The 576,716-nt window shown below is 35.5% G+C and overlaps 4 protein-coding genes and 1 pseudogene across 15 annotated transcripts; 2 read left to right on the top strand and 3 right to left on the bottom strand.

Moving 5' to 3' along the window:
• The first annotated feature begins 30,902 nt into the window (after positions 1 to 30,902).
• On the top strand, positions 30,903 to 58,407 carry LOC100026534 (coagulation factor XIII B chain). 2 transcript variants are annotated; one of them, XM_007481008.3, is made up of 12 exons: positions 30,903 to 31,169; positions 34,111 to 34,311; positions 40,610 to 40,795; positions 41,213 to 41,389; positions 43,435 to 43,611; positions 44,372 to 44,551; positions 44,654 to 44,839; positions 45,512 to 45,694; positions 51,652 to 51,858; positions 54,889 to 55,071; positions 56,424 to 56,634; positions 57,383 to 58,407. In XM_007481008.3, the coding sequence occupies exons 1-12, from the start codon at positions 31,106 to 31,108 to the stop codon at positions 57,414 to 57,416; spliced, it is 1,989 nt and encodes a 662-aa protein (XP_007481070.2). In that variant the 5' UTR covers positions 30,903 to 31,105; the 3' UTR covers positions 57,417 to 58,407. The 2 variants fall into 2 exon arrangements, with proteins under 2 accessions (XP_007481070.2, XP_007481069.2); XM_007481007.3 differs by having other exon boundaries at positions 30,905 to 31,169; positions 57,692 to 58,407.
• Positions 58,408 to 115,136: 56,729 nt separating this feature from the next.
• On the bottom strand, positions 115,137 to 201,400 carry LOC100026519 (complement factor H-like). 4 transcript variants are annotated; one of them, XM_056815684.1, is made up of 15 exons: positions 201,188 to 201,400; positions 200,924 to 200,990; positions 186,504 to 186,680; positions 171,392 to 171,574; positions 168,909 to 169,085; positions 167,869 to 168,042; positions 165,644 to 165,826; positions 165,295 to 165,474; positions 145,168 to 145,335; positions 142,145 to 142,321; positions 136,629 to 136,811; positions 135,902 to 136,075; positions 134,852 to 135,028; positions 128,879 to 129,061; positions 115,137 to 115,773 (listed from the first exon to the last, which is right to left on the bottom strand). In XM_056815684.1, exons 2-15 carry the CDS (start codon positions 200,979 to 200,981, stop codon positions 115,577 to 115,579), a joined length of 2,391 nt encoding a protein of 796 aa, XP_056671662.1. In that variant the 5' UTR covers positions 200,982 to 200,990; positions 201,188 to 201,400; the 3' UTR covers positions 115,137 to 115,576. The 4 variants fall into 4 exon arrangements, with proteins under 4 accessions (XP_056671662.1, XP_007481068.1, XP_056671664.1 ...); XM_007481006.2 differs by lacking the exon at positions 201,188 to 201,400 and having other exon boundaries at positions 200,924 to 201,083; XM_056815686.1 differs by lacking the exons at positions 136,629 to 136,811; positions 201,188 to 201,400 and having other exon boundaries at positions 200,924 to 201,083.
• A 7,054-nt stretch (positions 201,401 to 208,454) lies between these two features.
• On the bottom strand, positions 208,455 to 388,244 carry LOC100026505 (complement factor H). Of its 8 annotated transcripts, none has more exons than XM_007481000.3 (19): positions 387,926 to 388,239; positions 387,721 to 387,787; positions 350,884 to 351,057; positions 346,903 to 347,124; positions 325,670 to 325,846; positions 318,109 to 318,282; positions 314,098 to 314,319; positions 299,371 to 299,547; positions 298,099 to 298,281; positions 295,461 to 295,637; positions 293,329 to 293,502; positions 290,997 to 291,179; positions 290,582 to 290,761; positions 274,881 to 275,048; positions 270,550 to 270,726; positions 265,014 to 265,196; positions 264,289 to 264,462; positions 263,236 to 263,412; positions 208,455 to 208,923 (listed from the first exon to the last, which is right to left on the bottom strand). In XM_007481000.3, exons 2-19 carry the CDS (start codon positions 387,776 to 387,778, stop codon positions 208,769 to 208,771), a joined length of 3,135 nt encoding a protein of 1,044 aa, XP_007481062.1. In that variant the 5' UTR covers positions 387,779 to 387,787; positions 387,926 to 388,239; the 3' UTR covers positions 208,455 to 208,768. The 8 variants fall into 8 exon arrangements, with proteins under 8 accessions (XP_007481062.1, XP_007481061.1, XP_056671657.1 ...); XM_007480999.3 differs by having other exon boundaries at positions 387,985 to 388,238; XM_056815679.1 differs by lacking the exon at positions 387,926 to 388,239 and adding an exon at positions 354,834 to 355,008 and having other exon boundaries at positions 387,721 to 387,852.
• A 44,853-nt stretch (positions 388,245 to 433,097) lies between these two features.
• CFH (complement factor H) lies at positions 433,098 to 559,102 on the bottom strand. Its single transcript, XM_007481005.3, has 23 exons — positions 558,739 to 559,102; positions 521,393 to 521,578; positions 520,922 to 521,027; positions 511,198 to 511,274; positions 509,287 to 509,478; positions 504,714 to 504,887; positions 502,588 to 502,761; positions 496,652 to 496,876; positions 482,713 to 482,889; positions 475,655 to 475,837; positions 473,154 to 473,330; positions 471,046 to 471,219; positions 468,703 to 468,885; positions 468,342 to 468,521; positions 465,303 to 465,470; positions 459,189 to 459,365; positions 457,847 to 458,056; positions 454,700 to 454,873; positions 453,649 to 453,825; positions 447,218 to 447,394; positions 440,978 to 441,160; positions 434,150 to 434,364; positions 433,098 to 433,236 (listed from the first exon to the last, which is right to left on the bottom strand). Exons 1-22 carry the CDS (start codon positions 558,794 to 558,796, stop codon positions 434,168 to 434,170), a joined length of 3,729 nt encoding a protein of 1,242 aa, XP_007481067.1. The 5' UTR covers positions 558,797 to 559,102; the 3' UTR covers positions 433,098 to 433,236; positions 434,150 to 434,167.
• On the top strand, positions 551,097 to 552,512 carry LOC100616790 (COP9 signalosome complex subunit 4-like; annotated as a pseudogene).
• Positions 559,103 to 576,716: the final 17,614 nt, after the last annotated feature.

The raw sequence follows: 576,716 nt of genomic DNA, 5'->3' as shown, positions 1-576,716 counted from the left end.
CTTGTATCTTCCTCACTTTGCACAGGTGGGTTTCATTTGGTTTCAAATACTTTAAACGTTGTAATGTCCAACCCATGGTTACACAGCATATGCCATATAGCTACCTCATGTAGAACTTGCCATCCACTAAAACTGCCAGATATTTTTTTTAAACCTTCGCTTTCATCTTAGAATCAATACTGTGTAAAGAGCTCTAAAGACTGAACAATAGGACTTAAGTGACTTTCCCAGGGTCACACAGCTAGGAAGTGTCTGAGGTCAGATTCAAAATCCAGGACCAACTGTCTCTATCCACCAAGCCATCCCGCTGCCCTTTCCAGATCTTTTTAAGAGCCATGGTTGTCTATCATGCTCCATCTTATATATATGAAGTTTGTTTTTTGAGTATCCATGCCATTTATCCTATTTTATTTTTTGAGATTCATCTAAATTCTTTACACTGTTAAGTCTGTTTTGGATCCTGGTCTTTGTCATCCATTGTATTAGTTATTCCTCTTTAATTTTATATAATTTGTAATTTTATGAGGAAATTCCTTTATCGAAGTCATTGATAGCAGTATTAAACAGAAAAGGCCTACCATAATTCACTTGGCATTCTTCATTGGAGACCTCCTATCGTGCTGGCAGCAACTTTTTAAAAAGTCTCTCCATTCATCCTGATCTTAATCAATCTGTTTGCACTATTTTCTAATTCATCTCTTCACCTCTACAATACTAGTCTGAGATATTTTATCAGAAGGAAATCTAAGTAAAGGAACTTGAATGAGAGGGCTGCCTGACCAGAAGCAGACACTCAGCTCCCCCATACCTCTTACCACAAAAGCCTTTCATTTTCAATAAACTGGCCAATTTCCAATGAGAAATGAGAAAGCCACTTCCGTGGAAGTCAGTCATGGCCTTTGTTTCTTTTCAGCAAGTTCATATCAGCTATGGTGCTCTGCCTCTGCTTGAAGGATGGGGCCACAAACTCCCAATCCTCCATTTAAGGAGTGATCACTGTTCATATATTGCTTCTCAACCCTGATTTCTCCATTGGGCCCCTGGTCAGAATCACTTGACAGGTCCCCCTGTTCAGTGGGTTGTCATTAGATTGTGTATAAATGGAGATTTTGAACCTTTGACTTTATTCCCCAGAAATCCTTAGTATTTCCCAAACCCATTACATTCAAATGATTTAGTGTAACAAAATAGTATCAAATACATTAATATATGAATGTCAAACCACAAAATTAAATCTTAAACAAAACAATCAGCAAAATACAATAAGATAGAAAGAACTCCTCACTGAGCATAGTGTGAAGGAATCCCAAATTGAATGAATCTTAGAGATTGGGCAGGCCAGAATGGCAAAGGGTTGCTTCTCCCTCTCAGGCAAGATAAGTGAAAGGATCAGTACACTCATGAATGGTGGAAACTTTGAAATAGGCAAGGCACTGCTCTTTCATAGAGTATGTCATCCTTCCTTTTTGGAAGAGTTAACTTCCTTCTCCCAGTCCCATCATCCCCCCGCCCCCACATGGAGGCTAAATGTTGCCTAAGGAAAGAACACCCCAGTATTGTTTCTTTACCATCTGTCCTGAGGAGGGGCTCCAAGGACTCCTGGCTTCTGTCGGCAGCAATCGGCAGGATCAGCAACAGCGGAGGTCGATTTAGGAGTGGAGTTGGAGGTCTGGAGGAGAATTACTGGAGCCGTGGATTGGTGATGAATCTGGGTTGCTAAGGTCAGGAGTGGATGGCTGGGACAACCCAGGAGGCAGAAGTGGGAAGCAGGAGTAGAAACAAGCTGCTGGGATTTAGCAACAGGAGCAAGGGGAATTGGGAGAAGTGGCTTATCTCTTCTCCACCAAGTCCCCCAGCTAAAAAATAGCCTGGTCAGTAGGGCGAGCAAACAATTGGGCAAAAGGTAGGAAAAGAAAAAAGGCAGCAGCTCCAAAGAGTTTGAGTTCTGGGTGGGTGGGTGAGTGGGCAAAAAGCCTTGGCAGGAGAAACGTGGCTTAAAAAAATTATCTAAGCTATCTTAAAAAAATGTTTTTTGAGAATTTTGTTTCTCATCCTTTCTGGTCACCAACTGGAAAAACTAAATTTTATTTTTTTTAAATTTTTTTCAATATTTTTTTAAGGGATTTATTAAATTATCATTAGAAATCCAGGAATTAAGAGGTGATGGTGGTAAGGTGGGGATTTTGAAAATGTCTAACCAGCTATGGGCACATGGGTTTTATTTTGTATCCTTATTATTTGATTTCTAATGATCATTTAATGAATCCCTTAAAATAATATTTTTTATTATTTGAGATTAAATTTTAATTTTTGCAATTGTAATATCCTTGAGGAAAGAGACTGTCCTTTTTCATATTTGAATCTCCTGTGCTTACATGCCTAGCAGAGTAGATAAGTGTTTCATGATTATGAAACAAACAAAAGTCGATAGCTCCCCAAGAAAGCTGAAGGTGGAGACCTTTGAAATGGTGGAGAGCAGCAGAAACCAAACTAAGAGATACAGACCCAATGCCTCAGATATCTTGAAGATGACAGGGGTCCTAACCTTGCAGGGCAAAGGCCAGTGTGGCAACCTTACAACCTAGGGAAACACCATGTAGGGGATCCCATCCCAACCAAAAGGGCAGCAGAGATGAGGCCTGTCCTAGTACAAAGCCTGAATTCAAGAAGTAAAATTAGAGATGAGTAAATCAAAGCAACCAGGATCAAAAATTATTGCAAAGCTAAAACTCCCTGAAAGTGAAAAAAAAAATGATTTAACAATAGAAGGCAATGTCACTTGCTAGCACATGTGGGTCATAGACCTTCCTCCCCCACACTTAATTCTTAAGTGGGGGTGTATACATTTCTGGTTGCTAAAATTCTAAAGACTAAGCAGGGTGGAGTAAATCTAAAATTCACACAAGACAGGCTTTGTAAAAATAACTTAGGGATCATGGATCTCCCAGATGTAAAAATAATAAGGGGTAAATGACCATAGTAACCTAGTGGTTGACAAACCCCAAAGTCCAAGCTTTTGGAATAATAACTTGCTATTTGACAAAAATTGCTGGGAAAACTGGAAAACAATATGGAAGAAATGGCTGAGATAAACAACTCACCATATATCAAGATAAAGTCAAAATAGATACATATTTTAGAAGTAAAGGGTGATACAGAAACAGATTAGGGAAAGATAGTCATGTCTATGGATAAGAGATGAACTTATGTCCAAACATGATATAGAGAACAGTGCAAGCTGTAAAATAGATAACTTAGACTACATTAAATTGAAAAGATTTTACACAAATAAAATCAATACAACCAGGATTAAAAGACAAATAACAAACTGCAAAAAATATTTGTCATACATGTCTGACAGGGCTCATTTCTCAAATATATAGAGAATTGAGTAAAATTTGTAAGAATACAAACCATTCTTCAATTGATAAATGGTAAAAGGATATGAACAGGCAATTCCCAGATGAAGAAGGGAAAACTAACTTTAGTCATATGAGGAAATGCTCCAAATCACTATTAATTAGAAAAATGCAAATTTAAATAGCTTTGAGGTACTACCTCATATCTAACAGACTGGCTAAGACGACAAAAAAGGAAAATGACAAATTCTAGAGGGAAAGTAGAAAAAATTGGGGTACTAATACACTGTTGGTGGAGCTATGAATTGATACAATCTTTCTGGAGAGCAATCTGGAACCATGTCCAAAGAGCCATAAAAATATGCATACCTTTTGAACCAGCAATATTGCTACTAGGTACCAAAAGAGATTAAAGATAGGAGAAAAAGAACTGCTTGTGTAAAAAGCATTAATAGCAGCTCCTTTTTTTGGTGGCAAAGAATTAGACATTGAAGGGATATCTATAAATTGGAGAATAGCTGAATAAGATGTGGTATATGATTGTAATGAAATACTATTGTGCCATAAGAAATGGCAAAGAAAATGATTACAAAAACCCTGGAAAGACTTACATGAAGTGATGAAAAGTGAAGTGAGCAGAACCAGGAGAATGTACACAGTAATAAAAACTGACTTAATCCATAGATCAAGGCCATATTTCAAAGTTTTTTGTGGATGCTAGGACATTGCAAAAGCTGGAGGAGAAAAGGTGAGAAACAGTATAGGCTTGCTAAATAAGAGCAATGTTTATTTAGCTAGTGAATCATGTAGGAGTAAATTTTTACTTCATGATAGCAATCTGTCAGACTCACAAAAAACCCAAAAATAAGAACTAAGGATTATTTTAAATATATTTGGAAAAGTCATAAAATACTTGATTTGATTGTGGTATATTTATTAAAAACTTTGAGATTTGTCAGGTGGTAACAAACAAAATAATTCTTCACACAAATAAATGTACATTGTTGAGTATATGTGTGGAGGAGAAGAGAGGAAGAAGAAGAATGTGCATTAATTGGTGACTTTCACCAAGCTGCATATCAATATTCTGTTCCACCAAACAATTTGAGACAAGGGAAATACTCTAATATAATTTGAAATTATACTTCATTTGTCTAAAATATAACATAAGATTGCTTTGCCGTATTGATAGTTGACTATAATAATTTTCACATGAACATTAGATTTGAATTTTACTCCAGGACTAAATATGGCATGGTTTTGCTTTTAATCTGTAAAATAACTAAAACATAGACAATTAAAAAACAAAGAAAAATTGTAGCATTTCTTACATCATTTAACCACTTCTAATGGTTGTTACTATTTAACAAATTCAAAGAATAAATGGATTTTTCCATTCATTCAGTCCTCTGGGCCTTAGCTAGGACACATAATTTAAAAAGACAGCAGATATTAATAAAAGCTTCAGGAAAGAAAGTGGTTGACAAAGTTGAATTTCTTAAGTGTGTTTGATGAGAGAATATAAGAGCATGTGGGCTTAACTATTATCAACAATGTGATGATCCAAGAAAACTCTCAGGGACTCATGACAAAAAAGGTTATCCTTAGAAAGAAGTGACAGAGTCTGATTGCAGATTGTAGTATACCATTCTTCACTTCATTTCCTCCATGAATTTTTCTCTAGCGTAAGCAAATAGTGTAAGCATGTTTTGTTTCCCAACATGGTGAACATGGAAATATATATTGTATGATAACATATATAACCTATATCATATTCCTTGCCTTTTGGGGGAGAAAGGAGAGTTTAGAGGAAGGGAAAGAAAGTGGATTGCAAAATGTCAGAAAATAGTTTCTAAAAATTGTATTGACTTGTAATCTGAGAGTCTAAATAAAAAATTTGAAATAGTGATTTAGAGTATTTTTTTCATGATTAGATGGCTTTAATTACTTTGTCTGAGAACTGCCTGTTCATATCCTTTGACCATTTATTAATTGAGGAATGACTTCTGTTCTTATATAGTTGACCCATTCCTCTATGTGTATTTGAGAATTGAGGCCTTTATTAGAGAAATATATTATAATTTTTCCACCATTATGATTACTGTATATTATCTATATTATATTGCCCTTCATCCTATTTCCCTCCTGTTTATCCTACCCTCTCTCCTTTTCTCCTATCTACCCTCAAAAGTATTTTGCTTCTGACAACCACCACCTACTTTAATTTGTCTTCTCTTATATAAGACCCCCCCCACCTTTATCCCCTTTACTTTCTTCTTATAGGATAAAAAAAAGATTTCTTTATCTCATTGAATATGTATATTCTTCCCTCTTTGAGCCAATCTGATGAGAGTAAGGTTCAAGTACTCCTCTTCTCACCTCCCTCATCTTTCCCTCCATTGTAAAAACTCTTTCATGTCTCTCTTATGTGAGAGAATTTATCCCATTCTACCTTTCCTTTCCCTTTTCTCTCAAAGCATTCCTCTTTCTCATGCATTAACTTCATTTTTTTATATATCATTCTATCATATTCAACTCATACCTTTGCCCTCTGTCTAGGTATTCTCCTAACTGCCCAAGTAATGCTAAAGCTCTTGAGAGTTATAAATACCATCTTCTTATCTAGGGATGTAAATAATTTAAGTTTGATGAATCTCTAATAATTTATCTTTCCTGTTTACCTTTTTATTCCTTCACTTGATTCTTATATTTGAGACTTGAATTTCTTTTCAGCTCTGATCTTTTCATCAGGAAAGCTTTGAAAGTCCTTTATTTCATTAAATACCCATTATTTTTCTCCTGAAGGATTATACTCAGTTTTTCTGTGTATGTAATTCTTGATTGTAGTCCTAGCTCTTTTGCCCTCCAGAACATCATATTCCAAGCCCTTCAATCTTTTAATGTAAAAGCAACTAAGTCCTGTGTTATCCTGACTGTGACTCCACAATATTTGAATATTTCATTTTGACAGCTTACAGTGTGTTCTCCTTGACCTCAGTTCTGGAATATTGCTAATATGCTTTCAGGAGTTTTCAATTTGTGATGTCTTTCAGAATCTTTTTCAAGAGGTGATCAATATATCCTTTTCATTTCTATTTTACCCTCTGGTTCTAGAATATCAGGACAGTTTCCCTTAATAATCTCTTGAAATTTGATGTATGTGCTTATTTTTATTGATGATGGCTTTCTAGTAGTCCAATAATTCTTACACTATCTCTACCTAATCTAAATTCTAGGTCAGTTGTTTTTCCAATGAAATATTTCACATTTTCTTCTTTTTTAAAAAATTCTTTTGACTTACTTTGTTTCTTGATGTCCTGTGCAGTCAATTAGCTTCCATTTGCCCAATTCTAATTTTAAAGAAATAATTTTTTTCAGTGAGCTATTTTAGCTCCATGTTCATTTGATCTATTTTGCCTTTTAAAGAGTTCTATTCTATGAATTTGGGTCCCTCTTTTTTCCATTTGGCTAATTCTGCTTTTTTATGGAGTTCTTCTCTTTATTAGATTTTCTTTCCTCTTATCAGTTGGTCTATTTTTTTTAAGATAATAATTTTTAAAAATATGGCTCCTTTACCAGCTATTGATTTTTTTCCCATAATTTTCCTGCATCACTGTCATTTCTCTTCTCAGATTTCCTTCTACCTTTCTTATTTGATTTTTAAAATATTTCTTGAGCTCCTCCAGTAATTCTTTTTGGGCTTAAGAGCAATTCATATTTTTCTTGGAGGTTTTGGATGCAGCATCATTGACTTTGCTGTTTTATTCTTAATTTGGGTTTTGATCTTCCCTGTCCAAAATAACTTTCTATGTTGACTTTATTTTTCATTATTTGCTTATTTTCTGGCCTTTTTCTTGTCTTTTAGTAAACAAAACAAAACAAAACAAAAAAACTGTTACAAATAGGCTCTGTTCCTATGGTAAAGGGGGGTCCTAAGCTTCAGATTCTTTGCATGTTTGCCTTCAGAGCCAGCTCTGGTAATCTATAAGTTTTCAATTCCTCCAAGGTGGTATGTATAGGGAACAGGGGAAATGGAGGGAGCTTGGAGTGCCACAGGGGTTCTGAAGAACAGGGGTGATATACAGCAAAATGGGAAATGAAGCACTCACTCTTCTGATGTTCAGCAGTTCATCTTTAATTTCCACCTCCCACCCCCTACCCCCCACTAACCAACTAACTACCACCAATAGCTACAGTAGACAAGTTATAGTTTTTACTCATGGGAAAGTCAAGCCCACTTAGCATAAGAAACTAGACAGTCAGCAAAATAGATTCTGAGAAATGTTTTCTTCTTAGAATTCTGGGAACTCCTTATCTTTCTTCCAGCAGTAACCTGACAGACACCTGGGACAGTATCATTGCTTGGCTCAGCCTCCCTGTCTCAAAACTTGCTTTTCTCTGAGTTTGCACTCCCAATCTAAAATCACTCAAGAATTCTAGAGGGTTGGCGAATAAGGTAAAGAGGACTTAACCCTTTGTGTTCTCAACAGGTATGATCTAAGAAGAGGTGTATTTAATACCCTCCTGCCTTGTGCTTTGGTCTGTGAACAGCCATGAGTACTTTTTGTGCCTTGGAACTATGACTAAAGTCCCTTGATCCTCTGTGGCTGCAAGTGCTTATGTGTGTTAATGCTCTTTCTCTCCCTGGAATTGCTACTCAGGCTGTGACCTGGACCTGAATATGCATAATGCAATAGAATCCTGCACCCAGAGCTCAAAAAAACCCTGTAATCTCTTTCTGAACCCCTTCCCATCTGTGCCTGAGAGCCATGGAAGCCTTTGTGGCTTATTCAGCTGTAAACCCCCCTCCCCCCAAGGCCTGTGCTGGTTTGCTAAGGTGGGGGTCTGCCTTGGTGCCCTAGCATGGGATCTGCTCCCACCAGGCTGTGATAAATCCCATCTGGCTATGAAAGTGAATATGCCAACCACTTTCATTTTCTTGAAACTGCCCCATCTATCTAGGTGCAGAGGAACTGAGTTGACCAATCAGGATATAGAATGGCTTGATAGACCAATAATTCTTTGTAGCAACTGAGAATAAATTGACCTCATAAGGCAGAACCAGTGACCATGAAATTAGCTTAGCTCAGAGGTATCAGCTAAATTCTGGACTTTCCAAAACATCCTTCTCCACTATTATCATTTGTCCTTGGACTCTGTGCGTTATCTTATGCATCTTATTAATTATACTTCAGCTTTGGATTTAGTGATCTCATCCTTGCTTATGTTGACTCTCCTCGATGTCCCAAAAAGTGTTAAGGACTCAATGTTCCAGTTCCTAGAATTCTCCATTCCCTGTGACTGGAGCCCTTTATTCCACTTCTGAGGCCCTTTGTCCATAACTCATCTTCTACCCTCCCTGGATCAGCCCACTTCCTGCCTCACTTTGTTTGAAAACAACATATAAACTGCTACCTGTTATCTCTTAGCTGAGTTTATCAGTACTAGGCTGATTGCTCCACATGAACATGTTTATACCTGTTTAATAAAGATCATTATTGAATTTACAGATTCTACACTGAATTTTTCAGGTATTATTCCCCTTGAAGAAAGAGAAACTTTGGACTCATAGTGATCTGTGCTTCACAAGGTGACCTTCCTCGTTGGGACAGAAGGACTTAGGTCCCAGGGTCTGTGCTTGGCACATGACCCCTTGGGCATGCTCCCCCTTGGGGGAAGAGGGTACTAAGTCCTGTAGAGGTCATACCTCAGTTTATACTGTTGACCTAAGTTGTCTTTGCCTGAAAAATGGTTCTACCCCATCCTTTGTCTCTCTAGAATTTGTTTTAAGGTGTTATATCAAAGTTGTTTTGAGGGTAATTTGTTAGAAATAAGTTGAGTCCTTGTGTCTTCTCTGATATCTTGGCTCCATCCATCTTGAAGTTTCTCCAGACAAGATTAATTCTCTTAGGACAAGAAGGAAGAAGATGCTCAATGTGTGTGTGTGTGTGTGTGTGTGTGTGTGTGTGTGTGTGTGTGTGAGAGAGAGAGAGAGAGAGAGAGAGAGAGAGACAGAGAGAGAGAGAGAGAGAGAGAGAGATCTTTATATCACATTTCTCTGATTAGAATTTGGTATCCAAGATAGAGACAATTAACACAAATATACAAGTCTGAAAGTTATCTCCCAGTAGATAAGCAGTAAAAGGATATGGTCACAGAGAAATTGTATGAAAGAATACTTCATAGCATAAATAATAAGAGAAATGCGAATAAAAACAATCCTGATATTTCACTGCATATCCTAAAAACTAGCAAAGATGATAAAAGATGTTGTCAATTTGAAATACAGAGGACTACCAAAGTAGCAACAAAAAGTCTTTAAAGTATTGCAGTCTGGGGCACCACAAAGCATTAAAGTCCAGGAATGTCTATGAGGGGCAAAGGTTACTGTGTTTAAATGTATTTAGTGCTCAGGAGAGGTGGCAACAGGGAGTGTAAAGTTATTCTATAAAATAGCCAAAAGAGTGAGAGTGGTGACATCTGGTCAGAACAGAGGCCATCAATAGGAAGTTTCCAAAGAAACAACAGAACCAATTTTTTACCGGTTTGGACCATCTGGACCATCTATCCTCAGACTGTTCTTGGCTCTGGAGCCAGATTGAGTTCATTTCATAGCTAACTGCATTTGACAATGGAAATAATCTAAGTTGGTAGAGCTGTGAATTAGTACATGCATTATAGAAAACAATATGGAATTATGCAAATAAAGTGAATAAAATATTGTGAAGATTAAATTGTAATCCCCTGATTATAACAATGAAGGTACTTAGCTCTTCTTCTATTGGGAAGATTGAATTGTAATCTCTAGTCTATTTTTAGATTTTAATCCCCAAAAGTGTTAACTCAGTATTTGAAGTACATCTACCCATTTTAGTATACAAAAAAATAACTAACTACTAAAGGTGTGATATAACCAAAAAAGGTATAATCTAACCAAAAAGGTAGGAACTAAAGAGTGGGCAGTTCTAGAGAGAGCATCTGCTGTGATTGGTAGATGTGAAATTTAGGGGAGGTGACACAAGAGAAAAAGATCTTTATATAGAAGACCACAGAGGCCAGAAGATATAGATTGAAGGATTCTGACTCGGAGTTGGCCTGGAGGATCAGTCCCTTGAGCTTGGAGTGAAGAAGAGTCACTCAGAGGAGAGACTGGAAGATAGACACTTGAGAGCCTGGAAGACAGACACTGGGACTTGGCTGTGGAACTCGACCCTGGAGCTTATGCAGGAGACCTCAGATTGCTTTCCTTTTAGAAGGTCACCATGGTGCATTAAAGGCTGACTTAGTTTCCCCACCTTTCTGGAGATGTGAACCTCTAAGAAAGGCCCATCATTTTGAGACTCCTTTCCCTGATTAGGGCCTTAGAATTTCTACCTTGCTCAGAGGAAGCCTGAGTTTTCTCTCTCTCTCTCTCTCATTCCTTAATATCTTTCCTCTATTGTAAATAAAACTACCATAAATTCCATTCTACTTTAGAAATTCATTTTGGAATTTAGAAATTAAATCCCTGTCGAACACCTATATAAATATTCAGAGTCCAACCACAATTAAATTTAACAATGTTCATACCCATTGACTCAGACAATCTAATTTTAAGCATATACATCAAGAAATTCATTGATAAGACTGAAATATTTGTAATAGTACTTTTTATGGCAGCAGAGAACTGACACAAAGTATATGCCTACTGATTGGGAAATGACTGAATTAATCATGAATATATGTCATGGACTATTACTGCACTTTAAGAAATAATGACTATGATGAAACAGAGAAGCCTAAAAAGTAAGATGTGGGAAAATTTATGAAATGTAAAAAAATAAAAATGCATTTTTACCAAACAAGAAAATTGGCAATGGGAGAGTAAATTTAATATTCGAACACTATTTTTTGAAAGGGATAGAGGAAAAGAGCAAAGTCTTTGCTTTTGGAGGAAGTATGTCTTGGCTGAAAGAGCATTGACTTGGGTCAAAAAGCAGATGACCTGGGGACTAATACTGTTTCTGATGTAGAAGCTGCACAAAACTGGTAAATCACTTAATATCTTTAGTTTTACTTTCTTATCAGTGAAAAGGAGGTGTATGGACATTTGACCTCTAAGGTCTCTTGCTCCAGATCTATGTTCCAGTGATCTTGCAGAAGTCTTACTTTAACATAAGACATATTTTATACACATATGTAAAATAAATAAAATCCTATATCTCATGATGAATAGATTATAATCTTCACTTCTGACTTTTTTTAAAAAGAAAAGAAAAAAGGAATAACATATAAAACAAATACCCTTTGAAGAAGAGCATCTTGTCTAGAAAATCAAATGACAAAGAATCAGAATAACTTCATTAAGAATATATCATGCCAGGGAGTAAAGATGGCCACTTAGAAGCAGCAAAAGTACAGACTTCTGTGAAAACCCTTCCACACCAATAAAAAACAAAGTACTTTGAGGGGACATAAAACCAAATCTAACAACAGGACAGAGCTGGGGGACCCACCTGTTCGATTCAACTTAAAAGGTATACAGAGAAGCTGAATTCTCAGGTTTAATGAAAAAGAAGGAAGGTTCTAGGAACCCTTCCCTACTTACTATGCTGAGAATCCTGCCGTTGCTGGAATCTCTGGGCTAGGGCTTGTAGCAAGGGAAGGTGCAAAGCGGATTGCAAGGTTTGGTTGACAGACCTCAAGCCAAGGATTCTACAAGAGCTGGCTGGGTCAAAATTCTAAGGGGGTTGGAGCAGCTTTTAACTGTCTGTCTGAAGCTGGATCTCCACACTGAAGCTGTGACTCTGAGATTCTCCCTGGAAAAAACATCTTTCATGCTGCTTGCCTTAGATTAACATCAAGAAAAGATTGAGAAGTTCCCCATTCATTCTGGTGGACAGTGATTTTGGAAGAGACTTTCTCCCTTTCCTGGATCCTCTAAGGACTTTACAACTAGATGTCGGAAGTCTGACCCACCAAAGACTGTGCAAGAATCTGGGCTCTCTGTTTGGAATTACCCTTAGATTAACTTTAGTTTAATTTAGACAGGTTAAGCTTACTATAGGAACTTATTGAGTTAAGTATATAGGTGGGTGATAGTGTGGACACAAGAGAGATACAGAATACATTGCAAGGACTTGATTTTGCAAAAAAACTTTATGCAGGAAGGAAATGGAACTTTGGCTGACATTGGGGGATGGGGCTGGAATCTCCTGCCAAGAAAAGCAAGGAGACAGTTGAAAAGAGGTTCTTGTCCTTTCTGAGCTGAGAGGGGAAAGAGCAACTTCACTGAGTTTAGCCTGATATAATACCTCAAATAATCTGAAGAGACCCAGATAGCCATCTTTCCTTAAAGAGGTGGATGGAGACTTTTTCCCTTTGGCAAGAGACTGTTCACCAGAAGACTTTCCTATCTATATCTTCAAAACTGTATCTCCATATCAAGAAATTACATCAGTCTGACTCCACAGTGATCTATAGGGACCCAGGTCCCCAGATCTGAGCCCTTGACCCCTGACAGGAATTTAGGGTGAAATCAGAATTAGGGACTTTCTGTTTTCCCTCCTTCCCTAAAGTCTAGATAATAAATAGAACTTATAACTTATAGAAGAAGTGAACATCTCATTCTTCAAATGTACTGAGGGGATCAAAGATAATAATCATACAGAGAAGAGATTGAAACCAGAGATTGAAGGGGATTTCCTCTTACCTTTCAGCTCTGGACAGAGATCCAACTTCACTTTCTCTGAGGCAGCTCTGCCTGGGAGAGGAAGTAGTGCTCATATATATATATATATATATATATATATATATATATATATATATATATATATATATATCTTTCCCCCCTTCCCTTAAATTCCCTGTAACAGGCTCCAGCCCAGAGGGAATGCCTTGTTGCCACAGCTGTGTCAGGCTCAGGGTTCTAACCACAGCCAGCAGGGAGGCAGCTGAAGGAGAGGCATGGAGGGGAGGGCAGATTAGTTACAGCCACTATTCTCCATCTTGGGCCTTCAGAAGGTATTGGCCTTAGGACACACCCAGCTCCACAGATTCGTTCTGTCCTGGCCTAATCTAATTTATCAATAGAGCAGATAAGAAGCCTTCAGAGAGCAGGAAAGCTCCATCTCCAATAGCCTTCCCCCCACTGACTGAGCTGAGAGCCATTGCAAGAATCAGGCTGACTTGGATCCCAGGGCAAAGGCTACAACCAAGAAAGAATACCTTGATAACAGGGCAGGAAGCACAGCTCCCTTCAGCCTCTATATCTTCAACTACACTTTCAGCTTCTGTTGCCAGTTGGGGAAGATCTGGCCTCAGGGCTCATTAATACTTCATCACCTAATCTATTCAATCAGCAGAACAGAGAAGAAGCCCCTTCAGGACAGAATAGCCCATACCCACAGATCCAGCAAATAAAATAATCAGAGGAGCAAGATTATATCCAATGACAGGGGGATAAGAAGGAAAAAATATGACTAAACAACAGAAAAAGAAAAAAAAAGAGATTATAGTTGACAGCTTCTATCCAGGTAATGAACAAAGAGCAAATAGAAAAAAGGAGGACCAAAGAACACCAAGTAAAAACGCAGAAACTCCAGCGAATTGGACTCAGGCAAATTGAACACAAAACACAATTGAAAAAACAATTAAGATAGTCTAAGGACAATTGGGGAAAAGAATGTGAAAAGCAAAATAGTCATCCGGAAACAGAGGCACATGAACTAAAACAAGAAAATATTTTCCTGCAAGCCAGAGCAGACCAGCTTGAAAACAAGGCAAAAAAAAAAAAACGAAAGATGGTTTACAAAGAAAAACAGACCAGGAGGAAAAGGATGACCAAAAAGCCAGGTATGAAATTCAGTCTTCAAAAATTAGAATCTAACAAGTAGAAGCAAATGATTTCACAAGGCAGCAAGAGTCTATAAAACAAAATCAAAAGAATGAAAAAATTGAGGAAAATATGAAACACCTCATTGATAAAACAATAGAATGGAAAATATATCCAGGAGTGACAATTTAAGAATTATTGGACTACCAGAAAATCATGGCAAAAGAAAAAGCCTGGACATTATTATCCAAGAAAAGTGCCCTGAAATTCTTGAACAAGAGGGAAAAGTGGAGACTGAAAGAATCCACAGATCACCATCTGCTTTTAATCCCCAATTTACAACACCCAGGAATGTTTTGGCCAAGTTCAAGAACTACTAGACCAAGGAAAAGAGACTACAAGCTGCTAAGAAAAAAACTATTCAGATATCATGGAACCACAGTTAGGATACACAGGCCCTGGCTGCAACCACACCGAACGACTAGAAGGCATGGAATATGATATTCCAAAAAGCAAGGGAACTGGGTTTAGAGCCAAGAATCAACTACCCAGCAAAATTGATTATATTTTTGCATGGAAACATATGGTCATTTAATATCCCAAGCATTCATAAAGAAAAGACCTGACTTAAACAGAAAATTTGATGCCCAAACACAAAACTTAAGAGAATCACCAAAAGGTAATTAAGAAAGGGGGAAAAAATCAAACAAACAAAAAACTTTTCTTAAGGGACCAAATAAGTTGAAATGATTTGTATTCCTATAATAAAAAGATTCTATTGGTAACTCTTAAAAATTCTTATTTTCATGTTATTTCTCTATTCAAAGATAAAAATTGTTATCATAGCTAGAAGAAGTATACTTAGAAGGAATAGTAACAAACAGTATAGGATGAAATGTCATACATATATATAAACTAGGAGTAAAACAAGATTATAATACTAATAAAATGGGAAAAGAAATAAAATGGGGTATTTTATATTTCATAAAGAAGTGTATGGGGGGGGGACCAATACAACTGAAGGGTAAAAGAGGTTGGAAACAATCTCCAAGAAAATTTTAATCATTATAGTGGGAAGGGTCAGAAAGGTTCAAATGGAAGGAAAACCTCCAACTCCAAATTCAATCAGCATCATTAACATCAATATAAACACCATCAACATAATCTATAATAGCATCATCATCACCATCAACAATATTATCATTAACATCAACAACATCTTCATTGACAACATCATCACCATCATCATTACCATTATCATCAACATCAAAATCATCATCGTCAACAACATCATCCATCAACATGAACATCAACAACAACATCAACATTATCATCAACAACATCATCTTCTAACTATCAACCTTTTCCTGGCCCAGGAAAGATTTTTCCTGGGTGGCCTAACCTAATAGCATACTATGCAGAGAACTTGTATATATAGTAGTCTCTCGGTGATCAAGAATGACTATTGTCTTTGTGCAGTTTCATCTATGGTGTACCCTCATGTGGCTTTGTAGTCCAAAGGCTGAGGCCCAGGGTTTGTGACACATGGGGCATGGGACGCCAGAGGTTACAGGAGGGGTGGTTGTGGCCTGGTGTCAGCGTTCATGCGCAGCAGCAAGATGTCTACATTGCTCATCTTCAAAGGTGGCGGCGGCCTGGTGAATGTGGGTTCTCCAGTTGCTTCTGATAAAGGCAGTGAGTTCTAGTTGCTTTGGTGTAATGCCAGCCCACTTCAAGTTGGACTTTAGCTGATCCTTGAATCTTCTCTTTGGTCGGCCTTGTTCCCTGAGTCCAGCTGACAGTTCACCATAGAATACCTGTCTTGGTATTCGCTGTGGGTCCATGCGGATGACGTGTCCAGACCATCATAGCTGGGTTTTGAGGACCATGACTTAGATGCTGGTGGAGTTGGCTCTGTCGAGGACTTCCTGGTTGGTGATTCAGTCCTGCCATCGGATCCTCATGATTGACCGGAGGGAGCATTGGTGGAATTGCTACAGCTGTTTCATGTGCTTCCGGTACAGTGTCCATGTCTCACAACTGTACAGGAGCAAGCTGAGGACCACTGCGTTGTACACTTTGAGCTTTGTTGCAGTGCTTACACCTCTGTGTTGGAGGACTTTGGAGCACAACCGCCCGAGTGCCTGGCTGGCCTTTTGGATCCTGGCATTAATCTCGTGGTCTAGGGACCCGTCATTGGTGATGGTGCTGCCCAGGTACTCGAAAGTGTTGATGTTAGAAAGCTGTGTGCTGTCGATTGTAATGCACGGCTGGTTCGTTGGCCTCCCTGGTGCAGGTTGGAACAGCACCTCTGTTTTGCTGAGGCTGATAGTCAGGCCAAACAGTTTTGTTGCGGTGGAGAACTTGTCCACGATGGTTTGGAGATTATTTTCTTGGTGGGCCATGAGAGCACAGTCATCTGTAAAGAGAGCTTCCAGGATGAGTCTCTCTGTTGTCTTTGTTTTTGCAGTCAGGCGGTGAAGGTCAAATAGTGAGCCATCCAGTCGGTATTTGATGTAGATGCCCAGGTCTAGATCCATCACAGCATGTCATAATACTTGGGTGAAAAATAGGTTGAATAGTACCAGAGCGAGGACACAGCCTTGTTTCACGCCATTGGAGATGTTGAAGCAATCAGAAGTCTCTCCACCAGATAGGACTTCCCCTGTCATGTCGACATGAAAGAGCTGGATCAGTTTGACGAATTTTGCTGGGCAACCGAGCTTGCTGAGGATCACCCACAATGCATCCCTGTTCACTGTGTCGAACGCCTTTGTCAGGTCTATGAAGACAATGTAGAGACTCAGGTTCTGCTCAAGGCATTTTTCCTGCATTTGCCTCACCGTGAAGACCATGTCGATGGTGCTGCGATCTGGTCGGAAGCCACATTGTAATTCAGGCAGGTTCTGCTCTGAAACAGATGACAGGAGTCTGTTGAGTATAACACGGGCGAGGATCTTTCTAGCAGTGGAGAGTAGTGAGATGCCTCTGTAGTTGTCACAGGTTGCTCATGAGCCTTTGTTCTCGTGTAGGGCTACGATGGAGGCATCTCTGAGTTCTGGGGGCATGTCTTCCTCTTCCCATATGCTGGTCAGTACTATGTGGAATGCCTGGAGCGCCTTTCCATTTAAGGCCTTGTACACCTCGGTTGGGATCCCGTCTTTACTGGGTGCCTTGCCTGCACTCATTTGTTTAATGGCTTTTTGGACTTCCTCTATTGAAGGAGGGACATCAAGTTGTTCAATGGAGCAGTTTTGGGGGATCTGGTCAAGGGCTCTTTGGTCGACTGAAGAGGGTCGGTTGAGAAGCTGACTAAAGTGTTCTTTCCAACTGTTGCTGATGCCTATTTTATCTTTTATGAGAGTGTCACTGTCAGAGGATAGCAAGGTAGTGGGTTTTGATGGTCCATAGACAGTCTTGAGGGCACTGAAAAATTGTTTGTAGTTTTTCATATCAGCAAACCACTGGATTTCTTCTGCTTTTTTTCCCCACCATCGGTCTTGCATCTTCCTGATCTCACGCTGCGCCGTGGCTTGGAGAGACTTGAATCTGTCCTTTTTAGGAGCAGAGTTTGGGTTATTTTGCCACTCCATAAAGGCTTTGTTCTTCTTGCTCAATAGGTCTTCAATAGCAGTGTTGTTTTCGTCAAACCAGTCCTGGTGGTTGCGTTGTTTTGGGCCTAGGACTGCCTTTGATGTTTCCTTCACTGCGTCTCTGAACTGGTTCCATTTCTCGGTTGAGCTTCCAGTGAGTGGTCCCTTGGCTGACAGCTTGTTGTCCAGGCAGGACTGGAATGTTTGCAAATAAGATGGATCTCTAAGACAACTGACATTGTAAAATGCGTGAATTGTCTGGGTGCATTTTGGATGGCGAGGCGCAACGCACATTTGAAGAGTCACTCTAACCAATCAGTGATCTGTCCAGCATTCAGCTCCTCTCATGGCTCTGGTGATCTTTACATCCTGGATGTCTCACCGGCATACAATGATGTAGTCAATGAGATGCCACGGTTTTGATCTTGGGTGCATCCACGTTGTTTTATATTTGTTCGCCATTCTGAACACAGTGTTCGTGATGGTGAGTTCGAACTCTGAGCATTTGCTGAGTAGCAGTAGGCCGTTGTTGTTCATTTTGCCCACACCGTGTTTGCCGAGCATTCCTTTCCATCTTTCATGGCCCTGGCCAACGTGGGTGTTGAAGTCTCCCAGTAGTATCAGCTTGTCATTTGTGGGCACTGAGTGCAGGATGGCACTCAGGTCAGAGTAGAACTGCTCGATGGTCTCCTCTGTGCTGGTCAGTGTTGGGGCATATGCGCTGATGATTGTGGCATACCGGTCTTTGCTGAGAGGCAAACGGATCTTCATGAGCCTCTCGCTGATACCCACAGGCAAGTCTGGCAGCTGTTTGAGCAAACTGGTCTTGATGGCCAGGCCAACACCATGGATTCTGTCTTCATTTGTGGCTCTACCTTTCCAGAAGAAGGTGTATCCAGTGGTGGGTTCGCTGAGTGATCCTTCATTTGGTAAGCGTGTTTCGCTTAAGGCTGCGATGTCGATGTTATATCGTGCCAGTTCTTTACCAATTAGAGCTGTTCTTCTCTCAGGTCTTGGGGTATTCTCTCTATCAAGTAATGTCCTGATGTTCCATGCTCCTAGTAGGAGTTTCTTTGTATTTTTTCTTCGATTTCGACTGCTTAAAGGGGATGACCTGCCAGCCGCGGTGTGCTGACCGGGTGTTTGTAGGGCAGGCAATGTTTGGGACACCTTTTCTAGTCCCCTCCCTTGATTAGGGTGAGCAGTGCTGTCCTAGAGAGGGCTGCTCAGTCGCCCAGGATGCTGCCAAATGTCCCTGCTGCCCACAGGGCCGAGGGACCACTGGTTCGTGGGCCGCCTATGTGCAGGATCGTGACTACAACTGCCAGTGGTCACCTCCACCTGTTGCGTCACCACTCCCCCATCGCCGCAGGTCTTGAAGAGGGTGGACGGGGTTAGGATAGATGAGTGTGCACAAAGCTACTTGTGCATGAAAGAGATTTAAGTGGAAAAGCCGATGCACAGAGACAGTCCCACTCACTCGGCGTTGGAAGCCTGGGTCCAGTGGCACGAAAAGTCGTTACACCTGGAGACTTCCTCAGCTGCATTGGATGGCCGTGTTGTCTTTTGTGCTCCAACAAGCCCTAAGCACTCCACAGTGCTTTGCTGCGTCGCCCTCTCAGCCGTTGAACCTTCTTATTGGTTTCTTCCATCTGTTCCACCAAAGCAGTCTTCACATGCTGCGTGAGCAAAGCCCTGGTTCACCAGGGGTCGATGACCCAATGGCTACCCTCACAAGATTTGGCTGGCCTGTCAAAGCCGTTGCCCGGGGTGTAGCCGCTGTCGCATGCTAGCAGCTACTGGGAGCCACAAGTGAGGGCTGGGTGTCAGGTGGGGGTTAGAGGCTGTAGAGCTGCCCTAGGAGGGCCCTTCATACCAGAGATGCTACTCCTCCCCTGAGCACCCCATACACCCCGCAGAGTACTGAATGAGAGTCAAAAGACCTAAACTCTAGGCTTGAGTGCCACTATGTGTCCTTTGGGGGTAAAAAGAAGCCTTCTTTTCCTTGGACTCAATTTCCTCTTTTATGTATGACTCTGGACTCTGCATTGTTAATCAATTAAATCAAAGAATAAACCAAGTGTAAACAAGAAAAAAACACCTTTAGAAATTCTTTCATTTTCTCATTCAACTTATGAATAACTTCCATTAGTAACTATGGTTGTAGGGCAGATAGATGCCAGAACCCTGGAGCCTTTTTTTTCTTTTTGACTGTCTTCCTGTGACACTTGTGATGTGACAAAAATATGAGACTTTTGGAAACTTCTACCAATGGTGTCTATTGATATAGGTCCAAGCCTGGATAATGAGGTGGCCTTTGATTCATCAGGTAGGATCTTTTCTCTACCTTTGACATGAATATTGAAATTTAAGGATTTGATTTTGAAGAATTTTGTATTCTAGTCCATATTCCACTTATATTCCAGTTTCAGCCCTCTCAAATTAATATAATCTTTGTTGTATGACTTTAAATATATATACACAAATGTTCATGTATGAAATAATTATATATATGTGCCTATATTTATTCATTCATTCATTCATTCATTTATTCATTCATTTATTTATTTATTTATTTGCTTGTTTATTTATTTATTTATTTATTTATTTGTTTGTTTGTTTAAACTCTTGCCTTCTATCTTAGAATTAATACTGTATATTGGCTCCAAGGCAGAAGAGTGGTAAGGGCTAACCAATGGGGGTCAAGTGACTTTCCCAGGGTCACACAGCTGGGAAGTGTCTGAGGCCAGATTTGAACCTAGGATCTCCCATCTCTAAGCCTGGCTCTCAATCCACTGAACTACCCAACTGCCCCCTGTGTGCCTATATTTATAATAATTATGTATATATTGTATCAAGGAAGTTCATCCCCTCCCTCACCTGAGTAGCTTTACCTGTCCATCACCATTCCAGACATAATACAGTTGCATCAGGTTTTGCATCCATGAATGTGTTGTACATCAATAAAAGTCAAGGCTTTGGGTTTGAAAAGAAGGACAATCGAGAAGAGAAGGAAGAAGGAAGAAGTCGGGAACCTAGCAGGCAGGTGAAGGGAAGGAGGAAGGGACTTGCAGGCTAGGCACTACGTGGTCAGGTTACTTAGAGGAATAATTGTCTACCCTTTCTAATAAACTTTATAAAATATATATCTGGGTAGAAATATTATTTCAATTCTTACAATATGTGCATGTGAGCATGATGTGAGATAGGATGCTAAATCTAAGCCATGAATATTTGTCACAATATTTACCTATGATGCATAAAGATTTTCTTTTTTTCCCCCAGTTTATAGGAAAAAAATGAATATAACATGCCAGATCAATCCAATTTCCTTTCTTGACAGAGTGACAAGGTGCATAGGGTATTGACCTTAAAGCATCTGCATATATACTGGTTGTTTAACTCTGGACCATTCACTCAACCTATCACTATTCTAGACAACTTTTTAAGTCTTACACTAAGTTGCAGACAAGATGATGATCTTCATTGATAGTTTCCTCACCAGAGAGTTCCCTAATCAATGAAAAACATTTTAGCCCTGTAAAAAATAGACACGAATCCAGGACTTTAATCCCAAAATGCCCTGTAATCTCACTGAATTCTCACATGGGTTGAGATTGAGAAGGTATTTAAACCTGGTTGTGAATAGGCTCGGGCTCTTTTTACACTTCCGTTTTGGAGCAGATGCGTCTCTTTCATGATGTGAGGTTATCTTGTGTAGGCCTCTGGCCTAGGCACTTTTGTTTCTTATCTTGCATTTTCTTTAATCCTTAATCTTTAATAAACCTCATAAAAATAATACTCCTTGCAGAGAGAAACTAATTTCTACCTGCCTCAGTGTCCCCTAAATTTTAATCTTTACAGTTGGCGACCTAATGGGAGAAAAGACTCTCAATCTTCTGATTCTTTTCTGATCTTAAGTTCAATCTTTAATAGCTAGTACCTAGAAATTTTTTTTTTGATCCACATTTCTCTGGCCGAGGTTTTTACCCTTGCAAAGCTGCTGCTCATACCAACCATTAGCTAAGGACATGTGGTCCTGGGTTAAAATCTGGCCTCAGATACTTCCCAGCTGTGGGGCCCTGGAGGGGTCCCTTGTACCCCATTGCCTATCCCTTACCACTCTGCCTTCCAACAATAGGCATTTAAATGGATAATTAAAAACAAACAAACAAACAAACAAAAAACCCCAAGGAACTTAAGACTGGAGGTTATAAATTTTAAGGCATTTCAGACTCCAATGGTTTATACAAATCTCTGTATTCTAATGCATTTTTTGTTTAAGGTATAACTTTGTGATTTTAAGTTCATATATTACTGGATTCAATATTATTCTGTTATACTGTTCATTTAATGTTCTGAGTTTAAAATTCTGTTGTTTTCCCCCTATAACTATTGAACAAATATTGAATAAGCCCATATATGGGAAAAAAAAAAACCAAATGGTTTTTCTATTTTGCCTTTGTAAATTGTCACATAGAGGATAGATGGACTTCAGAACTGGTTACAATTATATAACAACCTTTGGAAAATTTAATGTGCTAAATATCTTAAATGATTTTAAGGGTTTTTTAAATATGATTTTTGTAATTATTTTTTAACAATCTCTGGTCATTTTTTCCTGCTCCTACCATGAGGTAAGGCCAATTCTAGCTGAAGTGAAATATAATTATAACCCCCAACCTTCCCGCATTTCTAAATATGTGAATGGGAGTTGGGGCAGTTAATCTCAGGGCATTTGTACCCCTAAAAAGCCTCCAAAAAAGGAGCACCCCTTTATTTATTCTCTTCAGCTCACTATTTTACTTCCACCAGAATGACATATAGATTTCTTGATTATGTTCTTAACCCAAGATGAGTTTTACTTTGTTTAAAAATATGTTTATTACCAAGGTTGAAAGGTTTGCTATGATTATAAAAACTTGTGACAAATATCCATCAATTCAAAAATGTCATACAACAACTTATGTGAAATATGATAGTGTTTGTTTGCTATTGTAATTAATTGGGCTATTGAGAATTTTGGGGATATTGATACCACATATTTGTACTACTGTATTTTTGAAAAATGAAAATTGTTACCTTGTTCAATTCATTTGCATTCACTCACAGTAGATCATGGCCAGATATTGAAGAGGAAATGGATCTCATTTTTGGTGAGAAAGCCTTGTATTCTATATTTTCTTAGCTGACACAGAGTGTCAATGATTATAAGCTATATTTTTTAATTTTTAAAGCTCTTTTATTATTATATTTTCTTGCATGTGCAATATACTATTTCAGTGGGTTTTTTCTCTCCTTTTATATTTTAAGCACATAAGATTTTCTTTAACTTTTTGACCTTTCAGTACTATAAGTTTAAGATACATTTGCTAATGCATTCCCCAAAAAGCTTGTGACTATAAAAATGATGCCACTGATTATTTAAAAAATTGTGGGACTTTGCTTAATGATTCTGTCTGATTCCAGGACAAGATATACATAGAAGAGCCATTGCACAGGGTCAAAGAAAAGCCAATACAGGATGGATTGATGCACTTCTAGGCCTAGCGTGAAGACTCGAGGTTACTATGTTTAACATTGTTAGACATAGGCTTTCCTTGTGTCCCCACTCACTCTGAAAATACTCACAGATGAGTATCCCCAAAACCTTGGCTCGTATAATCTGGTCCCCTTTTCTTTCTTTCATAGTATGGCAACTTTCTGTAGTCCTGGCTACTGACTGGGTAAATGCATCATTACTTAGATCATTTTGATTGGGCCCTGATTGAAGGACCTGTTATAGATTTATTTTTCTTTTACTTGAAATTTACACATAAGACTTTGATAGTCTATATTTTCATCCAGAATTTTTTTTTCTTTTGGATTTTTCTGATGTCTTTTTAATATCTCTTACCAATTGGTTCATATACCTCATACCTCAGCCATGCATCCCTAAGTGATCCTGTATTTTTCAATCACCCACAACATGGGGAAATGTAAAAAAAAATTATTATTTTAAATTGCAAAGTTTAAATTCTTTTTGAGAAGAATTTTAGGTAAAGAAGATGCTACCTCTCTGAATCCAGAAACTGAACTGTTGGAGAAGCCACAATGAAGAAGCCTCCAGACCACAAGCTGCACAATATCAAAATGAACTTTGGGTGTAGTTGATTGAACATTTATTTATATGTATACTTTCATGCCAAAGGGGACTGCCCCCTAACTGGCTTTTTGTCAATGTGTTCAGCAATTATTGGTTTTATTCTTTTTTTTTCTTTTTCTCTTATCCTCAAATTATTGTAATCTTTAATTTCTACCTGCCTCAATCTCCCCTAAATTTTAATCTTTACATCCCCCTTTACCTACTAAAATAGTAGATCAGTGGAATGTTTTAGATAGTTTACTCATGTGTTAAGAAAGCATTTGATAAAATGTATATGATTCTCACAGAAAATATATAGCTTTCTGGGATAAATTATAATGCACTAAGATACAGTTTGAGCTGCTTAAATGGTCAGATTCAGAGACAGATAATGTTTGAAGGAAGTTTTCAAAAGGGTGTACTAGTGATCTGTTCTTAGATAGATTTTGTTATTGTTATGTAGAAATGCCATTGATTTTTGTGTTTTTTAATTCTTGCTCTTTTACTAAATCTATTTGTTGTAATAGTTTTTTTCTTTTATTGATTCTTTGAGTAAAGTACCATATCATCAACAAATAAGGATAATTTTGACTCCTTTTTGCCTTTCTTTAATCTTTAATTTGCTTTTCCTTTCTTACTGCTATTGCTAGCATTTCTGGAACCACGTACTTTTGTATGTAGGCCAGCAACTATTTGCAATTTCTCACACAGAGTACTGACTATCCTTAATGCCAGGAATGCTCCTCACTTCACCTCTCTTCTTTATATCAGTTCCTTCCTTCAAGACTCAGTTAAAATTTTACTTTCTGCAGGAGATGTTTTTCCTTTTGTAATAATTAAAATTAAATCATGAGACTGCTGATAGCTTTAGTAGCTTTATTACATCAAAGTAGTGATAGTAAAGAGAGGGAAATGTAGGAAAGAGGTAAAAAAATTGCTTAGCTAAATACCCTATTTGCCATTTGATGGATTGAAGCTCACCACTGACAGGGATTCCTTCAAGTTCTAAGCTGCAGCCAAAAGAGCACAAGAGGGAGCTCAGTGCTGTGGTCTCATTTTATAAGCAATTTTCTCTATCCACTAGCTCTCTTCCATCACATCTCAGGAACCAACCATAGTTCCTTAATTTGCCTTAGACCTCTCATTTCCTTGTAGCCATGGTAATGCCAATTAATCACATTTCCTTGTCCTTAGTTCCCCAAATGTATATAAGTTCCCCAATTTCTACTGTTCTTTGGAGAATCACCTAGTGTGGTGCATTCTCCCAGAGATATGTCCCCAGAAGCCCTGGAATGTTGTCTCTGTGTAGTTTTTGGTGCTTGACTCTGTGATAGGGGCTGATTCCTGGACCTATCTCTCCTGATTAAAGACTTGGTTTTCCTGACTACTTTAGTAGTTCTGTGTTTTTAAAAGTTAACAGATTAAAGAAGCTTGGAAAGGTAGAAGGAGGCTAGGTTATAAAGGGCTTTGAAACCTAAGGGAGCATTTTGTATTTGTTCCTGGAGGTAATAGGAGGCCACTGAAGTTTATTGAGTAAAGGGATGACATGAATTGAGCAGTATTTTAGGAAAATCACTTTAGTGGATGAATAGAGAATGGATTGGGATGGGAGAGACTTGAGGTAAGCAAACCCATCAGTAGGTAATTACAATAATCAAGGTATTAGGTGGTGAGGGGTTGCTCTAAAGTCGTGGCAGTGTCACAAGAGGAGGAGATGTTATTTGAAAAATTTTGCAAAGGTAAAATTGTCAGGCCTTGGTAATAAAGTGGATGTGTTTAGGATGACACCTGTTTTGTGAGCCTGAGGGTCTGGGAGGATGCTGTTGCCCTGTATAATAATAGGGAAGATAGAAAGTAGGGGAGGTTTTGGGGGAAGATCATGAGTTCTGTTTTGGACATATTGAGTTTAATATATCTACTGGAATCTAGTGTGAGATGGTCTAACAGGTAGTTAGAGATGTGAGATTGGAGGTCTTCAGAAAGATGGGGAGTAGAAAAGTAGTTTTGAGAATAATTAGCATAACGATGGTAATTAAATCCATGGTAGCTGATGAGATCACCAAATGAAGAGGTATAGAGGAGGAAGAGAAAAGGACTAGGTAACCTGTTGCTTCTAGTAGAGTCAGGATGATGTAGAATGGAAGGGTCTCCTGTAACCAGTACCAATCTGCTAACTGTGATTAGAAGCCTTTTTTTTTTTTTTTGATGGGCTGCAAAACCAGAAATGGGTATGTCTTCCAAACAGGTCTGTTAGCCTTATTGTGGGCTTTTCATCTCTTTGTCCTAGCTGCACTTTAATGATTTGATGAGAGAGAGACAGACAGACAGATAGGTCACAAAGAGAGAGCCAGAGAGAGAGAGATACACAGAGTGAGAGAGATAAGACAGAGAAAAAGAGAGACAGACAGAGAGAGACAGAGACATGAAGGGGCAGACAAAGAGAGAAGGAGAGCAAGTTGTAAAAGGAGACACTTTGGGACTTTCTTGTGGTTCCAAGAGTTATAGGTTCCTTCATGTCTTCTTTTCTGTTCCAAGTTAAGGAAATGGAGTCTTCAATCATGTGAGTTTCCAAATGTTATGTGAACAAATACTGTATCTGCATTGATGTCCCAAAGAGTAAAGGACTGACCTTCATGAGTCACCTTCAGGATCTAACCCAGTGGTAACTGAGATAAGGACTTATACAGCAGTCATGCCACATCTGAATTTCAACTTTTTGTGAATAGAGAAATTGAGGTAAGAGTGAACCTACTCTCCCCACATGTTAAGGTCAGGTAAGAGAGAGTGCATTCCTGAAATTCTGTGAGAGTAATTTTTGTTCTATTCTCTCTCCTCCCCCACCCCCCCCACCCCCTTATATCTTAAAAGTGAATTGCCTTTTGAAAGAACTAATTGATGTTAAGTGGGTAAATGGAGTCTTGGAATGCTAATTACTGGCACACAACATAACAAAAACTATTCAGATGATTAACACAAGGACAACTGAAACTTGTGCACACAATTGACTAAATGCAAATCACTTGAAGCAGGTTCAGGAACAACAACATTTACCAAATGATTACTAACCTAGCCCTGACAGAAATCTGTTACATATTGAGAGTTTTAGTGCTTCACTGAACATTCACAGAGCAACCTAGTGACATTTATAGAACTTCCCTACCCTCTTCAAACAAACTACATTTTCTACTTCATATTGCATAATTGATAACAAAATTCATGCCACTCAGTGCTGAAAGAACTGCAAGAAAATAGGCACATTACTTCATTGTTGGTGGATAACTGAATTAGTCCAGTCATTTTAGAAAGCTATTTAGTACTCTGCCCAAAAAACTATTAAATTGTATACCCTTTGATGCAACAAAGTTACTGCCAGGTCTGTATCTCAAGGAAATCAAAGAAAGAGGAAAAGAATATGTACAAAATATATATAGCACCATCTTGTAGTACTAAAAAAATTAGAAACTGAGCAGATGCCTATCAGTCGGGTAATAGTGGAACAAGTTATGGCATATTTGTACTATTGCACTATAAGAAATTAGGAAAGACAGGATTTCAGAGAAATCTGAAAAGACTTATATGAACTGATACAAAATGAACAAACCCAGGAAAACAATTTATTCAAGACCAATGAAAGACACTAAAAAAAGCTAAGGTTGGGACACCTAGATGCCCAGTGGATTGAGAGTTAGGCATAGAGATGGGAGGACCTGGGCTCAAATTTGGCCTCAGATATCTCCTAGATGTGTGACCCTGGGCAAGTCACTTAATAATCCTAATTGCCTAGTCCTTACCACTCCTCTGCCTTGGAACTAATACACAGTATTGATTCTAAGATGGAAGGTAAGGGTTAAAAAAAGCAAGCAAGCAAGCTAGGCATTCTGATCACCACAATGACTAATCGTAACTCCAGAGAGCTCATGAAGAAACATGCTACCTACCTCTATATAGAGAGATGATATATTTGCAGTTTAAATTGAGGCATATATTTTAATTTTGGGGCATGGAAATATTAAACTGGAAAAAACAGAACTATTAAGATAGAAAAAACACTTTTTAATTAGGGGGGAAAGGGTGTGTACATTGTCAACATGGAAATCTAGAGATTCCCCTGTTTATTTAGTTGGGAGGTAGAAACCCCAGGTTTTGACCTTGTCACAGGAGAGGTTTCCCGTGAGGGAAGGTCCCACTTCTCCAGAAGATAGACAATCCACATCAGGTGGGAGGTAGACCCCATCGGAAATCAAGTAGCTCTTTTGTCTCCAGAAGCCTTTCCCAGTATATCACACCCTCCTCTGAGGATCAAACTGGGGACCTTGACAAGCTACCTATTGCGCAAAAGCTGAAGTGGATAGTCTATTGTCCAGTGAAGTGGGACCTTCCCTCAGGGGGAAACTCTCCTGTGACAAGTTCAAAACCTGGGGTTTCTACCCTCAAACTAAATAAACTGGAGACTTCTAGATTTCCATATTGACAACATTAATAGGTCTTTCATTCAGAGCTATGTGCTTCAACCCTCACAGAGTCTGCCTTGACCCTGCACTTGCTCTGGTCACAGACCCCTGGGAGTCTCACCACTTGGGTGGAAAACTCCAAAGAGCCATTAAAGTGGGAAGCTTAAATACCCTTCTAGGGGAACATGGGGATGGAGGATGAAAGGGATGGTTGATTGGCTTTACAATAGTAATAAAGGAAAATGAGGAGTCACAGACAGGAATAACAGTGAGGGGAGGATGCTTTACAATAGACACAAAAGGGAAAGATCTGGGATATCTTTTGGGAGAAACCATTGGGACAAAAGCGATACTTAGTACCTGATGGGATTAGTCCTCTACTTAAATTACTTTAAGATCTATTGTTAGTCTGAGACTCCTGAAGTTGGACTTTCTCCTCAGGGAGAAACTCTCCTGTGACAAGGTCAAACTTGGGGTTCTTCACCTTTAAGCTAACTAAACTGGGCTCATTGAATCTCACTAGGTTACAAGTTTGGGGGGCTTCTAGATTCCACATTGACAAATAATGCATGGGTTTGTTTTGTTTGACTATATATATTTGTAATAGGTTTTATTTTTCTTACTTTTTTCAACAACATGAGAGAAGAGAGAATGCAGACAAATTAAATTGAATTAAAAAATAAAACAACTTGTCTCTCAGTAACTATGGGTGATAAAGAAATTTTGTTTTCATTTTAAAATTCAGGATGAAGAATACATGTAAAATGTCAGTAAATTTCCAGATTGCAAAATGTGTTTAATATTACTAACATATGCTTTTCAGCTGCTTTCACAACAGTTCCTTTGTTTTTGTTGACTCCTTGCTAGCCAATATCTTGGCTTGATGACAAAAAAAGTCCTTACATACATAGACCTAAAAGAATGATAGATACATAGAATCACAGAATTGAAATGACTCTAGGAGATCTATCTATCTATCTATCTATCTATCTATCTATCTATCTATCTATCTATCTATCTATCTAATCTCCCTCCCTCCCTGTATTTGATTGTTCTTAAAAAAATTTTGTACTTTAGATTCTTTTCTCTTGCAATAAAGCCTAAAAAGAGGATGTATAGTCTGACTAACTTTTAGGATTCTCCTCATATTTCAAATACATTGATTGAAGTAACCATTTTTGCTTTTTTTTCTAGGTAGTATTTGAATGAATCAGAAAAAATAGCAGCAAATATAATTTAGGTTAACTGAAGTTTAATAGGCTCAGGAGTAAGAAAGGCCAAAGAATTTTATATTTAGAAATATGTACATCTAGAAAGAAATGAAATAATTTTCTAAAATTTGTTTTGTTTAAAATGAATTTATTTTGAAAAGTAGGTGGACAAAAGTAAATGTCCTTGATTGTTGATTGTAACTAATGCAGATTACCACTAGATGTCATCGTGTCTCTGTCCACCATATTTTTTTACCTCAAAAAAATAGATCCACTAAATTATAGTTTATACAAATACATTTAAACCATATACTCCCATTCCATTAGAGAATTATAACAATCCACAGTGGAATCACTTTACATAAATTCTTAGTGTTTTTAATAGGGAATTCCTCTTAAGGAAATTTCTTCTGGTGGTGCAAATCACCAATTTTCTATAACATTGACTTAGAGAATTACTTGGAGATACTGAGAAGTTAGATAACTTTAACATAGTCACATAGCCAATGTACATTTGAGGCAAGATTTGAACCCATGTTTTCATGATCTTAGTCTATCCTCAGGCTACATCTATATTACTTTTAAAAGAGGTTAATTGACACCTAATCTTTATATTTTATTGTGATATATTGGGAAATAGCCTGTGGAACATATGTAGGCTCTATTTTGTTCCTCTCATCAGAATATAGGTTTTATTGCTGTCGTTGTTTTACTGGTAACTTAGATTTGTTTTTTGGTTTGTTTTAGTGAATTTGCCCTTTCACAGTTTGTACTGAGGCTGCTCCTTTCTTGGGTTTTGCTTGTCTAATAACCAAGCTGTCCCAGGATCATGGCATTATCTGTTGGCTGGTTAATGGGACTATATTCTGCAATGCTTCTTTTCCATCACCTTTTTTTACAGCTCTTCCTTACTTTTTCCTTATCTCTCACTATTAATAACTCAATTAATTCTACCGTGGGTAAATTTTTGTCATGTCATGCTCAAGTCCTCTTTAAGCTACTCTACCTCCTTTCCAGTTCTTGCCCAGGTACTTCAGGAAAATATTCTTCTCTTTCATCTCTCAAATCCAATCCTTTTGATATCTGTAAGTCCTCCCACTCCTCACCTCCTTAAGAAAAAGACAACTCTCCAGATTTTCTTAGAAACATTTTATATTGAAGTCACTAGACCTTTGTCCAAATGACAAACTGGTTAATAATAGTAAGGGAAATGGGTGGCAACAATGAACTTTACTCTGTGGACTTTGATTTTTACTCAAATTTAGGTGGTTAATTTTTTCCCTCCATTGAAGGTTGCCAGAGTTCATTATTTTAGCAACTATTGTCATTCCTTACAATAAAAGGATAGTAAAAATATAATGATGAGCAATTTAATTTTTTTAAGCAGAAGTCATTAAATGTTTTAAATGAAATATGTAAGCTTTGTTTAAAAAGAGATGTATAGACAACTATTGTAAATGATTAACTTTTTTCCAAAGAAATGCTGAGTGTATTTGCTAAGGAAAACTTCTTGGTGCTTTCAGCATAGTTCATGGCTTTATTAAACCATTGAAGATGAGACTAAAAGGAGTGGCTTTTACCATGATACTGCTTTTTTCAGGACAACTCTTTGCAGAAGGTAAACTTTTGCCCTTTAAAATTATAAATCTAAAGTATCATACAGCCTGCATGCTTATATGTTCTTGTTTTCCTTTCTGCCTCCTGAAAAATAATATTATCTGTTCTGTAAATATTATTTCCCTACTATTTAACAAAGATTTTTCCTCAGATGAAAATAATTTTCCTTTAAAAAAGATTACCTCATTTAAAAAATTTTGAAATATGAATAATCAAAGTATGAATAATCAAAAGATCATACACTGAGATAGTTGACAATTTTATAAGAAGTTGAGCCTAGTCTTTTTTCTAGATGGTATTTTAGGGACTTCAATATTTTTGTATTATATTTCAGTATCATTTCACACAATAAATTGATGTCATAAAAAGTTCAGAAGAATAGAAATATTTACACTTACCTAGCCATATAGCAACCAAAGAAATTGTTATTGCTAGAATCATTATCCTCATTTTATAGTAGAGGACTAAGATCCCATAACTAGGAAGCTCTGGAGTTACTTCTTGTAACTGATTTCTATATTGTTACTTTTCTATATCACGCCCAGTCATCCCCCTTTTCCCCCCATCCTGTTGTTCCTCACTCTTGGAAGTATCATTTCATGAGAGAGGAACTCTAGAGATGAGCAGAATCCTCTGGTAAAATGACCTTGTGTATCAAATCACCCAGTCCAATTCTATCCTCTAACTTCCCCATGATGATTCTCATTATTAGTCTCACCATCTCATACCTGAGTTTATCTTCCCAACCATTTCCAGTACCAATTACTGCTAGAAGTTTTCATTTCCTGTCTCTCAAGGCACTGTATTCTCTAAAAAGACAATATTACCTCTAAAATTGAGAAAGGAAACATTTTACCAAACTCTTTTTTATGACAGATATAGTCCCAATACAAAAACCAGAGAAGGATAGAGCAAAAACAGAACTATAAAGTAATATTATTAATTAATATTGATTAAAAATCTTAAACAAAATCCTGGCAAAAAAAGACTACGGCAATATATTCCCCCAAATTATTCATTATGATAAAGCTGGGCCTAAATTCTTTGTCTATAGGGAAATAACTTTTGGTCTTATATATTTTTTTTGTTAATTGTATATTCATCTTGGGTATTAAATTCTTATCAGAGGTACTACTGTTCTTTTTATCTGTTACATTAATCATGTTCATGGTAAAGTTTTTCAATTTTATGTGATCAAAATTATATGTTTTATTCTCTGTAATTTCCTCCAAACTTTGGTTAAAAATTCATCCTTTTCACAAAGTTGTGAAAGATATAGGATCTCCTTTACTTTTAACTTTTTAATGATAAGATTTAAATACTTAGATCAGTTATCCATTTACAATTTATTGAGAAATATGGTGTAATTTGTCTGTTTAAACCTAATTTCTGCCAAGCTATTTTTCCATTTTTTCAATAATTCTGTTTGAGATTTGAGGGGGCATGTTTTGCATTTTTATTTTTGATTTTTACTAAGTTTTTATTAACTTTTTTATTATCCAAAATTTCCCAGAATTTCAACTCCTTCATATCCCTCCTCCTGAAAAACCTCAAAATAATTTGGAAAATGTAACACATATGTTTTTCTTCATGGGAAAATCCTAGAAAATTCACAGAAAATTATTTTTTGAGCATAGGTCAGCATAGGTGAATAGTTAGAGAGGTCTGTGGACACTGGGAAAGGGGTGTATTCAGGAGACTACAGAATGCTGGTGAAGAAAGAGGCTAGACTAGGGAAAAAGGAAGTCCTGGATCCATACAGAGCCATCTCCTTCAGGGTATAGGAAAACATGCCAAATGGCAACTTTTTTACTCACCACACAGTCCTGAGTCATAGATCCAGAGAAGAATGAGAAAAGATTTAGTTTTAGGAGTCAAAAAGAGGTGTTTAAAGGTGTTCAGGAATAAGTAGTGGTGCAATAAGTGGCTGCAAGGAGGACATTCATAATCTAGTAGCAGTAGTATGGTTTAGACTACAGGATTAAGTGGTGTCTCAGTTCTAGGCCAATTTGAAGCCTGTAGAGAATAACCCAGGGCAGAAATCCCAGACCAAAAGGAAGCTTTATTTGTACCCAAGTAAAAACTGTCTAAAAAGTAGAACAGACCAAATAGAAGCCAATACCTCCATTAGAAAATAAGAAATATCAAAACAAAGTTAAGAGACTGAAAAAGTAGAAGAAAGTGTAAGGTATCTCATAGCAAAACAACTGAGATGGAAAATAGATGAAGATGAAAACAAATTTAAAATGTTGGACTACTTGAAAGCACTGACAAAAAAAGAAAGAAATTAGACATAATATTTCAAGAAATCTTAAAACTATTCAGATATCTTGGAATTGGAAGGAAAAGTAGAAATAGAAAGGATCCCTCAGTCACTTTCTGAACGAAACTTCAAAATGAAACAGCAAAGAGAATTACAGACAAAAATCTAAAATTTACAGTTAAATAAAAAAATACCTCAAGTAATCATAAAGAATTCAAGAACCAAGGAGCTATGTAAGGATCACACACAATTTAGTAGCCACTACTATTAAAGAGCAGGGATACTAGACTATGATGTTCTAGAAAGGCAAAAGATATTATGGGTTTACAGTTAAGACTAACTTAAGCAAAACAATATAATTCTAAAGGAGAAAAATGGAATTATAATGAAAGGGCTTTTAAGGATTCCTGATGAAAAGACTAAAGAGTTACTAAGAAATATTAAAATTCAAACACAGAAGTTATATTTTTTCTTCTTCTTATAGTGGTGACCAACATAGAAATTTGCTTTACTTGATTACATATTTGTAAAAGACTTTTTTTCTTTCATTTTTAATTGGGCAGAACATAGGGATAGGGTGGAATGGGATGTGAAAGCCAATCAAAAAAATAAAATCTAATAAAGTCATTCAATTGTATAAAAATAAAATATCTCTCTCTCCCCACCTCTGCTTTTTTAGGTAAATCCTGTGCTATGCCTAATGTTGAACACGGAAGGATTGCTCAGTATTACTATACTTTTAAAAATCATTACTTTCCAATGAACCTAGACAAAAAGCTTTCATTTTTTTGCTTGGCTGGATATACATCCAAGACTGGGAAACAAGAAGATATAACTACATGCACATCAGAAGGATGGTCCCCAAAGCCTGAGTGTTTCAGTAAGTCAACTACATTTGCCAATGAAATATCTTTTATTGTGAAAGCAATTAATTTGAATTCAATAGGGACAAAATTAAACCTTGTGAATTGTTTAATAAAAAAAAACATGGCAGAGGAGATATTGCTGAACTTAGAGTTAGGAAGAACTATCTTCAAATATTCCTTCAGACACTTTGTATTAGGTGGTTGTTCCTTTATGTATTATTGTGATGAGGATTCAGATCTGCCTCTCTCCTTCCTTTGTCTTCCTCCTCCCTTCTCTCTCCCACTTCAGTTAATCTCTTCAGTTGATGACACACTGGGATTCAGTTCTGAGTAAGTTGCCTGATATATCTAATAGATAACTCACTTTTTATATAACAAAGGGGAAGGAAAAGGAAATTGGATAGGAGAGAGGGTTAAGGGTTTCCTTGATCTTAAATAATCCTAAATTGAGAAATAATATTATAGAATCTTGGATGAGGGATGTGACTAACAGGTTTGAGAATCTTTGAGTCACTTCTTGATACAATAGAGATAAAATCATTAAAGAATGGATCTTTTCAGTCCTTCCTCCTTCATGTGTCATGAGAAAGAGAGATTTCCAGCAGTTTGGGTGTTTCTTTTAACAGTCTCCTCCCGGTCACATTCTCCTCCAGAATGCTCCTTGATTGACAACTCTGCAAACCTCCAATCATTGCCACTGTTTGCAGGTTTTCTTCAATTTACTCATTCACAACTTAAACTTGTGTGATTGCGAGTATCTTACTTATCTTCAACTACCCTCAAGTAACTCTAGGATTTATCTAGTAAGCCATAGATGAGTTGCAGGGATTGTACTCTGCATTGGTGGAAGGAATTCATTTCTAAAAAATAACTAATAGTCATAAAGTAAGTCTGAAGACTTAGCACAAAACAGACATGCATATTACCACCCTGTGATGTGAGAATGCCATTGAAATAGCTATAACATTAATGGTGTCCTCTGGATCAAAGAAGGCATATGCCCATAAGTTCATAGACTTAAAAATTTAAGGGACTTTAGAGTCTGTTGAATCTGACCCCCCCTTCTTTTTTTTTTTTAACAAATGAGGAAATTGAACATGAGAGAGATTAAGTAATTTGTTCAGGGTCACACAATTAGTAAGTATTTGGGGAAGGACTTGAACTCAGATCTTCCTAACTCTAAGACCAACACTATCCACCATACCACCTGGGATGTTTTAATCCTTTAACTAATAGCATTACAGGGGTGTATGGGGTGCTCAGGGAGGGGTAGTATCTCTGGTATGGAGGGCTTGTTGTGCCCTCCTAGGGCAGCTCTCCAGCCTCTGACCCTCACCTGACACCCAGCTCTCACTTGTGGCTCCCAGTAGCTGCTAGCATGCGGCAGCGGCCACACCCCAGGCAACGGCTTCGACAGGCCGGCTAAACCTTGTGAGGGTAGCCATCGGGTCGTGGACCTCTGGTGAACCAGGGCTTTGCTCACCCAGCATGTAAAGACTGCTTTGGCCGAACAGATGGAAGAAACCAATAAGAAGGTTCAACGGCTGAGATGGTGACGCAGCAAAGCACTGTGGAGTGCTCAGGGCATGTTGGAGCACAAAGGACAGGGGCCATCCAATGCAGCTGAGGAAGTCTCCAGGTGTAATGACTTTTTGTGCCACTGGACCCAGGCTTCCAATGTCGAGAGAATGGGACTGTCTCTGTGCATCGACTTTTCCACTTAAATTTCCTTCACGTAAAAGTGTTTTTGTGCACACTCATCTATAATAGATGAATGTGCACAAAGACAATCATCATCCTCAGTTACTGAGAGACTACTACGACTAATAGCATTACAATAAAAATAAATCGTCCTAAGCCTGTCCTACTTTAGTATTTTTCTACCTTAACTTTAATTTTCTCATTGTCTACCAACTAACTCTTTTGCCTGCATTGTTGTCAGTCTAGATACTGAATTGTTTGAGTATATAAACTCCAGTAGAATAAGAATTGTTCATGTTTTTGTCTTTGAATTTTTAATGATTAGCTGTGTCTAGAAATTACAATAGTAGTTACTTTTAAATTATTTCTTGAATATTTAATTCTACATCCTGAAAGCCAATTAAGATGAATTAGACATTATACTTAATTCTTCACCTTATAGGTTAAGGGTGTGTTAGCTTCCTTTCCATTCTCATTAAATTCTATGTTAACTGGCATATATAACTTTGAAACTAATTTCAGGGCTTTCTATTAATTTTCAGTACTGTTTTCCCTAGCAGGGCTGAGTATATTAAATACATTTTTTCTTGGTGCTATTCTGCATAAAAATTAAAAACATGAGTAATTTATGATATCTGTAATTAGCTAAAGGTATATTACAGTAGCCAGGAAAAAAAATGTAATGGTGTATGTACCAAGGATGGGAGAGTTCTCTCTTACTTTCTTTACTTGATCTGTCTAGCTATTGTTCCATATTTTTCCCCCTTTTTTTGTGGCTAAACATTTTGAGACGTCCTCTGTAATTTGTGCCTTCATTTGAGTTCCCCATACTCTCTTTTAAATTCTTGTAGTCTAGCCTCTACCTGACACTGCTCTCTCTAAAGTAACTACTGATTTTTAAATTAAAACTTAAAAAAAAATTCAGATAAAGATCTGTTTTCATTCTTTTTCACATCATCCCCTCCTTCTGTTGAGAAAGCAAGAAAAGCAAAACCCATTAAAATATATATAATCAAACAAAACAAATTCAGGCATTAGTTATTCCCTTTTCCTCTCCCCCTTAAAAACTTCAATTCAACTCTTAATCTATTTTCTCTCTATTTGGAGGTGGAAAGGATACTTCATCATGAATTATGAATGGTCATTATGTTGATCAAATTTCCTAACTCTTTCAAAGTTGTTTTTATAATGTTATTTTTACATATTGTTTTCCAGGTTCTGTTCACTTCATTTTCTATCAGCTCATATGAATTTCCTTACATTCCTCTGAAACCATCCCCTTCATCATTTCTTATAGCACAATAGTAATCAATCATATTCATGTGGTATAACTTATTCAGCCATTTCCCAGTTGAAGGACAACTCCTTGGTTTATAATTCTTTTCCACAAAAAACATCTGCTATAAATATTTTTGAACATATAAATCCTTTTCTTCTTTGGAAAATATTTCTTGTTTATAGTAGGGATATTGTTGGGTCAAAGGGTAAGAACAGTTTAATAGTTTTTAGCATATAGTTCCAAATTTTTTTCTAGAATGACTAAGTCAACAGTATCACCAATAGGGCAATAATATATCTGTTTTTCTACAGATCTCTTGGTAGTTGCCATTTTCCTTTTTTTTCTTGTTAGCTTTGTCATTCTGTGAGGTAGCACCTCAGAGTTGTTTAAATGTTAATTTCTCAAATTATTGTTGATTCAGCATATATTTTTCCTTATGGCTATTGATAGTTTAGATTTCTGCTCTAAAACTCCCTATTTATATTCTTTGACCATTTATCAATAGGGGAATGGCTTTTAATCTCATAAATTTGTGTCAATTCTCAATCTCTCAAAAATGGAACATTTATTATAGAAAGTTGTGCCAAACAGCCATCCTTCCCATTTGTGTGCTTCTCTTCTAATTTTACATGCATTTTTTTTTTTGGTATACAGCCTTTTAATTTTTTTTAATCAAAATTGCTCATTTTATATCCATTTCTTATTTGGTCATAAACTTTTCCCATACCCATTGATCTGACAAATAACTTCTTCCACAGAACTTAAATTTATTTGTGATGTCACATTTGATGTCTAAATTCACGTAACCATTAGGAGCCTATCTTGGCATCAAGTGAGGGATGCTGGTTTATACATAGTTTTTATCAGCTTTATTTCCAGTTTTCCCAGCAGTTTTGATAAAATAATGAGTTCATGTCCCAATAGCTAGGACCTTAAGATTTATCAAGTAGTATACCACTATGCTCACTTGTTTCTGTATACTGTGTGCCTAACCTAATCTCCCCATAGAAGAATGTAAAATTTAACTTTTTAAATCCCTTATGTTTGTTCACTCACAATTACCTTTTTTCTTTCTTCAAAGATATTTTATTTCTCCAGTTACACAATGTAACACAACATGTAACACAAACCTTTTTAATATGTCTCCTGAATCTTGTGTTTGAATGTCAAATTTTCCATCTAATTCTTGTCTTTTCATCAGGAATACTTAGAAGCACTCCATTTCATTAAAAATCCATTTTCATCTGTAGTATTATACTATTGTATTGGTTAAGTTATTTTTAGCCATGAGCCTAGGTCTTTTGCCTTCTAAAATCTTATTCCAAATTCTCTGCTCCTTTTTTTGTAGTGATTGCTAAGTCATGTGTAACCCTGGCTCCTTGGTACCTGAATTATTTTTTTCTGGCTTTCATGGTAGCCAAAATCCAGTTTCCAGGTTAAAGAAAAATTCTGTAAGAAGACAGAAAGAAAGAATCATGATAGCTTTCATTAAGGGATTTCTTTTGGGAGGTAACCCATGGATTATTTCAACTTCTACTTTTCTCTCTGGTCATAAGAGATCTTGACATTTTTCTCATGTGATTTATTTTGAAAAATGATACTCAGATTTCTTTTTTTTTTTTGGTCATGACTTTCACATAGTGCAGTGATTCTTAAATTATCTCTCCTTGATCTTGTTTCCTAGGTGAATTTTTACTATTCATTACCTTACATTTTCTTCTATTTTTTAATATTTTTAATTTATTTTAATATTTCTTGGGATTATTAGCTTTTATGTGGTTGATTCTATTTTTCAGGGATTTATTTTCATGACTAATATTTTTTACTTCTTGTGCCAAACTGTTAATTCTCTTTTCCTATATTATTCACTAGTACTCAATTTCATTTCCACTTTTTCCTCTACTTTCATTGGGTTGTTAAAATCACTTCTTAGCTTTCTTTTTAAAAATGCTTCCCTTAACTGTTGAAGAAATTCTGGTCAGACTTATGTCCACATTACATTTTCCTTTGAAATTTTACTTACATATATTTTGGTATTTATTTTCTTCTTCTAGGTTTGTCCACAACTTCCCTGTCTTTATAACAAATCTTTAAGTGAGAACTTTTTTGTGTTTTCTCATCTTCCAGACTACTTGACTTTTGGACTTTATGTTCGTGCTGGTTGCTATACATACGCTTCTGAGAGGGATGTCTATTCTGAGCTTCTGTCCTCTTGCTTGGAAGTCCTACAGATTCAGAATAACTGAACTGTAGGTTGCCTTTTGTTCTGAGACTTCTATCCTGGATATTCCATTTTAGGCTTCAGCATAGGCTGGAAATTAGAATGGAGTCTCTGCTCCACTCCTGGTATCAGAATCATGCAGATATTATTTGCTTCTGCACTTGTTCTTTGCTCAGATCATAGCCAGCATCTTGTATTGCAACTGATCCTCTCTGCCACCTCTAGGATTATATTCCCTCTATTCTCCCCATCAGTTGATGACAGGACTGCCAGATGGCATCTGTTCTGTACCTTGTGTTATTTCAGTGATCCCTTTTGAGTTCATCTTGCCTGGGTGCAGTCTTGGCTTTCTTCAGGTCCTTAGTCATTGGTATGCTCTACTAGTCATTCACTACTGGTAAGAATCTGCATCTGCCAACTCCTCTTTCTGTCTCCCTAAGCTTACCTGGGCTAAAAAATAAATATTATTATTATTTTTTTTAGGTTTCCAATTAGACTTTGCTCTGATGCATTTTCTAGATCTTTGTGAAGGAGATTTTGGTGGAGAGCTAAGATATGCTTCTTTCTGGTACTCTGGCATATTGAGTCTAACTGGGACAACATTTTATAAAGCTTATCTATACTTACTACAAGCAGATGCTTGACTTATCTTCAGTGACATGGTAGAAGGAAGTCCAGTTGGTTTTTGAAAGCATTTAATAGGTTAGATTTTACTTTTTCCTAAAAAAAGATATCTTCTTAAAATTTCCCAAGTTTACTTAAATCTAAGAAAGCATAAGGAATGAAATGAAATTCAGATTCAGCATAACATTCATTTACTGTTTTAAATTTACTGTTAAAGCACACAAATTTTTTTTTTAGACCCTTACCTTCCGTCTTGGAGTCAATACTGTGTATTGGCTCCAAGGCAGAAGAGTGGTAAGGGCTAGGCAATGGGGGTCAAGTGACTTGCCCAGGGTCACACAGCTGGGAAGTGTCTGAGGCCAGATTTGAACCTAGGACCTCCCATCTCTGGCTCTCAATTCACTGAGGTACCCAGCTGCCCCCTGCACAAAAATTTTTTAATTGCATTGTTAGAACTGAGATGGAATCTTTCTTTTTTTACTTACAGAAAAATGTAACAAACCAGACTTGAATAATGGCTTCTTTTCTGACCAGAAAATATTATACAAAATTCAAGAAACTCTCCATTATAGATGTGATTCAGGATATAAAACTACTGGAGGAAAAGATGAAGAAGTGCTACAATGTCTTGCCAATGGATGGTCTTCTGAACCCAACTGTAACAAGGAACTTGGTTTGCATCTCTGAACTGCTTCCAATATTTGTAGACAAGCACTGTTGTTATTTTTTGGAAAGGAGTGTGTGTGTGTGTGTGTGTGTGTGTGTGTGTGTGTGTGTGTGTGAGATGAAGTGGAGAAGGGAGGGGACCTTGGGTAATAGAAAAGAGTACCTTCAGCAAGGTGGGAGGGGAGGTAGAAGAATGATGAGAAAGAAGTGGATGCCAAAAATTTACTTTAAGTGCTTTGAAATGTTTTGAAACTTAGCCTTGCCAAGTATAATTATTCTATATTCAGTGATCCCAGACTGAGATTTTTTCTTAGTATTCTACACTGTGATGATACATTTGAAAGGTTTGTGTGTTTGGGGGTGTGTGTTTGTTTTTTTCAGTAAGTGACTTAAATATGAATTATTTCTGCAAAAAAATTGTTAGAAATTTGCCTGGCCCCTGAGTTATATCATGGAAACTATTCCACAAGCCAGAAGATGTTCAGAGTAAAGGAGAAGCTACATTATACATGTGATAATGGATACTTAACTACTGGAGGAAAGAGATCTGAAGAGGCAGAATGTCATCCATATGGATGGTCTTTCACTCCAAAATGTACTAGTAGGTGATGGCTTTGAAAACAATTTCCTTTCATTAAAAATGTTACTTTAGTACTATTCCATTTTGTATAATCTATTTTATTGATATATTTGCTTTTATAAATTTTGCTTTGTTTTTAGTTATGGTGATAATGAAAAGATATATCCATCAAAAATTCCCATGGAATTGGGAGGACCCTTAAATCCTAGATTAAAAATTATATTAAGGAACCTAGCTATGTCATCTTTAACACAAGAATTTTTGGATATCATTAAGTTTACTACAAATGATTTTTTTAAAATAGTTGAGTAATTATCACCTTGTCTTGTAGAAATAGTCAATAAACAATTATTAAATGCCTAACATGTGTCACAGATGGTGCTGTTAAAGGGATCTTCTTAATCTTTCCCTCTGTCTATCTCAAGAGGGGAGAGAGCAGGGTTTATCAGCAGATCAGAGATCTGACAGGTTCAGTGAGCAGTGAGCCAGAGCTGAAGATTCTGTTACCAAGGAGACCAAGACACCGAGGAGAGGAAGTAGGAGCTGCTTTCTGGCAGGAAGGTTGTAAAATGGTAGTTGACCAGTGAAGAGATAAAGGAAGCCCCGATGAGGGAAGGACTTTTTGTTTCTAGGATCTCTAGAGAGCCGGAGGTCTGGCTCTCAGGCAAGAGGCTTCTGGAAGTTGGCTGGTGACAATTGGCTATTTATTGTTTTAGAGAGTAAGTTAAATAACATTTTACAGATAGAGTAGAAGTTAGTTAATTAGTCAATATTTTACAGATAGAGTAGAGTAGATTAGGCCTGGTGTGCCAGTCAGAAGAACCTGTCCTAAGAAGACAGTTAGAGTTAGTATTAGGATATTTTAGGTAGTTATTAGGAAATATTTATTAGTGAGATTTAGTATAGGTGGATTTATAGGGTATAAGATTAATAGTCTCTCTTTTTCTCCTTTCTGTCTTTCCAGCTGTACTTTTTTCCTAAATTAAACAAAGTTTAAACGTTTTATTATAACTACTCTCTTTACTTTGTCAAACTCAAACTTGGTTAATCTTCTGTTCCTCACTTTTTACTATACTATCCCTACTTCTCAATAATACATAGGCAAAAAGTAGAAGTGCAGGAAATTTTATAGGCGATTCAGTATGATGCTAGAAATTATGGCATACATAGTGAAGGAGCAGTTTCTGGCCTATCTCAAACAACTCTCACTCCCAGAGAGCTTTACCAAGCTGGTAGAGCTCACAATTTTAGATTGTCTCCAGTTATTACCATTTCTGGAATTATTCATTCTGATAGGATTACTTCAAATATACCAAATTTAACAAATAATTTACCTGGTTCTCTCCAAGAAGAAGAAAAAACGAAAAGTTAGCTTAATTGAGACTCAATTTATATACCTTGAAGACTGTGTCTCTCAAATGACCCAAATTATTTTTCAACTTATTGAAACTATCTTTCACTCTACCCAGTCCATCTCTCCTACTGTTCCTACTTCCTCCACCAACTCCATGATAGCTCAAGCAGAAACCCAAGAGAAAGAAACAACAAGAAATAATCAAGATTCATCCCTATTCCTCTTAAGATAAGTACCAACCTTTAATCCTAAAGAAGAGTTAGTTACCATAAAATGTCAAAAAACCACTTACTCCTCAGGATATTGAGGGATTTAAGTGGAACACCCCTTCTTTTGAGGATGAACCTATAGCTATTATCAAAAAGCTAAAAATCAGCTCCTACTTCCTCTCCTCAGTGTCTTGGTCTCCTTCGTAATGGAATCTTCAGCTCTGGCCCATTGCTCACTGAACCTGTCAGTTCTCTGATCTACTGATAAACCCTGCTCTTTCCCCTCTTAAACTAGACAGAGGGAGAGATTAAGAAGATCCCTTTAACAGTGCTAAAAGTTGGTGACATAAAGAAAGGCAAAAGGCCATCTCTGTTCTCAAAAAGCTCAAATTCTAATGAGGAAATAAATATCTGAAGAAGTACAAAGTACATATGTAAATATGAAGAGAATTTTCTTTGTTGCAGACGTGAACTTCTTGATTTTTCATTGATTTTTTTTTCAGGGTTAACCTGTTCTCCTTTAAGAGCAATAGAAAATGGATACTTCAATCCCACAAAGAAAACTTATGAAGAAGGGGATGTAGTCCAGTTTTCCTGTCTTGAAAATTACTATTTGAGTGGGTCAGATTTAATTCAGTGCTATAATTTTGGATGGTACCCAGAACCTCCATTGTGTGAAGGTAATTTTTTTTACTTCATACTCATATTCCTTTACTAGTTTGAGACCATGGGAGCTTTCAGAATTCTGAAATAAAACCTTAATTATATGTAAATTCTGATTTAGACACATAAAATTATAAATGTTTTTAAGGACACACACATATATTTATATACCAGAAATGTGATTTCTTTAGTGCTGGGAACTCTTTATGAGAACCTTTCTCTACTAATATGGATCACAGTCTTCTTTGACACTTATGGTCCTAGTTGCTTGTAACATTGACAGTTTAAAGTGACCTACTTCGGATCATACCACCAGTTTTAGGTGTTTCAGTAACAAAACTTCTCCAAACACTATAATTATGCTTGAAGGAACCTTTTTCCAAGAGTCCTGGACTATAGTTTTGTGGCAGCTTTGGATATGCTTTCCCAGATGTGGCTTTTTACTACTTTCTTTATCTAGTTCCATTTTTTTCTGTTGATCTTGTCAGTAATTTAATTCCTCTTTGAGTCTGTCTTTTGGACTATGGGAACTAACTTTTAAACTATTTTTCTCACAATTACTTTGATGTAGGCAGTGTAAGAATCATTATCCCCGTTTTCCATATAAAAAAACTTAGGCTTGGAGAGGTTAAGTGACTTGACTTCTTGAGGATCTCATAGCTAGTAAGTGAAGCAGCTGGTACTGGGATCCAATTCTTCTGTTTCTAGAACTAGAGCCTTTTTTTTTTTGCTATACCATACCTTATGTAATTAAACATACAAGCTTCTTTTCTCAAGAAAGAAGAAATAGATGTCCTCCTCCACCACTACCTCCAAATGCCAAAATTAAAACTCATCCCAATACCTTCCGGCATGGAGAAATAATTCACATAGAGTGTGAGCTTAACTTTGAGCTCGAAGGATCAGAAGAAATACACTGTGAACATGGGAAATGGACACCACCACCAAACTGTATTGGTTAGTAATAGATTGATCAAAATTTGCCCAGTAAGATTTGTCATGTAAATATAAATGAAATTTACTTTTTAAAAAAATTTGTGGGGACTTTTTTTTTTTCAGAAATAAAGGAGAAAATAGCATGTGAGGAGCCTCCTATGATTATGAATGGCTCAGCAAACTTCCATTCTAAGATCTATTACAATGGGGATAAAGTGACATATACTTGTGAAAATGGCTATCATATTAAAGGATCTGATGAAATAATCTGTAAAAAAGGAAAATGGACCTCACCTCCAAAATGCATGGGTAACTATGCTATATTCAGGATAAATGGCATAACTGATTAGATCCTTCTGTATTAACAAATTTATGTATCTCTAGAAAGCATATACTGGTTGAATCCATTATGGACAGATAACCTGACTGGCGTCTCTTTGCTTGGGATACTGCTACTCTAATCACTAGTAGTAATAGTCTATTTTATGAACAAAAGGGAACAATAGCCTAGAAGAGGAATGTTTGACCAGAAGTGTTCTTATAGTCATTGTGATTGATGTCTCTCTTCATGGAAACCAATTTAATATGGGAGTCTCTTAGATCAGAGTTCTCTAAGGTTTTTCAATAGTAGCCTGCATGATCAGAAATCCATGTATGTGACTCTTATGAATTTGTGGACTAGGACCATTTTTCATTTTTATCTGTTTATAGCAGCATCTAGCATAGCACCTTTCATATTACACTGAATGAATAAAGGCCTGTTGAGTTGAATGTAATGATGTATACAAAATGTTAGTAAGTTAAAATACATATATATTTTAGTAGTAATACAAAATTTGTCTAGTTATTCTTCATTTCTAGGCTAATTCCCTACCACAACAAGTGATTATGTTTTGAATAAAATGATATGAAAAATAAACACAGTAGAGATTATACATTTTTGAATACATATAATTTTTTCTACTAATAACATTTTCTTAGAAAACAATGAAAACTGTAAAACACCACCTGAGATTGAACATGGCACTATTGTTGATGAATTATTGCCAAGCTATGTAACAGGTTCCTCAGTGGAATATAGATGCAATATATATTACTTACTGAGTGGATCTCCAAAAACATTATGTGTGCAAGGAAAGTGGTCAACTCCACCTATTTGTTTAGGTAAGACATACAGAAAAAATTTTATATTGTATATATTTTAAATAATAGTCTTCTTTTATCTTCTATATTGATAGAAAATAATTATTTAAAACTTTCCCTGATGCTTTTTATTCATCATTTCTTCTAGCTGAAAATTCCTCTAATTTTTACCTAATCTATCCTGTTTTTTAAAAAAATAGATCTTTGATCATTTGTTTTTGTATTGTCTAGATTTCTCCCTCTACACAGACAGCCATCCCTGACAATAATTTTTTAAAGAGAAAATGAGAAAGAGAAGAAAAAAATTGGCAAAACTGGTTAACACTTCAAAAAATGGCAACACCTATATAATTTTATATTCATTATTCTCTATTCTCTTAACTCTGAAAAGGAGTGGAAAGAGTGTGTCTTCTTTTAGCTTTTCTTTGGGGTCAACTTTGTTTTCTTATAGTTTTGCAACATTCCTTTTTACTGTTTTGTGGTGGTTATTTCTATTTATGTTGTTTTAATCATTGAGCATATTATTTTTTTTTTCTCTCTTCATTTTGCTTTGCAAAAGTTCCTGTGAACCCTTCAAGTCAAGTCAAGAACCATTAATTAAAGAACCACTCTGTTCTAGGCACTGTGCTAAGTGCTAAGGATGTGCAGAAAGGAAAAAAAAATCCTTGCCCTCAAGTAGTTCATGGCTATATTCATAATTTCTTAAAGTATAATAAAATTCCATTATCTTAATGTACCATAATTTGTTTAGAACATCCCCAATCAATAGATATACACTTTGTTTCTAGTTATATGCTAACAGAAAAAGTGCTACTCTAAATTGTTGCATATGGAGTCTTTCTCTTTTTTGGACAAAGGCTCAACAGTGGAATTTTTGGATAAAAATATATGGGCATTGAAGCCATTTTATTTCCATAATTCTAAATTGTTTTCCAGAATGGTTGTTCATATTCCCTGCTTCAACAATTCATTAGCTTATCTGCCTTTTCACAACCCCCCTGATAGTGCCATTCCCATCTTTTGTCATCTTTGCCAATTTACTGGGTATAGGGTAAAACCTAGAGTTGTTTATAATTTGTAATTCTTTTATTAATAATCTAATGCATTATTTTCTATGGCTGATGAAAGTTTGCAATTCTCCATTTGAGAATATTTGGTCCATATCTTTTCCCATGTATCCACTGGGAAATGGCTTTGGGTCTTAAAATTTAAAAACATTTTCTATAAATCTTGAATGCCAAATACTTATCAGAAATATCTGATCCATGTATTTTCCCCAGTCTTTTGTTTTCATTTCTTATCCTAGACGTGTTAAAGTTTTTGTGCAGAAACTTTTCAATTTCATGAAATTAAAAGTATTTTCTTTTGTAATTACTTTTATCTCTTTTTTGTTTAAGAATTCATTCCCTGCCTACAGTTGTGAAAGGTATATGAGCTACGTCTCTTCTAATTTTTTTATATAATAATTAATATTCAGGAGATCACGGAGAGAAAGATCAAAGATTATTGCCTTTGGGCAACAATGTAGTTTTAGGAGTTTCATATCCATTTTAAATTTATTGTGGAATATGGTACAATATTTTTGTCCAAGCTTACATTCTGCTAGATTGTTTTACAGTTTTCCTAACAGGTTTTGTCAAATAGGAAAATTTTTCCTAGTTAATTTATGTTTGGAGGCTTATTGAATACTGCATTGTTGAGTTCCATTAATTCTGATTACTCCTGTTCTACTTTAGTGTGTTCCATTGATCTACTTTTAATTTTTTAACTTATATGAAAGCTTCTTTTAAAAATCCTTACCTTCTGTCTTAGAACTGATACTGAGTATTGATTGGTTCTATAGTAGGATATTTGTTAATTAAAAGTTAATTAAGTAAAAGTATATTAAGAAATAGTTACATAGCATAATTTATGGATAAATGCATAGGTAAGATGGAAGTTAGGTTTCTTTAAATGGAATCTCAGAGATGGATTGTGGGTAAGCGAATTTTTCCTAGAATGTCTTGGGTTACAGTTACCCAACTGTCTTTGTACTCCTTGGGTTGATCTTGTGTAGATAAGAGATCCTGAGGGAGGCTCAGCTAGAGTGCGAAAATTCTCAATTGCTTTCTACATAAAAATTTTCATTTAACAGACCAAAATCAGTGAAGGAGATCACTGGGTAAATTATCAATTCAAGCCCAGATGGTTTGCTGTGAGTGTGGAGGAAAAAACTTGGAGATTCTGAGCTGTTTTTTTCCAACTATGCAGCTAAGAAGAAAAACCTAATTTACTCCTTTTTGTATATGAGATAAGAATTTAGTTTAGGGGATAGATAGATTAGGTTTTTGGGAAAAATAGATAGCTATAAAGAGAGTGTAGCCCCAACTTAGTTGGGGACTGAAGAAACCCTTACAGATTAGGTTTATTTGGGTGATTAGATAAAATTTATTAGCTTAGGATTAATATATTATAAGAATTCTTCTCCACTTATTTCCTTTTCCTATTACTTTTCTTTAGTCCTTTTAAAAATAATAATAAATATATTTTTATACTCCTGGCTAACAGTCTATCCATATATGATAGATTATTGGTAAAAACACACTATACCAATAATCTAGTAAGAGTTAGTAAACTCTTACAAAAGTTTCAAGGCAGAAGAGTGGTAAGGGTTAGGTAATTGGGATTAAGTGACTTGCCCAGGGTCACATATCTAGGACATATCTGAGGCCAGATTTGAACCCAAGGTCTCCTATTTTCAGGTGTGGCTCTCTACTAAGCCCCCAATATGAAAATGTTTATGATTGTGGCTTTACTATATAGTCAATGGCAATTTTGCTTTGACTAAGCCCCATGAAAACCAATGCTTGCAAACTTCAAGGAAAATTTTTAGAGAAAAGCACTTTAGTACTATTCTGAGGGCAAGGTATGTGCAGTACTAATACCTCCACTGGAATTAGTATATCAGTTGTTCATTCTTTTGTGCTCCCTGAAAACTGGCCAAGAAAAAGAAGGAATATACTACTTGTTTTTCACTGCAACTTCAAGATGCTCTCCCTCATCATCATTTAGGGAATTCCCTTTTGAGATTCATTCCATCTATCTATGTCATTAAGTCCACATTTTTACTGATAGAAGGAGTTTCTATACTAACAGTTTCTACTGGATAAGGAAAAAAAGTTATAGCAATATTTGAATTTCTGTGTTGATGATAAATGATTTTTATCAACATGATACAGAAATGTATATATACTCTATATGTTGTTAACCCAACAAGGAAAACATTCAAATACTCAAACTGATGTAAGATTTCATAAATTTGGATATTCTTATTAATGATGAAGGTTCTCAATCATTTATATCTGCTCATATTGTTTTGCTCTTGTCCAAGGCTTCCTATAAGATCGCTACAAGGGACATACTCTACTTGTTGTGATTCACCCTCTCTTTCTTGAATGCTAAGGACACTGATGGAACTTCTAGTATCTATTGCTTTCACATTTAACAAATCTTTTTTTTTTCACTGTTGAAATCCTTTATTCCAGTTTTCTCCATCCATACCCTCTTTCCAATATTTTTCTCCATTGTGTTTTAGGTAAAACTAATTTTTAATTCCCTAGACATTGTAGGCTTCCATGACTGGAAGTGATACATTCTATCTTGAAGTATTATGGAAGACAAATTTACAAAAACTTAAAAGAATTTAATAATTGTCCACACAAGAAAAATCCAGTGGAGAAAGAATGTCTGTTGACTAAATTGTGAAATGAAGTTAGGTAAATAATGTATAGTGTTTTTCTGTAATACACACATGTATACACATACATTATATAGACATAGCCATATCTAAACAAAATTCTTTAATAAGATTTAGTGATATGTGTACTATTAAATGTTTAACTGATAAGCAGTTCATCTGTTTAAACACTAAAACTGATGACTGGTCCTTGAACAAGAACACTGAAATTAATATTTAATGCTTTTAAAGGGAATAAGTGTTAAAACTGGGTTATAGTTTATCATGGTAATTGTTGCTCATTGTAATCTTTAGAGAGACAAATGTTAAGTTCTTATTAACTTTGAAGAAATATTTTATTACATACTTCATTTCTATCCAAAAGGCAAGATTTTTTTATGGAACTTGAAGTAATGTCAACCAAAAGTTGAAGAATTCTTTTTGGGGTAGCATCTTTCCTCTATGCATTATTTCAGACACTTGAATTTAGATAAGACATATTTTGCTTGAATTTTTTTCTGATAAGAATTTAGGAGTAAAGATAAATTTACATGAATTTATTTTAGGGTATGATATTTAAAACAGTTTATAGTTTTTATTTTTTAAAATATTATTTAATTTTAAGTTATATTCCAAATTCTCTCCCTCCTTCCAATCCATCCTTTACACACTGAGAAGCAAACAAAATCATATCAACAAAGCATTTTTTCATATTAAACATTTTTCAAAAAAAGCAAAATAAAAATGAAGCAGGAAAGTTAAAATTCAGTTTGTACTCAAGAGTATATCAGTTCTCATTATGAATCCTTTGGAATTGACTTGGATCATGCTATTGACCTAATATCTTTCTTTAATTCTTACAGGAATTCTTGCTGGCCTTGTGTCCAATTCGCATTTTTCCTCTGAGACTTTGCTTTTAACTGTTTGTATGTTATTGTCTTTGTCTAAGTTATATCTTAGTCTTCTCTGCCACAATCATAATTTTTATGGTCAAACTCCTTTTTTGTTTTCTTATTACTTAAGCCTATTTCTTAACTTTGAGATTTATTTTATAACTGAACTCTGCTTACCTGGTAGTGAAGAGGCACTGTCCAAAGCTTTAGGCTTCTTCATGCTACTCTTTTCAGATATATTTCTGGATGTCTGCAAGTCTTTGGTGCTTATAAGGTGGTTTAATATTGGGAAGAGTATTATCTCTGCTCTCTTGGTCTTCATTCTAGTTTTTATCAGGTAGGATCCCTGTTCTCCTGTAGCCATAAGTGCTTTCCTTAACCCTAGAAGTATGATCAAGTCTCCTGTTGTCCTGCAGCTACAAATGCTAGTGTTACTCTTTTCTTTGGAAGTATGACTAGGATACACGCTCCCTTGTAACCAACCAAAGGCACTCTTTTCCACTTTGAAATTGTGCCCAAGAAATGCTTGTGGGTTATAGGATGCCAAACTCAACCAGGTGGACCCAGAGTCAGCAAAGAATCCCCTATTCCTCTTTCTGACCAGTTGTATGACCCTCTTACCATCTTTGGAATCTGAGCTTCTAAAGTTGTTGAGTCTAACTCCAAGTGCCATCACTTGTGCTCCTGCCAAGCTGCTCTCCCATCTAGGTGCCACAGGCCTCTCTTATTGATCTATTAAATTGTCTTTGGCAGGGAAAAATGATTCACTCTGAACTCTTGTTCACTCTGATGATACAAAATTTTATTTTGAAGAGTTATTTTAAAGTTGTTTGAAGGGGAATATTGGGAGAGTTCAGATGGCTTGTTGCCTATATTCAGTCATCTTGGTCTCTACCCTTATAGCATCATAATTAATATTGATGTGATCTAAGGAAATTGAAGTAATGATTTCTTTGATGATAATTGGGTTTTCTTATATTTCTTATATATTCTTATATATATATATATAGATTTCATTATATTATCCAATGCAGCTGAGGAAGTCTCCAGGTGTAACGATTTTGTATGCCACTGGACCCAGGCTTCCAACAACGAGAGAGTGGGACTGTCTCTGTGCATTGACTTTTCCACTTAAATCTCCTTCACGCACAAGTGTTTTTTGTGCACACCCATCTACATCACAGATGAAAGCCCACAAAGACAATTGTCATTCTCGGTTACCGAGAGACTACTACTATATTTTAATGCAGTTTGCAATACCTTAAGCTTGATACATTTAAAATTTCTGGAAATTTTATTTGAAATATTTGTTTTATTATTTTTATTGTTAGAAGTATGTAAAAAGACTTTTTTTTTTTTAAATCTTGCAGAGCCATGCACTGTCAATGTTGGATATATGCATAACAATAATATAGAAATGAAGTGGAATTTTGAAGGAGAGAGATATTTTTTGCATGGTGACAATATAGATTTTATATGTAAACAGGGATATGATTTATCTTCATCAACCAGACCTTCTGAATTGATAGTACAGTGTAATAGAGGACAACTGAAATATCCAACATGCATTAGAAAAGGTAAGAGTAAATTCTGACAGTTTCTTATCCGAAATATAACCAGCTCTATTTAAAGAATGTGACTTTGGATAGAATATTCAGTCTTTCTGGGTCTCAGTTACCTCATCCATAAAACTCAAATTTTAGACTATATTAAATCAGTACTTACCTATCAACTGTAGGAATTCTAGCACCTGAGGCAAACGGCAAAAGGGTGAAGGAGGGGGCAGCTGGGTAGCTCAGTGGATTGAGAGCCAGGCCTAGAGATGGGAGGTCCTAGGTTCAAATCTGGCCTCAGACACTTCCCAGCTGTGTGATCCTGGGCAAGTCACTTGACCCCCATTGCCTAGCCCTTACCACTCTTCTGCCTTGGAGCCAATACACAGTATTGACTCCAAGACAGAAGGTAAGGGTTTTAAAAAAAAAAAAAGGGTGAAGGAGTTTGGTAAGACCTTATAGAGAGAAATCTGACATCAGAGCATAGGTCCTGTGTGGGTAGAAATCCCAGGTCTTTAATCTTTTGGAAGGCCTCTGAGATCTTACATTAAGAGTAGACCTGATAACACAGTACCATAATAATTCAGGTTCAATGTAGAGACACAATGTACTGGTAAGTCATTGAAGAACTAACAAAAAGAATATTACTTAGCTCTATGTTAACAAGATTATACAACAATGATACAGTGGCAATGTGCCAAAATTGTTCAAGAGTACACTGACTATACACTGCTATCAATAACCAGTCAATGACGCAGAGATGGGAGAAAAATGTAATTTTTTATACTAGTTGCAATATGGTGGATTTCACTAAAACCAATGAATCAATAAGTCTTGGGCATAAGTTTTAGTAATCTTATATAGACTGTGATAACAAAAGCAGGATGGGTACAATGGTTTTTTACAGAGAGCAGAAGGGGAGTATGAAGATTTCCACATCAGAAAATAGATAACAGAGGGAGGAAGATAAGGATATCTGCATCAGAAAGATCAGGGAATTGACTAATTAAAACTAGAGCTGTGGCTGATGTCTCAAGCTTGATTTTTGCAAACTTCAACAGGGTGTATGACCTGCTTCAAGCGAATAGTATTAGGAAGTTCAAGATATAGTGTGGGGTAGAGGATTTCCCCCCTTTTAAAAAAGAGTATTTGAAACAACCAGCATGAGGCAGCATAGCATTTAGCATCTATATATCAATGTATATATGTATGTATCCATCCATCTATCTCTTTCCATCTCTATCTATCCATCTCTCTCTCTCTATCCATCTATCCATCCATCCATCTCTCTATCTACATCAATCTATCCATCTCTCTCTCCATCCATCCATCCATCCATCCATACATACATACATCTATTCATCCATCTACTTATCTATCTATCCATCCATCCATCCATCCATCTATTCATCCATCTACTTATCTATCTATCTATCTATCTATCTATCTATCTATCTATCTATCTGTCTGTCTGTCTGTCTGTCTGTCTGTCTGTCTGTCTGTCTGTCTTTCTATCCATATCCTTTTATCTCTATATGGAAACTCATCTGTGCAGCAAGGAATGGTGTTGTGGACACATCTACCATTTGAAGGACTCTGAACCTTGTTAGAGTGGGACCATTTTTGACTATAGATAACTTGGGAATCTGTGTCAACACAGCTAGTGGCCACCTGAAAGCTAGGTTAAGGGAGATTGAGCCTTTTAATACCTTGTGCTGGTTTTGTCATATTTTAATTCATGTTGGGGATGAAGCAATGGAATCCTGATAGATATTAATTCTCTAAGCACTCTAGGACACAGACAGGATGTTAACAGGGGAATGTGTGTGCTGGGCTATGTGCTTTACAAATATCTCACTAAATTGTTTAGGAGAAAAATATCTTCTTAACTTAGTTCATTAATATTTATTTACATTTCTGATTGTGAAAGAAATGGGTAGATTTACTTTTTAAACATTAAGTTTTTTTGTATTAGGATCTACAAAACACTTATATAAGTAGGCTTATAGCAAAATGACAAGCATATTGCTCATGTAGTATTGGAAAGCTACTGCTGAAGCAAAGATAGGCCATAGTAGAAAAAGTGTATAACTCTATTTTTTATAATTATGGAGATCTTTCAATAATAAAGGCTATAGTAAAATAAGTATTCCAGCTACATGGTTTTGCATTGAGTCAGATCAACCAAAATTTGTTTCTACCTTCTGTGTCCCAGACACTGTACTAAGCAGTTAGCTAAGAAAGTTAGCAATAGAAAGGAATATAGTAAATCAGTTTATATACTTTAGAAGGATACTTTTAGGTGGTATTGAAAAGTAGCACTCTTCATTCTTTCCTCTCAGTTAATTCTGAGTAGGACTACACTTGGGATGGTGATCCTAAGGCTGGGCAAAGGCATAGAGATGATTTTGTCAGAGATGAAATGGGTTTTGGCATGGGGTAAAAGAAATGGGGGTGTCATAGGGGAATATCCTGGGTGCTTCTGTCCTAATTATGACTATGTACTTATTATAAAATTCCTTGTAGTTCTGAAAAGATTTTCTTCCCAGGAGGATAAATATGTACCAGTATAACCAGAGATTTATTTCTCAATATGAACCGAGCAATTCTATAAGTGATTTTATTTCCTGTCTGTGTCCTGGTGGGCACCATCTGCAAAGGGTCAAAGTTTAGAATGGGGCATAGGGAAAGCTGAGGGCAGCACATTTATTTTTTAAAGTAATTCTGTGGGAAACACAATTCCACTTCATGTTTTCTTTAGTTACTGGCCTTATGTACTGAAAGAAAAGAAAATATCTCCCTAGAGAATAATTTCAAAGTAGAAAATGATGGATTTTCTTTTTTTGAGCCAGTTTTAAGTGAGAAAATAAGGCCATGACTATTAAATTTTGGAGTTATAAAAACTAACAGAATGTTAGGAAATGGCATTTAAAAATTAATATTAAATTAAAATGTAAGATTATTATTATTATTAATGATGTGCTTTATTCTTAATAAAGCATTTGAGTTTTAAATTTAACAAAAGACTAAACAACTTAAATGATTTTTTTGTAGAATCTGAAGGAAAGTGTGGATCTCCTCCAGTTATCAGAAATGGCAATGCTATTGGCTCACCACAAAAGAGTTATGAAAATGGTTCTTCAGTAGAATACCAATGTTTAGATTATCATTTTCTACAAGGATCTAAGACAGCTCATTGCTTGCAGGGACAATGGACTACACCACCAATGTGTTTAGGTATGTATTTTGAAAAATTTTATTTCAATATACGTTACAGTTTATATAGGTTAGGATTAAAAATGAGCAAAGCTTTTACTAGCTTCTTTGTTTATTTATTTTTTAAACTCTTATTCCATGTCTTAGAATTTATGCTAATCATTGGTTCTAAGGCAGAAGAGCAGTAAGGGCTAGGCAATTGGGGGTGAATGACTTGCTCAGGGTCACACAGCTAGGAAGCATCTGAGACCAGATTTGAACCTAGGTCCTGCTGACTCCAGGCCTAGCTTTCTATCCACTGAACCACTTATCTGCCCCATCCAGCTCCTTTTTGACTTTTCCATCACATTCTAACTGTCAAGGACATTTTGACTTCTTTTCCTACTTAGAATAACTATATATACCATGCTGAATATTATTTGGAGTATATTGGAAATCCATCAATAGTAACATCTTAGCATAATGTAATAAAAAATCTCTGACCTTGAAATCAGAATTCAGAAGTATGTAAGAAGATCCTTTTGATTCCTATTCCATTTAGAAGTCCTTTTGATTCCCTTTTCTTACACGGTCACATCTCTCAGCAGCTATCTTTTCCCCATTGAAAGTCAAAGGTGGGAAATTGTTCAGTATCTGATGTAGGACTAGAGTCTGAGCAGTTAATTTAGCTACCATTAATTGCCTTAGAAAAGGAATACCACCATCAATATTCAATGATCCTTTTCCTCCTCAGATTTTCTAAAAGAAACTTTAAATTTATAAAAGTTTACCTGCTCTACTGGTCAGAAACTACAGTGTCTGAAAATAAACTAATTTGGACTTTCAATAAGCTAAAACAAAGAGAAGGAAAGGCCTTTGTTCTGAATATCTGCATCTTAGGATCCAGTTTATTTTTAATTTTAATTTAATTTTAAATTTTTTATTTGTTTGGAATGTAGCTTTATTTCCATTTGAAAAGCTTAATATAAAAAAGTCAGCATAATATCATATGACTTTTTTGAAGTAGTACCCTTAAACAGGACTGAGATAAAGCTAGCTATCAAAATACTAGCAACAGGGTCCAGTTTTTTTTTTAAAGTGTCCTCCCATTAAGTTAGTACTGGCAACCAAAAGAGATTCCATTGACTTATTCTTCTTGCCTGTGTAATTTTTTAGATCATACTATACATGTTTGTAGTGAATTTTGTTTTCTTACTTTCTCAGTGGGGCAGGGAGAAGATGGAGGTGAGAGGATATCAAAATTAAATTAAAATACATTTAAAATGTTATGGTCATGGAATATAAGAAATACCAGTTTTTATAATTGTTTTAGTTTTTTTTCTATTATATTGATATAACATTTTTTTCTTTCATTGTTCTTCTCCCCTTCCCAGAACCTTGCACACTATCTTCAACTGAGATGGAGAATAATAATTTGCATTTGAAATGGAGTTTTGACAACAGACCTTATTTTTTTCACGGTGAATACATTGAGTTTCTCTGTAAAAGGAACAGTTTTCTAGCTGCATCTTTTACAGAATTTGATTTGAGAGTGCAGTGCCACAGAGGGCAACTGAAATATCCACAGTGCATTGAAAGAAGCAGGTAACAGTTGATGCTATTGGGACTATTTCTATTTTTGTGTAATCATTTTTCAAGCGAGAGAGGCCACCATAGTATAGTGAGAGGAGCTCTGTACTTGGAGTCAGGAGACCTGGGCTAGAATCCCAGCTCTGTATGGAATCTAGGGCAAGTCTTATCTTTAAGACTCATTTTTTCCATAGGTGAAATGGGAATGAGAATGGTTGAACTGTCATACTTTATAAGGTTATTTTGAGCAAAGCTTTCTTTCTGCTAGTCAGTATTCCATCTCCCACCTCTACATCTTTTCACAGATGGTTCCCTCTAGCCTCTATTTTCTCTGCCTTTTAGAAACCTTATCTTCCTTCAGGGCTCAGTTTGGGATCTACCTCCTGCATGAAATCTTACTGCTCTTTGGAAGTTGTTAATGCTTTGATTCACCTTAAATTACTTTACTTAATACATGTCTTATCACTACAGTATAATGCCCCCTGTAAGGGCAAGAGGATTTATTTAATTTTGTACTAGTGCCTTTTACTCTTCAGTTGAATTGAAATATGTTTCATATGGATTGCTAAAAATGCAAGGAGCTTAATTGATTTGTTCATTCCATACCCAGTTCCATTTTATATATTAGGAAACAACCTCAAAGAACCTAAATGACTTGCTTAAGGTAAGGGTCAGACACTATTGGTCATGCTTAGATTCTTACTCAGGTTTCCTAACTTTGTGACAAGCCATTTCAAATATGCCATTCTGCCTTCTTTTCTAGGGTAATGTATGAAGGAACCTCAGAGTTTAGATGAGTAGAGATCATGATGACATTGTCATAAGTGAACATTCCCAGGATATTACAAGACTAAACATTTGATATATGTGATATTGGCCAAAGTTTAGTGGCTCAACTTGTCATCTCAACAAAGTATATCAATAGATCTTGCTGGTTAACACCAGAACTAATGAATTTTTAAAATAGTTTTGTGAAATTAATATGTATTCTTAACCATGTGTGACCACCTGCTGATGTTACTGCATCACTGAGAAAAGAAGGCTGATGAGTAAGTTCTTTTTCTTTTTAAAGGACTCAATATTATGAACAACCATTAAGGATATGAAAGAAATGGAATGAAAGAAAGTGGAAAGAAGAGATGTTTGAAAGCATCATAAAATGCCATATGTTGAAGAAGAAGAAAAATATTAAATAAAAATAAATTACTGCCTCAACTGTTTACAACTTTCAACCAAAATTATACATGCTGAACATTTTCTTATTGTTTATAAAATGTTTGTAGAATCATACATTTAGAACTAGAAGAGAACTTAGCCCTTAGTTTAACCCCTCATTGTGAAGATGAGACCAAACCAAGTCATTGGTCCAGAGTTACATAGATAGTAAGCAGCAGGCCTGCCATTTAATGTGGGTTGTCTGACTCCAAAGAAAGGACATTTTTCACTAAAGTTCATCTTAGCTTAGCACATAACGTTATGTAGAAAGGGTACTTAATAAATATTTTTTAAATGAATGAGTAGAAGTGAAATGCTAATTTGGGAGAGGCAGGTTTAGACCTCTGATTTCATTGTATTAGGGAACTATTTGTGATAACATACTTTCTAGCAATGCAGATCAACAATGATATTGTAACTTGTAAATATGGTGGAGATGATATAAGTGTAGAGATGTCAAAAACTAGTCCCCAAATTCAATGTGGCCTACAACACTCCCCAGCTCTGAGGTAATCAGAATAAAATATAAATGGGAATATTTAACAAAATAAATAAAATAGCATGTTAATATGAGATTTTCTAGTCAATTTTCTGCCTGTAGGGATCTTTACCTATGGCTTATTATCCTGTTTCTGTTTGAATTTGATCCCACTAGTATATGGAGAGAAATGGACTTGGAGTCCTGATGACCTTAGTTCTAATCCTTCTTTAGACTCTAGTTGTTTGGACTTAGGCAAGTCATTGAACTTCTTTCAGCATCAGTTTCCTCATCTATAAAATAGAGGTAATACTTAAATTTTGAGGATAAAAGGAAATAATATGTATAAATTACTTTGTAAGCCTTAAAGTGCTTTATAATTTTAAAGTTACTATTAATAATCATGTTGTTTAGTTTGCATAACTATATTAATCAAAGTTATGGATCACCCCCAAGAGAATATAAAGGCTCATGGTGGGTATGGGTAGGTCATAGTGTATTATTAATGAAAAATGTCCTTTACCTAGAATGGAAAAGAACCAAAGCAGAAGCCCATTTCTTGGGAATCACATGGTCTGTGAGGGAAAAAGTCCTAAGGCATTACCCTTAGAGCACCGTCCTCACCAGACCCCATGAATGAAGAGGTTGCTGAGTGAGACCAAGACTAATATTTGGTGGCTGAAACTGATGGGTCTCTTTGAATGCCTATGCAGATCCTTGATTATCATTCATGAACTATTTGCAGGGCCACCAAATAGTAATGTTATTCCAAGGGGAGAGGAGAAGTTGAGAGTGAGGAAAAAAATAAAAACCATTTGAGACCTTTGCTGCTGGGGTCAAACAGTATGGCACCTGGGCCTCTGAGCCAGAGATCAAAGAGTTACCCACACGATTTTTGCCCTGGGTGATCCAGGACCTTTTGATTGTTTTGCCTAGTTCTTCACAAAAGAAGCTTAAAAATTTCAAGGGGGAAATGAAGAATTTATACATGTCTCTTTTTCATCTGTGAAAAGAAGTAAGATCAAAACATTTGAGCACATTATACATTAAGCTGACCTCAGGGGAAACCAAGCATGTTTGCTCTCAGACAACTAATAGAAATTGAAAAAAATATTAAAAAACTCATGACTATTATTTCTAATTCAATTCCATTGAACAAATATCATTAAGTATATGCTATGTGTAAAATGCAACACACAAGGCAGGTGGTTTATATCCACTGATAATACAGAAATTTTAAAAAATGAGATATTCCTTGATCAATAAGTTTACATTCTGCTGGGAAGAACACATAGTAAATCTATAGATTTAATCATTCACCTGACAAAGTTTGGGAAATCCACATGTCAACTGACTTTGCTTTGGGAATATGAAGATATAACCTTCACTATAGGACAATTCCTGACATTAGTCCCTTGATATTAGCATTGTAATCTTGTCATTGGATGGAACCCATTATTTCTTCCTACTATAGTTTTATGACAGTGTGTGGTGCTAAAAGAAAAAAAAAGAAGAAAATACACTGTATTTCCCTGAAAATTTCTAAGTTGCTTAACTTTGGAAGAGAGGTGGGGAAAATGAAAGGGTAATGTTTATGCTTATGTCCCCAAGTAACCTGGAGGAATTAAATAATCATTTTTAACCAAAGAAATCAAGCTTATTTGTATGACTCAACAACCTCATGAATATAGATGCTCCCTCCATTTAAAGATAATTTAGGGTTGTGACTTAAATCTAGATTTAATTGGTTGCCAAAGGAAAATCTCAAATAAAATACCCAAGTCAGTCTGGAAATTTATGGTAATTTAATCAATATAGAGGGAAGGAATTTAAGGAGAAGGAGGGAAGAGGATATAGGATTTCTCCTCCCTGTCTGTGCCAGGGGGAGTTTAAAATCCCCACCTCTAGGACTCTGAAGAAGATTAGGGGCTTCTAAGAGGATAAAGTTGGAAAGTAAAGGAGGAAAACTCAGCCAGAAACTCACCACTGAACCGAACAATAGATTGTAGCCATGCTAAGATGCCAAAAGACCCAGCACGCTGCTATCAGCCAAACTCTTCTACTGCCAAAGGTGCCAGAGAGAGGAAGTGACCCAAATATATAGATCTTTCACCCTTGTGTCTCCTCCTCTAAATTTTCACTTTTACCAATTCACATCAAAGGCTTTTCTCCAGGACTGCCCATATTTTTAGTTCTAATCTTCTTTTGATTAGATTATATTTTTAGAGTTACATAACACTTCTTTGTTAAGTTCACCTTTTGTGAGTTACTTAACCTTTTTGTGATTAATTTAACCTTTATAGTTACTTAATAACTTTTTGTATTAAGATCTTAAAATAGACTTAGTTTAAAGTTCTAGCTTCACTATAAGGTAAGAGTTAAGTACCTTTATTGTTCAATCAGGAGATTACAACTTTATCTTCCCCTAAAGTATGGTCTAAGTAGGGTGGAGTAATTTAAAGTTCCCAAGACATTCCTGATTTTGCTAAACTAAGTATTTTCATTGTTACAATCAGGAAATAGCTAAATCCAATCTTCACACTTCATTAGTGCCTCTCATGAAGCATCATGCCTTCCAATTCTTCCCATGTCTTTTCAGAAATTCTCCATTGAGAATGCATCCTAACTGCTAGATTACTGCTGCTTCATACTTTTGAAAACTCAGGCAGGTAACAGTGTTCTATTATGGTGTCCCTTTATTATTTCTTTCTTGTGATACTGGTCTATTTCTATCCTATTTATATTTGTCTTTGATGGCTCAACAACTCATTGAGGAAAGAAGATTCAGGAAGAGTGACTGACAGTGTCAAAAATTGAAGAAAGGTGAAGTAAGATGAATGCTAATTAAAAAAAAACAAAGCTAGAGGGCACAGGTGATTTATTATTCTAACATATACATGAAGATTACTTTATATAAAATTACTCTTTAAGCCAGAAGTTTATTTTAATATATTTAAGTGTGTTTATCAACAAATGATAAACAATAAGATTTTATCTTCTCTTTCCTCTAAGTCTATGTCATGATTTGGCAAAACAGTATCATTTTCCCCCCACAATTTCTCCTGAAATTTATTAACAAGAGAACAAAGACCATTGTAATTTTGTGAAGGATAGTTCTATAGCAAGGAGGGCTAATGCTTAATAATCAGGAATTTGAAGAAGAGAGGAATGAAGAGGAAGGCAGCAGAGATGCTAAACTGAGCCCAAGGAGGGCAGTCACCTTACATAGGGACAGCTGACTTCCAGGAAGCAGGAGAGGAAGCAGTGGCCAGCTCTGGCATGATCTGCAAAATGTAAGGTTCAGGTTTTGATTGCAGCATTGGAGGGAAGGTGAAGGGGCCAAGGAAAGGATGAGAAGTGATTAAGTTGTGAAGGAGAGTGCTGCTGGAGGATGCTATTTAAGAGAATTCTGCTTGGGGAAAGGTTGTTTGGGAGAAAATGGGAATGTCTTCACCAGACCCAGCAATCAGTCACAAATGGAACAACACAGTGGAGAGAGGCTTGAGATGTGGGACATGACAGAAAGGCAGTTATGGTCACCCCCTAGGGTAGTTATGGGTGACCTTTTAGAGATGGAGGGCCATACCACTCCCCCCTCCCACCCCCGACCAAGTGCTGTGCCTATTCCCTCCTCCATCCACCACATTTTGTGCCCCTTCCACCACTGAGTGCTGGACTCACACAACGCCCCTCCCCCACCTAGGCGGGGTTGGGGTGGGATGATTTAGTCAGGCTTGGGAAGAGGAAGAGCCCCCCTCTTCCTGCAAGCACTCTACTCTGCTCTTCTCTAGTTATATGAGCTATATTCCCCTCAAACCTAGCTCCTCTCCAAAGTAGAAATTGAGAGGACTTTGAAAATTTCAAAGTATACCCTCTTTAGCTAGTATTCAAGGAACTAGAAGTTATTTCAAATGCAATGCTTTATTGAGAGAGAAAGAAAAAGCTAAAAAAAAAGTAAAAAAAGTCTCAGCTTACATGAAAACCCTGTATTTATAGGAAAATATAACCCTCACATTAAACAACATCATTCTGACACATTTACCCCATTACCTCAGCCTTCCTGAAGCAGGTATCCTCTAAATTAACCTTTTTAGCAAATGGTCAAGGGTTGAAGTTGGGTTTTAATATGGATGCAAGGCTGGTTGGGAGATCCCTACTTCTGACAAGCCATTATTGTGTTTTTCAGAGCTTCTGGTCCACCTGGTCTCCCTCAGGCAGATGTCCCTTTGAATTCAAATTGAAGAGGCTGGGTTAGTAAGAGGTGAAGGGATTAAAAATGCAAATTAAAGCAGCCCAAGGTTTCTTGAGAAACTGGGGAAAAGGGTTATAGAACAGGGAAGAGGCTATTAGTCTAGCCCTGGGTTCATAAAACTTATTCCTAAATCAGTAGGCTGCAGTTTTAGACATTTTTAAAGTACAGACTCAAAAGACATCCCCAAAATACTTTGTTAGTATTCTGGGGAACTCTGTGCTGCAAGGACAGGCACACTGGGTCCTTGGCATGTGTGCCCCCAGAGAGGTCTAAGTGTTCCATCTCTGGCACATGTGCCATAGGTTTGCCATCATGGCTCAAGGGGAATCTCAATGAGCCCCAGCAGATGGATAAGCCTTTCCCTGGTCCAAGCCCAATGGGATGGTTTCTTTGCCATGACCTCTTCATAAGTGTCTGCCACAGCTGCTCAGTAGCAGATTCATGCCAATAGCTTGTCCCTCTGCTGCAGTAAGCTGGACATAAGCTTCTGCCAGTCCTTGTGCAGGACCCAGGGCAAAATCTCATACTTGGGGTCTTCTTTGTCTTCCTTCCATGGGTCAACATGGAATCTAGAAACCCCAAATTTGTAGCCTAGTAAGAAAAAAAGGAACTCCAAATTTAGGACTAGCTTGTTAGGTGGAGACCCCAAAGTTTGTACTTGTTCCCTGTTCCCATGAGAATCCACCCTGAAGGGAATTTCTGATTAGTAGTTTCAGACTTATTAAAAGACATAAAGTAAATGACAATCCCAGTTAGGTGGGCCTAAACAAAAGCTGAGTGCCTTCTTAGTGCAATAGGCAGTGGGTCAGTCTCATAAGCTGAAGTTCCTGAGTTTGATCTCCAAAAGGGGGCTGTGGTACAACATGAGAAGCTTCTGGAGGCAAAAAGAGGCACTCAGATTTTGCTTTTGGTCATTTAAAAAAACCTTTCTTTTGCAATAGCATACTGCCCCCATAATGTTATCCATCTTATACTTGTATGACTTTCTAGACCCATATTTAGAATTATATTAAAAATGAAACTGTGTAGGAAAAAAAATCCAAACCAGAAGGCTTGAGTTCTATTTCTATGTCAACATTAAAAAGTTCTGTGACCTTGAGAACATTCTTCAACCTATCTCACTCCAAGATTTTTTTTCTTGCAAAATAAGGAGGTTGAACTAGATCTCTAAAGTCCTTTCCACTTCAGTGATTTATTACTGATAGCTTTCATCTTACTGGTTTCAATCATGACAAGATAACCTTTCTGTTCAGAAGAGGGAAGAATTTACAAAAAAATTGAATAAACATGAAATTATTTGTATAAATACATATGACTTGAGATGATAAAGAATGAAAAAGTAAGTATAGGCAAATCTATAGGACTACTCCATGTGATATATTTTTATATTCAAATGATGTGGAAATTGGAAATCTACCTTTAATATAAATACTGATTATTAAAAACTCCACTTGAGTTATTAGAATGTAGCTTGATTTAAACATTTTGAATGAAGAGGGATTTAAATGTTCCAACCAGTGTATGCCTTCTTATTTTGTTCAATTCTTACTCATTTATTTTCTTTTCCTTTTTTACCTTGTAAAACATTTTATTTGTGCATTCTGAAGGAAAGTTAATAATAAAGTTCATCAATGTTCTGGGCTCACCTTGACTCAGGCCCTGGGACTACCAGTTCCTTGGTAGTTTATGCTCAGTGTTAGAATGAAATGAGATACATAATAGTAAATAAAAGGAAATGTATTTAAACACAGAGGACAAGGAGAGGCATTGAGGATCTTTTGAGAAATTCAGCAGAATAGAGTTTCAACTTGAGATCCACCATTCAAGCATCTCAAAGGCCTTCTAAACTCTGCTATTTTGTACTCTTTACATGAGGAAATGAATGAGAGTTTTTCAGAGGATGAAAAAGGAATTCAGCAAACTAAGACCTGTATTCTCTATGTTTGAATGCACTTTCCTCTGAATTTGTTTATCCTTATGGAAGAATATGCTGATATTTTGGGGGGAGGATTATACTCCTGGTTCTTATACCACCTGTAAAAATAGACTCGAATCCAGGACTCCAATCTCCAGAATCCTTTGTTCCACTTCCCCAGAGTGCTTTGTAATCACACTGAATTCTCACCTGGGTGAGAACACAAATTATTTAAAGGAGTTCTCTGCCTACTGAGGGGTCTTTTGGACTTCCGTTTTGGAGCAGACGCGTCTCTTCCATGATGTGAGATTATCTTGTCTAGGCCTCTCTGGCCTAGGCACATGTTTTCTTATCCTGTATTTTCTTTAATCCTTAATCTTTAATAAACCTCATAAAAATATAATACTCCTTGCAGAGAGAAACTAATTTCTACCTGCCTCAGTTTCCCTAAATTTTAATCTTTACACACCTCAGTAAATAATTATTTCTGAAAGCTAATTCAGTTAGGCAGGGTCATTAGTATTAACTGTTAAGCAATTTAGAGCAAAGCAGTGGCAACTTGTGAGCAGTAGTACTAGGAAATCACTTCCAGCCACTCAGAGTTACCCCTTAAAACTTAAGGAGGAAGTGGCTAGATCCCCACTGTGTACTCAGTCTGCTAGCTCTTATGGAAAGAATGAACCAAGAACATGTATTTTACTACATATTGTAGTTTTTCACTCTTTTGGGAAAATCTGAAAAGGAATAGTTCTAGCACATAACCTGACTTGACCAGAATAAGAGGAAATAAAAAAGGTACACGTTCCCTGAATTTACTTCATCTTGCCCTCATTGATTGAGCCTCAGTCTGGGTATTCCATTCACTCTTTACTTTACTTTGTTGACAAAGTTTCAATTGGTGAGCCATTTACAACCTTTTTTCAGGAATACTTTTTGGTCTTATATCTTCAGTATTGCTATTAAATATTATGTTCCCATTAATTCTGTAACTGCATGTTCCATATTGACACAGGAACTTTCTTTTAGTTCTACATGCTTGAAAGTTCTAGTGACTTTCTTTAACTTCTATGTGCTTGATAGTTCTCATTAAGTTTATCTCTGTCTCTGACTCTGTCTCTCTTTGTGTTTTTCTGTCTTTCTTTCTCTCATGTCTCACTTGGAAAACAAATAGTTATCCAAAAATTTCTTGAAGACCTCTAGTAGGTGAGAACTCACTACTTTCAGAGGTACACAGCCCTTTCCACTTTGGGATTGCCCTAATTACAAATATGCTTTTTATTTTATAGAATCAAAGATATTTTAGTTCTTTTAGTTTCATTAACTTTCTGGTAGGAAATTATAATTGTAGCAAATATTCATGTATTGCTTTTTTCAAAGCACTTCCCATGGAGGGAATAAGAAAATTGGCAGAGAATAATCAAGTAGTCTCAATAATAAAAAGATACACCCAATCAAAGGAGACTTTTGTCTTATTATTTTACTATTTCAGGGACAACAGGGTTATTATAAATTACTCTTAGAATAAAACTGATTCATTTACTTTTCTAGTAGAGATTAAATAAATTAACATATGTAATATATTACATACATGTAATATGTAACTTCATTTTTTAGTAATGAAATCTAATGAGTTAAGATATGGAAAGCATCTTATAAACATTAAAGCAATATCTATATATTACCTATTATTCTTAATGGGCAACTTGGTGGTGGTGTGGATAGAGCACTAGTCTTAGAATCAGGGATACTCATTTTGTTGAGTTCTAATTTGGTCCTACACACTTACTAGCTGTGTGACCCTAGGCAAGTCACTTAATCCTGTTTACCTCCATTCCTTGTCTATAAAAAAGAAAAGGTGGAGAAGGGAATGGCTAATTGCTCCTATATCTTTTCCAGGAAAACACCAAGTGTGGTCATGGATGATCAAACACAATTGAAAAATTGTAGATCAAAACTTCTTTGATGAGAGGTCATTGCTCAAAAGGCAACAAACATTTGGTAATATGCTGCAGTCTCTTTAAGAATATTAACTGCTTTTTCTAAAATACTTCCAGATTTATAAAGCACTTTCTATTTTCTGGATGAGAAAGTTGGTGCTCAAAAATATGAAGTGATTTGATCAGAATTATGTTATCTAGTAAGGGTCACACATGGAAATTGGATCTATGTCTCCCTTGAATTCAGGCTATGGAATCATCCATAAATAGTGCTACTCCTCCTAATACCATTTCCCCTTTTCAGAATACAAACTCATTTGTAATTTGTGTCATATATCTAGTATTTGTTTGGCAAGGAAATCATACCTTTTTGGCTGAGGCATTACCTGGGTTTTATTGGTTTTGTTGCATTGACACTTTTTTTCATTATGGAAACTACTCTAAAAATTGTAAAAAATTCTTTTATCTATTTCCTTTTATTAGCAGTAAATGCTCATTTTAAAATACATGGTTGAAACTAATGTTGGTACTAGACTTAGTCATAAAGATTTGAGTTCAACTCCTGCTTCAAACATTTGCTAGCTACATGACCCAAGCAACTTAATTAATCACCTTCAGCATCAGTTTCCTCAATGTTTAATGATAATACTTATCTCACCAGGTAGTTGAGGAAATCACAGTTAATATTTGTAAAGTGCTTTCAAATCTTTTAAAGCACAATGTAAATGATATCTATTTTTATTATTCCAACTCCTTTCTTAAAGAAAGTATTTATGCCAATGGTATAGCTCAACTCAATAACAGCAAGTCTTCAATTTTTAATCTAAATCACATTTTCCAATGTGTTTTTCACTCTTTTCCTGTGCTCAATTTTACACTGAAAGAATAAAAAATGGATATGTTTATTAGTCTTAGTCTGATTCTTCATAGAATTTCTCTACTTCTTTACGTCTCATTTGTAGATGTTGTTTCATTGTTTGTAATTTATAGTGGTCTTTATATGTGTACTAATCAGGAGTGCTTTTAAGTAAGATGACCAAGTTTTACTTGAAATGATATTGTTATGTTTGCCCTCCTAGCAATGCTACTAACTCTTATAAGTACCTTGTTCAGTAACCCAGGAACTTTCTTTACATTAGCTTCTACTTTGCCATATTTTCACATTTCACTTATAGTCAGATAGTAAATATGGATGTAATTAGTTTCCTCCAATAGTTTACTATCCCATTTATTAGAAAAGTATCTCTTCTTAAATTGTTTGTTAGAAGCTTAAAAAAGCTATTATTCATAGTATGCTCTGTTCATTTCTCTATTATTCTGCCTTCATTATTGTGGAAGTGGAAAGAGATCACATAGGATGGGCAGCTATTTTGTTTATCTTTTTTATGAGACTCACTGGACAAATAATTCATCATGTAGTGGCTACTGTTCTGGTATTGAGCAGCTCCCTACTTAGTAAGCTTCTCATGTGGTCACCAGAGTCTGTCACTGAGAATAAAGTTGAATAAAGCAGAAAACTTCATGGTACTCAGACTCCCTTGGTTCAGCCTTTGGGAAATCAAGTTTGCATGTCTTTAGCCTTTAATATAACATTATATTAGGAACAAAACCTTATTTACTAAAGTTTATCAGGTCTGTCTAAACTGATATTCCTTAAGTTTTAGTGAAAAGATTATAGTTTGTATGCCAGTTCCTATGATCTGAATCCAGTATAGTGTGTAGTGTAATATTTATAGGGAAAGAATGGGGGGATTGAAAAAAACAGGGGATAAAGTATGTTTATAATAGGGAATGGAGGAGTTGAAGGGAGAGAGGGAATATGGATGCCAGTGAGGCAAAAGGAGAGAGATGTACCCTGCCAAGAGGCGATTTTTGAACAAAATGGTGTCCAAGAAATGAGCCACTTATGATAGCCTGTGGGGATGTCTTCTCTATGGATTGATGCTGAAGATGCCCCAGAGAAGGTAAACATGGACCTTCCTGAGGGACAAGCCTTTCCCTAGACTTTGGTCACCCAGCAGGGGTCTGATAAGGACCGTTTGCAGTTGAATGTCTGAACTGAGGTTTAGATCCCTCTATGCCCCCAGAAAAGATAGTCCTCTTATCTGACTGCAATATTCAAATAAGATAAATTTTAATAACCAGTTTGGATTGGAGAAGTATTAGGGAAGAGGAATTTCTCTAGATAAGGTTTGAGTCTCTCTCAGCATTGGAGCTGAGGCCAGGCCTCACAGGCTGGTGGAGTGTTTCTCTTATTCCTGTCTATGCTATATCTGTGCTAGTTTTTTTTCATTTCAAAATCTTAGCAGTAGACAGCAAGCAACAAGAAAAGTTCTAACTTTCAGAGCTGGTTGGGCCTGTCTCTTTGGGCTGAAGAAAATTGAGACTCTTCTATCCAGAGACAAATAAGAACCACTCCTCACAATTCCAATGCCAGGAAAGAAGTGCTAGTCACAAGACCAACTGCCACTCCTAGTTGCCCCTTCCCCCTCCAACTGTCAGTCATGTCAATTTCTTCTCTCTCTAATATTCCACTGTTGTTTATTCCAACACAGTGGCAGAAAGTTCAGAACTTGTTTCAGTTTTCTTTCCACAGTACTTAGGTTTAGAGTAAGAAAGAGTGATATCCAAGTCCTTTCTCCAACACCTACAATCTGTGTGATTTTTAGAAAGTCACTTCATCTCACTTGCCTAGACTTCTTTACTATGAATGAAAGGCATTGGGCTCAATCTATGATTTTTCTATCTCTGAATGCTACTTTTTACCTCCAAATGTGCTTATCGTACTTCAATATTTGACTAAAGGAAGGATTAGCAAACTGCCAGGAAACACTTTCTTTTATCATATCCAATAGGATATTAACTATCCATTTTATCCTTTACCTTACTTTTATATTTTCCATCTATTGAAGATTGCCATTTCTAACACACATCTATAAAATTGAACATTTTCCTGAGATACAGTTTGGAAAATCCATGTGTTTTTTCAACCCATTTACTCAAAGTTGGCTTTGTGGGACTGTAACCTGGCAATAAAATGCCAGACTTGGATCACTTACAATTAAGACCCATTGACATTGGACATTGAACAAAATCAGCCTTTTCTTTTCTAGCTGTCATTGTGTGATGATACATGACATTGAAAGAAAAGAACAGACAAAAACATGGAAAATGGATTTCATTTCCTTAAAGTTCCTGAATATACACAGAATTATGCAAAATACTTTTGCTTGTTTTTTTTTCCCTCTGTTTCCCTTGATTTCATGACAGGAAGTTTTCTAAAGACATCCACAAAAGGACAGAAAGTTAAATGTAGAATAAATCTTAGATATTATTGAACATAAATTCTCATGTTTTAAGGAAAAGAAAACCAAGATCCTAAATGGTAAGTGACGCCTAATATCTCAGTTAATAAATGATAGAATCATTATTTATGTAAACATGAAAAATTAATCTTTGGATAAGAGTTGTTGGTTATCACTCAACATTGAAATTCTAAAGTAAAAATGGAGTTTTTTTCATATACTGTTTGAATTTGGTGTGTTTTTATGAGGTGAGTTTAGAAAGGAAGAAAAAGGGGACAGCTAGGTAGATTGGTCAATTGAGAATCAGGCCTGGAGAGAAGAGTTCCTGGTTTCAAATCTGGCTTCAGACAACTTCCTAGCTGTGTGACCCCAGGCAGGTCTTTAACTTCCACTGACTAGGCTTTAGTATTCCTTTGCTTTAGAATCAATATACACACATTGATTCTAAGATGGAAGGTAAGGGTTTAAAACAAAAAAGAGCGAAGAAAATGTTGTTTCAAACAGCAAAGATTATGGGGAGAGAGATGGTTTTAAAACATAGTCTTTGCCAGAGTAAGCTTCTGTAAATTATCTGTCTAAAAAGAAAGTCTTCAATTGGAATTTTTTTTATTATTTTATTTTTCTTTTAAATTAAGGCCTAGTTTTATTACATTTTAACATATGCTATAAAATCCATTATAACTTCAACTGAGAATTTATCCTAACTGTATTTATTTTTAAAATAGATAAAATTTAAGCTAGCAAGTATATATGTGCTGTTATTTTAGCTCTTATTGTCATTGCAATTTATTGGAAAGTGATTTATTTTATTAAGACCACTCATAAAACATCTTACTAATTTTTTTTCTTGTGTCTTCCCAGATAATGGTCAATATTTGGAGAGTACAGAGAAGAATATAGAAAATTAATTAGAGACTAAAATGTATTAGTAAATTAGTAAAATTAGTAAAAAAAATTATAATGTGAAAAATTTGGATATATGATAGGTGAAAGTTATGTTTTCAGTTAAAAAACTTAGAGTTGATTTGGTTAATACCTGCTCTTAGATTAGCTTAGATTGACTTTAAGGTGATAAGACACTTTAAAAATTAGTACTAAAATTCTAGGTATTTTTACTTGAGTATTCTATATGATATCATATGATCTATATGGGATTGGAGTGATCCTCTTAATTTGCATTGTTATTTCCTTTTCCAGAGCAGATATTGGAGGTGAATAAAAAGATATAAATTTCTATTTGGTGGAGGAAGTTTAAGACCAAGCCAGTTGGGGAAAAGGGGAGGAGAGCCTGTTAAAAATCTAGTCTCTGTGATTTTATTACATTATTATTATGATTTAATGGAATGTAATTACTGCATTAAAATGTTTAAGATCATTTGAAAATTTTTGTTTCATATTTCTGACAATGGGAAATTTGGTAATAATTATAAAGATATGTTCAAATTATTTCTCTTTATTCTGGATATTGTTAAATTATGAACTAAATTTTTAAAAGAAATTATACATTTGAAAAAAGTTGTGATGTTATTTTATCAGCTCTATTCTGATTCTAAATTCCAATTTTGAAGTCTTAAGTTTTTTTCTGAAGTTATTTGACCATTCATAGAATTGATAATTTAATTTGTTAAAATTTTCATGTTAATTGGATATTTTTAAAGGAGAAAACTAAAGACGTGTTCAATTTCCTTGTTTACTTAAAATTCATAACATCAATTAAAATTGTTATCCTTATTTTTATTAGGTATTATATTAGGTATAATTTATTAGATATAATATTAGGTATTAATAGAGGTGGGCCATTAAGGATTTATTTATTTTATAGAGCTGGTTAATTGTAAATTATGAATTTTTTCTCTATATTATATTTGGAAACATTATTAGATATTCTTGGTAAAACATTAAAGGAAATTTAGATATTTTTCCTCATTGAATTATTGTCATTTGACTAAGCATAAGTTTCATGTTTTATATGTGTGTTATTGAGTATATAAAATTTTTCTTTCATATTCCAATGTTTGAAAGAGTATATTAGGTTAAGTTTTAAAAAGCATAGTAAATTCCACTCAGATCTTTGATATTAAGTCTTCTTATCAGATTTTATCTTGCAGTGCTTTGAAACTCTGTATTGTCATACTTAAAGAATTGAGTTTTTCTCCCTCTTGTAATAGAAGGATTTGCGAGGGAAGGATTGAGAGGGAATGGAAGGAGAGAGGGAAATGGGGAGAGAGGGAGAGGGAAGATTCTTCTTCCTCTTTCTTTTTCTGCCAGAGAGGTAGCCAAGTTTTGTCCTCCTGATGGAGGGAATGTCTCCTCAGAGAATAGTTCTGGGAGATGGAGGACACCCACTGTCACTTCACCCTTTAGAAACTTGGGGTCACCGCAGTATCAAGGAGAGATGTTCCTTGGGTTAGGCAGTTTGGATGCCTGGGATCCTGAGCTAACCTTCCCCTTTTGGGGAGAGATGTGATTCTCCCCAAATCTTCTGTCCCTTTTCCTAGTGTCAGAAACCAACCAGACCTAATTCTAAAGTAGTAAACAATTCATTTTGGTTCACACAGGGAAGGAGAGTTAGGGGTGTCAAGCAAGGAAAGTGGGGAGTAGGAAACCCTAACCCCTCTGGCAGACTGGCCCTGCCAAGTTCTCCGGGTTCAAAACTGAGTGCCTTGAGCCCTCCTCCGGCCAGCTGCTGGTTGATTCCTATTCCTCAGCTAACTAGCTTTTAATTCAATTTTAAGTCAGGGAGATAGAGAAATCTCAGAGAATGATTTGGATGACTTTGTCCAGCATGAGTCCAAATCCAACCCCCCCTTGAGAATTATGGTATCTGTTCTTGAAGAGTCTTAGTAGAGGTGGTTTTGGGTCCCAGAAGGAATAACAGTTCCCAAACTGATGGGCTCTTTCTCAGCTTCCAGGAAAACCTCCTTTCCTCCTCCACCTCCCAGAATGGAAGACCCTTGACAGTTGGAGCTTCTCTCTCTCTGCCCCTCCTCTGCTGCTCTTCAGAGCTGATCTCTCCTTCAGCTTGGCTTCTTATTGCAACCCCCTGAATCTCTCTTTCTTACATTACACTCTAAAAGTAAGAAATTTCATATATTCATTTAATTTTTATTTTCCCAATTACATGTAAAAAGAATTTGCAATATTTTAAAAAGAATATCAAGTATTGAATTCTCTCCATCTCCCCAAACCCACTGCCCCCTGTTGAGATGGTAAGTCATCTCATATAGATTTTATATGTGCAATTGGATAAAACGTTTTCCCCCATATTAATAATTTTGTGGGAGGAAACAAATAAAAAGAACTAAGGAAGAAAGTGAAAAGTTTGCTTTTGTCTGGATTCAGGTTCTATTAGTGCTTTTTCTCTGGAAAAAGATGGCATTATTTATCATGAGTCCTTTGGGATAGTTTTGGATCATTGTGTTGCTGAGAATAGCTGTTATTCACAGTAGTTCACTATACAGTATTCCTATTTCTGTATAAAGTTCTTCTGGTTCTGCTTATTTCACTCTGCTTCAATTTATGTAAGTCTTTCCAGATTTTTCTGAACTCTTCCTGCTTGTCATTTCTTATAGCACAATTGTATTCTATTAAAGTCATATATTACAACTTATTCAGCCATTCCCCAATTGATGAGTATCCGCTCAGTTTTCTAATTCTTTGTCCCCACAAAGAGAGCTTCTTTAACTATTTTTGTACATATAGGCCCCGCCCCCCATTTTTTTTTATTTTTTATTTCTTTGGGATATAAACCTAGTAATAGTATTGCTGGGTCAGAGGATATGTGTTGTTTTATAGCCTTTTGAGTATAAGTCCAAATTGCAATTTATAGAATGAGTGAATCAGTTCATGACTCTCCCAACAATGTATTCATTTTTTCAGTTTTGCCACATCCCCTTCAGGTTTTGTCATTTTCCTTTTCTTTCATAATAGCCAATCTCATAGTTGTGGGGAGTTACCTCAGAGTTGTTTTAATTTGCATTCCTCTAATTAATAGTGATTTAGGGCATTTTTTTTGAATGACTAAAGAGAGCTTTAATTATTTTGTCTGAGAAATGCCTGTTTAAATCCTTTGACAATCAATTGGGGAATGATTTGTACTCATATATTTGATTTGAGAGGTCTTTATTAAAGGCACTTATAATATGTTTTTCATTATTATAATTGCTGTGTATTATTCTATATTCTTTTTCTCCCTGTTTAGTTTCTGACCACCATTGCCCCCAATTTGCCCTTTTTTCCATCAGCCCCACACCTCTCTCTCTTATCCCCTTCCACCACTATTTCCCATAGTATCAAATAGATTTCTATACCCTATTGATTGTTTATGTTCTTCCCTCATTGATCGAATTCTGTATTCCTCTCCTTATGGCTTCCATCTTCCCTTTTAAGTTAAATGCTCTTCCATGCTTCTTTTATGTGAGATAATTTGCCCCATTCTATTTTTCCCTTCCCCCTTCTCCCAATTCATTCCTCTTTCTCATGCCTTAATTTCATTTCATTTTTATATCACCTCACCATATTCAACTCACACCTTTGTCCTCTGCCCATGTATACCCCACAGGCCCTAATAATGATAAAGATAATAAATGATAAAGATAAAGATGAGTTACAAGAATCATTTCCCCATGCAACAATATACACAGTTTAACATTATTGAATGTCTTTTGATTTCTCTTTCATTTTTACCTTTTTTTGTGCTCCTCTAGAGTCTTGTATTTGTGATATTGAAATCACTTTAAAAGACTGATATATATTAATTTATGGTTGCCAGGGAATTCAGCTATGTAATTCCCTAAATGAAACACTCAAGTCAGAATGGAGTTTATGGTGGTTTAATCACAACAGGAGTAAGAAAAGGGAGAGGGAGAGAAGGAGAGAGGAGGAAAGGGAAAGAGGTTAACTCAACCTTCTGGCAGAGCCAGAGGGAGCTTAGACCTGGAAGGCTAAGGTAGAGAAGAGAATCAGTCCTTGACTCACATGACCAATCAGAAGGAAAGCTGTCTGCGGGCCTCCTCCCTGCTCAAGCTCCTAGCATGAACTGCCGCCCAGCTCTGTCCACAGGAAGTGAGTGAATTCCAGAGGCTGCTTTCTATGTCACTTCCTCTGCCTCACAAGTGCCAATGGTGGCTCAAGCTTGGCTTAGGACAGCCCAGGTGGGCAGTTAGTCATCTCTGATTTGTCATTGACTAGCACATGCCTGTGCAGTGTGGGTGTACACAGTTTTTTTGGATGTTATACCAAGCAAGATGGAGATTCCAAAACTCACATATTTGAGTTAGATTTTCAATTCAAATTTCATCTTTTCACCAGGAATGTTTGAAATCCTTCTATATCCTTGAATATCCATCCCACCCCCCACCTCCACTAAAGAATTATGCTCACTTTTGCTGAGTAAGTGATTCTTGGTTGATTCTTTAGCTCTTTTGTCATCTGAAATATCTTATTCCAGGTCTTCTGATCCTTTAATGTAGAAACTGTTAGACCTTATGTTATCTTGACTCTAGCTCTACTGTATTAGAATTGTCTCTTTTTAGCTGCTTGCAATATTTTGACCTTAACTTGGAGTTCTAGAATTTAGGTATACTATTCTTGGGAATTATCCTTTTGGGTTTTTTCAGGAGGTGATTGGTAGATTCTTTCAATTTCTGGTTCTAGAATATAAGGGCATTTACTACTGGCTTCCTCAATATAAGGTAAAGAATTGAAAGTGAGAGAAAAATGTATGCTTCAGGTAGTAAATGTGATTTTCAAAAGTTATTAATTAAGTTAAAAAATGATTCATTAGTCTCATTTCTCTATAATCATGACTTTTTAGCAAAATTATAGAGAAAAGAAGAAAGTCACAGACTTATAGCTTTTCTGTATAAGCTAAACCTGAGAGGAAAGAAGACTAGTTTTTTATATCTCTGTTTGGCAGAATAGTATTTTAGTGACTTTTAGGAGAGCACACTGTGCCTCCAGGTTGGTGATTATTTATTATGAGACTTCCATCTCAGTATAAAGTTCCTGAAGATTTTCCTGGTCACTGTCATAAAATAATTTTTGCTCTCAGAGACCAAACACAGCTCTGTCATAGTAAATTTACAAGATGGAAAAGTGCAAAAACAAAGTTTATATTCTCCAATGAAACCTTTTTACACCTTTATCGCATAGGGCCACTGAGGGCCCTTTCTAGGAAGAGAGTTTGTCAAGATACTTTTATTCCTGTTCCTCAAATGTTACTAGGTCTTTCTATATCTTTCTTGGTGTTCTTTTTTACTGAACTGATGTTGCTTTGATTGGCCCTTTTATTTGGCTCTGTCAAATTCCTTTGTCCTCTTTTTCTTAAGGCCCACAATAAATGTTACCTTTTCCATAGAGTCTTTCCTAATTTCTTCTCTATGAATAATTTTTTTTTGATATTGAGAAACACAGGAACTTATCTCTTAGATTATTCTTTCATATTTTACCTTGTATTATAATTACAAATGTCTAGGTCTTTTGAACCTAAAAAGACTTTAGAGATAATCTGGTCTAATATTTTAGAGATAAAGAGATTGAGGACTAAAGAAGTAAAGTGAATTCCCAAAGAAACAAAGTTCATGGTAGCACTGAGATCTAAACAAAAGTTCATAATGTCATAGAAGCCTTCTTACCAAGGATTTTCTATCTTCCTGTGGCCTTCTCTCTTTGAAGATCACTCTGTACTTTTTTTTCTCTGGTTGGCTAATTCTTTCCAGAATTTACATTTTAAGGAAAGTTCTCAGACTGGTCATATTTACACCTTCATTCCTTTTGGAGCTTCATTCCTAATTTTCCAGTTTTTCTTCTTCTTTTTCTTTTGGTCTTCATTTGCCTTGGGTCATTCCTTCTCTAATCTCAACCTCCACTTTCCCTTTTATTTCTTGACTTCCCTCATTAGAATGCAATTTCCTTCAATGCATGGACAGTCTTTTTGACTAGATTTGTATTTTCAGTGTTTAGCCTAGGTCTGGGCACACAGTAAGCATATCTGCTGTCCTATTATTATCTTATAAATAATTTCCTGAAAATAGTGGCAATGGACTTATTCTTTTTGTTCTTATACCAAATAATCACTTTACTTATTGTTTGAAGGTTATTTTGTTATCTCCTACAAACCTCTTTTTTCTCTTATTTGGTTCTAAACTCCTCCTCTAGCTAAAGATTTGGGAGGTAACTTATTCCATGCTCTTTAATTTTCTTATATCTAAATCATTTATCTCTATAGATCATTTATATCGAAATCATGAACCCACAATGATATTGTATTGGAATAATGATCAGAAGTTTGTCTGTACCTAATTTTTGCCATATGTCTTTTCAGTCTTCTTAAAAAGTTTTTCCTTAATGTTGAATTTTCCCCCCAATAGTCATAGATCTTTTTAGTTTATCAAACATTGGCTACCTATTTGCTACTTATTACCTAACGAATCAGTCTCTGATCAACCTCTATTCCTTATCCAGTACCAAATTTAGATAATTTTCATCTTACAGTATAGACTGGCATCTGGTGTTATTAGTGTTATGGGCAGGAAGGACACCTTTGGGGTTCCGGAAGGATACCTTTTGCAAGAATGCAAGACTCCGAAACTTAGCTTAAAAACAAAAAAGAGATTTATTAATTTAGAAAGTAATGTTGAGAGTGGCCAGGAGGATAGCAAGGTGGGACAGCAAGATGGGGAGCAGTTCCTGGGAGGACAGCATGAATGGAAAGGCTGTTCCTCCATGGGGACAGCAAGGGTGGAGAGGATGTCCCCCAGACGACATCAGTTCTGGGGATTTTATACTCTTTAAAACAGATGCTATGTCATGGTGTGTAGTGACCTAGAGTATTAGTCCCTCAGGCATTTGGTGGGGTGAGGTGGTCATCTGGCTTGGGCCTGGCTGGAGGCATAAAGATTCATTTCTTTGTCCATCTTAAGTCAAAGGAAGATGGTCATCTCAGGACCCTGGGTGGGTTCATTGGGTGTTTCTAGGTTAAGAATCAGGAGGAGGCAAAGCAAGGGAGTTTCCCTGATAATAGTTCACCTGGATTTCTGGGGGTACAATGCCCATGTCAATTAGAACCTATTTCTTTCCCTTCCTCCATTTCCCTTGTTAATTTTCTTTATGTTTTTGAAAAAAAATTTTTAAATAGTAACCCTTACCTTCAGTCTTGGAATCAATACTGTGTATTGGTAAGAGTGGTAAAGACTAGGCAATGGGGCTTAAGTGACTTGCCCAGGGTCACACAGCTGGGAAGTGTCTGAGGTTAGATTTGAACTCAGGACCTCCTGTCTCTATGCCCAGCTCTCAATCCACTTAGCTACCCAGCTGCCCCCTGAAATTTTGTTTCTCAAGATGAATCTTGTTATTATTTTTGTAGTTCTCTGGAGTGATCCTTTGGTAATTTGATTAGTATTGCACCAAATGAGTAAAGTGATTTAGGTAATATCATTTTTATTGTATTGATTTAACATGACCATGAATGATTAATATTTATGCAATTATTTAGAATCATCTTTAAGGCTGTTAACTTGGAAATTACACAGAACTATCAAATAGTCAGAAAAACGAAGTCTTTAATCAGGGTAGGGATAAGTCCATTGTTTGATTCTTCACTTAGAGTCTGGTGCCACAATTTTTACAGGGTATACACACTGGACTCTGGGGATATTGTCCCTGGGAGTGCCACCAGGCTAGATAACAATTCTGAGGAGCCATTAAAGTTGGGGAGTGTAAATAATCTTTCTAGGTGAAACATGGGGACTGAGGATGAGAGGGACAATTGATTGACTTTACAATGGTAATAAAGGAAAATGAGGAATTCCAGACAGGAATAACAGGGAGAGGCTGATGTTTTACAATGGACACAAAAGGGAAAGACCCAATCAAGGGCTGGGCCACCTAGGTAAAGGACTTTGGCCTTAGAGGGAGAGACCATTGGGTCAAAAGAGATAGTTAACATCTTAAAGTCTATTGTTGGTCTAAGACTAGTGAAGTAAGACTTTCCCTCAGGGAGGAACTCTCATGTGACAAGGTCAAACCTGGGGTTTCTAACTCCAAGCTAAGTAAACTGGGGATCACTAAATCTTTTTAAGCTACAAGTTTGGGGACTTCTAGATTCCACAGTGACAAGGTATAGTGTATTTTGTAATTTTGTATGTTTTGGCAGGTTGACTCCCAATTTTTTTATATGATCTATAGCTATTTTAAATGTAATTTCTCTTTATTTCTCTTCATATTAGGTTTTATTGGTAATACAGAAAAATGCAGATTTGTGAGACTTTATCTTTTGTGCTTCAGTTTTGCTGAATTCATTTAGCATTTCAGTTAGATGTTTTAACTGAGTAATAAACCATTACATAATCTAGAAAAATAATATTTTTTTCCTTTTTATTTTTATTCCTTCAAGTAGTTTTTTTTTTTTAAAACTTATTGCTATAGCTAATTTTCCAACACTATACTGGATAGTAATGATGATAAAGGACATGTTTTGAGCTAACTGGAAAAGCTTATATCTTATCATCATTATTATTATCATTATTAAAAACCCCTACCTTTGATCTTAAAATCAATAGTGTGTATTGGTTCCAAGGCAGAAGAGCAGTAAGGGCTAAGGAATGGGGGTTAAGTGACTTGCCCAGGGTCACACAGCTGGGAAGTGTCTGAGGCCACATTTGAACCCAGGACCTCCTATCTTTGGGCCTGGCTCTCAATCCATGCAGCTACCCAGCTGCCCCTTATCCCAATTATTTTCCAATAAATTTTATTTTTTCCAGATTACATGTGAATTCAATTTCCTAATATTTGTTTTTTTTTGATATTTTTCAGTCTATGTTGTCTTTTTCCATCTTACCACTTCCTCCTCCCCAGGAAGGCAGGTAATATGATATAGGCTATACATATTTTATCATATAGTACATATGTCCATGTTCATCGTGTTGTGAAACAAGATACATATTGCTTACAGTAGATGAATATTCTTGGAGGAAATAAATTGAATAATGATATGTTGCAATTTGCTTTTGGACTCTGTATGTTCTTTCTATTGAGTTGATATCTTTTTTTGTTATAAGTCTCTTGTAGTTGTCTTGGATTCATGCCTTGTTGATAACAATTAAGTCATTTACAGTTGATCATCATTTATCATTGTTGTTACTGTGTACAATATTATTCCTGTTCTGATCACTTTGCATCATTTTGTATAAATCTTTCCAGGTTTTTTTTTTTTGGTGATCATCTTGTTTTCTGTTTCTTATGGTAAAATAGTATTCCATTTCAAGCATATACCACAACTATGTTCAGCCATTCCACAATTGATGGATATCCCTTCAGTTTCTAATTCTTTGCTACAACAAAAAGAACTGCTACAAATATTTTTGTACAGGTAAATTCTTTTACCCTATTTTTATTCTCCTTTGGGATACAGACCTAGTAATGGTATTTCTGGGTAAAAGTTTATTCAAAGTTTGATGGCACTTTGGACATGGTTCCAGTTTGTTCTTCAGAATGGCTGTATTGGTCCATTGCTCCACCAATAGTGTAGAGTGTAGTAGTGCCCCAATTTTTCCACATCCCCTCCATCATTTATCATTTTCACTTTTTGGCATGTCAGCTGGTCTGATGGATGTGAAGTGGTACTTCAGAGTTGTTTTACTTTACATTTCTCTAATCAGAAGTCATTTGGAGCATTTTTTCTTATGACTAAAGATAGTTTTAATTTCTTCATCTAAGAATTGCCTATTTGTATCAATTGGGAAATGCTTTGTATTTTTATAGGTTTGACTCAGTTTTCTATATATTTGAAAACTAAAAGCTTGCCAGAGACATGTCATAAATATTTGCCCTTACTTTGTTGTTTTCCTTTTAATCTTGGTTGCATTGTTTTTGTTTGTGTAGAAATCTTTAAATTTAATATCTATTTAATATCTCATTTTATATCCCAATGTCTTATTTTAATTTAATACCAACACTTATCTCTAGGTCTGACGAGTAAACTGTCTTAAACTCCTTTCATTTGATAACTGTATCACCTATTATTTCTAAATCATGTATCCATTTTGCCTTTACCTTGGTATATGGTGTAAAGTGTTAGTCTATGCCTAATCATTTTGTAGAATGTTCCATTTATTCCAACATTTTCTTGTGTTTTTAATAGGAATAGGTATTGTATTTTTGTCAAAAACATTTTTCAGTATCTATTGAAATAATCATATGGTTTCTGTTGGCTATATTATTGATATGGTCAATTATGTAGATTGTGTTCCTAAAAATGAAGAATCTCTGCATTTCTGGTGTAAAACCTACCTATATTGTTGAAAAACTTTGCAGCAATATTCACTAGAGATATTGGTCAATAGTTTTCTTTCTCTGTTTTTATTTCTCCAGGTTCAGGAATCAACACATTTGTGTCATAAAAGGAAATTGGTAGAGTTCCTTCCTCAGATATTTTTCTGAATAATTTATGTAGTATTGCAAAAAATTGTTCTTTAAATGTTGGTAGAATTTACTTGTGAATCCATCTGGTTCTGAGGTTTTTTCCCTTATAGAGTTCATTGCTGGATTACTTTATTTATCAGAGATGATATAGTTTAAGTATTCTATTTCTCTTCTATTAACCTGGATAATTTATATTATAAAAATATTAATCTATTTTATTTAGATTATGATATTTATTGGCATATAATTGGGCAAAATTACTCCTAATTGTTTTAATTTTTAATTCATTGGTTGTAACCTGTGCTTTTCATTTTTTAATACAGCTAATTTGTTTTTCTTTTTTTATGAAATTAATACATGTTTATCTATTTTACCAATGTTTTTATAAAACCAACTCCTTTTATTATTTTTTAATTCAATGTTTTTTCCCCTTTGTTTTTCAAAATTTATCATTTGATGTTTAGTTCAGGGATTTTAATTTGTTCTTTTCCTAGTTTTTTAATTGCTTCCCCAATTCATTAATCTGATCTTCTCTGCTTTGTTGCTATAACCATTTAGTGGTAGAATCCCCTCCCCCCCCCAAGTACTTCTTTGGCTGAATCCCCCAAATTTGGTTATATTAGCTCTTTGTTGTTATTTTCTTTAATGAAATTATTGATTGATTTTAAGATTTATTCTTTAACCCACTCATTCTTTAACATAAAGTTATTTAGTTTCCAAATAATTTTTAGTCTTTTTTTCTCTAGCCCTTTGTTCAATATAATTTTGATAGTTATATGATTAGAAAAGAATGCATTTAATACTTCTGCTTTTCTGCATTTGATTATGAGGTCTTTATGTCCTAGTATATGATCAATTTTTGTAAAAGTCTAACTTATCCCCATTACGAATTACTCTAATTTTTTATTTTAGAAGATACTACTTATTGTTTTAAGAGAATCTCCATTCATCCCTGTGATTTCCAGTGTTTTCTAATAGGAATAGGTATTGTACCTTGTTGAAATCTTTTTCTGAATCCATGAATAAATATCAGAGTATAATTTTGGTTGTTTTTCTAATTCATATGGTCAATTATGCATATAGTATTCTTAATTCTAAGTCAGCACTGTATTCCTGAAACATATCCAACCTTGTTAGAGAATATAATCTTTGGCCTATGCTGCTGTATTTTTTTTTACTAATATTTTATTTATTTTTTTGCATTAATATTCATTAGGGAAGGCATTTATAGTTTTGTTCTGTTTTGACTATCACTGATTTAGAAATCAGGTCTATATTTGTGTCATAGGAGTAATGTATTAGGACCTTCTTTTTCCTATTATGTTTTAGAAACAGTTTACACAGTGATATCTTGGTGGCTCAATGGCTAGAGAGCAAGGTCTGGTGATGGGGAGGTGCAGGGTTCAGATATGCCTTCAGACACTTCCTAGCTGTGTGACACCAGGCAAATCACTTAATTTTAATTGCTTTCTGCTTACTCTTCTGCCTTAAGAACAAATACACAGTGTTGATTCTAATACACAAGGTAAGGTTTTTAGAAAAAAACAACATTCTGTATAATACTGGAATTAGTTTTCCTATTCTTTTTCTCTTTTATTGATTAAAGTATTTAGAGATTTCAAAATTCCATTAAGTTCTGCTTAGGTTGATTTTCTCAAGTTTTGGTATAGCCTAAAAAGGGTAATTTGATATTTCTGCTTTCTGTATTTGATCATGAAGATTTTATGCCCTGATATATGATGCATTTTTGTGAAGGTGCCAAGTTCAACTGAGAAAAGTTTCCCTTTTCTATTTTGATTCAATTTTCTCCAGAGGTCTATAATATTTGACTTTTCAAAAATTCTATTCATCTCCTTAACTTCTTTCTTATTTGTTTTATTATTGGACTTATCTAGGTCTCAGAGGGGTAAGTTGAAGTCTCAGTCTATTACAATTTTACTATCTTTTCCTGCATGTAACTATTTAAATTTTATTGATATGAAATAAACGTTTACTAGATACTATTAAAATCTCCAGTTCCTGAGGGTTATCCCTAGTACCTTAAGGAAGAGATAGATTGGTCATCTTCTGGGAGGACTGACTTTTCAGTTAGAATGTGAATTGGGAGAAAGAAAGGTGGTTGAGATTGGCAGAGAGTTGGCCTAGCACTGCTTTTCAGATAGTCTGTGAGTGATTCTTACTTATGCAGAATCTCCGTCTTGTGAAAGGGAATTCTTTATTCTCTTTGTCTATTGAGTTACTCAATCAAGAAACCCCTACTTAACACTTTGTTAGCCATCAAGTAAGAGAATTCATAAATCTCTTACTTAGAGAGTTCCATCCTTTTAAATCAATCAGTCAGAAACTTGTGAATCCTTTGATAAGAGTTTATACCTTCAGAGGAGGAGAGGTGGATCCCACCGATGCTGACCTCTTAGGCAGTGTTAGGCAATTTGGAAGCTGTGATTGTCCCCTGTGAAGAGGGGAAGGTACAGGAAGTGATGTGGGAAAAGGAGTATAAAAAGTTCAGAACTTCCTGTCCTTGGGACTTTTACTTTGGAGTTTTTCTTTGGAGGACTGCTTTTTGGCACTTCTCCTTTGGACTCCTCCTCAGGACTTCTGACTTGGCAAGATTCCTGCCTCGGTGGTTCTGTGTTTGAGGAGATCCTCTCTGCTCATTGGTGCTTTGGTGGAACACTCCCTTCAATGTGAGTTCTGTGGAGAGACTCTTTTCCTTGGATCCTGAATTGGCTTGCTGGTGAGTGACTTGGACTTCCATGGGAAGATTGGAACTTTGTCAGGGAGCAAGCTGAATTTCATCAGATCAGCACTTAGCGTAGGTTAGGCAACTCCTTACTTCTTCCCCTCCTACATTTCATACTTCAACTCTTTCTCTTGCTCATCATAATTAAAAGCTGCTAATAGGTTTTTTTTTCTGACTTAAGGATACTATTTTGAATTTGGCAACCACAACATTCAATTTATAACGCTCTTATTTAGTCAAAACCCCAATTTAACCCTTATACTAGCAAACTATGTATCTTGTTCGGCCGAAGCAGTCTTCATATGCTGGGTGAGCAAAGCCCTGGTTCACCAGGGGTCGACGACCCGATGGCTACCCTCACAAGGTTTAGCCGGCCTGTCAAAGCCGTTGCCTGTGGTGTGGCCGCTGCCGCATGCTAGCAGCTACTGGGAGCCACAAGTGAGAGCTGGGTGTCAGGTGGGGGTCAGAGGCTGGAGAGCTGCCCTAAGAGGGCACAACAAGCCCTCCATACCAGAGATACTATCCCTCTCTGAACACCCCATACACCCCAATCCAACAAGAAGGTTCAACAGTTGAGAAAGCGACGCAGCAAAGCACTGTGGAGTGCGTAGGGTGTGTTGGAGCACAAAAGACAACACAGCCATCCAGTGCAGCTGAGGAAGTCTCCAGGTGTAACGACTTTTTGTGCCACTGGACCCAGGCTTCCAACACCCAGAGAGTGGGACTGTCTCTGTGCATCGACTTTTCCACTTAAATCTCCTTCACGCACAAGTGTCTTTGTGCACACTCTTCTATACACCATAGATGAAAATGCACAAAGACAGTTATCATTCTCGGTTACTGAGAGACTACTACCATGTATCTTGTTATAAGCCAGTTCTCAACATAAACAGAACAGTGGAATTATAAAAATAAAAATGACTAACTCGCCACTGACATATTTATGACCAAATTAAATTCAGATGTTGGAATTTAATTTAATTAGAGATGTCATAAGTAGAATCTAGTTACTAGATGTAAAATTCTCAACTTCTTTGTGGGGGGAAAACATTAATTCATCTGGGAAAAAAGCTGAATTTTTCAAAATTATCTTATGTTCAGTTGGGGAATGGCTGAACAAAATGTGGTATATGATGGTGATGGGATACTATTGTGTTATAAATAAGGATGAAAAGGATGATTTAGAAAAGTACTGGAAAGGCCTACATGATCTAATGCAGAGTGAAATGAGAAGAACCAAGAGAACATTATGCACAGTAACTGAAATATTGTGGAATGATATGTGATAAAGTTTGCTACTAACAGCAATTCAATGATCCAGGACAATTTTGAGTATGTGAAACTTAAATTTAACTCTCCCCCATTGTGAAAATGAAATTAATTAACTTTCCCTTGATTGTGAAAATTAAATTAACTCCCCTGCCCATTTTTAGATTTAATCACCAAAAGTGTAACACCTTACTTAAAGTTGAGTGGGGAGATCTGCCCATTCTCAGATCTAACCACCAAAAGTGTAAACATCCCACTTAATCATTTAGTGGGAAGGTCTGTGATTGATGTGTGCACTAGTGGGTGACAAATCAGAATTGACTCACTGCCTCCTAGGCAGTCTTAAGCAAGGCTTTAGATTACTATTTGTCCATGTAAAAAGTGGAGGAAGTCCCAGGAAGTGATGAAAAAGAAAGTGTCTTTAAAAAGAATTACAACTTCCTGTGAGAGGGAGTTCTTCATTCTTTGGAGTTGAGACTGAAGAAGAATCTGCTGACTGGACCTGAGACGCTGTTCCTGGTGAGCCTCTTCTTAAATTTCTTCCTTTTGACTGACACATGGTGAGTGAAAAAGCTGACTTCTTTCCTGGATTTTCTGAAGAAGACTAGGCTCAGGAGAGACCTATCCTCTTGAGAGAGACTCCCTGTATGCCTAGATCCTCAGCTACAAGGGCCGAGGCCTCTCCAGTTAAGGACTAAACTCCCCTGCCTGGTTTTGAGCCAGGGGCTGGGAGTAAATTACTTCGTGCTTAGACTACATATCTTACCCTATCCTCTCTCTGATTTTCTAACTTCACTCTTTCTATATTTTGTAAATAAATTTAAAATAAATCACTTTGGAATAAATTAAATTCCTGGTGAACTTATATTAAAACAATCCAGCCCAACATTTTATAAATTAACCCTTTTCCCCCCCCTTACAAAGGACTTTTGAAAAAGAATGCTATTTGCCTCTAGAGAAAAAATTGTTGAGTATAAATGTAGATTATAACATATGATTTGTCATTTGACTATTTGACTTGAGGATTTGGTTTTATAAGATTGTTCACTTACAAAAATGAGTAATATGGAAATGTATTTTGCTTGATAATACATGTATAATTCGGACTGAATTGCTTGTCAATACCAGGAGAGTGGAAGGAAGAAGTGAGGAAGACAACACAAATCATAAACTTTGAAAAACTTATGTGGAAATTTGTTATTAAAATAAAATAAAGAATATTTTTTTAAAAAAAGAATCTCCATTTTAGTCATCCATCTTGAATTATCCCTTTGTCTCACACATGTAACTGATGTCAGATTATATAGTGGCTATTGAACACCCTCACTGAGGTTATTAGCTTGGGATTTGGGAAGTTATTCTTAATTTAATGGTGAAAAACTCTGGGATTTAGACCTTCAAGTATGTTTATTGCTGCTGATATTAATTAATTATTGGGCTTGCATCAGATATATTTACATCTTTCTAACTGGGCCAAAGACATAAAAGATAAGAGAAAAGGATCTACCTGTATAAAAATAATTTTAGCAGATCTTTTGGAAGAATTGAAAACTGAAGGAGTATCCATCAACTGGGGAATGGCTGAAAAATGCTGTGATTTATGGTTATAATGGAATATTATTGAGCCATAAGAAATGAAGAACAGGATGAATTCAGATAAATCTGTTAAGACTAATATGAATTGATCCAATGCAGAGTGATTATAAATCAGGAGAGCACTGTATACAGTAACAAAAATATTGTGCAAAGACCAACTGTGAAAGTCTAAACCACTGTCAGGAAAACAAGTTTCTAATATATCTTCAAGGGGATATAAATGCAATCCACAGCCAAAGTAGGAACCATTGAAATCTCATTACAGATGAAAGCATGCCATCTTCCACTTTATTTCCTTTTTAAGTTCAAAAAAATTATTGTGATATGTGTCTTGTCACAGCATGAGCAAAATGGAAATGTGTATTGCATGAAAACATTGGTATAACCTATATTGGACTGTTTTCCACCTCAAAGAAGAGGGTAGAGGGGAATAATCTTAATTGTAAAATGTTAGAAAACAATAGTCAAAAAGTGTTTCTATGTGTAATAAAAAAACTAAAAAAGTTATGATTTTCATGAGGTAGGAACTTTCCCAAAGTTTTCATGTATTTGTTATAATTGGGGAAAACATTAAATTAAAAAAATATCTATGCACTTGATAGTTTTCATTAGGCTTTTCCTTGTTTCCGTCTCTCTTTTTCTCTATGTATCTATCTTTCCATATGCCTCTGTCTCTTTGTCTTTCACATTTCTCTTGGATGACAAATTGTCAAAAATTGCTTGAAAGACCTTTTTTTGGTAGTACACTGCTGTTTCTCCTTTTAGAATCCTCTAATTATCAAGGTGTTTTATTTAATCAAATCAAAGAGATTTTAGTTCTGATAGTCCCATTAACATTTCTTAGTAGGAGATAATAATAATTATAGCAAACATTCATATAGTGTTTTAGAGTTTTCAATGTGCTTCTCATGGAAGGGTTCAGGAAATTGTTGGAGAAAATCAGGCACTTACTATCAAAGAAGAACTTTGTTTTATGAACTGAGTAACAGTCAGGATGTATGTTTATTACAACTCTGTCTTAGAATATGACTGAATTGTTTTCCTTTCAAATAATGAGATTACATAAATTAACAGATATAAAATGTTGCATATATGTGGTAAGTTCATTTTTTAGTAATAAGATCAAATGAATTAACACACAAAGCATCCTGAAAACATTAAATCTCTATCTCCATATATTATGTCATATTATTAATATACATTATTGCTGAGGTGTTATGGGCCATTTCTCAAATAGTAACCAAGATTTAGTAAAATGCCCCAACTTCTTTAAGAATATTAACTGCTTTTTTCTAAAGTGATTTGTTGACAAAGTACTTTCCATTTCTTGCTTGAGGAAATTGATACTCAAAAATGGCAAGTGTCTCGGCCAGAATTATATAGTCAATAAATGTTATATGTGGAATTTAGATCCATGTCTCTCTTGAATTCAGGCACAGGGATTATTCCATAAATAGTGTTGCTTCTCCCAATATCATTCTCTCTTTTCAGTATACACACTCATTTTGCATTGATGATATATGGCTAATATTTGTTTGGCATGGACATCATGCCTCTTTGCCTCAGACATTTCTTGGATTTATTGGCCTTCTTGTGGTAACACTTGTCATCATTTAAGTTACTCTAAAAATTGTGGCAAATAATTTTTAAAAGCTAAACCACAGTTACCAACATGCTTTTTACTCTTTTGCTGTGTCCAACTTTGCATAGAAGTAATCACAAATGGATATGTTGACAATTTAATTTAGTAGATATTAAACTGATTCTACATAGTATTTCTCTACTACTTTTATGTCTTATTAGCAGATGTTGTTTGTCTGTAATTTATAGCAGTCTTTATGTTTATGTATGCTCCTCATAAGTACTATTATGCAAGATGGCAGTTTTACTTGAAATTATATCGTTACATTTGTTCTCCTAATGAAACCAGTGCTGATAACTCTTACAAATAACCTTTTTCAGGAATAGCTCTCTATCAGTAGATAGAGAGCCAGGCCTGGCTATAGAAGGTCCTGGGTTCAAATCTGGCCTCAGACACTTCTACCTTGGAATTGATATTTAGTATTGAGTCTAAGATAGAAGATAAAGTGTTAAAAATTAAACCACTACCTTTTTCAGTTACGAAGGAATTTTCCTTATATTCAGCTTCTATTTCATCATGATTTCTGATTCCACTTAAAGCCAGATGAACAATATGGATGTGATTAGATCTTTCCAGTAGTTTCCTCTCCTAGCCATTAAAAAAATATAATGGGTTACAAGGCTTCCTGCCATCATCTCCAGTCATATTTTCCCATATTTCCCCAAGTCTGTCCCAATGTCTTGCTTAAATGTCAGGAGTTGATCTACACAGGTCTCTATGATCATCTGCCTGGTGAGACCCATCGGTAAAGGTTGAGCACACTCATGTGGGACTCTGAAACCAAAGTGGGTTCTAATTACTTCTGACATGAACTAGTTATAGGGAATTGGAGAATATGTGGGTATCAAGATCACCAAACTAAGTAAATTATAATTTAGGAATCATGCCATGATTTTACCTCTCCTTTCCTAATCCTCTCAGATCATCTAGTTTTCATCTAATATATCATTTTCTACTTTTATTAATTTATTACCATGCAACTTTTAATATTAAATAATAATATAAATAAATATTTCATAATTATTTTAATTTATAGAATTTCAATGCATAAAATATAATTTTTGAGGCAATGGCAGATTTTAAAGTATTCATTGCCATATTTCTTATCATAATTAACTGAATTTTAGATTCCTATTACATTAATGGACTGTAATTTGTTTAACCTTTTATATTATTTGGACATTAAAGGGATTTCTGATGCTTCACAATTACATAAGACTTCTATGAAAATCTTAGGACTTTTCTGCATATTTTATAATACTTTATCTATGAACAACAAAGGAATTAATGGGTCAAAAGTATAGTTCTGTAGTTTAACAAAATTGAATAAATGTACCTATTATTCCAGAATCTGCCAGCATTATCTTCTATTGCTTTAATTTTTTTTTTGCCTGTTTGATGAATTCTAATCTAGTTTCCTCTGACTATTGCCAGTGGATTCTTTTTTCTACCTAGTTTCAATCATATCCCTTCTCCACTTAAAAATCTTAAGACATTCTAACCTTCTAAGTAGCTTTCAAATTATACCTATCATCCAGATGGAATTGTACTTTTCTCTACTGTATCTCAAGTTATTTTCTTTTGTGTAGAGGCAGCTATACTGTAGATGTAGTACAGTAATTATCAAGTAGTAATGAAAGAGTCAGGAAGACCTGAGGTTAACCTGTAGATTCAGTTTCCTCAAATATAAAAGAGGATAATTATACCTACCTCATAGGGCTGTAGTGAAAAAGAAAAGAGATAACATCGAGGCAATTCTTAGCACAGAGCAGGTGCTTAATAAATCCTTTTTCCTTCTCTCCTTTGTCTGCCAACTGCATTACATTCTTTTTTTTTTAAACCCTTACTTTCTGTCTTGGAACCAATATTGCTTCCAAGGCAGAAGAATGGTAAGGGTTAGACATGGGGAGGGGGGGTTGAATAACTTGTCACATGGCTAGAAAGTGTCTGAGGTCAGATTTGAACCCAGGACTTCCCATCTCTGGACCTGATTCTTAATCCACTGAGCCACCCAGCTGCCCCTTGCATTAATTATATTCTTTCTGTCAATGCTTGAAATTAATTTCCTTTCCTCATATAGTCCCCTAGACCTGAAATGCCATCTTTAACTCTCTTAAGCTATTTAAGTCAATAAATCAAAATAGCAATAATCACTTTAGAAAATATTTAATTTGAGCCAGGTAAGCATTATGTTAAAGGTTAGATCCAGTTACAATATTATTTCCTTTTAGAAACCCAAAACATGTAAGAGAAGGAACCGTATAGATAATCCAGTCTTATCCCTCCACACGGTTTCCTCCAATAAGGAAATGTAGTCCCTAAAAGACTATTCCATTCCTAAAGTCACTCAGCTAATAAATGGTGGCAAAGGGAATCAAATTCATATCTTTTGCCTATGAATCTAGCACTCTGATCATTATACTACACCATGTACACATAAAGTAGTGCTCTCTGATGTAAATAATAACTATGCCTTCAGACCTCATTTCATACTTTGTTTTATATGTTTAAGTTATCTCTATATTGCCTTTTTCCTTATTATATTATCACTTCAATGACTGTAGAAACTATTTCTGTTTAAACACAAAGGCTAAATCTTGTGTATTACTGAGCACCTACCAGAGTATTCTGAACACAATAGGTTCTTTGATTTGATTATTTTTAAGCTTTCATTTAGCACCTTTGGTTCTTCAATTGATTTCTTTCTTTCCAAGCTTTCCCTTTTTTCAACCCCTCTTTCAGATTAGTGACAAATAATTTCAATATCTTACATTGTACACATCACAAAACACCTACTCTTTTCATAATCTCTCTACTAACTTGCTCTAATTATCTCTATAATTATCGTCCTATTTTCCATCATTTAATTTGGTTAATTTCTTTCAAGAACTGTTTTTTTTTTAAGAAAAAGATACCTTGAAGAGATAAGAACATGAACAACTGAGAAGTAGAAGTCAAAATTGTATTTTCCTAAAAGGTTACAACTGAGATGATGCCTGACAGGAGTCAATTTGGAGTTCTATGATGCTGGAGATGAAAAAGGGATACAATCTATATATTAAGGAAAACATATGAAAATGTACTGAGGAAGGAGATACAGTTTTTTTTAAGTAGTTCAATATAACCATCATGTAAAACATTTGAATGGAAGTAATATAAGATATACCTGGAAAGGTTGGAGTCTGACTATATATTTTTTACAAGTATGTACTTTCTTCTCCTCTCACTTTTCCCTTCCTTAAATGGAAAGGAAAAGAAAAAAGAAAATCTACATTACAGAGATATTCATATAGCAAAACAAATTCCTACATTGATTAAGTCCAAAATGTATGTCTCATTTTGTATTTTATGTACGTTATATTCCTGGAAACTAATGACTGACATTCTTAATTTATAATTTTCCTGAACTGTGGTTTGACATTAATCAGAGTTCTAAAGTATTTATAAATGCCATTAATAATTAAATAAAGCAAATCATTTGTATTATTATATAAATGGTTCTACTACCTATTTCCTCAGAAAGTGTCCATATTATTATTTGTTATAGTTCAATGTTATTATTTTCATTAACCCTTTCCTCACTGCCTTCAACCCTCATTTCTACATCTAAGGAGTGTGAATCCCCCCAAATTATACCAATAAAGCTGTGGCAGCTACAACTCTAAGACATGGTGATTCTCTGGACACTACTGGGTCCAACTGGGCTGAATAATAAGCAACTGGATGCTGAACAGGTCCCAAAGATCAAATTAAAACACCTGAAGCTACCCCTCTATGTTCATGTACATACAAAGCAAATCGATTGTTGTAATCTGGGATGCCTAGAGTAAGGGAAGACAGGATAGCCTCTTTTAATTTTGAAAGAGTTGACACATGTTCTGCCTTTAATTTAAGCACTTTAGGGACTGAATTTTTTGTCAGTTCTGTAAGGGGTTTAGTGATTTCCCCATAGCAAGGCATCCACTGCCTATTGCTCCAATAATTGCTCTCAACTGTTTTTTAATAGAGGGTGTGCTCATTTTAAAAAATATCTTCAATGCACTTATGGGGAATGGAGCAGGCACTAGCAATTAAAATGAACCCTAAATATTCCACTTTGGGGAGATATCACTAACCTTTGTTTTAGATATCTTTGGCTTCTTTTATATAGCTCTAAAAGGAAATGTTTATTATCTTCTTGGCATTTGATGAGCCCAAGAGTAAATCTCTACAAACTATATCAAATAACTTTCCTTAATTCTAATACTTTTCAAATCTTATCTTAAAATCTATGAGAACAATGTGGAACTTTCCACAAACTCTTGTGGTAACTGGGACAATGTCCAGTTAGAACTTTTCCAGGTGAAGACAAATATATTCCATAAATTTGCATGACTATGGATTGAGAAAAATGCTGAACACAAATCACCATAGTAAAGTATTTGGCTAGGCTGTGAATAGAGGAGATTAATTGTGGCTGTGTTTGGAACCACAGGATGTCTTTTAATGACATGATTATTTAGAGCCCTTAAAACCTGGGCAAATCTATAGACAGGTTTCCCTTGAGGCCTAATTTTGGCTTTTTACAGGTAGTATGGGTGTGTAACAGTTAAAATTTAGGGAAAACTAAGGCAAGGTAGAAATTTGTTTCTCTCTGCAAGGAGTATAATATTTTTAGAGGTTTATTTAAGATTAAAATATAAAGAAAATACAAGTAAGAGAGGCATATATCTAAGCCCAAAGAGCCTATTCATGACCACTCACCTCTTGCCTGCTAGGTGGAGAGCCGCGTCTGCTCCCAATTGGAAGTAGGAAAAAAAGAGAAGAGACCCCGCCTATGGTGGAGACCCTTTAAATCATAATTTGCTTTTGGCCCAGGTGAGAATTCAGTGAGATTACAAAGCATTCTGGGGAAGTCGAGCAAGGACTTCTGGGGATTGAAGTCCTGGATTCAAGTCTCCATTTTTACAGGTGTATTACATTCAGATTTTCATGGAATTCCTTGCTGAATTAATGAATCTATCACTGGGATAATTCCCTCAATTGCCTTTTTTATAGAGCATACTGAAGAATGGAAGGAGGTGGACCCCCTTTTGTTTTGATTTGAACAAATCAAACGGCTGATTTTTAAGTAGGCCAACATTGGGAGATGATGTGGCCCAGAGAGACTCAGGTATATCAGCTGGGATTTCAAAGGTGGGAGGCACCCTCATCTCCTTAGTATCTGAAAGAAGTACAGGGAGCAAAGTTAAGGATTCCTCAGGCAATTCTAGTGACATAAAACTATCTGGAGAGCAAGTTATTGTGGCTCTAAGCTTGCATAAAAGATCTCTCCTTAGCAAATTTATAGGGGAGCTATATATTAGCAGGAAAGAATGTTCTACTAATAGGGGTCCCACAGATATCATTTGAGGGGAAAACTTTGATAACTTTAGGGGTGACCCTGATGCCCCCACTATATTTAGGGAGCCAATAGAATCTCATTGAGAATCAGGGTTACTCATCAATACTGATCTGGATTATCCAGTGTCTAAGAAACAAACATAATATGTGTTTCCAACATTCAGGGTTACATGAAGCTCATCACTATGTGGGGTGATGGTAGTGTTTGGAATGGATAGGAATAACTGGCATTAAAACATCAGGGTCTAGAAAATCAAAGATTTTACTCTCTGATTCCCAGTCCTTTACCCCTGTAATTGTTATTATTTCTAAATTTGTTCTTATTTCTATTTTCCTGATTCCACTTCTTATAATTCATCATTATGTGACCTCTTTTCCCACAGAAGTAATACACTAATGATTGATTTTTGGATTCCTACAAAGGGGCCATGGTCATTCCATGATTTTCTTTTTCTTTTTTAATTTTCTCCTTTAAAAGTTTTATTTCTTTTCTTAAGTCCTCAACCAAGTCACTGTTCTCCTCATCTCTATGTTCATAGCCCTTAAAAACATAGACTGCTACCCTTCTCAATTACTTGAAATCCATAGAGTCCCAATTCAGGCAGCTAGCCTTAAAATAATCTCTAATCACTTTACAATAATTTTAAATGAATTGTCCATATATTTGTCTAACATCCCTTTCTTTGGACAGATCCAAGTCTATATATCTACCTCCCAGCTCAGTAAGTCTATCCATAAACTGGGAGAGATTTTCCTGCTGTTGCCTAACACTTTCAAAGTTTGCCCATGTACCAGGCCTATCAGAGGAAACTCTCATTGTTGTAATTAATGCCTCTCTGGCCTGGCATAGTTTTAAATATTCTCTCTTTTCAAATTCCACTTAGGGTTCTCCTGTGGCCAAAGAGATGCTCTCCTTCCTTGGGTCTCATTAACAAGAGAGATGATTTTATTTTTCTCTCTTTCTGTCAAGAAATCTTGGAGCAAATTTTCTGTGGCTCACCATGTAGGATCATCTGTGCAACAGATGTTTTCAAGCTTTTTAATAACTACAATAGGCTCATTTTCAAAGGAAGGAATACTTTGCTTGAGTCTCTCAATATCTAGGTGGGTGAAGCACATCACATCTCCAGTTTTATTGAAGATGGGTACTTCTTTTACAAGGAATAGGCCTTTTACTGAATTATTTGTGATTCCTGTCTCTTGGCTGCGTGTTTGGGTTGCTAAGATCAGGTAAGGGAAGGGGGGAGGAATAGGTGAGCTAAGAGGGAGAGATTGGTCTGGGGATGGGGCAGCAGTGTGGGAGGAATGGGAGTGGGGCTTGGGGGAGGGGCAGGAAAGGGGGTTGGTTGGGTAGAGTAGGGAAGGGCTGGGACAGGGGAGGGGATGGGTTGGGTGGATGAGGGGGGAGCTGGGACAGGAGAAGAAGAGGAAGGCACAGGGTGAAGGGAGATCTGGCAGGCATGGAAGTGATGAGAGGAAAGGGCAGGGGCTGGGTGGAGGCAAGCGGAGAGGGCAGGTGAGACAGATGGAGAAGTCAAGGAAGGATGGGACGAGGTAAGGCTATGGGCTTGCAAAAGCTGAACAAGATGAGATAGGAGGAATTGAGCTTGAGGCATTGGCTGGGAAAGTTTGAATGGAGGGGAATCTTCCTTCTGAATTTTGAAATTATTCAAGTGTTTCTCAATGTTGTCTATTTGAATATATAGTTTAATCAAAGTAACTTTGTGTTGATTTTTCTTGAGGAGAAAATAAGCTATGAATAAAAGTCCTCCCAGGAACATTGCTAATAAAACCGTTTTGAATTGTTCAACAGTTCAACCTCACTAAAATTCTCTGGGAACACATTCTTTTTCAAATTGAGAGAAAACTGTTTCCTCATTGCCAGCATGATTTTAAATACCATCATTAGACACAGTCCTCTTATCTAGTTTAGAAAGAATGGAGGCCACCTGAAAAGCTTTAGCTAAAAGAAAAGCCAAAAGATTTCTCCCCACTCTCACAGCAAGGAGTGTGGAAGCCTCCCTGGGTTAGTTTAAAATGGACCTGGGAGCTTAATGGGGGGTGGAAGTAAGTAGGGTTAGGCAGTGTGGAAGGGGCCAGGAATTCTTGCTCAATTTGAGACCCATGTAGGGAAGGGTGTAGCCAGGCTAACAGGGGGCCAGCTTCTCACTTTCCACACAGGGAGAATCCTCAGTACTCAGGGGCAGCAGTGAAGAATGCAGGCAGATGGGTGCAGGCAGATGGTACAGGTGGGATGCAATGGGATGCAAAGTAAACAAGTGGAGACACCATTACTCCCCTGAGGATAAAGCCAAAAAAAGCTGTGGCAGGAGAAACGTGGTTTCAATCTATTCACTTATAGAGAATTAAGAGTTCTAATCTCCAGACTTTTGGCCACCAAGAATATAGGATTTGAATTAATACCCAGTAACTCCAAGTATTAAATTTATAAAGTTTATTAATAATCACTAGAAGTAAAAAACAGAAAGAAAATAAGCTAAAAGAAATAGAAGTTCAAACCTAATCATCTAACAAAAAGTAAATTGTGAGTACGTTCTCTTGCTTCTCCAAGAAGCTTGCTTTCAGTAGCTGCTAATCAGAGGAAGAGAGAGAGAGAGAGAGTTGGGACTACACAAAACTTTTATCCTCCCTACATCAGCAAATTACATGAGAAGGAAAGTGGAATGATGGGAATTGGAGTCTTTGGATGCAGATTCTAAGTACAGAATTTGGGTTAAATGGATATAATTGGAACTGATGAACAGAATAAATATATTATGTTGGGGGATACTATGAATAATGAAATATCTGTTTTGGATTGTTATTAACTATGCATTATAATATCCAAATTTTAAAAAGGAAAAATGGCATGAGACATAGATGGAAATAGATAACAAAATACTCATAATAGAGGACTTTGTTTCCCCTATTGAAACTAGATAAATCTAACCCCAAATGGTTCTTTTTAGTACATTTTACTTTGATTTATAAATGTGGCCCTAGGTTTCTTTGCAATAATTTCCATTCTTTTTTTAGCAGAACAATTTTCCATCACATTTATATTTCCATAATTTATTCAACCATTCCCCACTTCTTGGGCATCCCTCAGTTTCCAATTCTTTGCCAAAATAAGGTAGAAGAAATATTTATATAATGAATCTGAAAAATTTCAGAACTCTGCTCAATATAATGATATCAACCACCTCTTAATAGAGAAGTGGAAGACTCAGAAAGCAGAATGAGATGTATATTTTTGAACATGAGCAATAAAGAAATTGATTTTGCTTATCTATATATAATTGCCAACCCAAGAAGAAGATAGATGACTCGATAAAATGAAATTTAATTTAAAAGCAGAAAAAATGAAGTGAAACTATATTAGCACATTCTGATTGAACATGGAAACATCTGGGCAAGTGAGTGAATATCTGATGAAATAAAGATAGATGAAGGCAAACTTGCAAAAGACTTTGGGGAAAAAGCATGCAAGAAACTTGTGGAAGACACTGTTTGCAAAGGCAGTCAACCACACACCTGGAACCATTTGGTGTCACATTCCAGAATGAGAAGGATGGATAAGGAGGGGGAACAGAGAGTCCCAGAGGGCCTTTATGCCTTGGGATGTTGTGAGTGGGGGAAAAGGTATTTCCAGTGGCCATTTTGATTAGTTACAATGGCTTTGCCCGAGGCTGGAACCTACCTGAGAAGATCTAGAAATCCAGAGATTCTTTACCTGACCCCGACCCTCATCCTCATCTCCTCTTAGTACTGTGACCCGATTCCTAGAGATTTCATCTATGTGAGAGAAGGTGCCTGGACAAAATCTGTCTGCCATACTCCCAGCCAGAACACTCTCGGTTTAAGCCTGTTGGCTTCTAACTAAAACCTTAAAATCTGAACTTTGTTCTCATATTGTGGAAGGGTTTAGGCAGATAGAGTAAATAGAGTAGCCCAAGGGTCTTGGGACCAAGCAGGTCCTTTCAGACCAGTATCTGAGTAGGAGGAGCTAGAATCTGGTAGCTTAGGGAACTCCTTTTACCCTGGCCCTCTACCCATCCTGCTATTTATAAAGTAAACATTGTTTATTTGAATAACATCAAATCACAGTCAGAGTTTTGTTAAACTTACAGAGGACTGGTGTAGCTGACCCCTAGGTCTACAAGATAGATGAGAACCATTGTTTGGGTCATCACTGATCCAATCCTAAATCTGCACTGGGACCTCTATTAAGTGGGTGGAAAACCCCAGTCTTTCACTGGGATGGTTTGTATATTTCCAAGATAGAAAGTGAATGAACTTAACAATTCTCTGTCTAGTGTGAACCTTAAAAATCTCAGACCCTACTTCATAAGGTTGGGTTAAGACTATTCCCTATTTTAAACAATGAAGGAACTTAGATCAGGAATGTGAGACTTCTACTTAGATCAGGAATGTGAAGACCTCTACTCCACCCCTACTTAAGCATACTTTAGGGGAAGATAAAGTTGTAAACTCTTTGCTGAACAGTGAAAAGTACTTAAACCAATACTTATAATAAGGCAAAAAGTTCTTAAACTGTGCCTATTTTTAGAACTAAATACAAAAGGGTGCTAAGTACCTATAAAGGTCAGGCAACTTGTGAACTTGCAAAAGGCAAAGAGGTGAGAATTACTCAGAGATTCTAGTCTACTCAGGTGTGAATTACTCAAAAGTTTAGACTTCTTAGGTGTGAATTAAGAATGGTCTGTCCTTTGAAAAACGTCTACTGTGATTGGTAGATGTAAGAATTTAGGGGAGGTGACATAGGAGAAAATTCCCTTTAAATAGGAGGTCAGATAGAGCTGAAGGGATTTCTGATTCATGGAGATTCAGGATTGAGCTGGTGGAGTCAGCTGAGATGAAGCTGGCCTGGTGTCACTAGAATCCTTGCTTGGACAGATCTTGTGGTGAGTGATTAAGGACTGACTGATTTTTCTCTTAGGGACTTAGGCCTGGGTTGGCCAGGGCTGCCCTGGGCTGGCCTATCCTTTTCTGATTATTCCCCTTTTCTCTCTTTCTCTCCTTTTCTTTAATCCCACATTTGTATTAATTAAAATCTCTATAAAACCCAGTTGACTTGGGTATATTTCATAATTGGTAATATTTCCCTGGCGACTACCTTATATTTGATTTAAAACAAGACACTTTATTTATTTATATTATTTATTTATTTATTTATTTATTATATGTTTATTGTGATACATGTACTCATGTATATATTCGGTCACATTTAAAGCTTTATTATCTATAATATAACTTTTGCCTCATTGTCCAATAAATAGTTATATTTAAGATCCCAAAGAGCTGTTATTATGAATGACTGATTATGCAAATATCACACACATACACACTGTAAATGTATTGCTTTATGAGTGATTGGTTTGTAGAAAGAAAACACATTGGATAGGAACTCAAAAGCTAGAATGACAAACAGGGAAAATGTATCTTTTTCCTCAGAGAGTAATTCTGGGGACATAGACTTTAAATGTAACTATATGATAGCCAGTCTCAGACATTCCCACAATGTCATAGAAATAATTTGTTACAAAATTGCTCTGGTCATTAAATAAGATATAGCTAACACCTACATTGCATAGAAGGAAAAAATAATTTGGGATTTCTTATATATTATTAACCTGGAGGTTCCTATCTTGCACTAGGTTGTATATTTGTCAGACTCTTTCTAAGTCAATGTGATTCATGTATGTTCTTTCAGGTCCTTTTATAGCTCTATATTTAGACTCACCTGAGTATTGGACAATTTGGGATCCTACACTGGTGGATCAACTTATTACAAGATTCCCACAAGTTTTTTTAAAAAAAGATTTGATTGGTTCAGAACTATCAAGTGTATAGGAGCTTTTCAGAGTTATCTTAAATTTTGAAAGGGCAGAGAGACCCTTACAATTCCAATCCCACATATTTTGATATAATTCTACTAAAATCTCCATAGGCTGATCAAGCCATCTTATTTTAAACACCAAGTTTTAAAGTCCTAACCAAAGTTCAAGAGTGTCAATAATTTAATGAGTTACAATGGTTCCTGCCATCAACCCCAGAGTGCTTATTCATGTGAACAGTCATATTTTCCTAGAATGTCCTGATACTCCTAATCTCCTACTTAAATGCTAGTTCATCTATTCAGCTCTCTATGATGATCTGCCTGGGGAGACCCACTGGAAAAAGTTTAGTCCACTCACATGGGGCTCTGAATACAATGGAATCTAATTGTTCCTGACAAAAGCTTGTCATAGGGGATTGGAAAATATGGACATAGAAGCATAGATCAAGCTCACCAAACTAGATAATTTACAACTTGGGAATCATGCCCTGATTTTACCTGTCTTTCCCTAGCCCTCACAGTTTATTTTGTTTTCACCTAATATATTATTTTTTACTCTTTTTAATGTATTAATAACAAATGAATATATTTCAAAACTTTTATTTTACATAATTTCAATGCATAAAATAGTATACATTTGAGGCAATGGGAGGTTTTAAAGTATTCACTGCTATATATCTTGTTGGCATTAGCTGAATTTTAGCTTCTATTACATCAATGGAGTATAAATTGTTTAATGTGTTCCATTGCTTGGACATTAAAGGTGTTTCTGACTCTTTGGAATTACATATATGACTTCTATGAAAATCTTAGGAGTTTTTGAAATGTTTTATTACACTTTCAGGATCTATAATCAACAAAGAGATTGTTAGGATAAGAATTTAATTAGCTAATTTACCTAGCTAGAAGTAAGGGGTTAGACTAGAGAGAGTTCTGAATTTTACTTTGACTCCTTTAAGCTAAGAAGGAAAGAATTATCTGTGGGTCACTTTAAGAGAATTGCATGTTGGGAAATACAGCTGGAGAACTGGTCATTCTCTGGAGTTTTCTTGCTTGGAGGAGGTAGCTGGGGATTTTCCTCCAATCAATCTGAGAAGGATTTTCATGAGAGTTAACTTTGGAGAAACTGAGAAACATCTTTTCATCTAAAGAAAATTGGTTGGAGAGAACACTTTCTCTCAGAGAGAGAACAGCAGCCAGAGGTGGGTGCTGTTTCCTCTCACTCAAGCAGGGTCAGCTATAGCCTCCTGTTGTGAGAAGAGGCCCAATCCTAACTGGCAATTAGGTTGAGGCAGCCAGTGAAAATATTTATAGATAAGTTAGGGAGAATTATATAAAGTTAAGAACATGTATTAGAATAACTTATAAGTTAGATATTATATCATTAGATAGTAAAAATAGATCAGTGCAGGTTCACCCAGGTGAACAAGAAAGTCCCTTGTGGGACAGAGAGGTTCTGGGTTATAGTTAGAAATCCTAGTCCTGATCTTGCTTTATTGCTATTTCCTTATCTGATCCCCGCTTCTCCTTATAGATAAAATAAATTAGTTGAATTAAACTGTGTCCAGCAAATTCATGAACCATCTACAACTACAGCTCCCTGACAGTCTATCAATATCAACTGGCCATCAATATCAATAAATCAAATAAGATCAAATAAATCCATTAGAGGATTAAGGGGTCAAATGTGTAATTCTGTAGTTTAACAAGAATTGAATGAAAGGCATGTAGGTGGTACAGTAGTTAGAGAGCAGTAGGCTTAATGTCAGGAAGACCTGATTTTGAATACAGCCTTATATACTTACTAGTTGGGTAATCCTTAGGCAACTCATTTAACCTCTGCAGCCTCAGTATCCTCAACTACCAAATGAGGATAATAACACCTATCTCATATGGTTGTAATGAAAGACAATTCAGATAATAGTTTAATAGGAAATAGGAAAAAGGTTTAGCACAGAGTAGGTGTTTATTAAATCCTTTTCCTCTTTCTCCTTTTTCTGCTAAACTGCATTACACCCTCTTTTACAAAGATTGGCCATATACTAGGGCATAAAAACAAGGCAAACAAGTTAAAAAAAAAACAGAAATAATGAATGTAATGTTTTCAGATCACAATGCAATAAAAATATTAATTAGTAAGAGTACATGGAAAGACAAATAAAAAATTAATTGGAAATTAAATAATATGATTCTCCAAAATTGGTTATTAAAGAACAAATCATAGAAACAATTAATAATTTCATTGAAAAAAATGACAATGATGAGACATCCTTTCAAAATCTATGAGATGCAGCCAAAGCAGTATTGTAAAGGGTAAAATTAGGGTTATTGACTGAATATATTATACTAGTGGTCACCAGGGATTAATTCAATTCCAATAGGATACTCAAGTTAGTTTGGGATTTTTATGGTGGTTTAATTACAACAGAGGGAAGAAATTAAGAAGAAGAGATAGAGGGGAAAGAGCATTTAAATTGCTCCAGTCCGGGCTGAGCCAGGCAGGAGTTCAGAGGCCTTGGCCAAGGGGCCTTCTCAATCTAGCTTGACTACCAGCCACAAGATGAGGGATCTCCTAGGACAATAGCATTTTAGGAGATAAAAGAAAAAGGAATCAGCCTAAACCACTCACCAAGCATGCTAAAAATGCTAACACAAACACCCAAAACTAAAAGAGCCCAATGTCTCTGTGAGAAAGAGGGGAGAGAGGAAGTGACGCGAAATATATAGACTATTCTTTACATCACTTCCTGTGTCTCACATGTACCAATGGTAGCTTAAGTTTCACTTAGGACAGCCCAAGGGGTCTGTCAGTTGTTCCCGATTTGTCACATGCTAGCACATATCAGTCAAAGGTCATCTTCCTCAGCATTTAATCCTTAAGTAGGGTTGTATACATTCCTGGTTGCTAGAATTTCTAAATACTAAGCAGTCTTAAATAAAATTAAAATTCACAGTACTCAGGGGGAAATTTATATCCTTGAGTGCATATAATAACAAATTAGGGAGGGTAGAGGTCAATGAATTGGGCATGCAGATTAAAAAACTAGAAAGTGAATAAATTAAAAATCCCCAGATGAAAACTAAATTAGAGATCCTAAAATTAAAGGAGATATTAATAAGGTTGAAAGTAAAAGAACTATTGAATTAATAAATAAGACTAAAAGCTGGTACTTTGAAAAAACAAATAAAATATACAAAAGTACTAGTCAATCTGGTAAAGAAAAGGAAAGAAGAAAGTAAAATTAACAGTATCCAAGATGAAAAGGGAGACCTCACCTCTAAAGAAGAGGAAATTAGGGCAATCATTAAAAACTATTTTTCCCAATTATATGGCAATAAATATGGCAATCTAGGTGATATGGATGAATATTTACAAAAATATAAATTGCCTAGATTAACAGAATAAGAAATTGAATACTTAAAAATAATCTCACATCAGAAGAAGAAATTGAAAAAGTCATCAAAGAAATTCATAGGAAAAAATTCCCAGGGCCTGATGGATTCACAAGTGAATTCTGTCAAACATTCAAAGAACAACTAATCCCAAAATTATGCAAACTATTTGACATAATAAGCAAAGAAGTTCTACCAAATTCCTTTTACCACACAAATATGGTACTGATTCCAAAGCCAGGCAGGTCAAAAACAGAGAAAGAAAACTATTGACCAATCTCCTTAATGGAAATAGGTGCAAAAATCTTAAATAGAATACTAGCAAAAAGCCTCCAGCAAGTGATCACAAGGGTTATTCATTATGATCAAGTGGGATTTATATCAGGAATGCAAGGATGGTTCAATATTAGGAAAACCATTCACATAATTGACCATATTAACAAGCAAACCAATAAAAACCATAAGATTATCTCAATAGATGCAGAAAATACCTTTGACAAAATACAACACTCATTCCTATTGAAAACACTAGAAAGTATAGGAATAGAAGGGCCTTTCCTAAAAATAACAAACAGTATATATCTAAAACCATCAACAAGCACCATCTGCAATGGGTATAAATTAGAAACCTTCCCAATAAGATCAGAAGTGAAACAAGGATGCCCATTATTATCTGTATTATTTAATATTGTACTAGAAACACTAGCAGTAACAATTAAAGAAGAAAAAGGATTGTAGGTATTAAAATAGATAATGAGGAGACCAAGCTATCACTTTTTGCAGATGATATGTTGGTCTACTTAAAAAATCCTAGAGAATCAACTAAAAAGCTAGTGGAAATAATCAGCAACTTTAGCAAAGTTACAGGATACAAAATAAACCCACATAAATCATCAGCATTTCTATATATTTCCAACACACCTCAGCAGCAAGAGTTAAAAAGAGTAATTTCATTTAAAATCATCCCGGACAATATAAAATACTTAGGAATTTCTGCCAAGACAAACATTGGAACTATATGAACACAACTAAAAGCACTTTCCACACAATTAAACTAGATCTAAATAATTGGAAAAAAACATTGATTGCTCATGGATAGAATGACTAATAAAAAAATAAAAATGACTAGTAAAAATGACAATCCTACCCAAACTAATTTACTTATTTAGTACCATACCCACTGAACTACCAATGAACTTTTTTACTGAATGGGAAAAAAAATAACCAAATTAATTTGGATCAACAAAAGATCAAGAATATCAAGGAAATAAAAAAAAAAGTGAAGGAAGGTGGCCTAGCAGTACCAGATCTCAAACTATACTATAAAGCAGGGGTCATCAAAACAATGTGGTACTGGCTAAGAGAGAGAAGGGAGGATCAGTGGAATAGACTTGGAGTAAGTGACCTCAACAAGACAGTCTATGATAAACCCAAAGATCCCATCTTTTGGAACAAAAATCCACTATTTGACAAAAACTCCTGGGAAAATTGGAAAACAGTATGGGAATCAACAAATTGGGAAAAATTGCTATAATCAAAACCTCTGACAAAGGTCTAATCACTCAAATTTATAAGGAATTAAATCAATTGTACAAAAAAATCAGGCCATTCCCCAATTGATAAATGGGCAAGGGACATGAATAGGCAATTTTCAAATAAAGATATCAAAACTATTAATATGCACATGAAAAAGTGTTCTAAATCTCTGATAATCATAGAAATGCAAATCAAATTAACTCTTAGGTACCCCTTCACACCTAGCAGATTGGCTAACATGACAGCAAAGGAAAGTAATGAATGTTGGAGGGTATGTGGCAAAATTAGGACATTAATTCATTGCTGGTGGAGTGGTGAATTGATTCAACCATTCTGGAAAGCAATTTGGAAGTATACCCAAAGGGTGCTAAAAGACTATCTGCCCCTTTGATCCAGCCGTAGTGCTGCCGGGTTTGTACCTCAAAGAGATAATAGGGAAAAAGACTTGTACAAGAATATTCATAGCTGAGCTTTTTGTGGTGACAAATTTGGAAAATGAGGAGATGCCGTTCAATTGGGGAATGACTGAACAAATATTTGTATCTGATGGTGATGGAAAACTATTGTGCTCAAAGGAATAATAAACTGGAGGAATTACATGTGAACTGGAACAACCTCCAGGAATTGATAAAGAATGAAAGGAGTAGAAGCAAGAGAACTTATACACAGAAACGGATACACTGTGGTACAATCAAATATAATGGACTCCTCTACTAGCAGCAATGCAATGATCCAGGTCTATTCTGAGAGACCTATGAGAAAGAATACTATCCACATTGAGAAGAAGAATTGTGGGAATAGAAACAGAAGAAAAACAACTCCTTGATCACATGGGTTGATGGGATATGATTGGTGATATAGACTAAATGATCATGCTAGTCCAAATATCAATAATATGGAAATAGTTCTTGTTCAATGACACATGAAAAATCCAATGAATTGTGTGTCAACTACAGGGGGGAGGTGGGAGTAGGGGAGGGAAAAAACAAGAATCTTGTAAACTTGGAAAAATACTCTAAATTAATTAAATATTTTCCAAAAATAAAAATAAAAAACTAAATTGCTTTAAGGTGAAATATGAAATGAATATGTGAAATAGAACATAGTTTTCTCTCTTCTGAATTATCTTTTTAAATTTCCTTTTTGAACTTATGTATATAGATATAAATTTTTTACTATTAAATTAATCTGAATGAATTTAGTCTGAGGGTCACTTGAGTCCAGAATTTATAAGATGTTATTTTTAAGGTGTTTTGTTTCATAACATATGTATAACACAGATAAAATTGCTTATCAGATTCTGAAGCATGAAGGTAATGAGGTGGAGACAGTTTGTATCTTATAATTTCAGAAAGATTATGTTGAAAATTGTTATTCAATATAAGGGGGAAAATAAAATGTTTTAGGGAACTAATGTAAATTTTTAAAGATTTTATTTTATTATAATATACATATTATAATAAAATATTATATTAAGTCATTAATACAAGTGATTCTAAGCAGAGGTTTTGTGAAAATAGCTGAAGCATTTAACAAGAACTTTCTTTTCAAGCTGATATCAATCCATTGATAATTAGCCCTTTGCTTAGCCCTTTGTCTGGGCATTCAACCGGATGCAATCACAACTGAACTATCATATAGCTACAACTCTCCAGCTTCTTCCCCAGCATACCAAGAGAGACATTGTCCAATGGCAAACTCTAGGTAAACTGTACTTTCAGTATTTCTGTGATTTGCCAGTATAACAAATCTTTTACAAAAATAAATTACATTACTCTCCAGGATCTTTTTGAAGTATTCTCCTTTGTGCTTAGTGTTTCTGTTTCTAGATATTGTATAAGGTCTCTTTTGTGAGACATTAACAATTTTTTTCCAGTAGAAATTTTCTTCACTTAGAACTTGTATATTCCACACCCTTTCCATGAAAAAAAAACCTAGTACAATATCCATTTTTTATGAGAACCTTTCCTGCTGTCTATGATATTCTGAAGATGAAGAATAATTATCAAACATATCATTAATAGAAAACACTGGCCCTTTTAGATACAAGGAACATTTGAATTTTAAATGTGATCAAAGGTATTTCAGATGCCTAGACATAAATCTCTTCACTAGAAGTCTGTTAATCCCTTCATTTATCTCATGATAGACCTTCCCCCCCTGAAATTTAATCTCAGAACAAAAAGAGAAATGATGAAGCTAGTAAATTAAATAACTTAATGTTTTCTTATAGTGAAGGTTTTATTGATACATCTTGATGTTTTATTAATTATTTCATACTTAGCTTTTGCAGTTTAAAATGTGAACATTTAAAATAAAAAGAATATTGAATGAATGATGGACCAGCTGTGGGAATATTCCTAAACTCAAACATTTATTACCAAATAGAAAGTGGACAAATGGTTAGAATGAGGCTGAGGATTTTTCAAGGTTGTCATTTCCAAATAGTCATAAGGGATGTTTGACAGTATCATCCTTCCTTATTTCTGTATCTGTATTCCTTTTTTTTTTTTTGAAAGCAAATTTGTTTATTTGTATTTTGTTCTGATACAAACAAATTGCTGGGAAGAAAGTCTGGATTAGCTACAAAGTTGTTAGAAATTTTTCCTAAAATCATCATTTGGCACTGTTTAAATCATCAGTTGCAATTATAACTTGAAAATTCAATATCTGAAATAAAAGTTAATCATTTAAAGGTATTTCTGAATAAAATTTATTCCATTTATTACCAATGTAATATAACTAAAACTGGGTTATATACTACAGTTAAAGAATTTGAAATGATTAAAGTTGGTCAAGTTACTAGGACCGTAAAGAGCAGCAGATAATTTATGAATTGTCACTAATCCAATGGCAACTCAAATGGTGGTTCATATACTATATTAGATATGCATTTTTCTCATTCTTCTTGTTCTGGTTTGGCAAAGGAATTAGTTGCCATTAATTTCTTGTAAAACCTTGCTTTAATGATTGATATTCTTTTTTTAAAAATTTTATAATATTTTATTTGATCATTTCCATGCATTATTCATTGAAGACAAAGATCATTTTCTTTTCTTCCCCCCCACCCTTATAGCCAAAGCGTGATTCCACTGGGTATCACATGGGTTCTTGATTTGAACCCATTGCCATGTTGTTAATATTTGCATTAGAGTGTTCGTTAAGAGTCTCTCCTCTGACCTGTCCCCTCAACCGCTGTGCTCAGGCAGTTGCTTTTCCTCGGTGTTTCTACTCCCACAGTTTATCCTCTGCTTATGAATAGTGTTTTTTCTCCTAGATCCCTGCAGATTGTTCAGGGATATTACCCCGGGAGAAGTCCAGTACGTTTGATTATACCACAGTGTATTAGTCTCTGTGTACAATGTTCTCCTGGTTCTGCTCCTCTCTCTGTGCATCACTTCCTGGAGGTCATTCCAGTCTCCATGGAACTCCTCCACTTTTATTATTCCTTTTTGCACAATAGTATTCCATCACCAACATATACCACAATTTGCTCAGCCATTCCCCAATTGATAGGCATCCCCTCATTTTCCAATTTTTGGCCACCACAAAGAGCGCAGCTATGAATATTCTTGTACAAGTCTTTTTGTCCATTATCTCTTTGGGGTACAGACCCAGCAGTGCTATGGCTGGATCAAAAGGTAGACATTCTTTAATCGACCTTTGGGCATAGTTCCAAATTTCCCTCCAGAATGGTTGGATCAGTTCACAACTCCACCAGCAATGAATTAATGTCCCTACTTTACCACATCCTCTCCAGCATTCATTACTTTTTTTTGCTATCATGTTAGCCAATCTGCTAGGTGTGAGGTGATACCTCAGAGTTGTTTTGATTTGCATCTCTCTGATTATAAGAGATTTAGAACACTTTTTCATGTGCTTATTAATAGTTTTGATTTCTTTATCTGAAAACTGCCTATTCATGTCCCTTGCCCATTTATCAATTGGAGAATGGCTTGGTTTTTGTACAATTGATTTAGCTCTTTATAAATTTGAGTAATTAAACCTTTGTCAGAGGTTTTTATGAAGATTTTTTCCCAATTTGTTTTTTTCCTTCTGATTTTAGTTACATTGGTTTTGTTTGTACAAAAGCTTTTTAATTTGATGTAGTCGAAATTATTTATTTTACATTTTGTGATTCTTTCTATGTCTTGCGTGGTTTTAAAGTCTTTCCCCTCCCAAAGGTCTGACATGTATACTATTCTGTGTTTACCCAATTTACTTATGATTTCCTTCTTTATGTTTAAGTCATTCACCCATTTTGAATTTATCTTGGTGTAGGATGTGAGGTGTTGATCCAAACCTAATCTCTCCCACACTGTCTTCCAATTTCCCCAGCAGTTTTTATTGAATAGTGGATTTTTGTCCCAAAAGCTGGGATCTTTGGGTTTATCGTATACTGTCTTGCTGAGGTCCCTTGCCCCCAGTCTATTCCACTGATCCTCCTTTCTGTCTCTTAGCCAGTACCAAATTGTTTTGATGACTGCTGCTTTGTAATATAGTTTGAGATCTGCGACTGCAAGGCCCCCCTCATTTGTGTTTTTTTTTTCATTATTTCCCTGGATATCCTTGATCTTTTGTTATTCCAAATGAACTTTGTTATGGTTTTTTTCTAAATCAGAAAAGAAATTTTTTGAAAGTTCAAAGGGTATGGCACTAAATAGATAAATAAGTTTGGGTAGGATGGTCATTTTTATTATATTGGCTCGTCCTATCCATGAGCAGTTAATGTTTTTCCAATTGCTCATGTCTAGTTTTAGTTGTGTGGCGAGTGTTTTGTAGTTGTGTTCATATAGTTCCTGTGTTTGTCTTGGGAGATAGATTCCTAGGTACTTTATTTTGTCTAAGGTGATTTTGAATGGGATTTCTCTTTCTAGTTTTTGTTGCTGAGCTGTATTGGAGATATATAGAAATGCTGTTGACTTATGTGGGTTTATTTTGTATCCTGCAACTTTGCTAAAGTTGTTGATTATTTCAATTAGCTTTTTGGTTGAATCTCTAGGATTCTTTAAGTAGACCATCATGTCATCCGCAAAGAGTGATAACTTGGTCTCCTCCTTGCCTATTTTGATGCCTTCAATTTCTTTTTCTTCTCTAATTGCTACTGCTAGTGTTTCTAGTACAATGCCAAATAATAGAGATGATAATGGGCATCCTTGTTTCACTCCTGATCTTATTGGGAATGCATCTAGTTTATCCCCATTGCAGATGATATTGGCTGATGGTTTTAGATATATACCATTTATTATTTTTAGGAATGACCCTTCTATTCCTATGCTTTCTAGTGTTTTTAATAGGAATGGATGTTGTATTTTATCAAAAGCTTTTTTTGCATCTATTGAGATAATTATGTGGTTCTTGTTGGTTTACTTGTTGATGTGGTCAATTATGTGGATGGTTTTCCTAATATTGAACCAGCCCTGCATCCCTGGTATAAATTCTACTTGATCCTGGTGGATGACCCTTCTGATCACTTGCTGGAGTCTTTTTGCTAGTATCCTATTTAAGATTTTTGCATCTATATTAATTAGGGAGATTGGTCTATAGTTTTCTTTCTCTGTTTTTGACCTTCCTGGTTTTGGAATCAGTACCATTTTTGTGTCATAAAAGGAGTTTGGTAGAACTCTCTCTTTTCTTATTATGTCAAATAGTTTGTATAGTATTGGGATTAACTGTTCTCTGAATGTTTGATAGAATTCACTGGTGAATCCATTGGGCTCTGGGGATTTTTTCTTAGGGAGTTCTTTGATGGCCTGTTGGATTTCATTTTCTGATATGGGATTATTTAAGAATTCTATTTCTTCTTCTCTTAGTCTAGGCAGTTTGTATTTTTGTATATATTCATCCATATCACCTAAATTGGTGTATTTATTGCCATATAAATGGGCAAAGTAATTTTTATTGTTTACCTTAATTTCCTCTTCATCGGAGGTGATGTCCCCCTTTTCTTCTTTGATGCTATTAATTTGCTTTTCTTTCTTCCTTTTTTTTAATTAGATTGACCAGTCCTTTTTCTATTTTGTTTGTTTTTTCAAAGTACCAGCTTCTTTTCTTATTTATGAAATCAATAGTTCTATCACTTTTGATTTTATTAATTTCTCTCTTAATTTTTAGGATTTCTAGTTTGGTTTTCTGCTGGGGGTTTTTAATTTGGTTGCTTTTGAGTTTTTTTTATTTGTATTTCTAATTGATTGATCTCTGCTCTCCCTAGTTTGTTAATATATGCACTCAGGGATATGAATTTACCTCTGATCACTGCTTTGGCTGCATGTCTCGCCATTGTCATTTTTCTCAATGAAATTATTAATTGTTTCTATGATTTCTTCTCTGAATGATTTTGGAGTATCATATTGTTTAATTTCCAATTAGTTTTTGATTTGGTTTTCCATGTACCATTACTGATCATTATTTTTATTTCCTTGTGATCTGAAAAGGCTGCATTTATTATTTCTGCTTTTCTGCATTTGTATGTCATGTTTCTGTGACCTAGTGTATGGTCAATCTTTGTGAATGTGCCATGTGGTGCTGAGAAGAAGGTGTATTCCTTTTTATCCCTATTTATTTTTCTCCATATGTCTATTAATTCTAATTTTTCTAAGATTTCATTCACTTCTTTTACCTCTTTCTTATTTATTTTTTGATTTGATTTATCTAAATTTGATAATGGTTGGTTCAAGTCTCCCACTAATATGGTTTTACTGTCTATTTCTTCCTTCAATTCTCCTAGTTTCTCCATTAGAAATTTGGGTGCTATATTATTTGGTGCATACATGTTGATTAGTGATATTTCCTCATTATCTAAAGCCCCTTTTAACAAAATATAATTACCTTCCCTATCCCTTTTGATCAGGTCTATTTTTTCTTTGGCTTTATCAGATATCATGATTGCAACTCCTGCCTTCTTTCTGTCAGTTGAGGCCCAGACGGTCTTACTTCATCCTTTAATTCTGACCTTGTGGGTGTCTACCCACCTCATGTGTGTTTCTTGAAGACAACATGTGGTAGAGTTTTTGATTCTAATCCATTCTGCTATTTGCGTACGTTTTATGGGTGAGTTCATCCCATTCACATTCAAAGTTATGAATGTCACTTGTGGACTCCCTGGCATATTAATATCCTTCTCTAATTCTAACCTTTCTTCTTCAGCTCTACTTTTTAGTCCAGTGATTTACTTTAAATCAGTCCCCCTTGTACTTCCCTTTCTACCTCCCTCCCTTCTTATTCCCTCCCTTATTTTCCCCTGTAGTCTTTTTAAAATTTTCCCCCCACCCTCTCCCTCCCTTGTACTGCTTCCCTCCCCACCAGTCTGTTTTTTACCCTTCTACTCCCCTATAGGGTGCAAGTCTTTTCTCTCCCCAATGGATTGGATTGTTCTTCCCTCTTTGGGTCAGTTTCAAAGTATATATATATAATATACACATATACAAACACATATATATGCATTTATGCATACATATATCTATATACCTATTTATTTCTTGTCCTTTCATCCTATACAGTTTGTTACTGTTCCCTCTGAGTGTAGTTCTTCTAGCTGCTCAGGTGATAGCAACAGTTTTTAAGGGTTGCCATTGACCTCTTTTCTTATAGGGATACATATCATTTTAACTTATTGAGTCTCTTAAAATTTTTTTTGTTGTTGTTTTTTCCTGTCTTTTTAAATTACCTTTTGATGATTCTCTTGAGTTCTGTGGTTGGACTTCAAATTTTCTGTTCAGGTCTGGTCTTTTTTTTTTATGAATGCTTGGAACTCTTCTGTTGTGTTAAATGACCATACTTTCCCCTGTAAGAATATAGTCAGTTTTGATGGGTATTTTATTCTTGGCTGTAGGCCTAGTTCCCTTGCTTTCCAGAATATCGTATTCCATGATTTTTGGTCCTTCAGTGTGGATGCAGACAGATCCTGTGTCATCCTCACCGTGTTTCCATGGTATCTGAATGGCTCCTTCTTGGCAGCTTATAATATCTGTTCTTTCATCTGATTGTTTTTGAATTTGGCTATAACATTTCTTGATGTTGTCAGCTGGGGATTAAATACAGGGGGTGATCTGTGAATTCTTTCAATCTCCACTTTCCCCTCTTGTTCTAGGATCTTGGGACAGTTTTCCTGGATAATTTCCTCTAGTATTATGTCCAGGCTTTTTCTTTTGTCGTGGTCTTCTTGTAGTCCAATGATTCTTAAATTGTCTCTTCTTGAAAGATTTTCTAAATCATCTGTTTTGTGAATGAGATGCTTCACATTTTCCTCAATTTTTTCATTCTTTTTGTTTTGTTTTATAGTGTCCTGCTGCCTTGTGAGGTCACTTAATTCCAGTTGTTGTATTCTGGTTCTTAAAGATTGGATTTCATCTATGGCTTTTTGGTCATCCTTTTCCTTCTGGTCTGATTTTCTTTTAAGATCATCTTTCATCCTCTTTACTTCGTCTTTCATCTCCTTTGCCTCATTTCCAGCTGATTGATTTTGGCTTTCAAGAAAATATTTTCTCATTTTAGTTCAAGTGCCTCTGTTTCCAGATGACTTATCTTAATTTTTAAGTTCTTTTCCCAATTGTCTTCAGCCTCTCTTAGTTGTGTTTTGAGTTTTTCCACAGCCTGTATCCAATTTGCTGGGATTTCTGGTTTATCATTTGCTGATCTGTCCCCATCTGTTCCATTTACTGAGTAGAAGCTGCCTATTGTAGTTTCTTTCTTCTGTTTCTGTTGTTTGTTCAAATTCACCCCTTCTTTACTCCCCATATTTGTCTGTGCTCTTGTTCCTCTCATTTTTTTGTTTTTTGGGGACTTCTATCAGTCTCTCCTCTTGGAGCTTTAACAGAAGATCTCTTGGTGCAATCTCTGGGGGAGGGTAGTTGGGGGTTTGAGCTTTCCTGACCTCTGGAGGCTTTTGATTGGCTTAAAGTCCAGCAGTCAATGAGGATGGATGGGGAGCCTGGGCTTCCCTGTGTTCTGGAGACTTTTGATGGGATTGAGTTCAGCTTAGTTGGGCTGGGTTTACTCTGAGTTTTAAACTTCCTGGAAGGCTGGAGTAAATATGGAGGATCTCCAAAGCTCTGGCCAGGCTGCCAGATCTATGCTCCTTCTAGGCTGCCATCTTGACTTTGCTTCTAGGTTTCTGTTTTTTTCAGAAGACCCTGCTTTCTAAGGGGGAAGGTGCGTGGCCTCCCTGGGCTCTGAGGGCTCCTGATGGGATTAGGTTCAGCTGGTTCTTTCAGAAGACCCTGTTCTCTAAGGGGGGGAGGGGTCGTGGCTTGGCTAGGCTCTGAGGGTTCCTGGTGGGATTAGGTTCACCTGGTTTGGGCCAAATGAGCCCTGAAGCTAAAAACCTTCTCCTCCACAATCTGTGTTGAATGCCTGGAGACTGGCCCGGGTTGTTTTCAAGGTAAGCCCTTCACTGGCATTGAGGTTTTTGTTCTTTCAGAAACTCTGAGGGCTCCTGATGGGATTAGGTTCAGGTGGTGTGGGCCGAATGATCCCTGAGCCAAAAAAAGGAAGAAAAAAAAACACAACCTCCTCCTCCACAGTCTGTGTTGAATGCCCAGAGACTGACCCAGGTTACTTTCAAGGTAGGCTCTTCAGAGTAACCTCTTTGCCAGCCCTGAGTTTTCTGTCCTTTCAGTAGCTCTGAGGGCTCCTGATGGGATTGGGTTCAGCTGGTGCCCTAAAGCTGGGACCTCCCTTGAGACTCAGATGGAAGGACCCAGCCAGGGGGCTACAGGCTTCCCCCTTTTCTCTATGTTTCTGTGCTGTCTGTGTTGGGTGCCCTGGAGACTGGCTCAGGTTGCTTTCAAGGTGAGTCCTCAGAGCCCTGAGGTTCCTCCTGCTGCCGTGGGCTCAGCACTCTGGGTTGGGGGGGGATTGGTCCTGGGACCTTCCTTCTGCCTACCCCTTAGATCCGAGTGATCTAGGGTTCTGGCTTTTAGGGTGCAGTACCTTTTGATCCAGGTCCAGGAGGAGGGTTCCCCAGGTCTATCCTGTTGTTCAGCTTGAATTTCGGTGTCCTAGGAGCACTCTGTTTGCGATCGGTAAGGAAGGGTTTCTGAGGTCTGAACTTTCGCTGCTTCTATGCTGCCATCTTGACCGGAAGTCCTATATCTGTATTCCTAAGGAATAAAACAACTAAAAGTAAAAGTTAGTAAATGAATAAAAAGTATTCAGCTTGAACTAACAAAAGACTTGTATAGAATCATGTAACTATGCAAACCCCTCCATTTTGTATTTAAAAAACATATAGCAGTTTTGCAGGGACAGAAGACAGGATTGTTTGTTCGAAACAGATATATTTAGCTTGATGGCAAACCCTCAACTATAGGGGAGGTTTCAATCAGTTGGAGAGTGACTGAACAAATTGTACTATATGAGCGTAATGGAATACTACTGTGCCATATGGAGGAGATGGATGATTTCAAAAGACCCTGGAAAGTCTTCCATGAATTGATGCAGAGTGAGGTGAGCAGAATCAGGAGAACAGAGTGCACAGTGACAGCAATTCTTTCTGATGAACAACTGTGAATAACCTCAGCAATAGGAGGCAAAAGAATCCCAAAGGTTTCATGGTGAAAAAGATCTCATGGAATTTGAATGTAGATCAAGGTTTACTATTTTCACTTTATTTTCTTTATAGTTGTTTTTCAACATCTTCTTCCAAAACATTTGGAACATGGAAACATATTTTGTGTGATAGCACATGTTCAACTGATATTGAATTGCTCGTGATCATCTCATGCAGGGGTAAGGAAAGGAGGAGAGAATTCATTACTTAACATTTTAGAAAATGAATGCTTAAAATGGTTTTTTACATGAGACTAGAAAAAAGCATTTTATTGAAGGAAAAAATGAATCATGTAGGTTTCTCATCATTATATCCTGATAATCATGCAAAAATATTACAATAATTCATACTTTTGAATTTAATAGAATTACGTTAGGTTAGGGAGAATGTCACAAAGTAGGAGCAAAACTCATATCACAAGAACTCAGAATTAGCATAAAACTCAACACCATGGAAAGGTTATACTATTCACATATGGGATAATTGATTTTCCCTTCCACACATATTGATCGAAATGGAGGTGATCCCTCAGCCATACGGTATCCCCAAATACAAGAAAATTCAATATGTAGTCTTGGTCTTGAATAAATTTTTTCAGTGTGTTTCCATCGAAGCTGTATATTATTTCTCCTCATTATTCTTTCAGATATTGTGCATGTCTCTGAAAGATGAAAAGAATACTTATTACAATTGATTGTAAGTGTGCAGAACTTTACATTTTCAAAAATAATTTGGAACATAAAAATATTTCTTCAGTAAAAATGTAAGCCAATTTTCTCTCTTTTTTTTTTACCCACAATGCAGAGTAATAATGCTCTAAAGCATGATAACACAATCAGAGCTGTAACTTCTCACCCAGCATCTAAAAGAAGATATCCTTGCTTGCCATAGCAATCCAGGAGTTACCATCTCTGTGCTTTTCAGTCCATTCCCAAACTAGAGTCTGAGGAGAAGGCTGGTCCTAAGAGAGGGTAAGGGATCAGGGTTGTGGATAATTTTGTATGTTGATCATTTATAGCCTTGAAAGACCCAAAGAATTCTGGGAGTGGGTTGCATTTACGAGGAAAATAAGCACTTCAGTTTTAAATATAGTCAGCTGAGATGTTTATGGGATATTCATAGTAAAATGTTAAATAGGGAGTTTATTAATTTTGTTTGTAAAATGATGAGCTTGGAATATATATATATATATGTATATATATATATATATACATAAATCTTCTTAAATCTTTTCCAGCTTTAAATCTATGCTCCTAACTTATCCAAAGATATAGTAGACATGACAACCATTTATTTTTCAATGTCATGAATAAAAAGACATAGGAGATCAGAGGTTATGGCACAGTATTTTGTCCTCAGAGCTCCATCCCTATTGGTATAGAATCTATACCAAGAGTGGCAAGAGCTAGGTAACAGGGGCTGAATGATTCATCAACATTATCACACTGCTTGGAACTGTCTGAAGTCAGGTTTGAACACAGGATTTCTCATCCCTAGGCCTGACTCCCAACATCCTGAGTCACCTACATGTCCTGTTTAATATTCTTGTTGATTAGGATGATATTGATATGCTAAGAATTTTCATTATAGCAATTCTTTTGCCCGTATCCTGAAAACCCTATTTTCTAATTATGATGTTATTATGGTATCCTATATTTGTGACATCATAAATCATGGATAAATAAAGGATGAAAATTGAGGGGCTTATTTTAAGAGGGCTCACATTCTTTTTATTTATTTTTATCAATTGTGAGTGAAAAAAGAGAAATGTACTGTTGTTTTTTTGTTATTCCTTCATTAATAAGATATTGTCAGTATATATGGTTTTAAATTTCACTTAAAATTAGGTAAACATTGTTGATGAGTCTCCTAGTAAAAGAACTTTAACCCTTCTGGTATCATTCACTTTCTACCAAGGTCCACTCAGTAAAAGGCCATCATGGCTGAGCTCCTTGATTCCCTTCTACTAATAAATATTTTTCTAGCTTTGTTTTTTTTTCACATCATGTCAAGAAGTTGCTGATTACTGAATATCTTCTGGTACATTCAGAAGTCAGATATGGTGATATCTATAGGCATTTATTCTGACTAAGTAGTCATTGAAACTATAGGAGCAACCATGATATCCAAGAAGAATGTGCAGAGTGAAAAGAAAAAATGGCAAAGCACTGAACCTTGTGATATGTCACATTTGGGGAAAAGAATGAAAAAACAAAGTCAAGAAGAGTAGAAAGGAAAATAGGAAGACTGTATTGCCCCCAAAAAACAAAGGTAGAAGACAATTTCACTGTAAAGAAAGAGTGGCAAATGATGCAGAAAAATGAAGTCGTGAAAAGTAGAAGGGAAAGTAGGAAAACTGTATTGTCCCCCTCCCTCAAATGGGGTCATGCTAAGAAATTATTTTAAGGCCTCTATCTGGTTTTATTGATATCACTAGGTCAATCAGTTGTTTTTTATTATGTTCCTTTCTTGAAGAAAAAAAGCATTAGCTTGATTTATTGGTTTTGTCCTTGGTTCTTGGGGAAAGTCTTATTGTCTCAATATTAATTATCACATATTTTATCTTCACAATTATTATTATTCATTATTATAATAAATTATTAATTATCACATATTTGATCTTCACAAAACACTGCATAATAAATAGGCAAATTTATTCCTAATCTAGAAATGAGGAAATGGGGGACCAGCATAGCTTTGCCACAAGGTATCAACAAGATAATAACAGGATATCTATCTATCAACAAGATAGACAGAAGTAAATTAAGTTTTGTGGGCAGGATTTGATCTCATATTAGACCAGATTCCAAATATTGTATTTTTTCTTTAATTCATCTTATGTAAACACAATTTAAGGTTTACAATTTTTTTTTTGAGATGGCTTCTTCTTAAGAAATTAAATTAATATCTTGGTCTTTATTAGTTCCTTTAAACTAAGAAACATAGAATGGATCAAGATAGAAATTCAAAGTGAATAAAAAATAGCATTACAGAAGAGTGACTCTCATATAGAATACCTCTCTCTCTTTCTTATCTAACATAATATTTTAGATAACAAACATTTTTTTCTTTTGCAAATTTCTCCAAATGCCTCTCTGGATTATATATCTGAAAAGGAATTAATACTAAATAATGCCAATTGAACAGTTCGTACAGCAAATGAAGAAATTTCATTTAATTACTCTAAGACTTTTGTGTGTACTCAAGAGAGTTATAACTTCATCATTGACTCTAGGTGATTTCTGAATATTTTTACTACTAGCTGCACTTTATTAGAATTAGTAGTTATTAATGTGTATGGAATACTATGGAATACTAATGGAATTACTAATAATTCCAATAAAGTTACTAGAACCATTCTAGAATTAGTAGAACTACATTATTATGGTTTAACTACTATCAAGACATATTGATAGTTATCATTTGTAGTTGATCAACATGATAATTCAATATTCAATCTTCACTGATAATAAGATATGTCCTGTAAACTCAATTATAGAGTTGGTTCCATTTCATTATTCTTGCAAGCAGAAATTCTTACGATAGCAATTATTTTTCAAGATTTTTCCTTTTGAACTTTCATTAGGCTCAATGATCTGGTTATTTTATACTCCTTTAAATTTAAAGTCCATTTAATTGATACTTTCTTTTCTGTTTTGACATGTTTTCAGAGATAATGAATTTTTTTCTAAGAGTATCTCTAAAAGGATCTTACAGGTTTTACTATATTCTCTCTCCCTAAGTTTTCATCTGGCCAAATCACTAATAATTAAGCTTTCATTAATTAGTCTTCATTTTTGTCTGTGTCATGCTAATATTCCCTTTGTAAAATATTATTTTATTGCATTATGCTCTACAAAGGATTTGCTTATTATTTCTGCTCAAGTATATTATCATGGGGCAGCTGGTTAACTCAATGAATTGAGAGCCAGGCCTAGAGATGGGAGGTCCTGGGTTCAAATCTGACCTCAGGGACTTCCCAGCTGTGTGACCCTGGGCAAGTCACCTACCCCTCATTGCCTAGACCTTACCACTCTTCTGCCTTGGATCCAATACACAGTATTGATTCCAAGATAGAAGGTAAGGATTTTTAAAAAATCAAGTATATTATCAGTGTTTTGCAAAGTGAAAGGGTACTGAGAAAAATGCAATTTAGAAATTGTCATAGTTATAGCTAATTTGATTTTTAATAACAATCTAGTAAGTATCATATTTGTTTTTTATATAAAATCTGTGAGATTTTTCTAGGTCTGAGAGGAATCTTGATATCTCCTACTATTACGTTAATTTCAATGTAGTTTTATAATTCCCCACTTGTGTTCTCTTAGTAGCTTAGATGCTATTAAATACATCTATGTGCATACATATATCTATAACAGTATTATATTCTTGATGTTATTATAATTAGACATGTACTTTTGGGGGCATTATCCCCCCAGTGTATTGCTTATGGGAACTTTGATAAGCCTTTACATGTGAGTATTTCATCAATTATTTTTTCTATTACTTCTTCTGTCTGTAATAATTATCCTGTAGTGATTTCTTTCAATTATTCTCTTCCTGTTATTGCTTTTATAGTTCTGCTCAAGAGGGAAATTTACTTGTATAGTTAAGGGTTTGTTATGGGGAAATCTGTGCTCTAGATTACTTCTCATTCCACCATATTTCTGAGTTTCTCTCACACTGAGAAAGTTCTTAATAGATGTCTATTCAATTAGGTGAAACTACTCCAAATTCAAGACAGAAATGGACAGAATTTGCTTTATATATTGTTAGAAGAACCTAAGATCAAATTCAGTTCTATAAATCTGACAATGATTCCTGATTCTGAGAAGGTGCAGGTAAAGAATTCAAACTTTTTGGTGGTGGTCATGGTCTTTATCCTTAGGCATGAAGAAAACATTCAGATTATTTCCAATTCTTTAACAGATTTGTGGGCACTCCCTACAATGAAGCTGACCTTAATCCAGAAATATCTTCCCCTATTATGCAACAGTGTCTCTTGTTAACACACATCAGACCTTGTTAGTTTTCTGGAACTTGGGGGAGTATGGATTTGTTTTTTTCTGGAATATCCTTACCTGGAAAATTTTTCATTAAGAGTCTATTTAGAATTTAGTTGTATCTGAATACAAGATCAGTGAATGTGATCATCATTCTGTCAGCTTAATCTAATGGGGGGGGGATTCTCAAACTAAGAAAATTATAAAATTCTTCACTTTTAGGGCCTATGAATTAGTCAACTTTGCATATCAAAAAGTATGTAGCAAAGTGAGTTTAAATTATCCCAAGTATCTTACACATTAGACTATGTAAAAATTAGAACACATAGAAAATGGTATAAGGTAGAATTAAGTTGCTCTTTCTATTTTCCAATATAGAAAATAAAGAATAGTTCTCCTTGAGTACTGAGGCAAAGAAACACATCATTTTCCCCCCCTTTCAGTTACTACTCCCAGCAACCAGGGCATGATACAATCAGAATAAAGAGATGGAGATATAGATTTAGTCACAGAATAATAACAATTCTTAGATGGGGGTAATGACAAGGCATAAAATTTTGGAGAAATGATTTTTTTTTCATTTAGCATCATGTTTATTTTTTATCATATCTTTCAATTAGGTTGTAAAATCCGTGAGAGGAGGGGCAATGTCTTATTCGTTACCCACCCCCAAATGGGTGCTTAATAAATGTTTTCTTTTTTCAAAGTTTAACTTCCTAGTCAATAGGAAAATACAACCGTAAAATAAAAAATAGAAGTTTTGCAAACTCATTCAAAACCCTTTTCAACTCAGATCAACCCATCATGTTCTCCAAGATATGAGGAACAGTTAAAGTTGTCTCATTTCACTTGAACCCAGGAAGTTGAATCTTCACTGTAAATCTCCAGTTTTTTCAGGTTGTTATACTCTTGATTTTCTTATTTTGTTCTCTGTCCTTTGAATGGTTTTCTACTCTTCCTGCTCTTTGAAGTGTTCTCTCCTTAAGAGAATTCTGATCTCCCTTAAAAGTATAAGATGTTAAAAGAGAGCTCACTATCCTTCCACCAATGAAAACATACCCTTGAGAAATGGACAAAAATTCCACCACTTGACCCTGTAATTCTTGAAATCTCTCAGTCTTGTGAATGTTAAAAATTTCCCCATTGGGGAATTCTTAATTGGAACAAATTCCCTACTGAGAAACATTCCCCATTTTGATGTGAGAATTCTCCAGGATCAGAAATGGGAGGAATTCTATTCCAACCGTACTTAAGACTGCTTTAGGAGAGAAAACTCCTTGCTAAACAATGAAAGTACTTGGACCCATGCTTATAATAAGGCAAGGAGTTCTTTTAGCCAGGCCTGTATTTTGAATTGATACAATGGGATGCTAGGTACCTAAAAGGGTCGGGCAAGTTTTCTCTTGATGAGATTAGTTGACTCAGCTGTCTTTTTTCTTGTTCAGATTTACTGAGGAGATAGGTCGACACAGCAGCATTTTTTCTGATTCAGACTTACTGAGGAGATTGATCGACTTAGCAGGAATTTAGATGGGCAGTCCTTTGGAAAGCGTCTACAGTGATTGGTAGCTGTAGGGACTTAGGGGAGGTGACATGGGAGAAAAAGCCCTATATAAGAAAAAGCAGAATCTCTTGAGGAGATAGATATCTTTTTGGAGAATTCCTTCTGGAGGATCTCTGATGAGGATTGCTTGGGAAGAATCTCTTGAGAGAGGCTCTGGAGAAGGGAAGCTCTTGGAGGACAATCTGTAAGGAGGTCTCGCTGGAGCTCCTCTAAGGGGACTCTGTCCCTCTGGAGGCTCTGGAGAGAGGCCTTTTGGAACAGTCTCTGGCTGGAAGGCTCTCGGGTGAAGTCAGCTGATATGGAGCTGGCCTGGTGTCACTAGAATCCTTGCTTAGGCAGACCATGTGGTGAGTGTTAAAAGATTGACTGATTCAGGTCTAGGCCACATTGGCTTGAGGCCCTTCATAATTATTCCTTTCCTACTCTTTCTCTCTTTCTCTAATTCTTCACTATATTATTAATTAAAAATCTCTATAAAACCCAGTTGACTTGGGTATTTGAATAATTGGGAATATTTCCCTGGCGACCACCTCATATTTGATTTAAAAACCAAGATACTGTAGTGAAACATATTTTCTGCAGTCAAATTTACTCACCCTCTCTTATATCTATCACAATTTATATCTTCCACTATTTTAATCACTACAGTTTAGGACATCAACCATTTTAAATCTCACAACCCAAAGCCATTGCTTAAAGGATTATTTCTCCTGATATTACCCACCTGACCTTGAACTCTGAATTTATTTATTTATTTATTTATTTATTCATTCATTCATTCATTTATTTATTTATTTATTTATTTATTTATTTATTTATTCATTGATTGATTTATTTATTTTAACAATATTTTATTTGATCATTTCCAAGCATTATTCATTAGAGACAAAGATCATTTTTTTTCCTCCCCCACCGCCACCTTTCCCATAGCCTATGCGAGATTCCACTGGGTATCACATGTGTTCTTGATTTGAACCCATTTCCATGTTGTTGGTATTTTCATTAGGATGTTCATTTAGAATCTCTCCTCATACATGTCCCCTCAACCACTGTAGTCAAGCAGTTGCTTTTCCTCGGTGTTTTTACTCCTACAGTTTGTCCTCTGTTTGTGGATAGTGTTTTTCTCCTAGATCCCTGCAGATTGTTTAGCAATGAATATTCTTGTACAAGTCTTTTTCCTTATTACCTTTGGCTGGATCAAAGGGCAGACAGTCTTTTATCGCCCTTTGGGCATAGTTCCAAATTGCCCTACAGAATGGTTGGATCAATTCACAACTACCACCAGCGATGAATTAATGTCCCTACTTTGCCACATTCCCTCCAGCATTCACTGATTTCCTCTGCTGTCATGTTAGCCAATCTGCTAGGTGTGAGGTGATACCTCAGAGGTGTTTTGATTTGCATCTCTCTGATTATAAGAGATTTAGAACACTTCTTCATGTGCTTATTAATAGTTTTGATTTTTTTATCTGAGAACTGCCTATCCATGTCCCTTGCCCATTTATCAATTGGAGAATGGGTTGATTTTTTGTACAGTTGATTTAGCTCTTTATAAATATGAGTAATTAAACCTTTGTCAGAGGTTTCTATGAAGATTTTTTCCCAATTTGTTGTTTCCCTTCTGATTTTAGTTACATTGGTTTTGTTTGTACAAAAGCTTTTTAGTTTGATGTAGTCAAAATTATTTATTTTACATTTTGTGATTCTTTCTATGTCTTTCTTGGTTTTAAAGCCTTTCCCCTCCCAAAGGACTGACATGTATACTATTCTGTGTTTACCCAATTTACTTATGGTTTCCTTCTTTATATTTAAGTCACTCACCCATTTTGAATTTATCTTGGTGTAGGGTGTGAGGTGTTGATCTATTCCTAGTCTCTCCCACACTGTCTTCCAATTTTCCCAACAGTTTTTATCGAATAGTGGATTTTTGTCCCAAAAGTTGGGATCTTTGGGTTTATCGTATAATGTCTTGCTGAGGTCTCTTTCCCCCAGTCTATTCCACTTATCTTCCTTTCTGTTTCTTAGCCAGTACCAAATTGTTTTGATGACTGCTGCTTTGTAATATAGTTTAAGGTCAGGGACTGCAAGGCCCCCATCATATGGGTTTTTTTTTCATTATTTCCCTGGATATCCTTGATCTTTTGTTATTCCAAATGAACTTTGTTATGTTTTTTTTTCTAAATCAGTGAAGAAGTATTTTGGTAGTTCAATGGGTATGGCACTAAATAGATAAATAAGTTTGGGTAGGATGGTCATTTTTATTATATTGGCTCATCCTATCCATGAGCAGTTAATGTTTTTCCAATTGCTCAAGTCTAGTTTTAGTTGTGTGGAGAGTGTTTTGTAGTTGTGTTCATATAGTTCCTGTGTTTGTCTTGGGAGATAGATTCCTAGGTACTTTATTTTGTCTAAGGTGATTTTGAATGGGATTTCTCTTTCTAGTTTTTGCTGCTGAGCTGTGTTGGAAATATATAAAAATGCTGATGAATTATGTGGGTTTATTTTGTATCCTGCAACTTTGCTAAAATTATTGATTATTTCAATTAGCTTTTTGGTTGAATCTCTAGGATTCTTTAAGTAGACCATCATGTCATCTGAAAAGAGTGATAACTTGGTCTCTTCCTTGCCTATTTTGATGCCTTCAATTTCTTTTTCTTCTCTAATTGCTACTGCTAGTGTTTCTAGTACAATGCCAAATAGTAGAGGTGATAATGGGCATCCTTGTTTCACTCCTGATCTTATTGGGAATGCGTCTAGTTTATCCCCATTGCAGATAACATTAGCTGATAGTTTTAGATATATACTGTTTATTATTTATAGGAATGACCCTTCAATTCCTATGCTTTCTAGTGTTTTTAATAGGAATGGATGTTGTATTTTATCAAAAGCTTTTCCTGCATCTATTGAAATAATCATGTGATTTTTGTTGGTTTGCTTGTTGATATGGTCGATTATGTGGATGGTTTTCCTAATATTGAACCAGCCCTGCATCCCTGGTATAAATTCTACTTGATCCTGGTGGATGACCCTTCTGATCACTTGCTGGAGTCTTTTTGCTAGTATCCTATTTAAGATTTTTGCATCTATATTCATTAGGGAGATTGGTCTATAGTTTTGTTTCTCTGTTTTTGATCTGCCTGGTTTTGGAATCAGTACCATGTTTGTGTCATAAAAGGAGTTTGGTAGAACTCTTTCTTTTCTTATTATGTCAAATAGTTTGTATAGTACTGGGATTAACTGTTCTATGAATGTTTGATAGAATTCACTTGTGAATACATCGGGCTCTCGGGATTTTTTCTTAGGGAGTTCTTTGATGGCCTGTTGGATTTCATTTTCTGATATGGGATTATTTAAGAAATCTATTTCTTCTTCTGTAAGTCTAGGCAGTTTGTATTTTTGTATATATTCATCCATATCACTTAGATTGGTGTATTCATTGCCATATAATTGGGCAAAGTAATTTTTAATGATTACCTTGATTTCCTCTTCATTGAAGGTGATGTCCCCCTTTTCTTCTATGATGCTATTAATTTGCTTTTCTTCTTTCCTTTTTTAAATTAGATTGACCAGTACTTTGTCTATTTTGTTTGTTTTTTCAAAGTACCAGCTTCTTGTCTTATTTATGAAATCAATAGTTCTATCACTTTCTATTTTATTAATTTCTCCCTTAAATTTTAGGATCTCTAGTTTGGTTTTCTTCTGGGGGGTTTTAATTTGTTCGCTTTTGAGTTTTTTTATTTGTATTTCCAATTCATTGATCTCTGCTCTCCCTAGTTTCTTAATATATGCACTCAGGGATATGAATTTACCTCTGATTACTGCTTTGCCTGCATCCCAAAAGGTTTGAAAGGATGTCTCACTATTGTCATTTTCCTCAATGAAATTATTAATTGTTTCTATGATTTCTTCTCTAACTGAATGATTTTGGAGTATCATATTGTTTAATTTCCAATTAATTTTTTATTTGGTTTATGTGTACCATTACTGATCATTATTTTTATTGCCTTGTGCTCTGAAAAGGCTGCATTTATTATTTCTGCTTTTCTGCATGTGTATGCCATGTTTCTGTGACCTAGTGTATGGTCAATCTTTGTGAATGTGCAATGTGGTGCTGAGAAGAAGGTGTTTTCCTTTTTGTCCCTATTTATTTTTCTCCATATGTCTATTACCTCTAATTTTTCTAAGATTTCATTCACTTCTTTTACCTCTTTCTTATTTATTTTTTTATTTGATTTATCTAAATTTTCTAATGGTTGGTTCAAATCTCCCACTAATATTGTTTTACTGTCTATTTCTTCCTTCACTTCTCCTAGTTTCTCCATTAGAAATTTGGGTGCTATATTATTTGGTGCATACATGTTGATTAGTGATATTTCCTTATTATCTAAAGTCCCTTTTAACAAAATATAATTACCTTCCCTATCCCTTTTGATCAGGTCTGTTTTTGCTTTGGCTTTATCAGATATCATGATTGCAACTCCTGCCTTCTTTCTATCAGTTGAGGCCCAGAAGGTCTTACTCCATCCTTTAATTCTGACCTTGTGGGTGTCTACCCGCCTCATGTGTGTTTCTTGAAGACAACATATGGTAGGGTTTTGGATTGTAATCCATTCTGCTATTTGTGTATGTTTTATGGGTGAGTTCATCCCATTCACGTTCAAAGTTAGGATTGTCACTTGTGGACTCCCTGGTATTTTGATATCCTTCCCTAATTATAACCTTTCTTCTTTAGCTCTAACCTTTTAGTCCAGTGATTTACTTTAAATCAGTCCCCCTAGTCCCCTCCCTTGATATGTTTCCCTTTCTAGCCCCTCCCTTTTTCCCCCTCCCCTCCCCCCTTCTCTCTCCCCTCCCTTTTTTTTTCCCTCCCCCACTCCCCCCCATGTTTTTCCCTTCTCTCTACCCTTGTTGGGTAAGATAGAGTTCAAGATCCCAATGGATCTGGATGTTCTTCCCTCTCAGAGTTTATTTCACTGAGAGTAAGGTTTAAGTAAAAACTCTCTTCCTCTCCTTCTTATAGGAGTTTTTTTCCCCTCCCCTTCCTGTGTGTATCTTTGTATGAGAAAGATTATTCTACTTAGTTTTTCTTTTCCCCCTACTTATACATTACATTTCCCCCACATATTAATATATATAGATTGATATAAATGTAGTCCTTATAGAAGAGAGTTTGAATAAAAGAAAAAGATAACATTTTTCTCTCTTTCCCTTTCCTTCATATTTACCTTTTTAGGTATTCCATGATCTTTGTTTTTCAATATTGAAGTTTCCACAGTGCTCCTATCTTTTCTTTGCAAAAACTTGGAAATCTTCTATTTTGTTGAATGCCCATACTTTACTCTGGAAGTATATAGTCAGTTTTGCTGGATAGCTGATTCTTGGTTGAAGACCCAGCTCTCTTGCCTTTCTGAAAATCATGTTCCATGACTTACAATCATTCAGAGTGGAACTTGCAAGGTCTTGTGTGACCCTGATTGGCATTCCTTTATATCTAAATTGTCTTCTTCAGGCTTCTTATAAGATTTTTTCTTTTGCTTGAAATCTTTGGAATTTGGCAATTACATTCCTGGGAGTTGTCTTTTGGGGATTTAATGTAGAGGGTGTTCTGTGAACTCTTTCAATGCCTGTATTGTCCCCCTGTTCTAGAATTTCTGGGCAATTTTCTTTGACTATATCTTGTATTATGATGTCGAGTTTACTGTTTATTTCTGGCTTTTCTGGTAGTTCAATTATTCTCATATTGTCTCTTCTTCCTCTATTTTCCAAGTCTATCACCTTGTCAGTGAGATATTTTATGTTCTCTTCTAATTTCTTGGTCTTTTGGCTTTGCTTTATTAATTCTTGCTCTTTTGTCTTCCAGTTGCCCGATTCTGACCTTTAAAGCCTGGTTTTCCTTTTCAGTTTGATCAAATTGATTTTGAAGTTGCATTTTTTCATGCTTCAGATTGCTGAATTCTTTTTGCATTATTTCCCACTTTTCCTAAGGCTTCCATCTTTTTGATCATTTCTGATTCAAATTCTTCAAGAGTTTGTGGAGAGTTTTCATTTCCTTTGGAAGGTTTTGGAGCATTTGCTTGTGTTTCCTCTTCTATTTCCTCTGTATTTTTGCTCCATAAAATGTGTCCAAAGTCTCCCCCTTCTTCTTGTTTTTCTTGGTGTTTTGAGGCTTTTGTACTTCTGTACTGTTTGCCATTTCTGTCTGAGTGAGGAGGACTGGCTCTTCTTGTATGTCTGATGTTCAGAGGCTTTAGCCCCAGGCAAATTGTCTGTTCTCCACAGCTGCTCTGTCTTCCCAGGGAAGCCTGGGGTTTGCTGGTGTTTCCGGTGTTACTGCTCTCAGTTCCCTCCCAATGCTTCTCCACTGCCTTACGTCCACACTCTGAGCCTGGCTCAGCACTGTCTGCAAGGTATTTAAGTGCCTTTGCTGGCCCTGAGGTTACTATTCATTCAGAAGACCCTGCACTCTATGGGGGGAGGGGCCATGGCTTCCTGGAGCTCCGAGGGCTCCTGATAGGATTAAGTTCAGCTGGGTTGGACTGAATGTGCCCTGATGCTGGGTCCTTCCGTCAGACTCAGATGGAAGGATCCAGCCAGGGGGCTACAGGCTCCTCCCTGTCTCTCTCTGTTTCCCTGCCCTCTGTGTTGGGTGCCCCGCGACTGGCTCAGGTTGTTTTCAAGATGTGGCCTTCAGAATAGCCAGCCCTCAGGTCCTTTTGCCTGCCCTGAGATTCCCACTGCTGCCTCAGGCTCAGTGCTCTGGGTTGGGGGGGGGATGGGTCCTGGGACCTTCCTTCTGCCTACCCCTTAGATCCAACTGATCTAGGGTTCTGGCTTTTGGGGGGCATACCTTTAGGTCCGAGTCCAGAAGGAGGGTTCCCAGGGTCTATCCTGTTGTTCATTTTGAATTTTGGTGCCCTAGGAGCATACAGTTTGTGATCGGTAAGGAAGGGTTTTTGGAGGTCTGAACTTTATCTCTGTCTAAGCCTCCATCTTGACAGGATGTCTGGAGAAATGATTATTACAAAATGAAACATTAAAAACTATTAAACATTACTTTGAGGATTATTAGTGGAATCAGTTTCATTTATTGGGATTTAATCATCTATAATACTATCTCATAACATTTTAATTGTGTCAGATGATAATTTCATTTAGTAATGATATTTTCCTAATGAACTGAGAATCTATTTAGTACATACCAAGGCATATTGGTGGATCTGTCCATATTCCATTTTTGCATGTCACAAATCTGGAACCCTGTGACACATAAAATTGATGACATCTATATTCCACTCTTGATTCTGGCGCATATTCAGGTAATGGGAAGGTTGTGATATCTCCATTATCAATAGATGGAGGTGGTCCACATTTTCTTATTTCCTCTGATGATAGAAAAAATAATTTTATTTTTTAAGAAACATATAACAGATAGGAGATTGAATAAAAACATTAAGTATGAAGTTGATAGCCATGCCACATCCTTCAGTTTTTCATGCTACTGAACCCTGCTATACATGTTTTCAAATTCTAACTAGGATGAAATAGATTGGTGTACATGGCTAACTATCTACCCACATAGAGACTATCTGCACTCTAATTCCATATGGCTCACCATCTTGATTTCACTAGGCTCCTTTACTCTCATTTTTTATTAAGGGTTTATAGAGTCAATATGTATTAAATTAATATCTACCACATGCTATACATTTACTACATATTATGTTGGATAAAAGAATAAATAGGTTTAGCAGCCAGAGGAAAAATGCCAAGGGCATAAGAATCATGCTTAGTAATGAGAACTAAATAGGATCAGAAAGCCTGAGGGAACTAGTGGTTATAAGAAAGCTAGTCTTCCTACGTTTTAATGTTAAGCATTTGTTGAGAAGTCTTGAAGAATTCTGAGCTTAATGCATGTGCAGAACATGTATGATTCATTCATTTTGGGAAGAATATGGAATTCACAGTGTAGTTGCCCTCATAAGTTCTATTTTTAAAACTTTTTTTAAAATAAAAAAACATATGATGGCAGATTCAGCATAAGCTGAGTGTCATAAAAGGAGTTAAAATTATAGGATTTGAATAAATAAGACATTATTTACTTTAGGACTATTTATCAGGAAGGAGTGAATGAAAGTAAAAACAGAGTCACAAAAACTTGAGTAAATGAGAAGAAATAGGAATGATGATGTTTTTGAATAGAACACAAAATAGATTAATGATGTAGGTAAATTCAAAGCAGAGGTCATGGCTTATTACTGGCCATGTTTCATATTACAGATAGAATCTATATAACTTTCTGAGATTTACAAAGCATTTTACATGTTATCTTACTCGAGTCTCACAAAAACTGTATCAGTATTTTACAGAAGAGGAAACTGAAACATGGTGAGATAAAGTGTTTATAACACAAAGTAACAACTTGGTGAGGTAGGATTTGAACTGATATCTTTCTGCCTCCAAGATCAGCCTTCTATCTACTGTGATAGATGAGTGATTGCCTCAAGTAATAAATCTAGGAATTTAAAAATGGAGTCAGGTCATTGAGATAAAGAATAAAAATCTGGTGTAGCCTCAAATACAGACGATAGTCTCTATTACCCTAGGTTGCAACACTACTACCTTCTTTCCTCAGGAATAATACTACAAGGCAAGAGGAGTATACAGCTAAGTCCTAAACACTAATTCACATATTTTCCCTCTCTTTAAAATATTAAAACCAGTGCCTGATCTTTCTGGCCTTTATACTTGATGAAGGAAGCAATAATTGGTTTAAGTAAAATCAGTACAGATAATGGCAGAATGATAGAGCTAATAAGATAATAAATGTACCTCTGATCTTTGTCTAAACAAGAAAGTCCACTTAGCAACTATGTCAACTACCAACTCAATAGCAATATGACTTTCATTACACTGTCTAAAGTAGGTGGAAGAGGAGGTGAAGATATTTTTATATTGCTTCTTTTGCTACGAGGATCCATTGACCACTGACTAGTATTTTGCTAGAGAATATGAAAGAAATCAAAAGCTGTTGCTGAATTTCTTTTACAGATTAATCATTGTCAAACTCTTTCATTTCCCTGGGTTCAACATCTTGGGTAGTTTGTAGCATGTCCCAGTTAGGGAAATGCACCATCTATAGGAAAAGCCAATCTTAAAAAGACATTTGCAAAAACTTTCTAATCTTAATCCCCATGTACTCTTTCCTTGCTGTTCTTTCCTTCCCTATGCAATTTTATTTATTCCAAAAACAACTTTATACTCTTTTTAAATTTATGAGCTCAAAAATCCCTACCCATATTCTTCTCCTCTTTCCATTTGAGAAAGCAGGTAATTTAATGGATTTTCATGGGAAGACAGGCAAAACATATTTCCATATTAACCATGATGCAAAAGAAAACACAGATGAAAATTTCCCCACCAAAACAAAGAAAGTAATTGAAGGTATTAAAATTGGCAATGAGGAGACCAAGCTATCACTCTTTGCAGATGATATGATAGTATACTTAAAGAGTACTAGAGAATCAACTAAAAAGCTCATGGAAATAATCAGCAACTTTAGCAAAGTTGCAGGATACAAAATAAAGCCACATAAATCCTCATCATTTCTACATATCTCCAACACATCTCAGCAGCAAGAATTAGAAAGAGAAATTCCATTTTAAAATCACCCTACACAATATAAAATAATTATGAATCTATCTTCTGAGACAAACACAGGAACTATATGAACATAACTAAAGAAAATTTCCACACAATTAAAACTAGATCTAAAGAATTGGAAAAACATTAAATGCTCATGGGTAGGACGAGCCAATATAATAAAAATGAACATCCTATCCAAACTTATTTACTTATTTAGTGCCATACCCACCAAACTACCAAAAACCCTTTTTTCTGAATTAGAAAAAAACATAACAAAGTTCATTTGGAAGAATAAAAGATCAAGGATATCCAAGGAAATAATGAAAAAAAATGCAAAGGAAATTGGCCTTGCAGTACCAAATCTCAAACTATACTATAAAGCAGGGGTCATCAAAACAATATGGCACTGGCTAAGAGACGGAAAGGAGGATCAGTGGAATAGACTTGGGGTAAGTGACCTCAGTAAGACAGTCTATGACAAGCCCAAAGATCCCAGATTTTGGGACAAAAGTCCACTATTTGATAAAAACTGTTGAATAAATTGGAAGACAGTGTGGGAGGGATTAGTTTTGGATCAACACCTCACACCCTACATCAAGATAAACTCAGAATGGGTGAATGATTTGAATATAAAGAAGGAAATTGTAAGTAAATTATGTGAACACAGATTTGTATACAAGTCAGACCTTTGAGAAAGGAAAAATTTTAAAACCAAGCAAGACTAAGAAAAAGTCACAAAATGTAAAATAAATAATTTTGATTACATCAAATTAAAAAGGTTTTGTACAAACAAAACCAATGTAATCAAAATTAGAATGGAAGTAACTAATTGGGAAACAATCTTTGTAACAAAAACTTCTGACAATGGTCTAAGTACTCAAATTTACAAAAGACTAAATCAATTATAGAAAAAATCAAGCCATTCCTCAATTGATAAATGGGCAAGGGACATGAATAGTCAATTTTCAAATAAAGAAACCAAAACTATTAATAAGCACATGAAAAAGTGTTCTAAATCTCTGATAATCAGAGAGATGCAAATCAAAACAACTATGAGGTATCACCTCACACCTAGCAGATTGGCTAACAAGACAGAAAAGGTAAATAATGAATGCTGGAGGGGATGTGGCAAAGTTGGGACATTAATGCATTGCTGGTGTAGTTGTGAACTGATCCAACCATTCTGGAGGGCATTTTGGAACTGTGCCCAAAGGGTGCTAAAAGGATGTCTGCCCTTTGATCCAGCCATAGCACTGCTGGGTTTGTACCCCAAAGAGATAATAAGGAAAAAGACTTGTACAAAAATATTCATAGTTGCACTCTTTGTGGTGGCAAAAAATTGGAAACTATTTTGCTCAAAGGAATAATAAAGTGGAGTTATTCCATGGGAACTGGAGTAACCTCCAGGAAGTGAGGTAGAGAGAAAGGTACAGAACTAGGAGAACATTGTACACAGAGACTGATACACTGTGGTATAATAGAATGTAATGGACTTTTCCATTAGTGGCAATGTATTGATTATGAACAACTTGGAGGGATCTATGAGAAAGAGCACTATCCACCTTCAGAGGAAAAACTGTGGGAGTAGAAACACAGGAGAAAAACAACTGCTTGATTACATCGGCTTAAAGGGGTATGATTGGGAATATAGACCCTAAAGGAACATCCTAGTGCAAATGTCAACAGCATGGAAATAGGTTTTGATCAAGGACACATGTAAAACCCAGTGGAATTGCACATTGGCAAGGTGAAGGATGGGTGGAGGTGTGGGAAGAATAGAATATGACTTTTGTAACCAAGGAATAATGTTTGAAATTGACTAAATAAAATTAAAAAAAAATAAATGCTTCTCTCATGTAGGATGAATTCTCCACTACAATTCTATGGAATTAAAGAACCAGAGTCATGCAGGAAAGGCAGGCATTGATGAGCTTCAATCTACATAGTTAGAAGGAATGCCCATAATAATGAGATCCTGAGATCCATATGAATTTGACTATGAGCCAAAAGACCTTTTCAAAAGTCATACAACATGGGTATGCATGTATGGATTGAAATCTATTATTTGTAGGAGTATCCATATCAGTGTGATGATAGATTCTCTAACATAAATCTGAATTTTTCCAAGAGATTCAAATAGAGGCACATTAGAGATAGGAAAAAAAATTCTAAAAATCATGTCTAAAAGAACCCTTAAAATCAATTTGAGATATTTAGCTCATTAAATTTTCCAAAGGTTGTCATACAATTGTAGCAATTTTCTAATGGAGTCCATCTATCTTCTATGTGACAATTTACAAAGTCAAAAATAGAAAAGCTGTTTTTATATTGGCTTACTCAATAATGTTTGTTCAGTATGGTTATAGGAGAAAAGCAACAGAATATAACAGTAGTTAAAACCCAGTACATCAAAATGATTAAGTGTAACAGAATAGTATTGAATACATTAATATATGAACTTAAAATCAACAAGATTAAATCCTAAAATAGTCAGTAAAATGCAGTAGAATACAGAGATTTTTATAAAATATTGGAGCCCAAAATGCTTTAAAAATATAATCACCAGTCTCTTTAAAGTTCCTTGTTTTGTTTTGTTTTGTTTTGTTTTTTAATTATCCATTTAGATGCCTATTGTCAGAAGGCAGAAGACTGGTAAGGGGTAGGCAATGGGGGTTAAATGATCTGCCCAGGGCCACAATGCCAGGTAGTATCTGAGGCCAGATTTCAACCAAGGAGATAGAAAGAAATGTGGAACTAGAAAGAAAAAGTCAAATTTGAAGATGGTAGAAGGGATGTAAAATATTCACAATTCACGGGGGATTACTATAATCTTGGTTAGGACTTCCTAAGATTTTAGGAGAAATTAGAAAATCTAGTTCAGCATTATAGGAGACAATGATGATTAAAAAAGAAAAGAAAACATGGAAGCAGAGGAGACAGAGAAGGAAGAAAGCCAGGAAAGTGTAGTGTCATGGAAGTCAAGCTTAGAGAAAATTCCAAGAAATTGAATCAGTAATTTAAAAGACATCAGAAATGTCTATAAGAAAGAAGATAAAATAGAAGTTATGATATTTGAAAATATAGAATGAATAGAAGTGGCATTAATGAAGGCAGGACCACCAAACTTTCTGAAAGATTATAATGAAAATATTACTTAATTCCTTCTACAGAAATACTGCATGCATAACTCAAATAATTTCAATTCAACAAATGTTTCTAAAAGCCCTTATGCTAAGCCCTGGAGGACATATAAAATTTAAGTTGCTTCCAGAATTTAAGGCAGTTCCTGCCCTCATGGAACTCAGGTTTAAATTAAGCAAGATATAGACTCTTTCTTGGAATCAGGTTGACTTATTTTAAACTACCATCTCTGCCCTTCATTGATCAGATGAGCTTGAACATGTCAATTAACCTTTCCATATTCCAGGCAATTCTCAAAGAATGAGTTGAAAACCACGAGTTTCTTTGTAGTTCTCCAGACCCATGAAATTCCTAGATAGGGAAAAAAATTCCCCCAAATTAGTAAATACCTTTGCACTGAGGATCCCCTTTCCAGTTGGGTCCTATACAAATTACCTCAGTTGATCCTTCAGGCTGGAAATTTGATAGACAACGATAAACCACTTTATCTCCTGGCATATAATAGCTTTTTGAAGTGACAACCATGTCAGCATTATTAAACCTGGGTGGCCTTGAACATCTCACATCTGAAAAATACATTTATTTGTGGAATTAATTTCATTTCATAGAAAGACATGATCAATCAACTCACTTCAATAACATGGTGGTAAAATACACTCTTGTTTTTCAAGGCACTTTACTCCAATATCTTAAAATACTTGGTTTTTGTTGCTGGTTTTCCCAGGACAAGTTAGCTAGGTATATAGAATGAAAGGGGATTCAAAATAAATAAAATCATGAATTCACCAAAAGAGACACATTTAAGGAAACCTTCATAGGGACTCTACTGGGAAAGAAAGGGATTTCAACCTATCACTGACATTTCAAATTGATTTAAAACTCAGAATTTTTGATCCTGATTATTTAAACTAAAGAAAGTGAGAATTACCAGCATCAGGATGAAATAAGTCATATTCTGCTAAATTCTCCTCATGATAAAGTAGGCATTTAGCTTTAAAGAGACTTTCTGGTACCTGTGGGTATGTCCACAACATTCTTTGGTTCTTGTAGTGTTATTAACTTTGTTCAAAGAAAACTTACTGCAAAGAAGGAATTAGAAAGCAAAGAAATTGTTGCTCTATTTTCTAACCCCAGTTACACTGTGAAGTGCAGATTACTTTTTAAAAGAACAGATAAATTATTCAGAAGATAATGTATTTGATGACTATAAAGTTATTGTATTATAATTATTCTCCACTTTGCATTGAATTTTTAAGTTTCTAGTTAACATTTGGACAATTCTAATTCAAAAGATGAATTTGGGGAATCATATCTATTTTTTATTTGTGTTTTATATTGCTTGGGTCATGCTAGGGCTACTTATCAGAAATAATTTCCAAGCTAGATATAGTGATTTAAAAACTTAAATTGTTCTTGAAAAGTGCTGAAAGACCTTGTACCTTTACATTGTGGTGGACTAGACCAGGTTCCTCCACTACAAGTTATAGTTGCCAGTCCATCAATGTTATAACCTTCTTCACATGTGTATGTCACTTCCTCTCCAAATTCATAACTTTTTGACACTTTGGGAATGATACCATTATGTATTTGAGGTGGTTCTCCACATGGAATTCCTGAAAAATAATGACAAAAATATATCCTTTATGTTAATTTTGAATAGATTTTATTTTTATTATATAAAATATTGGCAAATATTTATAACGACAAAATTATAATAGCAATCATAATATTTGATAATGTATGCTATTCATTATCATAAAATAATATTTATTTAAAATACTTTTTATTTAAAGCATTTCACTTCACTGAAAACAGGAAGTTTTGATGAGATAAAAATTTAAAATCTGTTCATTTATTCTGTTGAAGCTGAAGAAATACAAAATGTTCTAGAAAATGCTAGAGACTGAAATATAGACTAAGTCACAGAGTAATAACAACTCTTAGATGGGGGAATAACAAGGCATAAAATCTTGGAGAAGTAATTTTTATAACATGAATCATGAAAAACTATTAAGCATTACTTTGAGAATTATTAGTGGAGTCAGTTTTGTTTATTGGGATTTGATCACCTATAATACTATCTCATGACATTTTAATTGTGTCAGCTGATCATTTCATTCAGTAATGATATTTTCCTAATGAACTGAGAATCTATTTAGTACATACTAAGGCATGTTGGTGGATCTGTCCATATTCCATTTTTGCATGTCACAAATCTGGAACCCTGTAGCATGTAATATTTTTGACATCTATATTCCACTCTTGATTCTGGCACATATTCAGGTAATGGGAAGGTTGTGATGTCTCCATCATTAATAGGTGGAGGTCGTCCACATTTTCTTATTTTCTCTGATGATAGAATAAATAATTTTATTTGTTAAGAAACATATATCAGATAAGAGATTGAATTGAAACGTTAAGTATGAATTTGATAACCATTCCTCATCCTTCAGTTTTTCATGCTACTGAACATGATATACATGTTTTCAAATTCTAACTAGGATGAAATAGATTGGTGTACATGGCTAACTATCTACCCACATAGAGACTCTCTGCACTCTGCTTCCATATGGCCCACCATCTTGATTTCACTAGGCTCCTTCACTCTCATTTTTTATTATGGGTTTATGGAGTCAATCAGTCAGTCAATAATTGTTAAATTAACATCTACCATATACTATGCACCAAGGTCATAAGAATCATACTTACTAATGAGGACTAAATAGGATCAGAAAACGTGAGGGAACTATTGGTTGTAGGAATGCTAGTCTTCCTAATTTTTAATGTTAGTCTATTTTTTTAGCTCATTTTGAGAATCTTATAGAACTCAGCTAATGCATTTGCAGAGAATGTATGATTTTCATACATTCATACAGGATATGGAACTCACAGTGTACTTGTGATCAGAAGTTCTATTTTTAAAACCTATGTTAATATTCAAAAAATATATAATGGCAGATTTTGGATAAGCTGGGTATCATGAAACCAGTTAAAATGACAGAATCTGAATCAAATATAACATTATTTATTTAAGGACCATTTGTTAGAAAGTAGTGAAAGAAAGTAAAAAAAATGTCTAATTTCCTGGCAAGAAATAGGTCTCATTTAATAATTTAAGTCACTGAGGCAGTCATTACTTTCTATGAAAGTAATCAGAAGAACTTGAGTAGATGAGAATAAGTAGGAATGATGATGTTTTAAAATAGAACCGGAAATAGATTAATGATATAGGTCGACTCAAAGCCAGGTGTCATGGCTTATTATTGATCACATTTCATATTATAGCTAGAATTTATATAACTTTCTAAGATTTACAAAGCATTTTACATGCTATCTTGAGTCTCACAACAAACATATAAGGCAGGTGTTACTCATTGTCAGTATTTTACAGTAGAGGAAACTGAAACATGGTGAAGCAAAGTGTTGCTTATAACACAAAATAACAACTTTGTGAGGCAAGATTTGAACTCTGATCTTTCTGACTCCAAGATCAGCTTTCTATCCACTGTGATAGGTGATTGATTGCCCCAACTAATAAATCTAGGAATTTAAAAGTGGATTCAGGTCGTTGAGATAAAGAATAAAAATCTGGTGTAGCTCCAAATACAGACTTTATTCTCTCTTATCCTAAGTTATAATACTACTACTTTCTCTCTTCAGGACTAATACTGGAAGGAAAGAGGACTATACAGCTAAGTCCTAAACACTAATTTTTCCTCCTTTTTGAAAAATAAAACCAGTGCCTGCTCTTTCTGGCCTTTATACTTGATGAAGGAAGCAATAATTGGTTTAAGTAAAAGCAGTACAAAAAATGGTAGAGTGATAGATCTAATAAGATAATAAATATAGCTCTGATCTTTGTCTAACAAGAAAGTGCACTTAGCAACTATGTCAACTATCAACAATAGCAATATGACTTTCATTATACTGTCTAAAGTAGGTGGAAGAGGAGGTGAAGATATTTTTATATTACTTCTTTTGCTACCAGGATTCTTTGAGCACTGGCTGGTATTTTTCTAGAGAATGTGAAAGAAATTGGGAACTGCTGCTGAATTTCTCTTATAGTTTAATCATTGCCAAACTCTTTCATCTTCTCTGGGTTCAACATCTTGGGTAGTTTATAGCATGTCCCAGGGCGAGGAAATGCACTACCTATAGGAAAGGCCAATCTAGAAAAGACACAATCTTTTTATACTTTACTTCCATGTACTCTTTCCTTGCTGTTCTTTCCCTCCCTATGTAATTTTATGTATTCCATTAAAATATTTCTCAGATATATATGAAAAACTTTTACACTGTTTTTAAACTTTTTTGAGTTCCAAATTCCCTACCCACAGTTTTCTCCTTTCCTATATCAAAAGCAAGCAGTTTAATAGATTATACATGGGAAGGTAGAAAAAACATTTCCATATTAGCTATGATGCAAAAGAAAACACAGACAAAAATTCCCCACCAAATCAAAGAAAGTAAAACAAAAAAGGATGACTCAATCTGCAGTCAGATTTCATCATTACTTTTTCTGCAATACAAAAATATTTTTTTCATTATAAGTCCTCCAGAATTATCAAGGATGAAATAGGATAATTGTATTTCATCACAACAATATACTATAAGCCCTGAGCTTCCCATGGTAGTACCAAGGTACTCTGTCTTGGTTGAAGCCTTTGCCCTGGGATCCCAGTCAGTGGAATACTTACTGCAGTAGAGGGGGGGAGAGGTGTTGGAGATTGAGTTTTTCAGCCCTCTGGAGACTTCTTATCTGCACTATTGATAGACTGGACTAAGCCAGTTGAGCTGGTCTGCAGAGCTGAATGTGCCCTGAGACCAAATCTTCCAGAGGCAGATGCCCAAGATGGAGGAGTGGTGGCTGAAAGCTGTGACCAACCTGCCCTCCTCTCTGCCCCTCTCCTCCAGATGTCTCCCTGCCAGCTGTGGTCAGAGCCCTGAGCCTGCAGTAGCTTTGGTAGCAAGGCACTCCATCTGGCCTGGAGTCCACTTATCTGACTACAAATTCAAATGAAATAAAGGTTAATAACCAGTTTGGATTGGAGAGGTATCAGGAAAAAGGGGCGAGGGATGTCCCTAAATAAGGTGGGAGTCTACCTCACCTTCATGAGCTGAGGCCAGGCCCCAAAGGCTGGTGGAGGGTTTCTCCCCCTCCCATCTACTCTATATTTGTGCTAGCTTTGTCAAATTCAGAATCTTAGCAGTAGACAGAAAACAAACAAGAACAATTCTAACCTTCAGAAGCCTGTGTCTTCAGGCTGAACAGAGTAGAGGTATTCCACTCCAGATTGGGCTGCACAACCTCCCCCAACCTCTAACACCAGGAAGGAAGTGAAGCCCAGCAGGGAAGGAAGTGCTAGTCACAAGACCCAACTGCCACTCCCAGTTGCCCTTCCCCCCACAACTGTCAGTCTTGTTTCCTTTCCACATTCTCTAACCTTGACTTCCATGACACAACAGTTTCCTGGCTTTCTTCCTTCTTTGTCTCTTCTGCTTCCATATTTTTTTTCTTTTTTTAAAATCATCATTGTATCCTATAGTTCTGAACTAGATTTTCTAATTTATCCTAAAATCATAAAAAAATCTTCTTTAAGATTATATTAATTCCTTGTGAATTATATATAATATATTAACATAAAATAATATTTATTTATAAATATTTTTTATTCAAATGAATTAACTACACTGAAAACAGAAAGTATTGATTAGATAAAAAATCAAAATCTTTTCATTTATTCTGTTGACATTTATTTAGATGGAACTCACCATGTAGACCTTCTGGAAAGTAACTTTAAGGACAACCAGGTGGCACAGGATGGAAGGCAGAGTCTGAATCTCAATTGAGCCTCACATACTTAGTAGCTGTTTTATAATGAGCAAGTCACAACCTCTGCTGCCTCAGTTTCTTTTTTCTCTCAGTTTCTTAATGAGTAAAATAGAGATAACCTTAATACCACCTACCTCCAAGGATTATTGTGAGGGAAAAAAAATGAGTGAATGCTTATAAAATTCTCTGCATCCATAAAGTGCTATATTTTGGGGCAGGTAGGTGGCATAGTGGATAGAGAGCCAGGCCTGAAGATGGGACCTTGGAGAGTCTGTTCTAACCTCAGACGCTTCCTGGCTGTGTGACCCTGGGAGAATCACTTAACCCCAATTGTCTAACCCTTACAGCTCTTCTTCTTTGGAACCAATATAGTGTCAATTGTAAGACAGAAGGAAAGGTTTGTAAAATGAAGTGCCCTATAAATGTAGGTATTGATATTAGAAGATTAGCCGCATAATAAAATAGAGTAGGTATAATTAGGCAATAACATTTTCAAAGTGTATTCTGAGGTATTTCTTTCTGACTAATAACAATACTGGCATTTCTATAGTGATTTTGAATTTACCAAGTACTTTACATTTTGTTTTTGTCTTATTTATTCTTGCTTATAAGTCTGTGAAGTAGATCCTACAGGGATTAGTATTTCCTTTTTACATATGAGGAAAACTGAGTCTCAGGAAAGTAAATTGACTTTCTCAGGATCACATAGCTAATAATGAGTAGAGATGAGTTTTGATTTGCGATATTTACAAACTAATCACAGTAGTTAAGTCATTCAGCTTTACTACCTCTCAGAAAGATAAGCTGAGACACAGTACATGATGTAGTGAAAAGAGCGCTGTCCTGGGAGTCAAAAAATTAGAGTTCAAATCCCAGTTCTGCCATTTACTACCTATTTGACATTGGGTGGGCCATTTAAATTCTCAGTCACAGGTTCTTAATCTAGCAAAGGCAATTATTAGATGCTACATGATCTCTAGAATTTCTGCCAGCTCTAGATCTGTGATCTCATGGTCCCCTTATTAGTATTCTTTCTAATGCCCCTTTCTGTCGACTATTTATTTATGTGACACTGAATCATTCTTCTTTTTTACTGGTTTGTTTGGGGAAGAATAATATCTGCCATGTGAGGTTTGCTAAGCCCTATTTAGGAATTCTTCCCTCTTTTGGTGTCCACCCACCACTCAACTCTGACCTGGGATTCCAAGAAGCTGTAACATGGATCACAGTCACAACCCAGCAAACTGTCTAGCTATGCAGGCTAAAGAAGGGTGTGGGTATCTTTGAGTTTGCAGGGTGTCTACCCAAGGTATACAACGACCTCCCCTGGCAGAAGAATTTGTTGCAATGGGTCATGAAGGCAGCAAAAGCATACACTGTGAATGCTTTTAATTTGATTAGGCACTGAAGAAACCTCGTTCATCCACTATATCCCTGCCCATAGTCAATCATCTTGACTTTTGTCTTGCCACTGGACTTCTATGATTATGGAAGAGAGAGTGAGGCTGACAGTTTGTACAACTCTGTCTCACTTAAATCCAATGCATGAGTCAAAATTCGAAGTACGAAGGACAACAACCCATCCACCAAGATGAACCTGAGGGACTTTTCAGATAGTAGAAAATAATACAGCAAAATGGTATCTTCTGTTTCATGTTCTTAAGCAGCTTTCCAGGAAAGCAAATTTGCTCATGTCCAGAGTCATTTAGCTCTAGATTTAGCTCCAGGGTCAATTGAAAAGATTACGTTTTTATTGTCTCGTGACCCGTACTAATCTCTAGGCACTTCAGATAGAGAAGTAGACACCATTTCTGAAGGAAAACTATTTGGCAAGATTTGAAATACTAACCAATGCATCGGGGTAATGAATTCCAAAGTCCATTTTCACATATTATCTCTTCTTGTCCTTGAAGAAGGTAATTTTCTTTACAAATAACACCAAATTTTTCACCATCCTCATAATTCATTGTTATATTCATATCCTGAGAATTAGGTATTTGTGGTGGAGGTGCACAAGATTTCCCTTCTGGAAGACATAATGGTGGTATGATTTCTGTTATTAATAATTGTACTTAGCTCATATGTCAGAGGCTATAGTTTCTTCCGTGCACATAATTACCAAGTTCAAGTCAAATGAGGATAAACTGTACACATTAAGCAAAATCAGTGGCTTACTGATTATAAGAAATATTTGTTCTCTCCATAACCTCCTTTCTCTCATTATCTCTATGGACCTCTAATTTACTCATTTTTTTTTACCAAAAGCCTCCACTAAATGGTATTCCTTTGGCTCATCATGGTGAGAATTTGATTCTAGCTGGTTCTCCTCTTCAGGATATATTTCAAGTAATATTCTGGTGAACAACTGTATTTCCACAGGACAAGGCAAGATTTATTATGGGCAGACTGGACACTTGTAATATATTCTCTGGCTGTGTTAAACAGTGAAACCAAGGAAAAATTAATCCCAGTATTCTGCAATTCCCCTTTGCTTCTACAATGATGGTGTCAAACTGGAAGGAAAGGGGATAAAGAGGTCCTAAGAATCCTTTGGTTTCTAGACCATATTGTAAACTGCAACTTAGAAGGGGATTCACTAAATTTTAAATCATCTTCCAGTGTTGATTCTAATACTCCTACAAAAATTGAATCATTTCAATCTCGACCTTGTTGCTATAAAGAGAACCAGAAGAGAAAATAAAGTTGCAAACCAAATGAAAGATATATTCACAAGTTTTGTTTAGAAAGACAAATAAAGGAGTTGATTGAGATTTAAACATATGTCCAAAGACAAAAAAAGGAGATTTAATGGAATACAAGTTCAGATTGGAGGTGTTCTTGATTCTTTCCTCTTTCTAATTTCCATGACTATTCTTTATTATTTTGTCTCTCTTATGTTTTTATACCTCTGTCTCCTTTCCATTTCTCAGGTGACTATGACTCTTATTATCTCTAAATTAGACCTATTGTTGTAGCCTTTTAGTTTCCTCAAATCTAGTCTTTCCTATTGACAGTCCTTCATGTAGGGTATTACTGAAATAATCTTCCCAAGACAGATCTGATTATATATCTTGCCTGTTCAAATTCTTTCATCACCTCTATCCTTCCTTTTAAACCATAACACAAAATCTTCAGACTGGCATTACTGTCTTTTAAAGGTCATTTTATATGAATCTGTTCATTCCCTAAATTCCTGAAAAAAAACTACTCTACTAAATCCAGCTAAATTTCCGATTATCTAGTTTTATTTATTTATATTTACCATCACAGTGGATACAGCAGTAGGTCTGAAATCGGAAATTCAGGAATTCAAATCCAGCCGTAGATACTTCCTATAAGTCACTTAACCACTATGTCTTTCCTAATCCATAAAATGGGGATAATAATTGCACCTAATTTAAAGTACTATTATCCTAGATATAATAAGGAGTGAGTAGAGTTTGATGAACAGGTGAAAGTTAGATCTGGATATAAGGAAAATAACTTGCATAAATGAGGAAGACAGATGAGAGGAGGGAGTTTGGAGAGAAACCAGGCAGAAGGCAACTGTGGTAGAAGAGGAGAGAAATGATGGTCGAACTATGGTGACTACTGGATAGGGAGAGAAAAGGAGTCAGATATAAGAGACTTGCAGTTTAAAAAGCAAAAAAACAAAAAACAAAAACCTGGCAATGCAGGATAAAGGAGTGTGAGGATTTGAGGACAATATTGATGTTTCACATGTAGGAGCCTGGAAGAATGGAAACTCCTTCACTAAAAATTAGTTCAATTACTAAAATACTGAGTTTGAAAGAGCTTCAGAGTATCTAGTTTGAAATATCCAACTGGCAATTAATGATGAGTGAATGAAACTCAGAGGAGCCTGCTGATGTTACCTGTGCTGTACCCCAAAGAGATAATAAGGGAAAATGCTTGTACAAAAATATTCATAGCTGTGCTCATTGTGGTAGCAAAAAATTGGAAAATGAGGGGATGCCCTTCAATTGGAGAATGGCTGAACAAATTGTGGTATGTGCTGAAAGGAATAATGAACTGGAAGAATTCCGTGTGAACTGGAACAAACTCCTGGAATTGATGCAGAATGAAAGGAGCAGAACCAGGAGAATTTTATACAGATACACTGTGGCAGAATTGAATGTAATGGACTTTTCTACTAGTAGCAATAGGACAATTCTGAGAGACCTATGAGGAAGAACATTATTCACATCCAGAGAACTGTGGAAGCAGAAACACAGAAGAAAAACAACTGCTTGATCATATGGGTCGATGGGGATAGGTTTGGGGATGTAGACTCTAAATGATCACCCTAGTGCAAATATTAATAATATAGAAATGTCTTGATCAATGATACATGTAAAACCTGGTGGAATTGCTTATTGGCTATAGGAGGAGGAAGGAAAGAATATGAATCATATAACCATGGAAAATATTCTAAATTAATTAATTAAATAAAAAATTTTCAAATAAAAAAAGAAGAAAAGTAAGTGATGTGACTGTAAACAATAAATATTAAGAGCTTTTCCCTAGGATTTTGGCTGAAAATTGGAAGAAAACTATAGGATGATCATTCAAGGTTACTGATGTGTTAGGAAAAGATTTTTTAGGATGAAGGAGATCCCTTTCTAATTCTCAGGAAGCAAGATATTACTTCAAGATTCCTTATTACCTAATATAATTTCAAGATCATGCCCAGTTGTTTCTGATTCCCTTTCCCCCAACTGACCAGTGTTTCTTGTCTCCCCAAACTGACTTTTCTGTATTTTCCTGTATGCATGTTATGTTGTTTTTATTAGAAAGTAAATTCCTTCAAGGAGTGATAATAGGAATTTTGCAATGAGAAAACTGCTTCAGGGAATTAAAAAATACTCTTACTTGAACAACTTGGTGGAGGAGACCATCTTCCATTTATACACTTTGTACTTTTGAATTCTGAATTCCGGTTACATTTGTAACTAATGACAATATCATCAAATTCATTGTTTAGGTTGACTTGAAAATCTTCAAAAATTTTTGATGCACATCTCCCAAGTCTGTCTTGTTCTAAGAGAAAGATAAAATTTTAAAATGTAACATCTAAGTCATGTCATTAAATCAGGGTGTTAAAACTTCCAGCAGAGAACTTCCAGTGAATGACCAATTCAGATTAAAATATCATTTGGAAAATAATTAAGAAAATAAATAAAAATACAATAAAAATAGATAATGCTATATTTTAAAACTGTCACTATATGTCATAAAGAGCTGCTTATTCAAATTAGTGTCTTTCTCCATTACCTAATTGTTTCTAATTGTTTGACACCACTGATTGAAATCATATTCAGTGTTCCTTCATTCAAAGACATATATCAAGTGTCTAATTCCAGGTATAAGAAACAAAAGAAGTTTCACTGATATGGCTGAATAAAATTGAAATTTGGATAATTAATTAAGCATTAGAAACTATTACATTAAGTAATTATTCTTAAATTAGTCATTTAAATTAGTATTTAAATTGAAATAATGATTTAAATTAACCATTTAATAAAATTATTAATCAATTAATAAAATTTGTTAAAGATTGGGAGGTAAAATATAATTAAGACAACATCTTAGTTTGGACAACTTTTCATTGAGTATAAGTATTTACTGAGTGAATATCACTGATCATGTGGGATGACATGAACTCTGATTATAATATGGTACAACTGTTGTAGATATATTGTAACATAGCCTGTTGTGAATAATTTGATACTATTTGTCTCTGTAAGTTGTTGATAAGGAATGGGCCAGCTGGCTGGCTGTTGACTCTGAGGCAAACTGAGGTGAACAGTTGATGATTTTCAGGCATAGTAAAAATGACTGGCATTAAAAGTCTAGGAGACAGATTTAGAAAACAAAACCTTATATTTAATACGTTTAAAAAGGTTAAAGGAAAGGTTAAAGGAAAGGTAAAATGTTCAGCAGGAAAGATTCCTGATACTAATGGGCTACTAACTCAAACCACACAGAGCCTGCTTCTGCCTGGGGAAATCAGACCTTCTCTCTCTCTCTCTCTCTCTCTCTCTCTCTCTCTCTCTCTCTCTCTCTCTCTCTCTCTCTCTCTCTCTCTCTCTCTCTCTCTCTTCTCTCTCTCTCTCTCTTTCTCACTCCCACCCCCCTTCTCTATCTCTCCCCACCCCCTCTTTCTCTCTCTCTCTTTCTCTATCTCTTATACCCAAATTACTAATTACATGAGCCTTTTTCGAATATCCTCATAAAAATATATAATTCGTAAAAAAAAAAAAAACTGTCCCTAAATGTTCTTCCAGTCACTACTGAACTGTCAGCCTAGTCAAAGTGGAGTCTAATGGAGGTAGGTATGGCTTCCCGTCCTGGATAGGCCTCTGTCTTCTCACTGCTGTCTTACAAAGAGTCAGAGAAAAAAAGGCTTCTTTCTGCTTTCAATCAGTCTCCTCACTCCAGCCACTGCAAACTGTCCCGCAATCTCTTTCCCAATTCTGAATCCAGTATTCCCAAGTTTTCATCGGAAACATAAGAAAAGCCAGGAATAAGTCAGTCTTCAGCACCCAAGGTTAGATGCAGAGACTCTTGGCAGCTGAAAACTCCCCAATTTCAACTCCCCCCACGTTCCAGCAGAACTCTTGCCCACAGTTCTGAGCTGAGCCCAAGACAGTGGTCTGGAAGCATCTCTCCTTCTGTCCTCAGTTACCAATTGCTACAATTAAAACACCAAAACCATAATATTGCCAATACAACCCAAGCCTGATTATTAGAGTATCTGTTAACTTCATGGATTTTACAGTAGTTTTTGTTTCATGGGAAATGGATAGAAGGAATTATTTGACTGCCCTGCTAATTTCAGTGAGTCTTAGAATAAAACAAATCATCAGCCTACTTGTGAAGATCATTCTCAAAACGCTATACACATGGATCTCTTTCCTTTATATTCAGTCCTTCATTGATTCCAGAATATTCAATATCAATAGTAGCATTAAAAGTAATATTCATATTTCTATGGGACAAACAATTGGTAAAATCTAATTCATGAAAATATTACATAAAATTTTCTCAAAATGTAATAACAAGAAAATTTTAGATGATGAATACTGAGTATGAATTCATTTGATATCTCTCTCTCTATGACTCTCAAATAGATGGAATTAAAAAATCATATATACCAAATGTAGGAGGAATGATGGCACATTAGAATCCTAAGCAGAAAAGACACCCCAGAAACTAACTGTAAACTCTAAAAATGCACAACAAAAATGATTACAAAACTGCAAAATTTCCAGCTATGAATGTCCATCTTGTATAGACCTTGACTATGACCTGACAGAATTTTGTGGAAGCTTTGAGTAGACCAAGATAGAAAGGGTACTTAGGAAGGATATCCATGGCAGCAGCCAGGAACATAGTATTTGGGTAAATCTGTACCTGAACAGGCAATGGCCCAAATTATAGCATATACTATAACCAGGGAAAGGGTCAAGGCAACACTTGGGAAAGACAGCACCTGGGGTCTGAAAGTAAGCTCACTTTCCACAGAAATATTTAGAACCTGTCAGGAACAAAGCAAGTGACTGAACCAATTATAGGTGTGGGATCAAATAACTAGGAGACAGATAAGGGGTCAAAATCAAAATCTATCTCTAGTCACCAGAAGATTGATTTGAAAGCCTAGAAATTCCCGACACAGGCTGGGAGGACTCAATATGTTTCTGTTACTTTAAAAAATGATAAGGTAGGAATGATCATGGATGTGAAATTTTGCATGAACTCTCAGATAAGGTCAACATATTACTACTTAACTATTTTATTTTATTACAACAAACCTCTTAAGAAATGAGGGAAATCAGTTAATGTAATTTAAAAAATTTAATAAACTAAAAAACCCGAAAAAAAAGGTTGAGGAAGACAAATCTAATAATCTTACTTGAAAATCATGACCACCCTCCAAAAGGCTTGATAATATTTTTCAAGAAATCACAAACGGACTTCCGGGTTAACATGGTTGCAATCTAGACGCGAATCGCTTCCTTTCCCCAGCACAGAACAAAATAGACTCCCTCAAAAGAACATAAAAGTCATCTTTGGAAGAACAGTGGGTTTCTCTAGTACTCAAAAGAAATGAAGGTAAGTGAGGTTTGAACATTTCCACACAATAAGAAGGAGGAAAAGCTTGCACAAAAAACGTGAACTGAGCTGCCCTCCCGCCCCCCCCCCCCCACCTGCCTCACCAAACCAGAGTAAGGTATCAGAGCTCTCACTGCGACAGCAAGTGAGTGAGGAACATCCCTGTCTTGGGGGGGGGCACACCAGGGTCCTTGGGATATAAAGACTGCTAGAAAACAACCTCCTAGGGTGGTTTCATGGGAGAATCCTGTGATGATCACAGGGGTAGCCATGCAGAAAAACAGGGGTTGTTGTGCTGAGCACAGGGGTGGCCTCACGGAGCACAGGGGAGGCTGCGCTGAACACAGGAGAGGTTGGGCTGAACACAGGGGAGGCTGCGCTGAGCACAGGGGCCTGCGCACTAAGAAACCTCAGAGTTTGGGAAGAACTAGTCTAAGGAAACCTAAATTCACAGAAAATCCGCCCATATCACCGAGACCCCAAACCAAAAAGGAAAAGGGAATAAAAACCACCAAAGGGATGGCTCACACGGCCCAAAATCAAGCCTCCAGGAAGAAAGGTAAAAAGGTGACTATTGAAAACTTTTATGGTGGGAATACCCAATGAAAAGAAGAGAAAGAGGATGAAATCCAAACAAAATCAAAACATGCCTCCCAAAATGGAAATTACCCACAAACTCTGGAAGAACTCAAATTGGAACTTACCCAAAAGATGGAAACCTTCTGGAAAGAAAAATGGGAGAAAGAGATCAGCAGTCTGATAGACAAGACTTCACATTTGGAGAAAGAGCTGGAAGCATCTAATAGAAAGACAGACAAAGCTGAAAAGCAAAACCAGTCCCTAACAACCAGAATTAAGCAACTGGAAGACAGTGAGCTTACAAAACAGCAAAAATTAATAAAGCAAAGCCAAAAAATTAATGAATTAGAAGAAAATATAAAATATCTCACTGAAAAGGTCCCAGACCAGGAAAACAGAGGAAGAAGAGAAAATGTGGGAATTATTGGTCTTCCCAAAAAACCAGATATAAACAAAAACCTCGATGCTATACTGCAGGAGATTATAAAAGAAAATTGCTCACATGTTCTGGAGCAAGGGGGCAAAATAGAAATAGAAAGGGTTCATAGAACACCCTCTATACTAAATCCCCAAAAGACAACTGCCAGGAATGTAATCGCCAAATTCAAGAGCTTCCAAGAAAAGGAGAAAATCCTACAAGAAGCCAAGAAGAGGAGCTTCAGATATAGGGAGGCTTACATAAGGATCATATAGGACTTAGTGGCTAACACCCTAAGATATCGCAAAGCATGGAACATGATATTTAGAAAGGCAAGAGAACTTGGTCCCCAACCAAGAATCAACTACCCAGCAAAACTGACCATATACTTCCAGGGGAAAGTATGGGCATTCGACAAAATAGAAGATTTCCAAGCATTTGCAAAGAAAAGACCAGAACTTAGTGGAAATTTTGATATCCAATCACAGAAAGCAAGAGAAACATGAAAAAGTAAATATGAAAGACAGGGAAAAGGAGATAAATATTATCTTTTTTCATTAAGTCAAACTCTTCTATAAAGACTACATTTACATCAAATTATATAGATTAATATGTGGGGAAAATGTATTGTGTAATTCTCAAAAATTTTATGCATCCTAAGAGTAGTTAGAAAAATCATGCATTGAGAATGATTGGGGCATTAAGAAGATTTGGTGAAAGGGGGGAGCAAAGAAAGAACAAGGAAGGGGGGAAGCATCGACAATACTAAGATTTACTTCATGAAATGGGGGGGTATTAAAAAGAATAATCTTTCCCATACAAAGATACACATGGGCAGGGGAGGGGAAGAACTCTTATATGAGAAGGAGAGGAAGAGAGCATGAAGTGGAACTACTTAAACCTTAATCTCAGTGAAATCAACTCTGAGAGGGAAGAACATCTAGAGCCAGTGGGATCCTGAATTCTATCTTATACAAAATGATAAGTAATAAAGGGAAATTAAGGAGAGAGAGAGAGGGGAGAGAGTATAAAAAGGGAAAGAAGGAGAAAGGGGAGGGGAAGGGAGCATAAAAAGGGAGGGACTAGAAAGGGAAGCATATCAAGGGAGGGGACTAGGGGGACTGACCCAAAGTAAATCACTGGTTCAAAAGGATATAGCTAAAGAAGAAAGGTCAGAACTAGGGGAAAATATCAAAATGCCAGGGAATCCACAAGTGACAATCATAAATTTGAACATGAATGGGATGAACTCACCCATAAAACGTAAACAAATAGCAGATTGGATTAGAACCCAAAATCCTACCATATGTTGTCTTCAAGAAACACATATGAGGTGATTTGATACTCATAAGTTTAGAATTAAAGGATGGAGTAAGTCCTTTTGGGCCTCAACTGATAGAAAGAAGGCAGGAGTTGCAATCATGGTATCTGACAAAGCAAAAGCACAAATAGACCTGGCCAAAAGGGACAGGGAAGGTAAATATATTCTGTTAAAATGGAGTATAGACAATGAGGAAATATCGCTAATCAACATGTAGCCAGAAAAAGACAATTTAGAAATAAAGGAATGCCAATCAGGGTCACACAAGACCTTGCAAGTTCCACTCTGAATGATTGTAAGGCATGGAACATGATTTTCAGAAAGGCAAGATGCTGGGCCTTCAACCAAGAATCAGCTATCCAGCAAAATTGACTATATACTTCTGAGGGAAAGTATGGGCATTCACCACAATAGAAGATTTCCAAATCTTTGCAAAGGAAAGACCAGAGCTCTGTGGAAAGTTCGATATCGAAAAACAAAGAGCATGGAATACCTGAAAAGGTAAATATGAAGGAAAGGGAAAAGGAGAAAAATGTTGTCTTCTTTTACTCAAACTCTCTTCTATAAGGACTACATTTATATCAATCTATGTATACTAACATGTGGGGGAAATGCAATGTGTAAATAGGGGGAAAAGAAAGACCAAATAGAAAAATCTTTCTCACACAAAGATTCACATGGGAACAGGAGAGGAAAAAAACTCCTATAAGAAGGAGAGGAAGAGAGTTTTCACTTAAACCTTACTCTCAGGGAAATCAACTCTGAGAGGGAAGAACATCCTGATCCATTGGGATCTTGAATTCTATCTTACCCAACAAGGGTAGGGAGAATGGAAAACCAAGGGGGGTAGGAGGGAGGGTACACAAAAAAAAGAGGGAAGAAGAGGGGGGGAGGGGAAGGAAACAAAAAAGGAGGGAATCGAAAAGGAAACATATCAAGGGAGGGGATAAGGGGGACTGATTTAAAGAAAATCACTGGAATAAAAGGTAGAGCAGAAGAAGAAAGGTTAGAATTAGGGAAGGATATCAAAATGCCAGGGAGCCCACAAGTGACAGTCATAACTTTGAACGTGAATGGAATGAACTCACCCATAAAACGTACATGAATAGCAGAATAGATTAGAATCCCAAACCCTACCATATGTTGTCTTCAAGAAAGTCACATGAGACGGGTAGACACCCACAAGGTCAGAATTAAAGGATGGAGTAAGACCTCCTGGGCCTCAACTGACAGAAAGAAGGCAGGAGTGGTAATCATGATATCTGATAAAGCCAAAGCAAAAACAGACCTGATCAAAAGGGATTGGGAAGGTAATTATATTTTGTTAAAAGGGACTTTAGACAATGAGGAAATATCACTAATCAACATGTATGCAGCAAATAATACAGCACCCAAATTTCTAACGGACAAATTAGGAGAATTGAAGGAAGAAATAGACAGTAAAACCATACTAGTGGGAGACAAACCAACCATTATCAAATTTAGATAAATCAAATTAAAAAATAAATAAGAAAGAGGTAAAAGAAGTGAATGAAATCTTAGAAAAATTAGAATTAATAGACATATGGAGAAAAATAAATAGGGATAAAAAGGAATACACCTTCTTCTCAGCACCACATGGCACATTCACAAAGATTGACCATACATTAGGTCACAGAAACATGGCACACAAATGCAGAAAAGCAGAAATAATAAATGCAGCCTTTTCAGATTACAAGGCAATAAAAATAATGATCAGTAATGGTACATGGAAAACCAAATCAAATACTAATTGGAAATTAAACAATATGATACTCCAAAATAATTTAGTTAGAGAAGAAATCATAGAAACAATTAATAATTTCATCAAGGAAAATGACAATGGCAAGACATCCTTTCAAACCTTTTGGGATGCAGCCAAAGCGGTAATCAGAGGTAAATTCATATCCCTGAATGCTTATATTAACAAACAAGGGAGAGCAGAGATCAATCAATTGGAAATGCAAATGAAAAAACTTGAAAGCAATCAAATTAAAACCCCCAAGCAGACAACCAAACTAGAAATCCTAAAAATTAAGGGAGAAATTAATAAAATCGAAAGTGATAGAACTATTTATTTAATAAATAAGACAAGAAGCTGGTACTTTGAAAAAACAAACAAAATAGACAAAGTACTGGTCAATCTAATTAAAAAAGGAAGGAAGAAAAGCAAATTAACAGCATCAAAGATGAAAATCGGATATCACCTCCGATGAAAAGGAAATTAAGGCAATCATTAAAAATTACTTTGCCCAATTATATGGCAATAAATATACCAATTAAGGTGATATGGATGAATATATACAAAAAGACCAACTGCCTAGACTAACAGAAGAGGAAATAGAATTCTTAAATAATCCCATATCAGAAAAAGAAATCCAACAAGCCATCAAAGAACTTCCTAAGAAAAAATCACCAGGGTCTGACGGATTCACCAGTGAATTCTATCAAACATTCAGAGAACAATTAATCCCAATACTATTTGCCATAATAAGCAAAGAGGGAGTCATACCAAACTCCTTTTATTACACAAACATGGTACTGATTCCAAAACCAGGCAGGTCAAAAACAGAGAAAGAAAATTATAGACCAATCTCCCTAATGAATATAGATGCAAAAATCCTAAATAGGATACTAGCAAAAAGACTCCAGCAAGTGATCAGAAGGGTCATCCACCATGACCAAGTAGGATTCATCCCAGGGATGCAGGGCTGGTTCAATATTAGGAAAACCATCCACATAATTGACCACATCAACAAGCAAACTAGCAAGAACCACATGATTATCTCATTAGATCCTGAAAAAGCCTTTGATAAAATACAACACCCATTCCTATTAAAAACACTAGAAAGTATAGGAATAGAAGGGTTGTTCCTAAAAATAATAAACAGTATATATCTAAAACCATCAGCTAATATCATCTGCAATGGGGATAAACCAGATGTATTCCCAATAAGATCAGGAGGGAAACAAGGATGCCCATTATCACCTCTACTATTTGACATTTTACTAGAAACACTAGCAGTAGCAATTAGAGAAGAAAAAGAAATTGAAGGCATCAAAATCAGCAAGGAGGAGACCAAGTTATCACTCTTTGCAGATGACATGATGGTCTACCTAAAGAATCGTAGAGATTCAACCAAAAAGCTAATTGAAATAATCAACAACTTTAGCAAAGTTGCAGGATACAAAATTAACCCACATAAATCATCAGCTTTTCTATATATCTCCAACACAGCTCAGCAGCAAGAACTAGAAAGAGAAATCCCATTCAAAATCACCTTAGACAAAATAAAATACCTAGGAATCTACTTCCCAAGACAAACACAGGAACTATATGAACACAACTACAAAACACTCGCCACACAACTAAAACTAGACTTGAGCAAATGGAAAAACATTAACTGCTCATGGATAGGACGAGCCAATATAATAAAAATGACCATCCTACCCAAACTTATTTATCTATTTAGTGCCATACCCATTGAACTACCCAAATACTTCTTCACTGATTTAGAAAAAACCATAACAAAGTTCATTTGGAAGAACAAAAGATCAAGGATATCTAGGGAAATAATGAAAAAAAAACACATATGATGGGGGCCTTGCAGTCCCTGACCTTAAACTATATTACAAAGCAGCAGTCATCAAAACAATTTGGTACTGGCTAAGAAACAGAAAGGAAGATCAGTGGAATAGACTGGTGGAAAGTGACCTCAGCAAGACAGTATACGATAAACCCAAAGATCCCAGCTTTTGGGACAAAAATCCACTATTCGATAAAAACTGCTGGGAAAATTGGAAGACAGTGTGGGAGAGATTAGGAATAAATCAACACCTCACACCCTACACCAAGATAAATTCAAAATAGGTGAATGACTTAAACATAAAGAAGGAAACCATAAGTAAATTGGGTAAACATAGAATAGTATACATGTCAGTCCTTTGGGAGGGGAAAGACTTTAAAACCAAGCAAGACATAGAAAGAATCACAAAATGTAAAATAAATAATTTTGACTACATCAAATTAAAAAGCTTTTGTACAAACAAAACCAATATAACTAAAATCAGAAGGGAAACAACAAATTGGGAAAAAATCTTAGCAAAGTGAAAGAACTATTGATTTAATAAATAAGACAAGAAGTTGGGATTTTGAAAAAACAAAGAAAATAGACAAAATACTAGTCAATCTAATAAAAAAAGGAAAGAAGAAAACCAAATCAACAATATCATAGATGAGAAGTGAGACCTCAACTCTAATGAAGAGAAAATTAAGGCAACCATTAAAAACTATTTTCCCCAATTATATGACAATAAATATGCCAATCTAGGTGATGTGGATGAATATTTATGAAAATATAAATTGCCAAGATAAACAGAACAAGAAATAGAATTCTTAAATAATACCATATCAGAAAAAGAAATTGAAAAACCTATCAAAGAACTCCCTAAGAAAAATCCCCAGTGCCTGATGGATTCACCAGTGAATTCTATCAAATATTCAAAGAACAGCTAATTCCAATATTATACAAACTATTTGCCATAATAAGCAAAGAGGGAGTTCTACCAAATTCCTTTTATGACACAGATACGACATTGATTCCAAAGCCAGATAGGTCAAAAACAGAGAAAGAAAACTACAGACCAATCTCTTTAATGAACATAGATGCAAAAATCTTAAACAGGATACTAGCAAAAAGTCTCCAGCAAGTCATCACGAGTGTTACTCACTATGATCAGGTGGGATTTATTCCAGGAATGCAAGGATAGTTCAATATTAAGAAAACTATCCACATAATTGACCATATCAACAAGCAACCCAACAAAAATCAAATGATTATCTCAAAAGACACAAAAAAAAAAGCCTTTGGCAAAATACAACACAGATTCCTATTGAAAACACTAGAAATTATAGGAATTGAAGGGTCTTTTAGAACAAATAGTAAACAGTATATATCTAAAACCATCAGCCAACATCATCTGCAATGGGGATAAACTAGATGCATTCCCAATAAGATCAGGAGTGAAACGAGGATGCCAATTATCAGTGCTAGTATTTAACATTGTACTAGAAACTAACAGTAGCAATTAGAGAAGAAAAAGAAGTTGAAGGTATTAAAATTGGCAATGCGGAGACCAAGCTATAACTCTTTGCAGATGATATGATGGTCTACTTAAAGAATATTAAAGAATCAACTAAAAAGCTCGTGAAAATAATCAACAACTTTAACAAAGTTGCATGATACAAAATAAACCTACATAAGTCATCAGCATTTCTATATATTTCCAACACATCACAGCAGCAAGAATTAGGAAGAGAAATTCCATTTAAAATCACCATAGACAATATAAAATACCGAGGAATCTATCTGCCAAGACAAACACAGGAACTATATGAACACAACTATGAAACTCTTCCTACTCAATTAAAACTATATCTAAACAATTGGAAAAACATTAAATGCTAATGGGTACAATGAGTTAATTTAATAAAAATGACCATCTTACCCAAACATATTTTCTTATTTCATGCCATTCCCATCAAACGACCAAAAAACTTTTTTACTAAATTAGAAAAATTTGTAATGAAGTTCATTTAGTAGAACAAAAGATAAAGGATATCCAGGGAAATCATGAAAAAAAAATGCAAAGGAAGGTGGTCTTGCAGTACCAGATCTCAACAGTAATTTAAAGCAGTGGTCATCAAAACAATCTGGTATTGGCTAAGATACAGAAAGGAGGTTCAGTGGAATAGACCTTAGGTAAGTGACCTTAGCAAGACAGTCTATGATAAGCCCAAGCTTTTGGGCTTATAAGACACTAGCTTTTGGGGCCCAAATTCACTATTTGATAAAATAAAAGACAGTTTTGGAAATTGGAAGACAGTATGGGAGAGATTAGGTTTGGATCAACATCTCATACCTTACAGCAAGATATACTCAGAATGGGTGAATGACTTGAACATAAAGAAGGAAACTGTAAGTAAATTATGTGAACACAGAATAGTATACATGTCAGCCCTTTTGGAAAGGAAAGATTTTTAAACCAATCAAGAGCTAGGAAAAATCACAAAATGTAAAATCAATAATTTTGACTATATCAGATTAAAAAGTTTCTGTACAAACAAAATGAATGTAACCAAAATTAGAAGGGAAGCAACCAATTGGGCAACAATCTTCATAAAAAAAACCTCTGACAAAGGTCTAATTACTCAAATTTACAAAGAGCTAAACCAATTTTACAAAAAATCAAGTCATTCTCCAATTGATAAATGGCAAGGGACATGAATAGGCAATTTTCAGTTAAAGAAATCAAAACTATTATTAAGCACATGAAAAAGTGTTCTGAATCTCTTACAACCAGAGAGATGCAAATCAAAAAAACTCTGAGGTATCACCTCACACCTAGCAGACTGTCTAACATGACAGCAAAGGAAAGTAATGAATGCTGGAGGGGATGTGGCAAAGTCTGGTCATTAATGCATTGCTGGTGGAGTTGTGAATTGATCCAACCATTTTGGAGGGCAATTTGGAACTATGCCCAAAGGGTGCTAAAAGTCTGTCTGCCTTTGATCCAGTCATAGCACTGCTGGGTTTGTGCCTCAAAGAGATAATAAGGAAAATACATGTACAAGAATATTCATAGCTGTGCTCTTTGTGGTGGCAAAAATTGGAAAATGAGGGGATGCCCATCAATTGGGGAATGGCTGAACAAATTGTGGTATATCTTGGTGATGGAATACTATTGTGCTCAAAGGAATAATAAAGTGGAGTCATTCCATGGGAACTGGAACAACCTCAAGGAAGTGATGCAGAGCGAAAGGAGCAGAACCATGAGAACATTGTACACAGAGGTACAATTGAATGTAATGGACTTCTCCATTAGTGGCAATGCTGTGATCCTAAAAAATATGGAGGGATCAATGAGAAAGAACAATATCCACATTCAGAGAAAAAACTGTGGAAGTAGAAACACCAAAGGAAAACAATTGCTTGATTGCATGGGTTGAGGGGAATATGATTGGGGATATACACACTAAATTAACATCCTAATGTAAACATCAACAATATGGAAATAGGTTCTGAACAAAGTCACATGTAATACCAAGTGGAATTGCATGTTGTCTACAAGAAGGGTGGAGGTGAGGGGAGGAAGGAATAGAATATGATTTTTGTAACCAAGGAATAATGTTTGAAATTGAACAAATTAAAAAAAAAAGAAATCAAATAAAAAAGAAATCAGAAACAAAAAACAGCTAGATGTATTGGAATCAGATGACTAAGTAAAAATACAAATAATCCACTAATATCTTCCTAAAAGGAATACTTTGATGCATTTCACCCAGGAAAATAATAGCCAAAATTCAAAGCTTCAAACTTAAAGAAAAAATACTGTAAGCACACAAAAATAGTTATATTACCCATGATTACACAAGAGTTGGCAGTAATCAATATAACAGATAAATAAAACATGGGGGTATTTTTTTAATATATTTTATTTGATCATTTCCAAGCATTATTCGTTAAAGACATAGATCATTTTCTTTTCCTCTCCCTCACCCCCCCCCCCCATAGCCGACGCGTAAATCCACTGGGCATTACATGTTTTCTTGATTTGAACCCATTGCTTTGTTGATAATATTTGCATTAGAGTGTTCATTTAGAGTCTCTCCTCTGCAATGTCCCCTCAACCGCTGTATTCTGGCAGTTGCTTTTCCTCGGCGTTTCCACTCCCATAGTTTATCCTTTGCTTATGAATGGTGTTTTTTTCTCCTGGATCACTGCAAATTGTTCAGGGACATTACACCGCCATTAATGGAGACATCCGTTACGTTCGATTATACCACAGTGTATTAGTCTCTGTGTACAATGTTCTCCTGGTTCTGCTCCTCTCGCTCTGCATCACTTCCTGGAGGTTGTTCCAGTCTCCATGGAACTCCTCCACTTTATTATTCCTTTTAGCACAATAGTATTCCATCACCAACATATACCACAATTTGTTCAGCCATTCCCCAATTGATAGGCATCCCCTCATTTTCCAGGTTTTGGCCACCACAAAGAGCGCAGCTATGAATATTTTTGTACAAGTCTTTTTGTCCATTATCTCTTTGGGGTACAGACCCAGCAGTGCTATGGCTGGATCAAAGGGTAGATATTCTTTTGTCGCCCTTTGTGCATAGTTCCAAATTGCCCTCCAGAATGGTTGGATCAGTTCAAAACTCCACCACCAATGAATTAATGTCCCTACTTTGCCACATCCCCTCCAGCATTCATTACTTTCCTTTGCTGTTATGTTAGCCAATCTGCTAGGTGTGAGGTGATACCTCAGAGTTGTTTTAATTTGCATCTCTCTGATTATAAGAGATTTAGAACACTTCTTCATGTGCTTATTAATAGTTTTGATTTCTTTATCTGAGAACTGCCTATCCATGTCCCTTGCCCATTTATCAATTGGAGAATGGCTTGATTTTTTGTACAATTGATTTAGCTCTTTATAAATATGAGTAATTAAACCTTTGTCAGAGGTTTCTATGAAGATTTTTTCCCAATTTGTTGTTTCCCTTCTGATTTTAGTTACATTGGTTTTGTTTGTACAAAAGCTTTTTAGTTTGATGTAGTCAAAATTATTTATTTTACATTTTGTGATTCTTTCTATGTCTTTCTTGGTTTTAAAGCCTTTCCCCTCCCAAAGGACTGACATGTATACTATTCTGTGTTTACCCAATTTACTTATGGTTTCCTTCTTTATGTTTAAGTCACTCACCCATTTTGAATTTATCTTGGTGTAGGGTGTGAGGTGTTGATCTATTCCTAGTCTCTCCCACGCTGTCTTCCAATTTTCCCAGCAGTTTTTGTCGAATAGTGGATTTTTGTCCCAAAACCTGGGATCTTTGGGTTTATCGTATACTGTCTTGATGAGGTCGCTTTCCCCCAGTCTATTCCACTGATTTTCCTTTCTGTTTCTTAGCCAGTACCAAATTGTTTTGATGACTGCTGCTTTGTAATACAGTTTAAGGTCAGGGACTGCAAGGCCCCCATCATATGTGTTTTTTTTCATTATTTCCCTGGATATCCTTGATCTTTTGTTCTTCCAAATAAACTTTGTTATGTTTTTTTCTAAATCAGTGAAGAAGTATTTTGGTAGTTCAATGGGTATGGCACTAAATAGATAAATAAGTTTGGGTAGGATGGTCATTTTTATTATATTGTCTCGTCCTATCCATGAGCAGTTAATGTTTTTCCAATTGCTCAAGTCTAGTTTTAGTTGTGTGGCGAGTGTTTTGTAGTTGTGTTCATATAGTTCCTGTGTTTGTCTTGGGAGGTAGATTCCTAGGTATTTTATTTTGTCTAAGGTGATTTGGAATGCGATTTCTCTTTCTAGTTCTTGCTGCTGAGCTGTGTTGGAGATATATAGAAAAGCTGATGATTTATGTGGGTTTATTTTGTATCCTGCAACTTTGCTAAAGTTGTTGATTATTTCAATTAGCTTTTTGGTTGAATCTCTAGGATTCTTTAAGTAGACCATCATGTCATCCGCAAAGAGTGAAAACTTGGTCTCCTCCTTGCCGATTTTGATGCCTTCAATTCCTTTTTCTTCTCTAATTGCTACTGCTAGTGTTTCTAGTACAATGTCAAATAGTAGAGGTGATAATGGGCATCCTTTTTTCACTCCTGATCTTATTGGGAATGCATCTAGTTTATCCCCATTGCAGATGATATTAGCTGATGGTTTTAGATATATACTGTTTATTATTTTTAGGAATGACCCTTCTATTCCTATGCTTTCAAGTGTTTTTAATAGGAATGGCTGTTGTATTTTATCAAAGGCTTTTTCTGCATCTATTGAGATAATCATGTGGTTCTTGCTAGTTTGCTTGTTGATGTGGTCAATTATGTGGATGGTTTTCCTAATGTTGAACCAGCCCTGCATCCCTGGTATGAATCCTACTTGATCATGGTGAATGATCCTTCTGATCACTTGCTGGAGTCTTTTTGCTAGTATCCTATTTAAGATTTTTGCATCTATATTCATTAGGGAGATTGGCCTATAGTTTTCTTTCTCTGTTTTTGACCTGCCTGGTTTTGGAATCAGTACCATGTTTGTGTCGTAAAAGGAGTTTGGTAGAACTCCCTCTTTGCTTATTATGGCAAATACTTTGTATAGTATTGGGATTAACTGTTCTCTGAATGTTTGATAGAATTCACTGGTGAATCCATCAGGCCCTAGGAATTTTTTCTTAGGAAGTTCTTTGATGGCTTGTTGGATTTCAATTTCTGATATGGGATTATTTAAGAATTTTATTTCCTCTTCTGTTAGTCTAGGCAGTTTGTCTTTTTGTATATATTCATCCATTTCTCCTAAATTGGTGTATTTATTGCCATATAATTGGGCAAAGTAATTTCTAATGATTGCCTTAATTTCATCTTCATCAGAGGTGCTGTCCCCCTTTTCATCTTTAATGATGTTAATTTGCTTTTCTTCCCCCCTTTTTTTAATTAGATTGACCAGTACTTTGTCTATTTTGTTTGTTTTTTCAAAGTACCAGCTTCTTGTCTTATTTATTAAATAAATAGTTCTATCACTTTCAATTTTATTAATTTCTCCCTTAATTTTTAGGATTTCTAGTTTGGTTTTCTGCTGGGGGGTTTTAATTTGATTGCTTTCAAGTTTTTTCATTTGCATTTCCAATTGATTGATCTCTGCTCTCCCTTGTTTGTTAATATAAGCATTCAGGGATATGAATTTACCTCTGATTACCGCTTTGGCTATATCCCAAAAGGTTTGAAAGGATGTCTCGCCATTGTCATTTTCCTTGATGAAATTGAAGGCTGCATTCATTATTTCTGCTTTTCTGCATTTGTGTGCCATGTTTCTGTGACCTAAAGTATGGTCAATCTTTGTGAATGTGCCATGTGGTGCTGAGAAGAAGGTGTATTCCTTTTTATCCCTATTTATTTTTCTCCATATGTCTATTAATTCTAATTTTTCTAAGATTTCATTCACTTCTTTTACCTCTTTCTTATTTATTTTTTAATTTGATTTATCTAAATTTGATAATGGTTGGTTTAAGTCTCCCACTAGTATGGTTTTATTGTCTATTTCTTCCTTCAATTCTCCTAGTTTCTCCATTAGAAATTTGGGTGCTATATTATTTGGTGCATACATGTTGATTAATGATATTTCCTCATTGTCTAAAGTCCCTTTTAACAAAATATAATTACCTTCCCTATCCCTTTTGATCAGGTCTATTTTTGCATTGGCTTTATCAGATATCATGATTACCACTCCTGCCTTCTTTCTATCAGTTGAGGCCCAGAAGGTCTTACTCCATCCTTTCATTCTGACCTTGTGGGTGTCAACCCGCCTCATGTGTGTTTCTTGAAGACAACATATGGTAGGGTTTTGGATTCTAATCCATTCTGCTATTCGTCTACATTTTATGGGTGAGTTCATCCCATTCACATTCAAAGTTATGATTGTCATTTGTGGACTCCCTGGCATTTTGATAGTCTTACCTAATTCTAACCTTTTCTTCTTCGGCTCTACCTTTTAGTCCAGTGATTTACTTTGAATCAGTCCCCCTTGTCCCCTCCCTTGATGTTTCCCTTTTTAATCCCTCATTTTTTGTTCCCTCCCCCTCCCCCCTCTCTTTCCCTCCCTTTTTGTTCTCCCTCTTCCCCTCCCCCCTTGGTTTTCCCTTCTCCCTACCCTTGTTGGGTAAGATAGAATTCAAGATCCCTATGGATCTGGATGTTTTTCCCTCTCAGAGTTGATTTCCCTGAGATTAAGGTTTAAGTAAAAAAAAAACCCTCTCTTCCTCTCCTTCTTATAGGAGTTTTCTTCCCCTCCCCTTCCCATGTGAATCTTTGTGTGAGAAAGATTATTCTATTTGGTCTTTCTTTACCCCCTAATTATACATTACATTTTCCCCATATATTAGTATACATAGATTGACATAAATGTAGTCCTTATAGAAGAGAGTTTGAGTAAAAGAAGAAGATAACATTTTCCCCTTTCCTTCATATTTACCTTTTCAGGTATTCCTTGCTCTTTGATTTTCGGTATCAAACTTTCCACAGAGCTCTGGTCTTTTCTTTGCAAAAAGTTGGAAATCTTCTATTTTGTTGAATGCCCATACTTTCCCTTGGAAGTATATAGTCAGTTTTGCTGGGTAGCTGATTCTTGGTTGGAGACTCAGCTCTCTTGCCTTTCTGAAGATCATGTTCCATGCCTTACGATCATTCAGAGTAGAACTTGCAAGGTCTTGTGTGACCCTGATTGGCATTCCTTTATATCTAAATTGTCTTTTTCTGGCTTCCTGTAGGATTTTTTCTTTTGTTTGAGAGCTTTGGAATTTGGCAATTACATTCCTGGGAGTTGTCTTTTGGGGGTTTAGTGTAGAAGGTGTTCTGTGAGCTGTCAGTGGCTGTATTGCCCCCTTGTTCTAGAATCTCTGGGCAATTTTCTTTGATTATATCTTGTATCACCATGTCCAGTTTGGTGTTTATTTCTGGCTTTTCTGGTAGTCCAATTATTCTTAAATTATCTCTTCTCCCTCTATTTTCCAGATCTGTCACCTTTTCGGTGATATATTTTATGTTCTCTTCTAATTTCTTGGTATTTTGGCTTTGCTTTATTAATTCTTGCTCTTTTACACGATCATTGTCTTCCAGCTGCCTGATTCCGGCCTTTAAAGCCTGGTTTTCCTTTTCAGTTTCATCACACCGGTTTTGTAGATGCATGAATTTCTTTTGCATTATTTCCAACTTTTCCTCCCAGAAGGCTTCCATCTTTTTGGTCATTTCTGATTCAAATTCTTCATGGGTTTGTGGAGAGTTTCCATTTCCTTTGGAAGATTTTGGAGTATTTTCTTGTATATATTCTATCTCCTCTGTATTTTGTATTTTGGCTCCATAGAATGTGTCCAAAGTCGCCCCTTTCTTCTTATTTTTCTTGGTATTTTGGGGCTTCTGTGCTTCTGTGGAGTTTGCCATCTCTGAATGTGGAGGATTAGCTTTTCTTATCTCTGTCTGGTGTTCAGAGGCTTTAGTCCTGGGCTGATTGTCGGTTCAATGAGCTTTCCCTGGGTTAAACTGAATATGCCTCACTGGAACTGGAATGGAAGGGTCAGACCAGGAGGCCACACTCTCCCCTGGCTCTCTGGGTTGGGTTGCTTTTCGGAAGTTGCCTTCAGAATAGCTGGCCATGAGGCTGTTTCGTCGGTCTGTGGGGGGATGGGCTGCCGCTTCCCCGAGCTCCGAGGGCAGGGACTTTCACTGAGACTTGGATAGCAGGATCCAGCCCGTGAGGCTCTCTTGCCTGCCCTGAGGGTTGCTGTTGTTTCAGACAAGCCTGCTCTCTGGTGGGGAGCTCCGAGGGCAGTGACTTTCACTGGGACTTGGATAGAAGGCCCTGAGGGTTGTTGTTGTTTCAAAAGACCCTGCTCTCTGAGCGGGGCGGTGCTGTGGCTTCCCGGAGCTTTGGACTCTGTGCTCCTACCCCTTAGGTCCGAGTGATCTCGGGTTCTGGCTTTTGAGGGGGGCCGTTCCTTTTGATCCGGGTCCAGGTCCAGGAGGAGGATTCCCAGGGTCTATGCTGTTTATCGTTTTGAATTTCGGCTCCTTAGGAGCTTATAGTTTGAGATTGGTTGGGAAGGGTTTTCCGGAGATCTGAACTTTAGCTTTCTCTAAGCTGCCATCTTGACTGGAAGTCCTGAACATGGGGGTATTTTTAAAAATAAAAGACAAATTACAAATGCTTAGAAGAAAGACTAAAACTATCTGCCACAACTCTGTATAACTTCATAGAAAGGAAGGGGGAAAAGAACCATTATTTATAAAAGAATTTCAAAGCATTTCTGTTGAAAATGACCAAACATACTGGACATTTTACAATTCAAATATAGAATTCTAGAAAATTATAGTAAGGTACGGACATAGATTAGAAATATATATATATATATATATATATATATATATATATATATATATATGGATGAATTATTTACATTATAATAATAGGAGAGAAATTTGTTTTCTTGGAGAGATCTTATGTCTTTCAGAATCATTTAGGAAAATAAGACAAATCATATTAAAAGATAACAGATGTCCTTGGAGAGTTTTGTTTTGTGTTAATTCTTTTAGAAGAAATTGGGAAAGAAATGGCATTATATTGGTAAGGTAACTAAGAGGTAAAGTCAAACTTATCTCACACCAGAAGGGTACCTGAGATATAGAGTATACAAACATGGGTAAGAAAATAGAGGGAGTAGTTATTTCATAAATCTTACTTTTGTCTGAATCAGATATAGGGAGGCTGAATAGACAACCACACTCATAGACACACACACACACATATACACATGTCATTTGGCATAGATTTATATTAAACTCAACAGGGATCTAGCTGAGGAGAGGGGAAGAAAAAAGACATGTTAATTATGCTTTTGAAGATTTTTGCTAACATAATTTTTAAAACAAATGATTATGTTTGTTGACAATAAAACTATTGACAATATCAAATCTCTAAATGAAAAAGTCTTATTTACCAATGCAGGTCGGTGGCTGTGTCCAATGTCCATGAATACATGTGCTTGTCTTTTTTCCAACCATTATAAAATTCTCCACACAGCCATATTCCACTGAAGCCCCATGAGAATATGACAGATCAGGCGTCTGAATATAGCCATGGACAATTTCAGGTACTCGTGAACATCTTCTTTTTTCCACTATATAAATTTGAAAAAAATATGCTTAAATAATTATTTTTCAAAAAAAATTCCTATATATTTATGAATGTGTACACACACACACACATACACACACACACATATATATATACTTACTCATCATGGACAAAATAAAGAGCTATTCAAAATAGAATTTAAAATTCATTACCAATGCAAGTGGGTAAAGTTGTCCATTCTCCATCATTGCATTGTATCTTCCCGGGTCCTCTCCTTACAAATCCAAGGTCACAATTATACTCTACCACATCATTATGACAATATACTTTCTTCTTTGAGTCCTTAGCTATGCCATTCAAAATTTCTGGTGGTTGCTCACAACATTTTACTTCCTCTATAACAGAAAGGCCATTTAAGTAACTTTTTAATGGTATGAAATTACTGGATCATTGATTTAGAGTTGGAAGAGAACTCAAAGCTCTTTCAGCCCATAGAGCTTAGCTGATTTGCCTAATATAGAAGAATTAAATAGCAGAGTTAGAATTTGACCTTGGGTCCTCTGGATCTGGATGTAGAACTCTTCTCTCTGAGTCACACTTACATTTTGTTATCCAGTGTGTTATCTACCAATAATGATCAGTTTTATGTTCCCTGCAAATTTCATAAGTAGACTATCTAAATATAGTATAGTAAGTATAGTATGCTTAGTATACTTACTTTAAACAAGGATACTACAGGTCACTAATAAACTGCTAGAGAATATAGAGTCAAGCACAGATCTATGGGGTAACTCTTCTAGCACCTTATTTCCAAGATGATGTCAAATTATCAATATATTTTTTGTGTATCCAGTTATTCAACCAACTCCAAATGCATCTGCCTACTCTTGACTCCCCAGATATTACATGATTAGCATAAGAGAGTACATCAAATCCTTCCATGAACATTAATTTTAGTGATTATTTTTTAGCTTTTTCTTGAAGTCATTCTACACACTTTAATTTTTATGATCAACCACACAAGTTATCAACTTTCCAAATTGACCTGTTGGTTATCATCTAGGAATCCAAGAACAATATGCAAATAAGAGATCCATTTCCTTAGACCTAGGGGATCTGGTCTAGATAGCTTTTGAAAACAAATTACTAATGAATCTATCCAGATATTGACAAAGCTATCAATCACTTCCTAATAATTAGTGAATCCTTTGCCTTACTGGTGATAAGAAATCAGCAGATTACCATTCTGCATTTATACAAGTTTATGTTGCAATAGGTTAACATTGACATTAAAATTCATTCTCTGAACTATTTCCCAATCCTATTAATCTCAGATAAACAAGAAAAATACTTAGTTCTGAATAATTTATGTATTTGGTTACTATAGAACTATCTCTCGTATTTATTAAATTGGCAGAATTATGGACTTTTTGGATTTTCTGTCCAATGTATAATCATGTCTCACTACTACTCATTACTGACACTATAGATTTTCTCCAGTCCTTTCCATATGCTACTCATTAAAGCTAGAGAAAATCATGTGACCATGATAACCAGATTTTCTTCTAATAATTATGATCTAATTTTAACAGATCCCTCTTTACAGTAAGTGTTCTCTAAAATCAATTCTTTATCCAGCTGTCCTTATTTTCTGTCATATTTAGTTTCCTCAGGGCTTCCACACCATCTTTTCCTTAAGCCCTCTGAGATGACGTTCTCATCTCATATTTTACTGAAACAATTGAGACAATTTAACATGAGTTTCTTCTCATAATCTGCTGTTCACACTCTGTCCCTTGGTTAATTCTCCATTTTTTCTTCCTTTACTTGCTATCCAAAGAGATGGCTTTTATCTTCAACAAAACCCTTTGTGTGGCATCTTTAATTCCATTCTTGGATTCCTATAAGGATTTATTGCCTCTTCCACATTCTCATATTGACCACAACCACATTTTAAAAGCAGAACCTGAGCTGGATATTTTCATAGGTTAAAGATTCATGATGATCATGAGATAAAGCAAGGGAGTCTATGTGTGTATTGAGTGTATGCTTTAAAATATAGATTGGAATATTTTTGAGATATTTCTTATAATATCTGCTAATTCACATATAACATCAAATAATAATAAACCCAACTTGCACCTCAATGTAGCTAGGAAAACTCCTTACAACTGCCACTGGCTTCCTTGGAGAGGTATTTTTATCTACAGATAATGAATTTTAAATGTTGAAATATCCTCTTACTCAAGAATGTGCAGACATCTTCTCTTCTAACACTTTAATTTGACCTCTCAGTTAACTAAAGAAGATATAAATGATTCTATGCTGACCTAAAATATACTATATGAAAACTACAGCAATGATAAAAAAGTTGTGCCAAGGTAAATATTCAGTAATTCCATCCTTGCTATCACCAATTTGAGAAAAAAATATTTACTTTTGCATGTAGGAAGCCTGGGGGACCATCCAAACTGATAACACTGCACAGATGAAGGTCCAGCTATTTTAAATCCACGGAAACAGCGAAAAGTCAATACATCTCCAACTTGATATTTTTCTTTCTTGAGATTAGGTTCCATCTCATGTAGAAGAGGGAGACTGCATGCTTTTTCTAAGAGTAAAGTAAAAATAAAATTGACGAGTACTTTAATTTTCAGAAGTTTTAGTGTTTCCTCAGCAAGTGTCTTATTATAACATATTTTAAAGTAGTAGATATCAAAAGAAATAGTTCCTACCTTCAAAGAGCTTACAATCTATTTAAATATCATGCAATTTTACATAAAGACTTATTTGGTAAATAGCAGGTAAATAAAGGCACTTTTTTCTTTAAAAATTATATGTTGAATAACATAAAGACAGGTGGAAAGAGAGAGGATGCATATAAAACAACATTACTTATATATAGATAATTATTTATGAGTGAGTTAGAATTGAATGACTCACTGTTGGATCTTAGTGTTGGACAAATCAATTAGGGAAGCTGTCCAAAAAAATGCAGAGCTAAGATTATTATTAAAATATAATATTCTAGGTTTGTTTAAAAGGAAAAGGAGGTTTTTAAAGTTAATGATCATATAGTTCACCCCCCCCATTTGACTGATGAGTAAATTAAAACATCACATATCAAGTAGTTGAAAATCCCAAACCACAATCTTTCATTTTATAATATAGTTGTATATATAATAAATATATATTCTCATTTAAACCAATAATATTGTATAATGCAGAAAGATATGTTCACAAAAATTTATTTTTATGATGCTTCACATTTTGATTATCTTTAAGAGGGAGAAAGGAAATTTTAGCCACAAAACTTTGGAAAGATTCTGGAAGAAAAAGTTCTGCAGAAAGGGTTGTAATAGTGAACTGAGTTTAATTGTCACTCCTGAACTGTTTTTTCCCCCTGAGCTACAAGGGGGAAAGGGCTGCTCTACTAACTCTTAGGAAGTAGTTTATTTCTCCTTTTCAGTGACTTACCATAACATTCAATCACTGTAGGCCACTCATCCCCATAACATGTTTTGAAACCTTTTGTTTGTCCACTTCCAAATTCATATCCATCCATGCATTCATATTCTAATTGTTCTCTCGGCTTAAGAAATGTATTATTCCCTTTTTGTTTGGCATTTATGAATCGTGGAATATCACAAATTTCTAAATGAAAAAGAAAGCACATTATCTCTGATGTAACTGCGCATATTTTCAACTCAACAAATCAGACTTCACAGACAGGCATATCCTGTCTATTCCACATTCCACATTTTCAGAAAAAGAAAATTCAACAAACTATCATATATTAAGCACAAAAGAAGCACCCTTCATTTTTTCCCTGTACATATGAATTTCTAGGAATTCATTTTAGGAATTATTTCAACTGCATAGTTTTTGAATTAGAATCTGTTTCCTAAAGCTGTGAATTAGATAAAGAATGTTGAAACTAATTCATATGAATGTCAATTTCTCTAGGAGAAATCTAAAGTAAAAAAGTGTGCACAGTTATTTTGAATAAATGATTTAATATAGTTTGGTCTCAGTTAGCTCTTCTGTTTGAAGAAAGTGATGAGGAATGGATTAGATAACTGATAGAAGCTCTTCCAGCTTTATATCCATGTATCAAGTTCTTTGTATTAATATGTGAAATATTTAGTGATAAGCCACAAAAAGGTAGAATCTAATTAATAGTAAAATGTAAATATCAAGCCCTTAAGTTCAAGTTATATTCTAAAATCTGAACCTAAATTTATTCCTCAGACTTCTAAGCAATAGAGAGCATCATAGATAAATGCTTGTTATTTTTCTTACTTTGAAAAAATGTATTGACAAGCTAAAATGATCAACTATAGGAACCTCTGGTGTGAACGCTATAAGTTTGATCTGAATTAAACTTATTCTAGTAGCATATTTATTAAGTACTTACCATGAGATAAAATTGTAAAAAGGAGCTGATAACATAAAGAGACACACATATGTATGTGTTTACTGCAAGCATGCATGTGTGTGTGTGTGTGTGTGTGTGTGTGTGTGTATAGAGAACTGTGCCTGGATTCAGGAAATAGTTTCCTGAGTTCAAATTTGACCCTAAACACTTACTAGCTGTGTCACCTTAGACATTTCATCTAACCCTGTTTGCCTCAACCCCTTCTTAGTAAAATCAGCTGGAGAAAATCTTCAGAGCACTGGAGGCTTGGAAATTTAGGTTAAGTGACTTGCCCAGGGTCACATAGCTAGGAAATGCCTGAGACACTCTAGTATTGTTGCAAAGAAAAATCCAATGGAGTAACAATTTGCCAGACATAACTTAAAAATGACTCAACAACAAAATATGAGTAAATACAAAATTAAGATTTATTGGGAGGAAAACTCAGAGTTAGAGGATATCAGAACAGACTTCATATAGTAATTAAGCTGATATTTAAAAGAAATTTGTCTTTCTAAGAGGCCAGACTAAATAGGGAATGTAATGAAGGCAAGGGGCAAAGCTGGTAGAAAGACCTGGTCAAAGGAGACTAAAGTCAAAGATGACTGTGCTAAACATTCTCCCAGTGCCCCCAAAGCATTAGTACATTCCTAGATAAAAGCAACAACATCTACAAAACCCCTGAGGTACAGAGATTCTGCCTGAGCTCAAGTCTTAAGCAAAACTACTTATTTAGGTGTCTATGACTCTACAGCAGTGTTATAATGTTACAAGATTCCTCACTAAGGAGAACAAAGACAAGGATCGGGCTAGTTCCATGGAGGATGTGATGATTGTCATCCCATATCTCCTTGCTTTAATTTCCCATAATTATCACACCACATATAAGCATCTCTTTTCTTTTCTTTTTAGTAGAGAGGTGAGAGAAGAGGTGCTCAGTTTTATAGGGATGGAGAACCAGGGTTGGGAAGCATCCAAAGAGCAGTTCAGATGGATGAGTAGCAAAACCCAATGGCACCTGTAACCTACCGGGGATCTCTTGCAGCTCCCCACTCACTTTGGTTAATTCTATTAAGCCCTTGTAAAAGGCAAGAACATTTGTGTATAGAAAGAATTTGGATACAACAGAGGAATTTTTATCTCCCACAAAAGAGCTACACCTATCAACACATAGAAAGAAAGAGTGAAAGGGAATTTCTGGTCCACCTTCCTCACTTTAGAGATCAGAAAATGACCCAGAGAGGGTGAATACTTTGTCTCTAATTGCACAGATGGATAGCAATGGAATGGGAATAGAATCAGATATCCAAGTACATAGATAGTAATTTAGTGTTGTTATTCCCCCCCCCCCCCCCCCCACACACACACTATTCTAGCTTGCTTTGAAATTTACAAGCATTTAAAACAGAATTATCTGGACAATATCTGCCTTTTATGGCTCCTAATGAAACACTTTCTTTATTCACCCTAGAAGTGAGGCATTCTAGAAGATCTATCCTGACTACATTCAGGTAGAGGAGAATTAAAATATTAAAGTACTCACTAATACATGTTGCTTGACTCAACCATCCATTTATCCCACAGGTGATGAATCCATTTTTTTCTCCATTTGCTGTTCCATATCCTTCTTTACACTGATAATTTGCACGTGTATAAACAAGGTAATGTGTATTTGAATCAGTAAAAAATCCATTATTGAAATTCTTTCTGAGTACTGAACATGTTTCTGAAAGGGGAAGAGTACAAGCAAAATACAGACATGAGCCCATTACGGTGTTCAAAAGAAGGCAATAAACAAAACCAAAGCATGAAAAGTGAATTTGTTTAAAAAGACGAATCTGCTTCACTCCATGCTGACCTAGACTAATGAACACTCTTATTAAGTTATTACTAAGTTAACAGCTGCTTGTATTGATAGGGAACTTTCTCATCATGGGTTCAGGGATCCTCAGACTAGTCTTTGCATGTTGAACCCTGAGGAAATTTACATATACTGGCCACTGAATTATTAAGGTCATAATTTTGCTCTGGCATGGAATTTAGATGTAAGAAATGTTTTCATTTTTGTTGCATGGGAAAGCTGGAGATCCTCTGCTATTTCATCAAGCAATCTTTGTTTTTTAATACCTTACCTAGAAGAGTGGTAAAGGCTAGGCAATGGGGGTTAAGTGACTTGCCCAGGGTCACACAGCTGGCCATATTTGAACTCTGGATCTCCCATCTCTAGGCCTGGCTCTCAATCCACTGAGCTAATGAGCTGCCCCCTCCTCAAGCAATCTTAAAGCTCTGGGTTCCCTAAACCAAGCTGTCAACTTGAGAATCTGAAGACAAAGACTTTACTTATTGGATTTGAATTGGTTTGTTCTATACCACTGTTGTGCTTTGCATTTTCTGAGGCATGTGTCTACTGGATTTTGGGCTGGAAAACACAGGATAATAGCACTTTTGAAGTGGAAAAGGCTTCAGAGGAATCTAATCTGAATCCTGTTAAAGTAATCATCCTCTCTAAAACATTTTCCACAACTGATCATTAAGTCTCTGAAGGAAGACTTCCATTCATTAGGAACTCACTCCTTGAGCGAGAGCCTTTCAGTGTTTGAAGTTAAATATCAAGTTTTCCTGACACACAGCCTTTGTCTTTCTTTTATTTTACACCTTGCTCTTAGCTTTGTCTTCTGAGGTTCCTCAAAACAAGTCTAATCTCTCTTCCACATAAATCCCTTCCTCTGGCAGCCAGTCAGCAAACAAAAATAGACTCTGTGCCAGGCACTGTGCATAACTATTGGCACACAAAGGAAGGCAAAAAATGCCCTTAATTTTAAGGTGTTCACATTCTAAAAAGGAAGGATAACCAAAAAATAACTAAGAACATACAATATGAGATGAAAAGTCAATTCAGAAAGGAAGTATGCAGAAGGTGTCGTGACTAGAAAAGGCTTTCTGAAGAAGGTGGAATTGGAGCTGTTAAAGGAAGACTGAGAAACTGAGACAGAGGCCAGAGAGACAGCATTCTATGCAAGAGGATCAGCAAATAGAAAGGCATAGCCACTTGAGAGAGTATAACAAATAAAGTCAATGTAATAAATTGTTTAGTTCATACAAGAAAATAAATTGGAAGGAGACTAGAAAGGTTAGAAAAGGCCCAAATTGTGAAGAGTTTTTAAAACCCTGGAACTTCATCTTCAATCTTTAAGATAATAGGAAACCCCTGGAGTTTACTGAAAAGGGAGGTAACTTAGTTAAAACATTATTTTGTTGATTAGAAGATAGATTAGAATGGGGAAAGATTTTTGGGAGGAATGGTGATAATCAGAAGGCTATAGCAATAGTCTAGACTACTAATTTGGGCTTAAATAGAGTACTGACTGTGGTGATGCAGGGGAGAGGGGGTATCTATCTATCTATCTATCTATCTATCTATCTATCTATCTATCTATCTATCATCTGTCTGTATATCTGTCTGTCTATCCAACTATCCATCCATACATACATCCATTCATACATCCCTCCATCCATCTATCTTTCTATCTCTCTATCTCTCTACCTACCTACATATCTACCTACCTACCTACCTACCTACCTACCTACCTACCTACCTACCTATATATCTATGTATCTATCTATGTATCTATGTATCTGTCTATCTATCTATCTATCTATCTATCTATCTATCTATCTATCTACCTATCTATCTACCTATCTATCTATCATCTGTCTGTATATCTAACTGTCTATCCAACTATCCATCCATCCATACATCCATTCATACATCCCTCCATCCATCTATCTATCTTTCTATCTCTCTATCTCTCTACCTACCTACCTACCTACCTACCTACGTACCTACCTACCTATGTATCTATGTATCTATCTATCTAAGAGATGGTGTGAAGGTAGAAATGACATTATCTAATAAAAGACTGATTATATATGCTTGGTGAGAGTGCGCTACAGAAGTCACCTGGGTTGTGAGCATGGGTACTATTATACGTAAAAGTTATGTAGGGAAGTGTTTGTTTGCAGAGGGCAGAGGCATGGGAGAGCAGAGTAAGGAATTCTGCAAGGGGGAGTTAAGCTGTTGCTAAGGGACAGTTGGGGCTTGTGATGGAGCTATCTCTCTTGTTTACCTGGAGGGAACTGGCTGCCTTCCTTGCTGACTGTTTCCTATCTGGTCTTCTCCATCCTACCTGCCTCCCTACTGGCTGGTTGATAACTACAGAGATTCCTGGTGTGATCCTGAGCTGTCTGGACCATCTGGCTGTAAGATTTGGTCTAGGATTCTTTTGGATCCAGGACTCCTACTGAGCCATGTCCTGCTTAATTGAAAAACCTACTACCTCCAGCCCCGGGTGGGGTTGGTTTTGGTTGGCCGTAAGTTTAGTCATATTAATGTCTGGGTCTTTAGACAGCTACGTAGTTCAGTGTAGTTTGAATCCAAGAAAACTCCTGGTTACAGGACATTAAGATCTGGAGGGGGTTTAGGTAGTTTACATTAGATTAGAATTATCCAAATGCCCTTTTCATCTCCCTTGACTAATAAATCCATCATCTATACTTAATATAACCTGGATTGTGTTTGTTACCTCACAATACTCTTTGCCTGGACTGGGACTGTCAGCCCTGTGATAAAGCATGAAAAGGTTTGCAATGTGCAAAACTGTGCAAAAACTGAAGATGCAAATTTAGGAATAATTGACAGTGGCATGTGACCAAAGATCATATGGGAGCCAGAGCCTGAGGTATCTAAGGGAATATTCCATCTTTCCAACTGACTTTCTTCTTTCCTGAGGAAGTTTAGATGAAGGCTTAAGAAGATTTTCCTTGTGATCAAACTGTGGAAGGAATTTTTCCACTGTATCTGGCTGCTGGCAGCATCAGTCTTACTTGGACATCAGGACTTGCTTGGACATCTAACAACAAAAGATCCAGGCTCTATTTCACTTTGGACTCCTGCTGTGGGATTGGGTATTTGGTTAGGTTTTAGTTTAGTAACATAGTTAATATAGTTAAATTAGTTTTAAGAATAAGAATAAGTATATCCCTATGCCCTTATTCCTTTCCCTTCCCAAGCAATAAAACAGATTTTTATATGTTTTCCTCTTGTGTTTCTCTTACCCCAAATCATACCCTAACAGCCCACAGCTGGCCTTCACAAAGTGATTCTTCTGACCCATAATTAAAAAAATCAAATAACATCCCTCCAAACCACCATACATTACAGACCCTGGGAAAATAGTTCTGCTGTCTACGACTATTGGGAAGTTTTGAAGTAGCTAAAGGACTTTGGGAGAGGGAAAAATCATTAGTTCTGTTTTGACATATTGGGTTTGAAACTCCACTTGGATACCTCATTTAAGATTTCTAAAAACTAGTTGTTAATTTGTGAGTTGAGCTTGGGATGAAACGGGAAGCTGGATGTGTAGAAGTGAGAATTATTTTTATAGATGGTAAATGGATTCATGTGAATCAATGAGATTGGTAAGTGGTATATTATAAACAAAAAAAAAGAAAAGAGAGGCAAGGACAGAGTCTTGGAGAATTCTCAAAATTAGAGATTGTGATATCAATAGGGATTAGTCAGAGAACATAGAAAAAGGAGTGTCAGGAAAATCTAAAGAAGAAAGATAATCAAGGAAAGGAAAATGATCAAAAAATTAAAATGTTGTCAGAGAGGACAAAATAATTAGAATTGAAAAAAGGTAATTAGATTTGTTCAGTGTAAAGTCACTGGCAACTTTGGAGGAAATAATTTCAACTGAATAAAAGACAGATGACAGAGAATTAAGATGAGCCTGAGAGAAAACACAGCAGAGGTACTTATGATGAGCACTGACTGATCTTCCTCAAACAAAACTTCTAATCCCTTCTTTAGCCCTTTACTTTCCTCTAAATTTACATGTTCTTAAAATATGGCACTTAGAACTAAAGGTAATATATAAGGTGAGGATTCACCAGAATTGAATAAAGCAGGAATATCAGTCTTCCCATATGTATTCTTGAAGAGCCACTATGTTTCTGTTAATGCAGTCTAAAACTGAACTGGATCTTTTGACTGCCATGCCACAATATTGAGTGACTGTCTAACCTTTTCCATATTACCAATTCTTGAATGTATCTCTGTCATGAACTTTTGTTTTTAGTCTTTTTTAATAATGAGACTTTACATTTGACTTCTAAAATGGTCCAAGTCTAGGCAAATGTGGATGACCGTGGACAACTGACCTATTCCATATACATAATTTAGTCTTGAAAGGTACATTTCTAAAGGTTGAGATCTGGGGGCACTAATCACTGCTGTATAGGTATTTATGTGGAAGTGAATTAAAGAAAAAGAGACTGATTAATGATGACTGTCTTTTAAATACCTCACATCTAACAGTTTCAGAGGGTCATTTGAAGAGTTTTCATTAGTAGACATGTATCTGTTGTTTAAAATTTTCACCTCCAAAACCTGATATTTGTAATCCCAAATTTCACTAAAATCAAATTACTAAATAACTTGATTTAATTCAGAATATAAGTTGGAAATAACTTGAGAGATCAGATAGTTTTGTGTTCTATACCACACACTCACTTGCAAATAGTCACATGCACACACAAACCCACACATAATCATCTCAGGATAGATATTTTGCCTATTTCTGGAAAGATCCTGAGAGGTTCCAACTTTATTTATCAGCAATGCTTGTATTAACCCTTTCCCCAAATGGAAGCACAAAAATGTCAGGTTACTTTATTTTTGTTGCAATACTAAAGTGACATCATTCAAGGCTTCTCCTAAGGGAAGTCTTTTCTGAACCCTTCATTGGTTGACTTTGACCTTTCTCTTCAAATTATCACATACAGAAATAGTTAATTACATGTTCCAGTCCCTCAATAGAATTTAAGTTACATAAAGGTAGGAAATATCTTCTGTTTAAGTTTTGTGTATCTACCACATGGTACAGTTTGGTGCAGAAAAACTTCATCAATGATTATCAGAATGAATGTGGAATAATTCAGAGCATCTTGAAATGTCCTCTATTTCCTCCTCTCTCTCCTTTCTCCCCTTCTCTTCTACTTCTTTCTTGATTTCTTATTTACTATCTTTTTATCTGTCTTTTTCTTTTTCTCTGTCTCGTGCCAATATTTTCCCCATTCCTTGATCTTTTCCATTTTTCTTTCTTATCTTTCAATTCCTACCCCCACCCTTTTCCATTTTTCTTACATTCTATCTTTTCATTGGCCTGTTTTGTGACTATTGTGACCAGAATGTTTTCATTTTAAAATATATTAAGAAAAATAATAACAATACTTACAAAAATTCTGTACAAGAAAACAGTTACTCATTGCATAATAACCTCAAAATACAAAATTTAAAGCTGTCTTTCTTGTCTGTGATTTTAATCTATATATTTAAGGATTTTTTTTTGCTTTGTATATTCTATTTTTCACTTACATGTAAAAAACAATTTTAACATTCATTTCTTTAAAATTCTGAGTTCAGGACTTCCGGTTAAGATGGCGGCTTAGAGAAAGCTAAAGCTCAGATCTCCGGAAAACCCTTCCCGACCGATCTCAAACTATAAGCTCCTAAGGCGCCGAAATTCAAAACGATCAACAGCACAGACCCTGGGAACCCTCCTCCTGGACCTGGACCCGGTTCAAAAGGTACGGCTCCCCTCAAAAGCCAGAACCCGAGATCACTTGGACCTCAGGGGTAGTAGCGCAGAGTCCAAGGCTCCCGGAAACCGCAGCCCGGCCGGGCTCAGAGAGCAGGGTCCTCGGAACAACCCTCAGGGTCTTCTACCCAAACAGTCCCCGTGAAAGTTACTGCCTGGGGCTTCCGCTGCAGAGAGCTGGTCGAAACAACAGCAACCCTCAGGGCGGGCAAGACAGCCTCACGGGCTGGATCCTGCTATCCAAGTCTCAGTGAAAGTCCTTGCCCTAGAGCTTGGGAAAGCTGCAGCCCATCCCCCCGCAGGCCTACGAAACAGCCTCACGGCCAGCGATTCTGAAGGCAACTTCCTGAAAGCGAGCTGGGGGAAGAGTGTGGCCTCGTGGTCTGACCCTTCCATTCCAGTTCCAGTGAGGCATATTCAGTTTAACCCAGGGAAAGCTCATAGAACCAACATCTGCCCAGGACTAAAGCCTCGGATCACCAGAGATAAGAAAAGCTAATCCTCCACATTCAGAGATGACAAACTCCACAGAAGCACAGAAGCCCCAAAATACCAAGAAAAATAAGAAGAAAGGGGCGACTTTGGACACATTCTATGGAGCCAAAATACACAATACAGAGCAGATAGAAGAAGATATACAAGAAAATTCTCCAAAATCTTCCAAAGGAAATAGAAACTCTCCACAAACCCATGAAGAATTTGAATCAGAAATGACCAAAAAGATGGAAGCCCTCTGGGAGGAAAAGTGGGAAATAATGCAAAAGAAATTCATGCATCTACAAAACCAGTTTGACCAAACTGTAAAAGAAAACCAGGCTTTAAAGCAAGAACTAATAAAGCAAAGCCAAAACACCAAGAAATTAGAAGAGAACATAAAATATCTCACCGACAAGGTGATAGATCTGGAAAATAGAGGGAGAAGAGAAAATTTAAGAATAATTGGACTACCAGAAAAGCCAGAAATAAACACCAAACTGGACATGGTGATACAAGATATAATCAAAGAAAATTGCCCAGAGATTCTAGAACAAGGGGGCAATACAGCCACTGACAGAGCTCACAGAACACCTTCTACACTAAACCCCCAAAAGACAACTCCCAGGAATGTAATTGCCAAATTCCAAAGCTATCAAACAAAAGAAAAAATCCTACAGGAAGCCAGAAAAAGACAATTTAGATATAAAGGAATGCCAATCAGGGTCATACAAGACCTTGCAAGTTCTACTCTGAATGATCGTAAGGCATGGAACATGATCTTCAGAAAGGCAAGAGAGCTGGGTCTCCAACCAAGAATCAGCTACCCAGCAAAACTGACTATATACTTCCAGGGGAAAGTATGGGCATTCAACAAAATAGAAGACTTCCAACTTTTTGCAAAGAAAAGACCAGAGCTCTGTGGAAAGTTTGATACCGAAAATCAAAGAGCAAGGAATACCTGAAAAGGTAAATATTAAGGAAAGGGGAAAATGTTATCTTCTTCTTTTACTCAAACTCTCTTCTATAAGGACTACATTTATATCAATCTATGTATGCTAATATGTGGGGAAAATGTAATGTATAAATAGGGGGTAAAGAAAGACCAAATAGAATAATCTTTCTCACACAAAGATTCACATGGGAAGGGGAGGGGAAGAAAACTCCTATAAGAAGGAGAGGAAGAGAGGGGGGGCGTTACTTAAACCTCAATCTCAGGGAAATCAACTCTGAGAGGGAAAAACATCCAGATCCATTGGGATCTTGAATTCTATCTTACCCAACAAGGGTAAGGAGAAGGGAAAACCAAGGGGGGGAGGGGGAGAGGGAGAACAAAAAGGGAGGGAAAGAGAGGGGGTAGGGGGAGGGAACAAAAAGGGAGGGACTAAAAAGGGAAACATCAAGGGAGGGGACAAGGGGGACTGATTCAAAGTAAATCACTGGACTAAAAGGTAGAGCCGAAGAAGAAAAGGTTAGAATTAGGGAAGGCAATCAAAATGCCAGGGAGTCCACAAATGACAATCATAACTTTGAATGTGAATGGGATGAACTCACCCATAAAACGTAGACGAATAGCAGAATGGATTAGAATCCAAAACCCTACCATATGTTGTCTTCAAGAAACACACATGAGGCGGGTTGACACCCACAAGGTCAGAATTAAAGGATGGAGTAAGACCTTCTGGGCCTCAACTGATAGAAAGAAGGCAGGAGTGGTAATCATGATATCTGATAAAGCCAATGCAAAAATAGACCTGATCAAAAGGGATAGGGAAGGTAATTATATTTTGTTAAAAGGGACTCTAGACAACGAGGAAATATCATTAATCAACATGTATGCACCAAATAATATAGCACCCAAATTTCTAATGGAGAAACTAGGAGAATTGAAGGAAGAAATAGACAATAAAACCATACTAGTGGGAGACTTAAACCAACCATTATCAAATTTAGATAAATCAAATCAAAAAATAAATAAGAAAGAGGTAAAAGAAGTGAATGAAATCTTAGAAAAATTAGAATTAATAGACATATGGAGAAAAATAAATAGGGATAAAAAGGAATACACCTTCTTCTCAGCACCACATGGCACATTCACAAAAATTGACCATACATTAGGTCACAGAAACATAGCACACAAATGCAAAAAAGCAGAAATAATGAATGCAGCCTTCTCAGATCACAAGGCAATAAAAATAATGATTACTAATGGTACATGGAAAACCAAATCTAAAACCAATTGGAAATTAAACAATATGATACTCCAAAACCGTTTAGTTAAAGAAGAAATCATAGAAACAATTAATAATTTCATCAAGGAAAATGACAATGGCGAAACATCCTTTCAAACCTTTTGGGATGCAGCCAAAGCGGTAATCAGAGGCAAATTCATATCCCTGAAAGCTTATATTAACAAACAAGGGAGAGCAGAGATCAATCAATTGGAAATGCAATTGAAAAAACTCGAAAGCGATCAAATTAAAAACCCCCAGCAGAACACCAAATTAGAAATCCTAAAAATTAAGGGAGAAATTAATAAAATCGAAAGTGATAGAACTATTGATTTAATAAATAAGACAAGAAGCTGGTACTTTGAAAAAACAAACAAAATAGACAAAGTACTGGTCAATCTAATTAAAAAAAGGAAGGAAGAAAAGCAAATTCACAGCATTAAAGATGAAAAGGGGGACAGCACCTCCAATGAGGAGGAAATTAAGGCAATCATTAGAAATTACTTTGCCCAATTATATGGCAATAAATACACCAATTTAGGAGAAATGGATGAATATATACAAAAATACAAACTGCCTAGACTAACAGAAGAGGAAATAGAATTCTTAAATAATCCCATATCAGAAATTGAAATCCATCAAGCCATCAAAGAACTTCCTAAGAAAAAATCCCCAGGGCCTGATGGATTCACCTGTGAATTCTATCAAACATTCAGAGAACAGTTAATCCCAATACTATACAAACTATTTGACATAATAAGCAAAGAGGGAGTTCTACCAAACTCCTTTTACGACACAAACATGGTACTGATTCCAAAACCAGGCAGGTCAAAAACAGAGAAAGAAAACTATAGGCCAATCTCCCTAATGAATATAGATGCAAAAATCTTAAATAGGATACTAGCAAAAAGACTCCAGCAAGTGATCAGAAGGATCATTCACCATGATCAAGTAGGATTCATACCAGGGATGCAGGGCTGGTTCAACATTAGGAAAACCATCCACATAATTGACCACATCAACAAGCAAACTAGCAAGAACCACATGATTATCTCAATAGATGCAGAAAAAGCCTTTGATAAAATACAACACCCATTCCTATTAAAAACACTAGAAAGCATAGGAATAGAAGGGTCATTCCTAAAAATAATAAACAGCATATATCTAAAACCAACAGCTAATATCATCTGCAATGGGGATAAACTAGATGCATTCCCAATAAGATCAGGAGTGAAACAAGGATGCCCATTATCACCTCTACTATTTGACATTGTACTAGAAACACTAGCAGTAGCAATTAGAGAAGATAAAGGAATTGAAGGCATCAAAATAGGCAAGGAGGAGACCAAGTTATCACTCTTTGCGGATGACATGATGGTCTACTTAAAGAATCCTAGAGATTCAACCAAAAAGCTAATTGAAATAATCAACACTTTAGCAAAGTTTCAGGATACAAAATAAACCCACATAAATCATCAGCTTTTCTATATATCTCCAACACAGCTCAGCAGCAAGAACTAGAAAGAGAAATCCCATTCAAAATCACCTTAGACAAAATAAAATACCTAGGAATCTATCTCCCAAGACAAACACAGGAACTATATGAACACAACTACAAAACACTCGTCACACAACTAAAACTAGACCTGAACAAATGGAAAAACATTAACTGCTCATGGATAGGACGAGCCAATATAATAAAAATGACCATCCTACCCAAACTTATTTATCTATTTAGTGCCATACCCATTGAACCACCAAAATACTTCTTCACTGATTTAGAAAAAAACATAACAAAGTTCATTTGGAAGAACAAAAGATCAAGGATATCCAGGGAAATAATGAAAAAAAACACATACGATGGGGGCCTTGCAGTCCCTGACCTAAAACTATATTACAAAGCAGCAGTCATCAAAACAATTTGGTACTGGCTAAGAAACAGAAAGGAAGATCAGTGGAATAGACTGGGGGAAAGCGACCTCAGCAAGACAATATACGATAAACCCAAAGATCCCAGCTTTTGGGACAAAAATCCACTATTCGATAAAACTGCTGGGAAAATTGGAAGACAGTGTGGGAGAGACTAGGAATAGATCAACACCTCACACCCAACACCAAGATAAATTAAAAATGGGTGAGTGAATTAAACATAAAGAAGGAAACCATAAGTACATTGGGTAAACACAGAATAGTATACATGTCAGACCTTTGGGAGGGGAAAGGCTTTAAAACCAAGCAAGATATAGAAAGAATCACAAAATGTAAAATAAATAATTTTGACTACATCAAACTAAAAAGCTTTTGTACAAACAAAACCAATATAACTAAAATCAGAAGGGAAACAACAAATTGGGAAAAAATCTTCATAGAAACCTCTGACAGAGGTTTATTTACTCATATTTATAATGAGCTAAATCAATTGTACAAAAAATCAAGCCATTCTCCAATTGATAAATGGGCAAGGGAAATGGATAGGCAGTTCTCAGATAAAGAAATCAAAACTATTAACAAGCACATGAAGAAGTGCTCTACATCTCTTATAATCAGAGAGATGCAAATCAAAACAACTCTGAGGTATCACCTCACACCTAGCAGATTGGCTAACATTACAGCAAAGGAAAGTAATGAATGCTGGAGGGGATGTGGCAAAGTAGGGACATTAATTCATTGCTGGTGGAGTTGTGAATTGATCCAACCATTCTGGAGGGCAATTTGGAACTATGCCCAAAGGGCGACAAAAGAATATCTACCCTTTGACCCAGCCATAGCACTGCTGGGTCTGTATCCCAAAGAGATAATGGACAAAAAGACTTGTACAAAAATATTCATAGCTGCGCTCTTTGTGGTGGCCAAAAACTGGAAAACGAGGGGATGCCCATCAATTGGGGAATGGCTGAACAAACTGTGTTATATGTTGGTGATGGAGTACTATTGTGCTAAAAGGAATAATAAAGTGGAGAAGTTCCATGGAGACTGGAACAACCTCCAGGAAGTGATGCAGAGCGAGAGGAGCAGAACCAGGAGAACATTGTACACAGAGACTAATACACTGTGGTATAATCGAACATAATGGACTTCTCCATTAGTGGCGGTGTAATGTCCCTGAACAACTTGCAGGGATCCAGGAGAAAAAAACACCATTCATAAGCAAAGGATAAACTATGGGAGTGGAAACACCGAGAAAAAGCAACTGCCTGAATACAGAGGTTGAGGGGACATGACAGAGGATAGACTCTAAATGAACACTCTAATGCAAATACTATCAACAAAGCAATGGGTTCAAATCAAGAAAACATCTAATGCCCAGTGGACTTACGCGTCGGCTATGGGGGGTGGGGGGGAGGAAAAGAAAATGATCTATGTCTTTAACGAATAATGCTTGGAAATGATCAAATAAAATATATTAAAAAAAAAATTCTGAGTTCAAAAATCCCTCACCTTTCCCTCTGAGGCAGCAAGCAATTTGATATAGTTTATATATTGCAATCATTCAACACATCTCTCCATATTAGTAATTTTGTTAAAGAAAACAGATACAGTCAAAAACTCAAGAAAAAAGACTTAAAAATAGAATGCTTCAATCTGCATCCAGAGTCCAAGAATTCTTTCTTTGGAAGGGCATAACATTTTTTTTTAATCTGGAATCCTTTGGAATTATCTCATTCTGCTGAGAATAGCTAAATCATTCATAGTTGATCATCATACATTATTGCTATTACTGTGTATAATGTTCCCCTGGTTGTGTTCACTACACTTTGCTTTGTTCATGTAAGTGTGAACAAGTTTTTCTGAGTGTCCTCCTAACAATTTTTTGTAACACCATACTATTCAATCACAATGCTGTACCAAAACTTATTCAGCCATTCCACAGTTGATGGCTCATTTCATTTTCTAATTCTCTGATACCACAAAAAAAACCTGCTATGAATAATTTTGTGCAAATAGTTCATTTTCATTTTTTTTATCTCTTTGAGACAGAGACCTACCAATGGTACTACTGGCTAAAAACTATACAGATTTATCAACATTTGGGAATAGTTCCAAATTACTCTCCAGAATATTGGATCAGTTCATAACTCCATCAAAACTATGTTAGTGTTTCGATTTTCCCACATCCCCTCCAATATTTATTGCTTCCCTTTACTGTCACATTGGCCAATCTGATAGTATGACGTGGTATATAAGCATTATTTTAATTTGTATTTCTCTAATCAACATTGATTTAGAACTTTTCTATATGACTATAAATAGCTTTGATTTCTTCAACTGAAAACAGTCTTTTTATATCCTTTGTTCATTTAGCAGTTGAGGAATAATTTGTACCTTTATAAATTTGACTCAGTTCCCTATATATTCAAGAAATTAGGTCTTAATCAAAGAAATATTGCTATTAAACTTTTTTTTCAGTGTTCTGTTTTCTTTGGCTGCATTAGATTTGTTTGTGTAAAAACTTAAAAAATTTAATATAATCAAAACTAATCATTTTAAGTCTTTTAATACTGTCTTTTATTTGTTCCTATATTCTTTCCTTATTCTTACTTCTGAATGAAAAACTATTCCATGCTCCCTTAATTTGATCACGGTATCTTGCTTTATATCTAAATATTGTATCCATTTTGACCCCAACATAGAGTTAAGACTTTGATGACAAGCTATTTTTCCAGTTTTCTCAGCTTTTTTTTTTGTAAAATAATGAGTTCTTGTCAACAAAACTTGAATTTAGGGGTTTATCAAACCCTAGATTATAAATCATTTATTACTGTGTATGGTGTACTTAACCTATTCCACTTACCCACCACTCTATTTTTTAGCCAGTACCAGACAGCTTTGGTGTATAACTCTTCAGTCTTCCCATTTGTCCTTACTTATTTCCAAACATTACTCTTCTTCTGAACCAAAAATGACAACATACCTGTTTATAACTTTTTATACTATTGATTAATCCAGAGAAAATTAAATGTTTTTTATGGTCACAATAACTGAACTTTCATTAATGCCATTTTTGAACCTCTTCTACATTTCATCCTTTCTGATTCAGCTGTTTCATTCCATTTGGAAGCCATGCCTCTCCATCTGCTTTCCCTAGGTTGTGTTTCACAAAACACTGTAATACCCAAGGAACCTTTAATCCCAGGAAAGAGAAGAAGAATGCAGATAACTTTAAACTTCGGAGAAATAATAGCAACAGTATAGAAATCATTTTGTTCAAATACATAGCACATGTAGGTTTTTAGTGGGTAAGAGGAAATTGGGGGGGGTGGACATTTTTGAAAACAGATCCCTTGGACCCACTCATCCTAAACTTAATCTAGAGAGAACAAAACCTACAACAAAATTCACAAAATGTTCACAGAGCTCCTTTGAATGACCAATAATTCAATGTCAAAACACTATTTTGATGTTAAACCATTATTTTGCTCTACGGAACTGGTTAATGGAGTAAGTCGCTAAATTAATGTGAAGGATTTGGCACTGTAGAATCATTTGTTTGCAGAATATTTTAATATTAGAAGTTGGCCAAACCTCAAGTAAATATCCTTATGATTCCTTGATTTATGGCATATTTATATGGCATATTTTATATATTGAGAATATTAAGACCTTCTACAAAAAAAAAATTCCTCTAATACCTGATGTTCCATGTATGAGAAGAAAAGTAGGAAAAGTTCTCCCTGAATGGTGTCCAAGGTCCTCCAATGACTATCAGAGAAAGTCAGGGATAGAAGAGAGAATCCCATCTTGCCTTACAAATAGAATAGAAGAAAAAATCCAGACATGGCTTGAATGATGATATTTTCTAGTGGATAGGGATGATAAAGGGATGGGTTACATTCTGATTTGCCTTTTTAATTTTTTTAATGATCAAACAGCACATGAGTACAATTTAGTATTTTCAAGCATTTATACTATTTTTCCTTTATGTTTATCTTGCTGTTCTCATTTACTTTTTCCTTCCCTCAGTCCTGAGAGAGACTTTCTATGTAAAAAAAAAAAGTATTACATTCTATTTACTCCCTGTACCCTGCCTCATTCAAGGTAATATCTCTTTTTTTGTTATAATCTCTCTTTCCTATTTTTGTTTGCATAATACATTCTCCTCAACTTGTGACATATTACAAATTAAGGCTAAGGAGAAAAAGTGAACTATTAGACCTCCTTGATAGCAAAGGCCTTCCACTGACCTTTTATACATCCTCACTTTTCTTGGCATCTCTACAGACTGATTTGCTTTTTGAAAACAAACATAAAATAGATTAAAAAAAACTGGTAATGTATTAGGATTACTTACTTAGCCTTTCACAATTTGGAGCAATAGACCAGCCATTTTTGGTGCATGTAATTTTGTCATGATTATTTTGAAGACTGTGGCCTGGATAACATTCAACTCTTATCACTTCACCTTCATTAAAAGTTTGTTTTCTTGGTAAAAATTGGCCATTTGGTATTGAATTAAGGGAGCACTGTCCTGTAGAACACACAAAAATTGAACATAAAATAATGTTAAAGGAGTAATGTTTCATGACCACATCTGCAAGAAAAAAGAAGATAAATTATAATGGACAAAGAAATTCATTAAGTATTGTTTCTATATAAGGTTGGAAGAGAAAATTATCAATCTATTACTAAACATTTTAAAATACTTATGTGCAGATAATTGTGATAGGCATTTCATTAATGTGTAAAAGACAGTAATTATGTATAAATATATGTAAATATATATGATAAATACAAAGAGAATAAATAAAATAAGCATAAAGTAAAATGTAGATTGGAAAGGAGGGTTCAAGCCCTTTTGGAAAACAGGAAAGATATGTAGAAAGTGATACCCAAACTAAATTTTGAAGCAAGGATTTTTGTGTATGAGTTCAGTGTATGAGAGTTGACATAAGTGTTATAGAATAAACCAGGGTGCTATATGGATGTTTGTAGGTTCACAAGATAATATTTTGGGCCAGTATCAGAAGACACAGGGTTTGGGGAAGGCCAACAGTTTATGGGTAACAAGATAACAAATAAGCAGGTTTAGAAACACAGGATTGTTTGTTTATTTAGACAAAGGAATATATGGAAGAGAATGAGGATAAATCTGATCTATAGTATTTATCTAACCCTCCCAATCAATCTATAGTAGATCCCTTATGAGAAATCTCCTGAGAAAGATTATATAACTACTCTGCCATTTCAATCGCTACCTTAAATCTTAGTCCCTAATATGTAAATACACTCCACTAACCAAAATCCTCTTGGATAGGAATAGAAGAAATTAGGGTGGAAGTTAAACAGGAAGTTAAACAGGCTTTGGGAAAGTTCTCACCAACAGATGATGTTGGTATATCTCTCAGCTATCAGGATAACACAAGAACAAGTTGGTATGTAGCAGAAGGACAGCCATGGAAGAGACACCAAGTTTCCTAGGTCCACCCTAGGATCCAAGCCAGGACCCTCTCCTAAACTGTCTGTTAGAAAACAGTCACTTCTGCAGAATTCTCGAACTTTCTCCTGCCCCTGCATCCTTTTCAGATCCTACTGAAATTCTCTCTTTCCTTATAACAGAGTGGTCCATGCCAATGCATAAGATAGGATATGGGATGAAATTATTGAGGAAGAAAGAGGTCAGTTTGGAAAGATGAGAGAGGATGGAATGTGAAGTAACATTCAATGAGGTTTGAAATTTGGTTGGCATCATGTTGTGAAGGACATCGAAAGCTATATCTTACAAGAAAAGATATTAAAAGACAAACCATTTAAATTAACCACAGATAGAATAAAAATATAGGAGAATATCTACCAAAACAAATCCAGAAACTGTTTGAACACAATTATAAAATACTTTTTATATAAATAAAGTCAGTCAGTGTTAGATGACTGGAGAAATGTTGTTTGTCTGTGGATAGAACCAATATAATTAAAATGACAGTCTTAGCTAAGCTAATCTATGTATTCAATACCACCCCAACTAAATTACCAAAAAATACCAAAGTATTTTTCTGTGGTTATATGATTCATGTTCTTTACCTCCCCATTCCCTCCCCCTTCTTGGAGCTGATAAGCAATTCCACTGGTTTATACATATATTATCACTCAATACCCATTTCCATATTTTTTATTTTTGTTAGAGTAATCTTTTAAAACCAAAACTCCAAATCCTAATCTCATATAAACAAGTGATGAATCATCTGTTTTTTTATCGGTGTTTCTATTTCCATTGTTCTTTCTAACAATATGGATAGCATCCTTTCTCATAAGTCCCTCAGGATTGTCCTGGATCATTGCATTGCTATTAGCACCAACAGCTATTACACATGAGTGTGCCACAATGTATCAGTTTCTTTGTACAATGTTCTGATTCTGCTCATTTCACTACACTTCAGTTTATGGAGGTCTTTCCAGTTCATGTAGAAATCAAGTAGTTTATCATTCTTTATAGTACAATAGTATTTCATCACCATCATATACCACAATTTGTTCAGTCATTCCCCAATCGATAGGCACTCCCTCATTTTCCATTTTTTTTGCCACCATAAAGAGTGCAGCTATGAATATTTTTGTACAATCATTTTTATTATCTCTTTGTATTACAACTTGTAATTTTATTGCTGGATCAAAGGACACGCATTCCTTTAAAGCCCTTTGGCATAATTCCAAATTGCCTTCCAGAATGGTTGGATCAATTCACAACTTTACCAGCAATGCATTAGTGTCCCAATTTTGCCACATCCGTTACAAATTTTATTATTTTCCTTTATTGTCATGTTGGAGAATCTGCTAGGTACCTCAGAGGTTTTTGATCTGCATTTCTCTGATCAAGAATGATTGAGAACATTTTTCTTTTGATTTTTGATAGTTTTGATTTCATCTGAAAACTACCTATTCATATCATATCCCTTGACCACTTGTCATTTAGGGATTGGCTTAATTTCTTGTACATTTGATTTAGTTCCTTACAAAATTGAGAAATTAGACCTTAATCAGAGAATTATGTTATAAATTTTTTCAGAGTTTGTTGCTTCCCTTCTTATATTGGTTTTGTTGGTACAAAACCTTTTTAATTTAATATAATTGAAATTATTGATTTTATATGTTGTAATGTTTTCTATCTCTTCCTTGGTCTTAAATTCTTTCCTTACTCATAGATCTGACAGGCTTACTATTTTTTCCCCTAATTGACTTATAATTTCCTTCTCTATGTTTAAGTCAATTAACCATTTTGAATTTATTTTGGTATAGAATGTGAGACATTAATCTAAAGGTAAATATTCCCACATCATTTTCCAATTTTGCCAGCAGTTTTTCTGAAATAGTGGGTTCCTGTCCCCAAAACTGGGATCTTTGGGCTTATGAGGTCATTTAGTTCTAGTGCATTCCATTGATTATCCTCCCACCCCACCCCCTTCTTTCTCTGAGCTGGTACCAGATGATTTTAATGATCATTGCTTTATAGTGCACTTTATATATGGTACTGCTACATCACCATCCTTCACATTTTTTTTATTTTTTATTTTTTGTTCTTATATGAACATTGTTATTCTTTTTTCTAATTCTATGAAAAAAAATTTTGGAAGTTTGATTGGCATGGCAATGAAATTAGGTAGGATTGTCATTTTTATAAGCTCATCTTACCCTTGAGCAATTAATGTTTTTGCAATTGTTTAAATCTAGTTTTATTTATGTGAAAATGTTTTGTAGTTGTATTCATATAATTCCTATGTTTGTCTTGGCAAATAATTTCTAAATATTTTATATTATCTATAGTGATTTTAATTCAGCTTTCTCTTTGTAAATCACTGAGTTTTGTTGGGAATATATAGAAATATTGCTGATTAATATGAGGTTGTTTTTGTATGCTACAACTTTGCTAAAGTTGTTATTTCCACTAGCTTTTTAGTTGATTTTCTCAGATTCTCTAAGTATACCATCATATCATCTGAAAAGAGGGATAGTTTAGTTTTCTCATTGCCTACGTTCATCCCTTCAATTTCTTTTTCTTCTCTAATTGCTACTGATAGCATTTCTAGCACAATATTAAATAGTAGTAGTGATAATGGTTATCTTTGCTTCTATCCTGATCTTACTGGGAAGGTTTCTAAATTGTCTGTTTAGATTTCTAAACTGGAAAGAAGACATGATATTCAACCAATGGCACTTGCCCCTCTCCAGGAATCTAATTATCATTCCATTACCTGCCTATACTATGAGAAGAAGGGCCACAGAATGATAGAGTATAGAACTTTATTCAAGGCAATCAGAAGGAATATTCAGTTTAATAACAATTACCGAAATGATAATTATAGAAGTAACTATAATAATGATAAAGGAAACCACAACTTTAGGATTAATGACTATAGGAATTGATATTGGGAACATGATAACTCAAACCAAATGACTCCACAACAATATAACTTCAGTTGTACTCATCCAAAAAATATTTGGTGTGCTAATGCCCCTCAGGGGGGTGCCTTTCAGGGGGGTGCCCAAGGAACTTCTTAAATACTATGAAAGTGTTCGGGGGCGGGGCTGTGGCACAGGAATCAGAGGATACAATCTTTAATTTTTTGGACCCAGATGTCCTACTACCTGATGTTCCTATCCACTGCCCCCCCATACTAATGAGCCCCATGTTACCTTAAAGGTGGGTAACACCTATTATTATTGTCTTTTGGACACTGGAGCTTCCAGGTCTGTATTAAAGAGTACACCTGATTTACATTGTTATTCCATTGGCTCAGAGAATGTAATTGGAGTGTCAGGGATACCCCAAAGAGTTAAAAAGCTTTCCCCTAGAATGGTGTCTGTAGGGCACCTAGAGGTATGATACTTCCTTTTGATGCCTGACTCCCCTTTAAATTTGATGGGGAGGGACCTTCTATGCAAACTCAGATCCACAATAACTTGCTCCCCAGATGGTTCTTTATCATTGGAAGTACATTAAAATTACTCCCTATACTTCTCTCAGAGCATCAGGAAGGGAAAGGGCATCCCACCTTTGTAATACCTGCAGATATACCGGCGTCTCGTTTGGTCACAGCTTCTTCCAATGTAGGCTTATTTAAATAGGCTGTTCCAGTGCAGATAAAAACTAAATCTAGCCCATCCCTTTCCATTCCTCAGTATCCCCTCTCAAAAGAGGCAATTGAAGGTATTACCCCAGTAATAAACTCCTTAATTGACTGGGGAATAATAATCCTTTTTTAAATCTGAATAGAATTTTCCCATAGCTCTGGAACTATGGTTCCAGAGAGGATTTTTAACCTCAGCTGGAAAATCTATAACTAATACAGAAATTATTAATGGAGTTCTTTCTGCTCTTCAGCTACCTGAAACCCTAGCTGTTGTTCATTGCTCTGCCCATACAGGTGGCACTGACCTTGTCTCTAGGGGGAGTGATCAAGCAGATGCCGCTGCAAAGGTAGCAGTCATAGAGGGGCCTGAATTAATTTTAATATTTACAACCACTGATGACTTAAATTTATCACTTTCCCATAATGAAAAGGAAGTGGGAAAATGGAAAGAAAAATTCAAAGCAAAACAGATTAATGGAGTATGGTTGTCATCTGAAGGAAAACCCCTGCTCCCTAGAAGTTTCTATCACCAAATTTGCCAATCTCTTCATAAAAATGGTCACTTCAGTACCCAGGGCATCAAGGACTCTGTTATCAGAGTATGGATAGCCCATGGTATAAATACTATAGCATCTAAAGTGTATACAGCCTGCTCTACCTGCCAAGCATACAATCAGCATGCATTTCGTGGCAAAGCCTTTGGTGGGTGTACTCTGGCTTATACACATTTTGAGCACCTACAGATAGATTTCATAACAATGCCAAAGGCTAGACGTTAGATCAACTGACCAGATGGCTGAAAGCATTTCCTGCAACCCTAGCCACAGCGGCTTTTGTGGCTAAGGTTCTTTTAAAATAAATTATTCCTCTCTTTGGCCTGCCAGCATGTATTGATTCAGATAGAGGAAGTCATTTTACTGATTCTGTCCTGAATCAGATATATTCATGTACCATATCATCCCTAGAGCTTAGGCCAAGTTGAAAGAATGAACATAGAACTTAAAACTATGATTGGTAAATTATGCCCTGAGACACATCTAAAATGGCCTAAAATTCTCCCTCTGACACAATTTTATCTTAGAAGCAGGCCCAGGGAAGACCTACACCTCTCAACATTTGAGATGCTTTTTGGACATCCACCTATACAGGCTAATACTTTCTCCCCTGCATATACATCGCTATTAGGGGGAGATACTATTATTGCTTCCTATATGGAAATTTCAGCACAAACTGCATTAACTCCATGAATCTGGAACTACAGTACAAACTGGACCACTAGACATTTCACTTCATGAGCTGCACCCAGGAGACAAGTTGTATATTAAGAATTTCCAGTGTACTGGAGCAACACAGCCTTCCTGGGAAGGGCTATTCCAAATATTGTTAACTACTCCAACATCTATCATGATTGGGGAGAAGGACTCTTGGATTCATAGCTCACATGTAAAGATAGCATCTTTTGTTGAGATTAATTGACTGTATCCTATCTCATGCATTAGAGATAATAATCCATTGACAAGTGGATGCTGTCTTTTGAGAAGATATTGAAATCCTGATTTTCCCCCTAATTTTTATTATCGCTTTTCTTTTCTTTTTATTAGAATATTTGATTTTTTCCCTTTTTTTCTCATCTCTTATACTAAAGGTACACACAATTTATTTTTCTGCACAAATATAAGCTTATATATACTTGCTATGATATAAATGCATAACCAGAAGTTTTAATCTGTGGGAACCTATTTATTGATAAAATGTTTTGGTACTGTGATTAATGTTTGTGTCTGATTCTAGGAAATGGGATAAAAACAAGGAGTGCAGACTTAACCTGAATAGTGTCCATAAGAGCACACAGGAAAGAATAGTGTGAGATTCGAGGTTAAGATGCTTGGCATACGTTAAGTCATAGGACTTCCTTGTAGCTACACTCTTTGTGAAGTACTCAGACAAGTACCAAAATTTGACTATAATCCTGGCTCCCCATAACCCTGAGAATAATACAAAATAAGACCAGGGAATGACACTTCCCTATCAAAATAAAATTCTAGTTCTTTTTCTTCTTATACTATGGCAACTTCCTATAGTCTTGGCTGCTAATGGGTAAATGAAATATTGCTGCATTCTGTCCTACAGACTTGTGGGATAGAAATTACATTAAATTGGACCTGTACAAGTGACCATTATGAATTTATTTTTGTTTACTCAACATTTTATATACATAGATTTTGATATTTTGATTCTGATTTTGAATTTTTTTCTTTCTCCCCAAAGTTTAACTTTCTTCTATTTTTTTCTTCATGTTTTTTGTTTCAGTTTTTTTCCCCTCTCTTCTCTTCTTTTGATAATTGACTCATACAACCCCATAACTCAACAATGCATCCTTGAGCTGAACTGGATGTTTCTTAACACCCACTTCAGGGGTGGGAATGTATTTTTTAAAAAATCCAAGATTTTGAAATTTTGTTAGAAAAAAGATCTTCAAGGAATATGCTTGCTAACTCCTAAATCCAGAGAACGAACTGTTTCAGAAAGATGCCAGAAAACCTACATCGAGAAGATCCAGAATGAACTTTGGGTGTGGGTAATTGAACTGAAGTTTGATTGAACATTTATTTGAATGTATACTCCTATACCAAAAGTGGACTGCACCCTAATATGTTTTTGTCAATGCGTCCAGCAAACATTAGTTTTTCTGTCTGTCTTTCTTCTATTTCCCTCTTCTAGGTAACTATTGTAGTTTCCTCTTTATGTATGCACCTGCAGTTAGACAATTTGGAGGTGCAGGATGATTATATTTAGTGATCAATTGGGGAGACTAGTCTCCCAATCATCATCAGGGGGGATTTTGAACTTTAGATTACTCTAACCTACTTAGTCTAACAAAAAGAGGAATGTCAAACCCATACTTAAGGATTACATATTTAGGAGGATGTACCTATGACAGATATGTGCTAGCAAATGACAAATCAAAAACAATGACAGACCCCTGGACTGTCCTAAGTCAATCTTAAGTTACCTGTGGTACAGGTGAGATGCAGGAAAGTGATCCAACATCTTGATGTGGTGGCAGATATTGTCTGGTTTGGCTTTGAGTTTCCTCTTGATACTATACTGGGAGAAGCTGAGTAGCTAATTCATGTTCAGCCATCTTAGCTGAGCCCTCTTGGAGTTTAGGTTGATTCCTTCCCCTTTACCTTCCAACACTATCCTCTTAGAGAAAGCCTCTAAACTTTCCCCTGGAACAGGCCAGGTGGGAGAAATCCTACACCTTTTCCCTCTGCCTTCTCCTTAAATTCTTTCCTCTATATTAATTAAAATCATCATAAATTTCCAGCTGACTTAGGTATTTTTATTCTGGGATATACCCTGGTGACCTAAATTTAATTTAGTTAGGCCACAACCCTAAAATTATCCTTCCAAAGTCTTGATGATTCCACTTCCATGACATTTCTCCTATATTTCCCTTTATCCCAAAAGACATATAGTCATTATTCCACTTTATGTCCACATAACTTCTTGCCTATACTACTGAAAGGGACTCTTAATTGTCCTGGCTGCTTCATCTCACGTTGTCTTCAAACCATCCTCTATAGTAGTAGTAGTAGTAGTCTCTCAGTAACCGAGGATGACAATTGTCTTTGTGCTTTTTTTGTGTACAAAGACACCTGTGCATGAAGATTCAAGTGGAAAAGTCAATGCACAAAGACAGTCCCACTCTCTCGGCGTTGGAAGCCTGGGTCCATTGGCACAAAAAGTCATTACACCTGGAGACTTCCTCGGCTGCATTGGATGGCCATGTTGTCTTTTGTGCTCCAACACACCCTAAGCACTCCACAGTGCTTTGCTGCATCGCCATCTCAGCCGTTGAACTTTCTTGTTGGTTTCTTCCGCCTGTTCCGCCGAAGCAGTCTTCACATGCTGGGTGAGCAAAGCCCTGGTTCACCAGGGGTCTGAGACCCGATGGCTACCCTCACAAGGTTTAGCCAGCCTGTTGAAGCCCTTGCCCGGGGTGTGGCCATTGCCGCATGCTAGCAGCTACTGGGAGCCACAAGTGAGAGCTGGGGGTCAGGTGAGGGTCAGAGGCTGGAGAGCTGCCCTAGGAGGGCACGACAAGCCCTCCATACCAAAGATATTAGTCCTCCCTGAGGACCCCATACACCCCCATCCTCTATACATCAGCCAAATTATTGTTTCTAATACACAGATGTGATAACATCATTTGTTCACTCAAATAATCCAAGACATCTCTATTTCTAATATAAAAAATTATTGGTCAAGAATATGAAGTTTCTCAACATCTGGCTCCCATCTACCTTTCCAAATGTTTCATTTTAGTCTCCTTCCTACAATTAACATTTCAGCCAAACTGTACTAGAAGTTGATTCTGAAAGCAACATGATCCCTCTCATCTCCAGGACTTTGAATGGGCTATCTCCCATGTCTAGCATATATTTCTTCCTCATCTTTGCCTCTTAAAGAGACAAGCTTTCTTCAAGTAAGTTTTTACCTCCTACATGAAATGTTCAAGTTGTTACTTTCTTCCTGCTTATTTTTAAAAATTCATATGAGAATATAATGAATGTTCATATTCATACTATACTATTCACATGTTTTGCTTTTTTGTCAGGGAGAAATTTGTTATATCTTTTCATAGAAGCATGAAAATATAGGTTGGAACAAAGGCCAAAATGAGAAAATTAAAAAAAAAATATTTAGACTGAATATGGTGATATTTTTAAAAGAGATAAAAAAGATTGCAATGTAATGTTCTTAATTCTCATAGCATGTCATTTTGGCATATTTTTCATAAATTAGAATAAAATGTGTTTCTGGTATCACCACTATCAGAAAAGTATGGTTGGGGATGGAAAAGCATGCTATGATGCCAATAGTCCCGATGAGGGCTCCGATTAGGGCTTTCTGCAGTTAACACATAGCATTTTAAATTAGTAAACTTTTTGCTTGTAAGTAAATCTCCTTGGAGGAGGAATAGGAGAAAGATAAATAGCCAGAAAGAGAGTATAAAGGATTAGAGAGTTAGAGAGGGAGACTGAGGAGGGGAGGGAGAAAGAGATAGAAATAGAGAGTGACTGAAATATACACATATTTATATACACAAAGAGAGAATTAGAGAGGGTGAGAGAGAGACAGAGAGAGAGAGAGAGAGAGAGAGAGAGAGAGAGAGAGAGAGAGAGAGAGAGAGAGAGAGAGAGAGAGATAGAAAATGAGATAGACACAGAGACAGAGACAGAGAAAGATTCACATGAAGTTCCTATGAAGCAGTTCCATTGTGGGGATATGGTTATCTTATGTAGTTTTTCCTATGTATCTCTGTGCTCCACCATATTTTGTGTTCTTAAAAAAAAGGTTTTCTGTGGACCTTTTCTGTCAAGCTGAGATCTTAAATATGGAGAGGACCAAAGAATTCTATGATAGAAGTAGACTGAGTTTCTTAAAAGCTGTATCCTTGCTTATTTTAAAGACATTCTTTATTCTTCTGAGTGTGCTTTTATCAATTAACAGTTAGGGCTTGTAGAGGTAAGTCATGGCATTGTGATCTAAAACTCATACAAATAATGTATGTTATAGGACATTATTTATTGAAGAAAATACTATATTTGATTTATACCACACCCAATTAAAAGACATGGCTGTCTGGTGAATAATTTTAGGAAATGTTTGAATATTCTGCAAACACAGTCTAAAAGGATCACTCTACAGAATGACTCCATACCTTTCAACTCCTTTCCTCATTTCTCAGAGCTTTGTTTTCTGTAGTTACAAAATAAATTGACCAAAAAGGGCTACCTTATATTTATAGAGGGAAATAATGAAATGATATTTTATTTAGATAATTGTTTTGACAATTTCTAGATTAAAGTATCTAACTAAATGCACATTTTCATGCATAGAGAAGAAAATTGCATTAAATATCATTAATTAAATTGTTATTTTTTCTAGATATCATATCATTCAAAATGATTTAATATAATTGCCACAATCTAACAGTTTATGACAAATTCTGACTCAGAAATTTTCATTCCTATTTAAAGACTACATACTGGCTAGTATTCAAATGAATGGAAAAATTCAGTTGAGTTTTTTTGTTTAATTTTTTGTTCTGATTACCATGACGAAAGAAGGCTGATAACATATTTAACATTATTGTAATGTTCATTATTTTGATCATTAATATTGTTTTTCTGATAGAAGACTATGTGAAGAATATAGTCTAAAGGTAAGTAATTTGTCTTCATCCTGTTTGTTTTCAGATGTCTTTTGGATAGTATGTCATTGGGGAATTAAATTGAGGAGGAAAGTTTGAGATGAGAAGGTAAACTAGAGAGGAAAATGTGTTCTAAGAGGCTACTGAAATACTCTAGGCAAGAGGTAATCATGATGTGGATTATGCTTATGGTGTAGGAAAGTAAGCAGGGATACATACAACAGATATTTTGGAGAAATCGTTAACTAGACATGGCAATGTATTAGATGTGTGGATTGTAGTACCAAAAAGGTAAAATGTGATATTGGTTTTATATGCAGAGAGCAGGAGAATTTTAGTGCTATCAAGGCTCATGAAAATAGCAGAATTTGGGGTCTGGGGCAATTAAAGTTTTCCATTTTAGACATATATTGAGTTCTCAGTGAATTCTGCAAGGAAAAGTGGATAAGTGGCCAATAGGCAATTTGATAACACAACCATCTGCATAAAAATGATATGGGAAAAGGTGAAAATTTAGAGAGAAAAAAAAAACAAGAGGAATGATAAAGCCTTTGTTAAGGCTAGCAGATGGAGGAAAATGAACCAATTAAGAAGATAGAGAAGGACTAGACAGGTAAAGGATGACCAGGAATACCACTGATTAGGAAATTAGAGAATTTCAAGAAAGGAATAATGAACCAATCTAGTTAAATATTATGGAGAAGGTCAAATAAATAAAGACTGAGGAAAAGCAACTGAAACTAGTGATTAAGAGGTCATTGAAACCTTTTGAAGAAGCAATTTTAATAGAGTGATTGAGCAAAAAGATATGGGGATAATATATGATGAAGGAAATGAGAGGAAGGTATAGAATATTTCATAAAATATTTCTCAGGGAAAGAAAGAATAATGATGGGGAGGAAGTTTTAGAGAATAGTAGGATAAGGGGGAGCTTTTAGGATAGGGAAAAAATGACACCCAATTGGGAGCAGACACTGATATACAGTCTTGTGGTGGGTGGGTGGGGCATGGCACAGTGTCCCTAAAAAGTCCAAAAAGGGTCCCCATCACTCTTATAACACAATAGCATTCCATCATTATCATACACCACAATTTTTTCAGCCACTCCTCAATTAAGGGATACCCCATCATTTTCCAGGTTTTTGCTTTGTGCTGATATTTTTAAAAGAGATAAAAACAGGTTTCATTGTAATATTATTAGATTTCATAATGACTCATTTCTGAATTACCCACATGAGGTACAACTATAAATATAAGGATATTATTTGCTTCTGTAAGTATCCCAAATCTGAAGCATCTGAATAACACATATGTAAAAGTACTTAATAACTGAATGGTGTTTCCCTTGCTCAGAATCTACCATTAATAGTAGTCTCTCGGTAACAGAGGATGACGATTGTTTTTGTGGGTTTTTGTGCACAAAGACACTTGTGGGTGAAGATTTAAGTGGAAAAGTTGGTGCACAGAGACAGTCCCACTCTCTCGGCGTTGGAAGCCTGGGTCCAGTGGCACGAAAAGTCGTTACACCTGGAGACTTCCTCGGCTGCATTGGATGGCCATGTTGTCTTTTGTGCTCCAACACACCCTAAGCACTCCACAGTGCCTTGCTGTATCGCCCTCTCAGCCATTGAACCTTCTTGTTGGTTTCTTCCGCCTGTTCAGCCAAAGCAGTCTTCACATGCTGGGTGAGCAAAGCCCTGGTTCACCAGGGGTCGACGTCCGATGGCTATCCTCACAAGGTTTAGCCAGCCTGTCGAAGCCTTTGTCCAGGGAGTAGCCGCTGCCGCATTCTAGCAGCTACTGGGAGCCAAGTGAGAGCTGGGTGTCAGGTGAGGGTCAGAGGCTGGAGCTTGCCCTAGGAGGGCATGATAAGCCCTCCATACCAAAGATATTACTCCTCCCTGAGCACCCCATATACCCATAGTAACAATGAAATAATCCATAAAATGAAGTATGTAAAATAAAATTAGTAACATGAAAATCATTTTAATCCAGTAATTCCATAGAATTTGCTGACCTTTTGTGCTAATATCTCAATAAAAATTATTTTTAGACAATATTCAATTTTTTAACACATGAAATGTATAGTACTATAAATGTTTTCTTCCTTTTTACTATTATTACAAATCTGAATTAATGCTTTGGTATTATTATATCCTGATACTTCCTCTAAAATTTTATTATTTTATGTTTATATAATTGATGCTAGGGCAATAATTTTTGCCTTGGGAAAAATGAATAATTTGATATTTGGTGTTAGATAAAACAATATGAATTCTATATTAATTTTCCTTGTTTATCTTTTTAATAATTTATTCATTTAATTAATTAACTTAAACGTCGGAGTTAGGTACCAAGTATATTGTCCACATTTCGCAGACAAGAATCCTAAAGCCAAGAGTGAATATATGAATTGTTGACTGTTACATAATAGACAGTATCAGAGGTAAGATTAGAAACCAGATCTCAGAGGATTTAAAATTCAGAATAATTCCTCTTATGTCATGACTATTTCCTCAAATTAAAGGTACTTGATCCAATCAGATGGAAAAAGACATATCAAATGTCAACCTTAGTTATCTTAGATGTATTATAAAAGTAAAGTGCCCAAAGCCAAACCCAACAATTTATTGTGAAACACTAGAGCTCACTTAAAATATATGTATAATAACAGACATTCATTCCTATATATTTTCACCATAATGAGAAAGGCCTATCTCATTCTGCTTTCCTACTAAAATACTGCATTTTATAGAGGATTTTCCTATAATTTCACATTAAAAATAATTCCATGAAAGGAACTTAATCATGTAACAAAGTTTTCCATTCAGAGACTGAATTTCTAACTAACTTGAATTGATGGTATTTTTGATTAAGTAAGGAATTTCTGTTCATGGTATATTCACTTTGTTTTTTCCCAAAAGAAATACCAAGGGTATAGGTAACTGAATAGAAATATGTTCATCTCTAGGCAATGATCCTATCTGAACTAGCTATCAATCCAGTAATGATCGCCTGGATGTTACTCTCTCTGCCATATAATTTACAAATCCATCCTGTAAAATATTCATGAAAAAAATCCCATAAGAATAAAACAAAAACTTAGCAAAACAAGTTTTTTTTAGCAACATGTACTTAATGATTTGAGTATGTACTCTTTGAGAAACCTAGTATTTCAAAAATAACTACTTCAAAAGTAAGTTATATTTAACTGGAAATAAATGAAATGAAGCATCTAATATAACACTGAAATAAATGCCATTTTAAGATGTCCATATGTGCATCAGCTCACAATGAAGTGTAGAGCAAGAATGCAGTTAAAGTCTATAATTTGATTCCCCCTTTCCAGTACTTCCCTGTAAAACACATTAATAATCTTTTCAGTTTCCTTAGAGGGAACCAAAAGCCCATTCCCAATATCCTTACCTTGTGCATCACATGTATTCAATAGTAGAAATAGAACAATCTCTACTGGAAATCTCATTTTGGGGGCCTGGAAGAAAGACACATTTAGGAACTGTTATTCTGGAGACTGAAATTTTCTCTACTGACATCTCCAAATAAAATCTTGAATGATAAGATTGAAAAAATACTGCCTGGATAAAGTTCACTACCTAAATGTCCAACCTACCAGATACTTGAGCAAACCTTGAAAAAAACCACCTAACAAATATGAAACCACATACTCACAAAATCTTTTGCCAGAATTCAAATAGGATTCTCTGTATCCTCCTCCTAACTGTTAAAGTTGTGACCTCTACTTTGTGACCTCTGATTTGTAACTAAAAAACACAGGCATATTCTTAATTGGAATATTTTCAAATCCTGAGATTGGGCGAAGAATCAATTAGGAATACTTTGTATGTACTCGATCTACAATTTGCTGAAACTAAATGACTATTTAATTAAAGTCCTTTAGAAAGGAGGGCATTAAGGGGAAGAGAGGGGGAATTTTAGTCTTTCATTTACCGTACTTCAGACTGGCCAATGCTTACACAATCCACTCCGATATCTTGTGTAAACTTTGCAAAGAATGCAATTCTGACCTATCCCATTGCCTGCTTCTTTAGCAACCCATTTTTATTTTCAGCATTATATTTTTTTAAGGCAACTGATTGACACTCAGTACAAATTACATCAGTAAAATAATTTAAATCATAAAAAATAGAAATACGAGGGCTGCTAAATTTCTTTTTTTTTTCTTTTTTATGTGCAGATTTTTTTTCCTGCCCTTTTTTTTTTAATATTTTATTTGATCATTTCCAAGCATTATTCATTAAAGACATAGATCATTTTCTTTTCCTCCCCCCACCCCCCATAGCCGACGCGTAAATCCACTGGGCATTACATGTTTTCTTGATTTGAACCCATTGCTATGTTGATAATATTTGCATTAGAGTGTTCATTTAGAGTCTCTCCTCTGTCATATCCCCTCAACCGCTGTATTAAGGCAGTTGCTTTTCCTCGGTGTTTCCACACCCATAGTTTATCCTCTGCTTATGAATAGTGTTTTTTTCTCCTGGATCCCTGCAAATTGTTCAGGGACATTACACTGCCACTAATGGAGAAGTCCATTACGTTCGATTATACCATAGTGTATTAGTCTCTGTGTACAATGTTCTTCGGCTTCTGCTCCTCTCGCTCTGCATCACTTCCTGGAGGTTGTTCCAGTCATAATGGAACTCCTCCACTTTAGTATTGCTTTTGGCACAATAGTATTCCATCACCAACATATACCACAGTTTGTTCAGCCATTCCCCAATTGATGGGCATCCCCTCATTTTCCAGTTTTTGGCCACCACAAAGAGCGCAGCTATGAATATTTTTGTACAAGTCTTTTTGTCCATTATCTCTTTGGGGTACAGACTCAGCAGTGCTATGGCTGGATCAAAGGGTAGACATTCTATTGTCGCCCTTTGGGCATAGTTCCAAATTGCCCTCCAGAATGGTTGGATCAGTTCACAACTCCACCAGCAATGAATTAATGTCCCGACTTTGCCACATCCCCTCCAGCATTCATTACTTTCCTTTGCTGTTATGTTAGCCAATCTGCTAGGTGTGAGGTGATACCTCAGAGTTGTTTTTATTTGCATCTCTCTGATTATGAGATTTAGAACACTTCTTCATGTGCTTATTAATAGTTTTGATTTCTTTATCTGAGAACTGCCTATCCATGTCCCTTGCCCATTTATCAAGTGGAGAATGGCTTGATTTTTTGTACAGTTGATTTAGCTCTTTATAAATTTGAGTAATTAAACCTTTGTCAGAGGTTTCTATGAAGATTTTTTCCCAGTTTGTTGTTTCCCTTATGGTCTTAGTTACATTGGTTTTGTTTGTACAAAAACTTTTTAATTTGATGTAGTCAAAATTATTTATTTTACATTTTCTGATTCTTTCTATGTCTTGCTTGGTTTTAAAGCCTTTCCCCTCCCAAAGGTCTGACATGTATACTATTCTGTGTTTACCCAATTTACTTATGGTTTCCTTCTTAATGTTTTAGTCACTCACCCATTTTTAATTTATCTTGGTGTTGGGTGTGAGGTGTTGATCTGTTCCTAGTCTCTCCCACACTGTCTTCCAATTTTCCCAACAGTTTTTATTGAATAGTGGATTTTTGTCCCAAAAGCTGGGATCTTTGGGTTTATCGTATACTGTCTTGCTGAGGTCTCTTTCCCCCAGCCTATTCCACTGATATTCCTTTCTGTTTCTTAGCCAGTACCAAATTGTTTTGATGACTGCTGCTTTGTAATATAGTTTGAGGTCAGGGACTGCAAGGCACCCATCATATGTGTGTTTTTTCCATTATTTCCCTGGATATCCTTGATCTTTTGTTCTTCCAAATGAACTTTGTTATGGTTTTTTCTAAATCAGTAAAGAAATATATTGGGAGTTCATTTGGGAGTATGGCACTAAATAAGATAAATAAGTTTGGGTAGGATGGTCATTTTTTATTATATTGACTCATCCTATCCATGAGCAGTTAATGTTTTTCCAATTGCTCAAGTCTAGTTTTAGTTGTGTGGAGAGTGTTTTATAGTTGTGTTCTTATAGTTCCTGTGTTTGTCTCGGGAGGTAGATTCCTAGGTATTTTATTTTGTCTAAGGTGATTTTGAATGGGATTTCTCTTTCTAGTTCTTGCTGCTGAGCTGTGTTGGAGATATATAGAAAAGCTGATGATTTATGTGGGTTTATTTTGTATCCTGCAACTTTGCTAAAGTTGTTGATTATTTCAATTAGCTTTTTGGTTGAATTCTTTAAGTAGACCATCATGTCATCCGCAAAGAGTGATAACTTGGTCTCCTCCTTGCCTATTTTGATGCCTTCAATTCCTTTTTCTTCTCTAATTGCTACTACTAGTGTTTCTACTACAATGTCAAATAGTAGAGGTGATAATGGGCATCCTTGTTTCACTCCTGATCTTATTGGGAATGCGTCTAGTTTATCCCCATTGCAGATGATATTAGCTGATGGTTTTAGATATATACTGTTTATTATTTTTAGGAATGACCCTTCTATTCCTATGCTTTCTAGTGTTTTTAATAGGAATGGGGGTTGTATTTTATCAAAGAATTTTTCTGCGTCTATTGAAATAATCATGTGGTTCTTGCTGGTTTGCTTGTTGATGTGGTCAATTATGTGGATGGTTTTCCTAATATTGAACCAGCCCTGCATCCCTGGTATAAATCCTACTTGATCATGGTGAATGATCCTTCTGATCACTTGCTGGAGTTTTTTTGCTAGTATCCTATTTAAGATTTTTGCATCTATATTCATTAGGGAGATTGGCCTATAGTTTTCTTTCTCTGTTTTTGACCTGCCTGGTTTTGGAATCAGTACCATGTTTGTGTCATAAAAGGAGTTTGGTAGAACTCCCTCTTTGCTTATTATGTCAAATAGTTTGTATAGTATTGGGATTAACTGTTCTCTGAATGTTTGATAGAGTTCACTGGTGAATCCATCAGGCCCTGGGGATTTTTTCTTAGGAAGTTCTTTGATGGCTTGTTGGATTTCATTTTCTGATATGGGATTATTTAAGAATTCTATTTCCTCTTCTGTTAGTCTAGGCAGTTTGTATTTTTGTATATATTCATCCATATCCCCTAAATTGGTGTATTAATTGCCATATAATTGGGCAAAGTAATTTCTAATGATTGCCTTAATTTCCTCTTCATCGGAGGTGCTGTTCCCCTTTTCATCTTTAATGCTGCTAATTTGCTTTTCTTCCTTCCTTTTTTAAATTAGATTGAATAGTACTTTGTCTATTTTGTTTGTTTTTTCAAAGTACCAGCTTCTTGTCTTATTTATTAAATCAATAGTTCTATCACTTTCGATTTTATTCATTTCTCCCTTAATTTTTAGGATTTCTAGTTTGGTTTTTGGCTGGGGGGGTTTAATTTGATTGTTTTCGAGTTTTTTCATTTGCATTTCCAATTGATTGATCTCTGCTCTCCCTAGTTTGTTAATTTAAGCATTCAGGGATATGAATTTACCTCTGATTACCGCTTTGGCTGCATCCCAAAAGGTTTGAAAGGATATTTCGCCATTGTCATTTTCCTTGATTAAATTATTAATTGTTTCTATGATTTCTTCTCTAACTAAATGATTTTGGAATATCATATTGTTTAATTTCCAATTGGTTTTAGATTTGGTTTTCCATGTAGCATTACTAATCATTATTTTTATTGCCTTGTGATCTGAGAAGGCTATATTCATTATTTCTGCTTTTCTGCATTTGTGTGCTATGTTTCTGTGACCTAATGTATGGTCAATTTTTGTGAATGTGCCATGTGGTGCTGAGAAGAAGGTGTATTCCTTTTTATCCCTATTTATTTTTCTCCATATGTCTATTAATTCTAATTTTTCTAAGATTTCATTCACTTCTTTTACCTCTTTATTTATTTTTTGATTTGATTTATCTAAATTTGATAATGGTTGGTTTAAGTCTCCCACTAGTATGGTTTTATTGTCTATTTCTTCCTTCAATTCTCCTAGTTTCTCCATTAGAAATTTGGGTGCTATATTATTTGGTGCATACATGTTGATTAATGATATTTCCTCATTGTCTAAAGTCCCTTTTAACAAAATATAATTACCTTCCCTATCCCTTTTGAACAGGTCTATTTGTGCTTTGGCTTTATCAGATATCATGATTACCACTCCTGCCTTCTTTCTGTCAGTTGAGGCCCAGAAGGTCTTACTCCATCCTTTCATTCTGACCTTGTGGGTGTCTACCCACCTCATGTGTGTTTCTTGAAGACAACATATGGTAGGGTTTTGGATTCTAATCCATTCTTCTATTCGTCTACGTTTTATGGGTGAGTTCATCACATTCACGTTCAAAGTTATGATTGACATTTGTGGACTCCCTGGCATTTTGATAGCCTTCCCTAATTCTAACCTTTTCTTCTTTGGCTCTACCTTTTAGTCCAGTGATTTACTTTGAATCAGTCCCCCTTGTACCCTGCCTTGATGTTTCCCTTTTTAGTCCCTCCCTTTTTGTTCCCTCCCCTCCCCCCTCTTTCCCTGCCATTTTGTTTTCCCTCTCTCCCTCCCCCCTTTGGTTTTCCCTTCTCCTTACCCTTGTTGGGTAAGATAGAATTGAAGATCCCAATGGATCTGGATGTTTTTCCCTCTCAGAGTTGATTTCCCTAAGATTATGGTTTAAGTAAAAAACCCTCTCTTCCTCTCCTTCTTATAGGAATTTTCTTCCCCTCCCCTTCCCATGTGAATCTTTGTGTGAGAAAGATTATTCTATTTGGTCTTTCTTTACCCCCTATTTATACATTACATTTTCCCCACATGTTAGTATACATAGATTGATATAAATGTAGTCTTTATAGAAGAGAGTTTGAGTAAAAGAAGAAGATAACATTTTTCTCCTTTCCTCTTTCCTTAATATTTACCTTTTCAGGTATTCCTTGCTCTTTGTTTTTCGGTATCAAACTTTCCACAGAGCTCTCGTGTTTTCTTTGCAAACAGTTGGAAATCTTCTATTTTGTTGAATGCCCATACCTTCCCTTGGAAGTTTATAGTCAGTTTTGCTGGGTAGTTGATTCTTGGTTGAAGACCCAGCTCTCTTGCCTTTCTGAAGATCATGTTCCATGCCTTATGATCATTCAGAGTAGAACTTGCAAGGTCTTGTGTGACCCTGATTGGCATTCCTTTATATCTAAATTGTCTTTTTCTGGCTTCCTGTAGGATTTTTCTTTTGTTTGAGAGCTTTGGAATTTGGCAATTACATTCCTGGGAGTTGTCTTTTGGGGGTTTAGTGTAGAAGGTGTTCTGTGAGCTCTGTCTGTGGCTGTATTACCCCTTTGTTCTAGAATCTCTGGGCAATTTTCTTTGATTATATCTTCTATCACGATGTCGAGTTTGGTGTTTATTTCTGGCTTTTCTGGAAGTCCAATTATTCTTAAATTATCTCTTCTCCCTCTATTTTCCAGATCTGTCACCTTGTTGGTGAGATATTTTATGTTCTCTTCTAATTTCTTGGTATTTTGGCTTTGCTTTATTAATTCTTGCTCTTTTACACGATCGTTGTCTTCCAGTTGCCTGATTCTGGCCCTTAAAGCCTGGTTTTCCTTTTCAGTGTTGTAGATGCGTGAATTTCTTTTGCATTATTTCCCACTTTTCCTCCCAGAAGGCTTCCATCTTTTTGGTCATTTCTGATTCAAATTCTTCATAGGTTTGTGGAGAGTTTCCATTTCCTTTGGATGGTGTCAGAGCATTTTTTTGAGTATAGTCTTCTATCTCCTCTTTATTTTGTATTTTGGCTCTGTAGAATGTGTCCAATGTCGCCCCTTTCTTCTTATTTTTCTTGGGATTTTGGGGCTTCTGTGCTTCTGTGGAGTTTGCCATCTCTGAATGTGGAGGATTAGCTTTTCTTATATCTGTCTGGTGTTCAGAGGCTTTAGTCCTGGGCAGATTGTCGGTTCTATGAGCTTTCCCTGGGTTAAACTGAGTATGCCTTAAGGCAATGACTTTCACTGGAACTGGAATGGAAGGGTCTCGGACCAGGGGGCCACACTCTCCCCCAGCTAAGGTGCCCCCTCGACTGGACTGGGTCGGGTTGCTTTCCAGAAGTTGCCTTCAGAATAGCTGGCCGTGAGGCTGTTTTGTTGGCCCTGAGGGTTGCTGTTGTTTCAGAGGACCCTGCTCTCTGAGGGGGGTGGGGCTGCGGCTTTCCGGAGCCTTGGATTCTGAGCTCCTACCCCTTAGGTCCGAGTGATCTCGGGTTCTGGCTTTTGAGGGGGGCCTTACCTTTTGATCCAGGTCCAGGTCCAGGAGGAGGGTTCCCAGGGTCTATGCTGTTGATCGTTTTGAATTTCGGCGCCTTAGGAGCTTATAGTTTGAGATCGGTTGGGAAGGGTTTTCCAGAGATCTGAACTTTAGCTTTCTCTAAGCCACCATCTTGACCGGAAGTCGCTAAATTTCTTAATGGACAAAAACCCCACACAATATCTTCTTTATTCTTTTTCTCCATCCATTATATCTTTTGTTACCCAAGGCAATGTGTCTTAAGTTAATTGACAGTGTATTAGGGCCCCATTTTCCCTCATACCCTCCAAGATTTGTCTATTTTTTGTCATATTAGTCAGTGTGACAAGCTGTAAGGTGGTTCTCAGAGTTGTTTTAATTCGCATTTTTGTAATTGATGGTAATTTGGAGAATTTTTTCAAATACTGGCAACTTCCTTTATTACTCAACAATTAACTTCATTCCAAATTCCCCAGCTGTGTTAAACTAATCATGCCTACTTTTGTTCTGGAACATTGATACTTTTGTTCAAGGAAGAATTGTTGTTGAATTGTTTTCAATCTTGCCTAACTCTTTGTAGCCCCACTTTGGGTCTTCTTGAAGGTATTGGAGTGGTTTGCCAATTCTTTCTCCACCTCATAGTATAGATGAAGCAACTGAGGCAAACAGGTTTAAGTGATATAACCTGAAATAAAATAACTTCCAAATTAACAATACGGGTCTTTAATTGAAGCAAAAGGATTATAATTCAGGACCAACAGAGCACCAAAGTATAGAAATACGGATATGGGGGAGAAGATTCAAGATTCAAATACACTTCAACAAGGGCAAGTCTTAGAGGGCAGCACCCAGGAGGGGTATGTTGTTTTATAAAATAGCTGAAAGTTTGATGAGTGCTGATATCTGGCCAGAAGAAGGGATCACCAAGAGGAAATGTCCAAAGAAACAGCAGGACCAGTTTTTGACTCGTGAGGACCATCTCAGCCAGTTTAATTTGTCTCTCTGGAGTCAGGGCTATGTCAGCTCATAGCTGGTTGCATTCAGCATTCTCTCTTTTAGGTCAAGTGAAATTCTATCAATAACCAAGGGAAGTATCAAGGACCTTGATGAGCTGCCATACCATGTTGGTGCCCTTAGTCTCAAGTTTTGTTGAACAAACAAGGCAACATCTGAAAAGGAAAAACAGGAAAATGGTAAGAGTTGGTGGCCAGAATTTCTGGAATATTGTTCCAGGGTGGGAGACCATCTCCATAGGAAAGAAGAAAGCCATAAATACACCAGTATTTGAGGGATTATGCTCAATACCATTATGGAAAGCCAGATTTTCCCACCAACGAGTCATAGGTAGTGAGTGAGCCACCCCCAATGTCTTCTTAATAGGCCTATTTTATCTGGAATCATAGATGGCCTTTGTAGCTATCTATTCTTCTGGACAAAAATATTTCTCTGGGACATTCTAGAAGTCCTTAGGGAAATTCAGAAAGACTTACTTACTAATAGTTTTGTTTCTCTAGTTTCATATTTGTATGGAGTTGAAATTGAGGGGATCCTGAAAATTCCAAGGTTCACTGTCTTCTGTCACCACTCAAGTAAACTCAGAAGTTGTTTCAAAATGAAACACTTTATTGAGAGAGAGAGAGAGAGAGAAAGACAGAGACAGAGACAGAGACAGAAAGACAGAGACAGAAAGAGAAAGTGAGGTCCAAATTATAAGCTCCTAAAAGAAAAAAAAAACAAAGAAACCCCCAACTTACAGAGATACCCCGTATATATGGTAATATACAACCACCAGGTGAAATGCCACCATTCTGACAGATTCACCTTGATCATGGTCCAGCCTTCCAGAAGGTAGGTAACCTACGCATTAACCTTTCTAGCAAAATGGTCAAGGGTCAGAATCAGGTTCTAATCTGCAAACAAATTTAGATACTCTTTATGATACATTTTGCGTGCAGGAACTTCTAGCCCACCTCTTCTCTTGGGCAGGCACCCCTTTGAATTAAAATTGCATAGGCTGGGTCAGTAAGAGGTGAGGCTGCGGGTGACTAAGAGTACAAAATTAAAGCAACCAAAGTTTAAAATGGGGAAGGGAGTTATAGAACAGGGTAAGAGGCTATTAGCCTAGCCTTGGGTTCAATAAACATTATTATATCACCAGACCACAACTCTAAACATTTTCAATGTACAAAGTCAAAAGATATCCCCAAATCTCAAAAATACCTTAGTTATCTCTGTCCTACTCAGACCAAAGATAATTTAAAGACCTGACTGGCGTAGAACAATCTTTTAATTTTTTTAAAGATTTTAAACATTATTTTATTTGGTCATTTTCTAACATTATTCATTAGAAACAAAGATCATTTTCTTTTTATCCTCCCTCCCCCAGCCCCTCCCATTGGTGATGGGTGATTCCTTTGGGCATCACTTGCGTCCTCAACCCGAGCACATTTCCATGCTATTTGTTTCCATAGTAGGGTGTTCATTCAGAGTCTCTCCTCCATCATATGCCCTCCACCCCTGTAGTCAAGCTGTTGTCCTTCCTCTGTGTTTTTATTTCCACCATTTGTCCTCTGCTTGTGGGTTGCCGGGGACATCTACGGAGTCGCAATAGGGGACAGTCTAGAACTGTCGGGAGACAGGTTAGAGCTGTTGGAGAAGTTGCAAGAAAGACTGGACCATTATCAAAGAGGGATAATGAACGTTTATTGTAAGCAGAACACCAGATTTAAAGCTCTTCTCGAGAGACACAATCTATCCTCCCTAATCCTCCCCAGAGTGTGAACAGGGGAGTTAACCCGTTCCCAGGAGATCTTGGAACTGTTCATGCAGCCTTGAACTGAGATTACTATGTTTTGGTGTACTTAGCAGGAATGGTATGTCACAAACACCTGGGAAGAACTCTATTCCATGAAGTCATGAATTGTTTACTGCAATTCCCCCTTTTTTGTTTATGTCATCCAATTCCCTTTGGTACAGGATCTGATTAATAGTTTTTTGCAATGCAGCAAAACTAGTCATTAAAGCTTTTAGTAAACAAGGCAAGCATAAGCAGATAAACAAAATCACAAGTGCACCTACTACAAGAAGAGTAATATCATGAAATAAGGAGGAAAATAATCCCTTTCTTGTTTCAATCCAATTATACAAAAAATCTGCAATATACTGTGGTACCAGGTTCTCCTATAAGAATGAAACAATATTCTGAATTAATATACCCAAATCATTAATATCTTTGGTGATGTTTTCATGGTCCCATAATCCCGTAATTGTAATTTTATTTTTTCCAATGTTTTTGTATCATTATTTACTGTTATGGGTAGTAAGCAAAATGCAGTATATCTATAATTATTTTTCATGCGTGTTATCAATGACAAATATTCTATTTCATTCATTAGATTAATCATATTTTTCTGTAACATCATAATACTTTTGTAAAAACTCATATCAATTTCTTTTTGTCTTTCTAATGCTGAAGTTACATTAGTAGCCAATACTTTCAAATAATTGACATCATGTTCAAGAGTATGTAAGTTAGAAACTGGTTGTGCCAAAGATACAGAACCTATTATAGTAGAAGCCAATGCAGAAACTGATGCTACTATGCCTAATGCAATACAAGTAATACATCGTTTATGTCATGGTCTTATTTTTTGTTGTAATACATGAAGAACTTGATCCCCTGGACTACCATACCATGAATCTTTATGTTCAATGACAAAAAGTGCCATGCGTGGTCGCTTGATGATTAAGACTGGCCCATCCACTTGTGATCCTACACAATGCCTGACCCTACAATTGCTACAGGTTACATTCCAATATCTAACTCCTTTGGGTGTTATTTCAGTAATGTTCAAAGCTTCAGGATGATTTTTTATTGTAGTTATAAAAGCATACCTCCCTGTTAGGCAAGCTTGAATGTCTAATGTAACACTTCTATTTACTGGTCTTTGAACTTTCCCATTATTAGTAACATTAATATATTGATATATATATATATATATATATATATACTTTATCCAATGCCAGGGCTATCTTTCCATAATCAGTCAAAATCTGTGTGAAATTAGCAGAATGTTACCGATTAGCTCTGGGGGGCGTCACCCACAAAGGCAAGTTGTATCCTCCTATAAAACAATCATGAAATTTATAAGAATCCAGTTTCTTTCCAATATACCTTGTGTCATTATGCCAAGACACCCAAGTCATATTTTTCCAATGAATACATGATGCCCTTTTAGATCTACATATTAACAGAAGGGCAGAAACATATTAACAGTGTCTCTTTGTTCATATTCCATCACATATGGACAAATAGATCTTTCTTGTCCCCAGGTACTATCACAAGATTCCCCTAGCCAACCTAGATATTGCCATTGGCCAAAACCTTCATATTTTACCCCTTTGTCTACACAATAAGGTCCTATCCAGAAAGAGTCTGACAGGTCAGGATGACCATAATAATGCGCCTGCAGAGATTTGAGGGGCAGGCATGCAGGATGGTCTTGTGCAAGGCCCACTGGGGGTGCCTCCACTAGTCCAGTCCAATTGAAAGGCACAAATTGTTGGCCTGATTTCTGCCTTTAGCTTGTCTCTCAAAATGGTAAATGTCAGGAATATCAGAGATAGTTTTTGTATATAAGATTACTTCCAGTAAAGCGTGTCCCATGCCGACATACTCTACCCAAGGTGGTTGTTCCCCAAAGACCCATCTCTTTATTCCAGTAGCTGTACTTAAATTCTGGAATAGAAGCAGAAGAGTCAGTAACTTATGGAGACGTTGCTGAGTCTCCTTGCAAGGCTTCCTGCGTCTTCTCCTTGTCCTTCTCTTTATGGTCAATTTCTCAAACTCGGTGGGAAGGGAGCCATACTCTGTCCTTACCTGTGGAGACACAAACAAAACCTTGGCCTGGCAGGACCACTGGGTGGGGTCTTTGCCAAGTTTGATTATCATCTTTCCACATGACAAATTTTTGTTCTGGGGCAGGGAGCACGGGAGTGGTAGTACCTGAATTTTGTTCATAAGAGAATGCAGAGAAAAAAAAAAAATTCAACTCTGGATATATTATTGGAAGTAAAGATCAAATTATTTATAGTATATACAGCTATTGCCAATCATTGATGTGGGGGTCTTGTCTCCCGATTTTTCTTTTAAAACAAATGTTTTTAGTATTTGATTACTGCACTCCACAATAGCTTGTCCTTGTGGATTGTGTGGGATACCTGTGAGGTGTTGAATATCCCAAGTTTGGCAAAAAAGAAAAAAAAAATTGTTTGGAAGTATAAGCAGGTCCATTGTCTGTTTTAAATGTTCTGGGGGGGGGCAGCCATCTGAAAAGTCATTAAGCAGTGATTAATAGCATGAGAAGTTCTTTCTCCCATCAAGCAGGAAGCCCATAAAAATCCTGAATAATTATCCACAGTGACATGGATATATTTAAGTCATCCAAAGAACGGTTCATTGGTCACATCCATTTGCCATATATCTGTACTATTTAAGCCTCTGGGATTCACACCAATATGCATTGGAGGGTGGTTTGGAACACAATTAGGGCACTTTTTTTTTAAAATATATTTTATTTGATCATTTCCAAGCATTATTCGTTAAAGACATAGATCATTTTCTTTTCCTCCCCCCCACCCCCCATAGCCGACGCGTAAGTCCACTGGGCATTAGATGTTTTCTTGATTTGAACCCATTGCTTTGTTGATAGTATTTGCATTAGAGTGTTCATTTAGAGTCTATCCTCTGTCATGTCCCCTCAACCTCTGTATTCAGGCAGTTGCTTTTTCTCGGTGTTTCCACTCCCATAGTTTATCCTTTGCTTATGAATGGTGTTTTTTTCTCCTGGATCCCTGCAAGTTGTTCAGGGACATTACACCGCCCCTAATGGAGAAGTCCATTACGTTCGATTATACCACAGTGTATTAGTCTCTGTGTACAATGTTCTCCTGGTTCTGCTCCTCTCGCTCTGCATCACTTCCTGGAGGTTGTTCCAGTCTCCATGGAACTTCTCCACTTTATTATTCCTTTTAGCACAATAGTACTCCATCACCAACATATACCACAGTTTGTTCAGCCATTCCCCAATTGATGGGCATCCCCTCGTTTTCCAGTTTTTGGCCACCACAAAGAGCGCAGCTATGAATATTTTTGTACAAGTCTTTTTGTCCATTATCTCTTTGGGGTACAGACCCAGCAGTGCTATGGCTGGGTCAAAGGGTAGATATTCTTTTGTCGCCCTTTGGGCATAGTTCCAAATTGCCCTCCAGAATGGTTGGATCAGTTCACAGCTCCACCAGCAATGAATTAATGTCCCTGCTTTGCCACATCCCCTCCAGCATTTAATTACTTTCCTTTGCTGTTATGTTAGCCAATCTGCTAGGTGTGAGGTGATACCTCAGAGTTGTTTTGATTTGCATCTCTCTGATTATAAGAGATGTAGAACACTTCTTCATGTGCTTGTTAATAGTTTTGATTTCTTTATCTGAGAACTGCCTATCCATTTCCCTTGCCCATTTATCAATTGGAGAATGGCTTGATTTTTTGTACAATTGATTTAGCTCATTATAAATATGAGTAATTAAACCTTTGTCAGAGGTTTCTATGAAGATTTTTTCCCAATTTGTTGTTTCCCTTCTGATTTTAGTTATATTGGTTTTGTTTGTACAAAAGCTTTTTAGTTTGATGTAGTCAAAATTATTTATTTTACATTTTGTGATTCTTTCTATATCTTGCTTGGTTTTAAAGCCTTTCCCCTCCCAAAGGTCTGACATGTATACTATTCTGTGTTTACCCAATTTACTTATGGTTTCCTTCTTTATGTTTAAGTAATTAGGGCACTTTTTAACAATACTTCTGGCTTGATCTTTAGTGAGTTGGAACATTTTGTGTAAAGCAGTACTATTTTGGTGAAATGTATGATGTGATTCCTCAGCTAATTGTGTATCAGTTAGATAACATTGAACAATCAAAGCTTGATCTATGATATCATTTCCTTTAAAAATAAGTCCAGGCAGATTGGTATGACTGCATACATGCAGGACATACTGGATGTGTCCCTTGTCATATGACAGTTCGTAATTTACAGAATAACATTTGTACATTGTTTTGAGTAGATCTGATGACAGCTTGTTGTATACCCTGCAAAGACTGAAAAACATATTTAGAGTCCATTATAAGGTTGAAAGGCTCCTGAAATAACCAAAAAGCTAGTAAAACAGCTGTTAATTCATTTTGTTGGCTAGAAGAAAAAGGAGTGGTAAAAAATGACAGGTGAGCTACTTTCCTTGTACACTCGTGCCTTGTAATTAGCATTTGCATCAACATAAGTATTAGGTCCTGATACTAGATGATCTCTTAGAATATTAGGAAAAACAATAGGATGTTGTGACAAAAAAGAAAATAAGCCTTGTGGAGTGTAGGTGGTAATAGCAATGGGTAATAGTAGTAGACTCTCGGTAACCGAGGATGATGATTGTCTTTGTGCGTTTTCATCTATGTTATATAGATGAATGTGCACAAAGACACTTGTGCGTGAAGGAGATTTAAGTGGAAAAGTCATTGCACAGAGACAGTCCCACTGTCTCGGCTTTGGAGCCTGGGTCCAGTGGCATGAAAAGTCGTTACACCTGGAGACTTCCTCAGCTGCATTGGATGGCCGTGTTGTCTTTTGTGCTCCAACACGCCCTAAGCATTCCACAGTGCCTTGCTGCATCGCCATCTCAGCCGTTGAACCTTCTTGTTGGTTTCTTCCGCCTGTTCAGCCAAATCAGTCTTCACATGCTGGGTGAGCAAAGCCTTGGTTCACCAGGGGTCAATGACGACCCAATGGCTACCCTCACAAGGTTTAGCCGGCCTGTCGAAGCCGTTGTCCAGGATGTGGCCACTGCCGAATGCTAGCAGTTACTGGGAGCCACAAGTGAGAGCTGGGTGTCAGGTGAGGGTCAGAGGCTGGAGAGCTGCCCTTAGAGGGCACAACAAGCCTTCCATACCAGAGATCTACCCCTCCCTGAGCAACCCATAAACTAATAGTAAAGACCATTCATCATGACTTTGTAAATATTTCTGTAGTATATCTTTAGCAATGGGTACCCGGATTTCATGAGGATACCGTCCTAAACCTGAGACCACATGTTCTATGCCTTTCAATATTAATTGAGCCATAAGACAGTTATAACTTGCCTTTCCCATTTTGCTTTTTAGATGTAACCATTCAATGACTCTTTGTTTCTCAGTTAAGACACCTGTTGGTAACATTAAAGTTGCAAAAATAGTCACTTCCACGGTTAATTGAGGCTGATAGTGGTTAAGTGGAGCCTGATTCAATTTGTCTTCTACTATCTCTAAAGCAAGAGAGGCCTCAGGTGTCAAAGTTCCAGGGGAATTCAAATCAGAACTCCCTTCCAGTATTTTGAATAAAGGTTGTAATTCAGTTGTAGTAAGAAATGAATATTGCCTAACCCAATTGATATCACCTAACAATTTCTGATAATCATTTAAGGTATTAAAGCAGTCCTTTCTTGATTGTATTTTTGAGGGATAACAGATGTTGCATATAACTGAGCCCCTAGATAGAGTACAGGACTTGTTTTTTGAATCTTTTCTTGAGCAATGACTAAATGGTATTTTTGCAAGGTAATTTCCAATTGACTATAGCACTTGCTTATTTGGGATTCATCTTCAGCCGCGATAAGAATGTCATCCATAAAATGGATGATGTACAGGGCAGGAAAATGTAATTTTACAGAATGAAGGGCTGAAGCTACATATTGCTGGATGAATAATCTTATCATTCTGGGCATGGAATGTTTGCATGAAAATTCCATAGCTTCAAACAAACTACTTGGTCAGACAGGGCTGGCAAAGTTTGTTTGAGCATCTTAAATCCTCTATTTCTACAATTAAAATATACAGTGGTTGTTAACTCTTTGAGGTCCCTATTTCAGTTCATAAGTATCAGTGTGGAACTTCTTTCTCCTTCCTGTATGCAAGGAAGGGGTTAATAGCTTAGGAGCAATTTATTGTAAGGCTGCTTGGCTCAATTTAGATTTATTACTTAACAGCCTTGTCCCATCCTTCTTTAACAAGTGAGCTTACTACAATTTAAAATATTGAATTTATAAGACCTCTTTCATAATAATTTACTCTCAGTGGATTTTAGTTTAAACTCCACAACTTCCAAATAACTCTGATTAAGTCCTTTAGCAATCTTTCAGTGTGTAACCAAACTGAAGTACAAAGCATTTACCTGCACTCCTCACAAATTTCTGTCTAAAGTAGAATAAAATCTACAGTTTAGTTTTCTTTTTAGCTCAAAATATTGTTACATACCTGATTAAATTCCAATTTATAATTTGTTGTATCTATTTTACACTAGAATTCATAGTATCAACTAGTATCTCTATCCATTACTCTTATTTCTTCTGGCTTCTCCTCTTTACCATTATTGTAAGTAGAGGAAAGGTACTATCACCCTTCTTGATTTCAAGGCTTCAGTTTGCATATCATATACCCTTACATTCCTTCCTATACATTGTACACATTTTAAAAGCAATTCATATAACCTTAGTCAAAGACAACATCCTTTAGGAATTCTCTCTTGCAAAATACCAAATTCTTAGTACTAGTATTATTGAATTCCATGAACAGATTAATCACTTTAAAACCTTCTTGGATGTCATATGATTTCTTGTTACTATTCCTGACAGCACATGCTTGAAAATAAATCTGATTTGAAAAAAAATTCCAAATTTAATTTCTAAAATAAGTTCTTCTCAACAACATAGCAAATTTTTCTGGATGACTTTTACATCTATATAGTAGCCAGTGCAATTTTTGTCCTTATAGAATAAAACATTCCCTCTCTGTGTGAGTCTGGCAATCAGCCACATTTAGACAATTCTCAAATTCACTGAAACCATTATGCATAGCAAGATCTAACAAAACAAACTTCTAACCAGGAGTTTTGTTTTGCTCAATAAAATCTGGTTAACATTATTAACATGACAAATAGTTACCATAACACATGAAATTATATTTGTATCATATCAAAATCATTAACAATCCTCCCAAATTGTATACATCAAACCATTAATCTTAAATGAAAAGTAGTCTCTAATTGTGGAGTAAAAATCTCCCTTTTCTACTCTGAATTTTTCTCTTTTTTGCTACTTTGGGGGCCCATCCTAAGGAAGAAAGTGGAAAAAATCATTGAACAGGTATTTGCTTTTGTCCTCTGCTGAGAATTTTTGACAGACGAGTTCAATCTTGCAACTATCCAATTTTTTTCTTTCTTTTTGTGAGTGTCCAATTTAAGAATACATAGAGACGAGACTGTAACAAAGACAACAATAAACAGAAACACACAACATTGTGACAAGAATGCTTTGAAAGGAAAAAAAATCAGTGTTTTAGGATCTATTCTAAAGAATGTAACAGTTAAAATTTAGGGGAGACGGGGAGACTGAGGCAGGTAGAAATTAGTTTCTCTCTGCAAGGAGTATTATATTTTTTAGAAGTTTATTAAAGGCTAAAGATTAAAGAATATACAAGTAAGAAACATGTGCCTAGGCCAGAGGCCTAGACAAAATAACCTCACATCATGCAAGAGACGAGCCTGCTCCAAAACGGAAGTCCAAAAAAAACCAAGAGACCTCAAAAGCCTTTGAATCAGCTTAAATATCTTCTCGATCTCAGCCCAGGTGAGATTACAAGGCATTCTGGGGAAGTGGAGCAAAGGCTCGTGGGGATTGTAGTCCTGTATTCGAGTCTATTTTTTACATTCTGGCGACTCTGGTGGGAGTCGCCAGAATGTAAAACTGTTACATTAACTGTTACAAGAAGAAATATAATTTCCCTCTAACAGTTACATTAACTGTTACAAGAAGAAATATAATTTCCCTCTAACCCTTAGAGTATCTCATATACTCACCACCAAGGGGATCTCAGTAGCGTCGAGACTCTGCATGACCAGCACACAGTGTTGGGGGTTCTCAAAAGAACCAAACAAGCCAGGGATTCTCCAAAGAGAATCAAAGGGAGGGTTCCAATAAAAGAACCGGGGGAAAGGATGTCCCTGTACTGGGCGCCACTTGTTGGGGACATCTACCGAGTCAAATAGCGGACAGTTTAGAACTGTCAGGGGACAGGTTAGAGTTGTCGGAGAAGTCGCAAGAAAGAAAGACTGGAACATTATCAAAGAGGGATGATGAACATTTATTGTAAGCAGAACACCAGATTTAAAGCTCTTCTTGAGAGACACAATCTATCCTCCCCAATCCTCCCCAGAGTGTGAACAGGGGAGTTAACCCATTCCCAGGAGATCTTGGAACTGTTCATGCAGCCTTGAACTGAGATTACTATGTTTTGGTGTACTCAGCAGGAATGGTATGTCACAAACACCTGGGAAGAGGAACTCTATTCCATGAAGTCATGAATGGTTCACTGCAGTGGGTAGTGTTTTTTTTCTCCTTGATCCCTGCAGGTTGTTCAGGGACATTGCATTGAGACTAATGGAAAAGTCCATTACTTTTGATTGTACCACAGTGTATCAGTCTCTGTGTACAATGTTCTCCTGGCTCTGCTCCTCTCACTCTGCATCACTTCCTGGAGGTCCTTCCAGTTCACATAGAATTCCTCTACTTTATTACTCCTTTGAGCACAATAGTATTCCATCACCAACATATACCACAATTTGTTCAGCCATTCCCTAATTGAAGGGCATCCTCTCAGTTTCCAGTTTTTTTGCCACCACAAAGCGCAGCTATGAATATTCTTGTACAGGTCTTTTTCCTTATTATCTCTTTGGGGTACAAACCCAGCAAAGCTATTGCTGGATCAAAGGGCAGGCAGTCTTTTAGCACCCTTTGGCCATAGTTCCAAACTGCCCTCCATAATGGTTGGATCAATTCACAACTCCACCAGCAATGAATTAATGTCCCTACTTTGCCACATCTCCTCCAGCATTCATTACTTTCCTTCCCTGTCATGTTAGCCAATCTCCTAGGTATGAGGTGATACCTCAGAGTTGTTTTGATTTGCATCTCTCAGATTATCAGAGATTTAGAACACTTTTTCATGTGCTTATTAATAGTTTTTATTTCTTTGGCTGAAAACTGTCAGTTCATGTCCCTTGCCCATTTATCAATTGGAGAATGGCTTGATTTTTTTCTACAATTGCAGATTTTCTAGAATAGTGAATTTTTGTCCCAAAAGCTGGGATCTTGTCCTACAAGGGATGCTGTCACAGAGAGACCAGCTATACTAACTCTTCCTGGAGTCCCAGGCATGTACATTTTTGAGATATTAATATTGCTAACATATTTGAAAATAACCCGCTACTTTCTTACACCATACAATATTGTTTAGATGTTCTTTAAAAAATTTTTTTTACAAAATAGTTCTCGATACATTTTATTGCAATACTTTCACCAATAATTCATTTGAATCAGTTCATAACTTGTGTTTCTGATAACAAAACACTCAAAGGAACATCAAATTAGGTACCCACAGCTGACTAAACTTGGGGTTGCTATATCCCAAATTGACACAGACTTTGGGGTCCCCAGATTTTCACATTGACAAACCCCCTCATGGTCAAGGCTTAACATTGCTTAGCATACTAAAGGATAAAGGGTGTTGCCCAAGAGAGTTTGGACCTATTACTAAAGACAGAAATCATTAGAGCATATGTACAGACAACTGGTATATGGCAGCATTTCCCAAATGCCAGGAGCATTGACATTTGGGCCAGAAATGCAGGCAGTGTGCCTTTGGCAAGCTCTTAACAAACAAAATATTACCCCATTTCCCCAAAGACTGTCAATCTCTCAAATCTGGTGGGTCCTGATTTAAGCCTTTGATGTCCTCTCTTTGACAGACTTTTGTGTAGATAGCTTCATTGCTGCAAGAGAAAATAGGAGAAATCCATAAACCCATTCTCCAATAGGACCTGACTGACTGCCAGCATACTTCTTCATCTCTAGGATTATTATATGCTGGTAATTTTTGTCTGTTGAAATGTTATCAGTCCTTAAGCATACTTGACATTGGCACTGAGATCAGTTATTAGAAGCAGTCTTATTATCTAGTATATAACCACTTTTTATTTTTATTTTTTATTTTTATTTATTTATTTATTATTATTATTATATTTATTATTTTTAGTAAAAATATTTATGCCCATTACAAAGGTACATCAGCTATATGATTGATCAGAAAAATATTTCCTTACTTTAACAAGGTAATCTTATAGAGAAAACCACATTAAAAGTAGATGCAAGCTAAATCATAGAAATAAAAAAGCAAAAATAAATTCCACAACAGGTTTATGGAGACTTGTGAATCTGAAAATAGCCTTTCTCATGTTAGTGGCAAAAATAAAAATATTAGCTAATAAAAACATGAGCTAATACTAAGTAAAATTCTAATTAATGTCCTATTATAAAAAGTCCAACATAAATGTTAAGAATGTTTGCATTACAGTTTCAGCTTCAAAATCATTTTTAGAAATTAAACTCAGTCTCAAAATTAAAATTAAATATAAAAATTCTCAAAATTAAAATACTTCAAACTTCCCATGAATTTAAACATTCTTATACTCTCACACCCAATCTCTTGTGGAGATTTGAGATGGGGGATTTAAAAAGTCTTTTTTCATTCACTTTATTTACTCCACAATTATAACTATGCTGAAATGGTTTTGATTTTTTATTCCTATTAACTATTACTTAAATTTCTTTAATCCTTGTTTATTTCCAGGAGACATTAGCAATGAAATATGAAAGAAATAATTTTTTCCACTGAATCACAGCCAAAACAGAAAGTCTGTATATAAAAATTATTATGGAATTAATTCTCTTGTTGTGACAGTATCAAGGGATACCCTAAGTTAATCAAGTCCTCACCTTCCTAAATTAATCTTGGGCATAATTTTCAAATTCCTGAGTATCTATTAATTGCCAATAAGGGCTACATTTACCACTGAATTTAGGCTTAGTCTACTGGTGATTTCATTAGTATTCCTAGTGTAGTAAGCAAAGGAAGATTACAAAATGATTCTGCAAAATGAATTTCATGTTATTCTTAAACTATCTCACCATAACACTGGGCACAAAAAGGCTCACTTCTTATCTTCTTGTTTCCTGCCTAGAAGCTCCAAAATATGTACACTTTACTGGTACTGAGAAGCAATTTGGTATTCTATCAGAACCTTGTATACCAAAGATGTTGCTTAAAATTTACTATTTTTAATGTATTGATTCACCCCTTTATTACACTATCTCCTGATAGATTCTTCTGACCTGAATTTTCCAACAAATAACTCCATCTAAAGCCTTAGGGAAAAGGGATCTCTTTATCTACTAACTTAGTTAAAATGGCTAAAAAATATCTACCCATCTGCCTCTTTAATTCTATATTTCTCAGAATGTTGTTATTTAAGGCTTCCTACATTATGCGATTACAGAAAACTTGCCATACCAGGAGACAAGTGGGAAGTGAACTAAAATTAGGGAGAACTGTTCCATTAATTTCGAATATTAACGCTATGTATAATATTGGTCATGTAGCCCAGCCACATACAAAACCTCCCAGATATAACACAGAATTTTCTTCCTAGGGAACCCAGCTGAGTAACCTCTGAGCCCTACCATGATCAGGGGGAAGATTAAATTAACTGTCCCCTGCCTGTGAAGATGAAATTAACTCTCCCCTGCCCATTTTTAGATTTAATCACCAGCAGTGTATAAAGATTAAAATTGATATCCAGTACTCCAAGTATTATATTTAATGATATGTATTAAATATTTATCTTGAAGTATAAGAATGTAAGGCTAGCAAAAAACAAAAGCTATTCCTCCCTCTTCCTCAATGAGCTCGAGAGTCACCATGGGCAGAAACAGAAACTCAAAACTCCCTCCACATACTGAGACACATAAACAGGAAAAGGAAAATAGGATTATGGAGAATGTAGTCTCTAGGGATCAAAATTCTAAATCAACACATATCCCCTTGTGATTCTTTGGGAGACCAGTGTGCCCAATGAATCATGAAAACATAACTAACTTATAACTTGAACCAGAGGTATATATAAATATTACAATTTTAAAGGGATATTACAATAATTTGGGGATAAGAGGAAAATAAAGGAGAAAAGGAACAAAACCAATAATAGGTGCATTGACAAAAAGACAATTAGTGAGCAGTCCTCTTTGGCATCAGAGTGTACATTCAAAAACAAAAGCATTCAATCCCTCCAAAATTCAAAAATCACCATATCTCAAAGTTTACTCTGGATCTTCTGGTACAGTGTGTGGTATCTGCAGGCACCTTCATGGCGCCTTCTGGATTCTGGGAGGTAGTCACATGTCCTAAATTTGGATCAAACTCAAATAAAATTTCACAACAATAACATAGTCCCCCCTGAGAAAAATAATAATACATTACCTCCCTCAGGAGGATATATGGATGCATGGAGGGATTACACAGGGATACATCATCAAATCATAAGGCTATAACAGTTAAATTAGTTTCTCTACTAAAAGAATTATATTTTTAGAGGTTTATTAAAGATTATTAGAAATCAAAGATACAAATCAATAAGCCATGTTTTTAGGGCTGATAAGCCCATTCAATTTCACTTACTCTGTATCTTGAGAGACGCATGTGCTTAGAAGTGGAAGCTGAGAGAGCAAGTAGGCTGTAAAGTCAGTTTAAATACAAATTTTGTTCTCAGCCCAGGTGCATATCTCAGGTAAGATAGTATAGGGGATTCTGAGAAGTGCCAACGACTTCTGGGATTGAATTCTGGGGTTCAAATTTCCATTTTTACAAGGCATATGAATCAAGTATCAAAAAGACATCAAAGAATCACAGAACTAAAATTAAAAAAAACTTCTGAGTCAGACAAAAAATATAAAAAGAAAACTTGAAAAACATTCTGGGAAGAAGGGAATAAAAAGAAAAAAATCACAACTCACAACAGGTTCTTGTAGTGATCCATGTACAACAATTAGTCACTAACCCAGTTTAGCAATCTGGACTATAGTAAGTTGTCACATCATGAGAGAAAATAGAAAAGATTAGATCTTGCAGCAGATTGGAAATAGAATTTCCTGGTTCAACCCTTTTCTTCATTTTTTCAGGACAATAGAGCCAGAGCAAATGATGTCATATGCTTGATATAGAGTGTGGTACAAGGAAGGCCTGCATTTAATACATGTTCAACAGCCGCAACTTCGAGTCTCACGCATGATCAAGCTATTGTGTTTTTTGTGCAGAATGTCATCAGTCCCCATAGGATTGGATTGGTTTTTTTTTCACATTTTTCTGCTTGCTTGTAACTTTGCAAGTCAAGTTCTGTGCTCCTTTGTGATCCATTTGGCTTTGGATTAGATGTAGTCATCAAACTAAAGCCTCAGGATAGTTAAATAACTAGTGGCAGGTTGCCAAAGTCCAAAGCTTTTTGGGTATTTTTTTATGTTAGGTAAATGGATATCTTAATTTATGCTATTGCAAAAAGTAAACAATAGTTAAAAAATTTTCAATACTAGAGGCATGTGAGTCAAAAACGGAAAAATGAGAAAAGAAGGAAAAAATCAAATACTAAATGATAGATGCAGGAAGAAAACAAAATTTTAAGATTATGTATATTTCACAATTACAGAGGGAAAGTATAGGGACTAGTTTTAAAAAAATAAGATTCATTTCCTCTTTGACTTAGCATGATCCACAGTGTGAGTGCAAATAAGGAAGATAAAACAATGGGACTGCAAATGAGGTAGACAAAGCAATAATACATTCAAGAAAATAGAAAAACAAAAAAATTTACTAAAGGAACAAAATGCTACAAAAGGCACATCAGGTCAATATAGGTCACGAATACAGAGTTTCTTCTATGAGGTAGAACATGTGTGTTGCCCTACAAGGCAATTTGTGCAAATACAAGGATCAATTAAATAAACTTCAACAAAACATTACAAATCCAGCAATAAAGAAGTCCAATCACAATCAATAGTCAAATACAATCAGCATAAATAATTATTCACCATCAACAGAAGGTACTTGCTTTACATGGCTACAATGAATACAGGAATCCCTCTCTCCAATTTTTATGGCTGTTGGTATAGTTAATAGAATCTTGAATGGTCCATCATAATCAGGTTCAATGTATCCAGTAAATTTGAAATTCTTTACGTACACACTATCACCTCGGTTTAAATCATGAAATGAGAAATGAATGGGGCCTGCTTGAACAGCAGCTTCAGAGTCATGGAGTTTTCAATTTTGTTTGTAATTGACTTATATATGTAGCAATGGTTGTATTCCCTCCTAACAGTTAGGAATAGGCAGGGGCAAACGTTGTGCCTGAATATGTGGGTGTCCAAATAATATCTCAAATAGAAGCAATTGTAGTTATTCGAGGTGCTATCCATACTCTTTTTACAGTGTCTACAATTCCTTGGGTGCCAAAATGACCATGTTTAAGAATAGAGTGACAAATCTGGTTATAGAAAGATCTAAGGAGTAAGGGTTTGCCATCTGATGATACCCATACTCCATTTATATGTTATGCTTTAAATTTATTCTTCCATTTTCCACTCCCTTTTCATTATAAGAAAGGGATAGATTCAAATCATTAGTAATTGTTAGTGGCGTGATTAATTCAGGGCCTTCTAAGGCTGCTAGTTTTGCTGTGATATCTTCTTGGTTATTTCCCTTGGGTACAGGGTCAGTACCAAATGTATGTGCAGAGCAGTGAACAATAGCTATAGCTTTGGGGAGCTGGATGGCAGAAGGAACGTCAATAATAAGGTTTGCATTGGCAAAACATTTTCCAGCTGATATTAAGGCTTTGAAGCCATAACATGCCAACGGCATGACATATGCCAAAGGCATAAAGGGAGTCTGTGTTAATTGTGACTCTTTTATTCTTTCCAATAATACAGGCCTGTTTTAAAGCTGTGAGTTCTATAACCTGTGCACTTATATCTGAGGGCAAGGAAGCTGACCACAGAGTATCAAATTCAGTAACTACCACAGGTCCTGTATAGAGTACACCATCCCTCATAAAAGAAGAAACATCTAGAAATAATATTAAATCTGAATCATCCAAAGGGGTGCCGAATAAATCATTATGAGGTTTATCAACAGTGGACACTAAAGATTTACAATTGTGTAAAGGTTCTTCGGAAATTGGCAAATCAGGGATCATGGTTTCAGGATTAAGAACTCCATAGCATTTTAGTGGGATATGTTCATTATTTAATAGCGTTATTTCATACCTAGTAATACTTTGGTCAGTAAATTCCTGTGTCCTATGTCTTAATAACAATGCCTCAAACTCGATTGGGTACATTATGGTCAGAGGGCATCCCAATACCAGAGCAGTAGGTTTTGTTATGAGTAAAGCTGTGGCAGCTACTCCTATAAGGCATGGTGGTGCTCCAGCAGCTACTGGGTCAAGTTGGGATGAATAATAGGCTACTGGGCATTGAGCAGGTCCCAAAAGTTTGAGTTAGAACACCTGAACCTACCCCTTTTTGTTCATGGACATATAAGATAAATGGTTTATCATAATTTGGTATGCCTAGAGATGGGGCATACAGGATAGCTTGTTTTAAATTTGAAAGAGCTGTTAGGTGTTCTGTTTCCAATTTAAGTGGTTCAGGGACTGAGTCTTTTCTTAGTGCTACAAGGGGCTTAGTGATTTCCCCATAGCAAGGGATCCACTGCTGACAAAATCCTGTTGCTCTAATAATACCTCTCAATTGCTTTTTAGTGGTAGGATCACTTAAGTTTGGGATATTTTCAATACACTTGGGAGAAATTAAACAGGACTCAGCAGTTAAAATAAAGCCTAAATATTGTACCTTGGGGAGACACCACTAAACTTTGTCCTTGAAGACCTTGTTGCCTCTCTTATATAGCTCTAAGAAGAGGTATTTGCTATCCACTTGGTATGCTTCAGCATTTGGTGAGGCCAAGAGTAAAGCATCCATATACCAAATTAAATGACTGTATTTAAATTTAATGGCATCTGTATCAGTAGTTCAGAATTTTGTAAACAAAATAGGGGTGTCCATGAAACCTTGGGGCAGATAAGTCAAGGTCCTTTGGGAGCCCTTCAAGGTGAAAGCAAAGATATGCTTGGAGTTCTCATATATATATAGAGAGAAAAAAGCTGAGCCCAAGTCAACTACTATAAAATATGTAGCTATGCTAGGAATAGAAGAAATATCAGTATTAATGTTGGAAACTACGGGGTGTCTCTTTATAACATGATTGTTCACAGCTCTCAAATCCTGGACAAAGCTATGGAGATGCTTGCCATCGGGCCCCAGTTTGGGCTTTTTAACAGGCAGAATGGGTGAATTCTATTCAGATTTACAATGAATTATGAAGCCTTGATCAATTAGGGAATTTATTAATGGTGTAATGCCATCAATTGCCTCCTTCAAAAGAGGCTACGGAGGAATGGAAGGAGATGGGCTAGATTTTGTTTGAATTTGGAAAGGGACAGCCAATTTAAGTAATGCAACATCAGAAGATGATGTGGCCCAGAGTGACTCAGGTATATCAGTTGGGATCCCAAAAAATAGGAGTCTCTTTAGTTTCATGAGTATTTGAAAGAAGTACAGGGAATAAATTTAAGGATTCAGCAGGCAGTTCCAGTGTCATAAAACCCATCTAGAGAGCAAGTTATTGTGGCCCTAAGCTTGCACAAAATGTCTCTCCCCAGCATATTTAAAGGGGAGCCAGGCATTAAGAGGAAAGAGTCTTCCACACTAAGGAGTCCTAATGACACTATTCTTGGGGAAAGCTTGGAAACCTTTAGGAATATCCCTGATACCCCCTGACAATTAACTGAACCAATGGAATTGCAGAATGAATCAGGTGCACTCTTCAATACAGACTGGGAAGCTCCAGGGTCCAAAAGTAATCATAATAGGTATTAACAACCTTTAATGGTAAATGGGTCTCATTAGTATAGGAGTGGGAGGGCAGTGGATAGGGTCAATGGGGAATAAGATTTCAGGGTCTGGAAAATCAAAGGTTGTGTCCTCTGATTCCATTGATCAAACCCTCCGCCCCATACACCTTCATAATCTTTGGGTAGTACCTTGGGCTCCCCCCAAAGGGCAGTAGTTGCTGGGGGGGTTGGGGGGCAAGCTCCACTCAAATGATACTGAATATACTACTGCGCAGTCATTTGGTATGAGTTGTTAGGTGCCTGATTTATATCCCTGGGATTATTATCAGTTCTAAAATTGCGATTCCTGAAATTGCCATTATAATTATCATTCTTGTAATTGTTCCTATAAGAATTTCTCCAGTTGGTATAGTTCATCAGTATCTGGGAAAAATTCCTACCGTTCATCATTATGTGGCCCTTTTTATGATAGAAATGGCAGGTAAGATAGTTTCTTGGAGAGGGGCTAGCGCCATTGGTTGATCATCATGCCCTTTGTTTTGTTTATCAATCTTTTTCTTCAAAATTTTGATGTGTTTTCTCAAGGTTCCTATGACATTATTAGCCTCTTCTTGTTTTTACTTTTGGACTTTAAAGACATAAGACACAGTGTTTTGCCACTCTTCAAGGTCCATATGAGGCCAACATGGGAAATGCATCTTAAAATAATCTTGGACCACCCTGCAAAGTTGTTGACAAAATGTCTCCTTATTTGCTTAATATCTTTGTCTTTAGAAATATCAAGGTCTAGATATCAACCCCTTTCTTGTCTATTTACAACAATGCAATAATTAGTCAGGTTTGTAGTTAACTAAACTGAAATTAACTTTCTTAAACTCCAGGACACACATAAATCAGAAAAAACTTTTTCGAGAAATAAAAAACAACTTAACAAAAATGTGAACTTTTAGCACTCAAATAAAAAAGTTAATACCCAGAATAAAATGCCTATTACCCATATTATTAAAAATTAATGGCTACTGATTTGCAATATTTCACACATTAACCATACCAAAATTGGGAAGAAAAGATTAGAATTTAAAGTTATGAATCCTGGATCTCCTTTGGTCTCCTGCCGGATATGCCCATATCGAAATCATCAGTTCCAGCATTTTTAGCTTTTGGGAGGAATTAATTGTTGATACAACTTTCAGGCATTATTTGCTAACATTTAAATCAGAAGAATTTAAGGATATTAGTGAAGGCTCCTCCTAAAAAATACATCACAGATACAATATAGGCAAAACCTCATAGAAAAATGGGAAGGAATTCAGAACTTAACTTCTTAGGCTTCTATGAGAAGCTCTCTTCACACAGATTTACAACCATTAAGACTTTAAGCTGTGGCATTTCAAGTCCTAAAGAAACTTTCTCTATTTTGATTGAGTCAAAAAAGTTACCCAGAACTTCAACTGAACACCAAGGCTTACTCATATACACATACACAAACACCAACCCCAAAACATAGAGATTGCAGTCAATCTGAACTAGATTCCATTTTGTTCAAAAAAGAAAAAATGCTCAGGGTCCAACTTAGTCAACTTTAGCCAACCATGTACACATCCATCATCCAAAAATCCCCCGGTCTCTGGTCCTTTTCACAGCAGCCCTGCTAAGGGCACTGGACTGACTCTTCAAAATTGCCAATGTCCATCCATTGCAGCCTTTTCTCCAAAGGTTCTTGATCCCCACAACAGCCCCAATGAGGCTCTGGGCATCCACAGGAGCCCCTGGGTAGGCTCTGGGTCTAGGGGGCCTCCATATAACTATGGCACCCTGTTACCTCCTGATTAAAGAGTGGATAACTCTCCAAATGCAGGAGATTGAGTTCTCTATTCGAGAGAGCACCCACCCAGCCAAAGTGCTAAATGAATTCCTGATTTGGAAACGTCAAGGAGTTCTGTGGGTACCACACATTTGGATTCTGCTAGCAGGTGGCTTAGGCAGACATAACTTCAAATGACGCTAGGGCCTCCAAGTGGCAAACTGGAAAAACACAGAATTATTAAAAAGTCAGAAAAAACAAATCTTTAAACAGAAGAGGAATCTTTAGGCCTCCACATAGGGTCACCTGCTCTAAACCAAACAGAGCTGAAGATTCTGGGGACTCTGGCTACTGATACCTGGGAGAAATCACCATGCTAGATGATGACTTCAAAGCACCATAGAATTGGGGGAACATATACATTTTGGGGATCTGAGGGACAGGAAAATATGATTGATTGACATTACTATGGTTACAAAGGAATGGCAGGACTCAAACTACACTGACAGGCTTGGGAAAGAAGTCATAGCCAGAGGCTAGGGCACCTACCTTACAATGGATACTAAAAGGGTGGTTCCTGCACAGGTTTGGGTTTTCTTGGGACCTGATACTATGGGGGAGACTACTAAAACAAAAAGGGTACTTAGCATTTGCTTAGTTCCACCTAGCTGGGATTATAATTTACTTTAATATCTATTATTCAGTCTGAAATCAGTAGTCTAAGATTCCCTTTGAGGTGAATTCTCAGGGGAACAGGGACAAGCTTGGGGTCTCCAATTTTCAAGCTGACTAAACTTGGGGTTTCTAGATCCCAAATTGACACAGACTTTGGGGTCCCCCAGATTTCATTTTGACAATGTGTTAGCAAACTGTTATACTCACATATTTAAGGAATTCAAATATAAATTGAAAAAGCAAAAGCTAACAAATGTAGAATTCTTAATTGCAGGTTTCTGAATACCTTTGAAACTACATATATATCCATATAACCTTCTTATCTTTTCAAAAATTTTACTCAATTTTTAATAAGATTAGAACTTCAAAATTTCCCAAACCATTCTAAATCAATTTCTCCCTTAGGTGGAGTAGAGACTGGTATGCCTCTAATCCTCAAGTAAAAACACAGACAACAGAAAACTTTTATAAGAAATTGCCTTGTAATACAGAAATGAATTCACTTAACATTGAAAATATTACTTTAGTTGTAGCAAAAAGCCCTAGTGTGCTATATACAAATATATTAAGTAGTATGTGGAATGGAAATTGAGGGGACCTTGAAAATGCCAAGATTTACCCTCTTTAGTCACTATTCAAGGAACCAGAAAGCCATTTCAAGTGAAATACCTTCTGAAATATAAAAAGCTCCAAAAGCCAAAAAGCCTCAAAAGCCAAAAAGCCCACAAAGCTCCAGTCTACAGAAAATACCATACCCATATGAAAACATAAGCCTCAGGCCAATTGACATCACCCCAACACACCCACCCCAGTCCTGGTCCAGCCCTCTCTAAGGAGGCATTCTCCAAGTCAAACTCCCCAGCAAATGGTCAAGGGTCAGAATCAGGCCTCAATCCACATACAAACCCAGATATAGCACAGGACTGACTGGGAGTGCCCTCCAAAGCATCTAGCCCATCTGTCCTCCTGGTTAGTCTCCCTGCCCTTCCCCTCCTTCCCAAAGCTAATTGCAGAGAGAGACCACAGTCATCAAGAGATGCAATGGGGGCCCAAGAATGCAAAACAAGGCAGTTAAGGGTAAAACTGGGGAAGGAGGGTTATAGAACTGTAAAGATTAAAATTTAGGGAAACTGAGGCAAGTAGAAATTAGTTTCTCTCTGCAAGGAGTATTATATTTTTATGAGGTTTGTTAAAGATTAAGGATTAAAGAAAATACAGGATAAGAAAAAAAGGACCTAGGCCAGAGAGACCTAGACAAGATAATCTCACATCATGGAAGAGAAGCCTCTGCTCCAAAATGGAAGTCCAAAAAGACTGCGAGCCTATTCACAACCAGGTTTAAATACCTTCTCAATTTCGGCCCATGTGAGAATTCAGTGAGATTACAGGGCATTCTGGGGATTGAAGTCCTCTATTCGTGTCTATTTTTTACATTTCACTGTGTGATCATTTGAAAAAAAAATAAATTTTTTTTCCAAAGGATCATGAAAACATAATCAATTTAAAGATTACAATAATTTGAGGATAAGAGAAAAAGAAAAAAAATAAAGAAAAAAAGAATAAAACCAATAATTGCTGAATGCATTGACAAAAAGCCAGTTAGGGGGCAGTCCCCTTTGGCATGAAAGTATACATACAAATAAATGTTCAATCAACCACACCCAAAGTTCAATTTTTGTGTAGCTTGTGGTCTGGAGGCTTATTTATGGTGGCTTCTCCAACAGTTCAGTTTCTGGATTCACAGAGGTAGCATCTTCTTTACCTAAAATTCTTCTCAAAAAGAATTTAAACTTTGCAATTTAAAATAATAATATTTTTTACATTACCCCATGTTGTGGGTGATTGTAAAATACAGGATCACTTAGAGATGCATGGCTGAGGTATGAGTTATATGAACCAATTGGTAAGAGATATTAAAAAGATATCAGAAAAATCCAAAGGAAAAAAGAAAAAAACTCTGGATGAAAATATAGACTATCAAAGTCTTATGTGAAAAAATTTTAAGTAAAAGAAAAATAAATCTATAACAGGTCCTTGAATCAGGGCCCAATTAAAATGATCGAAGCAATGATGCATTTACCCAGTCAGCAGCCAAGACTACAGAAAGGTACCACAGTATGAGAGACAGAAAAGGGGACCAGATTATATGAGCCAAGGTTTTGGGGATACTCTTCTGTGAGTATTTTCAGAGTGAGTGTGGACATAAGGAAAGCCTACATCTTAACATAAGTCAAGTGTCACAACCCAAAGTTTCACACTAGGTTCAAAATCATTGCATTGGCTTCAATCCTTCAATCCATCCTGGACTGGCTTTTCTTTGGCCCTGTGCAATGGCTCTGTTGTGTATATCTTGTCCTGGAAACAGACAGAATCATTAAGCAAAGTCCCATAATTTTTTAAATAATTAGTGGCATCATTTTTATAGTCTAGCTTTTTGGGCATGCATTGACAAATGTATTTTAAACTTATAGTACTACAAAATAAAAAAAACATTTAAAGAAAATCTTAAAGCTGGTGACATGTGCTTCAAATGAAAAAGGAGAGAAAAAAATAAAAAAATGAAATAGTATATTGCATGTGCAAGAAAATATAATAATAAAAGAGCTTTAAAAATTCAAAAATATAGTTTATAATCATTGACACACTGTGTCATCTAAGGAAATATAGAATACAAGGCTTTCTCATCAAAAATGAGATCCATTTCCTCTTCATGTCTGGCCATGCTCCACTGTGAGTGAATGAATTGAACAAGGTATATTTTTCATTTTTTAAAACAGTATTACAAATATGTAGATATCAATATCACCAAAATTCTCAATAGCCCAATTAATTACAATAGCAAACAATTTTTTTTACATTTCATATAAGTTGCTGTATGGCATTTTTAATAAAAACCTATGAATTGATGGACATTTGTCACAAGTAATTACAAACGTAGCAATCTTTCAACCTTGGTATTTAAACATATTTTTTAAACAAAGTAAAACTCATCTTGGGTTAAGAGCATAATCAAGAAATGTATATATTCTGGTAGAAGTAAAGTAGTGAGCTGAAGAGTATAAATGAAAGATGCTCCTTTTTTGGAGAATTTTTAGGGGTACAAATGCCCTGAGATTAACTGCCCCAACTTCCATTCACATATTTAGAAATGTGGGAAAGTTGTGGGTTATAAAATGTATTTCACTTCAGCTACTAGAGTGAGCCTTACACCTAGTGGTAGGGGCAGGCAAAATAACCAGAGATTGTTTAAAAAATTACAAAATCATATTTAAAAAACCCTTAAAATCAATTGAGATATATAGCACATTAAATTTTCCAAAGGTTGTTAATACAATTGTAACCAGTTCTGAAGTCCATCTATCCTCTATGTGACAATTTACAAAGGCAAAAATAGAAAAAAGCTGTTTTTTCATATATGGACTTAATTATTAAAATGATAGGTTTTTTTTCAAAATATGGTTATAGGGGAAAAGCAACAGAATTTTAAAACTCAGTACATTAAATGAACAGTATAACAGAATAATATTCAATCCAGTAATATATGAATTTAAAATCACAAAGTTAAACCTTAAACAATCAGGAAAATGCAATATAATACAGAGATTTGTATAAACCATTGGAGTCTGAAATGCCTTAAAATATATAACCTCCAGTCTTTAAAGTTCCTTGGGTTTTTTTTTTTGTTTGTTTGTTTTTAATTATCCATTTAAATGTCTATTGTCAGAAGGCAGAGTGCTAAGGGCTAGGCAATGGGGGTTAAGGGACCTATCCAGGGCCCCACAGCTGGGAAGTATCTGAGGCCAGATTTTAACCCAGGACAGCATGTCTTTAGGCCTGGCTCTCAGTTCACTGAGCCACCCATTTGCCCCCTCAAAGTTAGTTGAATCTTCTCCCTGACACTCAGGTGAAGTCAATAAAATTACCAGAACAGTCAAAAGGTATTCTTTTAAACAGCCCATTGCTTTTAAGTTCCTGTTTGAAAAGTCTGTTTCTTCTCTCTCCCTTTCTCTCTCCCCTGCTATGATCCCTCATGTGGTCAATACCCCAGTTTGTTCGTTACCAGCTGGTCGATCTGCTCCGAGGATCTGGGTTTGTTGGGCAGGCAGGTCACCAGGTGATTGCAATCTTGGTTGAATCAGGTGGGCCAGGTGAGTGACAGAAAGACTGCCAGGGTGGGCAGGGCCGGGACCAGGAGAGGATGGAGAGAGGTCAGGATCAGGGGCTGCAGGCAGGAGCTGATCAAGATGGTTTTCTAAAAAAGCATCTTGGAGAAACATGGCTTTAAAAAAATTCTAGGCACTAGCTATTAAAGCTGAACTAAAGATCAGAAAAGAATCAGAAGATTGAGAGTCTTTTCTCCCATTGGGTTGCCAACTGTAAAGATTAAAATTTAGGGAAACTCACTATCCACAAGCAGAGGATAAACTGTGAGAGTAAAAACACTGAAGAAAATCAACTGCTTGACTACAGGAGTGGAGGGGATATGCCTGAGGAGAGACTCTAAATGAACATACTAGAGCAAATACCAACAACATGGAAATGGGTTCGAGTCAAGAACACATGTGATACCCAGTGGAATCATGTGCCGGCTATGGGAGAGTTGGTGGGAGGGGGGGAGGAAAAGAAAATGATTTTTGTTTCCAATGAATATTGTTAGGAAATGATCAAATAAAATAATGTTTAAAAATTTAGGGAAACTGAGGCAGGTAGAAATTAGTTTCTCTCTGCAAGGAGTATTATATTTTTATGAGGTTTGTTAAAGATTAAGGATTAAAGAAAATACAGGATAAGAAAACACGTGCCTAGGCCAGAGAGGCCTAGACAAGATAATCTCACATCATGGAAGAGAAGACTCTGCTCCCAAACGGAAGTCCAAAAAAACTGCGAGTCTATTCACAACCAGGTTTAAATACCTTCTTGATCTCGGCCCATGTGAGAATTCAGTGAGATTACAGGGCATTCTGGGGATTGAAGTCCTGGATTCGTGTGTATTTTTTTACAGAACAGGGAAGAAGTCACCAATGCAGTCTCTGGTTCCCAAAACTCACTCCGAAATCACTAGAGAATGGTTATGAACATTTTAAAAGTACAAACTCAAAAGATACCTTGAAAATCTCAAAAATACTATCTATAATATAGTACAGACATTAGCTGTTTCTGCCTCAGGCCAAAGGTAATCAAGAGCCTATTGTATTCTGAATGGGGTGTTGCAATTCTTTCCTGCAAGGGATGCTGTCTCATAGAGAGCAGCTTTACTAACTCTCTTTTTGGGATCCTAGACATTATTGCTAATATATTTGGGAATAAAACACCTATTTCTCACTCCACACAGTAGTCAATTAAAAGTAGTACATATCAAATAACTTTTTTAGAGTAATACAACTTTGTACCACAGGGCATGAGCTACAAAAAAGGGCTATTTAAAAATTAAAAAATAAAACTAAATAAAATAATATTTCCACTTAGATAACATCAGAAATTCTGTAAGTTATTCTGCTTCAAGAATGCTGATTGTACCAATTTTCTTCATTAAAACAAAACTGCTAGGTCTGTATCACAAATAGACTAAAGATAGGGAGACTGAACATACCTACACAAAAATATTTATAGCAGTACGCATTATGGTGACAGGGAACTGGAAATTATAGGAATGTCCATCAATTTGGGAATAGCTAAGGGAGCTGTAGTTTCAAGGAGCCCAGACATTCCTAGAAGTAGTATACAGTCTGTTTCTAACAATAATATCTGATATTGGGAAGTAGACTGGAAAGAGAAGGAAACAAAAATGAATTCCACAATAAAAAAAAAAAACAGCTTTTATATCACAAGGTTGCATAAGATAGTGAAATGGGACACTTCACAAATGAGTTCAAACACCTAGAATATTGATTATTGGAACCATAATTTTTTAATAAAAGAGAGAAAGAAAGAATCTACCAGCTGGGACAGAATTCCCTAATGGAATACTGCATTGGTTTAACATTAAAGACCAGATTATATACATTGCAGAATTCTTATCTAACAAACAAACCTTAACACAGGAATGTGGGGTCTGAGATGGGGGGGACAATTCTTAAATTATGATGGGGCTGTTAACCAAGGAGTGTTTATCTTCATTTAGTCAAATGTTAGTTCACTGGCCATTTGATATTCCTGAAATTCCTCTTTTGTCTCTTGCCACCCAAACTAAGCAGAAAGCATTTTGTTATCTGCCCCAAACATCTTGTCCTTCTGGAGGGAAGGAAAAACCAGGTCTGTCCCCTAAAAACGTGGACAGGGGTAATGTTTCCATCTTTGGTCTTTTGGGGGCTACTTCAATAGAAAATCAGAAGAAGGGAATAAAATGTAAGTGGGGGGGAAGGGGTTATTTTTATAAAAAGTTTGAACTGAATTATTTAAGAATGTGGTCACCAGGAATTTAATTGATTCCAAAGAGATTTTATTTAGAATTTATTTATGAAATGTAGAAAGAGTAAAGTAAGACAACCAGAGAGAGGATAGGGTAAGATAGCTAGATTAAGCATTAATTAATTTTCTCCCAGCCCCAGGCAGGGAGAGTTAGTCCTTAGGCCTTGGCAAAGCCAAGGACCTGGGGATGTGTCTTCAGAAAAATCCAGCAGTTAAGAGTCAGTTTTTTTCACTCACCATGCACCAGTTTAAAGGAAGAGATTTTAGAACAGCCTCACCAAGAAACAGGTCTCAGATACAGTCAGTACACTCTTCTGTGAATTTCAAAACTACTCCACCCTGTTCACACCATTCTTTGCAGGATGGGATTTAGCTATTTCCTGATCAATGACAATGGAGATACTTGGAGTAACAGAGTCTGGTCTTGGAAACTGCAATCTCCACCCTACTCAGGTAGAGATTACGAAGAGCAGCAGCAAAAAGCTCAAGATTTAATTATTTGAGAATATGGTCCTCAACAGACATGTGCAAAAAGGAACAGACCTCTGGGCAGTCCTAGGTCAAGCTAGAGCCACCATTGGCACTTGTGAGGCACAGGAAGTAAGGTAGGGATGTTAGATTTAAATTAGTTTTGAGCTTTAAATAGTTGTAGATAAGATAGTGGGAGCCATAAACTGTGATAATTAAAATGTTTGGGAGCAAGGGAATATATATATATATATTATATATATATATATATAATATATATATATCAATTATGATAGCTGAAATATGTTTTCTACTGTGTCTTGGGTTTATATAAATATAAGATGGTTTCCAGGGAATATATTCACAATTTATGAATATGCCCAAGCCAACTGGGTTTTATAGAGAAATTTAATTTATTGATTAATCAATAGAGAAAGAGAGAAAGTAAGAAAGGAATAAGAATGAAAGGCCTCAAGCCAATTAGGCCTAGACCTCAGTCCTAAGAGATAAATCAGTCAGCTGGTTTTATCACTCACCCAAGATCTTTCTAGGTAAGGCTTCTCATGCCAACCTCAGGCTCCACCTTCAAGAGAGCCTCCTTTCAAGAAATGTTTCCAGAGAATTCTCCTCCTGACTCCTCCTGAGTTCTCCTTCCACTGCCTCCTTCAAGACCTCTCCAGGAGCTCTCCCTCCAGGACCTCTCTCCTCTCAGACCTCCTCCAGAGCATCAAAACCCCTCTCAGTCCTCAGACCCCACTATCTTTAAGCAAAAAATCTCAGTTCCCTCCCCTCAGTTCTCACATCTACCAATCACTGTCGATGTCTCCCCTGTGCCAATGGTGGCTCTGGCTTAACCCAGGAACGCCCAGAGGTCTGTCCCCTTTGCACATGTCTGTTGAAGGTCATATTCTCAAATAATTAAATCTTGATCTTTGCTGCAGCCCTTCCTAAATCCTGTTACTCTGAGTAGGGTGGAGATTGTATTTTCCAAGACCTGGTTCTGTCATTTCAAGTATCTCTATTGTATCAATTCTAAAATCAACCATGACTCAAAGAACTTCCTGTTCTATGCTTAAGCATAAGTTAAAGCCCTTTCCATTGTTTAGCAAAAGGTTTCTGTCCTAAAGTAGTCTTAAGTAGGGAGGAGAAGGATCCTCCCATGCCAAGGAGTTTCACATTCCAATAGAGTTCTTACTATCAGTAGGAAGTTTTTTCAAGTATGAAATTTCCCAATGGGGAAAATTCATAAGTCTAAGAAATTTTAAGGTTATAATCCCCCCTGATGATCATGGGAGACCAATCTCCCCATTGATCAAACAACATAATCAATTTTGTAATTCTGAATTCATTTTTTAAGAGAATTAGAATAGTGAGAGAGAAAATAGAAAAGAAAAGAAAGCAAAACCAATGTTTTGCTAGGCGCATTGACAGAAAACCAAATTAGGGGCAGTCCCTTTTGGCATAAATGTGTACAATTACAATAAATACTCAATCAAAAGTTTAATCCAATCAATCATATCCAAAGTTCATTCTTGATCTTCTTGATGAAATGTAGGTTTTCGGCATCTTTCTGCAACAGTTCTTTCTCTGGATATAAAAGTTTCTTTCTTGAAGATCTTTTCTCGAACAGAATCAAAATCTTTGATTTTTTATAACAGTAAAATCTTAAACGAAATTCAAAATTCTTGGATTTTTATAAAAATACAATCTCAAACAAAAAAATTCAAAAATTCTTAGATTTTAAATTAAAATACAGAGAACAGCCTCTGGAATTTGCTCACTTCCTGTGGAAAGGGCGAGACGCCAGTTCCTGCGAGGAGCCTGAGCAGGGAGGAGGCCTGCAGACAGCTTCCTTCAAATCGGTCACATGAGTCAAGGACTGATTCCCTTCTTTACCTTGGCCTTCCAGGCCTAAAAACTCCCTCTGACTCTATCAGAAGGTTGAGTTAACCTCTTTCCCTTTCCTCCTTTCTCCTTCTCTCCCTCTCCCTTTTCTTACTCCCATTGTGATTAAACCACCATGAATTCCATTCTGACTTGAGTGTTTCATTTAGGGAATTACATAGCTGAATTCCCTGGTGACCATAAATTAATATTTTAACAATCTTTAAAGGTGATTTTTACCATAACAGTTTGGCAGACCACAAAAGGTTTATCGAGTTCCCTCAATAAATTTCCTGAATTTTCTTGCCTATTACTCTACTTCCTCCTCACCCACTTAGGCCTTTTAACAGCTAACTTGGCTTAAAGACAGAGATGCTGGAACAGGTGAGTATAAAAAACTTTTTCTCTCTTTTTTCTCCTTAAGTTAAAATTGGAATCAGCAGGTTTTTTTTCATTTTTTTCTTCCCTTTTAATCTTAAGGGGCAGCTGGGTGGCTCAGTGGATTGAGAGCCAGTCCTAGAGATGGAAGCAAGGAAACTCTGGGAAGGGGAGCCCTTACTTCAATCTCGCAACAACAACAACAACAACAACAACAACAACAACAACAACAACAACAAAACAGCTAGACCACCAGAGTACAAAGCCCATTTTCCTGCTTTCGGGCTTCTCTCCTTAAATTAGATAGAACAGAGCTGTTTTAAATCTTAGCAACTGGGCCCTAAGGTCCTGGCTGGGAGAGCTGTTTCTAAATCTCCTTTATTTTAGGAAACAACTGCCTAGATTAGGAGTGAAAACAAACAAACAAACCTGTAGAAACTTTTGGCTTTGTCCTGCTCCCCAAGTGTTTTGTGAAGACTGTTAGAAAAATAATTACAAAACATATATATATGTATATGTATATATATACGTATATATATATATACAAATGAATGCTACATTCTTTGACATTTATATGGTGGTTGAATAATTAGGGGCATTGAGGAATACAGGATACATTTAATTTTTTTATATTAATAGGTAATGTCATTTTTGTCCTCCTCAGCACTGTATTTAGAGATGCTAACATATAAAAATTAATTGAAGCTTCAGTTCAGAAAAATACTCAAAACATTGAGGATAAAATGCAAGCCAAATTAGAAGATCTAAAATGTTTCTTACAGGATCAATTGGCAAACATCCACAATACCAGAAACAGACCTGTTTCAGAACCTTTAAATGAGGAAATTTCCTTCCCTGAAATAGAGATGGAAAACACCTTCCCTATAGCTCAGTTAACAGACTGCTTCTCTTGTGTAATGCAAATTTTAACTGAATTTAATCCCCAAAACCCTTCCCCTGCAATCCCAGTTTCTCATGTTCTCTCTCCTATAGAAAACCAAATTCCAGCCCAAAGGAAATCTCATCCTCCTAGAGAAACTTGTCCTAGTCAAACTGACCCACAGATGCAAAATCCAACTAGAGGCCTGTTTCCTCTAAGGGAAGTAGAAGTACCTGAAATAGGACGGAATGGGGATGTGGTGACTTTAAGACACAGAATACCATTATTCCCCAAGAAATAAATGAATATACACAAAATATTCCCACATATGAACAAGATCCCTTTCTAGTAACAAAAAAAGATGGGAGACATATTTTTTCAGTATAATCTGTCTTACAAGGACATTGAGAACTTGCTATAGGCTTTTTTAACTGAACATGAGAAAAATAAAATAATTGCTCATGTCAACAAAACCCGGGGGCAAAATGCAGCACATTGGCCATCTCAGGATCCTGAATGGGACCATAACATCCCTGAGGATTATCTACAACTCTACTGTTGTAGAGAGGCCATCGTTAAGGTAATGAAGGAATGTGCAGACAGTACAGATAAGTGGATAGAACTTGAAAAAATTAAGCAAAAGGAGGAAGAAACACCCTCCAGATTCATGGATAGAATAATCGAGTTTGGGGCAGATACCTGGATTGGGACCTAACTAAAGAGAATAGCTTAAGACAAGTTAGAAAGATCTTTGTCAATAACTTCCACAGTGATTAAGAATTATTATAGAACACAATGTCCAAGATGGTCAGAGATGGACCTTGAAGAACTGCAAAAAACAGCTATATATGTTTTAAAGGGAAACAAAGAAAAGGAGGAAGAAAATAATGATGACATGGAGGAAATGAAGAAAAAAATGAGATGTGTAATAGATAGGATAGCTAAATTAGAAAGTGGGCATGATAATGAACCAACAACATTTGCTCCTCTCCAGAAATCTAATTACCAATCCATTACCTGCCACTTCTATGGGAAGAAGGGCCACAATACGGTACAGTGTAGAACTTTTCTCAAGATTATAGGAAGGAATACACAGTTTAATAACAACTACAGAAATGATAATTATAGAAATACATAGAATTATGACAATGAAAACCACAACTTTAGAAATGATAACTCACAAATGACTCTACAACAATATATAAAAAATGGTGCTTGTCCAAAAAATACTCGAGGTGCTAATTCCCCTAAGGGGCATGCCCTTCAGGGGGGCGCCATTCAGGGGGGTGCCCAAGGAACTTCCCAAACACAATGAAGGTGTCCAGGGTGGGGCTGAGGCATGGGAATCAGAGGATACAACCTTTGATTTTCTGTACCCTGATGTCTTACCACCCATTGTCCCTATCCACCAGACCCCCATACTAATGAACCCCATGTTACTTTAAAGGTGGGTAACACCTATTATGATTGTCTATTAGACACTGGAGCTTCCTGGTCTGTATTAAAGAGAACACCTGATTTACAATGTTATTCTGTTGGCTCAGAGAATGTAATGGGAGTAACAGGAATACCCCAAAGAGTTAAAAGACTTCCCCTAGAATGGTGTCTGTAGGATCCCTAGAGGTACAACATTCCTTCCTTTTGATGCCTGACTCCCCTTTAAATTTGCTGGGGAGGGACCTTCTATGTAAACTCAGAGCCACAATAACTTCCTCCCCAGATGGTTCCTTATCAATGGAAGTACCAGAGGAATCTTTAAATTTGCTCCCTGTAATTCTCTCAGAGAGTCAGGAGAAAAAGGAGCATCCCACCTTTGCAATACCTGAAGATATACTGGAGTCTCTTTGGGCCACATCTTCTTCCGATGTAGGCTTACTTAAGTCAACTGTTCCTGTGCAGATAAAAACTAAATCTAATCTACTTCCTTCCATTCCTCAATATCCTCTCTCAAAAGAGGCAATTGAGGGAATTTCCCCCCAGTAATTAACTCATTAATTGCACAGGGAATAATAATCCCTTGTAAATCTGAATACAACACGCACATCCTACCCGTTAAAAAACCAAAAAGAGGGCCCAACGGCAAACACCTCTATAGATTAGTGCAGGATTTGAGGGCTATGAACAATCATGTGATAAAGAGACACTCCGTAGTTTCCAATATCAATATTACTTTTTCTTCTATCCCTAGCACAGCTAAATACTTTACAGTAGTAGACTTGTGCTCAGCCTTCTTTTCCATACCCATACATGAGAACTCGAGGCATATCTTTGCTTTCACCTGGCAGGGCCATAAATACTCCTGGAGTCATTTGCCACAAGGTTTCATAGACAGACTGAGCTTATTTGAGCAAATTTTGAGCCAATATACAGATAATATAAAATTTAAAAACAGCAAACTAATCAAGTACGTAGATGACCTACTCTTGGCTTCAACAGATGCGGAAACATGTCAGGAAGATAGCAAACGCCTTCTTTTGGAATTGCACAAAAGAGGGCATAAGATCTTGAAGGATAAGGTTCAGTGGTGCCTCCCTAAAGTAGAATATTTGGGGTTCATCCTGACTGCAGGTGCCCGCTTGATTTCTTCCAAACAAATTGAGAGTATTCAAAATTTAAGTGCTCCTACCACTAAGGAAGAGTTGAGAGCAATTTTGGGAGCAAGAGGGTTTTGTAGACAATGGATTACTTCCTATGGGGAAATTACAAAACCCCTTATAGCATTAACAAAGGATTCGGTTCCTGAACCCCTCAAATTAGAGCCTGTACACTTGTCAGTTCTATCAGATCTAAAAAAGGCTATCCTGTCTTCCCCCGCTCTAGGCATCCCAGATTACAACAAGCCATTTACTTTGTATGTACATGAGTGAAAAGGGGTAACTTCAGGTGTTTTAACTCAGACTTTGGGACCTTCTCAACACCCAATTGCTTATTATTCTGCCCAACTGGACCCAGTAGCATCAGGATTACCATCATGTCTCAGAGGAGTAACTGCTACAGCCTTACTAGTGACAAAAACTGTTGATCTAGTATTGGGATGCCCATTAACAATTATGTGCCCACATGAGGTAGAAGCATTGTTGCTAAGACACAAAACAGGCATTTTTTGATCAGCGAATTACAAGGTATGAAATAACCTTGTTAAACAATGAAAACATTACACTGAAGCGCTGTTCAACTCTTAACCCTGCCACCTTGCTTCCAGATTTACCAACTTCAGGAGAAGCATTAAATAGTTGTGAAACACTAGTGTCCATGGCAGAAAAGCCTCGAGAAGATCTCTTGGACACTCCCTTAAACAACTCAGATCTGGTCTTATTTACTGATGATTCTTCTTTTATGAGAGATGGTATACACTACACTGGAGCTGCTGTAGTCACAGAATTTGCTACTGAGTGGTGAGCTTCACTGCCCTCTAATATTAGCGCTCAAGGAGCAGAACTCATAGCTCTCAAACACACCTGTATAATTGCCAAGGGTAAAAAGGCAACAATTTATACAGATTCTAGATATGCTTTTGGCATTTGTCACTCAGTCGGGATGCTATGGCTCCAGAGAGGATTTTTAACTTCAGCTGGAAAATCTATAGCTAATGCAGAAATTATTAATGAAGTTCTTTCTGCTCTCAAACTGCCTGAAGCCCTAGCTGTAGTTCATTGCTCTGCCCATACAGGTGTTTCTGTCCCTGTCTCTACGCGAAATGACTGAGCAGATGCCGCTGCAAAGCTAGCATAGAAGGACCTGGTTTAATTTTAACATTAACAACCACTGATGATTTAAATTTACCACTTTCCTATAATGAAAAGGAAGTGGAAAAATAGAAATAAAAATTTAAAGTAAAACAGATCAATGGAGTATGGGTGTGGTCTGAAGGAAAACCCCTGCTCCCTAGAAGTTTCTATCATCAAATTTGCCAATCTGTTCATAATAATGGTCACTTTGGTAACCAGGGCATCGTGGACTCTGTTAAGAGAGTATGGATATCCCCCAGTATAACTACCATAGCCTCTAAAGTGTGTTCAGCCTACTCTATTTGCCAGGCATATAACCAACATGCCTTTCATGGCAAAGCCTTTGGTGGATGCCCTCTGGCTTACACACCTTTTGAGCACCTGCAAATAGATTTCATAACAATGCCAAAGGCTGGACAATATAAATTTTGTCTGGTCATAGTGGACCAACTGACCAGATGGCTGGAAGCATTTCCTGCGACCCAAGCCACAGTGGCTTTTGTTGCTAAGGTGCTTTTAAAAGAAATTATTCCTCGCTCTGGACTGCCAGCACGTATTGATTCTGATAGGGGGAGTCATTTTACTGATTCTGTTCTAAATCAGATATATTCTTGCTTGGGGATAACTCCAAAATTCCATATTCCATATCATCCCCAGATTTCAGATCAAGTTGAGAGGATGAACAAAGAACTTAAAACTATGTCTGGCAAATTATGTACTGAGACCCATTTAAAATGGCCTGAAATTCTCCCTTTGGCCCTATTTTATCTTAGAAGCAGGCCTAGAGGAGACTTACACATCTCACCATTTGAGATGCTTTTTGGACATCCACCTATACAGGCTAAGCCTTTCTCCCCAGCTTATGCATCACTGTTAGGGGGAGATACTACTATTGCTTCCTATATACAGGAATTACAGCACAAACTATGTGAACTACATGAATCCGGAGCTGCAGTATAAGCCAGACCATTAGACTTCTCACTTCACGACCTGAACCCAGGAGACAACGTATATATAAAGAACTTCCAGTGTACAGGAGCAACCCAGCCTTCCTGGGAAGGACCATTCCAAATATAGTTGACTACTCCAACATCTATAAAGGTTGGAGAAAAGGACTCTTGGATTCATTGCTCACATGTAAAGAGAGCATCATCTATTGAGACTGATTGACTGTATCCTATATATGCTTTGGAGATAACTACAGGTGGAACTGTTTCATTTTGCTTTTGACACATTGAATTCCTGAATTTATTATTTTATTTCATTTTTCTCTTTTCCTTTTATTATTATTATTATTCTTTTATTAAAATATTTTATTTTTTCCCTTTTTCCCATTTCTATGTACTTAAGGTACATACAATCAATATTAATTTTTATTTTATAATAATACTAGTTTAAATATACACTTGCTATTATTATTAATACATACCCAAACAGCTTTAGGCTATGGGAACCCCCATTTATTGATAATTGTTGTGGGACTATTATTAATGTTTGTGTCTGATTCTAGGAACGGGATCAAAAAAGGAGCACAGAGATCATCTGGATAATTCCAAAAGAACTCACAGGTCTAAAAATCAAAGACCAATCCAGGTAGGATTGATGCACTTCTAAGCCAATACTAAGGACCTGAACCTAGTGTGAGACTCGGGGTTGCGACACTTGACATACATTAAGATATAGGCATTCCTTGTATCCACACTCTTCGTGAAAAATACCTACAGACAAGTACCAAAGGTTGGCTACCATCCTGGCTCCCTCCATCTCTGAAAATGAAGGTAAAATCAGACGAGGGAATGACACTTCCCTATAAAAATAATAATCTGGTCCTTTTTTCTCTCCTATAGTATGGCAACTTCCTGTAGCCTTGGTTGCAAATGCGTAAGTGAAATTTGCTGCATTCTGTCCTACAGACTTGTGGAATTAGAAATTACTTAACTGGACCCTAATACAGGGGCCTGTGAGAAAATTTATTCTTGCTTTCTCAAAATTTTGTATAGATTTTTTGATATTTTAATACTAATTTTGAATTCTTTTTTAATATAAATATATGTATATATAAAGGGTTTTTCATTTTTGTTTTTCTTTTCCTTTTGAATTAACTCACCCCCCCTCCAACTAAACCTTGCATCCTCAGCTGGACTTGGTGTTTTTTTCAACACTTTCTTCAGGGGGGATTGTATTTTTATAAAATCCAAGATTTAAATTTTTGTTCGAGATAGATCTTCAGAGAAGAAGCTTGTTAACTAACTGAATCCAGAGAATGAACTGTTTGCAGAAAGATATCTAAACCTTTTCACTACAGGAAGATCCAGAATGAACCTTGGGGTGCAGTTGATTGAACATTTATTTTGAAGGTACACTCTTATGCCAAAGGGGACTGCCACCTAATTGGCTTTTGTCAATGCGCCCAGGAAAATATTGGTTTGCTGTCTCTCTATTTCCCCTAATCTACAACTATTGTAATTTTGCTCTTAGAGGGCAAAATTTTGTATATGCTTTCAGTTAGAATTTTTCAGGGTACTGTATGCTTATGTTTAGTGATCAATTGGGGAGACTAGTCCCCCAATCATCATCAGAGGGGATTGTGAATTTCAAAACTACTCCACCCTGTTCACACCGTTCTTTGCAGGATGGGATTTGGCTATTTCCTGATCAATGACAATGGAGATTCTTGGAGTAACAGAGTCAGGTCTTGGAAACTGCAATCTCCACTCTACTCAGGTAGAAATTAGGAAGAGCAGCAGCAAAAAGCTCAAGATTTAATTATTTGAGAATATGGCCCTCAACAGACACGTGCAAAAAAGGACAGATCTCTGGGCAGTCCTAGGTCAAGCTAGAGCCACCATTGGCACTTGTGAGGCACAGGAAGTGAAGTAGGGAACAGCCTCTGGAATTTGCTCACTTCCTGTGGAAAGGGAGAGATGCCAGTTTTTATGAGGAGCTTGAGCAGGGAGGAGGCCTGCAGAAAGCTTCTTTCAGATCGGTTACGTGAGTCAAGGTCTGATTCCCTTCTTTACCTTGGCCTTCCAGGCCTAAAAACTCCCTCTGACTCTATCAGAAGGTTGAGTTAACCTCTTTCCCTTTCTTCCTTTCTCCTCTCCCTCTCCCTTTTCTTACTCCCATTGTGATTAAACTACCATGAACTCCATTCTGACTTGAGTGTTTCATTTAGGGAATTACATAGCTGAATTCCCTGGCGACCATAAATTAATATTTTAACAATCTTTAAAGGTGATTTTCACCATAACACATCACCATCCTCCACTTCAAAGAATGAAGAACTGCCTGTAAAATTCCAGTCTCCCCTTCCAAAAAAATGAAGAACAGTCCCTCACAGGAAATGATAGCTCCTTTTAAAGATGCTTCTTTTGTGTTACTTCTTGTGTCTTCCCTTAATTTTACACCTACCAAGCACAGTTGAAACTTTGCTTTAACACTGCCAGGAGCAGCTAGTTTAATTCTGATTTGCCACCTTCCACTATTGCATGTGTGGGTCACAGACCTCCCACTTAGTGATTAAGTGGGATGTTTATACTTTTGGTGATTAAAATCTAAAAATAGACAGGGGTTACAATTTAATCTTCACAATCAGGGGAAAGTTAATTAATTTCATTTTTACAATCAGGGTAATCTTCACAAACTCCAAAACATCTACAAGCAAAGCCTCAAAAAAAAACATACCTTTATAAATACAAATTCAACTAAAATTCCTGGATTTTTAAAAGAAATTTATTTTTAAACCCTTACCTTCCATCTTAGAATCAATACTTTTGGTTGAAAGGCAGAAGAGTGGTAAGGCATAGGTATTGGGGTTAAGTGATTTGTCCAGGGTCACACAGCTAGTAAGTGCTTGAGGCCAGATTTGAACTTAGGACCTCCTGTCTCTATGCCTGGCTATCAATCCACTGAGCCACTCAGTTGCTCCATTTAAAAATAATTTAAAAATATTTTAAAATTAAAATGAGGATAAAAGAAAAATAAAGCAGAAAAGAAACAAAACAATGGAGAAAAATCAGATAGAAAATTAACAGCCTCATAAAAAAGGCACAATAACTTACCAAAACAACAAATTCACTGAATATTAAAATATATTCAATTGATGTCAGTGGTTCTAAGAGACAAAAATAAATATTAAAGTGAGAGTACATGAAGATCTAGAATAAATATATCTCATCTTCTAACAAAAACAATTAAAATGGAAATGAAGTTGAGGAGATATAATTTAAGAATTTTTGATCAATATGAAAGTCAGAATCAAAAAAGAATCTGGAGGGTTTATTTCAAGAAACAATATGTAAAAGTTGTTCAGAAGTCTTAGATTTATCAACTGGTATTTTTGCAAGTTTCAAGTTTGCCTTTGCCCCCTGAGAACTTATCCTGAGAGAAGTCATAGACTCACCAGTTTTGTACTGAACAATAAACCTTAAAGGGCTTGGTGACCCCAGTTGGGTGGGACTAGTGGATATAGTCAAGTGTTAAATACCACTTTTTATCTTACTAGCTTCTCTAATTGTATTAAAGTTCTTTTGCCAGCTGTCCGAGTCCTTGGCTTGACCCTTTCCTATTATATTCATTAGAGTAGACCATTCCCTGATATTCCAGCTGCTTGCTGCAGTCTTTTCCCCAAACCTAATTGCAGTCTCCCAATGTATGTTTGTGGTACCTAGTTCCCCAAAAGGTATACCAAAACCCCAGGTTCTATTATTCTTTGCAGAATCATCTTGCACTGTGATGCTCCAAGAGATACTGTCCACAGACCCCAAGGGTTCTGTCTTTGTGTAGATTGTACCACAGTGTATCAGTCTCTGTGTACATTGTTCTCCTGGTTCTTCTCCTTTTGCTTTGCATCACTTCCTGGAGGTTGTTCCAGTCTCCATGGAATTCCTCTACTTTATTATTCCTTTTAGCACAATACTATTCCATCACCAACATATACCACAATTTGTTGATCCATTCCCCAATTGAAGGGCATCCCCTCATTTTCCAATTTTTTTGCCACCACAAAGAGTGCAGCTATGAATATTCTTGTACATGTCTTTTTCATTATTATCTTTTTGGGGGTACAAACCCAGAAGTGCTATGGCTGGATAAAAGGCCACAGTCTTTTTTTGCCTTTTGGGCATAGTTCCAAATTGCCCTCCAGAAATGTTTGATCAATTCATAACTCCACCGGCAATGCATTAATTTCCTGACTTCACCACATCCCCTCCAGCATTCATTTTTTTCCTTTTGCTGTCAAGTTAGACAATCTGTTAGGTGTTGTTTTGATTTGCATCTCTCTGATTATAAGAGATTTACAAAACTTTTTCATGTGCTTATTAATAGTTTTAATTTCTTTAACTGAAAATTGCCTAATCATGTCGTTTGCCAATTTATCAATTGGAGAATGGTTTGATTTTTTGTACAATTGCTTTAACTCTATACAATTCAGTAATTAGACTTTTGTCAGAGGTTTTTGTAATGAAGATTGTTTCCCATTTTGTCTCTTCCCTTCTTATTTTGGTTACATTGGTTTTGTTTGTACAAAAACTTTTTAACTTGATGTAATCAAAATTATTGATTTTACATTTTGTGTTTTTTTCCTAACTCTTGCTTGGTTCTAAAATCTTTCCTTTACCAAGGGTCTGACAGGTATACTATTCTGTGTTCACCTAATTTGCTTATAGTTTCCTTCTTTATATTCAAGTAATTCACCCATTCTGAGTTTATCTTGGTGTAGGGTGTGCGATGTTGATTGAAACTAATCTCTTCCATACTGTCTTCCAATTTTCCAAGCAGTTTTTTATCAAATAGTGGATATTGGTTCCCGAAGCTGCTTTCTTTGGGCTTATCATAGACTGTCTTACTGAGGTCACTTATGCCAAGTCCATTCCACTGATCCTCCTTTCTATTTCTTAGCCAGTAACAAATTGTTTTGATAACCACTACTTCATAGTATAGTTTTAGATCTGGAACTGCCTCCTTCTTTTGCATTTTTTTTCATGATTTCCCTGGATATCCTGGATCTTTTGTTCCTCCAAATGAATTTTATTATGTTTTTTTTCTTATTCAGTAAAAAATATTTTGGTAGTTTAATGGGTATGGCACTAAATAAGTAAATTAATTTGAGTAGGATTGTCATTTTTATTATGTTTGCTCATCCTACCCATGAACAATCAATGTTTTCCCAATTGTTTAGATCTAGTTTTAATTGTGTGGAGAGTGTTTTATATTTGTGTCATATAGTTCCTCTGTTTCTCTCAGCAGATAGATTCCTAAGTATTTTATATTGTCTAGGGTGATTTTAAATGGAATTTCTCTTTCTTATTCTTGCTGCTGAGATGTGTTGGAGATGTATAGAAATGCTGATGATTTATGTGAGTTTATTTTGTTTCCAGCAACTTGGCTAAAGTTGTTGATTATTTTGAATAGCTTTTTGGTTGATTCTCTAGGATTCTTTAAGTAGACCATCATATCATCTGCATTGGTCTCCTCATTGCCTATTTTAATACCTTCAATTTCTTTTTCTTCTCTAATTGCTACTGCTAGTGTTTCTAGTACAATGTTAAATAATAGAGGTGATAATGGGCATCCTTGTTTCACTATTGATCTTATTGGGAAGGCTTCTAATTAATCCCCATTGCAGATGAAGTTGGCTGATGGTTTTAGGTATATACTGTTTATTATTTTTAGGAAAGGCCCTTCTATTCCTATGCTTTCTAGTGTTTTCAATAGGAATGAATTTTTGTCAAAGGCTTTTTCTGCATCTATTGAGACAATCATGTGATTTTTGTCAGTTTGCTTATTAATATGGTCAATTATGTGGATGGATTTCCTAGTATTGAACCATCCTGCCATTCCAAGTATTTTGCTTGTATAGTGTTTAATAATTTTGCATTTATATTCATTATGGAGATTTGTCTATAGTTTTCTTTTTCTGTTTTTGGCCTCCCAGGCTTTGGAATCAGTACCATATTTGTGTCTTAAAAGGAATTTGGTAGAACTCCCTCTTTGATTATTCTATCAAATAGTTTGCATAACATTGTGATTAGTTGTTCTTTTAATGTTTGATAGAATTGGTTTATGAATCCATGTAGACCTGGGGATTTTTCTTAGGGAGTTCTTCGATGGATTGTTCAATTTATTTTTCTGATATGGGATTGTTTAGGTAGTCAATTTCTTCCTCTGTTAGTCTAGGCAATTTATATTTTTGTAAATATTCATCCATATCCCCTAGATTGCCCTATTTATTGCCATATATTTGGGCATAATATTTTTTAATGATTTCCTTAATTTTCTCTTCATTAGAGGTGAGGTCTCCCTTTTCATCTTGGATATAGTCAATTTGGTTTTCTTCTTTCCTTGTTTTAAATTTGATTGACCAGTACTTTGTTTATTTTATTTGTTTTATTCAAAGTACCAGATTCTAGTCTTATTTATTAAATCAGTAGTTCTTTGACTTTTAATTTTATTCATTTCTCCTTTGACTTTTAGGATCTCTAATTTAGTCTTCATCTGAGGATTTTTAATTTGTTCACTTTCTAGTTTTTTAATTTGCATGCCTAATTCATTTACCTCTGCCCTCTCTAATTTGTTAATATATGAACTCAAGGATATAAATTTCCCCCTGAGTACTGCTTTGGCTGCTTTCCATAGGTTTTGAAAGGATGTCTCATCAATGTCATTTTCTTCAATGAAATTATTGTTTCTATGATTTGTTCTTTATCTAACTGATTCTCTTGAATCATCTTTTTAATTTCCAATTAATTTTTGATTTGCCTCTCCATATACCCTTAATAATTATTATTTTCATTGGATTGTGATCTAAGAAGGTTGCATTTATTATTTATACTCTTTTGCATTTTTTTGCAATGTTTTTATGCCCTAGTGCATGGTCAATCTATGTGGAGGTACCATTTGCTGCTGAAAAGAAGATGTATTTCTTTTTGTCCATATTTATTTTCTCCACATATCTACTAACTCTAATTTTTCTAAGATTTCATCACTTCTCTTACCTCTTTCTTATTCATTTTTTTTGGTTTGATTTATCTAGTTCTGAAAAAGGAAGTTTCAGGTCTCCCACTACTATAGTTTTTCTATCTATTTCATCCTTGAGCTCCAATAGTTTCTCCTTTAGAAATTTGGATGCTATGCCATTTGGTGCATACATACTGAGTACTGATATTTCCTCATTATCTATACTGTCTTTTACCAGGATGTAATTACCTTCTCTATCTCTTTTAACTAGATGTATTTTTATTTTGGCTTCTTCAGATATCATCATTGTGATTCTTGCCTTCTTTTTATCGGTTGATGCCCAATAGATTTGGCTCCATCCTCTTACTTTTACCCTGTGAGTGTTTAACTTCCTCAGGTGTGTTTCTTGTAGAAAGCACATGGTAGTGTTTTGGTTCCTAATCCACTCTGATATTCACTTGTGTTTTATGGGTGAGTTCATTCCATTTACATTCAGAGTTATGGTTACCAACTGTGTATTTACCAGCATTTTGATTCCCACTCCTAGTCCTTCCTTCAGAGTTATGGTTACCAACTGTGTATTTACCAGCATTTTGATTCCCACTCCTAGTCCTTCCTTTTCTTCTTTCACTATTTCCTTCTACACCAATTTTTTGTTTTTAACCAGTCCCCCTAAATCACACCCTTATCTTACTTCCCTTTCTAATTCCTTCTTATTCCCCTCTCATTTTCTATACAGTCTTTTTGTACTACCTCCCCACCCTCAACCTCCCTTGTACTACTTTTGTCCACACCAGTCCATTTGTTACCCTTCTACTTCCCTATAGGGTACAAATCAATTCTCTGCCCCAATGTATTTGATTGTTCTTCCCTCTTTGGGTCAGTTTCAAAGCACATAAGAGTTGAGTATTTCCTATCTCCAAACTCTTTACCCTTCCAGTGTATTGATGTTCTTCCCCCTCCCTCCATGAGCTTCTTTGTGACATAAAAACTTATCCCCTTTTGTTTCTTTTCCCATTTCTTTTAGTATTAGCCTCTTTTTATCTCTTGTTGTATATCTATATCTATACATACATATATACCTATATATTTAGCATATATATATGTATATACATATTTATGTCTTAGCATTTCATCCTATACAGTTTGTCACTGTTCCCTCTAAGTGTAATTCTTCTAGCTTCCCAGGTGATAATAATATTTTTAAGAGTTACCAATGACCTCATTTATCATAGGAATACATATCATTTTAACTTATTGGTTCTCTTAAAAAAAGGGGGGGTTTGTTTTTTGTTTTTTTTTCTTTTGTTTTTATTTTCCCCCTATTCTTAATTACTTTTGATGATTCTTTTGAGTTCTGTGCTTGGGCATCAAATTTTCTGTTCAGGTCTGGTCATTTCTATACTTTTTCTTTTTTTTAAACATTATTTTATTTGGTCATTTCCAAACATTATTCATTGGAAACAGAAATCATTTTCTTTTCCTACCCCCCCTCCCCCGCCACCTCTCCCATTGCCAGCACATGATTCCACTGGGTATCACATGTGTTCTTGCCTCGAACCCATTTCCGTGTTGTTGGTATTTGCTCTAGAGTGTTCATTTAGAGTCTCTCCTCAGGCATATCCCCTCCACCCCTGTAGTCAAGCAGTTGCTTTTCTTTGGTGTTTTTACTCTCACAGTTTATTCTCTGCTTGTGGATAGTGTTTTTTAGATACCTGCAGATTTTTCAGGGACATTGCATTGTCCCTAATGGTGAAGCCCATTACTTTCGATTGTACCACAGTGTATCAGTCTCTGTGTATAATGATTTCCTGGTTCTGCTCCTCTCGCTCTGCATCACTTCCTGGAGGTTGTTCCAGTCTCCATGGAATTCCTCTACTTTATTATTCCTTCTAGCATAATAGTATTCCATCACCAACATATACCACAATTTCTTCAGCCATTCTACAATTGAAGGGCATCCCCTCGTTTTCCAATTTTTGGCCACCACAAAGAGTGCAGCTATGAATATTCTTGTACAAGCCTTTTTCATTATTATCTCTTTGGGGTACAAACCCAGCAGTGCTATGGCTGGATCAAAGGGCAGACAGTCTTTTATCACCCTTTGGGCATAGTTCCAAATTGCACTCCAGAATGGTTGGATCAATTCACAATTCCACAAGCAATGAATTACTGTCCCTACTTTGCCACATCCCCTCCAGCATTCATTACTTTCCTTTGCTGTCATGTTGGCCAATCTGCTAGGTGTGAGGTGATATTTCAGAGTTGTTTTGATTTGCATCTCTCTGATTATAAGAGATTTAGAACACTTTTTCATGTGATTATTAATAGTTTTGATTTCTTTAACTGAAAATCGCCTATTCATGTCCCTTGCCCATTTTTCAATTGGATAATGGCTTGATTTTTTGTACAACTGGTTTACCTCTTTGTAAATTTGAGTAATTAGACCTTTGTCAGAGGTTTTTGTTATGAAGATTGTTTCCCAATTTGTTGCTTTCCTTTTGATTTTAGTTACATTGGTTTTGTTTGTACAAAAACTTTTTAATTTGATGTATTTCAAATTATTTATTTTGCATTTTGTGACTCTTTCTAAGTCTTGCTTGGTTTTAAAATCTTTCCCTTCCCAAAGGTCTGACATGGATACTATTCTGTTTTCGTCTAATTTTCTTATAATTTCCTTCTTTATGTTCCAGTTAATCACCTATTGTGAATTTATCTAGGTGTAGGGTGTGAGGTGTTGATCTAAACCTAATCTTTCCCACACTGTCCTCCAATTTTCCCAGCAGTTTTTATGAAATCGTGTATTTTTATCTCAAAAGGTGGGCTCTCTGGGTTTGTCGTATACTGTCCTGCTGAGGTCACTTACCCTGACTCTATTCCACTGATCCTCCTTTCTGTCTCTTAGCCAGTACCAAATTGCTTTGATGACCACTGCTTTGTAATATAGTTTGAAATCTGGGACTACAAGGTCACCTTTCTTTGTATTTTTTCTTCATTATTTCCCTGGATATCTTTGATCCTTTGTTCTTCCAAATTAACTTTGTTATGGTTTTTTCTAATTCAGTAAAGAAGTTTTTTGCATGTTCAATGGGTATGGCACTAAATAGATAGATAAGTTTGGGTAGGATGGTCATTTTTGTTATGTTAGCTTGTCCAACTCATGAGCAATCAATGTTTTTCCAATTGTTTAGATCTAGTTTTAATTGTGTGGAGAGTATTTTGTAGTTGTGTTTATATAGTTCCTGTGTTTGTCTTTGCAGATTGATTTCTAAATATTTTATATTGTCTTGGGTGACTTTAAATGGACTTTCTCATTCTAAATCTTGCTGCTGAACTGGGTTGGAGATATATAGAAATGCTGATGACTTATGTGGATTTATTTTGTATCATGCAACTTTGCTAAAGTTGTTGATTATTTCGACTAGCTTTTTGGTTGATTCCCTAGGATTCTTTAAGTAAATCATCATATCATCATCAAAGAGTGACAGCTTGGTCTCCTCATTGCCAATTTTAATACCTTCAATTTCTTTTTCTTCTCTAATTGCTACTGCTAGTGTTTCTAGTACAATATTAAATAATAAAGGTGATAATGGGCATCCTTGTTTGACTCCTGATCTTATTGGGAAGGCTTCGAGTTTATCCCCATTGCAGATGAGGTTTATTAATGGTTTTAGATATATACTGTTTTTTATTTTTAGGAAAGGCCTTTCTATTCCTATACTTTCTAGTGTTTTCAATAGAAATGGGTGTTGTATTTTGTTAAAGGCTTTTTCTGCATCTATTGAGATAATCATGTGATTTTTGTTGGTTTGCTTGTTAATATGGTTAATTATGTGGATGGTTTTCCTAATATTGAACCATCCTTGCATTCCTGGTATGAATCCTACCTGATCATAGTGGATAGCCCTTGTGATGACTTTCTGGAGTCTATTTGCTAGTTTTGTATTTAAGATTTTTTCATCTATATTTATTAGGCAGATTGGCCTATACTTTTCTTTCTCTGTTTTTAACCTGCCTGGCTTTAGGATCAATACCATGTTGCTGTCGTAAAAAGAATTTGGAAGAACCCCTTCTTGGCTTATTCTTTCAAATAGTTTGTATAATATTGGGATTAGTAGTTCTTTGAATGTTTGATAGAATTCATTTGTGAATCCTTCTTGACCTGGCGATTTTTTCTTAGGGAGTTCTTTGATAGCTTGTTCAATTTATTTTTCTGATATCAGGTTGTTTAGGTAATTTATTTCTTCTTCTCTTAATCTAGGCAATTTATATTTTTGTAAGTTTTCATCCATATCACCTAGATTGCCATATTTGTTGCCATATAATTAGGCATAGTAGTTTTTAATGATTGCTTTGATTTCCTTTTCATTAGAGGTGAGGTCTCACTTTTCATCTTGGTTACTGTCAAATTGGTTTTTTTCTTTCCTTTTTTTAATTAGACTGACTAGTACTTTGTCTATTTTATTTGTTATTTCAAAGTACCAGCTTCTAGTCTTATTTATTAAATCAATAGTTCTTTGACTTTCCATTTTACTAATTTCTCCTTTGATTTTTAGGATCTCTTATGTAGTCTTCATCTGAGGATTTTTAATTTGTTCACTTACTAGTTTTTTAATTTGCATGCCCAATTCATTGACCTCTACCCTTCTTAATTTGTTTATATATGAACTCAAGGATATAAATTTCCTCCTGAGTACTGCTTTGGCTGCATCCCATAGGTTTTGAAAGGATGTCTCACCATTTTCATTTTCTTCAATGAAGTTGTTAATTGTTTCTACAATTAGTTCTTTAACTAGACGATTTTGGAGAATCATATTGTTTAATTTCCAATTAATTTTTGATTTATCTCTCCATGTACTCTTAATAATTATTATTTTTATTGCATTGTGGTCTGAGAAGGTTGCATTTATTATTTCTGCCCTTTTGCACTTGTTTGCAATGATTTAGTGCCCTAATACATGGTTAATTTTTGTGAATGTACCATGTGCTACTGAAAGGAAGGTGTATTCCTTTTTGTCCCTATTTTATTTTTCTCCATATGTCTACTAACTCTAGTTTTTCTAAATTTCATTCACTTCTCTAACCTCTTTCTTATTTATTTTTTGGTTTGATTTATCTAGTTCGGTTAGAGGAAGTTTCAGATCTCCCACTAGTATAGTTTTTCTATCTATTTCATCCTTGAGCTCCTCTAGTTTCTTCTTTAGAAATTTGGGTGCTATGCCATTTGGTGTATACATATTGAGTACAGATATTTCCTCGTCATCTATACTGCCTTTTACCAGGATATAATTACCTTCCCTATCTCTTTTAACTAGATTTATTTTTACTTTGGCCTTGTCAGATATCATGATTGCTATTCCTGCCTTCTTTTTTCAGTTGATGCCCAATAGATTTGGTTCCATCCTCTTACTTTCACCCTATGTGTATCTACCTTCCTCGTGTGTGTTTCTTGCAGAGAGCATATGGTAGGGTTTTGGATTCTAATACACTCTGTTATTCACTTGTATTTTATGGGTGAGTTCATTCCATTCACATTCAGAGTTATGTGTTGTGTATTTCCCAATATTTTGATTTCTACTCCTGGTCCTGCCTTTTCTTCTTTCACTATTTCCTTCCACACCAATGTTTCTTTATAGCCAGTTCCCCTAGTCCCAACCTTTATTTTACTTCCCTTTCTACACCCCTCCCTTCTTATTCCCTCCCTTATTTTCCCCTGTAGTTTTTTTTAAACTAGACACCTAACTTCTCCCTCCCTTGTACTGCTTTCCTCCCCAATCAGTCCGTTTTTTACCCTTTTATTCCCCTATAGGGTGCAAATCTATTCCCTTCCCCAATGTATTGGATTGTTCTTCCCTCCTTGGGTCAGTTTCAAAGCACATAAGAGTTGAGTATTTCCTATCTCCAACCTCTTTACACTTCCAGTGTATTGATGTTCTTCCCCTCCTGTCATGAGCTTCTTTGTGACATATAAATTTACCCACATTTGTTTCTTTTCCCCTTTATTTTACTATTAACCTCTTTTTAATTTTCTTTAGCTTTGGTTTTATATATATATATATATATATATATATACACACACAAACACGTATATGTATTTATGCATGCATATATCTATTTACCTATTTATGTCTTGTCCTTTCATCCTATACAGTTTGTCACTGTTCCCTCTAAGTGTAATTCTTATAGCTGCCCAGGTGATGGCAACAGTTTTTAAGAGCTACCAATGACCTCTTTTCTTATAGGAATACATATCATTTTAATTTATTGAGTCTTTAAAACATTTTTATTTTTGTTTTTTTCTTTTCCCCCTCTTTTTTCATTACCTTTTAATGATTCTCTTGAGTTCTGTGCTTGGACATCGAATTTTCTGTTCAGGTCTGGTCTTTTCTTTACAAATGCTTGGAATTCTTCTATTGTGTTGAATGACCATACTTTCCCCTGTAAGAATATAGTCAGTTTTGATGGGTATTTTATTCTTGGTTGTAGACCTAGTTCCCTTGCTTTCCGGAATATCGTATTCTACACCTTTCAGTCCTTCAGTGTGGTTGCAGCCAGATCCTGTGTTATCCTCACCATGTTTCCATGGTATCTGAATGGCTTCGACTTGGCAGCTTGTAATATATTTTCTTTGGTCTGATAGTTTTTCAATTTGGCTATAACATTACTGGGTGTTGTCAGTTGGGGATTAAATACAGGAGGTGATCTATGGATTCTTTCAATCTCTACTTTCCCCTCTTGTTCTAGGATATTGGGACAGTTTTCCTGAATAATTTCCTGTGGTATTATGTCCAGGCTTTTTCTTTTGTCATGGTCTTCTGGTAGCTCAATGATTCTTAAATTGTCTCTTCTCGAACTATTTTCTAAATCGTCTGTTTTGTGAATGAGATGCTTCACATTTTCCTTAATTTTTAAATTCTTTTTGTTTTGTTTTATAGTGTCCTGCTGCCTTGTGAGGTCACTTAATTCCAGTTGTTGTATTCTAGTTCTTAAAGACTGGATTTCATCTCTGGCTTTTTGGTCATCCTTTTCCTTCTGGGCTGATTTCCTTTGAAGATCATCTTTCATCCACTTTACCTAGTCTTTCATCTCCTTTGCCTCATCTTTCATCTCCTTTGCCTCATTTTCCAGATGGTTGATTTTGGCTTTCAAAACACCATTTTCTCATTTTAGTTCAAGTGCCTCTGTTTCTAGATGACATCTTAATTTTTAAGTTCTTTTCCCAATTGTCTTTAGCCTCTCTTAGTTGTGTTTTGAGTTCTTCCACAGCCTGTATCCAATTATCTGGGATTTCTGATTTGTTGTTTGCTAATCTCTCCCCCTCTGTTCCATTTGCTGAGTAGAAGCTGTCTATTGTAGTTTCTTTCTTCTTTTTCTGTTGTTTGCTCAAATTCACCCCTTCTTTACTCCCCATATTTGTCTGGGCTCTTGCTCCCCTCATTTTTTGGAGGGGGAGCTTCTATCAGTCTCCCCTCCTGGAGTGTTAACAGAAGATCTTTCAGTGTAGTCCCTGGGAGAGGGTTGTTGGGGGTTTGAGCTTCCCTGTCCTCTGGAGGCTTTTGATTGGCTTAAAGTCCAGTAGTAAATGAGGATGGGTGTGGAGCCTGAGCTTCCCTGAGTTCAGGAGACATTTGATGGAATTAAGTTCAGCTTAGTTGGGTTGGGTGTTCTCTGATTCAAAACTTCCTGGAAGGCTGGAGCAAATATGGAGGATCTCCACAGCACTGGCTAGGCTTCCAGGTCTATGCTTCTTCTCTGGCTCCTTCCCCACCTTCTGTGTTGGATGCTCTGAACTTGGCACAGTCCTGTTATCAAGCTTTGCCCTTCAGACCAGCTCCTTTGCCTGCCCAGAAGTTCCCACTGCTGCTGGAATCTCAGCACTCTGAGTGGGAGGGGGGATGGGTCCTGGGACCTTCCTTCTGACTTCCCCTTAAACCTGAGTGTTCTTGGATTCCAGCTTTTTGGGAGAATACCTTTTGAATTAAGTCCAGCAGGAGGGTTCCTTGACTCTGTCTTGTTGTTAAATTTGGTTTTCAGTCCTCTGGGACCACTCAGTTTGTGATTGGTAAGAAGGGTTTTCTGAGGTCTGAACTTCTGCTCCTTCTAGGTCACCATATTGACTTCACCTTCCAAAACACATATTCTGATTAACTACAATTGTGATCAGGGAGAGATCTTTCATTCCCCTCTACCTGAGCAAAGATGCCCCTTCCACTGGTGGTCTTCTCCTTCAAAACCGTTTCTCCCTCCAAACCTCACTGCAAAAAGTGTGTCCCTTAGAACTGAGAGGAATAAAAAGAAATATACCTTTAACAGTACATTTAAAGAATGATTAATCCCAGTCCTAGGTAAACAATTTGGGAAAATAGGCAGAAAAGGAATCCTACCTAATTCTTTTTATGAAACAAATATGGTACTATTACCTAAGTGAGAAAGTACAAAAAGATAATTATAGGTCAATTTCATTAATGAATACAGATAAAAAACTTAAAACAACATACTAGCCAGGAGACTATAGTAATATAGGTCATTTTATTATGACCACGGTGGGATTTACACAAGGAATGCATGGCTGATATACGATTAGGTAAACAATCAACATAATTGACCATATCAATAACCAAACCAACAGAAATCACATGGTTTTCTCAATAGAAGCAGACTGCTTGACAAAATACAACACCCATTGCTATTAAAAATACTAGAAAGTGACCACTTCCAAGTAAACATAGCTTCAATCTAGAAGCTAATCGCTTCCTCTCCCCAGCACTGAGCCAAATAGACTACCTCAAAAGAGCATAAAAATCACATTTGGAAGAATGGAGGCACTCTCCAGTACCCCACAGAAACGAAGGTACATAGGGTTTGAACATTTCTGCACTATAAGAAGGAGGAAAAGCTTGCACAAAAACGTGAACTGAGCCGCCCTTCCCCTCCCACCTCCCTCACCAAACCAGAGTAGGTTCTCAGAGTGCTCACTGGGACAGCAAGTGAGTAAGGAACTTCTCCATCTGGGGGGGGGTGGTCCTTGGGATCTAAAGACTGCTAGGAAACGAACTCTCAGGGCAGTTTCATGGGACAACCCTGTGCACTAGAGAGCAAACAGAGGGCGGGTCCCCCGCAAACTGGGAACAGTGAGGAGTCTTGAGAGTCTGTCAAAACTGCCTAAGGCCAAAGCATTGCCCCTCGCTGTAATGAGGGGGGGCAAGCCAGGCTACCTGGAAACTGACAGGGAATACCAGAGTTCCACCCCTTAGAGAGGTTTTACAGGATATTCCTGTGCACTAGTGAGAAGAGATCACAGAGCACGGGGGAGGGCGTGATGAACACAGGGGCAGGCTCACTGAGCACAGGGGCCTGCACTCTAAGAAACCTTGGAGGCTGGGAAGAACTAGTCTGAGGCAACCCAAATTCACAGAAAACCCACCCATATCACCCAGACCTCAGACCAGAAAGGAAAGGGGAATAAAAACCACCAAAGGAATGACTCATGCGGCCCAAAATCAAGCCTCTAGGAAGAAAGGGGAAAAAGTAACTATTGAAAACTTTTATGGCTGGAGTACCCAAGGAAAAGAAGAGAAAGAGGATGAAATCCAAACAAAATCAAAAACATGCCTCCCAAAATGGAAATTGGAGCTTATCCAAAAGATGGAAACCTTATGGAAAGAAAAATGGGAGAAAGAGATCATCAGTCTGGTAGACAAGACTTCACAATTGGAGAAAGAGCTGGAAGTCTCTAACAAAAGGGCAGAACAAGCTGAAAAACAAACCCAGTCCCTAAAGACCAGAAATAAGCACCTGGAAGACAGTGAGCTTGCAAAACAACAATAATTAATAAAGCAAAGCCAAAAAATTAATAAATTAGAAGAAAACATAAAATATCTCACTGACAAGGTGACAGACCAGGAAAATAGAGGAAGAAGAGACAACTTGAGAATTATTGGTCTCCCCAAAAATACAGAGATAAACAAAAACCTCGATGCTATACTACAGGAGATCATAGAAGAAAATTGCCCACATGTTCTGGAGCAAGGGGGCAAAATAGAAATAGAAATGATCCATAGAATACCCTCTGTACTAAATCCCCAAAAGACAACCCCCAGGAATGTAATCACCAAATTCAAGAGCTTCCAAGCAATGGAGAAAATCCTACAAGAAGCCAAGAAGAGGAGCTTCCAATATAGAGGGACCCCCATAAGGATCACACATGACTTAACGGCTAATAAAATAATAAAAAATTAAAAATTAAAAAAAGAAATGTTTCTCTCCTGTAGGGTGAATTCTCCACTACAATTCTATGGAATTAAAGTGCCAGTCATACAGGAAAGGCAGGCATTGATGAGCTTCAATCTACGTAGTTAGAAGGAATGCCCACAATAATGAGATCATGACATCCATATGAAATTGACTATAGGCCAAAAAGCCTTTTCAAAAGTCATACAACATGGGTATGCATGTATGGATTGAAATCTGGATCATGTGTAGGGGTATCCATATCAATGTGATGATAGATTCCCTAATGTAAATCTGCATGTTTTCTAGAAATTAAAATAGAGGCACATTAGAGATAGGAAGAAATGTGGAACTAGAAAGAATACATGAAAGTTGAAGTTGGGAGAAGGGATGTAAAATATCCATAATTCACAGGGGATTGCTATTATATTAGTTAGGACTTCCTAATATTTTAGGAGAAATTAGAAAATCTATTTCAGCATTATTAGAGACAATGATGATTAAAAAAGAAAAGAAAACATGGAAGCAGAGGAGACAGAGAAGGAAGAAAGCCAGGAAAGTGTAGTGTCATGGAAGTCAAGGTTAGAAAATATTCCAAGAAATTGAATCAGTAATTTAAAAGACATCAGAAATGTCTAGAAGAAAGATAAAATAGAAGACATGATATTTGAGAATATAGAATGAATAGAAGTGGCATAATGAAGGCAGGACCACCAAACTCTTTCTGAAAGATTATGATGAAAATATTACTTAATTCCATCTACAGAAATGAATTGTATAGTACTACATACATAACTCAAATAATTTCAGTTCAACAAATGTTTTTAAAAGCCTTCATGCTAAGCCCTGGAGGACATACAAAATTTAAGTTTCTGCCGAAATTTAAGGCAGGTCCTGCTCTCATGGGACTCAGGTTTATATTAAGCAAGATATATACTCTCTTGGAATCAGGTTGACTTATTTTAAACTACCATCTCTGCCCTTCATTGATCAGATGAGCTTGGACATATCAATTAACCTTTCCATATTCCAGGAAATTCTCAAATAATGATTTGAAAACCACGAGTTTTCTTGTAGTTCTCCAGACCCATGAAACCCCCGGATAGGGAAAAACATTCCCAAAAATTAACAAATACCTTTGCACTGAGGATCCCCTTTCCAGTTGGGTCCTGTACAAATTACCTCAGTTGATCCTTCAGGCTGGAAATTTGATAGACAATGATAAACCACTTTATCTCCTGGCATATAATAGCTTTTTGAAGTGCCAACCATGTCAGAATTATTAAACCTGGGTGGCCTTGAACATCTCACATCTGAAAAATATATTTATTTGTGGAATTAATTTCATTTTATAGAAAGACATGATCAAACAACTCACTTCAATAACATGGTGGTAAAATACACTCTTGTTTTTCAAGGCACTTACTCCAATATCTTAAAGTACTTGGTTTTTGTTGCTGGATTTCCCAGGACAAGTTAGCTAGGTATGTAGAATGAAAGGGGATTCAAAATAAATAAAATCATGAATTCACCAAAAGAGACACATTTAAGGAAAATTTCATAGGGACTCTACTGGGAAAGAAAGGGATTTCAACCTATCACTGACATTTCAAATTGATTTAAAACTCAGAATTTTTTACCCTGATTATTTAAACTAAAGAAAGTGAGAATTACCAGCATCAGGATGAAATAAGTCATATTCTGCTAAATTCTCCTCATGATAAAGTAGGCATTTAGCTTTAAAGACTCTTTTTGGTACCTGTGGGAATGTCCACAGCATTCTTCGGTTCTTGTAATGTTATTAACTTTGTTCAAAGAAAACTTACTGCAAAGAAGAAATTAGAAAGCAAAGAAATTGTTGCTCTATTTTCTAACCCCCAGTTACACTGTGAAGTGCAGATTACTTTTTAAAAGAACAGATAAATTATTCAGAAGATAATCTATATGATGATGACTATAAAGTTATTGTATTATAATTATTCTTCATTTTGCATTGAATTTTTAAGTTTCTAGTTAACATTTGGACAATTCTCAGTCAAAAGATGACTTTGGGGAATCATATCTATTTTTTATTTGTATTTTATATTGCTTGGGTCATGCTAGGGCTACTTATCAGAAATAATTTCTAAGCTAGACATAACTATTTAAAAAATTAAATTGTTCTTGAAAAGTACTGAAAGACCTTGTACCTTTACATTGTGGTGGACTAGACCAGGTTCCTCCACTACAAGTTATAGTTGCCAGTCCATCAATGTTATAACCTTCTTCACATGTGTATGTCACTTCCTCTCCAAATTCATAACTTTTTGACACTTTAGGAATGATACCATTATGTATTTGAGGTGGTTCTCCACATGGAATTCCTGAAAAAGAATGACAAAAATATATCCTTTATGTTAATTCTGAATAGATTTTATTTTTATTATATAAAATATTGGCAAATGTTTATAGTGACAAAATAATAATAGTAATCATAATATTTGATAATGTATGATATTATTCATTATCATAAAATAATATTTATTTATAAATAATTTTTATTTAAATCATTTAACTTCACTTAAAACAGGAAATTTTGATCAGATTTAAAATCTGTTCATTTATTCTGTTGAAGGTGAAGGAATACCAACTTTTCTACAAAATGCTAGAGACTGAAATATAGATTTAGTCACAGAGTAATAACAACTCTTAGATGGGGGAATAACAAGGCATAAAATCTTGGAGAAGCAATTTTTATAAAACGAATCATGAAAAACTATTAAACCTTCCCTTGAGAATTATTAGTGGAGTCAGTTTTGTTTATTGGGATTTGATCACCTATAATACTATTTCATGACATTTTAATTGTGTCAGATGATCATTTCATTCAGTAATGATATTTTCCTAATGAACTAAGAGTATATTTAGTACATACTAAGGCATGTTGGTGGATCTGTCCATATTCCATTTTTGCATGTCACAAATCTGGAACCCTGTAGCATGTAATATTTTTGACATCTATATTCCACTCTTGATTCTAGCACATATTCAGGTAATGGGAAGGTTGTGATGTCTCCATCATTAATAGGTGGAGGTGGTCCACATTTTTTTATTTTCTCTGATGATAGAAGAAATAATTTTATTTGTTAAGAAACATATATCAGATAAGAGATTGAATTGAAACATTAAGTATGAATTTGATAACCATTCCACATCCTTCAGTTTTTCATGCTACTGAACCCTGATATACATGTTTTCAAATTTTAACTAGCATGAAAGTGATTGGTGTACATGGATAACTATCTACCCACATAGAGACTCTCTGCACTCTACTTCCATATGGCCCACCATCTTGATTTCACTAGGCTCCTTCACTCTCATTTTTTATTATGGGTTTATGGAGTCAATCAATCAGTCAGTCAATAATTATTAAATTAATATCTACCTTATACTATGCACCAAGGTCATAAGAATCATACTTACTAATGAGGACTAAATAGGATCAGAAAACGTGAGGGAACTATTGGTTGTAGGAATGCTAGTCTTCCCAATTTTTAATGTTAGTCTATTTTTTGAGCTCATTTTGAGAATCTTATAGAACTCAGCTAATGCATTTCCAGAGAATGTATGATTTTCATACATTCATAGAGGATATGGAACTCACAGTGTACTTGTGGTCAGAAGTTCTATTTTTAAAACCCATTTTAGTATTCAAAAATATATAATTATTGGCAGATTTCGGATAAGCTGGGTATTATGAAACCAGTTAAAATGACAGAATCTGAATCAAATATGACATTATTTATTTAAGGACTATTTGTTTGAAAGTAGTGAAAGAAAGTAAAAAAATGTCTAATTTTGTGGCAAGAAATAGGTCTCATTTAATAATTTAAGTCACTGAGGCAGTCATTACTTTCTATGAAAGTAATCAGAAGAACTTGAGTAGATGAGAATAAGTAGGAATGATGATGTTTTAAAATAGAACCGGAAATAGATTAATGATATAGGTCGACTCAAAGCCAGGTGTCATGGCTTATTATTGATCACATTTCATATTATAGCTAGAATTTATATAACTTTCTAAGGTTTACAAAGCATTTTACATGCTATCTTGAGTCTCACAACAAAAATATAAGGCAGGTGTTACTCATTGTCAGTATTTTACAGTAGAGGAAACTGAAACATGGTGAAGCAAAGTGTTGCTTATAACACAAAGTAACAACTTTGTGAGGCAAGATTTGAACTCTGATCTTTCTGACTCCAAGATCAGCTTTCTATCCAATGTGATAGGTGATTGATTGTCTCAATTAATAAATCTAGGAATTTAAAAGTAGAGTCAGGTCATTGAGATAAAGAATAAAAATCTGGTGTAGCTCCAGATACAGACTATATTCTTTCTTATCCTAGGTTATAATGCCACTACTTTCTCTCTTCAGGAATAATACTGGAAGGAAAGAGGACTATACAGCTAAGTCCTAAACATTAATTTTTCCTCCTTTATGAAAACTAAAACCAGTGGCTTCTCTCTGACCTTTATACTTGATGAAGGAAGCAATAATTGGTTTAAGTAAAAGCAGTACAAAAAATGGTAGAGTGATAGATCTAATAAGATAATAAATATAGCTCTGATCTGTGTCTAACAAGAAAGTGCACTTAGCAACTATGTCAACTATCAACAATAGCAATATGACTTTCATTATACTGTCTAAAGTAGGTGGAAGAGGACGTGAAGATATTTTTATATTACTTCTTTTGCTACCAGGATTCTTTGAGCACTGACTGGTATTTTTCTAGAGAATGTGAAAGAAATTGGGAACTCCTGCCGAATTTCTCTTATAGTTTAATCATTGCCAAACTCTTTCATCTTCTCTGGGTTCAACATCTTGGGTAGTTTATAGCATGTCCCAGGGCAAGGAAATGCACCACCTATAGGAAAAGCCAATCTAGAAAAGACACAATCTTTTTATACTTTACTTCCATGTACTCTTTCCTTGCTGTTCTTTCCCTCCCTATGTAATTTTATGTATTCCATTAAAATATTTCTCAGATATATATGAAAAATTTTTACACTGTTTTTAATCTTTTGAGTTCCAAATTCCCTACACACAGCCTTCTCCTTTCCTATATCAAAAGCAAGCAATTTAATAGATTATACATGGGAAGGTAGAAAAAACATTTCCATATTAGCTATGATGCAAAAGAAAACACAGACAAAAATTCCCCACCAAATCAAAGAAAATAAACAAAAAAGGATGACTCAATCTGCATTCAGATTTCATCATTTCTTTTACTGCAATACAAAAATATTTTTTTCATTATAAGTCCTCCAGAATTATCAAGGATGAAATAGGATAATTGTATTTCATCACAACAATATACCACAAGCCCTGAGCTTCCCATGATGGTACCAAGGTACTCTGTCTTTGTTGAAGCCTTTGCCCTGGGATCCCAGTCAGTGGAATACTTACTGTGGGGGGTGGGGTACAGGGGTGGGGGGTGGGGAGGTGTTGGAGATTGAGTTTTTCAGCCCTCTGGAGACTTCTTATCTACACTATTGATAGACTGGACTAAGCCAGTTGATCTGGTCTGCAGAGCTGAATGTGCCCTGAGACCAAATCTTCCAGAGGCAGATGCCCAAGATGGAGGAGTGGTGGCTGAAAGCTGTGACCAACCTGCCCTCCTCTCTGCCCCTCTCCTCCAGATGTCTCCCTGCCAGCTGTGGTCAGAGCCCTGAGCCTAGAGTAGCTTTGGTAGCAAGGTACTCCATCTGGCCTGGAGTCCACTTATCTGACTACAAATTCAAATGAAATAAAGTTTAATAACCAGTTTGGATTGGAGAGGTATCAGGAAAAAGGGGCGAGGGATGTCCCTTAATAAGGTGAGAGCCTTCCTCACCTTCATGAGCTGAGGCCAGGCCCCAAAGGCTGGTGGAGTGTTCCTCCCCCTCCCATCTATTCTATATCTGTGCTAGCTTTGTCAAATTCAGAATCTTAGCAGTAGACAGAAAACAAACAAGAACAATTCTAACCTTCAGAGGCCTGTGTCTTCAGGCTGAACAGAGTAGAGGTACTCCACTCCAGACTGGGCTGCATAACCTCCTCCAACCTCCAACACCAGGAAGGAAGTGAAGCCCAGCAGGAAGGAAGTGCTAGTCACAAGACCCAACTGCCACTCCCAGTTGCCCTTCCCCCAGCAACTGTCAGTCTTGTTTCCTTTCCACATTCTCTAACATTGACTTCCATGACACAACAGTTTCCTGGCTTTCTTCCTTCTTTGTCTCTTCTGCTTCCATATTTTTTTTTCTTTTTCTAAAATCATCATTGTATCCTATAGTTCTGAACTAGATTTTCTAATTTATCCTAAAATCATAGAAAAATCTTCTTTAAGATTATAGTAATTCCTTGTGAATTATGTATAATATATTAACATAAAATAATATTTATTTTATAAATATTTTTTATTCAAATGAATTAACTTCACTAAAACAGAAAGTATTGATCAGAGAAAAAATCAAAATCTTTTCATTTATTCTGTTGACATTTATTTAGATGGAATTCACCATGTAGACCTTCTGGAAAGTAACTTTAAGGACAACCAGGTGGCACAGAATGGAAGGCAGAGTCTGAATCCCAATTGAGCCTCACATACTTAGTAGCTGTTTTATAATGAGCAAGTCACAACCTCTGCTGCCTCAGTTTCTTTTTTCTCTCAGTTTCTTAATGAGTAAAATAGAGATAACCTTAATACCACCTACCTCCAAGGATTATTGTGAGGGGAAAAAAAAAATGAGTGAATGCTTATAAAATTCTCTGCATCCATAAAGTGCTATATTTTGGGGCAGGTAGGTGGCATAGTGGATAGAGAGCCAGGCCTGAAGATGGGACCTTGTAGAGTCTGTTCTAACCTCAGACACTTCCTGGCTGTGTGACCCTGGGAGAATCACTTAACCCCAATTGTCTAACCCTTACCGCTCTTCTTCTTTGGAACCAATACAGTGTCAATTTTAAGACAGAAGGAAAGGTTTGTAAAATGAAGTGCCCTATAAATGTAGGTATTGATATTAGAAGATTAGCCGCATAATAAAATACAGTAGGTATAATTAGGCAATAACATTTTCAAAGTGTATTCTGAGGTATTTCTTTCTGACTAATAACAATACTGGCATTTCTATAGTGATTTGGAATTGCCAAGTACTTTACATTTTTTTTTGTCTCATTTATTCTTGCTTATAAGTCTGTGAAGTAGATCCTACAGGGATTAGTATTTCCTTTTTACATATGAGGAAAACTGAGTCTCAGGAAAGTAAATTGACTTTCTCAGGATCACACAGCTAATAATGAGTAGAGATGAGTTCTGATTTGCTATATTTATAAACTAATCACAGTAGTTAAGTCATTCAGCTTTACTACCTCTCAGAAAGATAAGCTGAGACACAGTGCATGATGTAGTGAAAAGAGCGCTGTCCTGGGAGTCAAAAAATTAGAGTTCAAATCCAAGTTCTGCCATTTACTACCTATTTGACATTGGGTGGGCCATTTAAATTCTCAGTCACAGGTTCTTAATCTAGCAAAGGCAATTGTTAGACTCTACATGATCTCTAGAATTTCTGCCAGCTCTAGATCTGTGATCTCCTGGTCCCCTTATTAGTATTCTTTCTAATGCCCCTTTCTGTCAACTATTTGTTTATGTGACACTGAATCATTCTTCTTTTTTACTGGTTTGTTTGGGGAAGAATAATATCTGCCATGTGAGGTTTGCTAAGTCCTATTTAGGAATTCTCCCCTCTTTTGGTGTCCACCCACCACTCAACTCTGACCTGGGGTTCCAAGAAGCTGTAACATGGATCACAGTCACAACCCAGCAAACTGTCTAGGTATGTAGGCTAAAGAAGGGTGTGGGTATCTTTGAGTTTGCAGGGTGTCTACCCAAGATATACAAAGACCTTCCCGGGCAGAAGAATTTGTTGCAATGGCTCATGAAGGCAGCAAAAGCATGCACTGTGAATGCTTTTAATTTGATTAGGCACTGAAGAAACCTCGTTCATCCACTATATCCATGCCCATGGTCAATCATCTTGACTTTTGTCTTGCCACTGGACTTCTATGACTATGGAAGAGAGAGTGAGGCTGACAGCTTTGTACAACTCTGTCCCACTTAAGTCAAATGCATGAGTCAAAATTCGAAGTACAAAGGACAACAACCCATCCACCAAGATGAACCTAAGGGACTTTTCAGATAGTAGAAAATAATACAGCAAAATGGTATCTTCTGTTTCATGTTCTTAAGCAGCTTTCCAGGAAAGCAAATTTGCTCATGTCCAGAGTCATTTAGCTCTAGATTTAGCTCCAGGGTCAATTGAAAAGATTACATTTTTATTGTCTCGTAACCCGTACTAATCTCTAGGCACTTCAGATAGAGAAGTAGACGCCATTTTTGAAGGAAAACTATTTGGCAAGATTTGAATTACTAACCAATGCATCGGGGTAATGAATTCCAAAGTCCATTTTCACATATTATCTCTTCTTGTCCTTGAAGAAGGTAATTTTCTTTACAAATAACACCAATTTTTTCACCATCCTCATAATTCATTGTTATATTCATATCTTGAGAATTAGGTATTTGTGGTGGAGGTGCACAAGATTTCCCTTCTGGAAGACATAATGGTGGTATGATTTCTGTTATCAATAATTGTACTTAGCTCATATGTCAGAGGCTATAGTTTCTTCCATGCACAGAATTACCAAGTTCAAGTCAAATGAGGATAAACTGTACACATTACGCAAAATCAGTGGCTTACTGATTATAAGAAATATTTGTTCTCTCCATAACCTCCTTTCTCTCATTATCTCTATGGAGCTCTAATTTACTAATTTTTTTTTTTTTTACCAAAAGCCTCCACTAAATGGTATTCCTTTGGCTCATCATGGTGAGAATTTGATTCTAGCTGGTTCTCCTCTTCAGGATATATTTCAAGTAATATTCTGGTCAACAACTGTATTTCCACAGGACAAGGCAAGATTTATTATGGGCAGAATGGACACTTGTAATATATTCTCTGGCTGTGTTAAACAGTGAAACCAAGGAAAAATTAATCTCAGTATTCTGCAATTCCCCTTTGCTTCTACAATGATGGTGTCAAACTGGAAGGAAAGGGGATAAAGAGGTCCTAAGAATCCTTTGGTTTCTAGACCATATTGTAAACTGCAACTTAGAAGGGGATTCACTAAATTTTAAATCATCTTCCAGTGTTGATTCTAATACTCCTACAAAAATTGAATCATTTCAATCTTGACCTTGTTGCTATAAAGAGAACCAGAAGAGAAAATAAAGTTGCAAACCAAATGAAAGATATATTCACAAGTTTTGTTTAGAAAGACAAATAAATGAGTTGATTAAGATTTAAACATATATCCAAAGACAAAAAAAATACGAGACTTAATGGAATACAAGTTCAGATTGGAGGTGTTCTCGATTCTTTTCTCTTTCTAATTTCCATGACTAATCTTTATTATTTTGTCTCTCTTATGTTTTTAACCTCTGTCTCCTTCCCATTTTTCAGGTGACTATGACTCTTATTATCTCTAAATTAGACTTATTGTTGTAGCCTTTTAGTTTCCTCAAATCTTGTCTTTCCTATTGACAGTCCTTCATGTAGGATATTACTGAAATAATCTCCCCAAGACACAGATCTGATTATATATCTTGCCTGTTCAAATTCTTTCATCAACTCTATCCTTCTTTTTAAACCATAACACAAAATCTTCAGACTGGCATTACTAATCTTTTAAAGGTCATTTTATATTAATCTGTTAATTCCCTAAATTCCTGAAAAAACTAGTCTACTAAATCCAGCTAAATTTCCCATTATCTAGTTTTATTTATTTATATTTACCATCACAGTGGATACAGCAGTAGGTCTGAAATCAGGAATTCAGGAATTCAAATCCAGCCCCAGATACTTCCTATAAGTCATTTAACTTATATTAATTAATTAATTAACTTATATTAATTAATTTATGTCTTTCGTCATCAATAAAATGGGGATAATAATTGTACCTAATTTAAAGTACTATTATCCTAGATATAATAAGGAGTGAGTAGAGTTTGATGAACAGGTGAAAGTAAGATCTGGATATAAGGAAAATAACTTGCATAAATGAGGAAGACAGATGAGAGGAGGGAGTTTGGAGAGAAACCAGGCAGAAGGCAACTGTGGTAGAAAAAGAGAGAAATGATGGTCGAACTATGGTGACTACTGGATAGGGAGAGAAAAGGAGTCAGATATAAGAGACTTGCAGTTTAAAAGGCAAAACAAAACAAAACAAAACAAAACAAAATAAAACAAAAACAAAAAAAACCTGGCAATGCAGGATAAAGGAGTGTGAGGATGAGGATTTGAGGACAATATTGATGTTTCACATGTAGGAGACTGGAAGAATGGAAACTCCTTCACTAAAAATTAGTTCAATTACTAAAATACTGAGTTTGAAAGAGCTTCAGAGTATCTAGTTTGAAATATCCAACTGGCAATTAATGATGAGTTAATGAAACTCAGAGGAGCCTGCTGATGTTACCTGTGCTTAGCCAGTGCCTGGCTCCTAGAGGGTAGTTACTAAAATGATTGTTGACTGAAAAAAATGAGTTTAGAAAGGGAAATGGGCCCACGATAGAGTTTCAAGTAACATCCACAACTAGAGTGTGTGATGATTAGAAAGTCTGAGATTGGTTTCTGGGTAGGAAAATGTATTTATTGATTAGGGTAGCAATAACAAAAAAACAATTGATAAATATTCTCTGTGTTAGAACACCCTCAAAGAAAGTGTTGTTGCTCCTTAAATAAAATTTTGGAGCTCTCTTCTAGATATCACAAGATATGCCTGAAAGGTGAATAGTAAATGAGGAAGTCCACCATTCTCTCAGTCTCTCCCCAATTGCTTTGTTTAATGATGGAAAATCCTAGTCCTATGATTCCAGCATGTAGAAGAAGAAATCAAGTTCTGCCCAGATAGGAGTGATTTTGTACAATGATTTTTATTATAAGGTTCCAGAAATCTGTCCTGCACACCTGACCTAAGCTAATTTTAATTGCCAAACAACATAGAATCCATAATCTCACTTTTCTAGCATCCTACAATGGGAAATACTTTAAGGTGCAAGACTTCCTTGAATTTGCCAGGAATAGAGGAGAGAATAAAGAGGGTCTAAGAGACAAGCATGAGCCTCAGTGCAAAATCCAGAAATAGAAATCAATCTATTTGAAATAAATATTCGTGTGTTTGTTTGCGTGTGTGTGTGTGTGTGTGTGTGTGTGTCTGTGTAGGTGTGGTTGTGTGTGTGTGTGTGTGTGAAATGAGTCAGTCAAGGAGACTGATATGAATGAATAAAATTGACAGTGCCTAGATAAGAAAGAGTAGAAACAGGACAGTAAGATCCTAAGAGTAGAGAATTTAGGATGAGTTACTCAGAAGTATTAAATGAAGTTGATAGGTTGAGAAGAAACGACCAATTAAAAGATCACTGGTAATGTTTCAGAGAATAACTTCAGCTGAGTGGTTAGGTTAGAAGTCAGACTACAAAGAGTTAAAAAGTAAGTGAGTCACCTAGTAGATTGGTTAAAATGACAGCAAAGGAAAGTAATGAATGCTGGAGGGGGTTTGGCAAAATTGGGACATTAATGCATTGCTGGAGGAGTTGTGAATTGGTCCGACAATTCTGGAAGGTAATTTGGAGCTATGCCCAATGGGTGCTAAAAGACTGTGTGCCCTTTGATCCAGCCATAGCACTGCTGGGTTTGTGCCCCAAAGAGATAATAAGGAAAAATTCTTGTACAAAAATATTCATAGCTGCGCTCATTGTGGTAGCAAAAAATTGGAAAATGAGGATATGACCTTCAATTGGAGAATGGCTGAACAAATTGCGGTAATGTTGGTGATGGAATACTATTGTGCTGAAAAGAATAATGAACTGGAAGAATTCCGTGTGAACTGGAACAACCTCCTGGAATTGATGCAGAATGAAAGGAGCAGAATCAGGAGAACTTTATACAGATACACTATGGCAGAAGTTAATGTAATGGACTTCTCTACTAGTAGCAATAGGACAATTCTAAGAGACCTATGAGGAAGAACACTATTCACATCCAGAGAACTGTGGAAGCAGAAACACAGAAGAAAAACAACTGCTTGATCATATGGGTCGATGGGGATAGGTTTGGGGATGTAGACTCTAAATGATCACCCTAGTGCAAATATTAATAATATAGAAATGTCTTGATCAATGATACATGTAAAACCCAGTGGAATTGCTCATTGGCTATAGGAGGAGGAAGGAAAGAATATAAATTATGTAACTATGGAAAATATTCTAAATTAATTAACTAAATAAAAAACTTTTCAAATAAAAAAAGAAGAAAAGTGAGTGATGTGAATGTAAACAATAAATATTAAGAGCTTTTCCCTAGGAGTTTGGCTGAATAATGGAAGAAAACTATAGGATGATCATTCAAAGTTATTGATGTGTTAGGGAAAGATTTTTTAGGATGAAGGAGATCCCTTTCTAATTCTCAGGAAGCAAGATATTTCTTCAAGATTTCTTATTACCTAATATTATTTCGGGATCATTGTTTCTGATTCCCTTTCCCGCAACTGACCAGTGTTTCTTGTCTCCCCAAACTGACTTTTCTGTATTTTCCTGTATGCATTTTATGTTGTTTCTATTAGAAAGTAAATTCCTTCAAGGAGTGATAATAGGAATTTCCCAATGAGAAAAGTTTGCTTTAGGAAATTAAAAAAAACACTCTTACTTGAACAACTTAGTGGAGGAGACCATCTTCCATTTATACACTTTGTACTTTTGAATTCTGAATTCCAGTTACATTTGTAACTAATGACAATATCATCAAATTCATTGTTTAGGTTGACTTGAAAATCTTCAAAAATTTTTGATGCACATCTCCCAAGTCTGTCTTGTTCTAAGAGAAAGATAAAATTTTAAAATGTAACATCTAAGTCATGTCATTAAATCAGGGTGCTAAAACTTCCAGCACAGAACTTCCGTGAATGACCAATTCAAATTAAAATATCATTTGGAAAATAATTAAGAAAATAAATAAAAATACAATAAAAATAGATAATGCTATATCTTAAAACTGTCACTATATATCATAAAGAGCTGCTTATTCAAATTAGTGTCTTTCTCCATTACCTAATTGTTTCTAATTGTTTGACACCACTGATTGAAATCATCTTCAGTGTTCCTTCATTCAAAGACATATATCAAGTTTCTTGTGGGGTTTACCTTAATGGACTTCCCTGACCAGCAGGGTCCCACAAGGGAAGGGGCTCACCTTTGTGATGGGACCCGAGGAGAGGTAGGAACCGAGAACCAGGGTGGAAATGAAAGACACCGACAAATCAGTGATTGGATAGGGCAGGCAACCCCTATGATTTTCCTTAAGGCGGAAAATGAGGATAATGGAATACAAGGTGGTTGAGGAGATTAAGATAGAGAATGCAGGCCGAGATGGTTACAGCCTCGGGGAAGGAGAAGATCAAGAAGAGAGAGAAATAGTCATTGAGGAGCCCAGTGGAGCTCCATGGAAGGGAGAAAGGCCAAGAGGAAGTTCATGGGATTGCCTCTGAATTTATTCATGTCCTGCTTGGGCGGTACTCCCAAGGACGTAGTAACCACATCACAAAGTATAGACAATTAAGATTGGGTGGCAAGGTAGAGGGAACACCTTTGGGCGTGTAGATTGCAAACAGCTTTCCCGGGGATTAGACTCCGAGCATGCTAATGAGTTTGTTTTAGCCAAGGGCCACATGGCCAGTTCAAGGTTACATTCACAAGCCTCATTGGTATAACCTTATGCTTGGAGACACAGTAATCATACAGTCATCTATATTTCATAGATGTGAATATGCTTGGGATGCTACATGTCTAATTCCAGGTATAAGAAACAAAAGAAGTTTCACTGATATGGCTGAATAAAATTGAAATTTGAAGAATTAATTAAGCATTAGAAACTGACTATTACATTAAGTAATTATTCTTAAATTAGTCATTTAAATTAGTAGTTAAATTGAAATAATGATTTAAATTAACCATTTAATAAAATTATTAATTAATAAAACTTGTTAAAGATTGGGAGGTAAAATATAATTAAGACAACATCTTAGTTTGGACAACTTTTCATTGAGTATAAGTATTTACTGAGTGAATACCACTGATCATGTGGGATGACATGAACTCTGATTTTAATATGGTACAACTGTTGTAGATATATTTTAACATAGCCTGTTGTGAATAATTTGATACTATTTGTCTCTGTAAGTTGTTGATAAGGAATGGGCCTGCTGGCTGGCTGAGGCAAACTGAGATGAACAGTTGATGGTTTTCAGGTCTAGTAAAAATGACTGGCATTAAAAGTCTAGGAGACAGATTTAGAAAACAAAACCTTATATTTAATACATTTAAAAAGGTTAAAGGAAAGGTAAAATATTCAGCAGGAAAGATCCCTGCTACTAATGGGCTACTAACTCAAAACACAAAGCCCCTACAGAGCCTGCTTCTGCCTGGGAAAATCAGACCTTCTCTCTCTCTCTCTCTCTCTCTCTCTCTCTCTCTCTCTCTCTCTCTCTCTCTCTCTCTCTCTCTCTCTCTCTCTCTCTCTCTCTCTCTCTCTCTCTCTCTCTTCCTCTCCCCTCTCTCCCTCTCTCTCTCTCCCTCTCTCTCTCTCTCTCCCTCTCCCTCTCTCCCTCTCTCTCTCTCTCTCTCTCTCTCTCTCTTTCTCTCTCTCTCTCTCTCCCCCCCTCTTTCTCTGTCTCTCATCCCCTCCTCTCTCTCCCCAACCCCCCTCTTTCTCTTTCTCTCTTATACTCAAATTACTAATTACATGAGCCTATTTCAAATATCCTCATAAAAATATATAATTCTTAAAAAAAAACTGTCTCCAAATGTTCTTCCAGTCACTACTGCACTGCCAGCCTAGTCAAGGTGGAGTCTAATGGAAACAGGGATGGCTTCCCGGCCTGGATAGGCCTTTGACTTCTCTCTGCTGTCTTACAAAGATCAGAGGCAAAAGGCTTCTTTCTGCTTTCAATCAGTCTCCTCACTCCAGCCACTGCAAACTGTCCTGCACTCTTTCCCAATTCCAAATCCAGTATTCCCAAGTTTTCATCGGAAACACAAGAAAAGCCAGGAATAAGTCAGCCTTCAGGACCCAAGGTTAGATGCAGAGACTCTTGGCAGCTGAAAACTCCCCAATTTCAACTCCCCCCACATTCCAGCAGAACTCTTGCCCACAGTTCTGAGCTGAGCCCAAGACAGTGGTCTGGAAGCATCTCTCCTTCTGTCCTCAGTTACCAATCGCTACAATTAAAACACCAAAACCATAATATTGCCAGTACAACCCAAGCCTGATTATTAGAGTATCTGTTAACTTCATGGGTTTTACAGTAGTTTTTGTTTCATGGGAAATGGATAGAAGGAATTATTTGACTGCCCTGCTAATTTCAGTGAGCCTTAGAATAAAACAAATCATCAGCCTACTTGTGAAGATCATTTTCAAAACTCTTATACACATGAATCTCATTCCTTTATATTAAGTCTTTCATTGATTTCAGAATATTCAATATCAATAGTAGCATTAAAAGTAATATTCATATTTCTATGGGATGAACAATTGGTAAATATAATTCATGAAAATATTACATAAAATTTCCTCAAAATGTAATAACAAGAAAAACTTTTAGATGATGAATACTGAGTATGAATTCATTTGATGTTTCTCTCTCCATGACTCTCAAAAAGATGGAAGTAAAAAATCATATATACCAAATGTAGGAAGAATGATGGCATATTAGGACTTTAAGCAGAACAGACACCCCAGAAACTAACAGTAAACTCTAAAAATGCAAAACAAAAATGATTACAAAACTGCAAAATTTCTAGCTATGAATGTCCATCTTGTATAGACCTTGACTATGATCTGACAGAATTTTGTGGAAGCTTTGAGTAGACCAAGATAGAAAGGGTACTTAGGAAGGATATCCATGGCAGCAGTCAGGAAGATAGTATTTGGGTAAATCTGTACCTGAACAGGCAATGGCCCAAATTAGAGTGTAGACTATAACCAGGGAAAGGGTCAAGGCAACTGTTGGGAAGGACAGCACCTGGGATCTGAAAGTAAGCTCCCTTTCCACAGAAATATTTAGAACCTGTCAGGAACAAAGCAAGTGACTGAACCAATTATAGGTGAGGGATCAAATAACTAGGAGACAGATAAGTGATCAAAATCAACATCTATCTCTAGTCACCAGAAGATTGATTTGAAAGCCTAGAAATTCCCAACAAAGGCAGGGAGGACTAGTCTTAGCCACCACATTGAGGCGTGGAAGTGAAAATAAATATATTTCTGTTACTTTAAAAAATGAGAAGGTAGGAATGATCATGAATGTGAAATTTTGCATGAACTCTCAGATTAGGTCAACATATTACTACTTAACTATGTTATTAAATTACAACAAACCTCTTAAGAAATGAGGGAAATCAGTTAATGTAATTTTAAAAATTTAATAAACTAAAATATCCAAAAAAAAAAGGTTGAGGAAGACAAATCTAATAATCTTACTTGAAAATCATGACCACCCTCCAAAAGGCTTGATAATATTTTTCAAGAAATCACAAACAGACTTCCGGGTTAACATGGCTGCAATCTAGACGTGAATCGCATCCTCTCCCCAGTACTGAATGAAATAAACTACCTCAAAAGAGCATAAAAATCACCTTTGGAAGAAAGGAGATACTCTCCAGTACCCCACATAAACGAAGGTACATGGGGTTTGAACATTTCCACACTATAAGAAGGAGGAAAAGCTTGCACAAAAAACATGAACTGAGCAACCCTTCCTCCCTCCACCCCCCCCCCCACCAAATCAGAGTAAAGTATCAGAGTGCTCACTGGGACAGCGAGTGAGTGAGGAACATCTCTGTCTGGGGGGGCACACCAAGGTCCTTGGGATCTAAAGACTGCTAGGAAACGACCTATCAGGGTGGTTTCACGGGAGAATCCTGCACTGAGTATAGGGGTGGCTGCTCTGAACACAGGGGCAGCCACGCTGAACACAGGAGAGGTTGGGCTGAGCACAGGAGCCTGTTCGCTAAGAAACCTCAGAGGCTGGGAAGAACTAGTCTGAGGCAACCTAAATTCACAGAAAATCCACCCATATCACCCAGACCCCAGACCAAAAAGGAAAGGGGAATAAAACCACCAAAGGGATGGCTCACACGGCCCAAAATCAAGCCTCCAGGAAAAAAAGGGAAAAAGGTGACTATTGAAAACTTTTAAGGCGGGAGTACCCAATGAAAAGAAGAGAAAAAGTGTGAAATCCAAACAAATTCAAAACATGCCTCCCAAAATGGAAATTATCCACAAGCTCTGGAAGAACTCAAATTGGAGCTTACCCAAAAGATGGAAACCTTCTGGAAAGAAAAATGGGAGAAAGAGATCAGCAGACTGATAGACAAGACTTCACATTTGGAGAAAGAGCTGGAAGCATCTAATAGAAGGGCAGACAAAGCTGAAAAGCAAAACCAGTCCCTAGCAACCAGAATTAATCAACTGGAAGACAGTGAGCTTGCAAAACAGTAAGAATTAATAAAGCAAAGTCAAAAAATTAATGAATTAGAAGAAAACAAAAAAAAATCTCACTGAAAAGGTCACAGACCAGGAAAACAGAGGAAGAAGAAACAACTTGAGAATTATTGGTCTACCTGAAAAACCAGAGATAAACAAAAACATCAATGCTATACTACAGGATATTATAAAAGAAAATTGCCCACATGTTCTGGAGCAAGGGTCAAAATAGAAATAGAAAGGGTTCATAGAACACCCTCTATACTAAATCCCCAAAAGACAACCCCCATGAATGTAATTGCCAAATTCAAGAGCTTCCAAGAAAAGTAGAAAATCCTATAAGAAGCCAAGAAGAGGAGATTCAGATATAGGGGGGGTTCCCATAAGGATCACACATGACTTAGCTGCTAACATACTAAGAGACTGCAAAGCATGGAACATGATATTTAGAAAGGCAAGGGAGCTGGGTCTCCAACCAAGAATCAACTATCCAGCAAAACTGACCATATACTTCCAGGGGAAAGTATGGGCATTCAACAAAATAGAAGCTTTCCAAGCATTTGCAAAGACCAGAACTAAGTGGAAAATTTGATATAGAATCACAGAAATCAAGAGAAACATAAAAAGGTAAATATGAAAGAAAGGGAAAAGGAGCTGAATCTTATCTTTTTCTTTAAGTCAAACTCTCTTCTATAATGACTACATTTACATCAAATTATATAGATTAATATGTGGAGAAAATGTATTGTGTAACTCTCAAAAATTGTATGCACCATAAGAGTAGTTAGAAGAATCATGCATAGGGAAAGATTGGGGCATCAAGAAGATTTGGTGAAAGGGAGCATAAAAAGGGAGGGGCTAGAAAGGGAAGCATCTCAAGGGAGGGGACAAGGGGGACTGACGTAAAGTAAATCACTGGTTCAAAAGGATATAGCTAAATAAGAAAGGTCAGAACTAGGGGAAGATATCAAAATGCCAGGGAATCCACAAGTGACAATCAAAACTTTGAACGTGAATGGGATGAACTCACCCATAAAACATAGACAAATACTATATTGGATTAGAACCCCAAACCCTACCATATGTTGTCTTCAAGAAATACATATGAGACAGGTTGATACTTATAAGGTTAGAATTAAAGGATGGAGTAAGACCTTTTGGGCCTCAACTAATAGAAAGAAGGCAGGAGTTGCAATCATGATATGTGACAAAGCCAAAGCAAAAACTAGACCTGATCAAAAAGGATAGGGAAGGTAAATATATTCTGTTAAAATGTAGTATAGACAATGAGGAAATATCACTAATCAACATGTATGCACCAAATGGTATAGCATCCAAATTTCTAATGGAGAAACTAGGAGAATTGAAGGAGGAAATAGACAGTAAAACCATAATAGTTGGAGACTTGAACCAACCACTATCAAATTTAAATGTATCAAACCAAAAAATAAATAAGAAAGAGGTAAAAGAGGTGAATGAAATCTTAGAAAAATTAGAGTTAATAGACATATGGAGAAAAATAAATATGGACAAAAAGGAATACATCTTCTCCTCAAACCATTCTCAAACCAAACTTCTTCTTCAAACCATTCTTTAGAGGATGGGATTTGAACAGGGTTGAGTAGTTTTGAAATTCACAGCACCACATGGCACATTCACAGAAATAGATCACACACTAGGTCACAGAAATATGGCACTCAAATGCAGAAAAGCAGAAATAATAAATGCAACCTTTTCAGATCATAAAGCAATAAAAATATTGATCAGTAAGGGCACATGGAGAGTGTAAACCTCAAATTTCCTTAGACTTATAAATGTTGGAAATTTCACCATTGGGATATTTCATACTTGGAAAATTTCTTACTGATAGTCTATTAGAATGGGAACCCCATTGGCATGGGAGGTTCCTTCTCTTCCCTTCTTAAGATTACTTTAGGACAGAAACCCTTTGCTGAACAATGGAAAGGACTTTGACCTATGCTTAAGCATAGAACAGGAATTTCTTTGAGTCATGATTGATTTTAGAATTGATACAATGGAGATACTTGGAATAAATCTCCACCCTATTCAGTCCTAACAGGATTGAGTAAGGGCTGCAGCCTAGATCAAAATTTAATTATTCCAATCTCTACCCTACTCAGGTTAACAGGATTTAGAAAGGGCTGTAGCAAAGGAGCAAAGATTTAATCATTTGAAAATATGACCTTCAACAGACATGTGCAAAAGCCAGAAACCTCTGGGTGGTCCTGGGTTAAGCTAGAGCCTCCATTGGCACAGGGAAATTGATGAACAGTGATTGGTAGATGGGAGAACTGAGGGGAGGAACTTGGATGGTTTCCTAAAAGATAGGAGGGTCTGAAGAGAGGAGGAGGGTTGAGGAGTTGGTCGGTGTGGTTCGTGTGGGCTCTGAGAAGCTTGTGCTGAAGGAAGCTGAAGGTGGGGGCCTCTGAGACTGTTTTCTCCATTTTGGTCACATGAGTAATAGGGACTGATCTCCTTTCTTTGCCCCAGCTATCTAAGGGCTTGGGCCTTTTGGCCCAGCCTAAACAGAAGGGGTATTTAAGCCCTATTTCCTTCTCTCCCTTTTCTCTCTCTCTATCTCTAATTACTTCCTCCTATTGTAATTAAACTCCATAAAAGATTGACGGCTGACTTAAGTTTTCATTTAGGAATTACATTGCTGATTCCTTGGCGACCTTAAATTAATATATATCAGTCTTTTAAAGTGATTCCCTTGTAACAAGAGCCAAATGAAAAATTCATTGGAAATGAAATAATATGATACTCCAAAATCAGTTAGTTAGAGAAGAAATCATAGAAACAATTAATAACTTCATTGAGGAAAATGACAGTGGTGAGACATCCCTCCAAACCTTTTGGGATGCAGCCAAAGCAGTACTTAGAGGAAAATTCATATCCATGAGTGCATATATTAACAAATTAGGGAGGGCAGAGAACAATGAATTGGAAAAGCCAATCAAAAAACTTCAGAACAAACAAATTAAAAACCCCCAGTAGAAAACCAAACTAGAGATCCTAAAAATTAAGGGAGAAATTAATAAAATCGAAAGTCATAGAACTATTGAACTAATAAACAAGATTAGAAGCTGGTACTTTGAAAAAAACAGATAAAATAGACAAAGTACTGGTCAATCTAATTTAAAAAAGGAAAGAAAGGAAAATTAACAGCATCAAGGATGAAAAGGGGGACCTCACCTCCAATGAAGAGGAAATTAAGGGAATCATTAAAAACTACTTTGCACAATTACATGGCAATAAATATGCCAATCGAGGTGATATGTATTAATATTTTTAAAATATAAATTGCCTAGAATAACAGAAGAAGAAATAGATTTCTTAAATAATTCCATATCAGAAAAAGAAATCCAACAGGCCATAAAAGAACTCCCTAAGAAAAAATCCCCAGGGCCGGATGGATTCACCAGTGAATTCTATCAAACATTCAAAGAACATCTAATTCCAATATTATAAAAACTATTTGACATAATAAGCAAAGAGGGAGTTCTACCAAATTCCTTTTATGACACAAATACGACACTGATTCCAAAGCCAGACAGGTCAAAAACAGAGAAAGAAAACTACAAACCAATCTCCTTAATGAACATAGATGCAAAAATCTTGAACAGGATACTAGCAAAAAATCTCCAGTAAGTCATCACAAGGGCTATTCACTATGATCAGGTGGGATTTATTCCAGGAATGCAAGGATGGTTCAATATTAAGAAAACTATCCACATAATTGACTATATAAACAAGCAAACCAACAAAAATCAAATGATTATCTCAAAAGATGCAGAAAAAGGTTTTGGCAAAATACAACACACATTACTATTGAAAACACTAGGAAGTATAGGAATTGAAGGGTCTTTTAGAAAAAATAGTAAACAGTATATATCTAAAACCATCAGCCAACATCATCTGCAATGGGGATAAACTAGATGCATTCCCAATAAGATCAGGATTGAAACAAGGATGCCAATTATCAGTGCTAGTATTTAACATTGTACTAGAAACACTAACAGTAGCAATTAGAGAAGAAAAAGAAATTGAAGGTATTAAAATTGGAAATGAGGAGACCAAGCTATAACACTTTGCAGATGATATGATGGTCTACTTAAAGAGTATTAGAGGATCAACTAAAAAGCTCATGAAAATAATCAACAACTTTAGCAAAGTTGCAGGATACAAAATAAACCCACATAAGTCATCAGCATTTTTATATATCTCCAACACATCACAGCAGCTAGAATTAGGAAGAGAAATTCCATTTAAAATCACCGTAGACTATATAAAATACTGAGGAATCTATCTGCCAAGACAAACACAGGAACTATATGAACACAACTATGAAACACTTCCTACTCAATTAAAACTATATCTAAACAATTGGAAAAACATTAACTGCTCATGGGTACGATGAGATAACATAATAAAAATGACCATCCTATCCAAACTTATTTACTTATTTCTTGCCATACCCATCAAACAACCAAAAAACTTTTTTACTGAATTAGAAAAAAACATAATGTCATTTGTTTAGAAGAACAAAAAATAAAGGATATCCAGGGAAATCATGAAAAAAATGTAAAGGAATGTGGTCTTGCAGTGCAAGATTTCAAACAGTACTATAAAGCAGTGGTCATTAAAAAAATCTTGTATTGGCTAAGATACAGAAAGGAGGTTCAGTGGAATAGACCTTGGGTGAGTGTCTTTAGCAAGACAGTCTATGATAAGCCCAAAGACACCAGCTTTTGAGACCCAAATTCACTATTTGATAAAATAAAAGACAATTTTGGAAATTGGAAGACAGTATGGGACAGATTAGGTTTGGATCAACCTCTCACACCCTACAGCAAGATAAACTCAGAAGGAAACTATAAGTAAATTTTGTGAACACAGAATAGTATACATGTCAGCTCTTTCGGAAAGGAAAGATTTTTAAACCAATCAAGAGCTAGAAAAAATCACAAAATGTAAAATCAATAATTTTTATTATATCAAATTAAAAAGTTTCTGTACAAACAAAACCAATGTAACCAAAATTTGAAGGGAAGCAACAAATTGGGCAACAATCTTCATAACAAAAACCTCTGACAAAGGCCTAATTACTCAAATTTACAAAGAGCTAAATTAATTGTACAAAAAATCAAGTCATTCTCCAATTGATAAATGGCAAGGGACATGAATAGGGAATTTTCAGCTAAAGAAATCAAAACTATTAATAAGCACATGAAAAAGTGTTCTAAATATCTTATAATCAGAGAGATGCAAATCAAAACAACTTTGAGGTATCACCTCACACCTAGCAGACTGTCTAACATGACAGCAAAGGAAAGTAATGAATGCTGGAGGGGATGTGGCAAAGTCTGGTCATTAATGCATTGCTGATGGAGTTGTGAATTGATCCAACCATTTTGGAGGGCAATTTGGAACTCTGCCCAAAGGGTGCTAAAAGTCTGTCTGCCCTTTGTTCCAGTCATAGCACTGCTGGGTTTGTGCCTCAAAGAGATAATAAAGAAAAATATATGTACAAGAATATTCATAGCTGTGCTCTTTGTGGTGGCCAAAAATTAGAAAATGAGGGGATGCCCTTCAATTGGGGAATGGCTGAACAAATTGTGGTGTATGTTGGTGATGGAATACTATTGTGTTAAAAGAAATAATAAAGTAGAGGAATTCCATGGGAACTGGAACAACCTCCAGGAAGTGATGCAGAGCGAAAGGAACAGAACCAGGAGAACATTGTACGCAGAGGTACAATTGAATGTAATGGAATTTTCCATCAGTAGAATTGCTGTGATCCTAAAAAATCTGGATGGATCTATGGGAAAGAGCAATATCCACATTCAGAGGAAAAACTGTGGGAGTAGAAACACCAAAGAAAAACAATTGCTTGATTGCATGGGTTGAGGGGGACATGGTTGGGGATATAGCCACTAAATTAACATCCTAATGCAAACATCAACAATATGGAAATAGGTTCTGAACAAGGTCACATGTAATACCAAGTGGAATTGCACCTTGGCTACGAGAAGGGTGGAAGGTGTAAAATTGGACTTGAACTCTGGACTTCAATCCCCACAAGCCCTTGCTCCACTTCCCCAAAATGCTTTGTAATCTCATGGAATTCTGAGGTGGGCCGAGATCGAGAAGGTATTTAACCTGATTGCAAAGGCTTTTGAGCTCTTTTGGACTTCCATTTTGGGGCAGACGTGGCTCTTTCCATAATGTAGGTGAGGTCTTGTGTAGGCCTCTCTGGCCTAGGCACGTTTTCCTTATCCTGTATTTTCTTTAATCCTTAACTTTTAATAAACCTCTAAAAATATAATACTCCTTGCAGAGAGAAACTATCTACCTGCCTCAGTCTCCCCTATATTTTAATCTTTACAGTTTAGCTTAACCACTTTGGGGAAACGAAATATCTCAATCTTCTGATTTTTTTTTTTTTCTGATCTTTAGTTCAGTTTTAATAGCTAGTGCCTAGAAATTTTTTTTGAGCCACGTTTCTCTGGCTGAGGTTTTTTTATGTTTTCAAGGCTTCCTGCCTGGCCATATGCTTTGGACTGCCCACCCCAGCTGCCTGCTCCATTTGGCCCTGCATGTCTGCGCTCCGGCTCTGGTCCTGGCCCTGCCCACCCCAGTGATCCTTCTCTCGTTCACCTGGCCCACCTGATTCAACCAAGATTGCAATCACCTGGTGATCTGCATGCCCAACAAACCCAGATCCTTGGCTGGTAACAAAAAGGGGGAAGAGGTATTGGCTCCACGTGGGCGGCCTGGGCTCCATGTGGACTGGGGCAGGGGGAGGGATCATAGCAGGGGAGAGAAAAAAGGGAGAGGAGAAGAAACAGATTTTTCAATCAGAAACTTAAAAAGCAATGGGTTGTTTAAAAGGATACCTTTTGAATGTCCTGGTAATTTCTTTGATTTCACCTGTGTGCCAGAAGAAATATTCAGCCCAAAGATTTAACTTTGAAAGGACAAATGGGTGGCTCAGCAAACTGAGAGCCAGGCCTACAGACATGCGGTCCTGGGTTAAAATCTAGCCTCAGATACTTCCCATCTGTGGGGAGCTGGATGGATCCCTTAACCCCCATTGTCTAGCCCTTACCACTCTGCCTTTAGACAACAGGCATCTAAATGGATAATTAAAAACAACAAACAAACAAACCAAAAAAACCCAAAGAACATTAAAGAGACTAAAGGCTAGATTTTAAGGCATTTCAGACTCCAATGGTTTATAAAAAATCTCTGTATTTCTATTGCATTTTGATATTTGCTTGGTTTAAGATATAAGTTTGTGATTTTAAGTTCATATATTACTGGATTCAGTATTATTCTGTTATACTGTTCATTTTAATGTCCTGAGTTTTGACTACTTTTAAAATTCTTTTCCCCCTATAACTGTGCTGAACAAATATTATTGAATAAGCTCATATATGAAAAAAAACAGCTTTTTTCTATTTTGCTGAGGATAGATGGACTTCAGAACTGGTTACAATTGCTAAAACAACTTTGGAAAATCTAATATGCTAAATATCTCAATGATTTTAAGGGCTTTTAAAATATGATTTTTGTAATTTTTTAACAATCTCTCATCATTTTTGCCTGCCCCTACCATGAGGTAAGGCCCATTACAGTAGCTGAAGTGACATTTATTTATAATCCCCAACCTTCCCGCATTTCTAAATATGTGAATGGAAGTTGGGGCAGTTAATCTCAGGGCATTTGTATCCCTAAAAAGCCTCCAAAAAAAAGGAGCATCTCTCATTTATACTCTTCAGCTCATTACTTTACTTGCACCAGAATGATATATAGATTTCTTGATTATGTTCTTAACTCAAGATGAGTTTTACTTTGTTTAAAAATATGTTTAAATACCAAGGTTGAAAGATTGCTAAGTTTCTAAAAACTTGTGACAAATATCCATCAATTCATAGGTTTTAAAAATGTCATACAGCAACTTATGTGAAATATGATAGGGTGTTTGTTTGCTATTGTAATTAATTGGATTATTGAGAATTTTGGGGATATTGATACTACATATTTGTACTACTATTCTTTAAAAACGAAAATTATACTACTGTTCAATTCATTTTCCATACTCACAGTGATCATGGCCAGACATTAAGAGGAAATGGATCTCATTTTTGGTGAGAAAGTCTTGTAATCTTTATTTTCTTAGCTGACACAGTGTGTCAAGGATTATAAACTATATTTTTAATTTTTTAAAGCTCTTTTATTACTATATGTTTTTGCATGTGCAATATACTATTTGTTTTTTCTCTCTTTTTTATATTTCAAGCACATGTCACCAGCATTAAGATTTTCTTTAACTTTCTGACTTTTCAGTGCTACAAGTTTAAGATAGATTTGCTAATGCATGCCCTAAAAAGCTAGAGACTATAAAAACGATGCCACTAATTATTTTAAAAATTATGGGACTTTGCTTAATGATTCTGTCTGATTCCAGGACAAAACATACACAAAAGAGCCATTGCACAGGGCCAAAGAAAACCCAATCCAGGATCGATTGATGCACTTCCAATCCAATACAAAGGTCTTGAACCTAGTGTGAAGACTCGAGGTTATTGTGTTTAACATTGTTAGACATAGGCTTTCCTTGTGTCCATACTCACTCTGAAGATACTCACAGACCAGTATCCCTGAAACCTTGGCTCTGATAATCTGGTCCTGTTTTCTACCTCTCATAGTGTGGTACCTTTCTGTAGTCCTGGCTACTGACTGGGTAAATGCATCATTGCTTAGATCATTTTGATTGGACCCTGATTCAAGGACCTGCTATAGATTTATATTTCTTTTTACTTAGAATTTTTTCACATAAGACTTTGATAGTCTATATTTTCATCCAGAGTTTTTTTCTTTTTTCCTTTGGATTTTTCTGATATCTTTTTAATATCTCTTGCCAATTGATTCATATACCTCATACCTCAGCCATGCATCCCTAAGTGATCCTGTTTTTTTTTAATCACCCTCTTAATGGTGGGAATGTAAAAAAATATATCATTATTTAAATTGCAAGGTTTAAATTCCTTTTGAGAAGAAGTTTAGGTAAAGAAGATGCTAACTCTCTGAATCCAGAACTGAACTGTTGGGGAAGCCACCATGAAGAAGCCTCCAGACCACAAGTTGCACAAAATTGAACTTTGGGTATGGTTGATTGAACATTTATTTGTATGTATACTTTCATGCCAAAGGGGACTGCTCCCAACTGACTTTTTGTCAATTCGTCCAGCCTTTATTGGTTTTGTCCTTTTTTTCTCTAATCCTCAAATTATTGTAATCTTTAAATTGATTATGTTTTTATGATCCTTTGGGGAAATGTTACTTCCCAGAGGATCAAATGGGGGGGAATGTAAAATTGGACTTGAACTCTGGACTTCAATTACCACAAGCCCTTGCTCCACTTCCCCAAAATGCTTTGTAATCTCACGGAATTCTGAGGTGGGCCGAGATCGAGAAGGTATGTAACCTGATTGCAAAGGCTTTTGAGCTCTTTTGGACTTGCATTTTGGGCAGACGTGGCTCTTTCCATAATGTAGGTGAGGTCTTGTGTAGGCCTCTCTGGCTTAGGCACGTTTTCCTTATCCTGTATTTTCTTTAATCCTTAACTTTTAATAAACCTCTAAAAATATAATACTCCTTGCAGAGATAAACTAATTTCTACCTGCCTCAGTCTCCCCTAAATTTTAATCTTTACAAGGGGAGGGGAGGAAGGAATAGAATATGATTTTTGTAACCAAGGAATAATGTTTGGAATTGACCAAATTAAAAAAAAAGAAATCAAATAAAAAAGAAATCAGAAACAAAAACCAGCTAGATGTATTGGCACCAGGTGACTAAGTAAAAATACAAAGAATCCACTAATATCTCCCTAAAAGGAATACTTTGACGTATTTCACCCAGGAAAATAATAGCCAAAATTCAAAGCTTCAAACCTAAAGAAAAAATACCATAACCACACAAAAATAGTTATATTATCCATGATTACACAAGAGTTGGCAGTAATCAATATAATAGAGAAATAAAACATGGGGGTATTTTTAAAAATAAAAGACAAATGACAAATGCTTAGAAGAAAGACTAAAACTATCTGCCACAACTGTGTATAACTTCATAGAAAGGAAGGGGGAAAAGAACTATTATTTATAAAAGAATTTCAAAGCATTTCTGTTGAAAATGACCAAACTTACTGGACATTTTACAATTCAAATATGGAATTCTAGAAAATTATAATAAGGTACAGACATAGATTAGAAATATATATATCTGGATGAATTATTTACATTATAATAGTAGGAAAGAAATTTGTTTTCTTGGAGAGCTCTAATGTCTTTCAGAATCATTTAGGAAAAAAGACAAAATCATATTAAAAGATAACAGACATCCTTGGAGAGTTTTGTTTTGTGTTAATTCTTTTAGAAGAAATTGGGAAAGAAATGGCATTATATTGGTAAGGTAACTAAGAGGTAAAGTCAAACTTATCTCACACCAGAAGGGTACCTGAGATATAGAGTATACAAACATGGGTAAGAAAATAGAGGGAGTAGTCATCTCATAAAACTTACTTTTGTCTGAATCAGATATAGGGAGGCTGAATACACAATCACACTCATAGACACACACCCATATACACATCTCATTTGGTATAGATTTATGTTAAACTCAACAGGGATCTAGCTGAGGAGAGGGGAAGAAAAAAGACATGTTAATTATACCTTTGAAGATTTTTGCTAACATAATTTTTAAAAATCACAAATGATTATGTTTGTTGACAATAAAACTATTGACAATATCAAATCTCTAAGTGAAAATGTCTTATTTACCAATGCAGGTCGGTGGCTGTGTCCAATGTCCATGAATACATGTGCTTGTCTTTTTTCCAACCATTATAAAATTCTCCACACAGCCATATTCCACCGAAGCCCCATGAGAATATGACAGATCAGGTGTCTGAATATAACCATGGACAAGTTCAGGTACTCCTGAACATCTTTTTTTTTCCTCTATATAAATTTGAAAAAAAATATGCTTAAATAATTATTTTCCTTTTTTTTTCAAAATAATTATTTTTCAAAAAAAATTCCTATATATTTATGCATGTGTACACACACACACACACACACACACACACACACACACACATATATATATATAATATATATATATATATATATATATATACTTACTCATCATGGACAAAATAAAGAGTTATTCAAAATAGAATTTAAAATTCATTACCAATGCAAGTGGGTAAGGTTGTCCATTCTCCATCATTGCATTGTATCTTCCTGGGTCCTCTCCTTACAAATCCAAGGTCACAATTATACTCTACCACATCATTATGACAATATACTTTCTTCTTTGAGTCCTTAGCTATGCCATTCAAAATTTCTGGTGGTTGCTCACAACAGTTTACTTCCACTATAACAGAAAGGCCATTTAAGTAACTTTTTAATAGTATGAAATAACTGGATCATTGATTTGGAGTTGGAAGAGAATTCAAAGGTCTTTGAGCCCAAACCACTGATTTTGCATTTGAGGTCCATAGAGCTTAGCTGATTCGCCTAATATAGAAGAATTAAATAGCAGAGTTAGAATTTGACCTTGGGTCCTCTGGATCTGGATGTAGAACTCTTCTCTCTGAGCCACACTTACATTTTATTATCCAATGTGTTATCTACCAATAATGATCAGTTTTATGTTCCCTGCAAATTTCATAAGTAGACTATCTAAATATAGTATAGTAAGTATAGTATGCTTAGTATACTTACTCTGAAGAAGTATACTACAGGTCACTAATAAACTGCTAGAGAATATAGAGTCAAGCACAGATCTATGGGGTAACTCTTCTAGCACCCTATTTCCAAGATGATGTCAAATTATCAATATATTTTTTGTGTATCCAGTTATTCAACCAACTCCAAATGCATCTGCCTTTACTGCCACCTAGTCTTCCCTCTCCAGATATTACATGAGTAGCATAAGAGACTACATCAAATCCTTCCATTAACATTAATTTTAGTGATTATTTTTTAGCTTTTTATTGAAGTCATTCTACACACTCATTTTTATGATCAACCACACAAGTCATCAACTTTCCAATTTGGCCTGTTGTTTATCATCTAGGAATCCAAGAACAATATGCAAATAAGAGATCCATTTCCTTAGACCTAGAGGATCTGGTCTAGATAGCTTTTGAAAACAAATTACTAATGAATCTATCCAGATATTGACAAAGCTATCAATCACTTCCTAATAATTAGTGAATCCTTTGCCTTACTGGTGATAAGAAATCAGTAGATCACCATTCTGCATTTATACAAGTTTAGATTGCAATAGGTTAACATTGACCTTAAAATTCATTCTCTGAACTATTTCCCAATCCTATTAATCTCAGATAAACAAGAAAAATACTTAGTTCAGAATAATTTATGTATTTGGTTACTACAGAGCTATTGCTCCTATTTATTAAATTGGCAGAATTACGGACTTTTTGGATTTCTGTCCAATGTATAATCATGTCTCACTGAATACTTTTAGAACCGTGAATTACTGACAATATAGATTTTCTCCAGTCTTTCCCATATGCTACTCAATAAAGCTAATGCAGATCATATGACCATACTAACCAGATGTTCTTCTAATACTTATTATCTAATTTTAACAGATCCCTCTTTACAGCAAGGGTTCTCTAAAATCAATTTTTTATTCAGTGGTCCTTATTTGCTGTCATCTTTAGTTTCCTCAGGGCTTCTATACCATCTTCTCCTTAAACCATCTCAGATGAGGATTTCATCTCATATTTTACTAAAACAATTGAGACAATTTAACATGAGTCTCTTCTCATAATCTGCTGTTCACACTCTGTTCCTTGATTAATCCTCCATTTTTTCTTCCTTTACTCCCCTACCCAAAGAGGTGGCTTTTATCTTAGTCCAACAAAACCCTTTGTGTGGCATCATTACCATTCTTGGATTCCTATAAGGATTTATTGCCTCTTCCTCATTGGCATATATTGACCACAACCACATTTTAAAAGCAGAACCTGAGCTGGATATTTTGATAGGTTAAAAATTCATGATGGTCATGAGATAAAGCAAGGGAGTTTTGTATTTAAAAAAAGAATAGTCAAAGGAAAACACAAGATTGAATATTTTAGTCTATGTGTGTATTGAGTGTAGGTTCTAAAATATAGATTTGAACATTTTAGAGATATTTCCTATAATATCCTCAAATTCACATATAACATCAAATTACAATAAACGCAACTTGCACCTCAATGTAGCTAGGAAAACTCCTCACAACTCCCACTGGCTTCCTTGGAGAGGCATTTTTCTCTACAAACAATGAAGTTTAAATGTTGAAATATCCTCTCAATCAAGAATGTCCAGATATCTTCTCTTATAACACTTTAATTTGTCCTCTTGGTTAACTAAAGAAGATATAAATGATTCTATACTGACCTAAAATATACAATATGAAAACTACAGCAAAGATAAAAAAATTGTGCCAGGGTAAATATTCAGTAATTCCATTCTTGCTATCACCAATTTGTGAAACAAATATTTACTTTTGCATGTAGGAAGCCTGGGGGACCATCCAAACTGATAACACTGCACAGATGAAGGTCCAGCTATTTTAAATCCACGGAAACAGCGAAAAGTCAATACATCTCCAACTTGATATTTCTCTTTCTTGAGATTAGGTTCCATTTGATGTAGGATAGGGAGACTGCATGCTTTTTCTAAAAGTAAAATAAAAATAAAATGGATGATTGCTTTAATTTTAGAAGTTTTAGTGTTTCCTCAGCAAGTAACTTATTATAATATAATTTCAAGTAGTGACTATCAAAAGAAATAGTTCCTATGTTAAAAGAGCTTACAATCTAGTTAAATATCATGCAATTTTACATAAAGACTTTTTTGGTAAATAGCAGGCAAATAAATGGCACTTTTTTTCTTAAAAAATTATATTGAATAACATAAAGGCAGGTGGAAAGAGAAAGAATGCATTTGAAACAAAATTACTTATATATAGATAATTATTTATGAGTGCGTTAGAATTGAATGACTCACTGTTGGATCTTAGTGTTGGCAAAATCAAGAAGCTGTCCAAAAATATAGGGTTCAGATTATTATTTAAAATATAATATTTTGGTTTGTTTAAAAGGAAAAGGAGGTTTTTAAAGTTAATGATCATATAGTTCACCCCCCCCCATTTGACTGATGAGTAAATTAAAACATCATATATCAAGTAGTTGAAAATCCAAAACCACAATCTCTCATTTTATAATGCATAGTCTTACATATAATAAATATATATAAATATATATTCTCATTAAATCAATAATATTGTATAATGCTGAAAGATATGTTTATGAAAATTTATTTTTATGATGCTTCAAATTTTGAATTGTATTTAGACATGATGTAAATCACTGATATATAAAACTGGATGTATTTTCCAAGGAAAAAGTATTCTGTGACACTTTCAAGGCTTCTGAAATCATACTAAAAAGTGAAACACAAAGAAGTCACATATTTTAAAGATTATTAACTGTTTTGTAACAAAACAATATAACTAAAGTAAAAAAATAGGAACTGTTTGGTAATTTCAAATACCAACTGCAAAACTTAATGACAAAGAAAAATAAAGGCAGTTTAATTAACAAAAATGGAATAAATATCAATGAAACCTAAGTGGCTGGCAGTTATCAAGACTGCCAAACCTATAATTCATTATAGTTGAAGAGACTTCAGGAAGAGGTTCCACAAGAAGTCCAGAGAAGCTACTAGTGGTTTTGGTGCTCACCTAAAGGAGCCAGAACAAAACATTTTGGAAATTTTGATAATGATCCACACTATCCCCATTGCCTGGGTCTTACTAATCTTCTGCCTTAGAATCAATACATAATATTGATTTTAAGGTGGAGAGCAATGTTTTTTTTAAGAGTCTATTTATTTGTATCAATTATAAATATGTAGGAAATAGCTTTCATCGTCTAGAAATAATATATTTGTAGAAATTTGGCCTGACAACCTCTTCTTTAAATGTCGCAGATTCCATTTCTTCTGGATTGATGGCTAAAAACTCAGAAAGCACAATTCTTACTACAAAGTACTGATGTTGTCAAATGGTCTAATTTATGAAATACCTGGTTCTATTGATGAAAATGACAAGAAGATAAATTAACATCTGGTTTCAATATGAATTGTAAGACCACTAGTCCTTTCTAACTGTATTATATTTGAAAGTTCATATATAAGCTTTCTCCCTTTCTCGAATGTGGTATATTTGAGAGAGGGGAGCATGTACCTTCTCATTTCTATCTTCAAGTCCTTAACACAGTGCTTAATAAATGATTTTTATTCATTAAAAATTAGCACAAAGAATCTACCAATTCATGAATCTCCATAAAACATTTTGTTTTTATTTTTAGCTCAGGAAAAGTAATGTAAGAATAAGGGAAAAGAGATAGAGAAAACTGCAAAGATTTGATAAGAGGGAGAGAGGAAAATTTAGCCACAAACCCTTGGAAAGACTCTGGAAGGAAAAGTTCTGCAGAAAGGGTAGTGGGAGTGAACTGAGTTTAATTGTCGCTCCTGAACTTTTTTTTTCCTTCCCCTGAGTTACAAGGGGGAAAGGGCTGCTCTACCAACTCTTGGTGAGTAACTAGTTTATTTCTCCTTTTCAGTAACTTACCATAACATTCAACCACTGTAGGCCACTCATCATCATAACATGTTTTGAAACCTTTTGTTTGTCCACTTCCAAATTCATATCCATCCAAGCATTCATATTCTAATCTTTCTCTAGGCTCAAGAAATGTCTTATTCCCTTTTTGTTTGGCATTTATGAATCGTGGAATATCACAAATTTCTAAATGAAAAAGAAAGTACATTATCTCTGATGTAACTGCACATATTTTCAATTCAACAAATCAGTCTTCACAGACAGGCATATATTCATTCCAAATTTTCAAAAAAAGAAAATTCAACAAACTACCATATATTAAGCAAAAAAGAAGCACCTTCATTTTTTCCCCCTGTACACATGAATTTCTAGGAATCCATTTTAGGAATTATTTCAACTGCATAGTTTTTGTATTAGAATCTATTTCCTAATACTGTGAATTAGATAAAGAATGTTGAAGCTAATTCATATGAATGTCAATTTCTTTAGGAGAATCTAAAGTTAAAAAGTGTGCACAGTTATTTTGAATAAATGATTTAATATCATTTGGTCTCAAGTTAGCTCTTCTGTTTGAAGAAAGTGATGAGGAATGGATTAGATGACTGATAGGAGCCATTCCAGCTTTGTATCCATGTATCAAGTTCTATGTATTATTATGTAAAATACTTAGTAATAAGCCACAAAAAGGCAGAGTCTAATTAATAGTAAAATATAAATATCAAGTCCTTAAGTTAAAGTTATATTCTAAAATCTGAACCTAAATTTATTCCTCAGACTTCTAAGCAATAGAGAGCATCATAGATAAATGCTTCTTATATTTCTTACTTTGAAAAAATGTATTCACAAGCTAAAATGATCAAATATAGGAACCTTTGGTGTGACTCTAATGAGTTTGATCTGAATTAAGCTTATTTTAGTAGCATATTTATTAAGTACTTACCACGAGATAAAATTGTAAAAAGGAGCTGATAATATAAAGAGTTTGTGTGCATACATGCGTGTGTGTGTGTGTGTGTGTGTGTGTGTGTGTGTGTGTGTGTGTGTGTGTGTGTAGAGAACTGTGCCTGGAATCAGGAAATAGTTTCCTGAGTTCAAATTTGACCCTAGACACGTACTAGCTGTGTCACCTTAGACATTTCATCTAACCCTGTTTGCCTCAGTCCCTTATCAGTAAAATCAGCTGGAGTTCTTCAGAGCACTGAAGGCTTGGAAATTTAGTTTAAGTGACTTGCCCAGGGTCACATAGCTAGGAAATGTCTGAGACACTCTAGTATTGTTGCAAAGGAAATTCCAACGGGGTTACAATGTGCCAGACATAACTGAAAAATGACTCAACAACACAATATAAGTAAATACAAAATTAAGATTTATTGGGAGGAAAATTCACTTAGAGTTAGAGGATATCAGAACAGACTTTATATAGTAATTGAGCTGATATTTAAAAGAAATTTGCCTTTCTAAGAGGCCAGACTAAATAGGGAATGTAATGAAGGCAAGGGGCAAAGCTGGTAGAAAGACCTGGTCAAAGGAGACTAAAGTCAAAGATCACTATGCTAAACATTCTCCCAGTGCCCCCAAAGCATTAGTACACCCATAGATAAAAGCAACAACATCAACAAAAACCCTGAGATACAGAGATTCTGCCTGAGCTCAAGTCTTAAGCAAAACTACTTATGTAGGTGTCTATGACTCTACAGCAGTGTTATAATGTTCCAAGATTCCTCACTAAGGAGAACAAAGACAAGGATCTGGCTAGTTCCATGGAGGACATGAAGATTGTCATCCCATGTCCCCCTGCTTTAGCTTCCCATAATTATCACACTACATATAATCATCTCTTTTCTTTTCTTTTCTTTTCTTTTCTTTTCTTTTCTTTTCTTTTCCTTTCTTTTCTTTTCTTTCCTTTTCTTTTCTTCTCTTCTCTTTTCTTTTCTTTTCTTTTCTTTTCTTTTCTTTTCTTTTCTTTTCTTTTCTTTTCTTTTCTTTTCTTTTCTTTTCTTTTCTTTTCTTTTTATTAGAGAGGTCAGAGAAGAGGTGCTCAGTTATATAGGGTTGGAGAACCAGGGTTGGGAAGCATCCATAGAGCAGTTCACCTGGATGAGTAGCCAAATCCAGTGGCACCTATAACCTATCAGGGATCTCTTGCAGCTCCTCACTCACTTTGGTTAATTCTATTAAGCCCATGTAAAAGGCAAGAACATTTGTGTATAGAAAGAATTTGGATACAACAGAGGAATTTTTCTCTCCCACAAAAGGGCTACACCTATCAATACATATAAAGAAAGAGGGAAAGGGAATTTCTGCTCCACCTTCCTCACTTTAGAGATCAGAAAACGACCCAGAGAGGGTGAATAATTTGTCTCTAATTGCACAGATAGGTAGCAATGGAATGGGAATAGAATCAGATATCCAAGTACATAGATAGTAATTTAGTGCTGTTATTCTCCCCCCCCCCCACTGCCCCCACTGCACTATTTTAGCTTGCTTTGACATTTACAAGCATTTAAAACAGAATTATCTGGACAATATCTGCCTTTTATGGCTCCTAATGAAACACTTTCTTTTTTCACCCTAGAATTGAGGCATTCTAGAAGATCTATCCTGACTACATTCAGGTAGAGGAGAATTAAAATATTAAAGTACTCACTAATGCATGTTGCTTGACCCAACCATCCATTTTTTCCACAGGTGATAAATCCATTTTTTTCCCCATTTGTTGTTCCATATCCTTCTTTACATTGATAATTTGCACTTGTATTGACAACGTAATATGTATTTGAATTAGTAAAAAATCCATTATTGAAATTCATTCTGAGTACTGAACATGTTTCTGAAATGGGAAGAGTACAAGCAAAATACAGACATGAGCCCATAACGGTGTTCAAAAGAAGGCAATAAACAAAACCATAGCATGAAAAGTGAATTTGTTTAAAAATACAAATCTGCTTCACTCAGTGCTGACCTAGACAAATTAACTCTTAACAGCTGCTTGTATTGATAGGGAACTTTCTCAGAGTTCCTTTGAAAGACCATTAATTCAATGTCAAACAGTATTTTTATGTTAAACAATTATTTTTCTATAGGATACTGGTTAATGGAATGAGTAACTGAATTAATCTGAAAGATTTATCAATGTAGACACAATTGTTTGCAGAATATTTTACTATTAGCAGTTAGCTAAACCTCAAGTAAATATCCTGATGATTCCTTGATTTATGACCTATTTTATATACTGAAAATATTAACACTAAAGTACCCTACTTCTACAAAAAGAAATTCCTCTTCCAAGTGTTGTTTTATATGTGAGAAGTAGGAAAAGTTCTCCCTGAATGGTACCCAAGCCCCAACAATGACTATCATATAAAGTGAGGGGTAGAAGAGAGAAACCCATTTTACCTTACAAAGTGAATAAAAGAACAAAGCCAGATATGGCTTTAAGGGATGGGCTACCTTCTGATTTGCTTTTTTAATTTCCTTAATGATCAAACAACTTCATCTTAAAGATTCCAAACTTAGCACATTATTATGATTTAGTATTTTCAAGCATTCATACTATTTTTTCCTTTATTTTTCTCTTGCTCTTCTCATTTCCTTTCGCCTTCTGCCAGTCCTGAGAGGGACTTTCAATGTAAACAAAGTTTCATTCCCTTGGCCCTGCTTGATTCAAGGTAGCTTCTCCTTTTAAGTCATAATCTCTCTTTGCTATTTTTGTTTGCATAATAAATTCTCCTCCACTTGTGATATATTACAAATTCAGGATAAGGATAAAAACCTGAACTATTAAGACTCCTGGATAGCAAAGACCTTCCATTGACCTTTTATACATCCTCACTTTTCTTGGTATCTTTACTACCTGATTTGCTTTTTGAAAACAAATATAAAATAGATACAAAACTGGTAATGTAATAGGGTTACTTACTTAGCTTTTCACAATTTGGAACAACAGACCAGCCTTTTTTGGTGCATTCAATTTTGTCTTGATTATTTTGAAGACTGTAGCCTTGATTACATTTAACTGTTATCACTTCACCTTCATTAAACGTTTCTTCTCTTGGTGAAAATTGGCCATTTGGTATTGAACGAATGGAGCACTGTTCTGTAGACCATAAACAAATTGAACATGAAATAATGTTAAAGGAGTAAAGTTTTATGACCACATCTGTAAGAAAAAAGAAGATAAATTATAATGGACAAAGAAATTCATTAAATATTGTTTCCATGTAAGGTTGGAGGAGATAATTATCAATCTATTACCAAACATTTTAAAATACTTATGTGCAGATATTGTGATAGGCATTTCATTAAAGTGCCAAAGACAGTAATTACATATAAATATATATGATAAATACAAAGAGAATAAATAAACAAAAAGTAAAATGTAGATTGGGAAGGAGGATTCAAGCCCTTTTAGAAAACAGGAAAGTTTGTATGTAGAAGGTCATACCCAAACCAAGTTTTGAAGCAAGGACTTTTGTGAGGCAAATATCATGAAGAAAAGCTTTCAGTGTATGAGAGTTGACATAAGTGTTATAGAATAAACCAGGGTGCTATATGGATGTTTGTAGGTTCACAAGATAATATTTTGGGCCAGTATCAGAAGACACAGGGTTTGGGGAAGGCCAACAGTTTATGGGTAACAAGATAACAAATAAGCAGGTTTAGAAACACAGGATTGTTTGTTTATTTAGACAAAGGAATATATGGAAGAGAATGAGGATAAATCTGATCTATAGTATTTATCTAACCCTCCCAATCAATCTATAGTAGATCCCTTATGGGAAATCTTCTGAGAAAGATTATATAACTACTCTGCCATTTCAATCACTACCTTAAATCTTAGTCCCTAATATGTAAATACACTCCACTAACCAAAATCCTCTTGGATAGGAATAGAAGAAATTAGGGTGGAAGTTAAACAGGAAGTTAAACAGGCTTTGGGAAAGTTCTCACCAACAGATGATGTTGGTATATCTCTCAGCTATCAGGATAACACAAGAACAAGTTGGTATGTAGCAGAAGGACAGCCATGGAAGAGACACCAAGTTTCCTAGGTCCACCCCAGGATCCAAGCCAGGACCCTCTCCTAAACTGTCTGTTAGAAAACAGTCACTTCTGCAGAATTCTCGAACTTTCCCCTGCCCCTGCATCCTTTTCAGATCCTACTGAAATTCTCTCTTTCCTTATAACAGAGTGGCCCATGCCAATTCATAAGATGGGATATGGAATGAAATTATTGAGGAAGAAAGAGGTCAGTTTGGAAAGATGAAAGAGGATGGAATGTGAAGTAACATTCAGTGAGGTTGGAAAATTGGTTGATGTCATGTTGTGAAAGACTTCAAAAGCTATGTCTTACAAGAAAAGACAACCCATTTAAATTAACCACAGATAGAATTAAAAATAGGAGTATATCTCCCAAAACAAACTCAGAATCTGTTTGAACAAAATTATAAAATACTTTTTATACAAATAAAATAAGATCTAAATAACTAGAGAAACATTATTTGTGTGTAGGCAGAACAAATATAATAAAAATGACAGTTTTATCTAAGTGAATGTATTTATTCAATACCATAACAATTAAATTACCAAAAATACTTTTATTGAATGAGGAAAAAATAATAAAAAATATTTTAGAAAATCAAAAGTCAACAATATCAAAGGAAATAATGAAAACAAAAGGTTATTGAAGGCTGTCTTGCATTATCAGATTTCAAACGGTATTCTAAAGCAGTAATTATCTAAATTATCTGATACTATGAAATAGAAAAGTAGATAACTGGAACAGAGTAGACGTACAACAAATAGTTGTAAGAGATTATAGTAACATTATGTTTGACAAAGGTGAACATCCAAGTTTTGGCATTAAGCATTCACTATTTGGTAAAAAAATGTTGGAAAAATTTGAAAGCAGTCTGAAACTAGATGTAGACTAATGTCTTTCAACATGTACTAAGATAAGATCAAAAATGGATACATGATGTGGGAATAAAAGAAGATATTATAAAAAATGATAATTTTTACTACATTATATTAAAAATATATAAATAAAACCAATGTAAGTATGATTAGAAAGAAAGCAGAATATTGGGGGAAATTTTCAGAGATAGGTTCTCAAATAAATGCCTAATATCTCAAAAACATACAAAACTACAGAACTGAGTCAAAATGTGAACCATTGCCTGGTTGATAAGTGGTCAAAGGATGTGAACAGGCACTTTCTTGAAGAAATCAAAGCTACACACAAACATATAAAAATTCTCTAAATATTTGCTGATTTGATAAATGCTCATTGTAAAAATTTTGAAACATCATTTTTTATTGTCTAAAATAAAAGAAGAGGAAAATGTAAAATTTTGGAGAGAATGTGAAAAACCTGAAACATTAGTACATTGTTGGTGCTACTGTAAACTGATCCAGTCTTGAAATTATGGTAAAATTGCTATAAATCAGTTTGTATACTTTTTTACCCATCAACATTCCTGTTTGGTCTATCTATTACCTAAGGTGATCAGGCAAAAGGAAAAGAACCTATATGTTTTAAAATAACTATAGTAGCTTTCTCTTTGATTGCAAAAATGTAGAAATTGAGGACATACATGTCCACCTATTGGCTGAATATGTTGTGGCCTGCAATTATACTGAAACACTACTATGTTATAAGAAATGACAAGCAAGTTGGTTTTAGGAAGGAATGGAAAGATGTGTATGACATAATGAAGGGTGAAATGATTAAAAACAATAAAAAGTTGAATTTAGTGATGAGTTTGATATCATTTGAAGTATACCTGGGAATTGTAAAGCTATTTTGAGTAATATAAATATATAAAGATTCAAATGAACTACAAAGGACTTACCAAGGGAGATGCTATCTACCTCTATAGAAAGAACTGATGTATTGAAGTATTTATTATATGATTTCACATGTAGAGATATGTCAAAAGTTGAACATCTTTAGTGTGAAATTGGGAGGGAGAAAGGGAAAACTTGGAAAAAATGTAACCAAAAATTAAAAAATTGAAATTTCTAAAATATTTAGTAAAAAAGATTTTGTCCGTTTTTCTGAAAACTTATTTGACTATAAGTTTTTCTTGGCTATTATTAGGTAATACTTTTATTGGAAGACTGGGTAATGAAGTTCTTAAAGTAGGCACAGATATTCTTTGTTTAGTTTTGCTTATTCAAAAATAAATCTATCTGTTTTAATCCAGTCACATTAGGATGTCTGATGAGTATACTTCTTGTCATAAATGACTGGGAGGATTATAATTTGTGATGATGAAAAGAACCAATGACTCAGAAATCCAAATAAATCCAGAATGGGAAGGACTGGAAACAGAGAGAAAGTCTTATAACAGATAGGAAAGAAAATCATAATGAATAAGTCATAGGTTAAAATGGGATGGAAGGGGGCATTCTGGGTAAACATGGTGGCAGTCTAGGCACAAGACTCATCATCTCCTCAGCATACACCGATATAGACTACCTCAAAAGACCAAAAAAAAAAAAAAAGGAATAAATTCATGAGAATGAAGGGACTCTACAGTAGGGTGTAGCATTGACGGTACATGGGATTTTGGCATTTCCACACTATAAGGGGGTGAAAAAGCTCCCACCAAAATGTAAGCTGTTCTACCATTCCCCACCCCACCTACAAATCCAGGGTCAGAGCCAGCCCGTGCCAGAATCAGTGAGAGAGTGAAGGGAACCTCTAGACTGAGAAAGTGGCACTTCTAGGTCCTTGGGAGGTGAATAAGACCACCAAAGACCTACCCCTGTAAGCAGTTACACCAACAGGCTGAAGAGCACAGACTGTAGGTGCTCATAGGAAGATAGCACAAGGAAGGGCAGTAAACAGCAGAAGCTGCAGAGATTCGAGAGCTTGCCGCAGGCAAAATCCTTGCCCCTTAACTCCATACACAGAGAGACTGCCCATCTAATTCAGATTTATGACTAAAAAGGGAAGGAAAAACCTCCACAGTGATGGAAAATTGTGCCCAGGAACAACAACCTCCCTCCAAGCAAAACAAGAAGGGATTGACCCCGAAAAATTTTTATAGAGGAAAAACCCAGGCTGAAGAGGAAATACAGGAGGAAATTTAAATAAATGCACCAAAATCTTCCAAAAAAATAGAAATTGTTCACAAGTTCTTGAAGAATTTAAATTGGAGCTGATCAAAAAGATGGAAGCCTTCTGGCAAGAGAAGAGGGAAATAGTTCAAAGAGAAAATAACAGTTTAAAAGACAAGAACTCCCAATTGGAGAAACAGCTGGAAGCCACAAAAAACAGGATAGACTGAAATGAAAAGGAAAACCCATCTTTAAAGACCAGAAGTAGGCAACTGGAAGCCAATGGTCTTGCAAAACAATAAGAATTAATAAAGTAAAGTCAAAAGACTGACAAAATAGAAGAAAATATAAAATATCTCACTGAGAAGATGACAGATCAGGAAAACAGAGCAAGGAGAGACAATTTGAGAACCATTGGTCTAACTGAAAAGCCAAAAATGAAAAGAAATCTTGACATCATACTACAAGAAATCATCCAAGAAAATGGCCCTGATGGTTTTGAACAAGGGAGTAAAATAGAAATTGAAAGAGTTCATAGAGCACTCTCTACAGAAAATCCTCAAAAGACAACTGCCAGGAATGTAATTGCCAAATTCAAGAATTTTCAAACTAAGACACCTTCCACACTAAAGGACCACAAGGCTTGGAATATGATATTGAGAAAGGTAAGAGAATTGGGTCTTCAACCAAAGATCACTTATCCATCAAAACTGACTATATACTTCCAGGGGAAAGTATGGGCATTCAACAAATAAAAGATTTCCAAGTATTTGTAAAGAAAAGACCAGAAATAAGTGGAAATTTTGATATACAAACACAAAGATCAAGAAAAAATGAAAAGGTAAATAAGAAAGAGAGGGAAAAGGGAAATTTTTTTTACTCAAACTTTCAACTTTAAGAGCTACAATTAGATCAAATTATATAGACTACAGCAAGTCATTACGAGGGTTATTCACAATGATCAGGCGGTATTTATACCAGGATTGCAAGGGTAGGAAAACTATCCACTGATCATATCATAAGCAAACCAAAAAAATCATATCATTGTCTTACTAGATGCAGATAAAGTCTTTGAAAAAATACAACACTCATTCCTATTAAAACACTAGACATCATAGGAATAAAGAGTCTTTCCTAAAAATAATAAACAATATTAATCTAAAATGATCAACCAACATTATCTGCAATGGGGTTAAACTAGATGCATTCCCAATAAGATCAGAAGTGAAAAAAGGTCTCCCATTATCACCTCTATTATTTAACATTGTATTAGAAACACTAACAGTAGCAATTAGAGAAGAAAAAGAAATTGAAGGTATTAAAATTGGCAATGAAGAGACCAATCTATCACACTTTGCAGATGATATGATGGTCTACTTAAGGAATCCTAGAGAATCAATTAAAAAACTAGTAGATATAATCAACAATTTTAGCAGTCGCAGAATACAAAATAAAAGCACATAAGTCATCAGCATTTCTATATGTCTCCAACACATCTCAGTAGCAAGAATTAGAAAGAGAAATTCTATTTAAAATCACCTTAGTCAATATAAAATACTTAGGAATCTATCTGCTGAGAAAAACACAGGAACTATATGAACACAAGTACAAAACACTTTCTACACAATTAAAACTACATTGAAACAATTGGAAAACATTAACTGCTCATGGGTACATTGAGCTAACATAATAAAAATGACCATCCTACCCAAACCCATTCATGTATTTAGTGCCATACCCATTGAACTACCAAAATTTTTTTACTGAATTAGAAAAAACAAACAAACATAAAGTTAATTTGGAAGAACAAAGTATCAAGGATATCCAGGGAAATAATGAAAAAAATGCAAAGGAAGGTGGTCTTGCAGTACCAGATCTCAAACTATACTATAAAGCAATGGTCATCAAAACAATATGGTACTGTCTAAGAGACAGAAAGGAGGATCACTGGAATATACTTGGGGTAAGTGACCTCAGCAAGAGAGCCTACGACAAACCCAAAGATCCTAGCTTTTGGGACAAAAATCCACTATTTGATAAAAACTGCTGGGAAAATTGGAAGACAGTATAGGAGAGATTATAGGTTTGGATCAACACATCAAACCCTACACCAAAATAAACTCAGAATGGGTGAATGACTTGAACATAAAGAAGGAAACTGTAAGTAAATTATATGAACACAGAATAGTATACATTTCAGACCTTTGGGAAAGGAAAGATCTTAAAAGCAAGCAAGACTTTGAAAAAGTCACAAGATATAAAATCAATAATTTTGACTACATCAAATTAAAAAGGTATTGTACAAACAAAATCAGTGCAACAAAAATTAGAAGGGAAGTAGCAAATTGGGAAAAAATCTTCATAACAAAAACCTCTGAGAAATGTCTAATTACTCAAATTTACAAAGAGCTAAATTAATTGTACAAAAAATCAAGTCATTCTCCAATTCATAAATGGGCAAGGGACAGGAATAGGCAATTTTCAGTTAAAGAAATCAAAACTATTAATAAGCACATTAAAAAGTGTTCTAAATCTTTTATAATCAGAGAGATGCAAATCAAAACAACTCTGAGGTATCACCTGACAAAAAGCAGAATATCTAACATGACAGCAACAGAAAGTAATGAATGCTGGAAGGGATGTGGAAAAGTTGGGACATTAATTCATTGCTGGTGGAGTTGTGAATTGATCCAACCATTCTGTAGGATAATTTGGAATTATGCCCAAAAAGGCACTAAAAGACTGTCTGCCCTTTGATCCAGCCATAGCACTGCTGGGTTTGTACCCCAAAGAGATAATAAGGAAAAATACATGTACAAGAATATTCATAGCTGTGTTCTTTGTGGTGGCCAAAAATTAGAAAAGGGATGCCCTTCAATTGGGGAATGGCTGAACAAATTGTGGTATATGTTGGTGATGGAATACAATTGTGCTCAAAGGAATAATAAAGCAGAGGAATTCCATGGGAACTGGAACAACCTCCAGGAAGTGATGTAGAGTGAAAGGAGCAGAACTAGGAGAACCTTGTACATGGAGACTGATATACTTTGATACAATCAGATGCAATGGACTTCTCTATTAGTGGCAATGCATTGATCTTGAACAACCCGGAGGGATCTATGAGAAAGAACACTATCCACATTCAGAGGAACAACTGTGGTAGTAAAAACTCAGATGGAAAACAACTGCTTGATTACATTGGTCGAGGTGGATATTATTTGGGTTATAGACCCTAAATGAACATCCTAGTGCAAACATCAACAGCATGGAAACAGGTTCTGATCAAGGACACATGTAATATTCAGTGGAATTGCGTGTCCACTACAGGTAGGGTGAAGAGAGGGGAAGGAGGAACAGAATATGATTTTTGTAATCAAGGAATAATGTTTGAAATTGACCAAATTAAAAAAAATGGGATGGAAGAATTTGGAATAGTGGAAACTTTCTAACATGAGATGTTGCCTCTACCTTTATACTTTTCTCAAAAACTAATATTCTAAGAGAATAGCATAATAGAAAATTGAAGGTATAGAGGAACATGATCTAAATAGACATACATAAAATGACACAAAAATATTTAAAAGAGAAGTCACAAATAGAGATCTTTGGAATCTTTCATTACATGAAAAATAAAAAGAAACTAAAGAAGGAACAAATAAACAAAAATATTCATCATAGATTAAAAATTTGGATATGGAGAATAGGGAACAAGATCAACAAACCTTTTTAAGAGAAAAGACCATAAGAAAAAAAATTAACAAGAGAAAATTGAAAAGAGAATTCAAGTGGGATTTTGAATGAATGATTTTTTTTATTTTTGTTTTTTTTAATGAATTATTTTAACAGAGGAGGGGAAAGAAGATGAGAAAGAAGGGAAGAATTAGATACCTAAATAAAAGGATGAAATGAAAAAGAATCTATACATTACTTCAAGCAACAATGTAGAAAAACACTGACAGAAGGATAAGTTTGAGATTAAGAAAGCCTTTGGGAAAAGCATTGTTGAAGTGTATAGAAAATCTTCTTGAGCCTAAATGCACTGTCTTAAAAGGGGAAGAATAAAACAAAAACATTCTAACTCAGAAAAAAGTACTTCATGTGAAAAAAGGAGGAAATTTAAACCTAATCTTAGAACTTTTAATGGGAATAGAATAAACAATCTAATGAGAGTTAATGTAAGATATCAAAATCCCACAAGAAACATACATATAAAGCAAAGATATAAACAGAATAAAGGCAAGATTAGAATTTTTTTTCCTAGTCATCAGGTGATTCCAAAAAAATACCAAGAGTTGTCATATGGTATCAGAAATAAAAACTCACTGTATAAAAAGAGAAAACAAGGAAGTCACATTTTAGTGAAATGAAGCATAAAAGACAATATTAATATTAGTTATTTATGTATATATGCATATAGTCATCTGTTTTCTAAATGTCAAAAAATCTAAATTCTTAATGAGAAAATTGTTAAGGATAATTTAGGGTTGTAACCTAGTCTAAATTTGATTTCTGGTCACCAGGGGATATCCCATATAAAATACCAAGTCAGTTTGGAAATATATGGTGGTTTAATCAATCTATAGCAAAGAAATCAAGGAGAAGAGAGAGGGAAAAGGTATAGGATTCTCCCACCCAGCCTGTGCCAGGCTAGCCACAAGGTCCTTGAAGATTAGAGGCTTTCTCTAAGAAGATAGTGTTGGAAGGTAAAGGAGAAAAAAATCAGCCTAACTCTGAGAGATCTCAGAAAAGAGTATCACCTTACTAGGTTACTAGGCTTCCTCCAGTATGGTATCAAGGAAAACTCACCACTAAACCCGGAAAATAGTATCCACCATGCCAAGATGCCAACATTTTCAGCAAGCTGCCTCCAGCCACCTCTCTGCGTCAAAGAGGAAGGAGAGAAGAAGTGATGCGAAATATACAGATGATTTTACATCACTTTCCTGCATCTCACATGTACCAATGATATCTTAGGCTTGACTGAGGACAGCCCAGGGGTCTGTCAGTTGTTTCTGATTTGTCATTTGCTAGCACATGTCTATCAAATTCACAAGACATTCCTGATTTTGGTAGACTAAGTAAGGTGGAGTATTACAAAATTAAGTTGCAAGAAGATATAAATAGTAACATAATAATAAGAATTTTACATGTTTGGAAAATTCTTAATAGATAAAATAAAGTAAGGAATCAAATAAACTCCTGGAAATTATATATATATATATATATATATATATATAATTTTCTGATTATAAATATTAAGTAATAAACCTTTTTGAAAGAACTTTTAGGTCTGTGAGAATATATGAAGAAACTTAAAGACAAATTAGATTCACTAAGGAAAAGCAGCCATAAAAGACATGCTTATGAGTTTCCTGGGATTCCACCTCAGGAACTGGACCTCAAAATAGCAGCTCAAAAAGTTTTGTCTAGCTGTAATGTAAATAAAGACACCTCCTGAAATCTTCTTCCATAATCATCCTTGAGTTGTTCATTATTTTGATTACCAAAGAAGCTTTTGGAATATTTTGACCAAATGACCCAGACCCTCTTTTCTTCTGATTCCCCAAGTTATTGTTAATATTCCTCACTTGCTTGGGTTTGTAGAAATGCCTTAGAAGTATTTTGGATAAAGTCTTTTCATAAACTATTTTCTGTGACAAAGTTAAACCCCTAAGAATGATGTAATGCTTATACCCTACTTTCTAAGAAAACCTTTCTCTTTGTCATAATGAATGGAATAACTTGCTTCAAATCATTGTGCAGAGCAGTCATTTGCTCAGGGTTTGTTCCAGTCATTCGGGTGTTTGCTTTTCTATCTCTATTCTCTCTCTCTCTCTCTCTCTCTCTCTCTCTCTCTCTCTCTCTCTCTCTCTCTCTCTCTCTCTCTCTCTCTCTCTCTTTCATTTTCACTAGCTTATAAAGAACTGGCTTCCTTAGAAAGCTGACTCTCTCTCTACGGCTGAGATGGTGGGTTTTACCCTTGATCACTTGGCTCTGACATCCAGTCATTCATCATTTGTCACTCAACAAGGACCTTTTATAAAAACTAACAAAGAATAGTATAGAAATCTTGTTAATGAATGTAGAAAGTAAAAATAAGTATTTTATTGTCCATAATGCAATTAAAATATTAATCCATTCAAAAAGAACAAAACACACATCTAAGTGAAAACTGGATAAAGACATCCTAAATTGTGAGTACATTAAAGAGTGAGCCATAGCAATAATAAATAATAATGTGAAGACAAGTAGAATTAGAAAACATATAAAAATTTCTGTGATGTAGCTAAAGCAGCCTGTAGTGGGGGGGGGGGAAACTGAATATCATAAACATAGTGACAAAATTAAAGAGGGGAAAGTTAATAAACTGGATAAGTATTGATACAATTAAGAAAGAAGGAAATAAATCAACCTAGAATGAGCAAAATAAAAAGAAGATACTGAAAATTAGAGAAGAAAAAACTGGAAACCAAAAGAAGTAAAGTTATTATACACATGATAAAAATTTCTCAAAAAATAATTATAAAATATTGCTATAATTTTGGACAATTTTTGAGTTGCCTAAATTCAATTGATTTATCAATTTTAAGTAGTTTTCTGTGGTTATATGATTCATGTTTTTTACCTCCAATCTCCCTCCCTCCTCCTGGAGTTGACAATCAATTCCACTGGGTTCAACATGTATTATCACTCCATACCTATTTCCTATACTCATATAACCAAGTGATGAATCTGTTTTTCATTTGTTTCTACTTCCACAGTTCTTATCATATGGATAGCATTCTTTCTTGTAAGTCTCTGGGGATTGTCCTGCATCATTCTATTGCTATTAGTACCAACATCTATTACATGAGTGTGCCACGATGTATCAGTTTCTGTGTATAATGTTCTGATCTTGCTCATTTCACTCCACATCAGTTCATGGAGGTTTTTCCAGTTCATGTAGAAATCAAGCACTTTATCATTCTTTAGAGCACAAAAGTATTCTATCACCATCATATGCCACAATTTGTTCAGCCATTCTACAATCATCAGACAATCAGACACTCCCACATTTTCCAAATTTTTGCCACCACAAAGAGGGAAGCTCTTTTTATTTCAATCATTTTTATTATCTCTTTAGGGTCCAGCTCTAGTAGTGGTATTGCTGGATCAAAGGGCATGCATTCCTTTAAAGCCCTTTTGACATAATTCCAAATTTCCTTCTGGAATGGTTGTATCAATTCACAACTCCACCAGCAGTGTATTAGTGTCCCAATTTTACCACATTCTCTAAAAAATTTATTAGGCTCATTTGCTGTCATATTATCCAATCTGCTAGGTGTGAGTGAGGTGGTACCTCAGAGTTCCTTTGATCTGCATTTCCCTAATCAGGAGTGACTGAAAACATTTTTTTCTTTTGATTATTGATAATTTTGATTTCTTCATCTGAAAACTGCCTATTCATATCCCTTGAACATTTGTCAGTTGGGGATTGACTTGATTTCTTCTACATTTGACTTAGTTCATTATGAATTTGAGAAATTAGACCTTTATCAGGGAATTATTTTATAAATTGTTGCTTCCCTTTTAATTTTGGTTGGATTGGGTGTTATTTTGGTACAAAAAATCTTTTTAATTTAATATAATCAAAATTATTCCTTTTACATTTTTAAATGTTGTTTATCTCTTCCCTGGTCTTAAATTCTTTCCTTACCTAAAGATCTAACAGGTATACTATTCCATGTTCTCCTAATTAACATATAATTTCCTTCTTTATATTTAAGTCAATTACCCATTTTGAATTTATCTTGGTATAGGGTTTGAAATGTTGATCTAAAGGTAATTTTTCCCATATTACTTTCCAGTTTTCCCAGCAATTTTTGTGAAATAATGAGTTCTTGTTCCCAAAATAGGGATCTTTGGGTTTATCAAACATTGGTTTGTTGAGGTCATTTACTCCTACTCTATTCCATTGATCCCTGTTTCTTTCTCTTAGCCAGTACCAGATTGTTTTAATGATCACTGCTTATAGTAGAGTTTAAGATCTGGTACTGCTAGGCCACTGTCCCTCACATTTTTTTTCCATTCTTGATCTTTTGTTCTTCAGACGAATGTTGTTATAATTTTTTTCTAATTCTATAAAGTTGTTTGGTAGTTTGACAGGTATAGCACTGAATAAGTAAATTAATTATGGTAGGATTATCATTTGGCTTCTGGTGAAATTTGCTTTTGCTTTCATATTCGAGGTCTGGACCCACTAGGATTAGGGATTAGGGTATTTTTAGCTACCTAATTCTTTCTACCTCTTTCCTATATTTCCTACCTTGCTGTAAATGAAAGCTACTATCATCCTCATGACTTAAGGGTTAATTATTTTATAAATGGTGACCACAATAATTTTTTTAATTCTCTATTTGTCAAACCCATTACTATTATTACAGAGAGTAATGGCTTCTTCTTGTTATTGAGTTTAGAACATCTTGTTTTGAAGCAGACTAATGAAATCATGGGGAGATGTCTTGACTTGCCATGAGTTGCATTTAAGTGAGGCAGAGTTGCACAATGTGCTCAGTCTCATTTTTTCCTCAGAGTTATCAAAGTCTTGTAGTAAGACACCTACCAAGAGACCTGGCAGTGTTCTAGAACACAATGGATGGCCTTTTGCTTCTTTGACTTCTGATCAAGCTATAAGGACTGTTTAGGGTTGCACATCTTCCTTTCATTTTCCTCTTTTCCCCAACTCTCAACTGTGGTTCCAAAGACCATTTGAGTAGACAGGATAAATTGGCTGAGGGTTACCGATGACTCTCAAACTTGCCAGTGAGTTGAGAGAATGTATACGTCAAGAATATGAAGATTTACTCAGTGTAATGGACAGATGAGATAAAATTGGGTCCAGTGGCCATAAAGGTGTCTGAAGGAGGTGTAAGCTATTCATGGATACATGTGAGAGTGCTCCAAAGCATTAATAAGAGAAATACAAATCAAAACTACCAAGGTTTTGCCATTTCTAATAAATTGGTAAAGATTAAAATATATATAATGTTGAGAGAATTGTGGAAGGATTTTCACATTTGTGCACTTTAGGTGGAACAATGAATTATTACCAAGTTTCTGGGAGGAAATTTAATTTTGTGAAAAGAAAGTATCTAAAATGGAAATAACTTTTGTTATATGGATTTCACAGTTAAGCATAAACTCCAGTGAATTCATTGATAAAAAGAAAGACACTCAGTATACCAAAATATTTATAGAAGCATTGTCTTTTGTGGTAGTAATAAAAATAGAAACAAAATATTGACCCATTGATTGAGGAATAAAAGTTGAAGTAAATTGATATAAGTGAATATGGTAGAATATTACCTTAGTATCAGAAATAAGGAATATGATGGATACAGATAAATATGGAAAGATTTACACAAACTGAGACAACTTGACATAAGCTAATAAACAAAAACAATATATATATATGTACATATATAATGCCTTCTTGTTGTTCAGAGGTTTTGGTGGTATACAGCTCAGTGTGACATGATTTTATATGTTCTTGACAAAGATCCTGGGGTGTTTTGCCATTTCCTTCTTCAGCTGAGTTTATAGATGAGAAACTGAGGCAAACAAGATTAAATAATTTGTCCAGTGGCTCATAATTCATAAGTCTCTGAGAATAGATTTGAACTGTGGTAGATGAATTTTCCTGACCTTAGGCCTTGCTCTCTATCCACTCTGCTGCCAGCTATGCCACATAACGACTAGAACAATATAACGAGAAGAATAAACACTACAAAAAAAATGAAAATGAATGTTGAATATTCAGAAGGAACAAATTTGGACCCAAAGAAGAAAAAAAAACAAACAAAAACCCTTGTCCCCACTTCTCTACAGAATTTTGTACTATTTATGTATAGAGCATTAAATTCAACCAGATTTTTTGATGATTTTGTTATTTTTTCTTTCCTTTTTTATTATGGAAAAAATTTTTTTATGAGGGCCATACTCTGAGGAAGTGAAAGTGCAAATAAATAGAGGGAAATTTAGGATATGAAAGGCCAAAGGCTTAAATAAAAATTCATCTTACTGACTGCAGGCAATCCAGAGAGCAGATAGTCCCATGAAAAGGATAGAAATTGTTTTGGGGGTGTAGGCTACTCTATCAGAGAGCAGGTAATGATATCTTAGAAAAGAAAATGTTACTGAGAAAGCCAGATTTAATCTCAAAGGTCAGTATTATCAGAGAATAAAACATATTATCCAAGAGACAGCATAATTTTGCTGTAAAGCAGAAAGTGATACCAGAATTCAGTGATACTGAGCATTGCAAATGGAATCCTATGCTAATGATTCATTTCAAGCAGACACTCTAAGAAAGAATTGGGAAATTATAATGTCCATTGGCTTTCTTTTTGCAAAATAAATTTGTTTTTTATATGTCAAGGCCCCCACCCCGTGTATCAGGATGGAATCTCGGCTTTCCAGAAAGTTCAATGGGGACATCATAAAGGTCTAACTGATTTGAAATGTTACATCCTTTCTAAATATCATCCGGAGCTTCCAATAACAGGGGTCCTTTAAAAATAGTTTACAGAAGTGTACTTACTAATGCATTTTGGCACTGGATTCCATCCTTCTTCAGTACAAATAAATTTTGTCCAATAGCTATCATATGATTTAGTTCCACGGACAGGTTCAAAATGGTCATTACAGTGGTAGTACATTTCTTTTCCAATAGATGCTGGAAAACTTCTTTGAATGTAGTCCTCACTCTGGTTTGGCTTATAAAGTTCTCCATTTTCTATTACTGGATATTGACAAGGTTTCCCTTGGGGAAAAGTGAAATAAAATATTTTCTTTAATAATTTAACTGGATAATTTTATTTTTCTATTATGAAGAAACACTACACAATATATTATATACTATGTAGTATAACTGTATTCTTTTCATTCATGATCTCAGAATTACCTGAGATTTAGAATCTCCCAGGAAAAGTGTCTATTCAAACTAGTCATACACTTACTTGGGGATGTTTTGCTACTATAGAATGCATAAGCTTCCACTATACTCTCACCCTTTGCCCTTTAAGACACTACTATCATGCTCATTTTAGTTCTCCTCATATTTGCCTCATTATTCTTTCTTAGTATTTTGCTACAATTTCACTATTTTCTCATTAAACATTAATATCCTTCAAAGTTTGGTCTGCAGATTCTATACTTTCTATGTATTTTTGTTGATCTCTTCAGTTCCTAGGCATTCAATTAACTCTATGAAGATTACTCTCAAATCTACATATCCAACCTTTTTCTCTATCCTGATTTCTAGTTCCATTTTACCATCAGCTTAATATTTCCAAACAAATTTCATATCAATACGTTAGACTTATCACATCTAAAATTAAACTCATTCAATTTCTACAAAACCCTTCCTCCCCACTTTTTTTTTCAGTTGAGGATAGCATCCATTCAGTTTCACAGGTTTACATCCTTTGAGTCACCCTTCACCCTTTTGCCTTTCCTGTACCTCAAATATTGAATAAATTTCCAGGTCTTGATTCTGCTTTCATGATATTTCTCCCATCTTTCCCTTTCATCCTGAGAGTCATATATTCATTACTCCACTACATGCCCACCTAACCTCTTGCCTGTACTACTGAAATAGACTCTTAATTGTCCTGGATGCTTCATTCCACTTTGTTTCCAAACTATCCTCCATAAAATCAGCCAAATTACCATTCCTAATACACAGATATGATAATATCATTTGTCCATTCTAATCATCCAGGACTTCTCTGTTTCTAACATTAAAAAAAATTATTGGCCAGGAATATAAAGTTTCTCATGATGTGGCTCCCACCTACCTTTCCAAATGTTTCATATTGGTCTCCTTCCTACCATATACATTCCAGTCAAACTGGACTAGTAGTTGATTCTGAAACCACCATGATCCCTCTCATCTCTAGGACTTTGAATGGGCTCTCTCTCATGTCTAGAATATTATTTCTTCCTCATCTTTGCCTCTTATAATGCCATGTTTCCTACAATCAGTTTCTACCTCCTACATGAAATGTCCTAGTTGCTACTTTCTTCCTGCTTGTTTTTAAAAATTCATATGAGCATGTAATGAATGTTCATATTCATACTATACTATTTTCAGGCTTTGCTTTTTTTGTGAGGGGGAACTTTGTGATATCTTTTAACAGAAGCATGAAAATATAGGCTAGAACAAAGGCCAAAATTAGAAAAATTTAAAAACATACTTAGAGAGAATGTGGTGATGTTTTTAAAAGAGGTAAAAAAGATTGCATTGTAATATTCTTAGTTCTCATAGAGTATTATTTCTGAATTACTCAGATGAGGTATAAGTATAAAGTAATACTATTTCTTTCTTTAAGTATACCAAATCTGAAGCATAAGAATAAAACATATATGGAAGCATTTATTAATTCAATAATGTTTCCGTTGCTCAGAGATTTCTTTTTTTCCTTTTCAAAAATTTCTCTGTTGGAAATGTCCTTACACTCAATTTACAAGCCATTTTTGAGGTGAGGGAATAGGGTAAGGAGGACTTGTGATTAGAAGCTGTAGTTTCTAGAAAATAAACCACTTCTAACAATGCAGATCAGCAACAATTCTTCAATTATCAATCTTAAGAGTATAGCTTTGGGTTTAGAGAGGCCATGTGATTAAGTGTTTTTTCTCAGTCATAACTGCAATATAATATTTTGGAGCTATCAACCAACAAGTTTAGTTTTTTGGATCAGAGCTGTGGTTTTCCTGGTTTAGTGAACAACTATTGAGAAATTCAGTGTTGTTGGATATTGGCTATGCAATTCATATAGCCTTAGAGGTTTTCCTGGAAGAATTGGATATTAAATGACTTGCTGAGTTTCACAATAGCTAGTAGTTTCAGAGGCAGAATTTAAATCGAGATCAGCCTTCTGTAGTTTTTGTCTATCTATATAATATATATGTGTGTGTGTGTGTGTGTGTGTGTGTGTGTGTGTGTGTGTGTGTGTGTAAAACCATGCTACCTCATGGTTATAAACAATGCCAAAAGAAAAAGTATATTACATTTAGAGTTCCATATTGAAGTTATATTTATGTCTTTCAGAGCAGCATGTCCTAAGAGGTACCTGTTAAGTGACAGTCAGATTGTGACCTGAATTGATGTAGAATGTCTGTTTCAAGGAAATCATAGATTCTTGGTTGTAATGAAAAACAAATCAATGCAATTTCATGTCATGTTTCTGATTTCAGTAAATATATAATCATTGGGAAAGAATCTGACCTCAGAGAATTAGCACTCTTAAAGAGCCACTGCCCTAGTTCAAGTTCTCACCCAGGTGGGTCTACACTATTGCAATTGTCCCAGATTCATCTCTCTTCCTCAAGCACTTCTCCATTCCAATTCATTCTTCATACAGCTGCCTAAGTAGTTTTCTTAATGTACAAATCTGACTGTTTCTCTTTTCTAATCAGTAAATTATAGGGTCTCCCAATCATCACTAACGTCACAAAGTTTTGGTTTGACTTTCAATGCTCTTAACAGTTGGAACCTAACTTATCTTTACAGTAAGACCACATATGGCTTCCCTTCATGTACTTTATAGAGCAGCCATGCTAGTGTTTTTACTGCTCTTTAGACCCAAAAGTCCTTTTCATGTCTCCATCCCTTTGTACTTTTGGTCCTTTATGACTTGGCTTTTCCTCCTGACCTCTGCCTCATAGGAACTCCATGATGGTTTCTTCAAGATTAAGTTTAAACACCACTTTCATTAAGCCTTTTCACATCACTCTATCTACTATCACTTCCTCTGTATAAAATTACCTTTTAATTTTTTGGGGGAAGAGATAGATATTCTGCATTTACCTCTCTATGTATATCTCTCCTAATCATTTATACCCTACATTAGGGAAGATATTGCTCTATTTTTGATTTTGCATCCCCAGAACTTTTGTCTTTGTAACAACTAACACATGTTGCCTATAGCATTGGGAACAGCAAATGCTTATGGAGTATTTGAGAAACAATTTTACAGAACCCTGATGCCTTAAACCTCAATAATTTTCAGACTAGACTACCACATGATAAATGGTGGCAAAGATCAGTGAAATGTTCTTGAAAGCTCAGTTTATTAGGCATTAAAATACATAAATGAGAATGAAGAAAAGAACTAAATTAATTAGTTTTCAATTTGGAATCGGGACATTCCTGACTATATCACAGTGTATCTATGGTTTGTGCAAATTTGGACACAAATATTCTCAAAAGTGGCATAGAAAATCAGATCACAATACATAATATGCCAATAAATTTCATAAGTTTTAATTCAATGGAATACATAATTATGTTATCAGAGAAAATGTCTTGGAATTTTAGAAGAAAATAATTATAAAATAATATACACTTCAGAGAAATTTCCTGTCCTTTACTTTTTTTTTTGTCAGAGATGTAGAACATCCCTGGTCTATTTATTAAATGAGTGATGCCTCCTTTGGATTCATACTACAAACCAAAGAAAAATATATATGTTGGCTTATTACATTTATAGATGTAATAAACATTCATTTCATAGTTTTCCAAGTAGGACAAAGTAGGAATGAAACTCACAATTACATCTTGGAAGAGGTGACCAGCCTTCAGTGGTACACGTTGCCTTGTTCCCAGTAGAGGGTGGGTAAAAGCCAGTTTTGCACTGGTAGTAGATTTCTTCATCTCCTCTATATTTCTCTCTCAGATTGTGTACATTGCCATTAGTCAAGGATGGAGGATCACAAGTGACCTCTAAAGAGAAATATTTGATTAGCTTAAATATGGGACAAAGGCTATTAAACTACTAAAACTATCAAGTTTACTCAGATAACACAATAGATTTTAATTCTCACAATGAGCATTTAAGCTTTTCATTCAGAATGGTAAAATCATACTATATAAATTTTTAATCTCTTACCTTCTGTCTTGGAATCAATGCTGTGTATTGTCTCGAAGGCAGAAGAGTGGTAAGGGCTAGGCAATGGGGGTCAAGTGACTTGCCCAGGGTCACACTAGGAAGTGGCTGAGGCCAGATTTGAACCTAAGACCTCCTGTCTCTAGGCCTGGCTATCAATCCACTGAGGTACCCAGCAGCCCTACATGCTATATTTTAATAACTGTTTTTTTCTGATAATCAGTATAAGTACCAAAGGTAGATTGATAATTTTATATCATTCAACTAGAAAAACATATTGAACTCAATCTTATATTTCATAATTGTTCTATACCTCAGAATCAACATTCTGAATAGAATGTTTTCACATGTAACATTAGAAAAAATTGTTTTTAACTTCTTGACTATAGGGTTTTAAAAATATTTTGGTTGAATGGAATTTTATTGTTTTTAAGATTTGTGAATGATATATTTTCTCTTCTTATGTTTCATTAATACCTCATGTGGGCATGGAATTGGGGCAATACCACTCGCTATTTTGACATGATAGTGCAAGAGGCTTTAGAAACCTTGCGGCAACATTGAGTCTGATCCATGCACCAAACTTAACACAGTTTCTTCTATATATCTTCCCTTCCTCCAATTCTTCAAATGTATTGTGAGTGCTATTTATTCATCCTCTTTGTAATTTCTACCTACAAGTCATAATTTTGTCTGTGATAATAAAAAAAATTAATCCCCCTTTCATGTGAGAATCATTCAGTGTTACTTAGATCACTACCACATCATACCCTGTTTCTTTCTTCTACAAGTTAAAGAAATTCCGAACTTACAATTGTTCCTTTTATGGAATAATTTGAAAACTCTTAAACATTCTATTTACTCACCTTTTGGATACACTCTCATTTGTCACTAGCCCTCTTAAAATGTGATCATCAGAATGAACTACAATATTAGGAATTCAGAAGAAGAACAAATGAGAGAAGTAACCAGACAGAGAGTATAAAGGGTTTGAGAGGAAGAGATAAGAGGGAGGGGGAAAGAGAAAGAGAGACAGACAAATAGGCAGAGTGACAGAAATACACACACACACAGACACACACACACACACACACATGAGCTGAGAGAAGGAATTGGAGGGTTAAGAGAGACAGAAACAGAGAGAGAAACAAAGAGATTCCCACGAAGTCCCTATAAAGCAGTTCCATTGTAAAGATATGGTTTTCTTATAGAGTTTTCCCTAATATAATTAAAATGACATTCTTTAATAAGCTAATCTATTTATTCACTACCATCCCAACTAAATTACCAAAAATTTATTTTATTGAACAAGAAAAATAAAATTAATTTGGAAAAACAGAAGTCAACGATATCAAAATCTTTTCATGAACATTTTTCTGTAAGAGAGCTATAATCTTAAGAATGATGTAATGCTTATACTCTCTATAAAAATCTTTCTCTTTGTCACAATAAATGGAAGACCTAGCTCTAAATCATTGTTCTGTGTATCTACTCACTCAAGGGCTCTCCTAGTGATTCAGCTGTTTGCTCTATCTCTATTTCTCTCTCTCTCTCTCTCTCTCTCTCTCTCTCTCTCTCTCTCTCTCTCTCTCTCTCTCTCTCTCTCTCTCTCTCTCTCCCTCTCCCTCTCTCTCTTTCATTGTCATTTCCTTATGAGGAGCTGGCCACCTTAGGAAGCTGTATCTCTCCCTCTGCAGCTTTGATGGTAGGTTTTACCCTGATCACTTGTCCCTCACATTCATTCATTCATAATCTCTCTCTTTATCAAGGAACTTTTATAAAAACTGACAAAGAATGAGTATATAGAAATCTTGCTAATAAATGTAGAAGGTAAAAAAAAATAATTTGTTGTCCTTAATACAATTAAAATATTAATCCATTAAAAAAGAAAAACACACATAACAACACATCCTAAATTGTGAATAGATTAAATAATGAGTCATAGCAATAATAAATAATGAGAAAGACAAGTAGAATTAGAAAACATATTAAAATTTCTGTGGTTTAGCTATAAAGTAGGCTATAGTGAGAAAAATGGTTGATATCAAAAAACATATAGTGAGAAAATTAAAAAGGAGAAAATTAATGAACTGGATAAATATTGGCAAAATTAAGAAAAAAGAAAATAAATCAAACTACAATGAGCAAAGTAAAAAGAAGATGTTGAAATTTAGAGAAGAAAAAATTGGAAACCAAAAGGACTAAAGTTATACACATGACAAAAAAACATTCTCAGAAAACGTAAGATAAACTATTGCTATTATTTTAGATAAATTTTTACTTCCCTACCTTCAATTTATTTATAAGTATTTTTCATGGTTCCATGACTCATGTTCTTTCTCATGACTTTACATTTGACAATTAAAGTGATCCATGTCTAGGGAAATACAGATTAAAATGGAGAACTGACTTATTCAATATATCTAATTTAGTCTTGACAGGTACATACCTAAAGGTTGACATCTGGGGGAACTAATCACAACTGTATATCCGTATATATATATATATATATATATATATATATATATATATATATATATATATGTATATATGGAAGTGAGTTAAAGAAAAAGAAACTGATTAATGAAGACTTTCTTTTAAGAACCTCACATCTAAGGGTTTCAGAGGGTTATTTGAAGAGATTTCTTTTGTAGACATGTATCTGTTGGTTAAAAATTTTTACCTATTAAACCCTATATCTGCAATCCCAAATTTCACTAAAATTAAATTCCTAATTAATTTGATTTAAAATCAGAAGATAAGTTGGAAATAACTTGAGATATCTGATAGTTTAGTGTTCTATACCACATACCCATTTGCAAACAGTCACATGCACACCCAAACCCACACATAATCCCTTCTCCAATATCTCAGGATAGATATTTTGCCTAACTCAGGAAAGATCCTGAGAGATTTCAACTTTATTTCTCAGCAATGTTTGTATTAACCCTTTCCCCAAATGGAAGCACAGAAATGTCAAGTTACTTGGGTTTTGTTGCAATATTAAAATGACATCATTCAAAGCTTAACTCATCCACCATCTCCTAAGGGAAGACTTCTCTGAACTCTTCATTGGTTGACTTTGACTTTTCTCTTCAAATTATCACATACAGAAATAGTTAGTTACATGTTCTAGTCCCTCAGTAGAATTTAAGTTACATAAAAGTAGGAGATATCTTTCATTTACATTTTGTACATCCACCACCTGGCACACTTTGGTGTAGAAAAGCACTACAAATGATTATTAGAATGGATGTGGAATAATACAGAGTATCTTGAAACTTCCTCTAGTTCTTCTCTCACTTTTCTCCCTTTTGTTCTACTTCTTTCTTGATGTCTTCTTTACTATCCTTTTATGTATGCCTATTTTTGTTTATCTCCCCATGTCATAGCTTCCACATTTGTGTCTATATTTTCACCATTCTTTGATCTTTTCCACTTTTTCTTTCTTCTTCTCATCTTTCAGTTCCTACCCCCCTTTTCCATTTCTCTGACTTTCTACCTTTTTACTGGCCTATTTTGTGACTATTATAATCATAATGTTCTCATTTTAAAATATATTTTAAAAATATCAATACTTACAAAAACTCTGTACAAGGAAAACAATTACTCGTTGCATAAAAACCTCAAAATATAACTTTCAAAGCTGTCTTACTTGTCTATGATTTTAATCTGCATATTTAAGCCTTTCCTTTTCTTTGTATATTTCATTTTCAATTACATATAAAAACAATTTTAACATTCATTTCTTTAGAATTCTGAATTCAAAAATCTATCCCTCCCTCACTTTCACCTCTAAGTCAGCAAGCAATTTGATATAGTTTACATATTGTAATCATTCACCACAATATTTCCATATTAGTCATTTTGTGAAAGAAAACATGTACAGCCAAAAATGCATGAAAGGAGAGAGTTAGAAAATAGTTTGCCTCATCCTGAATTCAGATTCCAGGAATTCTTCCTTTGGAAGGGGATAGCATTTTTTATCAGGAATCCTTTGGAATTGTCTTATTTTGCTGGGAATAGCTGTCATTCATAGTTGATCATGATACAATGTTGTTGTTACTGTGTATAAAGTTCCCCTGGTTCTGTTCACTTCATTTTGCATCAGTTCATGTACATGTTAATAAGTTTTTCTGAGTGTTCCCCTAACAATTTTTATAACACAATACTATCCAAACACAACTGTATACCAAAACTCCTCCAGCCATTCTACAGTTGATGGCTATCAGCTCAATTTCTAATTTTTTGATACCACAAAAAACTGCTATGAATAATTTTGTACAAATAGTTCCTTTTCATCTTTTTTGGTCTATTTGGGATAAAGACCTACCAGTTGTACTGCTGGGTAAAAACTATACACAGATGTATCAACACTTGGGAATAGTTCCAAATTATTCTACAGAATGGTTGGATCAATTCATAACTACATCAAGAATAGTTGTTTTTATTTTCCCTCATCCCCTATAATATTTATCACTTCCCTTTACTGTCATATTGGCCAGTCTGATAGTATGAGGTGGTAAAAGAGTACTATTTTAATTTGTTTTATCTAATCAACAGTGATTTAGGACTTTTCATAAGACTACAAATCATTTTGATTTTGTCATCTGAAAACTGCCTTTTTATATCCTTCGATCATTTATCAGTTGGGGAATAATTTGTATCCTTATAAATTTTACTCAGTCTCCTACATATTCAATACATGAGTTATTAATCAAAGACATCTGCTCTTAAAATTTTGCAGCTTTATGTTTTCTATCTAATATTAACTGCATTAGAACTATTCATAGAAAAACTTAAAATTTATCATAATTCAATCAAAAACTAATAATTTTAGATCTTTTAAAGCTCCCTGTCTCTTAATTGTTCATATATTCTTCCCTTATTCTTGGTTCTGACTGAAAAAAAAAACTATTCCATGCTCCCTTAATTTGTTCATGGTATCAGTCTTTGTATCTCAACATTGTACTCATTTTAACCTCAGCAAAGAGTTGAGATTTTGATAACAAGCTAAATATCCAGTTTTCTCAGCAATTTTTCTAAAATAATGAATTCTTGTCTCCAAAATATGAATTTAGGGGTTTATCAAACCCTAGATTATAAGTCATTTATTACTGTGTATGGTACAATTAATTTATTCCACTATCTGCCACTCTATTTTTTAGCCAGTATCTGACAGTTTGTAATAACATATATTCATCTTCCCATTTATCCTTACTTATTTCCAAACTTGACTCTTCTTCTGAACCAAAAATGACAACATACCTGTTTATAACTTTTTATACTATTGATTAATACAGAGAAAATTAAATGATTTTTATGGACACAATAACTTAATTTCACCAAAGCCATTTTTGACCCTGTTCTACATATCTTCCTTTCTGATTCAGCCCTTTCATTCCATTTAGAAGCCATGTCCCTCCATCTGTTTTCCCTAGGTTATTTTTCAGGAAACACTATGATACCCAAGGATTCTTTAATCCCAGGGAACAGGAGAAGAATGCAGACAACTTTAATCTCCAGAGAAATACTACCTACAATATGGAAATTATTTTGTTCAAATATGTAGCCCATGTACATTTTTTGTGGGTAAGAAGAAATTAGGGTGGAGGACATTTTTGAAAACAGATCCCTTGGACTTACATTAGCTTTAACTTTATATCCCTTGCCACTCATCCTGAACTTAATCTAGAGAGGACAATTCTTACAACAAATTTCACACAACTTTCTCAGAGTTCCTTTGAAAGACCATTAATTCAATGTCAAACAGTATTTTTATGTAAAACCATTATTTTGCTATATGATACTGGTTAATGGAATGAGTAACTAAATTAATCTGAAAAAATTATCACTGTAGACTCATTTCTTTGCAGAATATTTTAATATTAGCAGTTAGCCAAACCTCAAGTAAATATCCTGATGATTCCATGATTTATGATCTATTTTTTATATTGAGAATATTAAGACTAAAGTACCCTACTTCTACAAAAAATATTTCCTCTTCCAACTGTTGTTCTATGTGTGAGAAGTAGGAAAAGTTCTCCCTGAATGGTACCCAAGTTCCAACAATAACTATCATAGAAAGTGAGGGATTGGGGAATGGCTGAACAAATTGTGGTATATGTTGGTGATGGAATATTATTGTGCAAAAAGGAATAATAAAGTGGAGGAGTTCCATGGAGACTGGAACGACCTCCAGGAAGTGATGCAGAGCGAGAGGAGCAGAACCAGGAGAACATTGTACTCAGAGACAAACACACTGTGGTATAATCGAACGTAATGGACTTCTCCATTAGTGGCAGTGTAATGTCCCTGCACAATCTGCAGGAATCAAGGAGAAAAAACACTATCCATAAGCAGAGGACAAACTGAGGGAGTAGAAACACCTAGGAAAAGCAACTGCCTGACTACAATGGCTGAGGGGACATGACAGAGGAGAGACTCTAAACGAACACTTTAATGCAAATACTAACAACATGGCAATGGGTTCGAATCAAGAACACATGTGATACCAGTGGAATCACACATCGGCCACAGGGGGTGGGAGGGAGGAAAAGAAAATGATCTTTGTCTTTAATGAAAAATGCATGGAAATGATCAAATAAAATACTATTAAAAAAAAAGAAAGTGAGGGATAGAAGAGAAAAACCCATCTAACTTTACAAAGTGAATAAAAGAACAAAGCTAGATATGACTTTAATGATGATACCTTCTAGAGGATTGGTATGAGAAAGGGATGGGCTACCTTCTGATTTGCTTTTTTAATTTCCTTAATGATCAAACAACTTCATCTTAAAGATTCCAAACTTAGCACATTATTATGATTTAGTATTTTCAAGCATTCATACTAATTTTTCCTTTATTTTCTCTTGCTCTTCTTATTTCCTTTCCCCTTCTGCCAGTCCTGAGAGGGACTTTCCATGTAACCAAAATTTCATTCTATTTACTCCCTGGGCCCTCCTTGATTCAAAGTAGCTTCTCCTTTTAAGTCATAATCTCTCTTTCCTATTTTTATTTGCATAATAATTCTCCTCAACTTGTGATATATTACGAATTCAGGATAAGGATAAAAACTTGAACTATAAAGTCTCCTGGATAGCAAAGACCTCCCATTGACCTTTTATACATCCTCACTTTTCTTAGCATCTTTACTACCTGATTTGCTTTTTGAAAACAAACATAAAATAGATACAAAACTGGTAATGTAATAGGGTTAGTTACCTAGCCTTTCACAATTTGGAACAACAGACCAGCCTTTTTTGGTGCATTCAATTTTTTCTTGATTATTTTGAAGACTGTAGCCTTCATAACATTTAACTGTTATCACTTCACCTTCATTAAAAGTTTGTTTTTTTGGTAAAAATTGGCCATTCGGTATTGAACGAATGGAGCACTGTCCTGTAGACCATAAAAAATTGAACATAAAATAATGTTAAAGGAGTAAAGTTTCATGACCACATCTGCAAGAAAAAAGAAGATAAATTATAATGGACAAAGAAATTCATTAAATATTCTTTCCATGAAAGGTTGGAGGAGAAAATTATAAATCTATTACCACACATTTTTAAATATCCATGTGCAGATAGTGTGATAGGCATTTCATTAAAGTGGAAAAGACAGTAATTACATATAAATATATGTAAATATATATGATAAATGCAAAGTTAATAAATAAAATAAGCATAAAGTAAAATGTAGATTGGAAAGGAGGACTCAAACCCTTTTGGAAAACAGGAAAGATATTATGTAGAAGGTCATACTCAAACTAAATTTTGAAGCAAGGATTTTTGTGAGGTAAATATCATGAAGAAATGCTTTCAGTGTATGAGAGTTGACATAAGTGTTATAGAATAAACCAGGGTGCTGTAGGGATGTTTGTAGGTTCACAAGATAATATTTTGGGCCAGTATCAGAAGACCCAGGGTTTGGGGAAGGCCAACATTTTATGGGTAACAAGATAACAAATAATCAGGTTTAGAAACACAAGATTGTTTGTTTATTTAGGCAAAGGAAGATATGGAAAAGAATGAGGATACATCTGATCTATAGTATTTATCTAACCCTCCCAACCAATCCATAGTATATCCCTTATGGGAGATCTTCTGAGAAAGATTGTAACTACTCTGTCATTTACCTGTCTACTTTAAGTTCCAGACCCTAATATATAAATACACTCCATTAACAAAAATCCTCTTGGATAAGAATAGAAGAAATTAGGGTGGAACTAAACAGGACCAGAGCTTTGGGAAAGTTCTCACTGACAGATGATGTTGGTGTATCTCTCAGCTATCAGGATAACACAAGAACAAGTTGGTATGTAGCAGAAGGACAGCCATGGAAGAGATGCCAAGTTTCCTAGGTCCACACTAGGAGCCAAGCCAAGACCCTCTCCTAAACTGTCTGTTAGAAAACAGTCCAGTCACTTCTGTAGAATTCTAGAACTTTCCCCTGCCCCTGCATCCTCTTCAGATCCTACTGAAATTCTCTCTTTCCTTATAACAGAGTGGCCCATGCCAATTCATAAGATGGGATATGGAATGAAATTATTGAGGAAGAAAGAGGTCAGTTTGGAAAGATGAGAGAGGATGGAATGTGAAGTAACATTCAATGAGGTTGGAAAATTGGTTGACATCATGTTGTGAAGGACTTCAAAAACTATGTCTTACAAGAAAAGATATTAAGAGATAACCCATTTAAATTAACTGCAGATAGAATTAAAAATAGGAGTATATCTTCCAAAACAAAACCAGAAACTGTTTGAACACAATTATAAAATACTTTTTATACAAATAAAATAAATAACTAGAGAAACATTATTTGTTTGTGTGTAGGAAGAAAAAATATAATAAAATGACAGTTTTACCTAAGCTAATGCCTTTATTCAATACCCTCACAATTAAATTACCAAAATTATTTTAGAAAATCAAAAGTGAACAATATCAAAGGAAATAATGAAAACAAGGTTATGGAAGGCAGTCTAGCAGTACCAGATTTCAAACTGTATTCTAAAGCAGTAATTATCAAAATTATCTGATACTACGAAATAGAAAAGTAGATCACTGGAACAGAGTAGACATACAACAAATAGTTGCAAAAGATTATAGTAACATTATGTTTGACAAAGGTGAACATCCAAATTTGGGGATTAAGAATTTACTATTTGGTGACTTCCGGGTAATCATGGCTGCAATCTAGACGCCACACGCTTCCTCTCCCCGGCACCGAATGAAATAGACTACATCAAAGGAGCATAAAATCACCTTTGGAGGAACAGAAGGACTCCCCAGTACCCCACAGAGGCAAAGGTACGTGGGGCTTGAACATTTCCACACTAAAATAAGAAGGAAAAGCTTGCACAGAAAAGTGAACTGAGCCACCCTTGCCCCACCCCACCTCCCCCACTAAACCAGAGTGAGCTACCTGAGTGCTCACTGGGACAGCGAGTGAGTGGGGAACATCTCTGTCTTGGGGGGCACTCCAGGGTCCTTGGGATCTGGGGACTGCCAGGTAAAAACGTCTCAGGGTGGTTTCACTGGAGAATCCAGCAGAGCTGTACTTGGGGCGGGCTGCGCTAAACACAGGGGCGGACCATGTGCTGATTATCTGGGCGGAGCTGAACACCTGGGCAGTTTGGCTGTGACCAGGGACCCAGTGCTCTAAGAAACCTCGGAGGCTGGGAAGAACTACTCTGCAGCAACCTAAATTCACAGAAAAACCACCCATATAACCCAGATCCCAGACCAAAAAGGAAAGAGGAATAAAACCACCAAAGGGATGGCTCACATGGCCCAAAATCAAGCCTCCAGGAAGAAAGGGAAAAAAGCGACTATTGAAAACTTTTATGGTGGAAGTACCCAAGGAAAAGAGGAGAACGAGGAGGAAATCCAAAAAAATTCAGAACACGCCTCCCAAAATGGAAACTATCAACAAGCTCTGAAAGATCTCAAACTGGAACTTATCCAAAAGATGGAAACCTGGAAAGAAAAATGGGAGAAAGAGATCAGCTGTCTGACAGATAAGAATGCTCAACTGGAAAAAGAACTCAAAGCATCCAATAGAAGGGCAGACAAGGCTGAAAAGCAAAACCAGTCCCTAATGACCAGAATTAAGCACCTCGAAGAAAGTGAGAAGATAAAACAGCAAGAATCAATAAAGCAAACCCAAAAAATTAATGAATTAGAAGAAAACATAAAATATCTCACTGAGAAGGTCACGGACCTGGAAAACAGAGGGAGACGAGAAAATCTCCGAATTATCAGTCTCCCAGAAAAACCAGAGGTAAACAACAAACTGGATATTATTCTACAGGAGATTATAAAAGAAAATTGCCCTCACGTTCTGGAGCAAGGGGGCAAAATAGAAATAGAAAGGATTCATAGAACACCTTCTATACTAAATCCCCAAAAGACAACCCCTAGGAATGTAATTGCCAAATTCAAGAGCTTCCAAGTAAAGGAGAAAATCCTACAAGAAGCCAAGAAGAAGAGCTTCAGATATAAGGGGGCTCCCATAAGGATCACACACGACTTAGCGGCTAACACACTAAGAGACCGCAAAGCATGGAACACGATATTTAGAAAGGCAAGAGAGCTGGGTCTCCAACCAAGAATCAACTACCCAGCAAAACTGACTATATACTTCCAGGGGAAAGTATGGGCATTCAACAAAATAGAAGATTTCCAAGCATTTGCTAAGAAAAGACCAGAGCTCTGTGGAAAGTTCGATATCCAAGCACAGAAATCAAGAGAAACATGAAAAGGTAAATATGAAAGAAAGGGAAAAGGAGATAAATCTTATCTTTTTCTTTAAGTCAAACTCTCTTCTATAAGGACTACATTTACATCAAATTATATATATTAATATGTGGGGAAAATGTTTTGTGTAACTCTCCTAAATTGTATCATCATAAGAGTAGTTAGAAGAAACATGCATAGGGAAAGACTGGGGCATTAAGAAGATTTGGGGAAAGTTGGGGCAAAGAAAGGAAAAGGGAGGGGGGAACCGCGATAATACTAAGATTAACTCCAAGAAATAGGGGGGGGAATCAATAGAATAATCTTTCCCATATAAAGATACACAAGGGAAGGGGAGGGGAAGAACTCTCATATGAGAAGGAGAGGAAGAGAGCGTGAAGTGGAATTACTTAAATGTTACTCTCAGTGAAATCAAATCTGAGAGGGAAGAACATCTAGATCCAGTGGGATCCTGAATTCTATCTTATCCATTAGGGCAAGAAAGAAAGGAAAATCAAGGAGGGGGAGGGGGAGGGAGTACAAAAAGGGAGGGAAGGAGAGGGGGGAGGGGAAGGGAGCATAAAAAGGGAGGGGCTAGAAAGGGAAGCATCTCAAGGGAGGGGACTAGGGGGACTGACCTAAAGTAAATCACTGGTTCAAAAGAAGAAAGCTAAAGAAGAAAGGTCAGAACAAGGGGAAGATATCAAAATGCCAGCAAATCCACAAATAACAATCATAACTTTGAACGTGAATGTGATGAACTCACCCATAAAATGTAGACAAATAGCAGATTGGATTAGAACCCAAAACCCTACCATATGTTGTCTTCAAGAAACACATATGAGACGGGTTGACACTCACAAGGTTAGAATTAAAGGTTGGAGTAAGACCTTTTAGGCCTCAACCGATAGAAAGAAGGCAGGAGTTGCAATCATGATATCTGACAAAGCCAAAGTACAAATAGACCTGATCAAAAGGGATAGGGAAGGTAAATATATTCTGCTAAAAGGAAGTATAGACAATGATGAAATATCACTAATCAACATGTATGCACCAAATGGTATAGCATCCAAATTTTTAATAGAGAAACTAGGAGAATTGAAGGAGGAAATAGACAGTAAAACCATATTAGTGGGAGACTTGAACCAACCACTATCAAATTTAGATAAATCAAACCAAAAAATAAACAAGAAAGAGGTAAAAGAGGTGAATGAAATCTTAGAAAAATTAGAGTTAATAGACATATGGAGAAAAATAAATAGGGACAAAAAAGAATACACCTTCTTTTCAGCACCACATGGCACATTCACAAAAATAGATCATACACTATGTCATAGAAACATGGCACTCAAATGCAGAAAAGCAGAAATATTAACTGCAGCCTTTTCAGATCTCAAGGCAATTAAAATATTGATCGGCAAGGGTACATGGAGACCCAAATCAAAAATTAATTGGAAATTAAATAACGTGATACTCCAAAATCGGATAGTTAGAGAAGAAATCATAGAAATAATTAACAATTTTGTTGAAGAAAATGACAATGGTGAAACATCCTTTCAAACCTTATGGGATGCAGCCAAGGCAGTACTTAGAGGAAAATTCATATCCCTGAGTGCATATATTAACAAATTAGGGAGGACAGAGACCAAGGAATTGGAAATGCAAATCAAAAAACTTGAGAATGAACAAATTAAAAACCCCCAGAAGAAAACCATACTAGAGATCCTAAAAATTAAGGGAGAAATTAATAAAATAGAAAGTGACAGAACTATTAAGCTAATAAACAAGACTAGAAGCTGGTACTTTGAAAAAACAGACAAAATAGACAAAGTAATGGTTAATTTAATTTAAAAAAGGAAAGAAGAAAGGCAAATTAACAGCATCAAGGATGAGAAGGGGGATCTCACCTCCAATGAAGAGGAAATTAAGGCAATCATTAAAAACTACTTTGCCCAACTATATGGCAATAAATATACCAACCTAGGTGATATGGATGAATATTTACAAAAATATAAATTGCCTAGACTAACAGAAGAAGAAATAGTTTTCTTAAATAATCCCATATCAGAAAAAGAAATCCAACAGGCCATCAAAGAACTTCCTAAGAAAAAATCCCCAGGGCCTGATGGATTCACCAGCGAATTCTATCAAACATTCAGAGAACAGTTAATCCCAATACTATACAAACTATTTGACATAATAAGCAAAGAGGGAGTTCTACCAAACTCCTTTTATGACACAAGCATGGTACTGATTCCAAAACCAGGCAGGCCAAAAACAGAGAAAGAAAATTATACACCAATCTCCCTAATGAATATAGATGCAAAAATTTTAAGTAGGATACTAGCAAAAAGACTCCAGCAAGTGATTAGAAGGGTCATCCACCATGATCAAGTAGGATTTATACCAGGGATGCAGGGCTGGTTCAACGTTAGGAAAACTATCCACATAATTGACCACATCAACAAGCAAACCAACAAGAACCACATGATTATCTCAATAGATGCAGAAAAAGCCTTTGATAAAATACAACACCCATTCCTACTAAAAACACTAGAAAGCATAGGAATAGAAGGGTCATTCCTAAAAATAATAAACAGTATATATCTAAAACCATCAGCTAATATCATCTGCAATGGGGATAAACTAAATCCATTCCCATTAAGATCAGGAGTGAAACAAGGATGCCCATTATCACCTCTATTATTTGACATTGTATTAGAAACACTAGCAGTAGCAATTAGAGAAGAAAAAGAAATTGAAGGCATCAAAATAGGCAAGGAGGAGACCAAATTATCGCTCTTTGAAGATGACATGATGGTCTACTTAAAGAATCCTAGAGATTCAACCAAAAAGCTAATTGAAATAATCAACAACTTTAGCAAAGTTGCAGGATACAAAATAAACCCACATAAGTCATCAGCATTTCTATATAATTCCAACACAGCTCAGCAGCAAGAACTAGAAAGAGAAATCCCATTCAAAATCACCATAGACAAAATAAAATACTTAGGAATCTATCTCCTGAGACAAACACAGGATCTATATGAACACAACTACAAAACACTTTCCACACAAATAAAACTAGACTTGAACAATTGGAAGAACATTAACTGCTCATGGGTAGGATGAGCCAATATAATAAAAATGACCATCCTACCCAAACTCATCTATTTAGTGCCATACCCATGGAACTTCCAAGAATTTTTTTTTACTGATTTAGAAAAAACCATAACAAAGTTCATTTGTAAGAACAAAAGATCAAGGATATCCAGGGAAATAATGAAAAAAAAATACAAAGGAAGGGGGTCTTGCAGTCCCAGATCTCAGACTATATTACAAAGCAGCGGTCATCAAAACAATTTGGTACTGGCTAAGAGACAGAAAGGAGGATCAGTGGAATAGAATGGGGGCAAGCAACCTCAGCAAGACAGTATATGACAAACCCAAAGATCCCAGCTTTTGGGACAAAAATTCACTATTTCATAAAAACTGCTGGGAAAATTGGAGGACAGTGTGGGAAAGATTAGGCTTAGATCAACACCTCACACCCTACACCGATATAAATTCAAAATGGGTGAATGACTTGAATATAAAGAAGGAAATTATAAGAAAATTAGGCGAACACAGAATAGTATACATGTCAGACCTTTGGGAAGGGAAATACTTCAAAACCAAGCAAGAATTAGAAAGAGTTACAAAATGCAAAATAAATAATCTGGATTACATCAAATTGAAAAGTTTTTGTACAAACAAAACCAATGTAACCAAAATCAGAAGGGTAGCAACAAATTGGGAAACAATCTTCATAAAAACCTCTGACAAAGGTTTAATTACTCAAATTTATAAAGAAGTAAATCAATTGTACAAAAAATCAAGCCATTCTCCAATTGACAAATGGGCAAGGGACATGAACAGGCAGTTCTCAGCCAAAGAAATCAAAACTATTAATAAGCACATGAAAAAGTGCTCTACATCTCTTATAATCAGAGAGATGCAAATCAAAACAACTCTGAGGTATCACCTCACACCTAGCAGATTGGCTAACATGACAGCTATGCAAAGTAATGAATGCTGGAGGGGACGTGGCAAAGTGGGGACATTAATTCATTGCTGGTGGAGTTGTGAATTGATCCAACCATTCTGGAGGGCAATTTGGAACTATGTCCAAAGGGCGATAAACGATTGTTTGCCCTTTGATCCAGCCATAGCACTGCTGGGCTTGTACCCCAAAGAGATAATGGACAAAAAGACTTGTACAAGAATATTCATAGCTGCGCTCTGGCCAAAAATTGGAAAATGAGGGGATGCCCATCAATTGGGGAATGGCTGAACAAATTGTGGTATATGTTGGTGATGGAATACTATTGTGCTCAAATGAATAATAAGGTGGAGGAATTCCATGGAGATTGGAACAACCTCCAGGAAGTGATGCAGAGCGAAAGGAGTAGAACCAGGAAAACATTATACACAGAGACTGATACATTGTGGTACAATTGAAGGTGATGGACTTCTCCATTAGTATCAATGCAATTTCCCTGAACAATCTGCAGGGATCTAAAAAAAAATATAATACTACCCACAAGCAGAGGATAAACTGTGGGAGTAAAAACACTGATGAAAAACAACTGCTTGACTACAGGGTTGGAGGAGATAAGACTGAGGAGAGACTCTAAATGAACACTATAATGCAAATTCCAACAACAGGGAAATGGATTCGAGTCAAGAACACATGTGATAACCAGTGGAATCATGCGTCAGCTATGGGAGAGGGAAAGGGGGGGGGAAGGGAGGAAAAGAAAACGATCTTTGTTTGCAATGAATAATGTATGAAAACGACCAAATAAAATAATGTTAAAAAAAAAAAAGAATTCACTATTTGGTAAAAATTGTTGGAAAAATTTGAAAACAGTCTGAAACTAGATGTAGACTAATGTCTTTCATAATGTACTAAGATAAGATCAAAATGGATATATGACCTGGGAATAAAAGAAGATATTATAAAGAAAATGATAATTTTTACTACATTAAATTAAAAATGTTTATATAAATAAAACCAATGTAAGCATGATTAGAAAGAAAGCAGAATATTGGGGGAAATTTTCAGAGATAGGTTCTCAAATAAATGTCTAATATCTCAAAAACATACAAAACTACAGAACTGAGTCAAAATGTGAATCATTTTCTGCTTAATAAGTGGTCAAAGGATGTGAATAGGCAGTGTTTTGAAGAAATCAAAGCTACACATAAACATATAAAAATTCTCTAAATATTTTTTGATTGGAGAAATGAACATTGTAAAAGTTTTCAAACATCATTTTTTATAGTCTAAAGTAAAAGAAGAGGAAAATGTAAAATTTTGGAGAGAATGTGAAAAACCTGAAACATTAGTACATTGTTGGTCTACTGTAAACTGATCGAGGCTTGAAATTATGGTAAAATTGCTATAAATCAGTTTGTATATTTTTTTACCCATTAACATTCCTGTTGGGTCTATCTATTACCTAAGGTGATCAGGAAAAAGGAAAAGAACCTATACATTTTAAAATAAATATAGCACCTTTCTCTTTGATTGCAAAAATGTAGAAATTGAAGGCATGTCCACCTAATGGCTGAATATGTTGTGGTCTGCAATTGCAATGAAACTCTATTGTGATATAACAAATGACAAGCAAGTTGGTTTTAGGAAGGTATGGAAAGACGTGCATGACATAATGAAGGGTGAAATGATTAAAACCAATAAAAAGTTGTATTTAGTGATTTGTTTGATATCATTTGAAGTATAACTGGGAATGGTAAAGCTATTTTGAATAATATAAATATATAAATATTCAAATGAACTACAAAGGATTTACCAAGGAAGATGCTATCTACGTCCATAGAAAGAACTGATGTATGGAAATATTTATTATATGATTTCACATGTAGCAATATGTCAAAAGTTGGCTATATTTAGTGTGAAATTGGGAGGGAGAGAGGGAAAACTTGGAAAAAATATAAATAAATTTTTTTTAAAAATTGGAATTCCTAAAATATTTATAAAAAAAAGATTTTGTCCCTTTTTCTGAAAACTTATTTGATTATAAGTTTTTCTTGGCTATTAATAGGTAACACTTTTATTGGGAGACGGGACAATGAAGTTCTTAAAATAGGCACAGATATGCTTTGTTTATTTTTACTTATTCAAAAATGAATAGGTAATCTATCTATTATAATCCAGTCACTTTAGGATGTCTGATGAATATACTTCTTGTCATAAATGACTGGGAGGGTTATAATTTGTGATGATGAAAAGAACCAATAACTCAGAAATCCAGATATATCCAGAATCCTGGGAAGGACTGGAAACTTAGAGGAAGTCTTATAATAGATAGGAAAGAAAATCATAATCAAGAAGTCATGGGTTAAAATGGGATGGAAGGAGGCATTCTGGGTAAACATGGTAGCAGTCTAGGCAAAAGACTCATCATCTCCTCAGCACCCACCCATATAGACTACCTCAAAAGACCAAAAAAAAAAAAAACAAATTTATAAGAATGAAGGAACCCTACATTAGGGTGTAGCATTGAATGTACCTGGGATTTGGGCATTTCCACATTATAAGGGGGTGAAAAAGCTCCCACAAAATGCAAGATGATCTACCCCTCCCCACCCTACCTACAGAGCCAGAGTCAGAGCCAGCACATGCCAGAATCAGTGAGTGAGTAGGGGAACCACTAGACTGAGTAAGAGGCACTTCTAGGTCCTTGGGAGGTGACTAAGACCACCAAAGACCTACCCCTGTGAGCAGGTATACCAGAAACCCTAGAAGGCTGAAGAGCGCTGACCATGGGCACTCACAGGAAAATAGTACAGAGAAGGGCAGCAAAAAGCAGAGGCTGCGGAGATTCAAGAGGTTGCCTCAGGCAAAATCCTTGCTCCTTAACTCCATAATCAGAAGCCTGCCCATCTCACTCAGATTTCTGACCAAAAAGGGAAGGAAAAACCTGCACAGTGATGGAAAATTGTGCCCAGGAACAAAAACCTCCCTCCAAAAAAACCAAAAGGGATTGACCCTGAAAAAATTTTACGGAGGAAAAACCCAGGCTGCCGAGGAAATAAAGGTGGAAATTTAAATAAATGCACCAAAACCTTCCAAAAAATTGAAATTGTCCACAAGGTCTTGAAGAATTTAAATTGAAGCTGATCAAAAAGATGGAAACCTTCTGGCAAGAGAAGTGGGAAATAGTTCAAAGAGAAAATAACAGTTTAAAATACAAGAACTTACAATTGGAGAAACAGCTGGAAGCCACAAAAAGCAGGATAGACCAAACTGAAAGGGAAAACCAGTATTTAAAGACCAGAATTAGGCAACTGGAAGCCAATGATCTTGCAAAACAACAAGAATTTATAAAGTAAAGACAAAAGACTGACAAAATAGAAGAAAATATAAGATATCTCACTGAGAAGATGAAAGATCAGGAAAATAGAGCAAAGAGAGACAGAATCATTGGTCTACCTGAAAATCCAGAAATGAACAGAAATCTTGACATCATACTATAAGAAATCATCCAAGAAAAAGGCCCTGATGTTCCTGAAAAAGTGATTAAAATAGAGACTGAAAGAGTTCATAGAACACTCTCTACACAAAATCCTCAAAAGACAACTCCCATGAATGTAATTGTCGAATTTAAGAGCTTTTAAACTATGGCACTTTCCACACTAAAGGACCACAAGGTTTGGAACATGGTATTGAGAAAGGCAAGATAATTGGGTCTTCAACCAAAGATCACCTATCCATTAAAGCTGCCTATATACTTCCAGGGGAAAGTATGGGTATTCAACAAAATTGAGGATTTACAAATATTTGTAAAGAAAAGAACAGAAATAAGTGGAAAGTTTGATATCCAAACACAATGATCAACAAATCCATGAAAAGGTAAATAAGAAAGAGAGGGAAAAGGAGTAAAATGTTTTTTTTATTCAAACTTTCTTCTTTAAGGGCTTCAATTAGACCAAATTATAATAGACTACAGCGAGTCATCATGAGGGTTATTCACTATGATCAGGTGGGATTTATACCAGGACTGCAAGGGTGGTTCAATATTAGGAAAACCATCCACATGATTGATCATATCAACAAGCAAAATAAAAAAAAATCATATGATTATCTCAATAGATGCAGAAAATACCTTTGACAAAATACAATACTCATTCCTATTGAAAACACTAGAAAGTATAGCAATAGAAGGGTCTTTCCTAAAAATAATAAACAGTATTTATCTAAAACCATTAGCCAACATTGTATGCAATGGCGTTAAACTAGATGCATTCCCAATAATATCAGAAGTGAAACAAGGACGCCCATTATCACCTCTATTATTTAACATTGTCCTAGAAACACTAACAGTAGCAATTAGAGAAGAAAAAGAAATTGAAGGTATTAAAATTGGCAATGAGGAGACTAAGCTATCATACTTAGCAGATGATAAAATGGTATACTTAAAGAATCCTAGAGAATCAACTAAAAATTTAGTGAAAATAATCAACAATTTTAACAGAGTTGCAGGACACAAAATAAACCCATAAATCATCAGCATTTCTATATATCTCCAATGCATTTCAGCAGCAAGAATTAGAAAGAGAAATTCTATTTAAAATCACCTTAGACAATATAAAATACTTAGGAATCTATCTGCCAAGAGAAACACAGGAACCATATGGACACAACTACAAAAATGCTTTCTACACAATGAAAACTATATCTAAACAATTGGAAAAACATTAATTGCTCATGGGTAGGATGAGGTAACATAAAAAAATTACCATCCTACCCAAACTTATTTACTTATTTAGTGCCATACTCATTTAACAACCAAAAAAACTTTTTTACTTAATTAGAAAAAAAAAACATAATAAAGACCATTTGGAAGAACAAAAGATCAAGGATATCCAGGGAAATAATGAAAAAATGCAAAGGAAGGAGGCCTTGCAGTGCCAGACCTCAAACTATATTATAAAGCAGTGGTCATCAAAACAATATGGTACTGGCTAAGAGACAGAAAAGAGGATCGGTGGAATAGACTTGGCGTAAATGATCTCAGCAAGACAGTTTATGACAAACCCAAAGACCCCAGCTTTTGGGAAAAAATTCCACTATTTGATAAAAACTGTTGGGAAAACTGGAAGACAATGTGGGAGAGATTAGGTTTGGATCAACACCTCAGACCCTATACCAAGATAAACTCAGAATGGGTGAATGACTTGAACATAAAGAAAGAAACTATAAGTAAATTATGTGAACAGAGAATAGTACACATTTCAGCCCTTTCAGAAAGGAAAGATTTTAAAAGCAAGCAAGACTTTGAAAAAGTCACAAAATGTAAAATCAATAATTTTGATTACATCAAATTAAAAAGGTTTTGTACAAACAAAACCAATGCAACCAAAATTAGAAGGGAAGTAGCTAATTGAGAAACAATCTTCATAACAAAAACCTCTGAGAAATGTCTAATTACTCAAATTTACAAAGAGCTAAATTAATTGTACAAAAAATCAAGCCTTTCACCAATTGATAAATGGGCAAGGGACATGAATAGGCAATTTTCAGTTAAAGAATTCAAAACTATTAATAAGTACATGAAAAATTTTTCTAAATCTTTTATAATCAGAGAGATGCACATCAAAACATCTCTGAGGTATCACCTGACACCTAGCAGATTATCTAACATGACAGTAACTGAAAGTAATGAATGCTGGAGGGGATGTGGCAAAGTCGGGACATTAATTCATTGCTCCTGGAGTTGTGAATCAATCCAGCCATTCTGGAGGGCAATTTGGAACTATGCCCAAAGGACACTTAAAGACTACCTGCCCTTTGATCCAGCCATAGTACTGCTGGGTTTGAACCCCAAAGAGATAATAAGGAAAAAGTCATGTACAGGAATATTCATAACTGTGCTCTTTGTGGAGGCAAAAAAAAATTGGAAAATGAAGGGATCCCCTTCAATTGGGGAATGGCTGAACAAATTGTGGTATATGTTGGTGATGGAATACTATTGTGCTCAAAGGAATAATAAAGCAGAGGAATTCCATGGGAACTGGAACAACCTCTAGGAAGTGATGTAGAGTGAAAGGAGCAGAACCAGGAGAACATTGTACATAGAGACTGATACACTTTGATACAATCAAATGTAATGGACTTCTCCATTGGTGGCAATGCAGTGATCCTGATCAACCCAGAGGGATCTATGAGAAAGAACACTATCCACTTTCAGAGGAAAAACCATGGGAGTAAAAACAGGGAAGGAAAAGAACTGCTTGATTACATGGGTCAAGGGGGATATTTTTGGGGTTGTAGACCCTAAATGAACATCCTAGGGCAAACATCAACAGCATGGAAATAGGTTCTGATCAAGGACACATGTAATATCCAGTGTAATTGCATGTCCGCTACAGGAAGGGGGGGAGGAACAAAATATGATTTTTGTAACCAAGGAATAATGTTTGAAATTGAACATATTAAAAAAATGGGATGGAAGAATTTGGAATAGTGGAAACTTTCTAACATGAGATGATGCCTCTACCTTTATACATTTCTCAGCAACCGATATTCTAAGAGCATAGCATAATAGAAAACTGAAGGTATAGAGGAACAAGATCTACATAGATATGCATAAAATGACACAAAATATTTAAAAGAGAAGTCATAAACAGAGTACTTTGGAATATTTCATTACATGAGAAATAAAAAGAAACTAAAGAAGAAATAAATAAAAAAATATTCATCATAGATTAAAAATTTGGATATGGAGAATAGGGAACAAGATCAACAAACCTTTTAAGAGAAAAGGCCATAAGAAAAAAATTAACAAGAAAATTTTGAAAAGAGAATTCAAGTGCGATTTTGAATGAATGGTTTTAACAGAGGAGGGGAAAGAAGATGAGAAAGAAGAAAAGAATTAGATACCTAAATAAAAGGATGAAATGAAAAAGAATCAATACATTACCTCAAGCAACAATGTAGGAAAAACACTGACAGAAGGATAAGTTTGAGATTAAGAAAGCCTTTAGTAAAAGCATTGTTGAAGTGTATAAAAAATCTGTTTGAGCCTAAAAGCACTGTCTTAAAAGGGGAAGAATAAAACAAAAACATCCTAACTCAGAAAAAAGTACTACATGTAAAAAAAGAAGGAAATTTAAACCTAATCTTGCAGCTTTTAATGGGAATAGAATAAACAATCTAGTGAGAGTTAATGTAAGATATTAAAACCCTACAAGAAACATACCTAAAAAGCAAAGATATAAACAGAATAAAAGCAAGATTAGAAATTTTTCTCCTAGTCATCAGGAGATTCCAAAAAAATCCCAAGAGTTGTCATATGGTATCAGAAATAAAAACTCACTGTATAAAAAGAGAAAACTAGGAAGTCACGTTTTAGTGAAATGAAGCATAAAAACCAATATTAATAATAGCTATTTATGTGTATATGTATATAGTTATCTGTTTTCTAAATGTCAAAACATCTAAATTCATAATGAGAAAATTGTTAAGGATAATTTAGGGTTGTAACCTAGTCTAAATTTGACTTTTGGTCACCAGGGGATATCCTATATAAAATACACAAGTCAGTTTGGAAATATATGGTGGTTTAATCAATCTATAGCAAAGAAATCAAGGAGAAGAGAGAGGGAAAAGGTATAGGATTCTCCCACCCAGCCTGTGCCAGGCTAGCCACAAGGTCCTTGAAGATTAGAGGCTTTCTCTAAGAAGATAGTGTTGGAAGGTAAAGGAGAAAAAAATCAGCCTAACTCTGAGAGATCTCAGAAAAGAGTATCACCTTACTAGGTTACTAGGCTTTCTCCAGTATGGTATCAAGGAAAACTCACCACTAAACCCGGACAATAGCATCCACCATGCCAAGATGCCAACATGTTCAGCAAGTTGCCTCCAGCCACCTCTCCGCCATCAAAGAGTACAGAGAGAAGAAGTGACAAGAAATATATAGATGGTTTTACATCACTTTCCTGCATCTCACATGTACCAATGATATCTTAGGCTTGACTGAGGACAGCCCAGGGGTCTGCCAGTTGTTTCTGATTTGCCATTTGCTAGCACATGTCTATCAAATTCACAAGACATTCCTGATTTTGGTAGACTAAGTAAGGTGGAGTATTACAAAATTAAGTTGCAAGAAGATATAAATAGTAACATAATAATAAGAATCTTACATTTTTGGAAAATTCTTAATAGATAAAATAAAGTAAGGAATCAAATAAACTCCTGGAAATTATATATATATATACATATATATATATAATTTTCTGATTATAAATATTAAGTAATAAAACTTTTTGAAAGAACTTTTAGGTCTGTGAGAATATATGAAGAAACTTAAACACAAATTAGATTCACTAAGGAAAAGCAGCCATAAAAGACATGCTTATGAGTTTCCTGGGATTCCACCTCAGGAACTGGATCTCAAAATAGCAGCTCAAAAAGTTTTGTCTAGCTGTAATGTAAATAAAGACACCTCCTGAAATCTTCTTCCATAATCATCCTTGAGTTGTTCATTATTTTGATTACCAAAGAAGCTTTTGGAATATTTTGACCAAATGACCCAGACCCTCTTTTCTTCTGATTTCCACACTTGCTTGGGTTTGTAGAAATGCCTTAGAAGTATTTTGGATAAAGTCTTTTCATAAACTATTTTCTGTGACAAAGTTAAACCCCTAAGAATGATGTAATGCTTATACCCTACTTTCTAAGAAAACCTTTCTCTTTGTCATAATGAATGGAATAACTTGCTTCAAATCATTGTGCAGAGCAGTCATTTGCTCAGGGTTTGTTCCAGTCATCATTTGGGTGTTTGCTTTCTATCTCTATTCTCTCTCTCTCTCTCTCTCTCTCTCCCTCTCTCTCTCTCTCTCTCTCTCTCTCTCTCTCTCTCTCTCTCTCTCTCTCTCTCTCTCTCTCTCCTCTCTCTCTCTCTCTCTCTCTCTCTCTCTCTCTCTCTCTCTCTCTCTCTCTCTCTCTCTCTCTCTCTCTCTCTCTCTCTCTCTTTCATTTTCACTACCTTATAAAGAACTGGCTTCCTTAGAAAGCTGACTCTCTCTCTCTCTACGGCTGAGATGGTGGGTTTTACCCTTGATCACTTGGCTCTGACATCCAGTCATTCATCATTTGTCACTCAACAAGGACCTTTTATAAAAACTAACAAAGAATAGTATAGAAATCTTGTTAATGAATGTAGAAAGTAAAAATAATAAGTATTTTATTGTCCATAATGCAATTAAAATATTAATCCATTCAAAAAGAACAAAACACACATCTAAGTGAAAACTGGATAAAGACATCCTAAATTGTGAGTACATTAAAGAGGGAGCCATAGCAATAATAAATAATAATGTGAAGACAAGTAGAATTAGAAAACATATAAAAATTTCTGTGATGTAGCTAAAGCAGCCTGTAGTGGGGGGGGGGGGGGGAACTGAATATCATAAACATAGTGACAAAATTAAAGAGGGGAAAGTTAATAAACTGGATAAGTATTGATACAATTAAGAAAGAAGGAAATAAATCAACCCTAGAATGAGCAAAATAAAAAGAAGATACTGAAAATTAGAGAAGAAAAAACTAGAAACCAAAAGAACTAAAGTTATTATACACATGATAAAAATTTCTCAAAAAATAATTATAAAATATTGCTGTAATTTTGGACAATTTTTGAGTTGCCTAAATTCAATTGATTGATCAATTTTAAGTAGTTTTCTGTGGTTATATGATTCATGTTTTTACCTCCAATCTCCCTCCTGGAGTTGACAATCAATTCCACTGGGTTCAACATGTATTATCAGTCCATACCTATTTCCTATACTCATATAACCAAGTGATGAATCTGTTTTTCATCTGTTTCTACTTCCAGAGTTCTTATCATATGGATAGCATTCTTTCTTGTAAGTCTCTGGGGATTGTCCTACATCATTCTATTGCTATTAGTACCAACATCTATTACATGAGTGTGCCACGATGTATCAGTTTCTGTGTATAATGTTCTGATCTTGCTCATTTCACTCCACATCAGTTCATGGAGGTTTTTCCAGTTCATGTAGAAATCAAGCACTTTATCATTCTTTAGAGCACAAAAGTATTCTATCACCATCATATGCCACAATTTGTTCAGCCATTCTACAATCATCAGACAATCAGACACTCCCACATTTTCCAAATTTTTGCCACCACAAAGAGGGAAGCTCTTTTTATTTCAATCATTTTTATTATCTCTTTAGGGTCCAGCTCTAGTAGTGGTATATTGCTGGATCAAAGGGCATGCATTCCTTTAAAGCCCTTTTGACATAATTCCAAATTTCCTTCTGGAATGGTTGTATCAATTCACAACTCCACCAGCAGTGTATTAGTGTCCCAATTTTACCACATTCTCTAAAAAATTTATTAGGCTCATTTGCTGTCATATTGTCCAATCTGCTAGGTGTGAGTGAGGTGGTACCTCAGAATTCCTTTGATCTGCATTTCCCTAATCAGGAGTGACTGAAAACTTTTTTTTCTTTTGATTATTGATAATTTTGATTTCTTCATCTGAAAACTGCCTATTCATATCCCTTGAACATTTGTCAGTTGGGGATTGACTTGATTTCTTCTACATTTGACTTAGTTCATTATGAATTTGAGAAATTAGACCTTTATCAGGGAATTATTTTATAAATTGTTGCTTCCCTTTTAATTTTGGTTGTATTGGGTGTTATTTTGGTACAAAAATTCTTTTTAATTTAATATAATCAAAATTATTCCTTTTACATTTTTTAATGTTGTTTATCTCTTCCCTGGTCTTAAATTCTTTCCTTACCTAAAGATCTAACAGGTATACTATTCCATGTTCTCCTAATTAACATATAATTTCCTTCTTTATATTTAAGTCAATTACCCATTTTGAATTTATCTTGGTATAGGATTTGAAATGTTGACCTAAAGGTAATTTTTCCCATATCACTTTCCAGTTTTCCCAGCAATTTTTGTGAAATAATGAGTTCTTCTTCCCCAAACAGGGATCTTTGGGTTTATCAAACATTGGTTTGCTGAGGTCATTTACTCCTACTCTATTCCATTGATCCCTGTTTCTTTCTCTTAGCCAGTACCAGATTGTTTTAATGATCACTGCTTATAGTAGAGTTTAAGATCTGGTACTGCTAGGCCACTGTCCCTCACAATTTTTTTTCCATTCTTGATCTTTTGTTCTTCAGACGAATGTTGTTATAATTTTTTTCTAATTCTATAAAGTTGTTTGGTAGTTTGACAGGAATAGCACTGAATAAGTAAATTAATTATGGTAGGATTATCATTTGGCTTCTGGTGAAATTTGCTTTTGCTTTCACATTCGAGTTCTGGACCCACTAGGATTAGGGATTAGGGTATTTTTAGCTAGCTAATTCTTTCTACCTCTTTCCTATATTTCCTACCTTGCTGTAAATGAAAGCTACTATCATCCTCATGACTTAAGGGTTAATTATTTTATAAATGGTGACCACAATAATTTTTTTAAATCTCTATTTGTCCAACCCATTACTATTATTACAGAGAGTAATGGCTTCTTCTTGTTGTTGAGTTTAGAACATCTTGTTTTGAAGCAGACTAATGAAATCATGGGGAGATGTCTTGACTTGCCATGAGTTGCATTTAAGTGAGGCAGAGTTGCACAATGTGCTCAGTCTCATTTTTTCCTCAGAGTTATCAAAGTCTTGTAGTAAGACACCTACCAAGAGACCTGGCAGTGTTCTAGAACACAATGGATGGCCTTTTGCTTCTTTGACTTCTGATCAAGCTATAAGGACTGTTTAGGGCTGCACATCTTCCTTTCATTTTCCTCTTTTCCCCAACTCTCAACTGTGGTTCCAAAGACCATTTGAGTAGACAGGATAAATTCGGCTGAGGGTTACCGATGACTCTCAAACTTGCCAGTGAGTTGAGAGAATGTATACGTCAAGAATATGAAGATTTACTCAGTGTAATGGACAGATGAGATAAAATTGGGTCCAGTGGCCATAAAGGTGTCTGAAGGAGGTGGATACATGTGAGAGTGCTCCAAAGCATTAATAATAAGAGAAATACAAATCAAAACCACCCAGGGTTTCACCTCACCTAAAAAGTTGGTAAAGATTAAAATATATAGAACGTTGAGAGAATTTTGGAAGGACTGTCACATTTGTGCACTTTTGGTGGAACAATGAATTATTACCAACTTTCTGGGAGGAAATTTAATTTTGTGAAAAGAAAGTATCTAAAATGGAAATAACTTTTGTTATAGGGATTTCACAGTTAGGCATAAACTCCAGTGAATTCATTGATAAAAAGAAAGACTCTCAGTATACCAAAATATTTATAGAAGCATTGTCTTTTGTGGTAGCAATGAAAATAGAAACAAAATATTGACCCATAGATTGAGGAATAAAAGTTGAAGTAAATTGATATAAGTGAATATGGTAGAATATTACCTTAGTATCAGAAATAAGGAATATGATGGATACAGATAAATATGGAAAGATTTACACAAACTGAGACAATTTGACATAAGCTGATAAACAAAAACAATATATATATATATGTACATATATAATGCCTTCTTGTTGTTCAGAGGTTTTGGTGGTATACAGCTCAGTGTGACATGATTTTATATGTTCTTGACAAAGATCCTGGAGTGTTTTGCCATTTCCTTCTTCAGCTGAGTTTATAGATGAGAAACCGAGGCAAACAAGATTAAATAATTTGTCCAGTGGCTCATAATTCATAAGTCTCTGAGAATAGATTTGAACTGTGGTAGATGAATTTTCCTGACCTTAGGCCTTGCTCTCTATCCACTTTGCTGCCAGCTATGCCACATAATGACTAGAACAATATAACGAGAAGAATAAACACTACAAAAAAATTGAAAATGAATGTTGAATATTCAGAAGGAACAAATTTGGACCCAAAGAAGAAAAAAAAAACAAACAAAAACCCTTGTCCCCACTTCTCTACAGAATTTTGTACTATTTATGTATAGAGCATTAAATTCAACCAGATTTTTTGATGATTTTGTTATTTTTTCTTTCCTTTTTTATTATGGAAAAAATTTTTTTATGAGGGCCATACTCTGAGGAAGTAAAAGTGCAAATAAATAGAGGGAAATTTAGGATATGAAAGGCCAAAGGCTTAAATAGAAATTCATCTTACTAACTGCAGGCAATCCAGAGAGCAGATAATCCCATGAAAAGGATAGAAATTGTTTTGGGGGTGTAGGCTACACTATCAGAGAGCAGGTAATGATATCTTAGAAAAGAAAATGTTACTGAGAAAGCCAGATTTAATCTCAAAGGTCAGTATTATCAGAGAATAAAACATATTATCCAAGAGACAGCATAGTTATTAGTAAAGCAGAAAGTGATACCAGAATTCAGTGATACTGAGCATTGCAAATGGAATCCTATGCTAATGATTCATTTCAAGCAGACACTCTAAGAAAGAATTGGGAAATTATAATGTCTATTGGCTTTCTTTTTGCAAAATAAATTTGTTTTTTATATGTCAAGTCCCCCACCCCATGTATCAGGATGGAATCTTGGCTTTCCAGAAAGTTCAATGGGGACATCATAAAGGTCTAACTGATTTGAAATGTTACATCCTTTCTAAATATCATCCGGAGCTTCCTATAACAGGGGTCCTTTAAAAATAGTTTACAGAAGTGTACTTACTAATGCATTTTGGCACTGGATTCCATCCTTCTTCAGTACAAATAAATTTTGTCCAATAGCTATCATATGATTTAGTTCCACGGACAGGTTCAAAATGGTCATTACAGTGGTAGTACATTTCTTTTCCAATAGATGCTGGAAAACTTCTTTGAATGTAGTCCTCACTCTGGTTTGGCTTATAAAGTTCTCCATTTTCTATTACTGGATATTGACAAGGTTTCCCTTGGGGAAAAGTGAAATAAAATATTTTCTTTAATAATTTAACTGGATAATTTTATTTTTCTATTATGAAGAAACACTACACAATATATTATATACTATGTAGTATAACTGTATTCTTTTCATTCATGATCTCAGAATTACCTGAGATTTAGAATCTCCCAGGAAAAGTGTCTATTCAAACTAGTCATACACTTACTTGGGGATGTTTTGCTACTATAGAATGCATAAGCTTCCACTATACTCTCACCCTTTGCCCTTTAAGACACTACTATCATGCTCATTTTAGTTCTCCTCATATTTGCCTCATTATTCTTTCTTAGTATTTTGCTACAATTTCACTATTTTCTCATTAAACATTAATATCCTTCAAAGTTTGGTCTGCAGATTCTATACTTTCTATGTATTTTTGTTGATCTCTTCAGTTCCTAGGCATTCAATTAACTCTATGAAGATTACTCTCAAATCTACATATCCAACCTTTTTCTCTATCCTGATTTCTAGTTCCATTTTACCATCAGCTTAATATTTCCAAACAAATTTCATATCAATACGTTAGACTTATCACATCTAAAATTAAACTCATTCAATTTCTACAAAACCCTTCCTCCCCACTTTTTTTTTCAGTTGAGGATAGCATCCATTCAGTTTCACAGGTTTACATCCTTTGAGTCACCCTTCACCCTTTTGCCTTTCCTGTACCTCAAATATTGAATAAATTTCCAGGTCTTGATTCTGCTTTCATGATATTTCTCCCATCTTTCCCTTTCATCCTGAGAGTCATATATTCATTACTCCACTACATGCCCACCTAACCTCTTGCCTGTACTACTGAAATAGACTCTTAATTGTCCTGGATGCTTCATTCCACTTTGTTTCCAAACTATCCTCCATAAAATCAGCCAAATTACCATTCCTAATACACAGATCTGATAATATCATTTGTCCATTCTAATCATCCAGGACTTCTCTGTTTCTAATGTTAAAAAAAATTATTGGCCAGGAATATAAAGTTTCTCATGATGTGGCTCCCACCTACCTTTCCAAATGTTTCATATTGGTCTCCTTCCTACCATATGCATTCCAGTCAAACTGGACTAGTAGTTGATTCTGAAACCACCATGATCCCTCTCATCTCTAGGACTTTGAATGGGCTCTCTCTCATGTCTAGAATATTATTTCTTCCTCATATTTGCCTCTTAAAATGCCATGTTTCCTACAATCAGTTTCTACCTCCTACATGAAATGTCCTAGTTGCTACTTTCTTCCTGCTTGTTTTTAAAAATTCATATGAGCATGTAATGAATGTTCATATTCATACTATACTATTTTCAGGTTTTGCTTTTTTGTGAGGGGGAACTTTGTGATATCTTTTAACAGAAGCATGAAAATATAGGCTAGAACAAAGGCCAAAATTAGAAAAATTTAAAAACATACTTAGAGAGAATGTGGTGATGTTTTTAAAAGAGGTAAAAAAGATTGCATTGTAATATTCTTAGTTCTCATAGAGTATTATTTCTGAATTACTCAGATGAGGTATAAGTATAAAGTAATACTATTTCTTTCTTTAAGTATACCAAATCTGAAGCATAAGAATAAAACATATATGGAAGCATTTATTAATTCAATAATGTTTCCGTTGCTCAGAGATTTCTTTTTTTCCTTTTCAAAAATTTCTCTGTTGGAAATGTCCTTACACTCAATTTACAAGCCATTTTGGAGGTGAGGGATGAGGGTAAGGAGGACTTGTGATTAGAAGCTGTAGTTTCTAGAAAATAAACCACTTCTAACAATGCAGATCAGCAACAATTCTTCAATTATCAATTTTAAGAGTTTAGCTTTGGGTTTAGAGAGGCCAAGTGATTAAGTGTTTTTTCTCAGTCATAACTGCAATATAATATTTTGGAGCTATCAACCAACAAGTTTAGTTTTTTGGATCAGAGCTGTGGTTTTCCTGGTTTAGTGAACAACTATTGAGAAATTCAGTGTTGTTGGATATTGGCTATGCAATTCATATAGCCTTAGAGGTTTTCCTGGAAGAATTGGATATTAAATGACTTGCTGAGTTTCACAATAGCTAGTAGTTTCAGAGGCAGAATTTAAATCGAGATCAGCCTTCTGTAGTTTTTGTCTATCTATATAATATATATGTGTGTGTGTGTGTGTGTATAAAACCATTCTACCTCATGGTTATAAACAATGCCAAAAGAAAAAGTATATTACATTTAGAGTTCCATATTGAAGTTATATTTATGTCTTTCAGAGCAGCATGTCCTAAGAGGTACCTGTTAAGTGACAGTCAGATTGTGACCTGAAGTGATACAGAATGTCTGTTTCAAGGAAATCATAGATTCTTGGTTGTAATGAAAAACAAATCAATGCAATTTCATGTCATGTTTCTGATTTCAGTAAATATATAATCATTGGGAAAGAATCTGACCTCAGAGAATTAGCACTCTTAAAGAGCCACTGCCCTAGTTCAAGTTCTCACCCAGGTGGGTCTACACTATTGCAATTGACCCAGATTCATCTCTCTTCCTCAAGTACTTCTCCATTCCAATTCATTCTTCATACAGCTGCCTAAGTAGTTTTCTTAATGTACAAATCTGACTGTTTCTCTTTTCTAATCAGTAAATTATAGGGTCTCCCAATCATCTCTAACTTCACAAAGTTTTGGTTTGACTTTCAAAGCTCTTAACAGTTGGATCCTAACTTATCTTTACAGTAAGACCACATATGGCTTCCCTTCATGTACTTTATAGAGCAGCCATGCTAGTGTTTTTACTGCTTCTTAGACCCAAAAGTCCATTTCATGTCTCCATCCCTTTGTACTTTTGGTCCTTTATGACTTGGCTTTTCCTCCTGACCTCTGCCTCATAGGAACCCCATGATGGTTTCTTCAAGATTAAGTTTAAACACCACTTTCATTAAGCCTTTTCACATCACTCTATCTACTATCACTTCCTCTGTATAAAATTACCTTTTAATTTTTTGGGGGAAGAGATAGATATTCTGCATTTACCTCTCTATGTATATCTCTCCTAATCATTTATACCCTACATTAGGGAAGATATTGCTCTATTTTTGATTTTGCATCCCCAGAACTTTTGTCTTTGTAACAACTAACACATGTTGCCTATAGCATTGGGAACAGCAAATGCTTATGGAGTATTTGAGAAACAATTTTACAGAACCCTGATGCCTTAAACCTCAATAATTTTCAGACTAGACTACCACATGATAAATGGTGGCAAAGATCAGTGAAATGATCTTGAAAGCTCAGTTTATTAGGCATTAAAATACATAAATGAGAATGAAGAAAAGAACTAAATTAATTAGTTTTCAATTTGGAATCGGGACATTCCTGACTATATCACAGTGTATCTATGGTTTGTGCAAATTTGGACACAAATATTCTCAAAAGTGGCATAGAAAATCAGATCATAATACATAATATGCCAATAAATTTCATAAGTTTTAATTCAATGGAATACATAATTATGTTATCAGAGAAAATGTCTTGGAATTTTAGAAGAAAATAATTATAAAATAATATACACTTGAGAGAAATTTCCTGTCCTTTACTTTTTTTTTGTCAGAGATGTAGAACATCCCTGGTCTATTTATTAAATGAGTGATGCCTACTTTGGATTCATACTACAAACCAAAGAAAAATATATATGTTGGCTTATTACATTTATAGATGTAATAAACATTCATTTCATAGTTTTCCAAGTAGGACAAAGTAGGAATGAAACTCACAATTACATCTTGGAAGAGGTGACCAGCCTTCAGTGGTACACGTTGCCTTGTTCCCAGTAGAGGGTGGGTAAAAGCCAGTTTTGCACTGGTAGTAGATTTCTTCATCTCCTCTATATTTCTCTCTCAGATTGTGTACATTGCCATTAGTCAAGGATGGAGGATCACAAATGACCTCTAAAGAGAAATATTTGATTAGTTTAAATATGGGACAATGGCTATTAAACCACTAAAACTATCAAGTTTACTCAGATAACACAATAGATTTTAATTCTTACAATGAGCATTTAAGCTTTTCATTCAGAATGGTAAAATCATACTATATATATTTTTAAACTCTTACCTTCTGTCTTGGAATCAATGCTGTGTATTGTCTCGAAGGCAGAAGAGTGGTAAGGGTTAGGCAATGGGGATCAAGTGACTTGCCCAGGGTCACACTAGGAAGTGGCTGAGGCCAGATTTGAACCTAAGACCTCCTGTCTCTAGGCCTGGCTATCAATCCACTGAGCTACCCAGCAGCCCTCCATGCTATATTTTAATAACTGTTTTTTCTGATAATCAGTATAAGTACCAAAGGTAGATTGATAATTTTATATCATTCAACTAGAAAAACATATTGAACTCAATCTTATAAGATATTTCATAATTGTTCTATACCTCAGAATCAACATTCTGAATAGAAAGTTTTCACATGTAACATTAGAAAAAATTGTTTTTAACTTCTTGACTATAGGGTTTTAAAAATATTTTGGTTGAATGGAATTTTATTGTTTTTAAGATATGTGAATGATATATTTTCTCTTCTTATGTTTCATTAATACCTCATGTGGGCATGGAATTGGGGCAATACCACTCGCTATTTTGACATGATAGTGCAAGAGGCTTTAGAAACCTTGCGGCAACATTGAGTCTGATCCACGCACCAAACTTAACACAGTTTCTTCTATATATCTTCCCTTCCTCCAATTCTTCAAATGTATTGTGAGTGCTATTTATTCATCCTCTTTGTAATTTCTACCTACAAGTCATAATTTTGTCTGTGATAATAAAAAAAAATTAATCCCCCTTTCATGTGAGAATCATTCAGTGTTACTAGATCACTACCACATCATACCCTGTTTCTTTCTTCTACAAGTTAAAGAAATTCCGAACTTACAATTGTTCCTTTTATGGAATAATTTGAAAACTCTTAAACATTCTATTTACTCACCTTTTGGATACACTCTCATTTGTCACTAGCCCTCTTAAAATGTGATCATCAGAATGAACTACAATATTAGGAATTCAGAAGAAGAACAAATGAGAGAAGTAACCAGACAGAGAGTATAAAGGGTTTGAGAGGAAGAGATAAGAGGGAGGGGGAAAGAGAAAGAGAGACAGACAAATAGGCAGAGTGACAGAAATACACACACACACAGACACAAACACACACACACACACACACATGAGCTGAGAGAAGGAATTGGAGGGTTAAGAGAGACAGAAACAGAGAGAGAAACAAAGAGATTCCCACGAAGTCCCTATAAAGCAGTTCCATTGTAAAGATATGGTTTTCATATAGAGTTTTCCCTAATATAATTAAAATGACATTCTTAAATAAGCTAATCTATTTATTCACTACCATCCCAACTAAATTACCAAAAATTTATTTTATTGAACAAGAAAAATAAAATTAATTTGGAAAAACAGAAGTCAACGATATCAAAATCTTTTCATGAACATTTTTCTGTAAGAGAGCTATAATCTTAAGAATGATGTAATGCTTATACTCTCTATAAAAATCTTTCTCTTTGTCACAATAAATGGAAGACCTAGCTCTAAATCATTGTTCTGTGTATCTACTCACTCAAGGGCTCTCCTAGTGATTCAGCTTTTTGCTCTATCTCTATTTTCTCTCTCTCTCTCTCTCTCTCTCTCTCTCTCTCTCTCTCTCTCTCTCTCTCTCTCTCTCTTTAACTCTCTCTCTCTCTCCCTCTCCCTCTCTCTCTCCATCTCTCTCTTTCATTGTCATTTCCTTATGAGGAGCTGGCCACCTTAGGAAGCTGTATCTCTCCCTCTGCAGCTTTGATGGTAGGTTTTACCCTGATCACTTGTCCCTCACATTCATTCATTCATAATCTCTCTCTTTATCAAGGAACTTTTATAAAAACTGACAAAGAATGAGTATATAGAAATCTTGCTGATAAATGTAGAAGGTAAAAAAATAATAATTTGTTGTCCTTAATGCAATTAAAATATTAATCCATTAAAAAGAAAAACACACATAACTAAGTGAAAACTGGATAAACACATCCTAAATTGTGAATAGATTAAATAATGAGTCATAGCAATAATAAATAATAATGAGAAAGACAAGTAGAATTAGAAAACATATTAAAATTTCTGTGGTTTAGCTACAAAGTAGGCTATAGTGAGAAAAATGATTAATATCAAAAAACATATAGTGAGAAAATTAAAAAGGAGAAAATTAATGAACTGGATAAATATTGGCAAAATTAAGAAAAAAGAAAATAAATCAAACTACAATGAGCAAAGTAAAAAGAAGATACTGAAAATTAGAGAAGAAAAAATTGGAACATTTAATACCTCACTGACAAGGTGACAGGCATGGAAAACAGTATGGAAAACAGAGGAAGGAGAAACAATCTGAGAATCATTGGTCTACCTGAAAAGCCACAAATAAACAGAAATCTTGATATTATAATACAAGATATCATCCAAGAAAACTACCCTGAGGTTCTAGAACAAGGGGGAAAAATGGGCATTGAAAGAATTCATAGAATACCCTCTACACTAAATCCCCAAAAGACAACTCCCAGGAATGTAATTATTAAATTCCAAAGCATTCAAGCTAAAGAAAAAATCCTACAAGAAGCCAAAAAGAGACAATTTAAATATAAAGGAAGGCCAATCAGGATCACATCAGCAACATTCACACTGAATGACGGCAAGGCATAGAACATGATATTCAGAAAGGCAAGAGAACTGGGTCTTCAACCAAAGATCACCTATCCATCAAAACTGACTATATATTTCCAGGGGAAAGTATGGGCATTCAGCAAAATAGATTTCCAAGTATTTGTAAAGAAAAGACCAGAACTCTGTAGAAAGTTTGACATGCAAACACAAAGAGGAAGAGAAACATGAAAAGGTAAATATGAAGTAAAGGGAAAAGGAGAAAATGTTATCTATTTCTTTTACTCAAAATCTCTTCCATAAAGACTACATTTATATCAAATTATATATATATATATATATATATATATATATATATATATATATATATATGTGGGGGAAATGTTAGGAGTAACTCTCAAAAATTGTATGCATAATTAGAGTAATTAGAAGAATCACTCATAAGGAAAGATTAGTGCATTAAAATGATATGGAGAAAAGGGGGAAAGAAAGAAAAAGGGAGGGGGGATTGTTGATGGTACTAAGATATACTTGAAGAAATAGAAAAAAATAAATAGAATAATCTTTCTCACACAAAGATACACATGGGAAGGGGAGGGGAAGAATTATCCTATAAGAAGGAGAGGAAGAGAGTGCTCATTGGTATTACTTAAACCTTATTCTCAGTGAAATCAACTCTGAGAGGGAAAAGCATCTAGATCCATTAGAATCTTGAATTCTATCTGATCAAACAGGGTAAGGGAGAAGGGATAATTAAGGTGGGGAGGGGGAGGGAGTATAAAAAGAGAGGGAAGGAGAGGGGTGAGAGAAGTTAAAAGACTCTTAAAAAACAAACAAACAAACAAGAAGGGGGAAAAGGGAGGGGCTAGAAAGGGAAGCATATTAAGGGAGGGGACAAGGGGAGCTGATTTAAAGTAAATCACTGGTTTAAAAGGTTATAGCAAAAGAAGAATGGACATAATTAAGGGAGGATATCAAAATGCTGGGGAATTCAAAACTGACAATCATAACATTGGATGTGAATTGGATGAACTCACCCATAAAAACGTAGATGAATAGCAGAGTGGACTAGGATCCAAAACCCTACCATATGTTGTCTTCAAGAAACACACATGAGTTGGGTAGATACTCATAAGGTCAGAATCAAAGGTTGGAATAAGACCTTTTGGGACTCAATTGATAGAAAGAAGGCAGGAGTTGCAATCATGGTATCTGACAAAGCCAAAGCAGAAATGGACCAGATTAAAAGGGATAGGGAAGGTAAGTACATCCTGTTAAAAGGGAGTATAGACAATGAGGAAATATCACTAATCAACATGCATGCACCGAATGATATAGTACCCAAATTTCTAATGTAGAAACTTGGAGAATTGAAGGAGGAAATAGACAGTAAAACTATATTAGTGGGAGATCTGAACCAACCACTATCAAATTTAGATAAATCAAATAAAAAATAAATAAGAAAGAGGTAAAAAATATGAATGAAACCTTAGAAAAATTAGAGTTAATAGACATATGGAGAAAAATAAATAGGGACAAAAAGGAATACTCTTTCTCCTCAGGACCACATGGCACATTCACAAAGATTAACCATACACTAGGTCATAGAAACATGGCATAATGAATGCATTCTTTTCAGATTATAAGGCAATAAAAATAATTATCAGTAAGGGTACATGGAGAGCCAATTCAAAAATTAATTGGAAATTAAATAATATGATACTCCAAAATTAGTTAGTTAGAGAACACATCATAGAAACAATTAATAATTTCATTGCATAAAGCATAGGAATAGAAGGGTCTTTCCTAAAAATAAAAAACAGTATATATCTGAAATCATCAGCAAACATCATCTGCAATGGGGATAAACTAGAAGCCTTCCCAATAAGATCAGGAGTGAAACAAGGAGACCCATTATCACCTCTATTATTTAACATCTTACTAGAAACACTAGCAGTAGCAATTAGAGAAGAAAAAGAAATTGAAGGTATTAAAATTGGCAAGGAGGAGACTAAGCTCTTTGCAGATGATATGATAGTCTACTTAAAAAAATCCTAAAGAACCAACTAAAAAGCTAGTGGAAATAATCAACAACTTTAGCAAAGTAGCAGGATACAAAATAAACCCACATAAGTTATCAGCATTTCTATATATCTCCAACACATCACAGCAGCAGGAAATAGAAAGAGAAATCCCATTCAAAATCACCTTAGACAATATAAAATACTTGAAAATCTATCTGCCGAGACAAACACAGGAACTATATGAACAAAATTACAAAACACTCTTTACACAACTAAAACTAGATCTGAGCAATTGGAAAAACATTAACTGCTCATGGGTGGGACAAGTTAACATAATAAAAATGACCATCCTACCCAAACTTATCTATCTATTTAGTGCCATATCCATTGAACTTCCAAAAAACTTCTTTACAGAATTAGAAAAAAAACATTAAAAAGTTCATTTGGAAGAACAAAAGATCAAGGCTATCCAAGGAAATAATGAAAATAATACGAAGGAAGGTGGTCTTGCAGTCCCAGATCTCAAACTATACTATAAAGAAGTAGTCATCAAAACAATTTGGTACTGGCTAAGAGATAGAAAGGAGGATCAGTGGAATAGACTTGGGGTAAGGGACCTCAGCAAAACAGTCTATGATGAATCTAAAGACCCCAGCTTTTGTTGATAAAAATTGCTGGGAAAATTGGAAGATAGTGTGGGAGAGATTAGGCTTGTACTAACACCTCACAACCTACACCAACATAAACTCAGAATGGGTGAATGACCTGGACATAAAGAAGGAAACTATAAAGCAAATTAGGTGAACACAGAATAGTCTATCAGTCAGACCTCTGGGAAGGGAATAATTTTAAAACCAAGCAAGACTTAGAAAGAGTCAAAAAATGTAAAATAAATAATTTTGACTACATCAAATTAAAAAGTTTCTGTACAAGCAAAACCAATATAACCAAAATCAGAAGGGAAATAACAAACTGGAAAATAATCTTTAAAACAAAAACTTCAACAAAAGTCTAATTACTCAAATTTATAAAGAGCTAAACCAATTGTACCAAAAAAATCAAGCCATTCTCCAATTGATAAATGGACAAGGACATGAATAGGCAATTTTCAGTTAAAGAAATCAAAACTATTAATAAGCACATGAAAAAGTGTAATAAATATCTTACAATCAGAGAGATGCAAACCAAAATAACTCTGAGGTATCACCTCACACCTAGCATATTTGCTAACATGACAGCAAATGAAAGTCATGAATGCTGGAGGGGATGCGGCAAAGTCGGGACATTAATTCATTGCTGGTGGAGTTGTGAATTGATCCAACCATTCTGGAGGGCAATTTGGAACTATGCCCAAAGGGCAATAAAAGACTGTCTGCCCTTTGATCCAGCCATAGCACTGCTGGGTTTGTACCCCAAAGAGATCATAAGGAAAAAGACTTGTACAAGAATATTCATAGCTGTACTCTTTGTGGTGGCAAAAAATTGGAAAAGGAGGGGATGCCCTTCAATTGGGGAATGGCTGAACAAATTATGATATATGTTGGTGATGGAATACTATTGTGCTCAGAGGAATAATAAAGTGGAGGAATTCCATGGAGATTGGAGCAACCTCCAGGAAGTGATGCAGAATGAAAGGAGCAGAACCAGGAGAACATTGTGCACAGAAACTGACACATTGTTGTACAATCAAAGGTAATGGACTTCTCCACTGGTGAACAACCTAGAGGGATACAGGAGAAAAAACTCTATCCACATCCAGAGGAAAACTGTGGGAGTAAAAACACTAAAGAAAAACTACAGCTTAATGACATGGGTCAAAGGAGATATGAATGGGGAAATAAACTCCAAATGAACACCCTATTGCAAATACCAACAACATAGAAAGAGGTTCTGATCAAGAACACAGGTGATACCCAGTCAAACGGCGCATCAGCTATGGTAGAGGTGGGGGAGGGAAGGGAGGGAAATTAAAATGATTTTTATAACCAAGGAACAACGTATGAAATTAAAAATTAAATTAAAAAAATAAAATAAAAACCAAAACTCCCAATCCTTTGTTCATATAAACAAGTGATGTATCATATGGTTTTCATTTGTGTTTCTACTTCCATTGTTCTTTCTAACTATAAGGATAGCTTCCTTTCTCATAAGTCCCTGGGGATTGTCCTGTATCATCATATTGCTATTAGTATCCACAGCTATTACATATGAATATGTTATAATATATCAGTTTCTGTGTACAATGTTCTGATTCTCATTTCACTACACTTCAGTTTATGTAGGTCTTTCCAGTTCATGTAGAAGTCAAGAACTTTATCATTCTTTATATTATAATAGTATTCAATCACCATCATATACCACAATTTGTTCATCCATTTCACAATCGATGGACACTCCTTCATTTTCCATTTTTTTTGCCAACATAAAGAGTGCAGCTATGAATATTTTTGTACAATTATTTTTTATTATCTCTTTAGAATACAGCTCTAGTAATGATATTACTGGATCAAAGGACATGCATTCTTTTAAAAGCCCTTTTGCATAATTCCAAATTGCCTTTCAGAATGGTTGGATCAATTCACAATTCCACCAGCAGTGCATTAGTGTCCCAATTTTGCCACATCACCTACAAAATATATTTTTTTCTTTACTGCCATGTTGGAGAATCTGCTAGGTGTGAGGTGGTACCTCAGAGTTGTTTTGATCTGCATTTCTCTGATCAAGAGTGATTGAGAACATTTTTCTTTTGATTATTGATAGTTTAGATTTCTTCATCTGAAAACTGCTTATTCATATGCCTTGACCACTTGTCATTTGGGGAATGACTTAATTTCTTGTACATTTGACTTAGTTCCTTATAAATTTGAGAAATTAGACCTATATCAGAGAATTATGTTATTTTTTTCAGAGTTTGTTGCTTCCCTTCTATTATTGGTTTTGTTTGTACAAAGCCTTTTTAATTTAATATAATTGAATTTATTCATTTTATATGTTGTAATGCTCTCTATCTCTTCCTTGGTCTTAAATACTTTCCTTACCCACAGATATGACAGGTTTACTATTCTTTTTCCCTAATTAACTCATGATTTCCTTCTCTATGTTTAAGTCAATTACACATTTTGAATTTATCTTGGTATAGAATGTGAGATGTTAATCTAAAGGTAATTTTTCCCATATCATTTTCCAATTTTGCCAGCAGTTTCTGTGATAGAGTGGATTCCTTTCCCCAAAACTGGGATCTTTGGGCTTATGAGGTAATGTACTCCTAGTCCATTCTATTTATTCTACCCCCCCCCCTTCTTTCTCTGAGCTGGTATCAGATGGTTTAAATGATCACTGCTTTATAGTGCAGTTAATATATGGTATTGCTACATCACCATCCTTCACATTTTTTTATTCTTGATCTTTTGTTCTTCTAGATGAACATTGTTATGCTGTTTTCTAATTCTATAAAAAATTTTGAAAGTTTGATTGGTATGGCAAAATGGTAGGATTTTCATTTTTATTATATTAGCTCATCTTACCCTTGAGCAATTAATTAAATCTATTTAAATCTAAATTAAATCTAAAAAATTAATTGCAATTGTTTAAATCTAGTTTTATTTGTATGAAAATGTTTTGAAGTTGTATTCATATAATTCCTATGTTTGTCTTGGCAAATACATTTCTAAATATTTTATATTATCTCTAGTGATTTCAATTCAGCTTTCTCTTCATAATGTCACTTAGTTTTGTTGGAAATATTTAGAAATACCGATGAATTATGTGAGGTAGTTTTTGTATGCTACAACTTTGTTAAAGTTGTTATTTCCACTAGCTTTTTAGATGATTTTCTCAGATTCTCTAAGTATTCCATCATATCATCTCCAAAGAGTGATAGTTTAGTTTTCTCATTGCCTATGTTCATACCTTCAATTTCTTTTTCTTCTCTAGTTGCTACTGATAGCAATTCCAGCACAATATTAAATAGTAGTGGTGATAATGGTTATCCTTGCTTCACTCCTGATCTTATTGGGAAGGCTTCTAAATTGTCCCCAGTGCAGATGATACTTGTTGGTAGCTTTAAATAAATACTGCTATTAGCTAATATGGCAGCAAAGGGCAGTGATAAATGTTGGGGGGGATGTGGCAAAGTTGGGACATTAATAAACTGCTAGTGGAGTTAGGAATTAGTCCAACCATTCTGGAATGCAATTTGGAATTATGCACAAAGGGGTTTAAAAAAATGCTTGCCCTTTGATCCAGCCATACCACTGCTGAGTTTGTACCCCAAAGAGATAATAAGGAAAAAAATGCTTGTACAAAAATATTTATAGCTGTCCTCTTTGTGGTTTCAAAACTTTGGAAAATGATGGGGTGCCCATCAATTGGGGAATGCCTGAACAAGTTGTGGTATCTGATGGTGATTGAATACTATTGTGCTTAAAGGAATCATTAACTGAAGGATTTCTATGTGAAGTGGAAACACTTCCAAGAATTGATGCAGAATGAAAGGAGCAGAACCTGGTGAATATTAAACACAGACACTGATACATTATGGCACAATCAAAAGTAAAATAGTTTTATACTAGCAGCAATGCAGTGATCCAGGACAATCCAGAGGAATTTAGGAGAAAAAAATGCTTTCCACACCCAGAAAAAGAACTTTGGGAACAGAAACACAGAAGAAAAACATATCATATGGTTTGATGGGGATGTAATTAGGGTTTTGGTGTTAAAAGATTATTGCAAATATGAATGATATGGAAATAGTTATTGAACAATAACACATATATAACCCAGTGGAATTGCTTGTCAGCTCAGAAAGAGGAGAGGGAAGAGAGGTGGAAAAATCATGGATCATGTAACCATGGAAAAATATTCTTAGTAAATAAATACGTTTTTTAAATGAATAGATCCTGCTTATTATTTTGAGCAATTGCCATTCTATTCCTACCACTTTCAGGTGTTTTCAATAGGAATGAGATAATCATGTGATTTCTATTAGTTTGGTTGTTGATATAGTTATTTGGATGGTTTTCCTAATATTAAATCAGCCTTGCATTTCTGGTATGAATCCTACATGGTCTTAGTGAATAATCCTGTTGATAACTTGCTGTAGTCTCTTTGGTAGAGTTTTATTTAAGGTTTTTCTCTATGTTCATTTGTCTACTGCTTTCCTTCTCTGTTTTTGGTCTTCCTGGCTTGGGACTTGATACCATAGTTGTGCCATAAAAAGAATTTAATAAGACTCCTTCTTTGCTTATTTTCTCAAATAGTTTGTATACTATTGGGATTAGTTGTCCTTAAGTTTTTGATAGAATTCACTTGTGAATCCATCTGACCCTGGGGATTTTTTCTTAAGGAGCTCTTTTATGGTTTGTTCAATTTATTTTTTCTGATATGGGATTATTTAAGTATTCTATTTCCTCTTTTGTTAATCTGAGCAATTTATGTTTTAAATGCTTTTTTTTTGCTAGACTATCATATTTATTGTCACATAATTGGGCAAAACACTGCTTAATAATTGCCTTAATTTCCTGTTCATTGGAGGTAAGATCACCCTTTTCATTTTTGGTACTGTTAATTTGATCCTTCCCCTTTTAAAATTAGATTAACTAATGCTTTGTATATTTTATTTGTTTTTTTTTCAAAGTTCCAGGTCCTAGTCTTTGATTTATTATTATAATTTATTTATATTTTTATCATATTATATATGACTATATTAAATGTTTTATATTACACATCATGTTATTTATTATTATATGATATATCATATAATTATAAATAAATTATTATTTATTACTTCAATGTTACATTACTTTCAATTTTTAAAATTTCTCCTTTAATTTGTATAATTTCCAATTTAGTTTTCAACTAGGTTTTTTAATTTGTTCTTTTCCTAGTTTGTTTTTTTAAGTTACATGCTCAATTAATTAATCTCCTCCCTTACTATTTTTTTGATGTCAGTATTCAGGGGTATGAATTTTCTCCTGAGTACTGATTTGATTGTGTGTAGATACAATCCACACCCCAGTTTGTCCTCCCCAGGCTCATCCTACCCTGAATCTCATTTTGTGTACATATGTTGCATGATGGAGGCTGACAGAAAGAAAAAGGTGTGATGTGGTAGGTGGAGGGCTTTCTCTCCACAGGCGCTGAGGTGGATCAGTGGCTGGAGCTGGAGCTCTGGTACCTGCAGTGCACTCAAGGGCTTTTATGGACTTTGTCTTCTTTGTGGGCTTCAGATTTCGGCTTCCTGATTTGTCTGAAGGTATTTTAGCTACATGATCTTTTCTCTCTCCTTCCTATATTTTCCTCTTTTTTTACTTTATCTCCATTTTGGTTAAAACTTAATTGTTAAGAGCTCTTAACAGATTCATGACTTAAGAGTCAGTTTTATAAACAGCAACCACAACAGTTTTTAAAAATTAATATTACATCTAATATTTTACTTTCATTATTCTGTTTGGCAGACCACAGAGGTTTAATGAATACCATTAATCTTCTCCAATTTTCTTCACTTTTTACTCTCCTAAAGCCAGCTCATTAGTGGCTAAATTCTGGAGTTTGGAGTTTTTATTCTGCTCTAAGTTGGTAGAGTAGTTTTGAAATAGACAAAAGCACAGATAAGCTTCACAGCAACAGCCACTGGTTGGATACTATAAAACTTTAGAAGCCTTCCTGCTTCCCATAGCCTTCTGTACCCAGCAATCCCCTTGCTCCCACCTTTTCTCCCTCTGCTGCCTCCCAACTACTGCTGATTGCATGAGGCTCCAAGAGCACTTTGTTTTTCCTGTGTGGAAGGATAAGATCTATCTCAGGGCTGAGGAGTGACTGAGAATACCTGGATGGCCAATGCTTGCTATTGCCTGGTGTGGAAGAGAGAAATTGGACAACATGCAAAAGACAGAAGCAGTGGAGGCTGATGATCTGTCAGTCAAACGAAGGTTGTATTTGGAATGTTTCTGGGAAGAACAGTTGGAAGGAAAAGAACACATAAACTAAAGGGTTGTCTTTTAAGCAGGAAGACAGAGAGGAGTGGTGGTCTTGTGACTTTGAAGGCAAAAGAAAGAAGGACAAAAGTCCAGATAACTCTCTGACTTGCTCCATTGATGATAGTGACTGAACCTCCTGACCTATAAGACATTTCTCTCAATTGGAACAATATCCCAACATCCTCTAAACCTAGGGTTCACTGTAGTGTTAAGGAAATCCCCAACCCTGTTAGCTCCATTCTCTATCTTTTCCTGCTTTCCCCAAATAAACTCCTTATTTAAGATAAAGAGGAGAAAGAGTATTTCATTTGATACATCATTAACTCAAAGTGAGTGATATAGAAAGGAGAAGAAGAAGAAGAAGAAGAAGAAGAAGAAGAAGAAGAAGAAGAAGAAGAAGAAGAAGAAGAAGAAGAAGAAGAAGAAGAAGAAGAAGAAGAAGAAGAAGAAGAAGAAGAAGAAGAAGAAGAAGAAGAAGAAGAAGAAGGAAGAAGAAGAAGGAAGAAGAAGAAGGAAGAAGAAGAAGAAGAAGAAGAAGAAGAAGAAGAAGAAGAAGAAGAAGAAGAAGAAGAAGAAGGAAGAAGAAGAAGGAAGAAGAAGAAGAAGAAGAAGAAGAAGAAGAAGAAGAAGAAGAAGAAGAAGAAGAAGAAGAAGAAGAAGAAGAAGAAGGAAGAAGAAGAAGAAGAAGAAGAAGAAGAAGAAGAAGAAAGAAGAAGAAGAAGAAGAAGAAGAAAGAAGAGGAAGAAAGAAGAAGAAAGAAGAAGAAGAAGAAGAAGAAGAAGAAGAAGAAGAAGAAGAAGAAAGAAGAAAGAAGAAAGAAGAAGAAGAAGAAGAAAGAAGAAAGAAGAAAGAAGAAGAAGAAGAAGAAGAAGAAAAGAAGAAGAAGAAGAAGAAGAAGAAGAAAGAAGAAAGAAGAAAGAAGAAGAAGAAGAAGAAGAAGAAAAGAAGAAGAAGAAGAAGAAGAAGAAGAAGAAGAAGAAGAAGAAGAAGAAGAAGAAGAAGAAGAAGAAGAAGAAGAAGAAGAAGAAGAAGAAGAAGAGGAAGAGGAAGAGGAAGAAAGAAGAAGAAGAAGAAGAGGAAGAGGAAGAGGAAGAAAGAAGAAGAAAGAAGAAGAAGAAGAAGAAGAAGAAGAAGAGGAAGAAAGAAGAAGAAAGAAGAAGAAGAAAAGAAGAAGAAGAGGAAGAAAGAAGAAGAAAGAAGAAGAAGAAAAGAAGAAGAAGAAGAAGAAGAAAAGAAGAAGAAGAAGAAAAGAAGAAGAAGAAGAAAAGAAGAAGAAGAAGAAGAAGAAAAGAAGAAGAAGAAGAAGAAGAAGAAGAAAAGAAGAAGAAGAAGAAGAAGAAGAAGAAGAAGAAGAAGAAGAAGAAAAGAAGAAGAAGAAGAAGAAGAAGAAGAAGAAGAAGAAGAAGAAAAGAAGAAGAAGAAGAAAAGAAGAAGAAGAAGAAGAGAAGAAGAAGAAGAAGAAGAAGAAGAAAAGAAGAAGAAGAAGAAGAAGAAGAAGAAGAAAAGAAGAAGAAGAAGAAGAAGAAGAAGAAGAAGAAGAAGAAGAAGAGGAAGAAAGAAGAAGAAAGAAGAAGAAGAAAAGAAGAAGAAGAAGAAGAAGAAGAAGAAGAAGAAGAGGAAGAAAGAAGAAGAAAGAAGAAGAAGAAAAGAAGAAGAAGAAGAAGAAGAGGAAGAAAGAAGAAGAAAGAAGAAGAAGAAAAGAAGAAGAAGAAGAAGAAGAAGAAGAAGAAGAGGAAGAAAGAAGAAGAAAGAAGAAGAAGAAAAGAAGAAGAAGAAGAAGAAAAGAAGAAGAAGAAGAAGAAGAAGAAGAAGAAGAGGAAGAAAGAAGAAGAAAGAAGAAGAAGAAAAGAAGAAGAAGAAGAAGAAGAAGAAGAAGAAGAAGAAGAAGAAGAAGAAGAAGAAGAAGAAGAAGAAGAAGAAGAAGAAGAAGAAGAAGAAGAAGAAGAAGAAGAAGAAGAAGAAGAAGAAGAAGAAGAAGAAGAAGAAGAAGAAGAAGAAAGGGGGAGGGAAGCTGAAGAGGCTGAAGAGGGAGGAAATGGGAGACAGGGAAGGTAGACAAAAAGAAGATAACTGCCTGATCTTTAGTTATCAATTACCAGTCAAATATAGTCCCTTATTATTATTTGCTACAATTTAGCACCCAGACTGACTGAACTTCACAATCTTACAACAACAGCAAAGATGTTCAAACAAGTGATCTGTGGGGTAGTTGTGCTGGAAGCCATTACAGGCTTTTGGATTTATACATTTTATACAGCAAAATGACTAAAATGATAGTAGATTCAGTGGAATACATTAGCAATACCACCATGTTCATACTCCAGTTGCCTTTTCAAAAACAAATCATTCTCTGGCAAATTCTAACACAAATCTACATCATTTCCATGGCTGCAATACAGACACTGATCTACCTTAAGAACATCTACAGATTTGTGATTCCCAAACATATAGCACAGATCATAGTAGTGGATACAAACCTAGAGACTCTTGTTAAGAACATGTTTGAAGAATTCATGAAGGCAAAAGAACTAGATCAGATAAAGGATAAGGGAAAGGGTCAGGCATATACTGCATCCAAAGAGAAAGACAGAAAGGTCAAGAAAGCAAAGTCCAAAGTACAGGGTAATGACAATGACAAAGACACTAAGTCAAATAGTGAACCTGAGAAAAATTTTCCACTCAAAGACATTTCCAAGGCTTCAAACACAGCTCATGTATTGCATTCAAAAGTTCATAGACAATTTACTACCTAGGAATTAGATTCCATGAAGAAACAGTTCTCAAAATTTATCAACCAGCCTTATAAAACTCAGAAGGAACAAAATTTTTGAACCAGATTTTCAAGATGTGGAATATCTTTTGTGAGAACTTTTTAGCCCCCATGAACATCACCAATTCATTGATCTTGATAAATTAACCATTCCCTCCAGTGAGGAAACCATTCTTTCTATGGACCTAGACCATTCTGGATTAACTCCTTCAGTTCCTCCTACTGAACCCTTGATTAGTTCTAACAAGTAACATACACTATAATACCACCTGGATGGTGAGAAAGTTTCTCCTCATATTAACCCAAATCAGGACTTGAACCATTCTGCTCATCTCCCTGTCAGACCTTGCTCACCCCACCCTCCTCCCATCTCTTTTCCTCCCAATCTATCTCTCTACCCTCACTTACTATACCCATACCCTCAAGAGTTTCCTCCTTCTCACTACTCAGTCCCAACCCATCTTCCCTATCCCTACCTGAATCATCCCTATTCTTATTCTCTTGGCTATCCTTTTCCCTACCCTCCTCCCCTGACCAATCCCACCCACCTTACTATGATTCCTCCTCAGGACATCACCCATCCTAATATATCACCTCCTCTCCTCCATGCCCTCAACTCTGCCCCCATTCCTCTACTCCATGCCCCCAACCCCACCAGCAATCTTTTTGTCCTGTCTCCATGAATTTCAAAACTAATCAACCCTATTCAGACCATTCTATAGAAGATAGGATTCAGCTATTTCCTGATCAATAACAATAGAGATACTTGGAATAACAGAATCAGGTACTTGAAACTACAATTTCCACCCTACTCAGGGTAACAAGATTAGGAAGGGCTGCGGCAAAACTCAAGATTCAATTATTTGAGAATATGGCCTTCAACAGACATGTGCAAAAGAGGACAGACCTCTGGGTGGTCCTAGGTCAAGCTAGAACCACCATTGGCACATGTGAGATGAAAGAAATGAGGTAGGGAACAGCCTCTGGAGTTCTTGGGACTGCCTGTGAGGAGGGGAGAGTCAGTTAGAGGCTGGTGCTTGGAGGAGCCCACGGACTGTTTTCTCCATTTTGGTCATGTGAGTGATAGGGACTCATCTCTTTCCTTGCCTTGGCTATCCAGGGCCTTGGGACAGCTTTGCCTCAGCCTGAGCAGAGTGGGTATTTAAGCCCTCTTTCCTTCTCTCCCCATTTCCCCCTCTCTCTCCCTCTCCCTCTAATACTTTCTTCCTCCTGTTTGTAATTAAAACAGCATAAAAAAGGTTGACAGCTGACTTGAGTGTTTCATTTAGGAATTACATAGCTGAATTCCTTGGTGAACTTAAATTAATATATATCAGTCTTTTAAAGTGATTTCAATATCATACTCCCCACTCCCTGACCATCCCCTTTATCAGCATTCACCTAATCCACCCTATCCCTACTAGCCTCACTACAATTCACTCCATTGAAATCCAGAAAACAGGCCAAGCAGAAGTTACCACAGATGATGCAATTAAAGTCCTATTCCCTCTCAGACATATTCCTACTTATAAAAGATGTGAAGACTTAGTAAACATTAGACATCATACACATTTCTTTCCATAGGACATTGAGAGATTCAAAGAAAAACTTCCTTCTTTTGAATGTGAATCCATACTAATCATACATAAGGTTGAAAGCATTTTCCCCATGTATAATCCCACGTGGATTGATGTGGAAGATTTTCTCCAGGCCTTGATAAAGGAAAAGGAAAGAAATAAGATTCTTTCTCTTAGTAATCAGGCCCAAGGAGAGGGAAAAACTTATTGGCCAACAGAAGATCCCAAATGGAACCTAAATTCAGAGCAATATTACTTACAACTATGCCAGGGTAGAAATGCATTACTAAAAGCCATGAGAGCTTGTTCTGATAAGTCTGCTACATGGACTAAATTCAAAAATCTGAGACAGGAAGATAATGAAAACCCCTCTCAGTTTAAGGATACACTTATTGAATTGGGAGATGGGTATATAGAATTGGATTTTGACAGGGAAAGGGATTTTAGACAAATCAGAATACAATTTGTGAAAAACAGTTGTAAGGTAGTTAAGAATTATTTTTTGACTATCTGTCCAAAATGGCCTAATATGGACCTTGAAGAATTAAAAAGAGTGGTAGTTTATGCTTTTGAGGGACATAAGGAAAATGAAGAAAGAAAACACTGATTTAATGGAAACATTAAGGAAGGAAACAGCTCCATGTGAAAATATGTGGGACATATTGGAAACAGTTTTATTACACTGTTACAGTCTCATACCAAGAGGGATAGAGGTGCCCAGGTGGCTTAGTTACCCTGAATTGGTTTATAATCTCATCTCAGATGGGGGAATGATTTTCCTTGTGAAGCCTAGTAGCTTCAAAAGGGTTTGTTCATCAGCAGTATAGAGGTTTGTGTATTTTTATTTCCGGGCTTTTGTGCCAAATTTTGAAATTATGGCAATACTGGACTTTGCTAACAACATCTCAACCAAGGTTGAAAGATTGGCTAAATCTATAGAACTTGTGACAAATATCCATGTGTGAATTTTTGATTTACTCCATCCTGTTTTGTCTTTAGAATTTTAGCAACCAGGAATGTATATACCCCTGCTTAAGGATCAAGTGGGAGTAAGGTCTATGACCCACTTGTGCTAGCAAGTGACAAATCAGAAACAATTGACTGAACCCCTGGGCTGTCCAACACCAAATTTAAGCTACCATTGCTACATGTGAGACACAGGAAGTGACATAAAGAAATGCCTTTATATTTCTTGTCACTTCCTGTGAGGAGGACTGGGTGGTGTAATTTGACTTAGAGAAGCTCAAGCATGAGACCTCAGACTACTTCCCTTAGATGATCACATGGTGAGTGATAAGGTTGACTCCCCTTCCCTTGACCTTTCTGGAGGCAAAAGTCTCTGGAAAGCCCCTTGGCTGAGGCCTCTGTACTCCAGTTAGGTTCAGACCAGGCCAGGGAAGATATCCTTCCCCTTTTTCTCTCTCTCTCTCATTCTTAATTTCTTCCTCCTATTGTAAATAAACCATCATAAATTTCCGTTCTGACTTGAGTATTTCATTGGTATTTAGAATTAAAATCCCTGGTGACAAACCAATACATATATTCAGTCTAAACCATAAATTTACCCCTAACACATGAGCTTCAAATGCTTTTAAATGTCATGCAGCAAGTAGCTATTGTGAACTTTAGATTACTCCACCCTACTTAGTCTAACAAAAACAGTAATGTCTACACCCATACTTAAGTATTAAGTATTTAGGAGAATGTACCTATGACATGTATGTGCTAGCAAATGACAAATCAGAAACAGGTGACAGACTCCTGGGCTGTCGTAAGCCAAGTTTAAGCTACCTTTGGTACAGGTGAGATGCAGGAAGGTGATGTAAAAACCATCTATATATTTCGCTTCACTTCCTCTCTCCAGCCTCTTTGGCAGCAAAGAGGTGACTGGCTGAAGCATACTGAGCTTTTTGGCATCTTGGTGTGGAGGCTATTGTTTGGTTTAGTGGTCAGTTTTCCTTGATACCGTACTGGAAGAAGCCTAGTAGCCTAGTTCAGGTGAGGCATCTCACTGAGCTCTCTCAGAGTTTAGGCTGATTCTTTACTCCTTTACTTTCCAAACATTATCCTCTTAGAAGCCTCTAATCTTCTTCAGAGACCTCATGGTGGAGGACTTTGAACTCTCCCTGGCACAGGCCAGGCAGGAGAAATCCTATATCCTTTCCCTCTCTCTTCTCCTTAATTCCTTCCCTCTATATTAATTAAACCATTACAAATTTCCAAAATGACTTTGGTATTTTATTTGGGATATTCCCTGGGAACCAAATATTAATTTAGATAGGCCATGACACTAAAATTATCCATACAATCTAGCTAAACAATGAAGGGTGTGATGAGGACCCCAAATTTCTGTGACATGGCTTTTCTTTCTCTCTTCATTACCACCTCAATTCAGCTTTTAAGCAATTTGAAACAAAGCTAAGAGATCAGGTGAGTATAATTATTTTTTCCCTTTCTCCTTGATTTGAATTGAACACAAACTTTTTTTTTAACCTAAAAGCAGCAGGACTGAGGAAGCTATTTATGTACTAATCCCCTTTCTATTAGGGAACAAACAACCCAATTAGGCAACCCTCACTGACAATACTGCCTACATTTCTCTTAATTATCACTGAGAGGAACCTGGAGAAAGTTTTGGCCTTTTCCTGCTCCCCACATGTCTTGTGAGGCCAGCTAGGAAAATAAATTATATATATATATATATACATATATATATATACATACATATATATATATATGTATGTATGCATATATATAAATGAATATTACATTCTCCAACATTTATATAAAGGTTTAAGAACGAGGGACATTAAAGATTTCAAAATACCTCCAATTTCTTATGTTATTAGGTCATTTCATTTTTATATTCCTAAATACTGTGATAAGAAATGCTAACTTGAAAAAATTTGAAGCTGAAATACAGAAAATGCAAATGCAATTGGATAATTTAGAATGCTTCTTACAGGATCAATTGGCAAATATTGACCCACCAAAAACAGGTCTGAACCTGACAAACCTGTTTCTGAACTTCTAAATGAGGAAATTCCCTCTCCCGAAATGGAGATGGAAAACACCTTTCCTATAGCTCAACTAACAGACTTGTTCTCTTATGGTCTACAAATCTTTTTCTTTTAACATTATTTTATTTGGTCATTTCCAAACATTATTCATTGGAAACAAAGATCATTTTATTTTCTTCCCTCCCCCCCCCACCTCTCCCATAGCTGAAGCGCAATTTCACTGGGTATCACATGTGTTCTTCATTCGAACCCATTTCCATGTTGTTGACATCTGCATTAGAGTGTTCATTTAGAGTCTCTTCTCAGTCATATCCCCACCACCCCTGTAGTCAAGCAGTTGCTTTTCATCAGTGTTTTTACTCCCACAGTTTATCCTATGCTTGTGGATATTTTTTTTTAAGATCCCTGCAGATTGTTCAGGGACATTGCATTGACACCAATGGAGAAGTCCATTACCTTCGATTGTACCACAGTGTATCAGTCTCTGTGTACAATGTTTTCCTGGTTCTGCTCCTTTCGCTCTGTATCACTTCCTGGAGGTTGTTCCACTCTCCATGGAATTCCTCCACTTTATTATTCCTTTTAGCACAATAGGATTCCATCGCCAACATATACCACAATTTGTTCAGCCATTCCCCAACTGAAGGGCATCCCCTCATTTTCCAATTTTTGGCCACCACAAAGAGCACAGCTATGAATATTCTTGTACAATTCCTTTTCCTTATCATCTATTTGGGGTACAAACCCAGCAGTGCTATGGCTAGATCAAAGAGCAGATAGTCTTTTATCGCCCTTTGGGCATAGTTCCAAATTGTCCTCCAGAATGGTTGGATCAATTCACAACTCCAGGATCAATGAATTAATGTCCCTACTTTGCCACATCACCTCCAGCATTCATTACTTTCCATAGCTGTCATGTTAGCCAATCTGCTATGTGTGAGGTGATACCTCAGAGTTGTTTTGATTTGCATCTCTCTGATTACAAGAGATGTAGAACATTTTTTCATGTGCTTATTAATAGTTTTGATTTCTTTGGCTGAGAACTGCCTGTTCATGTCCCTTGCCCAATTATCAATTGGAGAATGGCTTGATTTTCTGTACAATTAATTTAGCTCTTTGTAACTTTGAATAATTAAACCCTTGTCAGAGGTTTTTATGAAGATTGTTTCCCAGTTTGTTGCTTCCCTTCTGATTTTAGTTACATTGGTTTTGTTTGTGCAAAAACTTTTTAATTTGATGTAGTCAAAATTATTTATTTTACATTTTGTGACTCTTTCTAAGTCTTGCTTGGTTTTAAAATCTTTCCCGTCCTAAAGATCTGACATGTATAGTATTCTGTGTTCACCTAATTTACTTATATTTTCCTTCTTTATGTTCAAGTCATTCACCCATTCTGAATTTATCTTGGTGTAGGGTGTGAGATGTTGATCTGAACCTAATCTCTCCCACAGTATCTTCCAATTTTCCCAGTAGTTTTTATCAAATAATGGATTTTTGTCCCAAAAGCTGGGGTCTTTGGGTTTGTCATAAACTGTCTTGCTGAGATCATTTACGCCAAGTCTATTCCACTGATCCTCCTTTCTTTCTTATAGCCAGTACCAAATTGTTTTGATAACCACTGCTTTATAGTATAGTTTGAGATCTGGTACTTCAAGTCCTCCTTCCTTTGCATTTTTTTTCATGATTTCCCTGGATATTCTTGATCTTTTGTTCTTCCAAATGAACTTATTTATGGTTTTTTTTTTTTTTCTAATTCAGTAAAGAAGGTTTTTGGTAGTTCAATGGGTATGGCACTAAATAAATCAATTAATTAGGGTAGGATTTTCATTTTATTATGTTAGCTTGTCATACCCATGAGCAATCAATGTTTTTCCAATTGTTTAGATCTAGTTTTAACTGTGTGGAAAGTGTTTTGTAGTTGTATTCATATAGTTCCTATGTTTGTCTCGGCAGATAGATTCCTAAGTATTTTATATTGTCTAGGGTGATTTTAAATGGTATTTCTCTTTCTAATTCTTGCTGCTGAAGTGGGTTAGAGATATATAGAAATGCTGATGACGTATGCGGGTGTATTTTCTATCCTGCAACTTTGCTAAAGTTGTTGATTATTTCGAGTAACTTTTTGGTTGATTCTCTAGGATTCCTTAAGTAAACCATCATATCATCCGCAAAGAGTGATAGCTTGGTCTCCCTCTTGCCAATTTTAATACCTTCAATTTCTTTTTCTTCTCTAATTGCTACTTCTAGTGTTTCTAGTACAATGTTAAATAATAGAGGTGATAATGTGCATCCTTATTTTGCTCCTGATCTTATTAGGAAGGCTTCTAGTTTATCTCCATTGCAGATGATGTTTGCTGATGGTTTTAGATATATACTATTTATTATTTTTAGGAAAGACCCTTCTATTCCTATACTTTCTAGTGTTTTCAATAGGAATCATTGTTGTATTTTATCAAAGGCTTTTTCTTCATCTTTTGTGATAATCATGTGATTTTTGTCAGTTTGCTTGTTAATATGGTCAATTATGTGGATGGTTTTCCTAATATTGAACCATCCTTGCGTTCCTGGTATGAATCCTGCCTGGTAATAGTGGATGACCCTTGTGATGACTTGCTGGAGTCTTTTTGCTAGTATCCTATTTAAGATTTTTGCATCTATATTCATTAGGGAGATTGGTCTATAGTTTTCTTTCTCTGTTTTAACCTGCCTGGCTTTGGGATCAGTACCATGTTTGTGTTGTAAAATGAATTTGGTAGAACTCCTTCTTGGCTTATTCTGTCAAATAAATTGTTTAATATTGGGATTAGTTGTTCTTTGAATGTTTGATAGAATTCATTTGTGAATCCATTGAACCTGGGGATTTTTTCTTAGGGAGTTCTTTGATGGCTTGTTCAATTGCTTTTTCTGATATGGGATTGTTAAGGTAATTTATTTTTTTCTCTTTTAGTCTAGGCAATTTATATTTTTGTAAGTATTCATCCATATCACCTAGATTGCCATATTTGTTGCCATATAATTGGGCATAGTAGTTTTTAATGATTGCCTTAATTTCCTCTTCATTAGAGGTGAAATCTCCTTTTTCATCTTGGATACTGTCAATTTGGTTTATTTCTTTTCTTTTTTTAATTAGACTCACTAGTACTTTGTCTAATTTTTTTTTATTTCAAAGTGCCAGCTTCTAGTCTTATTTATTAAATCAATTGTTCTTTGACTTTCCATTTTAATAATTTCTCCTTTGAGTTTTAGGATCTCTAATTTAGTCTTCATATGAGTATTTTTAATTTGTTCTCTTTCTAATTTTTTAATTTGCATGCCCAATTCATTGACCACTGCCCTTCTTAATTTGTTTATATATGAACTCAAGGATATAAATTTCCCCCTGAGTACTGTTTTTGGCTGCATCCTATAGGTTTTGAAAGGATGTCTCATCATTGTCATTTTCTTCAATACAGTTATTAATTGTTTCTATGATTTGTTCTTTAACTAACTGGTTTTGGAGAATCGTATTGTTTAATTTCCAATTAATTTTCAATTTACCTCTCCATGTTCCCTTCCTAATTGTTATTTTCATTGCATTGTGATCTGAGAAAGTTGCATTAATTATTTCTGCTCTTTTGCACTTGTTTGCAATGTTTTTATGCCATAATACATGGTCAATTTTTGTGAATGTGCCATGTGCTGCAGAAAAGAAGTTATATTCCTTTTTGTCCCTATTTATTTTTCTACACATGTCTACTAACTCTAATTTTTCTATGATTCATTCACTTCTCTTACCTCTTTCTTATTTATTTTTAGTTTGATTTATCTAGTTCAGATAGAGCAATGTTCATGTCTCCCACTAGTATAGTTTTTCTATCTATTTCATCCTTGAGTTCCTCTAGTTTCTCCTTTAGAAATTTGGATGCTATGCCTTTTGGTGTATACATGTTGAGTACAGATATTTCCTCACTGTCTATACTGCCTTTTTCAGGATGTAATTACCTTCCCTATCTCTTTTAACTAGATTTATTTTTACTTTGGCTTTGTTGGATATCATGATTGCAACTCATGCCTTCTTTTTGTCAGTTGATGCCCAATAGATTGGGCTCCACACTCTTACTTTCACCCTATGTGTATCTACCTTCCTCATGTGTATTTCTTGTAGACAACATATGGTAGGGTTTTGGATTCTAATCCACTCTGCTATTCACTTGCATTTTATGGGTGAGTTCATTCCATTCACATTCAGAGTTATGATTACTAGCTGGGTATTTCCCAGCATATTGATTTCTGCTCCTGTTCCTGCCTTTTCTTCTTTCACTATTTCCTTCAACACCAATGTTTGCTTTTAAACAGTCCCCCTAGTTCCCACCCTTATTTTATATCCCTTTCTGCCCCCTCCATTCTTATTCCCCCCCTTATTTTCCCTGTAGTCTTTCTAAAATTAACCCCCTGCCCCCTCCCTCTCTTGTACTACTTCCCTCCCCACCAGACCATTTGTTACCCTTCTACTCCCCTATTGAGCACAAATCTATTCTCTGCCCCCAATGGATTGGATTGTTTTTCCCTCTTTGAGACAATTTCAAAGCACGTAAAAGTTGAATATTTTCTGTCTCCGACCTCTTTACCCTTCCAGTATATTGATGTTCTCCCCCCTCCCACCATGAGCTTCTTTATGACGTATAAATTTACCCCCATTTGTTTCTTTTCCCATTTCTTTTCATATTAACCTATTTTTAAGCTCTAGTTATATATATGTACATATATATATGCATGCTCATGTGTATGTATTTTTGCATGCATACATCTATATGCCTATTTGTGTCATGTCCTTTCATCCTATACAGTTTGTCACTATTCCCTCTAAGTATACGTCTTTTTGCTGCCCAGGTAATAACAACAGTTTTTAAGAGTTACCAGTGACCTCTTTTCTTATAAGGATACATATCATTGTAACTTATTGAGTCTCTTAAAACAATTTTTTTTGCTTTGTTTTGTTTTTCTTTTCCCCCCTCTTTTTTAATTACCTTTTGATGATTCTCTTGAGTTCTCTGCTTGTACATCAAATTTTCTGTTCAAGTCTGGTCTTTTCTTTACAAATTCTTGAATTTCTCCTATTTTGTTGAATGACCATACTTTCCCCTGTAAGAGTATAGTGAGTTTTGCTGGGTAGTTGATTATTGGTTGTTGACCTAGTTCCCTTGCTTTCCAGAATATCATATTCCATGCCTTTCTTTTTTTTTCAGTGTGGATGCAGCCAGATCCTGAGTTATTCTCACTGTGGTTCCTTGGTATCTGAATGACTTCTTCTTGACAGCTTGTAATATCTTTTCTTTGGTCTGATAGTTCTTGAATTTGGCTATAACATTCCTGGGTGTTGTCAGTTGGGAATTAAGTACCTGAGGTGATCTGTGGATTCTATCAATCTCCACTTTTCCCTCTTGTTCTAGGATCTTGGGGCAGTTTTCTTTAATAATTTCCTGTAAAATAATATCCAGGCTTTTTCTTTTGTCCTGGTCTTCTGGTAGGCCAATGATTCTTAAATTGTCATTCCTTGAATGATTTTCTATTTTGTTTTGTGAATAGGATGCTTCATATTTTCCTCAATTTTTTCATTCTTTTGGTTTTGTTTTATAGTGTCCTGCAGCCTTGTGAGGTCACTTGATTCTAGTTGTTGTATTCTGGTTCTTAAAGACTGGATTTCATCCTTATTTTTTTGGTTGTCCTTTTCCTTTTGGTCTGATTTTCTTTGGAGGTCATCTTTCATCTTCTTCACCTCATCTTTCATCTGCTTTGCCTCATCTTTCATCTCCTTTGCCTCATTTTCCAGCTGGTTGATTTTGGCTTTCAAGACACTATTTTCTGTTTCCAGATGACTTATCTTAGTTTTTAAGTTCTTTTCCCAATTGTCTTCAGCCTCTCTTAATTGTGTTTTGAATTGCCTTTTGAGTTCTTCCAAAGCCTGTATCCAATTTGCTGGAATTTCTGATTTTTCCTTTGCTGATCCCTCCCCCTCTGTTTCCTACGCTCTTTGCTCATTACCTGTGTAGAAGGTGTCTATTGTAATTTCTTTCTTCTTTTTCTGTTGTTTGCTCGGGTTTACCCATTCTTTGCTCCCCATATTTGTCTGTGCTCTTGCTCCTCTCATTTTTATTTGTTTTGGTGCTGTCAGTCTCCCCTCTTGGAGCTTTGTCAGATCTCTTGGTACATTCTCTAGGGGAGGAATGTTAGCTTCCCTGTCCTCTGGAGGCTTTTGATCAATTAAGTTCAACTGGGTTGGGCTGTATGTGCTCTGAGGCCAAAGACTCCTGGAAGGCTGAGCCACCCAGGCTCTCTCCAGTTCGCTCCAGCTGCTTCTCCTCTGTCTGCAAGGTTCCCCAGTGCCTTTTTCCACCTCCCTGAGCTCTGAGGAGTCTGGATGGGATTAGGTTCAACTGGATTGGTCTGGATGTGCCCCGAGGCAATGGTGAGACAAGAGCCTGATGGTGGGACCCAGCCATGGCCCTGTTCTCTCCCTGGCTTCCTCCCTGCTGTCCACACTGGACGCTCGGTGCCCGGTGCCCCGCTGCTCACAAGGTAGACCCTCCAAACAAGCACCTTTGCCCGCTCAGAGGTTCCTGCTGCTGCTGGGGGCTCAGTCCTCTGGGTTGGGGGGAGGGGTCCTGGGAACTTCCCTCTGCCTTTCCCTTAGACCCGAGTATTCTCGGGATCCGGCTTTTGGGGGGTGTACCTTTTGATTTGAGTCCAGAAGGAGGGTTCCCTGCCTCTGTCCTGTTGCTCAGCTTGAATTTCGGTGTCCTAGGAGCATTCAGTCTATAATCAGTAAGGAAGGGTCTTCCCAGGTCTGAACTTTTGCGGCTTGTTAAGCAGCCATCTTGACTCCGCCTCCTGGTCTGCAAATCTTGGCTGAACTTAATCCCGAAGGCTCTTCTCCTGAAAACCATCTTATGAAATCCCAGTCCTTATAGGACCCCTGCTTCCGCTCAGCAGGGGGCATCTCTCTCCTTTCCATCATCAAGCAATATTCCCTCTCTCCCCTCAACTCCTCCATACCCTGCAACAAACATTCCATTATCCCTTGTTCTTCATATCCTCTCCATCTCCCTGAATAAATATTAAAGAAGGCACTTTGTCAATAACTCTAGCAAAGTGATTAGGGATTATTTTTGAACACATTGCCCAAGATGGCCACGGATGGACCTTGAATTGCAGAAAATGGCTCTATGTTTCAAAGGGAAACAAAGGAAAGGAGGAAGAGAATAGTGATCTTATGGAGAAAATTGAGAAACAATCGACATATTTAAAAGACAAGATTTCTAAACTGGAAAGAAGTCATGATACTCAACCAATGGCACTTGCCCCTCTCCAGGAATCTAATTATCATTCCATTACTTGCCTATACTATGAGAAGAAGGGCCACAGAATGATAGAGTATAGAACTTTATTCAAGGCAATCAGAAGGAATATTCAGTTTAATAACAATTACAGAAATGATAATTATAGAAGTAACTATAATAATGATAATGGAAACCACAACTTTAGGAATAATAACTATAGGAATTGATATTGGGAAAATGATAACTCAAACCAAATGACTCCACAACAATATAACTTAAGTTGTACTCATCCAAAAAATATACGGTGTGCTAATGCCCCTCAGGGGGGTGCCTTTCAGGGGGGTGCCCAAGGAACTTCCCAAGTACTATGAAGGTGTTTGGGGGGGGGGTGGCACAGGAATCAGAAGATACAACCTTTAATTTTTCGGGCCCCGATGTCCTACTATCCGTTGTCCCTATCCACTGCCCCTCCTATACTAATTAGCTCCATGTTACCTTAAAGGTGGGTAAGACCTATTATTATTGTCTTTTGGACACTGGAGTGTCCAGGTCTATATTAAAGAGTACACCTGATTTACATTGTTATTCCATTTGCTCAGAGAATGTAATTGGAGTGTCAGAGATACCCCAAAGAGTTAAAAAGCTTTCCCCTAGAATGGTGTCTGTAGGGCACCTAGAGGTATAATACTTCATTTTGATGCCTGACTCCCCTTTAAATTTTATGGGGAGGGACCTATGCAAACTCAGATCCACAATAACTTGCTCCCCATATGGTTCCTTATCATTGGAAGTACCTGAGGAATCTTTAAAATTACTACCTATACTTCTCTCAGAGAGTCAGGAAGGGAAAGGGCATCCCACCTTTGTAATACCTGCAGATATATCGGAGTCTCACTTGGTCACAGCTTCTTCCAATGTAGGTTTACTTACATCGGCTGTTCCAGTGCAAATAAAAACTAAATCTAGCCCACCCCCTTCCACTCCTCAGTATCCCCTCTCAAAAGAGGCAATTGAGGGTATTACCCCAGTAATAAACTCCTTAATTGACTGTGGAATGATAATCCCTTGTAAATCTGAATAGAATTTTCCCATAGCTCTGGAGCTATGGCTCCAGAGAGGATTTTTATCCTCAGCTGGAAAATCTATAACTAGTACAGAAATTATTAATGGAGTTCTTTCTGCTCTCCAGCTACCTGAAACCCTAGCTGTTGTTCATTGCTCTGCCCATACAGGTGGCACTGACCTTGTCTCTAGTGATCGAGCAGATGCCGCTGCAAAGGTAGCAGTCATAAAAGGACCTGAATTAATTTTAACATTAACAACCACTGATGACTTAAATTTATCATTTTCCTATAATGAAAAGGAAGTGGGAAAATGGAAGCAAAAATTCAAAGCAAAAGAGATTATGGAGTACGGTTGTCATCTGAAGGAAAACCCCGCTCACTAGAAGTTTCTATCACCAAATTTGCCAAAATCTTCATAAAAATGGTCACTTTGGTACCCAGGGAATCAAGGACTCTGTTATCAGAGTATGGATGGCCCATGGTATAAATACTATAGTGTCTAAAGTGTATACAGCCTGCTCTACCTGCCAAGCATATAACCAACACGCATTTCATGACAAAGCCTTTGGTGGGTGTCCTCTGGCTTATACACATTTTGAGCACCTACAGATAGATTTCATAACAATGCCAAAGGCTGGACATTAGATTAACTGACCAGATGGCTGAATGCATTTCCTGCAACCCGAGCCACAGCGGCTTTTGTTGCTAAGGTGCTTTTAAAAGAAATTATTCTTCTCTTTGGGCTGCCAGCTTGTATTGATTCAGATAGAAGAAGTCATTTTACTGATTCTGTCCTGAATCAGATATATTTTTTCATGGGGATAACTCCCAAATTTAATGTACCATATCATTCCTAGAGCTTAGGCCAAGTTGAAAGAATGAACAGAGAACTTAAAACTATGATTGGTAAATTATGGCCTGAAATTCTCCCTCTGGCACAATTTTATCTTAGAAGCAGGCCCAGGGGAGACCTACACATCTCAACATTTGAGATGCTTTTTGGACATCCACCTATACAGGCTAAGCCTTTCTCCCCTGCATATACATTGTTATTAGGGGGAGATACTATTATTGCTTCCTATATAATGCAGCACAAACTTCATTAACTCCATGAATCTGGAACTGAAGTACAAACTGGACCACTAGACATTTCACGTCATTAGCTGAACCCAGGAGACAAGTTGTATATTAAGAATTTCCAGTGTACTGGAGCAACACAACCTTCCTGGGAAGGGCTATTCCAAATATTGTTAATTACTCCAACATCTATCAAGATTGGGGAGAAGGACTCTTGGATTCATAGCTCACATGTAAAGATAGCATCTTTTGTTGAGACTAATTGACTGTATCCTATCGCATGCATTAGACATAATAATCCATTGAGAAGTGGATGTTGTCTTTTGAAAACATATTGAAATCCTGATTTTCCCCCTTATTTTTATTATTGCTTTTCTTTTATTTTGATTAGAATATTTGATTTTTTTCCCTTTTTTCTCATCTCTTGTACTAAAGGTACAAACAATTTATATTATTTTTCTGCACTAATAAAAGTTTATATATATATAAATGTATATATACTTGCTATGATATAAATGCATACTCAGAAGTTTTAATCTGTGGGAACCTGCCATTTATTGATAAAATGTTATGGTACTGTGATTAATGTTTATGTCTGATTCTAGGAAATGGGATAAAAACAAGAAGGGCAGACTTAACCTGAATAGTGCCCAAAAGAACACATAGGAAAGACTAGTGTGAGATTTGAGGTTGAGATGCTTGACATATGTTAAGTCAAAGGACTTCCTTGTATCTACACTCTTTGTGAAGTACTCAGACAAGTACCAACATTTGACTATAATCCTGGCTCCCCATGACAAAAAATGACAAAAAATAAGACCAGGGAATGATACTTCCCTATCAAAATAAAATTCTAGTTCTTTTTTCTTCTTATAGTATGGCAACTTCCTGTAGTCTTGGCTGCTAATGGGTAAGTGAAATATTGTTGCATTCTGTCCTACAGACTTGTGGGATACAAATTACTTTAAATTTGACCTGTACAAGTGGCCATTATGAATTTATTTTTGTTTACTCAACATTTTATATACATAGATTTTGATATTTTGATTCTGATTTTGAAGTTTTTTTCTTTCTCCCAAAAATTTAACTTTCTTCCACTTTTTTCTTCATGTTTTTTTTTCCTCTCTTTTCTTCTTTTGATAATTGACTCATACAAGACCATAACTCAACAATGCATCCTGAGCTGAATTGGATGTTTCTTAACACCCATTTCCGGGGGGAGAATGTATTTTTTTAAAAATCCAAGATTTTGAAATTTTGTTAGAAAAAAGATCTTCAAGGAAGAAGCTTGCAAACTCCTAAATCCAGAGAATGAACTGTTTCAGAAAGATGCCAGAAAACCTACACTACATCGAGAAGATCCAGAATGAACTTTGGGTGTGTGTGATTGAACTGAAGTTTGATTGAACATTTATTTGAATGTATTCTCCTATGCCAAAAGTGGACTGCACCCTAATTGGTTTTTCTCAGTGTGCAAGGAAACATTAGTTTTTCTGTCTGTCTTTCTTCTATTTCCCTCTTTTAGGTAACTATTATACTTTCCTCTTAGAAGTTGAAATTATGTATGCACCTGCAGTTAGACAATTTGGAGGTGCAGGATGATTATGTTTAGTGATCAATTGGGGAGACTAGTCTCCCAATCATCATCAGGGGGTATTTTGATCTTTAGATTACTCTAACCTACTTAGTCTAACAAAAAGAGGAATGTCAAACCCATGCTTAAGGATTAAGTATTTAGGAGGATGTACCTATGACAGATATGTGCTAGCAAATGACAAATCAAAAGCAGCTGACAGACCCCTGGACTGTCCTAAGTCAAGTTTAAGTTACCTTTGGTACAGGTGAGATGCTGGAAAGTGATCCACCATCTTGGTGTGGTGGCAGCTATTATCCAGTTTGGCGTTGAGTTTTCTCTTGATACTGTACTGGGAGAAGCTGAGTAGCTAATTCAGGTTCAGCCATCTTAGCTGAACCCTCTTGGAGTTTAGGTTGATTACTTCCCCTTTACCTTCCAACACTATCCTCTTAGAGGAAACCTCTACTCTTTCCCCTGGAACAGTCCAGGTGGGAGAAATCCTACACCTTTTCCCTCTGCCTTCTCCTTAAATCCTTTCCTCTATATTAGTTAAAATCATCATAAATTTCCAGCTGACTTGGGCATTTTTATTCTGGGATATCCCCTGGTGACCTAAATTTAATTTAGTTAGGCCACAACCCTAAAATTATCCTTCCAAAGTCTTGATGATTTTACTTCCATTACATTTCTCCTATATTTCCCTTTATCCCAAAGACATATAGTCATTATTCCACTTCATGTCCACATAATTCTTTCCTATACTATTGAAAGAGACTCTTAATTGTCCTGGATGCTTCATCTCACGTCGTCTTCAAGCCATCCTCTATACATCAGCCAAATTATCGTTTCTAATACACAGATGTGATAACATCATTTGTTCACTCAAATAATGCAAGACATCTCTATTTCTAATATAAAAATTATTGGTCAAGAATATGAAGTTTCTCAACATCTGGCTCCCATCTACCTTTCCAATTGTTTCATTTTAGTCTCCTTCCTACAATTTACATTCCAGGCAAACTGTACTAGAAGTTGATTCTGAAAGCAACATGATCCCTCTCATCTCCAGGAATTTGAATGGGCCATCTCCCATGTCTAGCATATATTTCTTCCTCATCTTTACCTCTTAAAGTGACAAGCTTTCTTCAAGTAAGTTTTTACCTTCTACATGAAATGTTTAAGTTGCTAATTTCTTCCTGCTTATTTTTAAAAATTTATATGCGAATATAATGAATGTTCATATTCATACTGTACTATTTATATGTTTTGCTTTTTTGTCAGGAAGAATTTTGTGATATCTTTTCATAGAAGCATGAAAATATATGTTGGAACAAAGGCCAAAATGAGAAAAATCTAAAAACATATTTAGACTGAATATGGTGATATTTTTAAAAGAGATAAAAAATAATACAATGTAATATTCCTAATTCTCATAGAATGTCATTTTGGAATTACCTAGATGAGGCATAAATTTAAAGTAATTATCTTTGTTTTTTTTAAGTATACCAAATCTGGATCACACAAATAATACATATGTAGAAATATTTAATAATTAAATAGTGTTTCCCCTGCTCAGTAATTTCTTTTTCTTTTCTTTTTTAAAAAATTCTCTATTGGAAATGTCCTTACACTCAATTTACAAGTCATTTTGGGGATGCAGGATGAGAGTGAGGAGGGCTTGTGGTTACAAGCTGTAGTTTCTAGAAAATAAGCTACATCTAACAATTCAGATCAGCACAATTCTTCAATTTTTAATCTTATATTATAGCTTTGGCTATAGAGAGGCTAAGTGATTAAGCAATTTTCTCAGTCATAAGTTCAATATGTTTTGGAGGTATCAACAAGTTTAGTTTCCTTGCATCAGAGATGTGATTTTCCTAATTTAGGGAACTACTAATAAGAAATTCAATGTTGATTAGATATCTGCTCTGTAATTTATAGCCTTAGAGGTTTTTCTGGGAGAATAGGATATTAAATGACTTGTTGAGGCTCACAATAATCAGTATGTTTCAGAGGCAGTTCATGCTTCAGATAATCACACTAAAACAAATAATGTAGAGACAATATTGAAAGAAAAAAATAATATTTTAGCTAAATAAATAAAGTCACATATATGTTTCCAATTGATTATTTGGTATTTCATTTGCCTTTACATCTTTCTTTTATATCTGTTTTGTTAAAACATTTTGAAAAAATGTATTAAGAGTTTAAATTTGCTAAAAGTTTAGCTTTAAATAAGTTTGTAGGCTTCAAAGAAATAGCAGGAAAAATTTAAATGTGTATATCCTCCACAATATTTTTCATAAATTAGAATAAAATGTATTTCTGGTATAACCACTATCAGAAAAGTATGGTTGGGGATGGAAAAGCATGCTATGATGCCAATAGTCCTGATGAGGGCTCCGATTAGGTCTTCCTACAGTTAACACATAGCATTTTAAATTAGTAAACTTCTTTTTGCTTGTAGGTAAATCTTCTTGGAGGAGGAAGAGGAGAGAGAGAAGTAGCCAGACAGAGAGTATAAAGGATTAGAGAGGGAGACTGATGAGGGGAGGGAGAAAGATAGAAACAGAGAGTGAGTGAATTACACACACATTCATATACACAAAGAAAGAATTAGAGAAGGTGTGAGAGAGAGAAAGAGAGAGAGAGACATGGAAAGTGAGATAGGCACAGAGACAGAGGCAGAGAGAGATTCACATGAAGTTCCTATGAAGCAGTTCCATTGTGGGGAATATGGTTATCTTATGTAGTTTTTCCTATGTATCTCTGTGCTCCACCATATTTTGTGTGCCAAAAAAAAAGTTTTTATGTGGACCTATGCTATCAAACTGAGATCTTAAATATGGAGAGGACCAAAGAATTAGGTGATGGAAGTAGACTGAGTTCCTTAAAAGCTGTATCCTTGCTTATTTTAAAGACATTCTTTATTCTTCTGAGTGTACTTTTATCAATTTACAGTTAGGGCTTGAAGAGGTTAGTCACGGCATTGTGATCTAAAACTCATACAAATAATGTATGTTTTAGGACATTATTTATTGAAGAAAATACTATATTTGATTTATATCACACCCAATCAAAAGACGTGGCTGTCTGGTGAATAATTTTAGGAAATGTTTGAACATTCTGCAAACACAGTCTAACAGGATCACTCCACAAAATGACTCCATACCTTTCAAGTCCTTTCCTCATTTCTCAGAGCTGTGTTTTCTGTAGTTTCAAAATAATTGACCAAGAAGTGCTACCTTATATTTATAGAGGGAAAAAATGAAATGATATTTTATTTAGATAATTGTTTTGACAATTTCTAGATTAAAGCATCTAACTAAATACACATTTTCAAGCATAGAGAAGACAATGGCATTAAAATATCATTTATGAAATTGTTATTTTTTCTAGATATATCATATATCATTCAAAATGATTTAATATAATTGCCACAATCTAACAGTTTATGACAAATTCAACTCAGAAATTTTTAGTCCTATTTAAAGACTACATACTGGCTAATATTTAAATGAATGGAAAAATTCAGTTGAGATTTTTTAAATTTTTTTGTTCTGATTACTATGAAGAAAGAAGGCTGATAACACATTTAACATTATTGTAATGTTCATTATTTTGATCATTAATATTGTTTTTCTGATAGAAGACTATGTGAAGAATATAGTCTAAAGGTAAGTGATTTGTCTTCATCCTGTTTGTTTTCAAATGTCTTTTGGATAGTGTGTCATTAGGGAATTAAATTGAGGAGGAAAGTTTGAGATGAGAAGGTAAAACTAGAGAGGAAAATGTGTTCTAAGAGGCAACTGAAATACTCTAGGCAAGAGGTAATCATGATGTGGATTATGCTTATGGTGTAGGAAAGTAAGCCGGGATACAAACAACAGATATTTTGGAGAAAGCATTAACTAGACATGGCAATGAATTAGATGTGTGGATTGTAGTACCAAAAAGGTAAAATGTGATGTTGGTTTTATATGCAGAGAGCAGGAGAATTTTAGTGCTATCAAGGCTCATGAAAATAGCAGAATTTGGGGTCTGGGGCAATTAAAGTTTTCCATTTTAGACATATATTGAGTTCTCAGTGAATTCTGCAAGGAAAAGTGGAAAAGTGGCCAATAGGCAATTTGATAACACAATCATCTGCATAAAAATGATATGGGAAAAAGTGAAAATTTAGAGAGAAAAAAAACAAGAGGAATCATAAAGCCTCTGTTAAGGCTAGCAGATGGAGGAAAATGAACCAATTAAGAAGATAGAGAAGGACTAGACAGGTAAAGGATGACCAGGAATACCACTGATAAGGAAATTAGAGAATTTCAAGAAAGGAATCAACTTAGTTAAATATTATGGAGAAGGTCAAAGAAATAAAGACTGAGGAAAAGCAACTGAAACTAGTGATTAAGAGGTCATCAAAATCTTTTGAAGAAGCATTTTTAATAGAGTGATAGAGCAAAAAGATATGGGGATAATATATGATGAAGGAAATGAGAGGAAGGTAGAGAATATTTGATATAATATTTCTCAGGGAAAGAAAGAATAACGATGGGGTGGAAGTTTTAGAGAATAGTAGGATAAGGGGGAGCTTCTAGGATAGGGAAAAAATGACACACAATTGGGAGCAGACACTGATATACAGTCTTGTGGTGGGTGGGTGGGGCATGGCTCAGTCTCCCTAAAAAGTCCAAATAGGTTCCTGTCACTCTTATAACACAATAATATTCCATCACTATCATACACCACAATTTTTTCAGCCACTCCTCAATTGAGGGATACCCCATCATCTTCTAGGTTTTTGCTTTGTGCTGATATTTTTAAAAGAGATAAAAACAGGTTTCATTGTAACATTATTAGATTTCATAATGCCTCATTTCTGAAAATACCCACATGAGGTACAACTATAAAGTAAGATTATCATATACTTCTGTAAGTATCCCAAATCTGAAGCATCTGAATAACATATATGTAAAAGTACTTAATAACTCAATGGTGTTTCCCTTGCTCAGAAACTACCATAGTAACAATGAAATAATCCATAAAATGAAGTACATAAAATAAATTTAGTAACATGAAAAACATTTTAATCCAGTAATTCTATAGAATTTGCTGACCTTTTGTGCTAATATCTCAATAAAAAATTATTTTTAGACAACATTCAATTTTTATAACACATGAAATCTATAGTACTATAAATGTTTTCTTCCTTTTTACTATTATTACAAATCTGAATTAATGCTTTGGTATTTTTATATCCTGAGACTTCCTCTAAAATTTTATTATTTTATGTTTATATGATAGATGCTAGGGCAACAATTTTTGCCATGGGAAAAATGAATAATTTGATATTTGGTGTTAGATCAAAACAATATGAATTCTATATTTACTTTCCTTGTTTATCTTTTTGATAATTTATTTATTTAATTAATTAACTTAAAATAAACTTGAGAGTTAGGTACTAAGTATATTGTCCACATTTCGCAGACAAGAATCCTAAAGCCAAGAGTGAATATATGAATTGTTGACTGGCACATAATAGTCAGTATCAGAGGTAGGATTAGAAACCAGATCTCAGAGGATTTAAAATTCAGAATAATTCCTCTTATGTCATGACTATTTCCTCAAATTAAAGGTACTTGATCCAATCAGATGGAAAAAGACATATCAAATGTCAACCTTAGTTGTCTTAGATGTATTATAAAAGTAAAGTGCCCAAAGCCAAACCCAACAATTTATTGTGAAACACTAGAGCTCACTTAAAATATATGTGTAATAATAGACATTCATTCCTATATATTTTCACAATAATGAGAAAGGCCTATCTCATTCTGCTTTCCTACTAAAATACTGCATTTTATAGAGGATTTTCCTATAATTTCACATTAAAGATAATTCCATGAAAGGAACTTAATTATGTAACAAAGTTTTCTATTCAGAGACTGAATTTGAATTGATGGTATTTTTGATGAAGTAAGGAATTTCTCTGTTCATGGTATATTCACTTTGTTTTTTTCCCAAAAGAAATACCAAGGGTATAGGTAACTGAATAGAAATATGTTCATCTCTAGGCAATGATCCTATCTGGACTAGCTATCAATCCAGTAATGATCGCCTGGATGTTTACTCTCTCTGCCATATAATTTACAAATCCATCCTGTAAAATATTCATGAAAAAATTCCCAGAAGAATAAAATAAAAACTTAGCAAAACAAGTTTTTTAGCAACATGTACTTAATAATTTGAGTATGTACTCTTTAAGAAACCTAGTATTTCAAAAATAAGTACTTCAAAAAATAAGTTACATTTACCTGGAAATAAATGAAATGAAACAACTAATATACCACTGAAATAAATATCATTTTAACATGTCCATATGTGCATCAGCTCACAATGAAGTGTAGAGCAAGAATGCAGTTAAAGTCTATAATTTGATTCCCCCTTTCCAGTACTTCCCTGTAAAGTACATTAATAATCTTTTCAGTTTCCTTAGAGGGAACCAAAAGCCCATTCCCAATATCCTTACCTTGTGCATCACATGTATTCAATAGTAGAAATAGAACAATCTCTACTGGAAATCTCATTTTGGGGGCCTGGAAGAAAGACACATTTAGGAACTGTTATTCTGGAGACTGAAATTTTCTCTTCTGACTTCTCCAAATAAAATCTTGAATGATAAGATTGAAAAAATACTGCCTGTATAAAGTTCACTACCTAAATGGCCAACCTACCAGATACTTGAGCAAACCTTGAAAAAAACCACCTAACAAATATGAAACCACAAACTCACAAAATCTTTTGCCAGAATTCAAATAGGATTCTCTGTATCCTCCTCCTAACTGTTAAAGTTGTGACCTCTACTTTGTGACCTCTGATTTGTAACTAAAAAACACAGGCATATTCTTAATTGGAATATTTTCAAATCCTGAGATTGGGCGAAGAATCAATTAGGAATACTTTCTCTGTATGTACTCGATCTACAATTTGCTGAAACTAAATGACTATTTAATTAAAGTCCTTTAAAAAGGAGGGCATTAAGGGGAAGAGAGGGGGAATTTTAGTCTTTCATTTACCGTACTTCAGACTGGCCAATGCTTACACAATCGGCTCAGATATCTTGTGTAAACTTTGCAAAGAATGCAATTCTGACCTATCCCATAGCCTGCTTCTTTAGCAACCCATTAACTTTATTTTCATCATTATATTTGTTTTTAAAGCAATTGATTCCCACTCAGTACTAATTAAATCAGTAAAATAATTTAAGTCATAAATTATAGAAATACCAGGGTTGCTAACTTTCTTAATGGACAAAAACCTCACACAACAGCTTCTTTATTCTTTTTCTCCATCCATTTTATCTCTTTTATTCCCCAAGGCAATGTGTCTTAAGTTGACAGTTCTATTGACAGTGTATTAGGGCCCCATTTCCCCTCATACCCTCCAAGATTTGTCTTTTTTTTTTGTCCTATTAGTCAGTGTGACAAGGTGTAAGGTGATTCTCAGAGTTGTTTTAATTTGCATTTTTGTAATTGATGGTAATTTAGAGAATTTTTTCAAATACTGGCAACTTCCTTTCCTACTCAACAATTAACTTCATTCCAAACTCCCCAGCTGTGTGAAACTAATCACTCCTACTTTGCTCTGGAGCATTGATACTTTTGTTCAAGGAGGAATTGTTGAATTGTTTTCAATCTTGCCTAACTCTTTGTAGCTCCATTTGGGGTCTTCTTGAAGGTATTGGAGTGGTTTGCCAATTCTTTCTCCACCTCATAGTATAGATGAAGCAACTGAGGCAAACAGGTTTAAGTGATATAACCTGAAATAAAATAACTTCCAAATTAACAATACGGGTCTTTAATTGAAGGAAAAGGATTATAATTCAGGACCAACAGAGCACCAAAGTATAGAAATACAGATATGGGGGAGAAGATTCAAGATTCAAATACACTTCAACAAGGGCAAGTCTTAGAGGGCAGCACCCAGGAGGGGTATGTTGTTTTATAAAATAGCCAAAAGCTTGATGGGTGCTGACATCTGGCCAGAAGAAGGGATCACCAAGAGGAAATGTCTAAAGAAACAGCAGGACCAGTTTTTGACTCGTGAGGACCATCTCAGCCAGTTTAATTTGTCTCTCTGGAGTCAGGGCTATGTCAGCTCATAGCTGGCTGCATTCATTATTCCCCCTTTTAGGTCAAGTGAAATTCTATCAATAACCAAGGGAAGTATCAAGGACTTCAATGAGCTGCTAGACAATGTTGGTGCCCTTAGTCTCAAGTTTTGTTGAACAAACAAGGCAACATTTGAAAAGGAAAAACAGGAAAATGGTAAGAGTTGGTGTCCAGAATTTCTGGAATATTGTTCTAGGGTGGGAGACCATGTCACAGGAAAGAAGAAAGCCATAAATACACCAATATTTGAGGGATTATACTCAATACCATTATGGAAAGTCAGATTTTCCCACCAAGGAGTCATAGGTAGGGAGTGAACTGCCCCCAATATCTACTTAATAGGTCTATTTTATCTGGACACATAAATGGCATTTGTAGCTATCTATTCTTCTGGACAAAAACATTTCTCTGGGACATTCTAGAAGTCCTTAGGGAAATTCAGAAAGGCTTCCTTACTAATAGTTTTGTTTCTCTTGATTCATATTTGTATGGAGTGGAAACTGGGGGAATCCTGAAAATTCCAAGGTTCACCCTCTTTCACCACTCGAGAAAACTCAGAAGTTGTTTCAAAATGAAACACTATATTGAAAGAGAGAGAGAGAGACAGAGACAGAGACAGAGACAGAGACAGAGACAGAGACAGAGACAGAGACAGAGACAGAGACAGAGACAGAGACAGAAAGAAAGAGACAAAGAGAGAAAGTGAGGTCAAAATTACAAGCTCCAAAAGGAAAAAAAAAACAAAGAAACCCCCATCTTACAGAGAAACCCCTTATATATGGTAATATACAACCACCAGGCTAAATGCCATCATACTGACACATTCACCTTGGTCATGGTCCAGCCTTCCAGAAGGGTTAGTAAACTATGCATTAACCTTTCTAGCAAAATGGTCAAGAGTCAGAATCAGGTTCTAATCTGCAATCAAACTTAGATACTCTTTATGATACATTTTGGGTGCAGGAACTTCTAGCCCACCTCTTCTTTTGGGCAGGCACCCCTTTGAATGAAAATTGCACATGCTGGGTCAGTAAGAGGTGAGTCTTCGGGTGGTTAAGAGTACAAAATTAAAGCAACCAAGGTTTAAACTGGGGAAGGGAGTTATAGAACAGGGAAGAGGCTATTAGCCTAGCCTCAGTTTGAATAAACTTATTACTATAGCACCAGACCATAACTCTAAACATTTTGAAAGTACAAAGTCAAAAGATATCCCCAAATCTCAAAAATACCTTAGTTATCTCTGTCCCACTCAGACCAAAGATAATTTAAATGCCTGACTGGCGTGGAACAATCTTTTTTTTTTTATGATTTTAAACATTATTTAATTTGGTTATTTTCAAACATTATTCATTAGAAACAAAGATCACATTTTTTTCCTCCCCCTCTTCCCCCACACCTCCCATTGGAGATGCATGATTCCTCTGGGTATCACATGTCCTCAACCCAAGCCCATTTCCATGCTATTAATTTCTGTAGTAGCGTGTTCATTCAGAGTCTCTCCTCCATCATATGCCCTCCACCCCTGTAGTCAAGCTGTTGTCCTTCCTCAGTATTTTTACTCCCACCATTTGTCCTCAGCTTGTGGGTAATGTTTTTTTTCTCCTTGATCCCTGCAGGTTGTTCAGGGACATTGCATTGAGACTAATGGAGAAGTCCATTACTTTTGATTGTACCACAGTGTATCAGTCTCTGTGTACAATGTTTTCCTGGTTCTGCTCCTTTCGCTATGCATCACTTCCTGGAGGTTGTTCCAGTCTCCATGGAATTCCTCCACTTTATTATTCCTTTTAGCAAAATAGTATTCCATCACCAACATATACCACAATTTGTTCAGCCATTTCCCACTTGAAGGACATCCCCTCATTTTCCAATTTTTGGCCACCACAAAGAGCGCTGCTATGAATATTCTTTTACAAGTCTTTTTCCTTATTATTTCTTTGGGGTACAAACCCAACAGTGCTATGGTTGGATCAAAGGGCAGACAGTCTTTTATCGCCCTTTGGGCATAGTTCCAAATTGCCCTCCAGAATGGTTGGATCAATTCACAACTCCACCAGCAATGAAATAGTGTCCCTACTTTGCTGCATCCCCTCCAGCATTCATTACTTTCCATAGCTGTCATTTTAGCCAATCTGCTATGTGTGAGGTGATACCTCAGAGTTGTTTTGATTTGCATCTCTCTAATTATAAGAAATGTAGAACACTTTTTCATGTGCTTATTAATAGTTTTTATTTCTTTGACTGAAAACTGCCAATTCATGTCCCTTACCCATTCATCAATTGGAGAATGGCTTGATTTTTTCTACAATTGCTTTAGCTCTTTATAAATATGAGTAATTAGACCTCTGTCAGAGGTTTTTGTTATGAAGATTGTTTCCCAATTTGTTGCTTCCCTTCTAATTTTGGTTACATTGGTTTTGTTTGAACAAAAATGTTTTAATTTTATGTAGTCAAAATTATTTATTTTACATTTTGTGACTCTTTCTAAGTTTTGCTTGGTTTTAAAATCTTTTCCTTCCCCAAGGTCTGACATGTATACTATTCTGTGTTCACCCAATTTACTTATAGTTTCCTTCTTTATGTTCAGGTCATTCACCCATTCTGAGTTTATCTTGGGGTAGGGTGTGAGGTGTTGATCCAAACCTAATCTCTCCCACACTGTCTTCCAGTTTTCCCAGCAGGTTTTGTCAAATAGTGGATTTTTGTCCCAAAAGCTGGGGTCTTGTCCTGCAAGGGATCCTGTCACAGAGAGACCAGCTTTACTAACTCTTCCTGGAGCCCTAGGCATGTACATTTTTGAGATATTAATATTGCTAACATATTTGAAAATAACCCGCTACTTTCTCATGCCATACAATATTGCTTAGATGTTCTTCTTTAAATTTTTCTTTTACAAAATAGTTCTTGATACATTTTAGGACAATACTTTCACCAATAATTCATTTGAACCAGCTCATAACTTGTGTTTCTAATAACAGAACATTCAAAGGAACATCAAATTAGGTACCCACAGCTGACTAAACTTGGGGTTGCTATATCCCAAATAGGGGTCCCCTAATTTCACATTGACAAACCCCCTCATGGTCAAGGCTTAACATTGCTTAGCATACAAAAGGACAAAGGGTGTTGCCCAAGAGAGTTTGGACCTATTACTAAAGACAGAAATCATTGGAGCATATGTACAGACAACTGGTATTTGGCAGCATTTCCCAAATGCCAGGAGCATTGACATTTGGGCCAGAAATGCAGGCAGTGTACCTTTGGTAAGCTCTTAATAAACAAAATATTACCCCATTTCCCCAAAGTCTGTCAGTCTCTCAAATCTGGTGGGACCTGATTTAAGGCTTTGATGTCCCCTCCTTGGCAGACTTTTGTGTAGATAGCTTCATTGCTGCAAGAGAAAATAGGAGAAATCCATAAACCCATTCTCCAATATGACCTGACTGACTGCCAACATACTTATTCATCTCTAGGATTACTATATGCTGGTAATTTTTGTCTGTTGAAATGTTATCTATCCTTAAGCATACTTGACATTGGCACTGAGAGCAGTTATTAGAAGCAGTCTTATTATCTAGTTTATAACCATTTATTATTTTTAGTAAAAATATTTATGCCCATTACAAAGGTACATCAGCTATATGATTGATCAGAAAAACATTTCCTTACTTTAACAAGGTAATCTTATAGAGAAAACCACATTAAAAATAGATGCAAACTAAATCATAGAAATAAAAAAAGCAAAAATAAATTCCCCAACACAGTTTTATAGAGACTTGTGAAACTCACAATGGCCTTTCTCGTGGTTTGTGGCAAAAATAAAAATATTAGCTAATAAAAACATCAGCTAATACTAAGTAAAATTCTAATTAATGTCCTATAAAGTCCAAAATAAATATTAAGAATGCTTGCATTACAGTTTCAGCTTCAAAATCATTTTTAGAAATTAAACTCAAAGTCTCAAAATTAAAATTAAATATAAAAATTCTCAAAATTAAAATACTTCTAACTTCCCATGAATTCAAACATTCTTACACTCTCACACCCCATCTCTTATGGAGATTTGAGATGGGGGATTTAAAAAGTCTTTTTTCATTCACTTTTAATTATTTACTTCACAATTATAACTATGCTGAAATGGCTTCCATTTTTTACTATTAACTATTACTTAAATTTCTTTAATCCTTGTATACTTCCAGGAAACATTAGCAATGAAATATGAAAGAAATATTGTTTTCACTGAATCACAACCAAAACAGAAAGTCTGTAGATAAAAATTATTATGGAATTAATTCTCTTGTTGTGGCAGTATCAGGGGATACCCTAAGTTAATCAAGTCCTCACCTTCCTAAATTAATATTGGGCATAATTTTCAAATTCCTGAGTATCTATTAATTGCCAATAAGGGCTACATTTACCACTGAATTTAGGCTTAGTCTACTGGTGATTTCATTAGTATTCCTAGTGTAGTAAGCAAAGGAAGATTACAAAATGATTCTGCAAAATGAACTTCATGTTATTCTTAAATTATCTCACCATAACACTGGGCACAAAAAGGCTCCCTTCTTATCTTCTTGTTTCCTGCCTAGAAGCTCCAAAATATGTATACTTTACTGGTACTGAGAAGCAATTTGGTGTTCTATCGGAACCTTGTATACCAAAGATGTTGCTTAAAATTTACTATTTTTAATGTATTGATTCACCCCTTTATTACACTATCTCCTGATAGATTCTTCTGACCTGAATTTTCCAACAAATAACTCCATCTAAAGCCTTAGGGAAAAGGGATCTCTTTATCTACTAACTTATTTAAAATGGCTAAAAAATATCTACCCATCTGCCTCTTTAATTCTATATTTCTCAGAATGTTCTTATTTAAGGCTTCCTACATTATATGATTACAGAAATCTTGCCATAACAGGAGACAAGTGGGAAGTGAACTAAAATGAGGGAGAACTGTTCCATTAATTTTGAATATTAATGCTATGTATCATATTGGTCATGTAGCTCAGCTACATACAAAACCTCCCAGATATAACACAGAAGTTTCTTCCTAGGAAACCCAGCTCAGCAACCTCTTAGCCCTACCATGATCTGTATGAAGATTAAATTAACTCTCCCCTGCCTGTAAAGATGAAATTAACTCTCCCCTGCCCATTTTTAGATTTAATCGCCAGACGCGTGTAAAGATTAAAATTGATATCCAGTACTCCAAGTATTATATTTAATAATATTTATTAAATATTTATCTTGAAGTATAAGGAAGTAAGGCTAGCAAAAACCAAAAGCCACTCCTCCCTCTTCCACCATGGGACTGAGAGCCACCATGGGCAGAAACAGAAACTCAAAACTCCCTCCACATACTGAGACACATAAACAGGAAAAGGAAAAGAGGATTATGGGGAATGTAGTCTCTAGGGATCAAGATTCTAAATCAGCACATACCGCCTTTTGATTCTTTGGGAGACCAGTGCCCCCAATGAATCATGAAAACATAACTAACTTATAACTTGACCTAGAGGTATATACAAATATTACATTTTTAAAGGGATATTACAATAATTTGGGGATAAGAGGAAAATTAAAGAGAAAAGGAACAAAACCAATAATAGGTGCATTGACAAAAAGACAATTAGTGGGCAGTCCTCTTTGGCATGAGAGTGTACATTCAAAAACAAAAGTATTCAATTCCTCCAAAATTCAAAATTGCCATATCTCAAAGTTCACTCTGGATCTTCTGGTACAGTGTGTGGTATCTGCAGGCACCTTCATGGTGCCTTCTGGATTCTGGGAGGTAGTCACTTGTCCTAAATTTGGATCAAACTCAAATAAAAGTTCACAACAATAACATAGTCCCCCCTGAGGAAAATAATAATACATTCCCTCCCTGAGGAGGATACAGGGATGCATGGAGGAATTACAAAGGGATACATGGTCGAGTCATAAGGCTGTAACAGTTAAATTAGTTTCTCTACTAAATATTTTAGAGGGTTATTAAAGATTATTAGAAATCAAAGATACAGACTTCCGGTTAAGATGGCGGCTTAGAGAAAGCTGAAGTTCAGATCTCCGGAAAACCCTTCCCGACCGATCTCAAACTAGAAGCTCCTAAGGCGCCGAAATTCAAAACGATCAACAGCACAGACCCTGGGAACCCTCCTCCTGGACCTGGACCCGGTTCAAAAGGTACGGCTCCCCTTAAAAGCCAGAACCCGAGATCCCTCGGACCTCAGGGGTAGGAGCGCAGAGTCCAAGGCTCCCGGAAGCGGCAGCCGCGTCGGGCTCAGAGAGCAGGGTCTGAGGAACAACAACCCTCAGGGTCTTCTACCCAAGTCCCAGTCCAGGTGAAAGTTACTGCCTGGGGCTTCCGCTGCAAAGAGCCAGTCGGTCAAAGAGCCAGTCGGTCCGGGTGAAAGTTACTGCCTGGGGCCTCCGCTGCAAAGAGCTGGTCAAAACAACAGCAACCCTCAGGGCGGGCAAGACAGCCTCACGGGCTGGATCCTGCTATCCAAGTCTCAGTGAAAGTCTGTGCTCTCAGAGCTTGGGGAAGCGGCAGCCCATCCCCCCGCAGGCCGACGAAACAGCCTCACGGCCAGGGATTCTGAAGGCAACTTCCGGAAATCGAGCCAGGGGGAGAGTGTGGCCTCGTGGTCCGACCCTTCCATTCCAGTTCCAGTGAGGCATATTCAGTTTAACCCAGGGAACGCTCATAGAACCAACATCTGCCCAGGACTAAAGCCTCTGATCAGACAAAGACAAGAAAAGCCAATCCTCCACGTTCAGAGATGACAAATTCCACAGAAGCACAGAAGCCCCAAAATACCAAGAAAAATAAGAAGAAAGGGGCGACTCTGAACACATTCTATGGAGCCAAAATACAAAATACAGAGCAGATAGAAGAAGATATACAAGAAAATTCTCCAAAATCTTCCAAAGGAAATAGAAACTCTCCACAAACCCATGAAGAATTTGAATCAGAAAGGACCAAAAAGATGGAAGCCCTCTGGGAGGAAAAGTGGGAAATGATGCAAAAGAAATTCACGCATCTACAAAACCAGTTTGACCAAACTGTAAAAGAAAACCAGGCTTTAAAGCAAGAACTAATAAAGCAAAGCCAAAACACCAAGAAATTAGAAGAGAACATAAAATATCTCACCGACAAGGTGATAGATCTGGAAAACAGGGGGAGAAGAGAAAATTTAAGAATAATTGGACTCCCAGAAAAGCCAGAAATAAACACCAAACTGGACATGGTGATACAAGATATAATCAAAGAAAATTGCCCAGAGATTCTAGAACAAGGGGGCAATACAGCCACTGACAGAGCTCACAGAACACCTTCTACACTAAACCCCCAAAAGACAACTCCCAGGAATGTAATTGCCAAATTCCAAAGCTATCAAACAAAAGAAAAAATCCTACAGGAAGCCAGAAAAAGACAATTTAGATATAAAGGAATGCCAATCAGGGTCACACAAGACCTTGCAAGTTCTACGCTGAATGATCGTAAGGCATGGAACATGATCTTCAGAAAGGCAAGAGAGCTGGGTCTCCAACCAAGAATCAGCTACCCAGCAAAACTGACTATATACTTCCAAGGGAAAGTATGGGCATTCAACAAAATAGAAGACTTCCAACTTTTTGCAAAGAAAAGACCAGAGCTCTGTGGAAAGTTTGATACCGAAAATCAAAGAGCAAGGAATACCTGAAAAGGTAAATATTAAGGAAAGGGGAAAAATGTTATCTTCTTTTACTCAAACTCTCTTCTATAAGGACTACATTTATATCAACCTATGTATACTAATATGTGGGGAAAATGTAATGTATAAATAGGGGGTAAAGAAAGACCAAATAGAATAATGGTTCTCACACAAAGATTCACAGGGGAAGGGGAGGGGAAGAAAACTCCTATAAGAAGGAGAGGAAGAGAGGGGGGGGGGTTACTTAAACCTCAATCTCAGGGAAATCAACTCTGAGAGGGAAAAACATCCAGATCCATTGGGATCTTGAATTCTATCTTACCCAACAAGGGTAAGGAGAAGGGAAAACCAAGGGGGGGAGGGGGAGAGGGAGAACAAAAAGGGAGGGAAAGAGAGGGGGGAGGGGGAGGGAACAAAAAGGGAGTGACTAAAAAGGGAAACATCAAGGGAGGGGACAAGGGGGACTGATTCAAAGTAAATCACTGGACTAAAAGGTAGAGCCGAAGAAGAAAAGGTTAGAATTAGGGAAGGCAATCAAAATGCCAGGGAGTCCACAAATGACAATCATAACTTTGAACGTGAATGGGATGAACTCACCCATAAAACGTAGACGAATAGCTGAATGGATTAGAATCCAAAACCCTACCATATGTTGTCTTCAAGAAACACACATGAGGTGGGTTGACACCCACAAGGTCAGAATTAAAGGATGGAGTAAGACCTTCTGGGCCTCAACTGATAGAAAGAAGGCAGGAGTGGTAATCATGATATCTGATAAAGCCAATGCAAAAATAGACCTGATCAAAAGGGATAGGGAAGGTAATTATATTTTGTTAAAAGGGACTCTAGACAATGAGGAAATATCATTAATCAACATGTATGCACCAAATAATATAGCACCCAAATTTCTAATGGAGAAACTAGGAGAATTGAAGGAAGAAATAGACAATAAAACCATACTAGTGGGAGACTTAAACCAACCATTATCAAATTTAGATAAATCAAATCAAAAAATAAATAAGAAAGAGGTAAAAGAAGTGAATGAAATCTTAGAAAAATTAGAATTAATAGACATATGGAGAAAAATAAATAGGGATAACAAGGAATACACCTTCTTCTCAGCACCACATGGCACATTCACAAAAATTGACCATACATTAGGTCACAGAAACATAGCACACAAATGCAAAAAAGCAGAAATAATGAATGCAGCCTTCTCAGATCACAAGGCAATAAAAATAATGATTAGTAATGGTACATGGAAAACCAAATCTAAAACCAATTGGAAATTAAACAATATGATACTCCAAAACCGTTTAGCTAAAGAAGAAATCATAGAAACAATTAATAATTTCATCAAGGAAAATGACAATGGCGAAACATCCTTTCAAACCTTTTGGGATGCAGCCAAAGCGGTAATCAGAGGCAAATTCATATCCCTGAAAGCTCATATTAACAAACAAGGGAGAGCAGAGATCAATCAATTGGAAATGCAATTGAAAAAACTCGAAAGCGATCAAATTAAAAACCCCCAGCAGAAAACCAAATTAGAAATCCTAAAAATTAAGGGAGAAATTAATAAAATTGAAAGTGATAGAACTATTGATTTAATAAATAAGACAAGAAGCTGGTACTTTGAAAAAACAAACAAAATAGACAAAGTACTGGTCAATCTAATTAAAAAAAGGAAGGAAGAAAAGCAAATTCACAGCATTAAAGATGAAAAGGGGGACAGCACCTCCAATGAGGAGGAAATTAAGGCAATCATTAGAAATTACTTTGCCCAATTATATGGCAATAAATACACCAATTTAGGAGAAATGGATGAATATATACAAAAATACAAACTGCCTAGACTAACAGAAGAGGAAATAGAATTCTTAAATAATCCCATATCAGAAATTGAAATCCATCAAGCCATCAAAGAACTTCCTAAGAAAAAATCCCCAGGGCCTGATGGATTCACCTGTGAATTCTATCAAACATTCAGAGAACAATTAACCCCAATACTATACAAACTATTTGACATAATAAGCAAAGAGGGAGTTCTACCAAACTCCTTTTACGACACAAACATGGTACTGATTCCAAAACCAGGCAGGTCAAAAACAGAGAAAGAAAACTATAGACCAATCTCCCTAATGAATATAGATGCAAAAATTTTAAATAGGATACTAGCAAAAAGACTCCAGCAAGTGATCAGAAGGATCATTCACCATGATCAAGTAGGATTCATACCAGGGATGCAGGGCTGGTTCAACATTAGGAAAACCATCCACATAATTGACCACATCAACAAGCAAACCAACAAGAACCACATGATTATCTCAATAGATGCAGAAAAAGCCTTTGATAAAATACAACACCCATTCCTATTAAAAACACTAGAAAGCATAGGAATAGAAGGGTCATTCCTAAAAATAATAAACAGTATATATCTAAAACCAACAGCTAATATCATCTGCAATGGGGATAAACTAGATGCATTCCCAATAAGATCAGGAGTGAAACAAGGATGCCCATTATCACCTCTACTATTTGACATTGTACTAGAAACACTAGCAGTAGCAATTAGAGAAGATAAAGAAATTGAAGGCATCAGAATAGGCAAGGAGGAGACCAAGTTATCACTCTTTGCGGATGACATGATGGTCTACTTAAAGAATCCTAGAGATTCAACCAAAAAGCTAATTGAAATAATCAACAACTTTAGCAAAGTTGCAGGATACAAAATAAACCCACATAAATCATCAGCTTTTCTATATATCTCCAACACAGCTCAGCAGCAAGAACTAGAAAGAGAAATCCCATTCAAAATCACCTTAGACAAAATAAAATACCTAGGAATCTATCTCCCAAGACAAACACAGGAACTATATGAACACAACTACAAAACACTCGCCACACAACTAAAACTAGACTTGAACAATTGGAAAAACATTAACTGCTCATGGATAGGACGAGCCAATATAATAAAAATGACCATCCTACCCAAACTTATTTATCTATTTAGTGCCATACCCATTGAACTACCAAAATACTTCTTCACTGATTTAGAAAAAACCATAACAAAGTTCATTTGGAAGAACAAAAGATCAAGGATATCCAGGGAAATAATGAAAAAAAACACATATGATGGGGGCCTTGTAGTCCCAGACCTCAAACTATATTACAAAGCAGCAGTCATCAAAACAATTTGGTACTGGCTAAGTAACAGAAAGGAAGATCAGTGGAATAGACTGGGGGAAAACGACCTCAGCAAGACAGTATACGATAAACCCAAAGATCCCAGCTTTTGGGACAAAAATCCACTATTCGATAAAAACTGCTGGGAAAATTGGAAGACAGTGTGGGAGAGACTAGGAATAGATCAACACCTCACACCCTACACCAAGATAAATTCAAAATGGGTGAGTGACTTAAACATAAAGAAGGAAACCATAAGTAAATTGGGTAAACACAGAATAGTATACATGTCAGACCTTTGGGAGGGGAAAGGCTTTAAAACCAAGCAAGATATAGAAAGAATCACAAAATGTAAAATAAATAATTTTGACTACATCAAACTAAAAAGCTTTTGTACAAACAAAACCAATATAACTAAAATCAGAAGGGAAACAACAAATTGGGAAAAAATCTTCATAGAAACCTCTGACAAAGGTTTAATTACTCAAATTTATAAAGAGCTAAATCAATTGTACAAAAAATCAAGCCATTCTCCAATTGATAAATGGGCAAGGGACATATATAGGCAGTTCTCAGATAAAGAAATCAAAACTATTAACAAGCACATGAAGAAGTGTTCTACATCTCTTATAATCAGAGAGATGCAAATCAAAACAACTCTGAGGTATCACCTCACACCTAGCAGATTGGCTAACATAACAGCAAAGGAAAGTAATGAATGCTGGAGGGGATGTGGCAAAGTAGGGACATTAATTCATTGCTGGTGGAGTTGTGAACTGATCCAACCATTCTGGAGGGCAATTTGGAACTATGCCCAAAGGGCGACAAAAGAATATCTACCCTTTGACCCAGCCATAGCACTGCTGGGTCTGTATCCCAAAGAGATAATGGACACAAAGACTTGTACAAAAATATTCATAGCTGCGCTCTTTGTGGTGGCCCAAAACTGGAAAACGAGGGGATGCCCATCAATTGGGGAATGGCTGAACAAACTGTGGTATATGTTGGTGATGGAATACTATTGTGCTCAAAGGAATAATAAAGTGGAGAAGTTCCATGGAGACTGGAACAACCTCCAGGAAGTGATGCAGAGCGAGAGGAGCAGAACCAGGAGAACATTGTACACAGAGACTAATACACTGTGGTATAATCGAACATAATGGACTTCTCCATTAGGGGCGGTGTAATGTCCCTGAACAACTTTCAGGGATCCAGGAGAAAAAAAACACCATTCATAAGCAAAGGATAAACTATGGGAGTGGAAACACCGAGAAAAAGCAACTGCCTGAATACAGAGGTTGAGGGGACATGACAGAGGATAGACTTTAAATGAACACTCTAATGCAAATACTATCAACAAAGCAATGGGTTCAAATCAAGAAAACATCTAATGCCCAGTGGACTTACGCGTCGGCTATGGGGGGTGGGGGGGAGGAAAAGAAAATGATCTATGTCTTTAACGAATAATGCTTGGAAATGATCAAATAAAATATATTAAAAAAAAAAAAGAAAAAGAAATCAAAGATACAAATCAATAAGCCACGTTTCTAGGGCTGATAAGCCCATTCAATTTCACTTACTCTGCATCCTGAGAGACACATGTGCTTAGAAGTGGAAGCTGAGAGAGCAAGTAGAAAGTACAGTCAGTTTAAATGCAAATTTTGTTCTCAGCTCAGGTGGGGATCTCAGGTGAGATATAGGGCATTCTGAGAAGTGCCAAGGACTTCTGGGGATTGAAGTCTGGAGTTCAAATCTCCATTTTTACAAGGCATATGAATCAAGTATCAAAAAGACATCAAGGACCAAAGAAATTAAAATTTAAAAAAATTCTGAGTTAGATAAAAAATATAAAAGAAAACCTGAAAAACATTCTGGGAAGAAGGGAAGAAAAAGAAAAAAAATCACAACTCACATCAGGTCCTTGTAGTGATCCATGTACAACAATTAGTCACTAACCCAGTTTAGCAGTCTGGACTACAGTAAATTGTCACATCATGAGAGAAAATAGAAGAGACTAGATCTCGCGACAGATTGGAAATAGAATTTCCTGGTTCAACCCTTTTCTTCATTTTTTTTGGATAATGGAGCCAGAGCAAATGATGTCATATGCTTGATATAGAGTGTGGTACAAGGAAGGCCTGCATTTAACACATGTTCAACAGCCACAATCTCGAGTCTCACACATAATCAAGCTATTGTGCTTTCTGTGCAGAATGTCATCAATCCCCATAGGATTGGTTTGGTTTCTTTCACATTTTTGTGCTTGCTTGTAATTTTGCAAGTCAAGTTCTGTGCTCCTTTGTGATCCATTTGGCTTTGGATTAGATATAGTCATCAAGCTAAAGACTCATAATAGTTAAATAACTAGTGGCAGGCTGCCATATTCCAAAGCTTTTTGGGTATTTTTTTAATATGATAGGTAAATGGATATCAACTCATGCTATTACAAAAAGTAAACAATAGTTAAAAAATTTTCAATACTAGAGACATGTGTGTCAAAAACAGAAAAATGAGAAAAGAAGGAAAAAATCAAATACTAAATGATAGATGCAAGAATAAAATAAAATGTTAAGACTGTGTATATTTCACAATTACAGAGGGAAAGTATAGGGACTAGTTTTCAAAAAATAAGATTCATTTCCTCTTTGACTTAGCTTGATCCATAGTGTGAGTGCAAATAAGGAAGATAAAACAATGTGACTACAAATGAGGTAGACAAAGCAATAATACATTCAAGAAAATACAAAAACAAAAAATTTAGTAAAGGCACAAAATGCTACAAAAGGCACATCAGGTCAATATAGGTCACTAATACAAAGTTTCTTCTATGAGGTAGTGCAGTGAACCATTCTTGACTTCATGGAATAGAGTTCCTCTTCCCAGGTGTTTGTGACATACCATTCCTGCTGAGTACGCCAAAACATAGTAATCTCAGTTCAGGGCTGCATGAACAGTTCCAAGATCTCCTGGGAACGGGTTAACTCCCCTGGTCACACTCTGGGGATGATTGGGGAGGATAGATTGTGTCTCTTGAGAAGAGCTTTAAATCTGGTGTTCTGCTTACAATAAACATTCATTATCCCTCTTTGATAATGTTCCAGTCTTTCTTTCTTGCGAATTCTCGAACACCTCTAAGCTGTCCCCAAAAAGTTCTAAACTATCCCCTATTCGATTCTGTAGATGTCCCCAACAAGTGGCACCCAAACAGGGACCCCCTTTCCCTCCGGTTCTTTTATTGGAACCCTCCCTTCGGTTCCCCTTGGAGAATCCCTGGCTTGTCCAGTTCTTTCGAGAGCCCCCGACGCTGTGTGCTGGTCATGCAGAGTCTCGACACTACAGAGATCCCCTCAGTGGTGAGTATACGAGATACTCTAAGGGTGAGAGGGAAAATATATTTCTTCTTTAGAGTGGATCCTAAAACACTGATTTTTTTCCTTTCGAAGCATGCTTGTCACAATGTTGTGTGTTTCTGTTTATTGTTGTCTTTGTCACAGTCTCTTCTCTATGTATTCTTAAATTGGTCACTCACTAAAAGAAAGAAAAAAAATGGGATAGTTGCAAGATTGAACTTCTCTGTCAAAAATCCTCAGCATACGACAAAAAGCAAATACCTGTTCAATGATTTTTTCCTCTTCCTTCCTTTGAATGGGCCCCCGAAGGAGCGAAAAAGAGAAAAATTCAGAGCAGAAAAGGGAGATTTTTACTCCACAATTAGAAACTACTTTTCATTAAAGATTAATGGTATGATGTATGCAATTTGGGAGGATTGTTAATGATTTTGATATGATCTAAATATAGTTTCATGTAATTATTTGTCAGTTAAATGTAAAATGTTAACCTGATTTTATTAAGCACAACAAAACTCATGGTTAGAAGTTTGTTTTGTTAGATCTTGAAATGCATAATTGTTTCAGTGAACTTGAGAATTGTCTAAATGTGTCTGATAGCCAGACTGACACAGAGAGGGAATGTTTTATTCTATAAGGACAAAAATTGCACTGGCTACTTTATAGATGTAAAAGTCATCCAGAAAAAGTTGCTATGTTGTTGAGAAGAACTTATTCTAGAAATTAAATTTAGGATTTTTTCAAATCAGATTTATTTTCATGCATGTGCTGTCAGGAATAGTAACAAGAAATCATATAACACACAAGAAGTTTTTAAAGTGATTAATCTGTTCATGGAATTCTTTAATACTGTGACAAGGAAATCACTTTAAAAGACTGATATATATTAATTTAAGGTCGCCAAGGAATTCAGCTATGTAATTCCTAAATGAAAACTCAAGTCAGCCGTCAGCCTTTTATAGAGTTTAATTACAAACAGAAGGAAGAAAGGAATTAGAAATAGAGAGAGAGAGGGAGAGAGAAAGGGGAAGAGAAGGGAATAGGGCTTAAATACCCCTTCTGTTTAGACTGGGCCAAAAGGCCCAAGCCCTTAGATAGCTGGGGCAAAGAAAAGAGATCAGTCCCTATTACTCACGTGACCAAAATGGAGAAACAGTCTCAGAGGCCCCCACCTTCAGCTTCCTTCAGGGCAAGCTTCTCAGAGCACCTCTCCAACCACTCAGAGCCAAAACTCTCCAACCACCTTTCAGTCCTCAGACCCCTCTATCTTTAAGGAAACCATCCAAGTTCCCTCCCCTCAGTTCTCACATCTACCAATCGCTGTCCATCATTTTCCCTGTGCCAATGGTGGCTCTAGCTTAACCCAGGACCGCCCAGACGTTTGTGGCTTTGCACATGTCTGTTGAAGGTCATATTCTCAAATGATTAAATCTTTGATCCTTTGCTACAGCCCTTCCTAAATCCTGTTACCCTGAGTAGGGTAGAGATTGGAATAATTAAATTTTGATCTATGCTGCAGCCCTTCCTAAATCCTGTTAGGACTGAGTAGAGTGGAAATTGTATTTTCCAAGACCTCATTCTGTCATTCCAAGTATCTCTATTGTATCAATTCTAAAATCAATCATGATTCAAAGAAATTCCTGTTCTGTGCTTAAGCATAGGTCAAAGCCCTTTCCATTGTTCAGCAAAAGGTTTCTGTCCTAAAGTAATCTTAAGAAGGGAGGAGGAGGAACCTCCCATGCCAATGGGGTTCACATTCCAATAGACTATCAGTAAGAAATTTTCCAAGTATGAAATTTCCCAATGGTGAAATTTCCAACATTTATAAGTCTAAGAAATTTTAAGGTTTACAATACTAGTACTAAGAATTTGATATTTTGCAAGAGAGAATTTCTAAATAATGTTGTCTTTGACTAAGGTTATATGAATTGCTTTTAAAATGTATCCAATGTATAGGAAAGAATATAAGGGTTTATGATATGCAAACTGCAGCCTTGAAATCAAGAAGGGTGATAGTACCTTTCTTCTACTTACAATAATGGTAAAGAGGAGAAGCCAGAAGAAATAAGAGTAATGGATAGAGATACTAGTTGATACTATGAATTCTAGTGTAAAATAGATACAACAAATTATAAATTGGAATTTAATCAGGTATGTGGCAATATTTTGAGCTAAAAGAAAACTAAACTGTAGGTTTTATTCTACTTTAGACAGAAGTTTGAGAGGAGTGCAGGTTAATGCTTTGAACTTCAGTTTGGTTACACACTGAAAGATTGCTAAAGGACTTAATCAGAGTTATTTGGGAGTTGTGGAGTTCAAACTAAAATTCACTGAGAGTAAATTATTATGAAAGAGGTTTTATAAATTCAATATTTTAAATTGTAGTAAGCTCACTTGTTAAAGAAGGATGGGGCAAGGCTGTTAAGTAATAAATCTAAATTGAGCCAAGGAGCCTGAGGATAAATTGCTCAGAAGCTATTAACCCCTTCCTTGCACACAGGAAGGAGAAAGACTGATACTTAGGGATAAACAGGGACCTAAAGAGTTAACACCCACTGTGTGATAGAACTTAAGATGAGTATATTTTAGTTGTAGATTCAGAGGTTTTAAGACGCTCAAACAAACAAACTTTGCCAGCCCTGTCTGACCAAGTAGCTTGTTTGAAGCTGTGAATTTTAATACAAACATTCCATGTCCAGAATGATAAGATTATTCAGCCAACAATATGTAGCTCAGCCCTTCATTCTGTAAGATTACACTTTCCTGCTCTGTACATCATCCATTATATGTATGATATTCTTATTGAGGCTGAAGTTGAATCCCAAATAAGCAAGTGCTATAGTCAATTGGAAATTACCTTGCAAAAATACCATTTAGTCATTGCTCAAGAAAAGATTCAAAAAACAAGTCCCATACTCTATCTAGGGGCTCAGTTATATGCAACATCTGTTATCCCTCAAAAATACAATTAAGAAAGGACTGCTTTAATACCTTAAATGATTATCAGAAATTGTTAAGTGATATCAATTGGGTTAGGCAATATTCATTTCTTACTACAACTGAATTACAACCTTTATTCAAAACACTGGAAGGGAGTTCTGACTTGAATTCCCCTGGAACTTTGACAACTGAGGCCTCTCTTGCTTTAGAGATAGTAGAAGATAAATTGAATCAGGCTCCACTTAACCATTATCAGCCTCAATTAGCCATGGAAGTGACTATTTTTGCAACTTTAATGTTACCAACAGGTGCCTTAACTGAGAAACAAAGAGTCATTGAATGGTTACATCTAAAAAGCAAAACAGGAAAGGCTTTATAGAGTTATGACTGTCTTATGGCTCAATTAATATGGAAAGGCATAGAACATGTGGTCTCAGGTTTAGGATGGTATCCTCATGAAATCCGGGTACCCATTGCTAAAGATATACTACAGAAATATTTACAAAGTCAAGACGAATGGTCTTTACTATTAGTGTACCCCATTGCTATTACCACCTACACTCCACAAGGCTTATTTTCTTTTTTTGTCACAACATCCTATTGTTTTTCCTAATATTCTAAGAGATTGTCCGGTATCAGGACCTCATGTTTATGTTGATGCAAATGCTAATTATAAGACAGGAGTATACAAGGAAAGTAACTCACCTGTCATTTTTACCACTCCTTATTCTTCTCCCCAACAAAATGAATTAACAGCTGTTTTACTAACTTTTTGGTTATTTCAGGAGCCTTTCAACCTTATAATGGACTCTAAACATGTTTTTCAGTCTTTGCAGGGTATACAACAAGCTGTCATCAGATCTACTCAAAGCAATGTACAAATGTTATTCTGTAAATTGCAAACTATCATACAACAAAGGACACATCCAATATATGTCATGCATGTACACAGTCACACCACTCTGCCTGGACCTATTTTTAAAGGAAATTATATCATAGATCAAGCTGTAATTACTCAATGTTATCTAACTGATATGCAATTAGCTGAGAAGTCATATCATACATTTCACCAAAATAGTACTGCTTTACGTAAAATGTTCCAACTCACTAAAAATTGTGGCATTTAAAATAGTGGGAGCCATAAACTGTAAGAGTTAAAATGATTGATGTTCATAAACTGTACTGAGTAAAATAGTAGAAGATATAAATTGTAGTAGATATAAGAGTGGGTGAGTAAATTTTGACTGGAGAAAATATGTTTTCACTACCATGTTTTGTTTTTAAATCAAATATAAGGTGGTCGCCAGGGAATTATTCCAAATTATGAATATACCCAAGTCAACTGGGTTTTATACAGAATTTAATTAATAATGCATAGAGGAATCAAAGAAAAGGAGAGAAAGAGAGAAAAAGGGAAATAATGAGAAAAGGATAGGCCAGCCCAGGGCAGCCCTGGCCAACCCAGGCCTAAGCCCTTAAGAGAAAGAATCAGTCAGTCCTTTTTCATTCACCACAAGATTTGTCCAAGCAATGATTCAGAGGGACAGAGTCTCCTCAGAGGGAGTTCCAGCCAGAGTCCTCCTCAAAGGGCCTTCCAGCCAAAGACTCTTTCAAAGGGCCTCTCTCCAGAGCCTCCAGAGGGACAGTGTAAAGATTAAAATTTAGGGGAGATGGGGAGAGACTGAGTATTATATTTTTTAGAGGTTTATTAAAGGTTAAAGATTAAAAAATATACACGTAAGAAACATGTGCCTAGGCCAGGAGGCCTAGACAAAATAACCTCACATCATGCAAGAGACCACCTGCTCCAAAACGGAAGTCCAAAAAGAGCCAAGAGCGAGAGAGCCTCAAAAGCCTTTGAATCAGCTTAAATACCTTTTCAATCTCGGCCCAGGTGAGATTACAAGGCATTCTGGGGAAGTGGAGCAAAGGCTCGTGGGGATTGTAGTCCTGTATTCAAGTCTATTCTTTACATTCTCCCATGTGATCATTTTTGGAAAAATTAATTTTTCCTCAAAAGGATCATAAAAACATAATAAACTTAAAAGACTACAATAGTCTGAGGATAAGAGAAAAAAGAATAAAACCAATAATTGCTGAACATATTGACAAAAAGCCATTGGGGGGCAGTCCCCTTTGGCATAGAAGTATACATACAAATAAATGTTCAATCAACCACACCCAAAGTTCAATTTTGTGCAACTTGTGGTCTGGAGGCTTCTTCATGGTGGCTTCCCCAACAGTTCAGTTCTGGATTCAGAGAGGTAGCATCTTCTTTACCTAAAATTCTTCTCAAAAGAAATTTAAACTTTGCAATTTACAATAATATTTTTTTACATTTCCCCGTGTTGTGGGTGATTGAAAGATACAGAATCAGTTAGGGATGCATGGCTGAGGTATGAGGTAGATGAATCAATTGGCAAGAGATATGAAAAAGATCAGAAAAATCAAAAAGAAAAGAAAAATTTCTGGATGAAAATATAGACTATCAAAGTCTTATGTGTAAAAATTCCAAGTAGAAGAAAAATAAATCTATAACAGGTCCTTCAATCAGGGCCCAATCAAAATGATCTAAGTAATGATGCATTTACCCAGTCAGTAGCCAGGACTACAGAAAGGTACCACACTATGAAAGGCAGAAAAGGGGACCAGATTATAGGAGCCAAGGTTTTGGGGATACTCGTCTGTGAGTATCTTCAGAGTGAGTGTGGATACAAGGAAAGCTTATGTCTGGACACATGTTAAACATAGTAACCTCGAGTCTCACACTAGGTTCAAGATCTTTGTATTGGCCTAGAAGTGCATCAATCCATACTGGATTGGCCTTTCTTTGGCTCTGTGCAATGGCTCTTATGTGTATCTCTTGTCCTGGAATCAGACAGAATCATTAAGCAAAGTCCCATAATTTATTTAAATAATTAGTGGCATCATTTTTATAGTCACAAGCTTTTTAGGGCATGCATTAGCAAATGTATTTCAAACTTGTAGCACTGAAAAGTCAAAAAGTTAAAGAAAATCTTAATGCTGTTGACATTTGCTTCAAATATAAAAAGGAGAGAAAAAATAATAAAAAAACTGAAAAAGTATATTGCACATACAAGAAAAATATAATAATAAAAGAGCTTTAAAAAATTCAAAAATATAGCTTACAATCATTGACACTCTGTGTCAGTTAAGAAAATATAAAATGCAAGGCTTTCTCACCAAAAAATGAGATCCATTTCCTCTTTGTATCTGGCCATGATCACTGTGAGTAGAAGGCAAATGAATTGAACAAGGTTAACAATTTTTTAATCTTTAAAAATATAGTAGTACAAATACGTAGATATCAAAATCCCCAAAATTCTCAATAGCCCAATTAATTACAATAGCAAACAAACACACTTTCATATTTCACATAAGTTGCTGTATGACATTTTTAAAACCTATGAATTGATGGACATTTGTCACAATTTTTACAAACATAGCAATCCTTCAACCTTGGTATTTAAACATATTTTTTAAAACAAAGTAAAACTCATCTTGGGTTTAGAACATAATCAAGAAATCTATATATCATTCTGGTAGAAGTAAAATAGTGAGCTGAAGAGCATAAATAAAGGAGTGCTCCTTTTTCTTGGAGGCTTATAGGGATACAAATGCCCTGAGATTAACTACCCAACTTCCATTCACATGTGGGAAGGTTGGGGGTTTATAAAATGTATTTCACTTCAGCTAATGGGCCTTACCTCGTGGTAGGGGCAGGCAAAAATAACCAGATTGTTAAAAAAATTCCAAAAATCATATTTAAAAAACCCTTAAAATCAAATCATTTGAGGTATTTAGCACATTAAAAATCCAAAGGTTGTTAATACAATTATAACCAGTTCTGAAGTCCATCTATCCTCAGCAAAATAGAAAAAAGCTGGTCAACACAGTTATAGGGGAAAAACAACAGAATTTTAAAACTCAGTACATTCAAAATAAATTCAATCAACCTTCAGTTCACAGAATAATATTCAATCCAGTAATATATGAACTTAAAATCACAAAGTTATATCTTAAACCAAACAATGCAATAGAATACAGAGATTTTTTTATAAACCATTGGAGTCTGAAATGCCTTAGAATATTGCCTTTAGTCTCTTCAAAATTCCTTGGGGTTTTTTTTTTGTTTGTTTGTTTGTAATTATCCATTTAAATGTCTATTGTCCCAAGGTAGAGTAGTTAAGGCTAGGCTATGGGGTTCAAGGGATCCATCCAGGGCCCCATAGCTGGGAAGCATCAGAGGCCAGATTTTAACTAGAGACCTCCTGTCTCTGGGCCTGGCTTCCAGTTTGCTGGGCCACCCATTTTCCCCTTCAAAGTTAGTTGAATCTTCTCCCTAACATGCAGGTGAAGTTAATGCTATTACCAGAACAATCAAAAGGTATCCTTTTAAACCCATTGCTTTTTAGGTTTCTGTTTGAAAAGATCTGTTTCTTCTCTCTAGTCTCTCTTTCCCCTCTCTGATACCCCTGTGGCCAATACCCCCAGCCACGTGGAGGCTTAGCCTAAGGGAAAATTGCCCGTTCTCCTTTCCCTCTTGTCTCTCCCCTCCACCCACGTGGTCAATCCTGTTACCAGCTGGTTGCAATGAGTCCTGAGCGATCTGCTCCAAGGATCTGGGTGATGAGCCGGCTGTGGTCACGCTCGTGGGTCTGGGGCGCAGAAATAGGCAGGCAGCAGGCCGGTGAGAGGCCAGGAGCAGGAGCTGGAGTGGCTGCGGGGGTGGGCAAGGCCGGGACCAGGTACCAGGTGAGGACAATCAGGGCTGCAGGTTGCAGGCAGGAAACAACCGGCCAAGCCAGGTGGGGTGGGCAGCAAACGCAACAGGTCTGGAGCCTGTAGCAGCTTTGCAATGGTAGAAAACCTTGGCCAGAGAGATATGGCTCAAAAAAAATTATTTCTAGGTACTAGATATTAAAGATTAAATCAGAAGATTCAGAGTTTTTTTCTCCTGAAGTGGTTACGCCAACTGTAAAGATTAAAATTTAGGGGAGACAGGGAGACTGAGGCAGGTAGAAATTAGTTTCTCTCTGCAAGGAGTATTATATTTTTTAGAGGTTTATTAAAGGTTAAAGATTAAAGAATATACAAGTAAGAAACATGTGCCTAGGCCAGAGGCCTAGACAAAATAACCTCACATCACGCAAGAGACCGCCTGCTCCAAAACGGAAGTCCAAAAAGAGCCAAGAGCGAGAGAGCCTCAAAAGCCTTTGAATCAGCTTAAATACCTTCTCAATCTCGGCCCAGGTGAGATTACAAGGCATTCTGGGGAAGTGGAGCAAAGGCTCGTGGGGATTGTAGTCCTATATTCGAGTCTATTTTTTACAACAGAGTCCCCTCAGAGGAGCTCCAGGGAGACCTCTTCAACAGACTGTTTTAAGAGACTGTTTTTCTTTTCCTTATATAGGGAATTTTTTCCTTTGTCACCTCCCCTAAATTCTTACATGTACCAATCACAGTAGACATTTTTCAAAGGACAGACCATTCTTAGTCCACACCTAAGAAGATGTGAATTTTTTGAGTAATTCACACCAGAAAAGGCTCTGAGTAAGTTTCTCAGCTCTTTGTTCCTTGTAAATTCATAAGTTGCTTGACCTTTATAGGTACTTATCAACGTTTTGTATTAATTCTAAAAATAGGCATGGCTTAAGTATGGGTTTAAGTTCTTTTCATTGTTCAGCAAAGCACTCTTAAGTACTGGTGGAATAGAGGTCTTCACATTTTCTTATCTAAGTAGAGTTCTCACATTTTAGATCTAAGTAGCTTCACTGTTTAAAATGGGGAATAGTCCCAATGGGGAATTTTTTAACATTCACAAGTCTGAGAAATTTCAAGATTCACAAGATCAATCCAGAAGTATTGTTAAAAAGTGTCCTAATTGTGTTCCAAACCACCCCCCAATGCATATTGCTGTGAATCCCAGAGGCTTAAATAGTACAGATATATGGCAAATGGCTGTGACCCATGAACCATCCTCTGGACAACTTAAATATATCCATGTCACTGTGGATACTTATTCAGGATTTTTATGGGCTTCCTGCTTGATGGGAGAAAGAACTTCTCATGCTATTAATCACTGCTTAATGATTTTTCAGATGGCTGCCCCCCTCCCAGAACATTTAAAACAGATAATGGACCTGCTTATACTTCCAAACAATTTTTTTTCTTTTTTGCCAAACTTGGGATATTCAACACCTCACAGGTATCCCACACAATCCACAAGGACAAGCTATTGTGGAGTGCAGTAATCAAATACTAAAAACATTTCTTTTTCAAACAAAAAGGGGGAGACAGCACCCCACATCAATGATTGGCAATAGCTGTATATACTATAAATAATTTGATCTTTACTTCCAATAATATATCCAGAGCTGAAAAAAAAAATTTTTTCTCTGCATTCTTTTATGAACAAAATTCAGGTACTACCACTCCCGTGCTCTCTGCCCCAGAATAAAAAATTTGTCATGTGGAAAGATGATAATCAAACTTGGCAAGGACCCCACCCAGTGGTCCTGCCAGGCCAAGGTTTTCTTTGTGTCTCCACAGGTAAGGACAGAGTATGGCTCCCTTCCCACCGAGTTTGAGAAATTGACCATAAAGAGAAGGACAAGGAGAAGACGCAGGAAGCCTTGCAAGGAGACTCGGCAACATCTCCATAAGTTACTGACTCTTCTGCTTCTATTCCAGAATTTAAGTACAGCTACTGGAATAAAGAGATGGGTCTTTGGGGAACAACCACCTTGGGTAGAGTATGTCGGCATGGGACACTCTTTACCGGAAGTCATCTTATATACAAAAACTATCTCTGATATTCCTGACATTTACCATTTTGAGAGACAAGCTAAAGACAGAAATCAGGCCAACAATTTGTGCCTTTCAATTGGACTGGACTAGTGGAGGCACCCCCAGTGGGCCTTGCACAAGACCATCCTGCATGCCTGCCCCTCAAATCTCTGCAGGCGCATTATTATGGTCATCCTGACCTGTCAGACTCTTTCTGGATAGGAACTTATTGTGTAGACAAAGGGGTAAAATATGAAGGTTTTGGCCAATGGCAATATCTAGGTTGGCTAGGGGAATCTTGTGATAGTACCTGGGGACAAGAAAGATCTATTTGTCCATATGTGATGGAATATGAACAAAGAGACATTGTTAATATGTTTCTGCCCTTCTGTTAATATGTAGATCTAAAAAGGCATCGTGTATTCATTGGAAAAATATGACTTGGGTGTCTTGGCATAATGACACAAGGTGTATTGGAAAGAAACTGGATTCTTATAAATTTCATGATTGTTTTATAGGAGGATACAACTTGCCTTTGTGGGTGATGCCCCCCAGAGCTAATCGGTAACATTCTGCTAATTTCACACAGATTTTGACTGATTATGGAAAGATAGCCCTGGCATTGGATAAAGTATATATGTCTCAATATATTAATGTTACTAATAATGGGAAAGTTCAAAGACCAGTAAATAGAAGTGTTACATTAGACATTCAAGCTTGCCTAACAGGGAGGTATGCTTTTATAACTACAATAAAAAATCATCCCGAAGCTTTGAACATTACTGAAATAACACCCAAAGGAGTTAGATATTGGAATGTAGCAATTGTAGGGTCAGGCATTGTGTAGGATCACAAGTGGATGGGCCAGTCTTAATCATCAAGTGACCACGCATGGCACTTTTTGCCACTGAACATAAAGATTCATGGTATGGTAGTCCAGGGGATCAAGTTCTTCATGTATTACAACAAAAAATAAGACCATGACATAAACGATGTATTACTTGTATTGCATTAGGTATAGTAGCATCAGTTTCTGCATTGGCTTCTACTATAATAGGTTCTGTATCTTTGGCACAACCAGTTTCTAACTTACATACTCTTGAACATGTTGTCAATTATTTGAAAGTATTGGCTACTAATGTAACTTCAGCATTAGAAAGACAAAAAGAAATCGATATGAGTTTTTACAAAATTATTATGATGTTACAGAAAAATATGATTGATCTAATGAATGAAGTAGAATATTTGTCATTGAAAACACACATGAAAAGTGATTATAGATATGCTGCATTTTGCTTGCTACCCATAACAGTAAATAATGATACAAAAACATTGGAAAAAATAAAATTACAATTATAGGGATTATGGGACCATGAAAACATCACCAAAGATATTAATGATTTGGGTATATTAATTCAGAATATTGATTCATCCTTACAGGAGAACCTTGTACAACAGCATATTGCAGATTCTTTGTATAATTGGATTGAAACAAAAAAGGCATTATTTTCCTCCTTATTTCATGATATTACTCTTCTTGTAGGTGGTGCGCTTGTGATTTTGTTTATCTGCTTATGCTTGCCTTGTTTACTAAAAGCTTTAATGACTAGTTTTGCTGCATTGCAAAACACTATTAATAGGATCCTGTACCAAAGGGAATTGGATGACATAAACAAAAAAGGGGGAATTGCAGTGAACCATTCATGACTTCATGGAATAGAGTTCCTCTTCCCAGGTGTTTGTGACATACCATTCCTGCTGAGTACGCCAAAACATAGTAATCTCAGTTCAAGGCTGCATGAACAGTTCCAAGATCTCCTGGGAACGGGTTAACTCCCCTGTTCACACTCTGGGGAGGATTAGGGAGGATAGATTGTGTCTCTCAAGAAGAGCTTTAAATCTGGTGTTCTGCTTACAATAAACGTTCATTATCCCTCTTTGATAATGTTCCAGTCTTTCTTTCTTGTGACTTCTCGGACAGCTCTAAGCTGTCCCCCGACAGTTCTAAACTGTCCCCTATTCGACTCCATAGATGTCCCCGACAAGGTGGAACATGTGTTGCTCAACATGGCAATTTGTGCAAATACAAGGATCAATTAAATAAAGTGCAACAAAATAGTACAAATCCAGCAATACAGAAGTCCAATTACAATCAATAGTCAAATACAATCAGTATAAATAATTATTCACCATTTAAAGAAGGTACTTGCTTTACATGGCTGCAATGAATACAGGAATCCCTCTCTCCAATTTTTATGGCTGTTGGTATAGTTAATAGAATCTTGAATGGTCCATCATAATCAGGTTCAATGTATCCAGTAAATTTGAAATTCTTTACGTAAACACTATCACCTCAGTTTAAATCATGAAATGAGAAATGAATGGGGCCTGCTTGAACAGCAGCTTCAGAGTCATGGAGTTTTCAATTTTGTTTGTAATTGACTTATATATGTAGCAATGGTTGTATTCCCTCCTAACAGTTAGGAATAGGCAGAGGCAAACGTTGTGCCTGAATATGTGGGTGTCTAAATAGCATCTCAAATAGAGGCAATTGTAGTTATTTGAGATGCTATCCATACTCTTTTAACAGTGTCTACAATTCTTTTGGTGCCAAAATGACTATGTTTATGAATAGAGTGACAAATCTAGCTACAGAAAGCTCTATGGAATAAGGGTTTGCTATCTGATGATACCTATATTCCATTTATATGTTATGCTTTAAATTTATTCTTCCATTTTTCCACTCTCTTGTCATTATAAGAAAGGGATAGATCCAAATCATTAGTAATTGTTAGTGGCATGATTAATTCAGGGCCTTCGAAGGCTGCTAGTTTTGCTGTGATATCTTCTTGGTTATTTCCCTTGGGGACAGGGTCAGTGCCACCTGTATGTGCAGAGCAGTGAACGATAGCTATAGCTTTGGCGAGCTGGATGGCAGAAGGAACATCAATAATAAGGTTTGCATTGGCAATACATTTCCAGCTGATGTTAAGGCTTTGAAGCCATAGCATGCCAACAGAGTGACATATGCCAAAGGCATACCGGGAGTCTGTGTAAATTGTGACTCTTTTATCCTTTCCAATAATACAGGCCTGTTTCAAAGCTGTGAATTGTATTTCCTGTGTGCTTATATTTGAAGGCAAGGAAGCTGACCACAGACTATCAAATTCAGTAACTACCACAGGTCCTGTATAGCCCACACCATCCCTCATAAATGAAGAACCATCTAGAAATAATATTAAATCTGAATCATCCAAATTTGTGCCCAATAAATCATTATGAGATTTATTAGCAGTGAACACTAAAGATTTACAATCGTGTAAAGGTTCTCCGGAAACTGGCAAATCAGGGAGCAAGGTTTCAGGATTAAGAACTCCACAGCATTTTAGTGGGATATGTTCATTATTTAATAGGGTTATCTCATACCTAGTAATACTTTGGTCAGTAAATTCCTGTGTCCTATGTCTTAATAACAATGCCTCAAACTCGGTTGGGTACATTATGGTCAGAGGGCATCCCAATACCAGATCAGCAGGTTTTGTTACTAATAAAGCTGTGGCAGCTACTCCTATAATGCATGGTGGTGCTCCAGCAGCTACTGGGTCAAGTTGGGATGAATAATAGGCTACTGGGCATTGAGCAGGTCCCAAAAGTTGAGTTAGAACACCTGAAGCTACCCCTTTTTGTTCATGGACATATAAGATAAATGGTTTATCATAATTTGGTATGCCTAGAGCTGGGGAATACAGGATAGCTTGTTTTAAATTTGAAAGAGCTGTTAGGTGTTCTGTTTCCAATTTAAGTGGATCAGGGACTGAGTCTTTTGTGAGTGCTACAAGGTGCTTAGTGATTTCCCCATAGCAAGGGATCCACTGCTGACAAAATCCTGTTGCTCTAATAATACCTCTCAATTGCTTTTTAGTGGTAGGAGAACTTAAGTTTTGGATATTTTCAATACACTTGGGAGAAATTAAATGGGACCCAGCAGTTAAAATAAAGCCTAAATATTGTACCTTAGGGAGATACCACTGAACTTTGTCCTTGAAGACCTTGTTGCCTCTCTTATATAGCTCTAAGAAGAGGTATTTGCTATCCACTTGGTATGCTTCAGCATTTGGTGAGGCCAAGAGTAAAGCATCCATATACCAAATTAAATGACTGTATTTAAATTTAATGGCATCTATATCAGCAGTTCAGAATTTTGTGAACAAAATAGGGGTGTCCATGAAACCTTGGGGCAGATGAGTCAAGGTCCTTTGGGAGCCCTTTAAGGTGAAAGCAAAGATATGCTTGGAGTTCTCATGTATGTGTATAGAGAAAAAAGCTGAGCCCAAGTCAACAACTGTAAAGTATGTAGCTATGCTAGGAATAGAAGAAATATCAGTATTTATGTTGAAAACTACGGGGTGTCTCTTTATAACATGATTGTTCACAGCTCTCAAATCCTGGACAAAGCTATGGAGATGCTTGCCATCGGGCCCCAGTTTGGGCCTTTTAACAGGCAGAATGGGTAAATTCTATTCAGATTTACAGTGAATTATGAAGCCTTGGTCAATTAGGGAATTTATTAATGGTGTAATGCCATCAATTGCCTCCTTCAAAAGAGGCTACGGAGGAATGGAAGGAGGTGGGCTGGATTTTGTTTGAATTTGGAAAGGGACAGCCAATTTAAGTAGTCCAACATCAGAAGATGATGTGGATGATGTGGCCCAGAGTGACTCAGGTATATCAGTTGGGATCCCAAAAAATAGGAGTCTCTTTAGTTTCATGAGTATTTGAAAGAAATACAGGGAATAAATTTAAGGATTCAGCAGGCAGTTCCAGTGTCATAAAACCCATCTAGAGAGAAAGTTATTGCGGCCCTAAGCTTGCACAAAATGTCTCTCCCCAGCACATTTAAAGGGGATCCAGGCATTAAGAGGAAAAATTCTTCAACACTAAGGAGTCCTAAGGACACTATTCTAGGGGAAAGCTTGGAAACCTTTAGGGTTATCCCTGATACCCCCTGACATTAACTGAGCCAAAGAATCTGCAGAATGAATCAGGTACAGTATTCAATACAGACCGGGAAGAGCCGGAGTCCAAAAGGCAATCATAAGAGGTACTACCAACCTTTAATTTTAAATGGGGCTCATTAGTATGGGGGGGCAGTGGATAGGGTCAATGGGCAATTAGATTTCAGGGTCTGGAAAATCAAAGGTTGTATCCTCTGATTCCAGTGACCCAACTCCCCCGCCCCATACACCTTCATAATCTTTGGGTAGTACCTTGGGCTCCTCCCTGAAGGGAAGTAGTTGTCTGGGGGGCTTAGGGGCAAGCTCAACTCAAAATATACTGAATATCCTGCTGCGCAGTCATTTGGTATGAGTTGTTAGGTGCCTGATTTATATCCCTGGGATTATTATCAGTTCTAAAATTGCGATTCATTTTCTTGTATATCTTCTTCTATCTCCTCTGTATTTTGTATTTTGGCTCCATAGAATGTGTCCAAAGTCGCCCCTTTCTTCTTATTTTTCTTGGTATTTTGGCACTTCTGTGCTTCTGTAGAGTTTGCCATCTCTGAATGGGGAGAATTAGCTTTTCTTATCTCTGTCTGGTGTTCAGAGGCTTTAGTCCTGGGCAGATTGTCGGTTCTATGAGGTTTCCCTGGGTTAAATTGAGTATGCCTCACTGGAACTGGAGTGGAAGCGTCGGACCAGGAGGCCACACTCTCCCCTGGCTCTCTGGGTCGGGTTGCTTTCTGGAAGTTGCCTTCAGAATAGCTGGCCGTGAGGCTGTTTCATTGGCCTGTGGGGGGATGGGCTTTGGCTTCCCAGAGGTCCGAGGGTAGTGACTTTCACTGAGACTTGGATAGCAGGATCCAGCCCATGAGGCTGTCTTGCCCACCCTGAGGGTTGCTGTTGTTTCAGACAAGCCTGCTCTCTGCGGTGGGGAGCTCCGAGGGCAGAGACTTTCACTGGGACTTGGATAGAAGGCCCTGAGGGTTGTTGTTGTTTCAAACGACCCTGCTCTCTGAGCCGGGTGGGGCTGCGGCTTCCCGGAGCCTTGGACTCTGAGCTTCTACCCCTGAGGTCCGAGTGATCTCGGGTTCTGGCTTTTGAGGGGAGCCGTACCTTTTGATCCGGGTCCAGGTCCAGGAGGAGGGTTCCCAGGGTCTGTGCTATTGATCATTTTGAATTTCGGCACCTTAGGAGCTTATAGTTTGAGATCAGTCGGGAAGGGTTTTCTGGAGATCTGAACTTTAGCTTTCTCTAAGCCGCCATCTTGACCAGAACTCCTAGAACTTAAGTTCTTAAGCTTCTGTAAGAAGCTCTTTTCACACAGATTTACAACCATTAAAACCTTAAGCTGTGGCATTTCAATTCATAAAGAAACTTTCTCTATTTTGATTGAGTCAAAGCAGTTACCTGGAACTTCAACTGAACACCTAGGCTTACTCATATACACATACACAAACACCAACCCCAAAACGTAGAGATTGTAGTCAGTTTGAACTAGATTCCATTTTGGTCAAAAAAGAAAAAATGCTCAGGGTTCAACTTAGTCAACTTTTGCCAACCATGTACACATCCATCATCCAAAAATCCCCCGGTCTCTGGTCCTTTTCACAGCAGCCCTGCTAAGGGCACTGGACTGACTCTTCAAAATTGCTAATGTCCATCCATTGCAGCCTTTTCTCTAAAGGTTCTTGTACTGTGGTACTTAGGCAGACACAACTTCAAATGACGCTAGGGCCTCCAAGTGGTAAACTGGAAAAACACAGAATGATTAAAAAGTCAGAAAAAAACAAATCTTTAAACAGAAGAGGAATCTTTAGGCCTCCACATAGGGTCACCTGCTCTAAACCAAACCAGCTAGCCCAGTCCTTGGCTTGACACTTTCCTATTGTATTCATCATAGTAGACCATTCCCTGATATTCCAGCTGCTTGCTACAGTCTTTTCCTCAAACCTACTTGCAGTCTTTCAATGTATGTTTGTGGTACCTAGTTCCCCAAAAGGTATATCAGAACTCCAAGTTCCATTATTCTTTGCAGAATCATCTTGCACTGTGATGTTCCAAGAGATACTGTCCACAGATCCCCAGGGTTCTGTCTTTGTGTAGATTGTACCACAGTGTATCAGTCTCTGTGTACATTGTTCTCCTGGTTCTTCTCCTTTCGCTTTGCATCACTTCCTGGAGGTTGTTCCAGTCTCCATGGAATTCCTCCACTTTATTATTCCTTTGAGCACAATAGTATTCCATCACCAACATATACCACAATTTGTTCAGCCATTCTCCAATTGAAGGGCATCCCCTCATTTTCCAATTTTTGGCCACCACAAAGAGTGCAGCTATGAATATTCTTGTACAAGTCTTTTTCCTTATCATCTCTTTGGGGTACAAACCCATCAGTGCTATGGCTGGATCTCTGAGGTATCAGCTGACATTTAACAGATTGGCTAACATGACAGCAAAAGGAAAATAATGAATGTTGGAGGGGATGTGGCGAAGTCAGGACATTAATGCATTGCTGGTGGAGTTGTGAATTGATCCAACCATTCTGGAGGGCAATTTGGAACTCTGCCCAAAGGGCGATAGAAGACTGTCTGTCCTTTGATCCAGCTTCTGCCTAAGCCGCCTGTTAGCAGAATCCAAATGTGTGGTACCCACAGAACTCCCTGATGTATCCAAATCAGGAATTCAGTTAGCACTTTGGCTGGGTGGGTGCTCTCTCGAATAGAGAACTCAATCTCCTGCATTTAGTGAGTTATCCACTCTTTAATCAGGAGGTAACAGGGTGCCATAGTTATATGGAGGCCCCCTAGACCCAGAGCCTACCCAGGGGTTCCTATGGATGCCCAGAGCCTCATTGGGGCTGCTGTGGTACTTAACACTTGACTATATCCACTAGTCCCACCCAACTGGTGTCACCAAGCCCTTTAAAGTTTATTGTTCAGTACAAAACTGGTGAGGCTATGACTTCCCTCAGTATGTGTTCTCAGGGGAAAGGAGCCAAGATGAAACTTGCAAAAATCCCAGTTGACAATTCTAAGACTTCTGAACAACTTTTACATATTATTTCTTGAAATAAACCCTCCAGATATTTTTTCGATTCTGACTTTCATATTGATCAAAAATTCTTAAATTATATCTCCTCAACTTCATTTCCATTTTAATTGTTTTTGGTAGAAGATGAGATATATTTCTTCTAGTTCTTCATGTACTCTCACTTTAATAATATTTGTTTTTGTCTCTTAGAGCCACTGACATCAATTGAATATATTTTAATATTCAGTGAATTTGTTGTTTTGGTAAGTTATTATACCTTTTGTATGAGGCTGTTAATTTTCTATCTCATTTTCTCCATTGTTTTTGTTTCTTATCTGGTTTATTTTTCTTTTATCCTCATTTTACTTTGAAAATCTTTTACATTTTATTCTCTTCTTCTGATTTTCTATCTTATGCAACCTTGTGATATAAAAGCTGTTTTTTTTTTAATTGTGGAATTCATTTTTGTTTCTTTCTCTTTCCCATTTACTTGCCAATATCAGATATTATTGTTAGAAGCAGACTGTATACTACTACTAGGAATGAATGGGCTCATTGAAACTACAGCTTGCTTAGCCATTCCCAAATTGATGGACAATCCTTTCATTTCCAGTTCCCTGTGTCACCATGGAATTTAGGAATCTAGTTCTGATAGAGGAAGTTTTGGGTCTCCCACTACTATAGTTTTTCTATCTATTTCATCCTTGAGCTCCACTAGTTCCTCCTTTAGAAATTTGGATGCTATGCCATTTGGTGCATACATGTTGAGTACTGATATTTTATCTTTGTCTATACTGTCTTTTACCAGGATGTAATTACCTTCCCTATCTCTTTTAACTAGATGTATTTTTATTTTGGCTTCATCAGATATCATGATTATGACTCTTGCTTTCTTTTTATCTGTTGATGCCCAATAGATTTGGCTCCATCTTCTTACTTAAATGGGGCAACTGAGTGCTCAGTGGATTGATAGCTAGGCTTAGAGACAGGAGGTCCAAAGGTCAAATCTGGACTCAGACACTTCCTAGCTTTGTGACCCTGGACAAATCCATACTCAACTTTTAAGTAGGGTGTTTACACTTTTGGTGATTAAAATCTAAAAATAGACAGGGGGTTACAATTTTATCTTCACAATTAGAAAGTAAATTTTATTTTCACAATCAGGGTAATCTTCACAAACCACAAAACATCGATAAGCAAAGCCTCAAAGAAAACACGCCTTTTTAAATACAAACCCAACTATACTTCCTGGATTTTTAAAATAAATTTATTTTGTTAAACCCTTACCTTCCATCTTAGAATCAATAATTTTGGTTCAAAGGCAGAAGGGTGGTAAGGACTAGGTATTGTGGTTAAGTGATTTGTCTATTTCTTACTTTTACCCTGTGAGTGTTTAACTTCCTCAGGTGTGTTTTTTGTAGACAGCACATGGTAGTATTTTGGTTCCTAATCGACTCTGATATTCACTTGTGTTTTATGGGTGAGTTTATTCCATTTACATTCAGAGTTATGATTACCAACTGTGTATTTACCAGCATTTTGATTCCCACTCCTAGTCCTTCCTTTTCTTCTTTCACTATTTCCTTCTACACAATTTTTTTGTTTTTAATCAGTTCCCCTAAATCCCACCCTTATTTTACTTCCCTTTCTACTCCGTTCTTATTCCCCTCTTATTTTCTATACAGTCTTTTTTATACTACCTCCCGACCCTCAACCTCCCTTGTACTGCTTTTGTCCCCACCAGTCCATTTGTTACCCTTCTACTTTCCTATAGGGTACAAATCAATTCTCTGCCCCAATGTATTTGATTGTTCTTCCCTCTTTGAGTCAATTTCAATGCACATAAGTGTTGAGTATTTTCTGCCTCCAAACTCTTTACCGTTTCAGTGTATTGATGTTCTCCCCCCTCCCTCCACGAGCTTCTTTGTGACATATAAATTTACCCCCTTTTGTTTCTTTTCCCATTTCTTTTAGTATTAGCCTCTTTTTATCTCTTGTTGTACATTTTTTTAAACATTATTTGATTTGGTCATTTACAAACATTATTCATTGGAAACAATGATCATTTTCTTTTCCTTCCCCCACCCCCCTCCCACCACCTCTCCCATAGCGGACACACGATTCCACTGGGTTTCACATGTGTTCTTGATTCGAACCCATTTCCATGTTGTTGGTATTTGCACTAGAGTGTTCATTTAGAGTCTCTCCTCAATCATTTCCCCTCAACCCCTGTAGTCAAGCAGTTGCTTTTCATCAGTGCTTTTACTCCCACAGTTTATCCTCTGCTTGTGGATAGTGTTTTTTAGATCCCTGCAAGTTTTTCTGGGACATTGCATTGTCCCTAATGGAGAAGTCCATTGCCTTCGATTGTACCACAGTGTATTAATCTCTGTGTACAATGTTTTTCTAAATATATGAATATATATATATATATATATATATATATATATATATATATATATATATATATAGGGTGTATTGGGTGCTCAGGGAGGGGTAGTATGTCTGGTATGGAGTGCTTGTCATGTCCTTTTAGGGCAGCTCTCCAGCCTCTGACTCTCACCTGAAACCCAGCTCTCACTTGTGGCTCCTAGTAGCTGCTAGCATATGGTAGTGGCCACACCCCAGGCAACGGCTTCGACAGGCTGGCTAAACCTTATGAGGGTAACCATTGGGTCGTAGACCCTTGGTGAACCAAGGCTTTGTTCACCCAGCATGTGAAGATTGCTTTGGCTGAACAGAAGAAAGAAACCAATAAGAAGGTTCAGTGGCTGAAATGGCAACGCAGCAAAGCACTGTGGAGTGCTTCGGGCGTGTTGGAGCATAAAAGACAACACGGCCATCCAATGCAGATGAGGAAGTCTCCAGGTATAATGATTTTTTCATGCCATTGGACCCAGGCTTCCAAAGCCGAGAGAGTGAGACTGTCTCTGTGCATCAATTTTTCCACTTAAATCTCCTTCACGCACAAGTGTTTTTGTGCACAAAAACCCACAAAGACAATCATCATCCTTGGTTACCGAGAGACTGCTATATATATATATATATATATATATATATATATATATATGTATACATATGTAGCATCCATATAGGTATATACATATTTATGTCTTGGCATTTCATCCTATACAGTTTGTCATTATTCCCTCTAAGTGTAATTCTTCTAGCTTCCCAGGTGATAATAATATATATATATATATATATATATATATATATATTTTTATTAAACCCTTACCTTCTGTCTTGGAGTCAATACTGTGTACTGGCTCCAAGGCAGAACAGTGGTAAGGGCTAGGCAATGGGGGTCAAGTGACTTGCCCAGGGTCACACAGCTGGGAAGTGTCTGAGGCCAGATTTGAACCTAGGACCTACCGTATCTAGGCTTGGCTCTCAATCCACTGAGCTACCCAGCTGCCCCCAATAATAATATTTTTAAGAGTTACTAATGACCTCTTTTTTTATAGGAATGCATATCTTTTTAACTTATTATGTCTCTTAAAAGTTTTTTTGTTCTTGTTTTTAGTTTTTTTTTTTTAATTTCCCCCTTTTCCTAATTACCTTTTGATGATTCTTTTGAGTTCTGTGCTTGGGCATCAAATTTTCTGTTCAGGTCTGTTCTTTTCTTTACAAATTCTTGGAATTCTTCTATTTTTTAATTGTCCATACTTTCCCCTGTAAGAATAATAGTCAGTTTTTCTGGGTAATTGAATCTTGGTTGTAGACCTATTTCCTTTGCTTTCCAGAATATCAGATACCATGCCTTTTTTGTCCTTCAGTGTAGATGCAGTCAGATCCTGTGTTATACTCACTGTGGTTCGATGATTTCTGAGTGACTTCTTCTTAACAGCTTGTAATATTTTTTTCCTTGGTCTGATAGTTCTTGAATTTGGCTATAACAAACCTGGGTGTTGTCATTTGGGGATTGGGGTGTTCAGGAGGGGTAGCACCTTGGTATGGAGGGCTTGTCGTGCCCTCTTAGGGCAGCTCTCCAGCCTCTGACACCTACCTGACACACAGCCCTCACTTGTGGCTCCTAGTAGCTGCTAGCATGTGGCAGCGGCCACACCCAGGCAACGGCTTCGACAGGCCAGCTAAACCTTGTGAAGGTAGCCATTGGGTTGTTGTCGACCCCTGGTGAACCAGGGCTTTGCTCACCCAGCATGTGAAGACTGCTTTGGCTGAACAGATGGAAGAAACCAACAAGAAGTTTCAACGGCTGAGATGGCGATGCATCAAGGCACCATGGAGTGCTTAGGGCGTGTTGGAGCACAAAGGACAACATGGCCACCCAATGCAGCTGAGGAAGTCTCCAGGTGTAATGATTCTTTGTGCCACTGGACCCAGGCTTCCAATGCCGAGAGAGTGGGACTGTCTCTGTGCACCGACTTTTCCACTTAAATCTCTTTCATGCACAAGTAAATATCTTTGATCGTCATTCTTGGCTCCCGAGAGACTACCACTATTACAGGAGGTGATCTGTTGATTCTTTCAATCACCACTTTTCCCTCTTATTCTAGAATATTGGGGCAGTTTTCTTGAATAATTTCCTGTAGTATGATGTCCAGGCTTTTTCTTTTGTCATGGGCTTCCAGTAGACCAATGATTCTTAAGTTGTTTGTCATGGAACAATATTCTAAATCTTCTGTTTTGTGAATGAGGTGCTTCATATTTTCCTCATTTTTTTCATTCTTTTGATTTTGTTTTATAGTGTCCTGCTGCCTTAGGAATTTGCATGCTTTTAGTTGTTGTATTCTGGATTTTAAAGACTGGATTTCTTCCCTTGCTTTTTGGTCATCCTCCTTCTGGTCTGATTTTCTTTGGAGGTCATCTTTCATCTTCTATTCTTCATCTTTCATTTTCTTTGCCTCATTTTAAAGCTGATTAATTTTGGCCTTCAAGACACTGTTTTCTGTTTCCAGATGACTTACCTTGCTTTTTAAGTTCTTTTCTCAGTTATCTTCAGCCTCTATTAATTTTATTTTGAATTGTATTTTGAGTGTTCAAGTCCAATTCGCTAGGGTTTCTTTTTTTTTTTTTTTTTGCTTTGTGTTGCCCCATCCTTCTCTGTTCCATTTGCTCCTTGTTCATTGCCTGTATAGAAGCTTTCTATGGTAATTTATTTTTTTCTTTTTCTGTTGTTCGTTCATATTTACCCCTTCTTTATTCCCTGCAGTTGTCTGTGCTTTTGATCCTCTCTTTTTTTTTGTGGTTTTGGACTTTTCTGTCAGCCTTCACCCTTGGAGCTTTGTCAGTAAATCTTTCAGCACAGTGTGTGGGGTATGGGTGTTGGAACTTGAGCTTCTCTTCCCTCTGAAGGATTTAACGGGATTAAGTCCTGCTGGGTTGTGCTGGATGTGCCCTGAGGCCAAAACCTCAGGAGGGGGGGGCAATATGGAGTGTCTCTGTTGCTACAACCAGGCTGCCTACTCTGTGCTCTGAGCTTCTTCTCTAACTGCTTTCCCACAACCTGTGTTGAACTCTCAGAGCCTGGCACAGCTCAGCTTAGCCTGGGCAAGGTACTCCCTCCAGACCAGCACCCTTGCCTGCTCAGATATTCTAGCTGCCACTGTAGGCTTAGTGCTCTAGGTGGGTGAGGGGTCCTGGGACCTTCCTTTTTCCTTCCCCTTAATTTGAGTATTCTTGAATTCTAGTTTTTGGGGATGTTCCTTTTAAATTGAGTTCAGCATTAGGGTTCTTTGGCTCTGTCTTGTTCTTAGGTTTTATTTTCAGTCCCGTAGGAGCATTCAGTTTTGAATTGGTAAAGTGTTTTCAGAGGTCTGAACTTTCGCTGTCTCTATCCCTCCATCTTGACTCCACCAATGTTTTCAGCTATTGGAACATGGGTCCACCTCCAAATCTCCACTGAAACTATTCTCATATATTTTCAGTATGGCAAAAGTGACTCCAGTTTTACATAACTTGTGATGATTCAAACAACTCTCTTGTTTTCCATTTGATCTTATCCACAATACCTAGTAAAGAAGTTAAGATAAATACAAAATTGGCTACTAAGAACTTATAAATATCCATTCCACCAAAACACATATTCTGATTAACTACAATTGTGATCAGGGAGAGATCTTTCATTCCCCTCTACCTGAGCAAAGATACCCCTTCCACTGGTGGTCTTCTCCCTCAAAACCATTTCTCCCTCCAAACCTCACTGCAAAATGTGTCCCTTAGAACTGAGAGGAATAGAAAGAAATATACCTTTAACAGTATATTTAAAGAATGATTAATCCCAGTCCTAGATAAACAATTTGGGAAAATAGGCAGAGATGGAATCCTACCTAATTCTCTTTATGAAACTAATATGGTATGTTACCTAAGTGAGAAAGTAGAAAAAGAAAATTATAGGTCAATTTCATTAATGAATACAGATAAAAAACTTAAAATAACATACTACCCAGGAGACTATAGTAATATATCATAAAGATCATTTCATTATGACCAGGGTGGGATTTACACAAGGAATGCATGTCTGATATAGTAGTAGTAGTAGTCTCTCAGTAACCGAGGATGACTATTGTCTTTGTGTGTTTTTGTGCACAAAGACACTTGTGCATGAGAGATTTAAGTGGAAAAGTTGGTGCACAGAGACAGTCCCACTCTCTCGGCATTGGAAGCCTGGGTCCAGTGGCACGAAAAATCATTACGCCTGGAGACTTCCTCAGCTGCATTGGGTGGCCATGTTGTCCTTTGTGCTCCAACACGCCCTAAGCACTCCATGGTGCCTTGCTGCATCGCCATCTCAGCCGTTGAACCTTCTTATTAGTTTCTTCCATCTGTTCAGCTGAAGCAGTCTTCACAAGCTGGGTGAGCAAAGCCCTAGTTCACTAGGGTTCCACGATGACCTGATGGCTACCCTCACAAGGTTTAGCTGGCCTGTCGAAGCCATTGCCTGGGGTGTGGCCACTGCCACATGCTAGCAGCTACTAGGAGCCACAAGAGAGAGCTGGGTGTCAGGTGAGGGTCAGAGGCTGGAGAGCTGCCCTAAGAGGGCACAACAAGCCCTCCATACCAGAGATACTACCCCTCCATGAGCACCCCATATACTATTAGGAAAACAATCAACATAATTGACTATATAAATAACCAAACCAACTGAAATCACATGGTTTTCTCAATAGAAGCAGACCCTTTGACAAAATACAACACCCATTCGTATTAAAAATACTAGAAAGCACAGGAATAAATGGGTCATTCGTCAAAACAATAAGTACTATTTATTTAAAACCATCAATAAATATCTCCAATGGAGTTGTTAGAAGTCTTACCAATAAGAGCAGGAGTGAATTAAAGATGTCCATTATAACTACTCTTATTGAATATTGTATTAGAAATGCTAGCTATAGCAGTAAGGAAAGAAAAAACAATTGAAGGAATTAAAGTAAGCAATAAGGAAACTGAACTATCACTCTTTGCAGATGATATGATAGTATAGTTAGAGGATCCTAGAGAATGAACTAAAATGTAGTTGAAATAATTAATAACAAGTAAAGTTGCAGGATCCAAAATAAATACACATAAATCATCAGTATTTCTACCTATCACCAACAAAGTCCAGCAGCAAGAGTTATAAAGAGAAATTCCATTTAAAATCACTCTAAACAATATAAAATACCTAGGAATCCACTTGCCATGGCAAACAGAGAAATTATATGAACACAGTTACTAGATACTTTTCACACAAAGTCAGATGTAAACATTTTGAAAAAATATTAATAGCTCATGGGTAGACTGAGTTAATATTATAAAAGTGCCAATTCTACATAAATTATTTATTCAGTATAATACCAATCAAAATACCAAATAATTTTATACATCTAGAAAAAAATCACAAAATTCATCTGCAAGAAAAATAGGTCAAGAAATACCAAAGGGAACTAATGAAAGAAAAATGTGAAGGAAGGAGGACTAGCAGTACCAGATGTCAAACTGTACTATAAAGCAGAAATCATAAAAAAATAAAAAACCTTATATTGGCTAAGAAAAAGAATGGTAAATCAATGGAATAAATTAGATGCATAACATACAGGTATAAATAACTTTATTAACCTATGTTTGATAAACCCAATGATCCAAGCTTTTGGAATAGTAACTCACTATTTAACGAAAACTGATGGGAAAACTGGAAAACAATATGGCAGCAGCTAGGTATGGACTACTATCTCATACCCTATACCAAGATAAGGTAAAATGCATATGTGATTTAGATATAGAAAGTGATATGATAACTAAATTAGAGGAACACAGAATAGCTCACCTGGTAAATCTTTGGAGAAGGGAAGAATTTATGACCAAGCAAGAGGTAGAGAGTATTCTGTGAATGTAAAAATCTGTCTAAAATGAAAAAGATGTAAAATAAATAATTTTTATTATATTACATTAAAAAAACTTTTATACAAACACAACTAACATAACAAAGATTAGAAGAGAAACAAAAAACAGGGAAAATTTTTTATAATAAATATCACTGTTGAAGTACTAATTTCTCAAATTTATAAATAAGTTAAATTCATAAGAATATGAGCTATTCCCTAACTGACAAATGGTCAAAGGATATGAACAATCAGTTTTTAGATGAAGAAATCAAAGCCATCAATATTCATATGAAAAAAATGTTCCTAATCACTCTTGATTAGAGAAATGGAAATTAAAACAATGCTATACCTATCAGATTAGCCTATATGTCAGTAAAGGAAAGTGATAAATGTTGGGGAGGTTGTGGCAAAATTGGGACACTAATACATTGTTTGTGGAGTTGTGAACAGATTGTACCATTCTGGAGGGCAATTTAGAACTATAAAACTGCATACTCTGACCTAGCGATACCACTACTGTGCTGTCTATGGTTTTCTTTATCCCTCATTTCATCACAAACTCTTTGCCAAGTATAGATTTGAAAGGAGTTTCTGAGTCCTCTAATTTACTTTTGGTGTCACATTTACATATATCCCCCTAAAAAGAGTGAACCCTAGAATACAAGGCCATTGGTAGCCATTAACTCAGAAGCAGTAAGACACAGCATGAACTCCCCTCAGCATGAACTCAATCCATTTTTCTCCCAAGTCACCAGATGTCCAGCCAGGAATTACTGGTGCAAGAATTCCACGAGAAACCTAATTAGGGAGTCCCCCATTGACATATTGATCTTTTACCTATAGAAATTCCTGTTGAGAATCACTGAAGTAGTTCATTTGGATTATCCTTATCTTGTGAATCATTACTTATCATTGTTTCTATTTGGAAATCACCTAATCCTTTTAGCTACATCATTTACCCTATACATTGTAGACCCCAATCCAATAAACTTTACTACTGCTGAGAAGCTGTCTGTGTAGTTCTTATTTGACACAGGCCCTCCTGTAAGCCCAGTATATATCCTTCTTAGCCTGGCTTGATGATCCACAAAGCTGTTTCAAGAGTCAGACACTGTCATGTGTATATATGTACATATACATATATACACAAATATATATTTACAGATAAATATATATATATATATATCTCGATACATAAATATAGATAAATGAGTATATATATTTGAAGTTTATCTCCATGAAATATTAATTTATATGATATTTATGCTATATTTTATTTATACTATAATTTCTGTTAGGATTCTTTAAAGCAAAGGAGTTAGGACTTTATTTAAGAATAATCTAACCTAACCAGAAAAACTTAATATAATATTCCGTTGAGGAGAAAAATGGATAATTAATAAAACAGAGGTGTTTAAAGCAATCCTGCTGAAAAGTTTGGAGCTATGGGGCAGCTAAGTATCTCCATGAATAGAGATCTAGGACTAGAGGTTGCAGGTCTTGGGCTGAAATCTGACTTAGTCATTTCCTAGCTGTGTGACCCTGGGCAAGTCATTAACATTGCCTTAGAAATAATACACAGTATTGATTCTGAAAGAGAAGGTAAGGGTTTTAAATATGTGTGTATGTGTGTTTACACAAAAATAAGCATATATATAAAGAGCAGAGATGAACAGAAAATTTCAAGAGAAGCATAAAATGGTAAACCTGAAAGAGAAATAATATGAGACATATTATGGTTAAACTTATTTCTGCATGGTAAAATGATACCAATAACTCCCAATAACTTTATCATTATTAACTAAGAGGTGAGAAAGTGATATTCTAGGACATTGGTTCTCAACCTTTCTAATGCCATGACCCTGCAATACAGTTCCTCATGTTGCGGGGACCCCAAACCAAAAAAATATTTTGGTGGCTACTTCAAAACTGTAATTTTGCTAGTTATGATTCGGAATGTAAATACCTGATATGCCTTATGTATTCTCATTGCTACAAATCAAACATAATTTAAACATAGTGATTAATCACAAAAACAATATTTAATTGTATGTTGAGAAATATTAATCCAGCAGGAGGCAGCCTAAGTGCTGGGGCGGGAGGTAAGTCCTGCCTGGGGAGGGGGTCCGCAGATGCTGCCTTCTTCTTCCTGTTGTCTCCCTCCAGCTCGACCTGAGGCTTCACTTTGCTGGGGTTACTCGGCTCCGTTATCCGCTCCAGGAGTTATCCACTCCAGGACTCATTCTTAACCCCTCCTGAGCCAGCGCCTGAGTACTCTCTTCTGGGTCTCTGTTTGAGTCTAGTCTCCAGGCAACAGGGTAAATCCATTTCCCCTCATAGGGAGAGGGCTGCTGATAAGTAACTAATATTAGTACAATGTGCAGGCAGCAGGGTCCCCGTTCTTTCCGAGAGCTTGATTTCTCAGAAGCTAAAGCCATTGGAAATATGTATTTTTCTTATGGCTTTAGGCAATCCCTGTGTTTTTGTCGTTCGACCCCCACCAGGGTCACGACCCATAGGTTGAGAACCTCTATTCTAGGAGAAAGAGGGAGAGGATGAATAGGGGAAATTATCTCCCCAAAAGAGGCACAAAATAAAGAACTTTTGCAGTGGAGGGGAAAATAGGGTGTGTTCCAGGCAACACTTGAACCAAATATGATCCAAATTGGTTGAAAGAGGGAATAACATAGATACCAAGTAGGATAAAGAAATCTATCTTACCAAACTAAGAATTAGTCCATGGCATAGAAAGAGAGACTGTGTCCAAAGGCAAACTCTAAGTAAGCTTTACTTTGAGTATTTCTGTAATTTGATAGTCTAGTAACTCTTTTACAAAAAGAAATGACATTACTCTCCATGATCAGTTTTTGAAGTATTCTCTTTTATGCTTATTGTAATAATTTTTTTCCAGGAATTAGAGATTTTCTTCTCTTATAGCTAGTATACTCCACACCCTTTCCATGAAAAAAGTAGTACAATATTTGTTTTTAATGAGAACCTTTCCTGCTCTCTATGATATTCTGAAGATGAAGAACAATCACCCAACATATCAATAATAGAAAACACTGGCCCTTTTTGATAGAAGGAACATTTGAATTTTAAATGTGATCAAAGGGATTTCCAACCTCAACACATAATTTTCTTCTTTAGAAGTCTGTGAATCCTTCCAACTATTTCAGGATAGACCTCCCCCCCCCCAACCCATAATTTAGTCCCAGAACATAAGGAGAAATGATGAAGCCAGGAAATTAAATAATTCACTGTTTTTTATAGTGAAGGTTTTATTGATATATCTTGATGTTTTATTAATTATTTCATACTTTAGATTTTGCAGGTAAAAAGTAAACATTTAAAGTAAAAAGAAAATTGAATGAATGATGAACCAACTCTATGAATATCAATAAATTGAAACATTTAATACAAAATAGAAAGTGGAAAAATGGTTAGAATGAGGCTGGGTGTTTTTCAAGGTTGTCAAATAGTCATAAGATAAGTTTGACAGTATCATTCTTCCTTATTTCTGTAGCTGAATTCCTAAGGAAATAAAACAACCCAAATTAAAATTAGAAAATGAACCAAAGTATTCAGCTTGAACTAACAAATGACTTGTATAGAAGAATGTTGCTATGCAAATCCTTTGATTTATTACTTAAAAACATATAGCAGCTTTGCAGGAACAGAAGACAGGATTGTTTGTTAGGAACAGATATGTTTATTAGCTTGATGGCAAACCTTCAGTTTTGGGGAGGTTTCAATCAATTGGAGAGTGACTGAACAAATTGTGCTATATGAGTGTAATAGAATACTATTGTCCCATAGAAATGGAGAAAATGGAGGATTTCAAAAAATCCTGGAAAGTCTTCCATGTATTGAGGCAGAGTGAAAAAAATGTGCACAATGGCAGCAATTCTCTATGATGAACAACTGTGAAAAACTTAAGCTCTTCTCAGCAATACAATGAGGCAAACCAATCCCAAAGGATTCATAGTGAAAAATGCTATCCACCTCTAGAAAAAGATCTGATGGTATATGAATGTAGATTGAGACTTACAAGTTTTCACTTTAATTTCTTCAGAGTTGTTTTTTAATGTTTTACTTCTCACATGTGAACATGGAAATATGTTTTGTTTGATAGCACATGTATAACTAATATCAAATTACTCATGCTCATCTCATGCAGAGGTAAAAGAAGGGAGGAGAGAATTCATTACAGAACATTTTAGAAAATGAATGCTTAAAATTGTTTTACATGAGACTGGAAAAAACATTTTACTGAAGGAAAAAATGAATCAGGTGGGTATCACATCATTACATTCTGATGATCACACAAAAATATTATAGGAAGGTATACCTTGGAATCTTACAGAATTACACTGGATTAGGAAGAATATCACAAAGTAGGAGGAATACTCAGATCAGAAGAGCTCAGGATTACCATAAAACTCACCGCTATGGAAAGGTTACATTATTCACATCTGGGATAATTGATTTTTCCTTCTACACATGTTGCTCTGAATGGAGGTGATCCCTCAGCCTTACGGTGTCCCCAAATACAAGCAAATTCAGTAACTTGTCCTGTTTCTGAATAAATTTTTTCAGTGTCTTTCCATCGAAGCTGTAAATTATTTCTCCTCATTATTTCTTTAGATACCGTGCATGCCTCTGAAAGATGAAAATAATATTTATTACAATTGATATTAAGTGTGTACAACTTTACATTTTCAAAAATAATTGGGAAAATACAAAAAAATATTTCTTCAGTAAAAATGTAAGCCAATTTTCTCCTGTCCTTTTACCCATAATGCTGAGTAATATTGCCCTCAAACATGATAACATATGTTCAGAACTTCTCACCCTGAATCTACAGAGAGATATCCTTGCTTGCCAAAGCAATCCAGGAGCTACTATCTCTGTGCTCTTCAGTCCATTCCCAAACTAGAGTCTGAGGAAAAGGCTGATCCTAGGAAAGGGTAAAGGATCAGGGTTGTGGATAATTTTGTCATATTGCTCATTTCTAGCTTTGAAAGATACAGAGGATTCTGGAAGAGGGTTGCATTTAAGAGGAAAATAAGAACTTCAGCTTTAAATATGGTCAGTTGAGATTTTTATGGGACATTCATAGTGACATGTTAAATAGGGTGTTTATGGACCTCATTGTAAAATGATGAGTTTGGAATATATATATATATATATATATATATATATATATATATATGCCTAAATCTTCTTAAATCTTTTCCAGCTCTAAATCTATGCTCCTAACTTATGCAAAGATACAGTAGATATGTGGCATACATTTATTTTTCAATGTTATGAATAAAAAGACATAGGAAATCAGAGGTAATAGTATAGTACTTTGACCCTCAGAGCACCATCCCCATTGGTACAGCTCAATTAACAATCACTCTTAAAAGCATTTGATAGTATGCCAATCTAGGATGCTCTATAATTCAGACCAAATTGCCCCATCTTCACATGAGAGCATCATGAGAAATTTCATCAAGCGCCATGGTGAAACACAAGTATTCTGTGTATATGAGGTCCTCGAACCAAAGGTAATATTAATTTTGTCCATGTTGTTACTTTTGAATATATTCTCATGAAGATCACCATTTTCTATTTTAAGGACTAATAAACTATTATAAAATATTCTATATAAAATATTCTAGATTTTTTCCAGATATTGAATTCAGGTTGGCTAAGTTATAGTTAGCAGAATTTGCTTTTGTATTCATTAAAAAAAAAAAAAAACACCTTACTTTCTATCTTAAAAGCAATACTATGTATTTGTTCCAAGACAGAAAATTGGTAAGGGATAGGCAATGGGGTTAAATGATTATCTAAACACCTAACTTCCAATCTCCTGAGTCACCTTCATGTCCTCTTTTACATCCTTTTTGATTATTGTGATGGTATTTCTATGCTAAGAGTTTTCATTGCAGCAATTCTTTTGCCTCTATTCTGAAAACCCTATTTTTGAAGTTATGATACTATTATGTTGTGACATCCTAAATCATGGGGACAAATTAGGGCCTTATTTTAATTGTATTTTGAATTCTTCCAAAGCCTGTGTCCAATTCCCTGGAGTTTATGTGTTTTTTCTTGTTGTTCCTTGATCTTTCTCTGTTACATTTGCTCTTTGTTTATTGTCTGGATAGAAGCTATAGATTATAATTTCTTTTTTTCTTTTTCTGTTGTTTGCTCATATTTTCCTCCCTTTCCCCCTATAGTCTTGCTCCTCTCATAATGTGCTGGATCTGTGGGTTTGGGCATTTGTGTCAACCTTCATCCTTGAAGATTAGTCAGCAATGCTCTCAGAGCAGGCAGTGGGGGTGGGGTGTTAGAGCTTGAGCTTCCCTGCCCTCTGAAGCCTTAATAAGATTAAACCCAGCTGAGTTGATATTGCAGAGATGGATGTGTCCTAAGGCCAAAACCTTGGGAAGCAGGCGCAGTATGGAGTGTCTGAGCTGTGATTGGGCTGCCTTTTCTAAGGTTCTTTTCCAGCTGCTTCCCTAGAGCCTGGGTTCAAAGCCCTGAGCCTGGCACAATTTTGCCCACAAGGTATTCTTTCTAGACTAGAGCCCTTGCCTGCCCAGAGATCAGCCACTGCTGGAAGTTCAATACTGTAGGTGGGGGAGGGGTCCTGGGACCTTTCTTCTTCCTTTCCATTAAACCCCAGTGTTCTCAAATTCAGGCTTTTGGAGGGCCTACGTTTTGAGTAGAGTCCAGCAGGAGGGCTCCTTAGCTCTGTCCTGTTGTTAGATTTGTTTTTTAGTCCCCTAGGAGCATTTTAATCGGTGAAGAAGGGTTTTCAGAGGTCTGAACTTTTGCTGCCTCTAGACCGCCAACTTGACTCTGCTTAGGGGCTTATTTTAAGAGGACTTACATTCTTTTTATTTATTTTTTTTATCATATGTAAGTGAAAAAAGGAAAACATACCATTGATTTTTTTGTTATTCCCTCATTAATCAGATATTGTCAGTATTTCCTGTTTTCAATGTCACTTATAATTAGGTAAACATTGTTGATGAGTCTCCTAGTAAAAGAACTTTAGCCCTTCTGGGATCATTCAGTTTCTACCAAGGTCACCTCAAGAAAAGACCATCATTTCTGAGCCCCTTGATTCCCTTCTGCTAATAAATATTTTTCTAGCTTTATGTTTTTTTTCACATCATGTCAAAATGTTACTGATTGCTGAATAACTTCTGGTCCATACAGAAATCTGGTATGGAGATATATCTATAGTTATTTATTCTGACTAAGTAGTCATTGAAAGTATAGGAGTAACCATGATCTCCAAAAAATGTGCAGAGTAATCAGAAAAAAACGGCAAAGCACTAAACCTTGTGACATGTCACATTTGGGGAAAGAATGCAAAAACAAAGTCAAAAAGAACAGAAAGGAAAATAGGAAGACTGTATTACCCCCCCCCAAAAAAAAACAAAGGTAGAAGACACTGTAAAGAAAGAGTGTCAAATGATGCAGGAAATATGAAAAATGGAGTCAGACTAAGAAATGATTTTAGGACCTAGATCTGGTTTGAGTGATCTCACTAGGTCAATCAGTTGTTTTTTAACTATGGTCATTCCTTGAAGAAAAATGCAATTGCTGGATTTATTGGTTCTCCTTGGATCTTGGAGAAAATATTATTGTTTCAATATTAATAGTCACATATTTTATTTGATTTTCACAAAACACAGCATAGCAAATAGGTAATATTATTCCCAAGGAAGAAATGAGGAAATGGGGAACCAACGTAGTTGTGTCATAAGATATCAACAAGATATCTATCTACCAACAAAAGAGACAGAAGTTAAGGAAGTTTTCATGGCACAATTAATGGCATATTAATCCAGACTCCAAATTAATTCATCTTATACAAACACAATTTAATTTAGAGATGGTTTCTTCTTATTATGAAATTAAGTAAATGTCTTGCCATTATTAGTTTCTTTAATCTATCAACAATCTAACAACAAATCTAACAATACTAACAAACATGAAATAGATCAATATAGAAATAGGAACTCAAATGAATGGAAAATAGGATTACAGGAGAATGACTCCTCTCAATTGTAATACCTCTCTTTCTCTTTGTTTACCTAACATAATATTTTAGATTAAAATTTCTTTTGCAAAGTTCTTTAAGCCCTCTCTGGATTGTATATATAGGGGCCAGCCTGAGGTCCCTATATATTTTTTTACCTGTGGATGATAACCTGAGAAGAAGGGAGACTGAAGGAAATAGATGAATAATAAAGACTCAGAGAAAAAAAGTTAAAACACGGGGAGTGGTGTGATCTCCATGAATATTTCCCATGGACAAGTAATAAATGGGAAATATGAGGAATAAGAAAACACATGGGGAGTAACAACTCCTGAATGCCTCCTATGGACAAGAGTGTCCAAGGATTAATAGGAAGCATGGGGGTGACAGTATCGTGAGGAAAGAGAGGTCAGGAGGAATATGATAGGACAGAGCAATCAGGAGATACAGGGATGTAAGAGAGAGATTCGTGCTTTTCCCCCAGTATTTATTGGAAGTTTTAGGAAGGTGGATTGGGAGGTGATCAATGAATATGTAACATGGCATAGGTTTTAACATTGGTTGAATTGACAATTCCGAGAGCAAAGAGGTGGAGATTAACCTGACATGCAGCTTGTAAAGGTATGTGGTCTGACAAGGTGTGAGCTAGGACCCTTTGGCCGCTCAGGAATTCTCTTGCCCTTTAGACTGTAACTTCTATACAATGATCATTAACTGATCAAAAGATGTGTCTGGTAAATGAATATATATGATAGAATATCAATACATCAACCATACTTCTAAGATGCTAACATGTCTGGTATGCTCCAGTATATCTGAAAATTAATTAATACTAAACAATGCCAATTGAACAGTTCTTACAGCAAGTGAAGGAATTTCATTTAATTACTCTAAGTCTTTTGTGTACACTCAAGAGAGTTAGCTTCATCATTGTCTCTAAGTGATGTCTGAATATTTTTGCTACTAGTTGTACCTTATTAGAATTAGCATTTACCAATTCTAGTAATTCTTGTAAAGAATTACTAGACCCAAACTAGAATTAGTACAACCACATTATTATGGTTCTACTGCTGCCAAGACATATTGATAGTTATCATTTGTAGTTGATCAACATGATAATTCCATATTCCCTCTTAATGGATAATAAGATATGTCCTGTGAGCTCAATTATAGAGTTAGGTTACTACCTCTTTTGATTCTATTTTATCATTCTAGCAAACAGAAATTCTAATGGTAACAATTATTTTTCAAGATTTATTTTCTTTTGAAATTGTATTAGGCTCAATGATCTGGTTATTTTATACTCCTTTAAATTCAAAGTTAATTTAATTGATACGTTCTTTTCTGTTTTGATATATTCTTAGGGAAATTAATTTTTCTCTAAGAGTATCTCTAAACGGATCTTATAAGTTTTACTATATTCTCGCAACATAAGTTTTCATCTGGCTCACTCACTAATAATTAAGCTCTCATTATTTAGTCTTTATTTTTCTCTGTGTCATGCTAATATTTCCTTTGTTAAATATAATTTTATTGCATTATTCTCTACACAGGATTTGCTTATTATTTTTGCTCAAATATATTATCAGTGTTTTGCCAAGGAAATTAATGGTATTAAGGAAAATGTAACTTATTTAGCATTAATATTTGGAAATTGTCATAGGTACAATGAATATGATTATTATTAATAATTTATAAAGTATCATATTTGTTTATTATATAAAATCTGTGAGATTTTTCTGGGTCTGAGTATAATCTTGATATCTCCTACTATTATGTTAATTTCAAAGTAGTTTTACAATTCCCCAATTGTTTTCTCTTAAGAACATAGATGTTGTTAAATACATCTATTTGCATATGTGTATAACTGTATTATATTCTTAATGTTATTATCATTAGACATATACTTTGGGGGCATTATTCTCCACTGTATTGCTTATGGGATACATGTGCATATTTCCACAATTATTTTTTCCATTACATCTGCTGTCTGTAATAATTATGCTTTAGTGAGTTCTTTCAATTCTTCTCTTCCTGTTATTGCCCTTATTGTTCTGTTCAAGAGGGAAATTTATTGTCTAGTTCAGGGTTTGTTATGGGGAAATTAGTGTTTTAGGTTACTTCTCATTCCACCACATTTCTGAGATTCTCTTACACTGAAAAAGTTCTTAATAGATGTCTATTCAATCAAGTGAAACTGTTCCATTCTCATGACAGAAATGGCCAGAATTTGCTTTATATAATGTTAGAAGAACCCAAGATCAAATTCAGTTTCATAAATGTGACAATGATTCCTGATTATCCGAAGGTACAGATAAAGATTTCAAAGTTTTTGGTGGTGGTCATGGCCACTAACCTTTCTTTCTCCTTAGTCATGAAGGAAACATCCAGACTGTTTCCAATTCTCTAATGGATTTGTGGGCACTCCCTACAGTGAAGCTGATCTTAATCCAGAAATATCTTCCCCTATTATGCAACAGTGTCTCTTGTTAACACACCTCAGGCCTTCTTAATTTTCTGGAGCTTGGAGGAGTATGGATTTGTTTCATCTGAAACTATTTTTTAACTGGAAAAATTTTCAAGACTATTTAGAATTTAGTTGTATCTGAATACAGGATCAGTGAATCGTTCACCATTCCATTCTCTTAATCAAATGGGGAAAACTCTCAAAATAAGAAAATTATAAAATTCTTCACTTTAGGGTCTATGAATCAGACAACTTTGCATAGCGAAAAATCCCTAGCAAAGTGAGTTAAAATTGTTTCAAGGATCTTACACCTTGCTTTATGTAAAAGTTGGAACACATAGAAAATGGTATGAGGTGGAATTAAGTTGCTCTTTCTATTTTCTACTGTAGAAAATAGAGAATAGTTATTGAGTACTGAGGGAAAGAGATACATCACTTTTTTCCTCTTCAATGACTGATCCCAGCAACCAGGGCATGATCAAATCAGAATAAAGAAATGGAGATATAGATTTAGTCACAGAATAATAACAATTCTTAGATGGGGGTAATTATAAGGCATAAAATTTTGGAGAAATGATTATTACAAGATGAAGCATTAAAAACTATTAAGGTTTACATTGAGGATTATTAGTGGAGTCAGTTTCGTTTATTGGGATTTATTCATCTATAATACTATCTCATAACATTTTAATTGTGTCAGCTGATCATTTCATTCAGTAATGACATTTTCCTAATGAACTAAGAGTGTATTTAGTACATACCAAGGCATGTTGGTGGATCTGTCCATCTTCCATTTTTGCATGTCACAAATCTGGAACCGTTTAGCACATACAATTGTTGACATCTATATTCCACTCTTGATTCTGGCGCATATTCAGGTAATGGGAAGGTTGTGATGTCTCCATCATTAATAGGTGGAGGTGGTTCACATTTTCCCACTTCCTCTGACAATGGAAGAAAGAATTTTATATATTAAAAAACATATATCAGATAGGATATTGAATTAAAACATTAAGTCTGAATTTTATAACTATTCCACATCCTTCAGTTTTTCATGCTACTGAACCCTGCTACACAGTTTTTCAAATTCTAACTAGCATGAAAATGATTAGTGTACATGGATAACTATCTACCCACATACAGATTATCTGCACTCTAATTCCATATGGCTCACCATCTTGATTTCACTAGGCTCCTTCAGTCTCATTTTTTATTAAGGGTTTATAGAGTCAATATGTATTAAATTAATATCTACCACATGCTATGCATTCACTATATATGATGTTGGATAAAAGAATAAATAGGTCCAGCAGCCAGAGAAAAAAATGCCAAGAGTATAAGAATTATGTTTAGAAATGAGGACTAAATAGGATCAGAAAGCCTGAGGGAACTAGTGGTTATAAGAAAGCTAGTCTTCCTAAGTTTTAATGTTAAGCATTTTTTGAAAAGTCTTAAAGAATTCTGAGCTTAATACATTTGCAGAAAATGTATGATTCGGGGGCAGCTGGGTAGCTCAGTGGATTGAGAACTATCCCTAGAGATGGGAGGTCCTAGGTTCAAATCTGGCCTCAGACACTTCCCAGCTGTGTGACCCTGGGCAAGTCACTTGACCCCCATTGCCTAGCCCTTACCACTCTTCTGCCTTGGAGCCAATATACAGTATTGACTCCAAGACAGAAGGTAAGAGTTTTAAAATTTAAAAAAAAAAAGAAAATGTATGATTCACTCATTTTATGGAGAATATGGAATTCACAGTGTAGTTGTGCTCATAAGTTCTGTTTTATAATTTTTTAAATTAAAATATATAATGGCAGATTCAGCATGAGCTGAGTGTCATAAAAGGAGTTAAATTATAGGATCTGAATCAAATAAGATTTATTATTTACTTTAGCATTATTCATCAGAAAGGAGTGAATGAAAGTAAAACAGAGTCTAATTTCATGGCAAGAGACTAGGTCTCCTTAGTTAATAATTGAAGTCACCCTGGCAAACATTACTTTCTATTAAAGGAATCACAAAAACTTGAGTAGATGAGAAGAAATAGGAATGATGATGTTTTAAAATAGAACACAAAATAGATTAATGATGTAGGAGGACTCAAAGCCAGACGTCATGGCTTATTACTGTCCATGTTTCATATTATAACTAGAATTTATATAACTTTTGAAGATTTACAAATCATTTTACATGCTATCTTACTCGAGTCTCACAAAAACTGTATCAGTATTTTACAGTAGAGGAAACTGAAACATGGTGAGACAAAGTGTTTATAACACAAAGTAACAACTTTGTGAGGTAGGTTTTGAACTCAGATATTTCTGACTCCAAGATCAGCTTTCTATTTACTGTGATAGGTGATTTATTGCCTCAACTAATAAATCTCAGAATTTACAAATGGAGTCAGTTTGTTGAGGCAAAGAATAAAAATCTGGTGTAGCTCCAAATACAGACTTTATTCTCTCTTACCCTAGGTTTTAATACCACTACCTTCTTTCCTCAGGAATAATACTAGAAGGCAAGGGGAGTATACAGCTAAGTCCTAAACACTAATTCACATATTTTTCCTCTTTTTAAAATATTAAAACCAGTGCCTGCTCTTTCTGGACTTTATACATGATGAAGGAAGCAATAATTGATTTAAGTAAAAGCAGTACAGAAAATGGTAGAGTGATAGAGCTAATAAGATAATAAATATAGCTTTGATCTGTGTCTAACAAGAAACTCCACTTAGCAACTATGTCAGCTATCAACTCAATAGCAATATGTCTTTCATTACACTGTCTAAAGTAGGTGGAAGAGGAGGTGAAGATATTTTTACATTGTTTCTTTTGCTACCAGGATCCATTGATCACTGGCTGGTATTTTGCTAAAGAATATCAAAGAAATCAGAAGTTGTTGCTGAATTTCTTTTATAGATTAATCATTGTCAAACTCTTCCATTTCTCTGAGTTCAACATCTTGGGTAGTTTGTAGCATGTCCCAGTTAAGGGAAATGCACCACCTATAGGAAAAGCCAATCTTAAAATGACAGTCACAAAATCTTTTTATACTTAACTTTCCTTGTTCGTTCCCTCCCTATGCAAATTTATTTATTCCATTAAGATATTTCACAATTATATATACAAAACTTTTATACTCTTTTTAAATTGATGAGCTCCAAATTCCCCACCCACATTTTTTCTCCTCTTTCCATTTGAGAAAGCAAGCATTTTAATGGATTTACATGGGAAGATAGGCAAAACATATTTCCATATTAACCATGATGCAAAAGAAAACACAGATGAAAATTTCCCCACCAAAACAAAGTAAAACAAAAAAGGATGCCTCAATTGGCATTCAGTCTCCATCATTTTTTTCTGTAATACAAAAATATTTTTTTCATTATAAGTCATCCAGAATTATGAAGGATGAAATAGCATAATTGTATTTTTTTATCACAACCATATGCCACACTTGTTTAGCAGCTCCCCAAACGAAGGGAATCCCATCAATTTCCTAATACTTGCCAGCACAAAAGAGCTGTTATAAATATTTTCATACATATATGTATTTTTCCTTTTTTAAATATTCTCTTTGGCCTGAAGACCCAGTTTCTGGGTCCTTTTATATTCCTTTGAGAATAATTCCAAATTGCTTTCAGAAAGGTTGTTTCAGTTCAAAACTTCAGCAACAATACATTTGTGTCCTTGCATTCTCCCATTTCTTCTAACATCTATCATTTTCTTTTTTATTGTCATATCAATCAATATGGTTGGGTGTGAAGTGACACCTCATTGTAGTTATTATTTCCATTTCTCTCATAAATAGTGATTTAGAGAATTTTTCATGTACTTATGAATGGCTTAGATTTTTCTTCTAAAAACTACCTATTCATATCTGTTAACCATTTATGAATTGAGGAATGACTCATAATTTGATTCAGTTTCCTATATATTTGAGAAATTAGTCCTTCATCAGATAAACTTGATGTTAATTTACCCCAGCTTCCCAAATTCTTTCTAATCTTGACTGCATTGGTTTTATTTCTTAAAAAACTTTTGAACTTAATGTAATCAAAATTATCCATGTATCATCTCATCTCTCTCCCTTGTTTATCATAAATTCTTCCATTATCTATAGAACTGAGAGGTAAATTTTTTCATGATACTTAATTTTTCTTATGATAATCATACTTTATGTCTAATTCTTGTACTCATTTTGACCTTAGTTTGGTATTCAGTGCAAGATGTTATTCTATACTTCGTTTCTACAACCTGCTTCCTTGTTTTCTCCAGTAATTTTTTGTCAAATAATGGATTCTTGTCTCAAAAGCATGGAATTTGGATTTATTAAGCACTAGAACACCAGTTTATTGCTCTCACCACTCTTTATTGCATACCTAATCTATTCCACTCTTACTCCATCATGAGACAATACCAGATTAGTTTGCTCATTACTAATGTGTAATACAACTTCAGATGTTGTAGGCTAGGCTACCTTCCTTAACATTTATTTTTTGATCACTTACCTTCTGTCTCATGATCAATTCTAGGACAGAAGCACAAAAGGTAGACCAATGGGATTTAGAGATTTGCGTAGGGTCTAACATAACTAGGAAGAGTTGAACCCAGGTCTTCACAATTTCAATCCTGGTATTCTAGTCACTGTACTAGCTAGCAAACCCCTGACATTTATTTTTCATTGATACACCCCTGATATTCTAAAGCTTTTGTTCTTTCAAATGAATTTGGAGATTATTTTTTCTCTCTGTAGCAAATAATTTCGTGGAACTTTGGAATGGTGCTGGAAAAGTAAATTAATTTAGGGTAGAATTGTCGATTTTGTTTTCTTGCCTCATTCTATACATGGGCATGTAATATTTCTCTGACTATGGAGATCTGACTTTATTTGTGTGAAATGTCTTTTGTAATTACATTCATATATTGTTCTTGGGTTTCTCTTCGCAGTTACATTACCAAGTATTTTATATTGTCAGTAGTTATTTTAAATAACATTTCTCTCCTAACTCTTCCCTGCTGGACCTTGTTGCTAATATATAGAAATGCATATTTTAGATGGGCTTATTTTATATCCTGCAACTATGTTTAAGTTCTTAATTGTTTCAACTAGTTTTTTAGTTGAGTCTCCTGGATACTTGAAGCATATCATCATATGGACTGTAAAGAACGAGAGTTTTCTTTCTCACTGCCTATTCTACTTCCTTAAATCATTTCTTCTTCTCTACCTGGGATATTTACCTTTTCATGTAAACACTGAATAATATTGGTGATAACAGGGGCAGCTGAGTAGGTCAGTGGATTGAGAGTCAGGCCTAGAGATAGAAGGCCTTAGGTTCAAATCTGGCCTCAAACACTTCCCAGCTGTATGACCCTGGGCAAATCACTTGACCACCATTGCCTAGTCCTTACCATTGTTTTGCCTTGGAACCAATACATAGTGTTGATTACAAGAACAGAGGTAAGGGTTTTATTTATTAATTTTTTTAAAATTACTGTTGATAATGGATATCCTTGCTTTATCCCTGATCCTACTGGGAAGGTTTCTAGCTTATTTTCATTATAGATAATGCTTGCTGGTGGTTTTAAATTGATTCTAATTATTATTTGAAAGAAACCTCTACTTATTAATATTCTTACTAGTGTTTTTAGTAAGAATGGGTGCTATATTGTTAAAAGTTTTTTCTGCATCTATGGAAAATACCATATGAAAAAAAGAAAGTATCATGATTTTTTGTTTTATTTTGTTTTTGATATGGTCAATTACGCTGATATTTTCCATAATGCTGAACCAGCCCTTCATTCCAAGGTTAATATTACTATAGTTTATAATATTTGTCATGTATTGCTATAATCTTTTTCTAGTATATTATTTGTCATTTTTTTCAACCATATACATTATGGAAATTGATCTATACTTTTCTTTCTTTCTTTTGGCTATTCACTGATTATAGATGTCTTGGAATATTCAAGGGAAGGATGAATAATTATTTCTCTAAACAGTTTATATACATATCTCCTTGATGGGTCTTTGAGATCTTTGATCATCATCATAATTAATCAATTAATTTATTGGTTAAAATTAGAATAATGAATTAATTAATTTTCTTACTCAAAAGACAGCCTTTTGGAACTTTAAATTGTGCCAACTTTTATTATAATTATAAACGTCTAGATCATTTGAAATGAAAAACACTTTAGAGGTAATCTGGCCTAATTCCCTTATTTTGTAGAGATGGAGAAATTGAGGACCATAGAGGTAAGAGTTCCTAGGAAACAAAGTTTATGGTAAATTTTTTATTCAAATAAAAGTCCACTACACCACTATAGATTTCTCACCCTGGACTTTTACGCTTACCTACTGCCTTCTTATTTTGAAGATGACTCTGATCTCATTTTCTCTGATTAGTCAGTTCCTCTCAGAACTTCTTTTTATTTTAAAGTAAACCTATTTTAAAGTAAACCCAGACCAGTTATATTTACTCCACTCTACTTGGATCACCATTCCTGATTCTTTTGTGGTTTTTTTTTTTGGCCATTCCTCTTAGGCCTCCTTCCCCACTTATCTCAACCTTCTTTTTCCTTCTTCCTTTGATGTGCTTTCTTCTCCCATTAGAATGTGGCCTCTTTGAATGCAGAGATTGTTTATCCATTTTACTAGATTTGTATTCCCAGAGTTTAGCCTGGATCTGGGCACTTGTTAAGGCTTTCTGCTGTCCTTTCATTGTTTCCTATTACTAAGTTCCCTGAAAATACAGATAAATTAATTCTTTGTGTTCTTAATCCAAATAATCACTCTGTACTTATTGGTTAAAATTATTTAGTTAAATATGACAGGGCAATGGGTTCATTCTCCCAAAGTACCCAATTTTCACCTACAATTGTTATGCTTTTATACCAATATTTTCAAAGCACACATTTGAATGTGTCATTTAAAATTACATGCTTTGTTATCCACCCAATACTTTTGTTCATTTATTTTTGAGAAAACATATAGTGCTGTACCTTTACATTCAGGAAGTTCTGTCCAGGTCTTATTGTTACATGTTACATCTGACTTCCCATATAGTTTAAGAGATCCAGTACACCTATAACTCACTACATCACCAGGTTCATAGCGTGTCTTTTGAGTGGTTATAAGTTCAGCATTCTCAATATAAGGAGCATATGCACAAGAGTGATCTAAAAAGAATTAAAGAAGCATTTTAATCAATTATAAAACTGTTTTTTTTTAATACATATTGTTCTTTGAAGAGAATGTTTCCCAATATTTTAGAAATTGATGAAGAGGATTTTGAAAGCAAATGAAAAACTCTGGAGCTGTCTTACAACCAAAAGATAAAACAACTCCCTCCCTAGAATATAACATCTGTATAATCAATGAATGCTTTATAGAAACTTTGGAGAAATATAGATAAGAATCACAAAGAAGTGGAGAAATCAAGGAGTAATTGGTTATATGTCCTCTGAAGTACTAAAGAAAAAGTATGGCCTTTAAGCAAACGTTTTCATCATCGCTGAAAGAATCCTGACTGAATTTATAGATTTTAAATGATTCTTTAACACTACATCTGAATCAAACTTATAACACCTCATCTTCTCTCCATTAATCCTCCTTTTTCCTAGTTTTATGAAGAGAAAGTTCTATCCCATAAACAATGCATTTGTGACATTTTCTGTATATTTCCATATTAATGCTAGTTACATATCAATACATTTTCAAATAATTAAAGAGAAAAGTACTTAATAAAATCTCATAATTTACCCAAAATGTCCAATTGAACTGGAAATAATAAAAAAGAAACCAAGTTTTTACATTCAGACAATATTTTTAAAGGAAAGCATAGTGTACAGGGAGTCTTAGTGACATGGGCATGGTACCCCCAGAAGCTCAGGTAAACTACTATCAGGGAAATTCCTTTGCTCCCTTACATCCTTGTGACTCTTAGCCTAAAACATCTGATGACCCCCATAGGTCCCTGAGATGATTGTCCTCCTTTGATCCTCTTTTAGATTTAAGATGGACAGAAAGATGCACCTCCAGGCTACACCTCGATTCTATCAGGCTACATCTCAGACATCTGTCTGTTCCCTAAAACTAAGGAATCTTTATGAGGGTCATTCCCTATGTCTCCTGGCAGACTCCAGTCAGATGAGCACCCCACCCCACCAAATACCGGAGTGGCTACCACTATAGAGTCATGTCCACATTTGTTACAAGAATATAAAATCCCCAGAATCCATAGGTTTGGGGACCAGCCTTCCATCTTGTTCTTCCACATGTACCATCCTCCTGGCCATTCTCAACATTATTCTCTAAATTAATAAGTTTCTCTTTTTATTTTTAAGCTAAGTTTTGCATTCTTGCAAAAGGTATCCTTCCCGAACCCCAGGGGTGCACCTCTTCTCCTCCACAACATTAGATATCAGTAATCTAGATGAATATGTATCACTAACAGTCTAGATGATTTTAAATAAATAACAACCTTTAAGTCATGGACATTTCACTTACCCTTGATTAAAGTAATAGAAAATCACAGACAATATTGTAAAATGCTAGTTTGAGAAGTAGAGAGTAGAAGAGAGGAAGAAAACATAGGAAGGGGTTAGAATTTTGGGTTTCATCAGACCTTTTTTGCACATTAAAGCTATTTAACATTATTCTTAGAGTATTGGCAGGAATCTACTAATTGCCATTCAGACCTATTCAAATATCACCAGAGTAGGAAGATTCCTGTCAAAATGTATTTTTAGATATTGGTACAATATGATTGACCAAGACAAAGGAAACTGCTCATTACAGTTGGGAGAGAGAGAGAGAGCGAGAGTGAGAGAGAGAGAGAGAGAGAGAGAGGGAGAGAGAGAGAGAGAGAGAGAGAGAGAGAGAGAGAGAGAGAGAGAGAGAGAGAGAGGGAGAGAGAGAGAGAGAGAGAGAGAGAGAGAGAGAGAGAGAGAGAGAGAGAGAGAGAGAGAGAGAGAGAGAGAGAGAGAGAGAGAGAGAGAGAGCAGGGAAAAGAGAAGATTGAGATTGAGAAATGAGATTGAGAAATAACTGGTGTGAAGAGTTTCACAAAATCAAAGTAAGAAGGGATTTTCAAAAAAGATATGGTGGTTAACAGTCATATATATGCAACAGATAGGTTAAGGCCTGGAGATGAGAAAACATAACTTATTTGGCAAATTAAATAATATGTATTTACTAGGAAGTAATTGATTAAGTAACTTTGGGGAGAAGAGTGTATATTGAGTGATGAGATTGAAAACTAGATGGAAAATCATTGCAGAATGAATGACAGGAAAGATAGTTAAATCATACATATATATTTTCCTTCTGTAATTTTAAATGATTTCCAAAATAGTTGCATAAATTCATAATGCCAACAATAGTGTTATGGTTTCTCCAAATTTAATTCATAATGTTTGATTTTTTTTGCTTATTTGTTGAATCCTCAAATTTTATTTAATTAGGTTTGTTTTCTGGGGTATGTCTTGATTTGGTTCTCCATTGTTAGCATATCTTTTTTAAAATTATTTATCTCATTTGGCCTCTTACCCCCTGGGCAATGGCTTTTGGTCATCTGGAAGAAAAATGCCTTAAAATACTTTTGATTTAATTATTTTTTTTATAAATGTCTTTTATTAATGAACACACTGCTTGCTTGGGGAGAGGTTTTGAGAAAACAGCTTCTTGTGCCAGTAAGAAAAAAGCCCTTTCTGATTAAAGGCATTTACATTTCATTTTCAGAGTAATTGAAGAAACTTGTAGAAATTCTCCTCTTAGATGAATAAAAGACTGTATAGTGAAATCTTCCTTGAATTGCATACTTTTATAACTTTAGAAATATATTAATATGTTGGATATTTTAGAAATATTATCTAGGTCAGTAGGATAAATGTTTCTTAGTTTATCAATGTTTAAAGCAATGTAAACATCATGCTCTCTTTTATGTTCAACAAACTAGAAGGAGGAGTAGCCTTACTTTTCTGGGAAGATAGAGTTTCCACAAATGTAAACACATAGTAAGTTTATTGTCTATAGTCAATCATTTTAAAACTGGGAGTTTCTGTACTTTGAGGTAAACTGGAATCATTAAATATTCTCTTACAACATTTATTTTTAGTTTTTCTAGCATATTAATAATCTATAGTAATATATACTTCTAAAATGTTCTAGATTTCCATGAATTCTCCACATATTTCTTGTATAGAAGAGATATTGTGGACTTTTAACATTTGAAATTGTTCTATTCTCAATCTAATTGCATTGATTTTTCCTCATGTAATACTTTAAACATTTTTGTAATCCAAATTATCTTTAAAAAGTCTTTCTTGCTCAATAATATTTCTTGGTCAGTTAATTTCTTTTTTCCTGAGAAAGCAGTAATATTAGACTCAAATAGAAATGAAGTAACTAACCTATTCATAAGGATTCCATAGGCCACATATTGATTGAGAATATCACATATTGATATTATGCTTTTTTATTTTTCATTTATTTTTATATATTGCCCCAAAACATTTTATCTGGTTCTGATCACACTTTAGAGTTTTTGGATGTCTTAAAGACTTTCTATATTACACCTCTAAAGATTAGAAATTGTTGAAATTTGGGAAGAGGAGCCCAGATATCTCCATAAAATCCCAATCAAGTTCTAAGGAAATAATTAGAAGAAACACTGAGAAAGAAAACCAAAGCAAATTATCTAAAACTTCCCTCTTTTTGTTCAAGACTATTCAATAACACTGCCAGAATCCTATGGAAACTTTGAAGAGAGATGTGCCAGGGAACATGGAAAATGAAGCTCTTAAGATTCCATAGAAGACATGGAGAGACTGGTGCCTAGTACAGTCTGTTTTTATCCCTGGCTGCAAGAGGACACAGATCCATAATATCAGGTAGAGTAAAGGAAAGGGCCAAAGAAGCACAAATCATGGTGAATTCCAGGAGTGGTAGTCAGAGCAGGAATCAAGGTCAGACCAGTGTCCACAGCAGGTCCACCACTGAGGCCAAGTGAAGAAGGATCCAGGATCAGATGTAAACCTTAAAATTTCTTAGACTTATGAATGTTGGAAATTTCACCATTGGGAAATTTCATACTTGAAAAAATTTCCTACTGATAGTAAGAACTCTATTGGAATATGAAACCCCTTGGCATGGGAGGATCCTTCTCCTCCCTACTTAAGACTACTTTAGGACAGAAACCTTCTGCTAAACAATGGAAAGGGTTTTGACCTATGCTTAAGCATAGAACAGGAAGTTCTTTGAGTCATGATTGATTTTAGAATTAATACAATAGAGATACTTGGAATGACAGAACCAGGTCTTGGAAACTACAATCTCCACTCTACTCAGAGTAACAGGATTTAGGAAGGGCTGCAGCAAAGATCAAGATTTAATGATTTGAGAATATGACCTTCAACAGACATGTGCAAAGTGGAGAGACCTCTGGGCGGTCCTGGGTTAAGCTAGAGCCACCATTGGCACAGGGGAGACATCGACAGTGATTGGTAGATGTGAGAACTGAGGGGAGGGAACTGAGGTTTTTTGCTTAAAGATAGCAGGGTCTGAGGACTGGAGAAAAGGGTTGATGCTCTGAGGAGGTTTATGCTCTGAAGGAGGTCTGAGAGGAGAGAGGTCCTAGAGGGAGAGCTCCTGGAGAGGTCCTGAAGGAGGCTGTGGAAGGAGAACTCAGGAGGAGTCAGGAAGAGAATTCTCTGGAAACATTTCTTGAAAGGAGGCTTTCTTGAAGGTGGAGCCTGAGGTTGGCATGAGAAGCCTTACCTAGAGAGATCTTGGGTGAGTGATAAAACCAACTGACTGATTTATCTCTTAGGACTGAGGTCTAGGCCTTATTGGCTTGAGGCCCTTCATTCTTATTCCTTTCTTCCTTTCTCTCTTTTTCTATTGATTAATCAGTGTATTGTAAATTAAATTTCTCTATAAAACACAGTTGGCTTGGGCATATTCATAAATTGGGAATATATTCCCTGGCGACCATTTTATATTTATATAAAACTAAGACACAGTAGAAAACATATTTCAGCGGTTATAATTGTTATATATTTCCCTTGCTCCCAAACATTTTAATTATCACATTTTATGGCTCCCACTCTCTTATCTACAACTATTAAACGCTCAAAACTAATTTAAATATAACACAGACTAGCCTTTAACATAGAGTTGTCCTTAAGTATTTTTTTGAGGATTACATAGAGCAGGGGGGGAGGGTAGGGAGGAATAGAATATGATTTTTGTACCCAAGGAATAATGTTTGAAATTGACCAAATAAAATAAAAAATAAATAAATAAATAAAAGAAATGTTTCTCTCCTGTAGGGTGAATTCTCTACTACAATTCTATTGAATTAAAGTACCAGAGTCATACAGGAAAGGCAGACATTGATGAGCTTCAAACTACATAGTTAGAAGGAATGCCCACAATAATGAGATCATGAGATCCATATGAATTTGACTATAGGCCAAAAGACCTTTTCAAAAGTCATACAACATGGGTATGCATGTATGGATTGAAATCTGGATCATTTGTAGGAGTATCCATATCAATGTGATGATAGATTCCCTAATGTAAATCTGAATTTTTTAAAGAAATTCAAATAGAGGCACATTAGAGATAGGAAGAAATGTGGAACTAGAAAGAAAAAGTCAAATTTAAAGATGGGAGAAAGGATGTAAAATATCCACAATTCATGGGGGATTACTATAATCTTAGAGGACTTCCTAATATTTTAGGAGAAATTAGAAAATCAAGTCCAACACTATAGGAGGCAATGATGATTTAAAAAAAAAAAAAGAAAAGAAAACATGGAAGCAGAGAAGACAGAGAAGAAAGAAAGCCAGGAAAGTGTAGTGTCATGAAAGTCAAGGTTAGAGAAAATTCCAAGAAATTGAATCAGTAATTTAAAAGTCATCAGAAATGTCTAGAAGAAAGAAGATAAAATAGAAGCCTTGATATTTGAGAATATAGAATGAAGTGGCATTAATGAAGGCAGGACCACCAAACTCTGAAAGATTATAATGAAAACATTACTTAATTCCTTCTACAGAAATGAATTGTATAGTACTGCACCCATAGCTCAAATAATTTCAGTTCAACAAATGTTTTTAAAAGCCCTCATGCTAAGCCCTGGAGGACATAAAAAATTTAAGTTTCTGCCAAAATTGAAGGCAGTTCCTGCCCTCATGGGACTCAGGTTTATATTAAGCAAGATATAGACTCTTTCTTGGAATCAGGTTGACTTATTTTAAACTACCACCTCTACCCTTCATTGATCAAAAGAGCTTGGACATGCCAATTAACCTTTTCATATTCCAGGCAATTCTCAATGAATGATTTGAAAACCACGAGTTTTCTTGCAGTTCTCCAGACCCATGAAATCCCCGGATAGGGAAAAACATTCCCCAAAATTAGCAAATACCTTTGCACTGAGGATCCCCTTTCCAGTTGGGTCCTGTACAAATTACCTCAGTTGATCCTTCAGGCTGGAAATTTGATAGACACTGATAAACCACTTTATCTCCTGGCATATAGTAGCTTTTTGAATTGCCAATCATGTCAGCATCATTAAACCTGGGTGGCCTTGAACATCTCACATCTGAAAAATACATTTATTTGTGTAATTAATTTCATTTTATAGAAAGACATGAACAAACAACTCACTTCAATAACATGGTGGTAAAATATACTCTTGTTTTTCAAGGCACTTACTCCAATATCTTAAAATACTTGGTTTTTGTTGCTGGTTTTCCCAGGACAAGTTAGCTAGGTATATAGAATGAAAGGGGATTCAAAATAAATAAAATCATGAATTAGACAAAAGAGACACATTTAAGGAAAACTTTATAGGAATTCTACTGGGAAAAAAAGGGACTTCAACCTATCACTGACATTTCAAATTGATTTAAAACTCAGAATTTTTGATCCTGATTATTTAAACTAAAGAAAGTGAGAATTACCAGCATCAGGATGAAATAAGCCATATTCTGCTAAATTCTCCTTATGATAAAGTAGGCATTCAGCTTTAAAAGGACTGTTTGATACCTGTGAGCATGTCCATAGTGTTATTTGGTTCTTGTACAGTTAACTTTGTGCAGAGAAAACTTACTCTGCAAAGAAGGAATTAGAAAGCAAATAAATTGTTGCTCTATTTTCTAACCCCCATTTACACTGTGAAGTGTAGATTGCTTTTTAAAAGAACAGATAATTTATTCAGAAGATAATCTACTTGATGACTGTAAAGTTATTTTATTATAATTATTCTCCATTTTGCATTAAATGTTTAAGTTTCTAGTTAACATTTGGGCAATTGTAATTCAAAAGATGACTTTGGGGAATCATATATATATTTTTTATTTTTGTTTTATATTGTTTGGGTCAAGCTAGAGTTACTTATGAGAAATAATTTCCAAACTAGATATAGCTATTTAAAAAATTAAATTGTTCTTGAAAAGAAAGGAAAGATCTTTTACCTTTACATTGTGGTGGACTAGACCAAGTTCCTCCATTACAAGTTATAGTTGCGAGTCCATCAATGTTATAGCCTTCTTCACATGTGTATGTCACTTCCTCTCCAAATTCATAAGATTTTGATGCTTTAGGAATGATACCATTATATATTTGAGGTGGTTCTTTACATGGAATTCCTGAAAAAGAATGACAAAAATATATCCTTTATGTTAATTTTGAATATATTTTATTTTATTATATAAAATATTGGCAAGTATTTATAATGATAAAATTATAATAGCAATCATAATATTTGATAATGTATATGATATATTATCATAAAATAATATTTTTATAAATACTTTTCAGTTAAATCAATTAACCTCACTGAAAACAGCAAGTTTTGATCAGCTAAAAAATCAAAATCTGCTAAAAGACTGTCTGCCATTTGATGCAACCATAGCACTGCTGGGTTTGGACCCCAAAGAGATCATAAGGAAAAAGACTTGTACAAGAATATTTATAGCAGTGCACTTTGTGGTGGCAAAAAAAAAAATTGGAAAATGAGGGGATGCCATTCAATTGGGGAATGGCTGAACAAATTGTGGAATCTCTTGGTGATGGAATACTATTGCGCTGTGTGAATACTGTGTGAATAAGAAAGTGGAGGAATTCCATAGGAACTGGAAAGACCTCCAGGAATTGATGCAGGGCAAAAGGAGCAGAACCAAGAGAACATTGTATACAGAGACTGATACACTGTGGTACAATCGAATGTAATGGACTTCTCCATTAGTGGCAACTCAGTGACCCTGAACAACCCGGAGGGATCTACGAGAAAGAACACTGTCCACATTCAGAGGAAAAACTGTGGGAGTAGAAACACAGAAGAAAAACAACTGCTTGAATACATGAGTCGAGGGGGATATGAATGGGGATATAGACCCTAAATGAACATCCTAGTGCAAACATCAACAGCATGTAAATAAGTTCTGATCAAGAACACATGTAATTACCCAGTGGAACTGTGCATTGGCAACAGGAAAGGTGGGGGTAGGGAAGGGATGAATAGAATATGATTCTTGTAACCAAGGAATAATGTTTGAAATTGACCAAATAAAAATAAAATGAAAATAAATCAAAATCTGTTCATTTATTCTGTTGAAGTGGAAGGAACATCAACTATTCTAGAAAATGCTGTAATTATATTTATTTAGGTGGAATTCACCATGTAGACCTTCTAGAAAGTAACTTAAGGACAGCCAGATGGCACAGGATGGAGGGCAGAATCTGAATCTCAATTGAGCTTCAGATACTTAGTAGCTGTTTGATGATGGTCAAGTCACATCCTCTGCTGCCTCAGTTTCTTTTTTCCCCTCAGTTTCTTAATAAGTAAAATAGAGATAACATTAATACCACCTACCTCCAAGGATTATTGTGAGGAAAAAAAATGAGTAAATGCTTGTAAAATTATCTACACACTTAAAGCACTATTTTGGGGCAGCTAAGTGGCATAGTGTATAGAGAGCCAGGCCTGAAGATTGGACCTTGGAGAGTCTGCTCAATCCTCAGACACTTCCTGGCTGTATGACCCTGGGAGAATCACTTAATCCCAATTGTCTAACCCTTACTGCTCTTCTGCTGTTATGTATTGATTTTAGAAGAATAGCAGCATAATACAATACAGTAGGTATAATTAGGCAAAAACATTTTCAAAGTGTATTTTGAGGTATTTCTTTCTGACTAATAACAATACTGGCATTTCTATAGTGATTTGGAATTTACTGAGTATTTACATTTTTTGTCTCATTTATTCCTGCTAATAAGTCTGTGAAGTAGATCCTACAGAGATTCGTATTTCCTTTTTACATATGAGGAAAACTGAGTCTCAGGAAAGTAAATTGACTTCCTCAGGATCACACAGCTAATAATGCATAGAGATGAGTTTTGATTTGTGATATTTACAAACTAATCACAGTAGTTAAGTCACTCAGCTTTACTACTCTCAGAAAGATAAGCTGAAAGACACTGATTGTCTCCTGACCATTAGAGATTATTACAAACTAGAATAGTAGAAATCTATAGCTGATTTTTATCTGTCTCTTCCCACACTGAAAATTTCACTCAGGCAATGAATCAAACATTGTCCTGAAATTGGGGTATATGAGAAAGGCAAAAGAGAAAGAGCTCTCAAGGAGCTCATGGTTTAATGAGAAGACAACATGCAAACTATATATAAACAAGCTATATACATTATAAATTACAAAGACAAGGATGGTCTTATAATGATAGATTATTGTGAAAAGTTTCCTATAGAGGAAAAGATTTTAACTGGGGCTTGAATGAATCTAGATAATCAGGAGGCTGAGATGAAGGGGGAGGACATTCTAGACACGAGAGAAGGACTGTAACAATGCACAGATTAAAATTCTGAGGTGTTAGTAACTGATGGGGAAAAAATAATACATATAGAAAAAGCAGAATAGTGTACTGAACAGAACGTTCTATTCCATTCTGTTTTTAACAATGCAGGAATGCACAGTACAAATAGTTGTCAAATGCAAGGTAGGAAACAAGTTCTAGACCTCATTCTATTATTAAACTGCCATATTTCAGTGGTCAAAATCACTACATAACTTTGGATCTCCATTTATTCATCTGTGAAATGAGGGGATTGGGAGATGATAATAATCATAGAGGTTATGCCTCATATTTATACAGTTTTTTGAAGTTTACAGTATGATTCCCTTATACCTTCCTTGAAACAGAAAATGCACACATTGGACATGACAAGAGAATCTGTCTAGTATTACCTTTGCTAGTTTTTTTTCTAAAATTGATATAATCACATGGAATAAAACAAGGGTACTAAGTGAGAATAAGAACTATTACCCTCCTGGGTCAAGAAGACTGAATTCTGGTGCCTCGTTGAATAATAATCAATATCCCCTACATTTATACCAAAGAAAACCTTTTCCAATTGGTTGCCCATAACTTTTCTCTAGTTCAATATCAGTTTTCTGAGATCAGAGATTGCCTTATTTTTATTTTTATCTCTCCAGCATAAGGCTCTGCACACTGCAAATACTTAGTTCATTCTAGTTGACTGATTCTATCGTAAGTGTTTAGAGCTACTCTCTTGTGGAAAACTTGCCAAGAAGTATCTTTACCAACACAATGAGGAGGTGAGCTCCATTTTCCCATATTGCATTTTATCTCCTCTTCTCCTGTCATCATGAAACCCTGTTGACATGTGTAGCTTAGTATAGTATCATGTGGATAGGTTTTGGGCTTCAGATTGTCCTTATCTTCTTCTGATGTATTCACTGGCTTAATGCCTCCATATTTCATAATAGGTGGCTCAGAACATGCCTGTTTTTCTATGTGGAGAAGAGAATATGGTTATAAAAGAGTATCAATTGTTAGGAGAAAGCAAAAAATGAACATCTTTTTGTATTGAATATAACTGCAAAACAATTTTTCAATGTATAGCTATTATACAAATGCCATGATACAGTGAAAAAAGCACTGGTCTGGGAGTCAGAAAATTAGAGTTCAAATTCCAGTTCTGCCATTTACTACCTATTTGACATTGGGTGGGCCATTTAAATTCTCAGTCACAGTTTCTTAATCTAGCAAAGACAATTGTTGGACTCTACATAATCGCTAGAATTTCTGCCAGTTCTAAATCTATGATCACATATTCTCCTTATTATTCTTAATAATACCCTGTTCTGTTGACCATTTATTTGTGACTGACTCATTCTTCATCATTGGTATGTTTGCAAAACACTAATATCTGTCATGTGAGATTTGCTGAACCCTTTTCAGGACTTCTTTCCTTTTTTGGTGTCCACTCACCACTCAACTCTCACCTGTGGCTCCAGGAAGATGTAACATGGACCACAGTCACAACCCAACAAACTGTCTTGGTAGGCAGGGTATCTGTGTGTTAGCAGGGTGCCCACCCAAGATATACAAAGACCTCCCCTAGCAGATGGGGCAGATTAGAAGAATTTGTTCCAATGGCTCATGAAGGCAACAAAAGCAGGCACTGTGAATGCTTTGAACTTGAATAGACATTGAAGAAACCTAGGTCATCCACTATGTCCCTGGCCATGACCAGTCATCTTGACTTTTGTCTTGCCACTGGACTTTACTAGCTCTGGAAAAGAAAGTGAGACTGACAACTTTGTACAACTAACTTAAATCCAATGCATGAGTCAAAATTTTAAGTACGAAGGTCCACAACCCACCCACCAAGATGAGCCTGAAGGACTTTACAGATAGTAGAAAATAAGACACCAAGATGATATTTTCTATTTCACATTCTTAAGCAGCTTTCTAGGGAGCAAATTTGCTCATGTCTAGTCATTTACTTCCAGGGCTAATTGAAAAGATTACTTTTTTATTGAGCGTGAGCATGACTCATACTGATCTCTAGACACCTCAGATACAGAAGTTGACACAATTTTTGAAGGAAAAGTATTTGGCAAGATATGGAATACTAACCAATGCATCGGGGTAATGAATTCCAGTGTCCATTTTCACATATTATCTCTTCTTGTCCTTGAAGAAGGTAATTTTCTTTACAAATAATACCTATTTTTTCACCATCCTCATAATTAATTGTTATATTCATATCCTGAGAATTAGGTATTTGTGGTGGAGGTGCACAAGATTTCCCTTCTGGAAGACATAATGGGGGTATGATTTCTGTTATCAATAATTGTACTTAGCTCATATGTTAGAGACTATAGTTTTTCTGTGCACAGAATTTCCAGGTTCAAGTCAAATGAGGATAAATTGTAAACATTATGCAAAATCAGTGGCTTACTGATTATAAGAAATATTTGTTTCTCTCTCATTACCTCTATGGACCTCTAATTTACACAAGTTTTTGCCAACAGTCCCCACTAAATGTTACTCCTTTGGCTCATCATGGTGAGAATTTGACCATAATAGTTTCTCTTTTTCAGGATAGATTTCAAGTAAGATTCTGGCCAACAATTATATTTCCACAAGATAAGACTAAGTTTATTATGGGGAGAATGGAGAGTTATGATATATTCTCTGGCTATGTTAAACCCTGAAACCAAGGGAGAAAAATTAATCCCAGTATTCTGCAATTCCCCTTTGCTTCTTCAATGATGATGGCAAACTGGAAGGAAAGGGGATAAAGAGGTCCTAAGAATCCTTTGGTTTCTAGACCATATTGTAAACTTCAACTTATAACAGGTTTCACTAAACTTGAAATCATCTTCCAGTGATGAAATCTAACTACTCCTAGGGAAAATGAATCATTTAAATCTTGACATTGTTGCTATAAAGAGAACCAGAAGACAAAATAAAGTTCCAAACTAAATGAACAATGTATTCACAACCTTAGTTAAAAAAGATAAATAAAGGAGTTGACTGAAGTTTAAATATATATCCAAAGACAAAAAAGGGGATTTAATGGAATACATGTTCATATTGGAGGCATTCTTGATCCTTCCCTCTTTCTAATTTTCAGAACTAGTCTTGATTATTCTACCTCTCTAATGTTTTTGATTTCTGCCTCCTTCTTTCCATTTCTCAGATGGTTATGACTCATAGTTTTTCAATTAGACTTTTGTCTTGTTGTAGTCTGTTAGTTTCCTTAAATCCAGTCTTTCCTCTTGACAGTCTATGTAGGATATTACTGAAATAATCTTCCCAAAGCACAAATCTGATTATATATTTTGCCTGCTCAAAATCTTTCAACTCCATCCTTGTTTTTAAGCTATAACACAAAATCTTCAGGCTAGCATTACTAACCTTTTAAAGCTCATTTTATATTAATCTGTTCACTCCCTAAATTCCTGAAAAAAACTACAATACTAACTTCTCAGTTTTCCAAGATCTAGTTTCATTTATTCATATTTACCATATTCTATAAGCATCTAAGTGTCACAGAGGATATAGCAGTAGGTCTGACATCAGGAATTCAGGAATTCAAATGCAGCCACAGATACTTCCTATATGTATGTCTTTGGTCATATTACTTAACTGCTATCTCTTCACTTATTAGTAAAAGAGGGATAAAAATTGCACCTACTTTACAGTACTATTATCCTAGAGGTAATGAGTCAGTGGAGTTTGATGTAAAGGTGAAAATAAGATCTGGGTATTATAAAAATAATATACTAATAAATTGATTATGGATATAAACTGATTAGATACTCTTGTAAAGATTAAAATCAATTTACAATTACTATTATATTTTTTAAAGTTTATAATAACTAAAGAAAAAGAACTACATAACCCAGCTCCAGTTGCTAGAGAAGCGAGTGAAAGGGAGGAGCTATGGAACTCATAAACAATGACATGAAGATTAAAACATACACAAAGGGAAAAGCATTCTGGGTAATGTAGTTTAGAGGTTCAAGATTTTCCAACTATATACTCTGCAGTGCTTACAAAGTATCTTCTATCTATATCTATATCTATAGATACATATATCTGTATCAGTTTACATAAGTGACATGAAGCTCATAAGTGAACTTCTCTTCAGGACCAGGTGCAAGGATGCTAAGGAGACTCTTGTTATACAAAAATAAACTATGTATTGAGAATATAAGGATATAAAAGGATTTCAAATTCTAAGGGTTTCTAGCTCCACCCAAAATAAAATTCCCTGGTTCCACAAAGAACTGCTTCTCCTGTTTCCACAGGCTACAATGATCCTTCCTGAACAGACTAAACCAAAATTTCCCTATTCTACAATAAACTAACATTATTCTTATATAAAGTATATAATTCTCAACTTTGTCTCCAAGTTATAAAAATGACAAAGGCCAGTTGGCTATGCCTTAGCAAGAATCTAGTTAACAGACTCAGAGTCCAAACCAAAGATTAGATCTTTCTTTGGTCTTCTCAGAGATAAAACAATTTATGAAACAGCAATAGACAGTCATTAGTGTTTCCCAAGTTGAAAAAGGTAATCACTTATCTCCTTCAGGCTTTTCCTCCCTTCTTTCTACCTTCATACAGTGAAGAGAGAGAGAGAGAGAGAGAGAGAGAGAGAGAGAGAGAGAGAGAGAGAAAATAAGACACCACCAGCTCCCAGCACTCAGAGAGAGAGAACCACAGCCAATCCCACCAACTGCTAGAGAGCAACTGTCAAAGAAAAACCATTACACCTCCCCCACACACAATGTCAACATTTGAAACTGACACTGTCTCAGATCTGTTATAAACTTCAATTCTTTCTCAAGTTAGTTTCTCCACTTCTTACCTATAAACCAATGTAACAAGACTTAATTTCTAATATCATCATTATTGCACTGAAGTATTAATGAATTTTAGGAGGATACTATGGGGAATCAGTGTTCCTCCTTCCAGGAAAGCCAGGAGTGGCTTCCCTTCATTAGGTCAGTACACAGCTCCTTGGAGACTATTTTTTTCTAGAAAAATATATTTATTTGTAATTTAAAGATAAAACCACAAGGATTATGAACAAGAAAACCTTAAAACTACAGGGAAATAATCTGTACCTACTTTTCTATTTTGTCACAAGACAAACTCTTCTTGTCTTGAAGTTACTATAAACTTCTCTCTATCTAAAAACCCCCATGAAACACACTATCTGACTACATCTTACTATAATACTTATTAAAAAGTAACTTAATTTTGCCAAAAGTGTCTCCAGGCAAACTGAGTCAGTTAGCCAACTGGATCAACTGCTAACTGACCAGAGTATAACTCTGAGATAGCTCCCAGAGCTCAGACAAGTAGACCTCTGGTCTTTCTTCTCTGCAAACAGTTCTCCAACAAAGCAGGTTTTACAAATTCATTTCCACGATGAATCTCCAAAGTGAGGGAAATGGGAAAAGCTCCAAGATGGTTTCTGAGTTCCTCCTCCTTCTCCCCAAAGCAGATTTAGATGCAGAGAACAAATTCTCAGCTGCTCTGTCTCCTCCCAAGCCAAAGACCAACTGCTCAGAAGTTATAGACCAACAGTCAAAACTCCGCCTGCTCACAACTTCCAGAATTCCAAGCTCATGCCCAGAACTCTGTCCTGCTTCAGCATATCCTATCTCAGACACCTTTTACAAAATTCTTTATCTTATCATATGTAAAGCTTCCCAAACCCTCGAGGAGCCACAAGGTAGGAAGATAGAAAAAGGATAGAAGATTTGTATACCATGAAGGGTGTGAGGGAGCCAAGTTAGAGATATGAGGTGGCAGAAATGAGTCAGAAACCAGGCGTTATTAATATTAATGGAGCCACAGCAAAATTCCCATCAGTGGACTACTCTGAAGGCTTATTCCATCCAAAGATCCAAATTCAGTACCACACAGGTCAGAGTCATTATAGAGAAAAGAAAGTGCCTGACCAAAGGCCAGGTCCCAGGTGAGAGAGATAGAGAAGGAGAGGAATTAAAGATGGAGCTTGGCCGGAGGCCAAGCTCCAGCAAGGACAGGGATCAGTGAGAGCTGAGATCCAAGAGAGGGATGGAGATTGCTGTGGCTGCTTTTAATGTCTTTGATATGCAAATATACACAATACAGAGGGATGATTATCATTGGTTAACAACAAGGTATAGGTGTGGTTTCTCTTAGCCAGGTGAGCACAAAGAAACCTGTTTTCCCACCTCACCTGAGGGAAGCTGGGGTCAAGGGTCAGAGGCTTTCCTAGCCACGCACAAGACTGAGCATGCTCTCTTCTAAGCCACTCTGTACATACTGTTTCCCTTACCCATAGCTAGGGGTGGACTGCTACAATACTTAATCAATATAAATTTTCTATTCCATTCCTATAGTATGAGGAAAATAACTTTGGCATAAATAAATGAGGAAGATGGATGAGAGTAGGGAGAGTCAGGAGGGAAACCAGGCAGAAGGCAACTCTGGTAGTAGAGGAGAGGAATGATGGTGGCACTAGGGTGACAACTACATAGGGAGAGAAAAGGAGTCAGATGTAAGAGATTGGGAGTTTAAAGGCCAAAAAAAAAACTGGCAATGCAGGATAAAAGAATGTGAGGAGTTCTGGACAATATGGAGGTTTCAAATGTAGGAGACTGGAAGAATGGAAACTACTTCACTAGAAATAGGGAATTATGGGAAAGAAAATATGGGGGAGGCATTTGTGTGTGTGTGTGTATGTATGTGTGTGTCTGTAAAGAATGAGTTCAATTAAGAATATATTGGGCTTGAAATGGTTTCAGAGCATTTAGTTTGAAATATCTAATTGGCAATTAAGAATGTGTGAATGAAGCTCAGAGGAGAAAGATAATGTTACCAATGCTTAGCCAGTGCCTGGCTCCTAGAGGGTAGTTAATAAATGACCGCTGAATGAAAAAGAATGAGTTTAGAAAAAAGAAGAGGGCCCAGGATAGAGCTTCAAGAAACATCCACAGCTTGAGTGTGTGATGATTAGGAATCTTGAGGCTGGTTTCTAGGTAAGAAAATTGATTTATTGATTAGGCTAGCAATAACCAAAATTAATTGATCACTATTCTCTTTGGGATATAACACCATGAAAGGAAGTGTTGTGGATCCCTAAATACAACATTGGTACCCCAAGATATGTCTAAAAGGTGGATAATAAATGTGGTGGCACACAATTCTCTCAGGCTCTCCCCAATTCCTTTGTTTAATGATGGGAAATCCCAGTCCTATGATTCCAACATGTAGAAGGAGAAATCAAGTTCTGCCCAGATAGGAGTGATTTTGTTCGATGATTTTCAATGTAAGGTTCTAGAAAACTGTCCTGCACACTGGACCTAAGCTGATTTTTAAATACCAAAAAAGATATAATCCATAATCTCACCTTTCTATCATCCTACAATGGGAAATACTCTAGGTTTGTAACATTCCTTGATTTGCCAGGAATAGAGGAAAGATTAGAGTTTTAAGAGACAAGCATGGGTCTCAGTTCAAAACACAGAAATAGAAATTATTCAATATATTTAAAAATATTTCTGGGTGGGTGTGGGATGCTGGTGTGTGTCTGTGTCTGTGAAATGAGTCAGTAAAGGAGATTCAGATGAACTAAGAATATAGACAGTGGTTAGATAAGAAAGAGGAGAAACAAGACTAAAATACTAAGAGTAGAGGATTCAGAATGAGTTACTCAGTTGTATTAAATGAAGCTAATAGGTTGATAAGAAACCACCAATAAAGATCACTGGTAATGTTGCAGAGAATAACTTCAGCTAAGTGGTTAGGTTAAAAGCCAGACTATAAAGGGTGGAAAAGTAAGTAATGTAGAAAATGTAGACAATAAATAGTAAGAGCTTTCCCCTAGGAGTTTGGCTAAAAAATGGAGGAAAACTAGAGGATGATCATTTGAGGTTACTGATGTGTTAGGGAAAGATTTTTTAGGATGAGGGAGATACCTCTCTTATATTCAGGAAGCAAGATATTACTTCAAGATTACTTATTTTTCTAATATTATTTCAAAATCATGCCCAGTTGTTTCTGGTTCTCTTTCTCTCAACTGACCAGTGTTTCTTGTCTCCCCAAATTGATTTTTCTGTATTTTCCTATATGCATGTGATGTTGTCTATAGTAGAAAGTAAATTCCTTCAGGTTATGATTGCTTAATAGGAACTTTACAATGAGAAAAATTTGCTTCAGGGAATTAAAAAATACTCTTACTTGAACAACTTAGTGAAGGAGACCATCTTCCATTTATACACTTTGTACTTTTGAATTCTGAATTCCAGTTACATTTGTAACTAATGACAATATCATCAAATTCATTGTTTAGGTTGACTTGAAAGTTTTCAAAAACTTTTGATGCACATCTCCCAAGTCTGTCTTGTTCTAAAAGAAAGATAAAATTTTTAATGTAATATATAAGGCATGCCATCAAACCAGGATGTTAAAACATTTAGCCTACAGACTCCAGTGGTCACCAATCCAGATTAAAATATGATAGGGAAGTAATAAAATAAATAACAATATAATAAAATGGATAATGTTACATTTTAACTGTCAATTTGTCATAGATATTGTTCTTATTCAAATTACTGTCTTCCTCCATAAATAAACTGTTTCTAGTTGTTTGATACAACTGATTGAAATCATCTTCAGTGTTCTTTCATTCAAAGACATATATTAAGTGTCTAATTCCAGGTATAAAAACCAAAGAAAGCTTCATTGATAAGGCGATTTGAAGAATTAATTAAGCATTAGGAACAGACTATTGCATTAATAAATTAATTATTCTTAAATTAGTCATTTATATTAACAGTTAAAATTTAAATAAATATTTAAATTAACTAATAAAATTATTAATCCATTAATCAATGAATTGAGAAAGACTGGGAGCTAAATTTAATTAAGTCAACATCTTAGCTTGGACAACTTTTCATTGAGTGGAAGTATTTTTTGAGTGAATACCACTGATCATGTGGGATGACATGAACTTTGATTTTCATATGGTACAACCTAAACCTGATTATTACAATATCTGTTAACCTCTTGGTATTTATTGCCCTTTCTTGTTTCATGAGGAATAGAGAGAAGGAATTATTTGACTCTCCTTCTAACTTCAATGTGCCTTTGCATAAAACAAATTGTTAGCCTACTTGTGGAGATCATTCTCAAAACAACATACACATGAATCTCTTTCCTTTATATTTAGCCTTTCATTGATTTCATAATATTCAAAATTAATGTTAATTTTAAAAATAATAGTCATATTTCTGTGGAATAATCAGTTGGAAAAGTCTAATTCATGAAAATATTTCATAAAATTTCCCCAAAATGTAATAATAAGAAAAACTTTTAGGTGGTGAATACTGAGAATGAATTCATTTGATATTTTCCTCTCCATGACCCTCAAATAAATGGATTTTAAAAAGTCATACATACCAAATATAGGAGAAATGATGGCTTATTAGGATCTAAAGTAGAACAGATACCACAGAAACCTAACAGTAAACTCTAAAAATGCACAAGAAAAATGATTAAGAAACTGCAAAATTGTCAGCTATAAATTGCTCCATCTTGTGCAAAACTTGACCATGACCTGACAGAATTTTGTGGAAGCTTTGAACATATATAAACCAAGATATAAAGGGCATCTAGGGAAGGATACCATGGCAGCATTCAGGAACATATTTTGGTAAACCAGTACCTGGACAGGCAATGGCCTAAATCAGAGCATATACTACAACCAGGGAAAGGGCCAAGGCAACACTTGGGAAGGCTAACACTAACACTTGGGGTCTAAAAGTAAGTTTGTTTTCTGTAGAAACTTTTAGAACCTGTGGGGAACAAAGCAAGTGACTGAGGCAATTATAGATGTGGGATCACATAACTAAAAGACAGATAAGGAGTCAAAGTCAAAATCAAACTCTAGTCACCACAAGACTGATTTGAAAGCCTAGGAATTCCTGCCAAAGGCAGGGAAGACTAATTTTAGTCAGCACATTCAAGGGCAGAAGTGAAAATAAATATAGTTCTGTTGATTGGAAAATGTGGAAGGTAGGGTCTACTATGGATGTAAAATTTTGCATGAACTCTCAGATGAGGTGAACATATTACTACTTAACGGTTTTACTTTATTAGAAGAGACCTCTTAAAAATGAGGGAAATCTGAAAATGTAATTTAAAAAAATTAATGAGCTAAAAAAAAACTGAAAAAGGGATTGAGGGCAAATCTTATGATCTTTAGAACACTTGGAAATCATGATAACCACCCAAAAGGCAAAAATACAAATAATCCACTAATAGCTTCCTAAAAGGAATACTTTTAGGCATTTCTCCCAGGAAAAATAATAGCCAAAATTCAGAGCTTCAAAATCAAAGAAAAAATACTGTGGCACACAAAAAAATAAATAGTTATATTACCAAGATTACATAAGACTTGGCAGCAATCAATATAAAAGAGAAACAAAATATTGGAGCTATTTTTAAAATAAAAGACAAATAAGTGTTTAGAACAAAGACTAAAACTATTTGCCACAACTGAATGTAACTTCCTAAAAAGGATAGAAAGTTTATTTATCATTTCAAATTATTTCAAAGGATTCCTGTTGAAAATGACCAAATGGAGTAGAAATTTTTAAATTCAAATACAGAATTCCAGAGAAATATAGTAGAGACAAAGATTAGAAATGCCTATTTAAGGATGAATTATTTATATTATATTAGGGGTAGAGAAATATATTTTCTTTTTAGAGAGCTCTGTCTTTAAGAATCATTTAGGAAAAAAGACAAAATCATATTAAAAGATAACAGACGTCCTTGGAGAGTTTTGTTCTGTGTTAATTCTTTTAGAAGAAATTGGGAAAGAAATGGCATTATATTGGTAAGGTAACTAAGAGGTAAAGTCAAACTTATCTCACACCAGAAGGGTACCTGAGATATAGAGTATACAAACATGGATAAGAAGATAGAGAGAGTAGTTATCTCATAAAACTTACTTTTGTATGAATCACATATAGGGAGGATGATTACACAATCACATTCATAGACACACACACACATATACACATCTCATTTGGTATAGATTTATATTAAATTCAACAGGGATCTAGGTGAGGAGAGGGGAAGAAAAGAGATATGTTAATTTACCTTTGAAGATTTTTGAAAATATAATTTTTAAAAATCAGAAATTAATTTTATGTTTGTGGGCAATAAAACTATTGACAATATCAAATCTCTATGTCAAAAAGTTTCAATTACCAATGCAGGTAGGTGGTTGTGTCCAATTTCCATGAATACATATACTTGTATTTTTTCCAACCATTATAAAATTCTCCATGCAACCATATTCCACTGAAGACCCATGAGAATATGACAGATCAGGTGTCTGAATATAACCATGGACAAGTTCAGGTACTTTTGCACATCTTCTTTTTTCCTCTATATAAATTAGACACAAATATACTTAAATATTTTTAAAAAATTCCTAAATATTTATACATGTGTCTACACTTCCCCACTCTATACATATGTACATACACATACATACATATATATATATATACATATATGTCATGGACAAAATAAAGAGCTATTCAAAATAGAATATAAAATTAATTACCAATGCAAGTGGGTAAGGTTGTCCATTCTCCATCATTGCATTGTATCTTCTTGGGTCCCCTCCTTACAAATCCAAGGTCACAGTTATACTCTACCACATCATTATGACAATATACTTTCTTCTTTGAGTCCTTAGCTATGCCATTCAAAATTTCTGGTGGTTGCTCACAACAGTTTACTTCCTCTATAACAGAAAGGCCATTTAAGTAATTTTTAATAGTATAATAATAACTGGATCATTGATTTAGAGTTGGAAGAGAACTCACATGTCTTTGAGCCCAACTCACTCATTTTGCATTTGAGGTCCATAGAGCTTAGTTGATTTGCCTAATATATAAGAATTAAATAGCAGAGTTAGAATTTGACCTTGGGTCCTCTGGATATGTATCTAGAACTCTTCTCACTGAACCACATTTAGATTTTGTTATCCAGTGTGTTATCCACCAACAATGATCAGTTTTATGTTCCCTGCAAATTTCATAAGTAGACTAAGTATAGTATAGTAAGTATAGTATGCTTAGTATACTTACTTTAAACAAGGATACTACAGGTCATTAATAAACTGCTAGAGAATATAGGGTCAAGCACACATCTATGGGGTAACACTTTTAGCATCTTATTTCCAAGATGATGTCAAATTGTCAATATACTTTTTATGTATCCAGTTATTCAACCAACTCCAAATGCATCTTTACTGCCTTGACTACCTTTACTGCCACCTAGTCTTGCCTCTCCAGATATTACATGAGTAGCATAAGAGACTACATCAAATTCTTCCATTAACATTAATTTTAGTGATTATTTTCTTAGCTTTTTCTTGAAGTCATTCTACACACTGTCATTTTCCAAATTGACCTGAATAATATGCCAAGAATAATATGCAAATAAGAGATTAATTTCCATTTTGATTAGAGGGTGTTCTTAGACTTAGAGGATCTGGTCTAGATAGAATTTGAAAATAAATTACTAATGAATCTATCTAGATACTGACAAAGCAATCAATCACTTCCTAATAATTAGTGAATCCTTTGCCTTACTGGTGATAAGAAATCAGTAGATCACCATTCTGCATTTATACAAGTTTAGGTTGCAATAGGTTAACATTGACCTTAAAATTCATTCTCTGAACTATTTCCCAATCCTATTAATCTCAGATAAACAAGAAAAATACTTAGTTCAGAATAATTCATATACTTGGTTACTACAGAGCTACTGCTCATATTTATTAAATTGGCAGAATTATGGACTTTTTGGATTTTCTGTGCAATGTATAATCATGTCTCACTGAATACTTTTAGAACCGTGAATTACTGACACTATAGCTTTTCCCCAGTCCTTCCCATATGCTACTCAATAAAGCTAGAGGAAATCATATGACCATGCTAACAAGATTTTCTTCTAATAGTTATGATCTAATTTTAACAGATCCCTCTTTACAGCAAGGGTTCTCTAAAATCAATTCTTTATCCAGCTGTCCTTATTTGCTGTCATCTTTAGTTTCCCCAGGACTTCCATATCATCTTCTTAAACCTTCTCAGATGAGGATTTCATCTCATATTTTACTGAAACAATTGAGACAATTTAACCTGAGTCTCTTCTCATTATCTGTTGTTCACAGTCTGTCCCTTGGTTAGTCCTCCATTTTTTCTTCCTTTACTCCCCTATTCAAAGAGGTGGCTTTTATCTTAGTCCAACAAAACCCTTTGTGTGGCATCTTTAATTCCATTCTTGGATTCCTATAAGGATTTATTGCCTCTTCCTCATTTGGCTTATATTGACCACAACCACATTTTAAAAGCAGAACCTGAGTTGAATATTTTCATAGGTTAAAGATTTATGATGGTCATGAGATAAAGCAAGGGAGCTTTGCGTTAAAAAAAAAGAGCAGTCAAAGGAAAACACAAGATAGAAATTTTAGACTATGTGTGTATTGAGTGTAGGTTTTAAAATATAGATTGGAACGCTTTAATGTAGACTAGGTATGAGATATTTCCTATAATATCCTCTAATTCACATATAACACCAAATAACAAGAAACCCAACTTGCACCTCAATGTAGCTAGGAAAACTCCTCACAACTGCCACTGGCTTCCTTGGAGAGGCATTTTTCTCTACAGATAACAAAGTTAAGATGGTGAAATATCCTCTTAATCAAGAATGTCCAGATATCTTCTCTTCTAACACTTTGATTTGTCCTCTTGGTTAACTAAAGAAGATATAAATGATTCTATGCTGACCCAAAATATATTATATGAAAACTACAGCAAAGATAAAAAAGTTGTGCCAGGGTAAATATTCAGTAATTCCATTCTTGCTATCACCAATTTGAGAAACAAAGAGTTACTTTTGCATGTAGGAAGCCTGGGGGACCATCCAAAATGATAACACTGCACAGATGAAGGTCCAGCTATTTTAAATCCACGGATACATCGAAAAGTCAATACATCTCCAACTTGATATTTATCTTTCTTGATATTAGGTTCCATTTGATGTAGAATAGGGAGACTGCATGCTTTTTCTAAAAGTAAAGTAAAAATAAAATGGATGACTGCTTAAATTTTTAGAAGTTTCAGTGTTTACTCAGCAAGTAACTTATTATAATATGTTTTCAAGTAGAGGCTATCAAAAGAAATAGTTCCTACCTTCAAAGAGCTTACAATCTAGTTATATATCATGAGATTTTACATAAAGACTTTTTTGGTAAATAGCAGGCAAATAAAGGGCACTTTTTTTCTTAAAAATTTATATTGAATAACATAAAGGCAGGTAGAAAGAGAGAGGATGCATATGAAACAAAATTACTTATATATAGATAATTATTTATGAGTGTGTTAGAATTGAATGACTCACTATTGGATCTTAGGATTGGCAAAATCAGTTAAGGAAGCCGTCCAAAAAATGTAGGGCTCAGATTATTATTTAAAATAGAATATTCTAGTTTTTTTAAAGGAAAAGGAGGTTTTTACAATTAATGATCATATAGTTCAACCTCCTCAATTTGACTGATGAGTAAATTAAAACATCACATATCATGTAGTTGAAAATCTAAAACCACAATCTTTTATTTTATAATACAAAGTCTTACATATAATAAATACATATAAATATATATTCTCATTTAAATCAATAATATTGTATAATGCCAAAAGATATGTTCATGAAAATTTATTTTTATTATGCTTCATATTTTCAATTGTATTTAGACATGATATAAATCACTGATATATGAAAATGGATATATTTTTTCAAAGAAAAAATATTCTGTGACACTTTAAAGACTTCTGAAATCACACAAAAAAAGTGAAACACAATTAAGTTACATATTTTAAGGATTATTGACTGTTTTTAACAAAACAATATTACTAAAATCATAAAATAGAAACTGTTTGGTAATTTCAAATACCAACTGCAAGACTTAATGACAAAGAAAAATAAAGGCAGTTTAATTAGCAAAAATGGAATAAATATCAATGAAACCTAAGTGGCTGGCAGTTATCAAGACTGCCAAACCTATAATTCATTGGAGCTGAAGAGACTACAGGAAGAGGTCCATAAGAAGTCTAGAGAAGCTACTAGTAGTTTTGGTGCTCACCTAAAGGAGCCAGAAGAAAACATTTTGGAAATTTTGATAATGATCCATACTATCCCCATTGCCTGGGTCTTACTAATCTTCTGCCTTAGAATCAATACATAATATTGATTTTTAAGGTGGAAGGCAACGTTTTTAAGAATCTCTTTATTCATATCAATTATAAATATGTAGGGAAAAGTTTGTAGAAATTTGGCCTGACAACCTCATCTTTAGATATTGCAGATTCCATTTCTTCTGGATTGATGGCTAAAAACTTGGAAAGCACAATTCTTACTACAAAGTACTAATGTTGTCAATTGGTCTAATTTATGAAATACCTGGTTCTATTGATGAAAATGACGAGAAGATAAATTAACATCTGGTTTCAATATGAATTGTAAGACCACTAGTCCTTTCTAACTGTATTATATCTGAAAGTTCATATATAGGCTTTCTCCCTTTTTAGAATGTGGTATATTTGAGAGAGGGGAGCATGTACCTTCTCATTTCTTTCTTCAAGTCCTTAACACAGTGCTTAATAAATGGTTTTTATTCATTAAAAATTAGAACACAGAATCTACCTATTCATGAATCTCCATAAAACATTTTATTTTTATTTTTAACTCAGGAAAAGTAACATAAGGATAAGTGATAAGAGATATAGAAAAATGCAAACATTAGATAAGAGGAAGAGAGGAAAATTTAGATACAAACCCTTTGAAAGATTCTGGAAGGAAAAGTTCTGCAGAAAGGGTTGTGGGAGTGAACTGAGTTTAATTGTCACTCTTGAACTGTTTTTTTTTTCTTCCCCTGAGCTACAAGAGGGAAAGAGCTGCTTTACCAACTCTTGGTGAGTTTATTTCTCCTTTTCAGTAACTTACCATAACATTCAACCACTGTAGGCCACTCATCATCATAACATGTTTTGAAACCTTTTGTTTGACCTCTTCCAAATTCATATCCATCCATGCATTCATATTCTAATCTTTCTTTAGGCTTAAGAAATGTCTTTTTCCCTTTTTGTTTGGCATTTATGAATTGGGGAATATCACAAATTTCTAAACAAAGAAGAAAACACATTATCTCTGAGGTAACTGCACATATTTTCAACTCAACAAATCAGACTTCACAGGGAGGCAAATATTAATTCCAAATTTTCAAAACAAGAAAATGCAATAAACCATCATATATTAAAGAAAAAACAAAGCACCCTTCATTTTTCCCTTGTACATATGAATTTCTAGGAATCCATTTTAGGAATTATTTTAACTGCATAGTTTTTTTTATTAGAATCTATTTCTTAATACTGTGAATTAGATAAAGAATGTTGAAGCTAATTCATATGAATGTCAATTTCTCTAGGTGAATCTAAAGTAAAAAAAAAGTGTGCACAGTTATTTTGAATAAATAATTTAATATAGTTTGATCTCAGTTAGCTCTTCTGTTTGAAGAAAGTGATGAAGAATGGATTAGATGACTGATAGGAGCTCTTCCAGCTTTGTATTCATGTATCAAGTTCTTTGTATTAATATGTGTAAATACTTAGTGATAAGCCACAATAAGGCAGAGTCTAATTAATAGTAAAATGTAAATATCAAGCCCTTAAGGTAAAAGTTATATTCTAAAATCTGAACCTAAATTTATTTCTCAGACTTCTAAGCAATAGAGAACATCATAGATAAATGCTTGTTATATTTCTTACTTTAAAAAAAAAATGTATTCACAAGCTAAAATGATTAACTATAGGAACCTCTGGTGTGATTCTAATGAGTTTGATCTGAATTAAGCTTATTCTAGTAGCATATTTACTAAGTACTTACCATGAGATAAAATTGTAAAAAGGAGCTGATAATATAAAGAGACACACATATGTATTTGCCTGTGTGCATGCATGCGTGTGTGTGTGTGTGTGTGTGTGTGTGTGTGTGTGTGTGTGTGTAGAGAACTGTGCCTGGAATCAGGAAATAGTTACCTGAGTTTAAATTTGACCCTAGACACTTACTATATGTGTCACCTTAAGACATTTCATTTAACCCTGTTTGCCTCAATCCCTTATTAGTAAAATCAGCTGGAGAAGTACTTCAGAGCACTGGAGGCTTGGAAATTTAGGTTAAGTGACTTGCCCAGGGTCACATAGCTAGGAAATGCCTGAGACACTCTAGTATTGCTGCAAAGAAAAATCCAATGGAGTTACAATGTGCCAGACATAACTGAAAAATGACTCAACAACACAATATAAGTAAATACAAAATTAAGATTTATTGGGTGGAAAACTCAGAGTTAGAGGATATCAGAACAGACTTTATATAGTAATTGAGCTGATATTTAAAAGAAATTTGCCTAAGAGGCCAGACTAAATAGGGAATGTAATGAAGGCAAGGGGCAAAGCTGGTAGAAAGACCTGGTCAAAGGAGACTAAAGTCAAAGATCACTATGCTAAACATTCTCCCAGTGCCCCCAAAACATTAGTATAATATAATAATATAATAATAATATATAGATAAAAGCAACACCATCAACAAAAACCCTGAGATACAGAGATTCTGCCTGAGCTCAAGTCTTAAGCAAAACTACTTATGTAGGTGTCTATGACTCTATAGCAATGTTATAATGTTACAAGATTCCTCACTAAGGAGAACAAAGACAAGGATCTGGCTAGTTCCATGGAGGACAGGAAGATTGTCATCCCATGTCTCCCTGCTTTAGCTTCCCATAATTATCACACCACATATAAGCATCTCTTTTCTTTTCTTTTTAGTAGAGAGGTGAGAGAAGAGGTGTTCAGTTTTATAGGGTTGGAGAACCAGGGTTGGGAAGCATCCATAGAGCAATTCAGCTGGATGAGTAGCAAAATCCAATGGCACCTGTAACCTATCAGGGATCTCTTGCAGCTCCCCACTCAATTGGGTTAATTCTATTAAGCCCTTGTAAAAGGCAAGAACATTTGTGTATAGAAAGAATTTGGATACAACAGAGGAATTTTTCTCTCCCACAAAAGAGCTACACCTATCAACACATATAAAGAAAGAGTGAAAGGAAATTTCTGGTCCACCTTCCTCACGTTAGAGATCAGAAAATGACCCAGAGAGGGTGAATAATTTGTCTCTAATTGCACAGATAGGTAGCAATGGAATGGGAATAGAATCAGATATCCAAGTACATAGATAGCAATTTAGTCCTGTTATTCCCCCCTCTGCCCCTCACACTATTCTAGCCTGCTTTGAAATTTACAAGCATTTAAAACAGGATTATCTGGACAATATCTGCCTTTAATGGCTCCTAATGAAACACTTTCTTTATTCACCCTAGAAGAGAGGCATTCTAGATGATCTTTTGCTACCTACATTCAGGAAGAGGAGAATTAAAATATTAAAGTACTCACTAATGCATGTTGCTTGACCCAACCATCCATTTTTTCCACACGTGATAAATCCATTTCTTTCTCCGTTTGTTGTTCCATATCCTTCTTTACATTGATAATTTGCACTTGTATTGATAATGTAATACATATTTGAATCAGTAAAAAATCCATTATTTACTTTCATTCTGAATACTGAACATGTTTCTGAAAGGGGAAGAATACAAGCAAAATACAGACCTGAGCTCATTACTGTCTTCAAAAGAAGGCAATAAATAAAACCATAGCATGAAAAGTGAATCTGTTTAAAAATACAAATCTGCTTCACTCAGTGCTGACCTAGATGTGTAAACACTCTTATTAAGTTATTATTAAGTTAACAGCTCCTTGTATTGATAGAGAACTTTCTCATCATGGGTTCAGGGATCCTTAGACTAGTCTTTGCAGGCTGAACCCTGAGGAAATTTACATATACTGGCCACTAAATTATTAAGGTCATAGTTCTGCTCTGGCATGGGATTTAGATGTAAGAAATATTTTCATTTTTGTTGCATGGGACACCTGGAGAACCTCTGCTATTTCCTCAAGCAATCTAGAAGCTCCTGGGAGTTCCCCAACCAAGCTGTCAACTTGAGAAAGTGAAGACAAAAACCTTACTTAATGGATTTGAATTGGTTTGCTCTCCACCACTGTGCACTGTGCTTTGTATTTTCTGAGACATGTGTCTACTGGATTTGGGGCTGGAAAACACAGGATAATAACAATTTAGAACTGGAAAAGGCTTCAGAGGAATCTAATCGGAATCCTGTTAAAGTAATCATCCTCTCTAAAACACTTTCCACAAATGATCATTAAGTCTCTGAATGAAGACTTCCATTCATTAGGAACTCACTCCCTGAGCCAGAGCCTTTCAGTGTTTGAAGTTAAATATCAAGTTTTCCTGACACACAGCCTTTGTCTTCCTCTTATTTTACACCTTGCTCTTAGCTTTGTCTTCTGAGGTTCCTCAAAACAAGTCTAATCTCTCTTCCACATAAATCCCTTCCTCTTGCAGCCATTCCGCAAACAAATATAGACTCTGTGCCAGGCACTGTGCATAACTATTGACACACAAAGGAAGGCAAAAAGTGCCCTTAATCTTAAGGTGTTCTTTCACATTCTAAAAAGGAAGGATAACCGAAAAATAACTAAGAACATACAATATGAGATGAAAAGTCAATTCAGAAAGGAAGTATGCAGAAGGTGGGGTGACTAGAAAAGGCTTTCTGAAGAAGGTGGAATTGGAGCTGTTAAAGGAAGACTGAGAAACTGAGACAGAGGCCAGAAAGACAACATTCTTTGCAAGGGGGGCAGCAAATAGAAAGGCATAGCCGCTTGAGAGAGTATAACAAATAAAGTCAATGTAATAAAATGTTTAGTTCATAGAAGAAAATAAATTGGAAGAAGACTAGAAAGGTTAGAAAAGGCCGAAATTGTGAAGTGTTTTTAAAACCCTGGAACTTCATCTTCAGCCTTTAAGATAATAGGAAAGAAACCACTAGAGTTTACTGAAAAGGGGGGTGACAGTTAAAACATATCACTTTGTTGATTAGAAGATAGATTAGAATGGGGAAAGATTTGAGGGAGGCATGGTGATTATCAGGCTATAGCAAAAGTCTAGACAAATGGTAATTCGGACTTAGAGTATTGATTGTGGTGATGTAGGGGACAGGGGATCTCTCTCTCTTTCTCTCTCTCTCTCTCTCTCTCTCTCTCTCTCTCTCTCTATATATATATATATATATATATATATATATATATATATAAGAATATAAAGGTGGAAATTACATTATCTAACAAAAGACTGATTATATAAGCTTAGTGAGAGTGCTCTACAGATGTCACCTGGGTTGTGAGCTGGGGTACCTGGGAAAACAGTAGTGCCCTCTACCATTTATTGGGAAGTTTTGAAAAAGAAGAGCTTTGAGTGAGGGGAAATCATTAGTTCTGTTTTGGACATATTGGGTTTGAGACTCCACTAGAATACCTCATTTAAGATTTCCAAAATCTAGGTGTTAATTTGAGACTTGAGCTTGGGAAAGATATAGAGGCTGGATGCATAGAAGTGAGAATTATTTTCATAGATGATAAATGGATTCATGTGAATTAATGAGATTGATAAGTGGTATATTATAAACAAAAAAAGAGAGACAAGGACAGAGTCCTGAAAAATTCTTACAATTACAGATTGTAAGGATAGTCAGAGAACATGAAAGACGAGTTTCATGGAAATCTAAAGGGGAAAGATAATCAAGGAAAGGAAAGTGATCAAAAATTCCAAATGCTGTCAGAGAGGTAAAAATAATTAGGATTGAGAAAAGGACATTAGATTTGTTTAATGAAAAGTCACTGGTAACTTTGGAGGGAATAATTCAGTTGTCTTTTATTCAGACAGATGACAGAGAATTAAGATGAACCTAAGAGAAAACACAGCAGAGGTACTTATGATGATTCCTAACTGATCTTCCTCAAACAATGTTTCCAGTTCCTTCTTTAGCCCCTTTACTTTCCTCTGAATTAATATGTTGTTTTTAAATTATGGCACCTGGGTAACACACCTGGTGAGAATTCACCAGAATTGAATAGAGCAGGACTATCAGTCTTCTCATACTTATTCTTGCAGTATTTCTGTTAATGCTGTCTAAAACTGAATTGGATCTTCTGACTGCCATGCCTCAATCTTGAGTGACTGCCTAACCTTTTCCATTTTACCAATTTTCACATGTATCCCCATCATGTACTTTTGTTTTTAAAGTCCTTTTAAAATCATGGGACTTTACACTTGACAATTAAAGTGATCCACATCTAGGGAAATACGGATTAAAATGGAGAACTGACCTATTCAATATATCTAATTTAGTCTTGACAGGTACATACCTAAAGGTTGACATCTGGGGGAACTAATTACAACTGTATATCCATATATATGGAAGTGAGTTAAAGAAAAAGAAACTGATTAATGAAGACTTTCTTTTAAGGACCTCACATCTAAGGGTTTCAAAGGGTTATTTGAAGAGATTTCTTTTGTAGACATGTATCTGTTGGTTAAAAATTTTTACCTATTAAACCCTATATCTGCAATCCCAAATTTCACTAAAATTAAATTCCTAATTAATTTGATTTAAAATCAGAAGATAAGTTGGAAATAACTTGAGATATCTGATAGTTTAGTGTTCTATACCACATACCCATTTGCAAACAGTCACATGCGCACACAAACCCACACATAATCCCTTCTCCAATATCTCAGGATAGATATTTTGCCTAATTCAGGAAAGATCCTGAGAGATTTCAACTTTATTTCTCAGCAATGTTTGTATTAACCCTTTCCCCAAATGGAAGCACAGAAATGTCAAGTTACTTGGGTTTTGTTGCAATACTAAAATGACATCATTCAAAGCTTAACTCATCCACCATCTCCTAAGGGAAGACTTTTCTGAACTCTTCATTGGTTGACTTTGACTTTTTTCTTCAAATGATCACATACAGAAATAGTTAGTTACATGTTCTAGTCCCTCAGTAGAATTTAAGTTACATAAAAGTAGGAGATATCTTTCATTTACGTTTTGTACATCCACCACCTGGCATACTTTGGTGTAGAAAAGCATCACAAATGATTATTAGAATGGATGTGGAATAATACAGAGCATCTTGAAACTTCCTCTAGTTCTTCTTCTCTCACTTTTCTCCCCTTTTGTTCTACTTCTTTCTTGATGTCTTCTTTACTCTCCTTTTATGTATGCCTGTTTTTGTTTATCTCCCCATGTCATAGCTTCCACATTTGTGTCTATATTTTCACCATTCCTTGATCTTTTCCACTTTTCTTTCTTCTCATCTTTCAGTTCCTACCCCCCTTTTCCATTTCTCTGACTTTCTACCTTTTTATTGGCCTATTTTGTGACTATTATAATCATAATGTTCTCATTTTAAAATATATTTTAAAAATATCAATACTTACAAAAACTCTGTACAAGGAAAACAATTACTCGTTGCATAAAAACCTCAAAATATAACTTTCAAAGCTGTCTTACTTGTCTAATGATTTTAATCTGCATATTTAAGCCTTTCCTTTTCTTTGTATATTTCATTTTTCAATTACATATAAAAACAATTTTAACATTCATTTCTTTAGAATTCTGAATTCAAAAATCTATCCCTCCCTCACCTTCACCTCTAAGTCAGCAAGCAATTTGATATAGTTTACATATTGTAATCATTCACCACAATATTTTCATATTAGTCATTTTGTGAAAGAAAACATGTACAGCCAAAAATGCATGAAAGGAGAGAGTTAGAAAATAGTTTGCCTCATTCTGAATTCAGATTCCAGGAATTCTTCTTTTGGAAGGGGATAGCATTTTTTATCAGGAATCCTTTGGAATTGTCTTATTCTGCTGGGAATAGCTGTCATTCATAGTTGATCATGATACAATGTTGTTGTTACTGTGTATAAAGTTCCCCTGGTTCTGTTCACTTCATTTTGCATCAGTTCATGTACATGTTAACAAGTTTTTCTGAGTGTTCTCCTAACAATTTTTATAACACAATACTATCCAATCACAACTGTATACCAAATCTCCTCCAGCCATTCTACAGTTGATGGCTATCAGCTCAATTTCTAATTTTTTGATACCACAAAAAACTGCTATGAATAACTTTGTACAAATAGTTCCTTTTCATCTTTTTTGGTCTATTTGGGATAAAGACCTACCAGTGGTACTGCTGGGTAAAAACTATACACAGATGTATCAACACTTGGGAATAGTTCCAAATTATTCTACAGAATGATTGGATCAATTCATAACTCCATCAAGAATAGTTGTTTTGATTTTCCGTCATTCCCTATAATATTTATCACTTCCCTTTACTGTCATATTGACCAGTCTGATAGTATGAGGTGGTACAACAGTACTGTTTTAATTTGTGTTTATCTAATCAACAGACTTTTCATATGACTCTAAATCATTTTGATTTTGTCATCTGAAAACTGCCTTTTTATATCCTTTGATCATTTATCAGTTGGGGAATAATTTGTATCCTTATAAATTTTACTCAGTTTCCTACATATTCAATAAATGAGTTATTAATCAAAGACATCTGCTCTTAAAATTTTGCAGTTTTACGTTTTCTATCTAATATTAACTGCATTAGAACTATTCATATAAAAACTTAAAATTTATCATAATTCAATCAAAAACTAATAATTTTAGATCTTTTAAAGCTCCCTGTCTCTTAATTGTTCATATATTCTTCCCTTATTCTTGGTTCTGACTGAAAAAAAAAAAACTATTCCATGCTCCCTTAATTTGTTCATGGTATCAGTCTTTATATCTAAACATTGTACTCATTTTAACCCCAGCATAGAGTTGAGATTTTGATAACAAGCTAAATATCCAGTTTTCTCAGCAATTTTTCTAAAATAATGAATTCTTGTCTCCAAAACATGAATTTAGGGGTTTATCAAACCCTAGATTATAAGTAATTTATTACTATGTATGGTATAATTAATTTATTCCACTATCTGCCACTCTATTTTTTAGCCAGTACCTGACAGTTTGTAATAACATATATTCATCTTCCCATTTATCCTTACTTATTTCCAAACTTGACTTCTTCTGAACCAAAAATGACAACATACCTGTTTATAACTTTTTATACTATTGATTAACACAGAGAAAATTAAATGTTTTTTATGGACACAATAACTTAATTTCACCAAAGCCATTTTTGACCCTGTTCTACATATCTTCCTTTCTGATTCAGCCCTTTCATTCCATTTAGAAGCCATGTCCCTCCATCTGTTTTCCCTAGGTTATTTTTCAGGAGACACTATGATACCCAAGGAATCTTTAATCCCAGGGAACAGGAGAAGAATGCAGACAACTTTAATCTCCAGAGAAATAATACCCACAATATGGAAATTATTTTGTTCAAATATGTACCCCATGTACATTTTTTGTGGGTAAGAAGAAATTAGGGTGGAGGACATTTTTGAAAACAGATCCCTTGGACTTACATTAGCTTTAACTTCATATCCCTTGCCACTCATCCTGAACTTAATCTAAGAGGACAATTCTTACAACAAATTTCACACAACTTTCTCAGAGTTCCTTTGAAAGACCATTAATTCAATGTCAAACAGTATTTTTATGTTAAACCATTATTTTGCTATATGATACTGGTTAATGGAATGAGTAACTAAATTAATCTGAAAGATTTATCACTGTAGACTCATTTCTTTGCAGAATATTTTAATATTAGCAGTTAGCCAAACCTCAAGTAAATATCCTGATGATTCCTTGATTTATGACCTATTTTATATATTGAGAACATTAAGACTAAAGTACCCTACTTCTACAAAAAATATTTCCTCTTCCAACTGTTGTTCTATGTGTGAGAAGTAGGAAAAGTTCTCCCTGAATAGTACCTAAGCTCCAACAATGACTACCATAGAAAGTGAGGGATAGAGGAGAAAAACTCATCTAACCTTACAAAGTGAATAAAGGAACAAAGCCAGTTATGGCTTTAATGATGATACCTTCTAGAGGATTGGTATGAGAAAGGGGTGGGCTACCTTCTGATTTGCTTTTTTAATTTCCTTAATGATCAAACAACTTCATCTTAAAGATTCCAAACTTAACACATTATTATGATTTAGTATTTTCAAGCATTCACACTATTTTTTTCCTTTATTTTCTCTTGCTCTTCTTATTTCCTTTCCCCTTCTGCCAGTCCTGAGAGGGACTTTCCATGTAAACAAAGTTTCATTCCCTAAGCCCTGCTTGATTCAAGGTAGCTTCTCCTTTTAAGTCATAATCTCTCTTTGCTATTTTTGTTTGCATAATAAATTCTCCTCCACTTGTGATATATTACAAATTCAGGATAAGGATAAAAACCTGAACTATTAAGACTCCTGGATAGCAAAGACCTTCCATTGACCTTATATACATCCTCACTTTTCTTGGCATCTTTACTACCTGATTTGCTTTTTGAAAACAAACATAAAATAGATACAAAACTGGTAATGTAATAGGGTTACTTACTTAGCTTTTCACAATTTGGAACAACAGACCAGCCTTTTTTGGTGCATTCAATTTTGTCTTTATTATTTTTAAGACTGTAGCCTTGATTACATTTAACTGTTATCACTTCACCTTCATTAAACCTTTCTTCTCTTGGTGAAAATTGGCCATTTGGTATTGAACGAATGGAGCACTGTCCTGTAGACCATAAAAAAATTGAACATGAAATAATGTTAAAGGAGTAAAGTTTTATGACCACATCTGTAAGAAAAAAGAAGATAAATTATAATGGACAAAGAAATTCATTAAATATTGTTTCCATGTAAGGTTGGAGGAGATAATTATCAATCTATTACCAAACATTTAAAAATACTTATGTGCAGATATTGTGATAGGCATTTCATTAAAGTGCCAAAGACAGTAATTACATATAAATATATATGATAAATACAAAGAGAATAAATAAAATAAACAAAAAGTAAAATGTAGATTGGGAAGGAGGATTCAAGCCCTTTTAGAAAACAGGAAAGTTTGTATGTAGAAAGTCATACCCAAACCAAATTTTGAAGCAAGGATTTTTGTGAGGTAAATATCATGAAGAAAAGCTTTCAGTGTATAAGAGTTGACATAAGTGTTATAGAATAAACCAGGGTGCTATATGGATGTTTGTAGGTTCACAAGATAATATTTTGGGCCAGTATCAGAAGGCCCAGGGTTTGGGGAAGGCCAACAGTTTATGGGTAACAAGATAACAAATAAGCAGGTTTAGAAACACAGGATTCTTTGTTTATTTAGACAAAGGAATATATGGAAGCAAATGAGGATAAATCTGATCTATAGTATTTATCTAACCCTCCCAACCAATCTATAGTAGATCCCTTATGGGAAATCTTCTGAGAAAGATTATATAACTACTCTGCCATTTCAATCGCTACCTTAAATCTCAGTCCCTAATATGTAAATACACTCCACTAACCAAAATCCTCTTGGATAGGAATAGAAGAAATTAGGGTGGAAGTTAAACAGGAAGTTAAACAGGCTTTGGGAAAGTTCTCACCAACAGATGATGTTGCTATATCTCTCAGCTATCAGGATAACACAAGAACAAGTTGGTATGTAGCAGAAGGACAGCCATGGAAGAGACACCAAGTTTCCTAGGTCCACCCTAGGATCCAAGCCAAGACCCTCTCCTAAACTGTCTGTTAGAAAACAGTCCAGTCACTTCTGCAGAATTCTCGAACTTTCCCCTGCCCCTGCATCCTTTTCAGATCCTACTGAAATTCTCTCTTTCCTTATAACAGAGTGGCCCATGCCAATTCATAAGATGGGATATGGAATGAAATTATTGAGGAAGAAAAAGGTAAGTTTGGAAAGATGAAAGAGGATGGAATGTGAAGTAACATTCAATGAGGTTTGAAAATTGGTTGATGTCATGTTGTGAAAGACTTCAAAAGCTATGTCTTACAAGAAAAGACAACCCATTTAAATTAACCACAGATAGAATTAAAAATAGGAGTATATCTTCCAAAACAAACTCAGAATCTGTTTGAACAAAATTATAAAATACTTTTTATACAAATAAAATAAGATCTAAATAACTAAAGAAACATTATTTGTGTGTAGTCAGAACAGATATAATAAAAATGACAGTTTTATCTAAGTGAATGTATTTATTCAATACCATAACAATTAAATTACCAAAAATACTTTTATTGAACGAGGAAAAAATAATAAAAATATTTTAGAAAATCAAAAGTCAACAATATCAAAGGAAATAATGAAAACAAAAGGTTATTGAAGGCAGTCTTGCAGTATCAGATTTCAAACGGTATTCTAAAGCAGTAATTATCTAAATTATCTGATACTTACTATGAAATAGAAAAGTAGATAACTGGAACAGAGTAGATGTACAACAAATAGTTGTAAGAGATTATAGTAACATTATGTTTGACAAAGGTGAACATCCAAGTTTTGGCATTAAGCATTCACGATTTGGTAAAAAACGTTGGAAAAATTTGAAAGCAGTCTGAAACTAGATGTAGACAAATGCCTTTCAACATGTACTAAGATAAGATCAAAATGGATACATGATGTGGGAATAAAAGAAGATATTATAAAAAAATGATAATTTTTACTACATTAAATTAAAAATATTTATATAAATAAAACCAATGTAAGTATGATTAGAAAGAATGCAGAATATTGGGGGAAATTTTCAGAGATAGTTTCTCAAATAAATGCCTAATATCTCAAAAAGATACAAAACTACAGAACTGAGTCAAAATGTGAATCATTTTCTGCTTAATAAGTGGTCAAAGGATGTAAATAGGCAGTGTTTGATAGGCAGTTGAAGATACCTGGGATTTGGACATTTCCACATTATAAGGGGGTAAAAAAGCTCCCACAAAATGCAAGATGATCTACCCCTCCCCACCCTACCTACAGAGCCAGAGTCAGAGCCAGCGCATGCCAGAATCAGTGAGTGAGTAGGGGGAATGACTAGACTGAGTAAGAGGCACTTCTAGGTCCTTGGGAGGTGACTAAGACCACCAAAGACCTACCCCTGTGAGCAGGTACACCAGAAACCCTAGAAGGCTGAAGAGCGCTGACCGTGGGCTCTCACAGGAAGATAGTACAGAGAAGGGCAGCAAAAAGCAAAGGCTGCGGAGATTTGAGAGGTTGCCTCAGGCAAAATCCTTGCTCCTTAACTCCATAATCAGAAGCCTGCCCATCTCACTCAGATTTCTGACTAAAAAGGGAAGGAAAAACCTGCACAGTGATGGAAAAGTGTGCCCAGGAACAATAACCTCCCTCCAAGAAAACAAAACGGGATTGACCCTGAAAAAATTTTACAGAGGAAAAACCCAGGCTGCCGAGGAAATAAAGGTGGAAATTTAAATAAATGCACCAAAACCTTCCAAAAAATTGAAATTGTCCATAAGGTCTTGAAGAATTTAAATTGGAGCTGATCAAAAAGATGGAAGCCTTTTGGCAAGAGAAGTGGGAAATAGTTCAAAGAGAAAATAACAGTTTAAAATACAAGAACTTCCAATTGGAGAAACAGCTGGAAGCTACAAAAAGCAGGATCGACCAAACTGAAAAGGAAAACCAGTATTTAAAGACCAGAATTAGGCAACTGGAAGCCAATGATCTTGCAAAACAACAAGAATGTATAAAGTAAAGACAAAAGACTGACAAAATAGAAGAAAATATAAGATATCTCACTGAGAAGATGACAGATCAGGAAAACAGAGCAAAGAGAGACAGAATCATTGGTCTACCTGAAAATCCAGAAATGAACAGAAATCTTGACATCATATTACAAGAAATCATCCAAGAAAAAGGCCCTGATGTTCCTGAAAAAGTGATTAAAATAGACACTGAAAGAGTTCATAGAACACTCTCTACACAAAATCCTCAAAAGACAACTCCCATGAACGTAATTGCCAAATTTAAGAGCTTTCAAACTATGGCACTTTCCACACTAAAGGACTGCAAGGTTTGGAACATAGTATTGAGAAAGGCAAGATAATTGGGTCTTCAACCAAAGATCACCTATCCATCAAAGCTGACTATATAATTCCAGGGGAAAGTATGGGTATTCAACAAAATTGAAGATTTACAAATATTTGTAAAGAAAAGAACAGAAATAAGTGGAAAGTTTGATATCCAAACACAATGATCAACAAAACCATGAAAAGGTAAATAAGAAAGAGAGGGAAAAGGGGAAAATGTTTTTTTATTCAAACTTTCTTCTTTAAGGGCTTCAATTAGATCAAATTATAATAGACTACAGTGAGTCATCATGAGAATTATTCACTATGATCAGGTGGGATTTATACCAGGACTGCAAGGGTGGTTCAATATTAGGAAAACCATCCACATGATTGATCATATCAATAAGCAAAATAAAAAAATCATATGATTATCTCAATAGATGCAGAAAATACCTTTGACAAAATACAATACTCATTCCTATTGAAAACACTAGAAAGTATAGCAATAGAAGGGTCTTTCCTAAAAATAATAAACAGTATTTATCTAAAACCATCAGCCAACATTATATGCAATGGCGTTAAACTAGATGCATTCCCAATAATATCAGAAGTGAAACAAGGACGCCCATTATCACCTCTATTATTTAACATTGTCCTAGAAACACTAACAGCAGCAATTAGAGAAGAAAAAGAAATTGAAGGTATTAAAATTAGCAATGAGGAGACCAAGCTATCACACTTAGCAGATGATAAAATGGTGTACTTAAAGAATCCTATTGAATCAACTAAAAAGTTAGTGAAAATAATCAACAATTTTAACAGAGTTGCAGGACACAAAATAAACCCATAAATCATCAGCATTTCTATATATCTCCAATGCGTTTCAGCAGCAAGAATTAGAAAGAGAAATTCTATTTAAAATCACCTTAGACAATATAAAATACTTAGGAATCTATCTGCCAAGAGAAACACAGGAACTATATGAACACAACTACAAAAATGCTTTCTACACAATGAAAACTATATCTAAACTATTGGAAAAACATTAATTGCTCATGGGTAGGATGAGGTAACATAAAAAAAATTACCATCCTACCCAAACTTATTTACTTATTTAGTGCCATACCTATTTAACAACCAAAAAAAACTTTTTTACTTAATTAGAAAAAAACATAATAAAGACCATTTGGAAGAACAAAAGATCAAGGATATCCAGGAAAATAATGAAAAAATGCAAAGGAAGGAGGCCTTGCAGTACCAGATCTCAAACTATATTATAAAGCAGTGGTCATCAAAACAATATGGTACTGGCTAAGAGACAGAAAGGAGGATCGGTGGAATAGACTTGGCGTAAATGATCTCAGCAAGACAGTTTATGACAAATCCAAAGACCCCAGCTTTTGGGATAAAAATACACTATTTGATAAAAACTGTTGGGAAAACTGGAAGACAGTGTGGGAGAGATTAGGTTTGGATCAACACCTCAGACCCTATACCAAGATAAACTCAGAATGGGTGAATGACTTGAACATAAAGAAAGAAACTATAAGTAAATTATGTGAACAGAGAATAGTACACATTTCAGCCCTTTCGGAAAGGAAAGATTTTAAAAGCAAGCAAGACTTTGAAAAAGTCACAAAATGTAAAATCAATAATTTTGATTACATCAAATTAAAAAGGTTTTGTACAAACAAAACCAATGCAACCAAAATAAGAAGGGAAGAAACAAAATGGGAAACAATCTTCATCACAAAAACTCTGACAAAAGTCTAATTACTGAAATGTATAGAGTTAAACCAATTGTACAAAAAATCAAGCCATTCTCCAATTGATAAATGGACAAGGGACATGAACAGGCAATTTTTAGTTAAAGAATTCAAAACTATTAATAAGTACATGAAAAAGTTTTCTAAATCTCTTATAATCAGAGAGATGCACATCAAAACATCTCTGAGGTATCACCTGACACCTAGCAGCTTATCTAACATGACAGTAACTGAAAGTAATGAATGCTGGAGGGGATGTGGCAAAGTCGGGACATTAATTCATTGCTCCTGGAGTTGTGAATCAATCCAGCCATTCTGGAGGGCAATTTGGAACTATGCCCAAAGGACACTTAAAGACTATCTGTCCTTTGATCCAGCCAGAGCACTGCTGGGTTTGAACCCCAAAGAGATAATGAGGAAAAAGACATGTACAGGAATATTCATAACTGTGCTCTTTGTGGAGGCAAAAAAAATTTGGAAAATGAGGGGATGCCCTTCAATTGGGGAATGGCTGAACAAATTGTGGTATATGTTGGTGATGGAATACTATTGTGCTCAAAGGAATAATAAAGCAGAGGAATTCCATGGGAACTGGAACAACCTCTAGGAAGTGATGTAGAGTGAAAGGAGCAGAACCAGGAGAACATTGTACATAGAGACTGATACACTTTGATACAATCAAATGTAATGGACTTCTCCATTGGTGGCAATGCAGTGATCCTGAACAACCTGGAGGGATCTATGAGAAAGAACACTATCCACTTTCAGAGGAAAAACCATGGGAGTAAAAACAGGGAAGGAAAACAACTGCTTGATTACATGGGTCAAGGGGGATATTATTGGGGTTGTAGACCCTAAATGAACATCCTAGGGCAAACATCAACAGCATGGAAATAGATTCTGATCAAGGACACATGTAATATCCAGTGTAATTGCGTGTCCGCTACAGGAAGGGGGGGGAGGGAGGAACAAAATATGATTTTTGTAACCAAGGAATAATGTTTGAAATTAAACAAATTTAAAAAAATGGGATGGAAGAATTTGGAATAGTGGAAACTTTCTAACATGAGATGATGCCTCTACCTTTATACATTTCTCAGCAACCGATATTCTAAGAGCATAGCATAATAGAAAACTGAAGGTATAGAGGAACAAGATCTACATAGATATGCATAAAATGACACAAAATATTTAAAAAAGAAGTCATAAATAGAGTACTTTTGAATATTTCATTACATGAGAAATAAAAAGAAACTAAAGAAGAAATAAATAAACAAAATATTCATCATAGATTAAAAATTTGGATATGGAGAATAGCGAACAAGATCAACAAACCTTTTAAGAGAAAAGGCCATAAGAAAAAAATTAACAAGAAAATTTTGAAAAGAGAATTCAAGTGGGATTTTGAATGAATGGTTTTAACAGAGTAGGGGAAAGAAGATGAGAAAGAAGGGAAGAATTAGATACCTAAGTAAAAGGATGAAATGAAAAAGAATCAATACATTACCTCAAGCAACAATTTAGGAAAAACACTGACAGAAGGATAAGTTTGAGATTAAGAAAGCCTTTAGTAAAAGCATTGTTGAAGTGTATAAAAAAATCTGTTTGAGCCTAAAAGCACTGTCTTAAAAGGGGAAGAATAAAACAAAAACATCCTAACTCAGAAAAAAGTACTACATGTTGTAAAGATTAAAATTTAGGGGAGACGGGGAGACTGAGGCAGGTAGAAATTAGTTTCTCTCTGCAAGGAGTATTATATTTTTTAGAGGTTTATTAAAGGATAAAGATTAAAGAATATACAAGTAAGAAACATGTGCCTAGGCCAGAGGCCTAGACAAAATAACCTCACATCACGCAAGAGACCGCCTGCTCCAAAACGGAAGTCCAAAAAGAGCCAAGAGAGCAAGACCCTTCAAAAGCCTTTGAATCAGTTTAAATACCTTCTCAATCTCAGCCCAAGTGAGATTACAAGGCATTCTGGGGAAGTGGAGCAAAGGCTCGTGGGGATTGTAGTCCTGTATTCGAGTCTATTTTTTACAATGTGAAAAAAGGAGGAAATTTAAACCTAATCTTGCAGCTTTTAATGAGAATAGAATAAACAATCTAATGAGAGTTAATGTAAGATATTAAAACCCCACAAGAAACATACCTAAAAAGCTAAGATATAAACAGAATAAAAGCAAGATTAGAAATTTTTCTCCTAGTCATCAGGAGATTCCAAAAAAATCCCAAGAGTTGTCATATGGTATCAGAAATAAAAACTCACTGTATAAAAAGAGAAAACTAGGAAGTCACATTTTAGTGAAATGAAGCATAAAAACCAATATTAATATTAGCTATTTATGTATATATGTATATAGTCATCTGTTTTCTAAATGTAAAAACATCTAAATTCATAATGAGAAAATTGTTAAGGATAATTTAGGGTTGTAACCTAGTCTAAATTTGATTTTTTGTCACCAAGGGATATCCTATATAAAATACACAGGTCAGTTTGGAAATATATGATGGTTTAATCATTCTATAGCAAAGAAATCAAGGAGAAGAGAGAGGGAAAAGGTATAGGATTTCTCCCACCCAGCCTGTGCCAGGCTAGCCACAAGGTCCTTGAAGATTAGAGTCTTTCTCTAAGAAGATAGTGTTGGAAGGTAAAGGAGAAAAAAATCAGCCTAACTCTGAGAGATCTCAGAAAAGAGTATCACCTTACTAGGTTACTAAGCTTTCTCCAGTATGGTATCAAGGAAAACTCACCACTAACCCTGGACAATAGCATCCACCATGACAAGATACCAACATGTTCAGCAAGCTGCCTCCAGCCACCTCTCCGCCATCAAGAGGACAGAGAGAAGAAGTGACAAGAAATATATAGATGGTTTTACATCACTTTCCTGCATCTCACATGTACCAATGATATCTTAGGCTTGACTTAGGACAGTCCAGGGGTCTGCAGTTGTTTCTGATTTGTCATTTTCTAGCACATGTCTATCATAGGCAATCCTCCTAGATACTTAATCCTTCAGTATGGGTGTAGACATTTCTGATTTTGTTAGACTAAGTAGGGTGGAATAATCTAAAGTTCACAAAATTAAGTTGCAAGAAGATATAAATAGTAGCACAATAAGAATCTTACATGTTTGGAAAATTCTTAATAAATAAAATAAAGTAAGGAATAAAATAAACTACTAGAAAATATATATCTGTATATAACATATACATATATAATTTTCTGATTATAAATATTATGTAATAAACCTTTTTGAAAGAACTTTTAGGACTGTAAGAATATATGAAGAAACTTAAAGACAAATTAGATTCATTGAGGACAAAGCAGCCATAAAGGACATGCTTATGAGTTTCCTGGGATTCCATGTCAGGAACTAGATCTCAAAATAGCAGCTCAAAAAGTATTGTCTAGCTGTAATCTAAATAAAGACACCTCCTGAAATCTTCTTCCATAATCATCCTTGAGTTGTTCATTATTTTGATAACCAAAGAAGCTTTTGGAATATTTTGACCAAATGATGCAGACTCTCTTTTCTTCTGATTCCTGTAAACCCCCTAAGTTATTGTTAATATTCCTCACTTGCTTAGGTTTGTAGAAATGCCTTAGAAGTATTTTGCATGAAGTCTTTTCATAAACTATTTTCTTTGACAAAGTTAAACCCCTAATAATGATGTAATGCTTATACTATACTTTCTACGAAAACCTTTCTCTTTGTCATAATAAATGGAATACCTTGCTACAAATCAATGTGAAGAGCATCCATTTGCTCAGGGTTTGTCCCAGTCATTCAGGTGTTTGCTTTCTATCTCTATTTTCTCTCTCTGTCTCTGTCTCTGTCTCTGTCTCTCTCTCTCTCTCTCTCTCTCTCTCTCTCTCTCTCTCTCTCTCTCTCTCTCTCTCATTTTCACTCTCTTATAAGGAGCTGGCCTCATTAGTAAACTGACTCTCTCTCTCTCTCTATCTGCAGTTGAGATGGTGGGTTTTGATCACTTGGCTCTGATGTCCGGTCATACATCATTTGTCACTTATCAAGGAACTTTTAAAAAAACTGACAAAGAATAGTATAGAAATCTTGTTAATGAATGTTGAAAGTAAAAATAATAAGTATTTTGTTGTCCATAATGCAATTAAAATATTAATCCATTCAAAAAGAACAAAACACACATCTAAGTGAAAACTGGATAAAGACATCCTAAATTGTGAGTAGATTAAAGAGTGAGCCATAGCAATAATAAATAATAATGTGAAGACAAATAGAATTAGAAAACATAAAAATTTCTGTGATGTAGCTAAAGCAGCCTGTAGTGGGGGAGAAAGCTGAATATCAAAAACATAGTGACAAAATTAAAGAGGAGAAAGTTAATAAACTGGATAAGTATTGATACAATTAAGAAAGAAGGAAATAAATCAACCTAGAATGAGCAAAATAAAAAGAATATACTGAAAATTAGAGAAGAAAAAACTGGAAACCAAAAGAAGTAAAGTTATTATACACATGATAAAAATTTCTCAAAAAATTATAAAATATTGCTATAATTTTAGACAATTTTTGAGTTGCCTAAATTCGATTTATCAATTTTTAAGTAGTTTTCCATGGTTACATGATTCATGTTCTTTACCTCCAGTCTCCCTCCCCCCTCCTAGAGCTGACAATCAATTCCACTGGGTTCAACATGTATTATCACTCCATTCCTATTTCCATAGTATTATTTTTTATAATAGACTAATCTTTTAAAAACTAAAACTCCAAATCCTATACTCACATAAACAAGTGATAAATCTGTTTTTCATCCGTTTCTACTTCCACAGTTCTTATGATATAGATAGCATTCTTTCTCATAAGTCCCTGGGGATTGTCCTGGATCATTCTATTGCTATTAGTACCAACATCTATTACATATGAGTGTGCCACAATGTATTAGTTTCTGTGTATAATGTTCTGATTCTTCTCATTTAACTCCACATCAGTTCATGGAGGTCTTTCCAATTTATGGAGAAATCAAGCACTTTATCATTCTTTAGAGAACAATAGTATTCCATCACCATCATATACCACAATTTGTTCAGCCATTCCACAATCGATGGACACTCGCTCATTTTCCAAATTTTTGCCACCACAAAGAAGGCAGCTCTGAATATTTTTGTACAATCATTTTTATTATCTCTTTGGAGTACAGTTCTAGTAGTGGTATTACTGGATCAAAGGGCATTCATTCATTTAAAGCCCTTTTGACATAATTCCAAACTGCCTTCCAGAATGGTTGGATCAATTCACAACTCCACCAGCAGTGCATTAGTATCCCAATTTTATCACATCCTCTAAAAAAATTATTATGCTCCTTTGCTGTTATATTGGCTAATCTGCTAGGTGTGAGGTAGTCCCTCAGAGTTGCTTTGATCTGCATTTCCCTAAACAGGAGTGACTGAAAACATTTTTTTCTGTTGATTATTGATAGTTTTGATGTCTTCATCTGAAAACTGCCTATTCATATCCCTTGAACATTTGTCAGTTGGGGATTGACTTGATTTCTTCTATATTTGACATAGTTCCTTATAAATTTGAGAAATTAGACCTTTATCAGGGAATTATGTTATAAAATTTTCCCAGTTTGTTGCTTCCCTTTTAATTTTGGTTGTTTTGAGTGTTATTTTTTGGGACAAAAAATATTTTTAATTTAATATAATCAAAATTATTCCTTTTATATTTTTAATATTGTTTATCTCTTCCCTGGTCTTAAATTCTTTTCTTAACTATAGATCTGACAGGCATACTATTCTATGTTCTCCTATTTTCTTCTTTATATTTAAGTAAGTTACCCATTTTGAATTTATCTTGGTATAGGGTTTGCAATGTTGATCTAAAGGTAATTTTTCCCATATAACTTTCCAGTTTTTGCAGCAATTTTTGTGAAATAGTGAGTTCCTGTTTCCAAAACTGGGATCTTTGGTTTATCAAACATTGGCTTGCTGAGGTCATTTACTCCTACTCCATTCCATTGATCCCTGTTTCTTTCTCTTAGCCAGTACCAGATTATTTTAATGATCACTGCTTATAATAGAGTTTAAGATCTGGTACTGCTAGGCCACTGTCCCTCACATTTTTTTTCATTCTTGATCTTTTGTTCTTCAGATGAATGTTATAATTTTTTCTAATTCTATAAAGTTGTTTGGTAGTTTGACAGCTATAGCACTGAATAAGTAAATGAATTATGGTAGGATTATCATTTGGATTCTGGTGAGATTTGCTTTTGCTTTCACATTCGTGGTCTGGACACACTAGGATTAGGGATTAGGGTATTTTTAGCTAGCTGATTTTTTCTACCACTTTTCTATATTTCCTACTTTAATATTTCTACCTTGCTGCAAATGAAAGCTACTATCATCCTCATGACTTTAAGGGTTAATTATTTTATAAATGGTGACCACAATCATTTTTTTTAATTCTCTATTTGTCAAATCCATTACAATTATTACAGAGAGTAATGGCTTCTTCTTGTTGTTAAGTTTAGAGCATCTTGTTTTGAAGCAGACTAATGAAATCATGGGGAGATGTCTTGACTTGCCATGAGTTGCATTTAAGTGAGGCAGAGTGAGTTGCACAATGTGTTCAGTCTCATTTTTTCCTCTGAGTTATCAAAGTCTTGTACTAAGACACATACCAAGAGAACTGACAGTGTCCTGGCACACAATGGATGCCTTTTGCTTCTTTGACTTCTGACCATGCTATAAGGACCGTTTAGGGCTGCACATCTTCCTTTCATTTTCCTCTTTCCCCCAACTCTCAACTGTGGTTCCAAGGAACATTTGAGTAGACAGGATAAATTAGGCTGAGGGTTACCAATGACACTCAAACTTTCCAGTGAAGTCAGAGAATGCATACCTCAAGAATATGAAGATTTACTCAGTGTAATAGACAGATGAGATAAAATTGGGCCCATTGGACATAAAGGTGTCTGAAGGAGGTGTAAGCTATTCATGGATACATGTGAGAGTGCTCCAAAGCATTAATAATAAGAGAAATACAAATCAAAACCACCCAGGGTTTCACCTCACCTAAAAAATTGGTAAAGATTAAAATGTATATAATGTTGAGAGAATTGTGGAAGGATTGTCACATTTGTGCACTTTAGGTGGAACAATGAATTATTACCAAGTTTCTGGGAGGAAATTTAATTTTGTGAAAAGAAAGTATCTAAAATGGAAATAACTTTTGTTATAGGGATTTCACAGTTAGGCATAAACTCCAGTGAATTCATTGATAAAAAGAAAGACTCTCTGTATACCAAAATATTTATAGAAGCATGGGTTTTTGTGGTAGTAATGAAAAATAGGAACAAAATATTGACCCATTGATTGAGAAATAAAAGTTGAAGTAAATTGATATAAGTGAATATGGTAGAATATTACCTTAGTATCAGAAATAAGGAATATGATGGATACAGATAAATATGGAACAATTTACACAAACTGAGACAACTTGACATAAGCTAATAAACAAAAATTATATATATATACATATATGTATACGTATATATCTACATATATATATGTATATATATATATATATATATATATATAATGACTTCTTGTTGTTCAGAGGTTTTGGTGGTATACAGCTCTTTGTGACATGATTTTATATGTTCTTGACAAAGATCCTGGAGTGGTTTGCCATTTCCTTCTTCAGTTGAGTTTACAGATGAGAAACTGAGGCAAACAAGATTAAATAACTTGTCCAGTGGCACATAATTCATAAGTTTCTGAGAATAGATTTGAACTGTGGTAGATGAATTTTCCTGACCTCAGGCCTTGCTCTCTATCCACTTTGCCGCCAGCTATGCCACATAATAACTAGAACAATGTAACGAGAAGAATAAACACTACAAAAAAAATGAAAATGAATGTTGAAAATTCAAAAGGAACAAATTTGGACCCAAAGAAGAAAAAAACAAACAAAAACCCTTGTCCCCACTTCTCTACAGATTTTTGAACTATTTATGTATAGAACATTAAATTCAACCAGATTTTTTGATGATTTTGTTATTTTTTCTTTCCTTTTTTATTGTGGTAATTTTTTTTTATGAGGGCTGTACTCTGGGGAAGTGAAAGTGCAAATAAATAGAGGGAAATTTCGGAAATGAAAGGCCAAAAGCTTAAATAAAAATTCATCTTACTAACTGCAGGCAATCCAGAGAGCAGATAGTCCATGAAAAGGATAGAAATTGTTTTTGGGGTGTAGGCTACTCTATCAGAGAGCAGGTAATGATATCTTAGAAAAGAAAATGTTACTGAGAAAGCCAGATTTAATCTCAAAGGTCAGTATTATCAGAGAATAAAACATATTATCCAAGAGACAGCATAATTATTAGTAAAGCAGAAAGTGATACCAGAATTCAGTGATACTGAGCATTGCAAATGGAATCCTATGCTAATGATTCATTTCAAGCAGACACTCTAAGAAAGAATTGTGAAATTATAATGTCCATTGGCTTTCTTTTTGCAAAATAAATTTGTTTTTGATATGTCAAACCCCCACCCCCACCCCATGTATCAGGATGGAATCTTGGCTTTCCAGAAAGTTCAATTGGGACATCATAAAGGTCTAACTGATTTGAAATGTTACATCCTTTCTAAATATCATCTGGAGCTTCCTATAACAGGGGTCCTTTAAAAATAGTTTACAGAAATGTACTTACTAATACATTTTGGCACTGGATTCCATCCTTTTTCAGTACAAATAAATTTTGTCCAATAGCTATAATATGAATTAGTTCCACGGACAGGTTCAAAATGGTCATTACAGTGGTAGAACATTTCTTTTCCAATAGATGCTGGAAAACTTCTTTGAATGTAGTCCTCACTCTGGTAATATGGCTTATAAAGTTCTCCATTTTCTATTACTGGATATTGACAAGGTTTCCCTTGGGGAAAAGTGAAATAAAAATATTTTCTTTAATAATTTAACTGGATAATTTTATTTTTCTATTATGAAGAAACACTACACAATATATTATATACTATGTAGTATATATAGTATAACTGTATTCTTTTCATTCATGATCTCAGAATTACCTGAGATTTAGAATCTCCCAAGAAAAGTGTCTATTCAAACTAGTCATCCACTTACTTGGGGATGTTTTGCTACTATAGATTACATACGCTTCCACTATACTCTCACCCTTTGCCCTTTAAGACACTACTATCATGCTCATTTTAGTTCTCCTCATATTTGCCTCATTATTCTTTCTTAGTATTTTGCTACAATTTCACTATTTTCTCATTAAACATTAATATCGTTCAAAGTTTGGTCTGCAGATTTTATACTTTCTATGTATTTTTGTTGATCTCTTCAGTTCCTAGGCATTCAATTAGCTCTATGCAGATTACTCTCAAATCTACATATCCAACCTTTTTCTCTATCTTGATTTCTAGTTCCATTTTACCATCAGCTTAATATTTCCAAACAAATTTCATATCAATACGTTAGACTTATCACATCTAAAATTAAACTCATTCAATTTCTACAAAACCCTTCCTCCCCACTTTTTTTTTCAGTTGAGGATAGCATCCATTCAGTTTCACAGGTTTACATCCTTTGAGTCACCCTTCACCCTTTTGCCTTTCCTGTACCTCAAATATTGAATAAATTTCCAGGTCTTGATTCTACTTTCATGATATTTCTCCCATCTTTCCCTTTCATCCTGAGAGTCATATATTCATTACTCCACTACATGCCCACCTAACCTCTTGCCTGTACTACTGAAATAGACTCTTGTCCTGGAGGTTCATTCCACTTTGTTTCCAAACTATCCTCCATAAAATCAGCCAAATTACCATTCCTAATACACAGATCTGATAATATCATTTGTCCATTCAAATAATCCAGGACTTATCTTTTTCTAATATTAAAAAAAATTATTGGTCAGGAATGTAAAGTTTCTCACAATGTGGCTCCCACCTACCTTTCCTAATGTTTCATATTAGTCTCCTTCCTACCATCTGCATTCCAGCCAAACTGGACTAGTAGTTGATTCTGAAACCACCATGATCCTTCTCATCTCTAGGACTTTGAATGGGCTCTCTCTCATGTCTAGAATATTATTTCTTCCTCATCTTTGCCTCTTAAAATGCCATGTTTCCTACAATCAGTTTCTACCTCCTACATAAAATGTCCTAGTTGCTACTTTCTTTCTGCTTGTTTTTAAAAATTCATATGAGCATGTAATGAATGTTCATAGTCATACTATACTATTCTCAGGTTTTGCTTTTTTGAGGGGAAGCTTTGTGATATCTTTTAACAGAAGCATGAAAATATAGGCTAGAACAAAGGCCAAAATTAGAAAAATTTAAAAACATATTTAGACAAAATGTGGTGATATTTTAAAAAGAGATAAAAAAGATTGCATTGTAATAATCTTAGTTCTCATAGTGTCATTTCTAAATTACTCAGATGAGGTATAAGTATAAAGTAATAATATTTGTTTCTTTAAGTATACCAAATCTGAAGCATATGAATAACACATACATAGAAGCATTTATTAATTCAATAATGTTTCCCTTGCTCAGAGATTTCTTTTTCCTTTTTTAAAAAACTTCTCTATTGGAAATGTCCTTACACTCAATTTACAAGCCATTTTGGAGGTGAGGGAAGAGGGTAAGGAGGACTTGTGATTAGAAGCTGTAGTTTCTAGAAAATAAACCACATCTAACAATGCAGATCAGCAACAATTCTTCAATTATCAATCTTAAGAGTATAGCTTTGGGTTTAGAGAGATCAAGTGATTAAGTGCTTTTTCTCAGTAATAACTACAATATGTTTTGGAGCTATCATGCAACAAGTTTAGTTTCTTTGGATGAGAGATGTGGTTTTCCTGCTTTAGTTAACAACTATTAAGAAATTCAATGTTGTTGGATATTGGCTATGCAATTCATAGCCTTAGAGGTTTTCCTGGGAGAATTGGATGTTAAATGACTTGCTGAGGTTCACAATAGCTAGTAGTTTCAGAGTGTAAAATTTATTTGGGAAAGGAAAATGGATTTGGAAAACAGGGGGATAATGGGAAGTTTGTAGTAGGGTATGGAGAAGAGAGGGGAGAGAGGTATATTGCTTGGTGAGGCAAGGGAGGGAGATGCCCCCTGCTGAGAGGAAACAGCAGGGGTCTGAATAAGGTCTGCTTGTCTTGATGACTGAACTGAACTTCAGCTCCCTTTATGACCAGGTATGATAGCCCACTTATCTGACTGCAAATTCAAATAATATAAAGTTTAATAACTATTTGGGATTGGAGTTTTTTTCTCAGCTTCAGACCTGAGGCCAGGCCCCAGAGGCTGGCAGAGGGTTTGTCCCACTCCCGTCTACTCTCATTTGTCTAATTCAGAATTTTAGCAGTACACAGAAAGCAACAAGGTCTGACCTTCAGAGATGAATGGGCCTGAATCTTCGGGCTGAACCAAGAAGAGGCGGCACACCACACCAGACCGGACTGAACAAGCTCCTTCCTCCTCCAACACCGGGAAGCCAGACCCACCCGGCAGAAAGGAAGTGCTAGTCACAAGACCCAACTGGGTCCTTCCCTCACAAACTGTCAGTCTTGTTTCCTTTCCACAATCTGGGCACTGGAGTTTAAAATATGATCTTATAGGTATGTTACTGCCTTTCACAAATTGTCTCCTTATGTGTTGGAGATTTTGTTCAGTTACATTTTCAAATCCAAGCACATCCTCTGCTACTTCAATCACTCTATCGAGGAACTTTGATGGATGTTCCCCACTTTCCTGTCTCAATTTCTCAAATTTTCCCCAAGTATCTGGCCCCTTTGAAAAACTTTTCTTTGCCTCTAATAAGTCTTCTCTGGCCTTTCTTAGGTAACGTAGATTTTCATTATTAGATAACTCTAAGTCTGTTCCTTCCTCTGGCCATGATGTTAAATTTGAATTTTTTTCTAGTTTCATCAATGAATTGTTGTTTTTCCCTTTTTGAAAATAATTCTGAGAGAAGAATTTCAGTGTCCTGGAAATCTGGATCATAAAGCCGAATTGCTCCTTTAAATTCTTTTAAACATCTCATTGGTTCTGAAAACCAGGAAGGCATCTGTCTTTTCAGACTTTCAAGGTCAGCTGTTGTAAATGGTTTATGTGTTTTAATATGAATTATACCGCTATCTGGTTGTAGGATTGTTTGATCTCTTAGTGGCAATATTGGTATTCCACCTTCAGCCCCATCTGTATTTTCTTGCTGAACTACATTGTTATTTTTAGGTATGTCTTGTTGTGTGTTAATACCTTTGCCACATTGTATCTCTTCACTCAGTTGCTTCATTATTTCCTTTAGTTGCATCATCTCTTCTTTTATGGCTAAAATCATCACAGCCATTTCATTATCTTTTGCTTTTTTCCCAAAAAATTAGATGCACACCTTTTTTTAGGGCATAGTATAATTTGGTTACTAAGAATAATGCTCCAGCATATGTGGGAATGAATGAAATTAAGCAATACATACTTATATTCAGCCATTGCAATGTTTCATAGATGCTAAGCAGAAAATAAATCTAATCCGGAATCGTGACAAAAAAATAAGTTGTAAAACATATACAAGAAATATCCAATCCAGGCTAGATAACCCATGGCAAGTAATAGTTTCTTTGCTGTCTTGTATCTTGAAAAGCTTTTTGCAACAGAAAAAAATGTTTTTAAATCTGGCCCTTTAAGAGTCGCCTCCTCCCTTCTGGAGGTTTCTTTTGGTTTCTTTTGGGTGTGGTATCACTAGGCAGATTAGTTGCTCTCAAAATGGTTACTTTTCACAGTCACACAGGCTTTTGAAATGTATTCAGGCCTGACTTCTCTGACAACTCCAATTGCCTTCTTTTTCCCAATAAAATATAACAAGAGGCAGAATTTAAACCATGATCAGCCTTCTATAATTTTTGTCTATCTATATAATATATATGTGTGTGTATATATACATATATATGTAATATACATATGTATGTTATATGTATAAAACCATGCTAACTCATGGTTATAAACAATGCCAAGAGAAAAAATATTACACTTATAGTTACATATTGAAATTATATTTATATCTTTCAGAGTAGCATGTCCTAAGAGGTACCTGTTAAGTGACAGTCAGATTGTGACCTGGATTGATGTAGAATGTCTGTTTCAAGGAAATCATAGATTCTTGCTTGTAATGAAAAACAAATCAATGAAATTTCATGTCATGTTTCTGATTTCAGTAAATATATAATCATTGGGAAAGAATCTGACCTCATAGAATTAGCACTCTTAAAGAGCCACTGCCCTAGTACAAGTTCTCACCCACGTTGGTCTACACTACTGCAATTGACCCAGATTCATCTGTCTTCTTCAAGCACTTCTCCATTCCAATTCATTCTTCATACAGCTGCCTAAGTAGTTTTCTTAAAGTACAAATCTGACTGTTTCTCTTTTCTAAGCAGTAAAGTCTAGGGTCTCCCAATCATCTCTAACGTCATAAAGTTTTGGTTTGACTTTCAAAGCTCTTAACAGTTGGAACCTAAGTTATCTTTACAGTAAGACCACATATGGCTTCCCTTCATGTACTTTATAGAGCAGCCATGCTAGTGTTTTTACTGCTTCTTAGACCCAAAAGTCCATTTCATGCCTCCATCCCTTTGTACTTGTGGTCCTTTATGACTTGGCTTTTCCTCCTGACCTCTACCTCATAGGAACTCCATGATTAAGTTCCTCATAGGAACTTCAAGATTAAGTTTAAATACCACTTTCATTAAGCCTTTTCTGATCACCTGATCTACTAGCACTTTCTTTGTATAAAATTACCTTTTAACTTTTTGGGTGAAGGGATAGATATTCTGCATTTACCTCTCTATGTATATCTCTCCTAATCGTTTATACCCTACATTAGGGAAGATATTGCTCTATTTTTTATTTTGAATCCCCAGAACTTTTGTCTTTTTGCCAATTAGCACATGTTGCCTATAGCATAGGGAACAACAAATGCTTATGGAGTATTCAATAAACTATTTTATAGAACCATTATGCCTTAAACCTCAATAATTTTCAGACTAGACTACCACATGATAAATGGTGGCAAAGATCAGTAAAATGATCTTGAAACCTCAGTTTATTAGGCATTAAAGTACATAAATGAGAAGTAAATAAATAAAAATAAAAAAAATAAATAAAAAAAAGAAGTAAATAAAAAATAAATTAGTGTTTCATTGGGAATTGGGATATTCTTGACTATATCACAGTATATCTATGGTTTGTGCAAATTTGGACACAAATATTCTCAAAAGTGGCATAGAAAATCAGATCACAATAAATAATATGCTAATAAATTTCATAAGTTTTAATTCACTGAAATACATAATTATGTTACCAGATAAAATGTCTTGGAAATTTAGAAGAAAATAATTATAAAATAATATACTTTTGAGAGAAATGTCCTTTTCTTTCTTTTTTTATTGCCATAGATATAGAACATCCCTGATCTATTCTATTGAGTGATGCCTACATTGGATTCATACTTCAAAACAAAGAAAAATATATATGTTGACTTATTACTTTTATAGATGAAATAAAAATCCATTTCATAGTTTTCAAAGTAGGACAAAGTATTAATGAAACTCACAATTACATCTTGGAAGAGGTGACCAGCCTTCAGTGGTACACGTTGCCTTGTTCCCAGTAGAGGGTGGGTAAAAGCCAGTTTTGCACTGGTAGTAGATTTCTTCATCTCCTCTATATTTCTCTCTCAGATTGTGTACATTGCCATTAGTCAAGGATGGAGGATCACAAGTGACCTCTAAAGAGAAATATTTGATTACCTTAAATATGGGACAAAGGCTATTAAACTACTAAAACTACCAAGTTTACTCAGATAACACAATAGATTTTAATTCTCACAAAGAATTAAACTTTTCATTCAGAATGGTAAAATCATGCTATTTTTTAATAACTGGTTTTTCTGAAAATCAGTATATGTAACAAAGGTAGATTGATAATTTTTATATCATTCAACTAGAAAAAATATTGAACTCTATCTTATGAGGTATTTCATAATTGTTCAATACCTCAGAATCAACATTTTGAATATAATTTTTCACATGTAACACATTAGAGAAATTGTTGTTTGTAGCTTCTTGACTATAGGGTTTTAAAAATATTTTGGATGAATGGAAATGTATTGTTTTTAAGATATGTGAATGACATATTTTCTCTACTTATATTTTATTAACACCTCATATGACCATGGAATTGGGGCAATACTACTTGCTATTTTGACATGATAATGCAAGAGGATTTAGAAATCTTGCTGCAACATTGAGTCTGATCCACTTACTAAACTTACACAGTTTCATCTCTATATCTTCCCTTCCTCCAATTCTTCCTCAGATGTATTGAGTGCTATTTATTCGTCCTCTTTGTAACTTCTACCTACAAGTCATTATTTTGTCTGTGATAATAACAAAAATAAATCCCCCTTTCATGTGAGAATCATTCATTGTTAGCAGATCACTACCACATCATACTCTGTTTCTTTCTTCTACAAGTTAAAGACATCCAGATCTCACAATTGTTCCTTTTATGGCATAATTTTAAAACTCTTAAACATTCTATTCACTCACCTTTTGGATATACTCTCATTTGTCACTAACCCTCTTAAAATGTGATCATCTGAATGAACCACAATATTAGGATTTCAGTCTTCCTAGGGAAGACCCCAGTAACTACTCTATGCGGGTACTACTATACTTCTTTTATTACTTTTTGGATTAAGCTTGTGGTCAATTAAAACTCCTTGTCTTTTTCAGATAACCTCAATGCCAAAAAAGAATCTTACCTATTTTGTATTTGTATAATTTTCTAGATATAAATTGTATTAGAAGCAAAATCTTGTAGAAAAAAAAAAGGAATCAGGAGACTGAGTCCTATTTGTATCTGTCATCAAAGAACTATGTGATCTGAAGAAAGTCCTTCAACTTCTCTAGCTCCAAGTTTCCTTATTTGCAAACTATAGAGGTTAGACTAGATCTGCATTTCCAAAGACATGGCATGTGGGCAGCCAGAGCTGCCTGCTCTATTTTCCCTCTTTCCAGAACCAGAGGAGGACACTTTTTTGCCTGTCCCAACCCTCTTTCGAGCTGCCCAAAGCAAGCACTTTCTCCTTCAGCTCTCCCCAGAAACACTGGGGCTAACAGACAGCTTGAATTGGCCCTCTGGTCACTCAAACTCAGAAAAGGTTCACTTATTCTGGAGATAATCTTTAAAGTCATTTATAATTCTTTGTTTTATTACTAATGACGTTCATCTTACTAGTTTCAATCATGTGAAGATAACCTTTCTGTTGGAAGGAGGGATGAATTCTTTTTTAAACTTTTATTTAATTAGTTAATTTAGAATATTTTTCCATGGTTACAAGATTAATGTTCTTTCTCTCCCTTCCCCCAACCTCCTCCTGTAGGTGACAAGCAATTCAATAGGAGTTTTACATGATCAAGACCTATTTCCATATTAATGATATTTGCACTAGTGTGATCATTTAGAGTCTACATCCCCAATCATATCCCCATTGACCCATATGATCAAGCAGTTGTTTTTCTTCTGTGTTTCTATACCCACAGTTCTTCATCTGAATGTGGATAGCATTCTTTCTCATAAGTTGGAGGTATGCATTCTTTAAGCAGCAACTAAACATGAAATTGTTTGATTAAAGAAACATGATTTGAGGTAATAAATAAAGAAGCAAAATATAACCTCTGCAAGATATTTCTGGAGTCCAACCCCTTTCAGTGCAAATGGCATCTCCTCTTTCAACGGGTTTATAACCTGAGGCACAATTGTATTGTATTCGTTCATTTTCCTTGTAGCTTGGCTTCAATTTAGATAACAGGTTCCCATTCTGAATGCTTGGTTTTTGACATATAATTTCTAAATAGAATGGAGAAAATAGCAAAATGAGTTTAATGACTTATAGGATCATATTAAGACAAATAAATAATGTAAAGAGACAATATTGAAAGAAAAATATTTTAGATAAAAAAATAAAGTCACATAAATGTTTCCATTCAACTACTTAGTATTTCATTTGCCTTTCTTTTTATCTTTCTTTTATATTTGTTGAGTTAAAATATTTTTACAAAATGCATTACATTGCTAAAAGGTTAGATTTAAATAAGTTTCTGGGCTCCAAAGAAATAGCAGACAATATTTTAAATGTTCATATCCTGGTGCATATTTTTCATAAATTAGAATAAAATGTGTATGGTATCACCACTATCAGAAAAGAATGATTTGGGATGGGAAAGCATGTTATGATGCATGTGCTTAAGCTAGGGCTTCCTGCAGTTAACAAATAGAATTTGGGATTAATAAATTGTTTTGCTTGTAGGTAAATCTCCTTGAAAGATAGAAGGAATGATACAGGGAAGAAGAGAAAATGAGAGAAGTAACCAGACAAAGAGTATAAAGGGTTCGAGAGGGTGAGGTAAGAAGGAGAGAGAAAGAGATAGACAGACAGAAAGACAGTGACAGAAATACACATACACACACAAGAGTGTGTGTGTGTGCACACAATGAGAGAAGGAATCAGAGAGGTTAAGAGAGACAGAAAGAGACAGAGAAACAAAGAGATTCACATGAAGTCCCTTTAAAGCAGTTCCATTGTGAAGATATGGTTTTCTTATATAGTTTTCCCTATGTACCTCTGTGATCCACCATCTTTTGTGTACCTAAAAAAAAGGTTTTAGTGGGGACCTATGCTGTCAAGCTAAGTTCTTATGGAGAGTACCAGTGAACTTGGTGATATGAGTAGCTTGAGTTCCTTAAAAACTGTATCCTTGATCATTTTAAAGACATTATTCTTCTGAGTATGTTTTTATCATTTACAAGTAAAGTTTGTAGAGGTGTCATGGCATTTTGATCTAACACTCATACAAATAATGTATGTTATAGGATATTATTTATTGAAGAAATTGCTACATTTGATTTATACCATACCCAATCAAAAGAAGTGGTTGTATGGTGAATAATTTTAGAAAATGTTTGAATATTCCATAAAGATAGAATAAAAGGATCACTCCACAAAGTGACTCCATACTTTTCAGCTTCTTTCCTCATTTCTCAGAGCTGTGTGTTCTGTAGTTTCAAAATAAATTGACCAAAAATGGCTGTTTTCTATTTATAGAGGGAAATGATGATAGGATATTTTATTTAGATAATTTTTAAACAATTTCTAGAGTGAGGTATCTAGTAATACTTTCATGCATAGAGAGGACAATGGCATTAAAATATCATTTATAGAATAGTTATTTTTCTAGATCACTCAAAGTAATTTAATATAGTTGCCACAATTTAAGAGTTTACAACAAACTCTGACTCAGAAATTTTAAGTCCCATTTAAAGATTGACACTGGCTATTATCCAAATGAATGGTAAAAAAATCAGCTGATTTTTAAAAATAATTTTGTCACACTATAATGAGGAAAGAAGGCTGACAACAAATTTAACAAAACTGTTAATGTTCATCATTTTGTTCATTAATATTTTGTTTTTCTGACAGAAGAGTATGTGAAGAATATAGACTAAAGGTGTAAAAATGGAGATTTGAACCCCGGACTTCAATTCTCAGAAGTCCTTGGTAGTTCCCATAATTCCCTATAATCCCACCAGAGATACCCTCCTAGGCCGAGAACAAAAATGGGTATTTAAACTGACCTTACCGCCTACTTTGAGGTGTATGGGGTGTTCAGAGAGGGGTAGTATCTCTGGTATGGAGGGCTTGTCATGCCCTCTTAGGGCAGCTCTCCAGCCACTGACCCCCACCTGACACCCAGCTCTCACTTGTGGCTCCCAGTAGCTGCTAGCATGCGGCAGTGGCCACACCCCAGGCAACAGCTTCGACAGGCCAGCTAAACCTTGTGAGGGTAGCCATCCGGTCGTCGACCCCCTGGTGAACCAGGGCTTTGCTCACCCAGCATGTGAAGACTGCTTCGGCGGAACAGACGAAAGAAACCAACAAAAAGGTTCAATGGCTGAGATGGCGACACAGCAAAGCACTGTGGAGTGCTTAGGGTGTGTTGGAGCACAAAAGACAACATGGCCATTCAATGCAGCTGAGGAAGTTTCCAGGTGTAAGGACCTTTCATGCCACTGGACCCAGGCTTCCAACGCCGAGAGAGTGGATTGTCTCTGAGCACTGACTCTTCCACTTAAATCTCTTTCATGCACAAGTGTCTGTGCGTTTGCACAATCGTCATTCTTTGTTACTGAGAGACTACTACCACCTCCTACTTTGCTCTCTCTACTGCTTCTAAGCACACGCAGCTCTCTACCTAGCAGGCAGGATGTTGTCAGTAGGTTACATGTGCTTTTCTTATTCTGTATTCTCTTTATTTTTTTAATTCTAATAATCTTTAATAAACCTCATAAAATATAATACTTTTAGCAGAGAAACTAATTTAAGTGTCATGAAAGTAAATAGATTTGTCTTCATAGTATGCCACTGGAGAATTAAATTAAGGAGGAAAATTCAAAATAAGAAGCTAAACTGGAGAGGAAAATATGTTCTAAGAGGCTACTGAAATACTCTAGGCAAAAGTTAATCATAATGTGAATTATGCTCATATAGTAGGAAAGTAAGGATGGCACATATACACCAGATATTTTGGAGAAATCATTAGACTTGCTGTGTGTATTGTAGTAACAAGAAGGTAAAATGTGATATTGCGTTTACATTCAGAGAGTAGGAGAATTTTAGTGCTATTGAGGGTCACGAAAATAGCAGAATTTGGGGTCCAGGGCAATTAAAGTTTTCCATTTTAGACTTATATTGATTTCCCAGTGAATTCTGTAAGGAAAAGTGGCCAATAGGCATTTTAATAACATAAACTTGAAAGAGACTTCAGATAAGAGATTATGGGAATAATAATAAGAAATTATGGGAATATGTGAAATTTAGAAAGAAAAAAAAAACAAGAGGAATGAGAAAGCCTTTGTTAAGGCCAGCAAATAGAGGAAAATGAACCAGTCAAGAAGATAGAGAAGGACTTGACATATTAAAGATGACTAGGAATACCATTGGTAAAGGAATTAGAGAATTTCAAGAAAGGAATAATATACCAACTTATTTAAATACTACAGAGAAGGTCAAAGAAATAAAGACTGAGGAAAAGCTACTGTAACCAGTAATTAGGAGTTCAACGAAACCTTTTAAGAAGCAATTTCAATAGAGTGATAGAGCAAAAAGATATGGGGATGATATGTGATGAAGGAAATGAGAGGAAGGTATAGAATATTTCATAACAAAATTTATCAGGGAAAGGAAAAATAACTGGATGGTAGTTTTAGGGAATAGTAAGATAAGGGGAATCTTTTAAAGTAGGGAAAAAATGAAGTGTAAAAGAATGCAATTTTAAGAGGCAAATGCTAGTTTTAAAATACTAATAATCACATTGCCCAGAAAAGAGATATCTCAATTATGATTGAAAAGAAAGTTATCTCCTGATGTGATTTTTAATGAATGATATAAAAATCATAAATGTCTAGTGTATTATTATTTTCCTCAGGGGTAGCTATGTTATTGTTGTAAACTTTGACTTGAATTTGAGCCTAATTTAGAACAATAGTCTACCTCCCAGAATCTAGAAGGTGCCCTAAAGATGCCTCCAGAGCCACACACTACACCAGAAGATCCAGATTGAACTTTGAGATATGGCGAATTTGAACTTTGGGGGAGCTTGAAATGCTTTGGTTTTCAATGTTATGCCAAAGGAGACTGACCCTAATTCGCTTTTTGTCAATGTACTTATTTTTGGTTTTGTTCCTTTTCTCTTGTATTTTCCTCTTATCTCCAAATTATTGTAATTTCCCTTTAAAAACTCTAATATTTGTATATACCTCTAATTCAATTTATATGTTAGATATGTTTTCATGATCCATTGGGGAGGTCTCCCAAAGAATCACAGGGAGAAATTTATTGATTTAGAATCTTGAATCCTAGAGACTACATTTCTCACAATCCCTTTTCATTTTCCTGTCTGTGTGTCATGACATTAATTGAGGTTTTTAGTTTTGGTTTTGACGAGGCTGTGCTCTCTCTCCCAGAAGCTCTCTGACTGACTGGAGCAATGTGGAATGAGGTGGGGCTAGGCTTTTTCTCTGGCTTTACTTTTACCTTTGCTCTGAGTTGATTTCTAATAAATAATATTAAAAGTCTTATCATCTTGATAAATATAGTTTTAGAATTCTCTCGATCTTATACACATAATCTAAGAGAATTCTAAATTGTATGATAAGGAAAAGATGCAAAATAAAAGCAAACTTTTCTTACCTTCACATGTTGGTACTTGCGCACTCCAATCACCATCTGTTGAGCAGTGTATTTTCCTGTCTCCATTCAATGCAAAGCCTGGGTTACAACTAAACTGAATTACTTGGCCAAAAGTAAATTCCTGATTTAGATCAAGTGAACTTGTGACAATTCTTCCATTCTCTGGTGTTGCCACTGCTGAACATTTAATCACTAAAAACATAAATATACACTTATAAATGTACTTTCATAATTTATAATTTCTTTGTAAAAATAATTTTATAGTAAAATGGGTTTGTAAAAAATAAAATTACTTGAATATTTTAACTATAAAGACTTTGGCTGACATAAAAGAGATCAATAGTGTCTTGTAAAATAATGATATGTGCATTTTTCTTGGAATGCCTATAAAGTTTTTGGAATGGCAATGAAATTTGCTATTTGTGCAATCTTTATAGCAATAAACAAATGTTTCTTTCAAGAACTGGTTTAAATGAATACTTGAAGACAGAAAATGAAAAATATATTTTAATGTTACTAGTACTCTCAATAAATGCTTACTGATCACATTTACTTTTTATAATGTAACTATAATCTAAAGAAAGTATCACAAATATTTCCAACAATAATTTATATTATTGAACTGATAATTGTGATGGGTCTCGGAAATGCCCATTAGTGGGTTCATGGGGAGCTGCAGTGAGTGTTCAGGGAGAGCCCCATGCCCAGTTTCTTGCCAGGGTAGGACAGACTAGGAGTCAGGTTTTAGTACATTAATGGCCTGCAGAAATGGCTAAATTGCAACTTACAGTGAGAGGGAGGCAGGCTGAGTGCTTAAAAAGACACATAGCAGAGAGACCAAGTGACATGCAAAGTCTATAAGCTATAATTGAGTCAAGAACTATGGGAGCCTAGGGGGCTGAGAGTGGGGTCACAGATTCCATTTTATTGAGCACATAAGTACAATATTTATACAGTTTCTATACTCCATGGACAAAGGAAAACAATAATCAAAAGCACGTGTCCTTGGTGCCCATCAGAGTACATAGGTTATCACCTGTATTAAGGAGTACATACTCTTCATCAATAGTAATCTTCAAAGACCTCTTTGATCTGTCATCACTGGCATAAGAATTTCTTTAGAAGTACAAAGCACGAAGCATGGCTGATATATAGAAGGTCTCTGTCCCAGAGATAGGGCTCAAGGTTTGTGATAGTAAATTAGCTGATGAGGATGTTTTGAGCCACGCCAGGTGTTCTTTAGAAAATAAATTATAGACTTACAAGTTCAGTATCAGTTCTTGCCAGGGTCTGAGACAGATGTGCAAATTTGTCTTTTCTGGCTGCTTTTGCCTCAATGGGCCTGGACTGTCCTTAAGGACAAGTCAGATATTTATAATCTTTTTTCCTTACCTCAATTAAAAAAAAATTATCTGATTGTTTTCTTTGAACTTGAGTGCTATTGGAAAGAGCACTGAATTTTAAGTCACACAACTTAGGTTCAAATGTTGCCTTTCATTTTCCTAGCTGTGTGAATTTGGGAAGTTATTTAATCTCTTCATACCTCAGTTTCTTTAGTTGTAAGATGAGTCGGTTGGACTAGACTCTAAGGTCTTTCCAAGGTCTAAATCTATGATTTATGGTCTATGATAATCTTCAGTGTTTCTAAATGTAAGCATAATTGCATTATTCAAACTACAATTCCTTATGATAATCGTAGGGGTTTTAAGTTATCAAAATACTAAGAAATTCAGTTGGACTAGGATTAATCCCTCATACTTTATAAATGGCTATCAACTCAAATAATGACAAATTTTGTTTTTTATGTAGCAAAGAAGTTTTATCATTGATTTGTAGGAATATTAATTATGATAAAGTATTTATTAAAAGTGCTTATTAATTTTAATATAAAATGGACTTCTACAAATGTACCTTCACAGAAAGGGACATCATTGCTCCATCCATCTGCCTCACATACACGGAAATTAAATGGGCTTACCAACTGATATCTGCAAATATAAAGCAATTGAAAGCAAGATAATATATGTATGTGGTTTGAGACGCCTGTGATAATCTTTTAAATAAATTATAACAGAACCAAGAGAATAATGTATATAGTAACAACAATAGTGTATGATGACTGACTGTGAATGACTTAATTATTTTCAACAAAGCAAGGATCCAATACAATGCCAAGGGACTCATGAGGAAAAAAAAAGAAAACCTAACACCATAGAAGAAAGAGACAGAGCCTGAATGCAGTTTGAAATTAAAAATCTTCAATTTATCTCCTCCATGAATTTTTGTCTAGTATGAGTAATATATGTCTCACAAAAGGACAAACAGAAATATGTATATGATAATGTATGCACAATCTATATAATATTATCTGCCTTCCTGGGAAGGTGGAAGAGGTGGGGGGGGTGGAAGAATGAGATATAGATTTTTAGACAGAGCTAATGTGAGAATTTGTTTCTCTTGGATAGGCATAATTATAATTTATTACATATTTCTAACCAATCATACATATATTGTTTTTATTATGGTACACATGATATTTTATATATAAAAGTAAAAAGAAATGGTAAGTCAAAAAATAATGTATAACAACTGAACATTATTTAGCGTGTCATCCCCTTTTAATTTAGATAAACTAACATAGTAGAATAATATAGTAATCATTAATAATAATAATAATGCCTTACATTTATATAGCACTTCCTGTTTTACAAAGTGCTTTACAAAGAGTTCATTATATCCTCACAATAAGCCTGAGAGGTAATTATTATTATGTTCTTCACTTTGCAAATAAGAAAATGATACAGGCAGAGATTTAATAACTTGAAAGGAATCACTCATCTTCTAAATGTCTGAGGGAAAACTTGAATTTAGGTCTTCCTGATTCCAGAAGTAGCATTTTAGGCATCTTACAACTAATTCATGCCATGTCTCTCTATTTTAAGCAATTGTTGTCTGTTCTTGATTAAATCCTTTATAGGTGGTCTAAGCAAAGTTGTTGGGGTAAAGCAAAACAGGTAGAATAAACGTGCTTAGGATCTTCAGATCTCTTGACATTGTGTAGATATTTGTGAAGCTTGAAGGTTGTCAATCAATTATTAGTTCACTGTCACTGAATAATTGATCTATTTTCTCTTCTATCTATGCTTCTCCCTGATGGAATTCTTTATATCACTAGCTCTGCCCAGGTTTTCATTGATAATATATCATCTTTATCATGCATCTCTCCATTGCCCTTTGGATGAACCACAGCCTTAATTCTGAGGAATTCACAATCATAAAGCATTAGTAGAAAGATACTTATTTTTTTAAAATTCATCTTTTAGGGAGTCAAAAAAGCACTGAAAAATTTCCAAAAGAAACACCTCCTCATTTTCTCCTCTTATTATACTTTGAGTACATTTCTGTGCATATTCTGAAAATATTTTAAACTTCAGGGTGAGACTTTGGTCTTTATGTACCCAGTACTTCACATATTAGTTGGAAAACAGTAGGTGCTAAATAAAAGAATTACCAGAAACTACTTTGCATCATTATATGCTATGAAAACTCACAAAATAAAGGAAATAAAGGAATGCCTTCACAAATATAAAGTGCCCACACGAACAGGAGAGTAGATATTTTAAATAATTGAATTTTTAAAAAGAAACTAAAATAGGTATAATGGAAATGCTATAGTAGCAGAGGGGAAATATTGATGGACTCACAAGAGAATTCTATCAAACCTTTAAAGAATAATTCATAACTATACTATAAAAATATCCTGATATTAACTTAGCTTCTTTCCCTAAGTGCTAAAAAAAGAAATCAAAACACAGTTGGTTCTAAATTGACTCTGAATTAGACTTGCCTCATTCCCAGTAACTTACTCTTTTGACTGAGGATTTCATTTAAGAGGACAATCAAATCTAAAGAACAAGGAACCCATTGGAGCACCCCTAGTCCTAACTTCTGGCTAATGCCATCTTGCTTATTTTTCTGTGAGTTCAGAACACAATTTTTTAAAAGACTATTTAACCACCTCTTCATTTATATCTCATTGGACACCCCAAACACCAAGGTGCATGATGCTGTGAAGGAATGTATGTGGCAAATTTCTGACTAAAATTAAATATCCTTTTTTATAACTACTTTGGTATTTGAGTTTTTTTTTAGATTGACACTCAATCTAAGAAAGGAAGTATACTACCAGACTTCTTTAATGAAATGCATAAGGTTCTAATACCCTAAACTAAAAAAAGAATAAAACACAGAACTATAGGACAATATTATTAATGAATACAAACTCAGAAAATTTAAATAAACTCTTGTAAAAGAGACCACAGCAAATCATCTAAGAAATCATTCATTATTATCAAAATGGATATATTCCTGACTTGCGAACCTGGCTAAACAACTGGAAAACAAATAACAGTTAGCCCCATTAAAAACAAAAGCAACCAGAACTACATGATTTTTTCAAGATACATACAATAAATATTTATGTTAAATAAAAAATCTTATAGACAAATAGGGTTCTTTAAAAAAAAAACCTTTACCTTCCATTTGCAAATTAATATTGTGTATTGGTTTCAATATGGAAAAGTGGTAAGGGTTAGGCAATGAGGTTTAAGTGACTTGCCCAGAATCATACAAGTAAGTAGTCACCTAGGGCAAATTGATCCTAAGACCTCCCATTTCTAGGCCTAACTCTCAACCCACTGATCCACTTACCTGCCCTTAGGATCTTTTTTAAGTCATTAAAAATCTATCTAAACTCAGCAGCAATCATTATCTAGAATAGGGACATATTAGAAGCTTTGTCAATAAATAAAGGAGAAAAGTGAAGGTTTCCACTCCCCCATAATTATTTTATATAATTTTATTAATATTAGTAATGCAAGAGAAAGAAATGAAAGCATGAAGATTGAAAATGAGATAAAGTATTTTTAATTACTGAGAACATTATGCTTTACTTGGAAAATCCTTGGGAAAAAGTAAAGATACTGATTGATTTTATTAGCTTTAGGAACATTTCAGGTTATAAAATAATCTATCAAAGTGTAATGATTAAAGTTTCCTTGGAGTCTGTATATTAAATTATAATTATTTATTAGTAAAAGTTGGAGAGAGAGAAAGAAAAAAGATCAGAAGAGTAGTATTAAAAGAACTTTCTTAATCTCTCCCTCTGTCTCTTTAAGAGGAAAGAGAGCAGAAAGATTTCTAAGTAAGAGTTAACTAGAGCTGAAGATTCTGTTATCTAGGAGACAAGATAGATAATGAAATAGACAGTTGAGAGTTGAGCTTTTTATGCCTCTGGATCCCTAGAGAGAAGGAGGTCAGTCTGTCTTTATCTCTGTGACTGGCAGTTTTTGACTACTGACAGTTGGGAGAAAGATATGGATCTAAGGAGTTTATAGGTGGTGACTATTTATTTATTAGCATAGACATTTAGTTAGTGAATAACTTTCTAGATAAACAGTGTAGATAGTTAGACCTAGTATTGCCCAGGCAGAAGAACCTGTCCTTGAAGACAGTAGGGTTTTTCTTTAGAAATTTAATTAGGATTAGGGATTTAGGTATAGTCATAAGGTATTAGAGTAATAATCTCTTACTTCCTTTCTAATTTCTATCTGAACATCTTCTCAAAATAAAGTAAGTGTTTTATCAAACTTCTCTCCTTACTTTTGTCAACTTCCTACCAAATTAACCCTTAACATTAGGTAGGAGTAGGCAATGGGGATTTAGTGATTTGTCCAAGATCAAACTAAGAAGTGCCTCAGGCCATATTTGAATCCAGGACCTTCTGTCTCTGGGCTTGACTTTCAATCCAAAGAGACAAGTATCTGCCCCATTGTTTGTCTTTTAATCTTGGTTGCATTGCTTTTGTTTGTGCAGAAACTTTTAAATTTAATGTCAAAGTTATTTATTTTACATCTCATAATGTTCTCTGTGTCTTGTTTTGATTTAATTTCTTCCCTTATCAGTAGGTATGATCGGTAAACTATACTGTGCTTCCAAAATATGATAAGGGTATCACCTTTAATTTCTAAATCGTCTATGCACTTTGCCTTTACCTTGGTAATTAGGCATGAGGTCTATGCCTAATTTTTGCCATACTGTATTCCAGTTTTCCCAGACGTTTTTTTTTCAAATAGTGAGTTCTTCCAAAAGCATTGTAAACAGAAAATCAATAATTAATAGCTTAATAAATGCTCCAAGTATGAATTTTAGAATTTTTAAAAATATAACTATGATTTAGAGTAAGAATTTAGTCCCAGGCAAAAGTCTGTGTTTGTATCCAGAATAATACTTGAAATATAATTTCAAATGTTGTATTGTTACAATGTATTGTGAGAATAATTTTAGGTATGTTATATTAATCATAGGTAAGTTACTATTTTAATCATGTTAATATATTCAACAATGTACCCTAGAAAAGCCACCTTTCATAGGAAGCAGGAGGTCACCCAGAGGCCACCAAGCTCCAAAGATGGGAAGCCGCAGCTCCAGATGTAGCAGCGGAATCAATGGAAGGAGGAATGAAACTGCAACCTGGAAGGAACAATGGAAATCCTATGCTGGAAATATTGGGAATTTCCTGCAAGGGAGGGGGGGAGAATGGGGAGAAACAGGAAACTTAAAAAGCATGTGTGATTTTCAAAACAAGGTCTGAGGTTTTGAACTGGGAGAAAACCTGAAGACCTCTGACCATGTGATTTTTCTGTCACAATAAAGCCAAATCTTTACCCAGAAGGGTCTCCCAAAATCTTATTTTTATAGCATGGAGTCTGGAGTTTGTCAAACAATAAGTTAATATGGTAACTTACCATTGTGTGTTGAGTGCCTAGTACAGGGGTCCCCAAACTTTTACACAGGGGACCAGTTCACTGTCTCTCAGATCATTGAAGGGCCAGATTATAAAATCCTAGCCCTAACCATAACCCTAACCCTAACTGGGCAACAGTATACACAGTATGGAATCCCCTCCCCCCAGATTGACACTCACCATGCTTATGTCTTCCATTGTGCAGCCACATAATCCTTTGCACGGGACCTCCTTCCAAGGTGCCACACAAAGGATTATGTCACCAGAAGTAGTACGGTCCGTTAGCAATGCTGCCACATACAGTGTCCATCTCAATGACCACCAATGAAAGAGATGCCCCTTCCAGAAGTGCAGTGGGGGCTGGATACATGGCCTCAGGGGGCTGCATGTGACCAACCAGGAATAGTTTGGGAACCCCTGGCCTAGTACATTCTATCATCCCTCCTCTCTATTTCTTAGCTACTAGGAGCAGAATATTTTAATGTTAGTGCTTTATAATAAAGTTTGAGATCAGTACAGTTAAACCACCTTTCTTAATTTTTTTCCATTAATTGCCTTGATATTCCAGAGTTTCTGTTCTTCCAGATGTACTTTGTTATTTTTTCTAGTCTTATGAGATAATTTTTGCATAGTTTCATATGGCATTGAATAAATAAATTAATTTAGGAAGAATTGTCATTTTTATTGTATTGGTTAGGCCTACCTATGAACAATTACTGTTTTTCCAATTGTTTAGATGTGACTTTGTGTGAAAAATATTTTGTGATCATATAGCTTCTGGGGTTTTTTTGGTAGGTAGATTCCCAAGTATTTTATATTATTCATAGTTTGTTTTTTTCAAATGGGATTTATTTTTCTATCTCTTGCTGTTGAGCTTTATTAGTCATATAGAAAAATGTTGATGATTCTGTGTCTTTATTTGAAAAGGATTGAGTTCTTAGAGATCAGTGTTCTGATGTTGAATTTTCAGAAGCATTTAATTGGGCATATATTAAAAGAAAAAATATTAAGTGTAGTGAAGATTATTTGAGATATGAATGGTAAAAGCAAGTAGTAGAGGATATGAGAAGTGTTGGATGAAAATATGAAAGAAAAAAGACAAGAAGGGCATTTTTTTACTAGAAAGTATGTTTAATTACTCATCTTTATTACATTTCATATGCACTTGACTGTTACATCTTTGTACATTTTGTGTACCCGAGGAGATGGATATAAAAGGTCTAAGCTTATAGGAATAAGAGGAGAAAGAGCATAGTTGTAATCTGTTTATATTGACAGTGTGAGCAATGATTTTAAAGATAAAAGGTTTGTATGTTTTATAAATGTTCACAAGAATTGAGCTAATGTTTGTTTTAATGCAACCAAGAGCATTTCCTACCTCTCAAATCTCCAAATGAGAAGTTTATGGCTAAATAACTAGGAGACAAAGGTCATCTTGCTGATTATAGAGAGATGGGTTTGGGGATTGTACCAGAGAAACATTGGGGGGGAAATTATTCCTGATACTTACAAACTGCTTGACTATTATTAACTCTTTCCTCATACACAAAAAGAGAAAAGATTATGTAAACTGGGAAACCAAAGGTAATAGAATTTGACTGGAACATATGAATACTTGGGGAGTGTTACAAACTAAAGTTATGTACTGATCAATCTAAAAGTAACTTTTATATTTGAAACCCCAGTGTAAATCATAGGAGACTACTACCCATTTTGTAATTTGTCAAAACTTGAATTTTAAAAATCATTTCATTCCTCCCTACAAAAAGGGAAATTAATTTAAGGAAACAGGAGAGACAAGCTTAAGCCCTTCTGAGAACTCCCAGATAGATGAGCTACAATAACTTGAGAAAAAAATCCTAATGGGGCCATCACCAAGTGATAAGATGCAATAAAGACTGGAAAAAATATAGAAAGAGAAAAAAATTGTTATTGATTGAAAAAGTTATCAGAAAAAACCTTGAAGAATCCTCTTTATCTATAAACTTATAAATCTTCTTGAAATCATCAGAGTGGACATGAAAAGAACTTGTTTGGGTTATGGGATATTTAAAGAAAGAAATTGCATTGTTCAGATTCTCTATAACATAGCCATGATTTCTAATTATTGCTCTTTGAGGCAGTTGGGTGGCTCAGTGGATTGAGAGCCAGGTCTAGAGATGGGAGGTCCTAGGTACAAGTCTGGTTTCTGATACTTCCTAGCTGTGTGACCCTGGTCACGTCACTTAGCATCCATTGCCTAACCCTTACTACTCTTCTGCCTTAGAATCTATACATAATATTGATTCTAAGATGGAAGGTAGTTTTTTTTTTTAATTTTTAAAAATAAAAAAAAAAACAGCTCATCGCTCTTTACACAAAGATACATCTAAACTTGAGAAGAAGAAAGGATGAACAAATGAAAAATGGTAAATAAAATCTCTTAAGTATGTATATGAGTCCTGGTAAACTTTTGTTGATTATTGAAATTCCATGAAAAGTGAAAAATAATTGTATCCAGCCCTAAGCTGGGGTTAATGAAACATGTCATTTAAGCTTGGATTTGTATCTGATATTAATTTGAGTTTTGAATTCAGATATAGTTGTCTGATGGATCATTAAGTCAATAACCTACTATTCAAGAGAACTGTCACAAATTCCTCAAGGGGAGTGGGATCCTAAGCTTATATAGGTGGAGATCTATATCTTGGAAAGAGCTGAGGTGATGGCCTTGTCATAGCCAAAGCCAAAACTTGACTTGTTTTTTTTTTTATTGTGTTACTTCCTTTTGAACAAAAATGTTTCCCATTTGATTATACTATATTATACTATGTATTATATTGTATTATATATGTATATATTATTTATATATTCTATATATTATACTATACTATATCATACTATATTATACTATTATTACTATATGATTATTTGTCAGCTGTGATCCTTAATGTGAAGTCAAACAGAGTTAAGGATGCTTTATCCTGGCATAAATATGTTGTCATTTTGTTCCCTTAGGCTTAGTCCTGAAACACCAATTTTGATGCCAATATAGTAATATCCTTCTTTTCTCCTTTTATAACAATTTTCTATGACCAGAGCAAGTAGACAGTGGAAGATATAAGCAGAATGCTAGTATGTTAAGATGTTACTGTTTTTAGTGTGAATGTATAATGATTTTTCCCCAACTACTAAGCAAATTAGTAATTGGATTTGTCCTCTGCCAGCTAATACTGACATTGTCATATATAAGATTAAGTTCCTGGATTATTTTACCTTACAGCATAACCCATAATATATTCTAAATAAATATATAACATTTTAGACTTTAGTTTCAGAGATCTTTTTCCAAAGTCCCAGAACAATCTGGTCAAAAGGCAGATAATTCTAAATTGAATAGGAATTAGTCTTGCCCCATTCCTAAAAACTAATGGACTTGGAAGAGGACTGAATTTTAATAAGGGAATTCAAATCTAAACAAGGAATCTACTACTAGTTACCCTAACCTCCATCTGTGCCATCTTGCCCAAGTTTCTGTGAAGTCAAGTAATTAGTTTGTTTCCTAATGGTCCAGAAGATCATTAAGTCACCTCTTTCTCTCTATCTCCTTGGAGACCTTAAGGATCATGGTGCATGGTTTTATGGGATAACCCAGTTCATGATATTTTTAGCCACAATTAAAGACCTTTTATTATAATTAATTTAGTAATTTTGCTGTTTTCAGACTGACAACTTTGATATTAATGATCACAACACAGAAAAAAATTGAAAAAGAAAACAGATCATATGCCTTTCATAGCTATAGGAAGGGGATATATTCTTAACTAAACAAGGTAGTGAGGCAATTAAGAAATATTAAATTCTGATCACATAAAATGGAAAAGTTTCTGCACTACCACAATTAATGAACCCATGATAAGAATAAACAATACAATTTTGAAAAAAAAATCTGTCTAAAGAGTTTTATATCCAAGATATGTAAATATTGACCCTACCCTCAAAACAAAGAAACAAACAAAACCCCAACACCTATCTACACTAGATGTCATTAAGGAATAGGAACATAAGAAAATTTACAACCTATTATCAATTAACTATTATTGATAATATGAAAAAATGATACAAATCATTAGTACTAATTAAACTTCAAATGAAAACAACATTGGCTTTTTGGCCCATAATCTGGAAACTGAAAGATATGACAAAAGATGAGAATAGTCAATATTGGAGAGTTTATGGATACTATCAGTAGAATCATTTCAAATATTTTAGAAAGTAATTTGGAATTAAGCAAATAAGGTGATCAAAATGTCTATTTGATACAAAAATTCCAGAATTAGGCTTATCTGTCTCCTAATGAGGCTCCTGAGAAAGTCATCACTTATACCAAAATACTCATAGAAGTACATTTTCTAATAGCAAAAGCTGAAAACAGCATCAGTTTTATTCCAATTTTGTTACTCCCACCAAGAAATTCACTGGGTCTCTGAATGTCTCAGGTATCTCTCTTAGATTATATCATGCAAAATAAATGTCTATTTATATTTCTAAAGTGAATTTCCTTACCAAGTACCATGAAATTAAAATTTTAACTATATCAAAGAAATAATAGTTTCACACCAAAATAAGACTCAACTTCCTAACCATAGCCAATTGGATAATGAATACTAGTATAACTATAATCCCAGGTGTTAAATTCATACTAATTTTGCATTTCCACATATTTTTTCTTTATACTTACCTTCAGAAAGTTTTAAATCTCATATTAATGAACATTTTTATTAAGCACATTTGATTATCTCTTCACTCTAATAACTTTGCTACCAATTATTTACAGTTCTGAGTACTTACCCTTCGTTACATTTATATACAACCTTTGCTCCAAATAAAAACTCAGTTTCTTCCAAAAGTTCAAAAGAACCAAAGTTAATATCTCCAGGATGACCACAAGGCTTTCCTAAAATGATGACAAAATATAAAATGATGATATGCTAAAATGAAAATACCTTTTCTGTCCTAGAATTAGGTAAGATGGACAATGTGTACGATGCAAAGACTTCTATTTTATAGTAGGAAATTTATTGGAAATCAGTTTTTATAAGGAGTGAGCATACTTGGAATTTTCCTGCAGCTAAATACAAATTAGTATCTTGTAATAAATATTCTTGTTCTAAGATTCCTTTGCAATAATTCAGTAAAATTATTCCTTTTTAGGAATATAAATTTTTCTTTAACAAAGTATAATGTCCATATTTTTAACATGTTGCATAGAATTTCTAGTACACATATAAATTAACAAGAACAAAAACAAGAAATACTCACTCATACATATTCTATGTGGGTAGAGAGATGTCCATTCTCCATTCTTACATTCTAGTACAATACTTCCAAGTGTTCGATATCCAGGTCGACATTTGTAAATAGCGCGTGTACCTTCTGCATATACTGACTCAGACCATGTTCCTGTTAGAAGTTCTGTAGCTCTTCTTGGAGGAGCCTTATTACAATCTATGAGAGAAAGAAGGGAGGATTCCAAATTTGTTAATCAAAGAAAAATTATACCACAATTCCTAAGTTAGAAAAGATCACAGAGCTTCTTCAAATTTGTTTATCTTATATATAGGAAAAATGAGACCCATCTAGGTAAATTTCCCAGGGATCAACAGTTAATAATAGCAAAGGAAGGCTCTAAGTGTTCTGTACACTATACCATTCTATAATTAGAAAGTTCTTCTTTCAATATAATAGAGGATAATAGCTGAAATGCAAAAAATATTTCATGTTTTACAACTCATTTGATCTTCAAAATAGAAGATTCCAGACAGTGACAATGAGCTTTCCAAAGAAAATCTTGCCAAAGTGAGGACATTTCTTGGATAGCTTATGACCAACAATCATTTTGTAGTTTCTACTGTTTCTGAAAGTTGATTATGACAAAGAATTTGTGAAATGATGTGGCTTAAGTGTCCTGGCATTAGTACAGAATTACCAAGAAATAATTTCACTATTTTAGATTCAGGCAAAACTCAAAGAGTCCACTAGAGGGTACTAATGTTCTATCAGAAAAAAAATCATCTTAATATTTAAAAAAAAGTAAATCCATCAAAATTGAGTGCCTACTTTGTTTCTTTTTTCTCTTTACCTATACCATAAATATCTAGTTTGCTTTTAACTGGAAAGCTATTAGTCATGTTCTATTTTGAAATAATTTTTTTTTGTTTATCATTCAGAATTGTCTCATAATATTATATTTACTTGGGGGGGGGGAGTAAAGTGGAGGACTGGAGACAAGAAGCAGAGAAGGTACACAGACCTACCTGATCTCTATCAAATTACCCTCCAAACAATTATAACACTTCCAACTGTTGTGTAATCCACAAAAATATGGGCAGAAATAATTTTTCAATACAAAACAAGTTAGAAGTTTGGCACAAAAGCTCTATTTCACTGCAGTGGAAACAACATAAGGCAGGCCCCACTGTGGCAATAGATCTTGGGGATTACCAAATCAGCAACAAAGGCTTCTGGACTTCTTAGCCATAGAGGTAAGGGGAATTGGACAAAACTTGTCTGAAGAAGATTATGGAGGTCGCTTTGCAGGCCCTGAGTGAAAGACTCTTGTCTCATTGCCCATCCATAGATCCAGGTCACAATCCACTGTATTCTCAGGGAGAGGAGTAGCTCTAGTACATGCTATCACGTGTAGCCTGAGGAGAGCAGGGGATCTTAATCACAGTTCCAAGGCAGAAAAAAGTGTTTGCAGTTGCTCACCAATCAGAGCACAATACAGGAGAGTGATGAACACATCTCTCCTTAGATCATATCACCTTGGAAGAACTAAAATCTTATAGATCCCCAGAGGTTACTGTAATGGTACATGCATTAATTAAATGCTTGTATCAATGTTCCCTTCAGCACTGGAATAGAGCTCAACCTTACCTGCTTTTTAAGTTAAAAGAAAAGGAAAAGGGTGGGAAATGACCAAACAATTAAAAAAAGAAAGAACATAGAAAGATAATTTGGTGGCATGGAAGGCCAAAGCACAAATTTAGAAGGAAAACAAAAGCAATACTGCTGCATCAAAGCCTCCAAGAAAAACATGAATTTGATAGGGAGATACTTAATGGTTCAGTAAATTGAGAGCCAGGATTAGAGACAGAAGATTCTGGGTTCAAGTCTGACCCTAAATACGTCTGAACTGTGTGACCTTGGGCAAGTCACTTAACCCCCACTACCTAGCCCTTATCACTCTTTTGCCTTGGAACCAGTACACAGTATTGATTCCAAAATGTAAGGAAAGAGTTTTTAAAAATATATATGAATTAGTCCCAAGTTCAAAAATTATTTTAAAAGTCAAATAAGAAAGGTATAAGAAAATTGGGAAAAGAAATGAATGGATACAGGAAAATCATGAAAATAGTCAATAGTTTGTTACAAGAGGCACAAAAATTATTGAAAATAATATCTTAAAAAACAGAAGAAAAAAAACAGAAAAAACAATTGGTAAAAGAGACACAAAATCCACTGAAGAGAAAAATTTAATTAAAAAGCAGACTTGGCCAAATGGAAAAGAAAATACAAAGTCTCACTGAAGAAAACAGCATTTCAAAAATTAGAATTGGGCAAGTAGAAGCTAATGACCCCATGAGACATCAAGAAACAATCAAAATTAAAAGAATGAAAAAATAGAAAGATGTGTGAAATCTGTCTTTGGAAAACATTTGACCTGGAAAATATATCCAGAAGATATAATCTAAGAGTTATTGGATTACCTCAAAGTCATGATCAAAAAAAAAAGTTTAGATGTCATCATTCAAGAAACTATCAAGAGAAACTGTCCTAATATTAAGAAACAGAGAATAAAATACAAATGGAAAGGATCCACTAATCGCTTCCTGAAAAAGATCTCAAAAGGATAACTCCCAGGAATATTACAGCCAAATTCCAGAACTCCTAGTCAATGTAATATACCAGGCATGGAAGTGTGGTTGATGTATTAATTACGTGATCAGATCAGTTAATGATCAATGTATAGGGCAAGAGAATTACTGGGCCTAAGCCACAAAGGCTTAGCCCTCACCTTGTCAAACCTCATTCCTCTGAAAAGGGTATGTCAGTTGAATCCCCATTTACTCTTATCTTGTCATTGTCTATGCAACCAATGTGAATCAACTATGCTTTGTTACATATTCATTGTTCCTCACAATCCACAATAAAGCCTAGGGTGAGGCCATCCATTCTTCCTCTTGTTTCCTGCAACCTTGGAATTCTCCCTGCTGTCTCACTTTATCTTTTAGGGGAAAGTATGATCATTCAACAAAATAGAAGAATTCCAAGAATTTGTAAAGAAAAGACCAGACCTGAACAGAATATTTGACCTAGCACAGAACTCCAGGGAATCATCAAAAGGTAATTAAAGAAGAGGGGGAAAAAGGAAAACAAAACAAAACAACAAAAAAAATCTTCTTAAGTGTCTCAATAAGTTAAAATGTTATGCATCCCTATAAGAAAAGAGGTCATTGGTAACTCTTAAAAACTGTTGCTATCACCTGAGCAGCTAGAAGAATTACACTTAGAGGGAACAATGACAAACTGTATAGGATGAAAGGACAAGACATAAAAGACATAAATACATATATAGATATATGCATGCATAAATACATATACATGTGTGTGTATATACATATATACATATACATACAACTAGAGCTATGAAAAAAAGGTTAATACTAAAAGAAATGGGAAAAGAAACAAATGGGGGTAAATTTATATGTCACAAAAAAGCTCATGGCGGGAGGGGGAAGAACATCAATACTCTGGAAGGGTAAAGAGGTTGGAGATAGGAAATACTCAACTCTTACATGCTTTGAAACTGACCTAAAGGGGGAAGAACAATCCAATCCATTGGGGCAGAGAATAGATCTGTGTCCTATAGGGGAGTAGAAGGGAAACAAACAGACTGGTGGGGAGGGAAGCAGTACAAGGGAGGGAGAGGGTGGGGGGCAATTTTAGAAAGACTGCAGGGAAAATAAGGGGGGGAATAAGAAGGGAGGCGGGTAGAAAGGGAAGTAAAATAAGTGTGGGAACTAGGGGGAGCCATTATAAACAAACACTCGTCTGGAAGGAAATAGTGAAAGAAGAAAAGGCAGGACCAGGAGCAGAAATCAAAATTGCTGGGAAATACACAGCTAATAATCATAACCCTGAATGTGAATGGAATGAACTCACCGATAAAAAGCAAGCGAATAGCAGAGTGGATTAGAATCCAAAACCCTACCATACGCTATTTATAAGAAACACGCATGAGGAAGATAGATACGCATAGGGTGAAAGTAAGAGGATAGAGCCAAATCTATTGGGCATCAACTGATAAAAAGAAGGTAGGAGTCACAATAATGATATCTGACAAAGCCAAAGTAAAACTAAATCTAGTTAAAAGAGATAGGGAAGGTAATTACGTCCTGATAAAAGGCAGTATAGACAATGAGGAAATATCTGTACTCAACATGTATGCATCAAATGGCATAGCATCCAGATTTCTAAAGGAGAAACTAGAGGAGCTCAAGGATGATATAGATAGAAAAATTATACTATTGGGAGACTTGAATCTTCCTCTATCTGAACTAGATAAATCAAATAAAAAAATAAATAAGAAAGAGGTAAGAGAAGTGAATGAAATCTTAGAAAAATTAGAGTTATACGTGGAGAAAAATAAATAGGGACAAAAAGGAATATAACTTCTTTTCAGCAGCACATGGTACATTCACAAAATTTGACCATGTATTAGGGTATAAAAACATTGCAAACGAGTGCAAAAGAGCAGAATGGGTCATAGGAAAATGGTTTAGGTAGGGGAATTACATGAGTATAGTGTTCCATAACAAAACAAATAACATTATCCAAATCATTACAACAATTTCAATAACATATTGAACATGCAAATGACTTATCCAAATGTCTATAAATTTACTAAGTAAAATTTCCTAACACTATCAAATGCTTACCTACAATCATAATACAATCTAACTTCTATACTATAGACTTCTATGTCTCTATTTCCTAGGCATTAAACGAATTCAATAGACTATCACTCTGGTTAGTAGTTAAATTGTTAATAAACTTACTCTAAAAGTTATCTTGTTCGTCAATTAGCAATTACTTGTGTCCATGTAAATTTACATGTGTACATCCTTATAGATTTCTGTATAACATGCAGAAAAGAAAATCTTTTTCTGTTTGAATTTTCAACAGAAAGTTTTGTCAATGTGTTCATTTGTTGTTGTGCATGTTACATACATACTCAATCCACTAATTATGTTACTTTGCTATGTAGGATGTGCGTGCAAATATATGTGATGTTCACATGTATGACACTTCCTAACATAACCTTCATGGCCAAAAGTTCCAATTTCAAAGTTCCAAAGTCCTTCCCTGTCCATTCACGTTGCTTGTAGAAATTCTCTTCCTTTCCACTCTGGTCTTTGTCTGGTCTGCATGCCATTCGCCATTGTCCAGACTCTATTGAAGACTCGTGTTCTTCAAATCAGGATCCGCTGCAATAATCAGGAACCCAGGAAAACACAAATAAACCACGAACACCTGTGCAAGTTAGGTTTTTAATGTATGTGTGTTAGTATGAGTGAAAAGTTACTTTTGCATGGAAGTGAGTTGAAATCTTCGTGAGTGCCAGAATGTGTCAATATTCTTCATGCATGTGGGTAAGCTTTTGCATATGTACCTCTTCGTGCATGTGCGTTAGCTCAAATTTGTCTTTTTTTCTTGCATGGGTATCTGCATTGGGCCCAGGATTATATTTTTCAAGACTTTAGATTTCAAGTTTTCTTTTTTCTTCATCAAGGAGGTCCATCATAAGGTTACTGTATGTAATTCTTGAATAGTTATAGTATGTATTACTTGTAAATAGTTCTTTCTGATTTGTTACTATTTCAGGCAGATAATTGTGGCTGCTACTCTTTCAAATGCAAAGTTTTCCTTATTGTATTATGTGTTAACGGCTGTATATCTTCAGAGATTGTACTATATACTTCAGCTTTAGAGATGCTTTGCTATACTTTAATCAATTCAACTTGTGCAGGGCTCTCATTTTCTGTGTTTTGATCGCTTAGTGCTCTCCAGTGCTTTCCTTTGTTCTCAGTAGGCTTATATTCACCAGGCTTCTTATTGCTTTCTTCTTGGGCTTTTTGTTGCTTTTCATGACTAGGACTCCTTTTTCTCAGATGTCATCAGTATATGTATTGTCATTGATGACATGATCACATTTTTATGTCTAGTGAGATATCTGAAACTATATAGTAATTTCTTCATGGTATACTCTCTCTCCCTTTCTTCCCCCGGTATAGACTGAGGATGAAGGTTGAAAGATATGGATAACCTTTTTCAGTTCTCATCTACAACTTGCTGTTAAATTCTTGTTATCATAGATTCATCCAATGTAAATCCATGCTTCTGCAGCATTCTAGATGTATGTGTCTGTCCTAGTTATGAGTTGGAACTTTACTACAAGTTTAGGAGTATTCTTGATGTTGAATTGCTACTTCTTCTCCTGTTGGGATAATTTATTCTTTATGCTATCCCCAAACTAGTCTTCATTCACATAGGCTTTGTGTAGAATATTACCCTATGGAGCTCCAACTAATCATGATTTCACTGTTACAGAGTGAATGGTACTTGTCATGTGTTTTAAGTTAGAGAATAAAAATGAAATTTTGTATCTATGTCTCCTTCTCCAGTTCACAAAATGTTTTTTAATATTCACCTTCCCATTCAGAATCTATATATTCATACACCATGCAATTCAACTTCTCTATAACATCATTTTCATTATTGACCCCTAAGCTTGCATAAATTTTTTCTAATGGTATGCAGCTTGTCCTGTGCCCAAAGAATAACTCCTCATCAATGTATTGGTATGAGTTTGTTTGCACTTGTTCTAGATATTCTATCTTTTCACTTGTGTCCCACACATCCCCTTCTTCATCTACCTCTTCATAAAGCTTATAAAACTGATATGGCATTTGTTCTACATCATTATCTTCATTCATTATAATTACACCTTCTGGCATTCTTTCAGATTCAGTATCTAAATCTGACTCAGAGTCACTAAATCCAATCGCTATGGTATTTGGATCTTGCTCAATGCCATGTGAACTCTTGTCAGATATTGGTAACTCTGGCTTTGCATTGTGATCTAAGCCTAAGTCACCAGCTTCTGTGGTACTCAAGTCAGTTTCTTTTTGTTTTTCACTGCTAAGCTTTTGAATGTCATTTTGAATTGGTAAACTAGATGGTATGAGGTTATGCAGATCTTCTTCACTGTTAATAATCACAGATTCTACTCTAACACTAGTATGGGGTTTATGTTTATCTTCTTTCCCACTGGACTGTGTAAAGATAGGAATCTTTCCCTCTAAAGTATTTTGTTCTGGGAATAAGGTTTGTACTTCTGCATTTCCCCCTGCACCATCAATAATAGGATGTGTGCCTTCATGTTGCCCCCCAGAACAACATGTATCTGTTTCTGGTTTAGTAGCCAAGGTGTTCATAACTAATGATTCATTGTCGATGCCCTTGCTACTCTCTTCCAGGTGCTTATTTAAGCCAGTTAATTCTTCTTGATTTGATTCATTCCCAATGAAATCTTCAATGAAATATGAAACTAAACCATGGCAGTAGCTCTGGCTAGATACTCCTGTGCCCCATAGAACATTGGCACTAACTGAATACTTGGTTGTTACTAAGTCTGCCATTCTATCCCCAGATTCAAATTTAACTGATATGTCACCTCCAATACTTTGAATATGATAATATTTGTTTTCAAGAGAAATGTCAGCTTCATTATCAGTTTGTTTTTCTTTATCTATAACTCTCACTGCTGGATGGAAAGTACTAGCTTCTGGATTCAAATTAGATATATTTATAAAGGGTACCTCTGTCATAAAGCTATTGTCAGAATTAACTGCATTAGGTGGGACTTCTGTGAATGTTTCTAGAGCCTTGTCATCTTTATCAACAGTAACCTTAATGGAATTGAAATTATGAGTTTCTGAATCTGTCACTAACTTCTTCTTGAGTTCTTGTGACTCTTTCTTTCCCTTTTGCATAACTCAATCCCATTATCCCCTCGACTCTGGAAAAAAGTTTTCTAGGAATGATTTGATTTCCTTTACAGACTTTTCATGTGTGGTTACTACATAGTTATTATCAAATTCTCTCATCTCATTTTCAATTTGAGATGTTATTTCTTTAATTTCTGTTTCTGACTCTTTAATCTGGCTCTGCCTTTCTCTTGCTTTATTGCAATGGCTATCATTTACAGAGTCACTTTATTGCACCAATATTACACTATTTCCCAACTTTTTTCTATTGTTTTTATCTGCAGCCCTTTGCTCACAATTTCTTCTTCTATCTCCAAGTGTTACAATAGGGTCCTGGCTTTATAATTCCCTTATAACCATCTCTGAATACTTTAGTTTTGCTCCAATTTCTATTGCCTTCTGCATTTCACTCAAATATGGAGCTTGTTGTGATGACTTCAACTTGCAGTGTGAACAGCAAGTTGATTTCTTGTACGTAGTTTCTGCAGTATGTTTTTCTCTGCTAGTACTCTCCTGTTTCTTCTTTAAGAAACAGTCTCTAATCAAATGCCCTTTCTGGTGACAAAAACAAACAAAAAAAAAACACTCCCTAGTTTCCTTTTGCACTGATCTTGCCTGGTAACTAGGTTTCTGGGAAACAGGTTTTGTATATGGCTTTACTGTGTTCAGATTTTTAATTTCCTCAATTTCCTTCTGCTTCAAATCCTTTTCAGTCCTCTCTAACATTTCCTTAAGATCTTGAACTTCCTTACTCTGTTCTGAACTATTTTCAAATAGGTAACCTTAAGCCTCTCTCAATTCATTTAGGGAAACTGAATTATATTTTGGGAAATAGTTCTTAAAGAATGTCCTCAAATTTGGTGTGCAACCCCTCAGAAACTGTCTACATACATGTCCAGCCATCTCTTCATTGTCTGTTTCTAAACCTAAGATTGCCTCTGCCATTTCTGACAGATGGTCTATGTATGTGTCAGGATGTTCCCCTTTTTCTTGCCTGATCTTTTCAAATTTGGACCATGCACCAGGTTTGGAACAGCATTGCTCAATTGCTTGGAGCAGATCCTCCCTGCACCTTTTAAGGTATGACATAAAGATTGAATTGGCGAAATCAAAATCCTCTCTCTGATCTGGGGTAGGCCAGCTAGTCAAAGTGCTTTCAGACCTAGTCTTCTCCACAAATCTCCTTTGTTCATTGGGGCTGCATACTTCTGATAAAAGAAAATCAATATCTTCAAAATCAGAATCAAAGATTCTGAATGCCCTTTTAAGCTCCTTATGGGCTTTAAAAGGATTGTCCACAAATTTTGGAAATCAGCATTTAATGGACTCAAGTTCCGGTGAAGTGAACTGTCTATGGGCCTTAGAGTGAATAGCATCAGCATTAGTTGTTAGCTTGATGACTTCCTTCAGTGGACATATTTTCTCAGGGGCACTAGCAGCCTGGTTCTCATTATCACTGCTACCTTCAATTTCCTGAGGTGCTTCCTCTGATGGCTCATTGTCCCTGCCCATAACTAGATCCAAACCCTTTTCCTTAATAAGTTGTTCAAATACTGCCTTAATAATTTTGTCCAAGTTGTTGTCAATGACCATAACCTTCTCTACCTTCAGGGGAACTATGAATCTGTAAACTTTCTTCACTTGGGTTAAAGTCTGCAACATGGCCATGAATAATAGTATGTATACTTGTGCCAGGATTTCCCATAGAATGAATTCATTTTGGAAAGGTAATTGTAACACAGTCATTGTCAAGTTTCATACATAATCCACAGTCTCCACTATCTTTTGAGTCAGTTTGCTGTAAATATTGTAACCCAAAAGCATGCGATGGCTGTTTTTATCACCACACCAAAACTCCCTGTTTGAACGTCTTTACTATCTTTCCTGCCTGTGGGATTGTTGGGTACTGTCAGACTTGGGGTGCCAATTGCAATAAAATGTAACTGAAAGGAAACTATTACTTATTGAAATGGTGAGGGTAAACTGAGGGGAACATGTTTCTTCACAATGGTTGTTGTTTTCTGGCTGGCTGTGTCTAGAGAGGCTGCTACAGGAACCTAAACCTGCTTATTGGTAATGGAGGCAGATCAGGGATACTGCTGAGGGGTGCTGACACACACAGAGATGCTGGTACACAGGGGACACTGCTTATAAAGGAATGCTCTGGAGTTTACTTTGGGGTTTGCCTATTGATCCCTACTGATTGATGATGGATCAATCTATTTACTAAACCCTTTCCTCCCTCACTCCCTCCCTTAACCAACCTCTCCCTTTTGCCTCCCTCACCTCCCAAATCTTCTCAAAGCTTTTGGCTCCTTCCCTCCCTCCTGAGTTGAACTATAATAATACTCTAGTTGCTTTCTCAGTCAAGGGGTTTATTGGGATAACAGGATGGGAAGCTGAGGTAAGAGGGATGAGGAATTTCCCTAATCTAAATGAGGTAAAATTGAGGGTTTCAGGAGTCACAAGTGTGTCTCTTAGACAGTTAGAAAGGTGGAGGATAACAGCAGTTCAAGTCTTCTTTCTTCTTCTTCACAAATCAGCCAGATCTCTCAGCTTTAAAAAGTCCAGAAAGAAACAAAGTTCAAAGTCTCTAAGTTTCCTCTTGGCCAGCTCAATTCTCAAATAGATCACCAATTCAAAAGCTTTTCCCCTGATCAGCTTCCACTGCTCAGAGCCAGAGACAAAGTTCAAAAGCCAAGTCAGCCTCACAAGAGTCTCTCAGCCAGCTTCAAACCTCCAGAGAGCAAGATTGTGACTTCCAGTCCCAGACCCAGAGACCAAAAAGGCCCCTGGTCAACTCCAACTGCTCAGAGCCAGAGAGCCAGAGACTACGTTCAAAAGCCCAGTTTATCCTCTCAGAGTGTGGCCAGCAAAAGCATCCAGGGAAAAAAGTGACTTCCAGTCCCAGACACATAGACCAAAATCCCCTCCCTCTGTCAGTTCAACTGCTACCAACTGGGGACATTCCACTGGAATCCTGGTTTTTTGAATTTTAGAGCTAGTTCTCCAGTCCTGCATCTTGGTCCACAGGTCCCGCAAAAACTTCTCTTTTCATATCTCTATCACAGTTAGCAGACATGTGGAGAAAAATAAATAGGGACAAAAAGAAAAATACCTTCTTTTTAGCAGCACATGGTACATTCACAAAAATTGACCATGTAATAGGGCATAAAAACATTGCAAACGAGTACAAAAGAGTAGAAATAGTAAATGCAACTTTCTCAGATCACAATGCAATGAAAATAATAATTAGTAGGGGTACATGGAGAAGTAAATCAAAAATTAATTGGAAATTAAACAATACAATTCTCCAAAACCAGTTAAAGAACAAACCGTAGAAACAATAACTTTATTGGTGAAAATGACAATGATGAGACATCCTTTCAAAACCTACGGGATGAAGCCAAAGCAGTACTCAGGGGGAAATTTATATCCTTGAGTTCATATATTAACAAATTAAGAAGGGCAGAGGTCAATGAATTAGGCATGCAAATTAAAAAACTAGAAAGCAAAAAATTAAAAATCCTCAGATGAAGATTAAATTAGAGATCCTAAAACTCAAAGGAGAAATTAATAAAATCGAAAGTCAAAGAACTACTGATTTAATAAGCTGGTACTTTGAAAAAACAAATAAAATAGACAAAGTAATAGTCTAATTAAAAAAAGGAAAGAAAAAAACTAAATTGACAGTATCCAAGATGAAAAGGGAGACCTCACCTCAAATGAAGAGGAAATTAAGTCAATCATTAAAAACTACTATGCCCAATCATATGGCAACAAATATGGCAATCTACGTAAAATGGATGAATACTTTAAAAATATATAAATTACCTAGACTAATAGAGGAAGAAAAAAATTACCTAACCAACCCCATATCAGTAAAAGAAATTGAACAAGCCATCAAAGAACTCCCTAAGAAAAAAGCCCCAGGTCCAGATGGATTCACAAACGAATTCTATCAAACATTCAAAGAACAGCCAACCCCAATACTATACAAACTATTTGACAGAATAAGCCAAGAAGGAGTTCTACCAAATTCATTTTACAACGCAAACATGGTATTGATCCCAAAGCCAGGCAGGTCAAAAACAGAGAAAGAAAACTATAGACCAATCTCCTTAATGAATATAGATGCAAAAATCTTAAATAGGATACTAGCAAAAAAGACTCCAGCAAGTTATCACAAGGGTTATTCACTATTACCAGGTTGGATTCATACCAGGAATGCAAGGATGGTTCAATATTAGAAAAACGATCCACATAATTGACCATATTAACAAGCAAACTGACAAAAATCACATGATTATCTCAATAGATGCATAAAAAGCCTTTCATAAAACACATCACCCATTCCTACTGAAAACACTAGAAAGTATAGGAATACAAGGGCCTTTCCTAACAATAATAAACAGTATATATCTGAAATCATCAGCAAACATCATCTACAATGGGGATAAACTAGAAGCCTTCCCAATAAGATCAGGAGTGAAACAAGGAGGCCCATTATCACCTCTATTATTTAACATTGTACTAGAAACACTAGCAGTAGCAATTAGAGAAGAAAAAGAAATTGAAGGTATTAAAATTGACAATGAGGAGACCAAGCTATCACTCTTTGTGGATGATGTGATGGTATACTTAAAGAATCTTAAAGAATAAACCAAAACAACTTAGCAAAGTTGCAGGATACAAAATAAACTCGCATAAGTCATCAGCATTTCTATATATCTCTAATCCATCTCAGCAGCAAGAATTAGAAAGATAAATTCCATTTAAAATCACCCTAGACAATATAAAATACTTAGGAATCTATCTGCCCAGACAAACACAGGAACTATATGAACAAAACTACAAAACACTCTCCACACAATTAAAACTAGATCTAAACAATTAGAAAAAACATTAATTTCTCATGGGTGGGATGAGCTAACATAATAAAAATGACAATCCTACTCAAATTAATTTACTTATTTAGTGCCATACCCATTGAACAACCAAAAAGCTTCTTTACAAAATTAGAAAAAACAAAGTTCATTTGGAAGAACAGAAGACCAAGGATATCCAGGGAAATCATGAAAAAAATGCAAAGGAAGGAGGACTTACAGTCCCAGATCTCAAACTATAATATAAAGCAGTAGTTATCAAAACAATTTGGTACTGGCTAAGAGACAGAAATGAGGATCAGTGGAATAGACTTGGGGAAAATGACTTCAGCAGGACAGTCTATGATAAACCCAAAGATCCCAGTTTTGGGAACCAAAACACACTTTTTGATAAAAACTGCTGGGAAAATTGGAAGACAGTATGGGAGAGATTAGGTTTGGATCAACATCTCATACCCTACACCAAGATAAACTCAGAATGGGTGAATGACCTGAATATAAAAAAGGAAACTATAAGCAAATTAGGCAAACAGAATAGTATCATTGTCAGATCTTTGGGAAAGGAACGACTTTAAAACCAAGCAAGAGCTAGAAAAAAAACACAAAATGTAAAATCCATAATTTTGATTACATCAAATTAAAAAGGTTTTGTACAAACAAAACTAATGCATCCAAAATTAGAAGGCATACAACAAATTGGGAAACAATCTTCATTACAAAAACCTCTGACAAAGGTCTAATTACTGAAATTTATAAAGATCTAAAGCAATTGTACAAAAAATCAAGCCATTCTCCAATTGAAAAATGGGCAAGGGACATGAATAGGCAATTTTCAGTTAAAGAATTCAATAAGCACATGAAAAAGTGCCCTACATCTCTTATAATCAGAGAGATGCAAACCAAAATAACTCTGAGGTATCACTTCACACCTAGCAGATTGGCTAACATGACAGCAAAGGAGAGTAATGAATGTTGGAGGGGATGTAGCAGAGTTGGGACATTAATTCACTGATGATGGAGCTGTGAATTTATCCAACCATTCTGGAGGGCAATGTGGAACTATGCCCAAAAGGCAATAAAAGACTGTGTTCCCTTTGATCCAGTCATAGAGCTCCTGGGTTTGTACCCCAAAGAGATAACAAGGAAAAAGACATGTACAAAAATATTCCTAGCTGTACTCTTTGTGGTGGCAAAAAATTGGAAAATGAGGGGATGCCCTTCAATTGGGGAATGGCTGAACAAATTGTGGTATATGTTGGTAATGGAATACTATTTTGCTCAAAGGAATAATAAAGTGGAGGAATTCCATGGGGACTGGAACAACCTCCAGGAATTGATGCAGAGTGAGAGGAGCAGAACCAGGGAAACATTGTACATAGAGACTGATACACTGTGGTACAATCTAATGTAATGGACTTCTCTCCATTACTGGCAATGCAATGACCCTGAACAACTTGGAGGAACCTATGAGAAAGAACACTGTCCACATCCAGAGGAAACATTGTGGGAGTAAAAACACCGAAGAAAAACAACTGCTTGAATACATGGGTCAAAGTTTTATGGTTGGGGATGTAGACTCTAAATGAACATCCTAGTGTAAACAACAACATGGAAATAGGTTCTGATCAAGGACACAAGTAATAACCAATGAAATTGCACATTGGCTGCTTGAGTGGGTGGAGGAGAGGGAGGGAAATAATGTGATTATTGTAACCAAGGAATAATGTTCTAAATTGACTAAATAAACTTATTCAAATGGAAAAAAAAATAAAAAATGGAAGTAGATAGAAGGCAGAGTCAAGATGATAGAGTAGAAGCAGGGAAGCTCCAAACCACCATGAGAATCCTCTCCAGCCAATTGTAAAATAACACTACCAACTGAATATAGGAGTGAAAGAACTAACAAGGTGACAATAGAGCAACTTTCATGAAGAGAGCAACTGGAAAGGTAGGTAGAGAAAACTAAGGCATCAGAGTTAGAGGGGAGCAGAGCCAGCAAGAGGCTACAGCAAGCAGTAAGGAGGAAGCCATGAGCAAGTTCACTCCCACCCCACATCTGCTGTTCTAGGTTCTAAACCTGGGCCCAAGCCAGCATCAAATCCCGGGACCCTGTATAGGAATAGTTTCTTTGCAGTGTTGTGGCAATTTGGTTGAGGTAAACCAAAGATATAACATCTGGGATTTGGGGGCAGGGGGTTACCAAAGAAGCCAACTTCAGGCTGGGGGAAAGACCACATGTGAGTTCATCCTCCATAGCCTGTTTAGTCAATTAAGACTAGTAATTATCAATCTGGGATACTTACATAGTTAGTCAGATGGTTCTGGGGGTTCGATAAGAGCAGGGAGCTGATAAGAAGGTGTTTTGAAGATCAGAAGAGTACTCTCGTGAGAGAGGAATAGAAAGTTGGGTGGATAGAGAGCTCTGTAAAATCAAGGACATTTTCGATCTTAACTATCAGATCCCTAACCTTAATACGCAAAATAAACTTGTGTTTTCATATAGTTTCAAGGGGTTTTATACTTCATTGGCACTGGGAAGGTCCTTAGCTGTTTTTTTTTTTGTTTTGTTTTTTTACCACTAATACATCTGGTTCATTCTCAATATACACATCCCCTTTTGGAGGAACATTTCTTTTTCACTTGCCCAGGCCAAAAACAGTCCAAACCAAGGCACATCCCTTAAAGTTCCAAGAAAATCTGTAGTTATGTCTGGAATTCTAGGCTGAGCAATTTGTGGCACATGGCCAGATCTCTATAGTCCCAAAGTGAGGCCAGGAGTCCTAGCTCCAGCATGTGGTGAGGATCTGAATCATAATTTGAGGCAGTCAGTAGACCGAGAGCTGGGCCCTAATCCCTGGCAGGGGTGGTCCCCAGAGTATTGGCATATGGGAGCTTGGCTGGTCCTTGCCAAAGCTCAAAGCAGAGCCCCACATCAGGGCAGTTTGCTGTGTGCAGTGCACTTGACCTGATCAAACCCAGAGTGAGACCAAAAACCTACATCCAAGTCTGAGGATAGAATTTGAACTATCAGCAGCCTCAGAGTGTGACTGAGTCAATAGTTGGAGGTGGTTATCAGAGGTTCCAGCCCACAGGGGATCATATCATCTTGGAAAAACTAAAACTTGCAGAAACCCAGAGATAAGGCTAAGAGTAGCATCAAAGAAGAACTAAAGTTTAAGAGAGTGCCCTATCCTCAAGAGAACAGAGCCTATCAATAAGTAAAAGTAGAAAAATTTTATGTAGGTAATGAGTAAGACACAGACACAGAAGTGGATACTGAAAGTAAAGCAAAAAACATGGAAAGTCTCAAAGAAAAATGTAAGTTGGACTCATGATTCTGGAAGAGCTCAAAAGGCATTTCAAAATTCAATAAAGAGAAGCAGAAGAAAAATGGAGAAGAGAAATGGAAGCAATGCAAGAAGAAATGGGCCAAATGAAAAAGAAGGCCCAAAAGCTCACAGAAAAAAAATAATTCCTTAATAATTAGATTTTGGCAACTAGAAGCTAATGACTCCATAACCATCAAGAAACTTTTTTTAAAATGAAAAAATGAAAAAACAAAACAAAACAAACAGAACACATGAAATATATCATTGAAAAAACTACTGTCATGGAAAATAGATCCAGGAGAGACAATTTAAGAATTATTAGAATACCTAAAAGCCATAATAATAATAATAAAAAACATCCAGACATCACAATACAAGAAATTGTCAAAGAAAACTGCCCAGATATTCTTGAACAAAAGAGTAAAATAGAAATTGAAAGAATCCACAGATCACTTCTGGAAAAAAAATCCACAAATGACCACTCCCAAGAATTAATAGCTAAATTCAAGAGCCCCCAAATCAAGGAGAAAGTGCCATGAGCAGCCAAAAAGAAAAAAAATTCAATACCATGGAGCTACCCAGCAAAACTGAGTTTATTATTTCAGGGGAATAAGTGGCCATTCAACAAAAGGGATTACTAAGCATTCTTGATGAAAAGATGAGACATAAACAGAAAATATGAGTCTAAACACAAGACCCAAGAGGATCCTAAAAATGTAAATAAGAAAGAGAAAGCTTAAAGGACTCAATATAGTAAAGCTATATGTATTACTATATGGAAAGAGGATCTTTGTAATTTTTAAAAATTCTTATTAATGGTAGTGCTGTTAGAAGGAGTATACATAGACCCAAATTGAGTGGGGAAGTAAGCTGATTAGGTTGATATGATATGAAAAAAAATCAATGGGTGAAAAAGGGGGTTGCACTGAGAGAAAAGGAAAAGTTAATATGGAATGGGATAAATTATCTCACCTAAAGAGGCATGAAAAAATATTACAGTGGAGGGGAGGATGAGGTTGTTGACAGGAAATTCTTAAACTTTATTCTCATTATAACTGGCTCAGAGAGGGAATAATGATCATACTCCTTAGGGTATAGAATCTTATCTTGCCCTGTGGAGAAGTAGGAGGGGAATAAGACAAGAGAAGGGAGGTGGTAATAGGATGAAGGGGGAAATAAGGGGAAAATAAAAATCAAAACACTGGAGAGGAGAGGTAGAGTGTAAGGAAAAAAAAGAGCAAGATCAAAAGTAGTTGGTAATCATAACTAGAAGTATGAATGGGATAAATTCATCCATAAAATTTAAGTGGATAGCAGTGTGGATTAAACAACCAGAATCCTACTATATGTTATTTATGAGAAACACATTTGAGCCAGGATAACACACACAGAGTAAAGGTAAGGAGGTGGAGCAGAATTTACTGTGCTTTATCTAAAGTAAAAAAAAGCAGGAGTAGCAACTATGATCTCAGACAAAGCTAAAGCAAAAATAGATCTGATTAAATGAGATAAGGAAGGAAATTAGATCTTGCTAATAGGTACTATAAACAATGAAGTAATATCAATATTAAACATATATGCACCAAATGAGATAGCCTCTAAATTTTTAAGGGGAAGTTCATGAACTTCTTGAAGAAATAGAGAGTAAAGCTATACAAAAGTGGGGAATCTCAACTTCCCCCTTTTTAGATCTAGATAAATCAAAACAAAAATAAAAAAAGATGTAAAGGAAGTGAATGAAATCTTTGAAAAGTTAGAACTAATAGATCTCTGGTGAGAGTTGAATGGAAATAGAAAGGAATATATTTTCTTTTCAGCTGTATACCACTCCTACACAAAAAATTGGCCATGTATTATGGCATAAAAACTTCACAGCCAAATGCAGAAAAGCAGAAATACTAAATGCATCATTTTCATATCATAACACAATAAAAATTACAATCAATGAGGTTTCCTGGAAAGATAAGTTAGAAATCAATTATAGCCTAAATATTATAAGGCTAAAAATTGGGTCAAAGAACAAATTATAGAAACACTCATTAATGTTATTAATGAGAATGACTATGAGAAGATAATATATCAAAATTTATGGGGTACAAAGTAGTATGTAGGGGAAATTTATATCTCTAAATGCTTACATCAGAAAAATAGAGAAAATACAGATATATGAATTGGACATGCAATTACAAAAACTAATAAATTTTAAATCCTCATCTAAAGAATAAATTGGAAATCCTAAAACTTAAAGGAAAAATTAGTAAAATGGAAAGTAAGAGAACCATTGAACCAATTAATAATATCAGGAATTGGTTTTGTAAAAAAAAACAAACAAACAAATTGGACAGTGTTGGTTAATTTGATTTAAAAAAAACAAGAGAAGAAAATCAAATAATCTATCAAAAATGAAAAAGTGAACTCACCACCAATGAAGAGGAAATTAAAGCAATCATTAGGAGCTATTTTGCCCAATCATATGCCAATAAATTTGGCAATCTATGTGAAATAAACGAGGATTTACAATAACACAAATTGCCTAGATTAGCAAAAGAGGAAATCGAATCCTTAAATTATCCCATATTAGAAAAAGAAATTGAACAAGCCCTCAATGAAGTCCATAAGAAAAAATCCCCAGGGCCAGATGGATTCACAACTGAATTCTTTCAAACATCTAAAGAATAGTTGTTAATTCCAATACTAAATAAATTATTTGGGAAAATAGGCAGATAAGGGATTTTACCAAATTCTTTTTATGAAAAGAATATGGTACTGTTCCAGGAAGAACAAAACAGAGAAAGAAAATTATAGGTCAATTTCGCTAATAAATATAGCTGTGAAAAATTTAAATAAGATATTATCAAGGACTCTACAGCAATACATCTCAAGAATCTTTCACTATGACCATATGGGATTTATACCAGGAATGCAGGGCTGGTTTAATATTAGGAAAATTATCAGTATAATGACCATATCAATAACCAAATTAAAAGAAATCATATGATTATCTCAAAAGAAGCCGAAAAAACCTTTGACAAAATACAACACACATTTCTATTAAAAACACAAAAAAGCAAAGGAATAAATGGGTAATTCCATAAAATGATAAATAGTACCTACCCAAAACCTTCAGCAAGTATCATCTACAATGGAGATAAGTTTGAAGCCTTCCCACCAAGATTAGGAGTGAAACAAGGATGCCCATTATTATTCTTTACTTATTCTATATTATCTATCTATCATCTATCTGTCTATCTATCTATCTATCTATCTATCTATCTATCTATCTATCTATCTATCTATCTAATATTCTTTTAGAAATGCAAGCTTTCGCAATAAGAAAGGAAAAATAAATTGAAGGATTCAAGTAGGCAATGAATAACCTAAACTATCACTCTTTGCAGATGATATTATGGTGTACTTAGAGAATCCTAGAGAATCAATTTAAAAAACTAGTTTAAATAATTAGTAACTTTAGTAAACTTGCAGGACACAAAATAAATCCATATGAATCATTGGCATTTCAATATGTTGCCGACAAAGTTTAGGAGCAAGAGTTAGAAAGTGAATCTATTTGAAATCACTCTAAACAAGATAAAATACCTAGGAATCTACTTCCCAAGGCAAACACAGGAATTACATGAACACAATCACAAAACACTTTTTTTGCACAAATAAATTCAGATCTAAACAACAGGAAAAATATTAATTGCTCATGGGTAGACATCCAATGAGAAGTTAAACTATGTTTAAATCTTCTAATGGATTTACATAAGGCACACAGGTTCTAGAGACATCATTGTATACAGTCAAAAGGGAACAATCAAACTATCACTCAAGTTAGTTCTGAATGCTCTTTCTTTTGCCATCTCTATTCCTTTTCTCAAAGTTTCAATTCAATTCAATATTCTGAGTAAAGAATGGAATATGGCTACTGTTGTCTGGGCCTGATTCAAGTAAGTCTCCTGGTGGTTTAGGTTCAATACTGATTCAAAATAAGACATTAACAGATCATTAAATAGCTATCAAAAGAGTTACTTAAATATAACAGGAAAAGGATAATCAAAAAGGATAGACACTAAGGATGTCTCAAGTTGATTCAGGTGAACAAAGGTCTATTGTCTGAGTTGCCCATCATGATTTACCTTTCAAACATCTGAGTTTCCTTGGAACTCCTTGTGGCTATTTTGTACTCAAGTGGTGAGTTGTGACATCCACAGGTCTTGCCTTTAGTTCACTAAGTCAACAAATGCTCAAAAAGGTGTCCATTTCATTTAAGTAAACAGTAGTCTAACTGGCAGTGGGGGGCGGAGGGGATTAGGATATTGCTCCAAATGCATTCTACTCTTTGGTAATAAGAAGTTTAGAAAATCACTTATTTAGGAAACCACATGTTACCATTATTTATCTTCTATTTTATTTTTATTTAATTTGTTAAATATTTCTCAATTACATTTTTATTTGGTTCCAGATGCATGGAAGAGTGCTGCAGAACATTCATCTCACAGGCCTGTGCTTGACACTTCAATTCTAGAGTATTTTCCAATACTTAAATAACTTTAGTGATAGTCAATACTAATTTCCAGTATTTAAGAATCATAATAAAAGTAGCATTAAAGGAGAAAGAGAAAAGGGGCAAAATACACATATAACAAAACAAAATAAGTAATAATACCCTGAGGGGGACTGAATTTGGGCTAGTCCTGAGAAGAACCAAGGTCTACACAAGCATCATTGCTTGTGGAGGGTCTCTGATCATCAGTGTTATAGCAAATATAATGAAATGTTCTACACATTCTCCAAATCTCCTCACTGAACAGAGTTATTCTGTACCACCACCTACTTAATGCATCTTGGACTACTAGCCAGGACCTCTCTCTGCCTGGGAGCCCCATGGTGATAGGGAAGTTAGGTGATACATAATATTTGCACAAGTAAAGCCTCTGAGGGTCTGTCCCTCTTTTCTATAGAGTTTGGGGAGACATTTTCATCTCCTTGTCTGAAATAAACCTGCTTTTCAACAATAATATTTTCATATTTTGGTTTCACATTCCAGTAAACTCTGTACTATAGAAGTCATTTGTTAAACACTTATTGAGCATTTTAGAAATGCCAGTGTTAAAGGGATTCTCTCCCTCTGGCTCTTTAAGAGGCAGGAACAGAAAGATTTCTAAGCAAAAGCAGCAGAGCTGACAGGAGTCTATATGGGAGAGCTGAAGATTCTATTACCTAGGATATGAGATATATAAGGAAGGAATCAGTTGGAGACTTTTAACTCTGGACCTGGAGGGAGCAGGAGGTCCATCTGGGTATCTCAGTCAAGAGCCACTACTGACAATTTTTACTATAGACAGTTGGGATTTAAGTAGTTAGTAGGTGATGACTGTTTTATTGATATAGGTAGGTAGTTAGAGAATAAATTTCTAGGTAGAGTAGTTTAGTTTAGGTCTGGCCTGGCCAGGTAGAAGAACCTATCCTTGAAGACAGAGTAGGGTTTTTTAGAAATTTTAGTTAGGATTAGGAATTTATGTAGAGTCATAAGGTATTAGAGTAATAATCTCTCTTTCCTCCTTTCTATTTTCTATCTTTACTTCTTAAATTAAACTAAATGTTTTATCAAACTGCTCTCTTCACTTTTGCCAAACTCCTACCATTTAACCCTTATACCAAAACCCTTATACCAGGCACTATGCTAGGTGTACAAAAAATTGCCAAAAGTCAGTTTCTATCCTCCAGGAGCTCATAGTTTAATGGGAATAACAAAAAGCAAACAAATATGTACAAAGAAGTTATATGTTGGATTAATATTAAGTAATTAAAAGAAAGAAAGTATTGGAAGTTAAATGGATTGGGAAAAGCTCCATCTAGGAGACAGGATTTTTGTTGGGACTTAGAAAAAAGGAAATTTATTAAGCAGTCACTCATCTGAATTATTTTAAGTAATCCTTTAGTTTGATTGTGAGTTGTATTAAGATTATGGTCCCAGGCAAAAGTCTGTATATAACCATATTAAGAATGTAGTCCCAGGATAATAAATTGAGTTACAATTTCAAGTATGTATATTGGTATAGGAATTTTAAGTGTATGCATATTATATTAATTATGAGTAAATTATTAAAATCCTAAATGTTTGAACCAATTTTATAAAGTACTGATATCAAACCAATTCATGTAGGAAGTTATAGGAACCATTATCTAAAAGTCTGAGAGATCAGATTTTTCAGAGAACTCTTGTGGGGATTGGGGATTTCTCAGAAATGAATGTTGGGATGTATTATGCCAAGAATGACCTATAAAAAGGCCTGATCAAAAGTGTTCTGACCTGGCCATGATTTAAAATTTAATTTTACTTATATCAAGAGTGACCCTTATAAGTCTTCCCTCCCAACTCTGTAAATTCTTTTTTTTTTGCCTTTTGTAAGTTTTAAAATTAATATACAATAATTCAAGTATTATATTTATAAGATTTATTAATAATAACTAAAATAAAATTTACACCTAACTCAGGTGGGGGTCTCAAGAGGAGAGAAAGAGGGAAGAGTCACAGCCAACTTAAAAGCAATCACTTAAATGGAGGATGCAGGAAAAGTGAAAAACATTCTAGCAAATACAAAAAGGAATTTTGGGTAATGTGGTTTTTAGGGGTTCAAGAATTTCCAACTATAAACTTTAAAAACTTGTCAGTATCAATGATCAGGTTTTGAACTGGGAGTAAACCCACATACTTCTGGCTCTGTGATTTCTCTGTTAAAATAAAGCCACATCTTTACCCAGAACAGTCTCCCAGCATCTTATTTTATAGTGGCTCTCCACTGAGACCAGACCTAGACTCTGTACATGAGACTCTCAGGTGAGCCTCTGGGGATTCCTGGATGGAACTCTGGTTTTACACTCCTTCTCATGTTCAGGCTCTTGCCTTCTGGGTTCAGGTAAACCTTTGCTTTAGTTAGGATTAGGAATTTATGTAGAGTCATAAGGTATTAGAGTAATAATCTCTCTTTCCTCCTTTCTATTTTCTATCTTTACTTCTTAAATTAAACTAAATGTTGTATCAAACTGCTCTCTTCACTTTTGTCAAACTCCTACCAGGTAAACCTTTGCTTTAGGAGGTTCCTGTAGTTCTTCCTGTTATGTGGTCTGTTTCATGTTTGTACTAGTTTTAGGTCTATCTGTGTTTTACAGACAGCTAATTTTTTAATAAAATTCAGGTAAAAAATAGGTATTTTTGTGTGCACACATAGGTATTCTGGTGAAGAGCTCCCTCATTCTGAGAGAGAATATTTGGATGAGAATTCAAAATTTTAGGACTTTCCCTCATAATAGAAGATAGTTTTCCTTTGAGGATGTTTATTTTCATCCATGAGATAGTACAGAAAAAAACCTAGGAGCTTTCTTTTATACTTTAAGTGAAAGGGTCTGGGTAAATTTTGCTCTGACAGAGGCCTGCTTGTTCAGCAGAGTGGAATAATTTCATTTGTGTTCTGTTTTCATTTCAGTTTTGTCACTGTTAATTCATTCTTTTTTTTTGTCATTGACATGTTATGAATTATATTACTTTAAGAGAAGCTTTTAAAATTACTCATTAAAAGCATTTTATATCAATTGTATACACTTATGCAGTTAGATTCTTGCTGGCCACAGTCACAGAAAACCTTAGCCTAGTTACACAGACTGTAAATTTGCTAGGAAAAAAAGGGAAGTGAGTTTAGCTCTATTCCACCTGACAACCCACTCAGGAAAATGATGAAAGCATAAGAGCAGAGCAAGCTTCCTGTTCAGTTTAGCATGACAAAGATTAAAAATCATTCAGTGAAAATATGTACAACATTTTTTAAAAACCTGTACCTTCTGAATTTGAATCAATACCATGTACTGGTTCCAAGGCAGAAAAATGGTGAGGACTAGGCAATGGGGCTAAGTGACTTGCCCAGGGTCACAGAGCAAGGAAGTGTCTGAGGCTAGATTTGAACCTAGGACCTTCTGTCTATAGACCTGACTCTCATTCCACTGAGTCATCCAACTGCCCCTCTATGTACATTTTTAAAGAAGCTAGAGAATTACTTGTTGGATATAGTCAAATAACAGAATCTGTGGAGACTAATTTTAAGAATTTTATACCTAGATACTAGAAATTTCTTCAAAGGACAAAGGGAAAAAAATCAGTTAGGTACATAGAATTTAGAATTTATTTTTCCCTTTTAGAACATAAAGGGAATACTCTACTCCAGTGTCTTCTTTTCTAGTCTGTCTACTATTTGTTTCAATTCATATTAGCAGATGCTTTGAAGCTTTACCTTCATTCATGCCTCTACCCTCAGGATGATCAGCTAGAGGGGAGAAGATATTTTAAATAATACAATTTTGCTATTTTTAAAATATACATATGTATAAATGTCTAAGCATTATTTCCTCTCTCTTCCATCATCAATACTGGCCATGTTGAAATGGGACTGCAACAACAACAACAAAAACCATATTAAAATAATCAGAAACTAAGTATATGACAGAGAGAAATACTTTTAATTTCTTTACTGGTAATTTCTAAATTTTACCTGTTTCAAAATAATGAGTTTATATGTTAAAAGTTAATAATTCTAAGTTAGGAGAATTGAACTGTTTTGAAAGTGATAAATCTCAATTCTGAATTGTGGTCTTAATATTTAGGATTTGAAATTTAGAAAACTTTCAGGTTTTGAAATAAAAATTCAGTATTTTCAGAATGTTTCCCCATTAAATTTTATAAGGCTACAGATGCTACTAGTGAAAGTTTTTATTCCAATAATAGTTTTTAAATCTACTTGGTTGACAATAGAACTAACTTTGTTCTCTGATATCATGTTATCAGTTACAGAAATTTCAATAATCTCATGTTCTTTAATTATTTAAGATTTGGTAAATCAAGTAAATGATGACAAGTTAGTAATGAAAAGTAAATTGAAATGCAAACTGTATCATCATATCACTAACTACAATACTCAAGGGGCTTTAATATTGTTAGACATTATATATGGCTTGAATCTTAGAAAAGGTGATTTAAGGTTTGCATGTTCAAAGTGATGCTCAAAATGATCCCCTATTAAAATCTTATCAGAATTAATTTTTTTAAGTACTAAATTTAGAGTGAAATTTCTGTCCAAAAAACTAAATCTTTTTATAAAAACTTTGCTCTAAAACTCCCCATGATCCCTTTTCATCTTTAAATTGAAAAAATAATAGTTGTGTACTTACTATTATCTGTGAAGCTCCATTCTAAAGATTTTTAAATATTTGCCACTATATTCAAACATCTATTAAAATTCTCTTTTATTTCACTTTTAGTTTGTTGTGTGATGTAATTTTGAATTCAGTTTTTCTGCTAATTATCTTTGAATTTGAGGTACCACTCTGAATTCTATTGTATGCTGTAATATTATAATTTAATCACAACTATTGCTCTAAGTCTGACCATTTGCTCTATGCAAACTGTTGCTACTCCCCTGTGTTGAAACCTCTGGTTCCTGTCTCTCTGGTGGAGGAACCTCTGCTGTTGCTATAATTTACATTAGGAAAAATGTTCTTCTGTCATACTCCTATTCCCAGTTTGATTTTTTTTTATGACCCTGTAGTCAGTACACACAGATTAGTAGCTTCTGTCCTACCATAGAAAGTGCAATTTTACTGGCTGGGAGAGGGTATATATCTGTGGAAGTGTATGAAAAATTTTTCAAGTGCCAGGTCTTGAACTGGAAAAAAAAGAAGTAAAAAGACACCTCTTGGGCAGTTCCTTAGGACAAAGAGACACTGGAGAAATTTCCCATGCAACCAGGCATCACTAAAATCTGAGTCATTAGATGATCTTCTTGGGTAATTATAAAATACTGGTTTGGAAAATATGTTACTGTCCACCTGTTCTTATAAAATTCCTGAGCACCATCATTCTTCCCAAAGCCCTCCCAGGCATTCGTTGTTCAGGTCATATCACATCAATTGTTCTCATTCCCTCAAAATTTCAGAACAGATTCCAAAGCATATAGTTTGTGTACTTTTGTTTTCATCTCCACCTCCTTCTACCAATCCAAAACGACCAACCTGGGACCATGGAACTACCAAGCGTAATTCCTGAATAAACAGGTGAATATTTGGATTCTGACTCTAGCTATCAGTATTATTCTAGCAACTGTGACTCAGTTAGTTATAATATCCACTACACCTGAAGAACCGTCCAGAGAACAGGCATATGTGGTTTCAGACTTTCCTTTCTAGGCCACTTCTGTAACTCTGGACTAGCAGCACCAGCAGTTCTAATTCCTGCCTAGAACAAGCATTCAATCACCCCATATATAACCACATAATCAGCCCATCTTCAAAGTACAGCTTTCTGCAGTTACAGCCAAGGGCACTCTTTCCTGTGGATAATCCTCAAGAAGAGAACATTGCTACCATCTCAGATCAACAACTGGTCAACCCAGCAACACCCATCACCAGCAGGCCCTGATACTTCCATGACAACATCTCCACCAACACCTGACTGTTTCCTTTCCTTTAGCTTAGTTTAATTTAGTTCTTTTCCTTTAATTGTCATCTGGATGCCTCAATAGGGTGATGCCCACTCTGGTCCATAGTATCATCTATAAAGGAATGCCCATATGTATTTATATTGTATCAGCCCACTGCCAGATTTATTAAGGGAGTGGAGAAGCAAGGAATGTAAGAAGGAAATTTACTTAAGCAGCCCTTCACTTGTATTAGCTCAAAAATCCCTTTAATTTGATACCTTGTAACCGTGTGATTTGTAGTAAGAATATCCCAGGCAGGAAATTGTGTGTGTAACCAGATTAAGCATGTAGCTCGCGGATAATACCTGAGCTATCATTTCAAGTCTGTGTATTATTATAATTTTAAGTGTGTGTTTTTATTTCGTTAATCCTAAATGAGAACCCATTTTATAATGTACCTATATCAAACCAAATTATGTGGGAAGTTACAGGGGCCAGAAAATCATCCAAAGTTCTTAGAGACCAGGTCTCTCAGAGAACTCTTGTGGGATTGAGGATTTCCCAGAAATGAGGGTTGGGATGTGCGATGTCAAGAATGGCCTATAAAGAAGCTTGTCAAAAGTGTTTTGACCTGTCTGTGATATATAATTTTCTGTTACTTACTTCAGGAGTCACCCTTGTAAGGCCCTCCTCACCAACTCTTTAAGTTGCTCTTTTTGCCTTTAAAAACCTGCCATTATCAATGATGAAGGTCTCAGATTTTGAACTGGGGGCAACCTGCAGACTGCTGGTCCTATGATTTCTCTTACACAATAAAGCCAGATATTTACCCAGAAGGAGCTCCCAGCAACTAATTTTTACAAACTTAACAGAAGCCTTGAGAGTTGGTAAGTAGAGACCATTCTAAGGCTGGGGGAGAGCCAGAGTAAATGCCCAGAGTTGAAAGAAATGGGATGTCTTTTTAAAAAATTGCAGAGACCAGGTGTCACTGGATAGAACAGTAAGTAGGAGTGAGTACAAGTAGATTAAAGCAGGAGAGGCCAAGGTTATGAAAGGGTTTAAATGATATATGAAGGACTTTGTAATTGATCTGGGAGGTGATATACAGTCACTAGAGTATTGGTGGGGAGGAAAGAGGAGAGTGGGAGTTACATGGTCAGATCTATGCTACAGAAAAATCACTGTGTTGGTTAAATGGAGAGTGCCCTTTCTCATTGCACATACAAAGATTCATTTTTCTTTCACCAGGCTCCTATTAATTAAGAGCGAATTAATTGCTCACTGCCACTTGGGCTTTGCTTCTCTGCTTGCTGCTGTCCATTGTGGTAGTCTGCCTCCCTGTTCACTGCTCTCTGTTGTTATTAGGGTTCTTATTTATATCTGCTAATCCACCACTACTGCTAGGCCCCACATTTTTGCCCACTGCCCCTAGCCAACATCATTGGACACTAGTGCCCATTGCCCCCATGTCTGTGCCTAATTTCTCTGCCCAGTGTGATAGGAAAAAAGTATCTTCAAATACATATGTTTTAATGAGGAAATAATAGTGTGTATACAAAAAAGTAAGATTCAAGGAAAATTGTGCAGTGAGAGAGAGCACTACAAAACAGGAGATCAGTGTGAAGACTTTGTGGAGGCATTGGTGCTTAGCTGCTTTATAGGAGACAAGGATTCTGAGAGATGGGAATGATGAGTGTGTTCTAGGCATAAGTTACTTCTCGTGGGAATGTACAATATCAAGAAATAGAATGATATGAAATGATTTTATAAACAAATATTATTAGCAGATCATGAAGTATCTTAAAAGTTAGTCTGTCCTTGCAGGTGATGGGAAGGAGTAGATAGGGGCTTTTGTATATGTATTTAACATTAACACTTCTTTTTTCCAATTCATACATCTTATCTAATTTTTATTTAACACTCTGCCTTCTAGTTACACAGTGCAATGAATGGAAAAATCCTTGGGGGGCAGTGATAAGTGATAATGGATTGCCATCTTTATGATTTTGTTTAATTTGAGAGAAAAAATCTTGTCATAAATTTTATCACTTAAATATAAGCAGTTAATATTTATGTAATTTAGGAAGAAAACTAATAAAATGTTTTGTGAATTTATATTTGCCATCCCTCCTTTGGGCTACTCGTCTTAAAGTCAGCACTCATAGCATTTCAAGTTGGGTCACCAGGTTGGGTCTCAAGTTTCTAGGGAGCCCTAGAGAATTACCCTCCTAATACTTTATAACTTATATGAGATCCCCATCTGAGATGTTTCCCATTACAAATCAGCCAATATAAATGATGAGTTCTTACCAAAGGAATTTATCAACATGACAAAGTAAAAACAGTGGCAGTAAAGCTTTCCTTCATAAATTTGGATTGCATTCTCTCATATGCACACAAAGCATTCTTGGGAAGAGTTGATTCAAATCTAGAGTAAAAGAAGAGTAAGACTTTCATGGAGTACATACAAGGAGTTAAGGCAGCTCCTAACTCCTATTAATAAAAAAGCCTAAAAATTCTTTGTTTCTTCAAAAGGTCTTTAAATAGTTCCCAAATGAGTGTGGCATCTGTGCTAGATGGATTACTTAACTGGGCTTGTCCATCAGATGAAGCAGAGTTCTATAGAATCTGACCCTCCCTTGTTCAACTGGGCTCATTTCTCATAGGTTATATTGTTTCTATTGCCAGATGTCTATTTTTTCATTCCTTAAAGATACTGAATTAATCAAATATTATGTCTGTATCAATATTTGCCTAAAGTCTATGACCTTCCTTTCTTAACAGTGCCTCAAACTCCCAGGTACCAAAGAACTGAGGAACCATTGCAAAGGATTTGTCCTCTGGATAAGAGTCTGCTCAATATTACAACCTATGCTATGAATATGTATGGGAAGAGTTACACACTACTACCACTACCACCAATAACACCACCACCACCACCACCACTACCAATAACACCACAACCAGCACAACTACATCAGTTTTTTCACTTAAGCCTCAAGAAAAAGCTGTTTGAAAGAGGACTCCTGTTTTACACATGTCCTGGGCTTCCAGGGATCAGCAGTAGTAGAGGGCCTACTCACAAAGAGCCTCAGAGCTACTCCAAATTCTTATTCCTGAGAAGCCACATATACTAGAAATTTGGAAGCTGAGCACTTTCTCTAGCAGCAAGATGCTTGCTGAGTTTTCCTCAACCCCCAATCTTTTAGGATAAGACAAAAAGGCTGGAATGAACCTTATTTTTAAGAACTCTGGGTCTGTGCTTCAGAATTTGGGCCAGCTCATGAACTCCAACAGGTCTCATAAGGCCCTGGTGAACAAGTACCGGGCAGATATTGGAAAAAGCCATTCAGTTGCCTAGGGCAGAGCAATTTGAGGTTTTAAAAGCCTTTGTGGAAGAAATGGTAAATGAGAATGTCAGTCTAATGATCTCTTGGCAATTTCTCACTGATTTCTGCATATACCTACCTAATCTACCTGACAGTCCCACCAAAGAAATCTATCATTTCACCTTGGAAAAGATCCAGCCCAGAGTCATTTCATTTGAGGAGCTTCAATTGAAGGTTGCTTCAATAAGGCGGAATCTTGCATCAATATATGAGAAAGAAGAAGACTAGAGAAATGATGCACAAGTATTGGTGGGAATTCCCTTGGACCGGAACAAAAAACAGCATAATGTGGATTATAAAATGGAGACTTATTTGAAAATTGTCAGGCTTTATCTGGAAGATGATGACCCTGTCCAAGCAAAGGCTTACATCAACCAAGATTCCCTACTCCAGAATGAATCGACCAATGAACAATTGCAGATCCATCACAAGGTGTGCTATGCTCATGTTCTTGATTATAGAAGGAAATTCATTGAAGCTGCCCAAAGATACAATGAGCTCTCATATAAGATGACAGTCCATGAAAGTGAGTGACTAGAGGCCTTAAAACATGCTTTGCACTGTACCATCTTAGCATCAGCAGGACAACAGTGCTCTTGAATGCTAGCCATTCTTTTTAAGGATGAAAGGAGTCAACAGCTTGCAGCCTATAGAATCTGAGAGAAAATGTATCTAGATAGAATTATCAGAGGAAATCAGCTTGAAGAATTTGCTACCATGTTTATGTCTCTCCAAAAAGCAACTGCAGCTGATATGTCTTCAAGAGACAGTATGACCTAGAGGAAAGAACGAGGTGTCTCAGCTTAGCTCTGGCACTGATCATCAATATGGCTTTGGGTTTCAGCATCTTGGACAGAGCTGTCATTGAGCACAATTTATTGTCTGCAAGCAAGTTATATAATAATATCACATTTGAAGAGCTTAGGGCTCTTTTAGAGACCCCTGTAGCTTAGGCAGAGAAGATAGCATCTCAAACGATTACAGAAGTGGGTATGAATGGATTTATTGATCAGAATGATTTTCATTTTGTAACCTGGGAGGCTTTACCAACATGGGGCAAACAGATTCAAACATGTTGTTTCCAAGTGAATAATCTTTTGGAAAAGATAAGTCTCAAAGATAAGCCTCAAAGTGGACAGCACAGGCCATGGAATCTCAGATGGCCCAGTGACTCAATACTAATTTGATGGCTTCTGTATTGTCTCCTTTTTCTTTATACAGATTAATTTCACTACAACTCCAAAGAATCTGTATTGTGACCCTACACATTTCAGTTTCCTCTTATAGAAGAGTATTTAAAGAAGAATTAAATCAGTTGTTTTAAAGGCATTTGTTTAAATCGGTGGAGTGAAATCTCTGTGACTAAAAATATTTGCTATGTTTTTTACCTTGTGGTATGTTGTAGATGTGCTTTATTCCTCTATGATGTTCCAATAAAGAGGGGAAGGGGCCAAAAAAAAAGAACTCTGGTAGATTTCCTTAATATTGTCCCTCTCCTTGCTTCCTATCTATTCCCCTACCTACTCCCCAGGATTTGGAGAAAGGGACTCTGACACTGTCCTAGCTTTGATTCTGGTGCTCATTCTTAATAGTCCCCAGAGGTGGAGGTCTCTTATCAAATGGTTCCCACATCATGCAGTGGCAGGACAATTTCTGTCTCCTGAATCCTTCATCGCTACATTATAAGGAAGGTATTTCATTATTCCCCCCCAAAACCCTGGCTCTAAAGTCAAAAACCCTCCTTCAAATGGAAGCTCTGCACTTTTGCATTCTCTCTATCCTCTGGTGCTGAGAGAAGAGAGTAATTTACAGTGTCAAAACATGCAGAGAGGTCAAAAAGAATGAAAAAAAAATAAGTCATTAGATTTGGCAATTAAAAGATCATTAATAATTTTGGAGAGAGCAGTTTCAGTTGAATAATGAAGGTAGAAGGCAAATTGTAGAAAGCATTAAAAGTCAGAGAAGAGAATGATGATCTATTATAGACAGCCTTCTCAAGAAGTTTACAAAAGGGAGAAGGGCACAAGCATTCATTAAGTATAGGACATGCATTGTTTTAAAAAAACTTTATAAATATTATCTCACAAAAGAGAATGATGATGAAGGAAATAATTTGTTAGAGAATCTAGGAGAAGTGATTACCTTGGCAAGAAGGAGCCTACCTTATTATGTAAAAGAGGAGAAAGTATCAGAAGGCCTCTTGGTTGTATGAGATGAAAAAGAGGAGAGAATAGTTCAGTGAAATTTGAGATAAAGTATTCAGCTTAGAAGGTAAAGGGAAGAAGCACCATAAGAGAATTGGGGAAGGATGAAAAGGTTTGGAAAAACCAGTGTGGTAAGTGGGATAGCACTCAATTAGGGACATGTAAAAGAATTGCTTTTAAACTGTTTAATAAATTTGCTTGAAAGTTTGTCTCAAGTATCACTTAAAAAAAGAAACAAACAATAACTCTTACCTTCCATCTTAGATTCAATAGTGTGTTAGTTCTAAGGAATAAAAATCCTATCATCTCAATAAAACAATTTAATTTTTAGATTATGTTTAGTTTTTATAGCATGTAAAATGTACAGCACAATAAATGCTTTCCTCCTCTGCTGTTTTAGTGAATCTTAATAAACGTCACATTACATGCTGACAGTGGCTGTAGACTGGAGTTTATTTAACATGGTGTTTAGCTAACACTTTTATTTCCTGACTAAGCAGTATCACTGATGTTGCTTGCTTGGACTTTGAGCCCAAAGAACTTGCCCTGGGCTTTGGGTTCATAATTAGAGCCCCAAACTTAAATTTTAAATGCAAATAATGGACATATGTAATGAATTCACAAGGAGCTCTTTATAAGTGTAGCGTGAATAAGATCAGTGAAGGATACCAGTCCTGCCACAAGCTTGTGCATATCCAATCTCTCATTTTTTCTATTCCAAGAATATCATTGAATGTGCCATTGCTAATACAAAGTGAAAAATCCATTTACTAATAAAATCATAGGAATATGTATAAATTTTGAAGATTTACTGTTCTTTGTATTCACTTATCTGTTAACATAGAATATCTTTCCAGTTAAATGTAACTCCTTAAGGACAGCAACTGTTTCCTTTTTCAAGTTATTATATTTATCCCCCAGTACCTAGCATTGTCTTGCATGTAGTAAATGTTTAAAAGCATTTGGTCAATTGCATTGCACCTTAAGAGCTTCATAATAAATCTTTACTGTACCTATTTTACAGATAAGGAAACTGAAATTCAGATATATAAAATAATGTCCACAATATATGACTTCAGATTTCAAAGGGACTTTAGAAATCACTCAGTCTATCCCTCCCCTTTTATAGATGGAGAAATTGAGGTCCTGAGTGGTTATGAGATTTGCCCAAGGAATCATGATATTGTCAAAAGCTACAACTGAACTAAAAATTTTCTGACTCCTATAAGATGCTCTTGCCATTTCATATCATGATACTTCCTTTCAAATAATCAGCTAAAGGCTCCACGTGATGGATGCTAAGGCAACAATTCTTTCCATGGAAAAATAAAACTTGATTTTTGATGTCAGATCAAAGCAATATAAATTATATTTTTACTTCTCTAGTAGCCATTGTGTACCACAAAACAAATAATTTAATAGTGTTGCTTTCATTTTGGATATGTCATAAGATTATCAAGATTACTTAGCCTAATAACTGGTAAGTGTCAGAACCAAAATCTATTCAGTTCATATGACCATAGATTTAGAGGTAGAAAAGATCTTATCTAATTTCAGATATGCCCAAGTAAATTTCTAACACTGTATCAGAACTTTTCCCTTTATACCAAACAACTATCCAACATTTTACCCTCAACAACTTGGAGAACTCCTGAACAATTTAATACTCTATGTGATTCAACTGTCTTAATTAACAGATGAGGAAACGGAATCCCCTGCAGAAGTAAAGTCACTCAAGTCCTGTAGATAGTAATAGTAGTCATTATTCTAACTCAGATTCTCAAGCTCTGAGTTAAACACTTATTTCATTGTACTTCTTTGATCTCTCATTATTTTTTTTCTATTATACCAAATTGCTTCTATGAGTGCAGCTGCAAAATAGGGGATATTGGGTAGCTATGGAGTATTAGGAAAAAGGAATGTAGAACAACAGGAGAAAGGTTCTGAAAGTAGACATGAAAAAACAATTTTCCCATTTTATAATTTTGCTAGAGTGCTATGCTAGTGTGGCCACAGGAAAACTTATGGAAAATAAACACAAGGGAAGAGAAGAATACATAGCCTGGGGTATTTTACTTAAAGACAGCACTAGAGATTGAGAAAATCATGGGTCAAAAGGTTTTACAATGGAAAATAGAATGTGCAGAGATTGATAACTTTATTGAATTCTTTAAAATAGACTTTAAAAATATTTTTCAATGCAACTTTAATCACAGTGAATCTTCACATATCTGACTCTAGGAACCTGATCTCAATCGTCCAGATATTTATGTTTGAATTTAAAGACACAATGAGAATAGAGTAGGAATCAGAAGCAGAATGGTAGGATGGAAGTTCTTCAATGGATAAAGCTAATGAATGAAGAAATGTGGCCTTATGTAATGGATAAGTCTCGTACATAAAAAGTGAAATGGATATGGGTGAGAATCATAGTCAAAACTCTAACAGTATGTAATAGAAAACAATAGGGAACAATTATCTCTATGACACAGATTTTCACATATATGATCATCCTCAGTGCTGAGCAGTCTAAGTATTTAAGAGTGCATGGACATACTGTAATGTATCTTAATTTTACAAAGAGTTTGTCAAATTCTCACATAATATTCTTGTAAAAAAAAGATAGAGAAATACAGAATGCAATATAGTTCCTTCATAAAAATTCACAAATTTTGGATGAGATATGTTCAAAGAAATTTCTAATATATGCCACAGAATTCTGTCCTTTATACTATACATTTGTTTCACCTTTTATCAACAACAACTTGGAGTTCTGAGTAATTCAATGCTCTGTCTGTCTGTCTCTCTCTTTATCTTTCTCTCCCCTCCCCATATATATATACATATATATATATATATATATATATATATATCACACACACACACACACACACACACACATATATATGTGTGTGTCCTACTCTGTGTAGGATAGTATGTTAAGTACTAGAAATATAAAGATAATAGATATAATCCTTGTCCTCAAGGAGATTGCATTCTATTAGGAGAGATATAACATGAAAATCAATAAATACAGCAAAAGGTAAAATATGATATTTGCACAGAAGAGAACAAGTTAATGTCCTTTAAGAGAAATTGAAGGCATCAAGGAAGACTTCACAGTAGAGAACTTATTGGAAGTAGGCCTTGAAAGAACATTATACAATCCAGGTATGTGGACCATTTGGGCATATGTATGTAAGCAGAATAGGGCAGGCTGGTACTTTTTATTTTTAGAACACTTTTATTTCCAAATATACATATTCTTATCCCTCCCCCGTACATACAACACCCCTTGTAACAATGATTTTAAAAGGACAGACAAAAAAACAGAGTTAAGTAAAAGTAAATAAAATATTAGCTCTAAATGACAACATATAGAAAATATTCTATCCTGGCAAAGAAGGGAGGGAGATATACATTATCAGCTATACCCTAGAGCCAAGTTGGGTCATTGTAATTATAATGTTTATCTTTGTTTTTGTTGCAATTGTTTAGTTTCATTCCAGTTTTTAAAACCTTATTGTTACCTTCAGCTATGTTTGGCCCTTTCCCTCATGTCTCATATCTAATCAATGAAAATATACTATTTATTCTACCTTCCTTCTGTACTCCTTATTCCCATCATGTAGGAGGATAGGCCATTGTCAACACTTACCCTATAAACATATGAATAAAAATATATGACATTGCAAAATAAGTAAATAAAATCATAAATGGATAATATTCAAACTCTTTATTTAGACCTTACATTCCAGATCCTCAAAAATTACTTGCTTTCCACATAATCTATCTTCCAGCCTAAGCTGAGCTACCACCCCTCCCTCCCACCTCACCTATCCCCATCCTTAACACAAATGATACTTCTTTGCCATATATAATTTTTTTTCCTCTAATTCTTATGCCTGGAATTGCTACCAATGCATCCCTACACCTACATACTTATACTCTGACTTGTTTAATCCTTTAAAGGTTTCAACTCAGTCTTTAAGCCGAGTTTTTAACATGTGATCTGTGAACTTTAAATATATATATGTATAATATTACACTACATAGACATAATATTTCTGATAATCCTAAGAATAATAATAGTTGGCATCTATATAATGCTTAAAGGTTTGTGAAAGATTCTACATGTAGAATTTTATTAGATCTTCACAACAACCTGGTATAGTTAGGTGCTAAAGGTATCATTGTCCCCATTTTGCAGATGAGGGTCCTAAAGCCCAAGCTGATTACACGAACTGTTCAGTGTCACACATTTAGTTAATATCAGATGTAAGATTTGAACCCAGATCTTGGTTGACTTCAAATTCAGAATTCTTCATATTATGTTATGATTTTGTCCTCAAATAAAAGATACTTAATCCAGGCAGATTAAACACATGACAAATATCAAAACCAGTTATCCCTTTTCTTAGAAGCAATAGAAGTAAAGTGCCCAAAGCCAAATCTACTAATTCGCTATGAAACACTAAAACTCACTTAAAATCTATGTGTGATAATAGAAACTGACTCATAAGTTTTCTCACCATTCTGAGAAAGGCCTATCTCATTCTGTTTTCCTACTAGACTATTGCATTTTATAGAGAATTTTCTTGTAATTCATATTGTAATTAATTACTTGAAAGGAACTTAAATATATAACAAAGTTATCAATCCATAAATTTAATTTTCTACGAATTTGAATTGATGATATTTTTGATGTCATTGTAAGGAATTTTTGCTCATGGTAGATTCACATTTAAAAAAACAAACAAACACCTGGTTATTGGCAATTGAAAAGGAAAAAAAAATTGACCTCTAGGAAATTATCCTATCTAGGCTAGCTATCAATCCAGTGATAATAGCATGGTTGTTTACTATCTCTGCCATATAATTTACAAATCCATCCCATAGACTATTCATGAAAAGTCCCCAGAAGAGTAAAACAAAACCTCAACAAAACAACTTTGTTTGTTTTGGAAATATTTTACTTAATGAATTGAGTAAATACTCTTTCAGAAACCGCTGATCTCAAAAATGACTACTTCAAAAATAATTCATAGTATTTTCCAAGAAATAAAAAATGAAAAGAAAATCCAAATGTACCACTGAAATAGATTTCATGTCCAACAAATCCGTATGTGTATCAGCTCTCAATAAACTATAGAACAAGACTACAGTTAGAGTTTTTCATTTGATTCCCCTTCCCCAGTACTTCTATGTAAAATATATTAACAAATGTTTTTTAGTTTTCATACAGAGAACCAAAAGCCTGTCCCCAATATACTTACCTTGTGCAGTACAGATATTCCATAACAGAAGTAAAGCAATTTTTACTGGAAATCTCATTTTTTAGACCTGGAAGCAGGACACATTTAGGAGCTATTATTGCTGAGACTCTGTAATGTTCTCTTCTGACTCCTCCAAATGAGATCTTATTTCAAACAGAGGTTGAAAAAATACTGCCTGAATAAAGTCCACTAACTAAATGTTCCACCTACCAGAAATTTGAGCAAAGCTTAAAGAAATAGCTAACAAATACCAAACCAGAAAACTCAACAAATCTTCACGCGTTCCTTGCCAGGGTTCAAACAGGATTCTCTGTATCCTCCCACTGCCTGCTAAAGTTGTGACCTCCACTCTGATTCATCATTAAAAACGCAGGCATGTTCACAGTTGGAATATTTCCAAGTTCAGAGATTGTGTAAAGAATTAGTTAAAGAATACTTTCTGTATGTACCCCACCCCCAGTTTACTGAAACTTAATGACTACTTAATTAAACCCACTCAAAAAGGGGGTGGTGAGGGGAAGAGAGAGGAAGTAAATAGTGACCTTGGGTTTAAAAAAAAATCTTTCATTTACAGTATTTCAGATTGACCAATACTTTCACAATCGACTCAGATAACTTGTGTAAACTTTGCAAAGAATAAAGTTCTGACCTATTCCATGGCCTGCTTCTTTAGCAACCCATTAATGCTATTTTTCTCACATTAGCAGCATTATATTTATTTATAAAGCAACAGATTCTCACTTGGTCCTAATAAATCACCAAAATATTTTAAATCATGAAAAATAGAAATACTATCACTGCTAAATTTCCCAAACTACAAAATCTCACAAAAGAGGTTCTTTATTCTTTTTCTCCACCCCCTGTAATTTTATCTATTTTATTTCCTGAGCCAGTGTGCTGGGTTTTGTGTGTGTGTGTGTGTGTGTGTGTGTGTGTGTGTGTGTGTGTGTGTTATTTCACTAAGGTACTGGATTGGGTATATTACTAGAAGGAAAAAAAAAACAGGAAACAAAAGTTTTCTGAGTCAAATATCGTCCCTCAAAATTTTAAAATAATGTTTTCCTAGTTTAACATGGTACTTTCATTCCAGCCTTCCATTTATCCCTCCAAAAAGACACTACTTTTATGGGTAGTTTATACCTCATTTATTCAACAAACTTTATACGGCATTTCTTATGCAGACACATTGAGCAGAGCTGAAAATTTACCAAGTAAAGGTCTTCCTCTGAAGAAACTCACAAGCAATAATATAATCCAAATTTAGGAAAATAAGAGGAAAATCACAGATTCCTCACTAGTGACTTTTTTCTTATTTAAATATTTTAATTATTTTTTATATTTTCCCACATTACATTTTTATATATTTTAATATATATGATTTTAATAACTATTTTCTGATATTTTGCATTCCATGTTGTCTTGCCTTCCTACCTCATCCTCCTCCCCAATACAGCAGGTAATATGATATCGATTATATATGTATTCTCATATAATACATATTTTCATATTCATCATGTTTTAAAAAACAAGATACATGCTTCTTACATTAAAGAAAAAGTTATAGAGTAGATACAGTATGCTTCCATCTTCATTCAGACTACATCAGTTCCTTGTATGGTGGAAGATGACCTTCATTGTCATTAGTCCCTTAGCGTTGTCATGATTCCTTGCATTGCTGATAATAGTTAAATCATTCACAGTTGATCATTCTGCGTTATTGTTTTTACTATGTACTCTGTTCTCCTAATTTTGCTTATTTCACTTTGTATCACTTCACATAAATCTTTGCTGGGCTTTGTTCTTTTTTGTGATTATCTTGTTTGGCACTTCTTATGGCACAATAGTATTCCATTACAAGCACCTATTACAACTTGTTCAAGTATTCCCCATTTGATGAACTTCCCCTCAGGGTAAGGTTGCTACAAATATCTTTGTAGGATTAGGTTTTTTTCCCCACTGTCTTTGATCTTTTTGGAATACAATATTATTATTGCTGGGTGAAAGGCTATGAACAATTTTATGACCCTTTACATGTTCTCCATATTGGCTATACCAGTTCACAGCTCCAACAGTGTATGTATACCAGTTTTCCCACATCCCCTCCAACATTTATCGTTTTTCTTGTCATATTGCCAATCTGATAGGTTAATTTGTATTTCTCTAATGAATAGTAATTTGGATCATTTTTCATATGATTGAAGATAGTTTTAATTTTTTTCATCTAAGAATTGCCTGTTCATATCCTTTGACCATTTCACAACTGGAAAATTCCTTGTATTCTTATGTTTGACTCTTAGTTCTCGATATATTTGAGAAAAGAGGTCTTTGACAGAGACACTTGCTATAATTTTTTTTCTCAGTTTTTTGTTTTCCTTCTAATCCTGGGAGGGGAGGAGCCAAGATGGTGGCATAGTAGCAGGTAAAACTTGTAATCTCTCAGAATTTTCTTCCCAATCAATCATTACAAAATATCTCAAAAGGTCAGAAGTCAAAACCTGACAAGTACAGGGCGTCTTCCACTGGACACAACATGAAAAGTAGGCAGTGAGAGGTGATTCCCATGCAATAAAGCATGGAAAAAGCTGGGTACAAAGAAGGGGATACAAAGCTGCACAAGGAAAAGTGCAGACTGACCACTCCTCCCCCCACCTACCATGCCCGAGTCAGAGCCAGGGCCAGGGACACCTCCAAATTCTTGGGGACTGGCTGAAAGCACCATAGACTCATCCCTTAGGACTGGACCAGGCCTGGGCAGTAAAACTGCAGGAATAGCAAGAAACTCTGTCTGACAGTGGGGGCAGCAACCCAGCCATAGAGTCCTACCCTTGAAAATACTAGCTACTGGAGGTGGGGCTCAGAGCTGGAACAGCAATAGAATAAACAGACAGATAAAGACAGCAGCAACAGCAGCTGAGGAAGATAGCCACAGGGTAAAACACTTTGATGTACACTATACAAAAAAAACACCACAGATCTATCTGCCCTCACTCAGGACTCTGGCAGAGAAGGGAAGATAGTTCCAAGTCAAAGCCCTGTGAGGCAGAAACCAAGATAACAATGACCACCAATATGCAGGAATCCCAGTCCTCTAGTGGGAAAAGGAGTAAACAATAGCAGCAAAAAAAAAAAAGCTCTCTGGACCCTGGAAAATTTCTATGGAAAAGAAGAGCATACTATAGAAGCAACAGAAGAGAGTGAGAAACTAGCAAATACATGCCAAATCCCCCTCAACATGGAAATTACTCACAAGCTCTTGAGAAACTCAAAAAGGAATTAAAAAAACAAGCAAAAAAGATAGAAGAAAAATGAGAAGAAAAGTGGGGAAAAGAAATGAAAGTAATACAAAAAAAATAATAGCTTAAAAGTCAAAATTGCTCAAATGGAAAAAGAGAAACAGAAATCAAATGAAGTAATAATTAAATTGGAGACCAGAATTGACCTGCTGGAATCCATGAAAAGCAGGTTAGACTAAACCAAAAAGAAAAATCCCTTCTAATTTGGTCACATTGGTTTTGTTTGTGCAAAACCATTTTTAATTTAATGTAGTCAAGTTATCTGTTTTATATCTCATAACATGCTCTGTTCCTTGTTTGGACATAAATTCTTCCTTTATCTATCAATTTGCCTGTTAAGCTAGTTTGTGTTCCTCTTTGTTAATGGTTTTATTTCTAAATGATATATCTATTTTGACTTTACTTTGATACATTGTGTGAAGTATTGGTGTGTACCTTGTCTCTACCACAGTTTTCCAGTTTTCCCAGCAGTTTTTGCTAAATAGTAAGTTCTTCTACCAAAAGCTTGGATCTTTGGGTTGTTATACATTAGGTTACTATGGTCATTTACTACTGTGTATTTAATGCCTAATCTATTGGATCATCATACATTATTGCTATTACTATGTGCAATGTTCTTCTGGTTCTGCTCACTTCATCCTATTCCTCGATTTTTATGCCACAATAGCATTTCATTATAATCATATATCACAACTTATTCAGTAATTCTCTAATTAATGGACATCCATCCCTTCAATTTCAAGTTCTTTATCTCTAAAAAAAAGAGATCTTATAAATATCTTTGTACAGTTAGGTTATTTTCCTCTATCTTTGATCTCTTTGGGATATAGACCCAATAGTGGTATTGCTGGGTCAAAGAGTATGCACTTTGGCTCTTGAGTGTGATTCCAAATTACTCTCCAGAATGGTTGTATCAATTCACAGTTCCACCAAGAATATATTTCTACATCCCCCCCAACATTTATCATTTTCCTTTTTGTCATGTTGGCCAGTCTTATAGGTTTGAGATGGTACCTCAGAGTTGTTTTAATTTGTATTTATCTAATTAATTGTGATGCAGAGCACTTTTATCTGACTAATAATGATTTTACTTTTTCCTCTTGAAAACTATCTATTCATATCCTTTGACCATTTGTCAATTGGAGGATCTTTTGTATTCTTATAAATTTGACTCAGTTTTATATATATTTGAGAAATGAGACCTTTGTCAGGGGTGGTATAAAATTTTTTTCCAATTTTTTGTTTTACTCCAAATCTTGGTTTCATTGCTTTTGTTTGTGTGAACATTTTTATTTTAATATAGTCCAAGTTTTCTATTTTGTGCCTCATAATGTTCTCTGTTTCTTATTTGAACATAAATTCTTCCCTTATCCATCAGACTGACAGGTAAACTATTTTGTGCTTCTCTAATTTTTATAGTATCACCATTTATTCCATATCATGCATCAATTTAGACAGCGTGTTTTAAGATGTTGATTTATACCAAGTTTATGCCATATTGTTTTACAATTTTGCCAAAAGTTTTTGTTGAGTAGTGAGTTCTTCTTCCAAAGTTTGATTTTTGAGTTACTAAATACTAGGTTACTCTGGACATTTACTGCTGTGTGTTGAGTATCTAATCTACTCCATTAGTCTATTACTTTATTTCTTAGTCAATACTAGATTGTTTTGATGGTTTCTGATTTATAATTTACTTGGAGATCCAGGATAGCTAGGCTAACTTCCTTAATGTTATTTTTCCTTAATTCTCTTACTATTATTCTTGGCACACATTTTTTTTTTTGCTATGATAGGAATTTAAGAAACCCTCAGAATGAGGGAGGGAGCAGGTCTCAGGAGGAGAGGCTAAGAACATTTGTCATGGTGATGAAGAAGTGGAGGATGGTACCAGTGGTAGTGAGACTGCTAGTACCCTTCCTCCAATCCACACCTCTTTTTGGGAAACTACAGAGATGAAAGTTATTTCTACTCTGTTTTGACAAATGGGTTGCTAATAAAGTAAAGAAACAAATTGTAACAGGTGAGTCATGACCTCCATGAGGCCAGAGACTATTCATTTTTTTCTTTATATCTCCAGAGTCTAGGAAAGTACCTACAATTATCAGATATTTCATTCATGTTTCCAGAATATGCTGGTTTGAAAACTATAACAAATTTGGCAGCAGTAATGAGCACTTTTGCCTATTATATTCTCTCTCTCTCTCTCTCTCTCTCTCTCTCTCTCTCTCTCTCTCTCTCTCTTTCTCTCTCTCTCTCTCTCTCATATATAGTTTTATATTTGTGTGTATGTGTGTGTATACATATATAGGACATGGGGCAAGACCCAGTGAGGGAATTTAGGTAAAGAGATTGGACATACACATTAACAAAGGCAAATAATAATAGCTAGCATTTATAGCATTAACTATGCTCTTATTGCTCTTTAATTATTAACTCGTTTCATCCTCATAATAATCCTGGAAGGTAGTTGCTATTATTATTCCCATTTTTCAGTTGAAGAAACTGGACCAAAAAGGTTAAGTGACTTGCCCTGGGTCACACAACTAGTAAGCGTCTGAAGCTGTATTTGAACTCAACTCTTACTAACTCTAGGTCCATGCACTCTATGTATTGCATCACCTAAGAAGACAGATGCTCTGGCTTAAATGAGTGGGAGGGGAAAAAAGCAGTTTAGTATATATATAGCAGTTTAGTATATATAGAGAAGGAGATCGTTGAATGTTGGGATTCTCTAAAAAACTTCATGGAGAAGAGAGAACTAGGACAGACTTAAAGAAAGCAGAATTAGGGCTAGAAAGAGTAATCATGTAGGGCAAATATTTGACAAGTAAGGAGGGTCATATTTTGATGGACACCATATATTTCAATTTAATTCACTAAGCACTTGTTAAATATCTACAATGCTAAGAACTAGGGATACAAGAGAAAAAGAAAAGAAACCTTATCCTTCAGCAACTTACAATTTATTATGACTAATGAATTGATTCCACAATAATGCCAGTATATTTTATCCCAAACCAGACAGTTGTGGAAATCTTATGTTCTGATTCCTGTAATATTATTTACTCTAATATTATGTTTTCTTAGAAATTCATGATATTAGACAGGATAGTATTCCAACACTTCAAAGATCTACAATTTAGGATCGACGAATTTTTGTGGGCTACAAATTACAAGCCCTTTATGAGCTGATGTATAGAATGTTGCCTTTAGATAATGAAGAAACCTTCAAAGTTGTTTTTTAAAATGAGGGAGGCAGATATTACAAAGTGATGCAGTCTAGTATTTGTGAGAAGACACCAACAGCAGCTGTTCTTTGATGGCATATGGCTTGGCAAGTTTATGCATTCCACTGACCTACTTGATCTCTGTCACTGGAAAATTATTTGTGCATCTACTCAGAAAGAGACAATTGATAGATTCTGTTTGGACATTTTCCTAATGGTATTTTCCCCTGACACTTCCTTTCAATAATTTACTCTTTAAGTGTCAGGGCTACCTTAGTTTTCACATCTCTATAAACCTATTCCTGGCATAAGCAGTCTCTTGCCTGACTCCTTTGCTTTATATTTCAAACTTCTGCCTTGTTTAATGCTGCCTGGATTCATAGTTCCTTCTCTACTCTAATTGGTCCTAAGCTTGCCTATCCTGAATCTTATTGACATTTTCAATAGATTTAAAATAACCTTTGAAAATAAACTTAAATAAATCCATAACACTACAAACTTTTTAAAAAATCATCCATCATCATGTATGGTCTAGTGTTATATTACATATTTGCTTTAAATCTTAAATATCTCTGTCTGAACATCACCATAACAACTGTGTGACTTTGGATAAGTCACTTAACTTCTTGGTACCCTGACTAGCATTGATAGAAGTTTCCTCACACGAGAAGGCCCTTTATCAATAAAATCACATGTCTAAACCCTATCCTTATTCTTCCTAATATGTACAAATTATATAATTAATCAGAATTAGGTGACTTCAGAGACATGATATGATTTAGTACTTTGTATATTGGCATTAAACAGTAAATATTCATGCTCCATCCTCCTATTTAAAAAATATAGTTTTAGAAAGTCATATTAATGTTTCCTGAATCATACATATCAAATGATATTACTCTAGGGGAAAAATGAATTGTGACATGCCCTCATGGGTTGGAATAAGGGAAAATGTTTAAATGATCAATTAAAAAGTTGAAGGGAGCCAAGTTCAGATTTTAGTGGATAAAATATAACCTTTCATCTTATATTACTGAAAAGGGCATCATACCAAAAAAAGGGACTCCAATTTTTAGTTTGATTGTTTATTTAGTTGTCTTATTGAATTATGCTCTTAAAAAAAGAGAAAGAGAAGGTCCCGACAAGTGAAATGTAACTCAAGAAGGACAAATCTTTGATTAAAAATGGAAAGAGATTTTCTAAAATTTTCAAAAATCACAAAACATCATTCTAAAAGAGCTTCCTGAATGAGAGGGTTTCACAAAGCCCCTCTCTTCATCAATCTTGTAGTTAACAGAAAACACTGATGTCTGAAATTCAACACAAGAACAAGCATTTCATGTAACCAACAGAGGGAGCATTATGCTTATTCCCTGAGAATACTATATAAAATTACTCATTCAGACATTTTTTGCAGTCAGTGATGTGAATAGAAATAATTTCACCTTTGATGTGATGATGATCTCTACCTCCTTTGATTTCACATTCAAATATAGCAATTTGAACTGTACCCAGAATAAAAGTATCATTTGTGGAAGTATAAAAAGTAGAGTATTATTTCTTATGCATAATTGACCTGAAGAATAAAATAGCCAATTTTGTTTTATTACATTTGGAGCTTCTAGATCTTTCTTAGGAGCTGTCCAAAAATGGGTATATTTTAATTGTTTATTCTATGGATTACAGGGATAAGACTAATTACTCCAATATGACATCATAGAATTCTTACTAGCTTTATCCAAAACAGAAAGCGATATTTCTGGACTTTGGAACTAAAGGAACAATTTTCAGTAAGAAAGTAATTCTCATAGTGTAGCAACACCCCCTGGATAACAATTCCCATGCTTTTAAGGAACAATGTCCAAAGCCAAGTGTGACCTTTTCTTGAGAATCTAATGGTTGCTGGAGATTGTTACCATCTGAACTAATAGTATCTCACTAATAGCTAGGACAGAATAGTCTTCATGGCTACATGAAGTCTGATAAACGTATTGGTTCAATACTTAAGCATTTTAAGATCCAATCACCTTATTAATAATAGGTTGATATACTATCTTAGACTTTTGGAAATGGAACTGGCTACAAAGCAAAATGAATTTGGATTACATGAATGACAAAATTATATTCCCAGTTTAATCTTAACTATGATACATTTATAGAAATGAATAAGATGCATGTAGAAAGTAGAAAGTTGAGAATACACTGACAAAATGTCTTTTAAAATAATGATATGGCAAAAAAGTTTGTCTGAGTAGTAAACAGAACAACAGATTGTAATTAAAATGATTGCATCAACCACTTAACATAATTACTTTTTATATGGTGTAGATTTGCTTATCTGCCATGTTCTGAATTTAACTCTATTTCTTTCATAGAAAAAATGTTTTGAAGATGGGGACTGGATCTAGTCTTGGAATTGGTGGAGAAAAATTCCAAAGTGGGAACTCCTTCCACTGATGTAAACTAGCAACACATCCATATTATGTAGTCCTAAAGAGGTGTCCATGACACAGTGGCTAAATATCTTTCCTGCAGTCAAGGCACATAGCTAGTGTCATTAACAGGGCTTTAACTCATATCTACCTAATTCTCTAACTACCATTGTAACCAGTATATATTACTGAATGTTAAGACTTCTACTCCTTAATGTACTCTCTAATGCTTACACGTTGCTCCTTATTGGTAAGACTTCTTAGTTTGATCTGGTGCTTTTCTGGAGTTGGCATATTACAGTGAGCCTATGTAGTCCCCAGATTCTGGCTAAGTGTAAATCCTTGACTAGTCAACTTCTAGACTCTTTTAGAAAGAGTCTAGAACTCAGAACCCTTATGAAAGGACCAGCAGATTAGCTGTTAGCCCTAGAATCTCCCAAAAGGCAGGATCATAGTTTTAGTCATTAAGTCCTCACTCTTTAAACCTTATACCATGAAACCTTGGCTTTAGGAAGCAATATCCCTAAAATCCCCTCATAAAATATGCCTAAGCGCAATTTTTTCTGCCATCACTCATTTCTCTTTGAATATCCTAAGACTGATTGGGGAAGGAAGAAATCTACTCTCCTCGAGGCACTCTACATGAGTCCTCTAGAACTCAGAACTTCATTAGGAATTGAAATCTTTCTCCCAAGTTCTCCTCTCTATCCTCTCAACCAGAGACTGTCCCTCTTTCTCTTGGGTAGAAAGACTAAAGAACTAAAGGCTAAAGGTTCAAAATGCCTGATGCCACTCTTCCCCTTCGTTCTTAAAATGAGAAGCTTACTAAAGCCAGTATGGCCAAGTGTTAGTACCATAAGGCATTTTTTCAAGTTCACATGATGGTCACATTCCAAACCTCCAGAAGAACATTGTGTTTTATAGGCTTAGAGTGATATGACGTGCAGATGTGACTTTAATATAGCTAAATTAATTTAGCTGGAACTTACTTTTTAAATGTAAAATGATTTATACTTTCCTGTTCTAGTCAGGTGTGAAGCTTGTTCTTCCACCTCTGAATCTCACAACCCATAACCACAATCAACACTTCTTTATGTGGCATCTTTCCTAATTAGAATTGTGGATAGTGACTGTTTTTGTCTTTATATCTACTTGGCATATTGAACCCTTCCAATAAATATTTTCCATCCATTCAATGATCTCAGTCTTAAAGGAGGTTTATTCAATGGGGTAACCTTACTCTTTGGCAGTTTTATTATCTTTTCAGTGACATTTTTTTTTCTCCATTCAAAATTCATTCTCTAGGATTCACTAAGTATACCATATCATCTGCAAAGAATGATAGTTTAGTTTCCTCCTTGCCTATTTTAACTCCTTCAATTGCTTTTTCTTTTCTAATTGCTAAAGTTAGCATTTCCAATAAAATAATAAACAATAGTGGTGATAATGAGCATTCTTCCTTCACCCCTGATCTTACCTGAAAAGCTTCTAACTTATTCCCATTGAGGATTATACTTGCTAATGGTTTTATATAAATTCTACTTATTGTAAGGAAAGGCTCATTTATTCCTAAGTTTTCTAGTGTTTTTTTTTAATAGGAATGTGTTATATTTGGTTAAAGGCTTTTTCAGCATCTATTGAGATAATCATGTGACATCTATTAGTTTGGTTATTGATATAGTCAATTATGATGCTAGTTTTCCTAATATTAAACTATCCTTGCATTCCTGGTATAAATTCCTGGTCATAACTAATAATCATTGTCATATGTTGTTGTAATCTTTTTGCTAACATTTTAAGATTTTTACTTTAATATTCATTTAGGAAATTAATATCTAATTTTCTTTTTCTGTTTTTGGTCTTACTCACTGAAGTATTGGCACAGTATTTGTGTCATAAAAAGAATTTTGTAGGACTCTTTCTTTGACAATTTTGCCAAATAGTTTATATAGTATTGGGATTAATTGTTTTTTCTTAAATGTTTGATAAAATTCACTTGTAAATCTATCTGTCTCTAAAGAATTTTTTTCTTACAGAGTTCATTGATGAATTGTTAATTTTTTCTCTGAGATGAGATTATTTAAGTATTCTATTTCTTCTTTTGTAAATCTGAGCAATTAATGTCTTTGAAAATATTCATCCATTTCACCTAGATTGTCAGATTTATTGTCATAATTCTACAAATAGTTCCTAATAATTATTTCAATTTCCTCTTTATGGTGAGTTCACCCTTTACATTTTTTACACTAACTATATTTTCTTCTTTTTTCTTAAAATTAAATTAACCAACATTTTGTTTTATTTGTTTTTTCTTTCATAAAAAGAAATGTCATTTTGCTAAATAGTTTATATAGTGTTGGCATTAATTGTTTTTTTAAGATGTCTCATAAAAATTCGCTTGTGAATCCATCTGTCTCTAAGGATTTTTTATTAGTTTTTTAGGTCTATTAGTCTTTTAGTTCTATTAGTTTTATTATTTTTTAGATTATTAGTTTATTAGTTCAATAAACCTATTACTTTCAATTTTAATTTCTCCTTTGATTTTTAGAATTTCCAATTTCCAATTTAGTCTTTAATTGGGGATTTTTAATTTCTTGTTTTTCTAGTGTTTTTTAAGTTGTATGCCCAATTAATTTATCTGCTTTTTATTTATTTTATTGAGATAAGAATTCAGAAATACAAATTTTCCCCAATGTGCTGTTTTGGCTGTATTTCATAAATTTTGATATATTGCATATATTGTCTCTTCATTTTCATTGTCTTCATTGAAATCATTGTTTTTATATATTTTTATAATTTGTTCTTTATATACCCCTTTTTAAGAATTAGATTTTTTTAGTTTCCAATTAATTTTAATTTGTTTTTCCATGCACCCTTAATGATTATAATTTTTATTGCATTATGAACTGAAAAAGATGTGTTTATTATTTCTGTTCTTCTGTATTTGGTTGTGAAGTTTTTGTATCCTAGTACATGGTCAATTTTTATGTATGTAACATGAGCTGAAGAAAAGAATATGTATTCTTTTCTATTGCAATCAATTTTTCCATAGATCTATTAAAGCTAACATTTCTACAATTTAATTCATTTCTTTTACTTCTTTCTTATTTTTTGGTTATATTTATCTAGTTCTGGTAGGAGAAGGTAGAGGTCACCCACTAACATAGTTTTATTGTCTATTTCCTCCTTAAATTCACTTAATTTCTCTTTTAAAAAATCAGAGGCTATACCATTTGATGCATATATGTTTAGTGTTGATATTATTTCATTGTCTATAGTACCTTTTATCAAGACATAATTTCCTTTCTAATGTCTTTGCATTAGATATATTTTGCTTTAACTTTGTCTGAGATCATGATTGCTACTCCTCCTTTTTTTAACCTCAGTTGATGTCCAATAGATTCTGCTCTATCTCTTACCTTTATTCTGTGTGTGCACACCTGTCTCAAATGTGTTTCTTGTAAAAAACATATCATAAGATTCTGAATTTTATTCCACTCTGCTAGCTGATTCTACTTTATGGGTGAATTTGTCACATTTACATTCACAGTTATGATTACCATCTGTGTATTACCCTCAATCTTATTTTCCCCTTTTGATCCTGCACTTTCTCTCCCCTTTCACTCTGTCCCTCATCACAAGTATTTTTCTTTTAATCACTACTCTAATTCTCCTTCCTTTATATTACTCCTTTCTTCATCCCCCCTTCTAATTCTCCTCTTATTTCCCTATAAAATAAGATAGGATTCTATACTGAATACCACAATGAGTTTGGAGATTTTTCCCTCTTTGAGCCACTTCTAATGAGAGTAAAATTTAATCTTATCCTCCCCTCCACTGTAATACTTTTTTCCCTCATCGCAAGAAAATATAATTTACTCCATTTTAACACTCTCTTCCCTTTCCTCTCAATGAAACTTTCTTTTTCACCCCTTAATTTTTTTTGCATAACATTTTCCTAAACAGCTCCTATACTCTCTATGTATTTTGCTTCTAATTACTCTCCTAATATTAAAAAATTATTATAAATGTTATCTTTCTTGTATGAATATAAAGAGTTCGATATTATACAATGCCTTATTTACCTTTTTATATGTTTCTCTTGAATCTTGTAGTTGGACATCAAATTTTGTGTTTCAATTTGATCTTTTCATCAGGAATACTTGGAAATTTTCTGTTTTATTAAATGACAATTTCCCCCCCCTAAAAGAATGTACTCAGTTTTGGTGGGTAGGTGATTCCCTCTTGTAAACCCAGTTCCTTTGCCTTTTGGAATATCATATCCCAAGCTTTCCAATCCTCTAATGCAGAATTTGAAAAATCCTGTGTAATCCTGACTGTGTCTCTATGGTATTTAAATTGTTTCTTTCTGGCTGCTTTTATTATTATTATTATAATACCTTCATCTTAAATATGGTCTCTGCTCAAGGGTAGAGTACACTCTCATAAACTGCAGTTTTTACTTGCTCCTATGCTCATCTCTAGTTATGGTTTTATGCAATTTTCTCTTATTCTTAGGTGGAATGATGGGTCTAAGGGCTGGGAACTCTGAAAGCCACTCCCTACTGCTAATTCAGTTTCTTCAAAGGATAACAGATGGCCTACAGGATTCAGAGCTTCCTTGTACTGAACTTAGGACCTCACTTCAGGCTTGGGCAGGGACACTGAGTCTCACTCTGGACCTGTACTATTTGAAATAAATAATAACTTTAGCCAAATTATAAAATACACAATAAGCCCATATAATCATCAGCATTTCTTTATTTTACCAACAAAGTCCAGCACCAAGAGATAGAGAAATTCATTTTAAAATAATTCTATACAACATAACATACTTGGGAACCTATTTGCTAAAACAAACTCAGAAATTATATGAATACAATTACAAGACACTTTTCACACAAATAGTTAGATCTAAACAATTGGAACAATTGCTCACTGGTAGGTCAAGCTAATATATTAAAAATGACAATTCTACCTAAGTTAATTTACTTATTTAGTGTCATACAAATCAAACTATCAAAAAAACCCTAATTTAATAACTAAAAAAATATAACAAAAATTCATCTGAGTGAACAAAAGATCCAAAATGTTAAGGGAACTAATGAAAAAGAAATGTGAAAGATAGTGGCCTAGCAATATCAAATCTCAAACTGTATTATAAAGCCAAAATCAAGAAACAATCTGGTACTGGCTAAGAAATAGATTGGTGGACCAATGTATTAAGGCTAAATTAGGAGTAAATGGGTAAATGATTAGGAGTAAATGATCTGAGCAATCTAGTGTCTGATAAATCCAAGCTTTTAGGATAAGAATTCACTATTTTACAAAAACTCCACAGAAAATTGGGAAACAGCATGGCAGAAAGTAGGTATAGACCAATATCTCACATCCTCCAACAAGATAAGGTCAAATGGGTATATTATTTAGATATAAAGTGTAATAGTGTAATTAAATTAGAGGAAAATAGAGTAGTTTATATGCCAGATTGATAGAGAAAGGCAGAATTTATGGCCAAATGAAATAGAAAACATTGCCAGATGAAAAATGAGTGATTATGACTATGTTAAATAAAAAAAAAGTTTTGCATTAACAAACCCAATATGACCAAGATTAGAACATAAAAAACAAACTAGGAGAACATTTATAATAAATTTCTCTGATATTAGTCTTATTTCTTAAACATATAGAAAACTAAATCAAATTTATGAAAATACAAACAAGCCATTCCTCAATTGACAAATGATAAAAGGATATGAATAAGAAGTTTTCAGATGAAGAAATCAAAAGTATTGATAATCATATAAATCACTTGGTTAGAAATATGTAAATTACAACAAAGCTGAGGTACTACCTCACACCTATCAGATTGACCAATATGACCTGTTGGGAGTTGTGAACTGATTCAACCATTTTGGAAGAAAATTTGGAACAATGCCCAAAGGGTTATAAAACAATGCATATCCTTTGATCCAGTACTGCCTCCACTAGGTTCATAACCCAAAGAGATCAGAAAAAAGGGGAAGGGACCTTCTTGTGCAAAAATATTTATAGCAGCTCTTTTTTATTTGGGAAAGTATAGGAAAATGAGGGGGAATTAGGGAAATGGCTGAACAAATTATGATATCTATTAGTGATAGGATACTATTTTGTTGTAAGTAATGGTAAACTGAATACTTTCAAAAAGAGCTGGAAAGACCTACATGAAATAATCCAGCGTGAAATAAGCAAAACCTGGGGAACATTATACACAATAACAGCAATATTGTCAAACTAATACTGTCGTCAGCTGTGGTAGGAATAATTGCAATTTATCAGGTCTACTGTATAATTTATAATACAGGGGCAGGATTGATAAGTAATGTTCTGGGGACATTAACCAATATGACTATGGGATGGACACAGATACCAGTGAATCATCTAGATGTGAATTACTTCTGGCAAATCATACCCCAAGTCTATGTTGTGTTTGTGGCAGTAACTAACATCTTAAAGAATATCAATGCTAGTCCCAACCTGATCTTCCAAAAGAAAACTGTACATGCTCGAGTCATCGATAATATATTAGAGTTTGGCCAGATCCCTATTATAACTGAGATATGCCTCTGATTCTTTTGAATCAGGGTTTGAATCTAGGGTGCCAGATGAAATCAAGGGGTTCAGTCTTTCAGAATAGGGAGAAAGGAAAAGAGAGGAGACCCCCCCTTCTCAAAGCTGAGTTGATACCAATGGAGTCAGTCAGACTAGACTAAAGGGTACATCAGACTTTCAGCTTCCTTCTTATAAAGATGGAATTTGAAGCTCCCCTCCTAACACATAGACTCTGATTCAAGTTTATTATAAATCATGATATCTAATTTATTTGGATATAAAATTTTGAAAGGGTAATGGAAAAGGACAGTGGGAGGAGGAGATCCCTAAAATATCTTTCCTATATTGCTTTTGAGGGTTTTGACCTAAGTAATCTTCTTCAGAAATAAGCTCTGGATTCCCCTAAGGAAAAAAGAGAGCTTTTATTCCAAAGATTGGCTCCAGTTGAGAACTGAAATCTTCTTCTGTTCAAGCAAAGGATTGAGATTTTGTATATATTCCCAGCCAAGTAGTTCTCCCTCCCAGCTGTAAAGAGTCTAAGATCAGAAGAACTTTGTTTTTTTCCTCCAACTGCTTTTGAGCCTGGCTAGAATTCCATCCCATCCCCCCAGGTCTTGTGGAGGTTCCATCTGCTCCTCTTTTGATGAATTCCTTCAAATTTTCAAATTTCCTTGTTACTAGTCATTCCCTTGTACACAATCCCCCATTTCTGTGTCCATACAAAGTCAGCCAGACTTTGTATATTATAATTCAATACTTACCTTAACGATTTATTAATGTATTCTAACTATATATTTAATGAAACATACTATTCTAAATATTCCACCACCCACCAAAATAAAAAATCCTAATCTATTTTCATTATCCTAATCTTTCTAAATCTATGCTAAGATTTAGGGTTTACAGGAAAGTGGAAGGGTAGGGAAAATTCAAATACAGAAGTATTTTGAACACAAACAATGAATTCACAATGTAACATATTTCTGCAACAAATTTAATCTTCCTATCACAATGAACCATAACAATTGTACTACCTATGAATTCTTATAAACTCTAATAACTTTTAAGGTAACTATATGTCTTTTAAACTTATATCATAAGATATAGTATCATTCTGTCCCTAATCTGTCTCAAGTTCCAAACTTCCCTAAGCTAATCTTTCCCTGTGTGTTAATGGTTGGTCTATTACTATCCTTAAACTATGTTAGTGAATTAATCCATTAGTATCATACAAATGTACATTGCTCTTTCTGTACAAACTTTACATACGTACAACTATGATCCATTTTTACATAAGTCCTGATCAGAAGTCATTCAGACAAGAATCTTTGTAACTTCTTGCCTGCATGAGTCCTGCAGAAGCTCAAATAGGTTGATCTTATGTACAATGCAACCCCAAAAAAATCAATGTGAAATAAATGTGTGCTAATTATGAATTTTTATATACTTACTCCATCAATGAATCCTCTTCATGTTATGATTTTGATGTATATGTGGATGCATTGACCTACATGTGAAATTGACATGTATGATGAATAATATTATATGACCAATATGTCTTTGATTTTAAAGTTCTTTTGGTGTCCTTGATGTTAATTGAATGCAAATGTACAGGTCCTGTGGCTTCCTCTGTATAGCATTCATATTTGCCTGTCATCTCACATTGATTGAAATCCTATGTTCTCTGATGATTTTAAAATAAAGGATCATGCATATGTGTAAGATTATCATATGCATGCATGTAAGATTGATTTTCTTAATGTGTGCATGTGGATGTAAGTATGAAATCTTCATGCATGCATGTCAGTCTTCTATGATATGAATCTTCATGTATGGATGTATGCAATGTATTTTTCTAATCTGTTATAAATGTATCCTATGGTTTTAAGATTTGATATGTATTTTAAGATTTGACTCCTTAGATTTGGATATGATTTGGAATTTTGTAATTTGGATATCTGGTGATCTGGAGATATGGAGATCTGGATATTTGGACATCTGGACATCTGGAGATGGAAACTTTCATTTTCTCTTAATTTTAATTTTAACAAAGTATGGGGATGTTCTTTAGTTAACTTCAATGGTTCTTTTACCTCATTTTTTATCAAGTCTGTTAAGCATCTTGAAATATGGGAATACCCTATGATATACTGTCGAGAGAAACCTGTAATCCCTAGGAATGCTCTAAGTTGTTTCTTAGTTCTAGGGATTCCTAGCTTCTGTATATCAGCCATTATTTTACTAGAGATCTTCCTGGTGCCCTCTTACAAGATAAACCCCAAGTACTCAACTTTTGGTAGTACCCACTGACTCTTCTTCTTAGAGACCTTATGCCCTCTCTTATAGAGTTCTATCAGCAGCTTTTTTGAGTCTTCTAAGCATGTATTTGGATCAGGTGATGCTAGAAGTAAATCATTGACATAGTGCACCAACTT

This window comes from Monodelphis domestica, chromosome 2 (genome assembly GCF_027887165.1).
Source record: "Monodelphis domestica isolate mMonDom1 chromosome 2, mMonDom1.pri, whole genome shotgun sequence".
NCBI classification, from domain to species: Eukaryota; Metazoa; Chordata; class Mammalia; order Didelphimorphia; family Didelphidae; genus Monodelphis; species Monodelphis domestica.
Note: the sequence above shows the minus strand (reverse complement) of the source record. Positions and strands in the feature narration are given on the sequence as shown.

Bases quoted from the DNA above. Each gene is read 5' to 3' on its own strand.
- CFH (XM_007481005.3), bottom strand. From the start codon at position 558,796: ATGAGATTTCCAGTAAAAATTGCTTTACTTCTGTTATGGAATATCTGT. The intron at 465,471-468,341 runs GTAATTGAAACT...TCTTTCTTTTAG, and splicing joins ACAACCACCTACCTGCATTG to AACAAGACAGACTTGGGAGA. The intron at 459,366-465,302 runs GTAAGAGTATTT...TATGTCTTCCAG, and splicing joins TCCTTCACTAAGTTGTTCAA to AAGGGAAATCTTGTGCACCT.
- LOC100026534 (XM_007481008.3), top strand. From the start codon at position 31,106: ATGAGACTAAAAGGAGTGGCTTTTACCATGATACTGCTTTTTTCAGGA. The intron at 51,859-54,888 runs GTAAGAGTAAAT...ATTTTTTTGTAG, and splicing joins TCCAACATGCATTAGAAAAG to AATCTGAAGGAAAGTGTGGA. The intron at 56,635-57,382 runs GTAACAGTTGAT...CTTCTTTTCTAG, and splicing joins CAGTGCATTGAAAGAAGCAG to GGTAATGTATGAAGGAACCT.
- LOC100026505 (XM_007481000.3), bottom strand. From the start codon at position 387,778: ATGAGATTTCCAGTAGAGATTGTTCTATTTCTACTATTGAATACATGT. The intron at 347,125-350,883 runs GTGAGTTTCATT...CTTTTCCCCAAG, and splicing joins ACCTCTTCCAAGATGTAATT to GGAAACCTTGTCAATATCCA. The intron at 314,320-318,108 runs GTGAGTTTCATT...CTTTTCCCCAAG, and splicing joins ACCTCTTCCAAGATGTAATT to GGAAACCTTGTCAATATCCA.
- LOC100026519 (XM_056815684.1), bottom strand. From the start codon at position 200,981: ATGAGATTTCCAGTAGAGATTGTTCTATTTCTACTATTGAATACATGT. The intron at 165,475-165,643 runs GTAATGAATTTT...AAATTTATATAG, and splicing joins AACTTTACCCACTTGCATTG to TGGAAAAAAGAAGATGTTCA. The intron at 142,322-145,167 runs GTAAGAGTATTT...TATGTCTTCCAG, and splicing joins TCCTCCACCAAGTTGTTCAA to AAGGGAAATCTTGTGCACCT.